This window comes from Bombyx mandarina, chromosome 21 (assembly GCF_030267445.1).
Source record: "Bombyx mandarina strain Sakado chromosome 21, ASM3026744v2".
NCBI classification, from domain to species: Eukaryota; Metazoa; Arthropoda; class Insecta; order Lepidoptera; family Bombycidae; genus Bombyx; species Bombyx mandarina.
Window position 1 is genome coordinate 7,329,233 of NC_143227.1, and position 576,716 is coordinate 7,905,948.

At 36.4% G+C, this 576,716-nt stretch overlaps 3 protein-coding genes across 16 annotated transcripts; all 3 read left to right on the forward strand.

Moving 5' to 3' along the window:
• Positions 1-2,973: 2,973 nt before the first annotated feature.
• Positions 2,974-251,116, forward strand: SK (small conductance calcium-activated potassium channel). 14 transcript variants are annotated; one of them, XM_089736387.1, is made up of 18 exons: positions 2,974-3,510; positions 106,385-107,141; positions 107,797-107,898; positions 142,608-142,637; positions 228,817-229,022; positions 234,509-234,638; positions 234,824-234,919; positions 235,540-235,713; positions 236,584-236,607; positions 237,044-237,186; positions 237,557-237,661; positions 238,956-239,091; positions 240,912-241,022; positions 241,772-241,899; positions 242,452-242,521; positions 243,111-243,230; positions 244,663-244,805; positions 245,434-251,116. In XM_089736387.1, exons 2-18 carry the CDS (start codon positions 106,395-106,397, stop codon positions 245,597-245,599), a joined length of 2,631 nt encoding a protein of 876 aa, XP_089592513.1. In that variant the 5' UTR covers positions 2,974-3,510; positions 106,385-106,394; the 3' UTR covers positions 245,600-251,116. The 14 variants fall into 14 exon arrangements, with proteins under 14 accessions (XP_089592513.1, XP_089592511.1, XP_089592516.1 ...); XM_089736385.1 differs by lacking the exon at positions 238,956-239,091 and adding an exon at positions 239,519-239,654; XM_089736384.1 differs by lacking the exons at positions 238,956-239,091; positions 240,912-241,022 and adding exons at positions 239,519-239,654; positions 241,078-241,188 and having other exon boundaries at positions 2,975-3,510.
• A 46,615-nt stretch (positions 251,117-297,731) lies between these two features.
• Positions 297,732-411,958, forward strand: NGR-A21 (neuropeptide receptor A21). The gene is made up of 6 exons (XM_028170776.2): positions 297,732-297,995; positions 374,941-375,651; positions 383,005-383,188; positions 394,734-394,933; positions 400,236-400,360; positions 411,072-411,958. Exons 2-6 carry the CDS (start codon positions 374,980-374,982, stop codon positions 411,202-411,204), a joined length of 1,314 nt encoding a protein of 437 aa, XP_028026577.2. The 5' UTR covers positions 297,732-297,995; positions 374,941-374,979; the 3' UTR covers positions 411,205-411,958.
• A 100,590-nt stretch (positions 411,959-512,548) lies between these two features.
• Positions 512,549-548,800, forward strand: LOC114240387 (uncharacterized). The gene is made up of 8 exons (XM_028170905.2): positions 512,549-512,849; positions 535,192-535,293; positions 540,907-541,077; positions 544,778-544,947; positions 545,296-545,509; positions 545,989-546,421; positions 546,759-546,862; positions 547,165-548,800. The coding sequence occupies exons 2-8, from the start codon at positions 535,233-535,235 to the stop codon at positions 547,275-547,277; spliced, it is 1,266 nt and encodes a 421-aa protein (XP_028026706.2). The 5' UTR covers positions 512,549-512,849; positions 535,192-535,232; the 3' UTR covers positions 547,278-548,800.
• The last annotated feature ends 27,916 nt before the right edge of the window (positions 548,801-576,716 follow it).

A 576,716-nucleotide genomic window follows, 5' to 3' on the forward strand; every position in this document is an offset into this window, starting at 1 on the left:
GTAGGTATCACGACCACTCTGCCTATTTCTGCCGTGAATCAGTAATGCGTTTCGGTTTGAAGCGTGGAGTAGCAATAAATAAAGCATTTTTATTACTTAACCGGGTATTTAAATTCACGGTTCCCTTGTTGTTTAGCGATTTACAAAGCTCATAGACAGCACAACGTAAAAGCTGCTACTCACCTTGAGATATGGAGTTCTTTAGGCAAGATTTCTAGTTTTTTTTTTATTGCTTAGATGGTTGGACGAGCTCACAGCCCACCTGGTGTTAAGTGGTTACTGAAACCCATAGACATTTACAACGTAAATGCGCCACCCACCTTGAGATATAAGTTCTAAGGTCTCAAGTATAGTTACAACGACTGCCCTACCCTTCAAACCGAAACGCATTACTGCTTCACGGCAGAAATAGGCAGGATGGTGGTACCCACCCGCGCGGACTCACAAAAGGTCGTGTTCAGACAGCAGTTATCAAGCTGTATTAAAAATACAAATAGGAATTCTAACTCAAGAAATGACAATAGTGCTTTTCATATTTATACCATCGACAGTCACACAGAAGTATTAATGGGCTTTTCTAGTATGTTCTACAGTTCTACAGATCATAAATAGGTTTGTAATAATACCAGTTAAAATATCACCTCGAAAACTCATTAGTGTGGAAATCGAATTTTCTAGTCTATTTCCGAGATAATTTTAATAATCAAACGATTTAACATCTGAGATTGCATTAACTTTCCAAGTTGCGGAATAAATTTTCCTAATTTCCTCATTACTTGTGATAGCAGTCAAAAGCTATGAGAAACGTTCAAATTTAAATATATGCGTTAAATGTAAATGTTCATATCATTTTATAGATTTAGGAACAAGGATCTCATTAAAAATTTTCTTTAGAATGTCTTTTTTTTGTTTATATTTATTTTTAAGAATTTTGTTAACTCTGTGGTCAATCTGGCGTACGTTGAAACGCACTCATCCGAATTGCACGTGGGCGTGTAAAATTTACTATATATTCACATTATGTAGTGTTAACACAATTAGCGTGGTAGCAGCTAGACATAATATCATTAAGAGGGTTCATTTACGAGTGCCCCGACCTCACTGCGAAGTAGTTTCTTTCAATGTAATTACTATGATCGGATTAAGAAAAATAAGTTACACGAAATTCGAACATACTCCTGAATGCTAATCTAAATATTGGTTCCTCATAATAGGTTTATTGACTGTGCTTTTTAGATTCAAAAGCAATCTAATACATAGATCAGTTAGACGAACACAAAATTATTGTGATATGATTTTGTTATCTCAATACACAAACTACATTTAATTACAATCATCAATAAGCCTATTGTTTAGAACAAAAAAAAACAGAATTTCATCCATGGATCGCATATCAACACGTATAACAAAATCTCAATATTATTAATACAACATCGAAAAATTGTAACAAAAACTACAAAGGGGCTTAATAAAAAAAATATTAAAAACTAAACCATTTTTTTCATTTAATTTTCACAACTACGTCTTATATAAGGAGTTGTTTAGACAATGTAATATAACTTTCAGAACTTCGATATTTAAGCTTAACACGAATAGTGGAATTTTCTTGGGCTCCAGTATCCACTTAACATCAGATGGGCCGTAAGCTCATTCATCAAATCTATCGATAACAAAAGGTTTTTCAGTATTTCTCTGTGTTTGTTTTTGAAAAGAATAATGTGAAGATCCATAAAATTCATAGAACAAAGAAAATTAAACAACACTCACAGCCCTACGAGGAATTAACTAAAATACATTTTCTTCGCCTAAAAGACTTTATTCCAATAAACTTGTAAGTGAGTTTTAAAAAGTTGCCGAGTTCCATTAGGGCCCGATAAAGTGCATTTCTCGCCTGCTTTTGCGTGAAAGAACAGACTAATGAACTTCGTGAGAAATTCACTGCGAACTTGGCCGCGTGCCAGCGATTATGTGTCGATTGAGCAAAATAAGTAAGGTAGTTAAACATTTGAACCTAGAATTAGGTCGATACAGACGCCTAGGACTGTTACTGAATTTGCAAAATATTATAAAAACAGACAGCTGAAATGGGTTCTGTCTTTAATTTTATTGCTATACAAGACAGGCGACGGGCATTACCCGCTTGTAAGTGAATACTACTGGTTATGGCAATACTAGGGACAACGTCCGGTCTCTGTGTAAGAAGGAATGCCACGTTTACCACACTGGGCTCCAGGATTTGGTGGTTTTTATTTTTTATTGCTTAGATGGGTGGACGAGCTCGCAGCCTGGTGCCTGGTGTAAGTGGTTAATGGAGCCCATAGATATCCACAACGTAAATACGCCACCCACCTTGAGTAAGTTCTAAGGTCTCAAGTATAGTTACAACGGCTGCCCCACCCTTCAAACCGAAACGCATTACTACTTCACGGCAGAAATAGGCAGGGTGGTGGTATCTACCCGCGCGGACTCACAAGAGGTGGCGCGTTTTGTTTTCGGTCCCAGAAAGTCAATGAACTGGACTCCACACAATTTTGGAAAAAAGGGGTACAAAGTAGCGTAGAAATATGATGGAATTTCAAATTAGCTCAATGATTATTATAATTTAAAATCGCAAGCAAAGCTTCAAACCAGTAAAATTTAAAAAACTTTATACAATGAGTTATAAATTTCCGCTTAAAGGAATCATTTTGTGCAATATTCCGATATTAGACATCTAATACATTTAAACTTCACGAAGCGTCCGTAGCAATATCGAATACGAACGAATTCATCCGTATGTTACGCGATTTACAAATGCACAATATAAACCGTTCTGTATGCGGCGTGTTTATTTTGATACGTACACTTTGGATCTCCTTTCGGCTCATGCCGGTCAAGCTTAATTCTAAACGCACGCTCCAAACTGCATTCTGTCCCTCTCACTCGTATGCGGTCATCGAAAACACGATGAGGTTTTTCAATCGCTAGTGTCGGGAAAGCTTACAGTTTTCAGTACGCGTTCCCGCGGCCTGGCGAGTGGACGTCAGTACTCGCTCTAGCGTATGCCGCCACGATCTTGACGCGCGTAAATTTTATTTTGCTTAAAATGGATGTACGAATGCCGTACGTGGCAGTAATTAACCGCTAATGTACATCGAACTTTTGGCTTTGAACACGCGTATCGTTTATGATGGACTTATGCAGTTTATTTTCGTTTCATGATTGGCGTTTGTGTATGAGTGTTATTGGTTTATAAGAAAATTTATATCCGCTTCCTGTTAATTAACCCTATCGGTCCAATACTGTGACTTAGTAGTAACTACTGATATCAATATCATATCTTTAAAATTAAATATTTTGTATAGATTTTTTTCCTTGGTGCAAGGATAAAAAGTTTCGGGATATAAGACATTTGGTAGTTTAGTGTGGAATGCGTGTAAATTAGTACTAAACATATCTAAGCTAAACTGACATAGTGTAGTGTTGTTTATAACTACGGAGCTTAATTAGTATCGATTCTAAAAAGTTAAGGTAAGAAATAATTCGTTTTAAATTAGTTTTGTTGGGTAAGAATTAACCGAGAAAATTTACGGGTAATTAAGATGACATCGACGAGAAATATAAAAGAACTTAAGAACAGGTTGAAATATTTACTAAATCAGGTTGATGAAAAATCAACAAAAAGTTTTAAGGGGTAAGTTTGAATTGCGCATTTATTTGCAGTACTATTCGGCAAAAACCGAATTTTAGCAATAAATTAATTTGCAGAAGTCATATTGCCGGAATGATAAATCTTCTTTTTCTCCACCTTATCCCATTAGGTGGGGTCGGCACAGCTGATTTTTCTCTTCCATTCTCTTCTATCAGCCGTCATCTCAACACTCACTCCTCTCTGTCTCTCATATCGTCATTACACACTCCATCCGTGCCTTCTTCGGTCGACCTCATCCCCCTCTACCTTACACTATCATTTCCATACATCTCCTAGTCACATGCATCTTCTCTCTACGCATCCCCGTGTTCATACCACGCTAACCGTTGGAACCAGAATGATAAATGACAAACTATAATTAACTTCGATTTCTTCAAATGTCAGTATATCGTTAGGGGTAGTACATAATTGCCGTTTAGCGGTTTTTGGGATCCAAACCCCTAGACACCACGTTGAATCATTATTTCGAGTCTCAGTTGCTTCGGGTAACAACTATCGCGTTCTTCAAACCGGATATTTGGTCTACAACAGGGCTAGGCAGAGCAGTACCACCGAATACGTATATAATAAACAAAAACAAGAGAAATCAAATTTAATCGGTACATAATGAAAGTCTTCATCTTTGTTTTTATTAAAATATGACGATGACGTAAATAATACAGGAAATTTCTTTGAAGGAACTTGAATATAATGAAGCTTTCGATAACTTTCCCCGTTCTTCTTTAGGAGTTACGTTTTCTACCTGAAGTTGTTTTCATTGTTCCCGAAGAACACAATGAACTGGGTTCTATTATCGTGAAAATTATCGATGATAATTGTTGTGATAAGTGTTAAATGGAAAACCGTTCGATTTTTAAATTTCACGAAAACTAGTGAAATCCCGCCATGATATGTTGAAACCTTCTTGCCTAATACACCTTTTTTGGTGAAAATACTCATTTGTCACCTTACCTAAGTTGACGATACTACGTACAGATTCTTCCGTAGAGCTTCAGCAACACTATGGAAACATCACGGAAGTGAAAAACGGTTGTAACGCAGAAAAATCTCTGATATGTATATAGTGCTTAATATAATGCGGGGTTTAAAATAAAATGTAGAAATCGCATCGAAACAAAAATATATTCAGAGAAGTATTTGAAAATCTGGAATAAGAATAAATAAATAAAACAAAGATATAAATACTCGTAAATAATATATTGTTGTTTATATAATAATTTTTACTTTATTTTTCTTTCCGTTGCTGTCTTTATAGCGAGTAAAGTCTATGTAAAAAGAAATATACATCAGGAAATTATTACAATAATAAATACAGTGCACTTTCAAACAGATAAAACCAATAAAATGAATCTGACGATTAATCTTCATTAGAGATATCCACAAAATCTCTGCCTTTTTTTTATTCCACGAGAAAGATTTTCTTTTCTCTTTACTTGGTTATCACTCTGCCAACTTTATGCGGGCTTTCTCAAAGCTCAGAAGAATACAATACTTACTTACTTACTTATATTCCATTTGTAAATACAACCAGAACGTTTCGGGCTATAGAAAACGTCAATGGAAAAGTTGTTAGGAATGGAGTGATTTAAAAAAAAAATTAAGATTTTTGTTACACTGATGGCTTTCGAGGTAATGATTATGGTTTTGACATTCGTTAGGCTTCCAATACTTTAATGTCGTTGCAAACACCGCTACTAAGATTTGATTAAAGACTAGGATTGCAGTTGTTTATTGGGTGCCACCACTGGAATTTGATAATTCGCTTCAACGGTAGACATCATTTTCAATGACGCTATAATTATTTCGGTTCAGCACAATTAAATTAGAGAATGGTTTCACATTCGTTCGTTTTAAAAACGTACGTATAATTCGTAATGTGTATTGCGAAATTCTTCATGAATCTGGCAAATGCGATGACCTTACAACAAGGTTTTTAACATTCCGTGCGGAATATTAGCATTTCTCTTTTGATGTTAATTTTGGGGAGTTAAAATTCTTTAGTGTCCTAAATAAGTGCTAATGTATGCTGAAAGCCCTAAAATAATGTTGTTAGCAGTTATAAATTATTCAATACGTTTTTTGTGCTAGCCCTGGGATCACGTAACATTGAATTTAAAAAAGCACTAAATAGCCGATTGTTTGAGCTCAAAGGATGTTATATGGTCACAGTAAGATTCAGTGCATATATTGTATATAGTATGCGATCTCGAATTACTCCTAATATTTCTTCATAGCTTATTCGGATAGTAGTACCTCTGAAGTCGTCTTTTGAATTTCATAATAATATACTCTTCTAATTCCTATCATGAGCAGTGAAGGTATTACAAGCCCTCAAAAAGCGGGAAAAAATAATAGAATAAGAGCAACTAAAAATATGTAGTACATTTTGAGAAGAATCTGTATTGTCGGATATTCATTAAGACCTAAATCTAAATATTTTAAATCTAAACTATAATTTTATGGAACAATTGTTAAACAAATATCATTCAGGAATAGAATACTTGCGATGAAAAGCAGGTTACGGTATTTTTTTAAAAGTCTGCTAATTAAACAGTCCTTTCGAAATTTAGAGTAATACAGCTTACATAAACTTAAGTTCTTGCCCAAATATATGACACATTTGGAATAAACAAATTGAATGTTTTTGAAATTCATGTTCTTACTACTGTAATGAATTTGTCTAGGTAGGTACTGGCGTCTTGCAAATTTCTGCCACAATGCGGTTATGCGTTCCGGTTTGAATGGTGGTACAGTCACTCTATAATACAATCAAGACTTAAATCTCACGTTGATAATAAATAACAGCAGCCTACATTTGAATTTTCCTCTTAAAAAATGTGATTTGATTACTATAATTTATCCAGATGTTGTCATCGTTAAACTTTAAACATCATATTTAAAGCCAATTCATTTTTGGCTAGAATAATTTTGTGTGACGATCGAATCGAAAATTAAAACAATAAAATTCAAATAGATATAGATAAACAAACACTGTACATTAAATATTAAACTAACAGACAAACCGTTGTAAGTTAAATATGCTTTCTCCTTCTTTTCCATTTTTGTAATTGAATAAGCGTAATAAAAAGAAAAGATTCCGTCCACGACTGAAGTTTTCATTCTATAAACATAAAAAAAAACAACTACAAAGGCATTATTTTAAATGCAATATTATTCCACGAGGAACGACCTAACGAAGCTGAAATATTCAAATTTACTTGAATTTCAACTGATATTTTATTGTTCCTTCATTTCCTTTGTTTACAGTTGAAACTGGACCATTCATTACTATGAAGTACTTTTTTTTAGCTTATTTGCCAAGTCGAATCCTCACAGGTGCTGTTTTTAGTTTTAAATTTTCAATCACATCTACACATGTATGTATATCAACAATGATATTTAGAACTAAAGTTAAACAGTTACACAGCTAATTTCAAAATAAAATCTCTTTTTTTATATCCTTTACGTTAGATTTTGCATCCATATTACATTCTTTGACGACCAGTAGACAGAAAAGAGATATAAATAATGTAAATTAATCTACAGTACATTTTTTTTCTCGCTCGTAAAATATGCTCACAAATAAATACAAGGAGCAAGGGTTTATGAAAGAAATATGTACATTGTGTAATATTATTATATTTCTCTAAAATTTATTTCAAATAAAAATAACGATAAGTCTAATTTAATAGTATTTTTTCATGTTCGTTAGAATTCAAAATATGTATAAGGTCACCTAAATGGGCGAGCTTAGTTTATCGACGTCTAGACATATGTGACCTATGCACACAAATAGACCATGACGAAGATTTAATGCATGATGTTTATTGTAAAATCAACGGCATACAAATATATAGAACTTGGTGTTTTTTTAATTTTGCGGATTTTTTTGATTGTGTATTTTCAGTTTTCTAGGAAAAAAAATAACAGTATAACAAAGAACGTGGTGTAATGAAACGTTTTCCACGTCAATATACTTGGACATACAAATACACATCTTGTTCTCGATTTGAACTATACACAGCTGTGAAGTTACAATATATTTTATTTAGTAATCCAATAAGAGCAATATAAAAAGCCAATAAAACATACTGCTATTAATAATAGCTAGTGGTCCTGCAGTAGTCGAAATTCGACTATAGTTAATTGAAATTGTAAGTGTGTACACTATTATGATTCTATTTTCAAAGACTATTTATACTTCTATAATCGCAAATTTCGCCAAGACTACACTATAGAAAAATATTAATGAAGACAAACAATATTTAACCTATTCTCAATTTGACCACAGACATCAAGAACAAAAGTTTGACAATAACTGAATAGTATGCATGCGTGTGTGCGTCAAATACATGGTAGTGTGTGTAATGTTTTTTTAATTGATTTAATGTATTTTTTAGGCATAATTTAAAAAAAAAAACATTCTGCGCTCCTTCTCTATACTCTTATACTTTTAAACAAGCAATTCTTGTATCTATACTAATATTATAAAGAGGAAAGATTTGTTTGTTTGTTTGTTTCGAATAGGCTCCGAAACTACTGGACCGATTTGAAAAATTCTTTTTCCATTAGAAGCCGACATTGTCCCTGATGAACATAGGCTACTTTTTTTTTTATTTTTTTTTAATTTTTTTTTTGGTTTCATGTGTGTTTTAATGTTTCCGAAGCGAAGCGAGGGCGGGTCGCTTGTATTATATAATCTGAATCCCGGAAACGGCTCCAACGATTTTCATAAAATTTAGTATACAGGGGATTTCGGGGGCGATAAATCGATCTAGCTACGATTTATTTTCAGAAAATGTTGTTTTATTCGTGTTTTCAATAATCAACTCTTCCCGACATCTATTGGCGAATAATAATCCTATTTTTCTTAATTAAGGGCAACTAACCGCTTTAAAGACACAACAAGATGGCGTTATCAAAAAAAAAAACCGAACAAAGCTCGGTCATCGTCTAGTTCTATATAAGTGTGGGAAATTTCATACTCCTGCGTCCGCGCAATTTTCGTAAAAAGGGATACAAAGTTTTTTCTTCACGTATTAATATTTAGATTATTAACAATCAATACACGTATTAATTTAAATATAGTTTAACGTTGATTTGTACGCACGTGAGATGCTGTATACAAAAGATTGGGAAAGCAAATGATGCCATATGCAAAACGTCAATGCTCCGTGTGTTCAAAATTAGGATGCATATGTAATCAGCATAGTGATGAGATTCGCGGACGAGTATTCTGATGGTTTTGCAACTATTTGATACGTGCACATTATGTGTGTGTGTATGTGATGTGTGAGATGCTGTGTTTTTTGACGTAGTAATGTTATGGTATTATATTTTCCAGTTAATTTGGCGGCACACATATTATATTTAGACAAACCAACCGATCTCCAACCGGGCTAGAGTAATATAGATGGGATTTACCAGGTTTATGCAAAGATAACGATCAATTTTGGATTTCATGTTATACGCATCCTGTAATCTCGGCTAGATTAATAATAGATTTCTAAGAAAGCACATGTGTTTCCGCATAATTTATTTTTAAACAAAAACTTTTACACTTTGACATAATATGCCAAAGGTTTTCAACTTTAGTTCCATTTTGGGCTGCACAACAAACAAAATTGTGAGCATTTTTTTTTTTTGCGAGAATGATGATTTTATTCTTTGCGGATTCTATTATCAAGGATTATTAAAAGCATTTTTATTATTTAAAGTATGTGTTTAATGACATCCTACCCCGTGTTTTAAATTACTTATATAGTTTAGATTTTCATTTTATTCAAGACTAGCGGCCCGCTCCGGCTCCGCTCGGGTCTTTAACAAAAATATCAATGATATTTGATGTTGTTTTTTTTTTTTAATAAAAGAATACTAATTGCGGCATAGCTATAATAGTTAGACATATGCTGTTGCTGTTGCTATTTTTTTTCAAAAAATATTATAGCCTATGTCACTCGGGAATATTGTAGCTTCCAAACAGTGAAAGAATTTTTCAAATCGGTTCAGTAGTTTCGGAGCCTATTCAATACAAACAAACAAACAATTTTTTCCTCTTTATAATATTAGTATAGATAATATTACCTTTGTCTAGGTTGTAGGTGCATTTAATTAAAGTTGTCTGTAAAGATATGGATATCGGGACAATGTCCCGACCGAAAGCCACATAATACAAAAAAAAAAGGGTTTAAGCTAAAATAACTGCCAAGTTAGCAAGAACCCGAATTACTCAAGACTATTGTACGTTATGACATAGGTGTGTGATGGGTGTAGATTTGCCCGTGTAATACGAATATATTTTTTTCAAATGTTCCGTGTAACCTTATTAATTTTCAGATGCGAAAAATACGTTAGGTAATACACACAAACATCTATACTTAACATTATAAAGCTGAAGAGTTTGTTTGTTTGAAAGCGCTAATCTCAGGAACTACTGGTCCGATTTGAAAAATTATTTCAGTGTTAGATAGCCCATTTATCGAGGAAGGTTATAAATTATAAAGGTCTATAATATCACGCTAATACAAATACAAGCGGAGCACCAATTAATAATGTATCAAAATCGGATTTTTTTTCCTTTCGAGAGCTTCCGATGCGTCCGTTGCGAAAACGGTTAAATTTTCATTAAAATTATGTATGACAGAATTGTTCCCCAGTAAAATTCCTAAAAAAAGTGCGCGGCAGCATATGTTTGCATTTTAAGGTCTAACTTAACATTCTATTATTAAAAAATATTTTCACTTTCTACGTAAATGAAGTCGCGCGTCAAATTTAGCGTTATGCCAAAGTAACTATTCCACGCGGACGATGTCACGGGCAAAAACTAGTCTTATATACATAACTAGTCTGGCCCCCACTAGGGAGCCCCCCCGTTAGGAAGCAAAATATATTATCGCGAAAAATGAAGATTCTCACTAGGACTCTGTCGCGTATTATAAAACAGGACCTGAAGCTCGGTGCTTATCGTCGATATACATACAGGACATGCCCTAAATCAATCTTTACAATTAAAGAGAGTGGATCGATCAAAACGCCTTCTGTCGCGATTCAAAGGTGAAAGGCTAAAGGAAGGTGAAAAACACTACAATAAACAAAATGATAAAGTGTACGCTCACAGTTCTAAGCAAGCTGCTCAAGTTGTCGGAAAGGTACAACGTGGTCATCATCCTGCGCCAGTGCCGGTTTAGTAGGGCGTGTTTTATCAAGGAGTCACAAAACCACATTTTTGTGAAAAGGAGTGAAAACTTCAGCCTAAGTGTATCAAGATACAGTTTTGGATCATGTTGTGAAACCTCTATGCAATACTATTTTTAAAAATATACCGTGGACCTTACAGTAGGCCGCTGCATCTGGTCACAAGTCACGAACTACCCAAGCCTGGCTTCAAATCAACGTTCCGGACTTTATAAGAGTTGAAGATTGGCCCTCATTTAACCGAGACCTCAACCCTTTATACTTCAAATAATAATTAGTTTTAGAAGACATGGCCTGCAATAAAGGTCACGGTGACATTGAGTCTCTTGAAAAATCTTTGGAGCAAGCAGTGGCGAAATTTCCCTTGGAAACAGTGCGTAAATTCATAGATTCGTGGCCAAACAGATTAAAGGCTCATATAAAAGCCAACGGTGATCATTTCGAATAGAATATTTTTATTTTCTGCTGAGACTTTATTATATATGTAGGTATAAATTTTAATATTATTACATTACGTCATTTAAAAAAAAAGCATTTTCATTTGTAACAGAACTTATGGCTGGACGCAGTATATGATGTATTATTTCGTAAATTTGAAAAAGTGACGTTTATTTTATTCTGACAATTTTTTTATTGCGTGTCTGAGCAAACTAACTGACGTCCTAATACTATTAGAAATATTAGATCTTACTCTCTTAGTTCTTGCATAAAGTCAGTTAGCTACATAATGATACGGCTCCAAGGAGCAGTCTCACCTACATATGTATTTAAACTCCGTAAATCTTAACACTATTACATTCTGGACTTGAGGTGCTTTCTCGTCCTCCTATACAAGTACTGCAGAAATTATTTCCGTGACCATGTTGCTAGTTCATTTGTGGCATGTTCCACCCTTTAAATGGGGCGTTTTAATTACGCTAATTGTTTTACGGGTTTCATTGTTACTTGACGCTATGCCTTTATAATAAGCATCGTTTGTAAAACGCAGATTTGATATTATGAAACTTTTACGTGCCTGCAGAGATTGAACCCTGGTCATCTCCCTCGATACGAGTACACAGGGCAGTTTATTCATAATGCCACACACGTGACAACTTGATAAAAAAGATGTGTGGTGTCGTGGGACACCGGATAGGAACGAAGTTCCTTATTATAAAAATATTAATTTTAAGTTCTATTCGAGGTATAAAGCAAATACAACTGGAGGTTTCGTAACAACCCACGGTCATTCTGTAACGTGCGAACTTATTGTGGTAAACTTCATTCACGGTTGTTTGCATGAGAGTTAGTGTATTGCACAAACGAACGCTCTGAGATCGTGGTCAATGAATGATAAAAAAATATATTATTTTTTGTACCTTATTACAAAGTTAAGTCGTACACTGTGTGCATTACTAATAAAAATCTTACGTAACGGATGTTTTTCCCGGTTAGGGTTCCCCTTCGCATCGTCCCATAAGGAACTTCGTTCCAAAACTTCTAACGAAGCACATGATTTAGAATTTTATTAAAACACGTCCCTGAAAATAGTGGCTACTTCTTAAATATATAAAGTCAAAATATATTACAGTAGAACGTAACTTGTCAGGTCGGTGACCGCATGGCTTTATGAAGATAAATTGTGAATGTAAATAAATTGTGTGCAAGCTTAACGTTTGTGTTAGACTTAGATTTATGAGGCTTACATTTACGGTCTTCATTACTCGTTAGAAAATAAAGAAGCGTTTTAGGTGACTTTAGCTAAGAAAGAGAAGAAATTAATTCTACATCAATTCCAAATTTGTAGGCAGCCCACATGTATATTACTTAATCAGCAAATTTATAAAAGTCTGGCTTCGATTACGTTATAATGTTAGCTATATTATATTTGCTTTGTAATTCTTCGAACTTTAGTACACGATCACTTGCAGCAGAAATAAACAGGATGATCATACCGAGACGTCCAGGTTCACAGTACGGTCAATACAATTTCCGTCTCAGTCGGGTACTGGTGACAAATGCAGTTGCGATCAATTATAGAGTGCAGTTGCATTTCCTACTACAGAATCCTGGTATCAGGTATATGTGTTACGGTAAATGTACACTTTTACCGTTAGATGTGCACATTTGCCAAAAAGCTAGGTATATGTGAATTGAATATAATGTATATGTACATTTCCCGGCAAATGTGTACTCTTGCCTTCACGTTTTGGTAAATGTATAATACTCTTACCTTCATGTTTTAAAAAAAGTTGGAATACAAATAAATTAATAATGTTGTTGCAGTAATTTTTTATTTATTTAAATAAACATAATACAAAAGGCTTTAATAACGAAAATTATGTAATTAAAAAATGTAAATGACAAACAAAACATACTTTTCTTTGCATATTAAATAATATTATGTCGCAGGCTAGGTTAGGTTTTTTGTTTTCCGAGCGCTATGACATGTCCTTCTTCAAACGAGGCTTGTGGAGAGTACTTTATGGTAGGCAGCGGCTTGGCTCTGCCCCTGGCATTGCTGACGTCCATGAGCGACGGTGACCACTTACCATCAGGTGGGCCGTATGCTCGTCTGCCTACAAAGGCAATAAAAAAAAAAGGTTAGCACATTACTAGCACTTGCGATTTCGTATTTTGTACGCCATGCTCACATTTACCAAAACGACATGGTCATTGTGAATTCAATGTACATTTCCCTTTTTTGAAATTGTCAATGTTAGTTGAATGCACATTACCCACACGAGGAGGCAAATGTGCACATTTACGGGAAAATTTGTACATTTGCCGCAATATCTACTTTTACCGTAACATATGCACTGCTGCCTCTCTGACGTACGTCTTTAGGGCAGCATGGGTCAGTATTGTGATTAGGATACGTATAATTAGGGACGGATTCAGTAGGAACTGACTCAATGAAATAGTTAGCTCCACTGATTATTGAGCGGAGAGTTGTGAGTTCGTATGGAATATTTACGTATATTTTTGGAACGAAGTTCCTTATGGGGCGATGCGGAGGGGTTCCCTAACCGGGGAAAAATGCCTTATTTCATGTCATGCAAAATTATACAAGCAATTGTTGCTTTATTGTTTACTATAAAAAAAAAATCGGTTGTCTGTAAAGTCGGTTTACTGACGATAGTTGAACGTGACAACGTCATAAGAAAATACTGATGGAATGGTTTCATTTTTCAATTATCGCAATTATCGTTGCTATAAACAATTGACACCACATTCACTTTTCACTGAACTTCATACTTGACGAAAACATGTAAATGTATTATTGTATAGCAGCTGTCCACACGGATGCATCGCTCACTCAAGTAGGAGAGAGACAGATGTCGAACGCTGCCGAACGCGGAGGCCGATTGTACCTCTTTGTCGCTTGTTGCGCGCTCTCGCTTGCACTTCAAGCCTTAAATAGAACGCCTCAGAGCGAGGTTACGCCGCATGAGTCATATTTTTCGTGCGTGCAGCCGGCTCTATCGAATTATAAGACGTCACGTCAAAATGCTTACAACATTTTAATTAATTACGTTAAGTGCATGAAAGTAAACCACATACCCAATAATTCGATCATTTTAAATCGTGACAGGTAATTCTTACTAGGAGTTTAATTTATTGAGAATCTTGTATACCGATCTTTGTATGTATTTATTGTATACAATGTAGTCTACTTTATGAGAAAACTTACATATTGTGAGTTATGAAAATATGAGCGTCTCAAGGGAAGTTCTGACGCGCACGTCAATATTTTCAAACTTCAGACTACTTTTAAAGTTTGCCGTTAAATGAAATATTGAGGCATTTATGGCCTATAATTTTATTTATATTCTCTTACGGTACTGTGTATTTTAAATTTGAATGAATCTATTTTGAAATACAGTTTAAACTATTGGATATTTTGTAGATGTTTGAAGGCTTATTTGCTTTCAATGTCACAAATATTTGTACAATATATTTTGAATGTGTTTTTTTTCTGAAAAATGACATTTAAAAAAAGCTGAAGGTTTTTGAAATACAGGGGTAGCTTAGAAATTAAGTGACAATACTATCACTATGGATGGATATAGGAAAATAGTGACAACAGCTCAAATGATTTAAAGTGAGTTTCTTCTCATGAATTACCGAACAAATTATAAAAACTAGTGGTCCCGCAGTAGTCGAAATTCGACTATAATTAATTGAAATTATAAGTTTGAAATTTAAACGTAATATTAAAGATAAACAATATTAACCTATTCTCAATTTGACAACAGACTTTAAGCAATAACAAAAGTTTGACAATAAACAAAGAGTATATTATGTGTGTATGTCAAATACATGATAGTGTGTGTAATATTTTCTTTATTGATTTAATGTATCTTTTATGCATTATTTAAAAAAAATATTAGCGTTGTGCACTTCTTCTCTATATTCTCTATAAGTGTGGAAAATTTCATACTCCGCGCAATTTTCGTAAAAAGGGATACAAAGTTTTTGCTTCACGTATTAATATATAGATACATAACATTTTTTTTAATTTTTAAACCGTGCCACAGGAAGTATATTAAGTCATCGAGACCCTGTCTAAACATTAAAAGTACGTCATAACGGTGAGAAAAATCTATAAGAAATAAATCACGCCTGACTCGGGACGTTTATTTAGGTAATTTGGCGAACTGCACGCATGAAAAGTACTGAGTTGTTTACCATAAATCTTCTTCTATCTTCGACTTAACAAATAATTGTCTTGTTTTTATAGAAACGCTGTTAAACCGAACCATAGCTGTGTTTATAGTTGAAATTTGCTTGGCTATTTCGAGTATCTTAACATTATGTGTTGAAACGAAAATTTAAATTCGACGAACTAGAAACTGTAGTGACAGATGTGGTGAACTATCCTATAAATAACAACTAAATTGTGTAACTAAAATGTAACCGGTATTTGTTACAAGTAAATTCAGACGTGCTTTGAATTTTCTTGTGAAAGTCGCATTAGAAGATATCGAAATTTGTAACATTCAAAGGTTGTGTGTAGTTTAGATTTCGTTAAATGGAAAGTGAAGTGATTTTTTAAAGATAAAATTAACACTTTATCTTGTTAGGGATTAAATTAGAAGACACTAAAATATATTGCGTTCAATATTAGTAATTCTTGTGAAATTAACGAATGACATAACGGGTAAGATCCTCTACCCAGTCGTGCCAAGTGTTACTACTAAGCCGGTATTCAAATCCCGCAGGAGTCACCATTATCTCTTAGGAAATGCTCGATAAGTGCTCACGCACGATTCCCACTACAATTTTTTATTATTATTTAATTCCTTAGATGGGTGGACGAGCTCACAGCCCACCTGGTGTTAAGTGGTTACTGGAGCCCATAGACATCTACGACGTAAATCCGCCACCCACCTTGAGATATAAGTTCTAAGGTCTCAAGTATAGTTACAACGGCTGCCCCACCCTTCAAACCGAAACGCATTACTGCTTTACGGCAGAAATAAGTAGGGCGGTGGTACCTACCCGTGCGGACTCACAAGAGGTCCTACCGCGAGTAAAAAACTAGAGAGCTTAGTCTCAAAGTACCACCTCTAACCATTAGGTCAAAGTCTCAATTTCACTGATATCTCTACTATACTAGCCTTCAAGGCGGAACATAAATTTGCTTCGAGGTAAAATACAAAAGATAGTGGTACCAATAAGTGCGGACGCACAGCGCAACTGTTTGTGTAATTGTAATGGCCCATAAAAACCGATCGGCCAGTTATTCTAAGACGATCGTCACTAAATAAAGCTTTTCCTGAATTTAGACTTTTACTAAATATCAGTAGCAGTAGTAAAATAAAGAAGAAACTATAACCCTTAAGTTTATTCGAAACATCAGTAACAAAAAAAGGCTAAATTAAACCGTAATAGTAATTTTAACTTCCACGCGTGAAAATCTTAAAAATACCCTAATGTTCTAAATACAATTTTATTCCAGACAAATCTATAACAACAGAACAAAAGACGAACGCAAGATTATCTTGCAAATGGGTTCTTGTTATGAACATGAGTAGTTGATTATCTCTTAATAAGATATTATTAGCAATGTACTTTAGTATTAAGCGGCGGAAGATCTCAAAATAAATGGAAAGGTCTTAGAGAATGTATTTGCGTTGCTTTACTCCATAAGTTATTAGAAAGACGAATAAATATCTAGTCAATGACGTTGTTTGAAGTCAAGACTGTTTTAGTTTACGGGATTTCCTTGGTAAGATTTGAATATTATTGAACGGTACTAGATACATTTTTTTATAATTGATAAATAAATAAACATTTTGATGTAATGTTTGAAGTAAATTTAACAGATGGGTATTGAAATAATGCCCGTCTATTAAAATAATATATCTTAAAAATAATTTCAAAATTTCGCTAAAAAATATAGCATATTCGTCAAAATAATGAAGCATATTAAAATTTACACCAATAAATCGTAAAAGATGTATCAATATACTTTGAGAGGCCTTTCTTCGTGCAGTTCTTACAATACGTAATAATACATTCTAAAAACGAAAAAAGGAACGTGAAATGGTTTTCCAAGCTTAGGTAATTCGGCTCACTTAGAAAATTTGTAAGGCAAACAAATGGAATAAATCTCAAATACTCTATACTTTGTTTATGACGTTCTCTTTATAAGACTAAGTCACATAATATATCTTTACTGGTGATGGGACCTCTTCTGAGTCCGCGCGGGTAGGTATCACCGCCCTGCCTATCTGCCGTGAAGCGTTTCGGTCTGAAGGGTAGGGCAGCCGTTGTAACTATACTGAGATCTTAGAATTTGTATCCCAAATTGAGTGGCGCATTTAAGTTGTAGATGTCTATGGGCTCCAGTAACCACTTAACACCAGGTGGGCTGTGAGCTCATCCACCCATTTAAGCAATAAAAAGAAGTCTTAGGTTTTATTACAATTTATCGCATGTGAGAACTAAATTAAGATTATTGAAAATTTATACTTCTAACAATTTAAAATTTGCCATTATCGTGTCCTTTAACTTGACGGATTATTTATAGGATGTATTGGACTTGGAGCCACACAACCCACTAGTCCAGTTCTGGTCCTAGGTTGGCATTATGCGGGTACCGAACATGCGATTTGAGGTCGAATCCTTAACTAGATTAAGAACCATTTAGAAAAATTAAGCCTTTGATAGATACATAAACGAATACATCATATTAATACTACATTTATTCACAAACAGTGGGCTTGTAGGTCAAGAGCATTGGAGCTATTGTTTCGTATAATTATCCACTTGAAAAATAAATAATACCCTTTGCTGGCTTTTTATATTGAATACACCATTTGTATTCAATATACGTTAAATATGTGAATGAGGCATAAATATTATTGTTAAGAATGGCTGATGGGAACGTGTTAAAAAGACTCGAGGAGCCCAATTGGATCCTACTCTTTTCTTCTGTTCAACAGCTGGACAGACCATTTGCCAGATCCTCCAGACGCATTAAATTGGATTGGACAGATGCAAGTACCTAATACATTTTCATGAATTAATTTCATAATAAAGGAATAACAGTCTTGTGAGCCCTTCAAGGCTAGGTACTACTTGCAAGATTATTTTGCAAATGGGTTCTTGTTATGAACATGAATAGTTGATTATCTCTTAATAAGATATTATTAGCAATGTATTTTAGTATTAAGCAGCGGAAGATCTCAAAATAAATGGAAAGGTCTTAGAGATTAATTAGAAAAGTTCAGAGAAGAATTAATTTCATAATAAAGGAATAGCCGTCTTGTGAGCCCTTCAAGGCTTGGTACTACTCTTGCTTATTTCTGCTGCGAAGCGGGAATACGTTTGGGTTTGAAGAGTGGGCCAACCGCTATACTACACAGTAACTACGCAGACACTTAGACCTCATGTCTTAAGATGAGCTAGCACCAAGTGAGCCGTGAGTTTGTCCACATGTTTATGCAGAAAAGCCAAAAATAGGCTAATTTACTGATATCTAAGATTTACAACGATGACGAAGTGATGTTTCGTTCTTTTTTAGATTAGTCAAGAATTGATTTTGTCGCAGCAGGCCTTATGAAGCATATGGTCTATTCATTATTAAGCAACACAGAAATAATGAGTTTTTCATTAAGTTCATGCGTTTATTTAATGTTAATGTCATCGACATTTAAGTACAGTTCTTAAAAGTTTGAGGACCGATGAAGTATTTTATCGTTGAAACCCTCAAAACGATGTTAAATTTGCTTCATATATTCAAAATATTTCCAATAACACACACAATATACGCAGGAAGATAACAAGGTACTAAACTTTTGCAGAGAATATGTGTGCATTGTGCAGCGTTATAAATTCATATCATATCATAATATATTGAATATTATGTTCGTTTAATATGGAGAATTTCTGGATTGCTGAAACATTTTGCTTTAGACTATACCAGATGCTGATGCAATTTCCTGATTCTAGAAACTATCTGGCTTGAGACTTTAACACCTCTGCCACCCGAGAGGATTAATACGATGAATCCAATACTAGACCACTTCACTTAAGTAATAAGCTTAAAGTTCGAAGACATTATATTTCCCTTGAAATAAAAAATGGAACATATTTAATTAGAGCCGGCATTTTTGACATTATTCAAGCGTATATTTTGTGAATGATTCAAAATTGTAACCCCACTCCATTACAGGCTAAAAAAACAATTTAAAAAATTATGTAGTTTTAGAATATCAATTAAAAAAAAGCAAGGGAATGCATTAGTTATTTTATAGCATTCGAACCTACAAATCTAAATTAATAAAGCCAAATAGTTGTTTTTGTTTACTTCATATTTGTGAACATATAATTGTAACCCAAATATGTAGTTCTATGTAACTTTTTTATTTTATTGCTTATATGGGTGGACGAGCTCACAACCCACCTGGTGTTAAGTTGTTACTGGAGCCCATAGACATCTACAACATAAATGCGACACCCACCTCGAGATATAAGTTCTAAGGTCTCAGTATAGTTACAACGGCTGTCCCACCCTTCGAACCGAAACGCATTACTGCTTCACCGCGGAAATAGGCGGGGTGGTGGTACCTACCCGTGCGGACTACCAAGAGGTCCTACCACCAGTGATTACGCAAATTATAATTTTGCGGGTTTGATTTTTATTACACGATGTTATTCCTTCACCGTAGAAGTCAATCGTGAACATTAAAATTTGTTGAGTACGTATTTCATTAGAAAAATTGGTACTCGCCTGCGGGATTCGAACACCGGTGCATCGCTACATACGAATGCACCGGACGTCTTATCCTTTAGGCCACGACGTAACTAAGCAAATGTTCTATAATAGTAATTAATTACTACCTACATAACGTGAACGCTATCATTCTTGAGACGAAATTAACTCGTAGACTCAACTGTATTGTTATTATGGCTGTTCTGCCATCCAAACTGGAACGCATGACTGGTTCACTGCAGAAATGATGAATGCGGTACACTAGTCACATAACGACTTACCATTAATACAAGACAGACTTTATATGTATATAATTTATGAACGTAACAGACTTGAGACATAGAGATAAAACAACTAATTATAATATTAATAATTAACGTGGTTTGTAAACTGAAAAAACACGCTTAGTAGTATACTGAACACTGAACCAAAAATTAATTTCGTATTTTTTTTATTAGAGCGAATATATTATGTACAAAATGCATCGAATAGTCCTAGATTCGTGTACACATTTTCAAGTTAATGGGATGTCTTGGAATCCATAAAAATACCTTTAAAAATTAGCTAATAAATAAGAAGAGCATGCCCAGCTAATAAAATAATGTTAAAAATATTTTGTACCTTTGGAACTGAGTTAGTAACAAAAATCGCTCTAAAAATAAAAATATGCGGTCAATAAATATAAATTAAGTTTGCGACCTATTACTTAGAGATTCCAATCTGATTTGAATCGTTTGCTATACGATAGTTAACGGAACAACTAAACATTATCATTCAGTGATTGGCAGCTGTAATATAGAAAATGAAATTTAATCAGATTGCTAATGTAGATGAACTAGTTCGGCTCACCTATAGATAAAGTCCCTAAAGAAATAATTTTTTTGCATAATTTACATATTTAACAAATATATCTTATATAAGGCTTAAGCTCGTAAGCAATGGCTATCACACAAAAAAAAGTAAAACAAAAATCGATCGAAAAACTTAATCGGAAACAGTACCGTTTTGTCTTTTCATACATAAATATCTTACGACTAGTAATTCTACAGTTATTCGATTTATGTTTTATAAACAAAAATCCATTTAATTTTTGATAAGAGGCTTAGTTTAACATCTATAATTTCCATAGAGACTTCACATCACAAAAACGAATCACACTGAGATGGTTAGTATGAATTTTTCACTAGTACAATCTGCCATCAGTATAAGATTGTTGTTCCTTGAAACTAAGTGTTCCCTGGGGATAAAGCTGTCCTTCTTTTGGGCGTGAATCCGGGTCGATGTACCACAATACGTCTTCTTCTGGAATAAACTATATCTCTACGGTTTTATTTTCGATAAATTTCTTTATGAGAGATCAGATGTTTTCGCCAAATTTTGCTTTCAACAAAAGTATATTCTGTTGTAGTTATTAGATTTACTTACATTTCCCATTCATATCCATCTCAGTGAGATCTGTACAATTTATTAGTAATTACCATTTCACTCTCTGATTACTGCTATCTTTGTTCCACTGTTATGCATGCTATGTTTCCCGTGCATTATTAAAATTATATTTAAAATATAATTTAAAATTTTAATAACCTCCGTTAGTACTAAATCCATCTAATATCTAAAGCTAGCATTGCTATACATATATTGCATTTATGTCTTTCATACGTCCCTTCCCCTCGACCTAGATACAATAAATTGGATTATGGCTGGCCAATGTAAGCAACTAACAATAAGCTTATGTTCTATCCTTTTGTTTCAACGTCATCGATAATTTAATAAGGTTCTGAGCAACATTATTTTATTTACTGCCTACGATTTACGGTTCTGATTGCAAAGAAAAGATTGCGTCCTTATTTTCACTGATACAAGAAATGGATTTTGACTAAAGCAGCTTCCCTTTTAGTCTCCGATACTTAAGTATAACTTTAATGGAATCTTTATAAAGTTTAACTTTAAAGTTTCACCGTGCTTGAAGTTTTGAAGTTTTGTCTCGAGAGAAACGAACTTATGCACAACTTTGCGTAGTTTGCACCAACTAGTTAATTTTTACTGTTCTTTCTAAAACAATATTTTTATTTTATTTTATTTAAGAAAGCAAAGAACGAAATCTTGGAGATTCGGTAAACATTATTAAAGTCACTTGATTTTTTGTAACTTTTGCCCATACTGAATTTTGGTCGAGTGTTTTTCTACGAAGTGAGAAAATTCGGACATTTTTTATCATTGGCAAAATTGATTAACTTCTTGTCGGTCGACATTGGATTTCAATTTCGAAGGCTCTTTTCTTCCATCAATCTTTGAAAGGTAGATTTTTTGGACATCGACTGTTGATTGCCTTTTTGAATCAACTTGTTTGTCTCCGATTTCTTAATTGAATATCGAGTTCTAGTGATTGATTAATCCATTTACTGTGTTGGGCTATATTACACTGCACGTGTATTTTATTGGGTCGATAGGTACACTAGGTAGCGTCTGTCGATGCTATGCCGAGGGTTTGATTCCTACATCAGGTTCATTCCAATATTCGTGTGCCGGGTCAGTCTGTTTGCTCTTTGCCTGAGCATGTAATAACGAATTAAAACTATTGTTATGGCTAATCCTCCCGTTTAATACTTTCATTTTGTTATTAGTTCCAAAGTCTCCAATACTCACAGTGCTCGTGGCTACAAACGACTAAGGTGCTAGTCATTGAAATTTCAATTTTATCTTAACTACAATTTTAAAGAGTATTTCTTAACACTTTTCTTTTGAGATACCACCTCCTCCACCTAAGCGGTAGGCAGCGGCTTGGCTCTTTTCCTGGTATTTCTGACGTTCATGAGTGACAGTAACCACTCACTATCAGGTGGGCCGTATGCTCGTCTGCCTGCACTGGCATTAAAAAAATAGCTTCTATCCCATCTTTCAAACCGCAACGCATGATTGCTTCGCGGCAGAAAAGCCAGAATGATGCTGTCTAAGAAAACGAAAACTCAACGAAAGTTAATCATAGAAGGAGCGTCTACAAGTTTTCTTTTATTTTACTCTCTTCTTCAACCCGTGTCTACCCAATGCTGAATGTAGATCCCTTTATATGCACTTCATTCTGTTCGTTTTCTTGCCTTTCGCATACAGTCCCTGCCAGCTATTTTGACCAGGTCTTCGGTCCACCTCATTGGACCGAAGACCACGTCTGCTCACGTTACGACGTTTTACAACACGCTACTACAGAAATGAATCTATACTAATATTATAAAGCTGAAGAGTTTGTTTGGTTGAAAGCGCTAATCTCAGGAATTATTGGTCTGATTTGAAAAATTATTTCAGTGTTAGATAACCCATTTATTAAGGAAGAGTATAAGCTACATAAGGGTATGTACATACCTAGATAAAAAATGGTGGTCAAATTGATAACCTTCCTCTTTTGAAGTCGGTTAAAAAGCGTAATTTGGTACCTTAAATAGCTCCTTAACATTCTATTATTCAAACATATTTTTATCTTCTACGTAAATGAAGTTGCAGGTAAAATTTAATGTTATCCCAAAGTAATTATACTACGCGGATCAAGTCGTGGGCAAAATCTAGTAAATAAATACAATAACTATAGTTAGATTTTTCAGAAGAACAAAGTAATACAACAAACCTAACTTTTATTAGCAGTACATACCATAAGATCAACCATTCGCAGAATTCTATTTAATTAAGCTCTTATTCAGACATTTAAAAATAAATAAACATTTCAAGAAACGGAAGGCATTTGTTACAGTATTGAGGTAATCGAGGTAAATACTGAAAGTGTGGGAGTCGCCATAGACTGTACACGCTTCAAAAGTAATCGATAAAATCGTTTTATCGATACATCGCATGCAACGTAGACCAGTGACGTGACGTGTTTGATTTATTTATAAAAACTAGAGGTCCGCAGTAGTCGAAATTCGACTATAATTAATTGGAATTGTAAGTTTGTACACTATTATGATTGTATTTTATACTTCTATAATCACAAATTTCGCCAAGGCTACACTATAAAAAAATGTTAATAAAGACAAACAATATTTAATCTATTCTCAATTTGACCACAGACGTCAAGAACAAAAGTTTGACAATAAATAGTATGCATGCGTGTGTGCGTCAAATACATGGTATGTAGTGTGTGTAATGTTTTCTTTATTAATTTAATGTATCTTTTATGCATTATTTAAAAAATATATTAGCATTGTGCACTTTTTCTTTATATTCTCTATAAGTGTGGAAAATTTCATACTCCTCCGTCCGCGCAATTATCGTAAAAAGGGATACAAAGTTTTTGCTTCACGTATTATTTATAAAAATTCTGTATCGCAACACGAAAGTTTCTGATGCATTTCAATTGGATTGTATATTGAACAATTACTAACACGCTTATATTTGGTTGATCTGTATGTATCTATCATCATGAAATTAAGCGCATTTCATTAAACTGAAAACATCTTGATACGTGTGCAAGTATCAAGAGCGGAAGACTATGCAATTTTGAAGTAATCACAGCTGAAATGATAAGGTGCTTGGTGTAGTCGTATCGTGGGATACGCATATGCTGGTATTTATTGATCATGTACTTTTGAAAGCCAATTTTAGGAGGAACATGTCAGCCAATACTTTTTTAATACGCTTTTATTAGCTTCAGACGTATGTATGTTAGTATGTATGTTTGTAACGGAATCTTTGAACATGATTTTGACCCCCTCCAAAACGTCGGATTAACTCGAAATTCGGTATGATATCCCACGAGCAGGTACTAATTTTTTTTATACGCAAACTAACTCATATTCACAAATGTGTTCAATTATGAAGGAATAACAACATGATGTAAATAAAATCAAAGCCGCGAAAATTATTATTTACGTTCATTGTTTAGGTGGCGGTATTTATTATATTATTTGATGCCTATGGGCTGCGATAGCCGCTCAACAACAAGAACATCATGAGCTGGTTACAAAACTATACAATAAATAAATAAATAAACTTTTACGACCATTCTGACCAGAATCGTCGCGAAATAAAAAAATAAAATAGGTCTTTACTCATGAAGTTCCCTTTTTATAATAGTGGCCATTAGAAACGTAATTTATGTATGGCTGGCAATAAATACTAAATTCAAATGAATTTTATTTAAAAAATATAGAATTGTAATTCTATTTTCAATTTCATCCATGTGTTTATTGATTAGTGTTTTGTCCTCTCTTTACTACATTAGCATATTTTCCATGCACATGATATAAATACGAGTAATTATGGAATACGAATTTCGTCACGGTAGCATTAGCGTACAAGCGACTCACAACATTAATAACGTGTACAGAGTGAGCACTACAAACGAAAAATATTTTTTATTATTTGGCTGCTGCTGTTAAAGCATGATATTTAGTTTTAATAAAAAAAAAACTTTGTGCGACTCCTAAAGTATTTTTCATATATAGGGCTCACGTTAGAGAACTAGGGTTTATTAATTTTATATCGAAGAGTCTAGAAGAGCGAAAAATATGCCTTTGTTTGGCTGTAAGTGAGAAGACGATATTGTAACCCATCAGGGAATAAGTGGTTAGTGGACTTTTTAGACATCACAATGAGAATGTAGCAACTGCCCTTGGGACATGAGGTCGAAGACTCAATTCTATTGTGTAGCGATTGTCACGTCTTTCAAACCGATCAGAGTTATTGCTTCTCAGTTGATGGGCGAGCCAGCACAAAGGAAGAACAAATGCGTTTTATTTTGGCAAATTCTAATCTATATATTAATACGTGAAGCAAAAACTTTGTATCCCTTTTTACGAAAATTGCGCGGACGGAGGAGTATGAAATTTTCCACACTTATAGAGAATTTAGAGAAGAAGTACACAATGCTAATATTTTTTTAAAAGAATGCATAAAAGATACATTAAATCAATAAAAAAAACATTACACACACTACATACCATGTATTTGAAGCACACACGCATGCATACTATTTATTGTCAAACTTTTGTTCTTGACGTCTGTTGTCAAATTGAGAATAGATTAAATATTGTTTGTCTTTATTAATATTTTTTATAGTGTAGTCTTGGCAAAATTTGTGATTATAGAAGTATAAAATACAATCATAATAGTGTACAAACTTACAATTCCAATTAATTATAGTCGAATTTCGACTACTGCGGGACCTCTAGTCATATGTAAAGTCGTGTACGTGATATCTTGACAATAGCACGTTTTAGGGAAAAATATATATTATAAGCAAATATTTATAAGGTAAGAAAACGTTTATGAACCAAATTTCCCGTCGGTGAACTAGTGTAATGATATGCTGATAAAAAATAATATTAAGCTGAATATATTCCATTAAAATATATGGAAAACGTATTTTATTACGATGTTCACGTTTAACGGCCGACGGAAATTGTATTTATGGAACACAAAATCCATTAAAAATATTTACAGTTTATTTAATGTAGTGATACCCTGCCACAATGTGACGATCGCTTAATATGTAAAATACAAATTTTCATTCATAACAACTCTATAAAATTTCATCTCAGAGGGATAGGTGTTAGGGCGTGTTGAAGTTATCCGTGGTTATCGCAACATCTATTTCGATGCGGCGTGTGTACTGGCTGGGACGCCGCCTTGGGTCCTGGAGGCGGAGGCGCTCGCTGCTGACTATCAGTGGCGGGCTGACCTTCGTGTCCGGGGCGTGGCACGTCCCAGCCCCAGTGTGGTCAGAGCGCGGAGGGCCCAATCTCGGCGGTCCGTGCTGGAGTCATGGTCCAGACGGCTGGCCGATCCTTCGGCTGGTCGTAGGACCGTCGAGGCGATTCGCCCGGTTCTTGTGAATTGGGTGAATCGTGACAGAGGACGCCTCACTTTCCGGTTCACGCAGGTGCTCACTGGGCATGGTTGCTTCGGTGAGTTCCTGCACCGGATCGGAGCCGAGCCGACGGCAGAGTGCGACCATTGTGGTTGCGACTTGGATACGGCGGAGCACACGCTCGTCGCCTGCCCCGCATGGGAGGGGTGGCGCCGTGTCCTCGTCGCAAAAATAGGAAACGACTTGTCGTTGCCGAGTGTTGTGGCATCGATGCTCGGCGACGACGAGTCGTGGAAGGCGATGCTCGACTTCTGCGAGTGCACCATCTCGCAGAAGGAGGCGGCGGGGCGCGTGAGAGACGCGCAAGCCCGCCGCCGTCGAGCGGGGGCCAGGGAAGCGGATCTCGCCCAAGCCCTGGCCCTCTAAGTGTTTCGGGTCCCCTTCATATGTCGGTCTGGAGACCGGCGAAGGGGGCCTAAGAAGACGACGTGCAAGCTGCTCTGCACGCGTTTTACGCAAGAGCATCCGGGTGATGGAAGGCCGGCTATCCTCGACCCAAGCTGGTTCTGACCCAGCGGGGTATTCCGTAGGATAACCCATTCTAACCGGCGCCATCTAGGCGGGCTCCGGATAGCCTGCCGACTGAGAGGGCTGGTGGTCGTGGCGCCGACGACCGCTGGTCCGGCGTCCCGAGAGGGAGGGTGATGGGAGAGATGTGCTCCGCACTAAACGCTTCACTTTCCCCCCTTTGCCTTTTCATGGGTTCTGTCTCATGCGAGGTTCGGACGCAGGTTGTTGAGCGACAGGAGGTTTTAGTCAGTTCGACTCCGACATGCCCCGCCTTCCATCACCAGGGGAGGAAAAAAAAGGGCGTGTTGAAGTTACGGCTCGAAAAATGCTTTTGGAAATATTTGCGGAGTCATCTTGTACCTTTAGCTGAATGTTAGAGAACGCCTTAGGCGTTGAGTCCGCTAATGTATAAAAATACATGAAGTGTAATAGTGCCTATTCGTTTTTTTTAATAACCTCATATAAGAATTACATAAATGTGTATTACAACATTTGTACTTTGTTATTATGTTGGAAGCTCAATAAAATGAAAGCTGCGTATGTGAAAGCGAAAGCTATGTACTAGCAAGGGGCTTAAGTTAACTGCTCAGCCTAAAATGGTGTTTTACGAGTGCAATTGTTTTGGGATTACGTTTTGTACAAATGAAGCCAATACATATTATGTTCGCTTGTGAAAAGCAAGCTTAAACTAATTCAAATCAATTAGATCAAATTTAATTTCATTTTTCCATAAAATCATTTAAAGAAATGATGACTGTTTTTCTAATAAAAAAATAAAACATAGAAACAAAACATAACAGTGCACATTGTCTGTACTATATTTTGTAACTCACTTCAACTAGTGTTGTTCCCAGTCGCAGATTGGCAAACATTAAGGCTATTTTCACTGGGGAGACTATAGTTTGGAATGAAGTACGAATTCTCCTGTAGTGTTCCGGTTGGCACGTTACCTCTTGCTTCTCTAACATTACTCACCTCAATTACATTATAACAGATTCATGGAATACTTCAAGTAATACAAGAAACGATGACTCAATTTCTTTCTACGTACAGTTTCTTTATTCATAACTAATAGTTTCGAAGTCGTCGTGGCCTAACGGATAAGACGTCCGGTGCATTCGTGTTGAGCGATGCACCGGTCTTCGAATCCCAGGTGGGTACCAATTTTTCTAATGAATTACGTACTCGAGAAATGGTCACGATTGACTTCCAAAATTATAATTTGCGTAATTACTGGTGGTAGGACCTTTTGTGAGTCCGCGCGGGTAGGTACCTTCGCCCTGCCTATTTCTGCCGTGAAGCAGTAATGCGTTTCGGTTTGAAGGGTACGGCAGCCGTTGTAACTATACCAAGATCTTAGAACTTATATCTCAAGGTGGGTGGCGCATTTACGTTGTAGATGTCTATGGGCTCCAGTAACCACTTAACATCAGGTGGGCTGTGAGCTCGTCCACCCATCAAAGCAATAAAAAAATTAAAAAAAGAATATAAAATATTACATAATCTACGTTGTAACTGAAACACAATTTCTGCTATCCAAAATCTATTTTCCATCATTACAGCTATACTAAACTTGTACTATGCTATACTTGGTTTCGACCTGAATGCAATTGTTCAGCTTGTTAAGCTTCTAAATAATTTACAACGGATCGCTACGTGTTCAATAGCCTTAATTCAATGCTATTGTTACTATTTTTATAATACGTTGACCTGAAAATTACATGAAACCTTGTTGCCTTTCAAGCTTGGTTGATAAGATTTAGTCCCAGATAATCCTGTTTATTAAGAAGCCATGAGTACTGCGTAATTCTATTGTTTAAATTGTTTTATTGCATTTATTTCAAAATTATTTTGGGTTCTTTTATTCATCATATTTGACCGACATCATTGTTAATTTTGCTAAATTACTTCTTCGTATCTATTATTTTAGTGTATTTTATATTTGAAAATAAGTTTAAAAGAAAAGTAAAATTTTCAAAATGTCGAAAATGATGAAAAATTATAATTATTTATATGCAAAAAAAATTGTTATTTGTTAAAACTTGTATTAGTTTAGATTTTTGGTATATTTCAGAAAATAACTTTAAGCTAGTTACTAGTTGCTTAAATAAATCACCAAAAAGTTATATATTTTTATAACAACTAAAAAAATCTCGCAGATGAATGGATGAAATATTTTACACGATTTTAAGAAATTTATTTTGGAGTCAAATATAAAATACTCCACCAATTATGTCAATGGAATTTAAGGGTCGTTGTTACCGTTTTTTTGTAATAAAGTACGCACTTAGACCAACTCGTCAAAGAACTGAAAAATTTACAAAATTGCCCGTTGTCGGTCTGTTTAATGTGTATAAATCATTCGTAAAGTGGTGTTTAAGATTTTTGTAATATAAGTACGAAATTGCTGTAATTACCTCAAAACAAAAAAACTTTGAGTGGATGATTCAAAAGGTATGGCTCAGGCGTTTAGTTCTTTGAATATAAGGAATTAATAGGCTTTTTCTCGACGAATTTCTTTTTTTTTATTACTTAAATGGGTGGACGAGCTCACAGCCCACCTGGTGTTAAGTGGTTACCGGAGCCCATATCCATCTACAACGTAAATGCGCCACCCAGCTTGAGATATAAGTTCTAAGGTCTCAGTATAGTTACAACGGCTGCCTCGCCCTTCAAACCGAAACGCATTACTGCTTCACGGCAGAAATAGGCAGGGCGGTGGTACCTACCCATGTGGACTCACAAGAGGTCCTACCACCAGTAAACGAATATCAAATTATAATTTTATATCGGATAAACTATCGAATTTTTAAGATCTAATTTATTTAAACGTGGGCGTATTTAAAGTTTGGTATTAGAAAATTACTTTGCCTTAAAGCAGCACAGATGTACCGTCTCAGAAATAGACTATTCTGTGATTCATATTATCGAGAAACATCTGAAGGCGTATTGTGTTACGCGGATGAAGTGGAAGGAGAAAAGATCAATCATTATGATATCGCCTGTGTGTCAATATGTGTGTGGCTTCCTAAAATAACGATGAGTGCTATATAAGATAGAAACGTAATGGTTTTATTTTTATTTTTTTAGTCAACATTATTTTACTGGCTGTCTTAAGGTTATAGATAATATCATAACTGGGTTCTGCTTCTCAATTCAAGTGGATACTATTGGAAAGATTGTTGTCTTACCTTTTAAGGCGGATTTCCGATAGCCGGCTGATCAAAAGATCCGGTAGTTATGCCGACGACCGTAGATCCGGCGTCTGTCCGGCGGCGACAGAGACGCTCTGTTGTATTAAATGCGTTAGTTTAAAATCCACCTGCCTCATTTGAATTCGCGGTTTTTGATAGGCATTTTGATAGATCGTAATTCTTCATTTTTGCCTTTAAAAAACCTCTCTTAGAACAAATTGATAGAACAACAATAATCTTTGCCATTCTCATACATATTGTGTGGTAGGACCTCTTGTGAGTCCGCACGGGTAGATACCACCGCCCCGCCTATTTCTGCCGTGAAGCAGTAATGCGTTTCGGTTTGAAGGGTGGGGCAGCCGTTGCAACTATACTGAGACCTTAGAACTTATATCTCAAGGTGTGCGGCGCATTTACGTTGTAGATGTCTATGGGTTCCAGTAACCACTTAACACCAGGTGGGCTGTGAGCTCGTCCACACATCTAGGCAATAAAAATAAAAAAAAGAGATTGTTTCGCAGTACAACGGACAAAATTGTAAATTAGCTGCTTGCGATTTCTGTTTTGTTTTGCGTCTAAAACAAACAGAGTAACAAGAGAACAATTAACGAACGCCTTGTGTTGAGATTGTAAATGAAGTATTTCTGTGTAATTTGTCTATTAAATTCATACATTTGCTTGCTTAAGAAGCGATATTTGATTTTGTCACTATGTCGTAGCATAGTCCTTCCCACCGCAAATTTACCAAGTGTCTTTGATCTTTCATAAACACTCTAACACGTTTTTCCTCAATTGAGCCTCCTAATAATTCCTGAAAAATAAGCTGCAACTTTCCTGTAATTGACTGAAAATTCTGATATTCGAAGTGTAAGCACTTAGCATCTCGTGAACTATAAGCTCGTGACCTCGGATAACAAAAACTTGTTTCTGGTCACACAATGAAGTCCTCCAATAAGAAACAACAATTGAAATTGAACAGCTGCGAAACGATGATCAATTTTCTAAATCTGTTTGATCCTTTATAATAGCTTTTAACAATCTAAAGAGCCAAGGCACGAGTGCTTCTAAAGACTCTTGAACAAAATAACGAGTGATCAGAATTTATAACTGAACGAGATCCTTACGTTTTGTACCGTTTTTGATAGACCGCGTTCGAGGGCCGCGTTCATTTTTAAGAATTATTTAAGGAATCTTTTGAAGACGAACCTTCGGACGTGACACTTCACGAGTGAGTTTTTGTACAAATAGACAGCAACAATTTTAAATCCGGGGATTACGAATTTCAAAACAATATTTCTTTAGGTCGTCGTGGCCTAAGGGATAAGACGTCCGGTGCATTCGTATCTAGCGATGCAACAGTGTTCGAATCCCGAAGGCGGGTAACAATTTTTCTGATGAAATGCGTACTTAACAAATGTTCACGATTGACATCCACGGTGAAGGAATAACATCGTGTAACAAAAAACAAACTCGCAATAATTATAAGTTGCGTAATTACTGGTGGTAGGACCTCTTGTGAGTCCGCACGGATAGATACCACCGCCCTGCCTATTTCTGCCGTGAATGTGTTTCGGTTTGAAGGGTGGGGCAGCCGTTGTAACTATACTTGAGACCTTAGAACTTATATCTCAAGGTGGGTGGCGCATTTGCGTTGTAGATGTCTATGAGCTCCAGTAACCACTTAACATCAGGTGGGCAGTCTACCCATCTAAGCAATAAAAAAATCTTCATTCATCATTATCATATTTTCAGCCTATAGCTGTTCACTGCTGAACATAGGATACTCCAATCGATCTTTCCTGTGGCCGGTCTGTTGCCACCTGCATCCATTAATTGCATTGATTCTTCATTAATTCTCTTTAAACATGTAATACTTATTTTTCTAACACCAATTTTTTTGTATACAATACAAACGAGACTCCAACCACATGTCTCAAGATGTGCGACGGAATTCATCTTGTGCTCTCTGTGGATTCCTGTTATTAATAAACACCAGGTGGGACGTGAGTTCGTCCATCAACAAATAAATAGAAAATTTAAAAAAACATGGAGGTTCCAAATGTCTATCTCCCACATTCTATAAACAACCATAACAATAAAAACTATGTCAGCGGCATTCATCATGTACTTTCCGTGGGCTCCTGTTATTAATAAACACCAGGTGGGATGTGAGTTCGTCCACCTATAAATAAAATAAAAAAATGAAAAACCATGAAAGTTAAAGAAAATGGTTATCTAGCACGATCTATAAACAACCATAACAAAAAAAAAAACGATGTTTTGCGGCATTAATCATGTACTTTCCGTGGGCTCCTGATATTAATAAACCCCAGGTGGGACGTGAGTTCGTCTACCAATAAGTAAAAAAAAAACAAAAAAAAACATGGAAGTCGAAGAAAATAGTTATCTAGCACAATCTATAAACAACTATAACAATAAAACAATTTCTCTTGAGTCTCGCACCTCACATTAAAAGAACTGAGGCATGATGCGTTGTAATGAACAGCTGAAGTGGCTCTTCGAATATTTCCGGGAAAACCTATTCATTTCTCCGCCGTAATGGGATATTGCAGTGCAAACTTTAACCGAGCGTGTTGTAGTTTATATTTTTGTTCTCATATATTTTTCATTCGAAATAAATAGTAAGACCCATTTCGATATATAAAGATTTGTTATTATCGTACATAAACATATCATCAAGCTATTGTTCTAAAAAATATTGATTGCTTAATCTATATATTAATACGTGAAGCAAAAACTTTGTATCCCTTTTTACGATAATTGCGCGGACGGAGGAGTATGAAATTTTCCACACTTATAGAGAATATAAAGAAGAAGTGCACAATGCTAATATTTTTTTTAAATAATGCATAAAAGATACATTAAATCAATAAAGAAAACATCACACACACTACATACCATGTATTTGACGCACACACGCATGCATACTATTTATTGTCAAACTTTTGTTCTTGACGTCTGTGGTCAAATTGAGAATAGATTAAATATTGTTTGTCTTTATTAACATTTTTTTATAGTGTAGCCTTGGCGAAATTTGTGATTATAGAAGTATAAAATACAATCATAATAGTGTACAAACTTACAATTCCAATTAATTATTGTCGAATTTCGACTACTGCGGGACCTCTAGTACACTTTATTCATTAACACTAACACGGTCCTTATACTTAATTTGGGCTTGATTAACGGAAAACCCTTTCGCTTCCAATCAAGAGAGATCGAATACAGGAAACAAAGTGTATAGGGGTCTTAGATCAACTACGTGCTTCGCGTACTACAACGTTGAAACTTTACACAAGTGTTAGAGATTGTCAAAGTAATAAGGCTCTGAAAAGCAAGGCAACAATTCAACAACAGGAATGTGATCTGTATTATTTTCGCAATAAAAAAGCCTGAGGCGCTCATAGTTTTATACTGTAATAAATAGGAAAATATTTAAACACAGTTTGAGTCCATACTATGTTGACTTGACTGTCCTTTTGGATTTGAATTTTTTTACTTATAAAAAGGTAAGCATTTTAAAGTAGTCGTCGTATGACGTTAGCGTCATTTATGGTTGGTATTCATAAATTTTACCTTTGGTTAAGCTTTACCGACTTTCATCATGATTCTCCTGCCCTTCTCTCAGTTACCTGGGGTCGGTGCAACATGTTTTCTCCTTCCATACTCCTCTATTATATACCTTTTTCTTCGCTCACTCCCCTCTTACACATATCGTCTTTCGCGCAATCCATTTCTTCTTAGATCTACCTCTTCCTCTATATCCTTCCACATTCATAGTTAACACTCTCTTACTAACCTCATTTTAATTTCGTCTCATTACATGTCCATACCATGTCAAACGCGCACTTTTCAGCTTCTCTGTCACAGGTGCCACTTTCAGACTTCCTCTAACATATTCATTCCGTATTCTATCCATTCTCGTTATTCCACACATTCATCGCAACATTCGCATCTCTGCTGCATGCAATCGCCTTTCATCCCCGTCATCATCACAATTTAGTCGGTAAGTTTTACCGACTTTCAAGCTTAAAAAATATTCTCGCGACCGTTCCATCGTTTTTAATTTTTTTTAATTGCTCTGCTCATATTTTTGTAGCAGCAAATTCTATACTATCATTAAAGTTTTAATAAATCACTCAGATACGACATTACAAGTGATCAACGTTCAAATCCAAACTAACACAGAAAGAAGAAAGACATGCAGGGGTACGGGCACGTAAAGAAAATTCTCAGTCAAGCCGAATTTAATTCGGCGACCGGAACGCCAAAACCTTGAAAGATCTTAATCATTTTATTATTGGTGTAAAAGCGGTTACGAAAACATGGCGCGATTCCTATCAACATTCGACTACATGTCGATTTATTTTCCAACGTATACGTAAAATTTACGAGTACATTTTTTCTATTTTGGCTCTATCCGTCATCCTTGTGAAGTTTAAATTTTATGTAACACTAGTGACCCGCCCTCGTTTCGCTTCAGAAACATTAAATAATATTCATATGCATGTAGTAAAAAGCGGTTATTTCAATATTACAAACAAACACTCCAATTTTATTTATATGTATAGATTAGCATTTTGGATTTAATGTGGATTGCCGTATTTTGTTTAGTAGCATTATCCTAAATGCTAATGTAAATCCAATTGAAAAAGTGCAACGTTTATAACAAACGAATGAAGATCGTATAATTATAACAACGATTTATATTGTTTCTTCATATTTCCGCGTCCCGATGGGTAATGTTGAAGATACACTAAAATAAACTCTTATTATTTTTATTGATATCGTTCAGTGGAGTTTCGTTCTTTCTTATCAAGATCTAAAGACATCAATGTCGCGAATTCATCTAAAGACTGATTCGTGATCAAATAACATCAAACAAATTTGATTAGCACCATATTTACCGATTAAATTACTGTAAAGATTTATATGTAACGCAAATTTTGAATATTAAATGTTTATTTCGCGAGGTAGTAGTACTCATTCATATAGTATTCAGTAGTTACATGGTCAAATTGAATTGAATAATGACTAATTCACCTCTCAAACCAGACCCATGTTCGTTTTGCGGAAATTTATTTAATAAACCATTTATTAATTTACTTCCGATACAAAATCACAATATGCCTAACAACCAGTAAATATCAGTTGAAATTTGCAACAAGCCAGAATAATATAATATAGGAAATGTCGTTTTATCTCCAATTAAAGTAACTCTTTTATTCGCCTATTATGGTTCCCACGAGAAGATATAAAAGTTCTATCTTAGACCACAGATCACTCCAATATAAGTTGATGAATTCTTAGAAAATTAAAGCAAGTTCTTCTTCATTGTATACGACGTTTTTGACAGAGCAGTTGCAGTTATTACGTAGTACTTTTGTTGGTAGAAATACCTTGTGTCTTCAAGATTTTCTATGAATAATAGTGGCTGTGTTGCTTTAGTGAGTTAAAGTCGATTTTAATTGATTCACAATATTAACCTTCCAAAGCTTCAAGCCGCTCTCCCTCTTGCCTGCACCACAAGTCACATAATGGAACCGTTTTGTCGTGAATTGTGTTCGAAAAAGGTCAAGTTGTGACCTTTACTTGGTATCGCAAGAGCTTCTTGACACCGCATTTTTAATTTATGAACGTAAAGTTCGAAATCAACTCTATCAACTATTCAATATTTTTTCATAAACTTGAGATTGTCGTATACATTCTTCACCAGTAATATATTTCTCTTTGCCTGGTAAAAAGAGAATCTATACGTGAAACAAAAACTTTGTATCCCTTTTTACGAAAATTGCGCGGACGGAGGAGTATGAAATTTTCCACACTTATAGAGAATATAGAGAAGAAATGCACAATGCTAATATTTTATTAAAATAATGCATAAAAGATACATTAAATCAATAAATACAACATTACACACACTACATACCATGTATTTGACGCACACACGCATGCATACTATTTATTGTCAAACGTTTGTTCTTGACGTTTGTTGTCAAATTGAGAATAGATTAAATATTGTTTGTCTTTATTATTATTTTTATAGAATAGTATAAAATACAATCGTAATAGTGCACAAACTTACAATTCCAATTAATTATAGTCGAATTTCGACTACTGCGGGACCTCTAGTATTTCTAAAATGTTATTAATGTCAAAAACTACTATGGTATTGAACAAATCGGTTTTACCGTTCATTCTAAACTGTTGCTTGCGTTACTTCAATACTTGTTTATATCTATAAAGTATTCTCATTTTATTGGAACACGTATATTTTTAACAACGCCGAGGCAACGTCTGTTTATTTTCTTACATTTCTAATGAATGGGGAACGAAAGCAAACATTCTTTAGTCTCGTTAAATTTAGAATTGTAATTTTTTTTACGTTTGTATAAATAGCAAAGTATTTTGTTAGCAAAAAAAAATCAATACAACTATAACAGCTCATAACAACTTTTCTGCTCATTTTAAAATGAATGTTGAATTTGACTGGTTCCCAGATGTTTTAAATGCTGATAGTTTTTTAAAAGAAAAAACACGGCCTATTTCTATTAAGCTTCAAAACCCCGGCCACGCAGAGTTAACATTAACTAGTAGATAAATAAAACTCTTTTTTGTAGCCTCAAATAGGCAGACGACCTCCAAATTAAATTGCTACCAGGGCCCACAGTCAGCACAACAGTGAATGTCTTGTTCCAGCTATGAACGTAATTTCAAACTCCTGTCTCTCAATGTCAGAAAAAGGTAGAATACTGAAAGACAGAATTCCCTAAAAGGAACAAATAATGTCGCACATTTTATTTTTAGAAATCCATTAGAGATATCGCCTTAATAATATATTGCAGACATTTCGACTAAAACGCTTAGAAAGATAAGAAAATGTCACATAAAAATATACTCAAATACGCCCAGAAAAAGAGCGGTATCGAATGAAAATCAACAATATCTAGATCGAATACATAAAAAGGTAATACACTTGAAAACGCGAATGCTTTAACTTGAGTAATGCTTAAGAAATTGATATTTATTTAAAAAGGAACTCTTAGCACGGAATACGCTCATTTCGAAAAACCATTTTCATCGATGTTATCGTACAAGCACCGGTTTAAACCTTTGTGTAACGTTTGGCGTTTATTTAGGGGAATTCTGTGGATTAAGTCTTCTTAAGCCCGAAGCGCGCTACCTACATACAATATGTTGTAGTCCTCAAGATTTATTTTCTTTAAGAGGCTTAGCTTATATTATTATATAAGTTCCTTCTGTTGAATGTTTCAGTGCAAATTCAAAATTTTTATTTTTTAAAATACAATTGAAGGATGTGGAATTTGGGATTTACGTATGCGTTATAATCACCACTTTGTCTAATTATGCGGAAAACAATTCATGCATTTCATTTAAAAGTGTGATTGAAAACTATCATGAAATTAATTTATTACTACGATCTTATTTTACAATCAATATGCTTATGAATGTCCATCGAATCTTGAAAACCGCAATAAGTGTACAGAGAACTTGAATCAAATTTCATGAAATTATGAAACCACGTTACTTTGAAAAGATGAATTTATGTTTTATGCTGACCCGGCAGACTTCGTAGTGCCTCATCGATAAATAAATGAGCTAAACTTTTGTCTATATCTATACTTAATATTGTAAAGAGGAAAGATTTGTTTGTTTGTTTGTTTCGAATAGGCTCCGAAACTACTGGACCGATTTGAAAAATTCTTTTTCCATTAGAAGCCGACATTGTCCCTGATGAACATAGGCTACTTTTTTTATTTATTTTTTATTTCATGTGTGTTTTAATGTTTCCGAAGCGAAGCGAGGGCGGGTCGCTAGTATAAAATAAACATCAAAGGAAAAACAAAATTGTTATTTTTATTTAATTCCGAGTATTCTCATATTTTTTCACCTTTTAAACCTTCTCTGGACTTCCACGAATAATTCAAGAGCAAAATTAGCCAAATCGGTCCAGCCGTTCTCGAGTTTTAGCGAGACTAACGAACAGCAATTCATTTTTATATATAGAGAAGATTATGTTGACGGTAGTCTGAACTTTTTACTGTAATTAAACAATGAAGCTAAATCAGCGTTCAAACAGAGACGACAAAATAACAAATTAAGATTCACTTGTCAACCCTTTTCTTGTCGACGCGAATTAACGCTGCGCACACTGATTTAGGTCCGTGTCCTCATTTAGAAGCGCGGAATTTTGAGCCGCTTGTATTCTTATTAGATTTCGAACGACAATTAAATAAGCACTCTTAATATGTACATGAAATAGTTGAAATTGAAGCAGTAAGCCTTTTCAGACATAAATCGTAAGAATTCCGCTCATCTCCGTTTATTGTGCGAAATAAAACTGAATGAATGAATGAAACGAAATAAATCAGAGTTAGATCGTAAAGTAGAAACAACCGTTTTACAGTGATGACTTTATTTTAAAGTCTGTGATTTTTACTAACTCTTTTGTTTATTATCGAAAAGAACAGTGACTAGGGTTGCAGCTTTGATCAGCGACTTTGTCTGAATTCGAATTTCCTCTCTGGTATTGATCTACGGGACTATAATTTCTTCGTTCATCTCACAATCTTCTTCTTCGCTGTCCTCCACATAGTTCTGACTTTTTACACTCTTCATTCACAATTCAGTCTATTCTTCTATGGAATGCTCTCCCACTCAAAATAAGGTCGGCCACTACACGTGAAGCGTTTAAGACGAAGGTTCGAGAACTGTTTCTCAGAGAATTAGCAGAGTCATCTAATTGATAATATTTGTTTATATATATTTTTTTATATGTATATATTTATGTATATCTATATATTTATGTATATGCATTTATTTAAGTACTATGTATGTACTATGTATTATGTAAGTTATATATACACATATGTTTAAGTAATATCACCTTCACACTACACCTGCACTCCCCTAAGGTAGACTGTTAGAGAATGCCTATGGCATTAAGTCCGCCTTTATACTTTCTAGTATAAGAAGCTATAAATAAATAAATAAATAAAATTTAATACTATTATTCATTCTATAAATCAATAATTTAAGGACTATAATTTCGATTTCAGTTATTGTTACTACCATAATATTATTATTTTTGAACAATGGCAAAACTGGAAACATGGATGTGTTTACGACTTTCATTTAAATAAAATTCTGTCTTTTTTTAATTTATTTTTTTATTGCTTAGGTGGGTTGTCGAGATCACGACCCACCTGGTGTTAAGCGGTTACCGGAGCCCATAGACATTTACAACTTAAACGCCGCCACCTACCTCGAGATATAAGTCCTAAGGTCTCAGAATAGTTACAACGGCTGCCCCACCCTTCAAACCGAAACGCATTACTGCTTCATGGCAGAAATAGGCAGGGCGGTGGTACATATATATAAATTGTTATTTGTAAGCAGCCGATACATTAAAATATTACATATAGATACATAGTACAGCTTTTCAATTTAGAAAGGAAATTTTAAAGTGTTGTGACTGTTTCGCACTGAAAATATATAGAGCGGTGGTACCTACACACAAGGGCTTATAATACGCCTTAAATTTATTAAAATGTGTTAAAATATGCGGTAGCGTATGCGTTATAATCTATAGGAGCATCGTTAGTCATTTAACATCAGATTTACTGTGATTATATAAATCCAAATCCAGCCGCAAAAAAAAATATTTTCTGAAATAACTCCATAATCTTTGTTTTAATCTATTCCTGTATTAATCAAATAGTATTTCCTTTCCTATCTAAGGTTTTAGAAGCTTGTGCGCACAAACAACTGTCTAACTTTATTCATTCACACAATTTATTGAGTACATTACAGTCCGGTTTCAGACCTTGCCACAGCACTACTACCGCACTCCTTAAAGTGATTGGCGATATTAGAGCAGGTATGGAGGACACAAAGGTTACGGTATTGGTTCTGATAGACTTCTCTAACGCTTTTAATAACGTCAATCACGACATCCTCTTATCCATTCTCTCCCATCTTGGGATGTCATCTGGAGCATTGGATTGGTTCTCGTCCTATCTTCGAGGTCGTCAGCAGTCGATACACATCAACGAGTCTTCGTCTAGTTGGTGTGATCTGCACTCTGGCGTTCCTCAAGGCGGCATTCTTTCTCCTCTACTATTTTCAATTTTTATTAATCTCATTACCGAAAATCTTCAATGTGCGTACCATCTATATGCCGATGATTTGCAGCTTTATGCTCAGGCTGGAGTCGATAGTGTGTCTTCGGCAGTTGGAAAAATAAATAACGACCTGTCCTACATTAAATCCTGGTCTGACAGTTTCGGCATAAGCGTGAATCCCGCCAAATGTCAGGCTATTATTGTTGGAAGTCAACGCTTGTTATATCGGTTGGATATGGCATATGTCCCATCGGTTATATATGATGGCTCAACCATCAACTGGTGTTCAGTTGTAAAGGACCTAGGCCTACTTATTGACTCCAGTCTGAGTTGGCGAGCCCAGGTCATCTCCGTGTGTCAGCGAGTTACACTTACACTCCGTATGCTTTACCGCCTGAAGAATTTCCTTCCGCGCGAGACCAAGACAATGCTCGTTCAAACTTTGGTCTTCCCCATGATCGACTATGGTGATGTGTGCTATTTTGACCTGAATGCAGATCTACTCAATAAACTTAACCGGCTTCTCAATAACTGCATTCGATTTATTTATAATCTTCGGAAATACGATCACGTATCTTCTTATCGCTCCCAACTCAAATGGCTCCCCATTCGTCAACGCCGTAGCTTGCGTGCTCTCAGTGCTCTTTACTCTTTGTTGCACTCCCCAAATCCACCTGCTTATTTAACTACTTCCTTTCAATACTTAGGGTCTGACCACAGCCGAAATCTTCGTTCATCTCACAATCTTCTTCTTCGCTGTCCTCCACATAGTTCTGACTTTTTACACTCTTCATTCACTATTCAGTCTATTCTTCTATGGAATGCGCTCCCACTCAAAATAAGGTCGGCCACTACACGTGAAGCGTTTAAGACGAAGGTTCGAGAACTGTTTCTCAGAGAGTTAGCAGAGTCATCTAATTGATCATATTTGTTTATATATGTTTTTATATGTATATATTTATGATACGTATATGTATATATATATGTATATCTATATATTTATGTATATGTATTTATTTAAGTACGAGTATTTGTATCTATAAATATTATGTATGTTATATATACACATATTATTATGTTTCAGTAATATCACCTTCACACTACACCTACCAAGCTTCATCTCTGCACTCCCCTAAGGTAGACTGTTAGAGAATGCCTATGGCATTAAGTCCGCCTTTATACTTTATAGTATAAGAAGTTATAAATAAATAAAATAAATAAAATAGATGTATACATTTTTTTTGGATCATCGCCCAAATCAATCCAGCCCCTTTTTTTGAAAACTTGGAAATAGTCGATTTTTTTTATAAACAAGTTATTTATTAGACGCGTCAATTCTTTTATTTAATAAGTAACTTCACTTCGTTTAGCACTTAGTCTTGTTTGTAAATATTTTAGAAGTTTAACATGATGTGTTATGTTCCAACAGCGCTACGAAGAATTGTTGGAAATGAAGCCATCATCACCTCGTTTTTACCATTTCGCTATCCGTCACTGGATTAGAGTTCACCCATGCTATTACTATCTGGAACCACCGTATTCATTTACAATGATTTTTCAATGATCTTTTTATCACGTACCCTCTGGATTTGAGATGAATTCCTCGGAGTTTCCTGAGCGCTATGACGTATCCTTCGACAAACGAGGTTTCCGGAGAGAATTAGCGTTATAATATCTTCTCTGAACATCAACTTCCACAATTCCCTTCATGAAGCCAAGGATCGCAGCAGATGGAGAGAAATCGTACGGGAGAAACTGATACAGCGCTGGTGTTGTAGGTATACGATAAAGGGAAGATCTTCCACCGAGCGCGTGATATTTGCTCGGTAGATCAACGGTCTGAATGTTGTTGTTCGGAACTTGTATATAGGCAAGCTTATCTTGAAAATGTCGTAAGCGAGATTCAGGCATCTGTCAAATATCTTATGTTGTATGATGGATACCCGCTACAGAGTCACGACTCTCAGTAATGAGGAAAACAACGCGAGGAGGACTTAGCGTTAGGCAGAGGTTTGGCTTCGCCCTTGACATAGCTGAAGTTCAAGAGCGATGGTAACCACTTACCGTTAGATGGGTCATAGTTTAATTTTGTGGTTTCCAATAATTTCATTTGCTTAACTGATACATTTTAATCTGAGAATTCTTTTCTATTCTACACGAGTGATATGTTTATAAAAACAAAACAATAATATAATATTTCCGGTTTTTTGTCGTGCTTTTCAATTTTTGATTAAAAATTAAGTGATTAAGCCAACATTACCATCCTCTTGTTTCTTATGTGCACATTGTGTAGACTTAGGCTACTTCATATATAGGTACTATTAAAAGATAACTTTTTATCTGAGCACGGGTATGGGAAATAATCAATTTGAGTTTTAAAATGTATAATTATTCTAATGGATAAATTTCAACGTGTTCATTCCTAGTTATTGAAAAGACGGAAATTTTTGTAGCCTTTTCCGATCCTCCAATTACATATTTGCGTTAACTTGTGATAAAGTGGAAGTCACTGTTAAAGAAAAATTCAGTAGAGAGACAGACATAAAATTTTATAAAATCTGCCTATCGGTATTATCAACTCTAACAACTATCCCGCCTACCACTTCCAATACGTAGGCGGAAATCTAGAAATTTCCTCCAGAATAGAAAGTCAGTATTCAAATTATACTAGACGTGTCCCGTGGTTTACATACTAAAATATTAGTTTGTATTCGTTCCTTTTGCCAAAATCCACATTTTGTAGTAAATCGTTACTAATGGTCGATTTCTTTTATTTTAGAAACTTACACATACTGTTCTATTTCAGTTATTTCTAATTTATTCTATTTCATTGTTATAATGATTTTTTTATTTTATAGAATTATTTTCTCTACATAAAACTATAATTTTGTTATATCTTATTGTAAATTTCATCTATATGAAGATTTCAAGGTTTTTCAGAAGTTCAGTTGACTTCTAAAATTATTCGAAGTGAGCGAATCTTACAGTCACTTGGTAATTCAGTAGCTCAGTTAATTACCCTCACCAACTAGTTTGAGGTAACGGGTCGCTTGCTAATTAGGCTGTAGCTCCAAAGTCTTTCGTAAACTAGATTAGAGTATCAATCACTCACCAATAGACTAAGCCCCAATAATTTAACACCAGGTACAAATTCACGAAAAATATTATCAAATAATAAATAAATATTTACTAACAATCACGCCACGTTAACTGGTCCCGTGATAAGTTCGTAAAGAACTTGTGTTACAGGTACCAGATAACGGATATAAATGTAAGATTTTTATTATACACATACATATATTTAATATACATCCATAACCCTGGAAAATACATTTATATTTATAATGTATTTATTTATTTATATCAAAATAGAGTTTAGCTTTGTAAAACTATAGCAATTGAGTTGCTCTTATAAAGAGAAACAACATTTAAAGCTATTGCTTCACCATTATTTTTAAATCTTTTTATATTTTAATATTGCAAAAATGCTCTTTATATGTCTAATGTTCTAATGTTTCAATAATCGAAATTCTATTTATGTCATCTAAAGAAGAATGTTATAAATAACATATTAACCTCTTTAAGGATTAATCGTATAGAGGTTACATATTTATTATACATACATTTACATTTATCATACAAATATCTTCCCTTGGCGGGACTCGAACCCGCGACCCCCTTGTGTAGTGACCATGTCACTTGCCACTACACCAGACGGCCGTTAATAATAAATAATTCAAAATATTCCATATGTCATTTATTAACGTCTTAACAGGGCCAGTGCCTATAACTATGTTTATCTTTTGGACTATGAGTATGTCTTTCAAGAATTATTTCAAAAGACCCCACCGTACTATTTTTAAAATCGCATTACAGAAAAAGTACTGATCGCTACTATTTGAAAATGTAAGTATATTTATAATTAATTTTGGCTAGTCGAACATCGCCGCTACTCAAAGAGGTCAGCAGTGGAAGCAACCATAATAATGTGAGCCTTAGGCTAGCCTTACAACCAATGGCTTTAACATAAAATTTTTGTTTTGTTTCATTAAAATCGGTACTGAATAAAATGGTTAATGTACAGATTTTTTATTCTGAAAAATGTACTGTGGGACGTCTAATATTTCGTAAGACAAACAGTACAGACGAGCTGTAATTATCCAAGCGCTATTGTTTACAAAATGCCGATTTTGATTGATGCTTCCCAAATGTACCGCTATTTACGTCTTGAATATTTTGGTTAATTGATGTCAAACAACAGCTGTAGTAACCTTGGAAGACATTGGCGTCACACTAACTACCTTGATTTAGTATACATATTTGGTTAGTACAAATAAGATTCATATTTAAGTTTTCATGAAAATATCTAACGCGATTTATAAGAAATTCATGCCACATGGTCTTTTATTACTTGCAGCAGATGCGCAGAAGAGTTCACGTTCTACGTGATGTTAAATAATCACAAGAGACTGCTCCCGTGCAACTTTATACAGTTTCATAACATTTGTATCACGGATTTGAAATCTAAATAGTTTTGTGATAATTGTTAATAAACTCTTTATACGGGACATGGAATTGATTAGATAGCGACTTGGCTGTGCCCTGGTATTGCCACTGTCCATGAGTGACGGTGTCATAAGAGTAATGTGGGCAAAAAGCCCGTCTGCCCACAAGACAATAGAAAGGCATGAATACAAAATGTATAAGTAGATTTAATGTTAAAATTATAAATACATATATAGGAAAACCTATAGCTAATTAAAATGTATGTCTTTCTATTTAAGATGTTATTCCTTCAAAAAGGGAACTGATTCCTAAACTATTGCTAAATAATAATATTCCCATGATAAAGTTTCTCGGGTTGTATTATCAGAAATAGTCATCTCTTATCATTACGAGTCTTTAGCTTTAAAGATCTGCACACTACATACTAATATTTCCCTGTCTGCACGAACCTTAACCTATTTTCCAACAGGACTCCTAATTCTATCTTGAGAGGCATGAGTACCAGTGCGATCCTCCAAACTGGAATGATCGTTTTGCTTGCAACTATCTCTCTTCAAATTTGGATAGTTTTAAAAATCTTAATGGCTTCTCGTACTCTTCGTGGATTGCTAATGATTTAGAACTTGGCTTTTAACCTTCTATCGTCATTCACATTTTTTTAAAGTAGATGTCTACAAAGTCACGGATCGTTTGGAAACTCTGGATCTGCGGAGGGACTTCGGTTCCCTCTGTATTTTGTACCGTTAGTTCCATGGGGAGTGCTCTGAGGAATTGTTCGAGATGATACCGGCATCTCGTTTTTACCATCGCACCGCCCGCCACCGGAGTAGAATTCATCCATACTACCTGGAGTCACTGCGGTCATCCACAGTGCGTTTCCAGAGGTCTTTTTTGCCACGTACCATCCGGCTACGGAATGAGCTCCCCTCCACGGTGTTTCCGGAGCGCTATGACATGTCCTTCTTCAAACGAGTCTTGTGGAGATTATTAAGCGATAGGCAGCGGCTTGGTTCTGCTCCTGGCATTTCTGAAGTCCATGGGTGATGGTAACCACTCACCATCAGGTAGGCCAAAGGCAATAAAAAAAAGGCGTTAAACTCGACAAACATCCATCCCTGTACTCTTTGATTTGTGTGCAATGTGCTCGTATCAAAGTGGTTTAAGATGACATACTAAGTGATTAATTTTCTCTCATGAATAAAATATATTATATAAATTTACACTTTACTGGCAAATATCAAATTAATTTCTGTGAACACAACAGCCGGAAATCGTGAATAATTTTCGTATGTTTCACGAGCAATTAATCAATTTCGATGCATACCGAATCCATCATTGTTCTGTTTGATTATTTAATTTATAGTAAATATCGTCCGTATCGAAATATAAGACATGGGGGTACTAAATTTATTTTGTTGATATGTAGGTACGTGCTATTATTGTGTTGAATTTAAAATTGGAAAAACGATAAGAAAGTACTTGTAGGTAGTTTTTAGTGTAAATGCTGGTAAAATAGTGTGAAGTAACCTATTACGTATTGTAAGTAGTACCGTAAAAACAATTGAAGTTGTTGTGGCCTAAAAGTTAACACGCTTTTACACCGTATTGGGTGATATACAATTAGTATTAGTGGTTAGTAGCCATTGAGTAGAGCTTATAACGAGCCTCAGTATATAATTGAAAAACAATGATTTTTTTTTGTGAAATATGTAATAGGAATATCGGAGAAATACCGCAGGATCCAATGAATTACATTCTAAATGGCAATCGTTGCTGTACATGTTGTTTTATTTTAATCAATCAGTGCGCACGTCCGCCGCAGACGGTGTTCCCCAAGCATGTGACCTTTGTCAAACGCTCATACGCACTACTGACAGATACCTTGATATTGACAACTGACATTCTGTAAGACGTCAGTTATGTAGTGCCGTATTGCCATTTTAATAAAATAAGCGACTGCACATCCGCTTAAATTGATTATCTCTGACACATGTATAATTTAAAATGAATCTAAATCTTGTAGTATGGTCGAATCTATATATTAATACGTGAAGCAAAAACTTTGTATCCCTTTTTACGAAAATTGCGCGGACGGAGGAGTATGAAATTTTCCACACTTATAGAGAATATAGAGAAGAAGTGCACAACGCTAATATTTTTTTTAAATAATGCATAAAAGATACTTTAAATCAATAAAGAAAACATTACACACACTACACACCATGTATTTGACGCACACACGCATGCATACTATTTATTGTCAAACTTTTGTTCTTGACGTCTGTTGTCAAATTGAGATTAAATATTGTTTGTCTTTGTTAATATTTTTTATAGTGTAGTCTTGGCAAAATTTGTGATTATAGAAGTATAAAATACAATTATAATAGTGTACAAACTTACAATTCCAAATAATTATAGTCGAGTTTCGACTACCGCGGGACCTCTAGTTTAGATAATTGTGCAATTAAGTATTTAATATGAGCAAACGTATTTAAAGATTTTGTTCGAGATCAACAAATGTCAGATGTAGTACTTTAATTAGCCACAATCTTGTGGCTCCGGTTTTGTGGGTTGTACAAGACTGTTTGAATAATCACAGGCATCACGTCATGTATTAGTGAAACCGAGCAAGAACGCCTTTAATTATCTCCGTGTAACGTTCTCAAAGAATGTCCGAGAATGATAGGAATTTTTAATTAACTTGACAAAGTAAATGGCTTCGCCCTCGTTGGTGTAGTGACAGTTTTCAAAAGTTGTTTTTTTCTAAAGACGTTTGTAATCTATGAAAATCTAAAGGAGATTTCGATACGCTCATGCAACTATTTTATCATCGTAACTTTAAGTAAACTTTATTTTTTTCATGGACAAAAATATCTTAGTACTTCACGTAAACAGACAAACTCACAGGCTCTCTGTTATTAGGCTGTTCATAATAATTAGAATATCGCCAACAACTTTAGATATGTAATCTTATTTTAATGTTTTCGTATGTGTTCAAAGGCTGTCAATACCCAACTACCACAAGTAATTATGAAACTTCTTAAGTTTTGCGATTTATAATTTTGCGAATCTATTTTATTTGTTCTTATATTATTATATTAAGTAACAATTATATCATTTTTTAGATAAATAGTTAATTGAATCGTAGTTTTATGAGTTCTCTATGAATCCAACTCCGAGAAATAGTGCCATGATCATAATATCAAATAAAGACGTCTCTAATCTTCTCTTTGTTTACAAATCAGATAATTTTTTTTTACGAATTAATTTGCACTTATTTATCGCCGTTATTGAGACGAGCATATAGCCCATCTGATGGTGAATGGTTATCGTTGCTAATGAATGTCACCAATGCTAGGGCACAGCCAAGTTACTGCTTACCGCTGAGTATTAAATTGTAATAAATTTACTTTGTGACTTAACCTTTGACAAGTATCTATTAATGCTAGTTGTTTCAAATAATCCTGGATTATGACCAGGTTGCGGGTTGGACTCGATTAGCTTGGAAAGCCGGTCACGAATTGGATACCGTTTGAATTATAACAGGTATGTTATCTGTTTTACTATCATCTTCCTGTGAGATCTCGTAATAAAAAAAAACTACTTTTACTGCTAAATGTAACATTTATCATAGAGAAGGCAGCTATGGTCCTTGTATCACGAAGATAATATACTAAGTCAAATAAACGGCCATACGCTAAAATAGGGTAAGCTCTTTCTCTGAGAAAAAGAAACATAGGTGTGTACATAAATATTTTGTAATCATAAAATATTACACTGTAGTCAGAATAAGTTCTAGTTCTAGTTTCCACGTTTTTAGTTAGTGACCCCGAAAACTCTTTATTCGTAACGTAAAGTAGAAATGACAAAAGAAAATTTAAACCGTAAATTTTTTAAAATTTATATTTACGACTCGCGAAAATCGTAGTAAAAACTTTGAGAGTTCTCTCGTTAGATTACATTTGTGGTATTTGAACTCTCATAAACTGAGAAGGATTCAACCTATTCAATGTTTTGGGATTTGAATTGGGATAATAATTCTTCAAACTTACAGAAGTTATAAATTAGTTTGCTTTATGGTTTTGTTTGTTATACTAGCGAATGGATATCGATGATTTTACTTTTTTTTCATTTATATATAACAGCATCAAATGATCATTTTCCACAAAAGCGAATCACGCCCAATTGTTCCATTTTAAAAATAGGCGATAAGAGACCAGAATAAGAAGAAGAAGAATAAGAATTCTTTCTCTTTCTAACGTACCATCTGCTACCAGATATTCGCTGTCGTTAGAGCTTTTTAAAACTGTTGCTCGGAAAAAAACTGAAGAAACTGTTGTTCCTGTCTACGTCTCAGTACTTGAGAAATACATATACGCATATTGAAGGTATTGCATTGCCGGAAAAGCTCCGTACTCTCGGGAGATTAACATGACTAATTTATTTTCCAAAACTCAACAATTATGCTTCTATATTCCTAAGCTCATTTTACTTAAATTACCCGCCAGCTAACATAGCTATGTTAGCGCCGAAAGATATTTCAACTGTGCGCATGGGTCTGCCAAGTATCTCCACTATCTTTTTATTGTGGTCTGTTACAAACCAACTAAAAATGTGAACACTCATGAATAAAAATTTATCGTTTTATGAAATTAAAACAATTGATTACAATGTGTCGTCAAAACTCTCTGAAACTGAAATTATTGTACCGTTCTAGCTTATACATTTTAGTATCACTTACGTGAGGTTATAAACCGGAATAGCTGTTTCGTGAATCTTGTACAATGTAAGCGATTTTATTGTACTTTAAACATGCAATTAAATCATTACCGTCGTAAACTTTGTCTAAAATCTCTTTCGTTTGCAATTTGTTTGTTTAATTCTGATTTTAATGGGTATTCTAATTTTATGGATGTATTTTTCTTATATAATCATTATTCATTAATTATTATACTTTTATGAGAAAACCTTTATGAGAAGACCTAGTAATTTCCCCTACCTTGCTCGAGTTCTGTCTCGGGTGTGGATCGGGTATCGGGCAAGAGTTCAGGGAAGTTGTTTCGTGGCTGCTCCTTTAACATGTTCGGTCCTGGTCCTTACCATCGAGTCTCAGATATCCTGCCCGCCTCCTAAGTGCGGTAACCCTGTAGGAGGTTTGGTTTTTGGCCCAAAAAAGAGGCCTCACGTACAGTGTACCACCGGCGCCGATGAGATCGCAATCACGGCAATTTATTGAGTCTGCAGGCAGCGTAGAGACTGTTATTGCGATAAATTTCAAGGGAATCTAAAGTCTCAATTCATTAGTAGAAGTCGTTCAGTTGATAATAATGAAGAAAATTGAGGCGAATTAAACAGCGTAGGAATCTTAATAATCTTATTAATTTTACATACCCAATCTATTGGTAAGTAGTTGGTGTCGCTCATTGATGCTGATATATTTCAGGGGCATAATCAAACCTCTGTCTACCAAGAAGCACGATTTAAAGTAAGAAAGAATACGAAAAACCGAGGAGGGGAGCTTATTTTGCCGATGGTAGGTGACATAAATTGTCTTTTCAAATGCACTGTGAATTATCAGAGACTATAGTTTTCGTATCACATTGGGTAGAACCAAACGATCTGAGAACAACAATTACGGCGACTTAATAAATAGATCTGTGATAAATTAATTCACTTCGCCGGAAGTTCCATTAACAAAGCGTTTTACTATAAACCCTTTTAGGACGCTAATTGCGAAATACGAAGACATTTATTGAACCTAAAACTGTTTTGCTGAGGGATGGTAACGAATTCCTTCATTGAGGCGGTTTCGTAATTGGAAAGACACACTGAAAGAACGGTTGACTTCTTAAATGAAAAATCCTTTTCAAGGCTAAGGCTTATTAAAAAATCAACTTATTGTTTTCAATTGCACAATATGAAGCCTTTCTGTGTAACTCTCGAAGGCATGAAGTTAATAATTTAAGTAAATCTATATACAGGAAAGAAAAAAATAATTTGAAATTTAATGACCCATTAACGTGAAAGTATTCATAAATCTATAATTTCCGCAAATTTTGACATACTTTAGACATATTTTATGTATCTTTGACTTTACGTTAGGTTAATCAATATCGCATCTGTATATATCATTTCGTTCTTTGAAATAATGTTAAGGTCTCATTGTACAACATAAAACAGGTTAGCTTTACCACCATTGCTATTCTTAAGCTTTCTAATGACGGATAATTGGGATCTCTAATGACGAGATTAATAGCGGATAAGACTTAGAAAGAAAAATACAAAAATGTGTCACACACTCGTATCGTACATTAATAGCTGGATTATAATAGCTGGATAGCTTGCTGTTCTTAAGGATTGGCAACTTGGCTTTTACCACCAGTATATTTATAACAAAAACCCAATCATTTCTAATCTAAAGGAAAAAAAAGAACCATGAAAACTTTTTTTTCTCGTTCTAAAAGGGAGTAAGTGAATTAAAGGATTGAAGCATCCGCGTCCGGTCCACCGGAACGGAAAATTGGAATAGACATGGAACTTATCTGTGTCACAGGATGTGTGAGAAGCCTGTGTCCGCTTCAAATTTCCTACACCGAAACGACAAACTAATTTGGACCTTATCAAGAAAGTTATAAAATTCAATATGACATGTTTATTTTGCATGTTATTTTATTGGATACGTCGGTTGATTGTTATGTGAAAGTTTTTATTGTTGTAATTTTTGATCGCCTCAGTTGTGTGGTCTACGGGCGTACTCAAAACCGCGTTCAATTTTCGGTCAAAGCACTTTTGTTAAATAAATTTGGCTGTGGGTGGGTGTATTTCTTTGCCGCGGTGCGAGTAGACTGAGAGGAAAAAAAGAAAACAAAGTTGGGGAAATAGGTGGAGGTAAATTCTAAGTAGTAAACGAAGATTGATAAAGAAGAAAGGAGGAGGGGGAGGAAAAATACATTATGATGAAGTAAAAAAGGAAAATGAAAGAACCCAACCGAAAAAAAAATCTACTATTAAAAAAAACGACATGCCCGCTGAGTTTCTTGCCAGTTCTTCTCAAGACGGAGGCTAGTTTTTATGAATTGGGGGTAGTTCTTTTTGACGTTCAACAAGTATATTATATACTTTCATTTATATTGAATTTTTTTTTTATTTCATTTGCTTGTGTTTGAAGAAAGAACCCAAGAAGCGGATCGCTCCGCGTTTCGGCGCTGACACCCCGCAGCTCAGTTTCAACGCCAGCCCAAGCTATTCAAGGCAGGTCAAATCGAATTCCTACCCAACGCAGGAAACCGGCAACCGGCAATAACAATATCCCTCTTGTCGTGGCGTGCAACCTCTTTGACAGGACATAACACATGCAACGACTAGACACAGACTAAGAAGACAGACACTTGACAAGAATTCAAAAATAAAGAGAGAAATGGAACGAGGGCTGACGTAACTAGCGGCATGCAGCACTTTTTTGACTTCCTAAAAGGCAGACACGAACCAGACGTCAAGGAACGAATTGACTGTTCTCATATTATGTACATAAAGTAGACGACAAAAGAACTAACCGACCATTCAAGCGGTCCTTCGACCGTTAACATGGCTTGCCATGCAGGAAGATCATGTTCGGGTAGAGTGAACTACCCTGAGGCCTGTTCCGTGCTGCTGTAAGGGAACATGACGGTCCGACGCTTTCTGGATGTATTTCACTCCCACTTTCACTCTGGATTATCTCATACGAACAGGCGGAACATTTCGCATATGTTCAAGGCAGCTTGATGTGGATGTCACTCATTGAAGACAATTGTTTGCTCACTGTTTTCATAGGGTACTCGCACCTTTGTATCATACATAAATATGTAGTCGTCGTGGCCTAAAGGCTAAGACGTCCGGTGTATTCGTATGTAGCGATGCACCGGTGTTCGAATCCGCAAGCGGGTACCAATTTTTCTAATGAAATACGTACTCAACAAATGTTCACGATTGACTTCCACGGTGAAGGAATAACATCGTGTAATAAAAATCAAACCCGCAAAATTATAATTTGCGTAATCACTAGTGGTAGGACCTCTTGGGAGTCCGCACGGGTAGGTGCCACCACCCCGCCTATTTCCGCCGTGAAGCAGTAATGCGTTTCGGTTCGAAGGGTGGGGTAGCCGTTGTAACTATACTGAGACCGTAGAACTTATATCTCGAGGTGGGTGGCGCATTTAAGTTGTAGATGTCTATGGGCTCCAGTAACCACTTAACACCAGGTGGGCTGTGCGCTCGTCCACACATCTAAGCAATAAAAAAAAGTATCTAAAAAATGCTGTAGATTTGACGACAACGAACGTCGATACTGTATTGAACTGAATGGTCCAATTTCGACAAAAGACTGTTCTAGATTTGCCGAAAAGGAAATAAGGAATATTCAAAAAAATACAACAATAATCCGGGATCCAGCGAAATAATTCAAACGAACGATTTTCCCATCCTTTTGTTGCCTGCAGGTTGACTTATAGAGCTATTTTGTATTTTTCCTCCCAAAGCAATAGTGATTTCTAGAAAACATTCCAATGGAGGCAATTTGTTACATGTCATTTGAAAATAATTTCTTTACGACGCGATTTTTTTACTACCTAATATACATATCACCTTTATTCAAAAGTTATTGATTGTTATAATATACAGCATGTCTTAACTTGGTCAATAGATCAAAATAACAAATTCTTGTTTCATTTCATGCTTAAATTATGAAGTTATGAATATATTTATACTTGTAGTAATTTTACAACGATATATTATTATATATGAAAATATTTCTTTTTATCTTACAATTCAATTGTCGAATAAAATAAAGTTAGAGGTGTATTTATCACCGAGGGACAGCTACAGTGGGGTAAACTAAATATGATTCATAAAAAAATCATCTCAATTTTACTAAAATTACAATGAAGTTCATTATTGGAGGTAGTTCATGAGATTCACTTATAAATTTTATAAAACGTGAAAACTATAAATTATAATTTAAAAACGTCTTCGTCGACCGTCATCATGAAAACTGTAAAGTATTCTAAGGGCCAGTCCCGATGAAGCCGTAAAAGTGATTTAATCATTTCAAATTACAAACCGACACACACGTCCATCGCAAATGTTACGTATGCTAAGAAATGGGATATACGTTAAATGAAACTAGAGGTCCCGCAGTAGTCGAAATTCGACTATAATTAATTGGAATTGTAAGTTTGTACACTATCATGATTGTATTTTATACTTCTATAATCACAAATTTCGCCAAGGCTACACTATAAAAAAATATTAATAAAGACAAACAATATTTAATCTATTCTCAATTTGACCACAGACGTCAAGAACAAAAGTTTGACAATAAATAGTATGCATGCGTGTGTGCGTCAAATACATGGTATGTAGTGTGTGTAATGTTTTATTTATTGATTTAATGTATCTTTTATTCATTATTTAAATTAAAAAAAAATTAAAAAAATATTAGCATTGTGCCCTTCTCCTCTATATTCTCTATAAGTGTGGAAAATTTCATACTCCTCCATCCGCGCAATTCTCGTAAAAAGGGATACAAAGTTTTTGCTTCACGTATTAATATATAGATTACTGGTGAATTATCATTACATACAATGATCAATAATCATTACATTGAACTGAAATAATATTTACATATCAAATAGTTTTCGATTCATAAAATTAGGATTTTCACCGATCATTATGCATAAAGAAATCTCGAGGTTCCTTCGTCTGTCATTGAATATCATCGGAGCTTCAAATCCGAAAGCCATTAGCATATATTCTCAGTGACAATAGAAACTTGTGAATGGTAAGTTAAAGCTTGAAGTATTGAACAGTATGGAAATGCTTCATTTCCATACTATTCAGTCAACCGTACATTGGAACGGTCAAGCTATGTAGAAAATGTATTTTGAATAATAATGATTTCGAATTTGTTCTGGAACGAAAACCATCTACAATTTTATGTTTATACTCAGTGCTTCTCAAAGTAATTCATGGCTAAGTTTCGAACTGTGGCGGTTCTATAGAAGGGAGACAGTTAGTATTTGAGAAATGTAAATAAATATCCTCCCACGAGGTGGACCGATGATTTGATAAAAGCGCAGAAATCCGCTGTACACAGGTTGCACAAGACCGGTTATTGTAGCGAACCTTGAGAAAAGCCTATGTCTAGCAGTGGACTTACATGGGCTGAAATAAAATGTCCATAAGCAAGGATAAAATTTATCTTCATTGGTCAAATCCTGCATGTAGGAGTTACCCGTAATAACAAATTATCAAACGACTTCTACGATGGAAGAATTATATCCCGTAACAAAGTTAGAAGTCGTCATGGCTTAAAGGATAAGACGTCGGGTGCATTCGTATCCAGCGATGCACCGGTGTTCGAATCCCGCTGGGAAGTACTAATTTTTGTAATGAAATACGTACTTAACAAATGTTCACGATTGACTTCCACGGTGAAAGAATCACATCGTGTAGTAAAAATAAAAACCCGCAAAATTATAATTTGCTTAATTACTGGTGGTAGGACCTATTGTGAGTCCATACGGGTAGGTACCACCACCACCCCGCCTATATAGGCGGATATCTGCCGTGAAGCAATAATTCATTTCGGTTTGAAGGGTGAGGCAGCCCTTGTAACTACGTATACTGAGACCTTAGAATTTATATCTCAAGGTGGGTGGTGGCATTTACGTTGTAGATGGCTGTGGGCTGCGGTAACCGAATAACACCAGGAGGGCCGCGAGCGCGTCCACCCACGTAAGAAATAAACAAAAAAAAATGGTATACACCAATTTGATTGTGAGCTCGCGCAGGTAGATACAACTATCCAGCCTATTTCTGGCAGATAGTCGCCGCATCGATCGCAAAGTAGTCATGCGATTTTGTTTGAAAAGTACGGCATTGCAAGTACATTTCCATTGAGACTTCGACCTCATGTCTCAATGTTGGTAGTGGCATTCAGTTTGTAATGCGTATTACCTTCGGTAGCTACTTAATATTAGGTGTTGCATATGTTCATCGGCTCATCTAGTCCAATAGAATATTTATTTGCAAAAGTACAAGCAGAACAATTTTTAAAAGATACGTAATTAATTTTTACTTGTTATATTCGTTTTGTTAGACGTGTGCCGTGCTGCTCGGCGAAGCGAATATTTTTAATTGCATTGATACCTGAAAAGCTGAAGCTGTTAACGAATATGAACAGAGGTATCGTGCTCTCACTAAAGATTAAAAAAGGTTTCTTCATTTATTACTGTGTTTTATTAATGGTAAAATACGATGTATTTTTTTTATTGCTTACGTGGTGTTAAGTGGTTACTGGAGCCCATAGACATCTACAACGTGAGTGCCGCCACCCACCTTGAGATATGAGTTCGACGCTCTTAGTATAGTTACAACGACTACCCCACCCTTCAAACCGAAACGCATTACAGCTTCACGACAGAAATAGGCGGGGTGGTGGTACCCACCTGCGCGGACTCACAAGAGGTCCTACCACCAGTAAACGACCAGTGAACAACTGAGGGCTTAGGGAACAAATAACGAAGAATCCTGGTAATTAACATGTTAAAAGAACTCTAAACTTTAATGAATGAATGAATGATTTATTTTATTTCAGACAACAACAAGTCCATATGTGTACACAGTATCATTGAAACATACTTAAAATTAACAAAACCAATCAAATAAAAAAAGATACATAATTTATTAAAAATAATTATCAGTTGAATACATTTCAAATAATATCAGTCGAATATTATCAGTTGAATACATTTCAAATATTCCATTCAACTGATACTTACTTCGAACCAACCATTATTATTATTAGTTTAGTCCGCAAGTGAACCATGGTACAATGGTTCAAGTAGTGACAGTCATAACGGTCTGTTAATGCCTTCAAGATGCTGTTAAGGCTATTAATAAACTATTCGTTCTTTCTGTATTAAATTATTCTTTCTCTATGGAAATGACTCCATAGAGCGCCTTGTCGTTCAGGGCAAAGTAGAAGGCACCAGACCGCGTGGAAGGTTGCCCATGCGATGGACCGACCAGATCAAGTCGGCAGTTGGCGGCTGTTCGCATAAGTGTACCAGACAAGAGTGATACGACATACGAGTATGCGTAGAAAAATAAAGAAAGATAATACATAAAGACATTGATGGTAGTTAATAATAAAGCAACAACTTAGTCGTTCATGACTACGAAAATTCTTAAAGTTATTCGAGACGTGGGAAAAATAAAATTTACATAATAAACGCGATATTAAACGAAATAATAGTTTAAATAGTTATGTTTGGGATTCGTGAAAAATGAAGGAAATACTGCACTATTCCTGTTTGTTTCACGGCTAGTTAATAAGGAGAGAGATCCGAAATTGTTCTATTGATATGCCCATAATTGACACAAGTCGCATAATTTTATTACAGCCCCAGCTTTGTTGTTGTCTCCCACAACTATCTTAATCATGTTAAATTAGGTTATTTGCAAGAACAAAGGATCGCAATAATTTTATCAGATTCAATTATTATGGCATCAAAGCATTTTTAATTCTTTAAATTTTTTATTTTAACATTCTCTTTGTTCATGTTCTTACCAAAAATCGAGAAGATAAAAGGAGATACTTCACTTTTCAATGAGCTTCGGACGAATAATGAGCTATTGAATTGCTTTGGCTTGTTTTTATTAATCGACTAATTGGTATAGCTTTTTTGCGTTTTCAGTCTTGATGTTGAAATGATCGCATATATATATATATGGTCTTATTTTCTTCTTTGTACATGTTCAATTGATAATTTTATATTCAGAAAAATTGCATCTATAGTGGCCAAAAAAGATGGCCAAAAGATGGCCGAGCGACTTGCTTATTAGGACACAGAAGTTAAAATCGCATGCTTTATAATCTAAGCTTTGTCATTACTGAATTTGACGCCTAGACGTGTAATCGACTGATGTAAATATCTAATTAAATTGTCTTAAATAATTTTGAACTACGTTAAATACCAGGATACTATACGCTCCACATGGTGGTAAGCATTTGGCGATGTTTCTAGACAACTGTTATGTTAAAGGCATAGCAATGCCATTTGAAGAAGAGCGTGTAATAGCGCTCTAAGAATACCGGGTCTGGGAATTTATTTTATAGCCGGATAAACGAGTCAATTAATCTAGGGAAACGTACTGTGAATTAAAGCTATGGTTCAGGATAGAAGATTTAATAAAGACAGATGTATTTAATAAAGATGATAAGCAGGACGATCACAAAACAATCCCTCGGAGCTCCTAGTCAAACATATGCTACAAAACTCAAAGAGAACCAAAGCGCGTCCGTAGACAGAGACCAGAAGTCTTTAATAATCTGTGAGATTAGAATTGTTCACAATCCTCAGCTCTCTTTTATATGTCAAATGGACTTATAGAATAAGAAGAATATGTATAGAAGAATCACTTCAAGATTGGCTTTGAAAATTGTAAATTTTTCTCGATTTCTCCAGGATCTAATCATCAGATCCTGATCCTGATGATTACAGGACCATTCTAGAAGTCTACCCTTTCAATATTCTATTCAATAGCTCCTTAATATTCTATTATTCAAAAATATTTTCACCTACTACGTAAATAGAGTCGCGGGTAAAATTTAGCCTTTTCTCAAAGTTACTATTCCATGCGGACGGAGTCGCGGGCAAAAATTACTTTATAATATATAAGACGCTAAAAAAGCTATGAATTTTCCAGTAACAAACTGGTTTATCAGCTAGCAAATTTAATTACGAGCTGCCATAGTAACTTTGCGGTAACTAAGAAATTGAATCAAACAAAATACGCCTCTCTCAATCCCAATAGAAGCTTACTGGAAAAGCAGACTTCATTATGTGTGATTGGAATATATTTCTAAGTTTCTGAAATTACATTAGTACATTTTTTTAACTTATAAAATCGTACTTAATGTTGATTAATTAACAAATCTGTTTAAATGTTTCATTTAAACGCGTTTCACGTGGAGCATATATATGTACATACATATGTCTCCCCACAACTTTTATTTTTTATTTTTGAAGGATTACTGGTGTCTCTGAGGCCTTTCCAGTTTCACCAGGACAGGTGGGCGAGCAAAGGCTCAGCCAGAAGGGGTGGGATTTGCTAACAGCTGCCCGAGCGCCTCCCAAGGAGACCTAACAGCTCAAGAGCAGCTGCTTCGCGAATGAATCTACTACCGGATCGGAATCGCGACCCGCTGAGAAGATCCGGCTAGAAACTCAGCGAGCTGATTCATGGGTTAGGTTGCACGGCGAACTCTTTGTCGAGTTCGACGAGTACGGTTACCGGGGTCCCTAAGCCTGCTCCTAGTATTAGAGCTGAAGGCGTCTAATGCAAAGGTTATTGGATCTGATGGATCCGTAAGGACGTGTCTAGGGCGTCGACGGTGACTGGCTCCTGCGTGATCAGGATTCGGGGAGTAGTCAGCGGCGACCACGATAAGGCGATTATCATGACGGTCCCTACAACTCTAGACCCGCACTAGACGCGGAACCTGCGCTCCCACAAACAATCGTTCTTTCTAGTCGGCAGGTAGGCGGAAGGAATACCAAGGCGACGGTATAATAATTAAATAAATAAATAAGTGAAGCCAGACTTATATATACTTCGCTCTGATCCGAAATTTTCTGAAGATCTAGAAGATCCAAGCAACGCTTTATTTATTTAGAAAATCGCACAAAGTGGGAATGAGTTGCTCGCTCCGGGCATTTCAATATTGTAATAATTGTTGTTTTATTATACTCATGTAAAAATGAATATTTAAAAAAATTTAATGTTAAAAAAATAATCTAATATTTAAAAAAAAAAAAACATGCCCGCTGAGTTTCTTGCCAATTCTTCTCAGGACGGAGGCTAGTTCTTGTGAATTGGCGGTAGTTCTTTTGACGTTCAACAAGTATGTACTTTCATTTATGTTGAATAATTTTTTTTTAATTTGATTTGATTTGATTATAGTTACTCGCGCGAAACCTAATGAAGGTATAGTTATTGTGTGTAATTAGTCTTTGCTTTGCTCTTTATGGTTCTTGTTGTTACTACCAAAATTATAAAAGTTTCAACTAAAGCAAATAACATTCAAATAAAAAATATGGACAGAAAAGCAAAAGCAAGCGAGCAAAAAACAATTTACAGCGCATGTTACGAGTACGAACTTATTATATACGAAATAATATCAAAGATCATTTGGTCAAGACTGTTCCGTGTGCTTAGTGCGAATTTTTTGACGTTCTCGATAGCGTAAAAGTTAAGTCAAATTTGTATGTAGTCGGAGCAGCGTCCCTAGCGGCAAACGTAGACAAACGTTCCAACTCCATACAGATTTAAGTTAACTCTTACGCTATCGAGAACGTTAAAAAACTCGCACTAAGCACACTGTTCCTGTTTGGGCGTCATGTATCTGTGATTAACTTATCGCAGAACAGTGCCCCTAGCGCCAAATGTACACAAACGTTCCAACTCCATACAGATTTAAGTTAACTCTTACGCTATCGAGAACGTTAAAAAACTCGCACTAAGCTCACTGTTCCTGTTAGAGCGTCATATTGTATCTGTGATTACGTTATCGTGGAACAGTGTTCCTAGCGGCAAACGTAGACAAACGTTCCAACTCCATACAGATTTAAGTTAACTCTTACGCTATCGAGAACGTTAAAAAACTCGCACTAAGCTCACTGTTCCTGTTAGAGCGTCATATTGTATCTGTGATTACGTTATCGTGGAACAGTGTTCCTAGCGGCAAACGTAGACAAACGTTCCAACTCCATACAAATTTAAGTTAACTCTTACGCTATCGAGAACGTTAAAAAACTCGCACTAAGCACACTGTTCCTGTTTGGGCGTCATGTATCTGTGATTAACTTATCGCAGAACAGTGCCCCTAGCGCCAAATGTACACAAACGTTCCAACTCCATACAGATTTAAGTTAACTCTTACGCTATCGAGAACGTTAAAAAACTTGCACTAAGCACTGTTCCTGTTTGAGCGTCATATTGTATCTGTGATTACGTTATCGTGGAACAGTGTTCCTAGCGGCAAACGTAGACAAACGTTCCAACTCCATACAGATTTAAGTTAACTCTTACGCTATCGAGAACGTTAAAAAACTCGCACTAAGCTCACTGTTCCTGTTAGAGCGTCATATTGTATCTGTGATTACGTTATCGTGGAACAGTGTTCCTAGCGGCAAACGTAGACAAACGTTCCAACTCCATACAAATTTAAGTTAACTCTTACGCTATCGAGAACGTTAAAAAACTCGCACTAAGCACACTGTTCCTGTTTGGGCGTCATGTATCTGTGATTAACTTATCGCAGAACAGTGCCCCTAGCGCCAAATGTACACAAACGTTCCAACTCCATACAGATTTAAGTTAACTCTTACGCTATCGAGAACGTTAAAAAACTTGCACTAAGCACTGTTCCTGTTTGAGCGTCATATTGTATCTGTGATTACGTTATCGTGGAACAGTGTTCCTAGCGGCAAACGTAGACAAACGTTCCAACTCCATACAAATTTAAGTTAACTCTTACGCTATCGAGAACGTTAAAAAACTCGCACTAAGCACACTGTTCCTGTTTGGGCGTCATGTATCTGTGATTAACTTATCGCAGAACAGTGCCCCTAGCGCCAAATGTACACAAACGTTCCAACTCCATACAGATTTAAGTTAACTCTTACGCTATCGAGAACGTTAAAAAACTTGCACTAAGCACACTGTTCCTGTTTGAGCGTCATATTGTATCTGTGATTACGTTATCGTGGAACAGTGTTCCTAGCGGCAAACGTAGACAAACGTTCCAACTCCATACAAATTTAAGTTAACTCTTACGCTATCGAGAACGTTAAAAAACTCGCACTAAGCACACTGTTCCTGTTTGGGCGTCATGTATCTGTGATTAACTTATCGCAGAACAGTGCCCCTAGCGCCAAATGTACACAAACGTTCCAACTCCATACAGATTTAAGTTAACTCTTACGCTATCGAGAACGTTAAAAAACTTGCACTAAGCACACTGTTCCTGTTTGAGCGTCATATTGTATCTGTGATTACGTTATCGTGGAACAGTGTTCCTAGCGGCAAACGTAGACAAACGTTCCAACTCCATACAAATTTAAGTTAACTCTTACGCTATCGAGAACGTTAAAAAGTCGCATTATCACACAGTTCCTGTTTGGGCGTCATGTATCTGTGATCACGTTATCGTGTCGTGAGCGTACGTGGGTATTATCCATCTCGTGTTAAAGTTCACAGTCTGAATAATTAACTTACATTTTCGTCACGTCTTTGTTATTATTGTTAGAAACTGATTCCAACTGAGAAAGTGTTTATAATATAATTCGGTACTTCTATTAATTAAAATGGTTTAACAGAAAAAAAAAAGTGAAGTCAAATAAGTGAATCAAATGGAACTTTGTGTATAAAAATTATGATATAAGCATTATTAAATATTAGACGATGATCGAGCTGTGCTCGGTTTTTTTTTGATAACGCTATCTTGTTGTGTCTTTAAAGCAATTAGTTGCCCTAAATTAAGAAAAATAGTTTTATTATTCGCCAATAGATGTCGGGAAGAGTTGATTATTGAAAACACGAATAAAACAACATTTTCTGAAAATAAATCGTATCTAGATCGATTTATCGCCCCCGAAATCCCCTGTATACTAAATTTTATGAAAATCGTTGGAGCCGTTTCCGAGATTCAGATTATATATAACTAGTCAGGTCATAAGTATTGTCACACAGTAAAAACTTTTCTTTTAGAATGCTGGCCACAAAAAAGTTAATTGAATTCGAATTTCGAATTGTTCATGAAAATAAAAATGTATACTTTTAGAATTTTACTCATTTTTAAATATGATAGACGACTGGATTGACGGCCTGTATTCAAAATCACGGAGGTAATTTTGAATAAACTTTAGTGTCATAAGAATCTATGTTTTGTTAAGTTAATTTTGGTATATGAATGGTTACATAATGAATAAACTTGTTTCAATTATTTTACATTAAACATGTGACAGAATTTATGACCTGACTAGGTATATTAATATGCAAGAATTGCTCGTTTAAAGGTATAAGATGAAACATGAAAACAGAAAAAAAAAGAAATGGTTTATAGCTATTAAACTGATGGTTTCACTAAACTATTAAAAATATTAGTTCCAAAGACAGACGAATTTACGCTAGCCGTTTTCAAAGTAAGCTTAATGCTAGAATCGCGTGAATCGCCTGATATTTTCCTTGTTACACTACGAATAGAAACAGACAAAAACAAAAACAACATTATGCATAAATGTCGAGGCAGCATGCAGCGTTGCTTGGCACGGAGCCTTGTTTTTGAAATGAAAAATACAAAAGTGAAACAAAAACTACGAACATCTTACGGTATTAAATGTGAATTTTAAAGTACGTAAAAAATTCTAATCAAATCGAAAAGTTCCTTTAGTCTTTAAAAGGTTTTTTTTTTGTAAAATGAATTGAAGATGCTCAAGGAAATCTCAAAGTTGGTATAATTATTACTAAATTGTGTGCGTGTCTGTGTGCGTTAGCGAGTGCGAGTGCGTGTGCGGGCGCGTGTGCGAAAGCGTGTGCGTGTTTGCGTGTGTATGCCTGTGTGTGTGTGTGTTTATTTGTAATGACTTGAAACAGCTTGACATAGTAGTGATTGCATGATCGCAAATTTAAAAGTTACATGCATATTTCGAAGCATTTTTATAAAGACTTATTCATTGTATTTCTGCTGCCTCAAAATGTACGCTATTTACACACATTACGTTCTAGCTATTTCTGCTGTAAAGCAATCATGCAATGTGGTTTAAAGGGTAAGAAAGCAATTACAGAAGTCAATTACCTCCGACCGCACGTTTCAAGGTGGTTGTTCAGATAGTGGTGCATGTTGTGTTGTCTATAAGCTGCAACAACCTCTCAATATCGGATGGGCTGTGAATTTGCTTGACAATTTATAATAATGTAATTTTATTAAGATTCGAAACTAAAGCCCTTTATTACTCTGCACGTTTTTTGATAATGTACAGCAAAAATTCTAGTTCAGGGCCCTGAAACTGCGATACTTTAAGAAAAATATTTTTTTTATATGGAAACTAGCGACATCTTGTAGCGGATGCCCCTAAACTTATGTGTTGTTAAAGTTAAGGCATTTAATAATCGTATAACTAAACACAGAAAAAATAAAATTAATAAGTCATACAAGTCTTCATTTGATAAAGACAAATTGATTAAGTTTTATCAATTAGTGGTTTCTGAAAATTTACAAAATCCTTCATTTAAAAATAAAATATAGGATAGTTAATGTTACTGCCATCTACAGGAGCAATGAGAAACTAATCGAAGCGAAGCCATCTAGTGGTCGACGCCCGTAAACATTTTTGTTGAGTGCTTGAGATGCTTATCTATAACTAATTTATGTGTATTATCTATGTTCTAGTTAAGGCAGTTGAAAATTCACACTTCAGTATTTTTTTAAATAAGAATCGGATTGCATTACCACCTACCCACATTTTTAATACATTCCTTAACCTTTTCAGCAGCAAATGAAATGTGCCAGAATCGCTCAGCGATATCAATCCCGAGACACACGATCGTCTCGAGATAAAAAAAATCGATTTAAAACAAAGGTAACCGTGATTACCTGCCCGTCAGCTGTTCAATGGACCGCGTTTCAAGTAGATAGGCTTGCTAATTTCCGCAGATCCTTAAAATAATCAATGAATTTTCCGCATTATTTGAATTATGAGACGAGTTTTAAACTCAGAGACGAAGTGATATAATAATATGGTAAAATCTATGAAAAATGACTTTGTTGGTTTTTAATTTAAATTAAACACATTTAAACCAGCTCACAGGTCATTTGATCTTAAAAGAATACAAAGCGACGTAGACGATTATGCATATTGATTACTGTCTTGAGATATGAAGTGAATCGTATCGTTTTTCGGCTATTTTAAGCTACAAACCAGAACTGGTTTTTTTATGATTGAGAGATTACTGGTGGCCCGAAGGCCTTTCCAGTTTCACCAGGACAGGTGGGCGAGCAAAGGTTCAGCCAGGAGGGGACCAGGACTGGTATCGAGCGACGCGATTAAGCTAGTGTTCAAAACGCGCCAAAAACGACCATTTTCATAATGACATAATAATATTCTTAACACACACTCAAGAATGGCTTTCAAGACAAAGGAATAATAACATCGTGCAACAAAAATTTTTACGCAATCATTTAAGGCAAGGGTGTTTTGAAAGGTACAACCGCCCTGGCTATTTCGCCCGCAATGTATTGTCGTCAAGACTTAGACTTCGTGTTTCAAGATGGGTTATGATGTTCACATTGTGATCTATGGTTAACCGGTGAGCATCCATTAACCGCCGCGCCGCCACCGCGGTTCAACCGCCAGAGCAATAAAAAAAAGTACCTTTGTCGGCTCACAGTAACTACGAGCGGGATCCAAACTCTGGCATAGTCGCATCCCTAGACGTGAAAACTTTTATAATTATCATGAAACTCGTCGCCAAGAAACGGGTTTTAAACTTTAATTGATGGAATAGATTTCGGCTATTAGTTAATCGAATAACGAGATGTGACGTTTACGATATATGTATTAACAAATCAGACTTTCTCTTAAGTTTAAATGATCTTTTATTACCTTTGTCGTCAGACGAAACTATAGCCCACCTGGTGGTGAGTGGTTATCGTCAAAAACGTCATAAACTCTCGTAGCACCTTCCTCGGAACTGCAAACACACATAAGAGACACTAAGGCAATTTAACTTATTTGCTTGTATTATTTAATTACTTTTTTAAGTCATGAATCATCAGGAATTCAACGCGGAATTTGCAGTGTAGTGCTCAGGATCATTAATCACTCGACTCATGTCACATGTTTCACTTTAATTTCGTTATTTCACGTCACTACGTGGATATTATCAGTATGCAATGCAAAACACTCATTACTCTTTTTCATGAATTTAGAAATAGATCTAACTAATGAAAACGTGATACTGCCAAAATTAATAGACGTATATTACCCGCTTTCATATATACACGGAATTCACTGGTGGAAGGACCTCTTGGGAGTCCGCACGGGTAGGTACCACCACCCCGCCTATTTCCGCCGTGAAGCAGTAATGCGTTTCGGTTCGAAGGGTGGGGTAGCCGTTGTAACTATACTGAGACCTTAGAACTTATATCTCAAGGTGGGTGGCTCATTTACGTTGTAGATGTCTATGGGCTCCAGTAACCACTTAACACCAGGTGGGCTGCGAGCTCGTCCACCCATTTAGATAATAAAAAAAAAATCGATAATCATCTGGAATGGGCACTTAATTTAACTGCTCATTACTCGAATACGTCATAGCGAAAGATTGTATTATGTACGTGCAGCAAACCTCATCTCCGTTAGCAATAAGAATGACAAACAAATCGAACCCAATTACGAGATTAGCTTGTAGGCGTGTATTAAGCAAATCGAATCAAAGTGAATTAATTGGACATCGTCGTGGCTAATGAAATTATATGCATTCTCTTATTTTATTACTGAGATGGGTGGACGAGCTCACAGCCCACCTAGTGCTTAGTGATTACTGGTGCCCATAGACATCTACAACGTAAATTCGCCACCCACCTTGAGATATAAGTTCTAAGGTCTCAGTATAGTTACAAGGGCTGCTAATAAGCAGGGTGGTGGTACCTACCCGTGCGGACTCACAAGAGGTCCTACCACCAGCAAAAAAAGTCCCCAGTCACCAGTTTTCTCTTCTTATCGTTCCCTCACTGCTGAGGATGTGACCACATGCGACCTTTCTCCATAGTGTTCGGTTATGGGTGGAAAGACCGCATGACATAAAGTACCATCAACCGCTTTTTTAACCATATCTGACCATTTGACTGGTGTTCTGCGCGCTTGCCTTCTATGCGACCCAAAATTATGAGCTTCTCTAATTCATGGGAGACCGCATGATGCGTCCGAAGAAGCTCATAACACGTTCTTGGTAGATGTAATTACATAAATGCTTACAAAACATCATTTACATTTAGATGATACTTTTTAATGAATTAATCACTATCGCAAGATTGAAATAACTTACTTTTTAATTTTACTAAACGATTTATGTAAATGCTTTTCTGTAAATCAATAAAAAATCGATGTCAAATTTAGACCGTTAAATTTCACTTCACACAAAAAAATATTCGATTTATTTGACTTTTATTTAAATTAAATTGGCTTTTATAATATGAATATGTAGTATTTTGGAAATTGTAAAATGAATTAAATGAATTTTGAATTGCAGTAAGCTATAATGAAAAATAAACACAGGTATTATTTCTATTGTGAAGCAAGTAAAAGTACTAACAACCTCTTTTAGATCCTCCGAGTTTAGAGCCGACATCCATCAAACAGGGGTGCAGTTAGATCTAAAATAAAAAAAATAAAAATTGTTTTGATATTTGAACAATAAGTCACAAATATAGTTTAAAAAGTGTTTATTATATGTAACTTGTGGCTTTTCTTATGAGGCTCAGTGTTTAATTTATGTACCTAACTATTGGCTATGTGGCTGTCGTCTTTATAAGACAAGATAAGAAAAATAACTAACCAAATTATGGTGCTATACAAATATATACGTAAATCTGTTTATGCTAACTAATGATTGGTTTACCTTAATCAGTAAAATTAAAATTAAGCATACAATTAGTTACATTAGTAAATGTGCTGTGCTCTTGGTAAGCATGCATGAGCTACGGTGACAAATGGGCCATAAAATCGTCTTTTTTTTATTGATTAACTCACCGGACCTCATAGACATCTACAACGTAAATGCCACCACTTACATTGAGATATAAGTTCTAAGGTCTCAGTATACTTACAACGGCTGCCCCACTCTTCAAACCGAAACGCATTACTGCTTCACCGCAGAAATGGGCAGGGTAGTGATGGTACCTACCCATGCGGACTCACAAGAGGTCCTACCACCAGTAATGACGCAAATTATAATTTTACGTGTTTGATTTTTACTACACGATGTTATTCCTTTACCGTGGAAGTCACTCGTGAACATTTGTTAAGTACGTATTTTTCATTAGAAAAATTGGTACTTGCCAGTGGGATTCGAACGCCGGTGCATCGCTAGATACGAATACACCGGACATCTTATCCTTTAGGCCACGACGACTATTTTTTTGACTACAAATAAAAAAAGCCTGATACCGATTGAATAATGCGTAACGCTAATTACATTCTCTCGGGCACAGTATGATTTGTAAATTGGAGGAACGGTCAGATATCCCTTCCGTCGAGTACAACCCTGCACAAAAGTATTACAGTGCGCTGTAAACCTGAAACTTCGAAGATCGGATGACTGAACGCAAAACCTCGCTTAAGGACCTCGTAACTTGGAATGAATAAGTTGAAGATTGAATCTTCAGGTGCCTTTACTAGGTGACACCGCTCTGTGGTTTCTAATTTCGCTGTAAACTAAACTATGTTTGGTATTTATACCAACATTAAATTATAGAAATTAAATATAGTTATTTGAAGGTAAAGTTGTCGGTAGAAGTTCGTTCCAACTTAGGGACCGAATTGCAATCACTGTTTCACGCCCCTACGATGACAGGGGAAGCACTGGTAGGACCTTTTGTGAGTCCGCGCGGGTAGATACCACCACCCTGCCTATTTTCGGCTGTGTAGCAGTAGTGCGTTTCGGTTTGAAGGGTGGGGCAGCCGTTGTAACTATATTTGAGACTTTAGAACTTATATCTCAAGGTGGGTGACGCATTTACGATGTAGATGTCTATGGGCTCCAGTAACCACTTAACACCAGGTGGACTGTGAGCTCGTCCACCCATCTAAGCAATAAAAAAAAAAAACATGTGTGCAATTCACACGTGGTAGAAGTGAAACCTTCCAAAATTAAAATACAATTATCCTAAACGTCTTAAGTATATGTAAAATTTTGTCATTAGTAAATAATTGTAAGGTAGCGCCCTCTGTGAATTGATATTTTAATTTCACGTATAATCCTAAATTAAAATTCACTACAAGAGCTTTCATACACACGTTAGTATTAAAAAATCTCACAGATGGCGCTGTATTAAATAGTGTGTATATTTCTGTCTCATTCTTTGCTGGCTTCATCCTACACACTTTTGTATTTGTGTCTCTTACCTATCGTTTTTTCCGTTGCATCCGGTTTGAAATCACAACGATTCTAAAGAAGTTTTCACTTCAAAAACTCACAATGATTATTTCATTATATTTACCTAAAATAGGCTATTTTCTGTTTTCCTCGTGCTTGAAGTTAACAGTCACTGGAAAGAAAAAACAAAAGCAGTAGTAGCATTTCGTGGTCTGATATAACGTTTTTAATAACTGCCAATACAGTGCAATATCGCGTTCATAACATAATTTTAATTTTAAAATTTCCGATCTTTCGATACATACATGGTTCGCATGGTAGTTGACGATTATGCTTTTAATTAGTGAAATTTCAGTCTAAATCTTATAAAAATGTTTTAAATCACACACATGCTCTGAGTTTGTAACACTCTCAGAAATTAATTTAGGTAATAGTGCGTTGAATTGAGAACTGGACCGATAAGTAATCTCCCAAACACTACACCTCTTTAGGTACGAATCGATATTCATGATGCTGTATATAATATCTAAAAAAAAAATGTTAAGGTGACAATATTGTAAGTTAATCTTATAACCAAAACGGTCTGTTGTATCTAAATTATTTCAGACACGATGATAAAACTATAACAATAAAAAATGTAAATAAAATTCAAAATTCATATTTTACTACCCGCATTCAGCATGAAGCGCTCGTAAAAACACAAAGTAACAACATTGATACAGACAGACAATATTTGATGTTCGCTTTTTATGAGTAACATAGAGACTAAAACTTTATACGAACCCAAACCCTTTTCTCTTATCCACTAGCAAAAAGTGTTGAGGATTTTGCGAAGCTTCAACAAAGTCGTCCCGAAGTCGGAAAGTAACTAGTTATAAAAAAAGAAATTTGGAAATGTGTTTTATAATATTTTAACGAAGAACAAAAATTAAATATAAAAATAAGTATGTGGATATAATAAGTAATTTAAAATAGATAGAGTAGATAGTTATAATAGATAATAGATAGAATAGATATAAATAGAAGTCATAGAAACTTCTGGACTTTAATAAAAAAGGAATATAAAAAAAAACAATCTTCTTCCTGTCTGTCATAATATTAGCCGCGATCGAGATGATATTACACATTTATAGCATAATTTATATATTTGCGTGTAAATTGGTGGTTGGGAATATTCTGAATTAGATAAACATCACCAACGCGCTTATTTAATGATGAAGCGGTTTTTTTTGAGTTTTTTCTTTGGTTTGGAACTTTGTTGGAAAATCCATTGCAAATTGATACAGTTGGGCTTCGGCCTCAAAGTGGATGGCAGCATATAATAAATAATATGCTGTGACGTTTACTATTGATTCTGCTATTAAGTACTGTATAGAGTTGTGTGACTAGGTAAAAAATCCGTCTAATTTAGTGAGGTTAACCTCAACCTTGAAAATTCAGTTTGATATTTTTTTTTACTGTTTAAATGGGTGAACGAGCTCACAGCCCGCCTCGTCTAAGTGACATCATCATTATACACGAACAACGTAAATGCCTCCACCCACTGTGAATCAGGAAATATAAGTCTCAGTTTTACAGGACAACGGCTGCTCCACTCTTCAAACCGAAACGCAGTATTGCGGGCTCGGTAGGGTGGTGGTGGTGGTGGTACTTACCCGTGTGGGCTCACGAGACATCTTAGCATCAAAAACTATTAAGAAAGGTATATAAAGGTATAATCTGGAATTGTTGCGGTCCGATCCGGTAATAGATTCATTAATGAAGAAGATGCTGTTGAGCTGCTAGATCTCCTTCGGAGGCGCTTGGGTAACTGTTAAGTAATCCCATCTATCCTAGTTGAGCATTTGCTCGCCCGCCTGTCTTGGTGAAACTGGAAAGACATCCGGGCCGCAAGTAAACCTTAAATCATAAAAAAAAAATTGTAACCTGGACATGCGAAAATAGTCCAAAATTGCAGTCAGCGCAGCGCGTCTAAAATTGTGTTTCCTCACTTCTAAGCCATTGCTTTTACCGTAAACGACTCAACACTATTTTACTGTCATGAGTCAGCTTTAAACACTTTTACGCTGAGTGCATCGTACTTGATTTCGAAATAGACCAGCATTCAGATTGAATGTCGTCTAGAAATAAACTGTAGATTGACACCCTTAGTCTAGGTACGTTGCAGTCAGTACACATTGGATTTCTTCCAAATAACAAAATGTTTAGCACACAGTTTAGAATTTTGGACTTATCTCATAATATGTAACTTAAATGAGTCATGAACTGAATAAGTCGAGATGTGTCTCCAGTACTTTACTCGAAATGAGATTTAAAGAAAACAAGCTAAGTTTGGATTTCAAATTATTTTTTAAGTTTTTAACTTACATACATACTCGTATATGTATATACATTTTTTACAATATACGTACAAGTTTTTGAAAAATTGTATTTGTATATAATATAATATCAAAAATTATAAAACAGACATTCATCTCTAAAGATGAATTTATGAAACAAATTCATAAAAATCACGTATAAGAACTAAATCTATTGATGCTTTTGTTGATATTTAAGTCATTTAACTGTAAAGCGTGCATTTGCATTGCGTTGTTTTGTAGTCTTATTTATTCTGTAGTATTTTCATTCTAGAAACCATTTTATGTTATTATTTTAAGAGCTAACTTCTAGAATGAGCTTATTTTATTATTAGATTTATCTACAACTAGCGACCCGCCCTCGCTTCGCTTCGGAAACATTAAAACACACATGAATCCAAAAAAAAAAAAAAATTTTTTTTAAAAAAGTAGCCTATGTTCATCAGGGACAATGTCGGCTTCTAATGGAAAAATATTTTTTCAAATCGGTCCAGTAGTTTCGGAGCCTATTCGAAACAAACAAACAAACAAATCTTTCCTCTTTATAATATTAAGTAAATTATAGTAATAAGTAATAGTATAGATATAGATAACGTCAAAGGTAAAGGGTTTTTGAATATCTGTAACTTGTCTCAACTAAGGAATGCCATTGATGTAAATTTCTCTAACTATGTTTTAACAAAATGTAGGTATTTAAACTACGCAGCTATTAAATAAATATGCTCGAAAACGAATATGACTAACGAATTCTCTCAAAAGTCTTCATCTTCACTCAAAATTAAATAAGATTTTACAATCAAGACAAAGTAATTAAGGACTATTTTAAAATTAAACTTCACAAATTACACAGCGTTCTGAAAAACCAGGGCCATCGCTACTTCTAGATCTTGATTAAGGAAAAAAACGCCAATCTTCGGCCTACATGTTGGAGGCAGAAAGCGGGTCGTATCAGAGTTAAATCGACTAAAGCCCCCTGTCGTTCAAAAACCCTCGTCCGAGCTGCGTATGACAGAACCCACCGAAGGCAGGGGGCTAGGTACAATGATTCGCCTTATGCCTATGTACACTATGCCTAGTGCACACTACGCCCGCTACACTGCGCCTACGAGACGCCGAACCTAGGGTCGTGGGGTCGCTACGACCACCTCGTCTCTCGGTCGGCGGGCCATCTTAGGCCCGCCTATATGGCACCGCTAACTCGTACCCAAGCGACAAACGTCTGGATCGCAACCAGCGGGATCTGGAAACATCACTTGATATCTTAATCTAAATAAGACGCTGAATAAAATTCGATCATAATAAATTTAAATTGGAGTTAATTAGTTTTATTAAACCCGAGAATTTCGATGATTATATTCAAAACTTATCCTGATCAAATTTCTTAAGCTTCTCCGCCAAATTAATATTGGTTTAATTAATAACGTCTAATGAATACGTCAAAGCATTTCACAAATATAACGGGAAGATAAAACGATGACTAATGATCGTCAGTTATCGTAATCAATCGCCTAGTTACTAATTAAATTGTATTTCAATTTTATCTTAAAGTTTCATTATGATTTTATTGCTAATAAATGACAACCTGATGTTTGATGGTTAATGAAGTGCAAATAATATATATTACATCGTAAATGAGGCGAGGAAGCTTAATACTACACACATCCATGAGGCTTATGTCTAAAATGTATGTAACACCATTCAAATCCTAAATCTCAACTACTTCGTGGTAGAAATAGAGAGCATTGTTGTAGTAAAAGAACCCTTTTGGGGGTATATCTAGTGATTGATTATATTTGTTTGAAAACTGTAGGCTATGTTCGCGCGGAGGGCTCAATCTCGGCGGTCCGTGCTGGAGTCATGCTCCAGATGGCTGGCTGATCCTTCGGCTGGTCGTAGGACCGTCGAGGCGATTCGCCCGGTCCTTGTGGATTGGGTGAATCGTGACAGAGGACGCCTCACTTTCCGGCTCACGCAGGTGCTCACTGGGCATGGTTCCTTCGGTGAGTTCCTGCACTGGATCCGAGCCGAGCCGACGGCAGAGTGCCACCATTGTGGTTGCGACTTGGACACGGCGGAGCACACGCTTGCCCATGCCTGCCCCGCATGGGAGGGGTGGCGCCGTGTCCTCGTCGCAAAAATAGGAAACGACTTGTCGTTGCCGAGTGTTGTGGCATCGATGCTCGGCAACGATGAGTCGTGGAAGGCGATGCTCGACTTCTGCGATTGCACCAACTCGCAGAAGGAGGCGGCGGGGCGTGTGAGAAACGCACAATCCCGCCGCCGTCGAGCGGGACCAAGGGAGGTGGATCTCGCCCAAGCCCTGGCCTTATAAGTGTTTCGGGTCCCCCTCACATGTCGGTCTGGGGACCGGCGAGGGGGGCCTAAGAAGACGACGTGCAAGCTGCTCTGCACGCGTTTTACGCAAGAGCATCCGGGTGATGGAAGGCCGGCCATCCTCGACCCACGCTGGTTCTGGTCCAGCGGGGTATTCCGTAGGATAGCTCACTCTAACCGGCGCCATCTAGGCGGGCTTCGGATAGCCTGCCGACCGAGAGGGCTGGTGGTCGTCATCCCCAGTGGAGGGCGGAAGTCCGGCGATTTCCTCCTGACCAAAAAAAAATAATGTTCGCACGGCACATGGAATGTTTAAAATTATTGAGATATAATTCAGAACAAAATGTTTCTTACATCTTCATAAATCTATTTAAGTATAATTTGAACGTATCTCGAGGATAAATTGCCGTCTTTTATTAGTATTTTAATGTTTATTCTTTGATAGATGACCTCGCTGTTAATGAGATATAAAGGGTTTCTACAAAAAATCTGTTTAAAGTGGTTATTATAAAGTTTTTTGGTTTTAACGAAATTTGCAATAAATTTAGTGAAAGAATATAATGGAATTAATATTTAAAAGATCGCGTTTGCGGCGAATAAGAAGAAAATTATTCTCTAACTATTGAATAGGATGTGGCCTAATAAATTTTAGAGTATTGGAATCTCGGCACACATTGGAATTAAGATATTTGCAAATATTCTACATGACCAAATAAAAGATTTCAAATCTTAGATAAATTGCATTTCATGTGTTACATAGTTTGTAGGTTAACGATAGTTAGCCGATATACCACCATTTACTATTTTCTGACGTAATGCAGCTATGTCTTTTGGTGTGAAGGGTGATGGCTGTTGTATAATCCAATTGAAGGTGGTGGCATTAATTTTGTGATGTCCATGAGCTCCGGTAACCACTCCACATAGAGTAAGCTGGCGATAATTTCTATTTGAAATGAATAAAAAAAATCTCGTGTGCCAAGTCCAATAGATTATGAATGTCTGTGATGGGCCCCGATGACCAATTCACATCGGTCATGATCTGTATAATTTTCATCAACTTTTTAACGCATTACCTGATAAGGCTTACTACGTATACATACATAAATAGTTTTCGTTTTCGTTAAATCAGTCCGTATACCCGTATATTTAGTTAACAAATATGATTTAATTGTATATACAGAGCCACTGTTCCGTCTAGTACAGACAATTTGCAGCTTTAGTTTGCCGTTGGAATGTAGTTAGAAGTCAAAATTGAGTTTGCTTTGTTCTGTGTAATATTGTCGTGAAGTGAAACAAACATTCCACACTAAAATGTCTTCCTAGTAATTAACTGCTTTAACAGTTTACGCGCTGATTCTCGTTTGTTATAATTGTTATTTGTGGCTTTTATTTTAGTGGTTTCAGCCAGTACTGACCAATATTGATTACGTTTGGGTTTAAAATAAGAGGTGGGGAATGCACAGCGGGCACAGCCTCAAATTGTAAAATATTATCGTGAAAAAGTAATTTTCAATAATAAATACCCATTGTATGTAGGTATTAAATAAATGGTCCTAAAGAAAGAAACGAAAGTATATTATTATATATACAACTACTTTTAAAATTTTCTATTAAAAACAATAGGATGCGAGACAGAGTGAAAAACATTTGCCAAAAGGATTCCGCTTAATTTTAAAATAAAAGATGCATATTTAATATGTGGCATCTTCCATTTGGGAAGACGAATCCCATGTCCAACTACCACATCTCAAGATTCTGTTAGTTTTTTCTGTGTGAAAATAATCATGTCAATATATGTATTTGATTTAATTTATATATTATATTGGACGATGTTGGCACAGATACCGTTTCTTGCCACAAAATCTCATACGCAATATCGATTACTTCTTGGTTTTGTTAGGGTCCAACATTGTCACGCCCGTGTCTTGCCAATTACGGGGTAAAGCTGGTTTTCACGAAGCATAACCGATATTGCCATGTTATTATTTGGGACTTCAATCTCAGTATTAACAAGGCTATTTGCAGTAAATGTAAAAGGCCTTTTATTTTGTTGCTGAGATGAATGAATGAGCTCACCGTTCACCTGGTGTTACGTGGTTACCAAAGCCCATAGAAATCATAACGTGAATACCGTGACCCACCTTGAGGCTTGAGGTTTATATATCAATTGTAAGGTAATTACGAAATTTGAATTTGGGTTTGATTTTATTACACGATTATTCTTTCATCGTTGGAAGTTATTCGTGAATGTGAGTTAAGTACGAATGTCGTTAGGAAAATGCTTTCCTTCCTCCGAAATTCGAAGACTTTTATACATAGTAGCATCGTCCGATGAAACTAGCATTTCGTCAGTCTTATCCTTTAAGCCACGACGACGTTGTTGGCAGTATTTAGTATATAGCTTGTCCACTCATCTACTCACTTACGACTGAACTGAATACGATTACGTCAAGACTGTAAAATACGTAACCTTAATGATAAACATAGTATTAATTTAGATTATTAATGATTCATTGATTTATTTTTTAACTATATTATGAACCTTAATTTTACAACAAAGTTTTTCTGTTCTATTTAATTTAGCTGAAAATATTTTCCCGGAACATGAAAGATGATTATTGTATAGAAATACCTTCATGTTACAAGATCGCACATAATTTTACGATTTTCCCGTTCAAATGTTGACGGAGGAAATAATTTTACGTTCACGTTTTCAGGTAAATGTCACGTAATTTCCGGTAACAATAAACTTGCACTTCTCCTACGGATTGTCATGTACAAAATAATAAGTCTTAAGCTTGTGTATGAGAAAAATATTTTATTTATTTATTTATTGAAAATCACATGTATATTATTGTTACGCCGGTAAGAGTAGTGCCATCTATCGCCGAATAGTCGAACGAATGCCGAAGGATCTAGAAGCATCTAATACGCTCGAAAAGTACAACGCCATCTATTGATAGATAGCGGAAACTACTACTAGAGATGTGTAGAATATTCGCGGTAATTCTAGGGATGAGGTAAGTCCTCGAAGCGAAACAGCGAACGGATCACCTGAAGCGAAGCGGAACAAGCAAATTGAGATTTTTAAAGTGTTTCTCGAGTGTTTGTGAAGTGTTCAAAGTGTTGAATACAGTTTTTAGTGTACTTTGGTGATTTTTTTATTTATCTCGAGCCCAGCGCGTAACATTATTTGTATAATATAATAGGCTTTGAATATGGAGCGACCGTGTCCACGAATGTCTTTTTTGGTAATGGAATAATACACAACTATTATACGACTATAGACATCTGTCGAGCCAGCGACGCCAGGTGGTGGAGGAAAGTCTTTAAATGGAGGCACGGATGGGTACTAGGATCGTGGGGCGTCCTCCAACCAGGTGGACCGACGACTTAGTACGCACGGCGGGAAGGCGTTGGATGACCGCATTCCGTAGGAGGCATTGGGTAATTTGGCTGATGATGATGATGATGATGATGATGATACGATTATCTCACCGTTATAAACTAGAACCCATATCTGCTGGCCCATTGAAATGTGTGATAGTGGTATAGGTGTGACATATAAAAATATAATTTAATAGAACCCTGATCTAATTATTTAAATTTAAGTTCTTACATAACGAGATGCTCGCTATTTAAGTGATAAAATAAATATTCCCAGTAGCGAACTGTTAAGATTGGTCAGGCTACTACAGCGAAGTTATAAAGTTATTGTATTGTCAATGGTCCTTGATGCGTGCGAAAATTTTTAAATCTTGAAACTGACGTTCAATGATTCAGTTACATACAACCAACCATACATACATAATATGTGTATCGATACTGAGCTAATATAGAAGTGTGTTAAAAATAGTACCTGCCCGTTGAATTTGAAAACCAGCATTATAAAATTTCTTACTTTTTTTTACCTTGACCTCAACAGTTGGGTGACGTCATGTACGTTGTAATTTCTATCATCTGCTTTAGTATTTTTTTTGTATTTCCCTTATAGGTAGACGAGCATACGGCCTACCTGATGGTGAGTGGTTACCATCGCCCATGGACGTCAGCAAGGCCAGGGGCAGAGCCAACCTGCTGCCTACAAATTTTAAGGCCAGATAAACAGCAAGCGACTACCAATCTAGAGTAGGATAAGGAACGGGCTCGGAAACAAATGCAATCCGATTTCGTGAAAGTTTTCCGCAATTACATTTCCACAGCAACAAATTACCAAAAAAAAAAAAAAATTCAATTACGATAAGTAACCAAACCGTACGCTTGGCAACTTGAGTGCCATTAAGGTAATCACCAATTAAAATAAATACTTTGTCTTATGTACCTCGAGCCCTGTAATCATTCAGACATAGACTGGAATGGGTGTGTGTAAATACATTAGTCTACGCCACTCAATGACCTTGCACGCCTAGAATTGTGGTAGTGCTGATGATATTTCAAAAAAATGTCATAATATGCCTTAAATGAAGACGCATTAAGACTATTTATATTCACGCAGGATACATTATGTTTGGTATTTTTGTCCATGTCACGCAAAAACAATAATCGCCCATTTGCTTTGATTGATAGTGAGTGTACGATATTAATACAAGAGAGTCACATTTTTGAAGTTACACATCCTTTGGTTTAGGAAAACAGGTCAAAGCATTCATACATTAAAGTTTGTGATGAAGTTGTGCACGCTCCTGTAACACGCAATTTAAGTTTTGACGTGTTTGGTAAAACGGATCACAGTGTAATGTAAGTGAATAATGAAGTTGCACGTGCCGATATACGCATAATGTTTTAAATAATTTTAATACTGTCTTACTGTCTAAATTTTAAATCAAGATTTCAAGCTATATTTTTTATTTTTCATGCGTAAAGAATTTACAAATTTTTCTTTTGGAAATGTTGATCGGGTGTTGTTTTGTTGAATTTATAATAATAATAAGCTATGATACAGAAGTTTAACTTCTTGCATAATAGCGTGTTTTATTTATTGTGCTAGATGGCTAGACGAGCTCACAGCCCATTTGCATGTCTACAGAGATACTGTTAAAGAAGAAAGCCACACTATCAATTCATTTAGCATAGAAGAATTACAGCTTATAATATATTATACGGATATTTAAGAAAAAAACAGAAAAAAGCTGCAGTTTAATGAGATTTTATTGGAAATTAGCTGTCGCACATCCAAAGTGAAGAATTTGTGAACGCGCATAGCTGTGTTTTATAATAGACAAGTAAATCTATTGTTATTAAATAATCCTTCTTTAAAAAAATAAACAAAAGTTGTCCATGGTCGCTCATAATATTATAGACTAGCCTATTATTGTTAATTGTCATTATTATAAGGGAGTCCAACACTCATATCAATATTAGCCTATCCATTAAGTACATGTATTTTATATATGGATACCAAGTTTCAAGTAATTCGGATGCACGGTTCAGTAGTTATAACGGAACGTCCGTAGATTTATATATTAGTATAGATTAACTAACACCAGAGTTATAGGCTACTGTCCGAGCTGAAGAAATTTAACCTTCCTGTACAAGAGAGATCCTGTACAAGATAGACTAAAACTTCAACATAGCAATCGTTAATTTATATTTGGTTAATTGGAAACTAGTCAAAGGTCAGACACACAACTGCTTTCCATATAAAAGCGTCAAGGCCGCCGCTCACGCGTGCCTGAGTTCAATCGCCACTCGCAATTACCGAACGATCAATTTTTTTTCGTGTGTTTACAAAGGAACGCTTTGTTTACGATTTTCTGTAAGTCATAAACATTTTCACGTCGCGATATTTCATGACAATGAAAACTAATAAAATAGAATTAAGGCAGTTACTATATTTTTTAAAGGTGCAGTGATTAATTTCGTTACTTTTTTTTATAGCTTATATGGTTGGACGAACTCGCAGCCCACCTGGTGTTAAGCTGGAGCCCACTGGAGCCCATAGACATCTGCAACGTAAATGCGACCCACCTTGAGATATAAGTCGTAAGGTCCCAGTATAGTTACAACGGCTGCCCCACCCTTCAAACCGAAACGCATTACTGCTTCACGGCAGAAATAGGCGGGGTAGTGGTACCTACCTGTGCGGGCTCACAAGAAGTCCTACCACCAGTAATTACGCAAATTATAATTTTGCGGGTTTGATTTTTATTGCACGATGTTATTCCTTCACCGTGGAAGTCAATCGTGAACATTTGTTGAGTACATAGGCGGCACTGAAAATTTCGGGAATTAACGAAGTGACACAACATTACTATTTAAAAATGTATTTATTGCTTTTCGAAGTATTCTCCGCGAAATTTGACACATTTTTCCATACGATGGAACCAATCATTGAAGCAACCATTCCATTCGGAAGTTGGGGTCTCCAAAATGGCCGTTTTGTAGGCGTCCACAGCTTCTTCAGGTGATGAAAATCTCTGTCCACGCAATTTATTCTTTATTTTAGGGAAAGTATAGAAATCATTAGGGCTTAGGTCGGGGCTGTACGGCGGATGGTCTAATAATTATATGTTTTCTTGCTCTAAAAACTCTTCTAAATTCTAGTACCTAAGCTTCAAGTAATAAAAAACATTCCACCCATTTATATTCCCAGTTTTAATTAAGCCAATTAGAGTCAATTAAGTGAAACCTTACCGAATATTACTCGTGATAATTAAAGTGTTACAAATGTCTTGTGCTTTTCATTACATTTAGTACTGTTTATGAACTTATTTCACTCGTTTATATTAATGCCATTTATGTTGTTGATGTCTATGGGCTCCGATGGGCAAAAAAGGTGACACCACACCTCTAGTATTCTAGTAAAAATATTACTTTTTTTTTATTGCATAGACGGGTGGGCGAGCTCACAGCCCACCTGGTGTTATGTGGTTACCGGAGCCCATAGACATCCACAACTTAAATGCTGCCACCCACCTTGAGATACCCACTCTAACCGGCGCCATCTAGGCGGGCTTCGGACAGTCTGCCGACCGAGAGGGCTGGTGGTCGTGGCGCCGACGACCGCCAGTCCGACGTACCGAGGGGGAGGGTGATGGGAGAGATGTGCTCCGCACTAAACGCTTCACCTTCCCCCCTTTGCCTTGTCATGAGTTCTGTCTCATGCGAGGTTTGGACGTTGGTTGTTGAGCGACAGGAGGTTTTAGTCAGTTCGACTCTGACATACCCCGCCCAGTATCCCCAGAAAAGGGCGGAAATCCGGCGATTTCCTCCTGACCAAAAAAAAAAAAAAAACCCACCTTGAGATATGAGTTATAAGGTCTCAGTATAGTTACAACGGCTTCCCCGCCCTTCAAAACCGAAACGCATTACTGCTTCACGGCAGAAATAGGCAGGGCGGTGCTACCTACTCCGTGCTGACCCACAAGAAGTCCTACCGCCAGTAATTACGCAAATTATAATTTTGCGGGTTTGATTTTTATTACACGATGTTATTCCTTTACAGTATACTACATACTATTATACTACTAATACATACTTATACTACATACATTTTTGAGCAATTTCACAAACTACCGAAACATCATTTTAACATCATTCACACACTACTTTCTAAATGAGACAAGCAGCCCACGGTCTATTTAAACCCATTCGAACAATTTTGATTTTTTCCTCACACCAAACAGGCCTATCATTCCTGCATCAAATAATAATTATAAAACTTTTCAACCATTTCAGCCTGCCATAGCTGCGTAACTCGATTCAAATCCACCGGGCGTCTATCGAAATTACCTCACAATTCTTAAGCGCCTAAATAACGTGCGGAATCCAATTTAAAGTTGAACATCACTCGGATTGTACGTCTTCCGAACGTATTAGTTCTAACATACATTTGCTTAAATAAACTCAAGTAAGCCATGTTACGGGTCTTTAATATACAGAGCCAATTTATTAAGAAAATTTGAATTTCGAATGTGTGAAATGAATTACACAATGTTTGTATCTTAATTGTCAGTTTTATCGTAAGTATTTATCAGAAATACGGTCAAGGCAGCGCCGTTAAGTATTTTTTTCGCAAGAAAAACGTAAGAGCTCACAGCACCGTGTTATGCACTTATGGGAGCGCAGAAACATTACATTGTTTTTTTCCCCACCTAATTGTCGGAAGCCCAAGGGGCTATTCCAGTTACTCTTAGACTGGTACGTGAGCTTGCGTGCTCAACTTCAGAGGATTTTGTTAACACTAGCCCTGTAAAGAGCAGTGCTACCACCGGATCGAAATCGCGACGCACTGAAAAGATCCGACGAGAAACTCAGTATGATCACAATATGAATACCGCTACCCACACCTAGTTTAAGCCGTATTTCCAAACTGGATTGTATGGAAGCTTCGTGCCGATGATAGATTGTCTGGTGGTAACTATCCGTTCTCACAATCCACCCTGTATAGTAAATTTATCAAAACAACTATCTTTTTTTTTATTGCTTAGATGGGTGGACAAGCTCACAGTTCAACTTGGTGTTAATTGGTTACTGGAGCCCGTAGACATCTACGACGTAAATGCGCCACCTACTTTGAGATATAAGTTCTAAGGACTCAGGTATAGTTACAACGGCTGCCCCACCCTTCAAACCGAAACGCATTACTGCTTCACGGCAGAAATAGGTAGGGTGGTGGTACCTACCCGCGCGGACTCACAAGTGGTCCTACCACCAGTAAAGACTTTTAAGTTCAGCCTTCGTCATATTTATTCTTATTTTATACAAAGCGTACCAAGCTAGGCTTTACTAAAGTCGTTGAAATTTACAGCTTAATTCAAGCGGTATACATAAACAATTAGCATGCAAATCTACATTAAGAATAACCTGACTTATTTGTTTAGCTGTAACGAGTCGCGATGAAAACAACATCATACCATGTCCGAATTATTTATGACTTTATAAAATATTCAAAGGTTAAAAGGCTGGTTTTCCTGTACGTATTTTGAATATTTTTCGCAGACTAATGAGACGCCTTGTGTATCAAATGTCGGATAAAATATCATGGAAATGTGCGTATTTCACTTTTGGAACATATTAAAATAAACAATAGTTTAAAAAAGATACTGTTTCAGTTACTTTTACTGGGGCTTTGGGGATCGGCAAAAGAGCCGTATATGAAACAAGGCATTCTTGCTCTGCACCATGCTGTCCGACCTCCTTTGATAGTTGAATATGCTTGGAATATCTGTAGCACGATAACATCACCAAATATAGCTGATTTTTCTGGTGGAAAAAATTGCGTGGGCCATCACTACAACACTTTAGAGATTTGAGTCCATAGGGAAGGGGGTTTAAAGCTCATCAACATCTTTTCTCAAAACCTAAAAAAAATGTTGTAAATACAGATCTATGAGCAAGCATGGAGAAATCTATTTCCATAAAAAACCGCAAGCAGATACCAATTTTCCTTAGAAAAACATACTAACAAGTGCTTAGGAACGACTTCCGTGATGAGGGAATACCAACGTGTTCCTTGCGTCGATAATCCTCAATGCTGAGGGTCGTGGCCTCATGAGGCTTTCTTGGGAAAATACACGTGGCGAGGTCCCGCGTCCTTCCACGGTAGTGCTTTTGGAAGAGATTTAGTTCTTCGAGGCCGATGAAGCCTTATTTGGGTTCGGCTAATTGATCGCCGCCAGATATTCGGCTTTGACTGTTTTACGGTGGAAACGATCGAACTCCAATCCAACCCTCCTCTTTTCTCATCCGGGATTGGGACTGGCATTGGCAGAGTTAACCACTGTTAAGACTGCAATTTAGAACTTATGTCTCGAGGTAGGTGGCGGCATTTACGTCGTAGGTGCCTACGGGCTCCGATAACTTAACACCAGATGGGCCGTGAGCTCGTCGACCCACTTAAGCAATAAAAAATGAAATAAAACGAATCTAAAAATAAATCATTTCACAACAAAATTATTTTCAACCCGACCGTATTTCAGTTGCCAATTCGCAAACTTCTGAAAATGACAACCACTAAACATGTCATTTCCACGTGAAAGGTTAAACTATATCTGACAACGTTTTCTTAGGAACGACATTTGAGTCGAATTCTGTTCTAAAAATAAATAATAGTTTAAAAAAACGAACAAAATACACTTTTATAGAAAATCCAACTAAAGAATAGAAAATAAATTTTAATAAATTTGAATTAAATGTAGTGTAAGAAAAAAATATTTTATTGTAAATAAAAGCGTGGGGTATTTTTCAAGATATTATCCAAATAAGCTTTCTACTCATAGTTTTTCATCAAATATTTATAACTACTGATACCTGTTTTTTTTTTTAAATACTGAATTGTCATCCGTCCGTCCAGTATACCAAATTTCGAGTTAATCCGACGTTTTGGAGGGGGTCACAATCATGTTCAAAGATTCCGTTACATACTAACATACATCCGTCTGCAGCTAATAAAATCGTATTAAAAAAAAAAAGCCACCTTTTGTATATTAGAAAGTGAGGATTAATAAATAATTAGCTTTTCTAATAAAACGCAATGATAGATAGCAATTAAGATTAGCTTAGTTGATTAAGAACGTCCTAAATACTGTTTATAGATGTTGGATACTATCGAGTTATTAATCAGCATTCCTGAAACAGCAACAGTCCTTATCATATAGATCTCTAGTTGTAGAACTTTGAAATATCCCTGAAATCTAACAGGAAATGTTCTCCCTTTGAATTTAATAATGTTAATCACGAAATCCGAGAACAAAAATTAATTAGCCATGAAAAACAGTCATGAGCGAAATTCTCGTTTATCTTTCAATTTAATGAAATAAACTCGGTTCAGAAGTTTTTGCCATTTGTACGAATGAATGAGGATCAGTTTCATAATACATTTTACATTAGCTTTTAGATTTCTACAAGGTGTGCTTTTTATTTATTTCTAAAATGTGTGGTAGTGAAAGGAGACATTTAATTTAATTATAGAAAAGCCAATCTCACGCTTACTATGTATGCGATCAGTTGAAAATTATAAGGACTATTTTGTTAATTATCCGGTTCTGGAATGAGCTCGCCTCTACGGTGTTTCCTTAGCGCTATGGCATGTCCTTCTTCAAAAGAGGCTTGTGGCCAGTACTTAACGGTAGGCAGCAGCTTGGTTCTGCCCCTGACATTGCTGATGTCCATGAGCGACGGTAACCACTCACCCTCAGGTGGGCCGTAAGCTCGTCTGCCTACAAAGGCAATAAAACAAATTAGCCCACGTCATTCTTGAAGTTCCACTCAAAAGTAACATCAGAGATAAAAATTTGTTCGTCATATCTCGGTGAACTAGCGCACGGCCCACCTGGTAATAAATGGTTACCATTGTTCATAGACATCACATTATGAATGCAGCCTCCATCTTGAGACATTTGGTCGAATGGTTGTTACACAAACATACAAGACACCGGTACCTACCCGTGTGAGCTTGCAATACCCACTAGTGAATATTGTAAGTTTATTTTCATTGACTTTTTTACAACACGAAGTTATCCCTCCATCGTGAAATTTCTTGAAAATAAACCGTATCGTAAAGAAAAACTTGGCGCATACGAATTTTGTACTTGAGGGTGAATTTAGCGTGAGAAATAGCAATTTAACTTTCGGGTAAGGTATAAAACGCACACCGTATGCTTTGGAACTGAAACAATTTAAGTTAAAATCGCTATAGTTGTATCAGACAAATGATAAGGACTGCTACACATTTATCTATTAAGAGAACACTCAACTGTTTCGTGATAGCTGTTTCAAAAACAGTGGGAGAGACTGAAACAGAATGTACCTCAAATAACAATGATCTTAACTGACTCGCTAAAAAAGAAATACACTGAAATGACTTTTAATATGTATTCTTTTCGAAGCGTAAAGCTATAGACTATTGAAGAATCGGGATAATAAATTAGAACAGAGCACTCCTTTTCACATGTTTAATAATTTTTAATCTTAAATACATTCTTATTTTTATAATTTGTATTTAAGTGTATTTATCGAATATTTATTCTCAAGATACAAATCAACATTGAGTTGTCAACAACTCTCTTTTTCTGACATGGTTGTAACAACTTATTTCTTTTTGCGGTGCTGTAATCATCGAAATTATATGCTAATCATCTGATACTACTATATTATGATATTGTTAACTATAAATGTGGAAGATTGTATGTTTTTTGTACCAGATAAAGTAAAAAAGGAATTGAATGAAAACAAGCAATTTTAATTAACTTAACACATGGTATACTTTTTACTAGCGTGAACGACATGTCCCGGGCGGTGATGGGTACATCAATAAACTTGATAATAATATGTACAAATATGTAATGTGTATAAAAATCCATTGGTAATTTATTGACTAGGAGTGTGATATAATACTTGGACCGGTTAAGATCAAATGCTATCAATAGATCGTTTCTGAATTACAAATTTATTACCTGTGAAACCATCCGTCATGTCTAGTTAACGGTAAAGCTTTAAGGAAAAAAAATATAACAACAGAGCATTATGGTTGGACTGAAATTAATTAGATTTTTCCGTCTACAACTAAATAAGACGAGAACTGAAATAAAAATCTCCTGCAGCCCATAATCCTTAGAGACAATACTTCAAGTTTAGTGGCTCAATACATTATACTTACAGACCCATTCGAAAGAGCGCAATAATGTACTTGCCAACGGTGTATTCCCAAAACGCGGATGAAAAATATCTTCACAGGTTTTTTTATAATGTTCGTATTGTTGATAAATTTAAAGCTTAAAAAATCATTTTTAATAAACCCGAATGTGCTGTTTTGAGACACTGGGTTCATATACATACCCATGTACTTGGTGCCTCAAAGAAACGCAGATTTATGAATTAAATGTTTAAATGTTTTTTAATAATTTTGCTAATTTTAATTTTAATTTTACTAACATAGTTCTAAGTATAACTCTACTTTACATATGGACTTAAAATGGTCGGAGTTAAATTATTATTTTTTAAATTTTATCTTTCACTTCAAACACATTTGTAGTTAGATTTATAATAGTAATAATAACTAATAATAGCTGGGAGCAAATCATGCACGGTCCACGACCCCAATTTAGGATTATCTGTGTTATGGGTACCGGAGACTGATAAATATACCTATAAATGCTTAAATATATAAATATGTCGGAGAAACCACAATTATTAATACCATCGTCAGACATCGTAGGGGCGAATAGGGTGATCGAGCTAAGAGAAATATTGAGTACACCAATCACGTTTGTTGTCCTACAACAATTTAGAAATCTTCTCTTGACGTTAGCAAGCGAAAACGAATGACAGTTCTTAGGACGGAGGCACCGCTCTTCAAGAAGGCTGCTTCGTAAGTGTGATGGCGTCTACGCGCCTCCATCGGCTAGGCTCTGTTGTAGCACGAAGTTAGCCGAGTTCCGACGATACCGCAATCGTGCTACCATCTCTCGGGAATCGTGCTGCGTTTCGTTTAGCTACCAAACTAATGACCGTCTCCGATAAATATATAGATAACAAGCAGCTCGCTCCGGCTCCGCTCGGGTCTTTAACAAAAAAACTAACGATATTTGAGGTTGTTTTATTTTTTTAAATAAAATAACACTTATTAAGTCATAACTATAATAGTTAGACATATACTGTCGTGACTCTTTTTGTAAATAATAATGTGTTCTACAAAGTCGTAGTACATTATTTTATTCTATCATCAATAGTTTTCGCAGGGCACGCGATGTAAAGAATATTTTAGGTAATTTTTTTACACCTTGGGTTACATTATTGGAGGTTTAGTAAGGATCCCAAATTTTTTTTCAAAAAAGGTTATATATAGCCTATGTTACTTGGGAATAATGTAGTTTCCAAACAGTGAAAGAATTTTTCAAATCGGTTCAATAGTTTCGGAGCCTATTCAATACAAACAAACAAGCAAATCTTTCCTTTTTATAATATTAGTATAGAAGTATAGATAAACACCCAGACAAAGAGCAAATAACCCTGCTTGCCCGATGTGGGAATCGAACCCACGACGCTCAGCGCAACAGCCAAGGCCGCGAACTACTTACTGCACCACTGGGTCAGTCAGATTTACTTTGTTTTAAATCACTTTATTATCCAAGGATTGTGGTTATCGCATCTTAAATATGGTACGAAAAATAACCTTCGGTATTTTTTACGATGACGTTTTTATAAAGACAAGCATAAATCTTTAAATTTTATGGAAGACTGAAATTGTGTCAGGAAATGTACACTGTGGCTCATTGCTGTCAACATCACTAATAGGGATAAACTACTTCGGTAGCAAGAGTTATGAAGTTGAATTAAAAGGAGATTCGTGGACTACACTTGGAATGGTTTGGGCGAAATTCCGTAGTCAGTAGGACAAAATGTAGCTATTTATTTGCCAAGCTCCAAACAATTTCTATAACGAATTTTGTCAAAGTTGGTTCAGTAGCTTGGATGTGAAAATGTAATACAGAGAAATAATTACTTTCATTTTTATGATGATATTAATATGGATTTTGCGCAAAAGATCATTGGACCTTTCAAATTCCTATGTCTCTGAGCGCAACTACAAAAAAAGACAGCATATTCATAAAACAAGAGTATAGAGACTTTGTTGTTTGTATTTCCATAAATTTCTTGATACTTACTATACTTATTTATATTTATTACTTTTTATTTTATTTTAATTTTTTTATTGCTTAGATATACGTATTTATTTGTTACTACTCAGTACTACGTACATTTAACATTAATATTAACATTGTCATTTGAGAGCGATTTTTTTAATAATCCACCTCCTCGCGTCGTTTTCCTCATTACTGAGGATCGTGACTCCTCGGCTACATCAGTTTCTCCCGTACGATTTCCCTCCATCTGCTGCGATCCTTAGCTTCATGAAGATTAGATGAATATTAGAAGCTTAGAATTTTTAATAATCAGCATTGTATATTTGCATAAATGGAAATTTTTTTACACAGCTCGTAACCAAAAAGAAAAAAAAAAAAAACCAGTAAAGAGCGGGTCTGTGATTAATAGGCGCAATGCATGGAAAGGCTTTTGGACAGCTCCGTGTACTATAGTATCGGATCAGGGCCTTATTTCGCAAGTTCAGACATTATACTTCTTCGCTCTGTTGCTTTTCGTGAATTGTACTACGATCATACATTATGACACAAGAGCTTTATTTCAAAATGCAGTTTTGGCGAAATGTAAAATTTTTTTTCATTAACAAATAAAACTGGCTTATACAGATATGTTTGTTGGGTGATTTATAGAATGTAATTGAGGAAATGTTATCGCATATGAATTAAAAAATGCCAAGAGGGCTGTCTGAGGGAAAGTTTTTTTATTCCGCGGAAAATACAAAAATCAAGTAGCATTTTAATTAAGGCATGATTGAGGATGAGCTTTCCATCGAAATACAGTTTACTAATCACTCTTCTGATTCCGGCATCATGATCACATTACGCAAATTTTAAACGATTGAGACTACTTCCAAGAATGGAGCTTATTGATAAGTGACATCCAGTTTAGGTTTCATCATGAATTGCTTCTAATGGGAATTATTTTATTTATTTATTTATCTATATTTATACTTTATTTCAGTTTTTTTTTAAACCTTAACATTTTGTTAGTAAGAATCACTTATAATCTATGTTAGTAACTTAAACAATCTAACACATAACTATCATTACATACATTTAATATCATCAATTATGAGCTGTTCTCTACAAGGTGCTTCACCGCTCGTATTCGAGATATTGGAAGCAGAAAAGAAGGCTGTACCTATAGTTAGTTTTCATGTTCTTCGAACCAGAATACGGCTTTCCAAATTACACGGTCTCGTTACTGACAGCTTAGAAATATAAATGTATGGTATATATCTATCACTATAGCAATTAAAGTTAGTGGAATAACAAAAAGAAAACCTACACATACAAACAAATTCTCCCAATTCGTCACGACTTGCTATAGCCGAAATTCTGAAATTCTGTCGTAAAGTAAGATAAAAATATTACAAACTACCCAAAACGACAGTAAATTATGGCAAAGACGAAACGATTACAGCTTTGGTGTTTCCTTCAAAAATATGTTTTAATTACTTACTTTTTAATTTGGCACGGTCCGTCAGTTTCGGATGATAATTTGTTTCCGAGACGTTAAAAGTACAAAATAAATGTACGTAACGTAATTCCTCCTCTTTTCCGCTGAAACGTTAACGCTAATGGCGAATAATGAGGATGGACGTTTAGTTTGGCGGGATAATAATGAGAGATGATAAAACATTGACCGGCTCATCACGTTAATCTTTATTGTTCGTTTTAAAGAATTGTAAGGGAAGAAACGTTAATGGCTATAAGTTTTATTTTTAATATTATGATTATTTTAAAAGATTTGGAACATGAGAGTATAGGAAAAGTTCAATATAATGAGAAGATAAAAGAGATATTGCACATTAACAAGAAATGTGAAGTATGCAACGCTACAAAAGCAGAAATTTCAGCTACATCATGAAAAATCCGATTTATGAGTTGTTATAATTTACGGCGACATTTTACGATAAGCTACCAAGAACTTTTGAGAAGAAATAACCGACTTCACTGTCTGGTAAACTTCGCCGATGATTTAGCAAAGGCACTTTGATGCGAGATGTTTGTCTATAAGATTTGAGCGGACTTCGACCGTCAATAAGCGTTAAAATTTTCAGATTCGTTTTATTTGTATTACAAGGTTTACATTTTCCATCAATTTACTTCTAAAAAAATGGCATAAATCAAGTATTATTACTTAGTAGATAATGACCGAGCTTTGCTCGTTTTTTTTTTTAACACGCCATCTTATTGTGTCTTTAAAGAAATGATAATAGTATTATTATTCGCCAATAGATTTCGGGAAGAGTCATAAAGTTGATTATCGATAAAGTTAATTATTGAAAACACGAATAAACAACACTTTCTGAAAATAAATCGTAGCTAGATCGATTTATCGCCCCCGAAATCCCCTGTATACTAAATTTTATGAAAATTGTTGGAGCCGTTTCCGAGAGTCAGATTATATATAATAACTAGTCAGGTCATAAGTATTGTCACACAGTAAAAACTTTTCTTTTAGAATGCTGGCCACAAAAAAGTTTATTGAATTCGAATTTCGAATTGTTCATGAAAATAAAAATGTATACTTTTAGAATTTTACTCATTACACAAATATGGAGTGGACGCTTAAAGAAGACCGTGTTGCAGTTATTGCGTTGCATCGTTGCGGTTACGCGCCAATTCAAATTTTTAACATACTGAAAAATTTGAATATAACCAAAAGATTCGTTTATCGTACCATCAAACGATACAATGAAGACTCTAGTGTAGATGACACGGTCAAGAAGTGGTCGCCCTCGGTCTGTTAGGACTCCAGCAGTGAAGGCGCGAATTCAAAGAAATCCCAAACGTAATCAGAAACTGTTGGCCCTGCAGATGGGGTTAAGCAGAACCACGGTGAAAAGGGTGTTAAATGAAGACTTAGGGCTTCGGGCATATCGGAGAAAAACAGGACATCGTTTGAATGCTCGTCTAATGGACCTAAGACTGAAGAGATGCCGCGCTTTGTTGAAGCGGTACGCGGGAAAAAAATATCGGGAAATTCTTTTTTCGGATGAAAAAATTTTTACCGTAGAAGAAAGCTACAACAAACAAAATGATAAGGTGTACGCACACAGTAGTGAAGAAGCGAGCAACCGTATTCCGCGTGTCCAACGAGGTCATTTTCCATCCTCGCTCATGGTACGGTTGGAAGTTTCTTATTGGGGCTTAACAGAGGTACATTTTTGTGAGAAAGGTGTAAAAACGAATGCAGTTGTGTATCAAAATACAGTCCTGACGAACCTTGTGGAACCTGTTTCTCATACCATTTTCAATAGCAGGCACTGGGTATTCCAACAAGATTCGGCGCCAGCTCATAGAGCGAAGAGCACACAAGACTGGCTGGCGGCGCGTGAAATCGACTTCATCCGGCACGAAGACTGGCCCTCCTCCAGTCCAGATTTGAATCCGTTAGATTACAAGATATGGCAACACTTGGAGGAAAAGGCGTGCTCAAAGCCTCATCCCAATTTGGAGTCACTCAAGACATCCTTGATTAAGGCAGCCGCCGATATTGACATGGACCTCGTTCGTGCTGCGATAGACGACTGGCCGCGCAGATTGTAGGCCTGTATTCAAAATCACGGAGGTCATTTTGAATAAACTTTAGTGTCATAAGAATCTATGTTTTGTTAAGTTCATTTTGGTATATGAATGGTTACATAATGAATAAACTTGTTTCAATTATTTTACATTAAACATGTGACAGAATTTATGACCTGACTAGGTATATATACAAGAATTGCTTGCTTAAAGGTATAAGATACTATACTCGTACCAAAGCTTCGAAATATACTTTTTAAGCCTCTTTAATTTAATTAATTAAAAATAAATTACAAAATCTTCGTAACTGTCTAAAACGTAATTGAAAGCGTACATTTTTTCTTACAGATACAGAAAGCTTTATATGAATTGTGTATTGGTGATTACCAAATGTAATTACCGTTCGTTGACGTTTCAGTGTTTTGTTATTTAAGAGAGCTTTTTTATTCAAACGCTACGATGTCAATACGAAAACAACATTGCCTCAAAACTCATATTTTTTTTTTTATTGCTTAGATGAGTGGACGAGCTCACAGCCCACCTGATATTAAGTGGCCACTGGAGCCCATAGACATCCACAACGCAAATGCGCCACCCACCCTGAGAAACGCATTACTGCTTCACGGCAGAAATAGGCGGGGCGGTGGTACCTACACGTGCGGACTCACAAGAGGTCCTACCACCAGTAATTACGCAAATTATAATTTTGCGGGTTTGATTTTTATTACACGATGTTATTCCTTCACCGTGGAAGTCAATAGTGAACAATTGTTAAGTACGTATTTCATTAGAAAAATTGGTACCCGCCTGCGGGATTCGAACATCGGTGCATCGACACGACACTGTATTTAAATTCTAAATTGGTGTAATGTGGTAAGCAACTTGTTTTTTAAATATAATTATACTGTTAGTAGCTTACTTCTTTAAATAATAAGACTACTTCATTTTATAATGCGGAAAATAAAATAATAAAAAAACTTTATAATCTATAAATTTTATGAAGGCACAATAATTATATTACGTCATGGTATATCGTTTATTTAAATCACAAAACAACCGTATCATGTATTTATTTAGAAATATAATCAGAATGTGTGTTCTATTCAAGTAATAATTATTCAAATCATAACAAAATAAAATAAATTTCCGACCAATTCATCTAATATATTAAACATCGTTATTAAACACGCCGTCAATGACATATTTTACCCCGTGATCTCACCAGCAGCGTGCTTGTATGTACTACATGTCGAAACATTCCCAACAATAACCATTACCGCTTCAACGAAGCCATAATAAGTATGCTGTAATATAAATATGGCATAAATATGTACAGCCTCTGTTAATTATTCATAAACATTTTCTCGTAGCTGAATTTTTAGGAAGTTATTTTTGACGTTAAATATTTTGACTTACACATTTTTAAGTTTTAAGAACTAAAAAGGTAATTTTCTATGGATATGGATATAGTACTATTTTTGCTCGTAATTCCTTTCAATTCTTAATAATAAAGCACGTTCTTAGCCGCTTAAATATAGACTTTATTTGATGATTTAAAATATATAAAAAACGAAGTGGCTCTTAATTTTGTACATCTATTTAAATATCTACAGTGGTTTTTGCGGATGTTCCGTTATAACAACTGAATCATGCATCCGATTGACTTGAAATTCGGTATCCATGTAGATAATAATACTATATAACTATTATATGTATGTATGTGTGTATGTATGTATGGATGTATGTATGTATGTATGTATTATTATGTATGTATGTATATACTTTTTGTAACTTAATATAAATTTCATTGCACCTACCACTATCCACTCTGCACTACCTTTGGTTGACTGGTAGAAAATGCCTTAGGCATTAAGTCCACCAATGTAAATTTTACATGAAGTGTAATAAAAAAATAAAATAAAAATAATAATACATGTACTTAATGGATAGGCCAATATTTATATGAGTGTTGTACTCCCTAATAATAATGACAATAATTAATACTGTTAATTTTAAATGCCCAGCGAAGCGGACGAGTACGGCTAGTTTTTCAATAAAATTGTCAAATAATTTAATTACATTTACAATTTCCTGTTGCTTTTAGTTAAGTAAAGTGAAGTACTCCATCGCAGCTTTTTTAAGGTGTTATTATTTTTGTATGCCAGTTCTAGGTCAGTATTGAACTAATATCTGAACATAGCTAGTTTTGAGCCTATTATCTTCATATGCCATTAATTTTGTAAGATCAGACATCAACAATATCTGTCTCACCCAGACGTACGCTGATGATCCACAAGATCCCAACAATGGCAGTCCTAATGGAACTGTTGCATTGTTATCCATTCGGGCAATATGTGTTTATCTAAGGCTCTATTATCTATATACATATATGTATATAGGTTAGACGATTCAAAGTAAGCTTGTGTTTGTAGTATTTTCTCTTTATCTAATACTAGATGACCCGGCGAACTTTGTTCCGCCTTACTTAGTCTGGCCATAAATACTGTTACAATTAAAAATAAACAAAATATTACATTTGAATTTGGAATCTGTCATTTTTATATGATTGCTCATTGAGTTTTCTCATTTTGGCGCCAATACATTGTACAATGTTTTGCGATATTAAAATGGAGTGGGGTGATAAAGAGAACCGAATCGCTGTAATTGCATTACCAAGCCAAGTGGAGCCAAGTGCAATTTTTAAAACTCTCCATACGCTTGGTATTAGTAAAATGTTTGTGTACCGGGCTATTAATAGGTCCAATGAGACCTCCTCTGTTTGTGACAGAAAAAGATCTGGCCGTCCACGTAGTGTTCGTACGAAAAAGGTGGTCAAAGGAGTAAGGGAAAGAATTCGAAGAAATCCTGTCCGAAAGCAAAATATTTTATCTCGGGAGATGAAGATAGCACCTAGAACCATGTCGCGTATTTTAAAAGATGACTTAGGACTTGCAGCCTATAAGAGACGTACTGGTCATCTCTTAATTGATAATTTAAAAGAAAATAGGGTGGTAAAATCGAAACAACTACTGAAGCGGTACGCAAAGGGAGGTCATAGAAAATTTTTGTTTACGGATGAGAAAATTTTTACAATTGAGCAACATTTTAACAAACAAAATGACCGTATTTATACTCAAAGCTCTAAGGAAGCTTCCCAGTTAGACGACAGAGTGCAACGTGGGCACTATCCGACTTCAGTGATGGTTTGGTGGGGTATTAGCTATGAAGAAGTGACTGAGCCATACTTTTGTGAAAAAGGTATCAAAACATCGGCACAAGTGTATCAAGATACCATTGCTGAGAAGGTAGTGAAGCCCCTTAACAACACCATGTTCAATAATCAAGAATGGTCCTTCCAGCAAGACTCAGCGCCAGGTCATAAAGCTCGGTCTACGCAGTCTTGGTTGGAAACGAACGTTTCGGACTTCATCAGAGCTGAAGACTGGCCGTCGTCTAGTCCCGATCTTAATCTTAATTATTATTGTATTTTCTTGTTCTTTTTCACTCGCAATGTTTCGAATCCTAGTTGCATTACGGCTTCGTCGGGAAAGATTTGATCGTGCCGGTCGCGACATGACTTTCTTAATGATTACCTATCTCGGCACAATAAATAGAAATTCGAAATAAACACATCAACTGGTCAACTTCAAAATTCTACTATAATTAACCATAGACTTAGCTGTCAGCTGCATTTTGTTATTCCATATCAGTTGCGTTTTGTTATACCACGTTTTATGTCACGTCCCACGGGAACGTGATAAAAAGTATCCTATGTCCTTCTCCTGGTTCTAAGCTACCTCCCCACCAATTTTCAGCCAAATCAGTTCAGCCATTCTTGAGTTATAAATAGTGTAACTAACACGACTTTCTTTTATATATATAGATTTCTTACAAATATCAAATTGTCATCCATACATCATTACATAGCTGTCATTATACGTCAATTTTGTTATTCCAAGTCTGATTCTTTTTTGTTATACCACGTTTTATAGTGACTGACGTTAAATGTCAAGTCACACGGGAATGATGTCGAACGGGATAAAAAGTATCCTATGTCCTTCTCCTGGCTCTAAACTACCTCCCTGCCAATTTTCAGCTAAATCGGTTCAGCCGTTCTTGAGTTATAAGTGAAGTAACTAACACGACTTTCTTTTATATATATAGATGTAGTTTCCACTTTATGTCTGCACTCTGTAGTTTAAGGATATAATAAAAGTTGCCTGTGAAATATTCACGACTCACAACAAAGAAGGAACACAGACAGTGATGAAACTACAACTTTGGACATCTGGTAGACAGTTTAATAATATGTATTAAATGTGAAATTAATTTCTTAGCGAATGAATAAGTATAAAATTTTCATATGTATTTTTTTTTTTTTTTATTGCTTGGATAGATGGACGAGCGCACAGCCCACCTGGTGTTAAGTGGTTACTGGAGCCCATAGACATCTACAACGTAAATGCGCCACCCACCTTGAGATATAAGTTCTAAGATCTCAGTTATAGCAGAAGTGTTTAATAGCATTTTAGCAATGCATCTTCATTTTTTTTTTTTTTTTATTGCTTAGATGTGTAGACAAGCTCACAGCCCACCTGGTGTTAAGTGGTTACTGGAGCCCATAGACATGTACAACGTAATGCGCCACCCACCTTGAGACATAAGTTCTAAGATCTCAGTATAGTTACAACGGCTGCCCCACCCTTCAAACCGAAACGCATTTCTGCTTCACGGCAGAAATAGGCAGGGTGGTGGTACCTGCCCGTGTGGACTCACAAGAGGTCCTACCACCAGTAATTACACAAATTATAATTTTGCGGGTTTGATTTTTATTACACGATGTTGTTCCTTCACCGTGGATGTCAATCGTAAACATTTGTTGAGTACGTGTTTCATTAGAAAAATTGGTACCCGCCTGAGATTCGAACACCGGTGCATCGCTCAACACGTATGCATCGGACATCTTATCCTTTAGGCCACGACGACTATATGAATAAAATGGTAACCATTAATCATAAAGCATTTAAAGTGCTGGTTTGCTTATGATGATAATAAAAATGCAACCATGCATAAATATTAAAATTAAGACACTTCTAAAACTAACACTCATCCAAATTAATAACACTACGCATTTTTGTAATTAGCTATTTCCAATTTCATTACTAAGAATTCTGATGAATCAAAGGGTTGGGAAATTAGATTTCTTTCATTTAACGTGAAAAGAGCTTTTAAAAGATGAAAGCAGCGTCTCCATCATACTATAAGCTCGATGAATACGAATGATCTCAGAATAAACTTCACCTTAATTCAGAGATATTTTATACTTAAGATTGGATTCTTTCAATATGAACTTAATAGAATGGATAAATCGACGATACTAAGTGACTATACGTGTCATCGACAAGATCGATGACATCTAGAGGGCTGATTAAATCAATTACTGTAGGGATAAAAATGGGACGCCTAAAACTCATTTTACCGCCTCAAATCTCACTATTATATTTGGATGAATCGGATGCGCTAGGATTAACACAGTTTTTATAATTCAAATAAAAAAAAAAAGTCAGCTTTCAAATGTCCAAAAAGAAGCCTATGTTACATCCCGAGCTGTTAGCTATTTTATCTAAATGCCTTCGAAATAAAACTATATTATTAATACGTGAAATAATCACATTCTATCTTTCTGATTAATTCGTACGTAGCCATACGTATTCAAATATAGTTCTCATTTCATATATCTGATTAATATTATATATCTGTGTTAATAGTCTCAATATAAATTTGTTTAAAAACTATTTAAATGTTTTCGGAAATATTTTTTATTATAGCTTCGATGGGTACGAGCTCACGGCTCACCTAGTGTTAAGTGGTTACCGGAGCCCATAGACATCTACAACGTAAATGGCGCCACCTTTAGACATGAGTTTGAAGTCTCAATTTTTACAGCATAACGGTTGCCCCGCCCTTCAGACTGAAACACATTACTGCTTCACGGCAGAAATAGGTGGTGGTACCTGCCCGTCCGGACGCACAAGACGTCCTACGACCAGTAAAAAAATGTGTCATGGGACACCGGATAGGAACGAAGTTCTTTATTATAAAAATATTAATTTTAAGTTCTATTCGAGGTATAAAGAAAATAAAACTGGAGGTTTCGCAACAACCCACGGTCATTCGGTAACTTGCAAACTTATTGTGGTACACTTCATTCACGGTTGTTTGCATAAGAATTAGGGTATTGCGCAAATGAACGCTCTGAGATCGTGGTCAATGAATGATAAAAAAAATATGTTATTTTTTGTACATTATTACAAAGTTAAGTCATACACTGTGCGCATTACTAATAAAAATCTTACGTTACGGACGTTTTTTCCCGGTTTGGGTACCCCTCCGCATTGTCCCATAAGGAACTTCGTTCCAAAAAAAGAAATCGTTATTAGCGAAAATACCACTTATTGTAATACTCGTCAACACAGAGTTAATTCTGATAAATAGATATATGTATTTAAAAAAAATCATTGAAAATACATACATATAAAAGCTCTAAGTGAAGTAGTTTCTGACTACAGTCCCGTTTGAATCTCATAGCAATCTCGAGAGTGCATTAGTGTCATGAGCTCAAGAAAAGGAATGTTCTAGCAGTTATCTAAAGACTACTGTGCGACTGTATGAACTACCTCTCTGAATTCTAACTTTTAACACCTCTTTCAAACGGTTTCAAAGCAAATAGAATCGTATGTAGAAATCGTAAAGCACGTTTTCGTTTAGTAATAACAATAGGACACTTCATTCAAGTTCTCGAAATTGTTGAGCATTGTAATGAAAAAAGTGAACACGTGTCTAGGCTGTCTTTTCTCTTTTCAATTAAGTTGAATAATTCCAAGCTATTACTACACACAAAGGACTCCACAAATTTGCTCCCGATTAAGTCATTTGTTTAAAAATATTGCAGAATAAAGTAAAAGTTCTTTATTTATTTTTTGTTAGAATACCCAGATATAGAAAAAAGAAACGGAAAACCATAAACTTAGCTGATCAAAATAGTTTAAAATATAAAGTTGACGTTTTTGGACAGTTATGAGATCGCACATGGATCTGCGCTATATGAGGGGTCCATCACGTGTGCACTTTTTTTTTTATTGTTTAGATGGGTGGACGAGCTTACAGCTCACCTCCTGTTAAGTAGTCACTAGAGCCCATAGACATCTACAACGTAAATGCGCCACCCACCTTGAGATATAAGTTCTAAGCTCTCAAGTATAGTTACAACGGCTGCCCTACCCTTCAAACCGAAACTCATCACGGCAGAAATAGGCAGGGTGGTGGTAACTACCCACGCGGACTCACAAGAGGTCCTACAACCAGTAATTACGCAAATTATAATTCTGCGGGTTTGACTTTTATTACCCGATGTTATTCCTTCACCGTGGAAGTCAATCGTGAACATTTATTGAGTACGTATTTCATTAGAAAAATTGGTAACCGCCTGAGAATCGAACACCGGTGCATCGCTCAACACGAATGCACCGGACATCTTATCCTTTAGGCCACGACTACTTCTAACGACGACTTCTGCCTTCGAAGAAAATAGAAAGTTGAATTTATTTTTTAAGGTTAATTTATTACAAATTATGATTGTTAAAGACATTAGACAAAAGCCTACTGGATTTCAAATTGGTTAGCTATTGCATTTTTAACAATATTAAATCTATACCGCCCGTATAATATCTATACATTAATACGTGAAGCAAAAACTTTGTATCTCTTTTTACGAAAATAGCCCGGACGGAGGAGTATGAAATTTTCTACACTGATAGAGAATACAGAGAAGAAGTGCACAATGCTAATATTTTTTTAAAATAATGCATAAAAGATACATTAAATCAATCAAGAAAACATTACACACACTACATACCCTGTGTTTGACGCACACAAGCATGCATACTATTTATTGTCAAACTTTTGTTATTGTTGAAAGTCTGTGGTCAAAGTGAGAATAGATTAATATTGTTTGTCTTTAATATTATTTGTCTATAGTTTAGTCTTGGCGAAATCTGTGATTATAGAAGTATAATAGTCTTTGACAATAGAACCGTAATAATATCCAAACGTATAATTTCAATTAATTAAAGTCGAATTTTGACTACAGAGGGACCACTCGTATTAATTATATCGTGTAACACACGTCAAAGCACTGCCCATAAACTGGACTTTATTTTCATAGTTCTCTTTTATGAATCATAATAATTCTTTTTATGGTGGCGTAGTAAAACGGTTATTGGTACTTATGATAGATTTTATAGCGCCTAACACATTTGTAGACTCGGTTTTCCGATCTCATTTTAAATAAATAAGATCTAATATGTGACAAATTAAAACAATTGCGCAATTTTTTTGATCGCTTAGCCCCTGCTAAAATTCAATACGTAACGTAAAGAAACGTCTCGACGGCATAATAATCAAGTGATCAAATATATTTTTATTAGATTTATCGTCTTCTAAAAGCTTAATTTTATCTTTTTTTTCCTCTACCTATGCTGATAGCCTTGAGGCTATTTCAGCGTAACCTTAACTAGTAGGTGAGCTCACGAGGCTCAAACCTGACGACGCTGCTAACACGAACCTTAGCAAGAGCTATGCTTTGCAGAATCTACCACCGGGTCGGAAACGCGACGTACTGAGAAGATACGACGAGAAACTCAGTGGGCAATCTTAGTGCTCTATAAAACGAATACCAGAAACACGTCAGCTTAGGTCAGTAAAAGTCGGTAAAAGGCCTGTAATTATATTAACAATGAAAAAGAAAATTATGACATGAAACGCCCGAAAAAATTGTTGTTCGTAATATTATTCTTAATGTATTCGCTTCGAACAAAGAACCACCTCCTTCGTTATGATTTGAAGACAGTAAAAGGCTTATATTTATGTCAAGAATTAAAAAAAATATTTAATAGCGAGTGAGCAAAAATTCTTATTTTGAATGTTAATTTTATTGTTTAACAGATTATACCAAACCCGTAGATTACGTTAATAAGTTGATAATTTAAATAAATAATTACCTTAATTAATAACGCTACGACTACATTAATATTTTATTATAATTACAATATTCAGTTTACTAAATAATAACTATATAGTATATAGTTTACTAAGCCTTAAATTATTTATATAGTCCAGGAAGATATGTTATCATGGAAACACATAACTTATACTTTTTATTTATTTCTCTTATGTAATTTATTGCACGCCTGACTTTTTTGGAACATATTTATTTTATTTGATATTGGAATACCATATATGTCGTTTGATGTGTCTTATTGAAGCCGTTGTGGCTTGAAGGATCATACACTTAATATAGGGTAAGTGTACTCGTGTCGAACAGCTATGCCGAAGTTTCAATCCGACAGACCGAGGTCCAATATATTTCTAAGGAAATTCATACCTAGCACACGCTCAAGAACGATATTTACGAACAAGAAGAAATAAAATTTCGCATGGCTTGGTACAAGCCACCCGTTCTTATTTTACCTGTAAAGGGATTCACGCACTCTGTTTTGAAGGGCGGGACAGCAGCTGTCATAAGTACTATAATATTTAAAATGTGAATGTGAGTTTGTTTGATTATTATGCCTTCACGACTTAATTTCTGAACCGATTATGCATATTGTCAGGGGTACGGGAAAGGACATAAAAACTAATATTGATTGGGAAATCATTCTCGAGGATAATATGGAAAAATCCAATGAAAACGAGACTAATTCAAAGTGACCATTCTAACCGGCGCCATTTAGGCGGGCTTCGGACAGCCTGCCGACCGAGAGGGCTGGTGGTCGTGGCGCCGACGACTGCCAGTCCGGCGTCCCGAGGGCGAGGGTGATGGGAGAGATGTGCTCCGCACTAAGCGCTTCACTTTCCCCCTTTACCTTTTCATGAGCTCTGTCTCATGCGAGGCTTGGATGCTGGTTGTTGAGCGACAGGAGGTTTTAGCCAGTTCGACTCCGACATGCCCCGCCCTCCATCCCCAGTGAAGGGCGGAAGTTCGGCGATTTACTCCCGACAAAAAAAAAAAATTCAAAGTGAGTGATGTCTATATGCTCCGGTAACCGCTTAATAATAGGTAGGCATTGAATTAGTATACTGATTTATCGCAAAAAAAATCCTACCATCCATTTAACTTTCAATTAAACCAACCCAGTAGAAAAACCTCGCAAATATTTAATTGAAATCGTGTTTAATGAGATGTGCGCTTGTTTTATGCCTCTTTGAACTCAATTACTTCAAATAACACAATCACGACGAACTTCAGGCTCAGGTCGTCGAAATGAATTAAACAATTAATTACGGATGAGTAAATGAGTCTTCGAAGAGTACCTAGAACAACGAGATTTTGTTTACTGTACACGTTTGGTGGCTTTTATTGCACGATGTTGTACTTGAGTCGTCTATTATCAAAGGCGGCAATCTGACTTTTGGACAATGATTGGTAAATCAGAAAAACGAATTATTGACTTTGTATTCCATTGGCAGTCACAAAACTCTTCGGAACGACATCTTAGATAAATAACAGGTTAACTATTAACCTTTATTTAATGCAGGTTTTGAACCGTATTCTTTGAAGGAGACGATTATATTCAAATAAATCTGTATTGACATATCAATAAAAAATTTTTGTCCAAATGTACAGATTGCCGCCTTTGATAATAGACGACTCACTTGTTGTACTTATAAATCGCGTTCGTGAACACATTTTAGGTACATAAATTACTTGAATAAAATCGTAGGGCTGGCAGTGGCTTTTTGACCTTGAATATTCCGGTTTAAGGTTATCGATATTAAGGATCGCAAGTGTAAAGATTGAATCTTTACACTTGCGCTCAAGAACATCAGACAGATAGTAGTAACCACGTAACAGTAGATGGATTATAGGTTCACCAAAACATGAGTAGTCGTCCCAATATTCAAGGCTCCAAGATTTGCTTGGATGTCTCTATTTAGCCACCAGGTTGACCATATGTTCCTTTCTCTTCAGACGTGTACTTGCCATAGCATGGCATATGTAATTTTTCCTTGAAAAGTAATCAAAAATTTTATTGTTTTTACAAGTTAGTGACATCGATAGTCCACATATTTTAATGAGTTTGTACTTGTCACAGCTCTTGCCATCCGGTATGATGTATCCTTGTCCTTGTTCAATTTAGAAAGCAAATAATAATCTTTCAATTTTCTCATCTAGGCCAAACCGGCTGTTTGTTCGATCATCTGTCATAAGTTGTTTGAACGTAAGTCCAATCGAAATCAGAAGAATCAAGAAACACAGCTCTAAGGCAGCTTTGGCTTTTGACGTATTTCTGATGATTCTCTTTGGACATTTATTGAAACAGTTCTTAAGTTTATACAGCTCAGATGCTATATTCAGATATTTATCTTTATAGAAAAGACAACTTAGATATAAAACTATATTTTCTTGGTACACAACTAAAGTTTATATGGCACCGTGGTTTATGGTGATGCATTCTCCAAGGCGCACGTGAAGGCTTTAATCTCGTGAGCATTATTCTCACTGAAAGGAAAAATGAAAAATTCAACATTTTTCTCGCAACACACTCCTGACTGCGATTGAAGATTATCTCAAGAAGATTACTTTTTGAACGAGAAAAATATTGTATGTTTGTCATCTAAGCATGTTTAATATTTCTGAGATCTATATAAACATACTTAAAGACATTTTTTTATCTTTCGAAGATACTTGAATATGTTCTTAAAATGCATATATTTAATTGTTTAATTTTTTGATGGTCTTTTTCATTATTAATAAATTTATCAAGTAATATCGAGATTTATATAACAAAAAATTTATAAATAGGTCCTTATTTAATGTTAATCAAAACGAAACATTTTGCGGTCCTATATGATTGGATAGATTAAGTATGGAAGAAGTCGCCGGATTTCCACCTACATGTTGGGGGCGGTGGGTGAGTATGATGGAGTTGAACCGACTAAAGGCCTTGTTACTCAACAGCCTATGTCCGACCCTCAGATGATTCAGAGCTGATTCGAGGCAGACTGAGAAACATCTGATAGATAGCAGAAAATCCTCAAGACCAAATCATCTCTGAACAATCTGTTTACACAGCACTAGTGATAGAAAACAGCTCAGCTATACCCCTAATATTATTGATATTCACGGGCATCGGTAGTCACTCGCCATCTGATAAAACATTACCATGTGTGTATCTTCCAAACCAAAAGAAATTTTAGTCCTTCTCATCTCAGTGACATGCATAAATGTATAATTATGAAAAATTTACCTACTTGTATGTGTACATCAAAAGGGGCCCAAAATTACACAATTAAGGGGCAAGGTCTTCAGTTGAGGCCATCAAATTGAGGTATAAGTCCGGTTTTAAATCAAACATTGTGTAAGCATTATGCTCTTCTCAATTCTACGAAACAGCTAATATAGTGTTTTTTAAACCTAGTTGATTTTGTTATATGATATTATTCCTTCATTGTGTAACTGATTTATGAAAACATTTATTTATAAGCATTAAGTTAGATTAGACACGATTACATAGTATGTTTTCTTTATTAAGCTTTAGATTTTTTTAAGTTAATGACCACAGCAATTCTTCATGTGGAAATTATTATTACTGATGGTATTTTTTTTTATTACACAATGCTCACGTGTGCTTTCAATGTGGAAATCATTCGTGAACACGTGTTAAGTACGTATCTCCCATAAAAGCGGCCCACTGACTGGCTTATGCCTTGATGCTAGCAATTTATGGATTAAAAAGGAAAAGTGAATTGTTGTATTACTTAACTTCATTTTTACCTCCGAAATTTCTCCCTTGATATCGGTTAACTAAATAAACGGTTTTCTATTCTAATCCTTACACACCTTTACCGATACCAACATAACGGTAAGAATAATAAATTTACTTAACCCTCGAGCCATAATGTATTGTAAATCCTTCAGACTACGAGGAAGACACGCTAAGATTCTATCTTATTATAGTTCCTGCAGATACGACAGAAATGTTTTGTATCATATGAATTTTAGAAAAGGTATTTGACCTTTCACATAATTCTGTTATGTTGTTCAATAATCTTCATGATTGCTACGTTCACTAAAAGTTACATTATTTGGTATATAAGAGGGATTGGGACAATTTTGTAATATTGATGAAAAACCTTGACTACTTACTCGGGTCTCTAATGACTATCAAATAAAAAAAATGGGATAAAAATCCCACCCCATCTCATTTTAATTCTATATGTTGAGCATTTGGGTATATAAATACGTATGATATCAGCATTAATGATGAATTACAGCAACGTAAAATACAAAACAAAATCATAAATAACAATAGAAAAACCCTTAAAATGATACATTGTTAAAATGGTTACATGCTAAATGCTACATGCTATGTAATATTTTGTAAAACTATGTACGTTTGATAATTTATGAACTTTGGACGAAATACAACAAACAAATCTTCACTTAAGTGAGCTAAATAATTGTTCGATAGACCGACGGTCTTAATGTAATTGTTCGGAACTTGTAATAATATAGAAACATAATTAATATTTTAACTTGACAGTGTCGTTAGCGATATTCAGGAATCTATCAAATATCTTGTGTTCCATGATAGCTACCGAATGAAATATTAACATGGCGAATATTTAAATTAGAGTCCGTCCTTCTCACCCTTCAAATCGGTACTCATCATATATCTGACTGTGTTGCCCTATCTATCTACCTAGTAGCACTCAATCTCTTTCCGTAAACGTCGGTCACCACTTAAGACCAGGTAGATCGTGAGTTTGTTTACTAATCTATGCAGCAATAAAAATACATTTTCATGCAATACGGATTTTAGCATTTAGTGCATATTGCACTGATCTTAAAACCTAAATCCTAAGTAAAGCAATATTTCTGTGAGGAAATAAACTGATATAGAGTTTCTAAAATGATTATTTAGTCTGTAAATACTGACCCTGACTACTTTAAATAAATGTAAACTATTTTGTTTCAGATTTAACATCATGTCGGCCCCAACGATAGATAGCACCGAAGCGATCACGAATTCTGGATATGGGAGCAGCGATGAAACGGCCAGTCTTCTGGTCGCCGGACCCGCCGTTACCGTCATAGTTCCGTCAGAAAACAGAACAGTTAAACCAGTTCTTCAAAGACAAGACTGCACGACGCATTTAAGACCTCAACTGTCAGGAGGGCCGGGCAGCGAAGAGAGTGGTACGTCCATACGAATGGAAGAAGGTACAGCGAGAAGCGTCCCAGACATAGAATTGCAATGCCGCGATACTGTTCCGCACGCAGACAGACCCCAGACTTTAGTATCGCCAATGGCCGGCTGCTCCCACAGAGGTTCAGTGACCGCCTGCACATTAGTTCCACACTCGCATTCTAGATGTCGCGTCTGTGAACGAAGACAATCAACGGCGCCGGTTTCAGCGTTACAACTAGCGCGATCTGTGTCCCGAGAGAGTGTACGATCCGCACTACACTACCCCTGTGGCTGTAGTTCGCTCCACGCGGTCAGTACTTGCCCTGTTATACAGCCCCCGGCGCTGTTGCTACCAACAACTAGTGCGAGAATCATCCGACAGAGTTCGCAGCCGGAGTCTAGCGCATGCGCGGCACACTGTCCTCACCACAGCCACCACCACCCTAGCGCCTCGTTGCGACAACTAAGGGAACCAGGCGACGGAATTGCCGGCATCGCCGCTGACTCTCTACGGATCAACGGAGGAATGCGACCATTCAAACAGGTACGTTTTTTATTCAACAGATGGCGCTATACGCAAATAAAGTCCGTTTGCCCATCAAAAAAAAAGTACTCCGTACGTGATAATTTTCAACGAAAGAGAAATAAACGAAAAACTTTTTTGCTTCATTTAATTTTAACGAAACGACAACAATGATGAATTTATGTTGAAGTAGACACGTGTTTTAGCTATGTGTGTAAATAGCTTTTAAGCACGCACAATATTACAGTAGATGTGTTTGACGATTTTGTTAAAGCTTTAAAAAGCTTTAAAATATTGATCGTATTCTTGTTTATATGTGTGTATAATGTAAATTAATGTTTATTTGTCAATTGTGCATAGAAAAGTGTTATTTAGAAAAGCTGATGATTTAGTTTTCGTTTAGATAATTTTGTATGGTCGATGTTATTACAAATGCAGCATTGTAAATTTTATCTAACACACAAATATATCTATTCATGATAACATATAACAATATAAACACAGACATTCACCCGAACCATATACCGGACTATCGAATGATGATTTGTCAAATTTTCCTCAATACGCAAAATTGGATTTGGTGTGTAAGTGCTGTGTAGGGGTCTTGAGACAGGTCTTCCCTTTCAATCAAATCAAATGATAGAAATTTGATTTGATTTCTGTTTTTAACCTACAGGGGCTGCTCCTCTGTCCGCAAACCCTGTCGCAGACTCGTCGAGCCCGACTGAGACGGGCGTTCACTGAAGCCACGGGAGATACTGTTACCTACGTTAAAACGGTGGGCTTCTGTTCGATTATGCACCGGCAATCCCACATCGGCGACTGTACAATCTCCACAATACACCTTCTCTTTACCCTGATCACACACAAAGGCCTATACGATATCACGAAACAATACTAATTTAGGAGTTTCGAATCTAGACACAACAGCGTAAGCTTCGGAATAGATTGGCAGCGATGCATGATGAGTTTGTAAACCTGCGAGAACTGAATAGAATATAGTTGTTGGCTTCATCCTTAGATTAGGTTGTACAGTCGTTCGGTTACCTGTGAATTGTTTATCAGAGTCATTTTAGTTGGCGAATGTGTCGTCCCCATAGCTTCGTCTAATGAACACTGTTAGCCTCTCCACCCACGACCCCGACATTTTCCTGGGCACGAAAAAAGCTTTTCACAATGCGAATAGTTTCCTGTAAATCACTCTGCTCAAAGAAACAGTTCCGGAGCTCCACAACATCGATAATGCTGGCATTGTTGATGCAATTATAGTTCGAAGGTCTGTTTGTTTACCTTTACATCATAAGTCATCAAAGAAATTTCGAACACCAATAAAATTATTCATTGCTTCGGGAGCCTATTACTCAAGTAAAATACACAGCACCTACACTATCATTTAGATATCCGTTCACTCGCATTTGATGGAAACAAGGCAATGCTATGCACTTTAGAGAAATGAATAATTAGATTGCACCGATATCGCTTTTATAGACTAGAACAGGTTGATTCGTGTGTGAATAAATAAAGTGTATTTTTTCTAGAGAAAGCGCTTAGTTCCTAAGTGATGTTTGATGTTGAAAATTTCGAGGTAGTACATTTTGATTAGCTATAATGACGTTCAATATGGATATATTCATGAACTCACCAAGCCCGTCGATATTATAATACCTCCTCAGCCGAGGTGTATGAGAACTTTGGCTATTTCACTTTTCATGAATTTTATGATAACAAAATTTCTTCTTGAATTTTCATGAGACCATCAGCGGGGTCACGGTCAACGTTTGGTGCCTTTAAATATGTTACTTGTAGTGGATAATTTGCTTAATATTATAGTGCGCTGTTTGGCACCAGACCAGACAACGGGATTGTATAATTGTTTAAGTGAAGCGAATTGGACGGAAACATGCTCAAACAGATTTCAGAACGCTGACTAACCCTATTTGAATATGGGCGGACGTTAATCCTTTTTGATTCATGTTCATTAGAAACCTGATGTTTAGTGTTTAGGAATTCAAAAATTAATTATGCACTAAAATTAATTTTTAATATTTCAAATCGTAATTGTTTTGAATGTTTTATAGATATATATATATATATATCTATAAAACATTGCCGCATTATATATATATATATATTTATCTTAACATTTATTTATCAATACGATCATTTTTAGGATATTATGTTATTAAAAAAATAATTAAAAAAGTAATAATTAATCTAAAAATTATCATAGTGGTAATGCACGGAAAAGGCAAAATAACGTGTATGTATGAAAGCAATTTCGGCACAGTAGATAGTGTAGACCGATTATACATATTTCTAATTAAGAGAATTTCATCTGAAAATAACTTTATTAGGTAAGACGGAATCCATTCACTTATCTTGCTCATAGAATTCGCAATTGAAAACTTTTGAATTTCAAGTCACGAAAGAAAGACCGTAAAAGAAAAATCTCACTAAGCCTTGTGTACTAGTGTAGCATCGCACATGTTTCTGCCGTGAAACTTTCGTATTTTCCAATTAGAAATTCAGTCTTTGTAAATCTATTGGTTACTTTACTTCTTACTTCAGGAAACTTCAGTTTTACGTCTAGTTTGATTATGTGTCCGTGTTGAAAAATAAACTTCTAAGTCGAAATTTTGAATGAAAAACATTCAAAATAATAAGTACATAATTTATTATCGTAAAAATCGCAAAACTTGCCAGCAACTAATTTTACTTGTCTTAGCGAAGACAGAATTACACTTGGTGTTCACGTACTGAATGTTACTTAAAAAATACTAAAAGCACACTTTTATATAATAATAAGCAGAAAAACTAACTTTTTTTAGATATAGAGAATTGATTCTAAAGCGAAGTAAGACTAACTCATTTTTTATAATAAAAATAAAGTAATTAGAAAAAGAAAAAAATCAAGGTTCTATTTTCGAGTGCTTCTGTTATGTTTTTTTCTGTTCAACGTTAGTTTAAGGATATAACGAACGCCGCTGTGCATTTTAATTGAAAGTTATGCATTATACAGTACAACGTTTCACACTAGGCGTGTCCGACTTCTCCGTACTGATGTAATTAGAATAAAGAATTTCAATTAGATTTCATAAAAATAATTGTTGCATTTGGTTGGTAATGAATTTGTTTTTCATTCGTATTCCTAACACACCAGCCATTAGACACTATATTAGCTTTCTATATACGAGTATATACCTATCATATTCAATCAAGCTATACAATTTACATAATTTAAAATTATTTTGTGTATATTTATATATTTGCTTGTCATTGTTCCTAAGCTATTCGTTCGATTGTGATAATACTTGACAAACTTCTTGTCGGTACTTTTTTCTTTAACCTATCTAAGCTGATGGTCTAGCGTAACCTTAACTAGTAGGTGAGCTCACGGGGCTTAAGCCTGACGATGTTGCTAACACGAACCCTAGCAAGGGCCGTGCTTCGCAGAATCTACCACCGGATCGGAATCGCGACCCACTGAGAAGATCCGCCGAGAACCTCAGTGGGCTGTGTCTGTGGGTTAATTTACTCGCCGAGCCCTCCGTTGCAAGCGACGGGTTCGACGAGAACGGTGACCGGTTGGTAATCTAGGGACAGCTTCCCTCATAGTACCATGAAAGCCCATTGATACTCGAATAGTTTCAAGAAATTGATGTTTTTCATACAATTAGCGACAGTATAATGGAGGGTGATCCTGTTCCCTACTATAAATCTAAACAGAGCCGTTTTAGATTACAATTGACAGTTTCATGTCTTCATAGCGGTAATACCATTCAAAAGGTGTTTATGGATTTTAATAAACACTTAATGCTAGGTGGGCCGTGAGCTCGTTCACTCGTCAATGCAATAAAAGGCTATCTCTTTAGGCTATAAAGAAATTACTCTTAGCATATAACTATTCTATGAACCTAAGCACCGCATATAAATTCCGGATATCAAAATTAAAGATATGACTATTTTTCAATTTACATCTCACTGTTACTTAATTTTGTAAAAAATATTCAATTTAAGGATTCATCTATTTTATTTTTATTTGTTCGTATGAACTTGAAACTGCAACGTTTATGACTCTACTCATTTGTTATCCTGTTCAAAAAGCATTAAAATACATTGCGAAACTTTTGGAGGAGATTTTCGTAATGCTTGGTGAATAATTCAGTTAAAATGAAAACCACTGTACATGGCTACACATAAATCCAATCTCGGTAAATTTCCAATCCAATTGTTACAAATAATACGAAAACTGAACGTTTCGCATTATGATCTCAAATAGTTGTAGCTTTCGTAATCGGTTTGTTTTGAAGCAGAAAATCACGGACAACATTTCAAGTCAATTTTTTATTTATTTATTTATTTATGTACACACAAAAAAGAAGACATAGTACAGAGTAACAGGAAAATTATGTACAAAGGCACTGCTTATTTCTTTAAGAAATCTCTTCCAGCAGACCTGCAAGAGGAATATGGGAATAATAATTAAAAGTGATGAGTGTGTGTAGAACAGTAAAATAACAAATACAACATGAGAATTATAGTAATGCACATACACATAGCAAATATTGTTAAACTTGTATACAAAATATTATAAGTAACACAGTATATACGAAGAATGATCATTCGGTTAATGAGAGATAGAATTGTCTAAGTTAATTGGGAACGTACTTTTTAGTGTGTAAACCACAATTATAGTTGACGTAAAAAAAAATGATTCAGAAGAATATTTAATATAAATTCTTAAGTTATGGAAATTAATAGATCCTTTAAATATTAACCAAAAGCTTGAGAACGAACTTCAAGGTTGGTTGATAAAAACATAATCTGCACATAGCACTGAACAATCACAGTAAATGTTTGATAATTTGTACTTAATAGAAGGTTATATATTTATAAAATTGCATAAATAAGTATTATAATTCCAATTGTTTTTTTTTGTAGCCATTATGTTTTTTAATCAGGCTTACGACGTGATGTCTATGAGCTCCTAGCCGGTATGATAATAATATGTCTAGACTTTTGCAGGGTGGGCAGTGGCTTGCTCCTGGCATTTTTGACGATACCATCTGGTGGGTTGTATGCTCATCTGTCTACGGAGTTAATATAAAACACACAACATAGCCCATAAGCTCGATCACCTGAAGTCTTTAAAAATTACTTCTACGACGAAAGGACGTGTTACATTAATGGAATTCTGATTATTTATGCTGCAAACTTATATTTACATTGTCACTTCTATGATGTGCAATTTATTTTTATTAAAAATTTTGACTAAAATTTAGATTTTCAAATGCCAATATGATCAAAATATCACTTTTTTTCTACTTTCATAATAATCTATTATGCATGTTTAAAAACAAAACAATAGGTATGATGGTGAAAATAAATAACAAAATCTAGATTCATTAGGTACTTTTCCTATGCTAAAGATCGGAACTAATGTAGATTATTCCAACTTTTTTTTTAATCCATTTAATGACGATACTGAACTGATTGTTATCACATATGGCCTGATTAATAAACATACATATATATCTTTGGAGTATTATCACTACACGCTATATTTTTTGCATTGACAGTCGGCTTCAAGTCCATTGAAATTGATAATAGAGTTTGAGTTACAATTAGTTGCACACCGTTTACTTGCTAACTAACTTAATCATGTGACGAATATAAATGATTTAAATACATATATGCAGTTTTTATTTGTGTTCCCTCTATAAAGGGAGAGGTAGTATCCTCAACTTAGCTTTTGTGGTCAATGACAGTTAAGGTCCGATCGCTTTGCAATCGAACCCTGCTAGAATTTTCGTAGAAATTGCAACAAGTGATAAAAAGACATTGAACGCTCAGAATTTTTCTAAGTCTAAGCAATAAAAACGGCCTTAAAGGCTATAAAACATATATTTTATGTGAGTAGGTACATCTTTTAGAGTGTAACGAAAGTCTATAGAGGAGAAATTTTTGGATAGTAAAATACAAATGTTTCAGAGATATATGCAACAAATATGAAATTTTATATTAAGTATATTAAGCTTATGTACATTTTAGACAACTATCTACAATAGAGTACGAAAATGTATCGTAAAATAAACACATAAATATGTTATACAATCTAAATAGTCTTTATCTTATTATGAAAGCAGTCAGTCTCTAAGAGACTGGTCTCAGACTGCTTTGTTCAGATTAACGTTCTAAAACGTCAGATGGAGCTCTAGATATGGTTCCCTAGAGCACACTATAAGAGCCAGCCATTTAAGATTTGTAGTCTTATTGGTATACAGAAAAACTTAAGTTTAAATTTTTTGTTTCCGTCCGTGTATCTTAGGATATCCTTTAGGATCATAAAATTTCCAATTTCATGATTTTACACGCTTCGACGAGGTCAATGATCGGTTTTAAAAAAAATAACCATATTTTATTTACATTGTGAATAATTGAATTAAAATTTTATTTCTTTTCATAGTACTTTATATTTATTGATGTAAAATTTAATTAAAAAACCTAATTTTATTTTTTGAGAATATCAACGCTTATTTTTGGGAGTGAGGAACAACTTTTCACCCCATGGCTTTCCAGTTGCGCCAGGAAAGGTGTGCAAGCACGAGCTCATGCAGGAGGGGTGAAATTTGTTAACAGCTGCCCGAGCGTATCCTAAGAAGATCTAACAGTTCAATGGTGCTTTGTGTATTCATCTATTACTAGATCGGAATCGTGAACGACTGAGAAGGTTTGGCAAGAAAGTCAAAACTTATCGGGCCAATATATGGCTTAGGTTTCAGGACGAACTCTTCGACGAACACGGCTACTCCTAATCTCAGAGAAAATATTTTCAATTCCTTTAATATAAAATATCCAATGCTACAGTGTGCCCACATGCCGTAACCACTGACGGCCATACTGATAGCCAATGGCATAGTTCCAATTCGTTACAATAGGCCTCCTGTGAGCCTTGTCATATAAATTATGCCCCGGACGCGGTCTCACAATACATTCCATTACATTGAACTAATGCAATCTGATCCTCATTTGATGTAATGATCGATTTAATGTATTCGGTTGGAGCGCTTGTGGTTAAGCTAATTAGTTTTATAGATTAAAATATTTTAGGAGATTTTGTGTAGGTAATTTTAATTACATTGCGGTCTTTTTGTCACTGGTCAGACCTTAGGACTTATACTATAGGCTTTGTTTTGTTCAGTTGTAGGTACTATAAATGATCCTGTCTAGATTCATCATAGGTGCAGGACTTTTGGTGATATCTTTGAATCTTTGCGTTCATACACTGTTTATTATTATCAGTCAACGTTTTTCCTTAGGGGATCTTTAGCACTACGACATGTATTTATTGAATCGATATTGCCCCAATTTTCTTCTAACTTTCTATCACTGTTTATATACACGTCTACTTTTGGAATATATAATTATTTGCTTGTATAGTACAATACTACGCTGATTGAGATGCTTTGAAAGCATCGGTTTCAGCAATAAAAGCAGACTGAGTACTCGTTTATCTGATTAACTAAAAAATATTGGCTCATTCTATAGCACTACGAATTCAATGGAGGAATAAGATTATTTTCTCTTTTGTAACAGAAAAATATTGTTAATGAATCTATTTTCAGTTGTAAATGAATCTGTTTTTTGTTTAATTCATAAATGACCAGTGTCCTAATAATGATAATAATAATAACGACTGCATAGTTCTCACAAGTTAAACCGATTTAAATCAGATGACTAAATCCGAAGTGGTTTATTTTCCCTATTTGATCTCCATTAATATTGGAGACGCACTGGTTTTGACAGGCTAATGGAATTTATGAGATTCAATAACTATAATGGCCTCTGGAGTACGGGGAAATAGAATATGTTAGTACAATTTCATTTAACGTCAAACTTGATACTTACGTGAAAGAAAAAATGAATTTCTTTGTACGCTGTAAAACTTATATCTATTCGAATGGCGAATTGATATTGAAATGTTGACATGCATATTAATTGGCAAAGTGACGATATAAGTTTGAATGAAGAACTATGTGTAATGACTACGAGTATTAGTGACGGTTTCATTTTTCGAACCCAGACGCATGCAACTGGGTACCATAAACCAATTTTTTGATCATATATACGTTTGTTAGTTGTGTTACGTAAAGTGTTATTTTTACTCATTTTGTACAACCTTATAAAATATAGCCAACTTAAATGCTCCAATTTCGTAAGCCGGATCCATAAACAATTTAAAAATGACCGATGGTCTTTTAGAAGTAACTACCACATAAATTGATGATGAAGTGTGACACGCGATATCCTTATTTGTCTTCTTGGTTATTGATTTACTGTTACACAACTTGTAACGGACGGATTGTTACATCATAAATGAGATTGACACGGGCGTCTTGTGGGTCATATTAAGTTCATATCGCAGTAGGACGTTCTGGAAAATATCACTATCTTATCAATATTTGCGAAAAATGAACAACAGCTTGAAGGATAGGACAGCTTTTACAATAAAATTGAGACGGTTTTCATGTTGTATACCTATGAATTTTGGAAGCCAGTCTATATGAGAAGTTGTCTCGTCTACCCTAGTTTCATAAAAAAATAGGTAAACAATGTGCGAATATAAATTCTAATTTGATTAAACCATGATTTTTATGTCCATCTTCCAAAATATATTCCTTGGGAATAGTAGGACTGTTTGTACTGGTACCGTTGGATAAGAATTACAAAACTGACGCCTTAGTGAGTAAGGCTGTATAATTTTAGAGAGTAGTCACCCGAATTATTGGAGTAGGGAGCTCAAGCTCGCGTATAGACCTTAGCCCCGAGGCCCATGCCGTGCCCCCGGAAGGGGGTACGACGACCCCTTGACTTGACTAGAATTATGGAGAATTATTAATCATTGGTTAGTAGTTCGGAGAATTTTCTTCAGTCGAATATACCTGCCACAAGCGGAGCTGATAGCCCGATAATGGAGGAAATCCATTGAGCATAAGCCATATAGAACCAGCCGTAGTGGCGTACTCTGATTACCGGTATCTTACAGGGAAATTTGAAGATCAAGAAGTAAAATGTAACAGTTAATAGGTTTTTTACAAATTGTGCCATATGGAAGGGCTTGAGGCAATGGTTTTAACACAAATAAACGACCGTCGCATCTTTCAAGCCGACTTACATGACTGGTGTTTTTTTTTTCTTTACTTTTGGTTCATACAACTAGATACAATTTACATTGAAATTCAATAAACAACAACATAGTTCAAGAAATAAAATAAAACTTATTTTAATTTAAGAAGCAACAGGAAATTAAGAAATAGCCATAAAAATATATTTACTTACATTAAATAATAAAATTATTGATTTTGAAAATTAGAGATCCTGAAATGATTTTTGGATGTTTGTTGCAGGGTTGTTACGAATATTCGCATCCGCATCCGCAAATGCGGACTATTCGCATTATTTCAGACATCTGCATCCGCATTCACATCCGCATCAATCAATGCGGAGTTTTACGGATGCAGATTCATTTCAACAACTACATGTAAAGAAAGTGGACGGAGCCAGAGTGGCACGTGCTTCACGTTTGTTTGGTAATTGATAACTTCATTCGGTAACTGACGAATAGGAAGGCGCACATTGGTAACAAGACCCTACAGGTTATGTTTGTTGTGTTTTTTCTCATTGTCAATAAATTATATTTATAGTCAGTGTTTACTTACTGTGTATTTCATAGTTTTTTGCGTGTTGAATGAATATTTGATATAAATATTAAGTGAAATGTCGCTACCAATAAAAAGAAGTATCTGGACTATAAGTCTTATATAATAATATACAATAGACAAAAATTATCCGGAGAAGTCGGAGTGTAAGATATGCAATAAAAGTTAATCGTGGAAGGGACGCACTACTACTTCTTTGAAAAATCACCGGAAATAAATACACCCGGATGAGTTTTATTTATTCCAAAGTGCGAATAAGGAAAAGGAATTGAAGAAAAAAAATGATGAAGCGGGCAGGAAAAAAAATTCTCTCCAAATTAGCATGCAGATATTTACCACCTCCACCAGTCAGTGTTCCCAGCGAACAACTATTTAGTGGAGCTGGGTTAATATATAATCCACTAAGAAACAGGTTGGAAGCTGAGAAGGCTGCAATATTGCTATTTATTAGATATAATTCACCAATCTTTAAGGTTAATTATTAAACAAAGATTTTTTATTATGAAACTCGAAGCTTGAAATTCTGTTTGTCATAAGTAAAACCAAAAACTTGTATAATTTTGTTCAAAAAATATGATTAAATAAATAAAAAGTTAAAATTAAATTGATTTTTAGTTATTTATTCATGTTAATTTTTAAAAATAATTATCCTTTTAAAATCGCAAAATCCGCATCCGTATCTGCATTACATCTGCATCCGCATCCAATCCGCATCCGCGGATGTGAACTTCTAATAATCCGCATCCGCATCTACATCCGCGGATGTCTAAATTATTGCATCCGTAACAACCCTGGTTTGTTGTTATTCTTCTTATTCTGTGCCGCCGCGCACCAGCCGGCCGGCACCTTGTACATAAATATTACGCGCCTGATCATTATTTTGCTGCGATGTTATTTTAAAACTGCGATATCTTCTAATCTAAAAACACCTTCACAAATAATGGTTTATTTTAGAACAAATTTGGTTACCATAAAAAAGGTTATAGTGAGCCAACCTTAAAATACAGAGATATGCTGCCGCGGACTTTTTTTAAAGGGAACAATTCTGTTATACATTATTTTAGCGAAACTTTGGCAGTTTCCACAGCGCACGCAGTGCAAACTCTCAAAAGAGAAAATGCCCCGATTTTGAAACACTCTTTATTGGTGCTCCGCTTGTATTGGTCTTAACATGATGTTATATAGCTTATAGCCTTCCTCCATAAATGAGCTATCTGACACTGAAATCAATCAACCAAATCAATTCAAATCGGACCAGTAGTTCCTGAGATTAGCGAGTTCAAAGAAAGTCTTCAGCTTTATAATATTAGTATATTTATTAGTCCGAATATGTTAATATTAATAATGCTCTATACAAATTTATTGGATTTTTACGTGACGATAACTTGAAGGGGTGAGATATTTTTCTGTTCTCGACTCTTGTTTCTTTTTAAAGCTATGTTAAATCTGTGGAAGAGAACGAACAAACACTAGCTTCTAAATGTATATTTGTTGGCATTAGAAATCTGGATAAACTGGATAAAGCTTGATGTGACAAACCTAAAAGGTCGTGTACCTTATTCACAGCACGGGCGACAATCGTGATAGTGTTGAGATCGTTTTTATTAGTCTGTCTAGACGAAATAAGTTTACAAAATAAGTGAACTATTGAAAATACACGTAACTAATAGGTAGCTATAATAGGTAATATGATTAAATTTTAACAATAGACAACACTGTTCGTATTTTTTTTTTGTTGTTTTTTTATTTATTTTTTTCGTCGCTGCGTGTATGTTTGTTTTAATCGATATACGATTTCTTTTCATAAGCATCACCATTTCTGATTAAATGAAGTCGAGCTTACTTATACACTTTGTTAAATAAGTAGACTTTTAATAGTGCCTGTCGTTCAAACGGCGGGCTCTACAAATACTGAATTTTTTACTGCTCCCCAACCCACGATGGTATAAATAATAAAAGCCACTTGCGAGTATATACTCTATTTTTACACTGCTTAAGTGTATTTCTGTTAAACATAATTATCTGTTTTACTATTCGGAAATTTATAGCTTGTTCTTAGTACTAGAGGTCTCGCAGTAGTCGAAATTCGACTATAATTAATTGGAATTGTAAGTTTGTACACTATTATGATTGTATTTTATACTTCTATAATCACAAATTTCGCCAGGGCTACTCTATAAAAAAATATTAATAAAGACAAACAATATTTAATCTATTCTCAATTTGACAACAGACGTCAAGAACAAAAGTTTGACAATAAATAGTATGCAAGCGTGTGTGCGTCAAATACATGGTATGTAGTGTGTGTAATGTTTTCTTTATTGATTTAATGTATATTTTATGCATTATTTAAAATAAATATTAGCATTGTGCACTTCTTCTCTATATTCTCTATAAGTGTGGAAAATTTCATACTCCTCCGTCCGCGCAACTTTCGTAAAAAGAGATACAAAGTTTTTGCTTCACGTATTAATATAGACCTAGTCAGGTCATAAATTCTGTCACATGTTTAATGTAAAATAATTGAAACAAGTTTATTCATTATGTAACCATTCATATACCAAAATGAACTTAACAAAACATAGATTCTTATGACACTAAAGTTTATTCAAAATGACCTCCGTGATTTTGAATACAGGCCTTCAATCTGCGCGGCCAGTCGTCTATCGCAGCACGAACGAGGTCCATGTCAATATCGGCGGCTGCCTTAATCAAGGATGTCTTGAGTGACTCCAAATTGGGATGAGGCTTTGAGCACGCCTTTTCCTCCAAGTGTTGCCATATCTTGTAATCTAACGGATCCAAATCTGGACTGGAGGAGGGCCAGTCTTCGTGCCGGATGAAGTCGATTTCACGCGCCGCCAGCCAGTCTTGTGTGCTCTTCGCTCTATGAGCTGGCGCCGAATCTTGTTGGAATACCCAGTGCCTGTTATTGAACATGGTATGAGAAACAGGTTCCACAAGGTTCGTCAGGACTGTATTTTGATACACAACTGCATTCGTTTTTACACCTTTCTCACAAAAATGTACCTCTGTTAAGCCCCAATAAGAAACTCCCAACCAGGGTTGTTACGGATGCAATAATTTAGACATCCGCGGATGTAGATGCGGATGCGGATTATTAGAAGTTCACATCCGCGGATGCGGATTGGATGCGGATGCAGATGTAATGCAGATACGGATGCGGATTTTGCGATTTTAAAAGGATAATTATTTTTAAAAATTAACATGAATAAATAACTAAAAATCAATTTAATTTTAACTTTTTATTTATTTAATCATATTTTTTGAACAAAATTATACAAGTTTTTGGTTTTACTTATGACAAACAGAATTTCAAGCTTCGAGTTTCATAATAAAAAATCTTTGTTTAATAATTAACCTTAAAGATTGGTGAATTATATCTAATAAATAGCAATATTGCAGCCTTCTCAGCTTCCAACCTGTTTCTTAGTGGATTATATATTAACCCAGCTCCACTAAATAGTTGTTCGCTGGGAACACTGACTGGTGGAGGTGGTAAATATCTGCATGCTAATTTGGAGAGAATTTTTTTTCCTGCCCGCTTCATCATTTTTTTTCTTCAATTCCTTTTCCTTATTCGCACTTTGGAATAAATAAAACTCATCCGGGTGTATTTATTTCCGGTGATTTTTCAAAGAAGTAGTAGTGCGTCCCTTCCACGATTAACTTTTATTGCATATCTTACACTCCGACTTCTCCGGATAATTTTTGTCTATTGTATATTATTATATAAGACTTATAGTCCAGATACTTCTTTTTATTGGTAGCGACATTTCACTTAATATTTATATCAAATATTCATTCAACACGCAAAAAACTATGAAATACACAGTAAGTAAACACTGACTATAAATATAATTTATTGACAATGAGAAAAAACACAACAAACATAACCTGTAGGGTCTTGTTACCAATGTGCGCCTTCCTATTCGTCAGTTACCGAATGAAGTTATCAATTACCAAACAAACGTGAAGCACGTGCCACTCTGGCTCCGTCCACTTTCTTTACATGTAGTTGTTGAAATGAATCTGCATCCGTAAAACTCCGCATTGATTGATGCGGATGTGAATGCGGATGCAGATGTCTGAAATAATGCGAATAGTCCGCATTTGCGGATGCAGATGCGAATATTCGTAACAACCCTGCTCCCAACCATACCATGAGCGAGGATGGAAAATGACCTCGTTGGACACGCGGAATACGGTTGCTCACTTCTTCACTACTGTGTGCGTACACCTTATCATTTTGTTTGTTGTAGCTCTCTTCTACGGTAAAAATTTTTTCATCCGAAAAAAGAATTTCCCGATATTTTTTCCCACGTACCGCTTCAACAAAGCGCGGCATCTCTTCAGTCTCAGGTCCATTAGACGAGCATTCAAACGATGTCCTGCTTTTCTTCGATATGTCCGAAGCCCTAAGTCTTCATTTAACACCATTTTCACCGTGGTTCTGCTTAACCCCGTCTGAAGGACCAACAGTTTCTGCTTACGTTTGGGATTTCTTTGAATTCGCGCCTTCACAGCTTTTATCACTGCTGGAGTCCTAACAGACCGAGGGCGACCACTTCTTGACCTGTCATCTACACTAGAGTTTTCATTGTATCGTTTGATGGTACGATAAACGAATCTTTTGGTTATATTCAAATTTTTCAGTATGTTAAAAATTTGAATTGGCGCGTAACCGCAACGATGCAACGCAATAACTGCAACACGGTCTTCTTTAAGCGTCCACTCCATAGTAAAATTCTAAAAGTATACATTTTTATTTTCATGAACAATTCGAAATTCGAATTCAATAAACAGCATTCTAAAAGAAAAGTTTTTACTGTGTGACAATACTTATGATCTGACTAGTTATATACTTCACTCTATACATCAGTGCTCATTCTTCATTTTGTCAATCGTTTTTCTCATAGTGTGTGGATCATCCCAGTTTTAATTTTCCTTATTTAATCGCTTGCAGTCTAATGGACTATTTTAGCTACGCTCTTATTATTATCATTATTTTGATACACCTATCTAAATGCTTAATATAATATTTATATATAATCAATAAGTTTTCTTTGTCACCCATCCAAAAGTGTTATGGAAAGTTACGTAAAAGCGTTTCCTGTTCCTTTTTCGACTCACGGAAACCGCTTCCTCTGTATTTAATATATCTCGAAACTAGGACTCCATTAACAACTGCATCTCGTATTTCAACTTTGCCAATTATTCTTGTTACTTTATCTCTACGCTCCCAAGTTACATGGATGTGATATGGATGCGACATAAGAAAGAGAACCAGCAGTCCAAAACAAAAATTTTCATATTTTTTTCGCTTTTTGTTATTATTTTTCATTTCGTTGTCATATGCACGGATGAGCTTTTAAAAATTCATATCTCATTACAAATAGGAGCGATTTGTAGGCACCTTCTTTACTAAAAAATTAAATAATGTCTGCCATATTTTGAAGAGCCACCTTTCGTAGGTAAGGGAAAGCTGATTTTTTTAAGATGAAATTTGAAGTTGTTAATTTATTTCTTGTTTAGGGTCTTTCCGGCTCCCGACCCGGCAGGCTGGTTCTGGTCCAGCGGGGTATTCCGGGACACCAGCGGCACTGTCTGGGCGGCCTGACGGGCTGCCGTACCGAGACGGCCGACGTTTCAGAGCCTTCGATTCGCCTCGAAGGCTCCGTCGGCTGGGCGTCCTTGGGGTGAGCCGCGCCGTCTGGTTGTAGTGTTGACCGCGGTAACCCCCCTACCTCATCCGGGTTCTGACCTCGGAGAGGATCGGACGTCCCGTGTAAGAGTGCAGGGGAGTCGTTTAGTGGGTGGGTCCTAAAATCCTTGGGCCCGCGATCTGCTCTCAACACCTGCAGATCGTTGAGTCTCACATACCCCGCGCGCCCCTTTTGCGCGGGGAGGTTCGGCCCTGTACCCGAAAAAAAAAAAAAAAAGGTCTTTCCGGCTAAGTGAAGGGTCTACCTGGTAGTAGGCGGTAATCAATATTATGGTATTGTATATCGTCTGATACAATTAGCAGTGCTTAAAATAGTCTCAAATTTATGCATGAAACTTCTTAAACTAATACAAAAATTGAACACATCTTGCCCGTTAGCTACCTTAAAACTGTTCTCTTAAATTCAAATCCACGCGATGCGATCTTTTATTTAATATTAGGCACGTTTCTAAAACATAACGTAACTAATTAGAATATTTTTGCATCTAAAATCCATTATAAACAAAAAAAGTGGTATTTTAAGTTTTTCGAATGATCGCTCTGTACATTAAGGTAAATTGCCATGTTCTTTGGTCAAGATAAATTTAATAACGTTCAATCATCAGGAAGTGTAAACACGAATGTTTCGTCCATATCTCGATTATTGTTACACGAAAGCTCTCACCTTGACGCCGTCATTACTTAAATGTAACCTCCAAATTAACCCGTCCGCCCGGATTAAGTCAGGGGTATAAGACGCAGGAACTTAAACCTTAAGTCCGTTTGTTAGTACATATGTTGCGAATTTCCTAACACCTTGTTAAGCAACGATAAAATTCTTTGTAAAAAATATGTAGAATGATACTAATGTGTTCACCCTCACTGATGTTTTATACACCAAAAACATTTCCGAGTCCCATGTTTGTCAGTCCAATTTTTTTTTTTTTTTTAGTGACTCAAGTGTTCTGTTGTTCTTGAAGCCTTTTTGGCCATGTACTAATTCGCTTTGAAATGAACTCCTCTCCATGGTGTGTCCTTCTAAAATGTCGTTCTTTAAAGAAAAAGCTTGAAGAGAGAGTTTTCTATAGTAGGCACCGATTTGGCTTGGCTCTCTATTATTTAAATATTATTTAATTTTTTTCAGATTTTACATCCATATTACATTCATTAAAAATAACATTTCATATAGTATATAAATATATATATATATAATTAACTAGTTACAAGGGGGCTATTAAATGACTATAAATTTAACTATTGATAAATGACTATGCTTTGAAACACATTGGTTGTTTTTGTTTAGCAAAGTAGTAAGTAAATTATTCTTTAACCAATTAATAATATTTCAAAGAAAAGCCCACTTCTGCCGTACTAAGCCAACACCTTTCCCATTAGGATTACCTTAATTGCAAAAACGAGTATAAATTTTCTCGTTGTTTTTCTGTTATGTTCAAAACAGATGCAAAAGTGTTTGCACATTAGGTATTCATGGCGGTTAAATGTAATATACACGGGTATTTGCAAGAGAAATTTTACAGAAAACTCGTTTGCTTCTAGACATGAAGTAACAATAAAAAATAATTATTTTGCAGATCCACGTATTAGAAGGTAAGCCCAGTTTTCGTTTGCAATATTCAGTGTAAGTTAACGCTCGTGTTTTGTTTTAACAGAACATTCGAAGGATCTACTGTTCGAAAATTATTTTATCATGATAATTAAAATCATCATTACAATTGCTTGAATGACGTCAGTCATCGTAGCGCAAAAAAAAGCTCTTAGCGTTAAACGTCATTGTTACGTAAACTAAAACATCAGCACGGTACGTCCTACGTGCACTTTTGATTATTGTGAGCTTTGAAAGGCCATAAAAACATAAGCATAGTCCATTCACGAAAATAATCCTCACTTAGACTGTAATAATAATTTATACCAAATGATTTTATTTTTTAACCTTGAAGGTATTTAGGTAGGTAAGAATCATAGGGTCCAACCGATGGTGTGTCATTGTTACCTATTTCAGTGATACAGTTACACTGTTACCTACCGCTAAATTTTACTTACAAACTTACGGAAGTTTATAAGTTATAGTTATATTAAGTTAAGCTATAGTTTACGTCTACAGGATGGTTCTGGATATCACACGGGAGCAATCTCCAATCCCTATGTTTATCGCCTCCCAGAAGGATCTGGGGGATTTTCACGGGCATGTAATTAAATCTTGTTTGCGGGTCTCCGTTAACTAATTCAAACATAAGAACTCAATAATTGCAGGGAGATTTTGTTTGAGACAATCGGAATTCCGACAAGACGAACTCAAGGTCGGGTCGGAAGTTTATGTGTAATATAGTCCAAGGCTGAACCATTTTGTCAATGAGATACTATCGCGACTCGTGGAATGGACCGTATATTGTTCGTTGCACACTTTTTCGCGTTTCAGAATAGAAAAAAAGGGTGAGATTTGTTTTGTTTTTCCTGAACTTTATGTGCTATGTTTACGGTTTTTTTTTTTGTCCGTTTCTATTTTCTAGTAGACTACATTTCTTTTTGTGTACATATTTTTTTGCTTTATATCACTGTATCCGAATCTTGATATATGAAATGAATTATATTATTATTATCATCGTTTATATATAATAATTTGCATAATTACTGGCGGTGGGACCTCTTGTGAGTCTTCACGGGTAGGTACCACCACCCACGCCTATTTCTGCCGTGAAGCAGTAATGCGTTTAGGTTTGAAGGGCGGGGCAGCCGTTGTAACTAAGTATACTTGAGACCTTAGAACTTATATCTCAATGTGGGTGGCGCATTTCCGTTGTAGATGTCTATGTGCTCCAGTAACCACTTAACACCAGGTGGGCTGTGAGCTCATCCACCTATCTAAGCAATAAATAAAAACATGGGAGGCCACATCTTCGAGATGTATCGAAATTGAATTTACTGAGATATTAACGATGAAGTAAATCTTGCCTCGTATCTATTTTGGGTATCCTTAACATGGAGAATATCTTAGCTGGGATTAATGAATGTGCTGTTAAATAATTCATAAATTAGGTTAAGTAGTGGTATACACACCTTCAGCACTATCGTTTATTTTAAAATTTATGTTCTTAACTTACTTACTTAGCCATTAATAATCTTTTAAATTAAGAAAACATTTAAACAATCGATTGATTTTTTTTATATCTTATACCTTTAAACGAGCAATTCTTGTATATTAATATATATATATAATCTGAATCTCGGAACCGGCTCCAACGATTTTCCTAAAATTTAGTATACAGGGGATTTCGGGGGCGATAAAACGATCTAGGTACGATTTATTTTCAGAAAATGTTGTTTTATTCGTGTTTTCAATAATCAACTCTTCCCGACATCTATTGGCGAATAATGATATTACTATTTTTCTTAATTGAGGGCAACTAACCGCTTTAAAAAAAAAACAAGATGGCGTTATCAAAAAAAAAAAAAACGAGCAAAGCTCGGGGTCATCGTCTAGTTAGTGATTAAATGCGATGATTTCAATTAAAAAGACAATAGGGTTTTGTTGGGTGTAATGTAGTTACTGTATATTCTGCAACAAAAGAAAAATACCGTGTTATAAACGAAAGTTACAATTCCAATGACTTTTAACAACGTCGTCCAATAGCCACGGGAATTCGAAATCAGTTCAATTTAAGCGAGAACGAGTCTATGAAAAATTCACGATGGAAAATTAGAAAAGGGGCCATTGCCTACGCTTTCAGTTCTGAGTTAACACGTACTTTGGTAAGTGGGAGCCAATTTGTTCTATTTGGGGCACGAACATTACTTACTCACTTTAAAATTTTGAAGTAATTATTTATGTACAGATGAAATATTTTATTTCTCAAGTGAATAAATTATAGCTAAAATTATCTACATATTTTATGTGAGTTGCACTTTTGTAACTCATGTTACATGTTACAAACAAAATCAATTACGTTATGTTTCACTATGAATCGAAGTGTATATGTAAGTAAACCTATAACAAACAATCAATAGTAAAAAAGAAAATTTCTTAAATTTTTAAGTAATTAAAAATTTAGATAATTTATTTCAATTTAGATGCTTTGCGTATTGAATGCTATAAACACTATTACTGCAAATCCGAATGAGAGTGCGGACAAAAGGACCGGTGAAACAAACTCATTCACCTTACATTGTTCACTAAATAATAGTTGTGACAAAGCAAATTTACATAATAACACTAAAACAAAGCACTCAAATAGTTTAAAGACATTTTTTTAAATGCCTCTAATAGGTTCACGCGGGTGTATGTTATAAATAGCATGAAAGAAGGCTTTCTTTCATAGAAGTAACTGGTGGTTGGACCTCCTGTGATTCCGCACGGGTAGTTACCACCACCCCGCGTATTTCTGCCGTGAAGCAGTAATGCATTTCGGCTTGAAGGGTGGGGCAGCCGTTGTAACTATACTGAGACCTTAGAACTTAAATCTCAAGGTGGGTGGCGCATTTACGTTGTAGATGTCTATGGGCTCCAGTAACCACTTAACACCAGGTGGGCTGTGAGCTCGTCCACCTATCTAAGCAATAAAAAAGTAAACGTGTTGTTAGTATAATAAGTATTCGTTAGTTTCATTACTTATTGTAGATACATATCATAAATCTACAACAGCACAATTTTAGTCTAAAATAACTTTTGAAGCCTAAAATAAATGACATGGCGGCGGTGTCAAATGTCAAGCAACAGAGAAACTGCCTCCCATTTGTTTGGATTTCCACCTTTCACGCGAAACTGACGGGCTTTAAACTCTTAAGCTTAGACATTTTTTCTAGAGCAGGCTCGTATGTGTGCGGACTAAAATACTGTGTAAAGTTACAATAGAAAACCCTTGTACATTATCGTTACCGTCTGTTTATAATTTTAACTAGGAGATGACCGAGCTTTGCTCGGTACATTTTTGTTGTTGGTAAATTGTGTTTTTTAGAAATAATATTTAAATACGAATTACATATTGATAAAATGATGAAATATTCCAAGATCGTTTAGGCATTTTTAAGTGAACACGTGAGTTAAAAAGGCACAAATAATTTAAATAAACAATTCATTTTCTTGGTCTAACCTTAAACCAAACACTCATTGGCTTCGGGTGGCTTAACAACGCCATCTGCTGAAATAGCCTTAGTGTTATTGTGTCTTTAAAGCAGTTAGTTGGTCTCAATTATGAAAAATAGTATTATTATTCGCCAATAGATGTCGGAAAGAGTCATAAAGTTGATTATTGAAAACACGAATAAAACATTTTTTGAAAATAAATCGTAGCTAGATCGATTTATCGAAATCCCCTGTATACTAAATTTTATAAAAATCGTTGGTGCCGTTTCCGAAATTCAGATTATATATAATTATATATACAAGAATTGCTCGTTTAAAGGTATAAGATAAGTTGCTACAGTTTTTGGTAAAGAAGTCGTCAACACCTGCTATGTAACATTTTAAAAAGAAGGGAGTTTTCCCTGAGTTTGGGTCCCACAGTCTCATAACTCGATTACACTTGATTCTTGAAAACTGATACATCTAAACAAATAAACAAACCATGATTTAAATTGTATCAGGTAATAAAAACCAATCTTTCAAAATCTGGTATACAAAATAAAATTAAAGTCAGTTTGCCACATATGCGTTCCTTAGTCATCCAGTCGAATGTGTCCAAACGTTGCGAAGTAATTTTTTTTTTTTTTTATGATTGAAGGATTACAGGTGGCCCGGAGGCCTTTCCAGTTTCACCAGGACAGGTGGGCGAGCAAAGGCTCAGCCAGGAGGGTCGAAGTTATTGTTGGCGTTCCTTGGTAGTGGTAACATCAATACGATCAGCTGCGTACATCCTTGGGTCGTCATGCACTCTTACAGAGACAAGGAACGGAATAAAATAAAGCAGAGGTGAAGGATTACTGGACGAATTTTTGTTGGAGATGATTTGATATGGAATGATTGCAAACATACTTATCCTTAATAGATTTAGGGGTGTTAAAGCGTCATCCTAGCTAGCCAAGGAAGGCTGCACATAAGTAGTTCCAGGAAATATACATACATACATACATATCTTTTTTGTACAATTAGCGACAGTTATAGTAGAAAGGAAGTAGTTTTGATTACAGAATAATTTACATTGAGAGGCGTAGATCACCCATATTCAAATGTATAACGCGTGGATTTGTACAGACTAGAGGTCCCGCAGTAGTCGAAATTCGACTATAATTAATTGGAATTCTAAGTTTGTATGTACACTATTATGATTGTATTTTATACTTCTATAATCACAAATTTCGCCAAGACTACATTATAAAAAATATTAACAAAGACAAACAATATTTAATCTATTCTCAATTTGACCACAGACGTCAAGAACAAAAGTTTGACAATAAATAGTATGCATGCGTGTGTGCGTCAAATACATGGTATGTAGTGTGTGTAATATTTTCTTTATTGATTTAATGTATCTTTTATGCATTATTTAAAAAAAAATATTAGCATTGTGCACTTCTTCTCTATATTCTCTATAAGTGTGGAAAATTTCATACTCCTCCGTCCACGCAATTTTCGTAAAAAGGGATACAAAGTGTTTGTTTCACGTATTAATATATAGATTATGAAGTTGAATCCTGTTTTATTTTTAACATTTTGAACTATGTGAGGGCACATTGAGGAAAAATTTGTATTTAAAATTATTACTGTTCACTTATATGAATCGTTACATTTAATGTACACATCTGTCCAATGGAATTATTATAGAATGTAATAACGATATTAATTCCCGGTTGGATGTAAATTAGGAATGGAAATGCGACACGTGACAGTAGCGGAGACCGCCTGTATGCGATTCCGTATGCTCCAATGAATATTTAGGCTGATTTCAATGACGATTAATTGGTTTGATTGATGATAACGTAGTTTGAAATAGATTCTGTAATACCGTCAAAACATATTTAAAATTTTGAAACCAATTTTAATTATTTAGTTGACGTATTATTCTTTAAATGATTTAAAGTTGTTGCCCACACTGAAATAATGTTATACTATTTTATATATGGAGAGTTTTTAGCAAACTTTTATGTTTTCAAGGTTAATAAATAAATTATTATTATTATTATAATATTGCATAAATTGAGTTCGTATTCAGTGAAGGGTTAAATTAAAAATTTTCTTCATTAACAAAAGTTAAGACTTACCAATTTATCTAATTATGATACTGCAACATTTTCTAATATTAAAATCAACATTAACAATATGACTATGAAACGCCATTTCAAATATTAATACGATAAATAAGTTTTTTTTATTGCCCTTGTAGGCTGACGAGCATACGGCCCTGATGGTGAGTGGTAACCGTCGCCCATGGAATTCAGCAATGCCAGGGGCAGATCCAAGTCGCTGCCTACTAAAAAAGAATCGAGTAAAATAACTATAATTTGATGAGATGTTATAAATCGATAAAATTAAATATGATTTCCAACTCGAAATCATTAGCAATGCTAATACCACTCCAATGGCTACAAATGTTGCTCCGACGCGATGCCGCATGCTTCATTGGAAATAGTTAGTCAGATAATGTCAGTTAGATCTGATAGCTTATAATTGAGTTGTTTATATAGTTTCACCATTGTTTATCAAACGTTCCATTTTCTATGGTTCAAAAATAACTTATGTTTGCTTTAATTTAATTATCGAGTACCTATCGAGCTCACGGATCATCTGGTGTAGAATGATTACCTTAGCGCCTAGACATATAACGCGAAAGTCGTCTTGGCCTAAAGGATAAGACGTCCGGTGCATTCGTGTTGAGCGATGCACCGGTGTTCGAATCCCGCCGGCGGGTACTAATTTTTCTAATGAAATACGTACTCAACAAATGTTGACGATTGATTTTCACGGTGAAGGAATAACATCGTGTAATAAATGTCAATCCCTGAAAATTATAATTTGCGTAATTACTGGTGGTAGGACCTGTTGTGAGTCCGTGCGAGTAGGTATTGCCTATTTCTGCCGTGGGGCAGCTGTTGCTACTATAATCGAGACCTTAGAACTTATATCTCAAGGTGGGTGGCGCATTTACGTTGTAGATGTCTATGGGCTCCAGTATCTACTTAACACCAGGTGGGCTGTGAGCTCGTCCACCCATCTAAGCAACAAAAAAAAAAAGAATGCCATCACTCTGATACATGAGGTCGGAGAAAAGTATATAAGAAAGGAGTAAATTAGACCCAAATATCAACTACCAAACATTCTTAAACGAAAATTCACACTACAAAAGCAAGAAAAGTCCCGTGGTACCCTAAAAGGGACGCTGTTATTTTGCTCAAGCTTGAAAGACGTTTCCTAGTTTTCCCTTCACTAGTAGTTTGCGAGTCCCCACGGCTCGGTACCATCGTTGCGTTTGATTATTACGCAATGCAATCATGCTGTTTGTCTTGACAGATTGGATAATATATTCGAATGTAAGCAAGATTGACAATATATCTTGAGAAGACGACGGCACTTAATCACTCAATGCTGTGAGATTATAGTGTGGCCACTTTTTTTTATTTTTTTTATTGCTTAGATGGGTGGATGAGCTCACAGCCCACCTGGTGTCAAGTGGTCACTGGAGCCTTTAGACATCCACGACGTAAATGCGCCACCCACCTTGAGATATAAGTTCTAAGGTCTCAAGTATAGATACAACGGCTGCCCCACCCTTCAAACCGAAACGCATTACTGCTTCACGGCAGAAATAGGCAGGGTGGTGGTACCCACCCGCGCGGACTCACAAGAGGTCCTACCACCAGTAATTACGCAAATTATAATTTTGCGGGTTTCATTTTTATTACACGATGTTATTCCTTCACCGTGGAAATCAATCGTGAACATTTGTTAAGTACGTATTTCATTAGAAAAATTGGTACCCGCCTGCGGGATTCGAACACCGGTGCATCGCTCAACACGAATGCATCGGACGTCTTATCCGTTAGGCCACGACGACTTCAAAACTTTATGCCAAGGTGATTTAAGTTCCCTCCTTATCTTCAGTAGCTTTTAGTATGTATTTAAGGAGACACAGCTTAATCGCTCCTTATCGCTGCCAATATTTGCAAAACCTTGTTTGAAGACAGCACTGCAGGATCACTGGAGTGGGAGTTTAGCATCGATAATGTTACAATGCGCAACGCTGTAACTGCTCTCGTTACAAAGGATATATTATATACTTCACGCTGGTAAAGGATGAGTAGGCAGTCCCTAAGGATCTTAACGTTCTAAAACACAAAGCGAACGACAGCAGGCTCAAAAGATTTTAGCAGAATTCACTAGAATCTAATTAAACCAATATAATACGCTTATCGAAATCATGACTATGATTCTATTAATTTTCTCAGATATTTGAAAATATAACTAAGATGACGATATAAATACTGTAAGAAATATAAGATACTTATCTAAGCTATTCTTGTTCCTGAAATCTCACAGAACGTAAGAAGATAGCCAAGGAAAACTGTTTTGTGGACTGTACAAAATTCTGATAAACAACAATGTGTAACTTTGAATGGCTTTCTGAAGTCTTTTAACTGCTACTATTAGTGACTACACGCTAACAGCTTGTGACGGATTATAGCAAAGTGGAAGCTAATGTTCCTCTACCATTATTATTGTAATGTGCTAAACGTCGTTAAAGTTTTGTAAGGCTAAGGAAATGGGTTTTATGTAGGTAAACGATGATCGTATTAAGTGGTAGTATTACATTTAAGAAATTTCCTTTAGACTATTTTTTTTGTTCCATTGAAATTTAATACTTGCATTATCTGATTTAATACAGATATCTATATATTAATACGTGAAGCAAAAACTTTGTATCCCTTTTTACGAAAATTGCGCGGACGGAGGAGTATGAAATTTTCCACACTTATAGAGAATATAGAGAAGAAGTGCACAAAGCTAATATTTTTGTAAAATAATGCATAAAAGATACATTAAATCAATAAAGAAAACATTACACACAGTACATACTATGTACTTGACGCGCACACGCATGCATACTATTTATTGTCAAACTTTTGTTCTTGACGTCTGTGGTCAAATTGAGAATAGATTAAATATTGTTTGTTAATATTTTTTATAGTGTAGTCTTGGCGAAATTTGTGATTATAGAAGTATAAAATACAATCATAATAGTGTAGAAACTTACAATTCCAATTAATTATAGTCGAATTTCGACTACTGCGGGACCTCTAGTAATACTTAATACGTATCCAATAGTCTACATTATACTCAAAGAAAGTTAACGTGTGCCTTTGAACTTGTTATAAAATAAGTTGTAAGCAATTTAGAAATAGCAGTTGCAAGCTGCATATATTAGAATATTTATAAGACAGGTCACGTAAAACTACGTGCCCGGCATTTTCAATTGGAAATAAAACAGTTTAATTGTGAAAATTTGTTGATATTATTATAATGAAAATTGTGTGTATAGATGTAATATTTTCATCGAAATTTACAAAAAATCATGCATAATATATGTATTTACTATTGTGGTGCAATAGTTAGCGATCCTAACTGTTGAGCCGAGGGTCGTAAGTTCGATTCCGGCATCAAGCAAATATTCGTGTGATGAACTAGTTTATTTGCTCTCTGTTTGGGTGGTTAATATCCATTTGTATATATATTTAACATAATATATAAGTATGTAATCAGTATCGGGATCTCATAGTCGGTATAGGGAATTCTAATTTGGGGCTTTATGAGCGCGTGTGACTTATCCTCCGATTTATATAATTGTAGGAATATACGACAAAGAGAAGATCTTCCACCGAGCCGGATGTTATTTGCTCGGTAGACCGACGGTCCTAATGTTGTTGTTCGGATCTTGTATATATGCGCTTTATCTTGAAAATGTCGTAAGCGAGATTCAGGCATCTGTCAATTATCTTGCGTTGTATGATGGCTACCCGCCACATCACTCCCCTCCGAGACTGGAGGTCGTGTCATTTTTTAGTTAGCGTTGTCCGTGCTGAGATTAGCTTGCAAGGGCCAGTGCTGCTCGAAGCCTGCGGTGAGTCGAGGCTGAGCTTGAATGCTGCGTGCGTGTCGCCAGTGCTGCTCGAAGTTTGCAGTGAGTCGAAACTGAGCTGAATGCTGCGTGATTGTCGCCAGTGCTGCTCGAAGTCTGCGGTGAGTCGAGACTGAGCTTGAATGTTGCGTGCGTGTCGTGCGTAGTCCATGTGATGCAGAGCTGCCACGCCGGAGATGTGTGACCTCAAGCGTTGATGATCCGGTCGTGGGCTGCGATGAACTGTAGCGGCGTGATGAGGCAGTGAAGTTGCGTGCCGTAGGACCAGGAAGCGCGGTGAGTCGGCTGCGATGGTCCTGTTGAGGCTGCGATGCTGGCTTGCTGTGGGACGACTGTCAATGACGTGTTTTTATCTGCGAGAATGCGGGGATTGTGGTAGCCGAAGTTCTTGATGCGCTGATGATGAATCAGAAGGTTGCGTGTTCATGTCACGTCGGGGTCACCAGTTGTAGGAATATACGACAAAGAGAAGATCTTCCACCGAGCCGGATGTTATTTGCTCGGTAGACCGACGGTCCTAATGTTGTTGTTCGGAACTTGTATATATGCGCTTTATCTTGAAAATGTCGTAAGCGAGATTCAGGCATCTGTCAATTATCTTGCGTTGTATGATGGCTACCCGCCACATAATTATTATATGGCTAATGCTGAATACTGATAGGAAAATATTAGCCACTGTTAAGCATCAGATATCTTCAAATGAATACCTAGAAAGTTTATGATCAATAAGATCCTTTGACCTAAATTCACGTTAACGAATGCGGATCAGACCACAGGAATGAACGATAAACTTTAACTTCAATTAGTTTCTTATTAAATACTTGGTAGAAACACGAGAATGTTGACGATTGGGGAATAGTTTTAACATCTGCCCGTATGAGGACGGTGGGCTCAACACGGAAATATTTTTGGTTCAACCTATTTTATAGTTTGAGATCGATTTAAATAGTTTTAAACATGATCCCAATTATGTAGCTATTAAGCGTATACGATTTAAATTGGTTTTCTAGAATAATATGTTCAAAACTCCCTAGCCAAATGCCATTATAGTTTTCGGTCGTATATATACTGTTACTACTGCCATATAAATAAAATTATAATGGAAATGAAAAAAAAAATTAAAAACCATCTTCGGTATAGTTTACTCAAAGCTGCCTAGGGATGTTTATATGCCAAAAAATATCTTAATTAACGGATTCTTTTTTATTGCCCTTGTAGGCAAATGAGCATATGACTCCCCTGATGGTGAGCGATTACTGTCGCCCATGGACCTCAACAATGCCAGGGGTAGAGCCAAGCCTCTGCCCGCATACTTAATTGCTGAAGATCGTGTCCCTGAAAGGCCTTCGTGGCTTTTTGTACCATCAGCTTTCATTTCGTTCAGTTTTCGGCTTCTTTCAGGGCGGTCGTAACAGATGCATATTATGTATGCATATTTTACTTATTACATAATATGTTCTACATATTGAAGGAAAACATCGGGTTATGAATTTTATATTAGCGTTATTAATTGTGACAGGGCCTATTGTGAGCCAGCATTGGTAATTACCATCCTTCCGGCTATTTCTACCGCAAAATAACAATGCAATTTTGTCTGAAAGGTGACACAGTCGTTAGAAAATTGAATTGAGAATTCGATGTTTCAATATTTTTTTTATTGCCCTTGTAGGCAGACGAGCATACGGCCCACCAAATGTCATGGGCAGAGCCAGGCCGCTGCCTAAAAAGTTCAAGTAACGCGGCTTTCACATCCTGATGTTTATCATCTCCGGGAACGCCTTAAGACGAGATGAGTTGAGAGTTCGTTCACTCATCTAAGTAATAAACATCTGAATATTTAAAGAGTATCGATTGGAATATTTGGGATTAGCGGTAGGCATCGGCTTGGTTCTGCTCCTGGCATTGCTGAAGTCCATAGACGACGGTAACCACTCACCATCAGGTGGGCCGTATGCTCGTCTGCCTATAACGGCAAAAAAATATGTATTTGGAAATAAAAACGTACAAATAAAAAAATTAAATTTAACGAGTCGTTTTCAGTAGTGTTTGAGCAGTTTATTGGGATATTTAGGGTCAAGCGTTAATGCATGGTTAACGTTTAACCGGCCTACGGAGGGAAATATTATCCAAAATAAACTTACCGGTTTGTTTTATGGGCATAGATGAGGGAAAATAGGAAGCAGTCCGAATATAACATTAAATATTATGGCATGAGTGCCTAGCCTTATTGCAACCTTCATGTTTGGAAGTGAATATATAAAAACAACAAATTTATAGAAGTTATTAACTAAATATTAATTTTTAATAAAACGTATTCATGATTCCATACTCCTTATAAATAAACCACATAACGTAGTTTAGAACTACCAGGAGAAGTCATTTGTAAAACAAACAAACACAATTAATCATCGTTCAGTATAAATTCAAAAACAAAACAATTCATAAACAAAGTATTCTATTCCTCGACAAAAGTCTTTGGCTGCAAGCTTTGAGCTTTAAAAGACTTCCTTAATCGTTCGCACAAACCCAATATTTAAGCAACGATAATTAACTACTGAAATTCCATATTTATGAACCTTGAAAATGTTGAGAAATAACTATGTACTAAAAATAAACCACAATAATTATTCTGACGTCATTTCAAAGAATATATGCATGCAAATGTGACAAATGAAAACAAAGTTACTATTAATAAATTAATGCAGGTCTATTATTATTATTATTAAGAAAATTATTTTAATTTCATTTTATGATATAAAGTTGATTATCTAGTGGATTTTTATTGCTCTAAATAGGTGGATAAGCTCACAGCTCGGCATAGATATCAGAATGTGAATGGCATCATGAAATAATATAGAGAGGTTATTTATTATATAAGGTACCCTTCAAACTGAAATGCATTTCTACTCGCCAGAAACAGGCAGGCTAAAATTACGAGGTACAAACATGTGCGAGTGCGTGTGATTGTGTAAACTTAAACTTATTGTAGGCTTCATTATTACGTGATGGCATATTTTCTTCATTGTGGAAGTCGTTCACTTATTAGCTACGTTTGTTGAGCTTTAGTATCGTTTCTTAACTTGGTAGGTGGTGGACATTTTTGTGTTGTGCCCCTTGCATTGTTGACTGACATGACTGAATGACATGACAAACTCACAGGACTGCCTGACGTGGTTGACTGACATGACGGATTGACAAGATTGGCTTACAGGACTGAGTGACATGATCAACTGATATAACTGACTAACGTAGCTGACTGACTGACAAGACTGACATACTTCCATAAGCGACGGGAACCACTCACCATCAGGGGAGTCGTATGCTCGTTTGCATACAAAGGCAATAAAAGAAAGCCTATTAGAAGTATACCAGACATGTTTTGTAATGTGAGTTGAAGTCGTTGTGCCTACAACGACTTCAAGGTCTACCCTGATCTACCTTCGATGGATCTACCCGTTTATTCTGCTAAACATGATAGTAAAAGAGAAAGAAAAATAATTCAATACAAGTACAATAACACTTACTACGAACGAGTGTCAGCTAAAACAGTATTTATCAAGCAGCAACACAACAGCTTCAATTTTCAAACGAACCATTTCAACGTAAAACAATACTGTACTAACGAACAGAAACAGTCTCTCGGTAAACATTTGTATCTACAGAACCACACCCCGAAGCGCTTCGTCTCTTGACAAACGATACTCCACTATATTAAATTCACCAACGCAACGAAGTACCGTTGATATTAATATTGTATAAAGCGACGAATCTAGAACTCGCTAACTAGAAGTACCCAAATAATAAAGAAGTTGCTATGAAATCCGAGAGTGCTCCGGAACGCTTTTCCATTTACGACTTTTCGCCTCCCGCTGCGCCCAGTCAAACGATTGTGATTCATTTTTTCACGAAATATGCAATAAACTAGGCCATAATTTGCCTGGCACCCGTCGTCATATTGCAATAGCACTAAGAGATGGATCCGCTGAAATTATTGATACCTTTTTACCTCGGAATGTGGCCTTTATTTTTCTTGGAAGTTTATTTATTTATGTACACACAAAAAAGAAGACAGAATACAGAGTAATAGGAAAATTATCTACAAAGGCACTGCTTATTTCTTTAAGAAATCTCTTCCAGCAGACCTGCGAGAGGATTATGAGAATAATAATTAAAAGTGATGAGTGTGTGTAGAACAGCTAAAAGAACAGATACATCATGAGAATTATAGTAATGCACATACACATAGCAAATATTGTTAAACTTGAATACAAAATATTATAAGTAAAACAGTATATACGAAGTTTATAGTTTACACTGAATAAAGTGGCCAATTAAATATTATTAAAGTCACAGACAAAAGACAGTCAATTCGGAGAGAATGAAAGATATTGCAATAAGGGGAAATAAGAAGTGGTTATATCAATCTTTGGTCAATAAACTACCAGACGATATTTTCTTTAGATTGATATCTTAACATTTAATATTGAAATGAAAAGTCAAGTGAAATCACCCAAATGCATACAGTAAAACCAATTTAAACTGTTTTTCTAGTAATATTGCATCTAGTAAACTTTATGAAAGCAGTTGCAGTGAAAGCAGTGATTGATTTTAAGGGTTAGCGGCTAAATGATTGTTAGTATACAGTATCAACTTTCATATAATTCCAACTGGAAATTGATGATTATTTTATTAAGTCACTGTCCGACTCTGTTGCGGTCGTCACTTCCGCGTTGTGGCTTCAATTAACGTTTTTAACTTTTCTGCGGCTGGCTTGGTAAAACTCACCGTAAAATTGGATATTTAAATTTAGAAACCCAATTTAACTTCAGCCTACTGTGCCATGTGAATTTAATTCAATTCATTTCGCGCTCTCTTAAGTTAGTTCGAAGCGGTTTTTTTTTTTAAATTTAAAGCCCTCTTTCCTAATTTATACCATGTTCATCGGATCGAAAACACGATCATTAAAAGGCCCTTATGATGATACGTCATCTTGTCTTAAGTCCGTTTGTGAACACGTATTAATGAGAATAAAATTTAACTGTATTCTAGGTTTAGGCCATAGGATCTTTCTATCACTCCAGACGCCTTTTTTGTTGAACTCAGGAATGCTGATGCTCGCATTAGCTAAATTTAAATAAATTTACCTTCAAATTCAGACTTGATATCGATTGGAATTTATGTAATATCTCCTTCAATACATTCGTAGTTCATTTGAAACGATACCACTTTTTCGAGTAATTCTTTCAAGATTTATTAGAACATAAAATTTATATACGTGCTATAAATACTCAGAAGCTGTGTCTGAGACAAAGGGTCATAAATAGATTTATTACGAGAAACCGTAGAAGCATTTCTCTGGGAATACATACCTTATGAGTGTATTAATAATGTACAATGTGATTAATATATTGTTTATGTTACGGTGTAAAACTACGCTGGCATAAACGGGATTTACTTATTGTTGATATATAGTAAACACGTATTGTAGCTCACACTACTATTATAATATGTTACAGTTTTCAAAACTGCTATTTATAGACACATAAAACGGGTATTTATTGATAGTTGAGCTTGAGCTTGAGCAGTTTACAGGGTGCATATTAGAATGAACTAGAGGTCCCGCAGTAGTCGAAATTCGACTATAATTAATTGGAATTGTAAGTTTGTACACTATTATACTACTATAATCACAAATTTCACCAAGACTACACTATAAAAAATATTAACAAAGACAAACAATATTTAATCTATTCTCAATTTGACAACAGACGTCAAGACAAAAGTTTGACAATAAATAGTACGCATGCGTGTGTGCGTCAAATACATGGTATGTAGTGTGTGTAATATTTTCTTTATTGATTTAATGTGTCTTTTATGCATTATTATATAATAAATATTATAAATATTAGCATATAAATAAATGTTAGCATTGTGCACTTCTTCTCTATATTCTCTATAGGTGTGGAAAATTTCATACTCCTCCGTCCGCGCAATTTTCGTAAAAAGGGATACAAAGTTTTTGCTTCACGTATTAATATATAGATAATGAAGAAAAATAAGATTGAAAAAAAAAAGTAATTTAAGTAAAAAAAGTTTTAAATTTGTTCTTTGGAACACGAGATCTTCCTAGTGAATTGTTAGACTTTAAATGTAAAACAGCAGACACGAGTGTAAAAATACGTACACAATAAATCGCAAGAAATGTTCAACCAAGTTAGGTCGCTACAGAAATCCGTGCGGGCATTGTGTGCTTGGCGTATTGCCAATAGGTTGCATTGCCGCAGAAACACTTACCCTCGAATACAGAATAAGGTAGATGAATAAATGGGTATCTTGCTATTGGCAACTTTTATACTCAGTCTTCATTTTGTCGCAAGACTACTGTTGTCATCATGGATAGAAAGTTCACGGCTTACTTGACCCTAAGCATTTATTAAGGCCCATAAACACGAAAAACTAAATAATGCATTGTCCCGTCGTCTGTTCTTATTTTGGTGCGCTTAATTTTGCAATCTACAGTATTATCTCTAAGCCCATCATTAAAATTGGGTTCAGGTTATAGTCATTTATAATAATTACCTCATTGGTCTAAGCCTTTAAGTTCTTATGGGGGACAACTGCTCGATTCTTATAATGGAATAATAAATGGGTATAATTGTTCAAGATATTTAGTGGTCAATGTCTGAGTGAACTTTGTTCTTGCATTGAATGTGTGTGCCGATACGTATTAAAAAATTTAAAATCGTAGTTATGGACAGTTCCATGTTTTTATTTAAACATAATCTAAGCAAATACCTCGTGCTGACTTACGTTGACAATTAGACAATAAGTCAAAATAATAATAAGTTAAAATAAAACGTAGTAAGCCCGTTAGATAGAAGCTATACATAGACACAATGTGTTTAAGTAAAATTTAACATTATCTGAAACAGTATTATTGATTCTGTTATTATTTCCTCAGAATAAAATAAAACGGAACTACACGTTGAAACTACAGAGCTCTTTATGTAATTCATTTTCACAGTAAAGTTAAGAAATCAGTTAGACAGTAAGAACTTGCACTTAAATGAAAACTAGTTGAAATGAAGTTGACTGCGCGAAGTTGTAATCCTGATTAAGAGACTTTCGCATTGTCAGAGGAAAAAGTTCGAGATTTTCATCTAGATAAGCCTAAGTTGTAGAATAGTGAAAATGGCGAAAGCTGCATTTGATCATAATTAACATGTAAACGGTCTAATTGGTATTAAATGATCGAAATGTCTACCTTTTTTTTTTATTGCCCTTGTAGGCAGACGAGCATACGGCCCACCTGATGGTGAGTGGTTACCGTCGCCCATGGACTTCAGCAATGCCAGGGGCAGAGCCAAGCCGCTGCCTACCGCTTAATACTCTCCACAAGCCTCGTTTGAAGAAGGACATGTCATAGCGCTCGGGAAGCACCGTGGAGGGAAGTTCATTCCATAGCCGGATGGTACGTGGCAAAAAAGACCTCTGGAAACGCACTGTGGCTGACCGCAGTCGCTCCAGGTAGTATGGATGAACTCTACTCCGGTGGCGGGCGGTGCGATGGTAAAAACGAGATGCCGGTATCATCTCGAACAATTCCTCAGAGCACTCCCCGTGGAACATACGGTACAAAATACATAGGGAATAGGAATAGCTTGTGTGCGTCCTCATACTTTTAAGCATTTAGTCGAAGTGTTGGTTGAATTGGAATAATGATCATTAGCGTACCTATTTCTAAAACCCACTGAAGGTATGGCGTCTTGTGAGGTCATACAGGTAGGTACCATAGGCCTGGTTGCCTCGTTTGGTTCATAATCAAAATTTTCCCTATTACAATTTATTTTTAAATAAAGTTCAAATTTAATATTTCCAAAATCAAATATAATGTTATTTCACTCGTTCTGAGGCCGAACTCGCTTCGTTGAACAAGATAAACAGCGCAAATTGTGGCTTTTGCACAGTACAATTTTCATATATAGTTTTATATGAAATAAATAAAAACATGACAGACACTATTGGAACACGTGCGTTCAAAATTGTTAATACGGACTAATCTATAAAAAACATATAATTAACAAGAGGCCATGAACCGCAGGTGAATTTTGTATTTGTGTTTTCCCACAATATCTAAACAAAGTTCCCTTGTAAACTTTTGATTAAATTCCACAGATTTTTAGGGTTCTCGTGTACTTTTTTGACATCACTTAATAACTCATGGTGATTCAATGATTTGTCCATGATCACGATAACGGTATTACTATTTAGAACGTCGAGAATGAAAATTGAAAATTATAAGCGCGAGATTTTGAATTATCGACATAATGATAATTTATATAGGGTATTAGAGTGCTGCATGTTTAGTATTACCATTTTAATTTTTGTATTTTGCATTTAAGTAATTAATCTTACTTATAGTTAGTTAGAAAAAGTATTAATTTTAATTTCGTAAAAAAAAAACCAATTTCGTCACAAAAAAGTGGAATGTACGTAACGTTAGTTGCCCCTTCAACTTCATTCAATATTTTTTTTTATTTTTTATTGCATAGATGGATGGACGAGCTCACAGCTCACCTGGTGTTAAGTAGTTACTGGAGCCCGTAGACATATACAACGTTAATGCGCCACCCACCTTGAGATATAAGTTCTAAGGTCTCAAGTATAGTTACAACGGCTACCCCACTCTTCAAACCGAAACGCATTACTGCTTCACGGCAGAAATAGGCGGGTGGTGGTGCCTAACCGCGCGGACTCACAAGAGGTCCTACCACCAGTTTATTATCACTTACACAAAAACTATACAAAGCCCATTTATTTTATACAGAACACTTCGTACATTCTAAGACGGCGTATATACTACTTTTGTTTTCGATACCTGCCTTCCGCGGCACAGGGCGCAAAACAAAATTGAGTATCGATCGTAATAATATTATGAAAGTATATTTAAATTCTGTTTTAGGCCTGCACGGGACGTCTAGAAGTGGGACAGGTAAACTTTGTATGTACCTAAATAACACGTATGTATTCTGATAGAGGCTTTGTGAATAATTAATGACCACTAATTGCTTTTGAAATACATTTTAAATTGAACTAGCGAAATGTTTTAGACGTGTCTCGAGGGCAATTCGTGTTTCGAATCCACTGAATTTTGACGTAATGAAAATTTGAATTGACTTGTTCATGTTATTTTAATGCTATTTCGAAGCAAAACCGCATTTGAATTCCATTTTTATTTGATTATACATATTTAATGTTGTTTTTAATTAGGATGTAAAACTAGATTTATATTTTTATTTTATTTGGCATGCATAGGTAAATCGTATGATGTAGACTGTAAGCCATTGACATCGTTTTAGTGAATCTTCTAAAATGTTTTATGGCCATCTTTAGTACCTAAAGTTTAGACAATAAAATAAAATAATTATATTTAGTAACCAAATTAGTTGTTTGAAATTTGAATAGGTTTACGAACCGGATCTATTTTTTTTATCGCCCGTGCATGCAGACGAGTATACGGCCCACCTGATGGGAGTGGTTACCGTCGCCCATGGACCTCAGGAATGTCAGGGGCAGAGCCAAACCGCTGCCTACCGTATATGTATAATATAGGAGGGCGCAACTGACGCCATGCTGTTTTTAAAAATAATGACGTCATTCTCTTCAACATTACCATTGCCTTCCATAGTGATAGTAACTAAAAAATACTTTTCCAAATAATTCCTTTTGTAGAATTTCAAGTGTACAAAAATAACAAGCTCAACCCATTTGGCTGCAGACAGACTAATGGCAACCCGTATTTATATTAGAAAATTGGGGGTAGTTTGTTCACGAATTCTCTTGAATACCGTCTGAAATAATTGATTACATACGCTGTATTTATAACAGTTAACCAATAATTTTAGTATTAAGGAAACAGTTAATTTTAACCAAGTAGTGTTGTGCCGATATATATGTACATGTATTTTAGCTTAAAAATATTATTTTAGAATATTTTATTAATAATTATATGGTGTTTTGTCTCTGAGGTAGATATAGAGTAGCACCACTTTATCTCTTCCCATAAATTCCGTCGGAAAGAGCGATTACAGGATTCACCGGAGAATTGGCAGCCGCGTTTTCTGAGTATTATACCAGCGTCGCTAACCGATATATACTGGTAATAGGGCGTATTATAATCCCGCATGGGTAAGTAAGATCATCTTGGCTATTTCGGCCGCGGGGCAGTAATGCATTCCAGCGTGGACGGTGGGAAACGTGGCATACGAAGCAATTAAGACTGACCTCAAAGTGGGTGGAATTCGTGTTGTGATGTCACAAACTCAAACATGAACGATATTGAGGATTTATATGTCTACCCATCTGATGCACAAGAAACTGGAATTATAATTTCCGTAAATAAACAGTTTTTCTATCTTTTGTCTCAAACCAGTTATGATAGAAAATGATAAAGTTCACAAACTAGTTTCTAGTGCCAAATTTTATTATTTTACTTCGTCGATATAAAATGAAGCATATAGCATTGATTTGTTTTAAGTACATGATTATTTATTACTCATGTTTTTGCTCTATGTACTATGACAACAAGTATATTATTACTTACGTGCTTTTTTGACAGCAGACCAACAAACATACGACGGTAATCAATTAAACGCAACAAATTTTTTTTCGATGATTAGGTAGATTCCAATAACGATTTGTTTTCTAACAACTTAAATATAAAGCTATAAGTTCAAGTAGGAATTTAAAACTCTATACTTTGAATTATTAATCTCTTTAAAATTCGAATGTGTTCTTTCCCAATAAATTATTTGTTTACTATATAAGCCACTATCGAATAGTCTATTGCAATGCCCATAGTTGGGGAGAGGACTGTGACGTCACATTCACCCATGTTGATATAGGCCGACGAGCGGTAAATAAATGCAGGTCGGCAATAGAATAGAATATTTAGTTTGTAACTGTAGGTTAGACTCCAATTTAATTGTGTATTCGATAAACTAAATTACTATAGATTAAACCATTAAGGGAATGCGAATTGTGAGAAAATGTCAGTGTTTATTTTCTATATCAATGTAACAGGCAGAGAATGAAAACAATTTAACAATCAATTTATTTTTCCTTTCTTCTTCCTGGAGCTTCCTGATGATTAATGATACCAGTGTTATCAAATTATTGAGCTAACGTCCTAATTAAGTTAGATCACTCGGCAAATATAAAAGTAAAGTTAAGGAACGTAGAAGTATAATTGAGTTATTCTTTAGGAACTAAAATTACAAGATATGAGTAGAAGTATACAAATTTAATATAACTAGAGGTCCCGCAGTAGTCGAATTTCGACTATAATTAATTGGAATTGTAAGTTTGTACACTATTATGATTGTATTTTATACTTTTATAATCACAAATTTCGCCAAGGCTACACTATAAAACAATATTAATAAAGACAAACAATATTTAATCAATTCTCAATTTGACCACAGACGTCAAGAACAAAAGTTTGACAATAAATAGTATGCATGCTTGTGTGCGTCAAATACATGGTATGTAGTGTGTGTAATGTTTTCTTTATTAATTTAATGTATCTTTTATGCATTATTTAAAAAAAATAGTAGCATTGTGCACTTCTTCTCTATATTCTCTATAAATGTAGAAAATTTCATACTCCTCCGTCAGCGCAATTTTCGTAAAAAGGGATACAAAGTTTTTGCTTCACGTATTGATATATAGATACATAATTTGTTACTTCACCATGATGTGTCAAAGTCGGTACCGACATTCACATTACGATATATTCGTATTTAGGCTGCAGTAAACAATTAACGTCAAATATTCCATACGTTCATCTAGTCAAATAGTGTAATATTAAGTATCAAACTAAAACTGAAACAAAATCATTTTGAGGTTACGGTTTTTAATTAAACACGATCTAGGCAACAACCTTAATGAACGATATGTGTATTTTACCCGCTTATTAAAAGTGTGTCTTAAAAAACGACTAAGGCGTATTATTCTGACTACGATTTAGGTCAAGTATAATATTCTCATGGAGGGTTTTGGGTGAACGGCCACCAGGCAGGGGGCAGGTAGTAAAACTCATGCCAAAATACCATTCATTACCAAATTCAGCTTGATTTGGGAATGAATGGAAAAATAGAACATGTTGCGCCGACGCGCCACATGCTTTGGCATGGGAAAAGCAAGAAACAAAAAAGATATTTAATGTATACAAAATATGATTTATGTATGTGTGTATAAGCGTATTTGGAAATACATGTGTCAATTTATCACGAGCCTGAATGAGAATAGTTCCCCGAAGCGAATGCCTTTAATTAAAAAACAATATCATATAACCTATAGAATCTTAGAATAACGTTACTGATGGAATGGAATTCAAAGTTTCCGTCTTAATCGAATACCCCTAAAGGCACAGTCGGCAATATTAAGTTTGCCTCGAGGAAGTCGCCTCAATCAGAGATCGATATGAAATGCAGCGGCAGTTTGTAATCAGAGCGAAGGAAGACGAAGTGCTAGCTAACTCGCGACATTCTTGAAATCTCAAGGCGATTGTGAAAGTCGTATTCCAGTAATTAAATCTAAGCGTTTTTGTTGTCATAGATATTATAATGTTAATAACACAAAAACAAATTACTTAATATAAACTTTAGTAAAAAAAAACGTGTGGCACTCGGGAACTGCCGCGGTAAAGCTATTGCATAGCACTTTTTATCAACTTATGCAATTATAATTAAACAATGATAATTTAATATTAAAACAATAATAAAACAAGACCACGCTATATTAAACATTAATAAAAGAAAAACATTAACTGTCCCCTTCACACTCATAAGCTAGACCACGCGAGAGAGATATGGGCAGACTTTTCACGATGCGCATGCAGTGTGACGTCACGCCACGCGCTTATTCACAAACACTACACAAGCGCAACGTGTGAATGTGTTGAGCGCGAGTTACATGGTCGGCGGAGTGAGGGGTGTAAGGTTTTTTTCGTTACGGAATTTCATGATTCGGTCGCCGCGCTCAAGGCCCGCGATAAAAGCTATGCAATAGCTTAAAAATTCTACTATATTCGTAACATCTGTTTTGAACTCTGTGGTTTTTCCTTCAATATTAGCTGTTAATTGGCATCCATTTTTTTCGTTAATTGGATTTTAATATTCGCTAGGTGGGTCCCATGTTTACCGGTGATTGTTTGTCGAGGGGGATCCAGGAATCATTACAAGTCTCTCAAAATTAATTTATCAGTGGCTTACTGTGATGCATTTAAACTCAATCGCTTAGATTTGATAAAGTTAAATGTTATAAAAAGCTTCCATATAACTGCATATTCACTTTGGTGCTTAATCTAATTATAATCTAAATGAGTTCAAACATGTTATATCTCTTTCTGGAATAAATTATATTTAATTATCAAGTACGACATTGTCTTACTTATTTTTTATCTATTGAATTTATCAATTAATGAGAAACATTTAATGAAATTAGTTTATGTTTTCCAGTACTAACTGATTATTAAACTTTATGAGAAAAAGTTTTTTTTAGTTCTGATCTATTGTCATTGTTACAAAATAAACTGTATAATGTTTTTACACAATAAACTGAGTACATAAACTGGGATTTGAAATCCTATGCGATTGAAACAAAGGGATGCAGACAGCTGAGCTTTTAAAATTTCAGCCAGGGTTATTATCCCCTTTGAAGAGTGCCGCTGCGATGAAAAGGGGATACAGGCAAACCTTGAAAATTTTATTAAATAAATCAAAACTGTTGTGCATTTTTTGTTTTTAAATAAAGCTATGAGATTTTACGAATACTGATCGATAATACCTCACACGAGATATTGCGGATGCTTAACTAGATGTAATATATTTTTTTTAAAAGTGGTAGTGTTTATGATTTTTTAATACGATATGTCATTCAAAACTTGTAATTTATTTATAAATATTGTACTGTAGGCAATGGAAGACCACTAAAATTGTGTTACGCATGGGGTCAACGAGCTCAAAGGACCTTGAGTGCCAACCTTTGCACTTGCATTCTGTACATTTACTATATGAACCCTTCTTTTAGTAAATGAATAGCATTCTTTGTGTTCCTTTTGGGTTACTTTTGTTGACCTCGCTGGAAAAACAAACTCACAACCCACCTGATATTGCAAATGGAGCCCATATACATCAAAATGTGAACGCTACCATACACCGAGACTTATAATTTCTAAGTCTAAATTTTTTTTAAGTACACAATACACATTACAAGCTAAAAAATTACACGAAAAAAAAATTGAGGATAAGAAAAATAAAAAAATCAGAAGGCTTATGGCTTCACGGGAGAAATAAGCAAGAGAGTGAAAAAAAAAATTGGGACTTAGAAAAATAAAAAAATCGGAACGCTGATGGCTTCACGGGAGAAATAGACAGGAGAGTGAAAGCATCTATTTGAATTCTAAATATGCCCTACTATCAGCAAGTTATATCCAGTTTGGCTTCGTGAACCTAACGCCTTGAAAATACTTTTTTTTTATTGCTTAGATGGATGGACTACCTCACTGCCCACCTCGTGTTAAGTATTTACCGGAGCCCATAGGCAAATACAACGTAAATTCCACCTTGAGACATGAATTATAAGGTCTCACTTTTAACAGTACAATGGCTGCCCCGCCCTTCAAAACGAAACGCATTAATGCTTCACGGTAGAAACAGGCAGGGTGGTGGTACCTATTCGTGCGTACTCACAAAACGTCCTATCACCATTAATAATAATAGATAGAATGTAATAAGCATTTGATAATTTTGTTCGTATTGAGCCAGTCCACTTTGTTTCCTCCGTATAATGATATTCTCAAAGATTTTTAACTTCTTGAATACTAAGTAACCGTCATACCTACACAATGTAAAAGTTAGATGAATCTATAATCAATAAGGGAAATTAAGCATTCATAATAGGTCAGTCTGATTGAATTCGATATTTGTTGATTTTGCCAAACGCAAACTATTCCATATTTATAATATTATATAATTTAAATCACTTATATATTTAATGTTTCTGAACACAACATTTTGACGATAATGAAAATGCTTTCAGTAAATATACTATGAAAACCTAACAATTAATGCATACTATTTTATTCACATTTTAATTTCCATCTAACTTTTACACTAAAAGGTCGCAACTGTTCGTTTTCCTCCAAACAATTGTCAGTGTTGTTTATAGCAGTTTTAAGAATGAAATTGGCTAGCAAGCTAATTATGATTCATTTTGCTGTAACTCGGTGTATGATTGTTGGGTGCGGCCCAGTGTTATAAAACGAACGCTTTCCTGTTTCTGGAAGTCGATAACTATGCGGCCTCAGAAATTTTCGTGGCCTTGCGAGGAATTTGACGAGGCCTCTTTCGTGAGTAAACATTTTTATTATGTCGGTGCTTGAAATTACAGTGGCTGCTAAATAATGTATGACGGCCGACATATCTAAATTATCAATCTTGATTACATCCTAAAATACAGCTGTATCTGTTTCTTTAATACTCTATGTTTTAAAATCATAAATAAATACGAAGCGGTTATTATAGGACTTAACAATGAAATGTGAATTAACAACAAAGTTGCAAAATTATTGAAATTTACGTTACTACTGTTACAGTTAGTGCCCGCGCAGTTTTGTTGCACTTAATGATATTTTTATACCTTAATGATATTTTTACTGGTGGTAGGACCTCTTGTGAGTCCGCGCGGGTAGGTACCACCGCCCTGCCTATTTCTGCCGTGAAGCAGTAATGCGTTTCGGTTTGAAGGGTGGGGCAGCCGTTGTAACTATACTGAGATCTTAGAACTTATATCTCAAGGTGGGTGGCGTATTTACGTTGTAGATGTCCATGGATTCCAGTAACCACTTTACGCCAGGTGGACTGTGAGCTCGTCCACCCATCTAGGCAATAAAAAAAAAAACCTCTGGTTTTCGGTAGCTGCCTTTTTCTCGGTAGACTGTAGTTGCCAATATTGTTACTCGGAACTTATATTTGCAGAATTTTCCTGTAATTATCATTAGGTTTTTGTTAGATTTCGTTTATTTGCCGATATCTTTATGAAACTGTTCTAGACCAAACATGTTTTGTTAAAAAAATTGTTAACAAGGTCCCGAATCACGGCAGAATAGTAACACACTTGTTAAATAGAGTAGGGACGTTGATTTGATCGATTTAACTTTACTTTATAGATTTTATGTGCATTCAAATATATTTTTTCACACATTATCGGAAAATAATGCTTGAGATCGTCAAAGATCTAAATAAAAATGAAAACAGGGCCTTGAAACTGCGATACTTTAAGACAAATATTTTTGTATGGAAACTAGCGACATCTTGTAGCGAATGTCCCTAAACTTATATGTTGTTAAAGTTAAAGCATTTAATTATGGTATGACTACGCACAAAAAAAAACATTCAAGTCTTTATTTGTTACAGACAATTTGATTAAACTTTATCAATTTGTGGTTTCTGAAAATTTACAAAATCCATCATTAAAAATAAAATGTAGGATAGGTAATTTATGTTACTGCCATCTACAGGAGCATTAAGACACTAATCAAAGTGAAGCCATATACTGGCCGACGCCCTTAAGCATTTTTGTTGAATGCTTGAGTTGCTTATACGTGAGACCAGTAACATATGTACGGATGCCTCCGAAAAAACATTTTTCATTCACAAGCCATGTCTACAATTTAAATACTTTTAAATACAGTGTTTGAATAGTTAAGAGGTCATCAAACTGTTATTACCATATTAAAAGAGGAATATAAAAATTTTGTTATATAAGTTGAACTGATGATAAAACTTTCATAGCTTGTTGAACTTCCCTAATAATATCCACGACTTAGTTCTTTTATAAAATTATTTTTTAATTAAAATTTTTGATTTTAGTATTCACTTTTTCCTTTGCTGCTTATTAGCATATTATAGTACTATGTTGTAATGCATACTGTCATTTAAAAAATGAAATAATTTTATGAATTTCTTAAAATTTAAGTTTTAGTAAATTATGGGCGATGTTCAATGGATCATTTTCAATCTTAAAATAGCTAATTAAGTAAATCTACCCATACCAACATATAGTATATAATATGTGGGAAGTTCGGTATTTTTAGTTAGGTTCATAGACCCATATAAATCTAGAACGTAAATACGCCACCCACTTTGAGATATAAGTTCTAAGGTCTCAAGTATAGTTACAACGGCTGCCCCACCCGTCAAACCGAAACGCATTACTGCTTCACGGCAGAAATAGGCAGGGTGGTGGCACCTATCCGCGCGGACTCACAAGAAGTCCTACCACCACTAAATATATGCTTTATTAGTGGTAGGTCCAGTCATAGTACACTATAACATACCTGTAATTTTTTTCTCTAGGCTTCTCTATTTGGAAACAGTTGTCTTGAAGTTATCATTTTTAGCGATAATACCACTCGTTCTACATAGTTTTTTTTTATTGCCCTTGTATGCAGACGAGCATACGGCCCACCTGATGGTGAGTGGTTACCGTCACCTATTGACTTCAGCAATGATAAGGGCAGAGACAAGCTGCTGCCTACAACGTATAAGTAATACTCTATAGCTTACTATACAACGTAGTAGTGGAACAAAGTGCACTAGTTTTTTGATTGTAGAACCATAAAAAATTTATCGTATACTTCTTCTTCTTCTTCTCTGTCGTTTCCTCATTACTGAGGGTCGTGACCACCTTGGTCCAGTTTTTGCACCAGCTTCCTCCAATGTTGCCTGCATTCGGCCTGCTTAATGGCGCCCGGGACGCTGGTGTTTGTGGCCTCCTTGATAATGTCCGTCCACCTGGTTGGCAACCTTCCTCGACTTCTCTTTCCTTCCACGTGACCTACAACTATTAATTTTTCCAAGTTCTCAGGATTTTGTCGGGCCACGTGTCCGAAGTACTGACGCTGCATACATATATCGTATACACAAGAGTATAATTGTAAAAACCGGAAAAAAAATTTAAGAAAAAAACCAATTTACCTACTCTAAACGTATTCGTAGTTTATCAAAACGTTAATTGCTCTAGTATATAGATACAAATGAGATAGACCCAAAGATATCTTGATTTAAAATGAATCAGTTATTTCGGATACAGAGTCAGGCTTTGAAATATACATACACATGCTGCACTTAAAATACTTTACCTTTTAATTAAATATCTTTTTTTTTTTATTGCATACATGGATGGACGAGCTCACAGCCCACCTGGCGTTAAGTGGTTACTGGACCCCATAGACATCTACAACGTAAATGCGCCACCCACCTCGAGATATAAGTTCTAAGATCTCAGTATAGTTACAAAGGCTACCACCCCACCCTTCGAACCGAAACGAATTACTGCTTCACGGCGGAAATAGGCGGGGTCGTGGTACCTACCCGTGCGGACTCCCAAGAGGTCCTACCACCAGTGAAATTCACTATTTTTAAATGTAATACTAATTTTAATTATCTTTAGGACTGACGAAATAAAAATAATCTCGCCCGTTATTCTAGGTCATCGGTGACAGCTCTAAAAATAAACCGAACAAAAGTTCACGAGAATATCCGATTATTCAATTTCACCTGTCTCACTCTGGATCAGATAGGCGAAATTGTTTTACTGATGCGATTTTATAAAAGTCCCGGATATATTTATACTTGTTTTGCTTGAAAAATTCTGGAATCTTCCAGTTTATCCTCGGATTGCATAGCAAGGAAAATTCAGATACATTTCATAAAATGAAAATCTGACAGAGATTATGGTGAAAAAACATTACGCACAGAACAAACAGAGAAATCGGTGATATATTCCCGTCGAATGACAAAGAGCAACAGTTATTCGCTTCGAATAGTACGACGTTGCAAAAAAATTGAGATTGGATTTTGTTATTGACTTTGTCGTTTGAACGAGATGAATAGGACGGTCGGAATGTGGTTTCAAAGGGTTGAGAGTGTCAAAATTTCAACGCAGCGGCTGTTAATCCAACTGAATTATTTATAAATGAAGGTTTACAGAATAGTTAAAGTCCTTTGTTTTGATTGTTTTGCGTAATCATGCGTACCAACCCTGAGAGGGAGAGAGCTGTTAATCGATTGCAACTAATGAATTATTTGATCTAAAGAGCAATTGAATTACAAAACTTAAAAAAAATGGACAATTAACTTAATTGCAGTTATATTCATTACAATAATTTTGAATAAGGATTAGGTTCGTATTTATTTATTTATATACCGGAATAGTTGTATAGCTTTAAGTAAGTCGCCTTATCGATAGATTATGAACCCTGAATATAGTGAGATAAAGTTATCAAACTACAGACAAACTTAAATTAATACATTACAAAAAACATTTACAAATAATTGATGTTTAATTTTGAGGAATTTTACAAAAAAATACTAAATATGTCCATCCATTACTCAAATTGAAATGAGCTTTACTGCGAAATTCGGGTACAGGAAATCCAGTGGCTCTTAAATCCTACTCGACGAGACCGCAAGCTGAACTGCGAAATCAGGATGGTATATACACCGGCTTTTCGAGTTTTTGTGGTCAACCAAATGGCAAACCAGAGAGAGAGACCAACTCGTACCTCGTTTAAAATTTTAACATTATTCAAATACACTTTGGTAAATAAATGAGCTTTTTTATTTTGATTGCCGTGAAGCTTTTCCATACAGTGGCTTTTATTGTTCCGAATGATATTAAAACTGCGAAAGCCCAACCAAACGGAACGGTAAACAGGCACGTAATAATGGTTTGACACTTAAAAGGATTTGCTCATAAAATACTATTGACTCGTGAAACAGCAAATGGAAAATTTATGGAAATTAAATCGAAATGTCAATTCATGTTTATGTATGCTTCGACTTTTGATTGCTAATTACGTTTTTGTAATGGAGCACAAATACACGGCTCATCTAGTGTGAAGCGGTAACCGTGGATTATAGACTTTTTTAATGTCGAAATGGGAATATACTATTAACTTAACGTTAACAGAGCAATACTAGACTTACTATATATATAATATAAGAAACTACTAAATAGAATCAATTTTCTTTCTTTCAGTTTTAATTTTCGTGCACCCAAAAGGGAGGTAGGTATAGGAGAAGTTGAAGATACCGTTGATTCCATGTGTTCAATTTATTTCAATATATTTAAATTATTTTTCTTTCGGATATTTCTTTTTGTTTTAGGTTAATAGTAAAGTATTTGAAGGGTTTGTAAATAACACGATTTTAATTTAAATCGCGATGATAAACCACAAGAGTATTTTTAATTATGTTTTCTTTTATTAATCGTGGAGCCGCCAATCACTTGAAATTATTATTTCGATGTTGAAATCGTAATGTATAACGGCTTTTCCTTATTCAAAGATAGAAAGTAGCCGAGATGATAATACCTGATACCTACCTGTGGAGATCTTATAGTAATTGTACGATTTTTCACTAATACCTGTGCTAATACCAACAAAGCGTAAGAGCACGCTTAAGTAAGGAACGGATGCATTGACATATTTGAATACTGTTATGAAATTATTCTGTTTAAAATTTATCAACAACATTACATTATATTAAATATTTCGAAAACTGCATAGTTTGCGTGGTCACGGACGACTAAGGCGTTTACAAGATCAAAACGTAAAAATAGTTCTAATTATGTTTACAATTCGCGAAAACCTAATGAAATACTTGATCGACATTTTTTTTTTTATAGCTTCGATGGGTGGACGAGCACACAGCCCACCTGGTGTTAAGTGCTTACTGGAGCTCATAGACATCCACAACGTAAATGCGCCACCCACCTTGAGATATAAGTTCTAAGGTCTCAGTATAGTTACAACGGCTGCCCCACCCTTCAAACCGAAACGCATTACTGCTTCACGGCAGAAATAGGCAGGGCGGTGGTACCCAGCCACGCGGACTCACAAGAGGTCCTACCACCAGTAATTACGCAAATTATAATTTTGCGGGTTTCATTTTTATTACACGATGTTATTCCTTCACCGTGGAAGTCAATCGTGAACATTTGTTAAGTACGTATTTCATTAGAAAAATTGGTACCCGCCTGAGATTCGAACATAGGTGCATCGCTCAACACGAATGCATCGAACATCTTATCCGTTAGGCCACGACGACTTCAAACACTCTCATGGGCATAGCACAAAGATATTTAGATCTGTAAATCCAAAACTACAGAGCCCACGAAACGAAAAACCACTGTAGGTAGATAACAAAGGCGGGGAGTATAATGCGTGCGCTATCTCGCAATCGACGGCTGAGTAACGAGATCACTTCGGTACTGTTACACGTACACTGCGCTCGTCTTTTGTTTTACATTTTTACTACGGAAGCGGATTTACCTCATTCGAACCTGGCTATTTACACTATGAGAACTTCAGCAGAGCACCGAGCCTCTATGTAAATATTTTTTTACGTGATCCGTATGCGTCTATTTTTCCACGAGGAAAATCATAAATTTCCAAATATTCCGATATGAACTAAAGAACTGACAAAAATCATCTCATTAAAATATGTTTCCTTTCAGAGAGACCGTCAAGCTATTTTCTACAATAATATTAGAATATTATACTAAAATAACTCATTTTGATATAAACATGATACAATTTCCTGTTCAGACGTGGTTTCTTATGACTTCCGCTTCAGATTTACTCTTGGTAATTTTTTTAGTAATGGATTTTTTAATGACACTGCCTTCTTGAGGGATGTTATTATAAATTATTATGAGTTGTTTTCAACAGCTACTTCACTGGCAGTTACATTCTAGCTAATAAGAGTTATATAACAAATTATTGTTTAGTTTTTATGATAAATGGTATAATTTCATGCTTCACTATTAGCATTTAAAACCAAAAATATATTTCGTTTAATACCGAAATTGTAAAGAGTAAATTATATCTACGTTCCATACGGTTCTATTTGTTTAATGTTGACTTTAATAAACATTTAGTTAAATTTATTGAGATATATCCGAAGATACTGTCCTCATTTAATCTTCAGTTACAGCATAATTCTTTTTCGCTTATTGCTTCTGAGATAAAAACAGACGGAAGAAAAATAATGGGTAAGGTAAAACTTCGACTGCGACTCTCATTGTTTAATTAAATATTTGAAATGGTTTTGATAAGTCGGGTTAACTGACGTGTTTTGTTTCTGCTTTTAGATCTTCTTGAAATTTGATGTTTTCTGTTGAACTGAAATTTGTGTTTATTATGTGACCATTTCTAAATCTTTTGAGGGTTTCATTTTAACCAGATGGATGAACGTGTTCACATGATCCCACTGGTATGTAATTAAAAATACCCTCACTAGATACTGTCGGTTTATAGGCAAACCATGACAGCCTCCTATATAGCCAGAAGGATTGAAGTGGCAGTGGCTAGAGCAAGTTGCTCAGACGGCTGCAGGAGGCAGAAAGCGCAGAGTGTGCAGGCCTGGCATTCAAAGCTTATACACTCTGCGTTTTCTGGCTCAAGGCCAGTATAAGGGGGGCCTAAGACTGTTGCGGGAATCCACAGCATGTGGACTGCGTAGGACTGGTCGTCGTGATGAACGTTGGGGGAGGGCTATGTACAGCAGTCGATGTCTATAGGCTTTACCAGTACACGGCTCTGTTGCTTGTTCTTTTTGGCAATCCACACCACCAAGCGTATAGAACAACCGCTAATTAGATTAGCACTGATCCATATCTTCTAATGGTTGTCGTAAAAGGAGACCGAAGGACTCATTGGAGAATAAGCAGCAGCTTTTCTTAGCATTATACTAAATTAGCATTACTAAATAAAATAGCATTACTCTAAGCCCGCACGGGTATGTATCTGACTCAGACTAGTATATCATTTCAGCTTAAAAGGTGGACAAAAGCTAGACTATTGAGACTTCGGCCTCATGTCTCAAGACGGATAGTGGCATTCTCGTTATGATATCTATGAGCTCTGGTAACAAGACTAGCTAGGCCGCGATTTCGTTTAACCATCTACACAAAAAATAAATAAAACGCTGCATTTTTTTTCAGTTTATTGTCAGAGATAGAGTATCATTTATTCCCTTCCATTTATTTGTAAATTCAACTTTCTCAATCTCTAGGAGTGAACTGACGAATTATTATCTATCTTCTAGTCATTCATGAATTTTTTAAAGTAAATTTAATAAGTGATTTGTCCGTAAATGTTATTCTATTCATAATGATAAATACTTCGTTCAGCCAGATATAAAAATGTGATCTTAAATACATAACAAAAACATTGAAAATCCAGTTGTAAATGATTCATATTTTAGGACATAAATACTTCATTGTATATTATTATTATTATTATTATTATATGATATTTTAATATGTACAGCATTGTATGTTTATTGTGTGTGTCTTTGTACATGTTTATAACAATTTATTATTTTTCTTTTTTTCTTAAAAATGAATGCATTTACCACAAGCTCTATATACCACCCTTAGTTGACTGGTAGAGAATGATCCGAATAATATTCGATTTCGTAGACTAAGCGTTTTATTGAAGTACTTAAGCTAAATCGGGAAAGAAATATTCTTAGGGTAGGTATGGCTAGACGCATGTTATTGAGATTACTTTGGGGGAGTACAAATAAAAGAACTTACCAGTTCTCGTTTAGAGAAGGATATACTCATTACCTTGAAAGCTTCTGTTGTTTAAATATACGTCACGAAAAGGAATCAATTATTGATTATTTTGTTGGGCAGCATATTTATAATGATTAATCCAAATGAAACTGATTTGGATACTGTCCTGTTTCTATTGTTTAATTTTTTAAATCACTTTCCAGTCACACGGTAAAGTAAATTATAAATACCAATATGTATTCTGCATAATTTTTTTATTGCCCTTGTAGGCAGACGAGCATACGGCCCACCTGATGGTGAGTGGTTTCCGTCACCCATGGACTTCAGCAATGTCAGGGGCAGAGCCAAGCCGCTGCCTACCGCCGTATATACCGCTGCATATTTGGGTGATGAAAAAATCGGGTATTCTAGTTTGAAGGTGAGAAAGTCGTTATACAATGGAGTTGAGACTACGACCTCGTGTCTCGAGGAAGTGGCGGCATTCGTCTTGTGATGTCTACGTAGCCGCTTTACATCAGGTGAACTGTGAGCTCGTTCATCAGTCACTAAAAATATACAGTTTGATTTATTACACTTCTTTCTTTTCTTTATGTTTGCTTGGTGAAATTTCATGTGAATAATTAAATTGATCTATATGTCACTGAAATTTGCTTAAGATTAAATACGATGTTCATGGAAACAATTTAAAGTATCGAGTACACTATACCAATTTTATGATCTCACTCTAATCCTAGTTTAGGGTTGGTAATGCATTAATATTTATCAAGCAGGATAACGATCGGTCTCGCGATATTTATAAAAAAAAAACTCTCGAAGCGACCTTCCATACTTTTTCATTTCATTTTCTCTTGTTTATTTTGGCTATGAAAGCGGCCTTTAATTTCAAATTTTAAGTGTTTATACAGTATTTCTTTATTCAAAGGGATGAAGCCTAAGGAATGTTTAAAAACATTTTCTTCTAATGAAACTGGTATTTGCATAATGTAATGTTTTGAGGGGCATAAGAAAAATAATTTTGGTTTAGTATAAAGATTGATGGTGTTTTCCCTTTTTAAGTTGTCTCACCAGTTTTAACAGATTTACATTGTTTTATCTTGTGATGAAAATAGTTGAATACATTAAATTAAATTCGGCAACTGTTGTTAATTGTTGGTAAATCTCTAAAAATATATATTTAAATTTCTGTAAAAGCGCTGGCAGCAGAAAGAGAGATTTAACCATCAATCCCACCATTAAAACGTAATTAAAAAAAAATCATTCAACTTTTCAAAACAATTACTATAGGTACCCTAAATTCTCATTCTGCACTGAATTCATTCCTTTCATTTCATTATCGTATCTATATCTATATGCAATAAGACATTAATTATATTTGAAAATCAGTTAGGACCTTGTTGCTGTACAGTTAAGGATTCAACATCACTGTTTAATATGTTGGTCTCATGAATGTTGTCATGGAGAACTATACTTAGTTAGAAGTAGTATACAAATTCTTTGCAGCTATATTGGTGTTTATATTGTATTTATATTAGTGTAGTTAGTTTGGTAATCTTGGTGTTAAGTCCCTCAGTTTATCTAGGCCAAAACTTAATAAAACAAACCTACAGATGAAACGTATAGTTCATTTTAATTAGTGCATAGTTTTGGGGGACGTCTAAATGTTATAATACTTGTTCCTTGGTTGTTTGTCTGTTACTTTTTTTTCTTTATTTGTTTCTTTGTCCTGTAGCTAAAGGTGTAAAATTAAATAAAGTTTTAGAAAAAGAAGCTCGTTGGGTCCTATAAAATACTTAGAGAACTGTCATATAATATAACTCAACAATGGAGATATTCCGATGTCCAAAAATTCAAATAGATAACGCTAGTCCTTGAACTCGAGAAAATCCAAATGTACTGGGAAACTATACCATTTTATATACAATGTCGTGGACATGCGTATTGGCCACTCATACGACGCGAAGCACGAATCTTCTTTACCACAACTCAAGAGGCAAACGAAAATGAATTTTAACCAGTCTCGTTAAGGCTCAAAACGTTTTCGCATTATATGGAGCAAGCGCTTTATGTTGGGCGGAGGCATCGAATTGAGGGTGATTCAGTTGGAATCGCGCCGCGTGTGGGGTAGTGTCGCTTTTGCGCCCCTTCCGATACATTATCACAAATCAAAACCTTTCGAGATGACACTTCTACGTTCACACAGTATCTTTGTTTAGAATGTCAGTGTCACACGAAAATAGTTACGCTCCATATAGAATTAAATCTATATTTAAAATAGTCGTGACAGCCATCGAGATCAATTAAAATAGTATCGTGTACACGTTCGTAATGTTATTTGTAAAATAAGAGACATTCAAAACGTTTCCCGGATTTCTCAGTGTTCAGTTTCTGAAAATTTAAGATTAATTAAATTCTTTTAAGTGAAATCTTCTAAAGAATTAAATTGTTTAGGTACCTAATGCTGAAGTGCATCTGCTATGGTTGCGATATAAATCGTCGTCGCTGGGTATCAGATCTAATTATACATTACGTTTTTACGAAGATCCGCTTTGACGCTTCCGTAGACGCAATTGGTAAAATAAGTGGCACTCAGCTTCACGCCTCGATTCAAATGCAATCGTCATAATTACTAAATAACAGGTTTTATTTTAAAGTTTAATATGAAATATTTTTAAGAATTCTTACAAGCACATCAGCACCACGCGGCTTTTCCGCTATGGCATTTCATCCTACAAATTAGAATTAAAGACAGTTCTTTTCAGTAGGCAACGACCTTGTGTAATAATGGTCATTTACAATCATTTACTTAAATATTTTCATTTTTAGTTTTGAATAATTTAGTCTACATTATGAAAAGCTACTCTATTTTCACTGTTCCAACATGTATGGGGCGACCGCCCCAATTAGCGGTCTCCCTGTTTTATGACCGTAAAATACTTTCACATCGATACAACTGTGGCCCAGTTTTCTAGGTGACGTTGTTACAAAAGTTCTTAGTTAAAAAAAAATTACAAGATTAAACGAATCGACCTTAATAAAGTTACACAAATATTTCCGTTTTGAAACTAACGTTGGTCATTAATGTTTTAGTTGATTATGAAACATCTAATTTTCTTATCGAAGTTTTGTTTTATTGATAGAGAACGATTAGAGAAAATAATTTCCGTAACACAATTTCCGTGACACAATTATATTTTTGAATAAATACGTAGATGGGTGAACGAACTAATTTCCCCATCTGTTATTCGGAGCTAATAGGCGTATCAACCTGAATGCCATCACCTACCTTGAGACGAGAATTCGAAGTTTCAATTTGTATTGTATAACAACTGCCCCACTTTACAAACCGGTACGTATTTGCGCTTTGCTGCTGAAATAGGCAAGAGGGTGGTACCTATTCTTGTAATACCAGTCGATGCCCTAGAAATTACACAAATTTGAAAATTTTGCAGATTCAATTTTATAACATGATAATTTACCTATCCCTTCACCTATGACATCATTCGTATACATATGTTAAGTACGTACTTCCTTAAAAAACGGTAACGGCAAAGTCGCATCGCTTTGTGCGAATCTTATCCTTTAGGTCATGATAAAATCTTCATTGCATTACAACCGCTATCCAATACGGAACACCTAAATGTTTGGCGACAGAAATATGTAGAATGAAGCTACCTGTTATTTTTAGATTAGTCAACAGGATAGATCTGAAAACCTATTATGGATCTTATTCCAATAACACATGCGTTATTAGTAACATAAATGTTAGTAACGAAATTGAATTCTCAATATCGATCAGTATTAGAGTATTCGGTCTTTTTTTATTTCCCAAAGAAATTTGAATTTCGAACTAACACATTTTGACCTACATTTTATCAATCGTTCATGAATATGAAAGGGATTGAATCAATCATTGCTATCAGTTTGATAAATTGTCTCTCTGCAGACTCCATAATGATGCCTTCGAGTACCGCAACTCCTATAATGGCAAGATTGTAGCAGTATTATTATTTTATCACTTCTATTCAACGCATTAAAACTGTTTATTCTATAAAATATGAAATATTCATTTTTATCGCATTCAGCACGATACAATCAATCGCTTATATAAACATTTGTACTAAGAGTTGGAAGCTGTTGTTTTGTTCACGATCGAAATGAGAACGGTCCTAAATTTGTTTTGTAACAACTTCGAGAAGTAGGAATAGGTTACTTAGCTTCTATCAGCTATGTATTTTATAACCAAACTGACTTAATAATAAAGCAGTGGTCATGTTATATACACGTGATATGAAATTTAATGGTCATTCAAGATGGATTTTCAAAAGCGAAATTGAATTTGAACCTAATTCTTCGCTTACCCACATTCGTCTGGTTATCTGTAGAGCTGATAGTTGAAAATTTGTACATCAAAATAACATGTCACTATATTAAATGTATCTCGATATTCCCGATTGTAGTGTGATGTTTTTTTTTTTTCAAAGAGAATTCGGGCAAAAGTCGCCTTTTTAACTGCTTTCAAAGTGTATGTTATATTGTTTTATTTTTATTGAATAAATGGGTGGACGAGCTCACAGCCCAAATGGTGTTAAGTGGTTACTGGAGCCCATAGACATCTACAACATAAATGCGCCATCCACCCCGAGACATAAGTTCCAAGGTCTCAAGTATAGTTACAACGGCTGGCCCCACCCTTCAAACCGAAACGCATTACTGCTCCATGGCAGAAATAGGCAAGGTGGTGGTACCTACCCGCGCGGACTCACAAGAGGTCCTACCACTAGTATTGTTGTAAGTATTCAAATTTATTTTAAGAACTGTTTAAAACTATTGATCAATAATTCATTAATAATATATGTATATAAATCAGGTATTGTGAGGTCACACTATTATTACAACTTCACGAACTAGCAAATAGGATCGGTGGCGACAAACTTCGTAGCATTTTATTGTGACGTGCATCGACCGCGCCGTGACGCCGGCCAGTCTCCTGCTTTCTCCAATTGCCACAAACACAGATTATATTTATGTAGACGTGGAACGTTTCAATATTTTCCGTGAGAGTATACTCATACGGTTAAATAGATATTTTAAAGGCCCATCTCACTGGCGAGGTCGTAGGCTTAAATGTGTTCCTAACGCTGCCACTTAATTTTTTTTAAGGGTCATATTCTGGATCATACCCCCTCCCCTCCACGGTGTTTCCCGAGCGCTATGACTTGTCCTTCTTCAAACGACGCTTGTGGAGAGTACTCAACGGTAGGCAGCAGCTTGGATCTGCCCCTGGCATTGCTGAAGTCCATGGGCGACGGTAACACACTCACTATCAGGTGGGCCGTATGCTCGTCTGCCTACAAGGGCAATAAAAAAATCCTTTTTGCGTTTTAAGAGCTAATGATCATTAGCATTGTGGCTGGTAGCTAATTAGAAAGGTATTTTAAGCAACATAAAACCAAGTGTAAGGTGTACTTATGCGAAGAAGGTTCCGTACGATTCCGTTTTCTCAAAGCTTACGTATTTAGTTTAGGTTTTCTTGTAAATATGTGTGATTTTTTCAAACTTAAAGCGTGTTAATTTGACTTTTTAATTTCAACGTATTCTGTATTGCTAAATATTTAACATTATAAATATTCAATTCAAGCATTTCTAATTTCATCAAAAGTAAACCAAGGTTACGAATTGCTTGAACTTTGTGAACTGAAACTTTCACTGTTATCTAAATAGTAAAATATGATTTTTTGTTTTAATGAACCCTATTGCAAGTGCTATGTATACAGTTAGACTACCCGCCAGCTAAAAACCCGTTAAATAATGATATAATAATAAACGAAGCTTTATGAAGAACATAATAAAATTATCGCACTAAACAAATATTATTATTTACGTCTTATGAATAAATCCTGTATATGAATCTCTTCACCAAATTGAAATTCGATTAGAGCTCTTTACTCATTCAAATATCGCACATTCAGATTCCAATGTGAATATTTATTCAGTATTATATAAATTTATTGGTTTGAACACTTTATGGTTCAATACTATGAATGCGAATTAACCATCTACGTCCACTTATTCTATGTCAGTAATAAAGGCTAGGCGCCAAAGTACGAGTAAGTAAATTGAACGAGGCCATAGATAAATTTGTTTGCGAATCTCTACGTGTCAGTACTTTTTACTATGACATTAAAACGAGGTATTACAGAGAAAATACATTTTTCCTTTTGTACTCTGTCATACATTTTTTTTCTTGAAACGGAGTTTTAAAAATTGTGCAAAATTAAGAGAGTTAAGATTTACTTCTAACATAGTCGACGGGCATCAGTACAAATATATTGACTGTTGGACATAGGCCTACACCAAAATCGCGGCGGTGACCGATCCTATACTGCTTACACCTACCAATATCCCACAACTTTCAGTAGGTCATAGCGGCATCTTGTCAAAGATTTTCGCCCGATCACGATGTTCGACCAGCCCATACCGTGGGCCCCGAAGGTCAAATATTTAGGCGTCACCCTCGACAGTAGGATGACATTCCGCCCCCACATCAAGACGGTACGCGATCGTGCCGCCTTCATTCTAGGACGTCTCTACCCGATGATATGTAGGCGAAGTAAAATGTCCCTTAGAAATAAGGTGACACTCTACAAAACTTGCATACGCCCCGTCATGACCTATGCGTAGTGTTCGCTCACGTGGCCCGCATACACTTGAAATCATTCCAAGTCATTCAATCCCGTTTTTGCAGGATAGCCGTCGGAGCCCCGTGGTTCGTCAGGAATGTCGACCTCCATGACGACCTGGACTTAGAGTCCATCAGTAAGTATCTGCAGTCGGCGTCCATGCGCCACTTCGATAAAGCGGCACGACACGAGAACCCTCTCATCGTGGCCGCCGGTAACTACATTCCCGATCCTGCGGACAGAATGGAAAGCAGTTGACGTCACCCAAAACACGTCATCTCGGATCCTCCCGATCCACTAACGGTGCTTTTAGGTAATTCAAGCACCGGTCACCGTTCTCGTCGAACCCGTCGCTTGCGACGAAGGGCTCGACGAGTAAACTAACTCTCAGACACAGCCCACTGAGTTTCTCGCCGGATCTTCTCAGTGGGTCGCGTTTCCGATCCGGTGGTAGATTCTGCGAAGCACGGCTCTTGCTAGGGTTCGTGTTAGCAACATCGTCAGGTTGAGCCCCGTGAGCTCACCTACTAAAGTTAGGGTTACGCTGACATAGCCTCTCAAGGCTATCAGCTTAGGTAGGAAAAACAAAAAAAAAAGTCAAAGATGCGTTTTCTTGTGGGCGGTAGCTACTCGGAAACTCTTCGGTCCCAGCGGGCATTTGTTAATGTGACAATTAGTGTGCCCTGCTCACTGCCACTTCAACCATCACAAATCACTATCCTTCGGGCTATGTCGATTATCATGATTCTCCTACGAGTATCTTCATTCCTGATTTGAATTCGCAAGGAAACTTCGAGCATATCCTTTCATTGCTCTTTGTCTTCTTCTTAATCTTCTGATGTCTTCTATTTGAGCGACCACTTCACCCTGTCATATCATAGTCGCATCATCACATCACATATCGTCACAAAACACTACGGTGTGGCACTCGAGATGGAAAGATTTTGCGTAGCTTCCCGAAAGCTGCTGATGCGAACTGAATTCGATAGTTGATCGGTTTCTTGAAGTTGGAACTATCTAGTTGGACAGTTTTCTTCAGATTTATGTACTCGTCAATAACTTCAAGCGTAGAATTTCCAATCTTTACTGGAATAGGTGGTTTTATCCATGATTGTGCTATGGACCACTCTGATGGAAGTTCTACTGAGGTCATTCAGCACTGATCTTCCAATATCCCAGCCATAACCACAGTATCGTCAGCAAACTGAAGGTGAGATATGTAATTGCCGCTGTTGTTGAGGCTTAGTACACAATATAGTAACAATATAGATCCCTGAAAACTTAATCTAAGGCAGTGATAAACAGTTTCGGAAAAATAACATTTTCCTGCCTTACGTAACGCTGCAGAGAAATGGATCACAAAAATCGGTCCTGTTATTGGATTGGCAGAGTGACGTTTTTTTATAAACACTTCATCACTTTAATGTGCCGGTAACTAGCCCTGGGAGAGACGATAATATAGCCCAGATTTCAATGAGTCAAAAGCTTTCTCGTAGTCCACAAACACTAAACAAAGCAGCCGGTTAAATTCCTCGGACTTGTATTGTATCGCCTGCCATGGCGTATGAATGCTATCTACGATACGGTAATCTCTTCGGAAACCGGCTTGTTAGGGTAGCCGGAATTCATCAAGCCAACGCGTGGTACTCTATAATAACTCGTGAGTAGCTTATAAGTGTGATGGGTCTATAGTTTTTCAAAGGGGTATTATCACCTTTTCGAAAGAAGAGTACCACCACACTTAACACCACCACCTATGACAAAATTTAAGCCGATTTAAGATACCGAAAAACCCTAATGGCCGGTTTTCCACCCGTGTTCAGTAGTAACAGAAAAAGCAGAAGTTCAGCAATGATTCCATCATAATTCGGTGCTCTATTGTCCTTAAGAGATCTCGGAGTCTTTTTCTCGGAGACAAGCCTACGGCCCTGCTGATGGTGAGTGGTTACCGTCGCCCATGGTGTTCAGAAAAGCCAGGGGCAGTGCCAAGCCGGTGCATACCGTTAAGTACTCTCCATAAGCCTCGCTTGAAGAAGGACATGTAAAAGCGCTCGGGAAACACCGAGGAGGGGAGCTTATTCCAAAGCCGGATAGTACATGGGAATAAAGATCTCTGGAAACGCACTGTAGATTGACGCAGTGGATCCAGGTAATATGAATGAACTCTACTATGGAGGCGAGCGGTGCGGTTGTAAAAACGAGATGATGGGATCCTCTCAAACAATTCCTCAGCTTCCCTCTACTCCCCATCGCACATACGGTACAAAACACAGAGGAAACCGAAGTGTCTCCGCAGACCCAGAGGCTCTAAGCGATCCGTGAGAATGGGATTATCGGCAATCCGAACTGCCCTCTTCTGTATGAAGTCAAAGGAAGTAGCTGGTATTTGAGAGCCCCGGCCCAGAGGTGGGAGCAATATTCCACACGAGCCCGGACTTATGTTTTATAAAGCAAAAGCCTTTCTCCAGGCGTGAAGTACTGATTCGCTCTCTTGAGGACTCCCAGCATTTTCGACTTGCACGACAGCAACTTGGCTTTGCCCTCCAAATGACTCCGAACTTGGACATCGCCTAAAACGTCGACCCCAAGCATTCCAACACTCGTAGAAGGTTGCAGGGATACTTTTTGGAATTGTGCCACTATGACAAAGGGGTCCTTCTTCACAGTGAACGCGCAAACTTGTGTCTTCAATGGATAGACATCAAGAGCCTAATCTCTTATAAGCTGATGTCTGGGAAATGTTTGTATAGTGCTAAGCCAATCTAGCTTAACCGTTAATAATGCACCTACCCACCTTGAAACATGAGGTCCGAAGTCTCAATTCTGAAGGCATCGTGGTCTTAAGGAAAACACTCGCGGTACATCCGTATCGAGCAATATGCTGATACCAATTTTTCTAATGAATTACGCACTTAACAAATGTCCGCGAATTACTTCTACCATAAAGGAGTAACATCGTGAATTAAAAATTAAACCTCCAAAAGTTATATTTTTTTAAATTAATGGTGGTGGGGCTGGACGTGTAAGTACCATCATCCTGTCTGCCGTGAAGCAGTAATGCGTTTCAGTTTGAGGCGTACGTCATCCGGATACATTAATGTGGTTGATGTCTATGGGCTCGGATGACCACTTAACACCTGGTGAACCCTGAGCTCGTCCATTCATCTTAGCAAATAAATAAAAAATTGAACTCAACAAAACAGCATTGATATTGGTACGCACGTTTACTTCTCAACAAAAATGAACACGAAGGGAGTAGAGATAACACAAATTAAATTTCGAATAAAACTCTTTTTTTTATTTTCAAAGTAAATAGAAAAGGTTTTTTAATTTTCTTTTTACTCACATATCTTTTTTATGAAAAGGCCTCTAATTGAAACATTATTCCTGAGAACTTGGACTTTCAGTTTCATAATGAGCTAAAAGTTTTCACTACCAGTAATATCAAGAGCGATGAATAAAAAACATATTGTAAAAGTTTCATTGAGCTTTACCTTCCTACGAAATTTGTTAGCGTTTAAGCTCTCGTATGTCGTGTAGACGTTTTTATTGATTTTTATTTCTGTTTTTACAAAGAGCGTTGAACTTCGGATTAAGTTTCTTTTAACATGAAATATCTGCATATTTCGATTCACATATGAGAGATATATATTTTAAATTGTGTTGAACTTTTAATGATTAATGAATCAAACCATAACATGGATAACTCATTTCTGAGCATCCGCTACAGATCTCATCTCTATTGTAACATCAATAATAATTATGGTGGGATTTTATCAAAAATTATTAGGAATGATATTGGGTGTTTGTGGCCTAAAAGGCAAGATACCTAGTGTACATTTAGGTTCAATCTATATCTTAACAAACGATTCAGGATTGATATTACGTCACAAAATGAAACCAATAATTTTTGTTATGTTACGTAGCTACATAATTATTTGTAAAGCCCGGTTGACACCTCTCTTACCCATTTCCAGTAGCAGTCAAAAAGCGTTTCAGTTCGAAGTATAATCGAAATTTAACTGAAATTTGAAAAGTTCTACTAAAGTACGATACGATATGGTATCTATATCACATCGTGAATACTATAGTATAATAGTAGTATAGTATCACTACATAGTATAAATCAAAGTCGCTTTCTCTTTCCCTGTTTATGCTTAAATCGTTACAACTACGCAACGGATTTTGAATCGGTTTTTTTTTTTCATAGTTAGAGTGATTGAAGAGGAAGGTTTATATGTCTAATAACATCCATTAAATAGTGGAGAAATCAATAATAAATTACAGTTTCCGAAGCGAAGCGAGGGCGGGTCGCTAGTTATATACTAAATTCAAACGATCAAATCGAAGTCTCAATTAAAATATAAATTCTGCACGTGACATTTTCTTTTATCTAACGGTATCCATACTATTTCTATTATTAACCTCATTAGTAATTTAGTGTTCAATTTAAGCACGGGCACCATAATCAAAATACCCAGCTGAAGAACAAAAGAAATTCACGTCAATATAATAAACGACGGTGCATGTATTAAGAGCCATTGTTGGATATTCCAAAATTCATTTTAATATACATTCAATGGAATTTCGAACTTTGTTATTGAAGCCATAGTAGTTGCTTCAATAAATTATTTTACGACATTCAAACTGTTAGCAGCAGCTTAACAACTCATTGTTCATGAAATACGTGCCTCAGTAAATGTTGATACTTTGAATGTAACTATAATTTGAGTTTGCTAGATTAGTAACTGTTTCATTAAGTCTATTGAATCACTATATTGAGTTTTTTTTTGGAAAAATTTTAAATTTACCGAAAAAATTATATATGTACGCTTTAAATTACTTATTTATGTAACTATATATTCAATTATCGTTTTTACCAAAACCAAAGTACACAATGATTTCTTATATTAGCGAAATAAAAACTACTAAGGCTTAATTTAGAATGAGTAAACCTGAAAAAAAAATCTAAAAACAAGATAAAAGTATATTTCACTTCAATAACTTTTAGACATAAATCTTAGGTTGAGCTAATCGAGAGACAGACTGGGAGCCCGTTATAAATAACATTCCCTAACTCTAGCAGACTGTAAGACGACCAAATAAATTATCACCTCGTAACTAAAACGTCACCACTGGAGACAGATTACTGAAAATGTGAACGTGTGAAATTTCAGTGACAATATCAAACTGGGGCCACTAAGTAATTTATGGTCCGACCCGTTACATACACTAGTCAGGTTTCCAAGTTGATCGATGCGCTTTGTAGACCAGCTGTTGTCGCTGGCTCAACTCATGTTACCAATATACTACAAGCTTAACTTCCGACGACTATACCAATATTAATCAACGGCTTAAACATAACTGACTTTCCCGAAAAACGATATAAGCGTACGTCAATAATGCGTAGAATTTAATTTTAGAATGCCGAGTGAAACTAAATGAAATGTGAAGTGCAATTGGCCTAATTGATTTCGCGGATAGTGAAGTGACTGAAAATGTACATTTGCATGAATTTTTATCTCCAATGATGTTGGGATTGAACTGAAGCCCGATGCGCCGCTTTCTTCGACGCAACAAGATAATGTACAGTCGACGACAACGCCGACTAATTTATACATCTAGCTGATGCTGCAATATAAAATTGTCCATGATAGTCTGCTTTCTGGCTGAGCTCACGTCGTTTCAGGTATGTCATTGTTTTAACTGTCATACATTATTTGTACAGAATTTAGCTTTGAATATTAAATAGACAGTGCAACAATTACTTCGATTATATTTTACAGGAAGAGTAGAGATTTTAAAGTATAGCATTTAAGAAACATTTTTGATTATCAATCATTATATAATCACAATTACAGTCCATCCCATCGATTTATAGTAATTATCTATATCTATATAATAATATATATATATTTAAATATATAAATGAATTGCTGTTCGTTAGTTTCGCTAAAACTCGAGAACGGCTAGACCGATTCGGCTAGTTTTGGTCTTGACTTATTTGTGGAAGTCCAGAGAAGGCTTAAAAGGTAGATACATATGAAAATGCTCAGAATTAAATAAAAATAACAAATTTGTTTACCCTTTGATGTGTCCCCCATCGGACGGATTCCTTTTGTTTATTTTAAGTTTATTTTATATAAAAATTTAGATCTTTTGTTTATCGATTAAAGCACTACGAAGTCTGCCCGGTCAGCTAGTTTTTAATAAAATAAAATCAAGACAATTCATAAAATCAGGCAGCCTTACTGTTTGATTTTATTAATTGTTATGTCATGCCTCAAATTAATCAAATCAAAAGTTACAGAAACACTCCCAATTAAGGATAAGGGATCAAAACGACAATCGATTACTCAACAACTTCCTACTTGGGTAGTGCGAATATTATCCGCATTCTCTTTTATTCATTTTAATGGTGACTTAAACCTCGCACCAAATCTTATCGTTGCAAGAATGGCCGTTGAGGTGACGTCGTAAAAAATCCCATAAAGAACCGAATCATATTCAAAGCTTTGTCGCATCATCAAAATAATGGGACCCGCCGCTTGGTTTTTGTTCAAAAGATAACAGCCAGGCGTTTACCACGCGAGAATGCTGACTTACTTCACTTATCGTGGTTTAGACTTAATTTTACTTAAAATTTTTAGAAAAGCCAGCGAATAAGAACGAAAATTTTGTTATGTTTTTTTTTAAAGATTAAAAGCTTTTTAAAATTTAGATGTAAAGTTTTAACTGTATATAGCTTCAAAATGTTTCTTCGTTTCGCTATATTCAAGATAAAATCGAATGCTAATATGCATCTAATATTTTTACTAGTGGTAGGGCCTCTTGTGAGACCGCACGAGTTTTTTTTTTTTTTTATGGCTTAAATAGTTGGACGATCTCACAGCCCACCTGGCGTTAAGTGGTTACTGGAGCCCATAGACATTCACAACGTAAATGCGCCACCCACCTTGAGATATAAGTTCTAAGATCTCAAGTATAGTTACAACGGCTGCCCCACCCTTCAAACCGAAACGCATTACTGCTTCACGGCAGAAATAGGCAGAGTGGTTTTACCAACCCGCGCGGACTCACAAGAGGTCCTACCACCAGTACCAGGTGGGCTGTGAGCTCACCCACTAATTTAAGCAATAAAAAAAAATTAAATAATATTACGAATACATTTCTGCATATCCTGCTTATGCGGATTAGATAAAAAAAAATTCACGCATTACATAGTATTTCAGAATATCGAGCTCTGACAGAAAAAATGAATATCATCGACGAATTTTTAATTAAATCTGGCTCGCTGCTGCGATTCGGTACCTGCAATAAAACTTGAATCGTCAAAAGTTTTTAACGTTTTATTACGTCACTTCCGGAAATGTGACGATGTTGTTTTTCATTAGCAAAGGGAAGCCTACAAGCCGGGTATTTTCGACGTGATTTATAAGCCTTTTCTTACGGGACTTGGGAACGACCAAAGTTTCTTGCCCTTTGAATAAATTATTAATATAAAAAATAAAATAATCGTTTTTGTAACGTTATAGTGAAATTTGAAAGATTTAAATTACATTTAACTTTTTATTTGTCGAATTTGATATTATTTTTCGTATGTCTAAGGAATTATTTTTTTTAATTAATTTTATTTCGTTTCATAAGCAGTACAGACAAAAAAAGAACTTATTGTTGAATGATGCTGAAATTTTTAACAGCTTACATTTATAAGTAGACTCAAGAGTTATGGAAATGTATCACAGAGCTGTTGAGTGTAGTCATTGAATTGTGACCTAATAGAATTGATAACTGATCATATAAAAATAAAAGTTGAGACCCTCTTTTTGAGAAGAATATATTCTTACAAATAAGTCCTTGGGGTGACAACACACACAGACCTTATCAAACCGACACCATAATTCTCAGGAGACTAGCAAACAAAAGAGAAAAGAAAAAACGAGAATGCGTCAAAGAAAAACAGTGACAAAAGGTTAATCATCCAGAATGGATTTCTTACACCAATAAACTCGATTCTTCAGGTCATTTCTCAAGATGAAGAATAAAGACAGTACTCTCCCGACAAAGAGATGGATGGTGTTTGTTCAAGGTGAACAATTTATTAATCAGATGATCGTACTGAAAACACAATTTTCGCATTGAAAAATAACTTCAAGCAGCTCGAGAAATTTCTATATGAAGTTGATTAGTGGTACAATCTTCTTCTTTTATTTTATTATACATACATGTTTGTAGGTTTGTTTGTTTGCATTATACGTGTTGGTGTGTCCTTTAATTTCGATTAAGTTTAGGACGCTTAAGGATATGCCTCTGGAAGATACTTTTCTGTAGTATGAACACAAATACTGGTGGTAAGACATCTTGTGAGTCCGCATGGGTAGGTACCATTTACTCGTGGTAGGACATCTTATGAGACCGCGCCAGGTACCATCATCCCGCCTATTTCTGCCGTGAAGCAGTAATGCGTTTCGGTTTGAAGGGTGGGGCAGCCGTTGTAACTATACTTGAGACCTTGGTGGGGTGGCGCATTTACGTTGTAGATATCTATGGGCTCCAGTAACCACTTACATCAGGTGGGCTGTGATCTCGTCCACCCATCTAGGCCATAAAAAAAAGATCTACATCATAATATTAACTAATTAAAATACAAAACTATCCATATTCGAATAAATGCAATACCACGTTCAAATTGTGAATAAAATCGTAATTCGAAATACAATTTAATAACATGAGAATATTTATAAAAACAAAGCCGAAATCATAAAATATTTAACGAAACGTCAAACGTTACAACGATCTCGGTTTTGTTGATTGATTTTTATCTTCTTTTTTTATTTTATTGCCTATATGTGTGGACGAGCTCACAGCCCACCTGCTGTTAAGTGGTTACTGGAACCCATAGACATCTACAACGTAAATGCGCCACACACCTTGAGATATAAGTTCTAAGGTCTCTGTATAGTTACAACGGCTGCCCCACCCTTCAAACCGAAACGCATTACAGCTTCACGGCAGAAATAGGCGGGGTGGTGATACCTACCCGCGCGGACTCACAAGAAGTCCTACCACCAGCTATCTGTTGTTTAATATGTCGCAATTTAAGTGCATTAGAAATGTTCATACGTTTTGAGCTATACATTGAATGTGAAGTAATCAATAGCTATCTTTTAATTAGAGCCAGAAATCGCATGGCATCGACGAAAACATTTTTTTTAACAACACATATTATTAATTTACAGTGAATTTTGGCTTGAATTAATATTCATTCATCATTGCGTGTTTCGTATGGGACCAGTGTCCAAATTACCAACGGTCATGCGTGCCCGAAGCGATCTTATCTTGAATATTTTAAGACAATGTGTTTGGAAGCGGGTCGTGACAGTTTTTACGTGTTGAAACATTGAAATATTATTAAGCCCTTGGAGTTTTACAGTTCATTGCTTATAAAACGCCTCCCAAGAAAATGGCTATGAAATTCAAGGAGGGATTCAAGTCTCAAGAACACCTCTAAATCTTGGGTCGGTATATCTTAAAAGAAGCTTCTTAATAAAGTTAAAGTAAATTAGTTATTTTGAAATAACGGACCTGTATAGAAGTAGGCCTAACGTAATTATATTTTTGAGGCTTACATAATTGTATAAGGAAAACTAATTCTGGAAATGAATGTTGATTGCTTGATTAGAGTAATGAGTGGACGTTTATTGCATTGCAGTAATGTTCGTTATATTTTCTGTTATAAATTAAATAGTTTTAAAATATGTATTATTCCGTTTGTTTAGCTGTCTTTTTAACGTTATTTATGCGCACATGTTCCATATAGCTATTTCGAGAGTAAACATCTTTTTTTTATTGATTAGCCTAGCTGGTGTAAAGTGATTACTGAAGCCCATAGACATCTACAGCGTAAATGAGCCACCCACCTTGAGATATAAGTTCTAAGGTCTCAAGTATAGTTACAACGGCTGCCCCACCCTTCAAACCGAAACGCATTACTGCTTCACGACAGAAATAGGCGGGGTGGTGGTACCTACCTGCGTGGATTCACAAGACGTCCTACCACCAAAAAATTATAGTCATTCGGTATATAATTGATCCACATTAAAAATAATCATTATGTAACGGCATTTTCAATTACTTCGTTATGTTTGCAAGATAAATCTGTTATGTCCTACAGGGTTTTACCAAAGACGTGCACGTGCCTCCCTTTTCTAACTGAGAAAACAAAGCCCTGTAAAGTTAGACTAATTCCGTTCATAAGACCTCGCAACGCACAAAATGTCTGTCCATCTTGGAAAACATTCATTTAATTAAGCAGGAAGTTGCGAGAGCATCCGTTGCTTGGTTTGTTTTCGACGGTGAAATCCCTTGTGTGTTTTGTCGTGTACAGCCGAAATGACAAACAGCTGAATTGCGTGCGTAAATGTGACCAATTTAAAAAATTCAAGAAGGCCGTCTATCAGCCTTGCCTCTGTATAGTACGTTATTTACACTGAGCGAATTCGTGAAATGTCACGACCAGTGAAATGTAATAACGTGCATATTAATTCGGTTATTAATTAGATTATATCGACATGCAACTTGAATCTTCTTAAGCTACTACGCCTATTTCTCTATGATTCTCCTTTAGTAATTGCACCCAAACTCTTTCAGTTATTTCGGAATACACAATAGATTTATTTTCCCACTATATATTAGTAGAAATTCCCATACAATGTCCAAACATTGGCGTTGAAATTCATCTAATGGCATTTACGCTACAAAAAATAGGGAGAAGTCCTATTCCTCCGTGTTCTAAAACTCTATCACCTATATCGATATCGTCTACATACTTTCTATCTTACTTCAATATATTACAGTTACTTCATGAGAGTAGGTTCAATAAAACTACTCATTGACAAAAAATTTGTAGATTTGTTGGAATAAACTTAACGATTTGTTGCTTTATGAATATTTTATATTTATTTTAATTGGTTTCCATAATATCAACGGGTTTTGTCAACCGTGATTACAGTTGAAATGTAAAAATTGAAAATCCAATTTATTTACCCTAAAAATATCCGAAAATAAATTATCATGATATGCTATTTTCTACTCCACTAAGAATATCTGCATCGTCTGAGATACTTCGCGATGAGCTGTCACGAGCAACATGTCACTCATTCTGTTGTAAAATGACAAATCACTCAACGTCGTCTGAACGAACGTTAAAATAATGATGTAAATTTCAGCATTAACATCATTTTTCGGGTCCATTTCACAGACTAATCTAAATATATAAAAATGAATTGCTGTTCGTTAGTCTCGCTAAAACTCGAGAACGGCTGGACCGATTTGGTTAATTTTGGTCTTAAATTATTTGTGGAAGTCCAGAGAAGGTTTAAAAGGTAGATAAATATGAAAATGCTCGGAATTAAAAATAAAAATAACAATTTTGTTTTTCTTTTGATGTGTCCCCCGTCGGACGGATTCCTTTTGTTTGTTTTAAGTTTATTTTATACAAAAGTTTAGGTCTTTTATTTTCGGTTGAGGCACTACGAAGTTTGCCTGATCAGCTAGCTTAAAATAAATGGACAGGATTGGACTGCCTCGTTGTTTTTTTTAGTGATTGATATAGTGATCCTTTGATATAACGGCCCATAAAAAACATTTTCAAGCAACTTATGCTGAATAACATAATGGCCGTTCTTTTTTTAAATGTTTCTATTTTGATCTCTGTTGCCCTCACCGTGTTTACAGTTGACTTCTGGAGCCTCATTACCTGCTTCATTAAAGCGAGTGTACTACTTACTATAGCTTTAAGAGTCTTTCTCAGCGAAGCCTTCATTCGGAACGGCAACGGATTTAAACGCTTGCTGTTTGCTTTGTTTTAATGAAGCATGACTTTTCACTAGGGCCGGTCTGGAAACAATTCCTATTTGTTTCTGCTTTTAGTCTTTTCTAGATAGCAAAATTCGCACACTTACCAACTCTTGCAGTACTTACGAATAACTTGACATTGAATGCTGTACTAAAATTTTGTATACGTCAATGAAAATGATTGTATCGCTAAAAGTGAAGGAGACATTATAAAACATCGATTCACGCCGACATTGGGTCAAAGTCATTAAGTATTTTACACTGCCCAAAACGTTTTGTTAGGGAAACGGCGGTACTTTATCGAGACGTAAATTGTTCGGGCCTAGTTCTGTGCCTTTTAACCATTAATTTGGCGAGATACACTCAATCACTTTGCATCAAAAGGCTACATACACGTTTCGCAAAATTCTAGAATTCTAACGCTGAGATCTTGATAAGATACCAAAAAACGAAATCTACTTACTTATTGGCTTTTTCTGTCGAACCCGAGATCTCATGGCAGAATATTCAGTAACCAAACCACTACGATAATAGCATCGAGGTTGATTATTAATAGTGCTAACTAAAGATTCCGGTATGTTTTTTAAACTTAACTGTTGAAGTCGTCGTGGCCTAAGAGATAAGACGTCGGGTGCATTCGTGTTGAGCGATGCACCGGTGTTCGAATCCTGGGCGGGTAACCAATTTTTCTAATGAAATATGTACTCGACAAATGTTAACAATTGACTTCCACGGTGAAGGAATAACATCGTGAAATAAAAATCAAACCCGCAAAATTATAATTTGCGTAATTACTGGTGGTAGGACCTCTTGTGAGTCCGCACGGGTAGCAGGGTAGCTGGGTAGCAGTACTGCGTTTCGATTTGAATTTATGTCTCAAGGTGGGTGGCGCATTTACGTCGTAGATGTCTATGGGCTCCAGTAACCACTTAACACCAGCAGGGCTGTGAGCCCGTCCTTACATCTAAGCAATAAAAAAAGGAAAAGAACTTAAAGCTAAAGCTAGGCAAATTTGGTATAGGAACAAAAGAAAGGACTTTTGACAAGCTATACTTTGACTGACTCAGTGATGCAGCAGTGAGTGCCCCTAGCTGTGGTGTCAGGGGTCGTGGTTTTGATTCCCATATCGGGCAAACATTGTGTGATGAACAGGTTTCTTTGTTACTTGTCTGGGTGCTTATTATCTATATATTTAAACGTATGTTTGTCAGTCTCTGGTACCCATAGCACAGGGAAACCTAAATTCTGTGGCGAGGATGGCTCGACGCGTTGGCGGCTACGGCCCGTGAAGTGGACCGCGTTGCCGTCGTCGCTGTCTTCGCCAAGCATACTGTGGAAGAGGAATCTGGTCGGTGGTGTATCGCGTTCCGACTTTGCAGGCTGATTCTGACCCAGCGAGGAATCCTAGAACACTAACGGCATCGCCTGTGCAGCCAGACAGACGGCCGTACCACGGAGACCGGTGTCGTTAGTCGTCGACGATCGACGACCCGTCGGTTGGGCGTCTGCCACGAGGCTGGTTGTAGTGCTGACCGCGGGAGCCCCCCTACTCTGACCGGGCTCTAACCCCGGGCGGAGATCGGACTTCGAGCTGGGAGAGTGGAAGGTCCAGTCGTTTAGTGCGGTAGGACCCTATAAATATCCTTGTGTTCGCGGTCTACTCCCAATATCTGCAGACCGTCAATTTCCATATACCCCCTAGGTGCGGATTTGGCCCCCCGCCCAAAAAAAAGGAGTCCTAAATTGGGGTCGGATGACCGTGCGTGATTTGTTACTTTAAATTGTTATTATTTCTTTGAAGAAATGCATATGTCTATTTGAAGATTTGTGTAGGTTCAAATGAAAATTTTCATATTTGGTGGATGTATTAATGAATACTCTGAAATTCAACACGCAAGGTTAAGCTCACTAAAATAGTTGTTGCCATACGGGAGTGAAGTTTTTTGAGGCCGAAAGTTCACATAAATAATAATTTACGCAGTTGTGGTAAACATTTTACTAATTGCAAAGCACCGGTAGTTATAAGCTAATTGGTTATATTGTACATTTATTTTGATGAAAAATAACTTCTGTGTTTTTAATGTGAACTATTCAGTGGTTTAAATTATTGGTTTTTTTTTTTTTAGAGTTAGGAACGGGGACCGGTATTGGTCCGAAATCCATGTAAAATATTGAAATATTTTCAAATCTTTCATTTTATAAAATTTCGATGCATTTTCTAACCCTTTTTTTAACGCTGGGGAATCCGTTTACGGATACCCGGTCGAGGGGGGTAATAGACCGCGTTATCTTGGACTCCGGCACCTTCAGAGAAGAAGAGTGAGAAGAGAAAGAACGAGGTCCTCCTCCTCCTCCAACTACTCTTAAAAAACTACGCCTTGAAAAAGGTGAGCGAGACACCCGCCCCTCAGAGCCGACCGACTAAGCCCCATCGAGCTCCAAAACAGCATCTAGATGAAACCTACGATATACCGTGGGCGGCGTACAGGAGTCCATTTCCTAACTCTACCATAATGTAGAAGAAACAAACCTTATTTTTTTCTAGCTAGCATCCTGTTTTTTCGGAATGTTCTGAAACGATAAACTCCCCATTATATACCTTGATGAACTGCAGAGTCCTTATAAGTATTTAGTGTTGTGTCCACGCAGAGTTATTATATTAAGTGTTGTGTTAGTGTCTACGCAACATATTTTATTTAATATAAACCAATATATGGACTGAGTATATATCATTATGTATCTATATATAGAACCCACAACAATACAAATTTTTGTCAAAATTTTCTAGAAGCAACTGAATACTATTTTTCAAGGCTTTAACTAATACCAAGGTTTCATGTGTGTTTCTGAATAAATTTTTTTACACACACACTTTAATATATTTTCAATTTGGTCTATCCTCTTTTATCATCATCATTATTGAGCTATAGCAGCCCACTCCTGGACATAGGCCTCTCCAATTGCATGCCACTGAGCTCAATCCTAGGTTTCTCTCATCCAGCTCTTACCAGCCACCCTGCATAAATTGTCACTCCATCTTCTTTGTGATTGTGCTATTCATACCAGAAGATTATTCGGAAGAATTGTAGCAATAGGCGCAGCAAAATTGTATCTTAGATTTCCAACGAATATACATACATATGACCCACAATATTAAACAATGTTGCCGGGGCCATATTGTGGAAGGGAGCTCATTGCAAAGCACCACATGCAGCGGATTACACTTGAAATTGGTGGTATCACATTGTATAAATGAAGTCTGGCACGGAGAGGTCTATTGAGAGTATGATATTTTTTTCTAATTTAAGTAGAAGTTTCTCAATATAACACGATATGAGCTTTATGTTTGTTTATATAAAAAATAAATATCACATATTTTAATTCAATAAAAAAAACAGTTCTTTGCTAAGTGTAGATTGTTGTTAATATACATAAAAAAACACAAATTTTAATTTTGGGACAATGTAAAAACATTTTAAGAACATTTACATTCTAAGCCAGTAAATTTGAGTTCCATGTCCAAAGGTAGTATAAAGAAATCTACTCCTATATTTCCCTTAGCATATTTTCGTGACGATTCCACGGCTGATATTTTATATAAACAAGAGGCGTATTTTCCCGAACATGTCATTCGAGTAAAATATGGTTTTGTTTTTGTCTTATCCTCTCGATCATTTAACCAATATCCATTTTCAGAAATGACATATTCGATTTTACCAATTACATCATTTCGGGGCTTAGAAACGAACGAACGATCCGAAGTTAATTATGAAGTTTGGCAAGATTTTAAAATACTTAATAATGTTACTTAGTTACTATGAATCTTATAGAGATAAAACTTAATTACGTACTTAATTACGATCATCATCACATTATTATGACATTTACAAATTAAATCTATATCAAGTCTTTCGTTAACTTCATTTTAGCTACATCAAATACGTGCTCATTGAAATATGATTAAGCGGGTACATCAGAGTATGTATTTCAAGAAATGTGGTTGTTTGATGATTATGTCAGGGTTGAAATGACAATTTCATGAAATTAACGAAATGGTCGCCGTAAATATAATTTCTTTACGCCCTCTAAAATTCACTGTATCAACAGACTAGTATTGGGCTCTTTTCTATGGCAAGGCCTCATATTATCGGTAGGTTTGTAATGTCACATTTATAAAATTTGTAGATGGTTTGATATCATGTTGTTTCTGTTTTCGTCGTTCCAAATCAATTGCAGTTTTCAAAGATATGTTCGCGAGGGTCTTACCACGACAAAAGGAAAAACTTAAAAAAAAAAAATTTGGGGTGTCGTGGGACACCGGATAGGAACGAAGTTCCTTATTAGTTATAAAAATATTAATTTTAAATTCTATTCGAGGTATAAAGAGAATAATTATTCGGGTATACACTTTTTATTAAGATGTTATTATTGATAAAAAAAAAACTACTTTACAAGATTATCAACTTTATTTTTTTCACAATGATTTATAAAAAATATATAATAAAAATATGTTATTTTTTGTACGTTATTACAAAGTTAAGTCATACATTGTGTGCATTATTAATAAAAATCTTACGTTACGGACGTTTTTTTCCCGGTTAGGGTACCCCTCCGCATCGTCCCATAAGGAACTTCGTTCCAAAAATATTATACTAAAGTTACTAATATATTTTCAGTAGCAAGATGTATTAACAGTTGGCGAATGTTGCGAAGTCCATGGACAGCACCAACTTATTTATTCTGAAGGAGCTCGGTATTGCCACAAGGCTGTCCGCTATCTTCTCCCAACGCATTCTTAAGTACTACGGTCACATCGCTCGAAGAGAGCCTGATGGTAGTTGGTCAGGTCATTGACGGGGGAAGATCACGCAGACGCTCGCCTAACCGCTGGTCTGATCTGGTACCGGCTTGCCAATAACCGAGGCTATAAAGACCGCCGAGGATAGGAAAACGTGGAGAAGCGTTGTGCATCGAATGGTCAGCATTTCAAATTAGATATGACCTTGAGCAATAAAGAAATCGACTCAGAAGAAGATTGATGGATACCACCTGCATTCTGTATCTTCTGTCGCGAAGCAGTCATTCTTTTTGTGTTTGAAGTGTAAGTCAGACGCTATCTGAAGATAACTGAGACTTCGATCTCCTGTCCCAATGTTTGCGGCAGCATTAATGTCTTGATGTTTATGGGCTACAGTAATTACATCTATAAATTAATACGCGAGGCAAATATTTTGTAGGTAACCCTTTTTACGAAAATTGCGCAGACGGAGGAGTATGAAATTTCCCACACTTATAGAGAATAATAACATGGAGAAGGAGTGCAGAATGTTGATATATATATTTTTTAAATTATGCATAAAAATACATTAAATCAATTTAAAAAAACATTACACACACTACCATGTATAATTATTTGACACACACACGCATTCACACTATTTGTTGATTGTCAAACTTTTCTTATTACTTATAGTCAGTGGCAAATTAAGAATAGATTAAATATTGTTTGTTTTTATTAATATTTGTCTATAGTGTAGTCTTGGCGAAATCTGTGATTATAGAAGTAAAAATAGCCTTGCACAATAGAATCGTAATAGTGTACAAACTTATAATTTCAATTAATTATAGTCGAATTTCGACTACCACGGGGGCAGTAGTATATATTATTATAATATCATTATGAGCGTTGTGCTTATGTGCCGTTTTGCGCATAATAAAAAAATGGGTTTAGCACGCACGATGATAAAAAATTTAGTAACTTACCAAAGAGAAAAGCTTTAAACCATAAATTTCACTCCGAAAACTTTTACGAATGCGTTTTACAATCATCTACGACACTTTTTCAGGAGAGTTCTAAAGTTTAATTGCACGTAAATAGAACTTTTCCAGTTACATTTATCTTTATAAGGAATACTTAATTATTACACAGAACTTGTTTAAGCTTGTTAGCTCAGTGACCCGTGAAGTACGAAATGGTTTTTCCTGGAGCTCGGTAGAAATTACAGTAACAATATATCTCTAATATTTATTGGTGATTTATTGTTTTTATTTCGTTTTTTATTTATTTATTTTATATTGCATATATGGGTGGACGAGCTCATAGCTCACCTGATGTTAAGTGGTTACCGTAGCTTATAGACATCTACACCGTAAATGCCGCCACCCACCTTGAGATATAAGTTCTTAGGTCTTAGTATAGTTACAACAGCTGCCCCACCCTTCAAACCGAAACGCATTGCTGCTTCACGGCAGAAATAGGCAGGGTGGTGGTACCTACCCGTGCGGAGTCACAAGAGGTCCTACCACCAGTAATTACGCAAATTATAATTTTGCGGACTTGATTTTTATTACCTGATGTTATTCCTTCACCGTGGAAGTCAATCGTGAACAAAAAGTGCGTATTTCATTAGAAAAATGAGTACCCGCCTGGGATTCGAACACCGGTGTATCGCTCAACACGAATGCACCCACCGCACGTCTTATCCTTTAGGCCACGATGACTCACGTTCTTAGGTGAACGCGTTTACGGCCCGCCCGATGTCAAGGGGTTACCAGAGGACACGTATATTATGCAATTCAATGTGGATGCTACGATCCTGCCGATGATTGTTTAAAGGTAGAAATAGGCAGGACGGTTGTACCTATTAATGCGGGTTAATAATACGCCTTAATACTAAAAGTAAATAAAATTATTTAGTATATATATATATATATATATTTTAAGCCGTCTATCACTAAAAGCACTCAACATTTCAATAGTATGACTGTCGTAACTAAAATCTTCATGAAATCCCAGCAATAGCGAAATCCGTTTCATAGAATTTTCTGGAATTTATTGGCAACGATGTGAACGATTTTAACTCTGTCTGGAATTTTTATTATACTTTAGAATTAATTCTCAGAAAACTCAGAACATATTCCGGTGGTAAACGAGAAATTTGAAAAGCAGAAAAACCTGCCTTGACATATTCCATTCATATATTAATACAAAATTTTTCGCGCATTGCACCAAAAAGTACCATTTCGATTTTGGTTATTATTCATTTTCATCAGGCTGTTATAACATTGAAATTACTTTTACGGTGTTGTTATCTTGCTTTTTTTTTGTTTGTTAATATATTATTTCATTATAAATAGTAGGACGTCTTGTGAGCCCGGGCAGATAAATTACCATAACCCCTCCTATTTCTGCCGTGAAAATGCTGCCGTGACTGTGTTTCAGTTTGAAAGGTTGTAAAGCCGTTGTACGAGATCTGAGGATGTACTTAGAGTGATGACGTTCCATGATTTCCCTGGAATTCTGCACCTGGTCAATACAGTCTCATAAACATTTTATAAATACGTCTGTTACAATTAGAATTATTTATCTATACTAATATTATAAAGAGGAAAGATTTGTTTGTTTGTTTGTTTCGAATAGGCTCCGAAACTACTGGACCGATTTGAAAAATTCTTTTTCCATTAGAAGCCGACATTGTCCCTGATGAACATAGGCTACTTTTTTTAATATTTTTTTTTTTTTGGTTTCATGTGTGTTTTAATGTTTCCGAAGCGAAGCGAGGGCGGGTCGCTAGTTGTACTATAAAACTGAGACTTTGAACTCATATGTCAAAATAGATGGCATTAGCAGTGACTGGGTAGCCACTTTCTAAGTAATGAAAAAAAAAAAAAAAAAACGTTTCGAAAACTTCACAGTTTTCAAATCTATACCAACGACCGATTTGAAATTAAATAATAGAATGATAATAAATAAAGGCGAGATAAAGCCTTAAAAATAGTTTTAACTATGGCCACAACTCGCAAGTACAACTGCAATATTCTGACTTTACCATGACTGATGAGCCAGCTTACGGGGCTCGGTCTGAAGAGGAAAATATAATACATATTTACATAATGAAAATGTAAAGTGAATGGTTTCCGATCCCCGTAAAGGCATGAATTCAGATGATTGTAAACAACGAATGTATTTTTGTTTAGTAAATAAATATCCTTTGATTCTTAGAAAAATATTTTTGACGACTAACGAACGAGACAAGGCCAGTTTTCGCTGTCGTTTAATAAGAATAGGGAAGATTGTTAATTTAAATTGAAGACCACAGATTAGGGTCGTAGGTAAATTAATTATCAGTGTCGATATTCTCACTCTTCGATCTCGGTTATAACCACAGACCGTCATTAACGCTTCGCTTTACCTCCGTTGCATCGACCTTTCTGTCTGACCTTCGACCTTTGCTGTCTGTTAAATTTGGAAAATAGCAAACACAGAGTTTCTAGAAGGTTCTTCTCGTTGCTGAAACTGCATTTCGAATCGTTAATTAAATCATGGCGGATTAAAAACCTCTATGAAGGTCTACTTGAATAAAAACTTTGTTGATTATTATTTAAATTTTGGCTGTTTTGTCTCTGGCAAAGTCCCGATGCGGGTTGTTCAGTACCGAGAGGCTTTAGTTCGTTCAACTCTAACACATCCGCCTCATCGTAACCAGTGCATGAACAGAAGTCGGGAAAATACCTTGGAAACAATATTTTATTTGCTTATTTTGATTTTATTAGATAGATGTATTTATAGCATTACTATTATACATTAGACGTGGTAGTCTTATTGCTTTAAAGTTTATGAAGTTCTGTTTGATCCTCTGTATAAGTAGGACCCTGACGGGAATATTGCCGTCCACTTTCTGAATAAGGTTAAGGTTTTAATTGAAGCCAAACAAATCGCCACGTCACACGCTTTGCGGCTGCCAGTGCTTGGTTTTAAGGTGACATGATTTACCGCTGATAATAGTCCATCTATTGCTATTCTTTGTTATTCTATTCTTAATTGCTATTCTGCTATTGCTATTCTTAATACGGATGCGTGACCCCTTTACTCTTAGCTACTGTTACTACGTCTGTATGAGCAGCCCCCTTGAAGTTATAATTTCTGCTTCCCGAATTCTTCTTGCCTTTCACTAATAATTACTCCCGTTTCTACTACGGTATATGTGGTTATAACGTACTCGAAGCGAATATTAGGTATTATGCGGTGGCTAAAACCATCCTCGCTTCTGCTGCGGACGTATTCTAAGCGTTCCATTGTAAATAGAAAAATGTTTTTATAATTTTAAAATTAATGGGACTTTCTAACATCTCAAGGTAGGTAGCGGTACCTCAAAAACTAGGCTTACAGCACGTCTGTTCCTCTCAATATATATATATATATATATATATATACATATAATATACATATTATATAAATATTTTTAGGTTGAAATCATAATGATTTTGACGGTTTTTTTTTTTGATAACGGCATCTTGTTGTGTCTTTAAAGCGGTTAGTTGCCCTCAATAATTAAGAAAAATAGTATTATTATTCGACAATAGATGTCGGGGAAGAGTTGATTATTGAAAACACTAATAAAACAACATTTTCTGAAAATAAATCGTAAATCGAAATCCCCTGTATACAAAATATTATGAAAATCGTTGGAGCCGTTTCCAAGATTCAGATTATATACATATACCTAGTCAGGTCATAAATTCTGTCACATGTTTAATGTAAATTAATTGAAACAAGTTTATTCATTATGTAACCATTTATATACCAAAATGAACTTAACAAAACATAGATTCTTATGACACTAAAGTTTATTCAAAATGACCTCCGTGATTTTGAATACAGGCCTTCAATCTGCGCGGCCAGTCGTCTATCGCAGCACGAACGAGGTCCATGTCATTATCGGCGGCTGCCTTAATCAAGGATGTCTTGAGTGACTCCAAATTTGGATGAGGCTTTGAGCACGCCTTTTCTTCCAAGTGTTGCCATATCTTGTAATCTAACGGATTCAAATCTGGACTGGAGGAGGGCCAGTCTTCGTGCCAGATGAAGTCGATTTCACGCGCCGCCAGCCAGTCTTGTGTGCTCTTCGCTCTATGAGCTGGCGCCGAATCTTGTTGGAATACCCAGTGCCTGTTATTGAACATGGTATGAGAAACAGGTTCCACAAGGCTCGTCAGGACTGTATTTTGAAACACAACTGCATTCGTTTTTACACCTTTCTCACAAAAATGTACCTCTGTTAAGCCCCAATAAGAAACTCCCAACCATACCATGAGCAAGGATGGAAAATGACCTCGTTGGACACGCGGAATACGGTTACTCGCTTCTTCACTACTGTGTGCGTACACCTTATCATTTTGTTTGTTGCAGCTCTCTTCTACGGTAAAAATTTTTTCATCCGAAAAAAGAATTTCCCGATTTTTTTTTCCCGCGTACCGCTTCAACAAAGCGCGGCATCTCTTCAGCCTCAGGTCCATTAGACGAGCATTCAAACGATGTCCAGTTTTTCTTCGATATGCCCGAAGCCCTAAGTCTTCATTTAACACCCTTTGCACCGTGGTTCTGCTTAACCCCATCTGAAGGGCCAACAGTTTCTGCTTACGTTTGGGATTTCTTTGAATTCGCGCCTTCACAGCTTTTATCACTGCTGGAGTCCTAACAGACCGAGGGCGACCACTTCTTGACCTGTCATCTACACTAGAGTCTTCATTGTATCGTTTGCACCGAGCACTCGCCGGAGACTTAATGATATTGGTTAAAAAGCGTTTGAGAAAGGTTAGAAAGGAATTGACCTTGTCTTTTTTTCTTTTATCACCGCTAAGCGACCCGATAAAATGGCAACTGACACCTTGACTCGGCCATTTATTAGGATTTATAGATCAATGTATGGAATCTTCAGCAAAAAACCGTGTTTCAGTAGTTTTGTAGAAACTATAAAGGTAATTCGTTGTCTGCCACTGCAACCGATTTTGATAGTTTTCTCTAATAAAAAAATATATTTTATTAAAAAAAAAAGCGTGGGTGCTTTTTAAGATATTATTGAAATAATAATTCTTCTACTCATATCTGTCAGAAAAATATTTATAACTAATAACACCATGCACCCCACGCTTTTTTTACAATAAAATATATTTTTTTACACTATTTTCAATTTAAACTTATTAAATTTTATTTTCTATTTTTTAGTTGAATTTTATATAAAGCGTGTTTTTTAGTTTTTTTTAAACTATTATTTATTTATCATTTTATAGTTGAATTTCAATTTTCTTTTCAGTTTTTTTTTAAACATTGATTTGTCATAGGTCCTTGATAAATCTACAAAGTTTGAATGAAAACTGGCCGTTTAAAGTGGGTCAAAATCGCGTCTAAAGGAGACAGTTACAAACATACAAACATACATAGAAGTGAAGCTAATATAAAGCGTGTAAAAAGGGCCATAAAAGAATCGTATTTACAATTTCTAAATATAAGGTGTTTACCTAAGAAAGTTAGTATCTAAGTGTCTGACAAACAGTGCAAGGCATATCTTAAATTCGTCGCGGTGGCTATCTTTCTCCTCGTGTGGCACCCTATTAACAAGTTTTTTACTCAGCGGTATGTTGAGTATCGTTAGCTTCCACTTCCATTATATCCTCGTTGTTGACTTTAGTTACGGGCTAAAACTGGAAAAACTTAAGAGAAAGTGTTAATCATAAACGCTAATCATTCAGGTAATAAATAATTTGAGTGTAGTTAGACTTCCAAACTAAAGTCTGAGGTTCAAAAACTGCCACTAATTCGTTTACTTTAAATATCAACTACTTTGTACCGCTTAGTCCGATGTTTATTCTTGGCAGAAATGTGATATTCGGCATCTGGATGTTGTTTTGTCTTGAGAAATACTTAGCTTCGAAAATTTCGAATGTGAAAATGTTCACTTTATGTGAAATCTGTGAAGAATAGCAAAAAAAGTCAGTCAGATAGCTCATTTTGAGTTCAGCGGATATGACATATCATACCGTTCTGACATCAAAGCTGAGATCTTATGTAAATACATACAAGTCGTCTGTTAACTTAAATCTTTATTCATCAAAACTTTACACCTTAGAGGTGCCGGTATAAACATGAGATAACCTTTCAAGCCCGTAACATTTATCAAACTAATGCGGTAATCCCATGCGTCGTATTACGAGAATTGTCTAAATGGAATTTGGAATGTACGTCGATAAAGCCAATAAAGGAATCAAGCAAAGGTCTTCACATAATTTGATAGATAAGGTATTTTATTTTAATTCTGTGGATAGTTCAGTAGTAGAAGTATTAAGGTATTTTGCGAGCCTTCATGATCGGGTACCACTATCTTATCTATTTATGAAATAAAACAATTTTTCCTTTTGTTTTGACCAAGTAATCATTCTCCTGCCCTTCTCTTAGTCACCTGGCGTCAGCGCAATATGTTTTCTCTTTCCTTACTCCTCTATCATATACCATTTCTTCGCTGACTCCCCTCTTACACATATCGTCTTTCACCCAATCCATTCATTTCTTCTTAGGTCTACCTCTTTTTCTAAAGCCTTCCACATTCATAGTTAAAACTTTCTTAACAGCCTCATTGTCATTTCGTCTCATCACATAGCCATACCATCCCAAACGCGCACTTCTCAACTTCTCTGTCACAGGTGCCACTTTCAGACTTCCTCTAACATATTCATTCCGTATTCTATCTCACTCTCGTTACTCTAAACATCCACCACAACATTTTCATCTCTGCTGCATACAATCGCCTTTCACCCACCACTTTAGTGGTCCAACAAGTTTACCCATACAAGACGGCAGGCTTTATTAAGGCCTCATATATCTTTCCTTTTAGGGGAAGAGAAATGTGTAAGTAACACGTGGTGCCCGTGACCTGCCGCCATTTCATCCACCTTGCGTCAATTCTGGGCCTCGCAGTACGATCCAGTTCGCCATTGCTTTGAATAATAGACGTAATAAATGGGTGTAAAATTGGCGAGACCGCCAAAATCACTGAACAGCAGATATTCAGTTTTGATTTTGCTGTTTTTTAGGCCAACACTCTCCAACCTGCATCGCCATTTCTCTAGTATGTTTTGGACCTCGAGCCTGCTTTCTCCGACGAGCACTATGTCATCGGCAAACAGCAAACACCAAGGGGCCTCTTCCTGTATTTCTGACGTTAAGGCATCCAACACAAGCAGGAAGATATAGGGACTTAGCGCAGATCCTCAATGTAAGCCCACTGCCACATTGAACTCGTCGAAAATCCCTGCGGCGGTTCGTACATACGTCCTGGATCGACTTTACACGGCACAGATTAACCTCGCATACACTTGTTCACTTTTGTTTTAACCAAGTAAATTAAGTAATTGTATAAATTTCATTATCCAAAAAAAAGTCAATTTACCCTATATACATTTTTCTTCACAACTATCTTGCGCTTCAAATAAAATACAATGTTAAGGTACGCGAAACGGCTCCTTTGCATTGTTTAGCTAAAGACGGTGTAATAAAATGCGACCAACCTAAAATAAAAAAGGGAAAATCAAGATGTTCTCTCAAAATGCTCGCTACGTCTCGTACATTTTTACCGGAATATGTGAGCAAAGTACTATGCAAATGCACTACATGATTCAAATTCAGCTTCACATGAATTTACAGTGCTCTGAAATATTTCAGCAGTACAGGAATATTCTTAAGTTCGTGTACTGCACAAAGATTATCATGACAACTCAAAAGGTCGACTACAATTCCGGAGATATATTTTTTTCCTGAAACAAAAACGACGCTAATTGGTAATTATGTAGATTGTGCACTCTTAACACGGACGTGCTGACCTTCCTTACTTCCAAGCAGGAAATCTTGTATTCTTACCAATTTCTGTCATACCATTAAAATATGACTGCATTGCGGCACACTTTCGCAAAAAGGTCAATATAACGCTAGTAGATTACATAAAAAACATCTCAATACTTAATTCTCGATATCAAAAGTATACGGTTTTTGTTAAAACTTTTTTAACATGAATTTTTACATAGTAGTTTGTATCTACTACGGTTTCAAACTGTAAGACTACAATTAGCAGATCAATTATAAAATGTAATATTTTCATTCGTGGATGTACATTCTTATGTCTCTAAATAATAAACTAGATACACGAGGATGTATATATTGTCGAGATTACTATAACAAGAGGTCTCCATAAACCAATGACCTACTTACTGACTGGATCATTGTCATTTTATTGTGGCTATTAGGTTTTAAGCTTGTTCATAGTTTACTATCTCGTTAGCACATTCTCGTTTATAAAGCTATATAAACGCAAAACTAAGTGCTCTGTTATATTAAGAGAGATTAAACTAAAACCTTTTTTTTCTGAGCATGCTACTACAAATTCTACTGTTTTATGCTAACTGAATCCTACTACTTTTAAGATTCTTTCATTATTATGATCCATTCGGCTACTTATCTGAAGATGGGTATTAACTCTTCGAGCTTTTGCCACTATCACTTTTACGTTATAAGTCTATAAACATACCCTTTATTTAGCCTGAAAGTTTCTACTCTGTACCTGGATTCGTGCATTTCGGCTTGCAAAGTGATTATTTCAAATGCAATTACTATTTTTATTGGAGTAGATGAACGAATAAACTCACAGCGTACCAAGTTATTACCTAAATCTATAAACGTCACAAGCAGTACGGATATCCTATCCTTAAAATCGTTCTGCATGTTTTCTTCGCCGTAGAAATATTCAGGATTGTAGCACCTACTTTTTTGGACTCTATATACGCCCTAACACTAGTAAAATACTCTCTCTTGAGGCTCTATTTGACGCCTCCAAAAGGGTTCGTACTATTTACCTTGCATTAGTCTCAACCGACTGATAAATAAACAGAAGCCTGCTCTTGGGCTTATCTTCTCAGTAATGTTAGTAACAAATAATACAAAGGCAGTAAAAAAGAAATAGCAGCATAACGCAAACACCATAAGAGAGATAAAAGATAAACACTTTACTCAAATTTGGCAGAAAAACTGTTGTCGAGTTTTCCGCATAGCTGAGGGAATGCCCCAAAGAACTTTTCTAAGCTATGCGTATACACACACACAGACACTGTATTTTTATCATTCATTCTCGAAGGTGCTAATTCAATACTATTTCGAATAGCCGTCGATAACATCAAATCATTTTACAGCTTTTAGAGACAGACCCCCGACACGGAACGGACCCTTTCAAAGATTTTATTTTCCCGCTGTAGATTTTTACGTCACTTCAAAGAATTTTGGGCGAAAGCATTTCGTCTTGCCTTTAATAATCGTGAAGCCGGCGGAGGTGAGACCTTTCGGGTTGGAAATGTTAAATTATAGTAACTTTTCACGCTTTTGAGACACTTTGAGTGTCGAAATTTTACATTTAATTATAATAGACCTGTTTTCGGGGTGCCAATTTTAACAATTCATAGTTACTGCTCTAAATTAAATGTTAGGGGAAGAACGTCGCTTTTGAAGGGCTCTGTCTATGTGTTGGAATACAATAGAGCGTTTTAGTTTTATTTTGGGTTCCCCTGTGGGATTCCTTCGCTTCACCCTTCACCCTTATTACGTAACAATGCTGACGTCGTTTCGGTCCCTTAACCTTTGAATACCAAGTCTACTGAATATATGATTGTATGGACGAAATAAAATAAATTTTAAAATCGAACTAAACTAAAAGCAATACTGAGATATATGCATAACATACTCAAAAATAATACCCAGAATAAAACAGAGCATTACTGAATTTTATGCTCCGTGTAACGAATGACAGATGTCTCAACACTCTTCACAGGATAATAAAATAAAGGAGTTATTATTAGAGCATGTTATGAACAGTCGTTCATAACAGACACGTTACTTTATATCAGTAACGACTGAACACCGCACACTCGCAGTTTATTATACACGACCTCATTTCGATTATTAAAGTAAAAATGTACAGTTAATAAAAGTTTGACTGGTCTTGTGAGTCCGTACGGGTAGGAACCACAGCTTGGAAGAATGGGACAGCCGTTGTGCTGTAATACTGAGACTTATTACAGACTTAATACATGTCCTTCTTCAAACGAGGCTTGTGGAGAGTATTATGCGGTAGGCAGCGACTTGGCTCTGCCCCTGGCATTGCTGAAGTCCATGGGCGACGGTAACCACTCACCATCAGGTGTATGCTCGTGTGCATACAAGGGCAATAAAAAAAAAATTTTGAACTCGTGTCGCAAGGTGGCGGCATTTACGTTGTTGATGCTAATGGGCGCCGGTAATCAAACACCCAGCTAAGCAATAATAAAAATGTGAAAACTAAATATCACTAAGTCTTTGTAAAATCTATGTGATACCTTACTTCGTAATTGCCTCAGTGGTCTCGTGGTTTGCTATCCCGACAACTGTGCCACAGAGTCTTTGTTCAGTTTCCGTTCCGTAATCAGCAAATTTATTAAATATATTTGCTGCTCTGTACCACGCGTACAGACATTGATTTTCGAAATTGAGGCAAAATTCAAAATATGTAATATACTCTCTATTTTTAAGAAGAATGTAATGTATTTTGAATGTATGTATATTTGTCTTATTTTAGTTTGTCTATATTCGGATATAATTTCGGAACAATCAAGACGTCGGTTCTAATTCCTCCTGTAATATGGTATTCCAAATGGAGACCGATAGAACGCCTTTTCCACCTGACGGCTAACACGACACATTCATAATTGTTAGCTACAATGAAAACCGATACGGAAACTCGGTCACCCGGGAAACTAAATTAGATTCATTTGACGGGATCACTTGATCCGCAGTTGAAATATACCTATTGATGTATTTGTAAATTACGTCATTACAATTAGGAAATCATTTTAAAAAAAATTTTTATTACGAAGATATTGTTTTTTGACGCTTTTAATTCCGCTGGTTAATTGTGGTTATTGATACGGAGTCAATATTAATTCGTTTTAATTTTTATGTCTTCTTGTACAGATCAACTTCTTAAATAGTTTATCTTTATTTTATAAACTCATGTTACTCGAAAAAAAAAACGATAAATCCAAATATACTTTTTAATAAATTGAGTTTTTATAATAGTTTTTTTGCAAATGCACAATTTACAATTAAAAAACTAATATTCCATGTTACGAAGTATGAAAGGCGTTCGACTCATCGTCTCTTGCGCCTAACTGATAAAACTACCAGTGTAACTGTTACACACGCAACATTTTATTTTATATACAGTTATCCCTAGTGAAAGTTACGTTAGAAAAACTGTCTCGTAATAAAATAAAATCCGCAGAACATATTCTGCGCATTGTGCACACTGTCAGTCACACTGGTCGAGGTACCGCCGATATGCGTGTTCCTAACGAAAGCGGTCACGCATTAAGTCCAATAAAAGTAAAACATTTTCGCTCCATATTAATCAACCGACTTAAAAAAATACACAACGTGACAGTGTTGTTTTTCTCATAAAACCACAACCATTTCCAGACTCAAAGGTTTTCCATTCAATCAGCAGAACAAAGGCTTCTGCCGTGACCGTTCGTATTTTTTCTGTTCCATATTCACTTTCATCTATTAACCTGTGTTAGACTAAGTAAACCAAAGGCTGTTTCTTTTTCAATCTCATTTTGAAATGTCGATAACTCATTACAATAAGTCTGAAAAAGTTTCGTGTAATTTTTCATTGTTCCATTGTTCCTCGAAATAATGTTCCAAATAAAACAATGGTTAGTTGGACTTCAAGAATAGCTATTATTATATATGTATTAGGAATACTTTCAGGTAATAATATAAGGTATACACAATCCTAAGTCAGAAACAGAGAACTAAATACAGATCTTCAATTAATACTTAATTGTTTGAACATATTGATACATTACCTAACGTTTAATTACTGGGGGTGGGCCGTCTTGTGTGGCCACAAACTACCACGCTAGTCTACACCAGTCACGCTAGTAGTTGTAGTTGTGGTACTCGTTATACTATCCAATTGAAACTTAGACCTTTTGTCTCAGGATGTGTGGTGGCATTCCTGTATTGATTAATATCCATGGGCTCCAGCAAATAATTCCAATCAGATGGCCGTAAGCCTAAACGAAGCAATAGAAAAGACCAGAAGAAAGGTTCAAAGAACTACTAAAATATTTTATACACTGTATAACTAAAAATTCCTCTAATTCGATTTTACAACTATTAACCTTTCAATAGTACTCGTATAAAAAAACCTATTGTTTTTTTGATTGATGATTTAGTCAGCGCACTTAATTTTTATCATCATTATTCTCCTGCCCTTCTCCCAGCCACCTGGGGTCGGCGCAGCATGTTTTCTTCTTCCATGCTCCTCTATCATATACCATTTCTTCGTTCACTTCCCTTTTACACAAATCGTCTTTTATGCAATCCATCCATTTTTTCTTAGGTCTACCTCTTCCTCTAAATTAACTTAATTTTATCATGCATCATCATCATCAAAGATTATTACTACATTACGAGCATTAATATAAATCTATAATTTTGAACGGCCAATTGAAGTATCATTTTGTGTTACGAAATAAATCACACAATCCAATTTAGCGAACAATTATTTAGAAAGAAAAATCGAAAATAACAGCGTTCAATACATTAGAAGCAGTTGCTCTAAAACCGTTGTCATTTGATAAAATTTATTACTTGCTCCAAGATACCGTATGTTCCGGAAGGCCGGTGATATATTCAGTGCCACTCCCACATTTTCCACTCTGGTTTTCGGCAGCGTGATAACAATCAAATTTGATGTGGTGTCATCTATACCGTTGAAATGCTTCGCTCGGTTTGAGTGCGTGCCGTGATTTTTTAGTGAAATTACATGTAGTGTAATAAATATTTCGACACAAAGCGATATGGTGCTCAATCAAATAATTCACATGAAGAAATTGACATTATTTTCAAAACAATCTTTCATAAATTCATATTTGATTTTTACCTTAATTTTTTAGAGATCTATCAGATACGATCTTGATTCAACAACATTTATCGAAATCATCAATTTTAAAATTGATTTATAAATCTGTTTTACTTATATGAATTAATTAGGTATTTCCTGAAACGAATTAAAATGCTTAACTATTAATACTAGTTTTACGATTAAATTTGCGCGATTTTTATTCTTAGTATCCGTTGTTTTGATTACTTTAAATCTTTCATGATCACTGCAAATGAAGGTGTTATTCATTGACATTTGAATATTCTGCTAACTACACTGAATACATACCTTAATTAAGCAAATTGTTATAAGTTTTAAAATATTATGTATTTATGCATGTATACTTGTATTGACGAATTAACTGATTCAGTGAAATATATTGAATTCGGATTTGAAATTTGATATAGGAAGTTAGTTACTTTGGTTGTAGTATGAAATTCAATATACCAATCTTCCTATATAAAGTGTAGAGAAAAAATTGTAAGCAGTACATTTATCAGTTTAATTTCCATAATTCACCATTGCAATGCAGGGGCAGGCTCACTAGTCACATCAAGGGGAGTCGTTCGGTGGGTAGGGCCCTAAAACATCCTTGGACCCGCGGGTCTGCTCTCAACATCTGCAAACCGTCATGTCCCACATACCCCGTGCGCCTCCTAGACGCGGAAGCCTTGCAGGAGGTCCGACCCTGTGCCAGAAAAAAAAGGGTCACTAGTCACCTATACAATTTCATCTATTTTCATACGTCCCTAATTACCAATCTTCTAATTCCTATCTTACGTATTGCAAGCCGCACTAATGGGTTTTATTAACATATTTCTTATTACTGCAACAAAATAATTGGTATTCCAGTTTAAAAAGTGAAATAGTCTATATTCCAGTACGGTTGATTTCGATCTAATATTTGAAAACAGGTCGCGGTATCCATCTTGAGGTTTCTATGAGGTCTGATAGTCATAACATACGCTAAAAATAACAAATTGCTGGTTTGATAACAGTATCATATATGGCCAGGCACGTTTCATTGTGATTCAAGATGATTTGAAAATCTTTACGTCACATACACTCACAAAAACTCACGAACGGTCACTATTCTGTAAATTGGGATCCAGATATAATATAGGTAACGAGATCACATTTAAAAAAAAAACTCCCCAGCTTTACATTGTATTATAATTTTGGTCTCAATTTATGAACATAACTAATTCTAAGTTTGATTTTAAATACCAATTTATTACCTAGACTGCTTGTTCTTAAAACTAAGATATCAGACGTTGACGTCATAAAATTACCAATCACGACTAAATGTAACCGGCTCACAGGTATACTGTATGCTGAAGTAAATTGGATCATTACACTGTTTTAATGAGTTTATTTAACAAGTTGACTCGTAGTGTTATCGTATCGTTGTCTATACAGTTAACGTATACTTAGAGACGAAATATTTCAACAAGCTTTCTTAATTTGCTTTTAATAAGCAAAAGAGTCTGTTTGGCTTTGAATAGTTCCCAGTCAACGAAAATAACGAAAATTTCGGGACGTAACAATGAAATCCCTCAAAACTTCTACTTTTAGCTCCTTATTTCACAAAATATAATAATTTAACTTGTATAACCAATTACCTATTTATATTCGTTCACTCAAGTACACGAGGAATCTAACAAGATGGAAACGCTTTTTATTACTCCAAACCTCGAAACACAATCTCGTACTAGCGTGTGGTTGTAAAATAAAAGTGCAGTATGACTATATCAGTTCTAACGATCTAGCTTATATATTATTATACAAGTAATGCTTCTAGCTTTCTTGTGTTTATTCGAGCTTTAACTTTTAATGGCCCGCTAAGCTTTTGAAAGTTTTTAAAGAGATTCGTTGGATCGCACTTAGCTCATAAGAAACGAGAATAGTCATCAATAATAAAGTTATTTTTTTTGGCACCGAGGATGCAGTTTAGGTTCCAAAAAATCATCATTACAATCACCTCAATCGTTTCTATAAATTAAATTCAGTGCTGATAACGCGCGTCGGTGATGTGTATGACGTAGAAACTCAAGGATTCAACAAAATAGAAAGGAATGTAACAGTCGAAATAGGAGCGTTGTCCCTTGTTTTATTTGCTAAACATTCCGTTTTAATCATACGTCATGCATAGCCAGAGGATATAACAGATGAACCACACATTGTTATTCTCAAAAAGTAAGCACAAGTTTTTGTTGATATGTTATTTTGATTACCTCACATATATACTATCATGGTTGTGTATTAGACAGAGAATGTTCATTAGAATGCTTAATGGGACATTTGTTAGTTGTTTTTGGGATACACCGCCGGGTCATGAAATATGATCCTAACAAAATTCTAATCATCACTGAATACATTCATATTAAATCATAGCCATTATATGATCACGTCATAAATTTTAGAGGACAAGCAAGAAGTTGCCCGAAACTTCGACCTATGATCGATCTTTTGCGTCATTTTCCTGTCCTTGGATCCTCATATTCAAACAAAGTTTATATACATCCCGCAATAGATAAGAGCTTATAGATATCGGGGAACCGTTGGCCAAATGTTCATTCCAATTCAAGCCAGGCCATCACACCCATAAAATATGAGATAGGTAGTTTTCCCTCTCTTATACATAGTTTCGGTAGAAAACATCCATTAATTAGTACACCAATGCTGAAGTGGAACATTATGAAAATCTTTAAGCAGTCTTACAGTGCATTATGAACCGTCATAATTTTATGATTAGTTTAATTAAATAGTAGTGTTGTTCAAGGATAACATCAATTTGTTTCATTTAATTATTAAATTCACAGATACTATCTCTAATGCTGATATAAGTTTTCGCTTTGCTGCGAGATATACCGGTCAAGGTACCAAACTGTGGGCGTGGCATATCCTTTAACAATCAGTACTCGAAGATAGAGCCTAAGTTTGAAAAGAAAATAAAGAAGTGACTTGATTGATACATCGGTTGTTCGGGTGTGATATTCGTAATCTGTGTATATCACCTTTAATAATAAACTTGGAGAACACGAGATCGCACCTTAAGATTCTTAGTTGGAAACACTTTTATGTAACATTCTCCGAAATAAAGTAAATTGAAGTAAAATACCAATTTCTTCATATCGACGCTTGAAAGGTAAACGTGACTAAGCGACAATGCGTGAACCTTAACAGTAGACTAATTTAAAGTTGAAATACCTGAAAACAAAATTTGGGGGGTAGGGTTGAAATGATTTTAATTCACCTAGAAATATATTTTTTTTGCGCATCGAATATGGTTATTGCCTATCATTTATGTACAAAGCAGTTATTTTCGCTTAGTTATGTTTGCCTATCAAGCGTCGATATGCATTTATATAGGACTGTAAACATAGTTTCTATTTATCCTTTGCTATGTAACTTCAAGTGGGGTCAACAAATAAATCACATGTAAATTTTGCTTAAATTTTAAAGGGGAACTCTTTTTGCTTTAGTGAACCGAACGCTTCGACTCCATTCCGTTTCAAGAAATTCTAATGAAACTTGGCCGTCTTGACTATTTACTCAGCAGATTAACACCGAAGTATTTTTAAATACAAATTTTAAACTTTAATCGCATCATTAGTAAAGTCCGATTTGTTCTGCATAGATTAAAAATTACTTATCTTTATAAGAATTGAGTTGAAAGTCATCCGACGTTAATTGAATTTTGATATAAAATCGACGAGAATTGTGTAATCTGAATTCAAGGGTAAAAGTTACAAATACTCAAGAACTACAGAACATTTATTTATTTAGTACAATGTTGGCAGCGATGTCGTACAGCTATTTTTTTTGCATTATGTGACCCATCTGCTGTTAAATGGCGTGAACTATCCTTAGAACATGGAGGTCCTAGTCCCAATTGCATAGTATAACGATTGTCTCATCGTTATGGAGAGAACAAACGACTGCTTTGCGGACCAGGTCAGCAGTGGAAAGGCTGGAAAAGATTTGGAAGGAAGATTACCAAGAAGACTAAGGTCAGATTAATGAAATGTCTTGTGTTTCCAATCTTTCTCTATGGAGCCGAAACCTGGTCTCTAAGATTGCAAGATCGCTGTAAAATCGATGGACTGGAGATGTGATGCTGGAGACCACACCGCATCTCCAGTAGACCTCCTAAAGATCCCATAGAGGGCATTTTGCACCAATACATCCATCCTCAAGGAACTCGGTATCAAAGACTGACTATCGTCAACTGAGGGCTTTAAAGTTATTTGGTCACATCTCCAGAAAAGAGCACTCGATGGAGAGACTGGTAGTCCAAAGCCAGGTGGAAGGCAGGAGATCACACGGTCGCATACCAACCCGTTGGACTGACCTAATAAAGAAGGCAAATGAGTCCACTATGCTCGAATGTACTCGAAACACTTCCAACCGCCAGACCTGGAAGCAAATTGCCTGGAGGGCGGTCTTTGGGAGCATGGGCGACCAAACAGGTGCCTCTGCACATACAGCATCAGCACAACCACGACCGCTCAGACAAGAGTGTCCGACAGAGAAGACTGAGAAGTAATGATTCTATTAAATGGTCAGAGAATAGTAATTTCATAGCTGAATGCATTGAAAATAATAACATCATTTCCAGTTCATTACAAGAAAATTTCAAGAGAAATTGCAACAAACACGTTCGTGTTGCCTGACCTTCATCAGTCCTCGTAATAATGAGATCAGTGCTGTTTGCATCCCTCGTAGTAACTCGAGGCTCTATCATAGTTCACGAAACTTTGCTAGAGTGAGATCTCGGGCTTAATAAAGTCTTTAGACGCTTTGTATATACAGGGTGGATCTTGTAAGCGGCGTGGCTCTGAAAATTCTGCAACCACAAAGTTCTTAAATAAAACTAAAAGCTTCAAGAGTCAATTACGAAAATAAATACTTCTTATTTCACTAACATAAAGAGTCAATAATAAGCATTAAACCGATAAAGCTGTACGTCAAAATATTCATTTCTTCTTAAGCTGACTTTCAAAAAATATAATAATAAGTAGTGGGTGAAAATATAGATTAAAAAGCTAGCACAGTTAAAAATTAGCACTGATTAGATCTCTGCTTTGTACTATAATTACAAATCATAGTTTTTTTTTTCATAACTACGTTTCAGTTACGGGGTGCAGAAATTATTGTCTTATCTCCTTTACATTTCTTGTGGTCTATATTTGGGTATTCCGTTTGAAATATTCACCTCGGTGTATTATTATGTATTGGGGTGAAAACGATCTGTATATGACATTGCATAAGTTCCCAGACCGATCGAACAATTCCAAGAGTCGCTAGAACAATTTTTGATTAACCACGCTGGGGTGCTCGGGTTGGATTAAGGAAAATTGCTTGGCTCTCACCTGTAGTTCACAAAGTGCACGGATGGACTATTTTTCTTCAAACACTTCAGCGTCAGGTTCCTAGGAAAAAAGACGATCATAGTTCCAATATTCAAAGCAGAATTCTAAAGTGATAAGAACACTGTTATGATCTTGACGGGACGTAACAATCCAGTTAAATTAAAGATTCTTAGTTACATTAATCTATGGGTAAATAAGAAGCGTTTTTTTTTATTGCTTCGTTGGCAGATGAGCACACGACCCACCTGATGATGAATGGTTACCGTCGCCCATGGACTTCAGCAATGCCAGGGACAGAGCCTAGGCTACCGAAAATTTAGTTTGTCCCGTTATCGATTCACCCGCAACAGCCTTCGTTACATCATGACCATCATCTCTTCTCTTCTCCAATTAAATAAAAAAGAACCTAACTCTGGTCAAAGTAAAACAAAAATCTTTGACTTGCAAAACTGTATGAATGCTTGAAAGCCTATTTTGTATTATTGATGTAAATTTGTCCCTATCTATGAAACAGTGGGAAGTTCATGAGTTCGTCTTTAGATTTAAAATTTTATAAATCTATGTATTTATAAAATTTATTTATTATAATTTTTAGATTATTAATAATTAAACCGATATTTAATATTTTGATTAAAATTAGTTCATTTAAACTGTGTACCAGCTTTACGTTATAAGATGACACATGGGCCATTGCATGGGAATCATTGTTTGTTCTTGACTTATGTACTTTATGAGGTATTTTTTGAGAGGTTGTGTTATAAACATTACTATAGTACGGGCTCTTATCAAGGTTTTTATGCGAAGCGTTATCAAAATGTTTTAAATAAATTTTCAATACTATGAAAGTCGATTGTCGGGGTAAGTCATGGAATTCCAGTGTTAATACCAAAAAAAATAGTAGAAATATGGTAGACTCTTGGAGGCAGACGAGCGTAATGCCCAATGCCAACAGCAATGCCAGGGACACCGCTAAAACGGGAAAAGGTTTGGCAGTAGTTGGACACCTCTCACCTCCTAGATGGACACCTCTGTTATAAATGACTAATTATTTTTAACGATTTTCCTTACATTATATTACTATTTACGATACACTAAAATTATCGTAATATTTTATTTGAATAATCAAAAACGCAGCCTGAACCGCAATTCCCATATTATAGACATTTTTTTATGAAACTTCGTTGTCATTATTGCCTTTAAGAATAAAGAGAAAAAGAACAAAAATACAAGAAACATATCGATTATTGGTAGCATTTTATTTAAGATCGGTCAAATAGCCAGTGAAAAGATCAAGTGAAAATTTTCTACTTAACATTCTCGCTGAGTGGCTCTACAGCAACCTACTTTGTCTAGTCAAAACTTTTCTGTGGGAGCAGCCAAGCGGCTTTATTAAACCGTACGTTGCTATCAAGTTGATCTTAAGCGAAAAAGTGGGATCCGTTTGTAGTTCTCAAGCCTTCTATCGAAACTTTATTAGCTGCTTTAAGTATCGTACTATTTCGTTTATCTAACATTGGTTCTAAGTCAAAGGATTTTTTACTGTAATTAACGAGGTAATTAATTATTTATTTGGGATTCGAGATTAACAAAATGAATTTGATGTTTTTCAAACATTAGAAAATCTAGAATGTCAAAAGTAAATACACGATAAATGTAATGTTTTTTAATTGAGTTTTATTGTACGCTATCACCAATTTCAGCTTGTACTATTTCGATTGCTTCACTAGATGAGGAATCCACCCCAAAATTTATGTACGCCTTCATATAAGTTGCTTCATCGACAATAATTATCTTCATATTCACCCGAAGGAGGTCCATTTGGACTGGATGGATACTGGACATTTATGTCTTCTGGTAAAGATAACCGCAACCTGGTCTTCACTCCAATTTGTTGTATAATTCTAACAGGTCATGTTAATATTCTAGTAATAATAACACTAACATTTAAAGTTAGATCAAGCCACTGTTATGCGTGATACAAAAAATCTAGTGGCAAACTTTACGTTTCAGAAATTATCGTCATTTGAAAAAAAAGTTGCGTGTACTTATGTACGCGCGTAAGAAGTTATACTTTATTTTTATAATATTTTTTTTTTTAATATTAAATAATTAATAATAAATATTTAACGTTAATAATTTAATTTTATTTAGTATGAATTATATTAAATAATAATTTTGTCATTTATATTACTAAAAAATGAATGCTAATAACACTTTTTTTTACGTGTGTACATGCGCGAAAGTTCACCTACGGCTATATTCAGACTCGCCAAGTTACGTCGGACGTATTGTAATGAGCGATTTAGTGAGCAACTTCATTCTGTTAATTTTGTGTCACGGTGGGCGCGCATCGTAAAATTTCACTCTCATCAATTTTTTATAACGCGCCTAAAGAAGTATAACTTCAAAAATTCAACAACATTTTCATTTAATCTGAAAATTTAAACAAAAGCACCAATCCTTCTAATAAAATTTCAAGTACCGATAATTTTCGTTTACTTCGAAGAAAGCCATTTTATGAGCATTATACTCAGTAGGTGCTCCACAAGCAATGAAATTCTAACGGGAGTAGTCAATATGCATATTAAATTGTTTAACGACAGCTGTATAAAGGAGATAATGCTGGGCGTTTAGCTGTCACTCACGAAACCAATAAGCTTGTTACAGTAATTAACGTCAGGTCGAGGGAGAATTGGCGCGGCTTAATATATCATACTGAAGATGGTAAGACAAGTGCTATTTTAGTAAAGTATTATTTTATGGGTAAAGTTAATCAAATTTGATATTTTTGTTTTTCATACAAATTTCATACATTTATATAATACATTTCAAACAGTGAATGCGTTCAGTTTTTTAGGGCATGTGGGCTTATGATCTTACGACTCATTGCAAGTGCCACAACACAGAATTCAAAGTTTGGAGGGAGATGTAATAACGGTGGTGGCGTATTGCCCTAGTCCTAAACTTAGCATAGCAATAAAGTAATCATGGTGACTTTAAAAAAAATCTATAAATAGTCACTTTTAAAAATAATGTAATGGCACAACAACTTAGTATTTCATTTACAATTTCCGCATCTTCGTTTAAGAGCTTTTTTTAAAATGTTGTCAAAATTAAATATGCGAGGTTCGTCTATTAGAAATAAGTCATTAATTGCACGATTGACCTTCCAGTGTTTTCTTATTCCAACGTGAATGCCGGTGACATAAATACAGACTCATTTACCAAATCCCAAGTTACGACCAAACGTAAAACCTGACAAATTTCGCTACCTCATGTTTTTAGTTCATTCGGTATAACTATATGAAAAGAAAACACAATAGGAAAAACTTCCGCAGAGAACAAAGCTAATAGTAGCAAGGCTTTTATTGAAAAGGCTAACGAGATATAACAACTTGAATTGAACGTAAAGTGTTATCCACTTCACTGCGTTCTACCGTTGATTGGAAATAAATTAGATTTCGATTATTATGTTTGGACATCTCGCTTATGAGGTCTACCTTGAGACACGACAGTCACCTATTTATGGACAGTCTTCAGAAACCATCAAATGTTTTTTAAAAAAAAACAAATTGAATTTTTTACGATTTTCTTTCATGTTCATCGACTATTGTATAGTTCGATGTGGAGGGAGGAGCCAGTTTTATAAGTAATTATTTCTAAATATATTCACAGTATAATATACATTTTATAATTTTTATGTATGTTCTAATTATTTATGTGCCGTCTTTATATCTCGTAAGATAATGTGAACCAGAAATCATAGTTTTACAAAGTATATATCATTACTTTGAACACTAAAGTATGATACAATTTTCTTTAAGCAAAAGAATATTTAAAGCAGTGTATTGTTAATGTGAAATGAAAATAGTTTATGCGCGTAGTGCTGAAGATCATTGAGAAATTGCATTTTACATCATAAGTTCGTTAGAAATAAAAAAATGTATTTCATATACTATTGAAGGATGGTAGCTGTGCTTTTGGTAGTTTAATATCAGAAAATCAAGAGTTCACCTGAACGTCTATCTACATATTTAACAAAAAAGCAGATATAGTCTTAATACTGAACCAATGCTCAATTTATTAAAGATAATTTTTGTCTGTCTAAAATATTATATTATATTTTTCTAGAATAAAATGGATTGCCATTATTTATACATGGATGACAACATTTGAAATGATATCATGATATGAATGATGATATTTGATAAAACAAGCTTAAAGTAACTAATAATTCATCAAAAAGAAATGAAAATAACCCGTTCCTCCAAAATTGTATGGATTAAGTATAACTAATTAGGGTATTTGAAATAGTTCTCGAAAATATTCGTACCAGAAAGAAAACCACTTTTGGAGTCATTAGTTTTTGCGGTGCTTAGTCTGACAGTAATTAGTTTAGGACTGCCCGAGGGACGGAGCAATGACCTATTTCAAACTCCACGAAAAATAGGAACAGAAAGCTAGCGAGGTTTTACAAATTTAAGTCTTTCTTTGAGTGAAGTACGTAAGATGTTCGTATTTTGTAGATATTCGTAGCTATGAAAAGCTTAAAACATATTATAACATTTCATGTAATTTTAACATTCCCTGCCTATTTCTGCCGTGAAGCAGTAATGCGTTTCGGTTTGAAGGGTGGGGCAGCCGCTGTAACTATACTGAGATCTTAGAACTTATATCTCAAGGTGGGTGGCGCATTTACGTTGTAGATGTCCATGGGCTCCAGTAACCACTTAACACCAGGTGGGCTGTGAGCTCGTCCACTCATGTAAGCCATAAAAAAAAATATTCTAATCTTTATTCAGTATTTGTTTCCTATAAAATTAAAAACTTCTTAAAAGATAGTTTATGTATTATGTAAAAATCAAATGCTATTATAGAATTTGAAACAGATGAGTGTCTAAAAATTCGTTAGAATTGCGTGTAAAAATAGTCAATTCTTTTAATAGTTCAGTTCGATAAATTTTGCGTCTAAATTTAAATACCGAGGCGCACAAATAAACAGAAATATGCTTTCTCCAACTCACTCGATTTAAGTATCATTCAAACCATATGAATCATTAGTTATATTTATTGAAAATTTTAGAACGACGCACAGTTCGGCGCAGAGTGACACTCATAACACATATTATTGGAAATATTTTAAACCATACGGTGTGAAGAAACTGAAGTATTCGTTTCACTACATTCAGAACATCATTCTCAGGTATATACTTTTTTGCATTACGATCGTCCATTTTAATCTTTGTACTTTAACTCGATAGCACTGGCCGAAACATAAAACACATCGTTAACGTCTTTACACATTGATTCACGAAAGTATTTAGTTTAGCTCAAACATGGAATTGTACACGAGCACACGAAATTTGAACACGTCTGTCAAGCAAAATGCTATTAGCCTTATTTGTGACTATTTAAATTAAAATCTTTATTGTGTACGATACTCGCTGGAGCTTCCCCGCGCCCATGACGAGAAATGACATGGGCGTTCTCGAGTCACGCACACGTAAATACGTCAAAATAAAATGAGACCGTGACGTATAGAAAATAAAAGCTATTTTTGTGAAGATACAAACGTTAGGCAGTGACCTCGCTGCAGTAATTACTAAGATAACAGGATAAAATAAATTGTGATTTAACGTTAAGCGTAATTTCATTAATAGATAAGTTGCCTTCTGTACAAAGATGTGAAAAATTGCCTTAACCTTTTTCGTATTATAACAAATTGTATAATGTAGAAATAAGGACCAGTTACTTTGTACAGCGTATTTTACTTTAAAACGTTACATTCAAAAATTTCATTAAAAAGACATCGAGAAGAAATAAATTTAAATATGAAGTATAGTGGTCTAAGCATATTGTCATTCATTATATAATATCCAAATTATTCTGCAGGAAAAAACTAAAACATTTTTAAATATTTATTCATTACATTTTGAACCTGAATGGTTTACAAATTTAATACCTATTCATTAATATAAATTTTATGCTGTACATGTAAACTTATATGTCAAATATCAAAAGAATGCCATATCTATCTTTCATGCTCTATTTGTTTGGATAGAAAATTTACACATGGAAAAATAATTCCGAGACAGTGCTCTTCTGAAACTTTCATATTTTTACTGCTAAGAAATCGCAGATTGAAATATATCAAAAGAAAGCTGAAGTTCTTGAAAATTTTTAATCTCCGAATCATGCACGGACAAAAAATTGGTAAAAAAATTAGTGGAACTTTGGTCTCTCTCATTTTAGTAGCTGTCAAAGAACATAAAAATCGACTGTCTAAACAACGAATAAATAGAACTCTCGTATTAAAATACCAGTTCATATTGCTAGGACTGTATGAATCGTAATGTATACGATTGGTGAATAATTTATGCTGTAATGAGATTTTTATCGTCCATATATTGAATTTTGGGTCACGGTGATGATCAATCATCCACATAGAACACACAATTTTTTTATTTTTTATTTCTTAGATAGGTGGACGAGCTCACAGCCCACCTGGTGTTAAGTGGTTACTGGAGCTCATAGACATCCACAACGTAAATGCGCCACCCATCTTGAGATATAAGTTCTAAGGTCTCAAGTATAGTTACAACGGCTGCCCCACCCTTCAAACCGAAACGCATTACTGCTTCACGGCAGAAATAGGCAGGGTGGTGGTACCCACCCGCGCGGACTCACAAGAGGTCCTACTACCAGTAATTACGCAAATTATAATTTTGCAGGTTTCATTTTTATTACACGATGTTATTCCTTCAAGGTGGAAATAAATTGTGAACATTTGTTGAGTACGTATTTCATTAGAAAAATTGGTACCCGCCTGAGATTCGAACACCGGTGCATCGCTCAACATGAATGCACCGGACGTCTTATCCGTTAGGCCACGACGACTTGCACGATTTACATTTGTGCTTAAACTGTAAATGTTAACGTGGATATTATTTGAATCGAGTCAATGAATTCATAACGTGCCTATGAGTACGTCAGTTGTATGTCTATTCCTAACGGCACATATCTTCATCTTACATACTTTTACAGTTAGGTGTTCCGATTTTACAGTAGTTATATAATGGAGACCTAAACCTCATACTTCACGATGGATAGTGAAATTTACATTCTGAAATCTATAAGTTCCACTAAGCAGTTATTAGCAGATGTGCCATGAGTATTCCAAGTGAGCCCAGAATTCGAATACTATTTAAATAAAACACATTTGAATTTAGAATGTATTTGTCCCTCCCTCAGCTGGTTACCTAGAGGCTTACGCTAGCGTAACCAGATTAGTAGGTGAGCTCACGGGGCTCTAACCTAAAGACGTTGCTAACACTAGCCTAGCAAGAGCAATACTTCGCAGAATCTACCACCAGATCGAAAGCGCGACCTAGTGAGAAGATGTGACAGTAAACTCAGTGGGCTGGGTCTGTAGAAATTAATTGTAAAGCCAATGCCAATATTGTAAAATGGCAACTTCATAGGTTAATATACACATACCCCGCGTTCCCCTTATGCGGGGATACCTCGTAGGATAACATAGTGTGTGACAAGACGACTTAGCGCCAAATTATAAGAAAAAAATTGCTATAACTGATCTCAAAAGTTTTCCTTGTAAAAATAACTCAAAAGGCGACGCCCTGCATAAAAATAACCCAGGGGTTGCAGTACGGTTCGTTAACCGCAGACAACAGTATTGTCCAAAAAAAATTGGCCAACGTATGCTTGCTGCAACTCAGTTGGCTTTGGCACAAGCAGATAAAAAGTTTCTTTTCTAAGACTCTGCACTTCGAAACATAGCTGCTATTACTTTAAAACCATTAAAGACAAAATATATAGGTACACGGTTCGATTATCATTTTCGATAATATTTTCGTTATGAACATTTCGCTTAAGGAGAGGTGAAAGAACTATTGACAACAATCATTAAAATTAAAGTATACTTGAAACGGAGTATTTGGTTGAGTTAAATGAATTACGGTACGAAGTACGGTTATAAATAGAGACGTACCTACAGCATTAATAATGCAGGAGCTCTAAGGATAGTGTATATTGGAAATAGATCCATAACAAAACCATACCATTTCCATGCAAGGAGCTTATTCGTAAAATATTTTTTATGGGGACCATAAATTGGAAGGTTTTGTTCTCCATCTATCTTGGATAATGACCACTCGTAAAACTGCCGCGAGTCTTTCCTGCTCTGTCAAGGGATATATTATTCTTTCTTGTGAGACACAAATCATTGTATTCGCTGAATTTCAGTTAGGTTCTTATGTATAGTACTGCAGCGCATTTTCCCATTATTTATTCCTACTGTTTGAGATTTGCTAGTCTTCATAACGGGTTGCATTTACAACTTAAATTTCTTCCGCAAGTCAATTATTTTATATATCGATAGAATTTTATTAACTACTCTATTCCTAAGCCTAACACATGTTTGACTCAAAGTCAGATATGAATAGGATGGTGCTTATCGTTTTTCTTATTAAGATAGGAACTAAGACGGGTAAGGAAAATAGATGGGGATACTACTTTTATGAATTAAAAAACAAAGGAAAGAAATACGAACTACTTGAGGCCGGATTCGCCCACTCGGTTTTTCTGATAAATAGCTCAACCGACATGTCACGTAGACGCTCTGATTTGAGAATCAAATAACTTTTCTGTTCGACACTTGATATTTATTACTGTTGCTTATTGTTTATGTTTGGCGAATTTTATTTAGTTACTGAATTATGCTTGTCTGTCATTAAGATAAACATTGGTTTATCTATTTATTCTACAATGCGAATAATAGTAAAAATTTTCAAACAAAAGTTCAACGCAACTTAAAATAATAACGTGCTTTTTCTGTCTCGTGTCGTTTCTGACTCATCGAAAACTACAGTATTAATGTGTAATTAACTAGCAAAAGGTGGTACTGTTTAGGTGTAAAATGGAACAGGCTATCATATGAAAATTCAATACGATATATTATTATGTGGGTATGAACAATGATAATGAAGTGGATGAGGTTAATGGCCGCTCTAAAAAAGTATTCAATGCTCGCGCGTGGCACTTTACGGCTTAGACTCGAACACCTAAGAGTTTTACATTTTAACATTCGGGACGATGTGCGTAGCAACAGTTTTTATTCATCGTTTATCATTACCTTAAAAACTTAAATTAAATGTTAAGTCAATATTGGCATAAATTTTTAATCTTTGATCTCGTGTTACAAGTTAAGCGACAGTACTTAAGTTGTGATGTATGCTCTCAAAACGTATTCACAACGTTGGGGGACTACGACATCGTATGAAAATCTGTAATATAGTGTGTCCCTAGTGTTTCCATGTGATTTTTATTCTGCTAAAGCGACGTATTCACATGTTTGTTTAGGAGCGTTTATGGTTGACAGCTTATTTTTGACAACGTAAGTCTAAAATGGAAAAAAAACGGAGATTCATTTAAAAATATACTGTAAAGGCTACAATCGGCAATTTAGGAAAAAGTAAATTTACAAACATGTTTATGAATATAAATGATTCTTTATGAATGAAAGATCAAAGAAAGAGGTAGACGTAAGAAGAAAGATGAATTGCGAGAAAGACGATATGTGTAAGAGGGAAGTGAGCGAAGAAATGGTGTATGATAAAGGAGTATGGAAGGAGAAAACATGTTGCGCCGACCCCCGGTGACTGGGAGAAGGGCAGGAAAATGATGATGATGATGATTTTTTATGAACGAAAAACATATGTTAGACTTTTCGAGTATTGCGACTTTTGGATTGAACAAATTTTATATTATTTGTCAACACTAAAATTTTTACCGTTGATTTTCACGGTCATGGATTTCAATTGTTGAGTTTAAAAAAATACTAAATAATATTTTCAAGTATAGTCTATCCGATCTATGAATCATCGGTACGGATATGCGACTCTTTTTGATCGACTATTATTACATTCACACCATCCATCCTAGTACTATCAGCGTGTAGCGTAACGTGTGTTGTGGTATCATATCTTACTTATTTACCCCTCTTATCTCCTCTAAAGAGCTGAGCAGCTGCTATTTCATACAATTAGATTCTGACCTCATGTTTTAAGTTTGGCAGCAGATGTCATTTCCTTTAATTTTTAAATAAGTTGCAATAACCGCTCCAAGCCAGGTGATGCTTAGGTTCGTTTATCCATCAGAAAAAAACTCGTCAATTGTATCAGAAGTTTTATTAACTTTTACCTAGCTTTAACACATTTATTAAATAATAGTCACTCGGTTTCTTTGTACACATAATATGAATAGGCAAGTAGCAAACAAATTCCATTTATTTATGCTTTAACTCGATATACACTTTGGGGAAAAAGGATAGTCCTCTAGATTATAAAGTCCGCTGTCAAAAGTTTTTGTCCTCAATATGAAGCAGGTCCACTGGAACTTCGTGTCCAAAAAAGTCATATTCCTTTTCTTTTGTGAGATATTAAAGTTATTCATGAAATTTTATGATTCATTACACCAAGTTTGATATAAAGATAAAGTTTGTTTTATAACAGTTATTGTAAATCATTAGACAAAAACTATTGTTAAGCTTTCCTCAGTTTTGTGTGTAGTATGCGATTAAAATTAGTTTGAATTATGTTGTGTCTTCTTATTTAACTAGCATAAAATGCTTAGGTGGTACCTACCCTTAGCTGACAGTTGAGCGTATTCTAAGCTCGCGAGGGTGACGGTCGCGTGCAGAACTGGATGGAGACCTTAAGCTCTAATCTAGTAAATGCTTACATCCAAGTTGATAAAAAAAAAAAGAATTATCTTTGGTGTTTTTTTCACGTGCAGAGTAGTTAATGATCTAGCATAAGTTGTTTACTTAAGCACAGTTCATTCTACTCTTCGTTTTGATTTAAATAAAGTAATTTAATTTATTTTAATATAATTAATTTTAATAAGATTACATTTACACATAATTACAATAAAACACTAGACTACAGATTAGTTATTTCTTGCCTATTAAGATCGCCATCAACTTCGTTGCCTGTTAAAAATTAATTATACCCTATTAATATAATACGGTGCTCTTTAGAGGCTCATAAGTTTTTTTTTTGTTGTAATGCGCCTCGCAACTTATCGTACTAAAATGTATGCATGTAAATTTTTTTTTTCCTTCCTACCTATGCTGATAGCCTTGAGAGGCTATTTCAGCTTCACCCTAACGTTTGTAGGTGAGCTCGCGGGGCTCAACCGGAGAGTTGCTAACACTGACCCTAGCAAGAGCAGTGCTTCGCAGAATCTATCACCGGATCGGAAACGCGACCCACTGAGAAGATCCGGCGAGAAACTCAGTGGGCTGTGTCTATGGGTTAGTTCGCTCGTCGAGCCCTTCGAGGCCCACGGTATGGGCTGGCCAAAGAGAGTGATGGGGCTAACGGCGGAGGTGTTTGCGCGCCTACTACGGAGTGGGATGCTCGAAGTGATGTTCGGAGGGCGACCCCTTTTGAAGAGCATCGCTGTGCTTTTCGTGGGGTTGATGTCAATTCGCCACTTCCGGAACCACTGTCCCATGGTGGCTACTACGATCTGGAGTCGCCGATGAAGCAGCGACATCTTCCTACACGAGTAGTAGATAGCCGTGTCATCGGCGAAGAGCGCTAGATGGGTCTCCGGAGACCGGGGTATATCATTGATATACAAACTAAATAATAACGGGGAGAGCGCGGAGCCTTGCGGGACTCCGGCAGTCAGTTGACGGGGACGAGAACGAGTTCCCTCTACTCGATATCGAAACGAACGGTTCGACAAGAAGTCTCGTATGATGAGCACGGGTCTGTCTGGCACTCCCATGTTGTACAGTTTGTAAATTAAACCGTTGTGCCAGACTTTGTCGAACGCCTTCGCGATGTCGAAGAAGAGGGCGTCGGTCGGGATTGCATGTAAAGAAGTAAGCAAACGTGTATGTAAGCAACATGAAAATTGTTATGGTCGTTCGTTCTGACAGAAAAAAAGGCCATAGGCAGCCGAGCGACAGTGATATAAAATGTTAAAATGATGAACTAACTCTTTGTTCACCTCGTGTTTTAGTTGCGATTTTAAACATCATAAAAGTCATTGCCCATCTAAGTTGAGATTGAGGTTTAATTTTAATGGAATAGTAATACTATCCTATTTCGGTAGGCAGCGGCTTGGCTCTGCCTCTGGGATTGCTGAAGTCCATGGGCGACGGTAACCACTCACCATCAGGTGGGCCGTATGCTCGTCTGCCTACAAGGGCAATAAAAAAAATCCAAATTCTCTTATTTTTCTTCACCTTATCCCATTAGGTGGAGTCGGCACGGTCAATTTTTCTCTTCCATTCTCTTCTATCAGACGTCAACCCAACACTCACTCCTCTCTCTCTCTCTCTCAAATTGTCATGAGATCTTTCTGTTCATAATTTACAGAGTCTGCGTGTCCAAAATCCGCGTCCAAGCTTTTAACTTTGGTGCATAGATTCATGTCTGTTGCATAATATTAGGTCATTACCTATGAAGTTCCCATTTTGCAATTTTGACCAATTGTAACGTAATTTGTCTATGGCTGGCAATAAATTCTAAAATGAATGAATTTTCTAAAATCGTTGTCTGGCATGCTTAAACCTAAAACATTATCATACAATTTACCACAAAAAAACAAAAAAAACAATTTTTTTTTGTTATTTAGTGGCATGGTTACCAAAATGTCATCTATTTTTGGAAGTCGGAAGTCTTTATTAGAAGTTCCAATCCAAATTATTACCAATGTATTTATACCGACGTTACAAATTTGTCTAAAGTCACTATTTCTATTCATTAGCTTGAACTCTATTATGGGGTTGACAGTGCAAGATAAATAGTATCCCCGAGAAAACGTAAAGACAGCATCGAATATTGATTGTACTCTAACGAAAAGTACTCAAACCATTAATTATACCAAAATCGAAATATGATTATTTTGAACTTTTAGCTGTTAATATTTTTCTCGTGTTCACGTAAAGCGTTACTATTTCAATAGTAGGACATTGTACACTATAGTTATTATAATAAAACAAATAAAATTTCAACCTAAATGTAGATAGATGTTGATACCATTCACAAAATGGTGTCCGAGTCCTCCAATAAATACATCATAAATAATGCTTAATCATTAGAGTAAAAGCGCTAATTAAGTAATTTATCTCCGTGTTAAACGTATATTTTTCTTTATTTTATTTTTATTAGTTAGCTTCTCTTTGACATATGTAAGTTGCTTTAAATAACCAGATTTTTAATCGTCAGCCCATTACCTAGTAGTTATTTCGGCGAATGATGTAACAAGATGTTTGTCAACTTTCACAGAATTTTGATTTAACAACGATGTAGATATATGTATATACATAAATTACTATTTCGCAAGTTAAAAGAATGTTAGGTGGGGGTTTTAAATGTGTAAGTAAAGAGTAATCTCATTCCTTGTCCAATAATTAGGTAGGTAATAATTATATTCCATAGACCTGAGCCTTCCGCTGGGACTTGGGGTTTCCCTAAAGTAATATGTTATAATCTTAATTTTATTTTAGAGTATGGAACGTCTATTCCTATATCTTTCGATTTTTTTTATATTACCGAAGGATATAGGACATGATACTGATGGTAGGACCTCTTCTGAGTCCGCACGGGTAGGTACCACCACCCTACCTATTTTTACCGTGAAGCAGTAATGAGTTTCGGTTTGAAGGGTAGGGCAGCCGTCAAAGCCACCTATCTCAAGGTGGGTGGCGCATTTACGTTGTAGATGTCTATGGGCTCCAGTAACCACTTAACACCAGGTGGGCTGTGAGCTCGTCCACCCATCAAAGCAATAAATAAAAAAAATTACGAACAAATTTCGAACTATCTATTCAATGTAAATTGCTAGTGATCATTTCATATAAATTTTGAAGGTACTTAGCACAATATCAATATTTTAACGAATAACAATTTATTACTCTATGTTTACGGAAATTGTGGAACATAGGAAGCGTTGGGAATTATTGAGTGAGAATAATAATAAAACGCCAGTTTAAATCATGACAGTACTTTAAATTAGGTCAAATCAATACTTTTCAGATGGGTTCTTTTATCTTTTTTATTTGTTTTTGATTTATAGACCCGAGCTCTCTGATTGCTTAGACGGGTGGACGAGCTCACAGCCCACCTGGTGTTAAGTGGTTACTGGAGCCCATAGACATCCACAACATAAATGCGCCACCCACCTTGAGATATAAATTCTAAGGTCTCACGTATAGTTACATATAATAATTACCAGGGGACATCACAACGTGACTGTTACTGCTCACATGTGGTAAAAGTTTCAATCATTTTGTGTTCATACCCTTAAAACCATGGAACATAACTACATTGCAACAGATATAGAAGGGTGGGAGTGTGGGCCCATACAGACCGATAATTTTCTTTATTACTAGTTATGATATTCTTAGAAACTCTTAAAATAAACTAGGATACTCTATTTATGACAAGCAATTTTGTTGCTCGTAACCTTCCAAGAAATAACCCATCCATCATCCACTTGAACTTGGTAGGGTATTGTGATCAATGTTTTCTTTCATTGGACAAAGATGGATGACTTACACTATAATTAACTTGTATATAAGCATCGAACTTCGTCAACTCTTTGTTGGTAACTTTAATTGACACACAAAAACAAACAGTTTGAATTATATAACAAACGTTGCTTCATTTCTGAATTTTAAAACGAATACGGTTGTTTTAATTTTAGTATTTTTATTTATTTGTTGCTTAGATAAATGTACGAGCTCACAGCCCACTTGGTGTTAAGTGGTTACTGGATCGCATAGACATCTACAACGCAAATGCGCCACCCACCTTGAGATATAAGTTCTAAAGATCTCAAGTATAGTTACAATGACTGCCTCAATCCGAAACGCATTACTGCTTCACGGCAGATATAGACAGGGCGGTGCGGTGGTACCTACCCGCACGGACTCACAAGAGGTCCTACCACTAGTAGATGTTAACAACAAAATAAAAAAAATCAGTACCTCAACATAAATATCCAAATTAGGCCAGGGGCTCTTATTTGTAATTAGTCTGTCCTATTTATAAACAATATAATAGTACAGGTACAAGACTCCGACTTTTTTTTTTCGAGCCGTAACTTCTATGAGGTCCGTCAGGCCGTTCAGATGGTGCCACTGGTGTCTTGGAATACCTTGTTGGACCAGAACTAGCCTACGGGATCAGGGCGTGATACAAGCCAACCGATTGTTCTTTTATCAAAATGATGATAATATTACTCCACGGCAGCACGCTAGCTGGTAGTGGGCCGGGCAGCCTCAACCCCTAGGTTGCCCTCAGGTTGTTGAGTTTTTTTTTTTTACGTAGAAGCTATATTCTTATACTAGTGTCGTGGTGACTGTCTTTGTCTTAGATACCGATACTACTCTTAAATCAATTCTTGAATATTAGTGGTGTGGTGGCATGTTAGAAGCGGGCAAGAATCTATGTATGGCAAAAACAATCATGTTTCCCATTTCAATGCATTTGAGACCTCGATCTTAGGATGGCGATATTCATCAATGAGCCATTGGAACTACATGGATAGATGTGCAATTAAACAGTAAAATGGAAACCATTGAAAATACAAAAGGACGAAGGTAAAACAAATTTGAGCAAGATCATCATACAGTTCTCTTCAGTTTAGTTATTGAACAACAATAATGGACTAATTTAATCAAGTTTGTTTTGGATACGGCAATATATACGGCAGTATTTAGTTATTATATCAAATTATAATTAGAACAACATGTTCAGTTAATTTAATATGAGCATAAGGTTTCCGAAACGGGGTTTTATGGGCTCCGGAAACCACTTAACACCGGGTTTAAGCTATACAAAAAAGGTCATAGCTTTTAAGCTTATAAGTTGCTTTTGCCCTCATTGGACTAAATAATATCAGTTATTGTAGCAAGCTTAAAACCACATAAACCGCCCTTCCATTAACTTTACCAACCTTTTAAATTCCAATCATAAATCATGCAAACTTTATTATTTATTATGTATTTCATAAAATGGACACAATTGATAGATTGTGTTTGGAGTAATGGGGCACGTTTTATGATACATTTTACCTTCATACTTCAGTTTTCTTTTTTGAGATCGTCATCGTGATTTCCACCCTGTAATGTAATGTAATATTTTAGTGTTCGCTGATGTAGTTGGTTATTGGATTCCTCACATTAACATCAATATTTTTATCTTTGAATGGCTTATCTTCGTGAAATTGTAAAAATCGGTGTATTTATGAATAACTAGCGGCCCGCTCCGGCTTCGCTCGGGTCTTTAACAAAAACTTCAACGATATTTGACGTTGTTTTGCGGAATAACTATAATAGTTAGACATATGCTGTCTAGACATTTTTTGTAAATAATAATGTGTTCTACAAAGTCGTAGTACATTATTTTATTCTATCATCAATAGTTTTCGCAAGGCACGCGATGTAAAGAATATTTTAGGTAATTTTTTTACACCTTGGGTTACATTATTGGAGTTTTAGTAAGGATTTTTAATTTTTTTTTCAAAGAACATATAGCCTATGTCACTCGGGAATAGTGTAGCTTCCAAACAGTGAAATAATTTTTCAAATCGGTTCAGTAGTTTTAGAGCATATTCAATACAGACAAACAAACAAATCTTTCCTCTTGACAATATTAGTATAGACAACATTACAGAGCCTATGTATTGTATTTTATTTTAAGAGATTAGTCCAAAGTCTTGTTTAAGAACATTTTCACCTTTTATTTGGAAGCGCTTGTCTGGCGACTTGCTTGCGATATTCTCTGCGGCAGAACTGAACAGATACCTTGTATCTACCCGTACTAGCTGACAACACGTCTTACCAGTACTCAATTTGAATTTTAACAATGAACTTATATTTCTCGTTATCTAACACATAGTTCCCAGTTTTTTTATTTAGCACTAGCTAACCCGGCAGACTTTGTAGTACCTCAAACGAGAAATAAAAGTCCTAAACTTTTGTATAAAATAAACTTGAACAAACAAAAGGAATCCGTCCGACGGGGGACACATCAAAGGAAAAACAAAAATGTTATTTTTATTTAATTACAAGAACTTTCGTATTTACCTACCCTTTAAACCTTCTCTTAACTTACTTACGACTTAACTAATCCTAATTCAGCTACATTATTATTTCATAAATACCTTGACATAAAATATTGCATGTGAGAATGCAGTTTTTTTAGTAACCTTCAACACGAATACACTAACTGCAATGTGGTTCTTCAGTGACCTTCCGGAAGAACCTGTTTTATTTAAAATATTTTTAATTTATAACAATTAATGTGGGAATATTTAATGCAGTATTCAAAGCCATTAACAGGGATAGGTTAGTCTCGTAATAGTTGGGCGGTTATGGTTGTTGCCTATTTGACTAATACATTCTATCGATCAACCACTTATGTCATAAGAACGATAAGATATGTATGATCTTTCTTGGAAATAAAATAGACTAGGTTAGTTATTGTTGGGTGATTACTGTATATAAATTGTTTCTACTTCACTTTCTTTTCTAATAGTTTTTATTTCTTAAATTTAAAATGTATACCAATGGAGTTTGAGAAAGTACGTTAATATACCAAATAACATCCCAAGCAGGCTTCAAAGAAAACTACTTGTATCAAATGTTCCAGGCATAGCGTGAAAATGTAGAACTAGACAAGTCTGAGAGATTTTATTGGTTTATTTAAAATAATCAAAATATTTTATTATTAAAAACAAATAATTAATATAACACATAAAAGATCGTGGTTTTGCTGTTATGTCGATTATGCCGTCACAGTTCATTTAAGTTTTAGTGGCTATCGGAACTCTTAAATATCATTCTGAAATACCTTGGAAACATATACTATTCTATCAGCCGACAGATGTCCACTATTGGACATAAAAATCCTCGCCACTAAGATCGGTCCTGGGCTACCTGCATCCATCGGATCCCCGCGAACTTCAATAGATGGAAGGCCTAGCCACGCTACGTCTGTCGGTCGCCACTCAAGAAGAATTATCATGTATCAATATTACAGCTATAGAAAAAAAGAGTTTAAAAAAACTAACAAAATACGCTTTTATAGAAAATCCCACTAAAAATAGAATATAAATTTTAATAAATTTGAATTAAAAATAGTATAAGGAAAATGATTTTATTGTAAAAAATCGTGGGATGCTTTTCAGGACATTATCAAAATAACCCTTCTACTCATATCTGTTCATAAAATATTTATAGTTACTGACTGATACAATGCATTGAATATCTATCATGCACTTGAATTTAATGAATACCATGTACTTGAATTTCAATTTATTTCAATATTTTTTTAAATATTAAATTGTCATCGGTTCTTAATGAGTAACTATACCAAATTTCGAATTAATCCGACGTTTTGAAGGGGGTCAAAATCATGTACAAAGATTCCGTTACATACATACGTGTAAAGCTAATAAAAGCGTATTCAAAAATGTTTAAATGGTCAAATGCTCGTATATTTTGATGGATTACGATCGACAGAACAGGCAGTCTATTATTTATGTCTATTATGATATTCCAGTCTGCTAATAGAAGTAAAAACAATTTCTGCACTCGAAGAGCATCCTTCGTAAAACAGATATCGAACGAACGAGAGAATGTTGAATTTGTTCTAATCCGTTCATTACGTTACGGGGCACGTACGTTCATAAATCTAGAAAATGTCAGAATCGCGTTGGGTTCAAGTTTATCTTCAAATTGAGGCGGTTTTAATTGCTCACTATTTCTTTTCGTTTTAACTGCTTTTGCATTTAGCCTCGATTGCTTGAAAAATGTAAATCGCATATTTGTTGATAAAGTAACAACGGAATTTTTGTATATCGACGCTTGAAAGGCAAACGTGACTAAGCGACAATGCGTGAACTTTACAGTAGACTAATTTAAACTTGAAATACCTGAAAAGAAATCTATTTTAACGAATCTAGCTGTAGGATTGAAATGATTTTAAATAGACGTAGAAATATATATTTTTTGCGCATCGAATATGGTTATTGCCTATCATTTATGTATAAAGCAGTTATTGTCGCTTAGTCACGTTTGCCTTTTAAGCGTCGATATGTACTATTAAATACATTCAGTCAAAATAGTATTGGGAATGAATGATCGGTGCGGAGATCGGGTTTTTTTTTAATAACGGGTAACAAATTTCGCATCATCTGGTCATCCGTTCCCAATTTAGGATTCCCTGTATTATGGGTCCCAGGGACTCACAAACATACTTATATACCTTTAAATATATAAAGATAAAGATAAAGAAGCATTTATTAACAACCTTAATTCATATTTAGGTACATACAATTAATGCAATTTTTCTAAACATTTGACATCGGCAAAGAATGTTTTTCTTTGCCCCAAATCCTGCCAGAAGTCCCGATCGTTGCAAATAAATATATATATTATAAACACCCTGATGACAGCAAATAAACCTGTTTATCACACAATGTTTGCCCGATGTGGATCGAGCCCACGACCCTCGGCACCACAGTCAGGGGCGATAAATACTGCACCACAGTCGAGTTGAATCTGTTATTTAGATTAAATATAGGGCTGTTTTTAGTTATATCACGTCTAATTTGTAGTGTGAATTTCATATTGGACAAACATTTTGAACAAAGAGTTTGTCTGAAATTTTGCATCGCCAATGGAATGTCGTGTTCGGGGTCACTGAATATTATGTTACAGAAGGCTTACGGTGAATTTTATCATAAAGACGTGCTTGTGGGTGGTATAAGCCGTTCAAACGCGATGGAAGATTTGCTAGGCCATCAACATCTGAAACTTAGTTAACAACGCGAAAGTAAAGGAAATTGTGACTGAAATTTCATATTCAAGTTTGAGAGATATAGCTGCCAAACTTTCTATCTCTCGCGAGTCGATCCGTAATATTTTAAATTATCGCTTCGGTATTAAACATGTTGCCGCTGGCCTAGTCCCAAAAGACCTGAATTTTCTCCAAAAACTTAATCGTATAAGAATCCCCTAGGACATGCTAGTAGAACGAGTCAATCCCGACCCAACATTCATTAAACGTATTGTTACTGGCTTATTTTTCTTTTTACGAGACGTATGTTTTATGGGTTTTATACGCAAACTAGTCACAGGCCTCGGAGTAACGCCTTCCAACTGGATTGAAAATGAGAAAACCACGCCAAAGTCAATCCAAAGTTTTTTTTTTATTGCTTAGATGGGTGGACGACCTCACATCCCACCTGGTGTTAAGTGGTTACTGGAGCCCATAGACATCTACGACGTAAATGCACCACCCACCTTGAGATATAAGTTCTAAGGTCTCAAGTGTAGTTACAACGGCTGCCCCAACCTTAAAACCGAAACGCATTACTGCTTCACGGCAGAAATAGGCAAGGCGGTGGTACCTACCCGCGGGGACTCACAAAGAATCCTACCACCAGTAATAACATAAGTGAAAGTCGTGTTGACTGTTTCCTTGTAATATCGTGGTTTTGTGCCCTCGGATATCTTGCCGGAAGGTCAAATGGCAAATAAATAATTCTATTTTTGCGTTATGCGGCGTTTAGGAGAGAAAATTCGATGAAAAAGGCCAGATTTGTGTATAGAAAACTCTTGGATTTTGCACCACGATAATGCGCCTTTACACTGTGAGCGAATTTTTGACAAAAAAGAAGAAATAAAGAAGAATTGGCGGCAAATTGAACTGAATTTCGGAGAAAGCACTTAAAAAATGTTTTGATGATTGAATTATTCATTGGCGTAAGTGTATATATATAGCATTTGGGTGAATACCTAAAATGTTGTGTATTATTGTTATTTTCCTGGTATTTTCTTGACAGACTAGTATGTGTTGGAATATTTGTTAAGAATAGTTTGTAACACTATTCTATGGAACATGTATCTGTATAATCTACACTGCTCTATGGTGACTCAATAAAATAAAAAAGTACTTCGTGATGGCTAATTAAAACAATTCTATTTATTTTCTCTGATCGTTCGCTATAACGCTGCATGAAACTCAGCAGTAACTACATTATGCAACATAGTTCACGAAACGCAAAGGCAGTTTGCGTAATCCAGCATCGAGTTGGATTTATCAGTTTTACCTGACAGCTGAAAATCTTGATCAGGACTTGATAAACAATTCTTATTCCGTGTACTTTGAAATTCTGGAATCAAGTCTCCACCCTATATATAGAGGGCTATTACCAGAATTCTTTCAAACAAGTCTAAAGCATGAAGTATACTTCATGACAACTTCATCCGTATCTAAAGTTGTCGATGTCCATGGGTGAACGTTTTCAATAATACGCAGTACAATATATTATTTTATGCAGCATTTATTTTACGGTTTCAATAAATTTAATCTATGTATTTTATTATTCTGACTTTTACCAAGAGGTGATGTCATACCAAGTTTTTTGTGGTGGTCATAGCACCTCATCAATAATACTTATTTTTTTGCTTGGTTTGGTTTTCGTATGATCTTGATCATTCATCGTATTAATTTAAGCTTACCTATTTAACGATATCCAATTTTGACGCCATCCCTATTGTGCTGTGAAACTGGAACGAGCAAACTCTTTGACATTAATAAACCACAAAGCTCTGCTCGAAACTTTTGCTGTGTTGACTATCAGATTTGTTATCTCAGTTGAAATAACATGTTCATCCACCGTGGTATATAAATCATGTATTATAAGTTTTTTTTTAAATCATACTAGCAAGATTATTGTCAATGTGGTAACCAATAATACAAAAATATTTTATAATCGTTCGCAAAGAGTAAAGAAATACGTATCAGCGTCCGACAAGCTATTACAAACTTTTTTTTTTTTAATAAATAATATAAATAAATATTAATATTTACTAACAATCAGCCACGTTAACAGGTCCCGTGGTAAGTTCGTAAAGAACTTGTGTTACAGGTACCAGATAACGGAAATAAATGTAATATTTTTATTATACACATACATATATTTAATATACATCCATAACCCTGGAAAATACATTTATATTTATCATACAAATATCTTCCGTTGGCGGGATTCGAACCCGCGACCCCCTTGTGTAGTGACCATGTCACTTACCACTACACCAGACGGCCGTTAAACTAGTAAGTTATCCAAATTGCTCCTGCAATTATTTGTCTTTCGCAAACTCGACACAATTCAATTATAACATGTAAATTTAAAGTTTGAATGGGTGCACCGCAATTAAATCCTTTTGTTTGGAAATTTCATACATGTTAAATTTATTGGGAAATTTCGTTGTATTCTGGATACGTTTATTGTATAGAACCATCCTGTATCATTAATATTGGGCTGTGGGAATTAGGCCTTTTTGGCAGCAGAAAATCGACGAAATTTCGCTCGCTCGTTTTTCCTGCATCCAAGCTATGTTGGAGTTGGAAACTAGTAAAAGCTCCTGTTTCTCAACAATTCACGTCCGCGCTTTGTCAGAGACAAAACTTGGTCGGTAAAAATAGGTAATTTGGAGCTAAATCTAGTAAATCATACTCCGGTGCTCAAAATCTCTTTTTTATTTTTATTATTGCCCTTGTACGTAGATGAGCATACGGCCCACCTAATGGTGAGCGGTAACCGTCGCCCATGGTCGTCAGCAATGCCAGGGGCAGAGCCAAGCCGCTATCTAGCGCTAAGTACTCTCCACAAGACTCGTTTAAAGAAGGACATGTCAAACCAAAAATTACAAAAGCTATGAATTATTAAATTATAATAACGAATCATGTCGTTTTCACTCGTAAGCTAAGTTGTACAGATAAATCCACGGTCCGTGGTATCACTACATAGTATAAAGCAAAGTCGCTTTCTCTGTCCCTATATCTGTCTGTCCCTATGTATGTTTAAATCTCTAAAACTACGCAACAGATTTTGATGCGGTTTTTTTTAATAGATACAGTGATTGAAGAGGAAGGTTTATATGTATAATAACATCCATTAAATAGTGGATAAATTAATAATAACTTACAGTTTCCGAAGCGAAGCGACGGCGGGTCGCTAGTATTATATATTGTGTGGGTGGTCGACAATACTAGTAATATTACCGGCAACACTATCACATCCAAACCTCTCAAACATGAAGCTTAATATCATAGCTTAGAATAGAATAGAAGCTTAGTATCATAAATAAATGCCATCATTTTGTCTATTCTTTTGGCGAAGCTCCGACGTGTTCCAATTTGAAAGGAAAAGTGGCTCTGATTAAACAATTCAGACTCACGACTCAAACCTCATGTCTCAAGTTGGGTGACTACGCTCACATGTATACATTCGTATGTCATATCTAGAAGCTCTAGTAACTCTCTAGTAACAACAAAGTGAGCTATGTGTGTACTTATTTTCCCATATAAAGCTGTAAATAGAACTATAGATAGTTCCAATGGAATAAAATAATCGAGTCCAAACACAAGTTCATTTTCTTCACAACGTTGTTTGTTATTCAGGTACCGTCGAAGCCAGTCAGTGCTTTAAGCTTAACTTTGTTTCTAGTAGCCTCTCTGCTGACCTTTCATTCGTGCTAAAAATACATTAAGCGAAAATTCTGACCTACTTAAAGATTTTATATTGAGTTCTATTTATTAAAAAAAGACAGAAAAAGCATTTGACTCAAGTACTACAAGACCACAAGTAGATTCAACAAATCGAAAAGTACTAGTAATATTGATTACGTTATAATGTTCCTGAGCTTTTAAAAAATGTTTTGTTCTACATTTAATCACATTAAATAAACAAAAATAAAAAAAAACACAATGCTTTAACAAAAAATAAAATAGTCTTCAATTCAACAAAATAAACTGAGAGTATCATCAAAGTCAAATTGTCAAATCCCTTAAATATGCTTTAATAAGGACAACCAAAGTCCCGATCAGATCTTGATAAGATTTAAAAATTTGAAATAAAAAACAATTTTGTCATATACACACATAAAAAAAACAGTCGAATTGAGAATTACATCTTTTTTGAAGTCGGCTAACAAGCAAAACTGTGTTTTTTTAATTATTTCAAAGTCGTAAAAATAAAGTGCTATATTACATAACTATAGGGATTTTTGTTTTGTATTTATGATGATTAATCAACCTAATGTCACGTGCGATAGATATAATGGTAGAATGTCGATAGCTATCATCGATAAATTCTTGTGCCTGTCAAGATTAGAATCTGATCTGTCAGGTTAATAAAACAGCGATTTATTAAAACAGATATGCTACGTTGATATTGACTGGAGAAACGTAGCCAAGAGTACAATAATAATAGTCCTATATTAAAATTAATATGTGACTGTAAGTCTTTCACTGGTGGTACTTTTACTGGTGGTACTTTTACTTACTGATGGTAGGACCTCTTGTGAGTCCGCGCGGGTGGGTACCACCACCCTGTCTATTTCTGCCGTGAAGCAGTAATGCGTTTCAGTTTGAAGGGTGTGGCAGTCGCTGTAACTACCTATATACTTGAGACCTTAGAACTTATATCTCAAGGTGGGTGGCGCATTTACGTTGTGGATGTCTATGGGCTCCAGTAACCACTTAACACCAGGTGGGCTGTGAGCTCGTCCAGCCATCTAAGCAATAAAAAATAAATAAAAAAAATTAAGCGGTGAATTTTGCTCCTACTTCTTTGTGAACCCATGATTCCAAATCACTTATATTTTTTTTTTATTGTAATTGTAGGCAGTCGAGCATACGGCCCACCTGATGGTGAGTGGTTACCATGGCCCATGGACTTCAGCAATGCCAGGGGAAGAGCCAAGCCGCTGCCTACTGTAGCTGTTTTTTATTAATGGTCACTAATGGATGTGGATTTTTAGTGTTGGCATGTTTAGACAGATGTCATGGTTTATGCCGGTATAGTAGTATACTATAAGCTCATAGTCATTATAAATTGGATGTTGGTGTGCACCTCAAAGGTGAAGTTGGTATATGGTACAATCGCTGTATTAAATAGAAACCAGGACACAAAACTGCTTCACAGTGGGTGTGCAGTATACTGTCCGTTAATAATTATAACGTCCGTTAATAATATACAATTTTCTTGTTAATAATTTAAAAGTGTGCAGCAAAGAAAACAACCGAATTTGAGAAGACATTGATTCCGTTTAGCAATTTTTGACCCTCATCTCAAGAAAGTAATAAAACACTAGTAAAATTTCAGTTTCATCCAACTGAAATAGTTTTCTTGGCTTACTTGCTTTTAGAGACAACGAATCTAATTGAAAACCCAACGAATTTGAGGTTTTACGTCCAGAGGCTACCCAAAGGGTTCTATACAAGCCTGCAAAGTCTGAGACGATACTTTATACGAATTGTGCCATTACAGAGGAACGCCCAACTTCGGTCCAAGTGCCGACGTGATACCGCAGTTCTATTCGGTAATATTGGTGGCATTGGGCTAAAGGACGGCTTTTCGGTTGAATTTTAATGTTGGTATAACTTATGAATGTGTCACATGTTTCTCCTCCGTTTTTCCATAAAATGTATTTACATCTTCCAAAGTATCTTTTACTTTGAAATTGCATTGTAATACCTACATATCTATCATTTGCTACTTTTCCTATACCATTTAGTCCTAAGCCTTTACTTAATTATATAAAAATGTTTTGCGAAACTTGTATCATCAATTCTCAAGACTTAAGTTTTCATTTAAATTTACAGACAAAAGACGTCTTACCGTACTTATCATAGTGTTTCAGTGTTGGACTTAATGTAGAATTTAGTTTGTCCTAAAATATCCATAGCTTTAAATCATTTTATTCAATAAAATTTTCAAATTAATATACGAGGATCATAGAGACGTATAGTGAGCGTACATTTTGAACCAAGGAACGCATTCCGGAATCACCAATGGGAAAACATGAGCATTTCTGGGCCCTTGGGACTCGTTAACGGATCTAAGGAGGTTGTAATCCACAATTACTCAATATCTACCTAGAAATAACCAAAGAAACCAGGATCTCATATTAAGACCCACATTCTGAACGCGATAAATATAAATTACTAGCTGACCCAGCAGACTTCGTAGTACCTCAATCGATAGATAAAAGACCTAAACTGTTGCATAAAATAAACTTAAAACAAACAAAAGGAATCCGTCCGACGGGGAACTCATCAAAGGAAAAACAAAATTGTTATTATATTTTTATTTAATTCCGATCATTTTCATATTTATTTACCTCTTAAATCTTCTCTGGACTTCCACAAATAATTCAAGACCAAAATTAGCCAAATTATAGACTAACGAACAGAAATTCATTTTTATATATAGAGATAAAAAGCTTACTTCCATTTGTGCACTTTATAAGTAAACTTTTAACATTAAACATAATTCTCGTTTTTATTAAAAATCTACGTTCCGGATACTCCTTAGTATAATCTTAACTTTTAAAAGCTCGACGCATGCTTTTAACTAATTTTAATTTTGCCGCACATTCGAGATAAGTTGCTTCCAGTTTAAGAGAAGCTTAAGAAGCTTTTAATGTCTGACCTGATCTCCGTAATAGTCTAATTACATTTTATGGGCTATATCTTAGTGGCATGCATTTCTTTTTTGTTTTAAGCTTTTTATCTTTGTAATAAATTTATTTTGATATATATATTTATGATTTAGAGGGCATAAATATTTTTAAACAATGATTATTAAACTATATGATTTAGCATTTTATACGCATATCTGTTAATTCTGGGACAGCAAAATTCATTTAAGGATTATTTTTATTACTTAGATATTGATATTGGGTAAACGAGCTCACGGTTGAGCCGAGGTGGTGTTAAGTGGAAAATGGAACCTAAAGACATTAATGTAAATGCCACCATCCACTCAGTGCTACAGTATACTACAACGGCTGCCTCAACTTTCAAAGCTGAACATATTCTAGACCAACAGTTCAAACCAGAATACATTACAAGTTGTATGATTACGACAAGTAATAGTACATTGTGCACCAAGGGAGAAAAGCGAGCCGAAGGCGAGGGTGGCAAACACGCGGGATGAGATGTCCTACTTTTTTCCTGCGGTGCACATACTGTTTTTTCTCCTACCAGGCCGAAAGTTCGACATTGGAAAACTTAGCACCCGTGGAGTACCAAGCCGGGGTCCAGGGGCAGGGGGGGGGGGCACTCAGAAGAAAACAATATAACTGTTTTTTATTTTTAAATAAACTACTAATTAAACAAGAACCGGATAATGGCGGAGAAATTTAGGTGCGTGAGAGCAGACGTAGACACTAACGCGCATGCGCACTTGTCAGTACCCAGGAAGGAAAACTTAGACTTTCTTCCCTGTACAGCGGGAGGAAAACCGAACTTTCGGCGTAGGTAGGAGAAAAAAATTAATAAAATTAACAAATTTTGTTTTCAAAATCAACTTTCATATATTAGTTATGTATTTATTCTTGAAATAAGGGTTACATTTACTCTTTTTAAAACAATTTATAAACACATAGGTAACATTATTATGTATCATATTACTAACGTAACGTGATCGATAGATAAGTGAATCAGCAGATACGACTATAAGCTATAACTTGAACTTAATCGTTTTTCTTCGCTCCGGTACGTGATGTGTTATATAATACAACTTAGAGATTCGCTACACGTAGGACAGCAGAATTTAACGATATTGGTTAAGGATCGGTCCTCACTTACTTACGCTTTCTTTGTGTTTGACCGGGAGGCGGAAAATCGAAGAGAAATACAAAAATAATGTATTGTCGATTTATGGAACTTAAGATTTCTGTAGCTGTTTTCTTGATAAGCTAAATTAAGCTTTATTGCTATATGTATACTTGCTACTATACAATTTTGAAAATAACACATTTTTAACGATAAGACAAGAATAGTTTAACTTTTTTCTGTGTATGTAAGTAACTACAGATAAGTTACTTGCTAGTATTATTTGAATCCGTCATTGAAATATCAAGCGAAATTAAAGCACAATAGACAAAAATACTTTCTTCTATCTCAAAGTTCATCTGATAATTAAGTGGTTACCGGAATTCATAATTATTGCAACGTGATTATCACCAGCCCACTAGAGGCAAGAGATCAAAGTCTCAATTAAAAATCAAAATTATATCGTAATATGTGTGTGTGTGTGTGTGTAAAACCGTGTTGAATATTTTTCAAAAACACTATTAAATGCGATTTAATAAGCATTATCTTAATCTACCGCTCAATTTTTACTTAATTGAAGCAATATAACTATCCTTTAATGTTGTTGAAATTGTACCTGAAGTTTGTAAATAGATCATTAATTTTACGAACAAGATCATTTGTGAAATATCGATCGTAAATCCTCATGTTAATAATCGAAAAGCCAGCATACGTTCTTGAAGGTAGTTTTTTTAAAAAAATTTTTCATTGCTTAGATGGGTGGACGAGCTTACAGCCCACCTGGTGATAAGTGGTTACTAGATCTATAGATAAGGCCATGACCACGACCCTCAGTAATGGGGAAACCGACGCAAGGAGGAGGAGGAGAGATCCCATAGACATCTACGACGAAAATGCGCCACCCACCTTAAGAATTGCAAACGAATTGCAAAAAGAAAGAAATATAATTTTTTTATTTTTTTCATTGCCCTTGTAGGTAGACGAGCATACGGCCCACCTGATGGTGAGTGGTTACCGTCGCCTATGGACTTCAGCAAGCCGCTGCCTACCGCTGCAATTACAGCCTGCCGAATTGCAAACGGATTAAGCTTAGGATCCGCACTGACAGAATACTTCGGTGTATTTCAGCTGCGAAAGCCGGTGTCGACACTCTCGATCCCGGGTGCGATGAAGGCTTACTCCGGCGGGGGGCGGGACGCGAGCGGGGAGGAGGCAGGCGTAGCTCTAGTTGGCGTTCACAGCGAGTATCCACGCTTCGGAGAAGAACGGGCTCTGGGCGGCGGCACGTACAAAGGCGGAGGGACAGCCAAGCACAAACCCAACATAGGATATAGGTTAGTTTACATTGATGCATTAAAACATAACTAGTGGTCGCCCGGTAGTCGAAATTCGACTATAATTAATTGAAATTATAAGTTTGTACACTATTATGATTTTATTTTCAAAGACTATTATACTTCTATAATCACAAATTTCGCCAAGACTACACTATATAAAAATATTAATAAAGACAAACAATATTAAATCTATTCTCAATTTAAGACTTCAAGAACAAAAGTTTGACAATAAATAAATAGTATGTGCGTCATATAGTACAACATACATATAGTCAATAGTACATGTGTGTGTGCGTCAAAGACATGACATACATCTGACATGGTAGTGTGTGTAATGTTTTTTTTATTGATTTAATGTATTTTTTAGGCATAATTTAAAAAAAATATTAGCATTCGGCACTCCTCTATATTCTCTATCTGTGTGGGAAATTTCATACTCCTCCGTCTGCGCAATTTTCGTAAAAAGGGATACAAAGTTTTTCCTTCACTTATTAATATATAGATACTGCATATCGTCGTTTTAAGAACTATCTCAAATGAAAGCTATAGGTAAATATTAAAGCTGTAGACACATAACAGTTTTATTTTTATAAGGTAGATAGAACTGTGAACTATACGAAAAGGTTAAGAAGTAAAAATCTCAAAAAGTGCACATAGCAGATTTTGGTTTGACAGCGACGATATGCATATGCCACTGTAATAGCAGGCCACTGTATCTACATTGGTGGTTTTTACTGGTGGTAGGACCTCTTGTGAGTCGGCACGGTTAAGTACCACCATCCTGCCTATTTCTGCCGTGAAGCAGTAATGCGTTTCGTTGTAGATGTCTATGGGCTCCAGTAACCACTTAACACCAGTTGGGCTGTGAGCTCGTCCACACATCTGAGCAAAAAAAAAAACATTTTAATTAATATTGTAAATATGAGTTTCGTATTTTCTTCGGCTTTCGCGAGTCTTAGAGATAATTAAAACTACTTTCACGGAACCGTGCGATACTTTTAAAAGAAAACTATACTGTATTCGAAATGTCAGAAATTAAATACGAGATGTGAGATTTCAATCTCTATTACATTGGTCAATGATGAGTACTTAGAGCAGAAATAGTCGTGAACGTATAGACATTTTAATATAAATATTATAACCGCGCGAGTTGCGAGTCTAGTTGACTCCTTGAATTTTCGCGCAGCGGACCTACCAAAGAAATGCATAAAATGACACTACTTAGTATAACAGAAATAAAACCTAGTTTACTATCTGAATTATGTACGGTTGCCTCTAGTCCAACCAATACAGTAAATTAATTATGTAAAAGCTATTATAACCAGTTTTTCGATACCTGGAAAAGCAGTTAGAGTAAAGAATTAAAAAAAAAAAACAAATGACAAATGGGACACCACGCAAACACATGCAAAAATACATCAATGCAAAATAATATAAATATTATAAAAATGATGTAAAATGTTTTATTTATTTAGCTTCATACGTTAAAAACTATGCTTTATAATAAACTTTATCATATATCTTGCAAAAATGAAACACTTCACTTGACCTTATATTGTTCATATCAAGGCACATTTTTGATCAAGTCTCTTGGGCTATCAAGAACCTATAGCAACATAATAAACCGAGGGTCAATCTTCAGCCCAAATCCGGTATATTCTCTAGAGATGAGAATGTATGAAAGGATTACTATTATTTTCATGAATAGATATTGTTTGGACTCCGGAGAACTGGTATTTCGGTGTAAGTGTATTTTTTATTTCGAAGAAGAGTGATTAGGTCTACGACCTACTTGTTATGTAGAATTTGGCCATCGACACCGAGACATGAGACTGAGGTCTTTACTGAAGACAGGTCTCCCTATGAGGTCTAATATAAAATGGTTGTCCATACTTTAAATCAGAACACAAGACGGCTCCACAGCAGAACTTCAAATCATTCTATCAAAAATTAGCACAAAGGAATTACTGCTAAGCTTATGTTTTGGTTAGTCGGCAATAGTACTAGATCTATTTACTCGTGCAGTATCAGGTGTGCCTCTTCATAAAGATAGCTCGCCACGCGTAATCATTTAATAAATAGTTCGAGAGACTATTAACATTATAATAGGAAGTCATCGTGGCCTAAAGCATAAGACGTTCGGTGTACTCACATCAAACGATGCAACTGTATCAATGTTTGAATCATAAAAATGTACATATATCCCCCTAATCTTGAATAATTTTGCCGGAAATGATATCTCGCTGGATGAAATCAACATGTCATCTACTTGGTCGCAAAATAATAACCTATTCGAATTTAATCATAAAATTAACTATTATTTCATACTAATCGTTATTACTAAAACTATTATTTAATATAACTATAATCATAAATATAACTATTATTTCAGTATAATTGGCACTTCAACCTCATTCGACCGTATTTTCCTAATGACGTCTATCGGTTTCAGTAATCGCTAGTAAAGTAGCTATAAGTCCTTTAGCTATTTCTTTCATACAGTGTTGTGTAGGAGTTGTGGTTGTATCGGCTGAAATTAAATCATGATCAGTAACCTAAAATTACTGTGTCGGATGCTATAGAGTATTGACCACCAAATCTTCTTAAATTACTTCCTTTTATTTTTCATTTCTACGTTTTACTCATGACGTACGTTTGACTCCCGTTTTCGTCATGGAACAAACCTATTTAAATAGAATTTGTTTTGCCATTTTTTCTTTCATAAAGTTTAGTGATTACTTTCTTGTGAGTTCTTTCAGAAATGTTTCAAATGCAAAGTACAATATCAGAAAATCAATAAAATAAAAAATCGTGGCATTCGTCAAATAAAAGTATTGGTAATTATTTTTTACGATCCATCTCTTAGACCTCCATTAATGGTTAAATTACACTATTTATTGTCTGAGAAATATCAATTATAAGGCTAATTGTGCATTGTCTTCAGAATTTTAGTTTCGATATAACAAAATATTTTACTCTTGTCTATTCTAAGACTTAACTTGATCCCACTTAACGATCTATACGTTGGCAAAAATGTTATTCAAAACATCGTTTGTAACAATGACTTAACAAAAACCTTCCCATGGATCATTTACAAAATCTAAGAACCCGAGACCTGTTCGTATCAGTATTATCGAACTTAACGTATTGTGTATGAGACCTTTTTGAGACTTTATTACATGCCTTTGCATGTAATATTCCCTAGCATATAATATCACTTTCTCGGACATCAGCAATCTTTTTTGTTTGAAGTTTGGTATTTAATGTTCATCAGGCTACATTTTAATTTGATTTATATCAAGAATTTACTCATCATTATAATTGTTTCTCAATAACTATATATACATATTAATAATTAAAAAGAAGTTATATTTTTTGAATATTACTTCGATTATATCATTTTAATAATGGTTTGACAGCAACGTTAGAGGAGGGTGTTTTAAATAAAAATGTCTCCACAGATACTTTGCTTGTTGTCTGTATTAAGAGAAAAACACAACGTTTGTGTATTTTGTTACATAAAAAGCATTCACACTACAATTTACCATTCACCAAATTACTATAACTATACTAATTCAAATGGCTTAGTTTTTTAAGTCTTCTATTTATGTCAATAATGCTAAGGAATTGAATCGCTTCTATGTTCACATGATAAGATGTTTCGCTACCGATGTTTATTAATCTATATATTAATACGTGAAGCAAAAACTTTGTATCCCTTTTTACGAAAATTGCGCGGACGGAGGAATATGAAATTTTCCACACTTATAGAGAATATCGAGAATAAGTGCACAATGCTAATATTTTTTTAAAATAATGCATAAAAGATACTTTAAATCAATAAAGAAAACATTACACACACTACATACCATGTATTTGACGCACACACGCATGCATAGTGCATACTATTTAATGTCAAACTTTTGTTCTTGACGTCTGTGGTCAAATTGGGAATTGATTAAATATTGTTTGTCTTTATTTATATTTTTTTATAGAGTAGCCTTGGCGAAATTTGTGATCATAGAAGTACAAAATACAATCATAATAGTGTACAAACTTACAATTCCAATGAATTATAGTCGAATTTCAACTACTGCGGGACCTCTAGTTCATATTATTATGAAGAGATTGAAAGAGGTATTCGTCGCGTGCATATCGAAAGCTAATAATCATTTTTAAGTAAACTTATTAGAGATCATAATTGTTTCCATACATATAACAGATTCCATACATCGTATACAATCGCTTTAAAATCATCATACGTCCTCGAACGAACGGAAATAGCTTGCATCAGGGTCGTATCGATTTTCTAAGTCTTCAGATCGCTTATTTCAGATTCCACACATTACATGCAATAATTAATTTTATTTGATCTACTCAGTGCTTCTCTGAAGGGGATAATCTGATTAGTAGCGCCAAATTAACTTTTTTTATTATATTTAAGCGACATTCCACTTCATACGCGACATTTATCTTTGTAATTAAGGCTGCGTTTTATTTGGAATTAGCATATACAGTTCGATATTTTTAACTGAACTTCAATTTAGTTGACTCCATTCAAATAGCTGAAAAAGTAAACTTTGCTTCTGTAAAGTTCACAAAAATGTCTCTTAAACCTTTCAACCCTTTTACCCCTCGATATGATGATAATAAATTTGGATCAGTTATTGATCAGATAGTAATATATATATATACGATTCTCATTCAACGGCCCCAATTCAAGATTATCTCCGGTGTTATGGATGCCACATGAAATAATAACATTGAAATCCAGACTTTGAACCAAACACCTAAAAGACACAGGCTCTGATCGGGAATCTCACTCGAGCCGGGCGATTATTCATCGTTTTCGTAGACGCTTCTAAAAAAAGCTGATTTAAGTTTAACTTTCTTTTTTCTCCACCTTATCCCACTGGGTGGGGTCGGCACAGCGAATTTTCCTATTCCATTCTCTTCTATCAGCCGTCATCTCAACACTCACTCCTCTCTCTCTCTCATATCGTCATTCACACACTCCATCCATTTTTGTTCGGTCAACCTCTTCCCCTCTATCTTGCACTACTATTTCCATACATCTTCTAGTCAGAGCATCTTCTCTCTACGCATGTTTTTAAATTTAACTACCATTTAAAAATGTATTAAGCAAACTTTATTGTTTTCGATTGTTCGGATTTAAAATTCGATTTCGCACCAAAAAGTCGTCGTTTACATCTATTAACGTTACTTTAGAACAATCCCGGCGAAGACCAATTAAATCCTAAATCAATCTAACGGGAACGATCGAGGACGGCATTAAAAACGTGTCCGCCCTATATTTATCAGCTCTAATCTTGTGACCCAAATACTAAAACAATGCAAAATCATTAAAAGTGAGCTTAATACTGTTTATTGTGATGAACGAAATATTCTAACTACATTTTGTAGTCTTAAAAATAAAAATTTAAATAAATAGTAGAATTCTAAACTAATATTTTAAATTTCAGGTTAGGTAGGAGAAAGGCGTTATTTGAAAAAAGAAAACGGATAAGTGACTACGCTTTAGTAATGGGGATGTTTGGAATTATAATTATGGTAATAGAAAATGAACTCTCAAGTGCCGGTGTTTATACTAAGGTAATTTGATGTGATTTTTTATGGATATTCTCCGTAATTTTTTTCTACAGCTTCAAGAACAGTTCAATTTTAATAAACAAAACTTATTATTATACCTTTGGAGAAGAACTATATCGAGCAGCGGGCATTTTTCAGCTGAGAAAGTTAAAGAAATATGCTAATTGAGTTGCGGTCTTTAATTTCAGGCATCAATATATTCACAGGCGTTAAAGACGCTAATATCAATGTCGACTGTGATTTTACTTGGCCTAATCGTCGCGTATCACGCTTTAGAAGTACAAGTAAGTTGAATTATATTTTGTAATGAAATGTGCATCCAACGATTAATTATAATTAATTCCATAAATCCTTTTATTTATATTATACAAAGAAACAAAATATATGATGAATAAAAAAACTTGAATATGATAAATAAGATCACTTGAAAAAAAAAACAATGCATTTAAAAAACTTTGCAATGTCATAAACGTATGTAGCTTTCCTTGAGTGTCATTTATGGATGAGCCGTAAAATTACCTTACAATTAAATCACAATAAAATAAAAAAGACTTTTCATAAAACACTGATATTATGTTTAAACTCCGTCTAGGTATTTACATAATTATTATTGAAAAAAGTTTGGTCATAGACTGATTGGATGTAATAATCAAATAGTTTAAGATACTAGTAAATAAGCTCTGTACAAGTATTAAAATATTAATAATATTAAAATCTGTAAGTAGTATTTTTTCATATTAAAAATTGAAATGATATTAATATGTTACGTAACCACCACCACACACAAACCACAAAAATATGATTGTTTTTTCGTCGACAAGCTTTTATTTCGCTTTTATTCTCTTTTTTTAAGTCAATCACAATGCTCCAGCTTTCTTAGTCTTGGAATTGTCTTTTATTTCAGTTATTTATGATAGACAACTGCGCCGACGACTGGCGGATAGCAATGACGTGGCAAAGGATAGCGCAAATCGGCCTCGAACTGGCGATATGTGCCGTTCACCCCATCCCTGGACAATATACATTTACGTGGACGACAAAGTTGGCCAACAAGGGTGGAGTGATAGGCGTTGAAGTGGTAAGGGACATTACCATACTGATTCATCACGTTATGTTACTACTTGTTTTTAGTTTGTTACTGACCCATATCAGTTCGACAGAGAATTTTTGTAACAGTTCATGAAAAAATTAAGATAAGTAAAGCATAAGTATATTGGTGGGAACCTTTGATTGGCTTTTTCTTTCTATTATTCGTTATATTATTATACTATTTTAGTTAGCTGTTGGTTCTCCTTGTAGTAAATAAATAAATAAATATTATTCAAAAACACTTTAATAACAAGCCAAACTAGAAATTAACTTAGCCATTTTATCGTATTGTTATCGATCTTTGATACGTTCGAAAGCCAAAATTATGTGGGGATCTTGAAGTTGGAAGTTGAAAGTTGGAAGTTGAAAGATACCAATATAATATAGACGTATAGATAGACATATACAGGTTATAAGCTAAGCTAAAAATTGTGCTACAGCACGTAATCATGTTTATTACTGAATGAATTTCACGAAACTCTCAGTGGAATGATTTGATGCTGAATTAGGTGAAGCCTGAACTCTCTTTCCGGTCTCATTTCACTCATGAATTTCGATTTCAAAAAACTCTGAAGAATATTTCTACAACTCTATATCAAGCTTCAGTGTACTTTTAAATCGACTTACTCAGATTACGAGCATTTTTGAATAAGTAACAATGTATTACTTATAAATTCATAATCACTTTTAAATATTGAAAAGTGCAATGGCTTCAGAAAGTTAATATGCTTTTTGCCGCTTGTAAAATACATAGTTTTTGCCTGGTTGTGTATAAGTGATACTACAATATAAATTAATAAGAGATCCAATTATGGCATGATTGGTGTTTTATTTTAACTAATGTAAGTTTTCTTCTTAGGGCACGATGTATAAGCAAATTCAGGTCTGTATTCAAAGTTTTAAGTGATGTTAGAGTCCTTGTCTAAAGCATGTTCCCACTTGTGTTTGACAGTGTGTGTTCATTAAAATGTTTTATATATGTTAATTATGATGTTTGACTTAATAGTGAGAAGGTTTTTAATGCGTGCTTAACAAATAATGTATGTTCAAAAATTAAAAGAATCATTCAAAATCTGCATGATCCAAAACGAATACTCTGAATTAGACTGTTATAGTATCGATTATAAATATAGTCCTGTTGAGGCAAAAAGTTATATTAAGTTAAATCTCACCAGCACAGTGTTTGTTTTTGAAACCTGTACTGTAAATTGTAGTTAAAGCTGACATCACTTGAAATTATGTCTTATTTTATACATACTTTTTTTGGTGGCGGTACTTACTTGTTTTAAGGATAAAATTGAAATTTTGATTTTTTGCAGGTTCCTTATGACGTCACGTTGTCACTGCCGATGTTCTTTAGGCTGTATCTTATATGCAGGGTCATGTTACTTCACAGTAAATTGTTCACGGACGCTTCATCCAGAAGTATAGGAGCTTTAAACAGAATTAATTTTAATACTAGGTGAGATTTTAATGTTTTGTTATCATGTTTTATTGGCATTTTGAGTAACGACTAAATTATGCAAGAATTAAAAGCGTCGCTGTCACAGCTATCAAAGTTCATAAGAAACAACAAACTTACTATAATTTAAGATGGGTGTTTGCATATTCGTGATAGACTTCAGCTCAAAAGGTTTGATAGTCATTATTCTAAACTGAGGTATTTTGCTGATTAATGCAAGAAAAATATTAGTACTAATAAAATCGTTTTTATTTCTGAAGAAAAGTTTTTTCAAAATACTGAAGTTTATTTATTAACATTCATTTAGGTGTATGATTTACTTGTTGAATATCACAAAATTCATGATTTTTTTTGTTCATAATTTCCGCAGATTCGTCTTGAAGACATTAATGACAATTTGCCCCGGTACTGTATTATTAGTATTTATGGTGTCACTTTGGATAATCGCAAGCTGGACATTACGACAATGCGAAAGGTTAGTTGTATTCTTGTTATTTTGATGTAGGTAATAAATATTTGCATAGTTCTTAATATTGGACGGGAAGGTCCATCCATGTAACAAATTTGTTCATTGTATTGATTCGTATTTGTACCTTGTCGACTCATTCGATTCCTATGTTGTATATGGTGAAAATTATTTGGCTTCCATGTCTTTAGTTTGGTATCCACTGTTTTAAAGATTTCACCGTGTATTGCCTCAATGGGCATGCTATTGCTTTTGTACTGTGGCGTTGTACATATTGTTTATTTTGGCTTTTTCAACCCACTGTGTTTTATTTTAATGTCAACGTTATTTGTATCCGGAATTAATGTAGCGACGCTAGGTTCATTTTCATCACAATAAAAATGTACAAGAGTTTGACTTTGACTACTTTCGCAAGTTATGTAGATTCTGGCAGAGATATACACGTTCTATAATATCAAATACTGTTAGTAATCACGTTAGATTTAGTAAATAAATTACGATTCAATGTAAGAGGACGCTTGTTGTGATATTAAAACAGTTATTATTATTACTTGCACATTATATGGTACATTGCTTTATATGGTGCCGGCACATAACAATTATTTTTTATGGCACAAACAAAATAGTTTGTAAAGTTATTCAAAACACTTCTATTAGTAAGGACAATTAGTGGATCAATAACGGTTGTCTTTATTAAATTATTAAACACGCATTAAAATGGCTCTAAGAACCAACATTTAGAAAAGCTTAAAAACTTGAGATCATTGTTGCACAAAGTCATCTCACTCCATTTAACCATGCATCAAAACAAATTAAATCTTCCACTTATTTTAAGCAATTATTATTAAAAAGCTTATGAAATTTTCTCACTCTTGTGTGTCACTTTCTTCTCTTCTCTCCAATATTTCTTCCAAGTGTTTCTCTTTGTTGTCATGATTATCTGTACCTTTGTTAAACTGAGAATCAATTCACGCATGGCTATTTGGTAAACAGTGAATATTGATGTTTAGACTGCACGTTGTATTACAATATGTTTATTATACGGTATTAGTACGTATTATCTGTGTAGTAAGTTTGATTTCCAAGTTATAGGCATGGCAGATTAGTTCGAACTTAATGTCTGTTGTGCTTAGGAATTTTGTTTAACTTTATCATGGCAAACAAATTAGCTCTGATACTTTGAAATGGAATTACATTACTTTGAAGCTATTTATTATTATTCTTGATTGTGCCAAGTTTAATGAAGTATACGTTTTTAAACAAATGGTTATTTCTGGTTCTTGTTGGGCATTTTGGCTCACAGGTTCCATGATGAAGACCATGCCAATTTGCTAAACTCAATGTGGCTGACAGCTATTACGTTCCTCTGTGTCGGCTACGGTGATATAGTTCCCAACACGTACTGCGGCCGTGGCATTACCCTCACCTGCGGTATGGTGGTATGTATCAATAAATAAAGTAGGATTTTCGGTTCGCTTGATATCAATAACATTCTTCATGCGATCTCTAATACCATACGTTTTATCTAGGCATCGCAAGGGTTATTGTTAATTATGGTGTTTACTAAACTTGCCTTGTCTAGGGAATTTCATTGTGCTGGTAAAGGTGAGCCATTTTATGTGTCCAGAATGAATTCACTGATATTTGAAGCAATTTCACAGTAAAACTAAATCAAAGTCAAACTCTTCAACATGGGTGTTTCTTTATTTCCTCTCTTTTGGTTTTATTTCTTTATAATTTATCAAACGCTTGCGTGTAAAGGGTATATAGGTTATATTACACTCGATACCGACTATCAACTCAATCGTTGTCGACGACAAGATTAGGCCAATGAGTGTAAACAGTTGAAATTTATTAACAATTCAGGTTTCACGACGAGGAACACGCTAATCTACTGAATGCGATGTGGCTAATAGCTATAACGTTTCTCTCCGTTGGTTTTGGTGACATAGTGCCAAACACATATTGTGGCAGAGGTATCGCTGTTAGCACCGGTATTATGGTAAGTTCCTTACAAACAAAATATACGACTGATCGTGTTGACTGACTATTTAAAGTTTCGCTCAAATTGTTTTTAAATTAAGGAATATAATATAATCGTTTGTATTGTTACTTAATCATCGCATATTGATGTTTTATTTGTCGGAATTGAGTATTTTCATAGCGGTCAGTCAACACTTCGTCATATACAAACTATATACACACATAAACACTGAGTTGCTTCACATTTATATCGTCAAGTCTCACTATGTCTCGGTGTTATATGTAAATGTTCACAGAATATGTAAACACAGTGTATTTTTTTAAGTGGTGAATCCGTTATTGTACTTATATAAACACTCTATTTGTGAAAATCACTTTCAATGTTATCTACACCGTAAATAGGTTTAATATTCGTGTCGTCTATAAAATTTCGTAGTAGTTCTTACAGGCCAACACAATGTTCGGAATACCTATTTCACTGATACAAGTACGGTTTTATTTTAATTAAATTAACGTCCATTTCCCTGTTAAAGCCAGCTATTAATTAGACTTTATATATCGTAGAATGGAATGCTTCATCTCTCCTTACTATCTCTAGATTCTCTCTTCACTTTAATATTTCACTGAATTGCACAATACGTTTGTTTAAAATGGCTCACTTTTCCTAATACTGTGTAAAAATTATGAAACATAACTGTATGCACATAAATTAAAGACTGAAATTCAAAATATATATATTTTTTAAATATAAAAATAAAATTGAATAAATACTTAAGTGTAATAATTTCTTGTGCACTCACTAGATGGAAATGCACTGATTGAACAAAACACTGTTGTGTTGGTTGATTAATATGCCTAAATTTTAATAATGGTGGTGAAAGTAGGAACGCATCACAATATTTGTTTTTTAAATTAGAATGCTAAAATTTACCTGCTTTCATTACCTGAAGCTCATACATTTTATTTAGCACAAGAGTAATAAATACAATTATTAAATAAAAAAATATTTTAATATTCTCCGCTGTTCTAAAATCTATAAGAAAAAACTTTAAATAAAATTCAAGATTGACTGACACATTATTACTAACGTGTCCGATTATTTGCTAGAACATTCCTATATGTCAGTTACTCTTGATCATGAATACTAAAACGATAGCACATAGCTAAAGGAATCTAGTTTTTCATTTTAGCCTTCGAAATCGCCTAATTGGAATGACGTTTCTTGACTGCTTAAACACGTTCGCTTGCATTTTACATTAAGAAATTCACTTAACAGGGAGCTGGATGCACAGCGTTATTAGTCGCGGTTGTTTCAAGAAAATTAGAATTAACTAGAGCCGAGAAGCACGTTCATAACTTCATGATGGACACACAACTTACTAAAAGAGTAAGTATTGTTGTGATATAAGTTCATCACATGTTATTGTTAATCTAATTAACAGGGGGCGGGATGTACTGCATTATTAGTGACGGTTGCTTCAAGGAAATTAGAGTTAACTAGAGCGGAGAAGCACGTTCATAACTTCATGATGGAGACACAGCTCACTAAAAAGGTAAGGTGACTGTCGGCTTCGGACAGTCAGTGGATATTGTTAAGGTAAGATGTTAGCAACCAGACCGAATGCGCTAATGAATTCAATGTTTTGAGTATACAGCTCCTTTAGGAACTCACCTTAATAAAATTTCGTACGTATTTTAAACATTCTTAACAGTTTTGCTATTGAATGATATTCCCTTGTGCTGTTCCGAGAAGAATTGAGTCATTCATCTTGTAAATAAAATATTTTCTTGTTATACTTACAAGTGGAAGTTTATTGTCATTCATATCCTGTAATCTATTATTATATTTATCAATAGAAGTTTTTCTTGTTTAATTGTCTTTTCAATACCTACATTTATTTTATCTAAGCTAAAATGTTACACCGACGTATTCTCTAACATAATTTAGTGTTCATGTCATTCCAAATTCTGTTAACTATCAGTAATATTCACATACATTAGTAAACGCAATGAATAAAATCTTAAATAAACTTCAAGAAGCAATTAGTTACGCTAATTATCATACTATTAATGCTACAAATGAATATATAGGAACCCGCGTAGCCTTTATAGAAGGGAATCAATTTTTGTTTCAAGCTGAAAAACGCAGCGGCTAACGTGCTTCGAGAAACGTGGTTAATATACAAACACACGCGACTAGTAAAAAGAGTTCATCCAGGAAGAGTGAGGACGCATCAGAGGAAGTTTTTGCTAGCTATTTATGCGTAAGTGACGTTAAAAATATTAAAAGCCTTGTTAATTTTTGGTTACGACTAACAGTGATTACATAAGATTGATGTACCATTTTTTTTGGAATATTCTTAAACTGCTTGGCGTTTGAACAAAAATTAACAATAAGCATGTCCTACACCACTATTTAAAAAAAAAGGTAATTGTATTCTATCTATGAATCTTATATCTATCTCTAGATATATGGTTGTTTATATAGTTATAACGCCAATAAAAGTGAGCGCATACGTTGTCTTGTTTTCTGACTGTCTTTACAATTTAGTTTCTTCTGTTTTATTTGTTTTTTTTTTACATTTAAAAGCGACTAAGCTTTGTTGCTCAAATGATAATTACTCTTACCGGATCTTATTAGAAACCGGCCATTAATTTAAAAAAAAACTTAAACTAGATTTATTTCATATTTCAAATAAGGAATTTGAGCTAAGTCCTCACTAAATAGTATCTACTCCAAATTAAAACATCATTGGTACGAATATAAGTATTCATATTTCAAAATACAATGCTACAAATAAACTACTGGTTTTCAGATTACGAAAAGTGAAGATGGATCAACGAAAACTAATGGACAATGCCAACACAATAACTGACATGGCAAAGGTATGTTGATTTCTTTAAATTATTGAATTTTATGCTAATGCTACTCATTATACACATCCATTTAAAGGTAGAGAGCACGTGGAGCCTTTTAAAAATTCAAATAAACCAATTCCAGCAAAAACCTGGGTTGAAATTTAATTTTTCTATATTCATTAGAGTTATTTAATGAAAATTGAGATCGATGCTAGCATGCGCTAAAAAAATTTTCCAAACCACCGCATATGCTTAAAGCATGAGTTTCGCAACGTAATTAAAGGTTTTTTACATTAAAATATAAATTTTAATTAAAATTATGTTTTTAATCTACTTTCATGTCGTTCATTTAAATATCGAGGTTGTAGTGGCGCCAAATTGGACGACTAATTCTTTAGATCCTGCATGGATTAGATGTAGTTTAAAAATAGAGGACTAGCCAAATTTTGAATTAGTAGACATTAATACAAACACACAGATACACACACATACATACACATACCAAAATAAAAAAGAACTATTATAAAGTAATTTTAAACACAAACAAACACAGACTGAACAAAACTGATGATTTGACACTACGATGGAGTTTGAACTACAAAACCATTGAAATTAGGACCCCTTTTTGTTACAGACACAGAACACGGTCTATGAGATTGTCTCAGATATGAGCACGAGACAGGACACTATAGAAGAGAGGCTGACTAGTTTAGAAGAAAAACTAACAACGTTACAGGTTTATACTGTGTTTTTTTTAATTGTAATACAGCATTTTTGTTAGTGTAACAGGTTTTCCAGTAAAATGTTAATTTATTATAATATAATATAGTATAGACGCTCCATACAATCGTATTGAGCAAGGCAACAAATCATAATACATTTGTTCACGAACATGTTCAACAAGTAAAGAACAATTTCGTGTTATAAATCGACAAATTTTAAATATTTAACATTTTCACAATACTATGATCAATTGATCACCCACGGGCAGATAACACTTATCTAACTCTTCGGTGATAAGGATGACTACCACAACCTCCGTACGTCGTATTCCTCAGTTCTGAGGGTCGTGACCTTTACTGAGCACTTTTGTCAGGACTATGTTCCTAAATTCACTTCTGTCCTCCGTGCAGTGGATAGCGACATTGATGCTGGATCCCAAAATCGTCTTAATCTGATCGGATCAGCGCATGGGACTACGCCCCCTAGGCCTCTTTCCGGTGATGAGAAGTCTTTCGAGATTGTCACCCTTTTTCCTCGCAACGTGACGGAAAAACTCTAAAATCCTACGTAGGCAAATGGTGGAGAGTCTCAAGGAGACGCCTAGTTCTTCCAGGATTGATGCGTTTGTCCGATGCGCCGTCCAGGGAATCCGCAGCATTTTCTTCCAGCACCACATCTCAAACGCGTCGATCCGACTTCGATCAGCCTTCTTCAGAGTCCATGTCTCCGCCCCATTTAAGAAAATAGAAAACACAAGACTTGTTACAAGTTTACGCTTGGTTTTTATGGAGATGTTTCTACCGGACCAGATGCTATCAAGCTGAGACATGGCAGTTTTTGCTAACCCGATACGTCTTCGAATCTCAGGCTCGCACGATCCAGTATTCGTAATCATGGAGCCCAGGTATATGAATCTTTCTGTTCTTTCAAGATGCAGTGACCCCGTGTGCTCCAGTTTGTTCATGCGGTCTATTACCATCACTTTTTTTTTGGAACGGGTTATGGCAAGACCAAGTTCGAGGCTAATTTTTTCAAGCTTGCTCATGAGAGCAGCCATCTCGCTTTCATTAGCCGCGAGAAGAGTGGTTAATGTTAAGTCTTCGGCTGCCTACTTGCCTGCCCCGTTGAGACCTGTGATTCCAGATAACTATTATCGCTAATTGGCCTGGAGTTTAATACCCTTCCTTCTTTTTCTCATTCGTTCTCTCATTGTTGAGGATCGTGATTCCTCCATAGTCTTCCCTCTGTTTCCCACCATCTATCCCTAGCTATTGCTTGGTGAAGAGTTTCGTTCACTGGCATTTCTAGTTGTTGCGGTACTTGGTCAGACCACCGCTTCGGGATTCGACTTCTAAGCCTTTTCCCTAATATTTTACGGGTAACCACCACTTATCCAATAAAAAAATAATTTCAGCCATCTTTCAGTCTCAAATTTTATTTATCAGGAACAAGTAAATAGTTTACCAGATGTTATGGCAAGGTGTTTACAACAATGCTGGGAGAGAGCTGAACAAAGAAGGAATTTTCTTCATCCAGACACCGCCGCTGTGCCTACGCCGCCATCGTCTACTATTACGCCTTATGCAAGGTTAGCTTTTGTTAATATTCTTACGACTCTGATTCATAGCTCTGTGAACATTAAATTAGTGGCTAGTTTGGTTCTCCGTTATTACCGCTGTATCAATTACCTCAATAAGAGTTGCATAACTCATTTATATTTCGTTCGAAGACAAACACGGTTGAGAAAAATCCTATTCAAAGCTGAAAGCAACATCGGGAAAGTGATATTGGCCAAGTGAAATAGGGGTAATAGCAAAAAAAAACGTGATCTTCACAAATAATGCCTGTATACACTCACTTTAGCGTTGACATAAATTACGAGTACAATCTATATTCTACATATATAAAAAATTATTGCTGTTCGTTAGTCTCGCTAAAACTCGAGAACGGCTGGACCGATTTGGCTAATTTGTCTTGAATTATTTGTGGAAGTCCAGAGAAGGTTTAAGGTAGATAATTAATATGAAAATGCTCAGAATTAAATAAAAATAACAATTTTGTTTTTCCTTTTGATGTGTCCCCCGTCGAACGGATTCCTTTTGTTTGTTTTAAGTTTATTTTATACAAAAGTTTAGGCCTTTTATTTATCTATTGAGGTACTACGAAGTCTGCCTGGTTAGTTAGTTGTCTATTATAATCTGAAATCGACATTACAGAGCAATGCCGTCAGCGTCACATCCGTGGCCCCCGAGTCCGGTGCTGCAACCGTCAGCACGAACCCACTCGGCTCCAGAGAGCACGACAGCTCACTCTCCAACACCAGTCCAGCTGCAGCCTTCAAGCCCTGCTCCTCAAGTGACGCGGCCGCCCTTGCCCAGCTGAGTACCGCCTTCCAACTCCGAACTACTGTGCTGAACTCGACGAAACTCGGCGCCCGTCCTCTGACCCCCCCTTTATCATGACTACGCCCCAATAAGGTTATCGGGAGAATCATTTTACTTTCTTTATCAGGAATTAAGTAAGATTAGTACCGATGTTGCGGACAACAAATATTGATTTTATGAAAACGATAATGGGATCAATATATTTAAAAAAATAAAAGTGTTGAGTTTTATAAAGTGTGAACTTTCAATTATGATATATTTGCAAGTATGCAAAGCCCAAAAAAAACAACAGGGTTTGTTAACTGCAAAGAGAACATCTAGTCTATAAGTACTTTACGAAGTCTTTAAACTCAACCTGTTGATAACAATTCATTTACGGGCAAATGCTTTTATACTTAAGGTACTATGATTTTTCCGGTAATCTAACGGACCACGTCGCGGTGCGAGACAAGGCCAGCCGTAGTTTTCTTCGCCGTTCCCCAAAGTTTCGGAAGTGCCAGACTGTTCTTTAGTGATATTATTTAGATAATGGAATAAAAGTGGAATGGACCCGCTGTTGTGATTATACAAGATGCTTTATTAATAAACGCTTTAGCTAATACGTTAGAGAGTATTTTGAGTACATTATCAAAATTAGTTTAGGTACATAGCTGTTATATAATACGTTCATTACGTTTACTACTGTTCGGGGAACCATATAACACGGTTTTGTAGTCTGGTGTGTTTATACAAGTTTCGTGAAATGAAAGAACGATTTATTGCACTGCAAAGCCTTATGCGTAAATTCTACATATTAAAAAAAATCTATTCGCGGGAAAAATTTTCGAGGTTTTGAGATAAGAAATAAAAATAGTACTCACATAGTTTCGCATTTATATAGCTGTATAGTAATAAATATTCAGACTGCATTATACATAGATATACACTTTTAAATAATAGTGTTCACTAATATATTATATATTGGTTCCTTGTCTAAGTACGTACATGTGTTTACATTTAAGTGGAATATGTGTATGTGTATCAGTTCCCAGTTTTAGTAATGAAAATAAACTGTAATCCATCGAAATAAGATAGTATGTACTTTGATCTAAGACATTGAATTGTTATTAAAATGATTCAAAGTGATTTTAGGTTCCACATTTTTACAGGCTATATTATGAACCATGTATACAAAGTTTATTTAGAATTTAGATTAAATTGAATTGTTACTACCTGCCTATTGACACGTAGATTGTAAAAGATTTTTTTCTAAGTATAGTATTAAGTAAAGCTTCGTATAAGACATTAAGATTGATGGCTGTCTAAATAGTGCCTAAAACACTACGAAATTTCGGAAATTCAGTTTTACTACCTTAAAAATAACTTATGAATATGTAAATAGATATATTATAGTAAAAAATTTGAAAATGTTATATTAAATGAATATTATCTAAATTAGCTGTACGATTGTAATTGTAATGGGAACAATTTGTTTCTAAATGTTTTTTTTTTTTTTTGTGTTTGGCTTCGTCAAAATAAGTCGCTTTATATCAAAAGTCACGAGAATTATTAATAATAAATACGGTGACATGAAAATTAGTTAATATAAATTTATACTTGCATTTATTAATTGATCGTTTCAAGCTGTCAGGACTATCTACATAACCAGTATTATTTTATTAATTTAGGAAAACTAACAGTCACCTAATAACATTAGAAATAGATATAGAAAGACAATGCGAATACCAGTAAAGTTTCCATAGCCATAAAAACAATAATCTTGTAAAATAAATGAAAGAAAAAATAGGAGCTCAGTATCTATTTAGATGGTTTCGATAAGTAGTGAATTACACTCTTTATTCTGAAACTTATCTAATACCCACTGTCATAATAATAATATCGACGTATCACAATACTCTTTCTGATATAATTACCTGACCGTGCAAAAATATCACATGTAGTAAATAAAGGGTTTTTCATTAAGAGCGCTGAAACTTAAAAATAGATAGAGAAAAGTGATGTTGCTAACATTTTTATTTTATTTTATAGGGTATTCGATTACATTATGTATAGCATATGTAAGTAATTTCAGCCAAATGGCCGCCGCGACTCCGCTGTAGGTGGTGTATCCTGGTGGACCAATTTTGAATGACATCTTCGCTTAAATGGGGCTCAATTTCACGAATAGCGCGGGCTATGGTTGAGATTTCACGTAGCCTCACAGAAAGTAGTCGAGCAGTGTTAAGTCACATCTCGGTGGCCAGTTGATGTCACTACCACGCCAGATGACGAAGCCCTCGAATTTCTCTTCCAATAAATTTAATGTTTCCCGTGCTGTATAGCAAGTGGCGCCGTCCTGTTGTAGCTACATGTTTGTGAGATACATACCATCGATCCTAGGACACAAAAAGTTTGTTATTATCGTCCGATACCGGTCGCCATTGACAGTGAGCGCGGCTGCTGGCGTTGAGTTGAGTTGAGCGTTCCTATTGAAAAACCCTATATAACAATTATACATGGGGCCGGATATGATGAATAATATATTTCGTATTATACTCTTTATTATCGACCGAGCAATGGCGGTATAACCATACACACCCGTCAGGACAACCTTATTTTTTTTATTTTTATTGCTTAGATGGGTGGACGAGCTCACAGCCCACCTGATGTTAAGTGGTTACTGGAGCCCATAGACATCTACAACGTAAATGCGCCACCCACCTTGAGATATAAGTTGTAAGGTCTCAGTATAGTTACAACGGCTGCCCCACCCTTCAAACCGAAACGCATTACTGCTTCACGGCAGAAATAGGCAACCTGTACGGAAGAGGCGTCAGAAACCTTGGGGATCAAATACCCCCTAAAATGCTGGTGCAGAAGACAACGGGAAACCACTGCACTAATTTCCCACGAGAGTCATGAGCGGGTCGTATCCGACTGATGCATGACCACGACCACTCTGTCAAGAGTGTATGAATAGGAAGAAGAATTATACTCTTATCTAATTACGAACAGGACATTTCATCCTTATTACATTCGACATATACCGTGAATGTATAAAGCCGTCGAATACTTATTACAAGAATTCAGTTCGATATCCGTGTTAAGTCATTTGTATTTCAAAATTAAATATTATAAATTTTTTCTTTGAATTTTTCGACTTGATCAGTATTATACTGTTTCAAAATATTAATGCACATGTAAGAACATGTCTTACCATTTATGTAAAACGAGCATTGTACTCTTATATGAATTTGAAAGCTCTCTAAAAGCTCTCAAAATAAACCTAGCTTTTGACCTCTTATATAGAACTAACATCATTTAGGCCACATTTTTAACGCAAATTCCCTCGTAACTGACTGAGTATGGAATGCAGATTTGAAGCGATAATAAGGTTAGATTTAAATATATCCAGCGATAAAAGTACATCAAATCTATCAAATTATATTGTAACCAACAATAATAATTATTAATTTATTTACATTCGTATATAATTAAGCCAAAGATTCCTTCTTTTCATACTTTATTTAAAAGCACTACCCATCATCGGCAAACGGGCGAAATCTGAGAAATTATTCCGTTTTTTTTTAAATTCAGTGAATTAATTTAAATTCGCAATTTTTTATTCAGCTTTAGTTTAGTTAAGCTTAGTGAAGATTTAAAAATAGATAGCTGTAAGCTGTAACTAATAATTAGTAACATTATACAAAACACCAATTAGCTTATGTTAGTGGTACTACCGTATAAGTAATAATATTTCTTGCATATTCTCTTACTCTAAAAATATAAGTCTCTTAGATCCGTTTTTCCGTAATATTAGTGTTTAAAACTGTGTGTTTGAAAGCGCTCATTTTAAGAGTTTAAATTGAAAATTTGTTTTCACTGTTAAAGTTCAGTGCATGTTACATTAGGCACGAGGATGAAGTTTAACGGTAGGCAGCGGCTTGGCTCTGCCCCTGGCATTGCTGAAGTCCATGGGCGATGTTAAGCACTCACCATCAGGTAGGCCGTATGCTCGTCTGCCTACAAGGGCAATAAAAAAAATCATTGGTCATAGCGACGGTCCTAGTCATCAAACCGTATCATGACCACTTCGCGGCGGAAATAGTTGTGATGAAACCTTAAAACAATCTCCTGTAACAGTATATTCAAAACAATATAATTACGTTTCTTTAAAAATATATCACTAACTAAAAATAATTAAGTGTCTATTTAGAATTTTAGCACCTTTAGGATCGAAGGTTTTGCATTTAAAAATATCACTTCTACTATCGGAATTATTAGAAGTTCGTCTAGGGTTAAAAAGTGCTTTTTTACAAAACATTATTTTACAGCAGACTATAATAATTATTTTTGTCCATTTTAGCATCATGATGTCATAGTTTTAAATCATTAACATAATCAAATTGGTTGAGAATTTATAAACATTGTTAAGTACTTTATCAGAAAATAATATACCTAGAAGGCGCTAGACTTTTCATTTTCTATTTGAACACCACAGTATTCATTTGAAACCCATTTTGAAATGTATCTAGTCATTAATGTTACCAGTTTTAATAATTATTAATAATTTCGTTATTAATTAGAATGAGGTATACTCGCAAAATATGATGAGTTTAGCTTAATACTTATTATATAATCTACGGAGCTGCGCTAAAAGTAACAGTGAAATTAATGAGAAAAATTTAAAAGTTCGGCGTTTGAAACAGAAAACCTTATTATGTTATTTATAAAAAAAATCAAAACATTTTTTCCTTATTAACAAAAGTGTTCATTGGGCTATAAATAAAACTGTTTTGTTATATTATGATTTTATAGAACATAATTATTAACACCATTCGAAATTCTGTTAAGTTATCCGGTATTGTGTTAGAAAAATATCTGAAAATGTCTTGTTTATTTTTAATTATTTGTTTAGTCACTAGGCAAGTAACTAAACGTTGCTGTTATCTGAGGACCACGCACTCTTATGAAATGAAAGTCGAATGTCTGTTATTAATAAAAAAGAAAACTAAAGGAAAATATAAAAGTTTATTATGCTAGCTTTTATTGTTTATCAAGCGGTGCTCACTCAAAGTGTCTAAAATTAGTATTAATTGTAGCGTAATAATTTTTTATGGTCATCATTTTGCGAGTAGCTTCCGATAAATAGCTTCATGAATTATAAAATATTCATTAAAAACTAAGAATTGACCAAAGAACTTTGAATAAGATTGATAATCTAGTTTAAAATTTGTAAATATTAAACGGAAATCATTAAGACATTACGTGTAAATTAATAATGTATATAACAGTTGTATTTGCGAATTTTAATGTAAATAAGTAAAAAGTAAATAAATAAAAAAAATTATACTGTTCCACTATAAAAATTATTTTTAAAATATTTCGGTCGTATTTGATTTCAGATTTTATTTAGTTTGTATGCGAATGGTGTATGTACTATGCGGTGCGTAAAAATGAGAAAAAGGCAACTTTTGTGATCATTGTTGGTGAAATGAAAGTTTAACTTCGATTATATGAACTGTAGTATTTTTTATTGTTGATTTTCATTTCATTTTGATTTGTCCCTAAGCATTCCTTAAATGTTTGCAAACACGCTTTTTTTGCCATGGAAGACATTTTGGTTTTCGACCGGCCTGCTCTTAAACCAGTAATTCCAGGGAGTCAGATGTAATACGTAAATTAGGACCTAGTACCTAGTTTTATTACTGGTGGTAGGACCTCTTGTGAGCCCACGCGGGTAGGTACCACCACCCTGCCTATTTCTGCCGTGAAGCAGTAATGCGTTTCGGTCTGAAGGGCAGGGTAGCCGTTGTAACTATACTGAGATCTTAGAACTTATATTTCAAGGTGGGTGGCGCATTTACGTTGTAGATGTCTATGAGCCCCAGTAACCATTTAACACCAGGTGGGCTGTGAGCTCGTCCACCAATCTAAGCAATAAAAAAAAAGTAAATAAACGTGATATACATACATATAAAAAGCAAGCTCTACCAGGTAAGTGCCAACCAAAACATATAATATTATGTTCATAATTTTTATTTTTTTATTTTTTTTATTTACTAACAATCACACCACGTTAACCGGCCCCGTGATAAGTTCGCAAAGAACTTGTGTTACAGGTACCAGATAACGGAAATAAATGTAAGATTTTTATTATACGCATACATACATTTAATATACATCCATAACCCTGGAAAAGACATTTATATTTATCATACAAATATCTTCCCTTGGCGGGATTCGAACCCGCGACCCCCTTGTGTAGTGACCATGTCACTTACCACTACACCAGACGGCCGTTCAATTGGAATAGAAAACCAGAACAGAACCAGAAAATATAACCAAGTCGAGCAAACCATAGATCATACATTACGATACAGTACAATTAGGGACATCCTCTCGGGTTGTTGTTGATTTTATGATTTGGCTTAACTTTTATTTATTTCCTTTGTAGGCTGATAAGGATACTGCCGATTTCATAATAAGTGCTCATCGTTGCTCATAGGTATCAGCAATAGCAAGAGCACAACCAAAGCCACCGCCCATCTCATAAACAAATTAAATAATTATTAAATTTCATTTTGTGATTAACATTTAAATAATAAAAAAAATCACAAAAAGGGTGACCGTTTTAATTACAGTAATAACCATTTTAATTACTTTTAAATTTAATTGTTATTGATATTCGGTTCTATTGTATTACATACATATTATATCAGATATCATATACACTACAAGTGCAATTTTCTAATTTATTTTATTGCTTAGATGAGTGACCAGCTCATAGCTCACCTAGTGTTAAGTGGTTACCGGCACCCATAGATATCTACAACGTAAATACCTGCTTTGAAATATGAGTTCTAAGGTCTCAGGTTTTACATTACAGCGTCTGCCCCACCCTTCAAACCGGAACGCATTACTGCTTCACAGCAAAAATAAGCAGGGTAGTGGTACCACCTACCTGTGCAAGCGATACAAGACATTCTATCACCAGTAATTACGCAAATTATAATTTTGCGGGTTTGATTTTTATTACACGTTGTTATTCCTTTACCGTAGAGATGAATCTTGAACATTTGTTTAGTGCGTATTTCATTGGAAAATTGGTACTTGCCTGCGGGATCCAAACATCGGCACAGTCGCATCGCTCCATATGAATGAACCGGACGTCTTATCCTTTAGGCCACGACGACTTCGTAACAACGGTCCCCCCTCCCCACGCTTTTCATCCTGTATGTCAATGACATGCTACCTATTGATGGCATGCATTGCTATGCGGATGACAGCACAGGTAATGCGCGATATATCGGCCATCAGAGTGTCTCTCGTTTTTCGAGTTTATAAAGCACAAGTCGGTCGGGGCTCCCAAATACCTGCTACTTCCATTTTACTCTATACAAAAGAAGTCTGTTCGATTTCTCAATAATCCCACTCTCACGGATCATTTGGAAACTCTGAGCTAACGGAGGGACTTTGGTTTTCTTTGTGTTATAGACGGTATATTCTATGGGAAATGCTCTGAGCAATTTTTTGAGATGATCCCATCATCTCGTTTTTGCCACCGCACCGCCCGCCACCGGAGTAGAGTATATCCATACTAGCTGTAGCCACTGCGTTCATCTACAATGCGTTTCCAGATATCTTTTTTGCCACGTACTCTCAGACTTTAGAATGAGCTCCCCTCCACGTTGTTCCCTGAGCGCTGTCCTTCTTCAAACGAGGCTTATGGAGAATACTTAACGGTAGGCAGCGGCTTGGCTCTACCCCTGGCATTGTTGAACTCCATGGGCAACGGTAACCACTCACCATCAGGTGGGCCGTATCCTTGTATGCCTACAGAATAAAATAAAAAAAGGAGAATAAGACTATATAATGTAATCTTTTTCAAGATTTGTTTAGATTCAAACATGCGCAACCATATAATTAAAATAATATATAGATGTGGAACAAATATTATGTGTATTGAGTGTGTTATTGGAGATAAAGGATGACTAATCTGTGATGAAAAGTTTATGCTACTATGTAATACAGTAAACACGTAAATACTTTTGAAATACAATATTACAAAAGAAACTAAAAACATAACTCAATTATAATTTAATCATTTTTCTTGTAATGCGAACTTATGTACGCTAATGTAAATTTTGGCAGCTACTTCAACACATATGAGGTAAAAGATGTATTGGAATGGGGCTTATAACCCGCATGCGTAGGTACTATCAATGTTATGCATTCCGATGAATAAATAACATTGTTTGAGCAGTTGTTCCACATTATAATCGGGCCTTCGATATAATTTTTTGATTTCGCATTGGCATTAATTTTTTTTTCGTTTAATATATTATTTATTTAATCAAAATATCTACCATTATTATCTATACATTGTTGCCATCGAAGGTCAATAAAGGTTTTTGCGATAGAACTCTGTGATCTAGATTCTGCAAACTGTGTGAAAGAATTTTGTACTGCCTCCTGTGAAGATAACTTTTTATCACGTAGAAAATTGACCAAATCACGAAAATAATAGTAGTCCGTTGGAGCAAGGTCTAGCGAATAGGGAGGGTGACGAATGGATTCTAATTGCGGTTCCTGTAGAGTTAAAACGGTTTCTCGTGATGTACGAGGTCTCGCGTTATCATAGAGCAATAATGGTAAAATCAATTCATGAGTCGGGGCTATTTCACTGCAAGTTTTACTATCATTGTTCGGTGTTTCGCACAGTAGACATCTGCCGTTGTTGCTTGACCAGATTGGAGAAAGCTATAGTGAATAACACCATGCTGAGACCACCAAACAGTTATTATTACCTTTTTATTGTTATGCTTTGCTTTAGGACACTGTTGCGGCGTTTGATCTGAGGTCAATTATTGCGTTTTTCTCTTACAGTTATCGAAATAAATACACTTTTCATCATATGTCACAATTCGATCCAATATTTCTTCATTTCTGCATCGATTCAAAAAGGCAACACGCTTTTCTTTCTGCAGATCAGTCAAATCATGAGGCACCCATTTTTCATATTTTTGTGTGTTGGTGGGGTAACGCTAAGCCATGCCGCTAATTACTAGGTAGTTTGGCTCGGATCGGCTTCCACCATTTCTTTCAATTCATTGTTATTCACATATGTGAGCGGTCTTCCACGTGGTTCGTTCTTCAAATCAAAATTTACATCACGAAAGCGTTTAAATCAAAATCGCACGGTGCGTTCATTAGAAATCCCCACTCCAAGCGCAACATTAATATTGTGAGCTGTTTCTGCAGCGTTAGTTCCGCGTCGGAACTCGTATTCATAAATCGCTCGAATTTTCGGAGTATCCATCTTTCTTGTCTAAGCTGAATAAAAAAAAAACAACTAAAAGCCGATAATCGAATGGTGCACATTTTTTAAAAGAAGAACCTCATAGGTACCATTTGGAAAAAGTTTCACTCAAAAATCTCAAGCCATGAAGGTTCTATGTCAATTAGAAGCACCTATTACAATAAAACGGCAATTTCATACTTTAACCCGTATTATTACCGCACATTTTTTTCGAGCCGTAGGCCAACTTTCGTACTAGGTTCCAGTTAAGTTCGTTCTCCTATCTACTTTATAAAAAAAGATAGAATTTCATAAATTTTAGATTTTTTTTTTTTTTTTATTGCCTTTGTAGGCAGACGGGCATACGGCCCACCTGATGGTGAGTGGTTACCGTCGCCCATGGACTTCAGCAATGCCAGGGGCAGAGCCAAGCCGCTGCCTACCGCTTAATACTCTCCACAAGCCTCGTTTGAAGAAGGACATGTCATAGCGCTCGGGAAACACCGTGGAGGGGAGCTCATTCCATAGCCGGATGGTACGTGGCAAAAAAGATCTCTGGAAACGCACTGTGGATGACCGCAGTGGCTCCAGGTAGTATGGATGAACTCTACTCCGGTGGCGGGCGGTGCGATGGTAAAAACGAGATGCTGGTATCATCTCGAACAATTCGAACAAATATAAAACAAACACACTTTGGGAAAATAAAAATTGGTTAAATAGACATCGTATTTTTGTGGCATCCCGAAGGATAATAATTTGAAAACATAAAAATGAATTCTTTCAAAAGTAAAAATTCAGAATAATTTAAAGTCGGAAGACCAGTCCGGAAAGAAACCAAACAAAGGTAACGATGTTCTACTTAGAAAAAAATTGTAATCAAGAAAACATCGGACATAAAATACCGTCTCAGACCTATAGAATACATCTTTTTGGTTTTTGATATCATAATAAAATTGTTACACCGATATGATGATACTCGATAACCGAAACGCATTACTGCTTCCCGGCAGAAATATGCAGGGTGGCGGTACCTACCCGCATAGGCTCACAAAATACCATAGCACCAGTAAAACAATAACATTATTGTCTAATTCCAATAAAATTTAATGATATTTATTAATTCTACCGCTTTCTATTCGTCACCATCGAATAATTCTCAAGTAATATATCAATCATTTTCGGTACAAATTGCAATTTGTTGGTAAAGCTTGACCCGCCTTAAGTTCATTACTAAAAAAAAGATTGAAAAGAATCTCTTGTTTCGCTGATGATTCTGATCTGTTGATTCGCTTACAAGAGTTTTTTTTTTGCTTGATAGTTCTAATTAAAGTTTGCTTTCATTATCGGTACAATATATCGATTTGGTTTTATTCTTTATTTATGAAAGGTTCTCATCCTTATTGGTGGAGGTGTCTGATATAAATTTTAATGCCCTTGTATGCAGAAGAGCATACGGCTCACCTGATGGCGAGTGGTTTCCATGAATTTCAGCAATGCCAGAGGCACAGCCAAGCTGTTGCCTACTATTAAGTAGTTACTCTCCACAAACCTCGTTTGAAGAAAGACATGTCATAGCACTCGGGAAACACCGTGGAGGGGAGTTCATTCCAAAGTAGGATTGTACGTGGCAGAAAAGATCTCTGGAAACGCAATGCTGGTAAACGCAATGTTTTTTGGTAGTAAGGATGACCTCCGCTTCGGTAATGAGTGGTGCGATTTACCCTATAGTAAGGCACAATTAACTCAAATTTGCCTTCGATATCCAATTTCTAACCCCAATCAAACCAGATCATTTGTTTAATGAAAATATACGCTCATTTACAAAAAGGATCTAATTACAATCAATTTAGATTAGGAATCAACATTTTAAAAGTCCCCAAAATCTATTTGTTAAGTCTTAAAATTCTTTGACCCGTAAATCGTTTGAAACTTGGATTCGAACCTTTGTTAAACGAAGATTAATGATCTCGGAATATGTATTTATAAATTGTAATTTCTTTTATTCTCCCGAAATCGGTACGGTTTATTTAATGATACCAGAGAGGTATTAATGGAAAACCGGCTCTAAATTCACTTCATTCCATTTATCTTTGTGTACATTACAGCTAAGGAATGAGTGGGCAACTATTAAAAATATATTCTTTTGTGTGATTGTAAAGAAGACTGGATTTGTATGGTTAATATTTTTCTCTTAAAACAATGAGATTTGTGATAGATATTTACCGCATTGACGGAACAGGTACATAATTTATATAATTGATGTATGTATTATTATTTGAATTGAAAATTCACATTAATTTAAAATTAAATTGGAGGTGTGTACTGTTAATTTTTTTATTAAATGAATACCATTCATGATTTTTTTATTGCTTAGATTTGTGAACAAGCTCACGGCCCATATGATTTTAAGTGATTAGTGGGGTCCATAGTCATCAACGTCATAAATGCCGCTACCCACCTTGAGACACGAATTCGAAGGTCACAATGTTTACAGTACAATAACTGTCCCACCCTTCTAACCAAAACGAATGAATGCTTCACGGCAGAAATAGGCAGGGTACCGGAACCTACCCGAGCGGGCTCGCAAGAGGTCCTACTAGTAAATACGCAAATTATAATTTTTGCGAGTTTGATTTTTATTACACGATCTTATTCCTTCATCGTAGAAGTCAATGATAAGCATATGATAAATACGGATTTTATTAGACAAATTGGTACCTCCCTACGGGATTCGAACACCGGCACAGCTGCATCACAAGTCTGAGGGTTGTGACCACACTAGACTAGACCTAGCAAGAGCAGTGCTTCGCTGAATATACCGCCGTATCGAAATCGCGACCCACTGAGAAGATTCGGCTAGAAACTCAGTGGGTTGGGTTTGCGGGTCAGGTTACACGTCGAACTCTTGAACAAAAACGGTGACCAGGATTGGAGTGGACTATTGTGCTCACGTTGTTTAATTGTTATTAAACCGACACCACTGAGATATAAAGAAATCTGAAGGTGGGTTGTAGTGCTGTTGTTAGTAAGATCGTTTAGCCAATTAAAATTAGGCGAAGAAACTCTCCATAAATACTCTGGCCATCTCTAAAAGAAATCTATAAGAGAACTCGTATTCGATCGTTTGCTTTTCAAATTAGTTAGACATGTGTTTGATTATAAAATTCCGCGCTTTTTTTAAAATGATTGATTTTAAAGTGATTTATCACTCCTTTAAACTTTTTACTGTCTTTCAAGGCAGATGAGCGTACGGCCTGTCTGATAGTGAGTGGTTTCCGTCGCTCATGAGCGTCAGCAATTTCAGGGTCACAGGCCGCTTGTAGAGAATACTTAACGTTAGACAGCAGCTTAGCTCTGCCCCTGGCATTGCTGAAGTCCATGGGCGACGTAACCACTCACCATCAGGTGGGCCATATGCTCATCTGCCTACAAGGGCAATAAAAAAAAACTTAATATATAGTATAATATCTGTACCTCAGAGGTAAACAATAGTAACTCCACATTTTGTCGAAATTAAGTTTTTTATACCATTAAAATCGCAAGAACCAGTTCTACAGAATGGTATAAAGCATTAAATCCTACGTTGCCTATGAAAAGAGATATACAATGGTATATAACATTAATTGCACAAATATTAACAGGGTATAGGATCTCAAATGATGTTGATATTTTTTGCCTCTAACCACAGCGCGACGTTAATGCTGTTCATTGGATATAATGTTCTATACCTCTTAAAAAACGCGGGGGCGCTCGCGATACACGTGAAACTGTCGTTGCTTTGAGCGTATAAAATAACGCAATTAATTGTATAAAAGTGTAAAAATAATATGTTTTCACGTGGAAAATTACTATGTAATCTTGCAAATACCGGAGAACAGTGTAATGCAACTCCTGAATATAGTAAGTGCTCTTATTATTACTTCCATTATCATGAACATACTGGGTAAATAATAGAAATGTAAAAAAGTGGTAATTGCATGCTTGTCGTATAAGTGGCGAGTGGCTGAGTGGCGAGCTTTCTCTCATATTGCCCGTTATTATTTTCTTCGAACAAATTTTAATCCAACCCTTGATAGTGCTCAGTAGTTGTTAATGCCTCTCGCCGTCAACCTTCTGAGACTGACCGGGCTGAACGTTGTTTATTTTCAGTGGTCGATCCGAACGAATGCTTCAGTGATGACTACTTATACAATTTTGTATTGTTGTTTACTAGAGCCCCGGAGAAAGCAGCAACATGTACCTGAATGCCACGATTCACCCAAAATGTTATCGCCAAGGCCTTACAAAGACCTTGATGTGCATTTGGATCCATCTTAAGAACTACATACAGATAATTTTGATACAAAATCATCCCCCTTCGCTTTATTTACTGATATCTCAAACAAACATGAAACAGATATAGAACAGAGAACAGAGAACCTCACGGAGAAAATCTGCATATCCTGGAATGGAATTCCGCCGAAAGTTGATTTGCAAGACTTTGCCTAGAGCTTAACGTACTTTTAGCTCCATCTCAAGAAAAGTGTACGATCGGTGTTGCTACTGATAATGGATTCCAACTGTCAACCACTGTTTTGCTTACTGATATTTCAAAAAATTTCGTACCATCTACAAACTTTCAACACAAAGGTACAGTTAAGTTTATGAGCTGAAGTTTATGAGTTTATGAGCTGAAGATTTTTCACCATTAGATGAAGAATATATACCAGACACCGATGTATACGCTACAAAGTGCGAGTATGTTGGAAATAGGCAGGTAACTATACCAGAGACAAGTAACTCATCCATCGAAGATGTAGAAAATATGATAGAAAACAGAGAAACCCAATTACTCAATCAATCAGTTAATTTCTTTAAATCCTTTCCTTCCGTTAATTCCTTTAAATCCTTTAAATCCTTTTAGCGTCTGCACTATACGCTAAAAGGATTTGACAAAGTTGAAGCGAAAGAAAGCCATGGTGCCAAAAAAATTCTAACTGTAGATCTCCAAAGATGTTTACCAACACTCTATTTGACTATAGCCAAAGTTTCTATTACAAAAAGCTGTGGGCGTTTAACTTTACGATTATGGACTCAGTTCCAAAAGATAACTGGTGTTTTATGTGGGACGAAACCGTGGCGGGTTGAGGTGGAAATGAAATGGCATCAGGAATAGTTAATGTTTTTAACGATAGAGCGTTGAAAGAAGTAATCTTATGGAGCGACAATTGTGCGGGGCAGAATAAGAATGTATACTTGATGGTGGCTTAGGTACTTCTGGATATTGACTCAAAAAGAAAAAGATCCAAGAGTTTCCCATTGTTACTCCCTGGCACTGGCAGTAGTTTATTAAGAGCTGTTCAAGAAATAATAAAAGTAAAATGATTAATATGGAAACCGATCACTTTAAGGATTTTTCTGCTTTTTGTGAAGGATCATTAACTCCTTTTGTTCACAGAAAAAATCGAATGCAGGAGAAACTGTGGCTTATTCAGCTATAGTGTGGATGCAGTTCCGAAAAAAATAGATGGGTTCATTTGACCAGGAAACATTCTAACAAGTCAGTTTTATTAGAAAACGAAGAGCATGTTCGATGTCCGCGACGAAACTATTGGAGAAACTCTAAAACCCATTTCAGGACTGAAATACAACGACTTACAAAAATCGTTTGCAGTGGATTCCATCTATGTTTCATGAATATTAAAATAATCTTCCATGAGCGGAAGTTCCTGGCTTGCCTGAAGCCTGCGAGTGAGCTATTAGTCTCCTATAAATAATCAGATAAATAAATATTTCAATTTCTTAGCACAGACTTATTATTTTTATTATATAAAATAAATGCTCCTGTCTCCCTCGACCGCTTCAAAATTACTTCCATATACATTTGGATTACCTCATAATATTGTATACCTCTAAGAAATACATTTTTTTTAAAGGTCTATAGCCTCAAGTCCATAAAAAAAGATAATAGATAGATTTATCGTAATTATGAAGTATTTCATGATACTTCCCTCTATTTATTATAAAAAATACAGCTAAGTTAATTACTCTGCCCCTATTATAACTCTCTCAAAATTACATTCAAAATTTTTCTACGCGCATTTTTGCCTCTCCTGTAAAATTTGACTTTAGGCTCCTTAATGTTGTATGCCTCTGAGGTACAGATATTATGTTAACTTAATTTTTTTTTTATTGCCTCGATTTGTGGACGAGCTTACAGCCCACCTGGTGTTAAGTGGTTACTGGAACCCATAGACATCTACAACGTAAATGCGCCACACACTTTGAGATAGAAGTTCTAAGGTCTCAGTATAGTTACAATGGCTGCCCCACCCTTCAAACCGAAACGCATTACTGCTTCACGGCAGAAATAGGCGGATAACAATGAGTACACGCAAAATAGCCTATTATTTATTGCTCAAAGATAGCCAGCTTATTTATCTGGAATTACATTCCAATGAGGTATCTCAAAAACCATACCGGTACTTCAAAGTTCAAACAGAATTCATAATATAGTTTGAAAACAATCGAACTTCAATCGATTGTTTGAAGTTGTTCTTAGGAAACCAATTGAAGAGTTACCAAACCAATTAAGCAATTAGATAAATAACGATTGTTGCTGAGACGTTACCAAAGAATTGATTAATGACTATTAACTGTTGTGCGGCTGTGGAAATGAAGAGCGAGATACTAGGAAGTCATCGACTGACTATAATTCTTGTTCAATATAGATTTAATTATAAAATACTTATATAACTCATGTACTTTTAGGTTAGGAATATTGTTATTTTTTTTTATAATAAATTACCAATGATTTTTGTCTGTCTTATATAAGACTATCTTATATAATCCTACTCTTCATGAATACACTATCGCAAACAAAATTGTACTACAGCTTACTTATCAAACTATATCTAATTTATTCTAAGAGCCCGTTGATCTTATAGATAAAATTTAAAATTATAATTTTCGCGGGAGATTTTTTTTATGGCTTAGGTGGGTGGACGAGCTCACAGCCCATTTGATGTTAAGTGGTTACCGGAGCCCATAGACATCTACAACGTAAATACTGCCACCTAATTTGAGATAATAGTTCTAAGGTCCCGGTTTTTACAGTACAATGGCTGTCCCACCTTTCAAACCGAAACGCTCACTGCTTCATCACAGAAATAGGCGGGGTGGTGGTACCTACCCGTGCGGACTCACAAGACGTCCTACCACCAGTAAAACGTTTTACCACCGGTAAGACGTCCTACCGACTAGTAAGATGTCGTACTACCAGTAAACTTGATAATTTGATTTATACTCTGCTAGGTATAGTTTAATATATTTGTTTAGATGGTTCGAATTTTTAGTATATAGCATATTTACACAGTATAAGTAGAAAAATACATGTTTTTTTGTTTTGTTTCGACGGGTAAACAGGCTCACGCCCCCCTGATACTAAGCGGTTACCCGTGCCCATAAACATGACAACGTGAAAGGCGCTACTTGTCTTAAAGTATAGAGTTTATTCTCGTTTATTTTGTACAGCAGCCCTCCAAGTCCTCAAATCGGAGCATTACTGTTTCACGACAGAAATAGGCGAAACTGTAGTAACCAGTACGGGCTCACGATATGTTCTAGCACCAGTAGTTATGCAAATAATATTTTTTTGCAAATTTATTTGTTGTTACATTTTTTTCCTACCTATGCTGATAGCCTTGAGAGAGTATTTCAGCGTTGCCCTAGCATGTAGGTGAGCTCTCGCGGCTCAAAACGGAGTTGTTGCTAACGCTGGCCCTAGCAAGAGCAGTGTTTCGCAGAATCTACCACCGGATCGGAAATGCGACCCGCTGAGAAGATCCGGTGGGAAACTCAGTGGGCGTTACACAATGTTGTTCCTTCGTCTCGGAAGTCATTTGTGAACGTGCATTAAATAAATACATATTTCATTAGAGAAATTGGTACCTGCCTGCGGGATTCGAATGTAGGCATAGTCTTATTACTCTCCATACAAAAACATCGGATGTTTTTTTCTTTTGGGCCACGATGACTTCAAAAATACGTTACTTACTGAAGCGTTATATTTTTTTTATAAAAAAATGGAAGACGAAAAAAACGACGGGTTGAGATTCAATTAAAAAGAAAGCGATCCCTAAGGCTGTATATTAATTGGATTATCTTCCGTATAAAAACTCTTAAATTTACAAAACTTAACTCTTCCTAAATTTAAAGGTTTATCGAGTTTAACTTTGAATAAGGACATGGCATTGAAGGTTTTTATACTAAACTAGCGACCCGCCCTCGCTTCGCTTCGGAAACTGTAATTTATTATTGATTTCTCCACTATTTAAGGGATGTTATTATACATATAAACCTTCCTCTTCAATCACACTATCTATTAAAAAAAAACGCATCAAAATCCGTTGCGTAATTTTAAAGATTTACGCATACATAGGGACAGACAGATATAGGGACAGAGAAAGCGACTTTGTTTTATACTATGTGGTGAAGTAGCATAAAGAGGCCATTGGCTTGTCTTTTCCCATCATTACTCGTAAACACTGAATAAATAACTTAATAGTTCTTGATGTAAGCTAAGACTATTATCCGCATCTTTAAAAAAAAAAAAAACATTTTTAGTATTTACAATCTATATTTCTTTTTATCTAAAGGCAAGCAAATATCTGTGCTACTTGCTCGAAAAATGCTAAAACAAAAATGTCATAAATAAGGTATCTCAAACAACTATGGCAACACGGAATGTTGTAATTAGATCCATTATGAGTACGTTCCGCTTTTCATCATTAAATTTTCAAAGAACATTGAAAGTATTTTGGATTATGAACTGTATTTACCTTTTTTTTTTTTTTAACGCTGGGGAATCCATTTACGGATACCCGGTCGAGAGGGGTAATAGACCGGGTTATGTCGGACTCCGGCGCCTCCAGAGAAGAAGAGGGAGAGGAGGAAGACCAAAGTCCTCCTCTTCTTCCAATTCCTACCGGGAGACTACGCCTTGAGAAAGGCGCGCGAGAACTGTATTTACCTACTCTATGTATAAATGAACTGTTGTGTAAAGCATTATTAAATACATGGCAATCTGATGTGTTAAATGATAATATGGTTCCATATATTACTAGCTGGTATTTCTGTCAAGTATTAGATCATAAGCCAAAGTAATACTACAAATTTTGAAATATTTTATAGGTCTCAGTCAGCAATTACGAAATTTACTTCGAATATCGTAATATTTACTTTTAATGCGAATGCTTTGCAAGAAATATACGACTGTAAATAATCCGTTCTTAGTTCGAGAACAAATTTCAGATAACATTAATCACTTCACCGCGTGATGAATCGTATTTATCCAAGCTTTTAGGATTTCCTTTCCGGATATCTTCTTCAAAAGTAGGTACCTGATTGATAAACGTAATTTGAGTATAGATTAATTTCTGAACGGTTACAAACTGATCCTACAGGATTTAAATTTCGATTTGAACTATAAAATTTTTGTAGCAGTAGTAAGTGCATAATGATATACATCCTTCGATTTATGTTCATCCAGCAGCTTTTTAGAGTAATTACTTAGTTATAAAATACTAATTACACTGTTGTGATTTTTTGGTAATGCTCTATTTGTGTACATAGTGAAGCAAAATACTTAGTTGTAGGTTACTTAATTGTGCCTAGCATACCTACAAATATCTATTTTATTTCTATAGTTTTCCATATTTGGGTAACTGCGATATGCGATCTTTAATATGGATAATGTTTAACTTTACTCCTGACGCTATTGATTTGTAAAATTGACCGGTGATTTGTTGCATATCACCATCCAAACAACTGAGTTTCTATGAAAAAAAGAATATTAATATTGGTGTGTCGCAATCCTGTCTGAGTTTATGTGGAATAAATAAAAATAATCCTTTTAGAAAAGAGACGAATATACTGTGGCGGGTAGCCATCATACAACGCAAGATAATTGACAGATGCCTGAATCTCGCTTACGACATTTTCAAGATAAAGCGCATATATACAAGTTCCGAACAACAACATTCGGACCGTCGGTCTACCGAGCAAATAACATCCGCTCGGTGGAAGATCTTCCTTTCGTCGTAAACTCCCCAAACTGGTGACCTGCGACGTGATCTGAACACGCAACCTTCTGATTCATCATCAGCGCATCAAGAACTTCGGCTACCACAATCCCCGCATTCTCGCAGATAAAAGCACGTCATTGACAGTCGTCCCACAGCAAGCCAGCATCGCAGCCTCAACAGGACCATCGCAGCCGACTCATCGCGCTTCCTGGTCCTACGGCACGCAACTTCACTGCCTCATCACGCCGCTACAGTTCATCGCAGCCCACGACCGGATCATCAACGCTTGGGGTCACACATCTCCGGCGTGGCAGCTCTGCATCACATGGACTACGCACGACACGCACGCAACATTTTTTTTTTTTTTTTTTATTGCCTTTGTAGGCAGACGGGCATACGGCCCACCTGATGGTGAGTGGTTACCGTCGCCCATGGACTTCAGCAATGCCAGGGGCAGAGCCAAGCCGCTGCCTACCGAGCCAAGCCGCTGCCTACCGAGCCAAGCCGCTGCCTACCGGCTGCTATTCAAGCTCAGTCTCGACTCACCGCAGACTTCGAGCAGCACTGGCGACAATCACGCAGCATTCAGCTCAGTTTCGACTCACTGCAAACTTCGAGCAGCACTGGTGACACGCACGCAGCATTCAAGCTCAGCCTCGACTCACCGCAGGCTTCGAGCAGCACTGGCCCTTGCAAGCTAATCTCAGCACGGACAACGCTAACTAAAAAATGACACGACCTCCAGTCTCGGAGGGGAGTGATGTGGCGGGTAGCCATCATACAACGCAAGATAATTGACAGATGCCTGAATCTCGCTTACAACATTTTCAAGATAAAGCGCATATATACAAGTTCCGAACAACAACATTCGGACCGTCGGTCTACCGAGCAATGTCACCGCTCGGTGGAAGATCTTCCCTTTGTCGTATATATCTCCCCAAAATACCAATAATTGGTTAAAACTGTTTTGAAAACTTTCAAAGCCACAGATGTAATGGTATAAAGGAACGAAGAGAAATTTTGTGTGGGTTCCAAATGTACGCTAGGCATATGAATATCTAAAGATCCAAAATATAGTTTCTGAAACTTAGTTACTACATATACCTAGTCAGGTCATAAATTCTGTCACATGTTTAATGTAAAATAATTGAAACAAGTTTATTCATTATGTAACCATTCATATACCAAAATGAACTTAACAAAACATAGATTCTTATGACACTAAAGTTTATTCAAAATGACCTCCGTGATTTTGAATACAGGCCTTCAATCTGCGCGGCCAGTCGTCTATCGCAGCACGAACGAGGTCCATGTCAATATCGGCGGCTGTCTTAATCAAGGATGTCTTGAGTGACTCCAAATTGGGATGAGACTTTGAGCACGCCTTTTCCTCCAAGTGTTGCCATATCTTGTAATCTAACGGATTTAAATCTGGGCTGGAGGATGGCCAGTCTTCGTGCCGGATGAAGTCGATTTCACGCGCCGCCAGCCAGTCTTGTGTGCTCTTCGCTCTATGAGCTGGCGTCGAATCTTGTTGGAATACCCAGTACCTGTTATTGAACATGGTATGAGAAACAGGTTACACAAGGTTCGTCAGGACTGTATTTTGATACACAACTGCATTCGTTTTTACACCTTTTTCACAAAAATGTACCTCTGTTAAGCCCCAATAAGAAACTCCCAACCATACCATGAGCGAGGATGGAAAATGACCTCGTTGGACACGCGGAATACGGTTGCTCGCTTCTTCACTACTGTGTGCGTACACCTTATCATTTTGTTTGTTGTAGCTCTCTTCTACGGTAAAAGATTTTTCATCCGAAAAAAGAATTTCCCGATATTTTTTTCCCGCGTACCGCTTCAACAAAGCGCGGCATCTCTTCAGTCTCAGGTCCATTAGACGAGCATTCAAACGATGTCCTGTTTTTCTTCGATATGCCCGAAGCCCTAAGTCTTCATTTAACACCCTTTTCACCGTGGTTCTGCTTAACCGCATCTGAAGGGCCAACAGTTTCTGCTTACGTTTGGGATTTCTTTGAATTCGCGCCTTCACAGCTTTTATCACTGCCCTAACAGACCAAGGGCGACCACTTCTTGACCTGTCATCTACACTAGAGTCTTCATTGTATCGTTTGAGGGTACGATAAACGAATCTTTTGGTTATATTCAAATTATTCAGTATGTTAAAAATTTGAATTGGCGCGTAACCGCAACGATGCAACGCAATAACTGCAACACGGTCTTCTTTAAGCGTCCACTCCATATTAAAAAAATGAGTAAAATTCTAAAAGTATACATTTTTATTATTATTATATATATACATATGGATAGTAAACACCCAGAAAAATAGCAAACAAACCCGTTCATCACACAATATTTGTGCAATGTGGGAATCGAATCCACGACCCTCGACACAACAGTCAGGGCCGCTAACTACTTGTAGTTTTTTTTATATTGAACGAACTTTTTTTGGGTAAGTATATGAAAGAGCACACGACCCAGATGAAAAGAAGGCAGATAGATAATCAAGACAGGATCAGTTTTGTTTTTACGCATTATTGATCAATAAATCCTTAATAAATTATCCTTTCATTTGGAAACGAGGTTAATGTGTAAATATTACATGCTGATTTATTGAAATGATCCAATGATAGAGCCTATCATAACTAACTCACCGCTATATAGTCCTCCTTAAATTCATTGAAGAGTTAGAGTATTGTTATGCTTGTAAGAAATTTAAAAAAATTCTGTTTTAAAATTACTACCTTCAGTTATACGTTCTTAATTTACTTTTGCATCACAAGAAACTTTAAATCGATTAATTTTTAAGTTGTTAGTCTCATTAGAGGCCACAATATAATTGTTTAGTTTTTGATTACTTTCATAAACTCGTCGCTCAAGTTTAAGGAAATTATTGCATAATGTGAGTTATTTTATAGAGCCGCTCCATACTGCAAAACTTCATTTCTTAAATCACAAAAAATGATTTTATTTAATTAAATGAAGTGTCCGATAGATTTTTAAAAGTGTTAAATATATATCATAAATATTGGCAGACAAACAGACGAGAAAGAAACTGACCTTTTTTCCTACTGTTGCTGCGTTGGTGGCTTAAGAGGTTATTCCTACTACTCCACCTGCTCACCGGCTCAACCTGAGAGAATTGCAAACACTATCCCAAACGAGAGCAGTGCTTTGCTGAATCTACCACCGGATCGGAATCGTAACCCACTGAGAAGATCCGGTGAGAAACTCAGTGGGTCTATGGGCTAGTTCGCACGTCAAACTCTTCGTCGTATACGATGAGTTCGAAAATGTTTAGACGTTTTGGGCGACGGCGGCTTTGCGTTGCTCCGTCGCTTGGGTCAGATACGTAATTAGCGGCGGCTACGATAAGAAGGTTTATTTATTTATTTATTTAGACACACCAACAGCAATACACACAAACATTCAAGCTTAAAATTAACATGTATATAATTAAGTACTGGTATGTAAGCCAGTTACAGGCATGCACAGCAATCTCTTATAACAAACTATGACATGTTACAGCAATTTTTTAAATAATATTTTTTAGGGTTAGCATGTCACGCTGCTGTATCAAAATAAAAAGTGATTATTTAAAAGTCCCGTAACCCTAAAAAGACAGAACAAGTAAAAAAAACAGTTAATGTATTATAGATAAGCAATTTAGTATTAGGAAAATATGTAAGAAAATATTAATTGATATATTATTATGATTAAAATGGGTGTTCATTTACATACACAGTGCCAGGTTTGTTGAGCTCATTTCATCAAAATTTTGATTTGTTATATTGTTTATAAAAAAAAAGTTTTTTTTTCCTAATTGATTTACAACGAAACACCCGCATTCTTGATTAGAAAGTCCGTTTTGGTACCCTCCAAAGTTCGAGGTTGAAATTTCAAACAAATTTCACCCTTTATCACCGAGCTGACACAAATTCACATTAAACTTTTAATAGTATGCAGAGTGCGTTTGTTTGTATCTAGTCGCCTCTTATTACGTGCTGTTAAATTAAATTTCGGCCACGTAATAACCAAAGTAAGCTGTGACCTTTCATTTCGTTCGTTCTGGTGGGTAATTAGTTTGTTTCCAAGAAATGATTAGCTTAATGACTTGAAAAAGCTTATATTAATTGGCGGAATTTTAAAACCCGAAGACTTACTGACCTTCTTGTGTTAGAGAGGTTCGCGTGACTAATTATCCATTTAGTAATAAAACATTTTACGTAATTTTGTAATTAAGAAAACTAACCGAAAGAAGGCCAATTCAATTCGAAATACGCAAAACATTAACCGAAACTCGCTCCTTTGCTTTCGGCTTAAATTAAATAGGTACTTTTATTTTTTATTGCCCTTGTAGGCAAACGAGCATACGGCCCACCTGATGGTAAGTGGCCACCGTCGCTCATGGCCGTTAGCAATGTCAGGGGCAGAGTCAAGCCGCTGCCTACCATTAACAAGCCTCGTTTGAAGAAGGACATGTCATAGCGCTCGGAAAACACCGTGGAGGGAAGTTCATTCCAAAGCCGGATGGTACGTGGCAAAAAAGATCTTTGGAAACGTACTGTCGATGAACGCAGCGGTTCCCGATAATATGGATGAACTCTGCTCCGATGGCGGGAGGTGCGATGATAATTCTTTTTTTAGAATTTATGAGTTGAATAAAATTAAATGTTTATTATTTTTATTATTATTCTGACGAGTTTTAGTGTATGATGTATACGGACTTACACTAATAACAGATTTTTTTTTTAAATAACAGTACCTTTTTGATCTGTAAGTTATCAATCGTGAATGGTTTAGAGCTGTTATACTTATAACAGATAATACCTAGTCATGTCATAAATTCTGTCACATGTTTAATGTAAAATAATTGAAACAAGTTTATTCATTATGTAACCATTCATATACCAAAATGAACTTAACAAAACATAGATTCTTATGACACTAAAGTTTATTCAAAATGACCTCCGTGATTTTGAATACAGGCCTTCAATCTGCGCGGCCAGTCGTCTATCGCAGCACGAACGAGGTCCATGTCAATATCGGCGGCTGCCTTAATCAAGGATGTCTTGAGTGACTCCAAATTGGGATGAGGCTTTGAGCACGCCTTTTCCTCCAAGTGTTGCCATATCTTGTAATCTAACGGATTTAAATCTGGGCTGGAGGATGGCCAGTCTTCGTGCCGGATGAAGTCGATTTCACGCGCCGCCAGCCAGTCTTGTGTGCTCTTCGCTCTATGAGCTGGCGCCGAATCTTGTTGGAATACCCAGTGCCTGTTATTGAACATGGTATGAGAAACAGGTTCCACAAGGTTCGTCAGGACTGTATTTTGATACACAACTGCATTCGTTTTTACACCTTTCTCACAAAAATGTACCTCTGTTAAGCCCCAATAAGAAACACCCAACCATACCATGAGCGAGGATGGAAAATGACCTCGTTGGACACGCGGAATACGGTTGCTCGCTTCTTCACTACTGTGTGCGTACACCTTATCATTTTGTTTGTTGTAGCTCTCTTCTACGGTAAAAAATTTTTCATCCGAAAAAAGAATTTCCCGATATTTTTTTCCCGCGTACCGCTTCAACAAAGCGCGGCATCTCTTCAGTCTCAGGTCCATTAGACGAGCATTCAAACGATGTCCTGTTTTTCTTCGATATGCCCGAAGCTCTAAGTCTTCATTTAACACCCTTTTCACCGTGGTTCTGCTTAACCCCATCTGAAGGGCCAACAGTTTCTGCTTACGTTTGGGATTTCTTTGAATTCGCGCCTTCACAGCTTTTATCACTGCTGGAGTCTTAACAGACCGAGGGCGACCACTTCTTGACCTATCATCTACACTAGAGTCTTCATTGTATCGTTTGATGGTACGATAAACGAATCTTTTGGTTATATTCAAAATTTTCAGTATGTTAAAAATTTGAATTGGCGCGTAACCGCAACGATGCAACGCAATAACTACAACACGGTCTTCTTTAAGCGTCCACTCCATATTTAAAAATGAGTAAAATTCTAAAAGTATACATTTTTATTTTCATGAACAATTCGAAATTCGAATTCAATAAACTTTTTTGTGGCCAGCATTCTAAAAGAAAAGTTTTTACTGTGTGACAATACTTATGACCTGACTAGTTATTTATCTAAAACTGGTCGTACGGGTGTGTTTCAAGATTACATCGCAAGAATTCATTTTAATGAGACACGCTTACCACATCGCAACTGTCGTTCAGCGTATAATTTCGAAAACAAACCAAGTGCGGTCTGATAGAATACAATTTTATTATTTCGATTGACTTGACTGTGTATAATATCCGATTACAGCGTTTCGATATGTATCAATTATTTCAATTCATGCGGTTTTAGCGAGAACGTATCCGTTCGTGTCCCATTGTCTTCGATCATTACAAAAATGCTCGTATCGAAATTGATTTTCATTTAATATCTACACGGGTCTCTATTTTTAGTCTTTTTAGTTTTAGTACACTATAAAACAAATTGAAATAAGCTGTTACGGCATAATCTTGTGTTTGTAAATTTCATTTTAATGATATTATTTCCGATATTCGAATATTTTGCAGTTATAAACACCATATTAGTGGGGATAGCGGTATTCTAACACACTCGCTGCTTTTTTAAGAGAAGATGAAGTCAGACACATACAAAACAAACACACACACACACGCAAAACAAACCGCCAGACATCATGATACTCTCATTTATGATAAATGTCAATAACGTAAAAAAATAGAATAAGACAGTAGCTACTTTAATATTCATACGACAAATATCACCTCAGTCGTGTGTGACCATAAAACTGTAATGTTTTTTATTTATTTTTTATTGCTTAGTTGGGTGGACGAGCTCACAGCCCACCTGGTGTTAAGTGGTTACTGGAGCTCATAGACATCTACAACGTAAATGCGCCGCCCATCTTGAGATATAAGCTCTAAGGTCTCAGTATAGCTACAACGGCTGCCCCACCCTTCAAACCGAAGCGCATTACTGCTTCACGGCAGAAATAGGCAGGGTGGTGGTATCTACCCGCGTGGACTCACAAGAGGTCCTACCAAAAGTAATTACGCAAATTATAATTTTGTGGGTTTGATTTTAATTACACGATGTTATTCCTTCGCTTTTTTTTTTTTTCTATCTAAGCTGGTAGCCTAGAGAGGCTATTCCAGCGTAACCGTAACTAGTAGGTGAGCTCACGGGGCTCAAACCTGACGACGATGCTAACACGAACCCTAGCAAGAGCCGTGCTTCGCAGAATCTACCACCGGATCGGAAACGCGACCCACTGAGAAGATCCGGCGAGAAACTCAGTGGGCTGTGTCTGAGAGTTAATTTACTCGTCGAGCCCTTCGCCGCAAGCGACGGGTTCGACGAGAACGGTGACCGGTGCTTGAAGTACCTAGAAGCACCGTTAGTGGATCGGGAGGATCCGAGATGACGTGTTTTGGGCGACGTCGACTGCGTTCCATTCTGTCCACAGGATCGGATATGTAGTTACCGGCGGCCACGATGAGAGGGTTCTCGTGTCGTGCCGCTTTATCCAAGTGGCGCATCGACGCCGACTGCAAATACTTACTGACGGACTCTAAGTCCAGGTCGTCATGGAGGTCGACGTTCCTGACGAACCACGGGGCGTACGTTTTTATTCTATTGTGGATATTTCTAGCTTGTTGAAAATGGGACTTTAAACTGTAATGAGGATTTATTAAAACGGCTTTTTAAAAAAAGGAAAGTATCGGCAACCTAACTATTCTGCATTACGCTATGCGCGTTGCAATTTTAGGTACATTAAAAATATATAACAGAATCAAAGGGACTAAAAGCTCTTCGCATCTGTAAAAAAAAAACAATTTGAATTCTGTAAATAATTTAAACATAATATTCTCAAATATATCATGGAATTCTGGTGCCAAAACTGTAAGTAAATTAATATCTATTAAAGAAAATGAGAAATTGCTCTACGATTTCAAAAACTTATGATTTCTAAAAAAAAAAAAAAATGTATGCAAACTTTTTATCGCTTTCGGAGAAAACATCTGTTACCATAGCATAGAAATGTGACTATACTGAATTTGATTTCAAGTCTTTTATTTGAGTGGCTGTCTCGCCTTTTATATATTTTTTTAAGAAATTTATGTAAACTCATTTATTCGAACCGTACTTTTAAATCCATTAGTTGTATAATAAGCTGGAATTGGGATTTGCGCTATTAATTAAATTTAATTTTCCACATTGCTTTGTAATAGCAAAAGCCTTGAGTTCACCTTGCTCTTGCAATCATTGAACCGATCTTTATTGTTTGCAATCGTATCAAGGAAATAACCTCAATGTTGGTTGCAAAAATGTTACTGGTGAGATTTTTTTTTATCATAGAACGTTATTCGAGTTTAAAAAAAAAACAAAGTTTAAACTAGCTTCCCTTGTTGATGTGTGAAGGCAGTGAACTCGCTATCCACTTTTTATTGTGGTATCGTGTAGAAAGATAGATGCGACAAGGAAATGTACACTACCTGAGTAAACTGTATAGATTACAATTTTTCTTCGAATTTTATTCTATTTCTCTCAGAAGTAGAGTAAATAATGGTTATACAATAATTAATAGAAAAAGATAACCGTTTGATTGGTTTTATTTTTAGCTTAGTTCGCAGAGTTAGATGCACGGAATCGTCACGTTTCAAGGAGTGTGCCGGCTTTCGCGTGATAACTTCCGGACACGGTAAATGATTAACTTCAAGAGCGGTGAGGCTAGAAACGCGGTAGAAAAAATTAAAAAATAGAACGTAACAAGCCTGCGACAAGTCGTCGTGGCCTGAAGGATGAAACGCTCGATGCATTCGTATCGAGCGATGCAACTGCATCGGTGTTTAAAGCTGCAGGCAGGTACCATTTTTTTATATGAAATATGTACTTCACGTCACGAATTACTTCCGCGATGTAGGAATGATATCGTGTAATAAACCACGTGTGGCGCTCGGGTACTGCCGCGGTAAAGCTATTGCATACCATTTTTTATCAACTTATGCAATTATAATTAGATAATAATAATTTAATATTAAAACAATAATAAAATAAGACCGCGCTATATTTATAAACATTAACAAAAGCAAAACATTAACTGTCCCCTTCACACTCATAAGCTTGACCGCGCATGAAAGAGATAGGCTGACTTTTCATGATACTCATGCAGTTCGACGTCACGCCGAGCGCTTATTCACCAACCCTACACAAGCGCAACGTGTGAATGTGTTGAACGCGAGCTACATGGTATACGGAGTAGGGGGAGTTAGGTTTTATTTTCGTTACGGAATTTCTTAATTCGGTCGCCGCGCTCAAAGCCCGTGATAAAAGCTATGCAATAGCTTAAAAATAAACCTGCAAAAGCCATGATTACTGATGATGATGATATGATTACCGATGCTAGGACGTCTTGTGTACCCGCATAGCTATTTACCTCCACCAACCTTGCCGCAAAGCAGTAATACGTTCCGGTTTGAAGAGTGGGGCAACCGATGTACTATATAACTTCTGACTTACTTGAACTGTTGATTTCTTTTATTTCTTTTAACTCCGGTAACCACTTAATACCATATGGGCTATGAGCTCGTTCAACCGGCTAAGCAAAAAAACAACAAAAAAAGTAAAATTAAAATACCCTTCGTTACAAACGCGAGATAGAATGAATAATAAATGTATTCATTGTAATTTCATTAGCATTGAATAGAACATTGTGATTGTGTAAGAAATACATGGTATTCAATAATTAAACGCTTTTTATGTTTTGTGGCCACAGATATCACGTTGTAATCATCTGCTTTCTAATGAACTGTATACTTCCCGTGCTAATGGATATTGCAGTTATTAAATTAGTATATTCATTGTAATTTCATTAGCATTGAATAGAACATTGTGATTGTGTAAGAAATACATACTATTCAATAATTAAACGCTTTTTATGTTTTGTGGCCACAGATATCACGTTGTAATCATCTGCTTTCTAATGAACTGTATACTTCCCGTGCTAATGGATATTGCAGTTATTAAATTAGTAATAAGAGAATGAATGCTTTATTACTTGTATTTGCAAAGCACGCAGGCTAGCTACGCAGTGTTGAATATCATGACCGCGAAACCTAATGTATCAAGTGAACAAAAAACAAATAGTGAAAATGCGGTGGAATGCCTGTTCATAAAACCTAGAAAGTACTTCACAAGGTATAACATCTGTATGGGTTCCTATAGAGTCCATAACAATACCGTCTGAGAAAATTTAATTACTGTAAATATTCCGAAGGTAAAAATGTAACAAAAGAATTTGATAAAGTCTTGTTAGGCGTGATTTTTAGAGGACCGTTGTAGTATTAAGGATTCATGAAATATTTTATTTGTAGTTAACTTGAATTTCCATCCTTATATTTAGGTCACACAAATTTGTCGCATATATAATATTGTAGAACTTATATAATTTGAAAAACTTGAAGTGAATGAATATCTGAATTATTGCGCTTAAGGTCGGGAAATGTTGAAATAATTTCCACGATACGGGTGAACATGAGACACTGAAGAACTTTGTAAGTTTTAAAGAAAATAAAATCCTATACAATACTGATAGGCATAAAGTGATAGCCTCTTGTTGATAATGAATCTTGTATAACGTATCCGACATACTGCACTGCTGGCTGCACTAAAAGTATCGGGAATGGAATATTTCCACTGTTCCTGTCATATTAAAATCTTTTTAATTGAAAACTCCTTGGTTTTAAAAATCGAATACCATTTATTTATTTAAAAAAAGATTCTCGGTCTTGTCCCGAGGTTTTGTCAAACTTGTTTAGTCGTTGAGAAAATGGAATTGACTCGAGTAAATTCAAGAGCGATGATTTATTTTGACTTTCGAAGTGGTTTAACACAAAAACCGTGTGTTGACCGGATGATTTCTGCATTTGGTGATGAAGCCCCATCCAAAACCACAATTTATCGCTGGTTTTCTGAGTTTCAACGTGGACGTGTCAAGCTCAGTGATGATCCCCGTCAAGGTCGTCCAAAAACTGCAGTCACCCAAGAAAACTTTGATGCTGTGCGTAAGCTGATTGAGGAAGATCGACATGTGACATATCGCGAAATTCAGGCAACTTTAGACATTGGCATGAGTCAAATACAAATAATCTTGCATGAACAATTAGGTGTAAAAAAGTTGTTTTCCCGATGGATACCGCATTCGCTCTGTTAAGAGCAAAAAGCGGCTCGCGTTACTTGGTGCGTCAGAACTCTCGAAAGATTGCACGCAGGATCCTCATATGCTGTATACAACATTGTATCAGGTGACGAATCCTGGATATACGCATACGAACCCGAAACAAAAAACCAGTCACGAGTTTGGGTGTTCGAAAATGAGTTAAAGCCAACAAAAATTGTTCGTTCACGGAGTGTTGCAAAAAAAATGGTGGCCACGTTTGTCTCCAAAACCGGCCATGTTACGATTATTCCTCTTGAGGGACAAAGAACGGTTAATGCAGAATGATATGCTAGCATTTGTTTGCCACAGGTCGTTTCTGAACTCCGTAAAGAGAACTGCAACCGCCGCATCATCCTCCATCACGACAATGCGAGTTCTCACACCGCGCACAGAACAAAAGAGTTTTTAGAGCAAGAAAACATAGAATTATTAGACCATCCGCCGTACAGCCCCGACCTAAGCCCTAATGATTTCTATACTTTCCCTAAAATAAAGAATAAATTGCGTGGACAGAGATTTTCATCACCTGAAGAAGCTGTGGACGCCTACAAAACGGCCATTTTGGAGACCCCAAATTCCGAATGGAATGGTTGCTTCAATGATTGGTTCCATCGTATGGAAAAATGTGTCAAATTTCGCGGAGAATACTTCGAAAAGCAATAAATACATTTTTAAATAGTAATGTTGTGTCACTTCGTTAATTCCCGAAATTTTCAGTGCCGCCCTCGTAGCAGACAAAAAATTATACTTTTTGTTTTTCAAAACTAGCATCGTGGTTAAATTTTTGTCTCCGAAATAAATCAACCTATGGATTTTATCGTAATTAGTACTTAAATGATTTTCCAATTTTGTATATACATACATAGAAGCTGACCACATTGTATAAAAATAATGCAATAGACATTATGACGCGTTTTTTACTTAAGATTTTAATATTTAACCGCGCAAAAATATATAAAAACTCATTACTGGTGGTAAGACCTCTTGTGAGTCCGCGCGGGTGGGTACCACCACCCTGCTTATTTCTGCCGTGAAGCAGTAATGCGTTTCGGTTTGAAGGGTGGGGGAGCCGTTGTAACTTGAGACCTTAGAACTTATATCTCAAGGTGGGTGGCAAATTTACGTTGTGGATGTCTATGGGCTCCAGTAACGCCTTAACACCAGGTAGGCTGTGAGCTCGTCCACCCAATTACACATTAAAAAAAAAAACTCATCAAACAATTTCAAACAAACTAAGAATAATAAAATATTTTCGTTTAAATTTACAATGATATTAGGTACCTGAAAATTCTTAGAATCGTTCTGCCAATTAATGAGATGGCTTGTTTCTAAATGAATTCTCGGCATTCTCTATTTAAAAGTCATCGAATTATTCATCCTCGAATCGGTAACTGCGAATCCAATAAAAATTACACCAATGCCACTCAAGTTTCCTTCAATAAATCCACCTTCATTAGCATTCAATTTGATCGAAAGCACTTCAGTTTGGAAAATGTTTTTTAAGAATACTGACAAAAATGTGTGATAATCTTTTGTAAGCAATGAATAAAATGGATCTATAAATTTTCGGAAAATGCACTTTTCTTCTATTTCTACTTGGTTGTAAGAAAATATCTTTAACATTAGCATCTGTGTCAATTAGCTTTCTTTTTTTTTTGAGACATAGTTTTTCCAACAACGTTTATTATGAACTAATAGGTAAAGAATTACGTGGCTATGCCGTAGTCTGAATGCCGTAGAATGAATTTCCTATTCATTCTCTAATGTCTTGGGGATTTTGTTAAAAGCTTAACACTAGCTTAATTCCGATCTGCTAAGTTGTACAAATAAATATATGCACAAATAATTATCATAATAAAAATCATTATTTGGGCGACAGATGCATCTCAAGACCGTGTAAATACATTTTTCTTCGAACAATATCCGTGGAACACACTTGTTCACTGTGATTAATAATTTAGATTGTATTGTGTAGATGTCTATAACATACGTGTAACTAAGCCCCTATCTACGCGTACCCTTTTAACATACACATATAAATCATCGCTGATTCATTACTAAAATTAACTACCGAGTCTTAGGAATGACATAACTTTATAATCGACTTACAAGTGCTTGTTTGTACGAAATAATAATCAATTCTGTGAATTATTACAACTTTGTTAATTTCACTTGTTCTTATCGAATAATTTAATGCGTGCAAGCACAGGTAGCGATTAAATGAAAACAATTAAATTATTAACCGATTAAATGTATTTTGAAACAGCTTTGTTTTAAAATACATTTTAATTAAACCGTAATATTAAAAATCTAATCAAATCAGAAAACTATCATAACATGCAGTATCTAATCAGTATCTAAGAACGCGTTTCTTAGATAAGAATTTCCTGACCAACTTATTCCGAAACACGACTTGAATGCATTATTCGTAGTTTAAGTGCACTATAAAAAGCTTATAATAAGCTGCGGAAAGTATTGTGAAAAGTACTCAAAAAATACACGAGAAAGTACTCGGAATTAAAAGCTCAAGGAATCGTTATAGAAATGCTTGGATACATTATACTGTTTTTGCTCATTATATTATCGGTTCCTATTCATGCTGCAGTCTGTTGTAAGACTGTTTTAAATTATTTTTGTTTATGTAAGCTATTTTAACTTGATGCACTCTGTTTTTTTATTGGGTCAAGAACTTTCTACAAGGTCTCCATGCCTAGGGGGAGCGCGGGGTATGTGGGACTGGACGGTTCCCATATATGGTATTTGGGTCCAACCCATTAAACAACTGCCTCGCACTTTCGCACTGTAGCACTGTGCACCATACACCACGCTAGAGAGCTGGTCGCGCGCCGTACGGCCTCAACCCCCCAAGTCGCCCCGTGACCTTCACGAGGGGGAGGCGGCCTACAATGACCGGGACGCACTGTTTCCTTCGACACCCAGTTCGAAGGCGAAGAGAGAAGACGTCAGCAATGCCAGGGGCAAACCCAAGCTAGGTACCTACCAGGTGAGGTGGAAAGATATTTATTGGTAAGCATATCTTATCTTTCGATCTTGAATATACAAATGCTTAGTGGCACAAATGGGGCTACTGGCTTTCGCATGGAAAGGCCACAGTGCTATCTCGGGAGATACTTCTGTTATCGCGTATCCGTATCCCTGCTAAATAACAGAGCAGGCTATTGTCAGTGTAGGGTTCTCTGACCTCAATTATGATTTCGTTCATTCCATTTGTCCGTATGTCACACCCAATTTACTTGAGAAGGTTTGGATAAATGAAATCTGGATGATGTATTCAAGAAACCCTTACATTAAAAATGAAGAATAAACAAATAATGAGTGTACGTAATGTGTCAGATCTTCTTAAATCTGTCTTAAGATATGGCGGTTACTAAATTACTTTTCTTATTTCACTCAACAGTTGGTGAGATATGAGCTTCTGAAGTCGTAATGAGTGTGTCTACCGAGTGGAAATATTTCAATAAGAAAAGTGATTTTAGAATTTTAATAAATAAAAAATGGAAATCGGTTGGAATGAGATTCTGTGAGGGATGTTTGAGTCGTGAAATATAAATGTTCAGTGATATCAGAAGTTTTAAGCTCTTGCATAAGTATGCATAGTCTGGCATATAACTGAAGACAAAGATTTAATGAAAAGAATCTATGAATCCCATTAGAATTTTCCACCACAACTTGCCTACCGCTACATGCACAACATTGAGCTAAGAAATTATGGTCAACAATTCTTCTGCTCTTCAAGATGGAATCTTCACTGTAAAAGCTTAATGGTGGCAGATATTTTAATATGGTACAAACGGAGTTAGGAGTATAGAAAAGTAGAAAGATTTACTACCATTGTGGATGGATAATTCATTGTTATAGAATAATATTTTTATTTTTATTTATTTCATTTACTTCAGATTTTGCATCCATAATAGACTTCATTACACTGCATTTACATTTCATTTATACTAGAATTAAATAAAAATAAAAACAAAAATCAAATAATAATAATAATATAATAATAAAAAACTCAAAATCAACATGAAAACTACCTTAACCTAAAGGCTGGAGCCTATAACAACTTCTAAATATATTTCTCGCGAAGAAATGATACAAGAAAACTCATATAACAATTCACGATAGCTTGTAAGAGATTGCGTTGCTTTTGATGGCTTCATTTGGTCTAGCGGCTAGTGACCCTGCGTCGGACTGGTGTCGGTCTTGGTCCAAATATTGTTGGTATTCAACAATTAGTTAGATATTATACAAAACTGTATTTTAATAACAGAAGCAAATATCGCATCATGAATAGCGAATTTAATTTTTGTTACATTATATCTTTTTGTGAGGAGGCGTACCTACAGTGTACATAATATATTATAAATTACGATTTATATAAATATGATGACTATAATTTCTATCGAGAGCTCAGAATCGTAGACATGATCAATCTGTTAGTTTTGTAGCAGACGAATCACCTGCTGTTAGATTATTAAATTGATTACCTGCAATTTGTTTATAGAGAAAGAAATACATGGTACTAAACAAAGTTCGTATCCACCTATCGTCGAGAACACTTCTATAAACATCTCATATGTTGGAAATAATAATGACAAATATTTAAAAATATTAAAATTTGCTAGGGAAGTACTATAAATACATATATTTATAGTACTTCCCTTTATTATCACGAGTCATAATCAGAGCCAGTGCTCTCAAGTTTAATTTATTCAGTTCTAAATAATATATAGTTCGACTATGAGCAAAACCACTGAAATGAAAATAGTTTTCGATATTATTAAATAAATATGGACAAGATTAAATCTGAAATTGGATTGAAATTATTCTAATTTATAATAGCATATAAATAGAAAAATGATTGCATGTTCATTTGGAACATTACTTTGATACGTTGGCTTATTATTGGAAGAGAAATAAATCAAATGACGAACTGCTGTTAATGAACTTGCCCTTGTAACATATAATATTATTACCAAAATCAATTATCTTTTAGACCATTCAAACTGTCTATATTGTTATTGATGTTATTCAGATGTCATTTAACGACATCCCGTTGCTTTTTAATTTGATTAATAACAAAATCGTCTGGTACAGAGATGTTGGCGAAAATGAAACTATTTGTAGAGTTTCTGTTGATTTCCAGACTTTGTATTAGTTGTATTCTTAAGGGGAATGTGTTTAATATAATATGTTTGAAAAACAAAGTTGCTAAAGTCTTAGGTTATCGTTATCATTTAGCTAGAAAAATCAAAAGATATTTGAAAAACAAAATTGTATTAGGAATTCATTAAATATTTTCCTGGCGGTGCAGGTTCATAGAAATTCAAATAATTCAAAGCAAGCATTTTGAAATTTGTTTTATAGATTTTAGGTTTATTAAAACACATTAGAAACTTAAGCTTGTTTAGCAGAACTTATTAGTAATATTTTAATAGTGTGGTGTTAATATTGTTGTTGACGTGAAATGTTGTCTTCGAACGAAGCATCAAAAGATCAAATGAAGGTCCCTAAATCAACAAAGTAACAATTAATGCTTATTCAGGTATTCTTTTACCTTGAAATCTTTTACTTAAAGATACACTTTGTGACCCTTTCATGAATTTAATCTTGTTCGATAAATATTTGCCTGTACTTCTACAACAAAAGGCGCACACTTTATTTGACGTAAATTGTTCTGAACCCTTCTGTTGTATTAGGCATCCTTTTATTACGTTTTCCTTATCATAAACTTTTGGTTTATTTGGAAGGAGTTCACGTGATGAACATCTGTGTTGGATATTCACACAGGTTATGAAATCGTCAAAAGAAAGACCTTTTGATCTCTGTTATACATAAAATCATGCTTTATATTAATGAAGTATCTGTATATTAATCTCGAAATACTCGTAACTTTATAAGTAATTGTTTTTCGAATAAGGTTTCTCGTCAACGACTGCAACTAAAGTTAACTATGATAGTTGCAAAGTCATTGCTACTTTATTACTTAACTAATTATCCGAAGAATTACCTATTTTGATTAATATGTAGGCATTAGCAAATAAATAATCATTCGTGAACTCGAGATGATGAACAAACGCTAAAAGTATCTCATTTACCGAGTTATTAGTGACACCGATCAGTGTCCTATTTCACCCCACCGGTATTCGATTCCCAACGGGACTATTTTTTAGCATAGCTAATTAATTTCAGAGTCTGGGTATACACGTTGCCTTATCTGAATTTGCGAAACCCATACTATGGGGTAAATCCTCGTTGTTTTGGGGCCATTGAACGTGTAATGTTGATTTATTTACATCTAATATTGCTCGGACCGGGATAAATAAAATTCCACCAAAGAACAACTAAAAACTATATTCAACACTTCGAAAGCTTAAAACACTTAATAAACACTTTAAAACTCTCAATTCGCTTCTTCCGCTTCGCTCTAGGTGATCCGTTCGCTGTTTCGCTTCGAGCAGTTCGGATTACTAACTGACTGCGTGCCATCTCTGCAACGCTTTTATAGTCGAGACGAAATCCCTAGAATCGTCGAGAATATTCCACACATTTCGAGCATTTATTTTGTTTCAGCTATTTGACAATAGGGGGCGCTGTACTTCTCGAGCGTTCTAGATGCTACTAGATCCTTCGATATTCGTTCGACTATTCGGCGATAGATGGCGTTACTCTTACCGGCGTAACAATATGATACTTGGCACACCCTTGCTTTAGCACCTCCTCCTCCTCCCTGCATCATATTCGTCATTGCTGAGGGTCGTGACCACCCTTTTGTATCACCTTCGCACGCACGATCTTTCTCCATCCATTCTTGTCTCTGGCGGTGTGGAAAGCGTTGTGAAACGTGGAAGATCTAGTCGGACCAACGTATTGGGCTGAGCCCCCGAGGTCTTTTCCCATTACTTTACCAGTCACGATAAGCCTCTCGAGATTACTACCATCCTTCCGTGCAATGTGACCGAAGTATTCAAGGACTTATTAACACTCTAACACCTATTTTATATTAATAGTTGCTTAGCCTATACGGTATAATGTCTATCCTATTCGATAACTACCTAATATCTGAGTTCTTCTGCTTCTAGAATATAATAAAGTGTTTTTGGTATCGTTTACAATATTAACGCAACGGAAATATTTTAAAATGCAATCTCGATTGATAATCAATAATTCACAAGTTCAATAATTCAAAGGTTCACCCTAATTCGCCCGTTAATAGCATAGCGAGTATTTTGCGATTTTTTGTATGGTAATTTAACAATAATAAATTTAACAACTTTCAATAGTCTGATGACACAATCATTAAAGTTTATGGGTACCAGTGAAATCGTTATAATTGATGTACTCGTAATAAGGATACTTAAACAATAGTATATTCTATTGGTAAAGGATTTTTACATCTATGTCCTCCTCCCTGGGTCACATTCCTCATGCCTGACGGTCGTGACCATCTCCACCCATTATCCTTCTCTGGATGATGTTTCGCCATCTTCCTCTGTTCTCGGCGGTGTGTATGGGTATCGAAGACTGTGGTATCCAGAGTGGTGTGGATTTGGTCGGTCCAGTACATTGGATTGCGACCACGAGATTATCTGCAATCTTGTCAGTTATCATACATTTTTCAAGATTGTCACCGCTCTATCTGGCGACATGATCGAAGAACTAAAATATCCTCCTTAGGCAGATGGTACAGAGTCTGGTTTGGATATTGAGTCTTAATATGGATGTTTTAGTCCGATATGCTGTCCACGATTTGTGGAATCTTCCTCCAGTACTACATCTCGAAGGCGTCATTGCGGTCACGATCAGCTGATTTCAGAGTCCACGTCTCAGCATTATAGAGAATAATTGAGAGCACCAGAGTTCAGACAATTCTTATTTTGGTTTTAAGAGATATTTTCCTATCTCTCCATGTTCTATGGAGCTGAGACATGGCACTCTTTGTTGTGCCTATACGCCGTCTGACGTTACCCTCACAAGACATGTTGCTGCAGATATTAGCGCCCAGATAGATAAAGTGAATCAATGTACTAAATTGGAACAATACTTGAAGCACCTTTATTGTTTTTATGGAAGGCAACAGTTTACTCTGTCGAGTATTTTTCTATAGTAAAATGTGCGTTATATTTTATTTGTGTCAACAAGTGGATCAGTAAAATAAAATACAAAAAGATTCTTTGATTTATGTTTCTATTCTCAGTAAATCTTTCTGATGAGGGTTTTTTCCTCACCTCGCTTGAGAGCTATGGAATAAGCAGCTGAAACATTTGTACAGTAAATTCACCGAATGAATGAAGATAATTTACAAAGGTTTAATTAGGGTTGTACAAAATTTACTTAACACAGTTTTCCAAGTAATCTTTTTTTTAGAAGATCAAGGTTAAAATGGTGTTGCCGTAATAAAAGTCGGAGACTGAAACGATTAAATAAAAATCAAAAAATTACATGTACATATGTTTAGCTAATACGGCTTTAGCTACTTTAAAATCGGAGTCATTGGGATGTAAAAAGTAAATTGATTTTTTAAATTTTGGCAGTTTCATCCCAACGAGGAGCTACGCTCACACCTTGTCGACCAATAATTCTACAAGCACATACTCTGGGCCTCGTTTGAAAAATTGCTCCTCTTTCTGGACACACATAAGTAACAAAACAACTATGATTTGAATATTACTGTTTTCTTTTAATCTACGCCCTTTAAAGTCATAAAAGCAACCCCGTTGTGAGGTTAGACGTTATTCAGGTTAGGGTATTATTTTTTACTGGTGGTAGGACCTCTTGTGAGTCCACATGGGTAGGTACCACCACCCCGCCTATTTCTGCCGTGAAGCAGTTATGCGTTTCGGTTTGAAGGGTGGGGCAGCCGTTGTAACTATACAGAGACCTTAGAACTTATATCTCAAGGTAGGTGGCGCATTTACGTTTTAGATATCTATAGGCTCCAGTAACCACTTAACACCGGGTGGGCTGTGAGCTGTCCACCCATTTAAGAAAAAAAAATAAAAAAAATTCAGATTGAAAATAAAAAAATAGATTAAGTCGAAATAAACTTCACAATTGTTTTGAACAGTTTTTCAATAGCGAATACTTACATTGGTTACACTCTGGTAAGAGTTGAGCGGCAAAAATCCGTGTCAGTCCTAAATAAAATCTAGGTCAAGCTAACCATGAGTCAAAAGTTCAACACGAGTGTGGTATATATTTCAACTTTGTTCAATAAGAAAGCCCTCGTCCATCTGTCGTGAGCAGATATTTCATAAATGTTATCGTATTACCGAAAGTCTTGTTTCCGACTTATCCCATCGATTTGTCTCGACGATCGCAACGCAACCCTTTACACTACCCGACACAATTTCATGGACTAAATCAACAAACCCCATGGGATCACAGATACAGAAGGTTGATAGTACCAAAGATATTTACACTTTAAGGCGCTGACCAAATTTTTGTCCCTGGAAAAAATTAAGTGAATTTGATTTTGATACCGCTTGTTGGTTTGGAACTGTTAAATTGTATGTTACTCTTGTCGAAATATTGCCGTTCAAGGTCGTTTCGTTTTGGTGTTTATTTTTTATTGCTTAGATGGGTGGACGAGCTCACAGCCCACCTGGTGTTAAGTGGTTACTGTAGCCATAGACATCTACAACGTAAATGCGCCACCCACTCTCTCAAGAGGTTCTACCACCAGTAATTATGCAAATTATAATTTTTGCGGGTTTGATTTTTATTACACGATGTTATTTTCCTTCACCGTGGAAGTCAATCGTGAACATTTGTTGAGTACGTATTTCATTAGAAAAATTAGTACCCGCCTGAGATTCGAACACCGGTGCATCGCTCAACACGAATGCACCGGACGTCTTATCCTTTACGCCACGACGACTTCTAAAAGTCCAAGTACCTATGCTCTTTCTCTTTCTCTCCCTATTAGAATTCCTACTATAAGTTCCGCAGTAAGAACACTCGTGGCTTGGTTAATGATGTTCTAAAAGATCCGAAGAACTCCCAGTTAGACGCTGGCGCAGTTGAAAATTATGTTAGGTGGAACACAAAAAGCCAAGTTGCGAACACCACTTTACTGATTTAGTAATATTGTGATATGTTATTATGTGCCCAATTCTATGAGCCGCAGTTAGTAGAATTAGTTGTTGATGGAACAAAGTTACGAAAATTAATGTTTTATTCAAATTCAGTTGCCAATCTGGCGAGTTTTACTAAAATTATGCGATCATTAATTATGGTCAACATAGTTTAATTTTTAAAATGATATTGTCGAAAATATTCTAATACCGTAAAATGAAATGTGTCTTTTTGTTGATAAGACGCTTAATCGTTTCTAGGTTTCAAATATTCAAAGGTACACATTTTGTTACATATCCGACCCAAGTGAAGGGCAACATAAATCCGCCGGATTCAATCTGGGTGCTTTTAGGCCCCACAAGCACCGGTCACCGTGCTCGTCGATCTCATCGATTACGACGAAGAGTTCGATCAGCAAACTAACCCATAGACATTTTCTCAATAGGTTGCGATTTCGATCTGGTGGTAGATTCGGCTATGCACTGCTCTTGCTCTGCTAGTGCTAGGAAATTATCTCAGGCTTAGCCCGTGAGCTCACCTCTTAATACCAGGTGAGCTGTAAACGCGTCTACTCCTTACCTTACCTTAAATATTATATGAAGGAGTGCTATTTAAAAAAAATGTTGAGAGCCGCTGTCTTTTTTAGATAGTTCAAATGTCATATTCGTAGCGTTCTTAAATAGGTTTCATTATTCCATATTATTCCACATTTTCCAATTTTATGATTATCTTGTTTCACTCATCAGTACCTGTCTTTACTTTAATTATCTTATCGGCGACGAACCTGTCTACCCGCTCTTTGAAATTAGTTCAGAAAATAAGCTTATTAAAACCGAAAATCGCATATCAGATTTAAAGTTGCGCCTTACGTGTATTGTTAATCTCGAGGATTTTACTGAATTAATGAAGAATCACAAATCAATTTAAAAACAGATTTTATAAAATTTCAAATAAAAGGTGATCATTTCATTCGTAATAAGACATTAGCATTCAAAATAAACAGTAGTCTGACGCATTATTTTGATATGCATGTTTTTCTTTTTAATACATCTTAAAGGCTTAATGAATAAGTAGGCTAGTTGGCTTAAGTGACATTATTGCAACTTTACAGGAGAGCCATTTCAAAATTTAAAAAATATCATAACAAAAAAACTTCTTCAGCGATTTGAATGTAGTAAACTTAAAAGAAGTTCAATTAAAAAAATCGAACTGCTGATGCTAATACCAAATATCATCTATCTATATATAAGTATATAAAAATGAATTGCTGTTCGTTAGTCTCGCTAAAACTCGAGAACGGCTGGACCGATTTGGCTAATTTTGGTCTTGACTTATTTGTGGAAGTCCAGAGAAGGTTTAAAAGGTAGACAGACGGATATGAAAATGCTCAGAATTAAACAAATATAACATTTTGTTTTTTCTTTGATGTGACCCCCGTCGGATGTATTCCTTTTGTTTGTTTTAAGTTTATTTTACACAAAAGTTTAGGTCTTTTATTGATCGATTGAGGCACTACGAAGTTTGCCGGGTCAGCTAGTACCAAATAAAACGGACCTTTAATTACAAAGTTGAATGCCGCGTATTATGCGAAATGTCGCTGACACCAAATAGCCTTTCAGCCCTCGATACATAACATATGAGAATATACTTCAAATCGGTTAATGTTTTATATTGTTAATCTTTTTCTATTCGAAAATCACGATTTTTAGGGCGATTTACATAATGAAACCAAAATATTTTAAGTTTTCAAAAAATACAGTAGAAGAAAAACAAAGCGAGAAATACTCGTATAATAATACGAAAGTCAAGAGAAGACAAATCACAGTGCTCAATAATTACAAAAGTAAGCACAGAGCCGAAGCTAAGCATAAAATATCGCTTCGAATAAAATTTCATGGAATCCCCGGCATTGTAACAAAACGATAAAACCTCGTTCCTTTCTCAATTGGGGTGTACGAAATTTATACAAGGCCAAGGCCAATATACAATTGTAATGCGATTTTTTCGGACAATTCTTACAACACATCACATAAAAGCAAGTCACAAAATAACAATCAGGTTCAGAAAATTATTCTACACAACTTTTCTTCATCATAATTAATTAACAAAACAATACATAGTAAGATGATACAAACTGTTCTATATTACTAAGCTCATAGCAACATATCAGTGAATTGAAACGGCGAGGATTTAGCTTTCTCACTGTTGAATTTGGTTGACATTAAATATTTATAAAAACCTTTCGATTTAATAAGTTAAATATATAATATGTACCTCGATATTGTTTAAATATACACGGACCTGGTATTAAGCGGTTAACGGAGCTCACAGAGATCTCGATGTGATCGTTATCAGCGCCATCAGGGGTGACCACCTCGGATTATCAATCGCGCAGTAAAAGAGCTACCTAGCTTTAAGTCGGAATGTATGATAGCTTCATGGCAGAAGTAAGATACATAACGGGTCCAATAATCACTCAACGCCAGATGGGTTGTAAATATAATGATTGCAATTCGACTAACACCACTGACACATTTATTTTTATATTCATCATATTATCGGAAGCTTTTTTTTTTGCTTTGAAAAAAAAGACTTTTCCATACAATTTCAAATGAAAAAGCTTAATTATTCCTTACTTAGGACTAAATAAAAAGAAAGGAAATTTGGCTTACTTGCTTCAGATTACATTTTGTTTGTCTGATTTTCTACTTAGGAAACTTAAACTAGAAAATTGAGAAATCTGGTTAGACATTGAATAATTTTCAACAAGTTTTCTTCTCAAGGTTACGATACACTTAACAAACTTTCCCAGAATTGGGCCATTGAATTTATTCACCATCGCGTACCAATAATGAGGCTCTCAATAATCTGGGAACTTTTCTCGAACCTGGGTGTAAAGTTCCGATGTTTCACGTAACTTGTTTGTCAAATATTATGATAATGGAAGTGTTGAGTTTCTTATGACTTAGTAAAGGTTTTAAGATATGTTTCAGGTTAGCGCAGATAATGATGTTAATGTTTTGTTTACATTCTCAGTGCAGATTTCGAGAAGACATTAGTGTTTTTGGATATATCTGAAGAAAATGAATTAATGGGTGGTTAAAGCTATGTTAGCTTCATTAACTATTTAATGGTCTTTGTTTCTAAGCTAAGAGATAATTGGTGCTAAATTCTAGAATTTTCGTAGGTGACCGCTAATCTTTTACGATTACATTATTTCAGTAGCGCACATGCATTAGTAAGTAACGTTGGGAAAATTTCGATTTTGTTGCTCTTTACTATTAGCCCCAGACTAATTTAAATTTGCTTTCTACGAAGTAAATATTTATTTTAATTCGCCGAAGCCATTAAGGTAAACTTATTTTATGTATTAGGCATTTCGTCTTGAAATGCTGATTTCGTATTGTTCGTTGTTATATTTCAAAGTTATGTACTATTGTCGCCTTGATTACAAAGGTGATAATTTATCTGAGAATTGTTTTCCGTCATCCTGCTAATCTACAAAAGCCAAAGTCCACGAAGTGAAGTTCCGAATCTCATATAACAATTGATAGTTTAAAGATATTATGTCGTAGAAATTTACTAAAAATTTAAATTCCAAAGCCAACCTGGCCAGCTATCATTAGCCTTTACTAATTTTCTCAACTCTTACTATTATAATTATCTTTCAAAAACGAAAACTCGATATAATGGTCACTTTATTCAAATGTACAATAAGGAACATTGTTCCCGGGTGGTGGAGGTATTAAGCCCGGACAGCATTGTAAGTATCATTACCCTGACCATCTCTACGGCAAAGCATTAGCGCGTTCCAGTTTGTATACAGTTGAGATATGTGGATAGTGTCATTCAATCAGCAGTACATAATACGTTTAGTTCAAATTAAAATAGAAATGCTTAAGCCTTCTGGGAACCGAATGTAATCAAATAACAATAATAATGCACAATAAAACCACTAACGACTCAGCCTCTCAGATAGATGTTACATAATTCTCCTTGGTTTTACGACTTTGAAGATCATCGTACACAAACGGACAGATAAAAAACAATAAAAATATTAACGTTTTAGTAGTATGACTAATAAGTGTGTAAATGAGTAAGTAGCTCTGGTTTAGAGATTGAACGAAATACGAACAAAAAATATCGAAAAAACAAAAGAAAACAAAGATTTATCATCTTACAACGCAATGACAAATTACACATTAACATAATAATAAAAGTCAAATTCGAACGCTTACATTGTCATTTAAAACCAAAAAGAGGTTTTATGTTTTCAGAGTTGATTTGTTGCTTTAAACAGAACAACATAATAATTAAATTACACTTGTTTGTAATCGAGTGTATCGTATTTCAGTCAGTCGTCCGTGATTACGAAAGCTGTAGAGTCGAGACGTCGAAAATAATATGTCAATGTAACGCCCTTAAGGAACGCGCGAATAAAACTTGTTTTAATTTTGTTTACGGCTCGCGAATACAATAGAAAATACTATAAAAGCTTGGACGAGCTCACAGCCCACGTGGTGTTAAGTGGTTACTGGAACTCATAGACATCCGCAACGTGAATGCGCCACCCACCTTGAGATACAAGTTCTAAGGTCTCACGTATAGTTATAGCGGCTGCCTCACCCTTCCAACTTACACATTACTGCTTCACGGCAGAAATAGGCAGGCTGGTGGTACCTACCCGCGCGGACTCACAAGAGGTCCTACCACCAGTAATTACGCAAATTATAATTTTGCGGATTTCATTTTTATTACACGATGTTATTCCTTCACCGTGGAAGTAAATCGTGACCATAGTTATATGTTAACTCAGCGGCAGATAAGGGCTTGATTATGCCCTTGGAATTTCCAATGTTGGTACATCAATCAATCAGATCACCTGATTATCATAAATCAGGTGGGACTAATGCAGGTCTGTCAATAAAGGCAATAAAAGAAAATGTCGACTTATACACATAGTCTTAACACTGTAGACAAACTGTGCTGTCCATTAATTGATTTTTGCAATAAACAATTGAGGGGCATAGAGGGAAAATGAAAGGTATATCTTTTTATTTTAGTCTATAGATCTTTATTTTCAGACTCATGAATGCGCTTCATGCAAATCTTATCATCCCATTTAACTTCTGATATCTGAATAGTGCAAAGTCGTAATCAGAATAATATTTAATGTTTATTGTATCCAAAACGGTCCACTGTGTTAAAAAAATATTCGCTCAATGCGTGGCTCGCCTAACAAGTGGTGCGCTGCAACTTGCCTCTTAATACGTTGGAAGAAGGGCTTAGCTCTTACTTACTTATTAGTATTTATCCAGCACGCGAAGTTCTAGGCACAGCTAGTAGCACACATGAAAATAATATACTATCTAAAATTTAGTCGTCGTGGCCGAAAGTATAAGCCGTCCGGTGCATTCGTGTGTAGCGATGCACCGGTGTTCGAATCCCGCAGGGGGTACCAATTTTTCTAATGAAATACGTACTCAACAAATGTTCACGATTGACTTCCACGGTGAAGGAATAACATCGTGTAATAAAAATCAAACCCGCAAAATTATAATTTGCGTAATCACTGTTGGTAGGACCTCTTGGGAGTCCGCACGGGTAGGTACCACCACCCCGCCTATTTCCGCCGTGAAGCAGTAATGCGTTTCGGTTCGAAGGGTGGGGTAGCCCTTGTAACTGAGACCTTAGAACTTATATCTCGAGGTGGGTGGCGCGTTTACGTTGTAGATGTCTATGGGATCCAGTAACCACTTAACACCAGGTGGGCTGTGAGCTCGTCCAACCATCTAAGCAATAAAAAAAAATCAAAATGACGTCGCTTTTATTTAAAAAAAGTGAGAGAGTTGAGGTTCTTAGAGGTTACAAGTCAGGGAGACCCATGAAGACGATGCATAATGTGCATGTACATGCGTCTCGCAAAAGAGTAACAGGGTGACGAATTACGCATTCTCTGACCCACGCTGATTGCGGCGCACTGGGGATTCGGGTGGTGTGGGTTGGTGACGCCGTCTAGACGGACTTCGAATAGCTCACTGACTGCGAAGCCATAGGGTCGTGACACTGACAACCGCCAGTTCAGTGTCCCGTGGGGTTAAAGTAGTGGAAGGATTACACTTCGTGCGAAGTTCTCTGCCTGCCCCGGTTTAGTTCTGCTTCATCTCAAGCTCAGACGCGAATTGTTGAGTAACAGAGGCTTAAAACAGTTCAACTCCGCATTCTTTACCTGCCGCCGCGTAAGCGGAAGTCGTACAATTTCCTCCTGTCGCAAAAGAAAAAAAAAAAAACAGCAATATTAACAGAGACCAATTACTTTTTTGTTATTTCTTCGACTTGAATTAAATTATTCACACGATTTATTGTTTAATGGTTTTATAATTCGACATATTAGGAGTTTTGTAATTATTGTTTACTCGTTGTTTCTTTTTTCTAGTGATTCGTAGTTCACAGTATTTCGTAATTCATTTCATCCGAAATTTGAATCATTACTAATTTCTTTACAGCGATATATTAAATTCGCGATAACATAGAAAATTATAACCAAGGGCTTTTAATTGACTGCAATGAATTAAGATAGTCATTATATCAATCAGGCTTTACGTAGGCTCTTTGCGTCATACCCTTTGACATTGCGCGTATTTATCAAATTATCAATAAGGCATTTCGTCAAAGCATCAGATTATATCTGAATCGTATAAACAGCATTGATAAATATTGCAATTAAAATTGATTGATATTGATTGATAAAATTTATTGTCCCTGTAGGAAGACGAGTATACGGCCCACCTGATGGTGAGTGTTTACCGTCGCCCATGGACTTCAGCAATGCCAGGGGCAGAGACAAGCCGCTGCTTACCGTTGTCCCAGAACAATTACGCCCAGACCCAGAATTCCAGATGCCTTGAAGAAATCTGACCGGGCAACGAAATAAAAGAATCAGTGTATTTTTTTACGCCCTAACGGTTCTAAAAAAGTAATAGTTGAAATGATCACAGCTTTAAGCTTAAGATACTTTAGTTTAAAAAAACCCAAAATCAATGACCGAGTTAGACTGGTCAAATAGATCACATTATATGATTGTAATTACCACGAAAATCGTGAGAACTGTTACGAAATAATTGGTGGTAAAAATAAATTGATACAAATTATCCACGATTAGCATAAGAATAAGTTGTACAATATAACTGTGGATATGAACAGCTCAATAAAATGTAATGGTCAACACAAGGTCAACAGGTATGAGCAATTTACCGTCACAGTTTTGCTTACATTTGTCGAAAACAAAAAAAACGGTATTTTATCAAATTAAACATAAATTACAGACTCTATTGTTTTTTTTCTTTGAATAAATAACTCTTCGTTTTTTTCGTTCCTAATCAATAAACCAATGCTTTACAAACCATGTACTCTGCACTAATCAAAGTGAGACAATCTTTATACTATACTAATGACATTTCGACCACATGTCTGAAGGTTCGTAATGGTTTTCTCGTAGTAATATCTACAGTCTCTTGTTATCGGTAACAAATGTGCCGTGACCTTTTTCGCAAATCAACGCAATAAAAATAAAAAAAAAAACAAAATATGCAGTGTCTTGTAAATTATTAAAGTTTATATTTTTACATTATTTTTCTACGTAAATGTACTTACTTTAGAATAGCTTTAAAATTCGAATTCGTTTTTGATTGAGTCCATTATTTATATATAGCTTTTGAAATTATTGTATTTGCGGCAGGCAGCGGCTTGGCTCTGCCCCTGACATTGCTGAAGTCCATGGGCGACGGTAACCACTCACTATCAGGTGGGCCGTATGCTCGTCTGTCCGCAAGGGCAATAAAAAAAAATTGTGTTTTAACTGACACAGGTATGTAGGTATTTTTAAATCCAACATAAGTCTCTGCTGTTGTGAATTGCAAGTGATTCGGTTACCTCGTGACTCAATTGAAAAATGATGTTCACGAAAATAAAAATAAAAAAGACCGACACGAAGTTCAGAAAATGATCACGTTGTCATAAAATATTGAGACGTAAATATTGTTTAAGCAAGCTACGTATCAAGAAAATATATACCTAGTCAGGTCATAAATTCTGTCACATGTTTAATGTAAAATAATTGAAACAAGTTTATTCATTATGTAACCATTCATATACCAAAATGAACTTAACAAAACATAGATTCTTATGACACTAAAGTTTATTCAAAATGACCTCCGTGATTTTGAATACAGGCCTTCAATCTGCGCGGCCAGTCGTCTATCGCAGCACGAACGAGGTCCATGTCAATATCGGCGGCTGTCTTAATCAAGGATGTCTTGAGTGACTCCAAATTGGGATGAGGCTTTGAGCACGCGTTTTCCTCCAAGTGTTGCCATATCTTGTAATCTAACGGATTCAAATTTGGACTGGAGGAGGGCCAGTCTTCGTGCCGGATGAAGTCGATTTCACGCGCCGCCAGCCAGTCTTGTGTGCTCTTCGCTCTATGAGCTGGCGCCGAATCTTGTAGGAATACCCAGTGCCTGTTATTGAACATGGTATGAGAAACAGGTTCCACAAGGTTCGTCAGGACTGTATTTTGATACACAACTGCATTCGTTTTTACACCTTTCTCACAAAAATGTACCTCTGTTAAGCCCCAATAAGAAACTCCCAACCATACCATGAGCGAGGATGGAAAATGACCTCGTTGGAACACGCGGAATACGGTTGCTCGCTTCTCCACTACTGTGTGCGTACACCTTATCATTTTGTTTGTTGTAGCTCTCTTCTACGGTAAAAATTTTTTCATCCGAAAAAAGAATTTCCCGATATTTTTTTCCCGTGTACCGCTTCAACAAAGCGCGGCATCTTTTCAGCCTCAGGTCCATCAGACGAGCATTCAAACGATGTCCTGTTTTTCTTCGATATGCCCGAAGCCCTAAGTCTTCATTTAACACCCTTTTCACCGTGGTTCTGCTTAACCCCATCTGAAGGGCCAACAGTTTCTGCTTACGTTTGGGATTTCTTTAAATTCGCGCCTTCACAGCTTTTGTCACTGCTGGAGTCCTAACTGACCGAGGGCGACCACTTCTTGACCTGTCATCTACACTAGAGTCTTCACTGTATCGTTTGATGGTACGATAAACGAATCTTTTGGTTATATTCAAAATTTTCAGTATGTTAAAAATTTTAATTGGCGCGTGACCACAACGATGCAACACAATAATTGCAACACGGTCTTCTTTAAGCGTCCACTCCATATTTAAAAATGAGTAAAATTCTAAAAGTATACATTTTTATTTTCATGAACAATTCGAAATTCGAATTCAATAAACTTTTTTGTGGCCAGCATTCTAAAAGAAAAGTTTTTACTGTGTGACAATACTTATGACCTGATTAGTTATATATAATTTTGTAATAGTATATAATTTTGATTACACGATTAATTTGATTCGGCTTTTATTGTAGTTGCTATTTGAAAGAACAATATTCAAGGAAAAATCATCCGCATAAGTTATTATTTAGTTTATATGTATATAAATTGCATAATACATTTTGTTATTTTATATAATAATATATTCTCTAACATGTCCCTGTACTCCCTTCCATACTAAAGTGCATGACTGCTTTACAGCTAAAATATGCACCGACTAACAAGACTTGAAGTTGAACTTACAAATTCACCATCAAACCAAATTTAAATTATTACTGCTCGCGATTATTGTTATACGTTGTTCGTTCATCCTGTAAGTCGTTACTTAATATAATGGCGTTCTATATATGCAGCGCCTTAGAATACAAAGAGAGTATCGGATCTTGGATTCAGTCAAGTCCCTTTATTTGATTTGACAAAATTTTTAATCTGCGTTTATTCAATAGCGACAGTATGTTCTATCTCTAATTCAACATATTTTACAAACAGATGAATACGCGTTCGTTTTATACTAGGATATGCTGGCATCACTCTCAATACCCCAATTCAATCTAACATAGATCTATCAGTATTACCCGCACCGATTTGATTGATAGTTGCAAGGTTTCGGTTCACGACCTTTAAATTTCATCAAGGTCCTTTTTTTTTGTAAAATTCGACTCACATATTCGTTTCCGAATTCTGTCTCGACGAGGTCGGATGCTTGGGTAGATAAGCGAGTGCGTGTTATTGCTGGATTCAATTATTTTCCGGGTGCTACAACCCTAAAACGCGGTGTAGTGATGGGAGCTTCAATGGGCAAACCACAAAAACATCCCTATTCTAGTAAAATCCAATGTAAACGATACCTAAAAACATGATTTAAAAAAAAATGAAAATAAAATATCAGATCTAAAAATTAATAACGTCGTGTTTTAATATTTTATAAAGTTAAGAAGTCGTCGTGGCCTAAAGGATAAAACGCCCGGTGCTTTCGTATTGAGCGATGCACCGGTGTTCGAATCCCCGGGGGTACCAATTTTTCTAATGAAATACGTTCTCAACAAATGTTCACGATTGACGTCCGCGGTGAAGGAATAACATCGTGTAGGTAATAAAAATCAAACCCGCAAAATTATAATTTGCGTAGTTACTGGTGGTAGGAACTCTTGTGAGTCCACACGGGTAGGTACCACCTCCCTGCTTATTTCTGCCGTGAAACAGTAATGCGTTTCGGTTTGAAGGGTGGGGCAGCCGTTGTAACTATACTTGGGACCTTAGAACTTATATCTCAAGGTGGGTGGCCCATTTACGTGGTAGATGTCTATAGGCTTCAGTAACCACTTAACACCAGGTGGGCTGTGAGCTCGTCCACCCATATAAGCAATAATAAAAAAAACTGCAACTGTACTCAGCCCTCTAATATTGTTTGTATCGCGAGTTATTCCGAGAGAAACGGTATAAGTTTCTGTGATTTTGAAATAACTACAAAAATCTCAAAAATTAAGTTAGTTGCCTTCTAATCAAATCATAAATTGGATTCCTGCTAACAATTATTTGACGCCAGACTCAGGGGACCGTTGGGTTTGTTTTGATCGATTGTTACTCACGCTATCTGAAATGTATCAATTGATCTGTTTTTTTTCCTACCTAAGCAGAGAGCCTTGAGAGGCTATTTTTCAGCGTAACTTTAACTAGTAGGTGAGCTGACGGGGTTCAAACGTGACGACATTGCTAGCACGAACCCTAGCAAGAGCCGTGCTTCGCAGAATCTACCACCGGATCGGAAACGCGACCCACTGAGAAGATTCAGCGAGAAACTCAGTGGGCTGTGTCTGAAGGTTTGATCGGTGGTGACTTGAGGTTTGACTACACAAAATCATGTCGACTAGAAAATTTCAACAATATCGTATTCTCGGTACTAATGTTTTGTGAATGATTTCATGACTCGTCTACGACAAATCACAGTGAAACATCTGTGAAAACAGTAGTAGCATTGAAACGCTGAGAAAACTCAGGGTTTGAACGTTTTCCGTCACTTGGCCAGTCTTTGACAGAACGTTGACGCGCGATGTCGCATGCACCGTAAATCGCCTACGGTATCTGTTAACTTATTTAAAAAAAAATATATACAACAAAATGTGATATTTGAATTTTGGAACGGAACAAATGTGACTTATAGGTACAAATGTGATTCGTGGTAGCTCTGTGATTATTTTCTGTTTTAATGTTTGGAAAAAGTTGTACTGTAAATTTTTTAATTAGAACGTTCAAAAGTTTTGGGCTATTTGTCACGTAAGTTGGAAATTTCTTGAATATGGTTTATTTTATCGATTTCTCTTACAAATAAAGTTTACTAATCATTTAAAACATTCTGATGGTTATTAGAAAAATAGTGTCATTTTCAGCTATTGGTTAAAAAACAGTACAGTTGAACAAACAATGTAACTTATTAAGTGTGTTTTATTTATCTATTTCATTATGATTTATTTTTAATACTCTCAACACGAAGGAACATTTAAATATTATTGTTTTTAGTTGATTTTTAGTAGAGCATATTACAAGTGAGTCAAAGTGAATAATAGGTGTCTATACATGAAAATAAATCAAACTTTTGCAATAAATAACTTTGGAGCCATGGAGGCTTTGCCCTTAAGACGTCATTCAAACCAAAAATTGTTTCAGGCCCCGTGTCTGAATGGCCGTGAATACCAACTTTTTCATTTACCAATCTTGACGATATGTCTATCCCAAACGTTATGGAATTTGTAATTAATAAACTGTCAAATTAGTTAATGTATTAGTTAAAAAAAATTGATGTCTATGTTTTTTTTGAAGGGATTTTATGACCTGGTAACTAAGACCTTTAAGTCATATCTTATTTTAATTTATATTCTTATTTTTATGAAAAATTATAATATGGAGTGAAATGAAATGAAATGAAATGAAATGAAATGAAGATGATTAATTTGAGATGAAATTAAATGAAATGAGATGAGATTATATGGGATGAAATATAATCTCAGTAAAATGGTGGTCATTTATTGAGATTTTTTCAGTGGACTTTTTGGAAGAACCCGAGAAGTACCGTTATTACACATTTAAATCTGAAGAAACACTAAATAAACAAAATAAAACAAATCACACAACTTCACTCCCCGCGTTCCCGCCAAAAAGTTCCATTTCTATGTATTATAATCATCAAACGCCTTAAAAAAAAAATTAATTAATATTTAATTTTCTTTGTATTACTAGTATTCTATTACGATTGGAAAACTAATTTATCGAAGACATGTAAAATCCTCGCCAAGTAATCACCAAAGAGAATAAAAAACATATTTTGCAATTAATATTATAAAAAAATATATCGCTATTATAAACACATCATCTATACTGTTTTGATAAAGTTCGATAACGAGATAAAAACGGTTTATTTAAAAAAAAACCTTACGTCACACAAGTTCACATAATATATAATGCAAGCAAGCTACTCTATGTACCGGAGCACAAAACTTGCCTTTTTAATGCCATACTAGAGGTCCCGCAGTAGTCGAAATTCGACTATAATTAATTGGAATTGTAAGTTTGTACACTATTATGATTGTATTTTATACTTCTATAATCACAAATTTCGCCAAGACTACACTATAAATAGTATCAACAAAGACAAACAATATTTAATCTATTCTCAATTTAACCACAGACGACAAGAACAAAAGTTTGAAAATAAATAAATAGTATGCATGCGTGTGTGCGTCAAATACATGGTAGTGTGTGTAATGTTTTTTTATTGATTTAATGTATATTTTAGGCATAATTTAAAAAAATATTAACATTGTGCACTTCTTCTCTATATTCTCTATCAGTGTGGAAAATTTCATACTCCTCCGTCCGCGCAATTTTCGTAAAAAGGGATACAAAGTTTTTCCTTCACATATTAATATATAGATACAGTTCTGGGTTAGAGACAACTGTAGGGGGTCAAACATAACATATATTGCATATTTATTTGCACAGAATTCGTATTATTACAACTGAGAATTGATATTAACAAAAATTTAAATCTCACGGTAAATTTAACCGCCAAGTAAGAAAATGAAGATTCACATAATTGCTTGACGTGATCGCGTAAGACGAAAGTGCACGGGGGAGATAGCAAGACTCCCCATTCGATTAAAATATTTATTTCATACGTGAGCTTCTTTTACTTACAAAAATGGTAGTATACATAAAATAATCCGAAATATTTCTGGCATGCACTTCTCTCTACGGTATTATCTAAGTGGTACGACGGGTCTTTCTTCAAACGACATTGGCGGAGATTCCTCTCGAGTCCCCGATAAGTTTTTTTTTATTTTTTTATTGCCATTGTATGCAGATGAGCATACGGCCCACCTGATGGTGAGTGGTTACCGTCGCCCATGGACTTCAGCAATGCCAGGGGCAGAGGCAAGCCGCTGCCTACCGCTAGTGATGGTGACCACTCCCCTTAGGTAAACTGTATACTCGTTTGCCTTTGAAGGAACTAAAAAAACAAGAACTATTACATATGAAACAATGCTTCATGTATTAGAATACTTACCCCTCCTGGCTGAGCCTTTGCTCATCCACCTGTTCTGTTAAAACTGAGAAGGCCCAGTAATTCTACAATGATAAAAAAGTATTAGAACAGAACTCTAATATGAAATAACTTACTCACATTTAAAATATACTCAAGCCTTTTGACGCTTATAGTGAAATCCAAGGTTCGTGATCGGTAAGTACTAAGTAAAAAATAAAAAGATAATAACTATCTGAAATAATCTTAAATTTTAACATGCAAAGAGTCTCATTTATTTTTAATGTAATAACTGTTTCGAAAAGAGGGCTGCTGATTACAGCATCTGAAAAAAGAACGGAATAATTGCATATTAATGCAATTGTTCCATTCTGCTTTATATTAATTTAAGCTTCGATAAAAGAATGGTATTAAGAAAAAGGTCCATTTTGTGATTCATCCTACTTGATTATGACGAAGGTCATTAAACTTTGATGAACCCTATATTTTATAAAACTTGTTTCGTTTTAATACAGTCTGTTTTGTTTTTTTGTAAAAAATATACGGAATTCGAACATTAAATTAAGATAAACTAAGGTTGCTTTTGTTGGCAATTTACTTAATTGTTAAGTCATGAGTTTTTTTTTTTGCAATAAACAAAACATTCCTGATTAATGGTTATAATATTTTTTTTGGTTTATTTAGATATTTATTTTAGTCTTTAAAAAATAAGATTATATTTAATTTATTGATCAAAAGTGACGTTATTTTAAATGTTACAGATGGTTGTTTCTTAATAAAGAAATAAAGCTCACAGGTTAGAAATTGTTGAACATGTCATCAGTAGCGTTGTACATATTTATGCACAAATTAACATGAGAAAAATATTGAAGCTACTATTACGCTTTAATCTAGCGATTTTTATCGTCTGTGTATTATTTCCATCGCTTCGAAATCTTTAGTTTTTGTGATCATAGACGACTAAGATGGAAACAAATTATATGTGTTTTTTTATTGCTTAGATGGGTGGACGAGCTCACAGCCCACCTGGTGTTAAGTGGTTACTGGAGCCAATGGACATCTACAACGTAAATGCACCACCCACCTTGAGATATAAGTTCTAAGATCTCAGTATAGTTACAACGGCTGCCCCCCCTTCAAACCGAAACGCATTACTGCTTCACGGCAGAAATAGGCAGGGCGGTGGTATCTACCCAAGCGGACTCACAAGAGGTCCTACCACCAGTAAACTTTGTATATTGTGTGAGTGTAACTTTGAGAGTAATTTTAATTATATCTACTACCTACTCGCGAAATTTTAAGAAAATACTACGTATAAGGTAGTGAACGAACAAAGTTGCCGATTTGAGTCCCGCAGTCAGATACTGACTTTAAAGTTGTACATATTATTATTGTAATTACAAATCTACAAGTCTGGAAAAACATCTTTTTGCTTTAAGAAGCTTATAAAATCATCATTCTCATGCCCCTCTCCCAATTACCTGGGATCAGTGCAACATGTTTTCTCTTTCCATACTCATCTATCATATACGATTTCTTGGCTCACTCCCCTCTTACACTTATCGTATTTCACACAATCCATCCATTAACTTAAAAAAATAAGACACTTATAAAACGTGTTGAAAAATTATCGTTCTAAATGGATAAACTTATTGCCGCATTAATGATTAAAGTATGTTCATCTCTCAGTGCGAAAATTGTTGCTATTCCAAAATATGTTTTTATGACTTAAGGACGTTTATGTCTCACGATACTTATACCCGAGTTACTTTTAATCAATGGCAGCTTATTTGGCAGTGAAAAAACATTTTTAGGACATTCATCTCCTCAATTTAAAGTTGCCATCTAAAGCAAAAGTCGAGATTAGGTATAGGGTTCTTAGAACGAAAAACTTATTTTTTACGTTCAAATAATTAGATTATCATGTTTTACCTTTTAATGTCATCAGTTGTATCAGATGACTAAACAACAAATATAGCCAGAACTGTAATAAAATGAAAAAATATATTATTAACTTTAACACGGATTTATAATTTTTGCGTGATTTGCAGCAGGGCAGATAACTTATAGTAAAAACAGTGCAACTTTACAAGTCACCAATTATAAAATAATCAGAAGTATTAATCTAAGCGACGTTATTGACAATTGTATTCCATTTATTCGCTACACGGGTAATATTGAGCTTCGAATACTTGGGAGCGTTCATTCATTTTCTTGGAATTCGTCAAAGGATGTGGATTACTGTATAAATGTCGGCGAGAATCAACAAGACGCAATTTCTAGCGTTTCTTCATACGTGTTTCCTTCTCTCTTGAACTCTTTTAGATACATTCAACATCACAGTCTTGTTGTAGTTGACTTTACTATTGTAGAGCGTAAGACTAAGTTTTCAACTCGGTATTTAATCATATTTTACTAATGATGACAGATACGCGGTAAGCACAGATGTTAAGAATTTATGGGTTTCTGTTATGCCAGATCCAAAGATGGGCCAGTGCCTGTTGTAAAATGCCTTCTCTTGGTCTCTCTCTCTCTCTCTTTCAGACCGCAGATATCCACTGCTGGACTTAGGTTTCTCGCAAGCTTTGACACAAGGAACGGCCTTGCGCTGCCTGCATCCGCGTCTAGTTTAAACACAAACAATTTAATAATTAAATTACATGCTATTCATGTATACGCTACTTTCATTTTATTTAATCCTGTAGTTAATTAAAGGAAGATTTGAGTTGCTAGAGCCATTAATGGATCTTATTTGGGCAGGGCACCGAATATTCGCACGAGATCCCCGCGACGAGTGGAGTCTGGCGGAGAGAAAAATTGTGAGTGCTTACGGCAGTCCCACATACCCCGTGCTCCCCCCTCCCTCTAGGAGTGGGTACGGCGGACGGTCAAAAAAATGGGGGAATATACCGCGGCTTGCACTGCTAATGATACTTTGGCCCTTTAGGTAATTTAGCATTATTTTTTACTACGTAGAATTACGCACCTTGAATTAAGCTATTATTGGAGCTCATAAAAATAAAAACGTGAATATTGTAACCCATCTTGATATATGAGCTCATAGTCTTCATTGTCTATAACATTATAAAAGTAAAGTATCCCTCATTTACCACAAAATCTCCAAAAATATTCGTCTGATTGATTGAGACATTAAGATTGGCACAGATTTTATTTTTACTACGTAAAAACGGATTTCATGTCCATCCTATATACCTACAGCACCTTATGCATATGTACATTCTGTACACAAATCAAAAATTGCCGGTGTAATGTATTGAACTGTTTGTTTAAAGATCCGAATACCGAAATCCGAAATTCTTAATACTGAAAATAAATTGCTATTCATAAATATTTAATAACGGTACGTCTGGTACTGTACAGGGGTGAATCGAAAAGCGTGACTATTTTGTTGTGTAAAAGAAAAGACGATTGTTGGTCACCAGTAATAATGCAAATTTATAAATGTCGTCAACTTGGTTTTTTTAATTGAACGAATCCTCCTCCTCCTTGCGTCGTATTCCTCATTGCTGAGGGTCGTGACCACCCTTTTGTATCACCTTCGCACGCACGATTTTTCTCCATCCATTCTTGTCTCTGGCGGTGTGGAACGAATCCTAGTGGAAGTCATTTGAGTTGAGAGAACATGAGTCAAGTGCGTATGCTATTAGAAAAATGAGTACCATCATGCGGGATTTGAACCATTTGCGGAAGCCTAGTCGCTTCAGTGGAGTAGAGCTTATGGCTTATTTTCATTGTAGTTCTCTTTCGACTGTAATCGTTTGGCAGTGGGAAGACTGTCTGTTTTTTTTTACAAACTATGACTTAAATCTCTCACACTGATATTGATCTGAGTAACATAGTTGCACACTGTGAATTAGATACAGCCACCGTCGGGTCACCGTGGGCCGATGGTGGCATTCCTTGGGGAGGCACGGATCGGGCCTCAGAGTTGTTATCTCTATCCGAACTTGAGCTGTACCTAACTGGCAGGGCTGATTTGTGTGCTGGGTAGATGATATGCTATTTACCTACATATTAATACATGAATGGAGATATATATTATGATAATGACGAAAATGGGAATGATGATAATTAGGTGATGGCGTCACTTCCTGTATAATTCTCTGAGTGAGGGAGTGCTCTGAGGAATTGTTTGAGATGATACCGACATCTCGTTTTTACTATCGCACTGCCCGCCACCGGAGTAGAATTCATCCATACTACCTGGAGCCACTGCGGTCATCCACAGTGCGTTTCCAGAAGTATTTTTTGCCACGTACCATCCGGCTGTGGAATGGGCTCCCCTCTATGCTATGACATTTCCTTCTTCAAACGAGGCTTGTGGAGAGTATTAAGCGGTAGACAGCGGCTTGGCTCTGCCCCTGGCATTACTGAAGTCCATGGACGACGGTAACCACTCACCATCAGGTGGGCCGTATGCTCGTGTGCCTGCAAGGGCAATAAAAAAAAAGTTCACGGGGATCGGGCTTTCACTCGCAGGCTCCCACTTACGCCTTCTTCTTGCTTATCCTCTTTTATCCATCTACATTCATGCTTTTTTATTTCGATACTGCTTTTGCACTTGCTTCCTCTTTAACTGTTTACATCTCTACCCTGATATGACTCTAATGAAATTTGTCGATGAAAACATCTTACTAACCGATTGATGTACTGTATTATTAAAAAACTTTGCATTTCTGTGTTTGATCTGATGACAATACAATGATGCAACGTTATCGATCTGTTGTCATTATCAACTTGAAAGATTGATGAAAGAATTAATGCCAGTAATTCTATCGAGTGCTTCCACAAAATAGTTCATTCTGTTTTTGCAAAAACACAATGAACTTATAAGCTTATATTTACTATACTGCAAAAATAATTGTAGTTTTTTACTTTTACTGGTGGTAACACCTTTTATGAGTCCGCACGGGTAGGTACCACCGCCCCGCCTGTTTCTGCCGTGAAGCGGTAATGCGTTTCGGCTTGAAGGGTGGGGCAGCCGTTGTAACTATATTGAGACCTTAGAACTTATATCTCAAGGTGGGTGGCGCATTTACGTTGTAGTGTCTATGGGCTCCAGTAACCGCTTAAAACCAGGAGGGCTGTGAGCTCGTCCACCCATTCAAGCAATAAAAAAAAAAGTTTACAATTATTATTGCATTGTACAACAAACTCACTTGTCAATGTAAAGTAATTTTATCATTACTAGAGGTCCCGCAGTAGTTGAAATTCGACTATAAAAAATATTAACAAAGACAATATTTAATCTATTCTCAATTTGACAACAGACGTCAAGAACAAAAGTTTGACAATAAATAGTATGCATGCGTGTGTGCGTCAAATACATGGTATGTAGTGTGTGTAATGCTTTCTTTATTGATTTAATGTATCTTTAATGCATTGTTTAAAAAAAAATTAGCATTGTGCACTTCTTCTCTATATTCTCTATAAGTGTGAAAAATTTCATACTCCTCCGTCCGCGCAATTTTCGTAAAAAGGGATACAAAGTTTTTGCTTCACGTATTAATATATAGATAATACAAACAACAAAAGCGAGAGGTCCATTTCAAAAAGATTAGTTTCATAAAATGTTGTACTCCATAAACGTTGCTTTGTTTATTTCAACTCAATTAAAGGTATTTATTCCCTTTCGTTAAACCGATTTCCTCAATTATTTCAGATTATATTATTCACTAATTTATAATCATTGGAGAACGTTCTTTGTTAATTCATCTCTCTTTTAACGAAGTCTAAAAATGTTTTGTAATCAATGTACTTTTAGAATAATGATTTACACATTAGCGAAATTTGTTAGACTTTCAAGTAATTATGTGTATTAACAATGTGAAAGTAACTTGTAACTATACTGAGACCTTAGAACTTATATCTCAAGGTGGGTAGCGCATTTACGTTGTAGATGTCTATGAGCTCCAGTAACCACTTAATATCAGGTGGGCTGGGAGCTCGTCCACGCATCTAAGCAATAAAAAAAAAATGTAAACTGATAAGCTATTTGAATTTGTTTTGAATTTCAAATAAACTAAGAATACCTACTATTTACAGAGTCCGATTTCTGAAAGAAAAAAAAAAACTAATGATTTCTGAAACAAACAGAAAATTGTAACCGAATATTTAATTGCTTCAAATATTGATTAGCCTTTCTTTAGTAACTTTGAAACTTTTTAGTAAATTTAAACTTTTTAATTAAAGCTTCAATAATTTGTTTTCGATGTGTACCTACATTAAACATTTTTATTTAAAAAATTTAAAACAGAAACAATTAATTGCGTGTAAGCCCACATCTATACGTCTATACATATCTACTAATATACGTATATACATATCTATAATACGTTGGTAATTACTGTGTTGAATATGCGGCACGTGTCTCTCCTCAAAGAGGGTAATCAACGTAATTACTCTTCATAATAACGCGGAAAATCCAAATAAAATAGGTTTTGTTAATGAATCGCGTATAAATAAATAAATAACAATGACATTTATTCACACCGTTTCTTTGTTGGATATTATAATGTAACTGAGAGAAAAAAAGGGTTTTAATTGCTTGTCATGTCACTAGTGTTATAGTACTACTTACTAAGTATTCTGTAGTATCATTAATGTAAACAAAGAATTAGAATTTACTTATATTTAAAATGCATACTTGTTTTTTGGTTACAAATAACATTAATATCTGGGTTGGGAGCATTCGTCATTTTTTTTATTTGTATAGACAAGTAGACAAGTTTATCCCCAACTCGATGGATTCCACGTGCTTACCGGAGCCCCTTAATATCATAAATTCACATGCCCTACCCGTTAAAACGAAAACTGTTTCACAGCAAAAATGGTGACACTTTATCAATTTATTTCCAATAGTGTTAATGCGAGGCGTCCTTCAAAAAAATAATTCAATGTAATGACATAGCTATACATCTTATAGCTGCAATGAAGACAAAACGTAGCTAAAGCCTAATTTGAAGAGGAAATTATCTCGCGTTAATTTATTTGAGACTTCAAATTAAACAGGAAATTGATTCTCACCTGAACAGACAATAGCGTCTGGAGTGAGCGCATCATATATCTTAATTCTAAATAGATTTACGAGTTACTTAAAACTAAATAGATTTACGAGTAAAAGTACTTTATTCTAAGTTTCTCTCCTACTTCTTGATGGCTCTTCCTGCTATACTTAGAAGGAAACTCACGACTATATGGTATAATGTGTTTTGGCCTGCAGTCAGCTGCTTATCTGTCATCAACCAACGTGTTATATGAAATGGGAGGTATTTACTAATGGGAATAATCAGGGAAAGTATTTCTTAGCTCTTAATCGTTAGTTAAACTCACTGCCGCCTTCCAGACTAACATGAGGCTAAGGTTTATCTCATTTAGGATGTATGACTACTGTCAAATTTCTTTTTAGTCGTTTGCAATTTTGGCAGAGTGATTGTAGTTATTAGTTCTGGTGGTGGTACGCTTCACAGGATGTCGTCATTCCTCGCGTACCACAGTCTTTCTGGTGCACTCATTGACGAGGTCGTTTAGAGCTGCCTTTGTTTAGTCGATCCATCATAAAGTCAAATGCGAAAGCGTAAATGCTTCGCGGCAGGAAATTCATTTATTTGTCATTATTTATAGTCCAATTTAAATTGTTCATTTATTATTAGAATTTCTAAAAAAAAATTGTACATTCCGGCAGGATTTGATCTCAACACAAAAAATGATGTTAGAATCTTTTGGGCCAACTTCGGCAAGAAACAGTTTTAAAGTTCAATTTGGTGACAATTTATCCATTTGTTTTTAACATCAAAATATACATATTATTTAGATTTATTTTTAAACTTTAAAAATAATTCGATTATTTATCGAGATTTACTTTGAGGCTTGGATGTTCATTTGACATAGGTTTGACTTTGACAATAAAATATTCTAGGTACTAGATGAATAATAAAGTTTTAATAGTAACATAAATGGCGTAAGTGGACCGATCTCGAGTGCCGTAACAGCAATGAACGACTAAAGTTTGTTTTTGGTCTAAAATGTCAGCTTAAGCCGAAAACAATGATATATAATTTTTGAAGGAAAATTCAGGAGATTATCGTTTTTTTTTAATGTTTAAATATGGTGACGATCGCACAGACTGAAAACTGGTGCCCATAGACATCAGCAATACCAATGACACTGTTGAAACGCTAAAAATATATTTCGTGAAATTGTAACTTAAACCGCTAGTAGTTAGGACTCGTGTGTTCCCTTGAGCCTGTTGATCTTGTGCGTCACATGTGACGTAATATGTACTCTACAACGGCTTAGTCATACTACATAGCTAATAGCTACAAAGCTAATAGCTAAAAAGTTTGACTTCATACGGTATTTATAATGCCAATTTTATATCATTGACCAGTTCTGTGTTTGTCAAAAAATTGTCGTGCTCTAAGCCCGCATGGTTTCCTCGACAGGGTTACTGTTTGAATTTCGATTCCAGGTAAGACAACGAATATAATAATATGTACTATAGTTATATAATTGAGATGTCAACCTCATATCTAAAAGGGGGTGACGGCATTCACAATGTGATACCTATTCGATCCGGCAATCACTCAACCAAATGAACTGTGATCTCTTTCACTCATTAATGCAGTCAATAAAAAAATAACCCTTCCAGTATTTCGTGGCCACGAAAACAGAAATAAGGTTGCGTACTACGTCTCACTGAGTACGGTTTCAAAAATATCATATTTTATCTCTGAGGCATTTCAAAAAACTTATGTTACTTACAGATCGGAACGCTTCATTTTTCCCAGTGAAGCCTTGGTCTTCTGTCGATTGACATTTTCCCGTATTGCTCAATATTTATTTGTTATAAATCGACATGGGCTAGTGATCGACGCAAGCCGATCCCTGTGTTATTGTTTGGTTTTGTTCGCTTTCATTTTAGATGAACGATTGCGCTGATTGGAAATGGAGCTATGCTCTCGGAAACCGAATCGGATGTGGGCGAATTAATATCGTTAGTAATGTTGTTCGAATTTCCTAAATTATGTAGGATTGGTAAGAACAGAACGTATGAAAAGGGTGTGGAACGGAGTGTTAAGATGTGAGTGAGAGAAAATGGAACTGACAACTGAACGGACAGAGAATTGGATGGCGAGGACGGTTTAAAAATGAGCAAGACGTAATAAAAGTGTTAATTATTAATTATTATTATAATTGAAGATTTTGGAAGAGTGGAAGTTTTATTTTATGCGCTGCGATCCCTATTCTACATTTATGTATTTCTTATTAATGGTACCGCTTATAGGATTCGGGTTTCCGTAATAATATGGTTGAACTTCAAACTATCAGTATTTAAAAATGTTCGCGTACTCTAACTTCATTAATCCATATCTCAGACGGTAGCCAATATCAATCATAAAAATAAATTCAAAAGTCGTCACGTTGAAAAATCCATTTAAAACTGATTCATCGTTGTCTTTCACAAAGCAATTTACTAGCCAAGAAACTCATCTTATTCCGTAATTGTGAGTATCTCAATAAGGGCGTCGGTCGGTACATTGGCACTGGTCGGCCTCAGTCATCGGGGCAAAGAACTTTAACCTGTTTCATATAACGACCCTAATTTTTGAAATAAAAGAGATAAAGCCAAATTATTGTCAAATCAAGAAAAAATTTAAATCTATCGAAAGGCAAAATTTTCTGTAAGCACGTACTTATTGGACATTGGAATTTTATGTGCTATTTCAATCTTTGAACTCATTTTTTTAGTTTCGGTGTTTTTGAAGCAACCAATTTCGCTTTGATGCTCCCAGTGAAAAGCATAGCACAGTTGTACTTTTTTTCAGAGTTAGCTTCGATACGCCACTTCTGGAAACACTGTCTAAAGGTTACGGCTGAGGTCGGAAATTTCTTCGGGATAACGTTATTGCTTGTTCCTTGTCCCTACTCTAGTAGTAAACTCGTTCCTACTTTAGTAGTAAATTTATTCTTACTTTAGTTGTAATCTTGTTTCGACTCTAGTTGTAATTTTGTTAAAATAAACAGCCACCACACAATTAATATTAAAAGGCTACGTTGATTTGTAGGAGGAATATTTAACATACATATTGTTTAATTGAACTTCATTTTAGTATTTAATTACAATTTAATTAATGTTAGCTTATTTATTATAAGTGTAATAAAATTTAGTTTATTATAGTATTACTTATTATTAACTAGTTTATGTAGTGATTAAGCCAAACTTTGAAAACAATTATTGAATTGAAAGATTTTTTTATGTTTGGTTGTCAATCATTTTATAAGTGTGAGCTGATAGGATATGTTACTAAGTATTGATTGGAGTTCTTAGTCATGACAACATAAATGGCGCAACCCTTTAGACTAGTTTGGCTCTGTTGTTTTATAATGACGGATATCTGTCGTATTAGATGGCAACCGATGCCTTACATCGCTAGGACAAAATGCCATTCAGTAGGCTGTAATTGGCATAATGCCATAATACCAATTTCAAAATATACCTAAACACTATAGTTATTAGGTAGCAAAATAGGTGGGAACTGTGACAGCTGGTAACAACAACAAAAAAACAAAATTAACTTTAATTTAAATAGCATCGTACATAGGTACAAATAAATAGCCTGAGAGGTACAACGTTCCAAGAAAACAGATGAAAAAAAAAAAAAAAAATATCCCGGTCAAGCAATGCAAAACTGAAGCCAAATTGTTGCAAGGAAATGAAACTTTAGTAATTTAAATGAGATTCTCGTCATGTACTGGTCCAACCTTCTAAAAAGTTTATTTTATATAGACAGATTACTTAGATTTTTCTTCGCGCAAAAAAGGGTTGGTCTATTTAGTTGTCGCAGGAAAATAAAATCAATTTGAATAAATGAAAATAGAATCCAGATGTAACTAATATAGTGAGATTTCTTCATTCGCTCTATGTAATTTAGTTTATGTTGAAATAGCAACAAATAGTATATTGCTGTAACTTGGTCAGACACGCATTGAGAAATAAGGCGATCCTACGATTGTGTGTTCAATAAAGCCCGCGGTTCCATTGCTGCTTGGGATATGTACGAAGAAGTTACACGCGTTTTAAGCTTCACGGCGTAAGTTCCTTTAGAAGGAAGCATCCGAACGCTAATTTGATAAAGCGGCGCGCCACGATAACCCTCTTGTCGTGACTGCCGCTCATTATCTATCCCATAGATAATACACATCCGACCCAGGCGACGGGTTAGCGCAAAGCTGCCGTCGCCCAAATCATGAGCCGCCGAGCTGTGTACTCTGCCGCAAGCAGGGACACACGGCCAACTACCGTGGATGCCCCAAGGCTCCACGGAAGCGCCCGGTAAACGCGCCCCCTAAAACCGCTGGCCCAAAGACTTCGGCGCCCCGCGCGCCGAAACCGGCTTTCGTACCGGCTCCGGTGCCCACCGTCTCCGCGTGGGCGAAACCGTTGCCGTTCACGAAGGCAGGAACGACACCGGCACCCCAACCACGGTACGCGCCGCAACCTCTACTCGCGCCGCGCCCCGCCCCCGCGCCCGCGCCCGGTCCCGCGCCTCGCCCCGGCCCCGCGCACTCAAACGACTTTACAATTATTCGCGACTACATCGCCGCGATAAACATTGACCGCATGCGTGCATTCGCCGACGCCATGCGCAGAGCGGTCACGGCCGAAGACCGCCTAAACGCGACGTTCGAATACATCGACGTCATCGAGTCCGTCCAGCGCACGCTGGTTTGATTACCGGTAATCAATGGCGTGCAACGCGAGATTAAAACCCCATTCTTTGAAGTTAGCATTCTACAATGCTAACGGACTCGCGCGTCAGCGCGACCAGGTTTATGAGTTTCTACGTGACAATCTCATCGACATCCTTCTGGTGCAGGAGACCTTCCTAAAGCCCTCGCGTCGCGACCCCAAAGTCGCGAATTACGTCATGGTTAGGAATGACAGACTCTCCACCCGCAAGGGCGGGACTGTCATTTACTATAGGAGGGCCCTGCACTGCGTCCCTCTCGATACTCCCTCGCTCTTACATATCGAGGCGTCAGTGTGCCGCATCGCGCTGACGGGACACCAGCCGATCGTCATCGCATCCGTATACCTCCCTCCTGACAAACCCCTCCTGAGCAGTGACCTCGAGACACTGCTCGGTATGGGGGACGCGGTCATTCTGGCAGGCGATTTAAATTGCCACCACACTAGGTGGAACTGCCATCGCACGAATGTGAACGGTAGGCGTCTCGACGCGTTCATAGACGACCTCACATTCGAAATATTCAACCCCCCGACCCCCACGTGCTATCCGTACAACGCCGCGCGTCGTCCGAGCACAATAGATCTGGCACTGCTGAGGAACGTAACTCTGCGCTTGCGCTCCATCGAGGCAATGTCAGAACTCGACTCAGACCACCGACCTGTCGTCATGCAGCTCGGTCGCCCCCTCAACCGCGAACCAGATACGAGGACCATGGTGGATTGGAAGAAGCTAGGCACGTGCTTAGCTGACACCGCTCTACCAATCCTCCCTTGCGGCCCGGATTCAACTCCATCCCCCGAGGACACCGTCGAATCCATAAACATCTTCACTGATCACGTCTCGACGGCGATCACAAGATCTTCAAAGCAAGTCGATGTGGAGGATAGCTTCCACCGCATCAGACTTTCCCCCGATCTTAGGGACCTCGTAAGAGTTAGGAACGCGGCAATCCGGGCCTACGATCGATATCCCACGGATTCAAACCGGACTCGGATGCGTCGCTTACAGCGGGAGGTCAAATCCCGCTTGAGCGACGCCCGAAACGAAAACTGGGATAGTTATTTAAAAGATCTCGCGCCCACTCACCAAGCATACTGGCGACTAGCTAGGACCCTCAAGTCCGAAACTATCGTCACTATGCCGCCTCTCGTACGCCCCTCAGGCCAACCACCGGCTTACGATGACGATGACAAGGCAGAGTTGCTGGCCGATGCACTGCAAGAGCAGTGCACCACCAGCACTCAACACGCGGACCCCGAACACACCGAGTTCGTCGACAGGGAGGTCGAGCGCAGAGCTTCCCTGCCGCCCTCGGACGCGTTACCCCCCATTACCACTTCCGAGGTTAAGGAGGCGATCGATAGCCTACAACCACGGAAAGCTCCCGGCTCCGACGGCATCCACAACCGCGCGCTTAAATTGTTACCAGCCCAACTGATAACGATGTTGGCCACCATACTAAATGCTGCTATGACGAACTGCATCTTTCCCGCGGCGTGGAAAGAAGCGGACGTTATCGGCATACACAAGCCGGGCAAACCGAATAACGAAACCGCGAGTTACCGCCCCATCAGTCTCCTCCCGGCGATAGGCAAATTATACGAACGGCTCCTTCGTAAACGCCTCTGGGATTTCGTATCCGCGAATAAAATTCTTATAGACGAGCAGTTTGGATTCCGCGCCAGACACTCGTGCGTCCATCAAGTGCACCGCCTCACGGAGCACATCTTACTAGGGCTGAACAGGCGGAAACCCATTCCGACAGGAGCCCTCTTCTTCGATATAGCGAAGGCGTTCGACAAAGTCTGGCACAACGGTTTGATATTCAAACTGTATAACATGGGAGTGCCAGACAGACTCGTGCTCATCATACGAGACTACTTGTCGAACCGTTCGTTCCGATATCGAGTCGAGGGAACGCGTTCCCGGCCCCGTCACGTCACAGCCGGAGTCCCGCAAGGCTCCGCCCTCTCCCCGTTACTATTCAGTTTGTATATCAACGATATACCCCGGTCTCCGGAGACCCATCTGGCGCTCTTCGCCGATGACACCGCCATCTACTACTCGTGTAGGAAGAAGGCGTTGCTTCATCGACGACTTCAGACCGCAGCTACCACCATGGGACAGTGGTTCCGGAAGTGGCGCATCGACATTAACCCCACGAAAAGCACAGCGGTGCTCTTCAAAAGGGGTCGCCCACCGAACACCACGCTGAGCATCCCCCTCCCGACTAGGCGCGTCAATACCCCCGCCCCCGCCGTTCGCCCAATCACGATGTTCGACCAGCCCATACCGTGGGCCCCGAAGGTCAAATATTTAGGCGTCACCCTCGACAGTAGGATGACATTCCGCCCCCACATCAAGACGGTACGCGATCGTGCCGCCTTCATTCTAGGACGTCTCTCCATTCCGATAGAGGCACCCGTCACGTGCGGACGTGCTCATCGTCCACTCGATCGCCCGGTCTTTGTTCGCCCGGCTTTTGTTAGCCCGGCCATTGTTCGCGCGGCCTGTGTTTGTGGTACATCTGCCGACTAAGTGCTCTTTCTGGAAGTTTTTATTTGTTTTGTTTCCTTTTGTTGTTTCTGTGTTCGTGGTACATCTGCCGACAAAGTGGTTTCCTGCAAGTATTTATTTGTTTTGTTTCTTTTCGTAATTTCTGTTTTGTTGTGCTTTTTCTTTGTCCTGTAGTAATCGCGCCGCATTGCCACCTGTGTTCAATAGAACCGCTCAGGTCCGAGAAGTTGGGGCCTCGCCGCAAGGCGAGTGTTTTCAAGACCCGGGGCCGCCCCACCTGGGTACTCAGCGATCATGGACGCTGTATTCGCGGAATTCCTCCGACTTCGCCACCCACAGCTCGCCTCGGAGTTTTTGGCCTTCAAGGCCAATCACACTGCGAGCCCTCTCGAGGACTCCGCCGCGCTCGCTGCTCCTGCGTCGCCTGTACCTGCGTGCAGAGCTTCTGCATTGAGCACCGCAGCCTCTGTCGTGCCTGCCGCTCCCGTGTCGCCTATACTGGCGAGAAAAGCTGCTGCGTCGTCCGCCGTGACCATCGTTTCAGCTGAGCGATCATCCGCGGCCTCCGTCGCGCCCTCTAAAACACCTACACTTGCTCGTAGGTCGCCTGCACCCGCCTCCTCGTGCTCCGACTCTGACTCGGACATGGAGGTCGACCTCGCCCCCGCCTCATCGACGGATGGATTCACCCTGGTACAGAAGGGTAAGAAGCGTGCCGCGGAGTCTCGAGCTCCCGCGGCCGCTAAAATTAGCAAAGCCGTGAACGCGTCGCGCCCCCGCCCTCAGACTCCCGTTGCGCCCCCAGCCCGTGCCACTCCGTCGCCGCGTCCGGTGGCACAAAATAAAACCCAGACCCCTCCCCCGGTTATCCTTCAGGAGAAGGCAGCTTGGGATCGAGTTTGCCTGGCCCTTAAGGCCAAAAATATAAATTTCACGAATGCCCGTAACCTCGCGAACGGCATTCAAATTAAGGTTCAAACACCCGACGACCATAGGGCCCTCTCTTCTTACCTCCGTAAGGAGCGTATAAGTTTCCATACGTATACGCTCCAGGAGGAGCGCGAACTCCGCGTTGTAATACGCGGAATCCCTAAAGAGTTAGATGTAGAGCTCGTAAAAGCCGACCTGTTAGAACAAGGCCTACCAGTGAATTCTGTGCACCGTATGCACACCGGTCGCGGTAGGGAGCCATATAATATGGTTCTAGTCGCTCTCCAGCCTACCCCCGAGGGTAAGAAAATCTTTAACACACAGACCGTCTGTAGGCTCTCTGGTATCGCTGTCGAAGCCCCCCATAAAAAAGGCACTCCTAGCCAGTGCCATAACTGTCAATTGTACGGGCACTCTTCCCGTAACTGTCACGCGCGGCCCCGATGTGTTAAGTGTTTGGGCGATCACGCCACGGCCCTCTGCGCTCGCGACCAAAAAACCGCGACGGAACCGCCTAGCTGCGTCCTGTGTCGAACACAGGGTCACCCCGCGAATTACCGTGGTTGCCCCCGAGCCCCTAAAATAAATCGCCGCGTCGCCCGCCAAAACCGCCTCCGAGCTTCCGGCCCAGACATCAAAGCCTCGGCACCCTCTGCGTCGCAGGCTAAGCCAGCGTTCGTTCCGGCGCCGGTGCCCAGTGTCTCGGCCTGGGCAAAACCGCTGCCGTACACGAACACGGCTACAACTCCCTCCTCCGCGATTCGTCCCGCCCCCGCGACTCGTCCCTCTCCCGCGACTTGCCCTCCGACCGCGTCCGACAATCTCGCTTTAGCGATCGACTTCTTTCAGTCGATCAACTTTGAGCGCGTTAACGCTTTGGGCGACGCCATTCGCGCTGCCTCCACTGCACAACACTTTATCGCCGTTGTGCAGGAATACGCCGACGTATACGCGTCATTAAATACGTACGTCCTCCCCTCACTCCGCCGGTAATCAATGGCGTATATAAGTAGAATAAAGCCCCTATCCGTAACGATAGGATTTTTTAACGCTTACGGTCTCGCAAATCAACGTGATCAGGTTTCTGACTTTTTGCGTGACCACCAAATTGATATCTTTTTAGTGCAGGAGACCCTACTTAAGCCCGCGCGCCGTGACCCTAAAATCGCGAACTATAACATGGTCAGGAACGACAGGCTCTCTGCCCGTGGTGGTGGTACCGTCATTTACTATAGAAGAGCCCTGCATTGCGTCCCGCTCGATCCTCCCGCGCTCGCTAATATCGAAGCATCAGTGTGCCGAATCTCACTGACGGGACACGCGCCGATCGTTATCGCGTCCGTTTATCTTCCACCGGATAAGATCGTTCTAAGCAGTGATATCGAGGCGCTGCTCGGTATGGGGAGCTCTGTCATTCTGGCGGGCGACCTAAATTGTAAACACATCAGGTGGAACTCACACACCACAACCCCGAATGGCAGGCGGCTTGACGCGTTAGTCGATGATCTCGCCTTCGATATCGTCGCTCCGCTAACCCCGACTCACTACCCGCTAAATATCGCGCATCGCCCGGATATACTCGACATAGCGTTATTAAAAAACGTAACTCTGCGCTTACACTCGATCGAAGTAGTTTCAGAGTTAGATTCAGACCACCGTCCCGTCGTTATGAAGCTCGGTCGCGCTCCCGATTCCGTTCCCGTCACGAGGACTGTGGTGGATTGGCACACGCTGGGCATCAGCCTGGCTGAATCTGATCCACCATCGCTCCCGTTTAACCCGGACTCTATCCCGTCTCCTCAGGATACCGCTGAAGCCATAGACATCTTAACGTCACACATCACCTCGACATTAGATAGGTCATCGAAACAAGTTGTAGCGGAGGACTTCCTCCACCGCTTCAAATTGTCCGACGATATTAGGGAACTCCTTAGAGCTAAGAACGCCTCGATACGCGCCTACGACAGGTATCCTACCGCGGAAAATCGTATTCGAATGCGTGCCCTACAACGCGACGTAAAGTCTCGCATCGCCGAAGTCCGAGATGCCAGATGGTCTGATTTCTTAGAAGGACTCGCGCCCTCCCAAAGGTCTTACTACCGCTTAGCTCGTACTCTCAAATCGGATACGGTAGTAACTATGCCCCCCTCGTAGGCCCCTCAGGCCGACTCGCGGCGTTCGATGATGACGAAAAAGCAGAGCTGCTGGCCGATACATTGCAAACCCAGTGCACGCCCAGCACTCAATCCGTGGACCCTGTTCATGTAGAATTAGTAGACAGTGAGGTAGAACGCAGAGCCTCCTTGCCACCCTCTGATGCGTTACCACCCGTCACCCCGATGGAAGTTAAAGACTTGATCAAAGACCTACGTCCTCGCAAGGCTCCCGGTTCCGACGGTATATCCAACCGCGTTATTAAACTTCTACCCGTCCAACTCATCGTGATGTTGGCATCTATTTTCAATGCCGCTATGGCGAACTGTATCTTTCCCGCGGTGTGGAAAGAAGCGGACGTTATCGGCATACATAAACCCGGTAAACCAAAAAATCATCCGACGAGCTACCGCCCGATTAGCCTCCTCATGTCTCTAGGCAAACTGTATGAGCGTCTGCTCTACAAACGCCTCAGAGACTTCGTCTCATCCAAGGGCATTCTTATCGATGAACAATTCGGATTCCGTACAAATCACTCATGCGTTCAACAGGTGCACCGCCTCACGGAGCACATTCTTGTGGGGCTTAATCGACCAAAACCGTTATACACGGGAGCTCTCTTCTTCGACGTCGCAAAAGCGTTCGACAAAGTCTGGCACAATGGTTTGATTTTCAAACTATTCAACATGGGCGTGCCGGATAGTCTCGTGCTCATCATACGGGACTTCTTGTCGAACCGCTCTTTTCGATATCGAGTCGAGGGAACCCGCTCCTCCCCACGACCTCTCACAGCTGGAGTCCCGCAAGGCTCTGTCCTCTCACCCCTCCTATTTAGCTTATTCGTCAACGATATTCCCCGGTCGCCGCCGACCCATTTAGCTTTATTCGCCGACGACACGACTGTTTACTATTCTAGTAGAAATAAGTCCCTAATCGCGAAGAAGCTTCAGAGCGCAGCCCTAGCCCTAGGACAGTGGTTCCGAAAATGGCGCATAGACATCAACCCAGCGAAAAGTACTGCGGTGCTATTTCAGAGGGGAAGCTCCACACGGATTTCCTCCCGGATTAGGAGGAGGAATCTCACACCCCCGATTACTCTCTTTAGACAACCCATACCCTGGGCCAGGAAGGTCAAGTACCTGGGCGTTACCCTGGATGCATCGATGACATTCCGCCCGCATATAAAATCAGTCCGTGACCGTGCCGCGTTTATTCTCGGTAGACTCTACCCCATGATCTGTAAGCGGAGTAAAATGTCCCTTCGGAACAAGGTGACACTTTACAAAACTTGCATAAGGCCCGTCATGACTTACGCGAGTGTGGTGTTCGCTCACGCGGCCCGCACACACATAGACACCCTCCAATCCCTACAATCCCGCTTTTGCAGGTTAGCTGTCGGGGCTCCGTGGTTCGTGAGGAACGTTGACCTACACGACGACCTGGGCCTCGAATCAATTCGGAAATACATGAAGTCAGCGTCGGAACGATACTTCGATAAGGCTATGCGTCATGATAATCGCCTTATCGTTGCCGCCGCTGACTACTCCCCGAATCCTGATCATGCAGGAGCCAGTCACCGTCGACGCCCTAGACACGTCCTTACGGATCCATCAGATCCAATAACCTTTGCATTAGATGCCTTCAGCTCTAATACTAGGGGCAGGCTTAGGGACCCCGGTAACCGTACTCGTCGAACTCGACAAAGAGGTCGACGTGCAACCTAACCCATGCATCAGCCCGCTGAGTTTCTCGCCGGATCTTCTCAGCGGGTCGCGATTCCGATCCGGTAGTAGATTCATTCGCGAAACAATTGCTCTTGAGTTGTTAGGTCTCCTTCGGAGGCGCTCGGGCAGTTGTTAGCAAATCCCACCCCTCTTGGCTGAGCCTTTGCTCGCCCACCTGTCCTGGTGAAACTGGAAAGGCCTTCGGGCCACCAGTAAACATTCAATCATAAAAAAAAAAAAAAAAAAAGGACGTCTCTACCCGATGATATGTAGGTGAAGTAAAATGTCCCTTAGAAATAAGGTGACACTCTACAAAACTTGCATACGCCCCGTCATGACCTATGCAAGTGTAGTGTTCGCTCACGCGGCCCGCACTCACTTAAAGTCATTCCAAATTATTCAATCCCGTTTTTGCAGGATAGCCGTCGGAGCCCCGTGGTTCGTCAGGAACGTCGACCTCCATGACGACCTGGACTTAGAGTCCACCAGTAAGTATATGCAGTCGGCGTCAATGCGCCACTTCGATAAAGCGGCACGACACGAGAACCCTCTCATCGTGGCCGCCGGTAACTACATTCCCGATCCTGCGGACAGAATGGAAAGCAGTCGACGTCGCCCAAAACACGTCATCTCGGATCCTCCCGATCCACTAACGGTGCTTCTAGGTACTTCAAGCACCGGTCACCGTTCTCGTCGAACCCGTCGCTTGCGACGAAGGGCTCGACGAGTAAATTAACTCCCAGACACAGCCCACTGAGTTTCTCGCCGGATCTTCTCAGTGGGTCGCGTTTCCGATCCGGTGGTAGATTCTGCGAAGCACGGCTCTTGCTAGGGTTCGTGTTAGCAACGTCATCAGGTTTGAGCCCCGTGAGCTCACCTACAAAAGTTAGGGTTACGCTGACATAGCCTCTCAAGGCTCTCAGCTTAGGTAGGAAAAAAAAAAAAAAAAAAAAAACCAAATCATGTCTAGCCGGATCCTTCGGATCCACTCTCAGTGCCTTTGGGCTCTTCAAGCACCATTCTCATTGAATTCGTTAATTATGACGAGAGGTCGACACGCGTACTAGCCCATAGACACAACGCACTGAGTTTCTCACCGGATCTTGTCAGTGGGTCGCGATTTCAATACGGCGGTAGATTCAGCGAAGCACTGCTCTTACTAGGACCAGTCTTAGGAACTCATCTCAGGTTGAGCTCTGTGAGCTTATCTTGCGATCCATGAGCTGATGGATTTGCTTTCTAAACTACCAGCTCTTCGGCAGGAAAATGTAGACGCGTTAGCGGCGTCAAAATTTTTTTTACCTGAATTCTGGGCTGTCATACGCCGCATGTATTGGGTATGCCACGATTAACAACGCAGGTGGCCCTTCAAGTACGCCCTATCACCAGTAATTACACAGATTATAATTTTTGTGATTTGATTTTTTTATACGACGTTAATCCTTCACCATGGAATCATTCGATTTGTTAACTACTTATTTTATTAGAAAAATTGGTACATGCCTGTGGGATTCGAACAGCAACACAGTCACATCGCTATATACGAATGCACCGGGCGCATTATCCTGTAAGCAACGACGACTTTATAAAAGTTATCAATGAATAGCGCCTTAAATAATCTGTGACTTGCTAACTTACCCACGTTTTTCGCTTCATTTGAGTGTTCTGTTGACAATTGTTTACTTTTTTTTATTGCTCGTGTAGGCAGACGAGCACACGCAAACCTGACGGTGAGTGGTTACCGTCGCTAATGGACTTCAGCAATGCCAAGGGCAGAGCTAAGCCGCTGCCTACCATTAAATACTCTCCACAAACCTCATTCCAAACGCGGTCTTTTGTTTTTCGCTTGGGAAATTGAATTACTAAATACAGCATTATAATAGACATTTTGGTGACCTATTAAACCTTTATCAGGTGTATTCACAGCTGACTGATCACTTATAGCGACTTTTTAAATAATTAAACTAAAATAACAATTATATTCAAACGAAAATGAGAAAAAAAAACTTCAGAGGTGTCAAGGGACACCCGGATGGAACGAAGTTCCTTTCGATTAATTAGTGAAGGAATTGTAAAATTTTTTTTAAGTTATAGTAATAAATTACGGCATTATGAAGAAAAAAAAAACAATACTATGAACTAAATTACTATTGTTGAAACGCTATCTCGAGAAACTGTACTCGTTACGCGGACCAATCGGATACGAGCAATGTCACGCGATTAGCGCCTACACGTTGATTGGTCAGAATGACGGATCTAAAAAGTGTCGTGACAACTTTTCGTAAGAATTGTTTCCGTCTAGCCCCCTTTCACAACGCGCGATAAGGAACTTCGTTCCAAAATCGTTTTTGATTTCTGTTTCAATAGCTTTCAATAATAAAAGACCGTTTTAATATTAATTAGTTAATTTAGATAGAAAAAAAAAAATGTTACATTTGTTTTTTATTTATTTCGATTCGTAGTAGGTGACATTTATCAGGTTTTTTTTTTTTAGTAGTCATATTCCTTGACCCTCTTTCGATTACATCCAAAACTTCTTAATCGAAAACTTATTTAGAAGTGTCAAAATCAATCTTCGATGAAAATTTTCAACGAATACTTGCTGTAGTCCTCAGTGTGATAAAAGTTTAGATTAAACTTGTTCGCTGAAGTATTTCGATCCCTTGAGGCCAAGCCTTTTGAACCTAAACAATGCTGACTCATTTTGCTTGTATGATGAAAAGTATGCGATCAAAAACAAAAATTAATATCGTTTTTAATTTTTAACGGTAAATATCGTAGGCGTACATGAATATTAATAATTGAATTAGTTGTTTACTCTTATTTTATGATTCCCTAGTTGATAAATATTCTAATATACTCGTACTAGCTGACCCGGCAAACGTTGTTTTACTATATATAAGATTTCTAGTGTAGAAAAAAAAACTAACTTATTGTAAGTATGTAAGAATGTGGTAAAAGAGTGAAAGAGGCATGTAGCGCTGTCAACGATGAGGGAATATAAAAATAACAAAACCTCATTTAACAATATAACAAAAAAAAATTGTCCAAAAACTAAAAAATAAATGCTAGGTTTGTCCACCCTTATTACCTAGGGGTATGAAAAAGAGATAGTAGCCGATTCTCAGACCTGTAAAACATGCATATAAAGTTTCATAAAAATCGGTCAAACCGTTTCAGAGGAGTATGGTAACTAACATTGTGACACGAGAATTTTATAAATAAGATATAAATATGTCTAATTGTTTTTTATCTATTTGCTATTAGCTATTGTTTGTTAAGATTAGATTTAACTTTGAACTCGGGCCTCGAGGTAGGTGGGCTTAGTATTTATCTACCTTGCGATACCTAGAGGCTCCTATAATACTTTAGAATCAAGACCGTGTGCTACTCAGTTCAGCTATGCCAAAAACAGTTTCTCATCATCGAAGTAACTCACTCGAGCTAAAAAATTCTAGAGTTTTTTTTAATTTCATCGTTGCTATGTGCATTTTCCCGGCATTTTAACTATTATATTTACAGCTCAAGCTTAATACTTGATTAATTTGTCAAAATTTTACACGCGTTATATAGCTTCGAACAACGACGATTTATGAAGTTTTCTTGATACATTCCAACAATGAGGGATTTTCTGAACTGATTGGACTTGTAATAAAAAAATACCATATTTCAGAATATTAAAAAAAAATACGTACAAAATTTATAGAGGTATAATAATGACAATTAATTCCGTGAGTAAATTTTTTTATGGCAAAACATCAAATTGACTTAATTCCTTTTAAGCTTCGATTGTAATGGCAGTCATTATGATTACGACGTAAAACCTCCAACTATACATTCCGGGGAACAATTCAATTTACAACAATATAAAACTTGTTTTGCTTATAATCGAAAATGAATTCCGCCTTAGAAGTTAAGGTCAAAATTATTTACAACAACATTTGGAAATCCCAGATTACATTTGAGTAAAGCGTATATGTCGGCCTTACGCCAGGGTTTTCACTCAAAAGTTCTATTACAATGAAAATATAATACAATTCCATGAAACGTTAACATTAATTATTTATTACAAAAAGCCACGTCTTAGTTTTTACAGAATTAGCCATTTTATAATGATTATAGCAACTACAACTTCTTTTATACATACAAATGTAATTACTGCGAAACAATTCACAAAATATGGCTTAATATTATAATAATAATACATGTTTGAGTGATTTTTACATGACTCTGACATTATTTTTTTAACAAATTATAACATAATTTATATAGTAGTCGTCGTGGCCTAAAGGATAAGACGTCCGGTGTATTCGTATGTAGCGATGCACCGGTGTTCGAATCCCGCAGGCGGGTACCAATTTTTCTAATGAAATACGTACTCAACAAATGTTCACGATTGACTTCCACGGTAAAGGAATAACATCGTGTAATAAAAATCAAACCCGCAAAATTATAATTTGCGTAATCACTGGTGGTAGGAGCTCTTGGGAGTCCGCACGGGTAGGTACCACCACCCCGCCTATTTTCGCCGTGAAGCAGTAATGCGTTTCGGTTCGAAGGGTGGGGTAGCCGTTGTAACTATACTGAGACCTTAGAACTTATATCTCGAGGTGGGTGGCGCATTTACATTGTAGATGTCTATGGGCTCCAGTAACCACTTAACACCAGGTGGGCTGTGAGCTCGTCCATCCATCTAAGCAATAAAAAAAAAAAATATTAATAATATTTATACTTTATTAATATTTGATTATTTTAACCATCAATTTTGTGTTTCAAACTAATAATAAATAAATACATAATAAATAAATAATAATACATAGAATAAGCTAAACTATAAATAATGTTAATTATTGTCAATAGTAGCGTTTGCGCCAACACATACATTAATAAATAATAATAATAATATCCTCGCGTAAGAGTCGTTACGTTTTCAAGTTTTATAAAATCTAGTGCGGATTAGTATGCGATTTTAATGTAGATTGTTTTACTTATTTGACGAGGACAGGGTGTCCCCATGCTCTCCTGTAAGTTATATCGTGTGTTCCCGCCGTAATCAAGTTCTATCCGCTATGACTTATATTCAACCCGGTACAGATATGTCCCGAAGCAAGCATGCTCAGATTAGCATCCAGTCCCCGAGAATTGGGCAAATCGCTTCCAAGATTCGCCCTAAGTTTGGCCAAATGTTTGACAAGCTACCCTTGCTATCCTCCCAGCGCGAGCTCTCAAAATATGGCCTTGCGCGCTCGATTTTACTCGTAGTTAACAGATGTGTAATTTTTCTTACAAAAAATTCTATTTAATAGCTCCAGAAGTTAGTCTCTAGTTCTTGTACTTATTATTTACAATAGCTCATAAAAATCGCAACCTAAATGCTTCTGGACAGATTGAATTGACAGATTGACAGATTGAATCGAATCGTGGTCTACAATACACTCTAACGCTAGTTGCTATTCTTTTTGATACGAAACTTGCATTCAATTAAGTTAATACTGTTTATGCAAATGCGGTTAGAGATTAAACTTTTGTTGACAAAAAACATAATTTTCAGTGTCAGCCCAAACAATACTGTCGATTTGAATCCTTTAATATTGTATGTTTAATATATATACACGTGCTATGTTCTGTACAGTTTTAATTTAATTATGAAATGCTCTATTGTTTTATTATTCATTGTATTAGAATAATGAAAATCTCATTTAAATAACAGTTTTTTTTTTGTTGCCTTTGTAGGCAGTCCAGCACCACCTTATGGTGAATGTTTACCGTCTCTAATTGACGTCAGTGCCGGGGAAACAGTCAAGTCACGTTTCAAGAAAAACATGTCACAGCACTTGGTAAGCACCGTAGAGGGGAGTTCATTGTATATCGGGATGGAATATGGCAAAAAATTCTCTAGAAACGCACTGCCAATGAACTTTGTATGGATATGTGTGATAGTAAAAAAAATTTGGCGGGATCGTCTCGAACAACTCCTCAGAAGATGAAGGCATGTAATGTAAATCCTCCTCCTTGCGTCGTATTCCTCATTGCTGAGGGTCGTGACCACCCTTTTGTATCACTTTCGCACGCTCGATCTTTCTCCACGTATTCTTGTCTCTGGCGGTGTGGAGTACATTGTGAAAAGTGGAATCAAGAGCGGTGCGGATCTGGTCAGACCAGCGTATTGGGCTGCGCACCCGAGGTCTTTTCCCATCTATCTTACCAGTTACGATGAGCCTCTCGAGATTGCCACCATCCTTCCTGTAATGAAAATCACATACATAGAATTAAAAAAGTGAAACTACTTAAACTAAAACTTGTGTTGTTGGAAGATCTTTAGAGTTTATCCGCATCTGAATCTGACAAACCATATGTTTAAGATTAGAGGCATGCTTAAAGCGCACGAGTATGTAGATACTCGTGCGCTAGTAATATCATCCTATGTCTGCCCTGAAGCAATTACGTTCACCGATTCCAAGGGTAGAACAGCCACATAAAATTCCCTAAAGCAATTGACCGACACCGAGTGGATTGAAAGTGAACTTCCTCTCAAATCAGTTGTCAAGAGTACTCGACGCGTTACCTCTGAAGAAACAGCCATTATTTTTTTATTAGGCAAGCAATCAAATTTTTCCTTGTTGTATTTAATCCAATATTTATTTCGGCGGTTTCAGTAATTTTTAACGTTTACTTATTACATCTTTGTATATTTATAAACCTTTTAAACTTTTTCGGTATAAGCCAAATAATAATTCTTAGAATTTCGTTAATTGTAAAGTCAAATAATCGTGTATTAGGAAGATTTTCATTGAAAATTTTCCCTTCCTTTTTGCTCAGAGTTCAAAAAATAAATAAATAAACGCCAAATAATAAAAACTAATAATTAATAATGATAATCACCAGAACCGACTCATAAGTGTCGAAGATTAACAGATTACGATATATTCTTCTAATTTAACAAGTTTTAACCGTGATTTTCACATTTCTGGAGTTCACGATATTTTGGCGCCGTTGCAAGCGCCAGTATCACTAATAGTAGTATACCTATAACCATAGCGCTTGCAATAGTTATAAACCGATAAATAATAGTGCTTATAATATACTTAATATACTGTAATATACTTATAATAGCCGTGACAGTTTAAAGCAATCCAATAGTTTTATAGATATCACACCAAGGTAGGTAAGAAAGTGGTTCAAGATTGTCATAACATTGTTATTGAGTGTACTTTACTTTAGTTGTTATGATACACGTGATTTTTTCAATGACTCAATAGAGGACATCTGTTTCTTTAACGACACCACAGTTCCGTATGTTTAAGTAAACATTAATACTTACGTCAGGCATCAGCGTGAAAATCTGCTGGCCACAAATTGCCACGAAAATAGATTTGTTTTGATCGATAAATTAATAGTATTAGTTTTACCAAACTTTTATGATGTATTAATTAATTAACGTGTCAATTTTGTAATGAAATGTGGAAAGGAGTGAGAAAGTAAAATTTTATACAGAAGTTCATGCAAAAGTTTGTTGAATCTTTAAATAGATATCACATTCAATGGAAACGCTAATGTTCAACTGTCTTTAAAAAGAAAAAAATATTTTATTGAAAATACGATAATCTACATAAATTTTCCATCGGTACGTATAATACGTCCATATCATGGAAATAAGAATGACGATGATTCGAATTATTTATATTTCGACGTTGTGGAAACTGTGAAAAAAATTGTATTTGAAAAATATAGAAAGAGAGAGCGAGAGAGAGAGTATTCTTTATTGTACACCAAAAAAACAAATAAACAGTGCGATACATTAAATACAAAAAAGTACAATTGTCGGTCTTATCGCTAAGAGCGATCTCTTTCAGACAACCATCAGGTGGACAAGAATCATTTGGAAACGAACTACAAAATATACCCAACGAAATATACGAAATACACCCATATGTTTTAGTGTGGCTAACGTTCGATGTTGTGTATTTGAAAACCAATTTTTTTTTTGCATTAAATTACCCATTCTTCGCCGTCTAATTATTCTTAGAAATTTTTGTAAATATATTATCACAAAATACTCATAATAGCAGGATATCGTAATAATGGTTGAAGGAAATTTTAAACCTTCAAACCCTTAAGAACTCAAAAATAATTGTTTATTATTACAAGATTTTTCCATTTCTCTTTAACTTCTACTTTTCTACCTCCGTCATTTATTTACGATCGGGGTACTTTGCTTCATCCCCACTATCTGGAGCCAACAGAATGATCCACCGTGTATTTTATACAGACTATTTTTTTGTTGGCAAAACCCGTGTAGTTCTGATAAGAAAATCTGTCAACGTTGTTTCTTGAGTCTTATAAAGTATTTTTCTTCAAATGAGGATTAAATGAAATCCTTCAGCAGCAGGCTCTACCTATATCCTTGATATTGCTGGCTTTAACATATTATACTCGTTTGCAATCAATCGAGAGCATTAAATCTGTTAATAGCTATGTCAATATTACCGTAAAGTGGTTTTAGTAGTATTACTACCAAAATGGGAGCACTGGCATGATGCCACGGTGCTGAGAAATCTTAATCACGCACAAATAATGGCTTGTAGCCAAATAATTTGAAGATTAGATAGATTTGAGTAGGCGCATAAAATCTGTGGATTGGCCTAAATATTTGGCATTTATGTTGAAAATTTGGCTTTCTGATCGATTACGTGAAGGCCCTATTAGGATTTAAAATTTCAAATCATTATATTCACATGCTTCTTTCACTAACTGTAAATTCATCCACTAATGAAGGTTCATTAACGAATTATCTAGAAACAAAATAAGTACGCACAGGATTCATAACCTTTTCTTGATTAAAATTAATTATTAACATGCACATATATTATTTCGTTCACATTTTCATGTTAGGTCCCGTTTATTAAATAAATGATACAACTGTTTTGCATTTAATAATTATGTAACTTTTTACTTACTCCCCGTTTCAGTGTGACCGTAATTACAGATAAGTTCTGCAACCATGTTTGACTAATGGCTAGTCTCTGAAAGGCGACTACCGCAGAGACCACAGTTGAAAGTTGTATATTACGTTCGTTCAGAAAACAAAAGCGGCAGTATTTATCTCGTTGAAAAACTTTACTCTTCAATGATCAAATAATGTTTTATTTTAAATCTAAAATTAGATTGAATCTGTATGCATAGATTTTATTTAAAAAGAGAATGCTTAGAAAATGTATCTTCTACTATCCGCAATCATCTATTCCACTATGAATAAATATTAGACTGTTGCATCTAAACTTAACGTTAGATTAGTTGGTGATAGCCCAGTGCCCACTTTGTGATTCTACATGGGTTCAGCTTTGAATCGTGTAACACTCGTTGTACGATATAACTGAGACTAGGGCCTCATGTCTTCAGGTACCTTAACGGAGGTAGTTACATTTTGATCTCTATGAGCCCTAGTAATCCTACTAATATTATAAACTTTTATAATAACTTTTCATAAGCAATAAACTTTTCTAGTATAATAACATCTAGTTGAGTTACTTGAGTTAAGTGAAACGTAATCTATTCAACAAAGCAAATATATATCCGATGCTTAATTAATCCTGACCCATCGCAAGTTGAATATTAACTAACTAACTTTGATTAGTTAAGAACGTGATCTACGGGGAACGAAAAAAAAGTTGACAAAGGAAAGAAAGTTTGAAGCTGTGAGTTAAGGAGATTCAGTTTTTTAAACGCATTAAGAAAGATACCTCAATAAATAATAGGATTTCTATAGAATCTTATCACAAAATATACACATAGACGTTCGATGAAAATAAAATTAAAATCCGAAATCAATTTACCTTTGAATTTATACTACTACTAATCTGGAGTCAATCGAAATTGCCTATGTAATATTACAATCCTATTTTTTAGTTATAGCAGAAAAATAAACTTAAAAGTGTATTTATTAACAATTTATTTTTTCTCTACCTAATCGTTGGTAGTCTAACGGGCGATTCCAACTACGCGGGGACTGGTAGGTGACGTCATAGGGTTCAACTTGGGAGTATTTGCTAACACTAGCCTTAGCAATAGTAACGGTAGCTGAATCCACTACCGGATGGAAATCGTGATCCACTGAGAAGATCCGGCCAATAACTCAGTGTGTTGTATCTATGTACATTGGCTTGGTTGCACGCCAAACTCTACGTCGCATTCGACGAATTTGTCGAGAACAGTGACTGGTGCTTGGAGAGCTTAAAAGCACTGAGAGTGAATCAGGAAGATCCGATAAGAGGGCATTAGGGCGACAGCGGGTATGCGTTGGCTACATCATTTGGTCTATGACTATGTATAGCTATGCATTTTGTTTTTTTATTTAGGGTAAACGGGCTCACAGTTCAACTCATGTTAAAAGGTTACCGGACCACAAAGAGATTGGTCTCTTGTTTCGAAGTGAAAGTCGCGAATTCTGTCACCCACTTCGAGAGCTGATGTCGAAGTCTTTATGATTATATAGGGCTGTCAAACTTTACAAAATTCGTTTCTTTTTCTCTACAACCTTGTTCTTTCACCGTAAAAATCAATCGTGAACACATATCAGGTAAGTATTTTATTTGATTTATCCAATGCCTGCCAGCGGTATTCGAATCCCGATACAGGCGTATCGCTTGATGCGAGTACATCATGAAGTCTTATCTTTTATACAACAACGACTTCGAAAAGGAATAAGTAAGCTTGCACGGTGAACGATATACGTACAATAATGTAACATGTATACGGTAATTTTACACGCAGAGACATCCATATTACAAATATCCTTATTGATAAAGTCGGGTATTTTAACATTAGAGCTTACTTAAAGTATTAAATATCCAATATGCGCTCATGGAAATATTGGAATTCTGACTTTCATTTTTAAATTACTATTATATAAAACAACTGAATACTGATAAAATCCTTTTGTGTCGTCACATGTTCTTATCTGTATGCCTTGAATTATCTGTTTATGTTTTCAAAACAATCAAACAAACATTCTTGCTGTCAATATCTAGAATTAATGGTGTTGATGACTACATGTTTTCTTTAATTGTATTTAATAAAATCAATAAGATTCTTTAAACGAATATTTTTTATTGTTTACTATAATATATGGTTCTAAAAGATATTAAAAAATTTAAAAAAATATAAGTTAATTTGAGGACAAGCTCACGACCCACCGGTGTTAGGTAGTTACCGGAACCCATAGACATCAGCAACCTAAATGCCGTCTTGAGATATGAGCTCTAACTTTCAGTTTTATAGTACAGTGGCAAACCAAAAAGCATTACTTTTTCATGGAAAAAGTAGGAAGGATGTTGGTACGCGATTACAAGAAGCCCTTTTTTACAACAGTTATTATTATGAAAACTGGTATATACGAGAAAAAGCAAGGTGTAATTATTACAAGCAACGCCACTGGGAAATAAATATCAATAAGAATATTATTAGAAATACAAAATTCCGCAGTCAGATGTAAGTAAATATTTTTAATGAATTATTTTAACTAGTGGTCGCCCGGTAGTCGATATTCGACTATAATTAATTGAAATTATAAGTTTGTACACTATTAAGATTCTATTTTCAAAAGACTTATTACACGTCTATAATCACAAATTTTGCCAAGATTAATCTATTCTCAATTTAACCACAGACGTCAAGAACAAAAGTTTGACAATAAATAAATAGTATGCATGCGTGTGTGCGTCAAATACATGGTAGTGTGTGTAATGTTTTCTTTATTGATTTATTGTATCTATTATGCATTATTTTAAAAAAAATATTAGCATTATGCACTTCTTCTCTATATTCTCTATAAGTGTGGAAAGTTTCATACTCCTCCGTCCACGCAATTTTCGTAAAAAAGGATACAAAGTTTTTGCTTCACGTATTAATATAGAGATTAACACATGTTCACGAACGTAGTTTTGAAGAAACAACATCGTTTAATTAAAAAAACAAAACTGCAAAGCTTATAACTTTACCTAATTCGTGGGAGGGTTGAGTTTGTATGGATGAGTCATGAGCTCCATGTTGAAGAGTGGCAAAGCTGTGAAATAATACGATTTCAGCCAGGAAGAATTTTAAATCAGCTACAATATCTGTTAGGTATTTATCTAAAACGTTTCTGTTATATAGGATTGTTTGTATGGAATATGTAATACGCGAATCAAAAGGAAAGTTATAATTAAACTAGCGGCCCGCCCCGGCTTGGCTTGGGTAGTAGCGCACCCGATGTAAAGAATTTTAGGTATGTTTTTACACAATGGGTTTACATTATTGGAGTTTCAATAAGGATCCCAAATTTTTTTGAGAATATAATAAATATAGCCTATGTCACCCGGGGATAGCGTAGCTTTCCAACAGTGAAATAATTTTTTTACTCGATTCAGTAGTTTCGGAGCCAATTCAATACAAACAAACAAACAAATCTTTCCTCTTTTTAATATTATAGTATAGATGTTCACACACTTCAAGTTTATGTTTTCTCATCGAATGTGGAGAAAGTATTTACTATGACAATACAATGGTTCTCTGAAACGTGAATTTTCTTCTCATATAAGTTCGTTTTAAAAAATCGAAATATAAGTTGATTTTATCATGTCATTCTTCCTGTGAAAATTGGTCACCCGCAGAAGTATATCCGCTATAGCGACGTGGCACGTTTTGATAGATTACCGTTAATAAATAAAGTTAATGGCTCCATTGAAGGTAGCCCGCCTATTTATAATTTCATATTAAAATATAATTAGATTCTGAAAATGTCTTTTACGGCTTTCAGAATAATTTGATAAAAGAAATACATAATTTACACATTAAAATATTGTAATACGCATTGCTCCAGGTAAATTGCCATCTTAAGTAACTAAGTGCCACAAATCTCCATGTTTCTAACGCGAAATATGGGAAAGTGATATGAAAGAAGTGAAATTTTGGCATTTTGTCTTCAGTTACGTAGCGAGATTCTCGTTGTGATTTCTATGGAATCTCAACTCCTCTACCCAGTTCATACAAGTCGATACCGCGATTCTATCCATTGATGTTAATCCAGTTCGAAGGGTGGGACATCCGTTGTGCCCACGCGATAGGAGATTCGATCGGTTTTGGGGAGCTTAGGTAACGCTTCAGCCCATTTTAGCTAAAAAATAAAAGCTACTTATGTCACGAAGGGGAATGAATACATGTGAAAACAAAAGTTAAAATCGTATCATTCAGCGATGAGTTGTTAAATTTAACTGAGTCAAGTTAACAGCCACTACCTTTTATTTCGTCTTACATCAATTTACAAAATATGTCAGTAGTTATTGCTCAAATTCAGTGAATATTTTTTGCAACGCTTTTATATAGCTGTTTAAAAATGGACTCCCAATATTATAAAGAAACCATTTATGATTCATCGTCTCATATGATATTCAAATGATGTAAAATACAGAGAATAACCCTATTGATATGTAAATTTAATACATGCTACGCGTTATATAGTTTAGTATGTATTTAAAAAAATACATCGACTTCAACTTATGAATATATATTAAATCTACGTGATGTTTGTATATGGAATGCATTTAGATACGAATTTACATAAAAATATTATATTGAGATACACTAATGAGGAATGAAGCTCATCGTTTATTAGGATCACGTACGTGCGGCTCTATGACTTAACTTAGTGTAATAGGATAAGGAGAGACTTGTTTATTTGAGGATACGATAACTAAATTATCTCATGAAATATCTTGAACGTTGATCTAAGTTATATCTCAGATTGCGACTGTTAATGATATTAAACCAATATCCACATTAAAAAAATAGTTTAAAAAAACTAACAATATACGCTTTTATAAAAAATGCAACTAAAAAATAAAAAATAATTTTAATAAATTTGAATTAAAAATAGTGTAAGAAAATGATTTTATTCTAAAAAAGCGTGGGGTGCTTTTCAGGGTATTATCCAAATAACCCTTCTACTCATATCTGTTCATAAAATATTTATAACTACTGATACCATGCACCCCACGTTTTTTTTACAATAAAATCATTTTTTCTTAAACTATTTTTAATTAAAATTTATTAAATTATTTTTTATTTTTTAGTTGCATTTTTTATAAAAGCGTATATTGTTAGTTTTTTAAACTATCATTTATTTTTCATTTTTTAGTTGAAATGCATTTTTTTTCCTTAATAAGTGTACCAAATTTCGAGTTAATCCGACGTTTTGAACGGGGTCAAAATCATGTTCAAAGATTCCGTTACAAACATACATACGTCTGAAGCTAATAAAAGCGTATTACAAATAGAAAAGAAACCATTAGAGAACAGAACGAAATCTTAAGAGTTTACTTCTTATGTGTTCGGCTATCACTTTATTTAGGTTAAAAAGTACATGTTATATTAATAAATTAAAATATATGAAACTAACTTCGTCTTACAATACAACTGAATTATCAGGAGGATACTAACCTCTCATTTTTAATTGGGCTTAATCCAAATAATCCTTTGATAACAACAGAGACTAAATGTTTCGAGATACACACGTCCCTCACTAGGGCACTTTCTATTTTCGTAAGGATTCACAATCAAACAATTACGCTTCCACAACACACACTGGTGGTAAGAGGTCTTGTGAGTACGCACGGGTAGGTACCACCATCCTGCTTATTTCTGCCATGAAGCAGTAATGCGTATCGGTTTGAAGTATGGGGCAGCCGTTGTATTGTATGAACAGAGACCTTAGAAATCATATCTCAAGGCAGGTGGCGTCTTTGGGGTTCAGTAACCACTAAACATCAGGTGAGCCAAGAGCCCGTCCGCACAGCAAAAAAAAAAAATTATTTACTGTAGAAAGTTATACTGATTTATTGGAATAAGATTGCCCAAATTTATTGGTTTTGAAATGCATTAACCATAAGAGCGTACCGGGCAACTGAAACATGTCTATCAAAAACCAAGCTCTAAAGCATAGGTTTAATTCCTAATATACCGCATCTGATGTGTAAAAGGATGGCCAAGAATTTCCTCGTGGTCCAAAACAAAGCCAGTGTCATTTAAGGGCAAAATAAATGATGAGCGATAAGCGAAACGATATATCATACAATATTGATTAGTCACATAATGACATCAGGCTTAATGATTCGTGTCGAGATTGATGTGAAGAATTTTACGTTATTTAATTTTTATTTAGCGTATTAAAAGTAAAAAAATATTTTACAAAAATGTTGATGAAATAGACATTTCAATTAGTTTCCGTATTGCGGGTTTGCTAGAGCAAGAACCCGTCACCAAAACACACGATCATGTCCAATGGTGGCAAAAGCAGTCCGTTGACGTAATACATGATCTTATTATATCTGATAGTCTCGAATCGTTAGGCGCTCGGAGAGATGAGCTTTGACGTCTGACGGAACGTGGCAAAACTGTAATTCAGGAAAATACGATATGATCCGGATTACTGGACGTAGGGGAGATTTTTGATTTTCTCAGACATGCGAGATATGAATTGCAGGTTGTTTACTTTTAGCCAGTCAGTACCAAGTGGAATCGCCAGACCTCCGCCTACGCAGTGAAACGGTACGTGACCCATGTCGGAGTTGAATAGACTAAGCCCCCTGCCAATATAAAACTTCCGCCTTAACGTCGGAATAGACAGCACTCACGGAGGGTTACCGAGGGCAAGCTGACGAATGTCGCACTCATCGCCAATCTCTTTTTTTTTATTGCTTAGATGGGTGGGCGAGCCACAGCCCACCTGGTATTAAGTGGTTACTGGAGCCCATAGACATCCACAACGTAAATGCGCCACCCACCTTGAGATATAAGTTCTAAGGTCTCAAGTATAGTTACAACGGCTGCCCCACCCTTCAAACCGAAACGCATTACTGCTTCACGGCAGAAATGGGCAGGGTGGTGGTACCCACCCGCGCGGATTCACAAGAGGTCCTAGCACCAGTAATCTCTCCGCCGCCCTGCCCCTGCTCTTCACCAAGGTTCCTTGATTAGCGCTATCCATGGTCCGTTTAACTACTAAGTCTGGGGTGTATTGGGCACTAGATCGAGGTCCAATATTATAATTCGTTCGACGTTGAATACTAGTCAAACAGTAGAACGACCGGCATACTCGCGAAAATTATCCGTACATACATGCGTTCCAATAACTGCCTTTTATCTGTGTTACGCAATTCCATTAATATTGTTTAACATCCACTCTCGTGTTGTATCGTAAACAGAACCGATATTGAGATAAGGCAAGCCCCAAAACTATTTGTCGAATATTGCGTATTTACTGAGCATCGTTTTTTCAGGACCCCGTGCTACCACGCGGGAGTTTTATGAGAAGGGTATGTGTGAAATTTCCAAATTAAACGTCGAATCGTAAAGGTCAAGGTCCTATATCAGTTTAATGTGATTTAATATATCGTAGCATATTTTAAAAATAGGTAGGACAGTTGAACACTCACTCATAGTAGCTCACCGCACTCACTCACGCTCATCAACTAGAATGTAAATATTGAATTGAACAATTAAAATTAACATCATTATTAACACTTGTTTTACTTGTCAAAAGATTTAAATTTATTATTTTTGGTACCGGAGGCAATAAGTATATATTGGTTTCCGCCACCTACGTTAAGAATTTAGGTCTATGTTTCAATTGTAAATGATAATGAGTATTCTACTCTTCAAATCAGAACCCATAAATACTTTTCCGCATAATAGCTAAATAAGTTCACATATTGGGAGTTTTAACAACAGTAAAAACTAAAATTGGTGGTAAGTTTTTATTATATGATGTTTTATCGTCATCGTGGACCGTGTGTTAAATGTTATATTTTTTTATCAAAAAACTTGTTACCTGCGGGATGTAAACAACGGCATAGTTCTATCGCTTAATATGAAAATACCAGGCGTCTCTTCAGGCCACGAAGATTTCAAAACAACTTCAGATAATGCCGTCTACAGCGTAGTGAATATGGAGATTAATATAGCGCTCGTACGCACAGTCAAAATTCTGAACATAATAAAATAAAATTTAATAAAAAATATACAATTATAATGCAAAAGTTCTCGAGTAGCAACCGCGTACCGAAAATGTAGTGAGGAAAGGCCTCCCACAAGGTGGAACGACAATTTGTCGGAACCCGCGGGAATATGCTGAATGCAGGCAACGCAGGATTGGTTGTTGTGACGAGGCTTTGACCTTTATCCAGCAGTAGATATCTGTAGGCTGAGAGATAGATAGAATACAAATTATAAAAAAAACCCGACTACAACAAAATAAAATGAGAATGCAAGCAACGTAGTCCAAGTTAACTAAACATTTATTATTAAGGATAATTCAGAAATTACTGATCAGATTAGGTCAATGGCGATCACGTTAGAAGGATCAGCTTTTCAAAGCAAAATTGGTTCTTCAATAAAGTCAAATCGAAAACCTCCCTTTTTTTAGTGAACTTACAAAATTGATTTTCGTTCCACAATTACAAATATTATGCGAATCAGGTTAGTAAATTTAATAAAAAGCGCAGTACTTTAAGAATTATAAACTTTATTAACATGTAGGGAAAATATTAATAGTATAAGTTGAACTCAAACAAAAGTAACTACAATAAAATGTGACGTAAGAGATGAGATATATTGTAAAAGTATTGTTAACAGATATCACGATTAGGTCGATAGAATGACATTTACACTACAATCATAACGTTCTCCAAAAATTACAGGGCTTGGCCACTACATTGATCGTTGGAAATATTGATAGCTTTTAGCAGATTGGATATAAGGTATACCTGAATCAGTCAATTCATAGCGGCGTAGCTTGCTCTTGAAATAAATATAATTTTATAAATGATCATTATTTTTAAATAAAAGCTTCAAGTCCTTTGGAAAGTGCTTAGGAAAACAAAATGTAGAAACAATTTTGAGATCTGAAAACTGTAACTTTAAACATAAACATGTTGAAAACTGTTATATAGTATAATTTACAAAATTATAGTGTATTAGTCTATTCTTCGATAGGATATAGGAGAGTCTTCATTCCTAGACTTTTCTTGCTGTAAATAGATAGACCATCTCTCGGCCTACTACCGCAATTTTGAGATGAGGTTGAAGCATGAATTTCAATATTAATGCTATAATTAATATCATCATGCTGAAGCCTAACGAAGTATTTTGAGAGTTATTAAGAACCTTTTCGTACTAAATCTGCACGAATTGAAATAAAAACATAATTCGAAATCGAACTTTCAAAGTAAACTGAAATCATGAATATTGAATGTAGGTATTCGTAGCCGCAGACTAAAGCTATGAAATTTTACGTTGAATCTTTTTTCCAAGACATGAATTATTACTGAAATTCATTAGAATTAAGTTAATGAGCGCAAACATGTAAGGATTGAACATTAATGCTAATTTTAGAATAAAAGTGTACGGATATTTAAATATTACGATCTCCATAGAATTAAAAATAATGTACAATTCCGTTCCATTGTGATGTTTAACCTTTTTTATTATGCTCCAAATGCGGGTCTCATTTACAGTAAACCACTGGATACAAATTAGATTTGGAATAATACACCATTTTCATTTAAAGCTTCAACAAAAAACGTTTTTATATTTTTATTTGTGGTAAGCTTTATTTATTCGAAAAATATGAATATGGCTAATTGTTCGTTATCAACACTCAAAAAACAAATTTTAGTAGCTTCTTACCAAATGGCACCAGCATTAATGCGTTACTGTAGATGCGTTCTATGAGAAACTGGACACAATGATTGAGAAACAAACAATCTTTGAGCTGTAAGAGCTAGGGTTTGAAGTTTTGCGCCCTCCGTCGTACTCACCAGACCTTGCGCTGACAGAATCCTACTTTTCCAAAGCTTAGACAACTCCAGGGCAACGATGCTCGAGACACGGAAAAAGTACCTTTGGAAGGTTCGTTGATTCCCGTACGCCTTCTTCAAGACGAGCATTGAAAAATTATGACTGTGATCGAAACTCGCGCTTTTACCGCTACAATATCACGATTGGATATTTTAATTGATAGAAATAAAAGATGTTCGTATACTTTTCAAGATACTAAACAGCAATTTCGTTGGTAAAGACCTAATATACATAATATTAAATTAACCAAAAAAAATTATGTTGTAAGAACAATTTAATATTCTAATTTGAACATAGTATAATAAGAATAATAAACAAAATTTAACACCAAAAACAAAAACAAGCAAAGTTGAATAAAAACAAAGGTACACAACACAACACAACACCCACACGCATATATTATATTATCCTATACTCGTTAATATTAAATTGAGTATTTAGGGATTACATATTATGTATCTTTTCGATTGTAGTTGATTTTCATCGGAATGATTCGATTAAATCATGTGCGTATATCTGACAAATACTGAACATCTCCTTGACTTTGATCTATAGACGTAAATTGCTTCAAAAGCAACGTATTGTTGAGAATTTGCTAAGATACGTATTTCGAACTAATGATAGTATAAATTAACGCAATTACTTGTCATATTGCAAATTAATTGCTATTAATCAATTCTAATGTTAGCTAACTCAATCTAGTCATCAGAGATTAGTTTCAAATTATTGAAAACTTTCGTTCTTCCAATTAATGAATTATTGATTGAACACCGGTTGAAAGGGGAATGCCCACTCTCCATAGTGTGCTAGGCCCAAGGTGGACATCAAATATTACTATAAAAATGGACTGATTCAAATTCTTAAATGTATTAGATATCTAAAAAATATATTGAAATTGACGCCACTATTATAAAAAATATAATAAAAATAAAAAACTCGTTTTGAGGTTAATTTTCTATATAAATACCTCAAGAACTTTTCTTTTTTTAATGTTTAAGATGTTCCTAAGGTATTTTTATCCAATTGTAGTTATTAGGGTATAAAAAACACACATACTTCTTTAAATATCTATATTATTCTATATTTTCTTCATCTTCATACACAATTAGTAAATCATCTAAAAATAACACAGGAGAGCATATACACGGTTTTAAGTCTCGGTCAGGTTAAAACCACAATTCACACAATGGTTTTCAGCCGTAGTATGAAACGTTATTGATAAAAGCAAAATAAATCGAAGAAAAATCAAAACACATCCATTTTGAACGCAAGCACAAGCAGCAAGCGAAGTGTCAGTTAGTCAGATTAAAATCAGTGTTGTCAGTATAAAGAAAAATAATTACATGAAATTCATATATCGATCATTTTTTTAAATAACCGATATTGGATTTATTTCTTAATCTTTTTTTTACGAGTACACATTATATTTTATTTTTTATGTTTTTGTTTTAGTTTTACATATTTAAATAACAATACAAGTTAAGTTTTTTTTTTATTGCTTAGATGGGTGGACGATCTCACAGCCACCCTGGTGTTAAGTGGTTACTGGAGCCCACAAACATCTACAACGTAAATGCGCCACCCACCTTGAGATATAAGTTCTAAGGTCTCAAGTATAGTAACAAGTTAAAGTCCAATGGGTATGTCTTTGATGTTATTTTATGTGCTTAAAATCGATTAAAATCGATTGATTAATGATAATATTTAAAATGATTTATTTATATGTTTTTTTATATACTTAAAATGTTTACTTAATACGTAAAAAGTTTTGATGTTGGCAATATTTTTCCCGCAAAAATAAAATTCTTGTTTTTTTCAATACAGTTACTTTTTTTAAACTACTTATTGTAAACTGTAGTGGCGCTTATTTGGAAGAAAGTAAATGCATATTTATTTATGACAAAATTAATGCACTAAGTATTTTTTCTCTAATCTATTGTCCGCTTTGGGCCTGAAATGGGCCGTCCCCTTTGATTGCTTGGGATTTTATTTTCATAAAACTAAAATCTACTTAAGGTCGTATTGAATCCAGAATTTTCGTGCAGTGCGTCAATAAGTGTGGTGATATTACCTAGAAGCGTGCTAAAACACATTTAGGCAAACGTTTAGTACATATTTGGCGTCAACTAATTCATATTAGGCTGAAATTTATTATGACTAGAGGTCCCGCAGTAGTCGAAATTCGACTATAATTAATTGGAATTGTAAGTTTGTGCACTATTATGATTGTATTTTATAATCACAAATTTCGCCAAGACTACACTATAAAAAATATTAACAAAGACAAACAATATTTATTCTCAATTTGACAACAGACGTCAAGAATAAAAGTTTGACAATAAATAGTATGCATGCATGTGTATGTCAAATACATGGTATGTAGTGAGTGGTAAGCGCAATTTTCGTAAAAAGGGATACAAAGTTTGTGCTTCACGTATTAATATATAGATAAGGTAGTAAGCAGCGGCCGTGTCACTGCACAATTATCTTGTAGAATTTACAGCAGGAATATTCAAGATAGCGATGTTGGTGTTAACGTGTCCAACGAAATTACACAAAGACTCTTGCAGAGGTAATTATTATTGAGTTTCGGCGGCTTTTGATGGACGTTTGGTTATTACTTTAAATTATGTTTAAAAAAAGTATTACATAGTATATTTCAAATTAGCACCTTTGTTACCTTTGACTAGTGTTTTTAGGTGCTTAGTAGAATTTATCGGTGCCTAGCGAAAATGTGACCACCCACCTAGAGACATAAAGTCGAAATTCCAATTGTAGAGCAGGATGGTCGTCCCAACCTTTGACCGAAACACATTATTGCTTTGCGGCAGAAATGCGCAAGATAGTGACGGCAATCTGAGCTGGCTACGGTCAATTAAACACTATTATCTCATCTGTCTCACCGCAGGTGTCAGCATGCATCTTGCGGCGTCTATAGGTTCCAGTAATTATTCTATACCTAAAAAAACTGACAAAAACTTGCAAGAATTTGCTTCTTTTGTAAATAAAAAGGGTGCGTGTACTTATGTACGCGCGTAAGAAGTTGTACTTTAATTTTATTAAATTAATTTCTTTTTTTTTTTAATAATAAATAATTAATAATTAATATTTAACGTTAATAATTTAATAATATTTAGTATCAATTATATGAAATAATAATTTTGTCATTTATATTACTAAAAATTAATGCTAATAACACTTTTTTTACGACTGTACATGCGTGAAAGTTCACCTGCGGCTATATTCAGACTCGCCAAGTTACGTCGGTCGTATTGTAACGATCGATTTAATGGGCAACTTCATTTCTGTTAATTTTGTGTCACGGTACGCGCGCATCGTAAAATTTCACTCTCATCAATTTTTCATAACGCGCCTAAAGAAGTATAACTTTAATAAAAATGTTCTTTCTGACATCAGAATGACAATTAAGGCTAGTTCAAAATAGTTCATTTTTAAGTTGTCTTCAGTAACACCACCCAAAATAAGAACAATGAAAGCAAACAAACCGAAAATTTGACTTTTAACCCTTGTAAAAACGAAAGAGCTACGTAAATTATCTGCAGCTCCGGAGACAAAAGAATCGACGTAGCGTTTTAATGGAACCGTAATGGAAAACCGGAGGAATATTTATATAAGCATTGCTTAGAGAATGTGCGGCATGTTTCTTTGTTTATCGCCATCTTACAGGTACACAATACGTGAAAAAAGATTGATAGCATTGCTTTAGATCTTGAGAATCGTGTCTGGTATGTTATTAAGAACGATTATCATCGTCTATGCGCTTTGTTGATGGATAAAACAATAGGGTTAAATTATTTTTGAAATTTGCATGCCATTAAATTTAATTGAAGCTTCACTTCAATAATACACTTACATTTTCTGAGATCACACTTCAGACAAGCAGAAGCTTACGAATGATCATTATTCTTTTAGAATAGTTTTTGTGACCATTATCTACAGCCGTATAATGTTCGGTAACAAAACTTCATTTTGTATGACGAAATCAGTCTCGAAACGAGATCAAAGGTTTGTTTTAAATTAGTTCGTTTACCCTTTGTTCTTATGTGTAATATTTCTGTCCTTAAATTAGGACACAATTTAAATATTTCTTTTACGAATAAGATTGCATTGTGGTCAATCAGTTGTATTTTCTAAAAGGTGCCTAATAGATATTCGATATAATACATTTTATAATATATCTATATTAAAAACTGGAGAAAATATTGGGAGTGAGTCACACGATTTGTTTTTATTAATACAATCTATAGTCCGAAGTAAAGGTAACAAATTAACTTGTACTTTATTGAGAGTATGCCAAATGTCAAATGTCATTAATCTATTATTAGAGGCGACTCCCTCTTAAGTCAAAGTCGATGGGCGGAGCCATTGACGACGAGCACTCACGTGGACTCGTGACGTCATCTGGAGGGGCAACTCGTCATCTGGAGGGGCAACCGACCGACCAGCGGGGACATCACGCCACCTCGGATCACTTTTGCTGGAAGCGCGCGCAGCGTTCACTTGTCTTAGATTTAATATTCTGTGTCGATCGTTCCTGCCCACTTTTGTATTTTTTTTTATTTATTTAAATTATTAAGCCGTTGCTAAAATCAGAAGTGGGATAGGGCTTGTGCCCTATCCGCTTTTGGGTTATCCTGGCGTACAGTTTATTTTTAAAATTTGCATTAAATTAACAACGTAATGACCGATATACGTGTAACTGGAAGCAGGGTAGGAGGACGCTCGCATTCGCCGAATGTTCGAGACCAATATTGGAGAATAATATTGGCGCGTTTAATTGCTTAAAACTCAAATGTGAACGTTGCGCGTGAGTCGAGCCCGCTAGGGTCGCAGATAGAAGACGCACGTCCCTCGACCCCGGACGGTGGTGGCGCCGGACCCGTGGTGGCGTTGGGAATCACATCACCGCCGCCGTCAGAGTCCCGCGCGTACGACGCTACAGACAGGATCATCGGAGCATTAAGTGCACTGTCCAAAGTAAGGTCGAACCATTTTTATATTTCTAATTTTGACCCCAGCGTTAATGATATCGATTCTTGGTGCGAAGTAGATTTTTTTTGTCGGATACCCTCTTATGAAATGTAATAAATCACCAAGTAACTAGCTCAACGACTTTATCACAACCGACCTTACGGTCTATTTTTATTGACGCGATAGAACATGCTCGAGACTGAATGCTCAGTTTCGATGGGTGGAAATAACATTCGAAGGGTTCAAAATGTTACTAGTCGGCACACTCCATCAATACGTCAATTAGACAACAGTCCGACTGTCCAGGTCGGTGATCATGCAAACGGGACGCCGTGTTGCTCCATCGCCGTGTCGATTGTACCTACCCGCGTTTGAGAATAGATGTAAAATAGTTCCACCACGCGTTGTGACAATAAAAAGGCAACTACCACATCAGCACGGAAGTTAACCGAATCCATTAGATTCGTAAATTCAGATCTAGCTCATGGTTACTTTATTTCTAAGTTTTACCCTGCCGTGCAATACATAGACACATTGTGTAAGGAAGTAGAATGGACTAGATCCTTAACAGGGAAGGCACTGAGTATTTGTCACGAGTTTTGGGCTGTCTTAAGAGTGATGAGCGTACTTGGTTACACGTGTGATTGTCTAGTGACCGGACGTGGGGTAACTTCGTAAAAGACTTTAAGCCGTTGTGTCCGCGAAAGTTAGAGTATGCCAATATTCTTTATAATGCTATGCAATTAGCATCAGATTGCTTTGCCTCATACGTCGAGTGCGCCAGGAGATCGTTGCTCTGTATTAAGATGGTCAGAGGTCTGACTGACAAACTCGGAACTTTAATAATGATACGGGGCATAATGGGCCCTCTGGTTGACTCGCGAACGCTAGTCTACAGATTCACGAGTTGATTTAATTTTTGGTGGAGGTCAGGTTAGGCCGAGTCCTCGTAGGGTTCAGGCACTAGTTGAGTCACCAGTGACGCGTAATGTCAAACATTCTTGGGGTTGACTGCATGCTTCCAGAGATTTACGTGGTAACATAGTTCACGTAGATGTTGTACCGTGGTAACATAGTTCACGCAGAGATTTACGTGGTAACATAGTTCACGTAGATGTTGTAACGTGGTAACATAGTTCACGCAGAGATTTACGTGGTAACATAGTTCACGTAGATGTTGTAACGTGGTAACATAGTTCACGCAGAGATTTACGTGGTAACATAGTTCACGCAGAGATTTACGTGGTAACATAGTTCACGTAGATGTTGTAACGTGGTAACATAGTTCACGCAGAGATTTACGTGGTAACATAGTTCACGTAGATGTTGTAACGTGGTAACATAGTTCACGCAGAGATTTACGTGGTAACATAGTTCACGTAGATGTTGTAACGTGGTAACATAGTTCACGCAGAGATTTACGTGGTAACATAGTTCACGTAGATGTTGTACCGTGGTAACATAGTTCACGTATATGTTATGACGTGGTAACAAAGTTCACGTAAAGGTGTGACGTGGTAACGCAGTTCACGTTACGAGTGTATTAGCTTGACATGTTAACTTGGCCATGTCAACCAGACTTTACTCTCACAGTATATTATACACCCGATATGGTAACAGTGCCGTGTCGTCAGTACATCTAACGTAACTCAACAAGAGCCTACTATACATGAACGCACTGAAATGTGATGTAAAATGCTCACAAAAACTACTAACTTTTACTAATGGTTCATGGTACCAAAATCATGATTGTAATGCAAACAATCTATTTCTATGACGATATCATAGAACACCCCGATAGCAACGCTGTGCACACAGTGAGTCCTGCATCGTCAGAGATTGAAGACGGTCATGACATCGAGGTGAACGTGGACGTCCACCAGTCAGGAGAGGCCGTATTAGAGGCGACTCCCTCTTAAGTCAAAGTCGATGGGCGGAGCCATTGACGACGAGCACTCACGTGGACTCGTGACGTCATCTGGAGGGGCAACTCGTCATCTGGAGGGGCAACCGACCGACCAGCGGGGACATCACGCCACCTCGGATCACTTTTGCTGGAAGCGCGCGCAGCGTTCACTTGTCTTAGATTTAATATTCTGTGTCGATCGTTCCTGCCCACTTTTGTATTTTTTTTTATTTATTTAAATTATTAAGCCGTTGCTAAAACTATACTAATATTATAAAGAGGAAAGATTTGTTTGTTTGTTTGTTTCGAATAGGCTCCGAAACTACTGGACCGATTTGAAAAATTCTTTTTCCATTAGAAGCCGACACTGTCCCTGATGAACAAGGGCTACTTTTTTTTTTTTTTTGTTTCATGTGTGTTTTAATGTTTCCGAAGCGAAGCGAGGGCGGGTCGCTAGTGTAAAATAAAGTAATAAATATTTTTGTCAATTTTTTGTTTAAATTTTATTTTAAAAAACTTCAAATTTATTTAAAGTAGGCATACCAAGAACCACAAAGAATAAGTAAAAATTCTTAATTACTTTGTAATAATGACTAGATCATTCTTCAGAATCATATGAATACTTCAGAAATAAACAATCCACAAGGTACTCATTAATATAATACTGAAATCTTTTATATTTTTAAAGATGGAAGATTATGAGTAATATTTAAAACCCTTTACGAAAACAAGCGTTTGCCGACATTGAAGGCCAACGAAGTTAATTCTCAAGCTAAAAAGGTACTAAAGAGCAATTTCTTTGTACATTTATAACATGAAAAAATTGCTGCCTGTTATCTAATGCTTAGTTATTTAGAGAATGTACGAAAAAGTGCTTGGTGGATTGGAAGTGTTGAGATCCTGCTTGAGGTGTTGATTTACTCGGTACGAAAACCGATGACCCATAAGTCTCATAGAAATCTCAAGACTACTACGTCATGACTTATGATGAACTATATTAATATCAAACGATAATAAACTCTGAATTCGTTTTAGCATCTACACAATTAGTATAATAAAGTACATAATTCAAAATATAAGATGTTCGTTTTGTGTTAATTTACAGGGAAATCTAAGTTAACGAAACTTTCTTGAATTTAACAGGCGAGTTATCATGACAGATTATGCAACTTTCTATTAAACTTCGAGATACAAATATGAAACAATAATTTCGGTTGCGAAGAGAATTTGCTTTGATGTTTTAGTTGTTGTTGGATTCGAAACTCGTTACAATTGTACCAAAGAATTTGTTGATGTAAGTAAAATTAACTTCTCTGTGTAATGTCGTTCTGGTGGTAGAACGTACGGTGGGGGGGATTTAGAGGTACAACCATCCCGTCTATCTCTCCCGAGGAGCTGACATACGTTCTAGAATGATGATGATGATGATGATAATGATCATGACTCAATATGTTGGAATTTACGCTGTGATGTCTATGGTGGTATACATAATGGTAACCGCTTGATGCCACTTGAACCTGAACTATTTGTCCTAAATATTACCTACCAAAATATGATTTATAATTAATATTTAAGGCTCAAAAATAATGTAGAAAAACACGAAAGCTTTTAAGATAAGTGGTATAATACTGAATAAAAAAAGAATAGGTATCGCAAAAAAAATGTTGACGATGAAAACATTCAGTGTTTGTCTAAATGTTTATTTAACAAAACTGTTTTTTTTTTACTACTGCGTGGCATCCAATAAACTTTTCAATTTTACGCTGGAAAGGAGTAGTCGTGACCTAAAAGATAAGATACCCGGAGTACTAATGTAAAGTGATGCGACTTTCCGGTGCTCAAATCGCACAAGGAGTGACATTTGTAAGGAAATAAGGAAATGCGTACACAACACGACTGACCTCTTAACTGACCTCTGCCGTCATGGAATCTTATCATCCTTCGTACCCTTATCCCATAGTATGCGGAGTCGGCGCAGTATATCCTCTTATCATAGTGCATGGGGATTTGACGTGAGTTTTACGACCGGTCACCTACCTTACATCAACCCTACTCGGGATCTACTTCTAAATGTTATTTTATTTTTTATTGCTTTGATGGGTGGACGAGCTCACAGCCCACCTGGTGTCAAGTGGTTACTGGAGCCCATAGACATCTAAAACGTAAATGCGCTACTCACCTTGAGATATAAGTACTAAGGTCTCAGTATAGTTACAATGACTGCCCCACCCTTCAAACCGAAACGCATTACTGCTCCACAGCAAAAATAGGCGGGGTGGTGGTACCTACCCGTGAAGACTCACAAGAGGTCCTACCACCAATGCAGAGATCCAATGCAAGGTACCATTGGGAGGGATTTTTTCCGTTTCTTCTTTTGGTGTTTCTTATACTTGATCCAGTTTAAGTTATATTTTATGAATCATTTACAATTTTCACGACTTTGGAATAACGTGGTGTAATTAAATTTAAACACGAATTTTTATTTATAATTCTCTTCTTCTTCTCAGTCGTGTCACTCTTGACAGAGTGGTCGTGATCGTCATGTAGTGTTGGAAGGGGCAGACTTGATGCGTCTCACGATGTCGATATAATACTAAATACTAAATTTTCATTGCATTATAATACGTATGCCTTGAAAGCAGATCGCAAGACTGGTTTTGTGGTAAGACGATAGTAACAAATATTATTATGTTTCTTAATACAAAACTACCAATATTTTTTCAAAATGCCGAACAAAGTCACCAGTAATAAATAGTTATTAATGTTCAAAATAGAATGTATTAAAGAACAAATACTGTTTTTGGGGACCATTTTCATTCACACTTACCTTTGGGGGATACTAATAATGTGAATAAATTTTAATAATCCATAATTAATCTAATAGAATTTTTTTTAAGAAAGTGTAGTATAATTGATATTTTGTAAAGTCCGCATCTATAGCAAGCCTTGAAGACATAATAATTTAAGCATTAAGTTATAACGAATTAAGCAATTCGCAAATATTCATTTGGAAATTACAGTTGTAAAACAAGACTGGATTGTCTCACCAGAAATTTAGATTTTCTTAGAAATAATTCGGATTCTCAGAAATAAGCCATTAACATCTTCTATAATACTAAACTACAAGTACAATTTTTTGCCAAGGCTTCGCATTTAATAGTTAATGTATAATTACTAAATTTTGTTGTTAGGTTTATTGAAATATTTGTTTGCCACTTTCTTCTTTACACGCCATCTTGCACTGCTGTAATTATACAGATGTTAGCCACCGTGGACCATACCAAAAGACTTAACGATTAGGTGCAGGCTACCTTTTTTTTTTCCTACCTAAGCTTATAGCCTGGAGAGGCTACTTCAGTATAACCTTAACTAGTAGGTGAGCTCACAGGGCTCAAACCTGACGACGTTGCTAAGACGAACCCTAGCAAGAGCCATGCTTCGCAAAATCTACCACCGGATCGGAAATGCGACCCATTGAGAAGATCCGGCAAGAAGCTCAGTGGACTGTGTTTGTGGGTTAATTTACTCGTCGAGCCCTTCGTCGCTAGCGACGGGTTTGACGAGAACGATGACCGGTGCTTGAGGTACCTAAAAGCACCGTTAGTGGATCGGGAGGGTCCGAAATGACGTGTTTTGGGCGACGTCGACTGCTTTCCATTCTGTCCGCAGCATCGGGAATGTAGTTACCAGCGGCCACAATGAGAGGGTTCTCGTTTCGTGCCGCTTTATCGAAGTGGTAGGCTATCCGAGAGAGCTAGCATGCTATGGAACAAACTTACCTACCCGCAAACAGCAGACAGCAATAGCTGCAATTTCGCTTAGCCATAACTTAAGAAGAGAATGAAGCTGAAAGAAAATAGAGGGGAACTACCATGCGCCATGAACCACTTATAAATAGAAAATAATTGATAGAATATGAAGATCAAGTCTTCTTTATGAAGCGTCAATAATAGCTTAACCCCTGTATTCACAATAGTGTCCACCAGATTTCAAAACACGGTTAATAAATGACACCGGATTCGACGCGTTAATAATTTAACATAACAAAGTTTTCTTTGTTTCAGAGGCATTCCCAAAGGAAGTAATGGGTTTTCTGTACGTATTCATACCAAATGTTCGAATTATCAGTACAAACAGGTTTAATCAAATCATTCTTCTCAATGGTTGCCTTTTTTTTATTCCTTAGATGGGTGGACGAGCTCACAGCCCACTTGGTGTTAAGTGGTTACTGGAGCCCATAGACATCTACAACGTAAATACGCCACCCACCTTGAGATATAAGTTCTAAAATCTCAGTATAGTTACACCCACCCTTTACTGCTTCACGGCAGAAATAGGCAGGATGGTGGTACTTACCCGCGCGGACTCACAAGAGGTCCTACCAACAGTAATGCCTCCGTTTCTACTACCATTTCGAGGTAGTACTATTACTTCCAGTACTCTTCTACGCCATCTTCCTTAACAGATTAATAACATAACATCTTAAAGTTTAGTTCTTTAAATGTATCTAAATTTTATGATGTCAGTAATTTTGATTGAATTTCAATCATTGATTTAGTTACAGACTTACATTACTACTTAGTATTATTAATAGTCAAACTTATTAATACTTTTAGTATTAGCAAAACTAACATAAGACAGTAATAAATAGGTTTGTTCTGTGTAAATATTTGAAGCCTACATCGCCCAGTAATAGCTTGTACCCTCATTCTTGTACCCTTGCCTAAATTTTTGCGGGCTCTGAACCCATTCACAAATTTCCAAGAAGTTAAATTCTGAGCACAAGAAAAAAATTATTACTATAATACGTTTTGAAAGTAATTTGAAAAATTTGAAGTTTTATGATATTGCATATCTATACTAATATTATAAAGAGGAAAGATTTGTTTGTTTGTTTGTTTGTTTCGAATAGGCTCCGAAACTACTTATTATATGAATTTATTTTATTATTAAGACCCAAATATTGCTCTATTTAGCTATCATTTGAAATATATTTTGTCATCTACATTTTTTTAATAACTTAAAGATATTCTGTATCGATAGCAGTAGGGATTAGTTGTACAGAACTTAAGACAAATGTTTCTAATTTTATAACTTTCTTTTTCAATTGATAACTTTCTTAGCAATTTTCTTTTTCTGTTGCCTAGTTGTAATAGTATTCAACCCTTACCTCCTTCAAGTTACGGTACCGGCATTGTTGAGTATCGAAACAAATGTAGAGCAATAAAGAATTGCCCGAGTTCAGTTGGGATCCAGGACTACTGACAATTATTTGCTCCGATTCAAAAGCACCCATTAAGCATTTTGATTGAGATTTGAACTTTGTGTTTTAAAATTAAATAGGTCAGTGAAATTGGGTGGATCAGTAAAGACTACCAGATGTACCTTATAATCTTAAGCTCATCTAAGGCAATAAATATTAACAAATACTGGAATAAATAACTTTTCGGTGATGATACCAGTATCGATTGTGTAAGCTATTCAAGCGTTCCACACTCCTACGATACAAAATCAAATAGAATTTCAAAAAGTAAAAAAACTGCTTTCATGAAGATTTTGTGTTTGATAGTTGGATTTAGTATCGTCTTTATGGTGATCATATTTATCTAAAATCAATTAATTCGCAGTCCTTTGTAATACATACTATTATTTTATAAAAACATAAAAAATGCTAAGCACGTATTTGTAAACTCGTATTTTGGCTAATGCACAGTACACATAAAATTATTATTGTCAAGGTTTTTCATATGCCAGTAAATAAACATACGTAGACTTGCTAATTCAAAACATCGTACGTTCTTTCATGTAATATAATCACGGAATATCAGTCTCCATTAACGTTTATTCGTTTGAAACCGTTGAGACATGCTTCTGACAAGTCCAAATAAAAATCCTTTGAATTCAAAACACACATAAAATATTAATGAAGACTTCGTATTTGAAAACATTTCAAGTTGAAGACTTTACGACACATCAGTGATTCAATTCGATGAATGAATCGCAAGGACATCGAGGAATATAGCAATGACGAAGTTAATTCGTAATTTTACGATAATATATATTTTTTTTGCTTTTCGAATTTTCTTTGCGTAATCTTCGCCGGTGCGATGGATAAATGAAATCTTTGATATTACAGAGGTATATGCGTTTTTAGGAGTGGGTTTTTTTTATTGCTTAGACGGGTAGACGAGCTCACAGCCCATGCATGACCAAATTAATATAGCACGGTTTCTGTTTAAAAGTAAAGTTAAATCGTGTGAAAATAATAAATCACAGATCAAAATGGATGAAAATGGGTTCAAGCTAAGTCATTCAATTAGTTTTGAAAAGAGATCTAAATTAATCCGATTCCATTGCATTCAATTTCATTTCATTAATTTGTTCTAAGTAGAGAAGTACACTGAAAAAACTGTTCAATAATGAATTCATTCTAGTATTATTAAAATTTACTCCATTGACAATTATTTAAAAATACGTTGTTTCACTTAAATTAAATTGAAACATTGTGTAATTAAAATATATAACTAAAGGCATTCCTACTTATTCGAATACTGAACTTATTGAAATATGTTTTTTTTTTCAAAAATCCAAATCGTGCATGTGTAATTTAATAGGAGTCCTAGTGACAAATTTTATAATTAATTTAAACTCGTTACATATTATTAATTGTTTTGCATTTTGCAATATGATTTAACTTTATTTTAACTTCCCTCGTTAAGATTAAGAGGACTATCGTTCGATGAAAATTACAAATTATAGAAATGATATACCTATAAATTATTAATTCTTACCACTATTAAGTTATAGCAGAAATTACATAAAACAGGAAAGAAATTAAATAAGTTTTAGGAAAATGAAAATTCAATAAGATGAAGAATCCCGGGAACAGATGAGGTGGTGCTATTTTTTTTTTTTTTGGTCAGGAGGAAATCGCCGGACTCCCGCCCTCCCCTGGGGATGGAAGGCGGGGCATGTCGGAGTCGAACTGACTAAAACCTCCTGTCGCTCAACAACCCGCGTCCGAACCTCGCATGTGACAGAACCCATGAAAAGGCAAAGGGGGGAAAGTGAAGCGTTTAGTGCGGAGCACATCTCTCCCATCACCCTCCCCCTCGGGACGCCGGACCAGCGGTCGTCGGCGCCACAACCACCAGCCCTCTCGGTCGGCAGGCTATCCGGAGCCCGCCTAGATGGCGCCGGTTAGAATGGGTTATCCTACGGAATACCCCGCTGGGTCAGAACCAGCGTGGGTCGAGGATAGCCGGCCTTCCATCACCCGGATGCTCTTGCGTAAAACGCGTGCAGAGCAGCTTGCACGTCGTCTTCTTAGACCCCCTTTGCCGGTCCCCAGACCGACATATGAAGGGGACCCGAAACAGTTAGAGGGCCAGGGGTTGGGCGATATCCGCCTCCCTGGCCCCCGCTCGACGGCGGCGGGCTTGCGCGTCTCTCACGCGCCCCGCCGCCTCCTTCTGCGAGATGGTGCACTCGCAGAAGTCGAGCATCGCCTTCCACGACTCGTCGTCGCCGACCATCGATGCCACAACACTCGGCAACGACAAGTCGTTTCCTATTTTTGCGACGAGGACACGGTGCCACCCCTCCCATGCGGGGCAGGCGACGAGCGTGTGCTCCGCCGTGTCCAAGTTGCAACCACAATGGTGGCACTCTGCCGTCGGCTCGGCTCCGATCCGGTGCAGGAACTCAGCGAAGCAACCATGCCCAGTGAGCACCTGCGTGATCCGGAAAGTGAGGCGTCCTCTGTCACGATTCACCCAGTTCACAAGAACCAGGCGAATCGCCTCGACGGTCCTACGACCAGCCGAAGGATCGGCCAGCCGTCTGGACCATGACTCCAGCCTATTTGAGGCCTACCCAACAACATTTTTATTTAAGTATCAAGCCGTTGTGGAAACGAAGGGATCTGTGGACAAATCGATTTTCACAAATAAAGAACTAGTTTTATTCTTAGGTCTAGGCCTCAAAAGCTTATGAAATGATGTACTTAATGTTTTTTAAAGAAAAGGGTTATGTTTTTCAACAAAATGACATTACATGTACAAATTTCAAACATCATCTGCTTACATGCCTACCTACTTGCAAACATGTCTATTTACTAGAACTTATAATTACATTTTATCCATGTTTATTTTTCTTTTGCTTTTAATTTTATCTTCCTTTATAGTCATAATTATTAGTTTTGGAGCATAATACTCTGTAGCTTGTTGGCGTCATGAGCGCTGATCGTATTTGAGGTCTTGCACAGTTTGACTTCGACCTAACCCATGCATCAGCCCGCTGAGCTTCTCGCCGGATCTTCTCAGCGGGTTGCGATTCCGATACGGTAGTAGATTCATTGTCGAAGCAGCTGCTCTTGAGTTGTTGGGCTTCTTAGGAGGCGCTCGGGCAGTTGTTAGCAAATCCCACCCCTCCTGGCTGAGCCTCTGTTCGCCCACCTGGTAAAACTGGAAAGGCCTCCGGGCTACCAATAATACTTAAATCATAAAAAAATAGTAAATAAAAAAAAGTTCGACTTCGTGCTATTCTATACAAACGATGAGATAAGAATTTGGTTTATGATTTTTTTTTGAAATCACGAAACACCCGAGACTTTTGTTTTAGAAAATTAATTTTGAGGCGATTAAAACGTTGTACTAAAACGTATTCATAACAAATAATTGAAGCATGAAAGGAATTCTCAGACAGTCGATACGGTACCTAATTGATCGTTACCAAGAAAAAGATCAAGCTAAGTTAGTAGCAGCAATTTTGAATACTAGTTTATATTATCAGGCGAGTGTTATTAGTTTTTTCTAATAAAGTTTTATTAGAAGCTAAGAAATAAAAAAATAACAATCTCCATCATGATGAACTAGGACATAAACATAGCTCTAGAGCACTACGTTCGTCCATGCTATGTTTGTCCATATGTGAAACATCTACGGGTTTTGGCAGTAAAATCGAACCGTATGCCGTAATGCAAAGGGCATGATGCTCTCTCATGCCATTATGCCCCGCCACACTGTCGCTCTCCCTTTGCGTGTGTGCGTGCGCATACAAAACACTGGTCATCGTTCTCGTCGAACCCGTCGCTTGCAACGAAGGGCTCGACGAGTAAATTAACCCACAGATACAGCCCATTGAGTTTCTCGCCGGATCTTCTCAGTGGGTCGCGTTTCCGATCCGGTGGTAGATTCTGCGAAGCACGGGTCTTGCTAGGGTTCGTGTTAGCAACGTCGTCAGGTTTGAGCCCCGTGAGCTGACCTACTAGTTAAGGTTACGCTGATATGGTCTCTCTAGACCGTCAGCTTAGGTAGGAAAAAAAAAAACATACAAAACATTCCGTTTCTGCAAGCTGTGTATTGGTTATGTTTTATTATTATTTCACTTGACGCACTCACTGTTGTTTATTCATTTTGAATTTATTATTTTATTTTCATTATTTTTTCTGTTTACTCATTATAATTTGATACTTTTCAACAATTACAAATTCTATATTACCATCAACTTTGATAAATTACATCTGTTAGGCATTCCATGATGGCCAACTTGTTTTTACCCATCGATCTATTTAATATGTTTCGAATATACTGCTAAACATTTCTTATGGCATGGTATACTGTATTTGAATTGAAATTTCGATGAACTGTTAGCAGTAATCCCACTATGTTAATGCAATTATTGATTTTAGTTACAATTATTTTAATTAGGTACAAGTAATAATAATGAATCCAATATTTGCATTGTAGACAAGTAAACGGCTGACTTCCCTGACGGTATAGTTGTTGCAAAGTACGACTGCGTGCCGCCCTTAGTTGTGTGAGTGACCAATTTGTATAAGCGTCGATGTAGGCGTGAGAGCACGTACGGTTAGCAAACAAAAAATCATTAATTCAAGTTATGAATTTCACCCATTTTTATATTTTAAGTATTTTTTAATTTACTTAATAGTAGTGGTCAAAATAAAAAATAAACAACAGCGTTTTAGTAACTAATGTACATTAGTAATCTATATATTAATACGTGAAGCAAAAACTTTGTATCCCTTTTTACGAAAATTGCGCGGACGGAGGAGTATGAAATTTTCCACACTTATAGAGAATACAGAGAAGAAGTGCACAACGCTAATATTTTTTTAAAATAATGCATAAGATACATTAAATCAATAAAGAAAAAATTACACACGCTACATAACATGTATTTGACGCACACACGCATGCATACTATTTATTGTCAAACTTTTGTTCTTGACGTCTGTGGTCAAATTGAGAACAGATTAAATATTGTTTGTCTTTATTAATATTTTTTTATAGTGTAGCCTTGGTGAAATTTGTGATTATAGAAGTATAAAATACAATCATAATAGTGTACAAACTTATTATACAATTCCAATTAATTATAGTCGAACTTCGACTACTGCGGGACCTTTAGTAATAATTAATTACAGGTAAAAAATTAAAATAAACACATCTTTCCTCTTTATAATATTAGTATAGCAGATATGAACAGCATCGTTCTTGAATAATCAATCGAAAACTCCTGAATCCATTTTGAATCCATTTTACCGACAACAATGGCAATGTACAATGCTAACCCGGACAAGATATATATATGGGGTCTTATCTACAAAGCCTACTGTGGGATTCATGCCGGCGTTATTTGAAGATAAGGCGCAGGAATCAGGATAACGAGATATTCCAAAGGTCGAAGTGGCAAATCTACTCATAAAATCAAAGATAATAAATGCTGTATCAACAACAAAAATACATGCGCGTTGAACACGTCTCTCTTATATAAAATAACATAGTGCGAAATCATGTTATTGTGTCGTTCGTTTCAGATTTAAGTGCTCATAAAATGTATTTGTTTCGTATTGAACACAAATGTTTTGTCAAAAACAATGACTCAGGGCTCACTGTAAAACCAATTTCAGTTGCAATGTGTTTTAAAATTATCATGTTCATTTTAAATAGTTAATTCTTATGGTTTTATTTCGAAATAGAATCTCAGTTTTTATTAAAACTAATCATGAATTTAATCATCATCATCATCAACAGCCCACAGTCGTCCACTGCTGGACATAGGCCTCTCCCAACCCACACCACTGAGCCCGGTCTACGGCTCTCTTCATCCACTTCTTGCCGGCCACCGTTCGGAGGTCATCGCACCACCTAGCCATAATCATAAATTAATTAAAAGCTTATTATGGGCTGACACACAAACAGACACATTGGATCACTTGTTTCGAGCTCGAAGAAGAAGTGTTTTCTTCAATACGCTTGTGACTTTAATCTCATGACGTCAAGTCAGTCATGACCGAAGAATGGTGACATTCACTATGTGATATCTATGGATTCCAACATTAATTTAACGCCCGAAACACAGAGGAGTCATGGGTCCATCCCATGAACAAACCCCAGTGAACTCCCAGTGAACAAACAAAAATTTACCTCAAACTGATACCCAAAATACGCCTCAAAATATGTTTTATCGTCTATGAACTCCGATAACCACGTCCAAAAATCTTTTGTCCAAACAACAAAATATTAGAGCATATAGATACTCAATTACTTACATGAATTGTAATTTTACTAATTCGATTGATTATATTATTACACTATAATATGATATTATCTATACTAATATATAAATCTAAAGTGGTTTTTACGGAGGTCCCTTATAACTACTGAACCATGCATCCGATTGACTTGAAACTTGGTATCCATGTAGAAAATATATGTACTTAATGAATAGGCTAATATTTATATGAGTGTTGGGCTCCCTAATAATAATGACAATAAATAATAATGTTAATTTTAAATGCGCAGCGAAACGGGCGAGTACGGCTAGTAAATTTATAAATACTAGAGGTCCCGCAGTAGTCGAAATTCGACTATAATTAATTGGAATTGTAAGTTTGCACACTATTATGATTTTATTTTATACTTCTATAATCACAAATTTCGCCAAGACTACACTATAAAAAATATTAACAAAGACAAACAATATTTAATCTATTCTTAATTTGACAACAGACGTCAAGAACAAAAGTTTGATAATAAATAGTATGCATGCATGTGTGCGTCAAATACCTGGTATGTAGTGTGTGTAAGGTTTTCTTTATTGATTCAATGTATCTTATATGCAATATTTTAAAAAAATATTAGCATTGTGCACTTCTTCTCTATATTCTCTATAAGAGTGGAAAACTTCATACTCCTCCGTCCGCGCAATTTTCGTAAAAAGGGATACTAAGTTTTTGCTTCACGTATTAATATATAGATACATATTACGCATCGTTTAAGCTTAAATAACGCTGTCACACATGAATATTCAACTGATAACGTTCTAACACGTGCTATTCCCATAACTTTCATAATGAAACAGTTATAGCGCCCGCATTTCACTTACACAATTAACATAAACGCCCACAGGTAATGAAATCCGATTTGTTTGTCTTTTGAATTAATTATCATGGAAATGCTCGTTAACGCTTTTCGTTCAACGTTTTACAAACAAATAAAAACAACATTATTTTCGTGGCCGATGCGGTAATTGAAATAAAAAATTGAAATGTGATTTTATTCAAGTACGTCTTCATAGTTCTTTTTTTCAACTTTAACCATTGTATCGCAATGCGGTGTCAATGGTGAGAAGAATCGGCAAAAAAACTCAAGATTTGCTGGGTTGTTTTTTAAACAGTTTACCCTAGTTAACAAAATTCAAATTATGAAATCTGTACATATAATAATGACTTGAATGAGAATAATTGGGTCTGCATTATCAAGCATTGGCCAAAGGTCTATTCGTACTGTTGCAGTGTGGAGCACAAATTCAAGCCATGTGCGTGGCGTCCATCAATATCATCATAGTTGTGAATATTAATTTGAAATAAATAAATAATACGATTTAACTGAAAATTCAATAATATAAATAACAATGTATTTTTTGATTATAGAATACACAAAAAAGCAGTCAAACATCTTTTTTTATTTATTAATATCATTTTATTTACTAATGCAAAAGTAGCAACTTAAAAGATATAGTTCATGGCTTCAGTAAAGCCCGATATGTAGTGTTCGCCCAATGATTAAATACCAACCTTATTCAACTCATGATTTAGATTAATGTTATGTACTATAGATTCACTTTTTTTGTTATACACCTTTAAAACATAACTGTCTATTCATAAATATGTATAATATATTTTTATAGCATTGGAGCTTGTTATTAGGTACTCGTACTAAAGAAAAAAAGAGATTGACAAACGGAAAAAATAAAACGGCACTTATATGTTTTGGTCTTTGCCTAATAAAATATACATACACTTAAGTATTATAACTTTATCTGTTACTTTAAAAAAAACTGATTTCAAAACAATATATTAGAAATAAATAAAAAATGCTTTTTGGATATATTTTATAAAGTCAAAATCAGTATTTAAACGTGTGATCTTCATCCGCATCAGCAAACTTAAGAGATCCTGTATAAATAGTTCGTAGCTCGCCAGAACTAAATTATCTCTTTGTAGTTTCGTAAGAATGGGCATGGATAGCAAACAGCAAAATAGAATCTAAAACAAAAAGGGACTGAGGAATTTTACTGAGCTGAATTTTACATTTGACCAAGGTTTTAAAATATATAATATGTAGCGGTTATGGTACGACTAGAAAATGAGCTAAGAACATAATCAAGGTATATTTAATTCTGCCCTAAATAGCAAATAAGCCACTACAAAACCTTGGACGGATATTTGTTTTTAGATTATAAATTTGTGTGCGACGTGATTATTTATGTGAACATTTTTATAACTACTGGTAATTGTAGAAAATATGTTATTGTGGAAAAGATCTAACAAGCAACGAAGCTCTCATTAACATTGAAATTAGAATAATTGGTATACCTACCTATAAAGACTATGTGAATATATGATTATTACACTCATTTTACGTAAGTGTGCATTTTCCAATTGCCGTGCATAGTATGGAGACCTACTTACGTCCGCATCCATAGTTTTTATTATTTTTATTGCATAGATAGGTGAACGAGCTCACAGCCGACCTGGTGTTAAATGGCTACCGGAGCCCATAGACATTTACAACGTAAATGCTGCCACCCACCTTGAAATATAAGGTCTAAGGTCTCAGTATAGTTGCTTCAATCTTCAAACCGAAACCCAATACTGCGTCACGGCAGAAATAGGCAGGGTAGTGGTATCTACCCGTGCGAACTCACAAGAGATTCTACCACCAGTAGTAGTAGTTATTAGTCACTGGAACTTTCAGATACTTCAACATGTACCCTCACCAGGTGTGGTATATGAGATTACAATTTCATTGTATTTTAAAACGGATATCGTCTCACTCTTAAAACTAGAATGCGTGACTGCTTTACGGTAGAAATAAAAATAGAAATAAGATCATAATACGCGTTGTCACCCTTAATTAATAAATTTGGTGTTTTTATTTTATATCCACGACGCAGTCAAATTCCGCACAAATCGATTCAGAGAAAAGGTAGGAACTTTTGTATTCTGTGCGTGTAGCTACGAAAGCCCGAAGACATGAATGTGACGGCTGTCCCTCCTTTCAGGCCAAATTCATGATTGCTGGTAAACGGTACATTTAGTAGCTAGCGTGTTTTTTAGTGCTCACCCATGTGGGCTCACAATATATGTAACCACTGATATATATGAAAAATTTAGAGTAGTTAAAGTAGGCTGAAATCCCACCGGCGATAACATGAAAGTAGTATGTGGATGTGACGTATGGGTGTAGATCCGGAAGGGTGCTTGATTTAACTTTAATGAACGAGGTACATCAGGTCTCCAATTAATTTGGAGAAGAGATTAGTATAAAAATAAACATGGCGCGTAACGCAAGAAATTAAGATGGCGCGTAACCGAAAAACGTTACATATGTTTTTTCATCCCCACGTCGATTAAGAAGTTTCATTTCAAGAAAAAAACCACTGATACATAGAGATTGGTAATCATAGTATGCTTGTATAATACTCAAATAGTAATCATTCTGTGGCCTAATATTCAAATAGTAGTGCTATGATAGACCGACTTAGACTTAGGATACGACATGATATCTACCCACTGGTCTTGTTACGCCAGATGTGAAAAGTTTTTTAAACATATACATGTACTATTTTATAGTTTAACTATGTAACTACAGTAAAATGCCCCCTTTTTGAAGGTTCCGTAACAAAGCCCTTTGTTAAGTTACGTTCCGTGATCCACTAATTCAGTAGAAAGTTCAACTAAACTTCTTGTAGGTATTCTAAGTTCGTAGAACTTTATTCGAATTACTCTGTACTTTTCTCGTTTTGCTATTAGGTACAAAGTACATTTGCCGGATTAATATTGTTTAAAATTTTCGCGCTTAAATATATTGGATCAATTTCTTGAAACTAGAACACCACGCCTATTACACACTAGAACAATTGGTGTCCTAATGCTGTAATAAATTACTGGTGGTAGGACGTCTTGTGAGTCCGCACGGGTAGGTACCATCACTCTGCCTATTTCTGCCTTGAAGTAGCACTGCGTTTCGGTTTGAAGGGCGGGCCGTTGTACTGTTAAAAAGTGAGACCTTAGAACTCATGTCTCAAGGTGGGTGGCGGCATTTACGCTGTAGATGTCTATGAGCTTCGGTAATCACTTAAAATCAGGTGGGTCGCTCATCCACCTAAGCAATAAAAAAAATTAAAATGTATATATTATATTATAATAATATATATTATATTTCTTCCGTTTTCGTAAGTTGTAAACGTAATTAAAACTAATTTTACGTTTTAATCTCTCGTTTTTATTGTAATTATTATGTCATTTCCGACGTTTCGCATTCGCTTTCGCATTTGGTACGCATCGCATTTTTTCGTGGTCACGAAGTACTATGATTAAATCGTAAAAGTAGTCGTAGAAAAAATCATATAGCACCTTTAATCCGGTCTAGTTCATAAAGGTCACAACATATAAGTCTAACTAAGAAAATTCTTACGTGTCATTTAGAACTTCTGGACGTAAGTTTTTCCGGCTTTATTTTGTATTTGTTTTGTAGCGTACATTCTTGTTGGAATTGTTTAAGTTTATCCCGTAATCTCTATTTTACCATTGCTTTTTTATTTTAAGGCAGACAGGGGACAGAGCCAATCCGCTGCCTACCGAGCCAAGTATCACCTACCACTAGAGCAGACCTAATTCGTACCTAGAAACCCAAATGATTATCCATAATTTGCTGTCAGTAGTTTTTTTTGCCTCGTCGTATCTGATTCAGGGATGAAAACACTAGTTTTTTCCGAGCGCTATAAGCTATTTCTTCAAATGAGGTTTGAAGATAGTTTTAAATTGCATTAAAAAATAGTGTGTAATCTTCTGGGTACCCAACTGATAAGACTCAAAATACTTCTTGTATTGGGAGCCCTTCTGTTTCTGGTTGGATAAAACTATCCAGCCCTGACTTGACAACAACCTTTATATAATACTATTGGAACTTCAATCTAACGACTCAGTTGGTTGGCGGTATTCGGCCGCGGTTATATCTATATATATCTATATAATAATATGTTGTCACTTCTAATTGCTCTTATAGACCATTTTGCTCTGAGGTCGTTCTTCCAAGCAACAAAATAACAAAAAAACTGAAATTAATTTTTGAAAAACCACTCAGCACTTACTACGTTCATACATAGTTTGTGTCACTCTTAAAATAATTTAGTTGTAAGGTAAAATGTTTTCGCAAAATCAAAATAGCACTTCGCTAAGATTTACACCAAGTATTTGCCAAGCTCTCTACGCCTATTAGATTACAAGCGCAACTATTTACCTTTTGAACCAAATGTATTTAATTTCGGTAAAATATCGTACTGTTGTCAACTAAAAAAAACTTCAAACGTACTTCAGCAAGCGAATATATCGCGAGAACTAATGAAGACTATGAAAATGAAAATTGTCCATGAAAATTGTTTCATATCGCGGGTACTTGTTTTTGCGCGACAGCTTTATTTTCATCCCACGGACATCGACTGGTGGAAATAGGCCTCCTCAAAGGTCCAGATTCCCGCGGCTTCCCGCGACTTTTAGAATGTCGTCGGTCCACCTCGTGGGAGGTCTACCCTCGCTGCGCTTTCGGGTACACGGTCGCCACTCGAGAACTTTTGGCCCCAGCAGCCATTTGTTCTGCGAGTAATGTGCCCTGCTCACTGCCACTTCGGTCTTGGAACCCTTCGGGCTATGACAGATACCTTGGTTCTTCTGCAAACCTCCTGATTCGATTTCGCAGGGATATTTTTAGCATAGCCCTCTTCATTGTTCTTTGAGTGACTTTGAGCCTTCTAATAAGGCTCATTATCAGCGACCACGTCTCAATGCCGTTGTTATCATTACCAACATACACTGGCCATAGACTTTCGTCTTGAGAGAGTGCGGTATTTGAAATGAGAAGATTTTACGCAGCTTAGGAAAGAAGAGGCCCTTAATAATTCAAATACTTAATCATAATACCCCTGAAAATATTCTTATTCTTATATTCAATTATCTTAAAATGTTAACTATTTTGATCGACTTAAAAAATGTCTCCTTAGAAGGAAAAATTCGGAACCGAAATAACATGTTTTGAAGAAAGAGCTCTCTCCTCAGTAAATTATTTTTGGAGAAAATGAAAAAGTTATTATTGTCATTAGAAAACAGTGGTAAGATTAAAAATAATATAGAAAACACAGAATACTAGTTAAATACTATTTTATGTTAATAAAATAAAATTACGTTTGAAAAAGATTTGATAATACCATACATTCTTCGGTTTTCAGGACTCGTACACGTAATAAAATGCACTTTTACGATTTAATCTCGCGTTTTTTATTGTTATTATGTTATTTCAGATGTTTCAAATACTTTACGACTGTATGGTATTAGAGAATATAAATTACGCGGAATTATACAATAGACCAATTGTAGGGACAAAGCGGTATGCTTCCAAAGAAAATTCTGTGAAATTTAGGAACCTTTTTAAGTGGCTTCAATCGGTTGAAAAGGCACGTATAAATATTGTTCGTTGAATATCAATTCGTACTTTATGATTTTATTAGTTAAATTTCGAGAAATTTAAAACGACAGCTAAAACAATTTATGAATTTTATTACTTTATATAATCATCGGAAGTATTTATTTTAATAACTTTTACTTAACTACGATGACTTATCCGTTTTATTGCACTCGGTTTTATGAATAAAAAATAAATTTCAATCTCAGTTGTTCCACCAAAACTTTTACTATTATACTAAGCTAGGTTTATGTTCGAGTCCCTAATTTGATGAAGTTTTGCTTTTAATATGTAAGTAAGAGTTATATGCATATGACTCTGTAGTGAATTACACACCGCTAATATTATTAGCCATAAACTTATGAGGGCAATGGTATATTTATATATTAATTACAATTAATTTTCCCAGAGCAAATAAAATATTCGTGTATTATTAATTACATAAAATGAAGACAATTGAAAAAATCCTTTACTAATTATACAATTCCCCAATAAATTTATAAATTAACCCGGATGCTTAAATATACGTTGATGAGAGCTATTATAACATTTCTAATAATTTAAACATCTCGGGGAGTCGGGAATTCGGAAGGTCTTATATGGTTATTGATTCTTCGTCTTCAGAACTTCAAGAAAAGTTAAATATGTAGAGTATAGTATTGACTATTCACTATCTTATTTATACATACGTTTAAATCAATTAATCAGGGACACAATCACTTAAGCATATAAGGGATATATATGTATATATAACATAATAATAACAAGTGATTTTGAGCCAATTGGTTTGTGAATGACCACCACCTCTGTCAACAAATGCCTTAATAGTACTCAATCAATCTAACTAAGGGTAAAGTCAAATTAACTTTTCTAATCGGATAGAGAACTTCTATGACCAAACTACCTTAATCAATTAACAGTTCCCGTTCAGTCGATACAGAAAGCTGAAACCTTTCATTCATTTTCTACACACAGACTTCGTTGTAAATATCTACACTTAATATTATAAAGAGGAAAGATTTGTTTGTTTATTTGTATTGAATAGGCTACGAAAGTAATGAACAGATTTGAAAAATTCTTTCACTGTTTGGAAGCTACACTATTCCCGAGTGACATAGGCTATAATCTTCTTTGAAAAAAATTAGGGATCCTTACTATAGCTTCAATAATATAACCCGAAGTGTAAAAAAAATACCTAAAATATTCTTTACATCGCGTGCCCTTCGAAAACTATTGAGGATAGAATAAAATTATGTACTACGACTTTGTTGAACACGTTATTATTTACAAAAAAAGGCGCGACAGCATATGCCTAACTATTATACTTGTGTCGCAATAAGTGTTCTTTTATTTAAAAAAATAAAACAACGTCAAATATCGTTGAAGTTCTTGTTGAAGACCCGAGCGGAGCCGAAGCGGGCCGCTAGTATTATAATATATATACGTAAAATATTATTTCATAGATTAATACATCTACTTAGTTGAAATTCAAATGATATGTGTATGTTGTGTAATTATTCACTATTTTCAAACTTCTCGACTAGAACTAAAACTAATATATCTTTTGAATATAAAATATATCAGTTTACTTCTAGCCTTTTTCGAAATATTCACACTATTTCGAATAAAAATTTCACACTTAATTTAAAAAGCAGATAGATAAATTTCGTTAGGTGCTTTGGGATTTTAGTTCCCTATAAACCAGAACTAGGTTATAATATAGCTAGACAGTTTATTTAGCCGTCATCTTAACTATGTACTAGGCTTAAGCGTAGTTTACCGTACTTCATACGATCGTACCAACTTTGGCTTTCCTTACGACCTATCTTCGTGAACACACGTATATCACATTTTATCATAAACTAGCTGACCCGGCAGACTTTGTACTGCCTCAATCGATCAATAACAGACCTAAAGTTTTGTATAAAATAAACTTAAAACAAACAAAATGAATCCGTCCGACGGGGGACGCTTCAAAGCGAAAAACAAAATTGTTATTTTTATTTAATTCCGAGCATTTTCATATTTATATACCTTTTAAACCTTCTCTGGACTTCCACAAATTCCAAAAATTAGCCAAATCGGTCCAGCCGTTCTCGAGTTTCAGCGAGACTAACGAACAGCAATTAATTTTTATATAATATATAGATTACCACAATTTCTACCAGATTGGTAGATATTATACGATAATACTTTTGACCGATTTCATAAAAGCGGGGGCTATTTCTTTAAGGGTGTTTCTATAGAACTTTTTTCATTGTGAATCGATCCGTCGTTTCCCATGTAGAGAAATAAAACTAGATGACAGTATTTTTACTATTATCGTTTGGATTCTTTGAAATACGAGCTATGTAACGAGCAATTTTCATTTATGTTTTCCATCTATTCATCAACACGTAACAAAGCGAAAACGTTTTTACGGCGCCTTCTATAGCGGAAATTGAGTTTGTTGAAAAAAAACGAGTCGCTTATAGACCTTTATGTAACATTTTATTGACTAAGCACTTAGCAGTTTTTCGATTTTATTGGAAAAGCAACAAAATAGTCTGCTTCCGAAATGTTTCGAACCTAATATTTTCGCAGATCTCAATGGCTCCTTCATAATAAATCATGCTTGGGCTAGGATTGTAATTTACTGTAAATTAAGCAGTCGTTTTATTTTTCAAGTATCATTTCTTAACAAAAAACGTTGGTCCTTAAATCGGCTTTGACAACTGGTCTGAACAAAGATCGCGTTCTTTTTAAAAACCATTGGCTAAGGTTTTTATGACACGATACTCCCCTACTCTATTACAATTCTCACCTTATACACATGACATTTAGCTCACAATCCACTACTTCAATGAACGAATAAATCGTGTGATAAAATTTTACTCGCTAAATTTAAAAAATATAGTAAATAAGTCTTGCATCGAAAGTCAAACCCGTAAAGTTACAGCATTTGCGAATATATTAGTGATTTATTTATATATAGTAGTGCAAGGTAGAGGAGGTACAAGTCGATCGAAGAAAACATGCATGGAGTGTGTGAATGACTATATGGGAATGGGAGAGAGAGCAGTGAGTGTGACCAGTTTACTGGTGGTAGGACCTCTTGTGAGTTCGCACGGGTAGATACCACCACCCTGCCTATTTCTTCCGTGAAGCAGTAATGCGTTTCGGTTTGAAGGGTCGGGTAGCCATTGTAATTATACTTGAGACCTTAGAACTTATATCTCAAGGTGGGTGGCGCATTTACGTTGTAGATGTCTATGGGCTCCAGTAACCACTTAATACCAGGTTGGCTGTGAGCTCGTCCACCCATATAAGCAATAAAAAAATGTGTTGAGTTGACGGCTGATAGAAGAGAATAGTATAGAAAAAATCGCTGTACCTTGTGGGATAAGGTGGAAAAAAAAGAAGAGAATAAGATTTTATATATATTAGAGTCAAGAGCTTCACGCTTGAAGGTGGTGTTGATTCATATTGTAATATTTATTGCTCCAGTATCCAAAAACAGATTTCAATTAATACGAACCGCGCAATAAAAATTTGAAATCATACCACATATTTTCGACAATATAATACAAACATGTCACATTCATATTTTTCATTTATTCAGTTGTTTTATCGAATAAAGGTATTAATTAAGATTGTTGAATTTACATACGCAAAATGTTTACAAAATGCTTACTTAAAATTGTAAATAAAATAATTAACAAACTGCTTAAATAAAATAATAACATATATTATATTTTTTTGGTCATTTATTCACTTAGAGTAAGTACATTGCCGCTTTCTGAACTATAGAAAAATTTGTAAGGGTAAATTTGTATGGAACTTTGAGAGCTTTTACAATAATATCAGTAAGTTAAAAATGCTACTTTCAATAATGACAGTAAGTGAACACACAAAGCCGTAGTATTTTTCATTTCAAAGTTTTGCAGGATAATCCAAAGTTTATAAACGATTTCATTTTCTATAAATTATTCAGAAGAAATCTATTTCCTCCATCCATTTTTAAACTAATTTTCCAACCACATTCAATTGGAATATTGATAAAATATATGATTAAAGTTTTATTATAAATTTTATGTGACTTCCTAATGTTTAATTAACATCATCATCATCATCATCATTTCAGCCTATCGCCGTCCACTGCTGAACATAGGCCTCTCCAATAGATTTCCAGTGCGACCGGTCCATTGCCACCTGCATCCAACGAGACCCAGCGCTTTTTACTAGGTCGTCGGTCCATCTAGTAGGTGGCCGTCCCACACTGCGCTTGCCAGTACGTGGTCGCCACTCCAGGATCTTTCTGCCCCATCGACCGTCCTCTCTTCGTGCTATGTGGCCGGCCCATTGCCACTTCAGTTCACTAATTCTACGGGCTATGTCAGCAACCTTCGTTCTTCTACGGATCTCCTCATTTCGGATTCGATCACGTAGAGAAATGCCGAGCATAGCCCTCTCCATAGCTCTATGGATGTCTGATGTCTATGGGTTTAATTAACACAAAACATAAAATACAACAACTAATATAATACTAAAAATAACAATAAAATCGTTTGTTCTTCATTTAAACTTAATGTGTAAAGAAAATAGTAGAGACGAAAACCGCTTTAATTTAGAGGAACAAGCTTAATGGGTACTTTGTCTTAATCCGCAAAGCTTGCGGTTGCAAACTTAAAATATTATTCTCTGTTTAGTGTGAGTTAACGAATGAACATCATGAAAACGTTCCAAAACTAATATAATATCTAATTGCAAAATCTTACTGGGAATCTGAATAAGTTAGTCAGTCAGTATTGGTGGAATCGTATGTCCATAACTTTTGTTCAACTACATGATATTCTAATTTAGCTCAATTCACATTCCCAAACAATATACTCTCGAGAGTAAAAAGGAATATTTTCAGTAAGGAATTTCATTTTAGGATTATTTGAAAATATTAATTAAGTTTCTGATTTTATACTAAAGCAGGCCGAACAATGTGATTTTAAGCTCTGATATTTTCGGTCACAGGTCTCGTGTTGTTACCTCTGACGTATGAATTTAAATCAAATATTTGATACAGAACAGATGATTCCACTGCTCTATGTTTTTATAGTAAACTAGCGACCCGCCCTCGCTTCGCTTCGGAAACATTAAAACACACATGAAACAAAAAATAAAAATAAAAAAAAATAAAAAAAGTAGCCTATGTTCATCAGGGACAATGACGGCTTCTAATGGAAAAAGAATTTTTCAAATCGGTCCAGTAGTTTCGGAGCCAATTCGAAACAAACAAACAAACAAATCTTTCCTCTTTATAATATTAGTATAGATATCAGCAAGTGAAATGAATATTATGACTTAAAATCATAGCTGGACATTGACAGCATTTTCAGCTTCTCATAGGCCACAAACTCCAAAAATAAAAGCATATTATACCGATAAAATGTGTGTCAAATGATTCAATAAAATCTATATTGTATTTGGATACTTCAAAAATAGCCTTTGAAAATCACACCAGACTAAAACTACTTTTGGGTTTTTAATTAAATAGGTAAATTCTTTCGTTGATAGAAAGAGATTCCTTGTTTAAATTTGCTTGGTTCCAGTTCGTTTAGGCTCACAGTACCAACGTCCTCCAGTACTGAAGCAGGTTTATGACCGTGTTTAATTTTATTACCCGGTATTATGTGAATACATATTACGGGAGTCGCTCGTGAATACACATTAGGTACATAATTACTTAGAAAAATGTATGCTCATCCCAGGATAGGTTAATGATGGAAAGCCAAATTATAAGTCCATATGGACTTTTTCTACCATCCTGCTTATTGCCAGCATACGACAACCCTACAATTACTACAATAAAATCTCATATCTAAAGGTGAGTGGTGGGATTAAATTGTATCTATAGGCTTCGAATATCTACACAAATATTTCATGAACTCAAAGCGATAGTTAATCAAACAGATATAATGAAATAAGCCAGGAGTTTTTTTATTTTAACAAATACATAATTTGAATTTTTGGAAGGACACAAAAACGTGCCTAGCGTACTGCTCGCCTGTGGCTCCATTTCCCTGCTACAAGAGATTAGGCATTTGTTTTAGTCGCCCGGTTTTTACAAGAATGATGTGTTTCTTATGATAATTTGGAATCAGGCCTTGAATTGAAAGCCCTTTAAGATTGCAAATCCATTGTTGATCTATATAAGGCTGCAAGAAAGGATTCACCGCCGCGAACCTTCGATCGTTTCTTTAAATTATAGGACGACATTAAACTAAACCAAATTGGTCACGTACCTGTTTTATTGGTTCAGTAATGCTTTTTCCCATTCTTATTTGAACTTTGTTTCATTACAATGAACATTGTAAATTGCACTCAGGTGTTTTGGAATATAAAATAAAATTGACTGGTTAATGTTTTACTTTGAACAGTTGAGTATGTTTACCCGTGGCAGCCCCTAAGCCGATACCAACATAATATAAAACTGAGAATTTATTTGTTTGTGTCTTTATAATCTATGTGCTGTTTATTGGTTTGAATTAATAATATGTAAACATTTGTTGTTGATACTTTAGAAATGGTTTCTTATGTGTTATTGAATGCCTTTTATAAGACAAAAAGCAGAAAATTTGAGTTCATTTTAATACGATATTTTTTTATTGCTTAGATGGTTGTCGAGCTCACAGCCCACCTGTAGTTAAGTGGTTAATGGAGTCCATAGACAATGCGCCACCCACCTTGAGATATAAGTTCTAAGGTCTCAGTATAGTTATAACGACTGTCCCACCCTTCAAATGGAAACGCATTACTGCTTCATGGCAGACATGGGCAGGGTGGTGGTACCTACCCAGATGGACTCAAAACTTAAAGCTAGTACGATGACCTTAGAAATTACGTTTGGTGTTGAAAACGTCGAGCGCAAGCCATGATGTAGATTGATGATTGAGTTTATAGAACTCCTGAATGGTGGTTCGAAAATTATAATTACTTTCCATAATTTTACTGAGCCTGTTCGAAAGTGAGAATTCAGCACATTGATTTTGTACTAAGCCAAAAACTTAGCTGAATTAACAATTTAATTATTCTAAATGTCAATTAACTAACAAAAGCTACCGAGAGGGTGGTGGTCGTGGCGCCGACGATCGCTGGCCCGGCGTACCGAGGGGGAGGGTGATGGGAGAGATGTGCTCCGCACTAAACGCTTCACTCTCCTCCCCTTGCCTTTTGATGAGTTCTGTCTCATGCGAGGCTCGGACGGGGGTTGTTGAGCGACAGGAGGTTTTAGTCGGTTCGACTCCGACATTCCCCGCCCTCCATCCCCAGTGGAGGGTCACGTGGGAGTCCGGCGATTTCCTCCTGACCAAAAAAAAAAAAAACTAATAAAAGCTGTACAACGATTCGTTTATTTTACATACATAATTGTCAATAGAAATGCTTTAACAAAATCCGACTTCAAATAGAAAAAAAAAGATATTCTAAAACAAATTAATATATAATAATATGTTAACGGAAATGTATGTAATTCCTAAAATCGCACGGAAATGTGTGAAATAAATTATATTATACTTACACATTACACATTTCCTAAATAGCAATCGGAAATGTAAAACATTTAAGATATTGGTGGGTACGCGGGGACAGCGGGACGAGTCTTGCACTACGGTCAGTTGCCAACTTGCAATCCACTGGACCGGCCAGAGATTTAAGAAGTGCCTTTGCAAGAAAAACTGTGCTACATCAAGATGTCTGTGTTTTAAAAATAAAGTATTATGTACTTCCAAATGCCATTCGAGCTTACCCTGCAAAAATAAATAACTATATGGACTGACAAAGTATTATAATATAAATATTTACTTTTATACTTTGACATTTATAATTACTTAATTATCAGACTGATTACTTGCCAAATGAAAATTTGATTTTATAAGAATAAATATAAGTTGATTTTGTGATACGTTAAAAGTTAATAGATAGTTGATTTTAGAAGTTTTAATTAGTAAGATAATATCAATATATGTAATAATATTATTTTACGGTATGACTGTTACCCGATTGTCTCAATCTATATATATAAAAATGAAACCCGTTTTCCGTTGTCACGACATAACATGAAAACGGCTTGACCGATTTGGCTTATTATTATTTTTGTAGTTTTCTAATACTCTGTACAAGGTTCTTACGGAAACAAATATTAAGAAAATCTCTCAGAAATATTGAAAGATATACATTTAATTTTGCATATTTATTTGTGAACTATTCCACGCGGACGAAGTCGTGGGCAAAAGCTAGTAAGTGTTATAATAAAAAAATATTATCAACAACGTGTTTTATTACAGAAAGCATTTACTTTATACATTTCCTAATACGATATTGGAATTATATTCAATTCCGAGGAAATTTATACATTTCCTAGGATATCTATGCATTAAATAGTTTTTCAAACAATATTTTATACATTTCCTAAATAGTATCGGAATTGTACACATTTCCTAGGATTTGTATACAATTCCTTGATTTCATACATTTCCGGTAACATATACACTAAAAACAGAAATCACCGAAATCGGTTGGCGTGATATTGAGTTATTGAGTTATTCATCTATTTGTCGTGCACGTACTTAATGCTTATTTAAGACTTATATGGTTTCCTCGTGGATACCATTATCAGAACTGGACTAAATTGAAATCGGACCACAAGGAAAGTGTCAGCTTTCTAATAAAAAAATAATCATCAATATCGATTCACCCAATCAAAAGTTATGAGGTAACAAACATAAAAAAACACAGTCGAATTGAGAACCTCCTCGTTTTCTGAAGTCGGTTAATAAAACTACATTTTTTTTTCCTATTGGAGATTGATATTGGATTGAGTTTGGTATTGAATATTTAAAATACCAAACTCAATTTCTAAAGTTCACATCTCACTTAAAGTTATTCTATTTGTTAAAAATAGACAATGGTGTGTATATTATTTATCCGGTACATATAATACAGCAGACATAATTCAGGCAAAAACGTTAAACTTTGAATCAACATCAAGTTAGAATGGAAACTTGTTTACAAATAATGTTACATCGGCAACCGGAATGAATAATGATGTAGTATTTTGTTTGGTTTTCGTATGTCTTGTTGAGAATATAAAATTTGAGGTTTATGCTAGAATTCCCTTTGTGCACTCTAATTGTTTTGTCTTCCTAGTACTTCCTACGCTACGAAGTGTGTTCTGGAACAAGAAAACTGCAGAGTAGAGAATTGTGTAAAAATGTAAAAATTAAAGTGTGGGAATTTTTAGCATTTAAATTATGTTCGTAGGAACATGCCGGAAATATGTTTTTGCTTTTTATTTGTTGCATCTTATGAAACATACAGCCAATTATTATTTTATATCCGTGGATCGGTATAGTACCAAACTTATAGAATCGTTTTATTCAAATGCTACAGACTACCTAATGCTAATACTGAAAAAAACACATAAAACTTAAAACAGAATCAAATCAGCATCAAATATCATGTGTATCAAAAAGTTGGAGATAAAAATTAATTAAGGTTAAATAAATTGACCACATACAGTTTTTAAATAAATTATAAAAGAAACTATTATTAAAAACTATTTCATTTCATAATATTCATATTTTTTAATGATAAAATAATATTAAATATCTCAATTGATTTTGTAAAAACATTTTTTTTAATATACTTTTAATATGTTTTTAAATATAAGCTCCACGTATTTTATGTGCAATTTTTCCTTGAAACACATCTGACTCTTCTGCCTTTTTAGCCTCAGATTCTGAGAAATCGCGATACAAAACTCGAAAAAGGTAAATTTCAGACGGACGTTGCATACTCACACAATACGTTTCCAGAGTAATTGTTTTATTAAAATTGTTAAACGGAATTCTTATTGTCTACAAATGTTATAATTTAAGATTTTGAACGAAGTTTTTATAGATTTCGCAGATATATATTCAAAGCTAATTAAGCGCAACCACCTAAATCAATGTCCTATCCTTATTTCGACGCCGCAGCAGTTTGAAGAGTAGCTTAGTATGTGCCCCTGACTGATGGGCCGAAAATCGTGAGTTCGACTACAAATTCAGGCATACACTCATGTGACGAACAGCTTCACCTGCTCTGTGTTTCGGTCATTAACATTTGTGCAAATTTATACATTTAATGTTAGTACTTATAGAAGTCTCTATTTCAAGGAATGATAGTTTAGGTTTGAATGACTTTATGTGAGTCCTCAATTATTTAATTTCAAAATATACCCGCTTACAATACAAACCCGTATATATTTAAGAGCACTTGAAGCGCATATGAAGAATGTGAGACACGCAATAATGCCTGTTTATATAGAGAAGACAATTTAAAATTCACTCCCGAAGCAGCTGGTCTCGAGTTATTAGGTCTCCTTCGGAGGCGCTCGGGCAGCTGTTAGCTATTCCCACCCCTCCTGGCTGAGCCTTTGCTCGACAACCTGTCCTGGTGAAACTGGAAAGGTCTCCAGGCCACCAATAATACTTCAATGATAAAAAAAAACCACATGTGGCATTTTTTATCAACTTATGCAATTATAATTAGACAATAATAAAATAAGACGACGCTATATTTAAAAACATTAACAAAAGCAAAACATTAACTGTCCCCTTCACACTAATAAGCTAGACCGCGCCAGAGAGAGATGGGCAGACTTTTCATGATGCGCATGCAGTGCGACGTCACGCCGCACGCTTATTCACACACACTACACAAGCGCAACGTGTGAATGTATTGAACGTGAGCTACATGGGAGGCGGAGTGGGGGGTGTTAGGTTTTATTTTCGTTACGGAATTTCTTGATTCGGTCGCCGCGCTCAAAGCCCGCGATAAAAGCTATGCAATAGCTTAAAAAAAGTTCACATAGCAAACGTTAAAATACAACTTCTTCATGAATCTAAGAATTATCAAAGTATATACAGACACCATTTAATTTTCTTATGTTGACTACCAGCCACAATATTATTCCATACTTCGGTTCGTCACCCTTTCACATCCCACAACTTCGAGATAAACGATGTTTATTTTGGACAAACAAATATTCAGAGGTTACATACATAGTTTATCGCTTAAAGTTTCGACTTGTACCGAGAAACTCATGAATATGCTTATGATAAAGATGCTCTGCTGTTCAAAAATTCTATATGCTTGTCTTCATAAATTACATTTTCACTCATCGCTAAATTATATTGACTGTGTATGTTCAAATTATCACACATTAATCTTGTTTTCACTGGTGGTAGGACCTCTTGTGAGCTCGCACGGGTAGGTACCACGACGCTGCTTATTTCTGCCGAGAAGCAATAGTGCGTTTCGGTTTGAAGGCCGGGGCAGCCGTTGTGACTATACCTTAGACTAGACCTTAGAACTTATATCTCAAGGTGGGTGGCGTATTTACGTTGTAGATGTCTATAGGCTCCAGTAACCACTTAACACCAGGTGGGCTGCGAGATCGTCCACCAATCTAAACAAAACAAAAAAATTTAAACAGGTATCAGCTAGTTACACGTATACGTAATCTTCATTAAATGGTGAAAATTGATATTTAGACACAATTACATTTTTTTTAAAACGTCTACAGCTTAAAAATAAAACAAAAATAAGTTATCGTTTACCTAGTTTTCACAACATGACATATCGTCACGATCAATTTAAATATTTATTCACTTTGTCTACATTGTCTTCAGTCTGCAAACGCTCCAAAGAAAATACTCCTTTGTCTTTTGTTACAGTTCGTTCATCTTTCATCGGTAGATCACGCATGACGAAACATGGACAACGAAGGCAACAGTACCATATTATATGATGGTAATATAATGTACCCAAGTGAATTAACTCTTCGCACAGAATTCAATACGGATAGTAATAATATGAACGTCTGTGCAATATGGCCAATAGAAAAATGTATAGAGATCCTCATACTAAATGACACAAAGACTGATGATATCCTCGGCCGATCGTTCATTTACAACGATACTCAACTTACATGTTTAGAACATGCTCCAGTACTCACCAAAACCACTGTAATCAGAGCGAGCGTTCTTTCTGCTATGGCTTTTTTATCCTTCATTGGCAATGTGGCAACAATTATAAGCATTCGGAGGAGTAAAAGATGCAGAGGAAGAGCACGACCTTCTTGGACCGCCATTTACAGCTTAATATTCCAGCTCAGTATAGCTGACTTGTTAGTAACGATCTTCTGTATAGCGGGAGAAGCCGCTTGGTCGTTTGCTGTCCAGTGGTACGCTGGTAATATTGGATGCAAATTATTCAAATTCCTACAGATGCTAGCTCTTTATTTGAGCACTTTTGTCTTAGTACTAATAGGAGTGGATCGGTGGCTTGCCGTTAAATATCCAATGAAAAGTATGGCTACAGCGACAAGGAGCGGAAGGCTGGTTATAATTGCGTGGGTCCTGAGCGTCATACTCAGCATTCCTCAGGTAAATATTAATTATGAGTCTATTTGTCTTAACCGAAGAGTCCAATTTAACTTTCGTGAATTTTAATAGACAGCATTAACAACCCCAAAGGAATATTAATAACTTTAGTCGTTACTGGTAACGTGTATTGAGATTCCACAGAGGTATGTAAATACCACATTCCTGTAGACTCCCGTCGCGAAAGAGGTTTCAAAAATGGAATTGGTGTTTTTCAATACAATTGATAATTCCTTGACAACATATACACTTTCTGTTCATCAAAGCATTCGGTACAATAAAAAGACTAGCCAGCGAGAAAACAATTAAAATTCATAAAATAGCAGAAAAATCCGCGATTAGAGGTTTTCAACCTTGAATCTCGATTTTAATAATAATATACAGATGTTAAATGTTGAACATGCTTCGCATTTCAGACGAATTGCTCATTGAAAAGAAGGGTAGTCATTTGACAAACTGTACACACAGGTGTGCCTGCCAAATTGCGCCGTGTTTAACATTGTCTTTATGAACAAAAAAAAATTCCGTACCTACAACATTCACGACTTTTGAAACATTCCAAAGCGAACGGCTAACACGAATTAGATACGCCTTTTAAAATGGATTCGACGTAATAGGATTATTTAATTTATATTCTTCGCCTCTACACTCATCGATGCTCTAATGAGTATTTTATGAAATGAAATTACTATGAAATAATTTGTATATTCATGTCATTCATTTGACCGGATTTTCATAACCAAATTTATATTTATTTAGAAATTTCTTAATAATAATTCAGTCTGTTTTGAATCGTTGTAGATTTCAATCAGAATAAATGCGCCCTCTGGAAAACGTGATAGAAAAATTCTAGTTTCCTTCATTGCTACTGTACTTCACGCATGATTTTTAATTAAATGCATCATAAAAAAAATCATGATCCTTAGATGGGCAACAATAACTCAAAGTCCACCTTTTTAGTGTTACGTTACCGAATCCTATAAATACTATATTAATACTTTTCGAAGCAACAAGAGTGGCTATTAATTCATTAATAACATTATTGTTTATAATGTATGTATTACAAATATAACTTGAGTTCCCGTACGGTCTCTTCAGCACAACAAAAATATTCCACCGAACATTTTTTTCACGAGCTACATGAATAATAATTTGTTTCAAAACTATGTTCCGTTATTAATATTCATATAGGCACATAATAAGTACGTTCGGAGCAGAGAGGCGGGGGGCCCCCGTGCTCTCATGTAAAGCGACCCGCTGGACACGACCGGAATTCTAATCTCAAGGTCGAATTTTTTTCATGCAAATCAAATATCAGTTTCAATTATTTTGTTTTCATATTCGTATATACGTATACTGGTGGTAGGACATCTTGTAAGTCCGCACGGGTAGGTACCACCACCCCTGCCTATTTGTGCCGTGAAGCAGTAATGCGTTTCGGTTTGAAGGGCGGGTTAGCCGTTGTAACTATACTGAGACCTTAGAACGTATATCTTAAGGTAGGTGGCGCATTCACGTTGTAGATATCCATAGGCTCCAGTGACCACTTAACACCAGGTGCATCGCTAGATATTAATGCACCGGACGTCTTATCCCGACGACTTCTAGATGCCGTCACTCACCTGGAGATATGAATTCTAAGTCTCAGCTGTATAGTAAAACAGCTGTCGCACCCTTCAATCCTCAACACATTACTGCTTCAGATTCACCTGTAATTGAGCAAATTAATTTGTGCGGGTTTAATTTTGATTACACTATGTTATTCTTTCGTAGTGAAAGTTATTCGTGGACATGAGTTAATTGGATTAGATTTAATCTTCAATTAGAGTTGATTAGATAGCTTGGTATTTGCATGCGGGATTCGAACACTGGTACAGTCGCATTGCTTGTTACGAATACACCGAGCGTCTTATACTTAAGCTTTAAATTAATACTACATACTGGTAATTAGTATTATATTATAAATTATGAGTCATTCCGATAGAGGCACCCGTCACGTGCGGACGTGCTCATCGACCACTCGATCGCCCGGTCTTTGTTCGCCCGGCTTTTGTTAGCCCGGCCATTGTTCGCGCGGCCTGTGTTCGTGGTACATCTGCCGACTAAGTGCTCTTTCTGGAAGTTTTTATTTGTTTTGTTTCCTTTTGTTGTTTCTGTGTTCGTGGTACATCTGCCGACAAACTGTTTTCCTGGAAGTGTTTAATTGTTCTGTTTCTTTTTGTTATTTCCGTTTTGTTGTGTTTTTTCTTTGTCCTGTAGTAATCGTGCCGCATCGCCACCTGTGTTCAATAGAACCGCTCAGGTCCGAGAAGTTGGGGCCTCGCCGCAAGGCGAGTGTTTTCAAGACCCGGGGCCGCCCCACCTGGGCACTCAGCGATCATGGACGCTGTATTCGCGGAATTCCTCCGACTTCGCCACCCACAGCTCGCCTCAGAGTTTCTGGCCTTCAAGGCCGATCACACCGCGAGCCCTCTCGTGGACTCCGCCGAGCTCGCTGCTCCTGCGTCGCCTGTACCTGCGTGCAAAGCTTCTGCATCGAGTACCGCAGCCTCCGTCGTGCCTGCCGTTCCCGCGTCGCCTATACTGGCGAGTAAAACTGCTGCGTCGTCCGCCGTGGCCACCGTTCCCGCAGCGCGATCATCCGCAGCCTCCGTCGTGCCCTCCAAAACACCTGCTCGTAGGTCACCTGCGCCCGCCTCCTCGTCCTCCGACTCTGACTCGGAGATGGAGGTTGACCTCGCTCCCGCCTCATCGACGGATGGATTCACCCTGGTACAAAAGGGTAAGAAGCGTGCCGCGGAGTCTCGAGCTCCCGCGGCCGCTAAAATTAGCAAAGCCGCGAACGCGTCGCGCCCCCGCCCTCAGACTCCCGTTGCGCCTCCAGCCCGTGCCACTCCGTCGCCGCGTCCGGTGGCACAAAATAAAACCCAGACCCCTCCCCCGGTAATCCTCCAAGAGAAGGCAGCTTGGGATCGAGTTTCCCTGGCCCTTAAGGCCAAAAATATCAACTTCACGAATGCCCGTAACCTCGCGAACGGCATTCAAATTAAGGTTCGAACACCCGACGACCATAGGACCCTCTCTTCTTACCTCCGTAAGGAGCGTATAAGTTTCCACACGTATACGCTCCAGGAGGAGCGCGAACTCCGTGCCGTCATACGTGGCATCCCTAAAGAGTTGGATGCCGAACTAGTCAAGGCCGACCTTCTCGAACAAGGCCTACCGGTTAACTCCGTACACCGCATGCACACAGGTCGCGGAAGGGAGCCATATAACATGGTTCTCGTCGCCCTCCAGCCTACCCCCGAGGGTAAGCAAATATTCAACATCCGAACGGTCTGTAGCCTTTCCGGAATCGCCGTCGAAACCCCACACAAGAAAGGCACACCTAGCCAGTGCCATAACTGCCAATTATATGGCATTCTTCCCGTAACTGTCACGCGCGCCCCCGATGCGTCAAGTGTTTAGGAGATCACGCCACGGCCCTCTGCACTCGCGATCAAAAAACCGCGACGGAACCGCCTAGCTGCGTCCTGTGTCGTACACAGGGTCACCCCGCAAATTACCGCGGATGCCCCCGAGCCCCGAAAATAAACGCCGCGTCGCCCGCCAAAACCGCCTCCGAGCTTCCGGCCCAGACATCAAAGCCTCGGCACCCTCTGTGTCGCAGGCTAAGCCAGCGTTCGTTCCGGCGCCGGTGCCCAGTGTCTCGGCTTGGGCGAAACCGCTGCCGTACACGAACACGGTTACAACTCCCTCCTCCGCGATTCGTCCCGCCCCCGCAACTCGTCCCTCTCCCGCGACTTGCTCTCCGACCGCGTCCGACAATCTCGCTTTAGCGATCGACTTCTTTCAGTCGATCAACTTTGAGCGCGTTAACGCTTTGGGCGACGCCATTCGCGCTGCCTCCACTGCACAACACTTTATCGCCGTTGTGCAAGAATACGCCGACGTATACGCGTCATTAAATACGTACGTCCTCCCCTCACTCAGCCGGTAATCAATGGCGTATATAAGTAGAATAAAGCCCCTATCCGTAACGATAGGATTTTTTAACGCTTACGGTCTTGCAAATCAACGTGATCAGGTTTCTGACTTTTTGCGTGACCATCAAATTGATATCTTTTTAGTGCAGGAGACCCTACTTAAGCCCACGCGCCGTGACCCTAAAATCGCGAACTATAACATGGTCAGGAACGACAGGCTCTCTGCTCGTGGTGGTGGTACCGTCATTTACTATAGAAGAGCCCTGCATTGCGTCCCGCTCGATCCTCCCGCGCTCGCTAATTTCGAAGCATCAGTGTGCCGAATCTCACTGACGGGACACGCGCCGATCGTTATCGCGTCCGTTTATCTTCCACCGGATAAGATCGTTCTAAGCAGTGATATCGAGGCGCTGCTCGGCATGGGGAGCTCTGTCATTCTGGCGGGCGACCTAAATTGTAAACACCTCAGGTGGAACTCACACACCACAACCCCGAATGGCAGGCGGCTTGACGCGTTAGTCGATGATCTCGCCTTCGATATCGTCGCTCCGCTAACACCGACTCACTACCCGCTAAATATCGCGCATCGCCCGGATATACTCGACATAGCGTTATTAAAAAACGTAACTCTGAGCTTACACTCGATCGAAGTAGTTTCAGAGTTAGATTCAGACCACCGTCCCGTCGTTATGAAGCTCGGTCGCGCTCCCGACTCCGTTCCCGTCACGAGGACTGTGGTGGATTGGCACACGCTGGGCATCAGCCTGGCTGAATCTGATCCACCATCCCTCCCGTTTAACCCGGACTCTACCCCGTCTCCTCAGGATACCGCTGAAGCCATAGACATCTTAACGTCAAACATCACCTCAACATTAGATAGATCATCGAAACAAGTTGTAGCGGAGGACTTCTTTCACCGCTTCAAATTGTCCGATGATATTAGGGAACTCCTTAGAGCTAAGAACGCCTCGATACGCGCCTACGACAGGTATCCTACCGCGGAAAATCGTATTCGAATGCGTGCCCTACAACGCGACGTAAAGTCTCGCATCGCCGAAGTCCGAGATGCCAGATGGTCTGATTTCTTAGAAGGACTCGCGCCCTCCCAAAGGTCTTACTACCGCTTAGCTCGTACTCTCAAATCGGATACGGTAGTAACTATGCCCCCCCTCGTAGGCCCCTCAGGCCGACTCACGGCGTTTGATGATGACGAAAAAGCAGAGTTGCTGGCCGATACATTGCAAACCCAGTGCGCGCCCAGCACTCAATCCGTGGACCCTGTTCATGTAGAATTAGTAGACAGTGAGATAGAACGCAGAGTCTCCTTGCCACCCTCGGATGCGTTACCACCCATCACCCCGATGGAAGTTAAAGACTTGATCAAAGACCTACGTCCTCGCAAGGCTCCCGGCTCCGACGGTATATCCAACCGCGTTATTAAACTTCTACCCGTCCAACTCATCGTGATGTTGGCATCTATTTTCAATGCCGCTATGGCGATCTGTATCTTTCCCGCGGTGTGGAAAGAAGCGGACGTTATCGGCATACATAAACCCGGTAAACCAAAAAATCATCCGACGAGCTACCGCCCGATTAGCCTCCTCATGTCTCTAGGCAAACTGTATGAGCGTCTGCTCTACAAACGCCTCAGAGACTTCGTCTCATCCAAGGGCATTCTCATCGATGAACAATTCGGATTCCGTACAAATCACTCATGCGTTCAACAGGTGCACCGCCTCACGGAGCACATTCTTGTGGGGCTTAATCGACCAAAACCGTTATACACGGGAGCTCTCTTCTTCGACGTCGCAAAAGCGTTCGACAAAGTCTGGCACAACGGTTTGATTTTCAAACTATTCAACATGGGTGTGCCGGATAGTCTCGTGCTCATCATACGGGACTTCTTGTCGAACCGCTCTTTTCGATATCGAGTCGAGGGAACCCGCTCCTCCCCACGACCTCTCACAGCTGGAGTCCCGCAAGGCTCTATTCTTTCACCCCTCCTATTTAGCTTATTCGTTAACGATATTCCCCGGTCACCGCCGACCCATTTAGCTTTATTCGCCGACGACACGAGCCTGTTTACTATTCCAGTAGAAACAAGTCCCTAATCGCGAAGAAGCTTCAGAGCGCAGCCCTAGCCCTAGGACAGTGGTTCCGAAAATGGCGCATAGACATCAACCCAGCGAAAAGTACTGCGGTGCTATTTCAGAGGGGAAGCTCCACACGGATTTCCTCCCGTATTAGGAGGAGGAATCTCACACCCCCGATTACTCTCTTTAGTCAATCCATACCCTGGGCCAGGAAGGTCAAGTACTTGGGCGTTACCCTGGATGCATCGATGACATTCCGCCCGCATATAAAATCAGTCCGTGACCGTGCCGCGTTTATTCTCGGTAGACTCTACCCCATGATCTGTAAGCGGAGTAAAATGTCCCTTCGGAACAAGGTGATACTTTACAAAACTTGCATAAGGCCCGTCATGACTTACGCGAGTGTGGTGTTCGCTCACGCGGCCCGCACACACATAGACACCCTCCAACCCCTACAATCCCGCTTTTGCAGGTTAGCTGTCGGGGCTCCGTGGTTCGTGAGGAACGTTGACCTACACGACGACCTGGGCCTCGAATCAATTCGGAAATACATGAAGTCAGCGTCGGAACGATACTTCGATAAGGCTATGCGTCATGATAATCGCCTTATCGTTGCCACCGCTGACTACTCCCCGAATCCTGATCATGCAGGAGCCAGTCACCGTCGACGCCCTAGACACGTCCTTACGGATCCATCAGATCCAATAACCTTTGCACTAGACGCCTTCAGCTCTAGGAGCAGGCTTAGGGACCTCGGTAACCGTACTCGTCGAACTCGACAAAGAGTTCGCCGTGCAACCTAACCCATGAATCAGCTCGCTGAGTTTCTCGCCGGATCTTCTCAGCGGGTCGCGATTCCGATCCGGTAGTAGATTCATTCGCGAAGCAGCTACTCTTGAGTTGTTAGGTCTCCTTCGGAGGCGCTCGGGCAGCTGTTAGCAAATCCCACCCCTCTTGGCTTAGTCTTTGCTCGCCCACCTGTCCTGGTGAAACTGGAAAGGCCTCCGGGCCACCAGTAATCCTTCAATCATAAAAAAAAAAAAAATGAGTCTAAGACTATTACGTATATTAGGAGTCTATGAATCTACGCCATAACTAGGCTCATATTTATTGCTGTCACAATGCATTTATCTGTTCCTGTTTAAAAGATAAGATAGCTGTCATACAATCTATATTTGAACCTCGTATCTAAAATAGGTTGGCGCCATTTACTTTGATTTCCATGGACATCCATGGTAGTTTCGTTGGCCCATAGTATAAAAAAGTTTTTGTTTCAGGCCGTAGTATTCCGAGTAGCAAAAGGCCCGTTCTTTGAAGAGTTCCATCAGTGTGTTACACATGGATTCTACACCGAGCGATGGCAGGAACAAGCATACACTACTCTGTCGCTAGTCTTTATGTTCATACTGCCATTGATTATATTGGTTTCTACCTATGTGTCGACGGTTAGGACAATTGCACGTAAGTTTCATTTTACTAATATTACATCGTCTCAAACTTTTTCATCTGTGTGTTGCATGTCGCGTGACGGTCGGCCGCGGAGTAGGGATAAAGTGAAATGCGCTCGTCAGAGCAGCCAAGGCCAATATGGCGGCGCCTATTGAGCAGCTGACCGTGTAGTGTATAGACTATTACTTAATTTATGCCAGTGCTCCACGCTGTTTTGTTTTTGTTTTTGTCGGTGTTTAATCTAAATGTTGTTTATCAGAGTTAAATGTCTATAATGTGAAAAAAAGCTTCACTTTTACCGTGATTTCATAATACCACACAATCCTTTTGTTTTTTAATCGCCTAATTATTGTTAGTAACCTTGAGGGGTTATGTTCACCGGACGCGTAGGGCTCACGGAGTTCACAAGAGCAGTGCTTTGCTGAATCTACCATGATCGGAATCACAACCCTTTGAAAAGATCCGGCGAGAAATTTAATGGGCTGTTTTACTACAAATGGGCAGCTAAATTCATCGGATCATTGTGGAGATCAATGGAAACGACCAGACCAGAGGCTTTATCTCTAGTAACCGGATCATTAGTTCTATCCTATTCGTAGTAACTGTCCTTGTGTATTTTATTTAGCATTGGTATGTGAATGCTTTAGGCACTTTTAACATAGAAATATATATTATCTAGCCTTTGAATATCAAATGCTTGAATCCAACTCTATGAGAATTAATATATTAAACATTTTAAAATAAAAACGGCTGCCTCGCTAAAATCCGCTATTTATTTATTTATTCAATTAAATACAAAGTCAGGCTTACAGTTTTCATCAAAACGCCTAACTCGTTAACACAAAAAACATTATAGTAACCGGCAAACTTCTTGAGCAAATGACCTTGACTGCGCAGAACCGAATTTTAGATCACTTTGGTGGTGAGGGTGAGGCGCGACGGCAGGGGAAATCGTATCGAGCGCGTTATTGGTAGATCAGTCGAACCTTGCGCCCCGCACCGCGCCCTCTTTCCGCTTGCTCCCAAAAGTACGCTTGCACACACATACAGTAAAAAATCTGTCGTTATTAATTGTTACGTTATTTGTTATAATTGCTTATTGACTTTGTTGCCATTGCTATATGTTGAGTGTTTGTTGATTTTTTATAAAAAATACACTATGCCGCGACAAACTGGTGTACTATTCAAAAGAAAGGGTAGAAAATTTGTGTACGACGTATATTGCTTCATTATAAAACAGGGGAAAAATGATATGGAAAAAGTTAAACAGACTTCGGAAGCAAGAAAAACATCAGTGAGTACTGTTAGGTGCATTATTAACGAAGCTAAAGGCTCTGGCTTGCTCGCCGTGTTTCGGACTCCGGGTAAGAAAAGATCAGGGAAGAAGAAAGTTACCGGAATGGATAGTTTCGTTCAATCTGTAATAAAAAGATGTAATCATAATAACTACATAACAAGCAGCGAAACTCCGTATCGTAGAAAGGCTTCGAAAAATTTAAAGAAGATATAAATTTTAATGGCTCGGAATGAAGCTTACGACGAATTATGAAAGAGCTAGGCTTCAGATGGAAAAAAAAACAGAAAGTAATCGGAAGCTGGTAATTGAAAAAAGTAACATTCGATTACTACGAATCGAATATCTTCAAAAAATAATTAATTATAGACAAAATGAAGACCGAACCGACCGAGTTGTAAACTACACCGATGAGCCCTATGTCGACTCATCACGATGATAGCGACTCGGGTGATGAAAACAGTGATGATGATGATGGTGAAGATTATGATAACGAAAAAAATAATACAAATACCAGCTTCGCTTCAACTGAACGAAGACCTGGCAACAGCTCTAGTTTTGACTTAATAGAAGGAATATCTATTTTACCCCAAGATTAAATTATTACAATTATTAACGTATATTTTTTGTTGATGTTCTAATAAATATATAAATAAATACATAATATGTTGATTTTAATAATTTAATAGCATTATGACACAGAGTAAATAATGTTTTTGCACGTGAGTGTACCATGCGCGAACTTACCCCCACTACGTCGACAAATGCTCAAGAAGTTTGCCGGCTATTATACTAAAATTATTAAGTATTTATTATTATGCAAAAAATAAGATTATTTTAGACAAAAGTATTCCCGGTATTGGTATGCCAATGATTTTATTGAGAGTATTTTAAAAACCCCTGATAATAGAATTCTGAAATAGCACAACTCATATATTTTCAATGAAAACACAAGTTGATCTTTTATCATAAATAAATTAGTGACTGTATTTGTAAAGTTTGAAATTGTAAACGAGATTTTGTTTTAGATTTTGTTTTATATACTTAATGCTTATTCACTTAGAACTAGTATTAAAGTATTTAATAAAGGTAGATACTAGAGAACTAGATTAAAGATATTATTAAAGTCCTGCATTACGCCAGTAAAAACCACAGGAGAAATGAACTAATAAATATAACCGGATCAAGTTATCAAATAGTATAATTAAAAAGACCCATGCATGTGCTCACATATACAAGTATGTTAGAAGTCATAGTTGTTGAGCATAAATGAATTATTTACTAACTGAAAATCATGTTATTGTACTCATAAATAATAAGTACATGTATGTAGCTCCAAATCTTGCTTGCTACACAATGTTTCCAATGGAACTACAATGAATTAAATTATGTGTTATGATCGATTCGATTCGTGATGTGTTTTCTCAAACGCGGCAAAAGAGGTACAGCTAGTTTCAAGAATATAAAGATGATAACAATATAGTATTTGTTAGGACGTGCATAATTAGAAACAATTTGGTAGTTCAATAGTATTTTATAATTTTCAAATTAACATTATATTCTGACATATATCAGTTCGCACAGACTAATCATAGATAAGTTTGCTCATCGAACTTTACCTTATTAACACCTCCCCTCAAAGTCGTGAGCTCTTAACTACAGACATCACAGACAATTATGATTATTCCATCATTCCTAAATTGTTCATGCATTCATAATGCTTCGTCCCACACAAGCCCTTGGTCAAAATATCAGCAGGCATTTTGTCTGTACTCAAGTATTTCAAATCAATCACACTCTGTTCACACATATCTCGAACAAAATGGTGTCTAACATCAATATGCTTAGTGCGAGAATGATAGCTTCTACTCTGTGCAAGCTTCATAGCACCCTGGTTGTCATTAAATAATGTCACACAACCACATTTTACACCAATATTATTTACCATATTTCTGAGATACATAGCTTCCTTAGTTGCTTCAGAAAGCGCCAAGTACTCGGCTTCTGTGCTCGATAATGCAACGGTACGCTGTTTTCGTGCTTCCCAGGTAATTGGGGCACCTGCTAAAATAAATGCAAAACCGGAATATGACCTTCGATCGATCGTATTTGCACCCCAGTCTGCATCAACTACACCAAACAATGGTACACCTGTCCTTTCATACATTAAGCCGAAAGTTGATGTACCTTTCAAATACCTCAACACTCGCTTAGCTGCCTTCCAATGCTGTACATCATAATTAGTGTTAAATTGGCTTAAATAATTTACAGTATAAGCTATATCCGGTCTGGTAGATACAGCCAAATACATAAGGGCACCTATAAGGTTCTGGTAAGGGTACTGACTCATAACATCATTGTTTACACTGTTGGGTTTTTCTAGTTTAACGTTCACATCCATAGGTGTTGATATAGGTTTACAATCACTCATACCATAACGCTCTAATACTTTATCTATATACGCACCTTGCTTTAAATACACTCTATGCTCCTTATCACGTGAAAATTCGATACCCAAACAAGTACTGATTTTGCCCATATCCTTCATTTCAAAGGAATTAGATAACTGACGCTTAACATCATGCAACCACACCTCATCATTAGTAGCTAGGATAATGTCATCTACATAAATAGCAATTAACATTATTTTTTCATCCCTTTGCGCAACAAACACACAAGGTTCTTGTGGTAATGCTTCAAAACCAATATTCTTCAACCTTCCTACTAACTTTTTATGCCACTGTAATCCTGATTGACGCAAACCATACAAAGACTTCTTTAACAAACACACATTATTCTCACACTCATTCAATGCTTCGTTCCAGCGTTTAGCTGTATGAAGTATATTCTTATCTCTTATAATATTCCTTTTTGATCCAATATTTTGGTTTGCTAGTACACTTTCTAAGACATCTGATAGTTTATCTGGTATTTCCATGAATACATCTTCTTCGAGAGTATCATTCAAGTAAGCTGTTACTACATCCATTTGATGCATCTCTAATCCTAACTCAGCTGACACTGCAGCTATGAGTCTCACAGATGAAGACCTTACAACAGGAGAAAAGGTTTCGTAAAAATCCTCCCCTGGCCTTTGAGAACATCCCTTTGCAACAAGCCGTACTTTCTTCCCTGTATTCTTTGTTTGAAATACAAATCTGCTACCAATCACTTTTCTATTTTTCGGTCGTGGGACTATTTCCCATGTAACATTCTTTAATTGTGCCAAAAACTCGTCATCTAAAGCCCTTCGCCATTCAGGTTCGTCATCAGTCTTTTCTATTTCTTTCCATGTTTTAGGTTCCATAATCGCAATTCCAGCTGTCGTTTCTTCATTATCTACTTCATACTCCGATTCAGTTTCACTCTCTGTACTGTTAGTAGCTGGTTTATACTCTTTGCGCGGTCTTCCCACTAAGCTAGTACGAACTATCCTTGGTCTTCCTCTCCCTCTCATGGGGTTTGTTTTTCGATCTTCCTTCTTCTGATCATGTCCTTTCAATTCAACGACTATCTTCGAATCATCAAAACTCTCTTCTTCATCATTTCGTATTTCTTTATACTCATGACAGAATGCTGTCTCGTTTATAAACTTCACATCGCGAGAAATGACGATCCTTCTAGTCTTAGGATCATGTATTCTGTAAGCTTTAGTCTCAGTATCATAGCCCATAAATATTCCAAGCTCTGAACTTGATTCGAATTTTCCCTTCTGCGTTCCTTTGTTTTTATAATACGCTTTCGATCCAAACAAGCGCATGTAGATTACGGTAGGTTTCTTTCTTTTCCACAGGGTAAATGGTATTTGACCACCAAGAGCTGCAGTTGGGCACCGGTTCCTTATGTAATTAGCAGTATTAATTGCTTCAGCCCAAAAAACAGGAGGGCTTCCCGCCTGACGCATCATACAACGGGCCATCTCTAGCAGTGTCCTGTTGTTTCTCTCCGAAATCCCGTTCTGCTGAGGCGTATAAGGTGCCGTCAACCTCCGTCTTATTCCTTCTTTCTTCAAGAAATCATCAAAGTCTTTGTTAATGTATTCTCGACCGTTATCGGATTGTAGATTTTTGATCTTCTTTCCTGTCAATTTTTCCACGTAAGCCTTGTAATCTTTGAAAACTTGAAGTACGTCGCTTTTATTAGCAATAAAGTATACTTCACACCATCTTGATTTGTCGTCGATGAACGTGGCAAAATACTTTTTACCGCCCATAGACTGTTGTCTCATTGGTCCGCACACATCAGTATGCACGATCTCCAATAGTTCACTTGTACGATCTTCGCTTCCTTTAGAAAAAGGCGTGCATGTCTGTTTTTCACTTATACATATTTCACACTCTGACAATTTTTCGTTGTCCTTCAATGATAGGCCATGGACAAGGCCATTTTTTGCCATTGCCTTTAAATCACGCTCGTTAAGGTGGCCGAGGCGCTCGTGCCACATATCTATAGGTTTTTTCACCATTTCAACATTATTGAAATCATCTTGGCTCATTCGAACGTGGTATAAGTTACCAACTCGATCCGCTCGCATATGAACCTTATTATTGTCATCTATGACAATTGCATAATTTTTATTGAAGCGAACTTCAAACCCGTGATCTGTCATCTTCGTAGATCCGACACGTAGAATACTTTTTTAATATCAACATGGCGCTTTTCGCTGCCTGTGTCTACCATAATACTGACTTTTCCTGAGCCGCTAATTTTTGTAGTTTTACCATTAGCCAAATTCAAGTCTGTATCAACTCGAGTAAAATCTGTAATCAATTGTTTGTTGTTACACATATGTCCCGTACATCCACTGTCAATACACCATACAGGAGCTCGCTGCTCGGCTATCATCACCTCTTTGGTGGTACTTACTAACATAGTTGTCTTTTGCTCATAATCACTATTACATTCTGCTTTATGTGAGCTTTGTTTAAATTTACTCACGTTTTTAGTTTTGCACTCTCTCGCCATATGCCCATGACGACCGCAACGATAGCACTCAATGTTTTTATTTGTGTGCTGTTCAAAGTTCTTCTTCGGATTGGCATTTGATTTAATATTGGTACGCTTGACGAACATAGCCCTCTGGTCTATTATCTTACTCTTCCGACCTTCATAATCCTCGATAATCTTCACTTTCAGTACATCAGTTGATGGTAAATCATCACGCGATTCCATTGCTGTTCGAAACATTGAGAACGAATCCGGTAAACTATAAAGTAATAAAATAGCAAGCAACTCATCTATCACTATCAATCCGATTTCTTTAAGCTTCTTAACACAGTCGAAAAAATCAGAAATATGTTTTCGTAGGTCTCCATCTTCTGGCATATGATTTAATACAAGTCTCTTTAGTAATGACGCTTTTCGCGCTGGCCCGCTTGACTCATACATAGATTTCAACTTGTCCCATATTGCTTTAGAGGAGTCTAAACCATCCAGTGCAATTAACTCGCTCGGGCTGACAGCTAACAATATGTCCGATTCGGCTTTTCCGTCCATTTTATTCCATTCAGAATATTTAGAATCTGAATGTATTGGTTTAGGTATTTTTCCTGATACGTATTCCCACAAATCATTCTTCTTCAGAATAGCTCGCATGTGAATCTTCCAGGTGTCATAGTTATCACCCGTAAGTCTATCAATATTAATATTAGAAGTCATTTCGTAGTTTCTTCAACTTTAAAAAAAAATCAGGAAATAATTGACACAACGGATTACGCCTATTAAAACAATAAATCGTTAAATCATTTCTATTTCACTTTCTGCAACGTCCTGGGCCCATAACCTGTTAGGACGTGCATAATTAGAAACAATTTGGTAGTTCAATAGTATTTTATAATTTTCAAATTAACATTATATTCTGACATATATCAGTTCGCACAGACTAATCATAGATAACTTTGCTTATCGAACTTTACCTTATTAACAGTATTAATATATTATAAATTTCAGACTTCTCTTTGTAGCACTGAATTGTTCTATCGACACTTTTGATAACACTTACACGATAATTAAAGCTACATTCACGGTTTAATCTCCTTTTTTTATTCTCATTATATTATATTAAGTTGTTATATTATATTACATTAAGTTTCAAATACTTTACAGTTTTCGTGGTCACGAAAGTCAGTCGTCGGTCAGACGTTATGCCGCAATAGTACATAGTTTTCATTAAATGACCAAAGAAAATACTACCCTTACACGAATAATGATTTTCTAAAAAATTTAATACTTATTTTTTTTATTGCCCTTGTAGGCAGACGATCGTACGGCCCACCTGATGGTGAGTGGCTACCGTCGCCCATGGACTTCAGCAATGCCAGGGGCAGAGCCAAGCCGCTGCCTACCTTAATAGTATATCCTCAGTCTTGAGAGAAACTATGACCAGAATTAACCATTAGAAATATCACTAATAATTCTAGTTTACAGAGATAATATAAAACATAAACGTCTAAAGTTATAGTGTACAGAAAGAAAAATTAATTAACATACAACAACAATACTTAAGAGAATTAATTAAAAGTATAATATACGTATTATAAAATAAATAAAATAAAATAAAATAAAATAAAAATAAAAAGCCTTTATTGCTGTTCTTATTTTTACAAACTATATCAAATTATTTAAACATGCCAAAACTTAAATACTAAGTTCCTTATGGAATTAAATTAAATATCGGCAAACGGTGGTTGTGGTATCGCAGCTTGTCCTTCGACAAAGGCCTCCTCTAAAGATTTCCACTGTGTCCTGTCCTTTGCTGTACGCGTCCATGTAGTACCAGCTATTTTTATAATGTCGTCCTCCCATCTTTTAGTCTGTCTACCTCTATTCCTTTTACCATCTCGTGGATACCATTCAGTTATTAAACTGGTCCATTTCTCCTTTTTCTCTCTGATCATATGTCCAGACCATTGCCATTTTAGCTGTTTGTAAGTTGTATATGCGTTCTTAAAGTTTGTCTTGCTCTTTATGTCTTTTAGTTTTATTCGGTCTTTTCTTTTTACGCCTATTGTACTTCTCTCTATTCCGTTTTGACAAAATTTTAATTTGTTTGATAGTTCTTCTGTCAACGCCCAAGTTTGACACCCGTACAGTAGGCATGGAAGAATACACATATTAAATACTTTTCTCTTTTGTTTTATAGGCATGTCTTTATTTTTCATTACTTCGCTTAGCGACCAGAACCGTTTCCAGGTATTAGCAATTCTTCTTTCTATTTCCTTTTGCATGCACGTATTATCCGATATTATATAAGAAAACCCACCTTAAATTATTCAGTGCTTTTAATAGATCTGACGGTTCGGATTTAATGGTTATGAGACAGCCGCTGTCCCAACTAGTGGCTACAGAGGTCAATTGACCTTGTCCCTGAGGTCAAAATCTGCCTGCACAAGATAGTTCATAAACAATTATAAAGTAAGCCGCGGTAATTGCGCTAATTTATCAATATAACTAGCTTGCCTTAAACCCAATGATAATACGTATTAATTCAACTTCAAAAGTGCCAGTATTTACGTCATTTCTATATCAATATGTCTTTCTTAAATTAGAAATGTAATTCGTATCTTATTTCCTCACTTTGATTAAATTCGCGATACATCTATTTAATTACCTTAAAATTAAAAACCAATCTCCGAGATACGTTTTGATGAAAGTCATCCTTGAGTATATTCGCCTTTCAAGCAAATATACGATGCGGTGTCAGTTATTGTGTGGCAAACTGGAATGTCATTTGAGTAATTAAAGTGAGACGCGGTGCTTTTGAGCCGAATATAATTTAACGATATTGTGTTTTACAGTTCATAGTTCTGAGATTAAATTAATTGATAATGACAGAGTACCACAGAGAATCTCAAAATACATACTTGTGACCTAATGCGTTTGACGGTGTACTCAAACCAAGTGATGAGACATCTCCAGGGTTCAAATCTTGAGGCAGGTAGACCGTCGAGGCGATCCGCCCCGTTCTCTCGGACTGGGTGAATCGCTACCGAGGACGTCTCATCTTCCCAGCGATCCAGGTGCTCACGGAACACGGCTGTTTAAGCTACCTGCACCTCGTCGCCTGGAGGGAGCCGACGCCGCAGTCCCACCACTGCAGTAGCTTTGACGGGTTCCCGACTTATCATAGCACTGGGACTGTACGAAGACACCGAAAGGGGCATCTACCGTGTGGTCGGCCACGACAAACCCTCACACATCCCTACTAGTCTGTGCTATCAGCCCAATGTACTCGATGTGTGTGTTCATAACGGACCACACTGTCCCATGATAATTGAAGCGCTTTACGACCTGAGTACTCAGCACCTTCTCATCCTTATAACTTTGGGACTGAATGTAACTCGATGCCTCCGTAGGGAGTTCATAACTTATCACTCCCAGGGACGCCGGCGAGAACGCTATCTCAAGTCTTTTTACATTTCCCCGCAACAGTATATGACTTCTCAGTCGGACACTCTTGTCAGAGTGGTCGTGGTTGCGCTGACGCTGTATGTGCAGAAGCACCCGTTAGGTCGCCCATGCTCCCGAGGACCGCTCTCCAGGCAATGTGCTTCCAGGTCTGGTGGTTCGAACTTATATGACACGGCTGTTTAACTCCATTCTCTCCACATGTACTTCCCGGGAACTTGAAAATTGTGCAAGGTGATAGCTCTGACCAAGTCCGGGGAGAATAGGCTCCAGCTATCATCGGATTATTATTATTTTTATTTTTATTGCCATTGTATGCAGACGAGCATACGGCCCACTTGATGGTAAGTGGTCACCGTCGCACATGGACTTCAGCAATGCGAGGAGCAGAGCAAAACCACTGCCTACCATTAAGTACTCTCCGCAAGCCTCGTTTGAAGAAGGACATTTCATAGTGCTTGGAAAACACCGTGGAGGGGAGTTCACTCCAAAGCCGGATGCTACGTGGCAAAATAGATCTTTGGAAACGCACTGTCGAGGAACGCAGCGGTTCCAGATAATATGGATGAACTCTGCTCCGTTGGCCGGAGGTGCGATGATAAAAAGGAGATGAGGGGATCATCTCGAATAAATTCCTCAGAGCATTCCCCATGGACCATACGGTATAAAACACACAGAGAACCGAAGTCCCTCCGTAGACCCAGAGGTTCCAAGCGATCCATGAGAGCGGGACTATCGACTAACCGAACAGCCCGTTTCTGTATGGAGTCAAATGGAAGTAGCTGGTATTACTCTATTGTCGTATGTAGGCAGCAAACCATCCCTGTCCCATAGACTGGAGAAATGATGCTTGGGTAGACGAGTTTTCCCGAGATCCGTCCCGTGCCGTAAGCATGCATGACAAGCCGTTCTTCTCCTACGAGACGAAGTCAAAGAATTATTCAATTATAGTGTATACCAACCCAAAACTGTCAATTTATATAGAAAAAACTTCTTCGTAAATAATTTTTCTATTAGAAATTAAACTTTTTCAAGGTATTATATTTAATGTTGGGGCTCAATTCATGAAGGTCAACACGAACTCACCTTATTTCAATAATCTTTTAAGCTATTATTTTGCTTTAATAATGAAAACAACTATATTTAGAATGCTTAAAAGGTTTCAAAGCGTTGGAAAATTTTGTAGACGATTTTCGGTCAATATAATTTTATGATATTTTGTACTTCGCATATCTAATTTTTTGCATTGTCGCAAATGTCGAAATATTTTCTTATTATTAAGATATATTACTAAAATATCAACTGTAGATAAATTTACTGTGAATTTGGAAGCGGATTAATTATTTTGCGTTATAATCGCGAAAGCTCGACTAATAGTTAATTTATTCTATTCTATAACTAGCATGCCCATTTATAGCGTTTGTACACATTATTAACTTAATACTTACGATACGCATTTAAAATATTTGTGGATCAACTAAAAAATGAAAAAAAAATTTACTGAATAATGAAATGCTTTTTTCATTATCGTTTTTATGTTCCTTTTCAAACTGAAAACTGATTTATAAATGGGAGCATCTCTGATTCAAATATGTACATATGATTTATTAGCGTACTTAACGAATGGAAGGAGTACAATGTTACCCGAGCTTACTCTGTTTAAGTGTACTTTACTCTTACTTGCCTCTGAACTTTTAATCATGGTGACTCACTAATTAAAGTGCCTTTGAAAATATTTCGGGCCCTAAGCGATGTCAATTGTAAAGCTTCTTTCATGTTCTACGGATGATTTAACAAGCTTTTGGTTTCAATGAAAATGCTTAGTTATCAAAATTTTAACCGATTAATTATTTTCAGAGAGTGAAAAAGTATTCAAACCTGAAGTCAGAAGGCAAGAAAAATATTTCACTCCCGACATGAATAGACGGAGATTAATAGATCGGGCTAAGATGAAATCTTTGAGGATGTCTGTTGTTATTGTTGCTGCGTTTCTGATATGGTGGACTCCGTACTACGTCATGATGATAATATTTACGTTTCTGAATCCAGACAAAAACGTAAGTACAAAGATTTGTATTTTACAAAATCAAATGTAAGTGACTTGATCATTGATTTTAATATCACCCACAGTAAGATTATAAGAATTATATAAAACTAGCGACCAGCCCTCGCTTCGCTTCGGAAACATAAAATTTTATTATTGATAGGCCAGTCCCGCCATGTTGCGCGCGGTACGACAATAACTGCGGGTGACGCCGCGGGGCGAAGCTAGTCCAAAAAAAAGTACGTCTAAGTTACTCCTTATATCATCAGCTACCTATTAGTGAAAGTCTCATTAAAATCGGTCCAGCCGTTCCAGAGATTAGCCGGAACAAACAGACAGACAGACAGACAAAAATTGTAAAAAATGTTATTTTGGTGTATGTACCGTATATACCTATATATTCATACACATGTAGTAAAAAGCGGTTATTTCAATATTACAAACAGACACTCTAGTTTTATTTATATGTATAGATATAGATGGTTTTAAATCGATATAACTTTATTACGACATGCAAAATGTAGCTTCAGGAAAAAATATGGCATTTTCACAATATTTCACCATGTAAAAGTGACTGTCACACAAATTGTACCTAACTTTTCACAAGCTAATTGTACCTTCTAGGATTAGGTTGAATGCAACAAACAAAATATAAAATGGAGATTGACATTTTAAAAATTGTAAAAGTATATTGTGGACTAAATTTATGGGTATATTTGACTGTCTCTCCTTACAAAGAGCTTAATTGCAAGAGTAGCCAGGATGATGATATCTACTCTGGTTTACTCATAATAGACTTAGACATCATAAACATTAATTTGTATTAAAATTAATCCCAACAAGAATAAAGATAATTTTATTTCACCTTGGGTGTATGCATCCCAAGGAATAAATAGCTTTCGCTTGCCCATCGATTTTAATAAAATAAAAGCTAGCCTGATATCGCCTCAGTAAAATTTTGGAAATTACATAAATTCACACTTTGCGGAGACTGGTGTGTCCAAAAACCCAAACGAATGGACATGTGAAAATCTAAATTTCACTTGGACGTGTATAATATCAAAGCAGTGATGAGATAATTGGGAATATTGGTGATAGGGCATGTTGTGATTTGTTAAACGTCACGCATACGTACCACCATCTTGTCTATTTCTGCCGCGAAACATTCATGTGTTTCCTTTTCTAATGTCTCAAGACGGATTGCAGCATGTTGTGTAACATCAGGTGGGCTGTGTGTATATTCTCCAACTATGAAATTGTACTGTGTTATGTCAGCCTCACAGCAAGGTATCACTATCCGCTCGAACCCTGGAACAAGTCTCAAATTCTCAAATGGTTCATATGTGTCATATTTTATTATACTATTTTAAACTGAGGCTATTAGTAACCACATAATAATATGGTTTACCCTGTCCGTACGCATGTGAAACTAACACTAACAATACATATTATATACAATATACTCCACTATACATTAAAAGATTATTGCTTGTTATTGTAGTATCGAGAGACGAATTAACTCGACTCCCGTCGAGATGAATGAGGGAGGTGCAAAATCCAACGGTATTGTTCGATTTGCTCCAAGTATTTTCTTTTTATAAATTTTCTTTAGTCAATCTAAAGAATAATAGAAATATCACGAACATACGAATGTACACTTAATTTAATTACGAGATTACGATTATTATTGATAAATAGCCAACAAACAACCTACTTAGAAATGCTAACTAAACGATCAAAATATCTTAACATAGATCCCACTATCCCCTTGAAAAACAGAGCTTGATGCCAGAACATAGAAGATTATTGTTAAATGGTTGCTGAAAATCGTCTCTTGTCACGAAAGGATCAGGCTATTCATTTTATGGGACTTCAGAGATTATTTCAAGAACCGAGTAAAATAAAAGTAACGACAGAACGTCCCTATGGGAGGCTTTATTTGTAGCTACACTATTACATTGATTTCACGCTGAATTTCATTTATTTCACATGTTTATTTTCTTTTGATGTTTATGTTGAGATCCATTATTGTAGTAGAAGAAGCTATTTCGTTCGCTATTCAATCGACGTAAACAACAAAAAAATGAAACAATAAGATGTAGCATATATTGCAATATTCTTATATAGTATTACATAATTTACCTTAAATACTAATAATTAGGATATATGTAGTTTTGAAAGAGTGTAGATCTTACTTAGCCCTGAGAATACTTATTATTACCATGGCTTTATCCTTATTGAACTTACGTTCGAAAGAAACGACTGGTAAGCAGCGGTTCGATTTTGATGAACAAGACTAGACTTTTGTTTCTAAATTATTTAGCTACTTTATTTTCTTCTTTTATAGTATTAGCCGCCATTAACTAGACAGTCTGTAAACTTAATAAAACCTCTCGCCGCCGTTGAATATTAAATTCCGAAGATCTATACTAGACGAGAGCTACTAGAATTGCATTAGAAATATTCAGCAGTCCCCGGAGATAAAATAATTGTAGCCTCCTAGTGTCTATCACACTCCTAGACGTTATTGCCTGCTAGAATACATCGCCGTGTCGTTTGATATGAGATACTAATAGAATATTACTCGTAAATAACGTACCGTAGTACTAAACTGTACTATCTCCCTCAGCCCACTGAGTTTCTCGCCAGATCTTCTCAGTGGGCCGCGTTTCCGACCTGATGGTAGATTCTGGAAAACATTGCTCATGCTAGCGCCACTATTAGCAACAGTCCCGGTTTGAGCCCCGTGAGCTCACGTACACGTCAAGGAGAAGCTGAAATAGCCTCTCGAGGCTATCAGCATAGGTAGGACAAAAAAAATACTACCTCCCATGTCAGGAAGTCCTGCCTAGGACTACAATAATATGACATTCATAACGACTACATGACAATTTAAAGTAATCTCGTCCTATTCACATTTCGATGCATCAACATGATTTTTGATTTAGAAACATTACATAACACGGTCTTGGTCTGTACTTGGATTGGTATCAAAATTAGGCTAAGTATCATATAAACCTTAAGCTGATTGTTCACGGTTGAAATTTCTGTGAGTATTTTTGTGTTTTTTTTTATATTTTTGAAACAACTTAGTACTGATGGAACCAATTAAAACTTCTCGACTCTCGTTAATGACTATCATTATCTTCTTCACAGCACCCTCTAAATTAAAATATTCTTAAACTAAAATACTTTGAAAAACGTTTTGATCTGCGAAAGCTGTCTGGAATATAATTGTTATTTGCGCTATTAATTTTAAATAACAAAACATTGAGACACGGTCTCATGACACAGCTGGCATAAATAGCTGGAGCTTATAGATGTCACAAAGTGGATACCACCACCTTGGGACATATAGTCAAAGTCTCAGCGGTATTGGGTAACGGTTGCCCCTGACAACTGGAAAGTATGATGGCTTCGCGACAGGATTGGTGGTAGGACGTCTTCTGAGTCCGCACGGGTAGGTACGTTGTAGATGTCTATGGGCTCCAGTAACCACTTAACACCAGGTGGGCTGTGAGCTCGTCCACCCACCTAAGCAATAAATAAATAAAAAGAAACAGACTGGTGCTTCCTACTTCTGCAGGCTCAGTATATTCTCTCCGATCAGTGGGATATGATACTCAGAAAACACTGCTACTCATTTTGAGCTCAAGCTTGTCTCGTTAGGCACTCGTCTACTACGATTGACAAATTCGCGTCCGCCGCCTCCGGGCCTCTACCGTAAGCCCACCCTTAATTGTCTTTTACAATGCTTTCGAGATGAGATTTTCGAATTGGTTCATTTAGGTCGACACAACACAGACAACGCTGATCGCATACTTGTTTATAAACAAGAACCAAAACTGAGCTCTTTCATTTATCGACCTCATTTAAATACGTGTCTTTACCAACGTAACGATACGTGTTTTTCGTTTATTATTTCTAATGAAGGCTACTTTGAAAGATTTATTTCGACAACATAGTCAAATTCAGTTTCGGTTTTGGTAATGTATTTATGAGACTGTATGCTAACCAAACGATAACTTGAGTACGGCTTTTCTGGATTTCCTTTCTATAATAAATATTCAAATGATGATTATAACTATTGTGCTTCGATGATCACGCTTATCGATAACTTTGATTCTCTATCGGATCACATTGTAAACGTGTTCTCGAGTGGAGGCCGCGAATTGGCAAACGTAATACAGGGCGCTCTTAGGCTCGGGGGAGTGACTATATATGCAGGGTAGCTGGCAAAAGCTAGATAAGAGAGTTTTTTTACTGGTGGTAGGACCCCTTGGACCTGCACGGGTAGGTATTACCACCCCGCTTATTTCTGCCGTGAAGCAGTAATGCGTTTCGGTTTGATGGGTGGGGTAGCCGTTGTAACTATACTGAGACCTTGGAACTTATATCTCAAAGTGGATGGCGCATTTATGTTATAGATATCTATGGGCTCCAGTAACCACTTAACATCAGGTGGGCTGTGAGCTCGTCCACCCATCTAAGCAATAAAAAATAAAAAAGTTGGAAAGGCCTATGTCTAGCAGTGAACTGCTATAGGCTGATGATGATGATGATCATTATGATAATGATGATCACTCTTAACACAACATTCCCAAAGTTCCATGGTACGGATGAAATGCCTGATTTGGTGACGCTTTTCGCGTAAACAAATACTATTAATTACCGCTATAATATTTTTAATTTGATCTCTTTCTCTTTCCGTTGATAATCCTCAATGCTAATAGTCGGGACCTCAATGAAAAACTTTCTCATGTACGATCTTGCATCAGTTCAATCTATCCTCGGCTGCACGGAATGAGGTTTTGAAGTATTGAGGAAGTTTATCTTGTACTTATTATGGCAATATCTTCATTTTAAGAGCCGAATTCTAAGGAAAGTGAGAACACGCTGCATTCATTTTTAGACGTCGCTTTAACCTATTAAAATAAGATTGTATAGTCAGGTTGTATAACACGGCTAATAATTTAAATAGAAAACATGCATGCCTTTCTTTAAAATCATCGCACATTGACAAATGGTTATATAAGAAATCCAAATCCGATTAGAAGACTCAAGAAAACCGACCTACTAAGGGAGACGGAGAATTGGCTCTACCTCATCTTAAACCCTGATCTCCCGCAAGACACCTGATTATAGTCTTGGCGACGGATAGCAGACCAAGACCTATAAAAAAAAGGAACTCAACTACGTGAATGAATACCATAAATGACCTGAAAAACATATAATGCATTACATGTCCATTGTAATAAATAGGCAAATTTAAATTTCAAGAACTATATATAACAATGCTTAATTTTTTGTTACAGCAAAGTGAAGAGCTACTGAACGGTATATTTTTCTTCGGAATGTCAAACAGTCTAGTCAACCCCATCATATACGGAGCATTCCATTTGTGGCCGAGAAAGAAACGTTCATACCAGCATAGTGACCGGTATGTTAAATAAATTCATAAGTATATACATATAAATGACATTTTTGCAGCTTTACAGGAGAGCCACAAAAAGCTTAAATTTTGGAAAAAATATCATGAAAAAAACATCTTCAGCTATTTGAGTGTGGTAAACATAATTGTTGTTCAATAAAAAAATAACGAGAGTTGATTGATAGATAATACTACCAAATAAAACGGACCTTTAGTTACAAAGATATAACTCGCGTATTAAGCCTTTAAACTAAATCGCCTTTCTGCCTTCGATATATAACTAGTCAGGTCATAAGTATTGTCACACAGTAAAAACTTTTCTTTTAGAATGCTGGCCACAAAAAAGTTTATTGAATTCGAATTTCGAATTGTTCATGAAAATAAAAATGTATACTTTTAGAATTTTACTCATTTTTAAATATGGAGTGGACGCGTAAAGAAGACCGTGTTGCAGTTATTGCGTTGCATCGTTGCGGTTACGCGCCAATTCAAATTTTTAACATACTGAAAATTTTTAATATAACCAAAAGATTCGTTTATCGTTACCATCAAACGATACAATGAAGACTCTAGTGTAGATGACAGGTCAAGAAGTGGTCGCCCTCGGTCTGTTAGGACTCCAGCAGTGTTAAAAGCTGTGAAGGCGCGAATTCAAAGAAATCCCAAACGTAAGCAGAAACTGTTGGCCCTTCAGATGGGGTTAAGCAGAACCACGGTGAAAAGGGTGTTAAATGAAGACTTAGGGCTTCGGGCATATCGAAGAAAAACAGGACATTGTTTGAATGCTCGTCTAATGGACCTGAGACTGAAGAGATGCCGCGCTTTGTTGAAGCGGTACGCGGGAAAAAAATATCGGGAAATTCTTTTTTCGGATGAAAAATTTTTTACCGTAGAAGAGAGCTACAACAAACAAAATGATAAGGTGTACGCACACAGTAGTGAAGAAGCGAGTAACCGTATTCAACGTGTCCAACGAGGTCATTTTCCATCCTCGCTCATGGTATGGTTGGGAGTTTCTTATTGGGGCTTAACAGAGGTACTTTTTTGTGAGAAAGTTGTAAAAACGAATGCGGTTGTGTATCAAAATACAGTCCAGACGAACCTTGTGGAACCTGTTTCTCATACCATGTTCAATAACAGGCACTGGATATTCCAACAAGATTCGGCGCCAGCTCATAGAGCGAAGAGCACACAAGACTGGCTGGCGGCGCGTGAAATCGACCTCATCCGGCACGAAGACTGGCCCTCCTACAGTCCAGATTTGAATCCGTTAGATTACAAGATATGGCAACACTTGGAGGAAAAGGCGTGCTCAAAGCCTCATCCCAATTTGGAGTCACTCAAGACATCCTTGATTAAGGCAGCCGCCGATATTGACATGGACCTCGTTCGTGCTGCGATAGACGACTGGCCGCGCAGATTGAAGGCCTGTATTCAAAATCACGGAGGTCATTTTGAATAAACTTTAGTGTCATAAGAATCTATGTTTTGTTAAGTTCATTTTGGTATATGAATGGTTACATAATGAATAAACTTGTTTCAATTATTTTACATTAAACATGTGACAGAATTTATGACCTGACTAGGTATGTATGTCGGCGGCGCGCCAGGGATGGCTAAGCGGTAATTTCCGTCATCACTTGTATTCGATTGAACTCAGTTTAGTCAATATAACATTTTGAATAATAATTATTGAAACTCAACACACAGAACTTTCACAATGACAGGGTAAACCGACAGTTTCGTTCCACATACCGACAGACCGACTGACTGACTGCCAGAGACTAACTGACTGAGACGGACGGACCGTCCGATACGGACTGAATGACTGTCTGACACGGAATGCTACGACTCTGTCCACGTACCGCCATTTTATACAGTGGCGTTACGAAGTCTACCCTACATTTTGTGATATTTATCAAAACAACATTTCATCATTTAAAATAATAGTCAAAACAACGTCTTAATATTACTAAAAGTCGTTAACCACGACATGTATATATATAACTTTAATGATCTCGTCATGTAACTGATAAACTTCAGTACTTTATCATTTCTCATGTTTTGAAACAGCTTAGACGCCCAACAACATTCTGCGTATCGTTCTTAAGCAGTTACAGTACATTTTTGGCTAGCGGTACAAGCCTACAATGTTACCAATAAATTCAATGCAAAATTTAGTAAGAAAGTACTAAAATCTGTTATTCACAATATATATTTAAATGACAAACTATTTTTCTCAAATATTATTTGTCACGACACTAAACAAGTTCTTTGTTATTTTTTTTTTTTTTTTTTTTTTTTATTGCTTACCTGTGTGGACGAGCTCACAGCCCAACCTGATGTTAAGTGGTTACTGGAGCCCATAGTCATCTACAACGTAAATGCGCCACACACCTTGAGATATAAGTTCTAAGGTCTCAGTATAGTCACAACGGCTGCCCCACCCTTCAAACCGAAACGCATTACTGCTTCACGGCAGAAATAGGCGGGGCGGTGGTACCTACCCGTGCGGACTCACAAGAGGTCCTACCACCAGTAATTACGCAAATTATAATTTTGCGGGTTTCATTTTTATTACACGATGTTATTCCTTCACCGTGGAAGTCAATCGTGAACATTTGTTGAGTACGTATTTCATTAGAAAAATTGGTACCCGCCTGCGGGATTCGAACACCGGTGCATCGCTTCAATACGAATGCACCGGACGTCTTATCCGTTAGGCCACGACGACCATTCACGATGTTATGTTATGTTCACATGTTACGAAGCTAACGTGACACTACTGTACAGAAAACCCATTCTTCATTCTGAAAAGTTTCTGTATTTAATTTTCAAAGTACGCGCTACCAGCATGCAATACTGTCTCAAATTACAAATGGTGTTTAAGAATCAGAAACGACTAACATCTTTCAGTAACAATATTTGGTTACAAGCTCACACATGTTCCGTGTCCAATATTAGTGACATTCGCGGACAAATATTGTAAACTAATTTTGTTTGACCTATTGAAAAAATTAATGAATCTATTATATTGTTGAAATAATTTTGAATAAAGTTTTCATTCATTATTTTCAAGAGATAGACATTTTATTGCTTATATTATTTAGGAATTCACCAGAGCATAGTTGAACCATACCATTTAGGATCACTATGTTTATCCACAGTCCGTTTCCAGAGATCTTTTTAGCCTTATAACGTCGGGATTGGAATGAACTTCTCTCCTGGTGTTTCGTGAACGCTATAAAATTCTTCAAACGAGATTTGGGGAGAGCATTCAGCCTTAGACAGTGGATTAACTGTGTCCTTGGCATTATCCACGTTCATGACTGCATACTCGCCTGCCTACGAATTAAAAAAAACTTACATATCTGTGGTATCATCTTATTGTCTTTCATTAAGTGAATCACATAGAACCATTTTTTTACAAAGCGTCAAATAATTACTTCAAAACACATTAGCTTTCTTTACAACTCATCCTTTTGGCTATTCGATGAATGACTTTATATTAACTGTCCAATATGTTTTGGCATTATTTCAAATAGTAAATAATGTCATAGCCAAGTGCCCGTTCCAGATATTTATTACAGCATTAACATAATATTGTGATATAAGATCATATTTATTTTTACCATCACTTCAGACCCTTGCAAAAGTTTAGTATCAACTTTTAATGCTTACGGGAGAAATTCTCAGGACCTCGGGTCCGCCATTAATGTGCCTCTCGCTTTTTTCACGGCACATTAAGTCCTTAAGTATTATTAGATAATACTTTGGAGGGTTACCATGGAGCAAGAGTTTCGTATACCTTTTAATGGTTTGAGTACGCCTCTTTCCTGAATGTAATGTGGTGGGGTAATGTCTTAGATAATTTGTTATGAGTTTTGTAGCAGCAACAATATTTGGAATATTGTGATTCATTGGAATACGTACTCAACAAATGATTACGATTGACTTCCACGGTGAAGGAATAACATCGTGTAATAAAAATCAAACCCGCAAAATTATAATTTGTGTAATCACTGGTGGTAGGACCTCTTGGGATTCCGCACGGGCAGGTACCACCACCCCGCCTATTTCTGCCGTGAAGCAGTAATGCGTTTCGGTTCGAAGGGCGGGGCAGCCGTTGTAACTATACTGAGACCGTAGAACTTATATCTCGAGGTGGGTGGCGCATTTACGTTGTAGATGTCTATGGCTATGTTGTGGGCTCCAGTAACCACTTAACATCAGGTGGGCTGTGAGCTCGTCCATCCATCTAAGCAATAAATAAAAAAAAAGAATTATATTAGCCTTAACTTATTATCCTACCAGATATCAGTTGCAATCTGGATCTCTCATTTCAATCGTATTGGTCGATTTTTTATAGCTTTGGTGGGTTATTAAACATTTATTAACAATGAAAGTGCATAAATTTAGAAAAATTAAAATTAATATTTGGATGTGTTTTATCCGGTTCTTCCAAAAATGGTGGGAAGATACTGATGCTGTTTCGAATCATCAGTATCTTCCCACCATTTCGCAAAAACACTATCTCATATTATTTAATTCAATATCATTCATTTTTATCCCATAATCAATTTAATTTTGTTCCATTCCGATGAAATTTAATATGGCAAATAATGTAATATACGTTTAATTAATGAAGATTTAGCTAAACATTTCAAATCTTGTAAAATATATAAAAATATTTCTAATACAAAAACAAAGCTCACCTTATAAGCTCAAAAGTTAATTTGGATGTGTATATTATTATATTCACAAAGACATCTCGTTTAATAAGATTACACAAAAGTATTTAGATCTTGATTGGATGACTTAATCTAATAAATAGAATATTATGCAAGGAGAAACATTTTTAGTGTAAATGATTGTATATGATTCGGATATCTTACGTGAATCTACGTAGCATAGGATTTGTGAATGGCAGATCTGTTTCTTTAAGTGAAATTATTAAATTTGTAGAGATACGACAAAGGGAAGATCTTCCACCGAGCGGGTGATATTGCTCGGTAGACCGTTGTTGTTCGGACCTTGTATATATGCTGCTAGCTTGAAAATGTCCTAAGCGAGATTCAGGCATCTGTCAAATATTTTGCGTTCTGTGATGGCTACCGTCACAAATTATTATCTTAAAATATTAAATTGAAAAAATTAAGGTATTATAATATCAAAATACCTTAAAAATCAATTAAAAATTATTAAAAGTGGTTACGTGATATACCTAGCTTAAAATAGAAACAAATACGGACGTATTTGCACCGCTTACGGGCATATACTCGTGATAGGGAGAGGATAGGGGCGTATCGTAAGCCCATACGGGTAGCTAACACCACTTCTCCTATTTCCGCTGCCAACATATTGTGTCTGAAAGGTGGACAAATCCTAATTCAATAAAATAGACACTTTGATGTAGCTCAATTCACGATGCGATATATATGGGCTCCGCTAACCACTTTTCATTATGTGGCCCGTAGGCCTATTCATGTATCCACGAAATTTTAGTAATAACAAAAAAGTCGTCGACGATCTAAAATGTATGAAATGCCATTAATAAAAGTCAAGATAGCCGTCAAGTTAAATTAGAATTTACGATACATTGAGTGCGAATGTGTCGGGAGCTAAGGTGATATAAAGTGAAGCTAATTTATTTTGGAGTGATTTAATTTTTTTTGATTCTGATTCGAAATTAAGAATAAGCTTTGATTATGTGACCAATTTTTTGACGTACCTAAACCAATACTAACCAAAAGTGCGACACATTTAGTTAACGAACGCTTCAAATGCGTTTGTAAAGTATGAAATGTGAAATATAATATATCGTGGCCTAATGGATTTGGTGCGAGGTATTGTAAGAACGCATTAGTATGTCCTATTTATTTTGGTAATGAAGCAGTCAGGCGTCCCAGTTTGAAAGAGGGAACACCTGTTATTGAAAATTTGACCAATCAATGTCTCTCGTCTCAAGATCATGGCGGCATTCACTCTCTTATGTTTATGGATCGAGTGACCAATTTCTCAAATACGAATACTATTAGTACAAAGTGTTATGTCATTTCACGACGATGGTAAAAACAGTATAAATGTATTCCATGACCTGCGTTTGATACTATATCCACATTTTACTACATATTAAATGTATTATATTACTAGCTGACCCGGCAACTTCGTAGTGCCTCAATCGATAAATAAAAGACACATCAAGGGGACACATCAAAGGAAAAACAAACATGTTTGTTTTTTAAATAATTCCGAGCTTTTTTTTTATTTTCTCACCTTTTCAACCTTCTCTGGACTTCCACGAATAATTCAAGGCCAAAATTAGCCAAATTGGTCCAGCTGTTCTCGAGTTTTAGCGAGACTTACGAACAGCAATTCATTTTTATATATACTTATATAGATTAAATCTTAAAACTAAACATACCATAACGGGTCAAATAACCACAACGGGTTAAATAACAATAATAATTTTGAACTTTTGCATTGATACACGTTTCATCTTATTGCCTTTGCACATTTGACTTCATGACTTGTTCTTACCAATTAATGTACAGTTATTATACTCTTTTTTTTTAGGGGCCATTGATGATAAAGTGTGTTTATATTTTTAAAGCCACCTGGAATCTAATTTCTCCAAAAACGATTAAATACGTTTGATAACCTTCCTCTTCAAAACCAGTGATCTGGATACGAGCTGATGAATTTACGGCACAAAGTTAGTATTCAGTGTCTGTATTAGAAGTTATGGATAGGTTATTCATGAATAATGAAAAATACAATCAGTTTACATTTAATCGAGAATTTTTATTTGAATCAAGCACATAGGATATGCATTCTTTATTGAAAAGGATTACGTTTTGAGAAACGTCCTTGTGTCCGAAAGAGTCGTCAATAATTTATAGCCTTAAGGAAACAATATTTATTTTATAATGAGGCCTGTGCTTCTTTTCCCACGCATGGAATTTGTTTTTGTAGGCATGACCGTGGTGCTCGAGAAATTCTAATAAAAAACGCTGAATTATGACTGCAATCCACTTCAAAGTCATTAGAGCCTAATGTTGAAGTTACAAAATTATAAAAGCTAATCTTACAAACTACGGCTCAATTTTGTACAAAGAATTCAACAGTCTGAAAAAAAAGGGGTGCGTGCACTTATGTACGCGCGTAAGAAGAAATCCTTTTTTTTTTTTTTTTTTTAATTTTAATCAATTTGAAAAAAAATCGATTAAACAACATCCTCAAACAAGTTTAATGGACATCCCTTTTCTTGACATCGTATAAATTCGGTAATTCTCGGTACGGTTCGGAAAGTTCACCTGCGGCTATATTCAGACTCGCCAAGTTACGTCGGTCGTATTGTAATGAGCGATTTAGTGGGCAACTTCATTCTGTTAATTTTGTGTCACGGTGCGCGCGCATCGTAAAATTTCACTCTCATCAATTTTTCATAACGCGCCTAAAGAAGTATAACTTCAATAAAAACTGAAATGCGAATTATCGATTTTTTTCCGATGCTCTTCAAATAAACACGATATTAAAAATCGACTATTATCTCCTTATTCACACGACTAGCACGAAAGGTCATAGGGTATATTGGTAGCGAAGATAAAACCATAAAACCACAGATAAAATTACAAGGATATTGTCATCAAATAGGAACTTGATATTTTCATGATACATTTTATTCTGTTCATAAAAATTCGAACCTTTTTTTTCGTTCGCAAGAAAACGATATTGTGGCCAATCTGATACTGAGTGGTCACCGTTGCTCGTGGACATCAACAATGACAGATCTGAAGGGTATACTTCGAATTTAATTTCTACATACATACAGTATTTTTAATATTACATTACATTGAAGTAGAAAAGAGTTATTAAATATCCATTACAGAAAAAAAAAAACAGGTACTTGGAAAATTTCATATAACTATTCTCATGATTAATTGCGGTGCTGTTGTAATATAAATTACAGCATTTTGCCAAGGAGGTAATCTAAATAAATTATGGAAAAGAAGAACTTTTATATTTTAAGGGGTTGAATGTTTTATTTTTGTATCGTTTAAATTTTAGTCATGCGATAGTTTGTAGTGTTTACTGCTGGCAATATATCCAATATTGTAAGCTTACTACGAATGGTATCGTTTCGCCTGAATTTGGCGCGAAGCAGTTATGCGCTCTGGCTAGATAGGTAGGAATTGTTTCTGTTGAGTAATATTGTTACGCCGGTAGGAGTAACGCCATCTATTGCCGAATAGCCGAACGAATATGGAAGGATCTAGTAACATCTAGACCGCTCGAGGAGTGCAACGCCATCTATTGTCAGATAGCGGAAACACATAATACTCGACTTTTGTGGAATATTCTCGACGATTCTAGGAATTTCATTTCGACTATAAAAGCGTTGCAGAGATGTTACGCAGTCTGTCCCACCCACAGAATCAACCCTGCTACTCTCAAACCTGCACCTCGTCACCCCTGCCTCAATAGGCAAGGAGATCCAGTCCGGGCAGAAGGGTTTCCTCGAGGCCCACTCCGCGCTCCCGCAAAGGGACGCCACGCCCCGCACGACACGCAGTTAGTTAGTAATCGGAACAGCGAACGGATCAACTGAAGCGAAGCGAACGAAGCGAATTTAGACTTTTCAAATGTTTGTGAAATGTTTTAAGTGTTCTAAGTGATAAATACAGTTTTAAGTTGCACTTTGGTGGAACATTTATTTATCCTAAGCCCCAGCGCGTAACAATATGTACAAATGAGATTTCGTCTAAAAGTACGACGGACTCCGTTAAGCACTTAACATTAGACGGGGCATGAACGTCTATCAAACCAAAGAAATATATGCTATTTTGTTTAGTAAATATTCACGATTAACTACAGTTTTATCCATTTTTCCCATCTTTACAAGAAAATAGCATTAACAATACAGAAAAGAAAATGTAAAAATTGCAATGAATATAAAGCCTTAGGTGTCAGTGGTTACTGTCAAATTTCAGTTGCTGAACGAAAACTAAATAGTTCTAATAAATAGTCGTCGACGGTAGCGTACGCCACCGTGGTCCGTTCGCAGGTAACAGACGACCAGCTTCAGCGACAAAGTAATAACAGAATAACTTTTTTTTTTAATTTTTTTATTGCTTAGATGGGTGACGAGCTCACAGCTCAACTGGTGTTAAGTGGTTACTGGAGCCCATAGACATCAACGACATTAATGCGCCACCCACCTTGAGATATAAGTTCTAAGGTCCCAGTATAGTTACAACGGCTGTCCCACCCTTCAAACCGAAACGCATTACTGCTTCACGGCAGAAATAGGTAGGGTAGTGGTACCTACCCATGCGGACTCACAAGAGGTCCTACCACCAGATAATTATACTTCTTATTAAAAAAAAATCGTTATAGGTGATAGCGAGTTTGGGATTCGAATAATGCCACAAATGTCTGATGGAGAAGGCGATGGGAAACCGTTGTAATACTTTCCGAAGACAGTCCACAAATACCCGAAGTAGTTGCTAGTCACGTATACAGGTTTTATTTAGCTAATAAATTGTAATGATTCACATGAGTGAACACGAATTCTCAATTTCGTCTTTTTCCTGTTGATACAGAATGTCGTTTCTATTTTGAAATATATATTTTTCCCTAAATATTATTTGCTGTAGTTTAAGATTTTATACCAGAATGAACAAATTCTTATGCTAAAATTATATGAAAACGCACGCGTAATTCATTCATGAGCACAATATGAAATCGAATGTGTTCTGGTTTTTACTGGTGGTAGGACCTCTTGTGAGTCCGCGCGGGTGGGTACCACCACCCTGCCTATTTCTACCGTGAAGCAGTAATGCGTTTCGGTTTGAAGGGTGGGGCAGCCGTTGTAACTATACGTGAGACCTTAGAACTTATATCTCAAGGTGGGTGGCGCATTTACGTTGTGTATGTCTATGGGCTCCAGTAACCACTTAACACCAGGTGGGCTGTGAGCTCGTCCAACCATCTAAGCAATAAAAAAATAAAAAAAAGTATTGATGTGTAGGTATGTGAAAAAATGTTTTTTCTATACTTGCACTGTGAGACTTTAGCGCCCCTGCAACATAGCAAAAGTTCAAAAACCATGTCATTATTAAGTAGTTGTTTCGTTTTAATTGCTTCTACAGTAGAGTTTTGATTTCATAGTAGTTATGCACTTAAATAAATATAAATTCATCGTGAAACGAATAATACCAAGAAAACAATCCTACAACCCACGTGATAGTGTAATTGTGGTGATTACAAAAGCCGGTACAGCTATGGTTGCCATATTGGAAAAGGAAATCTTTTATTCTATTCTATTTTTGCTTTAAACACCCAGAGATATTCAGTCAAAATACTAATTGCATTGGGTGAAAATGTAGCTCTTACTCGCACAATGTTGGTTAAATCTTTAAGAAGCTTTGTCCGAAAATAGACACCGCTACTAATTATACATAATCATCATAATACTTTCATAATAGGAACTTATTAGGAGAAAAAAGAAGTACTTTGTTTGCATTTTATTGAGTCTTAGTATCATTTTTGAAACTAGATAGTTATAATAAGTATTCTGGCAAATCTCTGCGCCCATCATAGCCCACGTGAGAAAAACGTTTTGATGCCAACAAAATGAGTTTCTTGTGCAATATACCACCTTATTTGTATTACATTTATGTATGTTGAATTGGCTAATATATTGTTATCTTTACAGAGAATCGGGAGGTCATCATGCATCGATCCTTCGTCGTGGTGATAACAACACATCATCCGTTAGATTGACGACAATCAGATCTCTCCGGTCTTCGGCAAAATACTCGAATGGACAGAACATTAGTTTGTTATAACAAGGGCGCAAGCCAGCAACGGCTGGTGTGATCCTCGAGGAAACCCTCACGAACAATGACATTCCTTTAAGCCAAATCAGCTGTGTGTATTGTTTAGAAAAAAACAAAATGAGGAACCGGCTTAAATACAACGATTTTTCTGTCTAAATTACTTTTTTGAATTGTGTGAATTTCAGTTTTTTTGTTCAGTATTTTCTAGAATATAACTACTCTGTTTCTGAAACTATTTGATAGACATTAAAGTGAGTAAGGTACCTAATGTTAAATATTAATTTTTGTATAAAATTTATTGTTATAAATAGATGTCTAAAGTAATCAAATAAAAATAAATGTAATTAGAACTTAAATAATTGACAAAATGGCCTATCTAAATACCTGCTTGATCTGCATACCATATACATTTTTGTTTCAAAGAATGTATATTTCACTGTAGCTGTTAAAGAAGAAGGCGTTTTTTTAAGAAAAAAAAAAACAAGCAGGAACTTCATAACTTTAGTTACTATTAAAGTTCTAGATTGTTATCTAGGTTGTGTTTACATTCGGAATGCGGGCTTAGTTCACAAGTTTGTGCGTGTCTAGCTCCTTTTATTATCTTTCTTTATAAGAGGAGCGAGTGAGATATAGTACGACAACTAATATACCTGAGAGGCATTTTCCTGGAACCGAATCGGTGTAATGATAAAAATGACATTGAGAAATGGAATTCCGTAAATAGAACGCCTAATTCCAGAACTAACTTAAAAGAAAAAGAAAATGAAAATATTATATATTATGTACATATATTTGATTTAAATATTGTATTGCGTCTTGTTTTTTTCGTAATAAAAAAAACTAACTTATTGAGAACTACTGAATTGATTTTTTTAGTATCGATAAACAAGTACAAATATACAATCGATAACAACTCGCACATCGTAAGTCATTGATGAAACTATGCCTGAACTTCCTGAACTTCAATAAACTATGCAAGTTTTAACACACACAGATAAGTGACACATAAAAACATAGATTACAAACTAAAAAAATTATCTAAAAACAATATTTTTTTGAAATAAAAAAACATAACAAATAATACCACCGATTCACATATTATGGTTATTTAGTAATGTATGTATTTTAAAAAAAAACCATAGTCGAGTAATTTAAAACGGTAATATTGTGGTGCATGAAATAAATTTACGAAATCTACCTCTTTACTTGTAAACGTTATAGCTTGTTTAAGCTTGAATGATAATATTTGAAAATAAGCTCAACTAGGTGGCTGGTGGAATTATGTATGTGAAACAAACAAATTATAAAAAGATAGCCGGCAAGATGAATACTAATTCAACGACAAAAAATTGGAATCTCTTTATTTCGTGAAAATTTTATTGAATATATTATAAAAAAAAATATCGGTTCATTGGGTGTTAGTTAAATGATTAGCTGAGCCTGTTGATGACACAATTCCGCTAATAAATAAAATTATTGATTTTTTTTCATTGCGGCAAGGTGAAAATTGCGTGCGGCGAAGGTGCTAACTGCGGTGACCCCATAGCCAAAGCTCGGACTTTGACCTCGGGGAGGATTGGACGCTTGGGCGAGAGTGCAGCGGAGTCTTTTAGTGGGTAGGGCCTGTGTCCTATCCCAACATCTGCGAACCGTCCAGTCTCACATAAACCGCGCGCCTCCTAAGTGCAGAGATCGCGTAGGAGGTTGAGCCACTGACCCATCTGAGCCCTAATAAACAATCTAGTGGAAATGGCGAGGAAATAACAGTCATAAAATTCAACGCTCACTTGTCTAGAAAACATTTTAGGTTTGTACTCCTTCATAGCGTTGGAGACATGTCTCGCGACATTACTGCTGAGTCGAGATACTTTTGAAAAGATAAAATATAAAGTATACATGTGAAGGTTTCCAACGTTTACTGTCAGTTCCAATGTAACTTATCGTGAAGGTTGTTTGGTGTCTCAAACTGCTTGAGGCACTGCCTAATTATAAAATTAGCTATTCGTATTTAGCTTGCATCGCATTACGTGCCGTCATTACTTACATTAATAGAGAAGAAAGCGAAATAGGATTAAGCTTAGTAGGATTTTGGAGTGGAATATGTAGAGAACTGTTAATGCAAAGAGATTAAAAAGATTACTCTATAATGTCAGACTAGACAAAGTTTCCTTTTTGAGATACAAACCTTAAAGATCTTTTCTTAAATTGATCCGTAGATTGATCCTATATATTCGTACCTCGTCAAGGACGACATGAAATGCTATACGTGATTGTCAAGTTGTGTTAATAAAGTAAATGAGTTTAACCTCAATTGAAATTTCAATTAGACAGATCTTCGGATAGATTTAAATTATTATGTTCCTGGTTAATACTTTAAAACGAAATGGTAGGAAATTATATACTAGTAAACCAATCAATTGAAGGACCGAAAAGGATTCGTTTTAGTTACGGATTTGCTCAGGAGACATTTAAGAGTACCCCTAAGTCGCAGAAACATTAAGGAAAATCGTTTGACCATGACAAATGTCCTCAACTTTGGAATATGCAAACACCTTTTAGAGCATTCGTCTTGGTTCGATTTTTCGGTAAATAATCGATCTTCTCTTAAATCGGGCACCGGCTTATCTAAGTAAGTTCTTTACCTAACATGACTTTACATAACTAAAGCTCTGTGTTGAGTCTAATTTCGTATCAGAAATGTATTGTTGTATCGTTTATATAAAAAGCAATAATCAGTGCATATTACAGTATTGAGTTGTGTAAAAAAAGTTGAAATCGTAGACTTCTATTTAGATAAAAGAAAGTGAATTAAATTAAATTTAATGGCAATGTAGTAAAGCGAAATGAATCTGCCTGTGCGTATTGTTTAAGTGTTTTAAATTTTATCATAATAGAATCTAGTCGTTACAATGTTTCTATCGCCAGCTTAGATTAATTATTTAAAATTATATAATATAAAAAACTCAGCATAGATGTTTTCGCATATAGTGATCTTAAATTTTGTAACTTTATAAAATAGAATATTGTAAATACGTTGTAACATGTGTAGGAATCATTAGAGAACATTAAACTTGGTTTGAAACTTTTGTGTATTCATTGTTTCCTATTCTTAACAAAAAAAAAGATACTTAAATGGTATTAGCCAAAAGCTATAACAAACAAGCTAAGTTTTAATAATACCAACGAATTCGAGGCGATAAAAAATAATATACACTACACAACGAAGGACATTGTAAGATTGCCATTCGAAGGTGCTGGTAGTGTAGGGTATTGCAAACCCTCATAGCACCACCACCTATACCACCACTAAGCGCCACCATCCTACCAACTTCTGCAGTGAAGTAGTCAAAAGGTCAAAAGGCGACAAAAGCCGAGACCAAAGCTGCTTTTTTTTTTTTTTTTTTTTTTTTTTCATTCTCGCTCACGACTCGGTCGTGCGCGGACGTGCTTTCCGATCCGTGGCCCGCTTGCGAGCTGCGTCTCTGAACTCACAGCTGTGCTCGACAGTGTAGTGACCGTGAATACATCGTGCTTACAATTCGGTAGTGCGGACGTTCCGATCCGTTGGTTGCTTGCGATCTGCGTCTCGGAGTCCATTTTTGTGCGCTAAAGTGTTGTAACCGCGAACCCACCCCTTACCAACTGTCTTTTTCAAGACAAAACCAATCGCTACGATCAGGCTTCCTATGGCACTATCACAGGCTAGCGATTTCCTAACCCTTCCCAAAACAACAGTCTTTTTCAAGACTAGACCCCCGCTCGCGATTCTGCCTGCTGTAGCACTATACAGCCCGAGCGGGTTCCTTTCCTTTTCCCCGCCGATTGCCGTTTTCAAGGCATAGGCATTCCCCCCCCCTGCTCCTTGCTGTCCTGCAGCACAGGGGGGTTACAAATCCTATCCGGGGCCTCGCCTTTCGGCGAGTTCAACAACAGTCCCGGGGCCGCCCCCCCCGGGCAAGAAGACCGAAGAATGGATCAAGAAGACGTTAGTGATATTGTCGGGTTCCTCCGGGATAGGTACCCGTCAATTAGGGCCGAGTACCTAGAGTTTAGGGCCGCCCGTGGCAATCCCTCCCCCCCGCGTCCGTCGCCGCGTACTTTAAACGTGCCTCGGAGGCACGCGCCGCGCCCCCCGCCGCCGCGTCAAGTTCGAGCGCACGTTCCGACGTAGCGACTCACGAAGCGCCTAGCGCTACCCCCACCCCCGCACCCGCGTCGATCGCGTCATCGCTCGTCTCTTCCGTCGCGACCTCGATCGTTTCAAATAGTTCAGGCTCCGATACCGAATCGGAGATGGACTTTGAATCCGCGTCCAGCCCTCAGCCCGGAACCTCGGATGGTTTCCAAACGGTTACCCGCGGTAAGAAACGTACCCGCGTCGCGGAGTCCCGGAGCTCCTCGACAAAACAGACGAAATCCGCGTCCGCCTCTCGACCGAAGGTAGTAATCACACCGGAGTCGGACTCCGCGCGCCGCGTAACCCCACCGCCGCGTCCCAAGCCCGCGCCCGCTCCTAAAGTAGCTGCCCCGCCCCCGCTGATACTTCAAGAGAAGACAGCGTGGAATCGCGTATCCCAGGCCCTTCAGGCAAATAAAATTAACTACACCCATGCGCGTAACGTCGCGCATGGGATTCAGATTAAGGTCGCAACGCCGGGCGACCATAGGGCCCTCTCAGCATACCTCCGAAAGGAGAACATAGGTTTCCACACCTATGCTCTTCAGGAGGACCGCGAGCTCCGCGTAGTAATACGCGGAGTACCGAAAGAACTAGACAGACTATGTTAAGGAGGATCTGATCGCTCAGTCACTCCCTATAGTTAGTGTGCATCGGATCCACAGTGGGCGGGGCAAGCAGCCCTATAATATGATTCTCGTCGCGTTGAAGCCAACCCCGGAGGCAAAAAAGAAAATCTCATGCCTCTCGACAGTTTGCGGCCTATCCGGGGTCTCCATCGAAGCCCCCCATAAACGTGGCACTCCCGGGCAGTGCTACAGGTGCCAACTCTATGGCCACTCGGCGCGTAATTGCCACGCGCGTCCCCGCTGCGTGAAGTGCCTCGGCGATCACGCTACGTTAGATTGCTCGCGAGTTAGGGAAACCGCGACCGAACCCCCCAGTTGTGTCCTATGCCTTAAGCAAGGGCACCCCGCGAACTACCGTGGATGTCCTAGGGCTCCGCGAAAACGTCCAACCCACCCAGCTCCGCGAACCGTCGGCCCAAAGACTTCGGCACCTCCAGTGCCGAAACCCGCCTTCGTGCCGGCTGCAGTTCCCACGGTCTCGGCGTGGAAAAAGCCGCTGCCGTATACGAAGGCGGGAACGGAAACCGCACCCCCGCCCCCGCTCGTGACACGCCCCGCGCCCCAGCCCCTGCTCGCACCTCGCCCCGCGCCCGCGTTCCGTCCCCCGCAACCCTCTGCCGTCAACGACTTCGCGCTCGTGCGCGACTTCGTCACCGCGGTCAACTTCGACCGTCTGCGATCGTTCGCAGACGCGATACGTAGGTCGGTAACCCCCGAACAGCGGCTCGCGGCCGCTTTCGATCACATGGACGTCTACGAGTCCGTGTCCCGCACGTTATAAAAATTATTTACCGGTAACCAATGGCGCAAAAAGGTAGAGAAAAACCGTATTCCCTTACGTTAGCATTCTATAATGCTAACGAACTCGCGCGGCAACGCGATCAAATTTTCGAATTCCTCCGCGATAATCTTATAGATATTCTATTAGTGCAGGAAACCTGTCTGAAGCCCTCGCGTCGCGACCCGAAAGTCGCGAATTACGTCATGGTTAGGAATGACAGACTCACCGCCTCCAAAGGCGGGACTGCCATTTACTATAGGCGGGCCCTGCACGTTGTCCCTCTCGATACTCCCTCGCTCTCACATATCGAGGCGTCAGTGTGCCGTATCTCGCTGACGGGACACCAGCCGATCGTCATCGCATCCGTTTATCTCCCCCCGGACAAGCCCCTTCTGAGCAGTGACATCGAGTCACTGTTCGGCATGGGAGACTCCGTCATCCTGGCAGGCGATTTAAATTGCCACCACACTAGGTGGAACTGCCATCGTACAAACGTTAACGGTAGGCGTCTCGACGCGTTTATAGACGACCTCACCTTTGAAGTAATCGGTCCCCCAACTCCAACATGTTATCCGTATAACATCGCGCTCCGTCCGAGCACTATAGACCTGGCATTGCTTAGGAACGTAACTTTGCGCTTGCGTTGCATCGAAGCACTGTCAGTGCTCGACTCAGACCACCGACCTGTCGTTATGCAGCTCGGTCGCCCTCACAGCCCAGTCACTGTCACGAGGACCATGGTGGATTGGAATAAGCTGGGCACGTGCCTAGCCGAAGCCGCTCCGCCAATCCTCCCTTACGGCCCGGATTCGAATCTATCCCCCGAGGACACCGTCGAATCCATAAACATCATTACCGATCACATCTCTTCCGCGATCATTAGATCTTCAAAAGAAGTCGATGTGGAGGACACCGCATCAGACTGTCCCCCGATCTTAGGAATCTCTTAAGAGTTAGGAACGCGGCAATCCGGGCCTACGATCGTCTTCCCACGCATTCAAACCGGATTCGGATGCGTCGTCTACAACGCGAAGTCCACTCCCGCTTAAGCGACGCGCGTAACGATAATTGGCATAGTTATTTAGAACAACTCGCGCCCTCCCACCAAGCATACTGGCGACTAGCTAGGACTCTCAAATCCGAAACTACCGCTACTATGCCTCCCCTCGTACGCCCTTCAGGCCAACCACCGGCATTCGATGACGATGACAAGGCTGAGCTGCTGGCCGATGCACTGCAAAAGCAGTGCACCACCAGCACTCAACACGCGGACCCCGAACACACCGAGTTAGTCGACAGGGAGGTCGAGCGCAGAGCTTCCCTGCCGCCCTCGGACGCGTTACCCCCCATTACCACTGACGAAGTTAGAGACGCGATCCACAACCTACAACCTAGGAAGGCACCCGGCTCCGACGGCATCCGCAACCGCGCGCTAAAACTTTTGCCAGTCCAACTGATAGCAATGTTGGCTACAATTTTAAATGCCGCTATGACGCATTGCATCTTTCCCGCGGTGTGGAAAGAAGCGGACGTTATCGGTATACATAAGCCGGGCAAACCGAGAAACGAAACTTCTAGTTACCGTCCGATTAGTCTCCTCCCGACGATAGGAAAAATTTACGAACGGCTCCTTAGGAAACGCCTCTGGAATTTTGTTACCGCGAACAAAATTCTCATAGACGAACAGTTCGGATTCCGCTCTAAACACTCGTGCGTACAACAAGTGCATCGCCTCACGGAGCACATCCTGATAGGACTAAATAGGCGTAAACAAATCCCGACCGGCGCCCTCTTCTTCGACATCGCAAAGGCGTTCGACAAAGTCTGGCACAACGGTTTAATTTATAAACTGTACAACATGGGAGTGCCAGACAGACTCGTGCTCATCATACGAGACTTCTTGTCGAACCGTTCGTTTCGATATCGAGTAGAGGGAACTCGTTCTCGTCCCCGTCAACTGACCGCCGGAGTCCCGCAAGGCTCCACGCTCTCCCCGTTATTATTTAGTTTGTATATCAATGATATACCCCGGTCTCCGGAGACCCATCTAGCGCTTTTCGCCGATGACACGGCTATCTACTACTCGTGTAGGAAGATGTCGCTGCTTCATCGGCGACTCCAGATCGCAGTAGCCACCATGGGACAGGGGTTCCGGAAGTGGCGAATTGACATCAACCCCACGAAAAGCGCAGCGGTGCTCTTCAAAAGGGGTCGCCCTCCGAACATCACTTCGAGCATCCCACTCCGTAGTAGGCGCGCAAACACCTCCGCCGTTAGTCCCATCACTCTCTTTGGCCAGCCCATACCGTGGGTCTCGAAGGTCAAATATCTAGGCGTCACCCTCGACAGAGGGATGACATTCCGTCCCCATATAAAAACGGTACGCGACCGCGCCGCTTTTATTCTAGGACGACTCTATCCAATGCTTTGTAGTCGAAGCAAACTGTCCCTCCGTAATAAGGTAACTCTCTACAAAACTTGTATACGCCCCGTCATGACGTATGCAAGCATAGTGTTCGCTCACGCAGCCCGCACCCACTTGAAATCCCTTCAGGTTATTCAATCACGATTCTGCAGGATAGCCGTCGGAGCGCCTTGGTTCCTTAGGAATGTGGATCTCCACGACGACCTGGAGCTCGACTCTTTTAGTAAGTATCTACAGTCGGCATCGCTGCGCCATTTTGAGAAGGCGGCACGACATGAGAACCCTCTCATCGTAGCCGCTGGAAATTACATACCCGACCCAGTAGACCGAATGGTAAACCGTCGACGTCGCCCAAAGCAGCTTTTATAGTTAAATAATTTATAAGTCGTATTTATTTATGCCTACATATATGTACTTAACATATTCATTTATGCACACGATGTACAGAATCTTAATGTCCAACGAGTGACAAAAAATACTATTAAACTATTTTAAAATCTCAAACTCTTTAGGGAGCAATAGCTCTTTAATAAAAGAGCACAAAATAAATCTCATATGAGACGCAGTTAAAATTTAGTTTCCTATTTAATCAATTTCTACTCAATCAACCTCATAGAAAATAATTTACATTAATTATTAACAAGTTTCTTTGAATGATACACATAGTTGTATAGACAACTGCGAACAGCTAACCCAGCTGCGCAATTTGTGGTAAACGCTTCGCTAACTTCGGCTCTGTGTCAGTGGAAATCAAATCTTACCGCTCGGTTGAGAGTCCTGTGAGCTAAATTGAGGCGTTAAAAATGTGACTTTGATGCATACAATAATGCGAACACAGAACGAACGTTTTGACCAAATAATTAAAATTAATATGATAATAAAAATACCTGGTGTTAAGTAATTACTTGAGCCCATAGACATTTACAACGTAAATGCGCCACCCACCTTAAGATATAAGTTCTAAGATCTCAGTATAGTTACAACGGATGCCCTACCCTCAAACCGAAACGCATTACTGCTTCACGGCAGAAATAGGCAGGGTGGTGGTACCTACCCACGCGGACTCACAAGAGGTTAAAACACCAGTTTAAAATAAATAATAGAGTAATTATACAAGATGAAACAATTTTGACAGCGCAATGTAAAGAGTTTTGATGAATGTCGTCGGTCACTCAGCAATTTACCGGCATCGAAGTTCAAAAAGCGGTGGGAGCTTATGGAATTTTTCTTCGTAAATTCATATTCAATGCGTTCACGAGACATGGACGATGAAGAAATTGACCTGCTTTGCCCGTTGGTAGATGCTGTGTGTTGTGACGTGAGTCGATAATGTGTCCAGCTATTAGTTATTTCAAGATTCAGCCTTTACACTGTTTGGCGGCATACATATGATGCTTATGAAACCACCGGGCTTCAGAGAGATCCATGGTTTACCGAACGCATTTAATACCACAGATCCAACAAGATCTAAAACAGTCACGATAAACCGAACCGAAAAACTTTCCAAACTAGCTTTACGGCCAAGTATAGAAGAGAAAAACCATATTTTTATTGTATTTATGAGTGAATTAGCTCACGGGTCACCTGGTAAGCGGTTACCCGAGCCTTTAGATGTTATAATGTGAGCCATCAACCTCGAAACCTGAAGTATTATAATTTCTGCTTCGCTGTAGGAATAGGTGAGATATTTATCCGAGCGGGCTAACAATACGCCCAATAAGTTCCAGTTTACGATGGCAATGAGCTAGTATAATACTGAGAGTACGTATAATTACACCATACAGCCAAAACTAAAATACGTTGTACATATTAAGCAAACGTTTAGAGGTGGAGACAAGGACACAAGAAACAATGGAGGCGTTTAAGTGAAAATGCTTGAATTCCACGTTTAATTAATTTGATAGTTTTTTTTTTTATTGCCCTTGTAGGCAGACGAGCATACGGCCCACCTAATGGTGATGGTTGCCGTCGCCCATGGACTTCAGCAATGCCAGGGCAGAGTCAAGCAGCTGCTTACCGTTAAGTACTCTCCACAAGCCTCGTTTGGAAGAAGGACATGTCATAGCGCTCGGGAAACACCGTGGAGGGTGTATGACTTATTTTAAATATTATTAAGTATGTTTTGATGTGCAATAAGTATACTCTACTCCTTCCTCTAACTCTCTATTGTCCTTGAACGTGCTAAAGATTTGGCATACATACGCTCGAAAAACACTACCCTCCTTGGGCTAACGCGTAATTATTTCTAGAAATAGTCTATATTCAATAGCTATCGCCAAAATACTCATATAATCTCATATATAGTTGGCGTTGCTAAGTAACGAATGCCAATGAAGGATTAGAAAGGTTATCGAACTCTATCACGGTCGTATTATCGGGTCAGCCAAAGATAAAGTTATAACGAACATAACCCATTGAATAATTGTCTCTGTATTGAATTGTGCATAGTTTAATTTTTTTTGTTTCTATTTTTTGGCGTGAAGTAGTCATATGTGACGGTTTAAGGTGGGACAGTTGAAACTGTATTTTGACTGTTCTATCTACTGACTGACTTGGTAGTATAGTGGGTAGTGTCCTTGATTCCTGGCCAAGGGTCATAGGTTCGATTCCCACAACGGCAAGCATTCATGATGACCAATATATTATTTAATATTTAAACGTATTTCAGTCTCTGGTTGCCATAGTTTAGGGAATCCTAGCTTGGCGAAAGTAGACCGTGTCTGACTTGTTCGCTTATATTGTACGAGTATTGTCATTACCTAATTAGTAGTGGCAGTCACTCGTTATATCAAAGAGATAAATATGGCCTAATCACAGATGGGCCATGATGATGTATCTATAGGTGTAAAAAACTTTTACCTTTTATTAAAAAGTCGTAAGCTCAGATCAAAACTTCATCTAGAATCTTCAGAAAAAGTCTTCACTTAGCCATAGCTCTTATATTACCATCAATCATGATTACATCTGACGGCTTCAACGGAAGTAAAGATCGTGTAAGGTTTTCTCATTTTATATTCCGAATAAAATCTGCCTAGTACCTACTAATAGTAAAATTATAACATCGTACTTGCCATATCGACAAAGCTATCACGGATTCGTGCGGCGGTAATTCGTTAATCTCATATTGATGGAAGCGAAATTGCTTTTAGATTAATGCTAACAACACGAATATTAGTTTTCCAATAAGAACAAAACATTTCGTAAATTGCTCGGCCATCTGCAAGTTTGTCTCGGTCGTTTACAACCGCTGTCACACAAATTACCCTTCGTGAACCGCGAAGTTGTGTGACTTACTTAAACAGACTTCGAAACGTCCAACGTATGATGAATCCGTGCGTTAAAAGCCCGAGTTAATAGACTGGTTTATTTATATTACAAAGTTTACAGTGAGCTCAAAATCTATTCGATGTTAGGCAGTTACCGGATCTTATCACACTGGTGTTTGTAGTTGTATATATGCAGGTCTACTGTATCTCCAGCCAACAGTAGTATTAAGGGCATCAGTGATTCAGCACGTGTAGCATTCATAGTCTAAGTGTCCTCAGTCCCCCAATCGTCCTCTTCGGCAAATCAATACCCAGGACCAGGAAGTTCAAGTTCCTGGAGTCACCCTGGATGCATCGATGACATGCCGCCCGCACATAAAATCTGTGCGCGACCGCACCGCCTTTATCTTTACAGACTTACCCTATGATTTGTAAGCGAAGTAAAATGTCCCTTCGAAATAAGGTGACACTGCAAAACTTGCTTACGACCCGTCATGGCGTACGCGAGTGTGGTATTCGCTCACGCGGCCCGCACGATCATAGACTCCTCCCAACTTCAATCGTCTTTTTGCAGGTTAGCCGTCGGAGCGCCGAGGTTCGTGAGGAACGTCGACCTACACGACGACCCCGGCATCGAATCGATCCGGAAACACTTGAAATCAGCGTCGGAACGGAACTTCGATAAGGCTGTGTCATGAAAATCACCTTATCGACTGTCGACGCCCTAGACTTGTCCTTACAGATCCATCAGATCTAACAGCTTTAGAGGCCTTCAGCTCTAACATTAGGAGCAGACTTAGGACTCTGGTATCGTACTCGTTGAACTCGGCAAAGAGTGTGACGTGCAATCTAATCCATTAGCCTGCTGAGTTTCTTACCGGAATCTTCTCAACGGGTCGCAAAGCCCATAAGATAGTAGATGCATTCGCGAAGCAGCTGCCCTTGAGCCCTTAGACCTCTTTCGAAGGCTCTCGGGCAGCTGTTAGCAAATTTCACTCCTCCTGGCCTTTGCTCACCCTCTTGTCCTGGTGAAACTGAAAAGGCATCTGGGCCGCCAGTACTCCTTCTTCCATAAAAAAAATTAACTTTTTATATAAAACTATTATGCCATGATCTATTGCTCCAGATTGTAGTATATTTTTGAAGACGTTTCATTCAATAACGGTTCCCAGAAAGAACATTGTCTGTTTTTCGCTGATAAGCCTATAAAGATCAATGATCAACCAAACGATAAAAATTTAAAAACAAGTGTCCCTGTTATAATTTTGTTTAGATTAATTGAATTGAATTATAATTTTTATTTTTTATTGAATCATTTTAACGCACTGTATACGATGTGTTCATTCAAAAATATGTTAAACTGCACAACGTCTTCTCGTCCAAAATACCCCAGTGCCTTAAGACAAAGGCGTACAACCAATGTGTGTTACCAGTGATGACTTACGGCTCGGAGACGTGGTGCTTTACTAGGGATCTTTTTAGAAGGCTCAAAGTCGCGCAGCGAGCTATGGAGAGGGCTATGCTCGGCATTTCTCTACGTGATCGAATCCAAAATGAGGAGATCCGTAGAAGAACGAAGGTTGCTGACATAGCCCGTAGAATTAGTGAACTGAAGTGGCAATGGGCCGGCCACATAGCACGAAGAGAGGACGGTCGATGGGGCAGAAAGATCCTGGAGTGGCGACCACGTACTGGCAAGCGCAGTGTGGGACGCCACCTACTAGATGGACCGACGACCTAGTAAAAAGCGCTGGGTCTCGTTGGATGCAGGTGGCAATGGACCGGTCGCACTGGAAATCTATTGGAGAGGCCTATGTTCAGCAGTGGACGGCGATAGGCTGAAATGATGATGATGATACGATGTGTTCTATTTAGAATAGTTCCAGCACGGAACGGAATATACTGGGAATTAACGGATCGTTCATCTTCTCATAACGATCATATTAGACAGATATACCTTATAATATATAATAACCTTTTAGAAAAATGCTAATGCCGAGCAAATTTCCATTCTAATTTAATTTAAACAATTATTCTAGCGTCTGTTCTCAAACGTCCCGCAATCTATTCAAAATTATGTTAAAATACAAAAACAAATAATTTGTAGTAAAATAGTTCTGAGCGGAATTTCGTAAAAGAAAATCTTGTAACATTTTCATAAAACACACATTACCTCTCAGTTACTTGTGTACCGTAAACAGTTTTTCGCGACCCTACCAAACAGATCCAATTAGTGATACAAGAGGTTCTAATGGCCCGTACTATTTTCTTGGATAGATTTTTTTTCCGCAACACAATACTTTTTAATGGGGTCTATTTCAAAGATCACCATGTACACGTATTGTCATTCAATGAACCTGAGCCTGGAATTTTTGCATTGTCGTTTATACATAATATAATCAAGATTAGAAACGTGTGATGTGCTTTTGTGATTTCAAATGTCCTGCAAAAATTTCCTTGCTGTACCTTCGATTTTTTTGGACACACCCATGTCTTCATCTACAATATATTATGTTTATGTTATGTTTTCATAAATAAAGCAAACTTTGAGCTTACGTATTGTATACGAAAACCCATATCACCCTTAAAACCTAAGAATCTATTATGAGTAAGCATAGAATTCTTACTTTTTTTTTATCCTACCTATGCTGATAGACTTTGAGAGCCTATTTCAGCTTCACCCTAACGTTTTAAGTGAGCTCGTGGGGCTCAAACCGGAGAGTTGCTAACACTGATCCTAGCAAGAGCAGTGCTTCGCAGAATCTACCACCGGATCGGAAACGCTACCCACTGAGAAGATCCGCGAGAAACTCAGTGGGCTAACTTCCTACACGCCCAATAATTACGATATCTACTTATAAACTACAGAATATTTTGATTTTCAGTGCATAACTTTATCCCCTCAACTTAAAAGGTATATACGACGGAAACCACCCAATTGCATCAATCGATTCGAATCACGAGCTTACTGGAAGATTAAAGTATCTCGAGATAGAAATAGCATCTAATAAATAATACTGAATAAATCAAGGAACGTGCTCAATCTCAATATAAAGAATTGTTATACTTAGATATTTGCTATTAACTATACCCGCGTATTTCTTTTTTTTTTTGCTATGGCACGACTGCGATTGAGATCATGATCCATCTAGGTTAAGTCATACTATGTAAGAGACTATAGACATTAGAACTTGAGTACCGCCACCCACTTCGGGACGTGAGAACTAATATATTATAATGATATAGCTCTTCCGACCTTCACAGCACTGCTTTGCAGTTAAAATAGGCCGGGCGGTTGTGGTAGCACAGCTTATAAAACGCCCTACCAACAATAGAGAGGCAAGTTATAATTGATCCGGGCTTATTATACGATGTTATTACAAGTAAAAATTTTGGTCGATTGTTTTTTCCTCATATGCTTGAACGAGCTCTCGATCCACCCCCTGTTATGAGCTGAGCATCCACCTTGAGACATGAGTGCTAAATCTCACTTTTGTACATTACGACATACCCATCCTTCAAACCGAAACGCATTAAAAAAACTTATGTGTGCCTACGGGATGTCAATACTGGTATGACACATCGCTCTCTACCAGGGCCATTATCTTTTAGTTCACGACGAGTTTGAATTTTATGAATTTGCTATGACGGATAGAGGCTGGTTCAATGAAGTTTTTAAAATGATGACGTCAGCTTCGCTGACGCCAATCTCTTCATCATTATCATGCCTTCCATAGTGACAGTAATTAAGACTCACTTTTCCAATGAATTCCATTTATTACATTTCAATAAGTGTACAACGATAGCAACAGAGAGCTTCGCTGCGTTCGACTGCTCGACTCGGAATGTGCTTTCTTTTCTACTTATGTTGAAGATTATATCAGCATTACCCTAGCGCATGGGTGAGCTGTCGGGGTTCAAACCAGGAGGCGTTGCTAACACTAACCGTAACAAGAGCACCGCTTCGCAGAATCTACCACCGGATCGGAAATGCGACCCACTGAAAGATCCGGCGGGAAACTCAGTCGGCTGTGTCTATGGGGTTTTGTGCGACAATAGTCACTCGTACTATAGTAGAAAGTGTGGGTAGCTTAGTCATGAATTCTCTTGAATACCGTCTAAAATAGTTGTTGACATGCTAGTTGTTGACATGCGTAGTTGTTGACATGCGTAGTTGTTGACATGCGTAGTTGTTGACATGCGTAGTTGTTGACATGCGTAGTTGTTGACATGCGTAGTTGACATTACTGGTGGTAGGACCTCTTGTGAGTCCGCACGGGTAGGTACCACCACCCTGCTATTACTGCCGTGAAGCAGTAATGCGTTTCGGTTGAAGGTGGGCAGCCGTTGTAACTATAATTGAGACCTTAGAACTTATATCTCGAGTTGAGTGGCGCATTTACGTTGTAGATGTCTATGGGCTCCAGTAACCACTTAACACCAGGTGGCTATGAGCTCGTTCACTCATCTAAGCAATAAATAAAAAAAATAGCATTAAGGAAACAGTTGACTTTAGCTGTTTTAGTTAACTAAATAGTGATGTTGTGCCGACAGCTATAATACAATCTCAACCATAATATACACATTTCAAAGAATATCTAATTATTTTGAGTGACAGGAATCAGTAATGGTCATAAGTTTTGGTATAACACATTCCTTAATAATAAAATATTTAGGTCACAAGTTTACAAAAGCGCCAAAAATAAAAAATGACGCTTGGTATGTCGAAGAATTGGCCATCTAAGTGGCAATGCGCTCGGTCTGCTTACTGAAGAGCCGACAAAACTGCGAGTCGATTGACCACTCGCATAACTATACCACGATCTCCTTTACGACATAAACAAACATATCGTAACCATGTAGCGAGAATTAACTAACTGCGATACGAACGGTGGTATCCGTGAGGACTTCTAAAGCGCCATCTATCATAATTTTCCAGTACAATTTAGTTTTGTTCTTTAGTGACATCTGGAGTCACATGTTGATATTACTTCAAATTGTGTTCCTTTTAACTTCGTAATGAGTGTTGATTTTCAGAGTTTCAGGGTTGTCCAATGTTCAGAGTTTTTCTACTTAATACAATTAAAATACAAGAGATGGCGCTGTTATAAATGTATTTTAAATGTATTCTCAAAATTGTTGTTAGAATTTAACGCCTTGTTTAGATGCAACCTAAGACATGTTTTTATTATCTATTTGAATTTGCAAACGTCTAAAATGCTACTCGCAATTATGGCGCCTGCAAAAGCCCTTAAGAACCCGTCAAGTGTTTTATTTATAACTAGCGACCCGCCCTCGCTTCGCTTCGGAAACATTAAAACACACATGAAACCAAAAAAAAATATAAAAAAAAAAATAAAAAAAAGTAGCCTATGTTCATCAGGGACAATGTCGGCTTCTAATGGAAAAGAATTTGTCAAATCGGTCCAGTAGTTTCGGAGCCTATTCGAAACAAACAAGATTCCGATAGAGGCACCCGTCACGTGCGGACGTGCTCATCGACCACTCGATCGCCCGGTCTTTGTTCGCCCGGCTTTTGTTAGCCCGGCCATTGTTCGCGCGGCCTGTGTTCGTGGTACATCTGCCGACTAAGTGCTCTTTCTGGAAGTTTTTATTTGTTTGTTTCCTTTTGTTGTTTCTGTGTTCGTGGTACATCTGCCGACAAACTGTTTCCCTGGAAGTGTTTAATTGTTCTGTTTCTTTTTGTTATTTCTGTTTTGCTGTGTTTTTTCTTGTCCTGTAGTAATCGTGCCGCATCGTCACCTGTGTTCAATAGAACCGCTCAGGTCCGAGAATTGGGGCCTCGCCGCAAGGCGAGTGTTTCAAGACCCGGGGCCGCCCCACCTGGGCACTCAGCGATCATCATGGACGCTGTATTCGCGAATTCCTCCGACTTCGCCACCCACAGCTCGCCTCAGAGTTCTGGCCTTCAAGGCCGATCACACCGCGAGCCCTCTCGTGGACTCCGGCGAGCTCGCTGCTCCTGCGTCGCCTGTACCTGCGTGCAAAGCTTCTGCATCGAGCACCGCAGCCTCCGTCGTGCCTGCCGTTCCGCGTCGCCTATACTGGCGAGTAAAACTGCTGCGTCGTCCGCCGTGGCCACCGTTCCAGCAGCGCGATTATCCGCAGCCTCCGTCGTGCCCTCCAAAACACCTGCTCGTAGGTCACCTGCGCCCGCCTCCTCGTCCTCCGACTCTGACTCGGAGATGGAGTCGACCTCGCTCCCGCCTCATCGACGGATGGATCACCCTGGTACATAAGGGTAAGAAGCGCGCCGCGGAGTCTCGAGCTCCCGCGGCCGCTAAATTAGCAAAGCCGCGAACGCGTCGCGCCCCCGCCCTCAGACTCCCGTTGCGCCTCCAGCCCGTGCCACTCCGTCACCGCGTCCGGTGGCACAAAATAAAACCCAGACCCCTCCCCCGGTTATCCTTCAAGAGAAGGCAGCTTGGGATCGAGTTTCTCTAGCCCTTAAGGCCAAAAATATCAACTTCACGAATGCCCGTAACCTCGCGAACGGCATTCAAATTAAGGTTCGAACACCCGACGACCATAGGGCCCTCTCTTCTTACCTCCGTAAGGAACGTATAAGTTACCACACGTATACGCTCCAGGAGGAGCGCGAACTCCGTGCCGTCATACGTGGCATCCCTAAAGAGTTGGATGCCGAGCTTCAAGGCCGACCTTCTCGAACAAGGCCTACCGGTTAACTCCGTACACCGCATGCACACAGGTCGCGGAAGGGAGCCATATAATATGGTTCTCGTCGCCCTCCAGCCTACCCCCGAGGGTAAGCAAATATTCAACATCCGAACGGTCTGTAGCCTTTCCGGAATCCGTCGAAACCCCACACAAGAAAGGCACACCTAGCCAGTGCCATAACTGCCAATTATACGGGCATTCTTCCCGTAACTGTCACGCGCGCCCCCGATGCGTCAAGTGTTTAGGCGATCACGCCACGGCCCTCTGCACTCGCGATCAAAAAACCGCGACGGAACCGCCTAGCTGCGTCCTGTGTCGAACACAGGGTCACCCCGCAAATTACCGCGGATGCCCCCGAGCCCCGAAAATAAATCGCCGCGTCGCCCGCCAAAACCGCCTCCGAGCTTCCGGCCCAGACATCAAAGCCTCGGCACCCTCTGTGTCGCAGGCTAAGCCAGCGTTCGTTCCGGCGCCGGTGCCCAGTGTCTCGGCCTGGGCGAAACCGCTGCCGTACACGAACACGGCTACAACTCCCTCCTCCGCGATTCGTCCCGCCCCGCGACTCGTCCCTCTCCCGCGACTTGCCCTCCGACCGCGTCCGACAATCTCGCTTTAGCGATCGACTTCTTTCAGTCGATCAACTTTGAGCGCGTTAACGCTTTGGGCGACGCCATTCGCGCTGCCTCCACTGCACAACACTTTATCGCCGTTGTGCAAGAATACGCCGACGTATACGCGTCATTAAATACGTACGTCCTCCCCTCACTCCGCCGGTAATCAATGGCGTATATAAGTAGAATAAAGCCCCTATCCGTAACGATAGGATTTTTTAACGCTTACGGTCTCGCAAATCAACGTGATCAGGTTTCTGACTTTTTGCGTGACCATCAAATTGATATTTTTTAGTGCAGGAGACCCTACTTAAGCCCGCGCGCCGTGACCCTAAAATCGCGAACTATAACATGGTCAGGAACGACAGGCTCTCTGCGTGGTGGTGGTACCGTCATTTACTATAGAAGAGCCCTGCATTGCGTCCCGCTCGATCCTCCCGCGCTCGCTAATATCGAAGCATCAGTGTGCCGAATCTCACTGACGGGACACGCGCCGATCGTTATCGCGTCCGTTTATCTTCCACCGGATAAGATCGTTCTAAGCAGTGATATCGAGGCGCTGCTCGGCATGGGGAGCTCTGTCATTCTGGCGGGCGACCTAAATTGTAAACACATCAGGTGGAACTCACACACCACAACCCCGAATGGCAGGCGGCTTGACGCGTTAGTCGATGATCTCGCCTTCGATATCGTCGCTCCGCTAACCCGACTCACTACCCGCTAAATATCGCGCATCGCCCGGATATACTCGACATAGCGTTATTAAAAAACGTAACTCTGCGCTTACACTCGATCGAAGTAGTTTCAGAGTTAGATTCAGACCACCGTCCCGTCGTTATGAAGCTCGGTCGCGCTCCCGATTCCGTTCCCGTCACGAGGACTGTGGTGGATTGGCACACGCTGGGCATCAGCCTGGCTGAATCTGATCCACCATCGCTCCCGTTTAACCCGGACTCTACCCCGTCTCCTCAGGATACCGCTGAAGCCATAGACATCTTAACGTCACACATCACCTCGACATTAGATAGGTCATCGAAACAAGTTGTAGCGGAGGACTTCCTTCACCGCTTCAAATTGTCCGACGATATTAGGGAACTCCTTAGAGCTAAGAACGCCTCGATACGCGCCTACGACAGGTATCCTACCGCGGAAAATCGTATTCGAATGCGTGCCCTACAACGCGACGTAAAGTCTCGCATCGCCGAAGTCCGAGATGCCAGATGGTCTGATTTCTTAGAAGGACTCGCGCCCTCCCAAAGGTCTTACTACCGCTTAGCTCGTACTCTCAAATCGGATACGGTAGTAACTATGCCCCCCTCGTAGGCCCCTCAGGCCGACTCGCGGCGTTGATGATGACGAAAAAGCAGAGCTGCTGGCCGATACATTGCAAACCCAGTGCACGCCCAGCACTCAATCCGTGGACCCTGTTCATGTAGAATTAGTAGACAGTGAGGTAGAACGCAGAGCCTCCTTGCCACCCTCGGATGCGTTACCACCCGTCACCCCGATGGAAGTTAAAGACTTGATCAAAGACCTACGTCCTCGCAAGGCTCCCGGTTCCGACGGTATATCCAACCGCGTTATTAAACTTCTACCCGTCCAACTCATCGTGATGTTGGCATCTATTTTCAATGCCGCTATGGCGAACTGTATCTTTCCCGCGGTGTGGAAAGAAGCGGACGTTATCGGCATACATAAACCCGGTAAACCAAAAAATCATCCGACGAGCTACCGCCCGATTAGCCTCCTCATGTCTCTAGGCAAACTGTATGAGCGTCTGCTCTACAAACGCCTCAGAGACTTCGTCTCATCCAAGGGCATTCTCATCGATGAACAATTCGGATTCCGTACAAATCACTCATGCGTTCAACAGGTGCACCGCCTCACGGAGCACATTCTTGTGGGGCTTAATCGACCAAAACCGTTATACACGGGAGCTCTCTTCTTCGACGACGTCGCAAAAGCGTTCGACAAAGTCTGGCACAACGGTTTGATTTTCAAACTATTCAACATGGGCGTGCCGGATAGTCTCGTGCTCATCATACGGGACTTCTTGTCGAACCGCTCTTTTCGATATCGAGTCGAGGGAACCCGCTCCTCCCCACGACCTCTCACAGCTGGAGTCCCGCAAGGCTCTGTCCTCTCACCCCTCCTATTTAGCTTATTCGTTAACGATATTCCCCGGTCGCCGCCGACCCATTTAGCTTTATTCGCCGACGACACGACTGTTTACTATTCAGTAGAAACAAGTCCCTAATCGCGAAGAAGCTTCAGAGCGCAGCCCTAGCCCTAGGACAGTGGTTCCGAAAATGGCGCATAGACATCAACCCAGCGAAAAGTACTGCGGTGCTATTTCAGAGGGGAAGCTCCACACGGATTTCCTCCCGTATTAGGAGGAGGAATCTCACACCCCCGATTACTCTCTTTAGTCAATCCATACCCTGGGCCAGGAAGGTCAAGTACCTGGGCGTTACCCTGGATGCATCGATGACATTCCGCCCGCATATAAAATCAGTCCGTGACCGTGCCGCGTTTATTCTCGGTAGACTCTACCCCATGATCTGTAAGCGGAGTAAAATGTCCCTTCGGAACAAGGTGACACTTTACAAAACTTGCATAAGGCCCGTCATGACTTACGCGAGTGTGGTGTTCGCTCACGCGGCCCGCACACACATAGACACCCTTCAATCTCTACAATCCCGCTTTTGCAGGTTAGCCGTCGGAGCTCCGTGGTTCGTGAGGAACGTTGACCTACACGACGACCTGGGCCTCGAATCTATCAGAAATACATGAAGTCAGCGTCGGAACGTACTTCGATAAGGCTATGCGTCATGATAATCGCCTTATCGTAGCCGCCGCTGACTACTCCCCGAATCCTGATCATGCAGGAGCCAGTCACCGTCGACGCCCTAGACACGTCCCTACGGATCCATCAGATCCAATAACCTTTACACTAGACGCCTTCAGCCTCTAGGAGCAGGCTTAGGGGACCTCGGTAACCGTACTCGTCGAACTCGACAAAGAGTTCGCCGTGCAACCTAACCCATGAATCAGCTGCTGAGTTTCTCGCCGGATCTTCTCAGCGGGTCGCGATTCCGATCCGGTAGTAGATTCATTCGCGAAGCAGCTACCTCTTGAGTGTAGGTCTCCTTCGGAGCGCTCCGGGCAGCTGTTTAGCAAATCCCACCCCTCCTGGCTGAGCCTTTGCTCGCCCACCTGTCCTGGTGAAACTGGAAAGGCCTCCGGGCCACCAGTATCCTTCAATCATAAAAAAAAAAAAAAAAAAAAAAAAGAAACAAACAAACAAACAAATCTTTCCTCTTTATAATATAAGTATAATATAGATTTAAATAACTATAAAATTTTCGAAAAATTAAAAAGGTTTAATGTTTATAAAAACGGATCAAAAATCTATAATCTTGTATCGAAACTGGGTGATTCCACAACTAAAATGACATTGTCTGATAGAACAATGGATGCACAAAAGAATTACGAGGGCGGCACTGAACATTTCGGGAATTAACGAAGTGACACAACATTACTATTTAAAAATGTATTTATTGCTTTTCGGAAGTATTCTCCGCGAAATTTGACACATTTTTCCATACGATGGAACCAATCATTAAAGCAACCATTCCATTCGGAAATTGGGGTCTCCAAAATGGCCGTTTTGTAGGCGTCCACAGCTTCTTCAGGTGATGAAAATCTCTGTCCACGCAATTTATTCTTTTATTTAGGGAAAGTATAGAAATCATAGGACTTAGGTCGGGGCTGTACGGCGGATGGTTTAATAATTCTATGTTTTCTTGCTCTAAAAAACTCTTTTTGTTCTGTGCGCGGTGTGAGAACTCGCAATGTCGTGATGGAGGATGATGCGGCGGTTTGCAGTTCTCTTTACGGAGTTCAGAAACGACCTGTGGCAAACAAATGCAGCATACCATTCTGCATTAACCGTTCTTTGTCCCTCAAGAGGAATAGTCGTAACATGGCCGGTTTTGGAGACAAACGTGGCCACCATTTTTTTTTGCAACACTCCGTGAACGAACAAATTTGTTGGCTTTAACTCATTTTCAAACACCCAAACTCCGTGACTGGTTTTTGTTTCGGGTTCGTACGCGTATATCCAGGATTCGTCACCTGATACAATGTTGTATACAGCATTTGAGGATCCTGCGTGGAATCTTTCGAGAGTTCTGACGCACCAAGTAACGCGAGCCGCTTTTTGCTCTTCACAGAGCGAATGCGGTATCCATCGGGAAAACAACTTTTTTACACCTAATTGTTCAATTGTTGCCAATGTCTAAAGTTGCCTGAATTTCGCGGTATGTCACATGTCGATCTTCCTCAATCAGCTTACGCACAGCATCAACGTTTTCTTGGGTGACTGCAGTTTTGGACGACCTTGACGGGGATCATCACTGAGCTTGACACGTCCACGTTGAAACTCAGCAAACCAGCGATAAATTGTGGTTTTGGATGGGGCTTCATCACCAAATGCAGAAATCATCCGGTCAACACACTGTTTTTGTGTTAAACCACTTCGAAAGTCATAATAAATCATCGCTCTTGAATTTTCTCGAGTCAATTCCATTTTCTCAACGACTAAACAAGTTTGACAAAACCTCGTGACAAGACCGAGAATCTTTTTTTAAATAAATAAATGGTATTCGATTTTTAAAATCAAGGAGTTTTCAATTAAAAAGATTTTAATATGACAGGACCAGTGGAAATATTCCATTCCCGATACTTTTAGTGCAGCCTAGTAAACAAATGAACAAAATGTGTGGATCCGAAGGAGGATTTATTTATTTAATTACTTACTACTTTTACGCCGGTAAGAGTAACGCCATCTATCGCCGAATAGTCGAATGAACATCGAAATATCTAGTGGTAACTAGGACGCTCGTGAAGTACAATGCCATCTATTGTCAGATAGCGGAAACATAATACTCGAAATGTGTGGAATGATCTCGATAATTTTAGGGATGTCGTATCGGCTATAAAAGCGTTGTAGAGATGGCACGCAGTCAGTGAGTAATCGGAACTACTCGAAGCGAAACAGCGAATCACCTGAAGCGAAGCGGAAGAAGCGAATTGAGAATTTTAAGGTGTTTGTGAAGTGTTTTAAGTACTCTAAGTGATAAATACAGTGTTAACTTGTAATTCGGTAGAATTTTTACTTAGCACGAACCCCAATGCGTAACACTACGATAATTGAAGAGCTAAAACCTACATGCAATATACATATAAAACCTACATCACCTCTGTAGTCGCATTTAGCACGTTTTGCAGTCTCAATGGTACCGCTCTTCTACTCATCCTACCTTATATACCTAGTCAGGTCATAAATTCTGTCACATGTTTAATGTAAAATAATTGAAACAAGTTTATTCATTATGTAACCATTCATATACCAAAATGAACTTAACAAAACATAGATTCTTATGACACTAAAGTTTATTCAAAATGACCTCCGTGTTTTGAATACAGGCCTTCAATCTGCGCGGCCAGTCGTCTATCGCAGCACGAACGAGGTCCATGTCAATATCGGCGGCTGCCTTAATCAAGGATGTCTTGAGTGACTCCAAATTGGGATGAAGCTTTGAGCACGCCTTTTCCTCCAAGTGTTGCCATATCTTGTAATCTAACGGATTCAAATCTGGACTGGAGGAGGGCCAGTCTTCGTGCCGGATGAAGTCGATTTCACGCGCCGCCAGCCAGTCTTGTGTGCTCTTCGCTCTATGAGCTGGCACCGAATCTTTTTGGAATACCCAGTGCCTGTTATTGAACATGGTATGAGGAACAAGTTCCACAAGGTTCGTCAGGACTGTATTTTGATACACAACTGCATTCGTTTTTACACCTTTCTCACAAAAATGTACCTCTGTTAAGCCCCAATAAGAAACTCCCAACCATACCATGAGCGAGGATGAAAAATGACCTCGTTGGACACGCGGAATACGGTTGCTCGCTTCTTCACTACTGTGTGCGTAAACCTTATCATTTTGTTTGTTGTAGCTCTCTTCAACGGTAAAAATTTTTTCATCCGAAAAAAGAATTTCCCGATATTTTTTTCCCGCGTACCGCTTCAACAAAGCGCGGCATCTCTTCAGTCTCAGGTCCATTAGACGAGCATTTAAACGATGTCCTGTTTTTCTTCGATATGCCCGAAGCCCTAAGTCTTCATTTAACACCCTTTTCACCGTGGTTCTGCTTAACCCCATCTGAAGAGCCAACAGTTTCTGCTTACGTTTGGGATTTCTTTGAATTCGCGCCTTCACAGCTTTTATCACTGCTGGAATCCTAACAGACCGAGGGCGACCACTTCTTGACCTGTCATCTACACTAGAGTCTTCATTGTATCGTTTGATGGTACCATAAACGAATCTTTTGGTTATATTCAAATTTTTCAGTATGTTAAAAATTTTAATTGGCGCGTAACCGCAACGATGCAACGCAATAACTACAACACGGTCTTCTTTAAGCGTCTACTCCATATTTAAAAATGAGTAAAATTCTAAAAGTATACAGTTTTATTTTCATGAACAATTCGAAATTCGAATTCAATAAACTTTTTTGTGGCCAGCATTCTAAAAGAAAAGCTTTTACTGTGTGACAATACTTATGACCTGACTAGGTATTACCGGAATACACTAATAATTCAAAAAGAGTAACGATTAAGCCACCCGTGCGCGGTTACAATACGCCAAACTTCCATAAAATTAAGAGGAAATTAGGCATGAAACATTTTATACGCTAGACTGCTACTACGAATGAGCTAAGGGAATTTCGTAATATCAGCTAGATGTAGACGAAGTACCGTACGCGTACCCCTTGATGGATAGCTGGGTCGGCTATTATTATTAGGTGTGTGAAAAACCTAAATGAGAATTTTAATAATTTTTAAACTAGAATAACATGTGAAAAGAAATGATAGTCGAGATTTGAAAAAAGACATTGCTATGATCCGTTAGAAATCTGATGGGTGTGCTTTCAAGGGAAGAAACCTTTACAGGCAGCAGTGGGCTTGGTTTCAACACTTTTGAGGAACGGTAATCCTGAGATTTGCGATCAACTTAAAATAAAATTTTATCTTACCTTATTCTAATTCGTTATTTCATATTTCTATACGGTGTTATAAGTCATAACAAATATAATTCCCAAAGACTAGTTCGGATGATTTATAAATATTGCAGTCGGCTTATTGAGAAACCGATCACGTTAGGGAACTAATGCTAGTACGTGATGATCAGAAAGTCCGATAACTTAACATGTTTCTTGATATCTGTAACGTAATTAAGTTTTGCTTCAACATTATAGATTAGGTCAGTGATTAAATTGAAATCCACAATATGATATAATACATTTTTTTTTATTATTATTATAAGATGATTGGATCAGCTAACGGCCCACTTGGTGGAGCCCCTGGACATCAGTAACATAATTGCCGCCACCTACCTTTTAAAGTCTCCGTTTTTACAGTACATTTTTCCCTACCTAATCTTCTTTTTCCCTAATCTTTCGCAGCCTAAGGGTCTGCTACCACACCAAAGGCAAAAAAAATCCACTTGAGAGAAAACTGATGTCTGAAGGTAGCGGTGGTACTCAGATTTTTTTATTATTCTATGGGTTTTAATACCAAGTGAACCGCCTCTCTACATTTCTGCCCTATACGAGTTTTGAGCTACTCCAGAAGGTCATAACCTGTTATGTAAGTTAATTTGGAGAATCAGTCCATAAAACTTTTATATATATTTTTTATGTTTAGATGGTTGGACGAGTTCACAGCTCACCTGATGTTAAGTGGTTACTGGAGCCCATAGACATCTACAACGTAAATGCGCCACCCACCTTGAGATATAAGTTCTAAGGTCTCAGTATTAAGCGGTTGGCAGGGGCTTAGCTCTGCCCCTGGCATTGCTGAAGTCCATGGGCGACGGTAACCGCTCACCATCAGGTGGGCCGTATGCTCGTCTGCCTACAAGGGCAATAAAAAAAAAGTATAGTTATATCGGTTGCCCCACCCTTCAAACCGAAACGCATTACTGCTTCACGGCAGAAATTGGCAGGGTGGTGGCACCTACCCGTGTGGACTCACAAGAGGTCCCACCACCAGAAAACGTCACGTAATAAGGACGTATTTCAATTAAGTAAATCAACTAAGTGCGCTAACTAAAAACATACGTAGGATCAATTCTTCAACTACAAATGCAATATTTCAAATGTATATCTAATCCCGTTTCTACATCAACGTTTTATGTACAATCATATTTTCTTGTCTGGCCTCTGCTTTTACTGTGCTGTTATTTACGCGTAAAAGTAAAGCGTTGTTTGCCCGCAAAAAGTTATTTGAGATCACAAAGTAGAATCTCCAAGGGCGGTTAAACAAACACTTCCATTATTTTCAACGGACCAATTCTGTTTTGCTTCTTTTTTTTTTCTAAAATGTTCCGGGTCCTTCATCTCTTTAATAATAGGGTTCAATATTCCCTTTGGCTTTCTCCTCTTGATTAAACTCAGGAATTAATGATGCAAATATATTTTAAGTCTTTCCGTTTCGTTGCGCGGCGATCGTATCTCCGATACGACAGCAGGCTTCATAAAATATTCTTAAGCGATTGAATAATAAAAATCCATTGTAATAATAACACTTGAGGATTTTCGAGGAAAAGTATTCGATGTAGCAATTTAAAATCAAATTCGATACAAACGTGCCGTATAAAACCGAAGTGCACTATCCATTTCAGGTCCAGCTCTCTCTATCAATATATACTAAGATTATAAAGAGGAAAGATTAGTTTGTTTGTTTGTTTGTTTGTTTGTATTGAATAGGCTCCGAAACTACTGAACCGATTTGAAAAATTAAGCTATACTATTCCCGAGTAACATAGGCTATAATCTGTTTTGAAAAAAATATGAAACCTTACCAAAACTCCAATAATGTAACCCAAGGTGTAAAAAAAAATCCTAAAATATTATTTACATCGCGTGCGCTGCGATATTCTATTGATGATAGAATAAAATAATGTACTACGACTTTGTAGAACACATTATTATTTACAAAAAGTGTCCGACAGCATAATATGTCTAACTATTGTAGTTATGCCGCAATAAGTGTTCTTTTATTTTTTAAAAAAACAAAGTCAAATATCGTTGAAATTTTTGTTAAAGACCCGAGCGGAGCCGGAGCGGGCCGCTAGTATAATATGTTTCCGAGTTTATTCTCGACGAAGTGTGAAGTGCTGAAATTAATGAAACAATTTTGGGAAAAAGGAAACTATCTCCTTCACTTCTAACTTTACTATACTCATTTCTTTTGAACGAACGAGAGTGGAGAGAAATGTTTCTCTAAATTCAATTTCGTACCGGTAAACTAGTAAGCTAAGTGTGTTTTGTTTTGTTGAAGTTTCGTTAAAAATATAACTATAATCGTGTTACATTTCACGAAATACTAAAAGTTGTATTAAAAGAAATACATTCGTTGCAATAGAAAATATTTCAATTTAGTCCTTTGATTTTATAATTAGGGTAGCCGTCTACTTAGCACACCTGATTGAAACATAGAAATACCTATAAGTATAGGAAAGTGGCAATCATCACGTTTGTTCTACCATAGCTAATTTACTAATGTTTTTACCACAGGTGAAAACCACCGGATCCTCTCCCGCGCGGAGGGTGGGGTATGTGGAAGTTAAACCTCACTAAACACTCCTACCGCTTACAGCCGGAGTCCAGTCCCGGACCGGGCTGGAACTAAATTGAGGTATTGACAGAGTCGACGCAGTGCATATTACATCCATCCCGCCGTCCCCCAGACGCCGGACCGGCGGTTGCCGGCGACACAACCACCGGCTTCCTCGGTCGAGGGGCCGGGAGCTCGCCTTGATGGCGCCACGCTGCACCTTCTCCCAGAGCGGTCGGTGGAACGCTGTAAAGCGGGTGGAGCCCGGAGCTCTTAGGGGGCCGGGCATGGATGGGACCCCGGTTCCGATCCAATGCTTGGTTGCGGCGGATTTCTGCGTAGTGAAGAGAGCTTTGCCTCAATCGCCCCGCCTCCTCCTTCAGCGAGATGGTGCACTCGCAGTAGTCGAGCATAGCCTTCCAGGATTCGTCGCCGCCAAGCATCGACGCCACGACGCCAGGCAGCGACAAGTCCGGTCCTATCTTTGCGACCAGGACACGACGCTGCACCTCCCAAGCGGGACAGACAGCGAGCGTATGCTCGTAATTTAAGAATTCCATAGATAGAAAATACATAAGCTTAGAGTAAAATCTTCGGAAAGATATCCTTAATAACATTTACTCAGTTGTTGCCACTTGCAACGTGATAATAATAAACTGAAGTTACGTATTAAACGACTACCAGTAGTGATAGAAAGAAATTTCCAAAAACCTTCAAAAGTCAACTCTGTATTATAAAGGAAATCCATTGTATCTTAGTTAAATAAATAAGTGTGCATGTGTTTGGCTTCCCTGAAACCTTTTACTGTAAAGATTTCCTCGTTCGTCCTAAATAAATGTTTGAAAGGAATTTTGATGGCGATAAATTGCTTGCTTTAGAGATAAGCGGTAAATGCTCTTTAGTTTAGTGTATTATTTAGCTGTTTGGAAAGGAAACAAGGATTTTAATAAAAAATGTGCAAATAAAAGTCAAGGTTTCTTGCAGCCCGTGGCCGGTCGAATTTATGAGGCGTCGCCTTTACCTACTGCCACGATTCGGCACAACATGTTTTTCCTCAAAATATAAAATCGACTTCGAAAAAAATCACCAGAAACTGTACTGGGTGCATTTGAGAAAGCATTGAAAGTATTGTCTATACTAATATTATAAAGAGGAAAGATTTGTTTGTTTGTTTGTTTCGAATAGGCTCCGAAACTACTGGACCGATTTGAAAAAATATTTTTCCATTAGAAGCCGACATTGTCCCTGATGAACATAGGCTACTTTTTTTAAATTTTTTTTATTTTATTTTTTTGGTTTCATGTGTGTTTTAATGTTTCCGAAGCGAAGCGAGGGCGGGTCGCTAGTGTATTAATAAAGCTGATTTGTAGTATTCAAATTCTGCGGACCCAATTTAAGTCGATAAAAATTGATAATTTTTTTATTCGACTAACTTAAATAATGTCGTTAAAAACTTCAGTGCCTTCACGTAATTTTCAGTAAACAGATTTTATTTTCGGTTAATAACCCTTGCGGAAAAATTATTAAACAAGAAACATTGCAGTTTGCAGCAACGTTGCAGTAAGCAGGAGTTTTGTTAACAACAAATTACCACATTACAAAAAGATACAAAAAAGAGCTTTATAGTGAATAAAATGCAGACAGAACCAGTTTTGTGGAAGCCTAGACATTAATGAAAAGCAATTGCCCAAACTAATGATTTAGTCAATAAAACATTCTTATATGAAAATATTATTTTAACACAAAAGCTTCGACGAAACTTCCAAGGAAATATTTATTTTGAATGTGGACCACGTTTGGTTTTCTGATTTAGATCCGAATGTATATGTTCTTGAATCCGTATTTAATTCCTATGAGAGTCCACGTGATTTACCACGAAGCAGCGTTGAGACGTGAGATTTATAAGATTTACTGGTTCTGCACTTTTAAAATTTTAAATCAGAAAATCCCGACTACGGAACATTATGCAGAATATTATATAGAGCTGTGAAGTATTTTGATATATGCTTCGAGCAACATGAATAAGTTTGTGCAAAAAGTATTATATAAAAATGCCAATACAAGCTTTGTCATTTCATAGTTTTAGTGTCTATTAGTAAAATCGTGGTTGTCTTATCTCAGTCTAAAATGAACACTCGGTCCAAAATTAACCCACACTTAAAACTTTTACGGTCTTGTTACGCGTTTACTATTTTCATGGTCACGGACTGAAAGTTCTGAAAGGAATTTTATTATTATTCAAATAACGTAACTGTAAATAATTATGTATCACAATTATCAAAAGTAATGTAGTACGAGGGCGGCACTGAAAATTTCGGGAATTAACGAAGTGACACAACATTACTATTTAAAAATGTATTTATTGCTTTTCGAAGTATTCTCCACGAAATTTGACACATTTTTCCATACGATGGAACCAATCATTGAAGCAACCATTCCATTCGGAAGTTGGGGTCTCCAAAATGGCCGTTTTGTAGGCGTCCACAGCTTCTTCAGGTGATGAAAATCTCTGTCCACGCAATTTATTCTTTATTTTAGGGAAAGTATAGAAATCATTAGGGCTTAGGTCGGGGCTGTACGGCGGATGGTCTAATATTTCTATGTTTTCTTGCTCTAAAAACTCTTTTGTTCTGTGCGCGGTGTGAGAAATCGCATTGTCGTGATGGAGGATGATGCGGCGGTTGCAGTTCTCTTTACGGAGTTCAAAAACGACCTGTGGCAAACAAATGCTAGCATACCATTCTGCATTAACCGTTCTTTGTCCCTCAAGAGGAATAGTCGTAACATGGCCGGTTTTGGAGACAAACGTGGCCACCATTTTTTTTGCAACACTCCGTGAACGAACAATTTTTGTTGGCTTTAACTCATTTTCGAACACCCAAACTCGTGACTGGTTTTTTGTTTCGGGTTCGTACGCATATATCCAGGATTCGTCACCTGATACAATGTTGTATACAGCATTTGAGGATCCTGCGTGGAATCTTTCGAGAGTTCTGATGCACCAAGTAACGCGAGCCGCTTTTTGCTCTTCACAGAGCGAATGCGGTATCCATCGGGAAAACAACTTTTTTACACCTAATTGTTCATGCAAGATTATTTGTATTTGACTCATGCCAATGTCTAAAGTTGCCTGAATTTCGCGGTATGTCACATGTCGATCTTCCTCAATCAGCTTACGCACAGCATCAACGTTTTCTTGGGTGACTGCAGTTTTTGGACGACCTTGACGGGGATCATCACTGAACTTGACACGTCCACGTTGAAACTCAGCAAACCAGCGATAAATTGTGGTTTTGGATGGGGCTTCATCGCCAAATGCAGAAATCATCCGGTCAGCACACTGTTTTTGTGTTAAACCACTTCGAAAGTCATAATAAATTATCGCTCTTGAATTTTCTCGAGTCAATTCCATTTTCTCAACGACTAAACAAGTTTGACAAAACCTCGTGACAAGACCGAGAATCTTTTTCTAAATAAATAAATGGTATTCGATTTTTAAAACCAAGGAGTTTTCAATTAAAAAGATTTTAACATGACAGGAACAGTGGAAATATTCCATTCCCGATACTTTTAGTGCAGCCTAGTATTAACTACTCAACTCAAATAAGTACTTTACATTTCCTACGCCGCACACATTTTGAAACTTCAAAAATGTTTCGACCTTATTTAAATGTAGCGAAGATTCTTCTAGATTTTTCTCTTTTTTCAGCAGTTACTGTTGAAGTTGATCTTAAAGATCCTCTAGGAACAGTAGGCACTAGACGCCAAACTGGACGTAAACGTGTGATGCTTATATAGAACAATGTTGAAGCGTGGCTTAACGGATAAGACGTCCTATGCATTCGTGTTGAGCGATGCACCGGTGTTCGAATCTCAGGCGGGTACCAATTTTTGTAATGAAATACGTACTCAACCAATGTTCACGATTGACTTCCACGGTGAATGAATAACATCGTGTAATAACATTGAAACCCGCAAAATTATAATTTGCGTATTTACTGGTGGTAGGACCTCTTGTGAATCCGGGCGGGAGGGTACCACCACCCTGCCTATTTCTGCCGTGAAGCAGTAATGCGTTTCGGCTTGAAGGGCGGGGCAGCCGTTATAACTATATTGAGTTGACCTTAGAACTTATATCTCAAGGTGGGTAGCGCATTTACGTCGTAGATGTCTATGGGCTCCTGTAACCACTTAACACCAGGTGGGCTGTGAGCCCGTCCACCCATCTAAGCAATAAAAAAATATATGTAAAAATGGTTAATAGAGGCATACTTAAAGAAGGTTGGTACCATAGCAAAGTACTATTTTTTTATCCACTGTATTGCAAAGCTTTAAATAATCATTGATTTAAAATAAAGCAGCTTAAGAGAGAGATTAAGGTGTTTGTAAAAGCTCCGAAGCCACTGTCAGAATTTTAGAGCCTAAAAATAAAACATTTTCACTTAATTCATTATTAGCTCCACTAATGGGTTGAAAGGTACTTAAGGCTTTTAATTTTGAATAATTGTTAGGTAAGCTAAGTAGAATGAGTTTTTAATGGGAAAACTTTATTCAAATAAACGTGATGAATAAACTATTTGACATAAGGTTTTAAATAAAATGTACGAGCTCTTCAATGTTTGAGCCATAAAAACTGAGTTATTTATCTTTGAATGTTTCACACAAATTATTCTAAGTTTACGCATCATGCGTTATAACTATTTAATAAATGAGTATTTAAACACGATATTTAGATTAATATTCTAAATATTACAACGCTATTGCCAGCACAATTGGCTAAGTGTCAAGATTGAATACTGCAAGTAGAATGTGTAATGAGGTGTTTTAGGTTATTTTAAAAAGGTATTGTTTTTTTTTTATCCGATTACCATATTCAACACTTATACTTATACTACAACTTAAAGCTATGTATTTTTAAAGTCATAATTTCGGGACAGGCACTTTTGAAATCGTTGAAAATTTAGAACCAAGCAAAGTCGAAATAATCTTGGATAAAGCCTCTTCAAAAAACGCAACCCAATTTAATACAATCTCAGAAACTTATTGCGCTGTATTTACACTACTTACTTTTAATTCTTTTCCCATTACTGCTTTGAAATTCATGAAAGTTATTGTTCTTGTTTACGTTTTCTTTCTGGTGTTTCGAGTTCGTGCAATGGTCATACATTTCCTACGATAGCTGATCCAATCAATCCACTTCAGAATTGACCACATACTACCTATTTTTCATTTCCGTCGAGCAATATCCTGCGAGGAATGTTTGGGTTAGGTTTTCCAATTTCCTTCGTATTGAGTTTTAAATTCGTTTGCGGGTTTTCTTAACTTCGACTAGCACCTGTATTCAACTACAAAATGTATTTTAAATTTGACCTACTATAGTTTTTAATCACTACAGTTCAGACAAAGAGTCCGCGATAAACTTATTATGAATTTTAGATGTTAATTTCAGGTGCCTATTTCTGTGACGAGTAGTGGGCTTCAATAAAATTACATCTTTCACCTTATGTTTTAAGGTGGATCATGGGGATCCATGCAATGAAAATTTTGGCCAAAAGATAGGCGGAGAACTTCTACCACGACAAATTTTCTGATTTAAAAAATTACAAATTTTCGATTTTCAAATATGATGACTCGATTCGATTCTTTTATGTCCAATGTAGGTGACCATTGGACGGAAATGATAGATCAACTCAAATTAGCTGTTCTTGGAAATGAAAAAAAAAAACGAATAAAATTTTCCACCACCGGTTCCTACTATTTTAAAACGAATATACTATTTCTTAAAATAACATAAGATTATAAACACAAAGAAAAACAAAATCTTAAAGCAAAAGGAACAGGAATTCAATATATTTTACACAGTTTTTAACTTTTTACGTGAAATTTATTTGGATTATTTACTTGAAAAAACTTGCCGGTCCCTAGAAAGCTTTTAAAGCAGGCACAGCTTATTATCCATATTTGCAGTTGTTTTGGGATCTATACAATATATATCGGTCAGTTAAATTAAGCCTCATTAATTGGCAAGTCCTCGAGTAGCCCAATAAATATGTGAGTTTAAGTTTAAGTTTTGTAACCGCATTAATGAAATAACACAATGGTAGTCAAACCAATTAAACAGGAAGTTAAGTTAGATATCAAAACTATATTCTGAAAAGTATTCCGGCGGGGAAAATGAACAAATTGCAATAAAAACGCCTTGCGAAGCCTCAGGAAAAAAACGTTTGCTTGCCCATTTTATGATCGTAAATTGTGGTCCAATATATGCTATACAATGTTCTACCTATGTTGTTTTCAAATTATTTGAAGTGGAAACAACGCAAAATTTTAATTCGTTCAGATAAATGGACATCGGAGTTTATCAATCTCATAAATAATAAATTTCAACAATTTTAAAAATAAATTAAATCATTAGGATGTAGATGTACAATTTAAGAACGGCAAACGGTATACTTAGCTTGTTTCTATTTATTTTATAATATATCCAGATACAACTCCAGCTCTCTGTATTTGACGTGCAATTAACATCGCATCAACGTATAACAGTGGCCGTGTCATAAACAAAAGACGATTGAACGATTAAATAGCTTTCAATCGATTCGTAAAACATTTAAATGTCAACAATTTCTGCCGGAAAAATGAAAATAAAATACGGGTTTAAAACATGGACAAATAATATCACGTAATGCGTAATTACTGGTGGTAGGATGCCTTGTGAGTCAGCACGGGTAGGTACTACCACCCTGCCTATTTCTGCCGCAAAGCAGTAATGCGTTTCGGTTTTAATGGTTGGATAGCCGTTGTAACTATACTGAGACCTTAGAACTCGTATCTCAAGGTAGGTGGTGCCATTTACGTTGTAGATGTCTATGAGCTCCAGTAACCACTTAACACCAGGTGGGCTGTGAGCTCATCCGCCCATCCAAGCAATAAACAAAAATTAACGGAAATGAAATTACTTTTTCTCTACCTTTTCGTATACTCTACAAGAATTTGAAAGAAGCAGCGCGCTAAGGTAATGGGCGAATTAAACCATAATTTACAGAAACAGTCATCGTCGCTATATACCGTACTCACTCAGTAGGTATATTTGTGTAAACTAAAGCCTTGGGGAGCATTTGTTCCATTTGGGTCTCCTTTATTAGTTTTTTCGAGGGGAAACCAAAAGAACCCGACGTCACACACAATAACTTGCACAATGTTTCCTGAAAGCAATATTTTTGATGGATGATAGTTAATATGTCTACATGTGTTGCCTTGTAAGCGGGTAACTAGTCTTTGTCTTTACATATACGTTAACAGTGGGACAAAATGGTTAAGTAAAGTTTTTTTTTGTTCCAACTGTTTTGTTTAATAGCCATTGACGAGCTTTATTGTAGTAAAAAAGTGGAAGAAATCAGTTTTTTCTTCTTCTTCCAAACATCAAAAACAAAACAGGCAGTGTAATATCTATATATATAAAAATGAATTGCTGTTCATTAGTCTCGCTAAAACTCAAGAACAGCAGGACCGATTTAGCTAATTTTGGTCTTGAATTATTTGTGGAAGTCCAAAGAAGGCTTAAAAGGTAGATAAATATGAAAATGGTCGGAATAAAATAAAAATAGCAATTTTGTTTTTCCTTTAATGTGTCCTTCGTCGCTCGAACGGATTATTTTTGTTTGTTTTAAGTTTATTTTATACAAAAGTGTAGGTCTTTTATTTATCGATTGAGGCACTACGAAGTCTGCCGGGTCAGCTAGTTAAAATCTAAAAAATCTTGTGGCGTCAATGATTCTGATCGAAAATTGACTTTCGACGAACACTAGTTAAATTTCAATCGATTTGCTTTTCTTTTTAATTTTTATTAGTAGATACTGATACAGTTTTGTACAAATAATTGCGTGCGGTATATTTCCGTACTGACGGACTGCAGCTTATTATTATATTTAAAATTGAACGAGTTATTTGTAAAACTACAACTTTCAAATGAATAATTCTATTTTAATCTAATTGGTTGGGGAAAAAGTCTTTTCGCGTTATAGTATATATGAACTTGTAATAAAATCTCTTTGGCTATACTATTTTTAGCTGGCTGGTTTTGGTATAATTAAAAGTTTAAATTTTAAAGAAAATAATTTAAAATTTGAAAAATGTGTGATTTTTATGTGTGTAATTTTGTGGACTGATTCTGAAATCTACCTACAAGATGGCAAAAAGCTATCGAAAAAAATAATACCTACATACTATAATTAAATAAACTATAATATATTAAAAAATGTTGTGAATTTTCTTAAAAAATGCGAAGAAACTTTTCCCCCAACCTACTATATAATTGCAATTACAATTTTATCTGTCAAAAGAATCAAACGATTACCAACGTTATGATTTCCTTGTAAATCAAATGCTATATTTAATTAAATCCTAGAATTACTACGCGTTTATATCTTTGGAAATATCTATAAGTATATTGTTGCTTAATATAATGTTAACAAAGTTGACAACACTTTGATCAATATCTTTAAGATCGTTTCTCATGTGATCGGTGACTATTAAGTCAATTGAGTAATGACTGTTAAGTATTTTGTTTCTAATATAACAGTCTGTAAGTTCATTTTTATAATTAATAAAAACAGATTTAACTAAATGCATTTATAACAATGCAGACCTATATCTTCGCGAGAGATTTCCGCGAGGGATTTCCAAATTCAACCGATGGAATAGGCTATCTTGACTTAGTTTTGCCTCAATATTATAGTAGAGGTGGTTCTGATATCTTCTGAATTCAATTTCACAAATCTGGAACATTGGTCCCATTTATGTGTCACGTGAAATTCTATTCACAGTCTATCGAGGCTGCTTAGATTATTTGATATTGATCTTCTAAGAGCCGTTCTTGACAAAGTTATCTAGGATCTAGGTCATAAAGGACCGCGCTCCTGTATACCTCCGAGACGTATGCCTTTGACAACCAATTAGCATTTTGACATCGTCCTATTGTGCTCTTTGGGAAGCCAACTAAACTAATAGAAGTTGTAACACGACAAGGATTTTTCGGTTTGACTCTGAATATAATATGTTTTTTATTTTCACGGCAAGTAATGTTATTAACACTTTTTGTTGCATTAGTGATCTAGTACAAATTTACGCTCTCAGATGGCAATTTGAATTTAAAAAATATCGAAAAATCTTAAGCGCGCAATTAATTAACAATCACTTTTAATGGCGGTGCACATTGTGAGCCCAGACTAGATTTTGGGTTATGAGACCGAGAGTTCTTCTGTAGCAATAAAAGTCTTAAATTAAGGAACTTTAATGAAAACATTTAATATTAATATCGGAACATAAGAAAAAATGTGTTTCAATACTTAAATAAGAAACTTTAGGGATAACGCAATTAGATATAACGTCAGATTTGTAGCCAAGTAACTTTGAATAAAACTTTACAGAGGCGAATAAGATTATAATACCCAAATACCCATTATCCTAAAGCAACTTTGTTTTCAGCACCTTTCCTTATTACGGATGCGAAAGTCCTAACACTGCCATCTTAGGTATTAGCTTTTTTCATCTCACAAAAATTGGAAGTATTTTTGTACCGACATTGTATTTTTTGCCTTTTGACTTACTAATTAAAATAAAACAGTATTAAGCAACGAACCAATATTAGCTTTATCCGTTTGTCCTGAAAAACGCTCATGTTTTTTGTGTAATACGTAAGAATGTGCTGTGTAACCAACCATTATTTGGATGGTTTTTACAAATTCAATTCTTGAATCGAAGAACATAGCTATGAAATACTTTTTTTAATTTGTTTATGGCTTAGATGGGTGGACGAGCTTACAGCCCGCCTGGTGTTAAGTGGTTACTGGAGCCCATAGACATCTACAACGTAAATTCCGCCACCCACCTTGAGATATGAGTTCTAAGGTCTCAGTATAGTAACACTACTAAAAACCAAAAATACTAACGATATACATTTAAATAATTATCTAAATATTTTATATAGGCAAAAGAACTTTTGAGACGTTTTAAAAATGTGGGTTTGGATCGGATTTTTCTTCAGATATGTCTTTTACTGTTTTATTTTTTTTAAATAAAATGAAATCCGGGACATGTTTCGCGTTACGTTCGGAAACAAAATAAGGACATTCGCAAGCGTAGATATATCTACAAAATTCGACGCTTCGTTCCTCTGTGAAACAAAATGTAGATAGCTCGAGTTGTGGAAAATTTAAATAAACTTCTGCGTTGTAGTTTTCATATTTGAATAATTCGACATGTTAGAATGTTGGAAAAAGTTTTTACTGTATTAAATTTTACTAAATAAATACTAGAATAAGGTCTCTATATTCTCAATATGCGCATGCTAATTTTAAGTGGAATACCTATTTTATTGTGGTGAAATTCTAGCCATACTATCTCATTAACACCCCTGCGGGGCTGCGTTTAGCAAATACTCCAAAGTTCTGTATAAGTCTAATTTTATACATATAAGAAAGTGGTCACTTAAAAAATAAATGCATAAGTATCTTTGAATATATTTGAAACAAATGGTACAAGGAAACGTCATGTTAATAATAATAATCACAATAAAACAAATGTATTATAATACCTACATGTAAGTTTTGTATGAAGTTAGTTTTAATTCGAAAGACAGTCCTCGAGTGGAATAGTTTTGCGGCAATTCAATTAAGTACAAGCTGGCCCTTGGAGGGGATCAGGAAACTTTCGTGTTGTGTTGGCTGTGTACAGAAAAAATAAAAATAGATGTTTGTTTGGAAATGTGATCTTGAGGCATCAGTAATCATTAGTAATCATGCTTATTGCGTACTAGCACCCTAGCCATATCATATGCATTATTTACGGATTTGAACGCAGAAGCGTTTGATACCAGGCGTGCCAAGATTAGTCTTGTTCGGTCGGTGGACCAGTCGTAGGGTGTGCCCTACAACTGGTACACGCTATCCCGCGCCCCTTTCACGCACTGAAAGTAGTCTCTTCGGAGTCCTACATAGCCTGATTTCCCATCGGCCGGGTATCCGTAAATAGATTCTCCACCTCAAAAAAGGCGTACCATAAGTGTCTAAGCAAATCCGATAAGCAAATTCGGAATACTATAATCTACCAATCTGTTTGAGCTATCAACACTCTCTGTATTGTTACATAACCGACTTCAAATCAAAGTTTAACTGTTTATATTTTTATTTCTACATCGTTGTTTGAAAGTTATTATTTGTGCCAAACGGTATATACATATATACATAGTATGTATTTAAAATATATTAATATAGAATTATATTAACTAGAGGTCCAGCAGTAGTCGAAATTCGACTATAATTAATCGGAATTGTAAGTTTGTACACTATTATGATTGTATTTTATACTTCTATAATCACAAATTTCGCCAAGGCTAAACTATAAAAAAATATTAGTAAAGACAAACAATATTTAATCTATTCTCAATTGACAACAGACGTCAAGAACAAAAGTTTGACAATAAATAATATGCATGCGTGTGTGCGTCAAATACATGGTATGTAGTGTGTGTAATGTTTTCTTTATTGATTTTATGTATCTTTTATGCATTATTTTAAAAAAATATTAGCATTGTGAACTTCTTCACTATATTCTCTATAAGTTTGGAAAATTTCATACTCCTCCGTCCGCGCAATTTTCGTAAAAAGGGATACAAAGTTTTTGCTTCACGTATTAATTTATAGATGATTCTTAATTCACGTGTCTAACTTCTATATTCTGATTGTAAAATGTTTTTCTCCTTAAATATACATAAGATGATTCTCATTCAAATATATTAATTAGTTGCTACGATTTAGAAATCATTCCAAGCTCAGAATATCTTCAAAATAGTTTCAGAATGAAGTTTCATTAAATGTTTAGTGCATTTCAAAAGGCAGCGTTGCGTCGATTCATCTCGTGCACTTCAATCCGTACAAATATTTCACAGTTAGTTATTAGCGAAATGAGTAGTTAATGAAAATCTACGTTTGCATTTAAAATACCGCTCTCGTCTAATTGAAGTCTACGCCATATTGGGGGTGGGTATTCATGAATTTTCCAAGTACGTATAATGAGGCGTCAATTGTACTTTATGGTGTTTTAATGACTTTGAAACTGGTTAAATATTTAAAAAAAAATGTCATGTATTTTTGAAGATAAAACAAAAGCAATGAAGACTTTAACCCGATAAATGAAATACAGGTGAGGAGGAGATTCACGTGGTAATGTCAGTAAGATTCAATAATTTTTTTATTGCTTACCTTTTTTTTTATTGCTTAGATGTATGGACGAGCTCACAGCCCACCTGGTGTTAAGTGGTTACTGGAGCCCATAGACATCTACAACGTAAATGCGCCACCCACCGCGAGATACAAGTTCTAAGATCTCAAGTATAGTTACAACGGCTACCTGGTGGATGAGCTCATGGCCCACCTGCTGTTAAGTTGGCACGGCTATGCGATTAAGTTGGTAGGTTTCAGTTTTTACAGTAAAGCCGCTTTTCCATCTTTCAAACCGAAATGCATTACTGCCTCACAGCAGAAACGGGTAATGCGGTGGTTAGCTATCCGTGCGGACTCACAACACGTCTTACTACCAGTAACTAGAGCTTGTGAGCTTAATATTTTAAATGGCTTAACTTTACGAGTGTTTAAATTGTTGACAGATTTCACTGCAAGAATATAACTAATTCGTAACGGTAACAAAAGAAACCTGAGTGTTTTTCTTCGCTGTCTATATTGTCGTGTGCAACTCAATATTCCTGCGATTCAAAGGCTTTTGTATCCTATTCGAATTGCTATCAGTGGCATTGATTCCACGTGGAAGTCTAAACAGGCAGATCTGTGTTTGCTCGCAAACACGACGCTGGCCAAACAATAGCCGTCAGTACTACAAATAATGCAGTGTACCGAGATGTACATTATATTAATACACTATTAAATACAGATGGAATGTACGATATATAATTAAATCATGAAGGATAAACAGTTACACAATTACAGAATCACCAATTCTGTATTGTATAACTTAAAATATTTTACATGACGGAATGCTATATTTGGATAATGAATTATGAAGTGAAGATGTGAACGCGTTTTTTTTTTATCGCTTAGATGGGTGGACGAGCCCGCAGCCCACCTGGTGTTAAGTGGTTACTGGAGCCCATAGACATCTACAACGTAGACGCGCCACCCACCTTGAGATACAAGTTCTAAGGTCTCAGTGTAGTTTCAACGGCTGCCCCACCCTTCAAACCGAAATGCATTAGTGCTTCACGGCAGAAATAAGCAGGGCAGTGGTACCTATCCGCGCGGATTCACAAGTGGTCCTACCACCAGTAATTACGCAAATTATAATTTTGCGGGTTTGATTTTTATTACACGATGTTATTACTTCACCGTGGAAGTCAATCGTAAACATTCGTTAAGTACGTATTTCATTAGAAAAAATGGTACCCGCCTGCGGGATTCGAACACCCTTGCATCGCTTCAACACGAATGCACCGGACGTCTTATCCTTTAGGCCACGACGACGACAAACAACGTGTATTACAAGTAATAATTGTAGGTGTGTCTCATCACAAAGCTGTCTGACTGACTTAGAAAGCCTGGAAAATTAGATTACTTTTTCTATACATTAAGTTCTTCGTTTTCTTTATAATATTTCTTATATAATATTTTGCGTCGCTGTTAATATTGGTCATATCAAATAAAACCTTTTTCAATGTAGCTTCGGACCTTGATATTCTGGGTATATCCACACAATAGATACCTCGCGGTCTCTATGCGATTTGGTAATCTGAACGCAGCGATCCGTTGAGGTTGAAATGTGTTACGTAATGGCTTTCCCATATATACGGTACTGTTGGTGAGACCTTGAGGGCATCAGCTATCTCTTCATCCCAAACAAAACATGCAGCCGGGACACCGAACCGAAAGCCAATTTGATTGATTCTACGAGTTTGACATTATCACTTCATTGTGGCAATCATTATTGAGCTTGTGTCCCTTACGTTCGCTCTTAAAAATATAAGTATAGCATAGTCGCATCACTTCGGGTGGCGCATTTACATTGTAGATGTCTATGGGATCCAGTAACCACTTATCACCAGGTGGACTGTGAGCTCGTCCACCCACCTAAGCAAAAAAATAATAATCAAAATGAACATATGCGTCTTATTCTTTTGGCCACGACAACTTGGACGGTTGCGCCGTAGTTAATATGGAACCGCTGCCATATTTCGTTCCTTGATACCTTTTTTGCCAAGTAATTTCCGGCTATTGAATCAACTTCCTACAGCGATAATTTCTAAATACTTTGTTTTTCTTTAAAGGAAGCTGTTTTCAAACAACAAAATGCACCTGACTATACTCTCGGAATTCTTGATGTGACTGCTCAAAATTGTACATGCTCGTCTGACTTTTCAATCACCAATTTTTAACAAAGTTCCATTTCCATTTTTAGCACTTTTTGCCGAATCTAAATTTGTATGTAACCAACGGATAATGATGACCAATATAAGAAAACCGCTTCAGGAAATAGCATTCCCAGCTTGGCTCCGTCCTGCGGATCCATTGTCTCTTTGATTGGATATTCATGATTAAAAGCTGAGGTCGACTCGAGATCTATTGTGAAATCTGACGTTAATGGATGAAAGGGTCTTTGTAACGTTTTTGTTTGTTGATTCGCGATTGTTTCGATCTCAGAGCACGTCAGGCTATAAAATGAAACTTGTACATCGGTTGAATAAATAGCCATCAATAATCAAGAAAAAATAACAGAAATATACGAAATTGACGAAGCGTCCACAGCTCACTAAAACTAAAAATAGTGGTAAACACTCGTTAAATAATAAATATGTAGTCTTTAGATTTTTTTTAAATACGACGAAGCACATCTATGTCATTTCTTATAAGGTTCTTACCGTCTCCGTGCCGTTTCTTCATTATATAAAAGGAAATAAAACTTATTCATGATCATGAAGCTGGTGAAGATTACAATGCTGTATTGTATCAATTTCAAATAGGTGTAATTATACTCAAACTTTTTAATGTTATGTGGCGTAAATGTCATATAATACGATAAGTTAAAAATTATATTAGTTTATTCTGTTTTGAAAAAAATAGGATGCACGAATTATATTTTTATGTTACACACGTGAAGACTACGCAATAAATGTTCTATCTGTGTCCCTCTCAAAGTTTGTGGAAGCGCACAGCCCCAATACATCTGTGCACGCGGACTACTGCATAACTGTTGTGTTATAAAAAAAAGTACTTATTACTCTTTACAATAATAATTCTTAGCCGTGATATTGAATAATCAAAGGTAAAAAAAATATGGGCAAGTATGGATCGATGCATCGACTGAACATGGCCAACATGTAATAGATATAAGACAGATAGACAGATATTTTCGTCTCAGAAGAAAAGAGACGATTTTTTTGGGTTAGATAGAGTGGTTGCTTGGGCCTGCTGTGGTTGCTACATTTAATGTTAGTTGCTGTTAGCCTTTATAGCTGGCAAAAGACACGTCTAGAGCGTCGATTTTAGCTAGCTGCGTCGTGGCTAATAGCTGTACTATGAAATCGTCATGCTTTAAGGGATAAGATGGTCGGTACATTTGTAGCAAGCGATGCGACTATGGTAATGTTCGAATCCCGCAAGCAGGTACCAATTTTTCCGTTCGTGGATAAAAATCAAACCCGCAAACATTATGATTTGAATTATTAGAAGTAAAGCATCCTGTGGGCCTGCATGGGTAGGGATCACCGACTTGCCTACTACTACCGTAAAGCAGTAATGCATTTTGGTTTGAAGGTTGGGTACTGTAAAAACTTGAACTCATGTCTTAAGGTGAGTGGCAGCATTTACGCTGTTGATATCTATGGGTTTCGTTGACTGTTTAACACCCGGTGGCCCGTGAGTCAGTCCATCCATAGACACAATAAAAAAAATAAAAAGTTAGTAATAGTAGTAAAAAACATAAACTTAATCGCCATTTTATGTTACCATGTCTTAAGCTGGAACGCATGACGTGTTCACAGCAGGATATTGATACTTGCTTCATAAATATGCGAACATATAATAATATGTAATTACCAAATTTATAGCTGAGCTTCGTTGAAAACTATGATTTGGTAACACATCTGGGAGATTGAACACATTTTTTTAATCCAGAATTACAAAAGTAATAAATTGCTGACTTTGTTCCCTAAATTCTTGGACGGTAAAAAGGTTATTTATTAAGCGTGAGGCCTCTCTCACCCCTTGGGGTAATATATTACGTTTATTGTTCTAGTCATTATTACGTAACGTAAGCATAATAGGACCACCCGTGAGAGCGAATACAAGAAATTATGAAACTGTAAATCTAGATGTGAATTTTCAGCCCAATTGAGTTTCATTTAAAATCTTATAGCTTTAAACGAGCAATTCTTGTATATAATAATATATATAATCTGAATCTCGGAAACGGCTCCAACGATTTTCATAAAATTTAGTATACAGGGGATTTCGGGGGCGATAAATCGATCTAGCTACGATTTATTTTCAGAAATTGTTGTTTTATTCGTGTTTTCAATAATCAACTCTTCCCGACATCTATTGGCGAGTAATAATACTATTTTTCTTAATTGAGTGCAACTAACTGCTTTAAAGACACTACAAGATGGCGTTATCAAAAAAAAAAAACGAGCAAAGCTCGGTCATCGTCTAGTTAATATAAATGGTTGACAATCTTAAATTTATAACTATCGTATAGGAAGCTTATTGATTTTTTACAAATACATTATGTTCTACATATTTTAAACGTATATTTAAAAGATTGTCCGGTATATTATAAAATTAATTATGTTTAGGGTTACCAGTATTAATTGCTTTTCCTTGCTATGGTTGATAACCAAACTCTTCATCAACGACTACTATCTATATTTCGGAACACCCTTCATAAAGAGTCCAGATTTGATGCAATACTACGAGTAATAAGAACATTTATTGTCAAGAACACTTTTTTTCTAGCAGAGGCTAAAATTCTCTTTAAAAGGTCCCTTCAAATCAAATAGCATTATTTGAAATCTTTCAAATCGAACTTTATCACATTATCAACATATGAAAATACACATCATGTCAAATATTGTAGAGTATAAGAGGAATTTGTGTGTAGTATTCAAATTGAAAAGTTTATTTTTTGTGTCAACTTGTTAGGATCCTTTGCTTTCCCTAATTCGATGCGCCCTTTTTTGGCTTAGTCTAAAACACTATTTATTGGATAAAATGGAATTTTTTTCAAATTCGATTGTTTTTATTACCCTAATATTCAGACAAAGTCCGCGTGATAAAAAGTCGTGCCTGCATAATTACTATCTAATTCAATGGCAATAAGAAGGATCAAGTTAAACAAAACAAAAGTAGGAGTATTTTAATAATAAAAAAAAACAAAAATGGATTTATATACATTTACAACAAAATTAAAACTACCATTTACGAAATCCTCTTGTACAAAATCCCCAATATTTCATATCAACAAAAGTACTAAAAATTTATTCTCGAAGTCTTGCCTCGCAAAATGACTTATAAGCTCTATAAAAAGCTCGTATTGAGTTAATATTGTAAATAGAAACAAACTTCTTTACTACGCAAAGTTTCTGTGATAAAGCCTTTGAATACGCTATAAAGCATTACTCTCCGTTTATGAAAATTTTATGATAAAATATGTACCAAGTTTTCTGTTCATTATTCAAAGATTTGTTATCATGTATTAAAACATTTGTTCTGTATCCTCATAATTTTTTTTTTATTTCAGAAAGCCCCGTGTATGAAAGTATCAAATTTTTAAGTATAGGTAGATATGCTTAAGTATCAAATTCTTATACACCGAAGGGTTTTTCAGATTTATTGATTATAAATGATGCTCAGACTATATTTTACTATTTTTCAACTACTAACATTAACCTTATTAATTGAACAGGTAATTATTTTCATGAAATTGGAATAGTGCTCTACACAGTATGTGCGCTCAACAAATTTAATGAGCGCCTCCGAAGGAGACCTAACAACTCAAGAGCAGCTGCTTCGCGAATGAATCGACTACCGGATCGGAATCGCGACCCACTGAGAAGATCCGGCGAGAAACTCGGCGAGCTGATTCATGGGTTAGGTTGCACGTACGGTTACCGGAGTCCCTACGCCTGCTCTTACTGCTAGGCGTCTAATGCAAAGGTTATTGGTTCTGGTGGATCCGTAAGGACGTGTCTAGGGCGTCGACGGTGACTGGTTCCTGTGTGATCAGGATTCGGGGAGTAGTCAGCGGCGGCAAGGATAAGGTGATTATCATGACGCATAGCTTTATCGAAGTAACGTTCCGACGCTGACTTCATGTGTTTGCGGATCGATTCGAGGCCTAGGTCGTCGTGTAGGTCAACGTTCCTCACGAACCACGAAGGCCCAACGGCCTTCTAGGAGGCTGTCTATGTACGTACGGGCCGCGTGAGCGAACACCACGCTTGCGTAAGTCATGACGGGTCTTATGCAAGTTTTGTAAAGTGTTACCTTGTTCCGAAGGGACAGTTTACTCCACTTACATATCATGGGGTAAAGTCTGCCGAGAATAAGGACGGCACGGTCGAGAACTGATGTCATGGATGCATCCAGGGTGACTCCCAGGTACTTGACCTTCCTGGCCCAGGGAATAGGTTGGATCTTTTAGTTGTACTAAAATTGTGTGTACTTATTCAAAGTATTTTTGTAAACATTTTATGTGTTAGAAAGTATTGGAAAGAGCGCGAGCCGCGAGTCTCTTGGCTATATTTTTCAGCATTCTAGCTTGAAAGTTAGGACAACTATCTCAACACATGAACTTGTATCTCAAAATACAAGTCGGGCTATCACTTTACGATATCCATGGACGTGAGCTTCCAGGCTCGTCTAGGTCCTGGAGAAATGTTAAGATTCTAAGCTGTATAGTATGATCAATCCCATATGATATCCAGTTGTTAGCCTCTGTAAAAATGTAGAGATTGTGGAATTAGATTTTGTCATGCAATTAAAAAAAAACGTATCGTTCAGACGTCTTTTAAAGTATGTGATATTGAAACAATTTTCGTTTTTTAAGTAACCTGAAACGTCTATATCTATTTAAAAATATCCTCTTGTAAAAAAATATTTTCAGACAAAACAAACGTAATACATTAATTAACTGAAAACCTTAATTAAGGTTATCTTTCATAATTTCGTTTGAAACAATTTGAAAAGATATACGAAAACTGTGTTCTTTGCTAATTCAAAGACATCATTCAGCTTATTCTGCGTGCATTTCATATAAATGAATTTTTATTTAATTACGGTCAAAATTACTTTATACATTTAAAAAAAAAAATACGACTCAGTTGGTTTCATTAGAAGATGTCTTTGATTGAAATCAGTCTGCGACCAAACACGGTATAGGAAGCTGTAATTAAAAGGCGAGTTACCTCTTAATTAAGGGTACGTACTTGGAGCACGAGTGAGCCGTAATTTAAAGGGTCCAATGGGACGAATCGGGTACTTTTTCTGCCAATTTAACTCTAAGTCCGTCCATTCAGTGGTTCCCGAGATACAACGAACGTGTCCCGAAACCTTATTGTTGTTTAGTGATTTCAATTTATTCGTTACCTTTTACGGGTGATTGAATATACAAACAGTATCCAAGGTTGGAGATCGCTCTTTGGTGTAGGATATTATTTACGGGTATTTGGATATTTTTATAAAATTTGATTTGGCAGGCGCCATTCGACTCGGAAACTTGTGAATTCATGGTGCTAAGCTTCTTTGGTATTCTTTGGAAGTAAAATAAATTCTTATTATACCTACGTGCCGAAAAAAATATATTGGTAAAATGGATGGCAATAGAGTGGAGATGTATAAAGAAATCGAACTGTTTGCGGATTGATTCAGTAAGCTTAAGTAATTCTATCAACGTCAACTGAGATAACAAACGAGTTTGGGTCACTGAATCAGTGTAGTAGTAGTTTATATTTATTGAGAAAAAACGTAATGAATAAATCAGAAATATGAATTTAAATTTCTTTAAGTGAATCCCTCAAATCTAATGTCAAGAAATGACTTTTTAATGAACTGTCATGGCGTTATTACTAATCTCAGCCTACTGTTTTGTCTTCTTCGACCGTGCGTAAAGCCTACCGATGATGATACAAAATATCCGTTCTGACACTTCTTATTCTTAGTCGAGTTAGTCTTACTATTTCTGCACTGATGCCATCATGCATTCCGGTTTGACCCAGAGACACAGCCCACTGAGTTTCTTGCCGGATCTTCTCAGTGGGTCGTGTTTCCGATCCGGGGCTAGATTCTGCGAAGCACTGCTCTTGTTAGAGCCAATGTTAGCAACACTTCCGGTTTGCGCCCCGTGAGCTCACCAACACGTCAAGAGAAGCTGAAATAGCCTCTCAAGGCTATCAGCATAGGTAGGGAAAAAAAAACTTAGTCAAGCCCTCTAGTGCAATTTCTTGCCTTTCACCTGGCCTTGAATCAGTCTATCCATCGAATCTTCCTTTCTAGATGTGTGATCAGAGAGCTTTAAAAGCCGTAATTGCGCAGTTTACGAAACTCAGTGCTTAATACCGAGTTCTTTGAGAATTGATGCATTAATCTTATCCAGAAATAATTATCGAACTGTACAGTGTTATTAATGACGGTCATAGTTATCTGTAACACGTTTTGCAAACATACCTACCTTTGCAAACCAATGCCAATAAGTAACTACATATTAAATTCCTGAACCTTAAGAGTCATGACTTAAAAAGTAATAATACTTTTTAAGGTGAATTGCAGTAATAAATTAGGGTGGATAATGCGTGAGATAAATTATGAATGCTTCCTGCCCTTTTATCGGCTTGGATATATCTTATGCAAGTCTATGTGGGATCTTGAGGATGTAGCTTTGAATATTGCCAAAGAGATTCAACATTATGGCAAAAACGAAAAGTTTTTATTAGTTTTGTAATAGGCACTAATTAGTATTAAGACGTATTTTATGTAATTCTAGTACTACACAAGAGTGAGTACTACCATTCTGCCTATTTCTGCTGAGAATCAGTCATGGTTTTCAGTTTAAATGATTGGTCTATTTATTGATAGTTCTAACTATTCTAGTTGAGATGCGAGTTCGAATTACGATCGCTGTCAGTGGCTTTGAAAGATATTTGATACTAGAAGTGTCCCGCGATTTCACTGGTTTTGAACTGCAAATTAAAAATTATAAACGTGTTGCATTTTCTTGGCATTAAGGCCATGCTTTATTATACACAAATATATTATTAAAAACAAGACATACAATATTGATTATGTCACATTTTATGTTTATAAATTACCAGTAGATTGATTGGTACATCAAACCACGAATCAGTCAGTGCACACACTTTTATATTTATTCTCAGATGCCCGGCATCGGCTGTCACTTAATTAACCATGATTAAAATACCATACGTGTGAATCTAGATTATAAGCATACACATATAAAAGATTAGTATAGATTCGAGGTTTGGATTTGCTCATTTTTGTCGCGTTTGCATTTTCTGTATGATTATGATTCTATTATTCTATTATTCTGTATGATATTATGTTCTGATATGTGGAATATCAGATGATAGTCCTAGCTTAGAGCAACTTAGCCTAAGACGTTTGATTGTTCTTTATAATATTAATTAAGGAATATATTGGATCCTTAGCGCAATCTAATTTTAGTTTTGTACCAAATAATACCAATATAAATCCCAAAATATATATTAGCAGTTCATAGTTCTTAAGTTATTTATAATACAAATACACTATGAGACTATGATGTCTTGAAATAAAAGTATTTTTTTTAAGTTTTTTAAGGAGTATATACATCAACAGAAATGGAGTATTGTTCATGTACATGAACAACGGTAATCACATAGGATTCGGTGGTAAAAAGTTTGAATAGACATTTTTGATCCCAAAATAAAGTTTGATCTAATCGTTCACTACTCATGTAAGACTTTGCTTATTCTATCCGTCGGACCGTCTGTTCCTTTGTTATAAGCCCCAGTCATTAATCACTGAGTGTCGCATCGTTTTCAGTGGGTTTTTTACTTTTGCGAACAAGATAAACCTTTTCGCACCAAAAGAATCGTATAGAAAACGGGAAAAATATATCCGACTTAACGTAGACCATGCAAATTTTTAGGTCATATCAGTGGTTTTATGGATGGTATTGTTTTTTTTATTTATTGCTTAGATGGGTGGACGAGCTCACAGCCTACTTGGTGTTAAGTAGTTACTGGAGCCCATAGACATCTACAGCGTAAATGCGCCACTCACCTTGAGATATAAGTTCTAAGGTCTCGATATTGTTAGTTACAACGGCTGCCCCACCCTTCAAACCGAAACGCATTACTGCTTCACGGCAGAAATCAGAATTATTTAGTTTAAATCATGATTTGTGAGTTTCATGCTACGGTATCAAATCACGCAGAGATTGAACTGTTAGCGTGCTACTTCGATATCAAAAAGGCTGTAAAAGAAAACAAAAGGTAAACACTACACATTTAAATTTCAGCAATAGCATTGCATTATTTAAAAAAAAAAAACTTAAAATCTCAGTTACATATTAAGTGCTATCTAAAAGTATTTACAGATCGTTTTCCATGTATCGACTGACCGTTCTGTATTTCTAGACAAATATGTATGTATGAAAATATCAAAACATGCTCAAAAAATCATCCAGAATATGTTGAATAGCTATAGCTACAAAGTGGCTAAGTCTGTTTATGCCAGATTTTTATATCATATATTATAATGTTTGTTGAAAATAGAAAAAAATATTCAAACATCAGATTCGGTCAAGATGATTCATAATATAGAATCATTGTTGGTAACTGCCGTAAATCTTATGGGCGACAATTCAAATGCGAAATCAACAATGGAAATCTGTTCATAAACTATAATTTGGAGCTAGTCCAAACATTGCCCGGTCAGCTGAATACTGTTATAGCACAAAAAATCTTTTGTACTGGTATTTGGAAAAAATTTAAGAGTCTAAATATTTGTTAGATTCAATATATAGGTAATTATGAATAAAACAATAAACAAATGTTCAGTGATATAAGAAACGCGTTTATTGACCCCATTTGTATTTTAAATCCTCAATGACAATCGCATTCAAGGCGCGTGTTTGATCTGACATGCACTTTTTTTTGTAATACTTACTGTAAAGGTCTATGGTAATAATCCCAAACTCCCAATTGTTATTTAAAAAAAAACAAAAAACCATAAAGATAATTAATACTACTATAAAGGTTTAGTCCAGCGTTTTCATTATCATTATATAACTAGATGATGACCGAGCTTCGCTCGGCTTTTTTTTTTATAACGGCATCTTGTTGTGTCTTTAAAGCAGTAAAAATAGTATTATTATTCGCCAATAGATGTCGGGAAGAGTAATAAAGTTGATTATCGATAAATTTGATTATATAAAACACGAATAAAAGAACATTTTCTGAAAATCAATCGTGGCTAGATCGATTTATTGCCCCCGAAATCCCCTGTATACTAAATTTTATGCCGTTTCCGAGATTCAGATTAAATATAATATAACTATATATACAAGAATTGCTCGTTTCAAGGTATAAGATATTATTTACGACTTTTCGAATAATTTACTTTTTACGAAACGTGAACATGAAAACTGCATTGAAATTAAACCGTAAAAGTATTTTTAATTATGCCTACAACTCGTGAAAATCGAAAAAAATATTGTAAGCTGTAAAGAAACAAATTTGACATAATATGTAGGTATGTGATATGTTAATGATACATACGAAGGAATTAAAACTAACGACCTACCTAACTTACTTTATATTGACGTTAAAAACTTCAGATATGTCACGTAAAATATAAAATAAAAAATAAATCTATCTTACACTAATTTCATTTAAGAATCTAGTTGGATTATTCATTTTAACGGTATGACCAGTAGACAGGGATAGGGATGATTCTTTATAAAAAATAATCGGTGCGCGTGCAGCTTGGTGTACGTGAATGAAGTGAAACTTCTTTTTCGATGTGTAGTATTGTGGTTTTCTTCATTTTTCATCCTTAAATCAGATTGCTCTTGTAACAGGGAATGCTGTGTATAAGAGATCCGACATCTTCAACATTTATATTACATATTTTTTATATCATACATAGAAAAAGAAATACATATATATTTTTTAAATACTTCATTAAAATATTGGACGCTACTCGTTGCTAACGCTCGCGCTGGCTTGTAACAGGTATATACTACGCGCATGCGTTCGAGTGCCAGGCATTCACTCTCGCTCTATCTCTTTCTAGTATCGTAGCATTAAACGTTTAACGCAACATTTTCAATCCCGATTCTGCAGGATAGCCGTCGGAGCACCATGGTTCCTGAGGAAGTGGATCTCCACGATGACCTGGAGCTCGACTCTGTCAGTAAGCATCTAAAATCGGCATCGTTGCGCCACTTCAAGAAGGTGGCACGACATGAGAACCCTCTTGTCGTGGCCGTTTACATACCCGATTCTGTAGACCGAATGGTAAGCAGTCGACGTCACCCAAAGCACGTTATTACGGATCCTCCCGATCCATTAATGGTGCTTTTAGGCACCACAAGCACCGGTCACCGTCCTCGTCGAACCCGTCGCTTGCGACGAAAGGCTCGACGAGCGAATTAACCCCTAGACACAGCCCACTGAGTTTCTCGCCGGATCTTCTCAGTGGGTCGCGTTTCCGACCCGGTGGTAGATTCTGCGAAGCACTGCTCTTGCTAGGGTCAGTGTTAGCAACACTCCGGCTTGAGCCCCTACATACGTTAGGGTGAAGCTGAAATAGCCTCTCAAGGCTATCAGCATAGGTTGGAAAAAAGCCGCAACATTTCGGAAGTCGCATTAGAAGTTTCACTTCAAAAAAACGAGTGAACTTCTTACTTTTAGTTACATCTACGAAATAACATATGTTTAGCTATATCTCTTACATAAATGTATACTTTCAAATAGGGTTACCCGTTTGCCTTGATATGCGATTGCCAGTCTGTTTCGTGTTACCAATTTTACAAAACAACACAAAATAATTCGCAGCAGTTGTATACCGGGACACGCATAATAAGCAATTATAACTATGAGTAATCGTATTAATACGCATATTAATCACAGAGCTCGAGCAAAGTGGCAACATTAGCATACACTAGGTAGTCGTAATAACGCAAAGAGCTTTTACGTATAATTATTAAATCCAGTTGAACATGCGAGCTGTGAACGTAGATCACGGAGGACTTCATTAGCCGTCTACCTAATTGTTTTGTGCATAGCTAGCTGATGTTAATTTAAATGCAATAAAATTTGATATTTTATTCTGTAGCATTTTCTTAAGAGTCCTGGTGGTAGAACCTCTTGTGAGTCCGCACGGGTAGGTACCGGCCCCCGCCTATTTCCGCCGTGAAGCAGTAATGCGTTTCAGTTTGAACGGTGAGGTAGCCGTTGTACCTACCTAATTATAGGTATACTGAGATCTTAGTACTTATATCTCAAGGTGGGTGGCGCATTTACGTTGTAGATGTCTATGGGCTCCAGTAAAACACCAGGTGGGCCGTGAGCTCGTCCACACATCTACTATATATGTTTTACTGTGGTGTCTAGATAAATCGACTGCTTTATATTGCGTACGTATGTATATATGCATATATACTATTGACATACGTAACTGCAGACGCATTTGGTTACAGTCCGCAACGGCAAAGCTGTACGCAATTTGTGTTAAACGCAATGAACCTTGAATAGATCAAGGTTAGCTTTGCACATGGTGGTAGAACGTCTTGTGAGTTCGCACATCTCTAACTATTCCTGTAGTTTAGAAGAATGCTATTCAGCTTGCAGAGTGGGGCAGCCGTTGTACTCTAAAACTAAGACTTGGAACTCGTGTCTCAAGGTAGGTAGCGGTACTTAAGCTGCTAATATCCATGGGCTTCGGTAACCACTCAACACTAGATGGACTCGTCCACTCATCTAGACAATAAGAAACATTTAAATTTGTAATTGATTTTGGTACATTCCTATACAATTTAGTACATTCGATTAAATAAGTAGGTGTTACAATGAAAAATCTCACAATAAGATTTCTGATAAATATTTATTCGAGCAAAGATAACAATCACAAAAATCTATCTAACGATCTATTTATATTTGTTTTCAGGATTTTCTTGGAACGAAATTCGATTACAAGCCAAATTCCGAATCACAAAGTTACCAAAAAGGTTGCTTTATTTAATTCTTTAGGCCTAGATGATAACATCCTCAGTTTATATACTCAGAGTGGACAAAAGACATTGACGATAAACGAACAGCACTGTGATAATAAAATGAAACCTTAAAATCATTGTCATGCATTCCAATTTTAAGGGTATATATACAATTGAAATTTCACCACTACATTATAAAAAAATGAGTGGCGATTTCTAAGTTGAGACGTCCATGGACTTTGATACCTGGCTGATTCACTTACGTAACAGTAACAAATTATTCGAAATTCCATTTGTAGTCACACACATGAAAGTAGAAATAAAAAACTCCCATGGCCATAAAATTTATTGAACCAAAAACTGTTCTCGATTTTAAGCTAACACTTTATATCTCGATAATCGTTATACGCTTAGCGGTCTGAAAGCTAGAATAGTCATTTCAATCCAATTGACATTGCTACCTCCCGCCTCATTGCGTTGGCTTGGCATTACGTTGTTAATGTGTACGGCTTTCATAATACGAGACCGTACGAACATCCGCACATCTAAGCAAATAAAAAAAAAAAACACCTGTGGCACTCGGGGACTGCCGCGGTAAAGCTATTGCATAGCATTTTTTATCAACTTATGCAATTGTAATTAGACAATAATAATTTAATACTAAAACAGATCCACACAGATATAGATAACACCCTATACTTATAAGCATTACCAAAAGCAAAACATTAACTTTCCCCTTCACACTCATAAGCTAGACCGCACGAGAGAGAGATGGGCAGACTTTTCATGATGCGCATACAGTGCGACGTCATGCCGCGCGCTTATTCACAAACACTACACAAGCGCAACGTGTGAATGTGTCGAACGCGAGCTACATGGTAGGCGGAGTGGGTGGTGTTAAGTTTTATTTTCGTTACGGAATTTCTTGATTCGGTCGCCGCGCTCAAAGCCCGCGATAAAAGCTATGCAACAGCTTAAAAATAACAATCACGTTCAATGTTATGATTCATACTTTAAATGACTTTGTTACAAGCAATGACTGTACAAGTTAAATTAGTAGGGAAACGTGTACCGTTTTTACAATCTTGCGAGCGAGATTCGTGCACCGTTTCGCCTGCGGTAAAATGTTAATGCTGTTATTTTTACTAAATTATATTACCTCAGAGTGCGTTTTAATGCAAGCTTTTGTTCCGTTGTAATTGCACTGTTTTCTATGTCCTTTTCATTCATTTCTTGAATACAAAGTAACGACTTTCTATATTACTTATTTATTGACTTTACTGACTTAAGTAATTTGGAAAAAGTGTGGTACGTAATAATACTCTGTGGCAAGAATGATTAAAATTCAAAGTTACTAGATTTGTTTGAAAATATTTTACATTAATATACATATTATTTACATCTATCTGATTTTGTCTGAACGGAATAAATAGGAGACCCTGATCTTTAGAGACAATTTTTATTTGCCGACAAACCCTTTCCTGTGGTCCTATGTTAATTAAACACAATTAAATTTATGGTCGAACAATTTGATTTTGGTTATTCAGAACAAAAAGCAAAACTTAAAGGATCCACATAAATACAGGATCACAGCCCTACAGTAAGTGAGTAATAATAAGAAGAAATTTGAAGTTTAATGAAGTTTTAACTGAGTTCAAATTTCGAGAACAAGATATTTAAAGCCAAATCCGTGTCGGACGTATCCCGTGCCGCATCATCATCGGACGGACAAGGTCTAAATGCCTTGACTTTCAAAACGATAATCAAAAAATAAATTAAATTAAATATTTTTTGACATACCAGAGACTTATTGAAATTCCAAAACATTAAAGAGAAAAGTCAATACTAGAGTCTTGTGTCTTGTAGTTTTAACGAATTCTGAAACGATCTTATATCTCAAGGTGTAACCGAAAACAGCCGTAAATTATCAAGCAAAATACTAAGAATAATTTAAAAGTAAACCAGAATATTTCAAACAATAATACCAAAGATACAACATCAAAACAAATTATATTATATCAATAGGAAACTCTAGATCGCTTTACTTTGTATTCTCATAAAAAATAGTCTATATTCGAGAAGATATTATTCTGAAAGCTATACAATTTCAAAGTAATGTAAATTGTTTTGTTCGATAGAGTTCAAATTCGTGCCTCATAAATATGTTACTAGTGAGCCTAAAGGTCAATCCGTTTTCGCGGAATTGAGCGGTAAATAGAAATTTGACGGTCGAGCAATTTCAGTAGCTAATGAATTTTCTAAAAATATAACTACCGTCTGATTAATGTTCACTAACTTATCGTCAAGAATATTTTTGGTCAAGGAGCTCCCTGCCTCATGGGGCATGGGTGAGCTGATGCAGGGAGGAATGAGTAAGGTTCGCATGCACTCGAAATCGACAAAAAAAAAAAAAATATATATATATATAATATAATATATACATAATACGATGAGCTTGAATGAGCGATATTTTTTTTTATTTTTTTTTTCCTTTACTCTGAAACTAATTCTAACTAAACTAACTACAACTACTACAGCTACTATTTACAACAAACCAGGACAACAGTCAGCAAACGAGGGGCCCGCCACCGGCCGCACTAGTTTGGCGCTCACCGGCTCCGGGCTCCCCAGGAGGGGAAGACCATCGCGGGGAGGGGCCGACATAGAAACACTCCCCTTACGGGGAGTGGTACACCCACGGGGGTGGTTGAAATGGGTCCCCATAGGGGGGCACCCCAGCAATGTGGGGGGAAATGATGAGTGTGGACAGCTCAGTCCCATGGGGCACTCATTATGAGCACTCCCATATCACTCCGGTTAAGCCGACTATCTTGCCATAGCAGGGGGTTCTAGCAGCTCATTTGGTAGCGCCCGACCATCAGGTGGTCTGGCGTGCAAGGGAGCTATATTGTGGAGATGCTCGTGGGGTCCACCGTCAGCCCGCTCGTAAATATTACGAGCTAGCCTCCGGATGAACTCCTCGAGCGACTCCACATCTAGATCCCTGGCTATTACGTCATTTCTGATGTAACGGCCTGCTCCTACTATCAGAGAACGATAATAGCCGTCCTCCGTAGCAATTCTTACTGGTGCTAGGACCTCTTGTGAGTCCGCGCGGGTAGGTACCGCCTATTTCTGCTGTGGCAGTAATGCGTTTCGGTTTGAAGGGCGGGGCAGCCGTTGTAACTATAGATATGAGATCTTAGAACTGATATCTCAAGGTGAACGACGCATTTACGTCGTAGATGTCTATGGGTTCCAGTAACCACTTAGCACTAGGTGGGCTGTGAGCTTATCCACTCATTTAAGCGATAAAAAAAAGCTCGCAGTGACAGGTATAGAGGCGAGGACTACCACAAGAAGAATCGAATTTGATTTACCTTAACTTTTCCAAATACAAATCCGGGTAAATTCCCAAAAAAAAACTAAGTTGCTTACTAGCTACTAGACACTACTACATATAATACTAAAGTTATGATTAAATTAATTAATATTTTACATAAATGATATTATTACATAATATAGTTATAAAGGTTACCATAAACTTTCTAGGTTAATGCTGAGTTACACCTTACTTAAAATATCTGCCAATTCCTCACCAAATAATGTTACCAGATATTCGATAGAACAGAAAATGCTGACCTAAGAAATTTTGTAAAACGTCAGGTGAATTATATTTGAATTTTGAAATATTCTGCTTGGTCGTGATAAAGAAAAGTAGCATTTTAAGTAATGTAACATAACGACATTTCTATTGTTTGCGTATTAATCTAGGAAGTTTTGAAAATGCGACTCTCTACTTCATTTTTTTCATAGAGTAAATAAATCAGAGGCTTCAATATCGATTTGGGCATCAATACTTCCGAACGAATGGAATTATAGCCTTCATCGATGTGTGTCGTTCAATGACTTGGAAACGTGAAACATGAAAAGTCTTGTAACGAAGTCTAGTCTAAGTCATTATTCCGAATACTAAATCTTCGTAACAGTGATTGCAAGTTCTGTCTGTACGTTTTACGATGTAACACAAAGCCATCTTGTATTGGTAAAGCGAAAAAACCCTAACCGAGTAACATCGAAAGCTTGATCTCTCAAAGGATTCCACTTCGCCATATTCATCCTGATTGTAGTGAGAAGATCAGCAGTTATTTTACCTAGGATTTTAAGTTACTCTTTGAAATCAATGAAATGTTAAATTTAAAAAGATAAAATCGTGGTTGGCCTTTTTTTTATTGCTTAGATGGGTGGACGAGCTCACAGCCCACCTGGTGTTAAGTGGTTACTGGAGCCCATAGACATCCACAACGTAAATGCGCCACCCATCTTGAGATATAAGTTCTAAGGTCTCAAGTATAGTTACAACGGCTGCCCGGTTGCGCTGCTGCGACGGTTGAAGGGTGTCAAACCGAAACGCATTACTGCTTCACGGCAGAAATAGGCAGGCCTATTGTGCGCCCAACCAAATTGATATCACCGTCCTGGACTTTTCGGGCGTTTCGATCTTAAAGACGGAATATTATCTATTTACATCTAATTACTTCGACATAATGTCTCAAGATTTCCAGTAGCCCTGTGATTGTGGCAGTTGGCAGATGAGAAAAAATAAAAATTCCCTCAAAGAAAACTGTAAATTGGGAACTTCAAACATTTCCCTCGGCGACACCTGCGCTATCCAGAAGCTGCAAAATACCGCAGCGTGTTTTAATTTTCTGAAATTGTACACTGTAATACTGTAATGATGTAAACTTCGTCACTTCCTGTTTCGTTGCAAACAGGTTAAACTGAGGTGTAACCATTCAGTAACATGGAAGGTAATTCAGTAACCTACTTTAGACAATGGGGTTGCGGTAAAGCCCGGGTTCCACCCGTATTCTGCGTCAGTACTTAGCCATTGAATGACGCTAATTGAGCCAGCAGTAACGTCTCCAAACTAATTAGCGCAGTTCGTGTTCGAGAAAAGCCGATACGATCGTGAATACACTGGACCGAGATTACGTCAGAAGCTAACAATCTGTATTTATATTAAAATTATCGTATATACAAAATAAATGACACTAGACAATTCATTCTATTTATTTTATTCGTCATATAATATATTCGTAATAATGTTCCAAATCCTTAAAAGCTGAAGTAGTTAATGAAATTTATGTATTATAAGATAGATTAGGACAATTCGGATTCACCATGACTTGTATTGTCTTTCAGCTTATTTTGTGCAGCTACACATGTTCTACCATTCAAATATTTTTAACTATTATCGCGTATCGATTGAATAAAAATATATAAAATAAATCAATCTATAAACTCTTTGGAATGTATAAAAGCGTCGTCCCATCAATGTTAAAAAAATATAACGAATCTTCAACCGTACCTCAACATAGTAGTTCATCTTCTACTGTATTTATTTAGAATCAATACCGAATTATTTTCCAGTGTACCCCTGTATGTCTCTTACTACGTTTTGCCGTTGATGAAACCTAAATAAAAATATTTATTCTCGTCTGACAGATCCCTACGAATATGTTAATAGTTTGATATGTATCAAGTTAATAAATAACGTTTATCATCTGTCTCCAATAAGTCTTAGAACAGAAGAATCTTCTTATTACTAAAAATTGAAAATTCGTAAGTAATCAATCGTAGATGCTGTTTGAAAACTGCAATAAATTCTATCAAAATTAGTTCCATACGACAGAAGATTTGTCTACGGGATTAATCGATTTCCAATCACAAGTACCTAGTTTCTGAACTTAGTATTATGAGTTATGGTTGTTGGAAAGTAAAGTGAAAATGAGCCTAGAATCACTAGTGAGCGTGACGATGTTTTGATGTGTGAATGATTGCCCAGAATATACCCGGGGGATCATGGATTCGATTTCCACATCAGGCAAATATTCATAAACATGTGTTACAAGACCTTATTTTTAATATCCTTCATGAGTTATAGTAAACGTTAAGCTGAAAACCTCCTCGATGGGAAAACGTAGATATATGTATGAATAAAAAAACGTGCTTTTTCACAAGGATTTAATACATTAGCTAGCACAAACCTTTCAAATTTTACTTCATAAAACGAATATATCGTATGATATATGAAAACACAGATTGTGTATAAAAAATAGCCTATAATGTAGCCATATATCAGTAAAATATGTTTTAGTATCGGTCGAGAACCACAATTATTAAGTTAAGAATAAAAAAGCAGTAAATAAATTTGATTCATTTCCAGTATTTCTATGGAGCTAATGAAACGAATAAGCAATATTATACATATGATGTACATATATGTAACCTCTATACGATTAATCCTAAAAGAGGTTAATATGTTATTTATAACATTCTTATTTAGTATTATTAATATTGTCGTCCATAATTATTATAAAATATTTTTTGTGTATCTCAGGAATGTGGACAAGATAGGACTATTATAACAAATTACATTATTATTTTAGCAACGTTTCGGTCTTTTATTAGACCTTCATCAGGCATCTGAAAATTACACATAATTGATAACCTACAATACAAAAAACAACAATTGTCGAAACTACCATATTTACCATAATATGAATTTAAATAATCCCTATCTTACACTGCACAATTGTCTCAGACATCAGAGACTAATACAAATCTACAAAGCCGCTAAATTATTTAATTACTATTTTTGATTCCGGAAACAAAGCCAACACGACACATAAAATTGCTAATTGCGTGACAAAGGTTAGCCCACTATTGAAACTTCAGTACATAGACTATACTTTACAATATTTTATACTAGCGCCAACCTCGCTAAGTATCAAATTCAAATATATATGAAATAAAGGTTTTTTTTTTCTATTAGATTTATACTCTTTTAATATATCATTATATAAAATATCATTATATATTATTTAGATGACATAAATATAATTTCGATTATTGAAACATTAGAACATTAGATGGAACATTAGAAACATAAAAGCATTTTTAAAATATAAAAATATAAAAAGATATAAAAATAGAGGTGAAGCAATAGCTTTAAATGTTGTTTCTCTGTATAAGAGCAACTCGATTTGTGCTATAGTTTCACGAAGCTAAATTGTATTTTGATACAAATAAAATAATACATTATAATAATATATATACGTCACTCTTACCACCTTTTTCACAATTTAATCAATTCGGATAGATTTATCTATCCGTTATTGTATTCATTAAATAAATGTTACTAAATTCCATTCAAGATTCAATTTATATATACACGTGAATCAGTTATTCTTAATAAATAAACACAAAAAACAATCCCAGCGCTGTTCATTAGAGTAAATTTATTATGACCAAATCAGTAAGCAACGTTCTCGAGGCTGTGAAAGTAATGGCCGTATTATATAATTAATTTGTACTATTTGATATATATACATACATTAGTTTTTTATTAGCGTAGACAGATAAGTACTTTTTTTCCTACCTCGTCGGATCGTTTGGAACCTCTGGGTCTGCGGAGGGACTTCGGTTCCCTCTGTATTTTGTACCGTATGTTCCATGGGGAGTGCTCTGAGGAATTGTTCGAGATGATACCGGCATCTCGTTTTTACCATCGCACCTCCCGCCACCGGAGTAGAGTTCATCCATACTACCTGGAGCCACTGCGGTCATCCACAGTGCGTTTCCAGAGGTCTTTTTTGCCACGTACCCTCAGGCTATGGAATGAGCTCCCCTCTACGGTGTTTCCCGAGCGCTATGACATGTCCTTCTTCAAACGAGGCTTGTGGAGAGTATTAAGCGGTAGGCAGCGGCTTGGCTCTGCCCCTGGCATTGCTGAAGTCCATGGGCGACGGTAACCACTCACCATCAGGTGGGCCGTATGCTCGTCTGCCTACAAGGGCAATAAAAATAATAATAATAATAATACCTAAGCTGGTATCTTGGAGGGTTATGCCAGCGTAACCTGATGAGTAGATGAGCTTACAGGGCTCTAACCTGTGGACGTTGTTACTAACACTAGCTCTAGCAAGAGCAGTGCTTCGCAGAATTTACCAGCGGTTCGGTAACGCGACCCACTGATAAGATCTCGCGAGAAACTCAGTGGGCTGTGTCTATAGGTTAGTTTACTCACCGAGCCATTCGTGTGTGTTCGTACCTAAAAGCACCGATAATGGTTCGGGAGGATCCGAAATGTCGTGTTAAGTACACTGCGCATCAACTTATCGTTAAGAACACTGTTCGAACTTTGTTTGAAAGAAGGCATATTATCATCATGAGTTCTAAAAACAATACGGACTGCAGTTCAACATTAATTTATTTGTTCTGATTGGGTGATAAGTGCTAACAATTACGTTATAAAGAGCCACGAAGGCCTTTCAAGGATACGACCTTCAGCAATGAAGTATGCGATTAAGAAGAAGATAAGAATTAATCTTGAAATGCGATGTCGATAAAAGTACCTGTATCACGTAACAGAGATGAACTCTGTTTCTATAGCGAAAGGTGAGATGATTAAAGGTTTTTTTTATTGCTTACATAGATAAATTAGCTCATATCCCACATTTTCAAAAGTGATTACCAAAATCCATATACATCACAACGTGACCTCTACCATCGAACTTGAGACATAAAGTTGAATTCTTAATTGCAAAGTAAACAGTTCTCCCATCAAAATGCATGTCTGCTTCACGGAGCAAAATAGACAAGACGCTGGTACCTAACTTCTAATTAAGAAAAAGTAATCTCGTCGTCTCAAGCAATTTTACAGAAAACTCATCAATCAATCTTCAGTCGTAAGTCATATTGTCTGCTGCAAAGCATCATGCGTCCCGATTTAATAGTGCGATAGCCTTTTACAATGCAATTGAGACTTTGATCTCATGTCTATAAGATGACATTCGCATATTAGGGGCTTTGTCTAACCACTTTAAAAATGTGCGGCGGAAGTTTGTTGACCCATCTAAAATAAAAATTAAATTTCATCATTATTTGTTCTCGATTGATCAATTACTGTAAAACCTGTAAATGTTTATACAGCAAATTCCCGAAAACGAACAGAACAGCAGTTCCTAGATTTGTATCGAAATTAACGAGATCCTAAAATATAGTGCTGACTTTTATTACCCTAATAACGGGAGACAATCGCGAATTCAAGAAAACGAGAAAGGAGTACTTTTGTGTAAAGAAATTCGTTCGGTAACGCAGGAGCGCTTCAGCAACCGCCATAAAGACTGGTTCAGTATTGTCTCCGAGGGCACTGATGATAATTCCTGTTTATATCCAATACCAGAAAGGGAACAGCGATATCGAGCTTGATATACGCTATTCGCGCGTTTAAACGACATCCCATGAATTACTAGGAGTCTTCGTCTATAAAAAATTAAAATAAAATATCAAAGGGTGAAATGTTATTTGGTTTAAATTATATTTTAGCAACTTTACACGAGAACTATTCAAAGTTAAAAAATTTGAAAAGATATCATAACAAAAAAACTACATCAGCTATGTATGTGAATGGAATAAACTTAATTGAAGCTCAATTAAAAACATCGAACTGTTGATGCTAATACCAAATAAAACGCACCTTTTAATTACAAAAATAAATCTCGCGTATTAATAGAAACGTTGTATAAACCAAATTGCCTTTCACCCCTAGATATTTAGTCGATTCGTCTCTAGTAATTCCAATAATACTTTTTACTATACACTAACAATAATACGCCTTGAAGTAACCTTGTACTTATTTGAAGCTTTCTTAGATATCGATAATTTTGTCCACTTGTCTGACTTCCATCGTAAAAACTTTAATCGACAAAAAAAGATTGGGCAACTAATATTATATTACATTTTTACTATACAATAACAATAATACACCTTGAAATAACTTTGTATTTACTTGAAGTTTTCTTAGATATCGATAATTTTGTCCACTTGTCTGACTTCAATCATAACAACTTTAAATATCATCAGGAAAAATATTTAGTAAATAATATTATATTATATTATCATCTCACAATAAAACAACGAATTAAATACAAAAAATATCAGAGAAAAAGTAAAATTCACGAGCTTCCCTTAGTAGTGGATTATGTATTGAAGACTGGAATACGATGTGCTTTCTAACGACCTCCATTATGACCGTCGATTGACACTAGCCTTTTTACCACTCGAAATACGTGTTCGAAATACGTATTTCGCATACCCAAAGTTATTGTAGCATTATGCCAATGAACATTCGTGTTCTGCTGACTGGTTTCGTACATAATTGAACAACATTAGCTTTATTGGAATGTTTTGTACTAATGTGGTTTCATTTCGGATAATTGGTTTTGTAAATTTAAATAAAAATGACTGGCAGCATATCTTTTCCTGTTTTATATTTAAGTTTTTTATTAACCTTATCTGAAAGACGAGAATGCATACATATGTATATTAAGTAATTGTTCGATCGGTGATAGGACTTATTGTGAGTCCGCACGGGTAGGTACCACCACCCTGCCTATTTCTGCCGTGAAGCAGTAATGCGTTTCGGTTTGAAGGGTGGGACAGCTGTTGTAACTATACTGAGACCTTAGAACTTATATCTCAAGGCGGGTGGCGTATTTACGTTGTAGATAAAGTAACCACTTAACGCCAGGTGGGCTGTGACCTCGTCCACCTATGAAAGCAATAAAAAACAAGTGATAAAAAGTGAAAAATGGACTGCGAACTTATTTATCTTTTCAATGTGTGATAAATTACAGAAAATTAAACCACTTTCAGTAGTTATCTCATATTCTCCAATTGTTAAAAGGTCTCGATTGTGTTTGACTCACCTAAACACCTGACATCACAACCAGCAATACCAGAAGTGTAGCCAAGCAACTGTCTAACATTGGTAATATTTTTAACATTATTTGAAAAAGAACATATGCATGCGCTCAAGAAACTCCGTGAAAGCGAATTAATTTAAGAACCCGGTGTTGTGTGGCAAAAATAATCTTACATAGTAGGTAAGTAATACACTTGCAAAGGCCTGAAATACTCGTGAATTCTCCGAGCCAATTTTGATAAAGTGCCTACAATATGTTACCTCTCGGCCTGTGAAGCTCTCATGAAAGACAGTGACAAAGTTGTCTTGTTACACGTGAAAAAAATAAAGCCTAAACGCGGTCACGGAGGATGTCTGAACATCGAACGCTTGATACAGGTAATTTATTTTCGTAAGAAACTCGGCATTAATGTCAGGAGCGAGCAATTTATCTTGAGGTAATTCGCGTAAAACGCTTATTGGCTGTCGCGGCCCACACGGAGATAACATGATTTATATCCGGGAACTAATTATTTAACGGTTCGAACAGTTTTTCGCGCCGTGCATACTCAGCAAAGAATTTGATTAAGTTTGATAGACGGCTAGAAAACGATAAGCTTTATTTTATGAAAATCCAAGAAGTGAAGCTACCAGGCGCGCCGATCACCTATTTCTCGGATAAGTTACCGACTAATTCAGTTGAAATTTTTGAAAAATTTCAAAGCAATATTTAGAAAATTTCAATTCAACTAAAAAATGAAAAATAAATAATAGTTTAAAAAAACTAAAAAAAATACGGTTTTATAGAAAATTCAACTAAAAAACAGAAAATAAATTTTAATAAACTTGAATATAAAATTGGGGTGCACGGTATCAATAGTTATAAATATTTTGATAATAACCTGAAAAGCATCCTACGCTTTTTTTACCGTAAAATAATTTTTTGTTACACTATTTTTAATTCAAATTTATTAAAATTTCATCATCATTATCCTGCCCTTCTCCCAGTCACCTGGGGTCGGCGCAACATGTTTTCTCCTTCCATACTCTTCTATCATATACCATTTCTTCGCTCACTCCCCTCTTATCCATATCGTCTTTCATTAAAATTTTAATTTATTAAAATTTATATTATATTTTTTAGTTGGATTTTCTATATGGAATGTTTGTAACGTGTGAACGTTTAGTTCACCTACCGACACGTAGGTATATAAACGAAACGTAACTTAACCACTATATTTAGATTCCACGCCGACAAATGTAGATTCATGCGCTAAAAGCATTAATTCAATAACAACAACAACAGTGTACCTACGTGAAATGACGCGTACGTTAATAGCAGAGAGCTGGGAACGGCCCCGTCCCGCAAATATGCACTCGCAACCCGCAATGCAGTTTATGTCACTTTACACTGCTTAGTGCGGTGAACTGATGCGGAGTGTATCACTGATGTAGAGAGGACGTTGCACTGCGATTTGTTTCGTAACGCAACGTAACGTTCGTAAACGTAAAATGAGAATGAAGATATTGAGGAAACTATTTCGAGATACTATTATTGCTGTCATTAGTACTGGTAATTGGTTACTATTGGTTACTGGCATGCCAAGGGGCTGTCTACAAAAGGGACGCTTAAATCAAATTTCGTACTAATTTTAAAAAGCAGTACTTAGAAGATACTGCGTACTAAAAAAGTTAAATTCCAATGCTGTCATTGACACTGGTAATTGGTTACTATTGGTTACTGGCATGCCAAGGGGCTGTCTACAAAAGAGACGCTTAAATCAAATTTCGTACTAACTTTAAAAAGCAATACTTAGAAGCTACTGCGTACTAAAAAAATTACATTCCGCGTCAGTACCTACGTTAAAGAAAAAAAATGGTCTGTGAACTAATGCAACGGTTCCAAACAACTATTACGAATCGTGAAGTCGGGAACAATGATGCGAATGAAAAACAGGTCAGAGTATATAGGTCATTAATATATTTATGTTTAGGGTTTAATTTTGCTTCATATTTTATTTCAAACGTGATCCATCATCCTGAAAACTGTAAAGTACTCGTAAAAAACGTCGAAAATAATAATAATGACCAAAAAAAAGGCGAGATCAAAACTTAAGAGAAGTTTTGTTAAGTCTACAATTCACGAAGACCGAAATAAATATGTAGTATAGGATTATTTCTATTTAAATATATTATAATAGAACTGTCTTCATTTAGTTTAAATGTCACGAAAGTTAATAATTCCACAAATGTGAGACAGCTTTTGTCAACTTTCGCTCCGACGTCTGCTTTGTTCAAAACAAGTCCATTACCACGCAATTCCAACGAGTCACTTCTAAGGCCACATACACACTAGAGTATAATTGAAACTCAAAGAGATAATTGAGTACTAAAGGCGTAAGTAGACGTTTGCCAAAATAATTAATTTAAAAAAACACAGGCTAAATTTTGTATGTAATTTTTTCACCAATAACGGAGTATTTAATAATGGGATTAATTCTATGTATTTTATTTTATGTTGTAAATATAACTTTGCTGTAAACGACAAGGTGATTTTATATAGAATATAATATACTATTGATGATAGACGGTATCAAGGTAGGCAACGGCCTGGCTGTGACTCTAACATTGCTGAGGTCCATGAGCGCCACCACTCACCATCAGGCAGAACTTCCACAAAACGCAATAATAAAATATAAAGAACCGTGCTTAGATTTAATAATTGCATCAGTTAAAACAAAGTCAAGAAATTTATTTTATTAAAAATGTCACAGATACTCCTAACAAGTTTACCTCTTTGAGACGAATGCTGGATCTATTCTTTTTTTTTTCTTATCTAATTTGATAGCCTTCAGAGGCCTGTTCAGCGTAACCCTAACAAATAGGTGAGGTTGCGGGGCTCTAACCCGACGACGTTACTAACACTAACCGTAGCAAGAGCAAGCAAGCAAGCAAGAGGGGTCGTCGTACCCCCTTACGGGGGCACGGAACAGGCCTCGGGGCGAACCCCACTGCCCGGGGGAATGGGAAGAGGGTTCGTATGCGCGTTCGGCGCACTCCACATCGACAAAAATATATACATATACATAATACGATGAGCTTGATCTTAAGCGACGGATTGATGCCCGCGGAGGTGGCACCCCGGCGCCGGCTGCTGTCCTTGGCTCGGTTTTTTTTTTTTCTCCTTACAATCTAACTAATTCTAACTAAACTAACTACAACTAGCTACACTACTATATACAGGAAACCAGGGCAACAGACAGCAGACGAGGGGCCCGCCACCGGCCCCATGCCGCGGCCCCGCCTCTACAACTCAGAGGGGGGGCCGCGGCACTAGTTTGGCGCTCACCCGCTAAGGGCTCCCCAATAGGGGAAGACCGTCGCGGGGAGGGATCGACGTATAATCACTCCCATTAAGGGGGAGAGATCCACCCTAACGGGGTGGTTGAAATTTGAAATGGGCCTCATAGGAGGGCACCCCAACAGTGTGGGGGGAATGAAGAGTGTGGACAGCTCAGTCCCATGGAGGCACTCATTATGAGCACTCCCATATCACTCCGGTTAAGCCGACTATCTTACCATAGAAGCGGGTTCCAGTAGCTCCCTTGGTAGCGCCCGACCATCAGGTGGTCTGGCGTGTAAGGGAGCTAAATTGTGGAGATGCTCGTGGGGTCCACCGTCAGCCCGCTCGTAAAGATTACGAGCTAGCCTCCGGATGAACTCCTCGAGCGACTCCGATTACGGCATTTCTGACGTAACGCCCTAGAGCAGTGGTTCGCAGAACCTACTACCGGATCGGAAACGCGACCCGCTGAGAAGAAGCTCGCCGGCGAGAAACTCAGTGGGCTGTGTCTGTGGGCTGGATCTATCAATTTCACTGCACAAGCATGCAATTTTAGCATAATTTTAGTATAATTCGTAATTTACAGAAAATAAATATCCCTAAAAATATGGATTACATCAAGCCACATTTATTTATGAAAATGATGTGCCTTTTCTAATTTTTACGTCTTCCCCTTTGGATCTACGCCAAATACGTCAGTCGGATTTGCGTACGAAATAGGCCTCTTTGGTTCAGTTTCTCATTTTCTTTCATAATAAACCAATTTTTCCGAGTTGAAAGCTTCTTGATTCCTTTGGAAATTGAAACGTGACGAAAAACTTTTACTTGTACTTCTTTTGATGCTTTTTAGTTGTAGAATTTAGAGCTTCACTGCTTTTATTTGGAAAATAATCTTCTCGTTTAGAATTTTTGAACTAACTACAGAAAAAAAATCTGTAGGCTAAATACATAATGCTTGTAGTAAAATTATTTAAATCACATTCGTATGTAATATTGCAATTTTTATTTTTTGCAATAATACCGCAAAACCTTAAAGACAAAATTCATAAAACTATTTTCGTATAAAATAAATTTTGTTTCACGCGTTGTAGTTATTGTTGAGAATATACAAATCGTATAGTTAAAATTTGAAAGTTTGATATTCTTTAGGTTAAGTGTTTATAAATGTGAACGGAATAAAATTAGACGAATGATAATGGGTCATCCAATTTAGCATATTCGTACAGATTTTATAAGTGAACAAAAAACTACGACGTGTTCTGACTTTTCTGATAAATGACTTTTCTGATGAACTACGAACATCTATACTAATATATAAATCTACAGTGGTTTTTACGGATGTTCCGTTATAACTACTGAACTATGCATCCGATTGATTTGAAATTTGGTATCCATGAAAACAATACATGTTCTTAATGGATAGGCTAATATTTATATGAGTGTCGGACTTCTTAATAATATTGACAACAAATAATAATGTTAATTTTAAATGTCCAGCGAAGCGGGCGAGTACGGCTAGTCGTATAATAAAATCGAGTACCCGCAAATATTTACAGAGCAATTACTAGTCGTGTTGTGAGTTATGACCATCGGGTCTATTTCTGTGCCGGAGAAGTCATATGTTCTCAATAGAAGGATGGAACTTTTACACAATAGATGCGAGACATAGACCTCAAATTTCAACGCATTCTTTTTGCAATTTTTTAGGTTCTAGGAAAAAATCTGCAACAATAAAAATCGTGAGCTTAAGCCGTAAAAGTATTAAGAAATAAATATTTATGAAGTGAAATAACAGAATTTAGACTGCAATTATTACTCTTGATTTTTTTCGTCGACAATAACGCCTGCCTATATTCAGTATACGGGTGGAATGGAGTGTACGCAAATTGGAAAATAAGAGACAGATCGGATAACGGAAAGTAGAAGAAACAGCGTTTTGTTACAAGAATTCGGCTAAAACATTCATGGCGGCATCATCCGGGATAAGTTTCGAAATAGAGCCCAGATATTTCTTGCATATTTTAATACAAATAAGCGGATACTTATTTGCTACGTTTCTGTGTTACTCTGTAAAATAGGGCAACGCGATATTCCCCACAAATATGTATGAATGTATTCTTAAAGTACTAATCGTCAAACAAGCTCACGGCCCACGGGGCGTTGATCGGTTCTTAGAGCCTTTAAATAACCTTGCCTATTTCTGCCGTGAGGCAGTAATGCGGTTTTTTTTAAGGGCGGGGCAGCCGTTGTACTGTTAACAGTGAGATCTTACAACTTACGTCTCAAGGTGGGCGGCGGCATTTACGTTGTAGATGTCTCTGGACTCCGGTAGCCACTTAACACCAGGTGGGCCGTGAGCTCGTCCATCCATCTAAGCCATAAAAAAGCCGCTTTAAGCGAGTGTCCCCACCCATCTCATAGTACATGACATGAGGTAGTACTTTTAATTGTATTCAAATGGATTAAAACAATTTTTACGGCTTAATTAATACTTCTTTTACATTAATTAATTAATAAGTCATAAATAACCGGGTATAGAAATCTGCAGTTTCTAAGCATGTTCAAATCATTTTATAAGATTTGACGAAAGCTTAAGAAAACAAATTCTTTTCACCTTATGGTACGCGAGGCCATTAAGGGCCTGCCAGACTTCGAGTTACTATTAAGTCGTTCTGTGAGAAAAGTAAAAAATCTAGAAATATTTTAAAGTATAAAATAGACGGTAATTGGTAAAATATTATTTGAACTTCTACCATACGAACAACATCTCAGTCGTCCATGACCACGGAAACAGTCAAGTATTTGATATTTCGGAAATATTATAATACATAATTATCTTATCTTATACCTTTAAACGAGAAATTCTTGTACATTAATATATATGTATATAATCTGAATCTCGGAAACGGCTCCAACGATTTTCATAAAATTAGTATACAGATTTCGGGGGCGATAAATCGATCTAGCTACGATTTATTTTCAGAAAATGTTCGTTTTATTCGTGTTTTCAATAATCAACTCTTCCCGACGTCTTTTGGCGAATAATAATACTATTTTTGCAACTAACCGCTTTAAAGACACAACAAGATGGCGTTATCAAAAAAAGACCGGTCATTGTCTAGTTATTATAATGCCATTAACAAAAACAGCGAGATATGATACTGTAAAAGTCATTTTAATTATATCCACGATTCTCATAAACGGAAGAGAATAATGTATTGGAATGACTGGTCCAATAATAAAACAGACAGGATATACATAGATATAAAACTACAACAGCGGGGTCACAATACGCTCTGTCATACGTAAAACAAAATAGTACCGCCACTGCCTGCCACTAGAGGAAAGTTCCAAGGGTCACTTCCGCCACGCATCATGCCGCGCTGTAATGAACTCAACTCCACAGTGTTTTCCGACCGCTCTACATTGTCCTAATTATGACGATTGAAAAGAATATTCAATCATTAGCAACAACTGGTATTGTTCATTGAGCTTTTTATGTTTGTAGGTATACTGGTGGCCCTTTCCAGTTTCACCGGGACAGGCGGATGAGCAAAGGCTCAGCCAGGAGGGATGGGATTAGCTAACAGCTGCCCGAGCGCCTCCGAAGGAGACCTAACAACTCGAGAGCAGCACAGCTGTTTCGCGGATGAATCTACTACCGGATCGGAATCGCGACCCGCTGAGAAGATCCGACGAGAAACTCAGCTGGCTGATGCATGGGTTAGGAAGTGTCCATTGAGCTCTGAGGGTCATTCATCGTCAAGTAGACATTATGTGATCTGCCTTCACAATAAAAACTGATCATACAATATGTAATGGTTGGTTTGGTTATTTATATATAGACAGAGATAGAATAAGAAGATATACTACCCCAGTCCGTTTTAAGGTACCGGAACATATTTTTGATTATACGTCTAAGATCTCTTTCTACCTACATTCCGGTAAAACCCATGAAGCCTTATCTAGGATGCGCCATATTTAAAAAAAAACACTTTAAGGTAAATCAATAAGTTATATTTTTATTAATGTCCAAAATATTTAATTATTTATTTAAAGTGAAATTAACGAGGTATAAAATATTTTAAGTACTAGTTAGTGGTCCCCCGGTAGTCGAAATTCGACTATAATTAATTGAAATTATAGGCTTGTACACTATTATGATTATATTGTCAAAGACTTCTACAATCACAGATTTCACCAAGACTACACTTTAGACAAAATATATTAATAAAGACAAACAGTATATAAATCTATTCTCAATTTGACCACAGACTATATTATATAAGCAATAAGAAAAGTTTGACAGACAGACAATAAACAAATAGTATGCATGCGTGGGTGTGTCAAATACATGGTAGTGTGTGATGTGTTTATTTATTGATTTATTTATAATGCATAATTTAAAAAAATATTAACATTCTGCACTCCTCCTCTATATTCTCTATAAGTGTGGTAAAATTTCATACTCCTCCGTCTGCGTAATTTTCGTAAAAAGGGGTGCACAGTTTTTCCTTCACGTATTAATATATAGATAAAATAATGTGAGCAAAGGTCACCTTTAAAGATTTGGATGGACTGTGTGATAGAAGATTTACGAGAGAAGGGTGTGAGTGCAATAATGACGTATGATAGGCCTGAATGGAAATAGAGGAAATGCTGCGCCAACCGAACACAGCTGGATAAAGAAGAAGGAGGAAAGAAGAAGAAATAATTCTATAAGCATGCTTATTTTGTAATCCTGTATCATTTGTATCACACCACAGTTCATATGACCGAAATAGACATATGTGTGTAATGTGTGGAAGAAAGAAGAAAAGATACTATAAACATGCTTTTTTTGTAATTCTCTATTATTTGTATCACACCACAGTTCCTGTGACCGAAATAGATAGTGTGGAGGAAAGAAGAAGAAACGATTTTATAGTCATGCTTATTTTGTAATCCTGTATCATTTGTATCACACCACAGTTGATATCACCTAAATAGATACATGTGTATAATATATGGAACTATGAATGCTAAGTAAAGTCATAAATGATTGCTTTACGAGTTCTCCGCTTCATTATTCTTGTTATCAAAGCCAATGATGCGCCATAAATGCAGCTTATGAATGCGTAAGCAGTGTATATGGTGCCGAGATTAAGACATTAGATTACATTAAAGCTTATAGAAACATTCCTGGTCTAATAGGATGAACGGTGTACTCGTGTCAAGTTATACGCTTTTGTAATTTTTTAATCTTATCTCTATTCTAGTATCCTCAAAGGGTTATACTAGATTAACCGAGCGATTACGATTAATACTTGCTTTTATTTTTTATAGCTCAGATGAGTATTTCTCATGTGAGCTCAGAGAGTTTTTCTTTATTTATTATAACGACGATGTACGGTACCTTTACATAAAAAATAAATAAAAAAATATTTAAATAACAAATATATTTTATCTCCACCATTAAATTAAAAGACAGACGGAAACTTCCTTCTTCGCAAATAGATTTTGTTTATTTATTTAATTTGATCGACTGTAATTGTAGTTAATATTAAAATAAAAAATCCGATATTACTTCTATAACATAAGATTTATAAGTTTTATTATATTTATAAGATTTATAGTAAATATAGTTTAAAAAACAAGATTAAGCAGAAAGCCGAACCTTTTTTGTTTTTAAATCCCAGAGCTCCTGTTCAAAATATTGGCCTTAAATAATAAAATTAATGTATTATCGTGAGTTCTTGATACGTACGTAAATTTTTAAGTTAATCGGACTTCTTGAAGTTGGTCAAATTTACGTTGATATATTTAAATAAATAGGGCAAGCTAATCGGAACGCATGATAAGGTATCAACTGTCAGTAATATCTATGTGAAACTAGAAAAAAATCTAGGAATAGCCGGGCTTGTGCTGGCAATCTTTAAAAAAGCTTGCCAATATACCAGTATCTACAATACACCATCTTGGTGAAAGTTCTGCACACACCATGACACAAACACAACAAAAACTTTTCTTATTAGTGAATATGCGGAAATGAAATTTGGGCTGCCAAGCAGTTTTTTGACTCCAAGTCATAATAACCGAGATAATGGAATAAGTCAGTACAGGAACGCGAAAGCAATTTTCTTAGGAGTTTCAAGAATGCTTTTCACATGTGAAAGACTCGTTCCTTCACCTTATTCTTTACACTGAGACCAACGTTTGTGACAATGTATGAAATTCCAACAAAGTTTGTGAAAAGTAATTTAGAAGCTCTGAAGGTGAAACGTCTTAAACTGTTTATTAAAATAATTTAATAAATAATTTATTTAATAAATTACAGATTGACGTATTTTCGCGCGTCCAATACTCCGTGGGCATTTCGATATTTTGTAGTAAGCGTACGGTCAATGATCAAAAGTCGAACATAATCAATGACTACTCAAGATTTACATTTGTTTAAATTACGAATTTTCCCATTTTGCACTCTAAAAAAATATTGAAAGATAGAAAGAATACTAAACCAAAAACGGATGAAGTACAAGAGAGACTAAAATAAGAAACCTTACAGTAATGTAGTGTGTAACGATGAGTCTTCTTAGTCGTGCGCTCAAGTGTCACTGGGCACAATTGAAATTTTTGGATACCCAGGAGCCTCTGGGGTAGCAGTCGACAACCACTCGCGTGCCTATATATCGTTTGGTTCTTAACAATCCCTTCAAAATAATATTTAAAATCTACTAGTGCCCTAACTCCTATTTCGTAGTTCTGTTATTGTTGTATGCTACATACTGACACTTTCTTTCCGTATGTGTACGTTTGTATGTCTATTTAAAATGTTGTAATAAATAAAAACCACAGTCCCTACCTGTGGCACGTTGTAATGGATTTACTTATGCTTTTTGCTCGTGGTAGGACCTCTTGTGAGTACTATGAAAAAAAAAGAAAACCAAAGATGATTGAAGTCAGGTGCGGCCTTCGGGTACCGGGTGCGGGGATGCTGGTGTTCGGCTATCTGTCCGGTGGTGAGGCGGCACAAGGTGACTCCCGAACGCCGCTCACGGTATGTCTCAAGAGACGACGACCTGCGGGATCTTCCTGGAGATAAAACCTCGACCTATTAGCAGGACGGGTATCGGCGAAGGCGGACTTGCGGCACGCACTATGCGGTGCTGTAGGTTTCGAGGAGTCGGGGTGGTGGAGCGCGATGGGATTTAGTCGGTAGTCTGTTTTGCGGGACGGTCTTGCGTGGTTCACACCGTGCAACGCCCCACACATCATCAGATAGGTCACATGCTCGTCTGCCGAGAAGAGCAATAAAAAAATACAGAGTTGTACAATAAAAACAAATTCAGTACAATTTATTCATTAATGTCATTAAGTCGTAGCTGGTGATAAAACATGCTGTGAGTCATTATGAATAAAAACGGCAAGTTAATCATATGATCATGTTGAAAAACCAGTACAAATAAAGTAAAATTTGAAATGAATTCGAGAACCAGTCAACCCTAAGTTAGTCGTTCATCATCAGCCTGTATCTCTCCACTGCTGGATGTAGGCCTCTCCCATAGTCCGCCACAATGAACGATCCTCCGCCTTCCGCATCCAATATCTCCCAGCATATCGCCGCAAGTCATCGGTCCAACGGGCAGGGGGACGCCCAACGCTGCGTTTACCGGTACGCGGTCTCCAGTCCAGAACACGTCTGCTCCATCGGCCATCGGTTCTGCGCCACGTATGTCCGGCCCATTGCCACTTCAGCTTGCTAACTTTTAGGACTATGTCGGTTACTTTAGTTCTTTGACGAATTTCATCATTTCTGACTCGATCCATCAAAGAAACTCCGAGCATACATCTTTCCATAGCACGCTGAGCGACTTTGAGCTTATGGACCAAACCTACGGTTAATGTCCACGTTTCAGCGCCATATGTCATGACCGGCAGCACACAAGCGTTAAAAACTTTTGTCTTTAAGCATTGCGGGATTGCTGAGTTCAAGATGTGACGGAGTTTTCCATACGCAGCCCAGCCCAACTGTATGCGCCTATCAGCTTCCTTCTCAAAGTTGGCCCTGCCCAGCTGAATAATTTGGCCTAGATAGGTGTATTCAGACACAACTTCGAGTACCGCAGATTCGACTATTACCGGTCCAGGAATGATATGGTCGTTGAACATGACCTTAGTTTTGTCCAGATTCATTCCCAGGCCAGTTAGTCGTTAGCTAATTGAAATTGAAAAATATTGAGTTCTAAGTGCCGATGTAATGTACCCTGACGGATCTTCTGTTCGCATAAATGTTTCACTGTCGCAATATTGTAAGGCAATAGTATCGTTTATATTATTAGAAAATACAAGGAAACAAAATATCTCTATATATAAAAATGAATTGCTGTTCGTTAGTCTCGCTAAAACTCGAGAACGGCTGAACCGATTTGGCAAATTTTGGTCTTGAATTATTTGTGGAAGTCCAGAGAAGGTTTAAATGGTAGACAAATATGAAAATGCTCGGAATTGAATAAAAATAACAATTTTCTTTTGTTTCATTTTTATTTATTTTAAGTTTATTTTATACAACAGTTTAGGTCTTTTATTTATCGATTGAAGCACTACGAAGTCTGCCGGGTCAGCTAGTAAATTATAAATATTATTTTGTAACATGTTGTTGCTTTACGGTGGGCCTTGCGTACTATGCCATTCAGGCCAGCCTAAATTAGTGAATCAATAATTTTTATCAACTTGAGATTTTCATTCTAAAATTTATAAAACACGATAATTTGCATCTTAGTTAAAATCAGTTAAGTAATAACGTTTATGATGTAGATAGCGGCGAAATTTTAAAACAATTCCTAAAATATGTAAATTAAACAAATGTAACTTTAGAATACTCGTACTTATCCAAGGTTTTGAATTGAGATCGAAAAAAAAATCCGTCTCAATTCATTGAAATTTGCGAAAGCTCACGTACTCGTTTAGTTCGAAAGCAGTCGCGTAGCTTCGCGTATCGAAAGCAGAAAATTTTCGATATCATAGCGTCATCGACATTTCAATACGGCAAATACCCGCCGTGCCTACTTTAGTATTACAGGGCTGTCACTTATCTCTAAAAGGTATTTTGAATTGAGTGTCTATCTTGTGTCTGCAGATGTTTTGTCACCGTTGAAAGCTATTTCCAGTCTAATCTCAAACAAGGCTTACTTTGCAAACACCGCGGCGATGTAAATAAAGTAAACAGCTTAGACATATTACTTTAGCGGCCCGATGGCTCCTGTTTTTTTTTATTGCTCAGATGGATGGACGATCTTACAGCCCACCTGGTGTTAAGTGGTTACTGGAGCCCATAGACATCTACAACGTAAATGTGCCACCCACCTTGAGATAAGTTCTAAGGTCTCAATTATAGTCACAACGGCTGCCCCACCCTTCAAACCGAAATGCATTACTGCTTCACGGCCGAAATAGGCAGGGCGGTGGTACCTACCCGTGGCGGACTCCCACGAGGTCCTACCGCCGGTAATGTTAAAGTCCATGAGTGACGGTAACCACTAACTATCAGTTCGTCTGCCCATTCAATAAATAAATAAACATTTACTCATGTATGTAAATTGTTTTTAATATAGCATAGCAATTTCGATTAATAAAATTTTATTTTATCTCTGAAATTTTAAATAAAGCTTATTCGGCTATCTAAAACTTTGCACCTTTATTTTTCGTAACATTTTAGTAATGTTAACGCTTCATTTATGTGCCCCTGAAATTCTAACTACATATTTAATAAAGAGCGCGTCGTTATACGTAATAACATCTGCAGCCCTAACAAGCCACAGACGGGTATTGCGGCCGTAGCAATTAACTTTTCAGTCGGATCTTTCCGTGAGGCTTGGAATAGAGCAGCACTATGCTTGCTGTTTTGTCATTCAGCCGTGACTTGTGTTTACTTAATGAGGCTGACATTCGAAAAGTACATTTACAAAGTTTTTATCAGAGAAAATAAATTTAAAATACATCAAATTTATTATATTTCTAACAGCGAGATAGCTTTCACTAAATTGTACTAAGAGCCAGTTAAATTTTGCCGAAATTCTTATCTGTTCCCAAACTTAGAGCTATAGAGCTCAGTCATACAAGACTTCAAACATTAGAATTTAGGACGGGTTTTTTCGGCTTTACAGTTAATAATTTGCTAAAAGTTTCAAATATAAATTTCCTTCAAATTTATAATTCAACCGCATCCAGATATTAGGGCACTAAAACCATACCGATCATTTTAAGGTAAAGCACATCTAGAAATCAATTTGTGGCTACAGCCTGCAGAGCTGTGTAGAGTATCCAGACTGGATTGTACACAGGAATTCTCAAAATTAATTTCGGTGTTGATTTATGGAACTTAGTCTAAATGTTTTGAGAGCGTGGTTTGCCAAAATCGATAACAGCTTAGCTTAGCTATATAGTATTTAGTTGTTGTTTTGACCGAAATTATTTTGGGTAAGACCGAAAATTCGTTACGTCCTTAAAGCCATGTCTTGGGAAAAATGGAGGTATCGTGGGCTCACGACCCGCTCTGTGGCTCAGTGAAAATATACAAAAAGAAAATTCAATCGCCGCCATATGCGAAAGGCATAATATTAGTTTGATTTACTTTGATCGATGGTGATTGAACAATCCGTAGAGGAAACTAGATGGAGCAATGCTCAAGTTAGTCAAACAAACCAAATTGATCAAGTAACGCTCTCGTGTCCGAACTCCGAACAACTAATGAACATTGAACTGTTGAGTGTTACTGCAATTCAGTGTGAAGGTAGTGTCGTACTTAGTACGAAAATTCAGAGTTCATTCTAAGCGATAGGTGGCAATGTATATATTTATATTGATTTTATGAAGTATCACAGTATACTTACCGCATGTGAAGCTTTTACCAGAATCCATAAACACCATAAAACCATGAAGTCAACATTTTGATCACTTTTCATTGAAATCGCAGATGAGCCTGTATGGTATTATTGGAATGGAAACCCATAGAAATCACATGCTGTCATCCAATATGTGATCCATCCATCCAACATAACTTCGAAGCCTTATCTTGGTTAATGGCTGCTCAACGTAGCAGGAACATCTGACTGCTCTATGTCAGAGATGGGTAATGTACACCACCTGTGATATCAGTTACTACAAAAATTTCATAGATTTGATTTTAATCGCACGATTTTATTCATGAATGATTGGTAGCTACCAGAAGATCTACACCACAGCTATTATTCGAGCTCCCCCCACCGTGCACATTTCAAAACAATTTAATAAACAGTTTAAAAAGTTAAAATATTTTTATTTTGCCCGTATAATTTGTGCAAGGAATAGCTTATTAACAAACATATTTTATAGCACGTTGTCCAACCGTTCCTCTTGTCACAAACAAGTTGATAGTTGTCAATAGAAGGAAACTGCCGACAAGAAACGTTCCAGTTAACAACAGTTGACAACCGTTGGCACTATTCGTGATCGAAACTGACCAGTCAGTCTACTATTATTCGATAATATGTTTTATTAGCAGTCGCTGAAAGTTTATTTCTCATTAGAAATAATATACCTGCTGTTCGCGGTATTAGAAGGCATTAAAAAAGCCTGTGAATATTTGAACGATCTCTACATTCTATTCTGTATAGAATATAATTTACATTATTCTAGAATAGACTAAATATAGTTTGTCAAAAAAAAAAAAAAATTGAAATTATAAGTTTGTACATTATTATGGTTCTATTGTCAAATACTTACTTCTATAATCACAAATTTCGCCAAGACTACACTTTAGACAAATATTAATAAAGACAAACAATATTAACCTATCCTCGATTTGACCATAGACTTTAAGCAATAATAAAAGTTTGACAATAAGCAAATAGTATGCATTTCTGTATAGGTTATTGTTTTAAAGAATTTTATTCTTTGAAAATTTCAAATCTTCGCTCTTTAACTAGTATTTTTACAAATGAGAGGACAGTGTTAGATAAAATTTAAATCCCAAAGAGAATAATTTATTCGAAGTAAGCTAGGACGAATTAAAAATAAGATGTTATTTCATTTTACATTATGCTCATAGAAAAAGGTTATGTACCTTTCCGAGCTCAAGTCGTTTATCAAGCTTGGATTTAATTTCACTAGAACAAAATACCTTTCCCACGGGTGCAGATAGGCAAAGGATGAAATATAATATAAGTCGGTTTAATGATCCAGAAACTGTACGTGTAACAACTAAAAAACTCACTTGAAACATTACCTGTTTTTTTTTTCTCACATTCAAACTCGTTCATTCGGACTGTTACAAACAAAATGTGGTACTTGTTAATTGCGGTTTATCGTTATTATTGGATATTGACAGTTATCCTGACAGATATTGCACATATCACATTGTTCAGTATGCGATTACAAACGACGTTTTTACAAATTAATTGATAGGAGGGCATACACATACATGTAATGTAATTAATTAATCGGGTAGAAACGTGAACAATATTTTTTTGATAGGAATCTATACTAATATTATTAAGAGGAAAGATTTGTTTGTTTGTTTGTTTCGAATAGGCTCTCTAAGGAAAACGAAACTACTGGACCGATTTGAAAAATTATTTTTCCATTAGAAGCCGACATTGTCCCTGATGAACATAGGCTACTTCTTTGAAATTTTTTTTATTTATTTTTTTTGGTTTCATGTGTGTTTTAATTTTTCCGAAGCGAAGCGAGGGCGGGTCGCTAGTACCTAATACGGAAAGATCAGGTAAATTAATTGCAAGCATGTATTGTTTTACTATGCTTAGTATGTATTAGTGGTCCTCCGGTAGTCGAAATTCGACTTTAATTAATTGAAATTATGATTGTGAACTATTATGATGGTCAAAAACTATTTATTATATTTACTTCTATAATCACAGATTTCGCCAAAACTACACTTTAAAGAAATATAAAGACAAACAATATTTAATCTATTCTCAATTTGACCACAGAAGTCTCTGATAAGCGACAAGAAAAGGTAGGCAGCGGCTTTCAGCAATTTCAGTCAGCAATTTCAGGGTCAGAGACAAGCCGCTTGTGGAGATTACTTAACGTTAGACAGCAGCTTAGTTCTGCCCCTGGCATTGCTAAAGTTCATGAGCGACGGTAACCAATTACCATCAGGTGGGCCATGCGCTCGTCTGCCTACAAGGGCAATAAAAAAAAAGTTTGACAGTAAACAAATAGTAAGCATGCGTTTGTGTGTAATGTTTTTTTTATTGATTTAATATATTTTTTATGCATTATTAAAAAAAAAAACATTCTGCACTCCTCTATATTCTCTATAAGTGTGGGAAATTTCATACTCCTCCATCCACGCGGATTCTGTAAAAAGGCGTACAAAGTTTATGCTTCACGTATTAATATATAGATTTTTTTGTTCCTTAGATATGAAAATGAGATCACAGTAATTGTGACGGAGACCGTAGTCATCACAACGTGAAGCCACCCCCCCCATAACACATAGTGTCCGAGTATCAATCGATATGTATCGACTATATCACTTTTCCAACCGGAACGCATGACTGCTTAGCGGTAAAAAACGTCAAGATCGTTATGAGGTCATAGTCATGAGGATGAGGGTCAAGACAAGCATTGACTACACAAATTTACAAATTCCGCGTTTAATATTACTCGATGAATTTACTTCCCTCATCGTCGAAGTGAAATTTCGACTCGACTGTTCATATGAAAGAACACGAGACAACATTTTATTTTGACGAGTCACCGTGTTCGTGACATTAGCGTAATGGGCTCGAGAGTGTTCCACTGCATGAGATAGGGAAAAAGCGTTTCTTTTGCAACGTGGTATCAAAGTATCGCCAAGGTGTGAAACAGTTTTTCCCTTGAACGAGTTTCATCAATAAAGCTGATACGTTCGGAGCATGACTTGTGAATAAATGATGTCTAAGCGCTGCCGTCTTACTTTCCAGGGGTCTTTGTTTGCAAGTTTTAATGTTATTATTACATAGACAGACTTTTTCAAAACGCGTCTGGTATAAATGCTTTCCATAGTCAAGTTTTACAATCAGAAACATCCTTTATACTACTTTATAAAGGGTGTTTCTACCCGTAAAATGGACTACTTCGCATAAATATGCAGAACGATGGTATTTATTATGATTACTCGATTCCTTGATCGTGAAAGTCATTCTTGAACATTCTAGAACTTCGATCTGATATCTCACGTAGTGTGGCGGCTTTGTCATTATAATGTCTATGTACCCCGGTGACCGCTCAATACCAAATTGACCATGATCTAATTCACCTATGTAGTGCAATAAAAAAATACAGCAAAAAGCAAAAACCATACCCAGATGACCTCAACGGTTATAGGTATTGGGTATTGATTAGGAATTGACTCTTGGTGATAGCTACTAAATACGATTCTAAAATAAAGATAATGAGAACTGATTCTTCGAAGCACTCTAAGCGAGCCGTATAGTATTGTTACGCGATGGGGTTCGGGATAAATAAAATTCCACCAAAATACAACTAAAAACTGTATTTCAACACCTAGAACACTTAAAACACTCAACGAATACTTTAAGCTCTCAATTCTGGAAGGCGATGCTCGACTTCTGCGAATGCACCATCTCGCAGAAGGAGGCGGCGGGGCGCGTGAGAGACGCACAATCCCGCCGCCGTCGAGCGGGGGCCAGGGAGGCGGATCTCGCCCAAGCCCTGGCCCTCTAAGTGTTTCGGGTCCCCCTTACATATCGGTCTGGGGACCGGCGAGAGGGGCCTAAGAAGACGACGTGCAAGCTGCTCTGCACGCGTTTTGCGCAAGAGCATCCGGGTGATGGAAGGTCGGCTATCTTCGACCCACGCTGGTTCTGGCCCAGCGGGGTATTCCGTAGGGTAACCCACTCTAACCGGCGCCATCTAGGCGGGCTTCGGACAGTCTGCCGACCGAGAGGGCTGGTGGTCGTGGCGCCGACGACCGCCAGTCCGGCGTCCCGAGGGGGAGGGTGATGGGAGAGATGTGCTCCGCACTAAACGCTTCACTTTCCCCCCTTTGCCTTGTCATGAGTTCTGTCTCATGCAAGGTTTGGACGTTGGTTGTTGAGCGACAGGAGGTTTTAGTCAGTTCCACTCTGATATACCCCGCCCAGTATCCCCAGAAAAGGGCGGAAGTCCGGCGATTTCCTCCTGACCAAAAAAAAAAGCTCTCAATTCGCTTCTTCCGCTTCGCTTCAGGTGATCCGTTCGCTGTTTCGCTTCGAGTAGTTCCGATTACTAGCTGACTGCGTGCCATATCTGCAACGCTTTTATAGTCGAGACAAAATCCCTAGAATCATCGAGAATATTCCACAAAGTCTAGTATTGTGTGTTTTCGCTATCTGGCAATAGATGGCAATGCACTTCTTAGGCGTTCTAGATGCCACTAAATCTTTCGATATTCATTCGACTATTCGGCGATAGATGGCGTTACTCTTACCGGCGTAACAGCATAAACATACACAGCCGTAGTCTCTCTATGTGCCAAAAGGTTTCAAATAAACGATATAGCGCAATTTTAATGTATTCATAAGCAGAAATTCTAAGCAATTGCTATCAATGCGAGCGCACGTTCTACGCCTTTGTATTCGTGATCGAAGCAAAACATCAGCTAAAAACAAAACCCGTCTACTATTTTTAATACAGAAACCGTGGCATCGTCGTTAACGCTCCCAGTATCGAATGAAAAATAATCGGAGAACGGAATTGCATGCATTGTGGGAGTCGCCGTACAATATTATTTTCACTGTACGTTCCTATTCGAGTTTTGAATTCGTTCTAATTTTTTTATTTTCAACGTAGGAATATATCGAAGGCTTAGGCGAAATTTCGCTTAATACGCGACTTTTTTCTTTGTAATTAAAGGTCCGTTTTATTTGGTATTAGTATCAACAATTCGATGTTTTTAATTGAACCTTAATTAAGTTTAGCAAATTCAAATAGAAGAAGTATTTTTTTCTGATATTTTTTAAATTTTTTTAACTTAGACTACTCTTCTTTATAGTTGTAAAAATGTCACTTAAACCAATTAATAGCATTTCACTCTTGGATGTGATCTATTTATAATGATTCGTTAATACTGTCGTTTATGGATATCAGGGATATTAAGGACCTACCTAGCATACCGGTGAGGAAACTCTTTTGAATACGTCATAGCATTCAATAAGCTTCATAGGGGAAAGTTAGAGTAGAAATGTTCCCTCGAAACTGGTGGTAAAAATAGCAGTTGCTGTAGTAAAAAATATGTTATATTTTTTATTCAACTAACTAAATTCGAATAAACACAAAGTTTTTTTCCACGACTATCTCCAAATGATAGAATTTTTATTTAACTATTAAAAACTCACAAGCGGACGAAAATCTGTTGATGACTTTATGGCAATGATTTATGTAGATGGACGACAATAACAGAAACGCTATGAACAAAATTTCGGTTAACTTTAAAATATGATTTTCATTAAGACGAAACGGTGGCACTGATATAAATGGGCGAGATCAAGGAACGAGTCGGAACGAACGAACATCAAAGAACTTTAGAAAAGCGATGAAAACAATTTCAAACTTTAAATTTAATACAGCGACTTAGAATCTGGGTCATTTATATTTGTGCAATGAAAAGTAAATTATAATTGAGTTGAAGATCAGTAATTTCACATGTTTTAGTAGAAATATTAATATTTAAATGTAAATAGATCCACAGTGGTAGCGCGATGTATATTTTAAAATAAGGATGCTGAGTGTTGATGATATGAAATATGTTCAAATTTTGGCAGTAAAATATTGAAACACAGCTAAAGATAACGTATAGCATGAGACTCAACTGCAGTCTACCAAATCTCAATTCCCAACGAAAGTTCTTGAGGGCGCTTTTCCTATGGAACTTGACAATGAAATGTAGGTTCTTGTATGTAAGCGATAAAAATGACAACGATTTATGCCTTCGTGGTGGTTTTAATGAAGCCCACAAAAAAGCGTCACAAGAGTGCATACTCTTAAAAGCGAAAGATTTTTTCTAATTTTTATTTATTCCATACAGTAAGCTACCCTGAGACATACAATAGAAGTTTTGAAAAAAATAATTTGGTAGGCGGTGCGTGCACATTTTTATTTATTGCTTACATGGATGGACGAGCTCGCAGCCCACATGGTGTTAAGCTATTACTGGAGCCAGTGACATGTCCATATCAACTAATCTATAGTAGATTTAGTAGATCTTGAGGCAATCTTCTGAGTCTTCTTGTAGTCATTTGTTTGGCCATTACATATTTAGCAAGGTTATTAGGGTGGGTTTCTAATCTCTCAGATTAGGATTTACCTCTATGGACTATTATTCATCTTTGACTTTTATTATTGTAATATCGCAATGGATTCTATCATTTGTAACATACCATTCGTTCGCGCATTCACTGTCATCTCTTGAGCATTTTTGATTGAAACCTTTGACGGATTTCAATATTAGAGTTTGAAGCGGAATCCCACAATTGGATATCTCAAGTCCAAATGAGTTCCATAATAGATTTTTATAGCAACAGTTTATTTTCTACTGATAGCTGAGACTTTTTATTAAGAAGCTAATACAATTTACGTATTTACGCTAAGCCATTGCAAAACGCTTGGTGAATATATGTTTTCTCTAAGTCAGTCTCTTCTCCTACATCCCCAAGTACTTTTCATTTCCAGGTTGTGGGATCTTTATATTATTCTAGGTGACTGCAGGACAAATGTGTCTTCGAATGGTGAATGTAACTTGTACAGACTTGGATTGATTCGCTTTGGAGCGCCTTTGTTTTAGCCAAGTATTGATGTTAATAAGGCTGTTCTGAAGTTTATAAGAAGCTTCTTTTGTAAAATGGAAGATGAACGCATTCACAGACACTTGCTTTATTCCGTTTCAAAATATAAAGAAAAACAATTATTTTAACGCGAAGTTTCAATTTCAAATTGCACATAGCATTTGATTGCACATATTGCAAATGCTTCCACCGTCATCTTAATAGCCGGATCTGTGTTCTTAAATGTTGAATGAGTTTCGAAATTCAAACTGCTACATTGAGTGACGTAACTATCTATTTCCAGTAAAACGATTACATATTACTGAATCAGACTAGATGGCACCGTTTAGCGCTAACGCTTATCGTCGCTCACAAATAATCCCTGCTACCTTAACTTTATGTTATACAGACTAGTTTTAAGCGGATGGTCCAAAAAAACACTCTACTCTGACGACGTAATCTTGTCATATTTTTAAATTCAGTATTTCGAATTTTATGACAGTTTTCGTAGATAACGACGCAATCACGTTTACTATTTAAGTAAAACATCCTATATATGATAATTGATATGAAAAAATATCTATTCACATTCGCATTACTTTTATAGTGAAGTAAGATATTTGATGAATTGAGCGATTAAAATTCTAAAATTTCACGATTGTTTCTTATTTACCGGATATCATAAATACCGCCCATAGATATCATAAATACCACCACCCACCTTGAGATATTAGTTCTTAGGTCTCAGTATAGTTAATCAGTTAGTCTCAGTATAGTCATATATAGTTCAACGGCTGCCCCCCCCCTTCAATCCGAAACGCATTACTGCTTTACGACTGAAACAGGGAGGGTAGTGTTATCTACCCGTGCGGACTCAGAATAGGTCCAACCACCATTCGTATAATTTTACAAAACTAATACATAGAAGCAGGAGATTAAACCACAGAGGTAATCAGGTCAGATCTGCTCATATACATACTTGCAAACATTCGGGGAAAATATTAACATTATTACTTATACAACATGTTAATCCTGCGGGTCATACAAATTAAATTCATGACTTTCGTCATTATAATAAGTACCAGAGACATTAGGATGAATGTCATTCAGAAAAAGGGGAACCACAATGAAATTACTCCCGCGCGCTGTTTTCAAAAGGTATGTTGTATGCTATTTCGCTACTTCTCAAACAATGCTTCTGAAATAGATAAAGAATACGGAATAAATGCTTTTTCATTTAGCGTCTCTTTTGTTTGTGGGTTAAAAGCGAGCGATATATGAGAACATTAAAGGAAACAATGCCCCTTTGTGACTAAGGTTGTACATCAAAAACTTTGTATACAACAGATTGACTGCTAATTTTGTGCGTGGACATTTTTCGTTTAAACTTATTAGGGTTTGGGATTGGATTGGGCTCGTAACCATGCTATTCATTTAATTTTTAAATAAAAGCAAGTAATTAGAGCGGTTTATGTGGTTTAGAAACAATGTTAAACAACTTACATGGTCATGTTATTAGAAATACAATAGAAACACAGAAATACAATCTTCCAGGTTCTAGGATCTTCTAGGTTTGTTTTTACTGTAGTAGGTAGACCAGCATGGTATGGCAAAATCCGTAGAACCCCGCAAAGATCCAGAGTTTTCAAACGATCCAAGAGAACGGGATCGTCGGCAATGGAAACCAATGGAAGTAGCTTGTATTTGCTAGTCCAGGCCAAGAGATGAGTAGCGCTCCACCCAAGACCAACCAGTCTTGTGCTCTGTAAAATACGAGTCTTTGTCGAGGCGTGAGGTAATGCTTCGTTCTGTTAAAGACACCCAACATTTTAGATGGCTACTTGGCTTTACCTTCCAAATAACTCCGATACTAAACACCTCCCAATGTCAACTCCAAGAATCTCAATACTCTCAGAAGGTTTCGGGGATCCTTGGAATTGCTGCACCGTAACAAGAGGTTGTTCGAAGTAAGCGCGCATACCTGCGTCTCCTATGAGTTTTGTACTTAAACCATTTATACATACTATAATTAATGAAATAAATTTACCGATAATCTTAACAGGAGTACTTTAAAATGCCTGTTTTTAAATGGACTTCTAGCGTCTATTTGAGTCCTTAGATTAAGGGTTAGATTTATAAGAAATTAGCTGACCCAGCAGACTTCGTAGTGCCTCAATCGATAAATAAAAGAACTAAGTTATATATAAGCTGTATAAAATAAACTTAAAACAAACAAAAATAATCCGTCCGACGGGAGACACATCAAAGGTGTACGATGTACATAAAATTGTTATTTTTATTTAATTCCGAGCATTTTCATATTTATCTACCTTTAAAACCTTCCCTGGACTTCCACAAATAATTCAAGACCAAAATTAGCCAAATCGGTCCAGCCGTTCTCGAGTTTTTTTAGCGAGACTAACGAACAGCAATTCATTTTTATATATATAGATTATTTCTATCACATGTCAAGGATTACTGTCTAATAATTATCATTTGAGATAAATGTTACTATTTTCTCAATTAAGATTCACAGAAATGCATATTAATTTATAATCTACAATATTATTATACTCGTATATGAAGCTCCAACCAAACTTTGAAACACTACACCTCCTAAGAGTTTCGTACCATAAACATCTGCAAACAAAATAAAACGGGTCCCAGCATTGTTACCAGAACATGAAATATGAACGTAGACGGAGAATAAAACTTCGTAAATGTACTGACGACAACAGAACTCCTTGTAATACGTCAATTTTGACGGGCAGCTAATAAATAGAAGCTGCGTAAAGTTTGTTGGTGTTGTCTCAAAGTGTTTGTGGACAGTGATAATTTATACGGAACTAAGTTTTTTTTTTTGTAATACTTTGACAATTTTATAACTTATTTTCAGTTAAGTGTCGCATAGCGAGAGAACTGAATATATTTTACTGGCTTTATATTAAAACTACCTGTATCCGTCCGTTTCGCTGGGCATTTAAAATTAACATTATTATTTCTCACCCCCACAAAGATTCTCATCATTAACGCCCCCGCAACTGATGTAGGGAGTTCAACACTCATATAAATATTAGCCTGTCCATAAGTACATGTATTTTCTACATGGATACCAAGTTTCAAGACAATCGGATGCATAATTCAGTAGATAGAACGGAACATCCGTAAAAACCACTGTGTATTTATATATTAGTATAGATTAAACATCCCTGAACGATATATTAATACGCATAAAGCGAGCAATGTATTAAGATATTTATTTTGCACCACCCTTTTTCGAATAAATTGTCAATGTGTCAATCTTAAATGTCCATAACTAAATACGGCCGAAAAGTAAAATACCCGTAAATTCGTGCTGTCTGCCCTATGTTCTGATATGATATGATCTATTTTTATATGGCTGCTATTTTATTTTAATAGAATAATCTGAGAAATGGTCAACTAGAAAAACTGCGATAGGTGAATACGGCCTCTGAGTTTCAAAAATTAACATTTCGGTTTACCTTTTGCACAGATGTAACTAATGGATGCGAAAAACCGCTGTATAAGGATGTGGGAGGTTACGTAGATTTTTGAAATGTCATAGAAGGTTTCTATATAAATTTTCATGTTATAGATTGATGAGAAATACTCTTCTAAAATCCCAAAAATTATATGTATTAAACTATAATGAGTTACTCTCTTATCCATGAATTTATTTTTGAGCAAGAAAAGCCGTAGATAGTGTTGGAATTTTCGGTTGGTTGTTGTCTGTTGTGTTGGGATTCAAAACAATATTTTTACATCATTCACTTTGAATTTTAGCCATGAATACAGAATCTTGTATACAGAACCCATAACTGGGATTTCCGGCACGTCTTGCAATATTTTTCAATATTCGCTTAAACGCTGTCCAGAGTTAGAAGGAAAAATTTTAGGCATGAGAATGCTGAACATTCTTTCTGAATACATAATAGTTTTTCTATTTTTAGTTCTACGTTGCTTAGAGTTAAGTGACAAAATATGTTCTGAAGGATTTCGTTAACTTCGAAACTCAGAAATGATTACTGAATATTCATACTGAATTTAGAAGCCGTCACCGGGAACTCTCGGACATAATATTGTAAATTTTGAATCGAAAACTTGATTAGCACCTTTGTAGTTTGCAAGAATATAAAATGAAAAATTGAAACTAAAAACTGTCTAATAAATACCACTATAAGATTTATCCTAAGACAGAATAGGATAGTATACTTCTGCTTTCACTTCCACCGGTTTTTTTTTTGGGTCAGAAGGAAATCGCCGGACTTCCGCCCTCCACTGAGGATTGCGGGCGGAGCATGTCGGAGTCGAACCGACTAAAAATCTCCTGGAGTCAAACCGACTGAAAACCTCCTGCCCCTCAACAACCCACGTCCGAGAAAAGGCAAAGGGGGGGAAGTGAAGCGTTTAGTGTGGAGCACATCTCTCCCATCACCCTCCCCCTCGGGACGCTGGACCGGCGGTCGTCGGCGCCACGACCACCAGCCCTCTCGGTCGGCAGACTAATCACTTCTACCGTAGGTGAACTTCACACATGCTTTATATGTTAAAAACATTGTTAAGTGTTATTCGGTCGCAGGTTCATCGAGATCACAAGGTCAATACTAATGACTTAAGATATGCGGGTTTATTTTACTAACAAATCTTTTATAGCATAAAAATAATTGGTAATAGCAAAAAACTGCTGTGATTCATAATAATATTATATAGGTTTAATTAATGCATTCGCATTAACGTAGAGTCGCGAGTAATAAAAGCTTAAGGTTTCAATAGTGAGTAAGAACGTGTAGCTGGATGCAGTGTAGTCGAATGCAGCTCAATGATCCATATCAAATGTCGTTACTGACAGAAAATTTCAAATTTATTTGAAGTGATTTCAACGAGCACATAACCACGATAAATATTTTGAAATCGACTTGACCTAAAGAATATGAGAACCAGTGCATTTGTACGGCGCGTTACAACTGTGCCGGTGTTCGAATCCCCAGATAGCCACGATTGTTTCTTATTAAATACGTACTTACCACATGTTCACGAATGACTTTCACTTTGGAAGAGCAACATCGTATAATGAAAATTAAACCTGCAAAATCTTTGATTTGCGTAATTAGTGGTACTAGAACCTGACTATTTCTAGAGCAGTATTACATTTCAATTTAAAGGGTTAAGCAACCTTTGTACTATAAGACAGAGAATTAGAACTCATACCAAGGTGGGTGGTGCCATTTACGTTGTTGATGTCTATGGTTTCCGGTAATCACTTAATGCCTGATGGGCCGTGACCTCGACCTAGTTAATACCTTACTTATTCCATGGGATATTATATCCATAGCAGTTAATAAGCAATTAACTTGTTAGCTCCTAATCCCGCATTAGATTGTATATATCCCTCAGTATTTAAGTCACACACCTTTCTCATTTTGTTATTCAGCCCTCATAACATCATTAATGCATAAGGTTGTCAGACGAACTGGTTGCTCAACGCTTACCCTATTTCGGAGACTCCGCTATACGAATGTCATTGCCGACTTTTATATGGCATTACTTCTTTACGGCAGAAATAGGCAGGATGGTGGCACCCACCCGTACGGGCTCACAAGACGTTCGACCATAGGTACAAAACGTGCTTAGAATATTCCTATGACGAACAGATCAAAAAAAGTATCTATATATTAATACGTGAAGCAAAAACTTCTTATCCCTTTTAACGAAAATTGCGCTGACGGAGGAGTATGCAAATTTTCACACTTGTAGAAAATATAAAGAAGAAGTGCACAATGCTAATATTTTTTTAAAAGAATGCATAAAAGATACATTAAATCAATAAAGAAAAAAATACACACACTACATACGATGTATTTGACGCACACATGCATGCATACTATTTATTGTCAAACTTTTGTTCTTGACGTCTGTTGTCAAATTGAGATTAAATATTGTTTGTTTTTGTTAGGTAATATTTTTTATAGTGTAGTCTTGGCAAAATTTTTAATTATAGAAGTATAAAATACAATCATAATAGTGTACAAACTTACAATTCCAATTAATTATAGTCGAATTTCGACTACTGCTAGTATTTAGAATTACGTATTTTTGTTTAGCTCCCTTGCCTTTTGTTTTCTTACAGTCTAATTAATATTAGAAATATGTACGTCGCGCTGTAATTCCCAAAATGAACCGAATGCTACCAGTGCGTTCGACTGTACAAAGAATGTGCCAGGCTTGTCATACGGGGTTGCAGAAAACTTTAGTATTACTCATTTCTTTCGAGTTTTAAGAGACAACGTAGATAACACAAGATAGCTTACATTCGCGCTGTGATGTAAGGGCGTGACACGTGAAAACGAATTGCCTTAAAATTAAACAGTAAATCTCTACGAAGCAATAGGGTTCGGTGCCTTGTGTCGTGACCATGTTTATTTTAAAGGGGCTTAAGGCCAGATGACAGCCTAACGTATTATCAAAAAATTAACATTAAAACAATATATTGTTTGAGAACTTGAGCAAAAATGTTGGTCCTCTGTATATCATTGAATTTGGCTCATGTGGTACTTAGCGTGAAATTGTCGCAATATCACTAACCAATGTAATATTTTTAATGCTTATGTAATAATGTAAAGGTTGTTTGTTACTCCTTAAAAAATATAGTTAAATAGTGTGAAAAAGAACTAGGTACTTGTTTTTAAGAGAACAAACTTTGAGTATTTGCCTATTCTTCTTATCAGTTCTAAAGGCAGCATTCGGATTCGGTCTCAAAATCATGACAATGTGACAGCACAAGTTTTTTTATTATTAATACCTTTGTACGCTGACGAGTAAGTGGTTACTGTCTCTCATGGACGTCAGCAATGCCAGGGGCAGAGCCAAGCCGCTGCCTACCTAGTAAGGGCGAATTTAAATAAAAACATTTACTTTTTACTCAATTTCTAAATTGAAAATTTATTAAACACTGTGTGTGTATGTTTTTTTTATTGCTTAGATGGGTGGACGAGCTCACAGCCTACCTGGTGTTAAGTAGTTACTGGAGCCCGTAGACATCTACAACGTGAATGTGCCACCCCCCTTGAGATATAAGTTCTAAGATCTCAGTATAGTTACAACGGCTGCCCTACCCTTCATACCGAAACGCATTACTGCTTCACGGCAGACATAAGCAAGGCGGTGGTACCTACCCGCGCGGACTCACAAGGGGTCCTACCACTAGTAAAAAATATGAGATACTGTGAGAAGTAGTAGTAGTTAGTAGTTGGTTTATTGCCACCACATAAGGGTAATGGTTTCTCAAGCGGCTGTATTATTTGAAAAAATACATCTGCACCTATCAGTATATTTATCTCTGAAGGCTTATTGAAGGTGGTATCGGCTAATGTGATTCCTGTTGGTATGGATATGTCTTGCAAGTTAACTTCTTTTTGTGGCAGGTTGTAAAAGTGGGTATTATTTTATTTGTTCGGTTTAATTTGGATTCCTAAATAAATAATCACTGGAGCGTGTGCTAATATATTTGAGACTTAAGGTCGCATTGATTACTCAGTCTTCAAGAGAGAACAACGCAATACATTATTGTTTCCAATAAAAAGATCTCTAACTAAACACGTTTTCAAAATAAATTACCAATTTAAATTCAGGTGACCACACGTAGGGCTTATTCCCCTATTATTATGTAAATAAATTTCAATATGGCGTTTTTCATACTTTACGATCTTTTTTCCCCAAGTTTACGAGGCCATCATCTCTTATAGGTTTACTTATCAATACGTCGATCAACTTTCGAAATGGGTCAGACTGGGTCAGGCAATTTAATAAATGTCAGTTAGCAATTGAAGCGCCATCGTGGGGAGTCTATTAAGTTCATATGCAAATTTGGTAACGCGATTGAAAAATTACCAGACTATTCTACGCTATCAACTTTGGTAAATAGATAGCCAAAATTATGATATTGTCATATTGATTATTATATCACACGCAATGCTGATTATTTTCATAAATAACGCAGAACAACCCGATATCAGTGTGCTTAGTGCGAGTTTTGTAACGTTCCCGATGGCGTAAAAGTTAATTCAGATTTGTATGGAGTTCAAATGTACGTTTGCCTACGTTTGCCGCTAGGGGCGCTGTTTTAACTGCATACAAGTTTGACTTAACTTTTACGTTATCGAGAACGTTAAGAAACTCGCACTAAGCACACAGACGCAGACATAGTTTCACTAACGGCTATTTCGGCCCGGCGTCCTTTTTCAAAATCTCCTTAGAGCGTTAACCACGGTGCCCCTTGGTCCTCTCCCGGTTCTGTCCCGAACAGTTCACGGATACTCAAGCGAAGAGTGAAGGGAAGTCACTTGGCACTCTGAAACTAAAGCCTTCCATCTGTCGTAACCTCTCCTTAGAGGGTTGGGTTGCTATATTGCACGTGCGAACCCTCGTTACGTGTTGCTGATAAGATACAGATACCTTATCCCACCATTATTTTTATTTCTAGTAAATAATAGTTTAAAAAAAGTAACAAAATACGCTTCTATAGAAAATCCAACTACAGAATAGACAATAAATTTTAATAAATTTTAATTACAAATAGTCTAAGAAAAAAATATTTTATTGTTAAGAAAAAGCGCGGGGTTCATCAGTTTTCAATATTATTATTTTTTTAATTTTTTTAAATATTGAATTCGGTCCTTAATAAGTATACCCAATTTCGAGTTAATCCGACGTTTTGAAGGGGGTCAAAATCATGTTCAAAGATTCCGTTACATACTAACATACATACGTTTAAAGCTAATAAAAGCGTATTAAAAAGGAGTAGTTGCGCCTTCCGATTTCAAGGGCGGAACAAATATTATAAATTAGGTTGTTTACTTCAAGTGTTAACGTGGGCGGAGGACCGTCACAGATTTCGAAGAACAAAAAACCTAGTTGTTGAAAACTCTTGTTGTGCGAGCACAGAGCGAGGGTGCAGTAGTTATTTATTAATGACTAGCTGACCCGCAGACTTCGTAGTGCCTCAATCGACAAATAAAATACCTAAACTTTTGTATAAAACAAACTTAAAACAAACAAAAGGAAACAAAAGAAATTTGTTATTTTATTTCATTCCGAGAATTTTCATTTTCATCCACCTTTCAAACCTTCTCTAGACTTCCACTAATAATTCAAGACTAAAATTAGCCAAATCGGTCCGGCCGTTCTCGAGTTTTAGCGAGACTAACGAACAGCAATTCATTTTTATATATAGAGATAAGTCTGGATTTTACTAACTCACTTTAATACACACAATCACGTACAAAATATGTTCTATTTTATAAATGTCGTATTACACCGAACACTTGTATTTGTTTAAACAGTTCGCGTCAACAGATTCACAACTATCAACTCTAACGAAAGTATGATAAGTACGATAATAGCTTTCCTTGACGATCTTTCCGGATGTGCCAACAACTTTGTTAAATTTCATATGAATGGAAACACGAATAAAAAAAGTCACAAATATTGATTTTTATTCATAGGTCCATTTGAGGCTCATAGAATGTAATAATTATCCAGATTAGTTTCAGAACACGTTTTTATAAACTACAAAATCAATATTATAATAATTTTTTTTTGTTGCCCTTGTACGCAGACGAGCATACGGCCCACCTGATGATGCGCCGTTACCGTCGCCCATGGACTTCAGCAATGCCAGGTGTAAAGCCAAGCCTCTGCCTACTGCTTAATACTCTCCACAAGCCTCGTTTGAAGAAGGACATGTCATAGCGCTCGGGAAACACCGTGGAGGGGAGTTCATTCCATAACCGGCAGTTCAGTTTCAACTTAGTATACTTACCGGTATAATTATTATGTAGCACTGTATTATTACATTTAAGGTCCATAAGGGTTGATGATTGCTGTTTCAAAAGCAATTTAAAGTGCTTAAACACCCCCCGCACGAGTATACACTTACTATAATAGTAACTGCGATATGCTCAGTTCCATGTTACTATATTTATCTATATTTGAAACTTTATATATTCGTTGTCCACTGGCCGGGTATTTTCAGTATGTATTCAGTTTACGGATAGTACGTATTTTGTCATGGGTTGTTTGACGGACTATGCACGTACATAGTTAGCAGTAAGTCGGTTGCATTTAATGGTTGTATATTGCCTGCCCATTACCATATAGCTTAAAAGAAGAAAAGCCTTTGCAGGGTATGTTAGTACTGAGCTTCCTCCTAATAGTATAAATAATACATAAATAGGTTTTTTTTCTCCCTACTTAGGCTGATAGTCTAGAGAGACCATATCAGCGTCACCGCGCTAGTAAGTGAGCTCACGGGGCTCAAACCTGATGATGTTGCTAACACGAACCCTAGCAAGAGTCGTACTCCGCAGAATCTACCACCGAATTGGAAACGCGACCCACTGAGAAGTTCCGGCGAGAAACTCAGTGGGCTGTTGGAGTCTGTTTTTTTTTTTTTTTTTTTTTATTGCTTAGATGGGTGGACGAGCTCACAGCCCACCTGGTGTTAAGTGGTTACTGGAGCCCATAGACATCCACAACGTAAATGCGCCACCCACCTTGAGATACAAGTTCTAAGGTCTCAAGTATAGTTACAACGGCTGCCCCACCCTTCAAACCGAAACGCATTACTGCTTCACGGCAGAAATAGGCAGGGCGGTGGTACCCACCCGCGCGGACTCACAAGAGGTCCTACCACCAGTAATTACGCAAATTATAATTTTGCGGGTTTCATTTTTATTACACGATGTTATTCCTTCACCGTGGAAGTCAATCGTCAACATTTGTTGAGTACGTATTTCATTAGAAAAATTGGTACCCGCCTGCGGGATTCGAACACCGGTGCATCGCTTCAACACGAATACACCGGACGTCTCATCCGTTAGGCCACGACGACTACAGAAGGGCCTGTGGGAATAAATAAGTAATAAACAAATCACGCACGGACACCAAATTACGATTCCCTGTGTCATGTGTACCAAAAACTGACATATATAACATTTTATATATGTTTATTTAAATATACACATATATAAATAATAAACATCCAGACAACGAATAAACAAACTTATTCATCACACGAATGTTTGCCCGATGTGGGAATTGAACCTTCGACCCTCAGCGCAAAAGTTAGAGGCGTTAACAACTGCACGACCGAGCTAGTCTAAAACTGCATATACGCTTTAATCTCCAATTACTTACTTTAAATATATTATTTCCGCCTTTTTGAATCACCGGTGTTCATGAACTATGCCGATCACTTAAGTCAGATGAGCCGTTAGATTATTAAAGTGTATTATTATATTATCTATATATTAATACGTGAAGCAAAAACTTTGTACCCCTTTTTACGAAAATTGCGCGGACGGAGGAGTATGAAAATTTCCACACTTATAGAGAATATAGAGAAGAAGTGCACAATGCTAATTTTTTTTTAAATAATGCATAAAAGATACATTAAATCAATAAAGAAAACATTACACACACTACATACCATGTATTTGACGCACACACGCATGCATACTATTTATTGTCAAACTTTTGTTCTTGACGTCTGTTGAAAAAATTGAGAATAGATTAAGTATTGTTTGTCATTGTTAATATTTTTATAGTGTAGTCTTGGCGAAATTTGTGATTATATAAGTATAAAATACAATCATAATAGTGTACAAACTTACAATTCCAATTAATTATAGTCGAATTTCGACTACTGCGGAACCTTTAGTATGTATTAACGTGTCACTCTGCAATCGTAAAAACCGCAGCAAATACGGTGTATAACATTTTGAATTCATTTAATTTCTGTAAAATACAAATTGCTTTTCTATAAATAGCATTTCTTAATAAATTCCACTTCAAACTGAATTTGTGTACATAAAATAAACGCAGAGAAACAAAAAGGTTACCGAAGGAGAAAAGCTTTCTAGAGTGAAGATTAAACTCGAAATTAGGTCACTTAAAAACGGTAGATACTCCTTAGTGTAAATATATTTTGAAGTAAAATGAAAACTGAAAATTAATTGAAATTATAAATACTAAATACAAAAAAAAAAGCGGTAGTCAGATTTAAACCGACGCCCACGACTACTTTGCCGCACATACAGGTTTCACAGCTTACAAGGACTCATTATAGAAATTGAAGGAAGAGTTCAGTAAAAAAAATAGTAGCTATATTTTGAGGAGGCATGAACTTAAAGCCCTTATGATTCCTGTTAATTTCCAGATTATCATTTGACAAGAATGAGTAATTAGGTCTAACTCTTAATTGTATTGAGTAGCTGCTGTTTCGCTACAATAGACGCAGGGCGATATTCCCGACCTGTACGGGCTTATGACACTTCTAACGTTATTCTTTTGTTTATAGGTTATAGGAAGTTATCCAGTCCAGGGACTATTCCAAGACCCAAAGGCGCCGTGAGGTAAAACTAAATACATTTATTTGCATGATCAAATCCTGTTACCACTATAACCTTCTTCTGTTCCATAATGGCTATCCGTAAGGTATTTGTAGTCTATTTTAATGTAAAACTAAATATGTGTAATATACATATTTATATTATTCTATTTTAAAGAGAAAAGTAATTTCTCACTAAATTTGGTTCCTTAGTCCGCCTCTTCAAGCCTATGCTACTTCTATAAGTAGCACGTATATCTTGATTAAATAAATAAATATAGATTTAACAACGTGAATACGTAAACAATAATAAGGAAGAACCAACTCAATTATCACACAGCCCACACTGATGTGTTTTAAGAATTATTGAAACGTCAAACCAGAAAATGTATAATAATATTTACTGAAGATTTTTGTCGGTTACTTACGAAATCAGCTAACATAAAACAAACAATAATGTAGGATGATTTTCGGCCTGATATAAAATTGATGTGGGAGCTGAATTATTTCGAGCGCCTGGCACATACGAGGAAAGCCTTCTAAGAAATATTTGAACGTTTAATCAGTACTTTAATGGAAATGGAAATTGAAAAGTCATAAATAATTATAACAAATATGTAGGATGAATTATTAGTTTTGATGTTCAATGATCGAAATTAGAACATAACTACTGACGCTTCAAGATTTAAATTCGTTTTCACTGACCGAATGGATCATCAACGCTGAGCCTAATTAGTTGGAACTATTACCTTGGCAGTCGATGCTTTTATGCTAAAAGAGCATTGTTGTCTGGATCTAAACAATTTTCGAAGAAGGAAACACGAATCTTCACATACTTGGTTCTGGATATAAATAAACACACACAGATATCTGCCTGTTCGAAGTTCAACCTCTAAGATGATAAATTGAAGGGTGAAAGTTTATAAGGAAAATAATGTGTGGACAAGCTCACAGCCCACCTGGTTTTAAGTGGTTACTGGAGCCCATAGACATCTACAACGTAAATGCACCACACACCTTGAGATATAAGTTTTAAGGTCTCAGTATAGTTACAACGGCTGCCCCACCCTTCAAACCGAAACGCATTACTGCTTCACGGTAGAAACAGGAGGGGCGGTGGTACCTACCCGTGTGGACTCACAAGAGGTCCTACCACCAGTAAAAATTTGCTATTTTCCGATATGAAGTACAAGTAAATATTAAATATAATTCCTTGGACTGCATTTTTAACCTTTTTCGAGGTTCCGGCATGGCTATATAACCTTTTTATAAGTAATCTGAAAATAAGAAAATATGATCAAAACTATAGCGAATATTTGAATTACGTATTACCCACTCTATATATATGCGACTTACGCCTACGGCTCTAAGATGGGACATACCTGGTTCTGGATATAAATAAACACACACGGATATCTGCATGTTCGAAATTCAACCTCCAAGGAGATAAATTAGAGGTTGAATGCTTGTAAGGAAAATTCGTTATTTTTGAAGCAAGAACATTGAAATTCATTTTGGATTAACTCATTCATGAACGAACCTAGTTATCAAGTTGGTGATTCAAGAAAATATTATAAATAACACGTAGAAAACACAAGATACTAGTTCAACTATGAAAAGACTGGGCTGCTAGTCTTAAATAAAAAGAAAAGAAAAATCGCTCATTGAGTCCAACAGATACAAAAGAAGTTTAAATATGAAACGAAACATCATAATATAATTTCTTATGGAATTACTTCGTCTAAAATGTTTCCGTTTCCTTTGCGTATTCAAAAGACGTCCACAATAGCTAAAGCTGTGTTTAGATTACGATTAATTTATATATAAAGCTATTAATTCACCAAATTTTATATCTACTGTCTTTCGTGTTTTCCAGTTATTGGTTCTTTTTAAATTACATCATAATAAGTGATCTTTGATTGCTCCTCCTTTTCACCGATAGCCACACCAGGTTATCTTTTTAACCTAAAACCTGGTAACACCATTTCTGAATTTATAATTACTACCGCGTAAATTTGATAATTCAAAACAAAATATTATGTGAGTAAGGAATATTAACAGTTGCAGTTAATATATAATCCAAATGGCAATTGGAAATGAAGAGTATCCTCCTCCTCCTTCAGTTGATCGCTCATTGCTGAGCATCGTGGTGCATCCGCCTGCGACCTTTTTTTGTAATTTGTAGCCACTTTTGTCGGTCAGTGACGCAGTGAAGTGCGTGGCTCAGTCTCATGTCCAGATACTCGGACACTTGGTCACTCCATCTTTTTTATTCTATCACTATCATGACTATCACTCAACGTGAATTTCTAAACAGCCAAATATCAACATATAATAATAAAACAAAAAAACATATTTTTTTATATTTAAAGCTTTATCCCCATGTTATATACAAAAAAATCTTAAATGTTAAAAGTTCTAGTTAATATATTATATTATTATAATAGTGTACACTGTCCTTAGCCTAACGCGACATGCCTATTTGCCTGTCACTCAGCTCCCGTTCGCTCCCGTTTTCACTCAGTACCACGCAGCCTCTTGTAGCGTTCGCATCGCACCCCGATGGCGAATACGACCTATACAACATATTACCTCGTTACTTTAGATCCTCAATGAATAATCGGAGTGCAGTGTTGTTAAGTGATCAAAATCGCTAATATTTTAGTATTCTAAATATAAACGAAATTTACGAACTAACTTTAGTGCATTTTATAATGCGCTCGCGAAATTTCGATCTGTGGAACTATTTAAAAAATGAATGTTCTTAAAAACAAACAGTCTTAATGTGGATAGTTAAATATCATTACCGGTTATAAGTTTACGTAAGTATTCTTTCGTTGTTTGTTATTTCAGTAAGATATATTATGTAGTTCCTTAAATACACCGATCTCTGGTTGAATTTTACGCGATATTTTATCTTCAAAGCTCTACGAATCTATATTATAACAAATATTTATTCAATCATTACTTGGAATGTAATGTGCATATGTTGTATAAGTTAAGTGTTTATTTTAAGGTTTCCGGCAAAAACCTGGTCAAAATGAAAAAATTAAATAAAAAACACCAAAAAAATACTATGCCCAGTCCTCTCTCCATTATTACGAACGATCGTCGATATTTGCATAAAAAAACTCAAATCTTAAGAAATTTGCCTGTGAAAATCAATCTTTTCTCGTCACGTCCTTTGGGAATTTAAGAAACCGTTCAAAACTCAAGGGATACCAGTCCACGTACGAATTTCGCAGTTTTCATCTAAACAGCATCTTCGTTTTCAGAATTTCCTCAAATATTTTTCTGTGTTTTATAAACATAATAATAATATGTTCATTTTTTTTAAAACTAGCTCATTTTGAGCAACATTTAGGGATGCCGATTTTTTTAAATATAACCATAGTCAGATACATTGGTTAATTGTTTTTTTTTTAAATGACTTAAGTTTAGAATTAGTTTGCCATTTACGAGATGTACCTAGTGGTGAAAATTTTACACGTAATTTCCAGACTAGTCAGTCAATAGGCCTGTCATAATAATCATAATCAGCTATAATTTATTTTACAGATACCATTTAATTTAATGTCTCAAAATACAGGTAAGGACCAGCTAAATCTAAATGGGTTCTTATACTTACAAATCCATTACAGTTTTCATTGACTTGATAAAAAGAATACAAACAATCCAACAAAGCGACCCATTTCTTACAGTTTCTTATTCTATCCATTCTGGCTTACTTCGAGCGCTTTCGATTATAATCTATCGGGTCATAAATCGGAATATCTTGACTTCAATTACTATAATGGCCAATTATTAAGATAAAGTGCTCGATTTAGCATATCTTGTAAATTATCCTTTAAGATGAAAACTGATAACGTTATTGAGTAAGTTGGAGCTTGACTATTAATTAACTAAGGTCCAGGAACCTACAGGAATTTCCAGGATCCAGGAACTAAGGTTTAATCTGTCATTTATTTATACTTTTAAAAATCTGCAGCATAATACGCACGCATCTCAAAGAAAATGAGGTCCGACTTCACAATTTTTTGTTCATGCGAAGATTAAGCTAAGAAATTATTTTGATAATATCTCTTAAAAATGCTGCTTTTTTTTCGTGCAGTTGACAGCCGGAAATTGATCTGGAAGTTCATTTATATTATTAACTTAAATGACACGAGAAGACTGCCGTATTCTAATATTGAATGTTTGGCGGTAGGTGTTGACTGAAATAGTAGACTCGTAATATGAATCGGAATGTTCATAACTATATTTTTTTAATAAAACACATAATAATATAAACCAAGCAATAATAAAATTTCAAAAAAACCATTTAAAAACAATATGAATGTTTTTAAATTTCCAAGCACAGATTGATATTTGGGTTTTTCTGTTCAAATTTTGTATTTTTTCACATTTGTATCAAAATTTTTATTTCGAAAATAATATTGCCATACAGGATTGCCTAAACCTCTCGACGACCATACAGCGTTTCCATTTAGGATAATTAGGATAATCAATTATACAATTTTAAGCCACTATTTGAAAACGACTTAATAAAAATTATATGTCTACTAAAGTAGGTGTAGTCCTTACGAACTTGTATGAAATGCATGATTACATCAATGTTTCAGATTTTTAAAAGATGCATTACATCACCGCTCCGTGGCTCCTTATAACAATAAACTTAGCAAATTTTCCTACCTGTCTAGTCATTTCTTAATTATTGGTCTCGAGACCTTTTGTGAGTTTATATTTGTTAATACAACAGCTCTATCAATATCTGAAACCCGATCTATTTTTTGTGACTGTAGACATTAATACTCTCATAATACCAAGTAGGGTACCTTATGTGCCATTTGAAAATATCGAATATACTAATACCAAGTAGAGTATCGATCTTATGTGCCATTTGAAAATATCGAATATACTCGAATATGACAATAAGACAAGATCTCACCTCTTAATTTATCATTATTATTATGTTCGAATAAATTTGTCTCCTTATAGATTTGGCTACTGTCCAAGATATTTCCATAAAATTGCTATCGCAATCATTCTAATCACCCCTTCAGGGATCTATGGTACTCAGCACGTTTGACTAGAAATTTCGAGGTTTCGCGATTAATTATTTTTATTGGTTCTCTATGTATCACACAAGAATTTATATTGTTCCCAAAAACAGAATTTAAAAAAGATAATACAGGAAAAAGTCTCGTTCCTTGCTTAAATTTTATAAATACTTTCACCCGAGAATTCTTTTCGTATTTTTGTCTTGGAGCACGGCTGGTATGTCGTTCGAAGTTCCAGCAGTACCTAAATAATAAGTCGTAAAAACGAGGCAAGGATATCTTCTTAAATGTCGCCACGCTTAGCGTTAGTACTTGGAATATACCCAACATGACATGCGCCATCCATGTAAAATGATATTTTTCCTTAATATTTGTTCTTTTCAACATCAAATTCTCATCTTTGTTTAACAAAAATATGATGTAAGATACTAGTTTGTTCACAAACTTTAGTGTTAATATGGTAAATTATACTGTTTTTATATATGCCATATGCTTTAATTTCTAGAAGACAAGCTAAATGTAATCCTCCTGAGGTGAATTACTATTCACATTGTATAACATTGTAATTTAGTTAACTTTATCTGTTTATGTCAGTTCATTTCATTTATTATAACTTATTATTTTTTCACTAAGATATTATTTATAAGCAATGAAAAAAAAAAACGTTCAACTTTTGTTAGATTTTCTTTATATATCTCCATTGACTTTTGTCATAGTGCTTTCAACGTTGACAGAAGATACAATCTAAGTCTAAGTCTAACAGTAATGTTCCTAAGGGAATGCTTCGTTTTATAGCTTGGTAGCATGTCCTGCTTAGTAACCTTTATGATATTTGCTACCTTTAAAATCGCCATCGGTCGATGTCGGGATCGATAAATTAGCATTAACCGTAGATCTAATTTTATGTATTTGACTTTAATATAACAATACCATTCTAAATATCTTTACCAATAAAACATATACTATGTTATTCTATATTTCTTTATACAGAAAGAAAAAAGGCCATACTAGGAATAATGTTTTGTAAGAAGTTTTCCATCAGACCTTTGGCTTGGCACATAATTTACTCGTCCCATTATCGCACAGAGGACGTTTCTCATCGTCCGCTTCCCCTGCCTCAGTAATACCAAAGTACAGAAATTGCTTTTTTTTTTCAAGTATTCTATATTGAATGGCCATTAGCCCACAATAACGTTGAATTATTATTTTTCTTGACAAAAATGGTCAAAATCTCAACGTAATCCCAGAACGATTTGAAAAGTTTATTACTTATTAAGCTTGAGTATTTACACTTAGAAAGTGTTTATTTAAAGGCCTGCTAATTATCCGACGACCTCAAAAAATGGTAATGCTTTTTAAGTATATTACGTTCATTTGACACGCTCTACAGTACAAACAGATTACTTTTGATCTTCTTATTGTGATTTTCAATAAGTTTTATACTCTACAACCTTAACATAAAGTTTAAAATTGTGACTTCGATGATGAATTCGATTTAAGTCTGCAGTTTTATACATTTTGAAACAAAACAGAACCGGTGAATCAATTTGGAAAAGCTCTTTATTTAGATCTTAAGTCAACAAAAAAAATTGAAAAATGCTCGGCTATTGCAATAATATAAATTAATTCAAAACTGTTAAAAAGCCAAATTCAAAAGGTATTACTATAATAGAGCTTCTATTGCCAACATTCAGACAGAAAATTAAAAATTATCTTAGAATTATTGGTTTATATGGATTTATTAATATTTTCTCTGTTTTCTTCTAGTAAAGCTGACAGCATTTCTTTTTTGTTTACGTATATTAAGTAGGTTTAGGTGTAAATTGAAATTACTGTTTTTTTTTCCTTTGCGGAATATTAGCTTTTATGTCAGTGTCTTAGATATTTTTTTCGGACGCGTGCCGAACCTTGTGCTTTGGGTTTTCGCGCCCAGGGGGAACGCGTGGTATGAGGGTTTTGATGGTCCGTAGATGTTGAAAGCAGACCGCGGACCCAGGAATGTTTTTAGGGTCCTACCCACCAAACGATTCCTCTTGCACTTTCCCACCCGAAGTCCAATATCCCGAGTCTGAGTAGGGGAGCTCCCGCGTTCAACACTACAACCAGACTCGCGACGCCATCCTGAAGACGACCGACTGACGAGTCTTCAAGGTGATCGTCAACGACCTACGACGCCAGTAGCCACGATACGTCAGCCCGTGAGGTTGCCTGGGGGTGTCGCTAATGTTCCAGGATACCCCGCTGGATGAGAACCTGCCTGCTGGGTCAGAACGCGATACACCGCCAACCGGGAGTCCCTTAAATGCCAACATTTTTTTTCCTTTTTTTTTTGGATTTTTTGTCAGATGGGTATAGGCTCCACCTGTTGATGGGTGCCAAAGGCACAACCAAGACACTGCTTTAAGCGGTAAATAGCTGCTCAGATATGGTCCCGGCATTGCCGTTGCCTATGAACAACGGCAGCCAGTCCTCATCAGGGAGGCCCGAAATTCTGATCGACATTTTAAGGCTTGAAAAATTTTTCGAGAATATTTGCCATCACCGATTGATTAAAGAAGAAAGAAGTTTTAATTATGTCTATAGCTCGCCAAAACGGATCTCCGATATATTCTGTCATAGCGCCACAATTCCAAGGAGGGTCAACCAACACTTTGCACTATCTTACCAACCTTAAGCACCTGTGAATTTCGACTTAGGTACATATGAATTCAAAAAGCGCCGAAGTAAAAAAGGTCTAGCCTCTTATGTCAAAGGGGAAGCGAAAATAATAGTGCGATCTGATTTCTAACGTGTGAATGAAAGATTCGCATATTTAATTAAATTTCAATGTTTCATTAAGGTATCACAAGATAAATTATTTGTTAACCTTAAGCAAAAAATTTAATACTACACAAATATTAACTGTATTAACCCAGACTTGAATAAAGTGAGATTTAAACTAAAACGGGATAACTTTAACTTGCTGAAATCGTTCCAAAATTCAGTTCACAAACTTTAATCCGAGCACCCGGTTTATGAAAATAACTCGTCAAATATTAGAAGTTTCATTAATTCCATTAATAAAACTGTTAGAAATAAAACTGATTTGCTGTTACAATCGAACTTTATATCAAATTAAAATCTAGGACGTTTGAATAACGTAGTGATGTCTTTGTAAATAAGGACGCGGTCAAATTTATGTGGGATTAAACCTCATCGTTGGGTTTGAATATTTGTTTTCTTTATAATTTATGGACGTTTAATATCGTTCGCTGTTTTCGTGAATTTGATTCTAAAAAGCATTTCAGGGGTATTCCTTCTTCATTTCGGATCATCTAACTGAAAACTTCTATTTTAAATTTGGGTTAACTATAATGTAGTTTCTTTTATTTAAATCGATTAAGTTGTTTTTGAAAACGCAATTTTATTTTTTATTGCTTAGATGGGTGGACAAGCTCACAGCTCACCTGGTGTTAAGTGGTTACTGGAGCCCATAGACATCTACAACTTAAATGCGCCACCCACCTTGAGATATAAGTTCTAAGGTCTCAGTATAGTTACAACGGCTGCCCCACCCTTCAAACCGAAACGCATTACTGCTTCACGGCAGGAATAGCTCTTTAGGATGCCAGAGAATAGGTAAGGAAAAAAAAAACGTCTTAGTACTGAAACTGGTGGTACCTACCCGCCCACCAGTAATTAAGCAAATTATAATTTTGCGAGTTTGATCTTCATTACACGATGTTATTCCTTCACCGTGGAAGTCAATTGTGAACATTTGTGGAGTACGTATTGCATTAGAAAAGTTGGTACCCGCCTGCGGGATTCGAACACCGGTGCATCGCTAAACACGAATGCACCGGACGTCTTATCCTTCAGGCCACGACGACCACAGATTTACTTTTGCAGGGCAATTACTTTGTTGAAATCTTTATTTTCAGTTCATGTTTAAGGATCAAATTATTTAGTTACCAATTAAACCAAAAAAAAAATCCAATTAAAACTGTCAACAGTTTTATGGTTTTAGTTGGAAGCGAATTGATGAAAAGTGTAGTTCAAAAAATTACGTTATTTTAAAAATATGACTATTCAATCTCTTTTTTTCTACCTAGGCTGGTAGCCTAGCGAGTAGGTAAGTTCACGGGGTTCTAACGAGTTTGCTAACCCTACCCCTAAGGAGAGCAGTGCTTCGCAGAATCTATCGCCGGATCGGAAACGCGACCCACTGAGAAGATCCGGCGAGAAACTCAGTGGGCTGTGTCTGAGGGTTAATTTAATCCCTGAAACCTTCGTCGCAATCGATGGGTTCGACGAGAAGGGTGACCGGTACTTGTGGTACCTAAAAGCACCTTCAATCTCTAATATTGCCTACTTTTTCTGGTAGTTCAATTTTAAATCTTACCCGCAAAATTATAATTTGCGTAATTACTGGTGGTAGGACGTCTTTTGAGTCCGCACGGGTAGGTACCACCGCCCCGCCTATTTCTGCCGTGAAGCAGTAATGCGTTTCGGTTTGAAGGGTGGGGCAGCCGTTGTAACTATACTGAGACCTTAGAACTTATATCTCAAGGTGTGCGGCGCATTTACGTTGTAGATGTCTATGGGCTCCAGTAACCACTTAACACCAGATGGGCTGTGAGCTCGTCCACACATCTAAGCAATAAAAAAAAAACACTCCAGTATTAGAATTTCATATTTATCTTGTGTTGTTAAGCTTATTTAGAATTTTGAATAAAGAGATACTGCTATTTTCTTCGGTTTTCGCCAGTGGCATACTTAATTAAAACTCTTTTTACGATTTAATATCGCGTTTTTTATTATCATTATATCATTTCTGATGTTTTCAATAGTATACAAATTACGTGGTACGGATGACTGTGGTAGTATACATATGTAGGTATGTACGTATATATGTATGTATGTATAGTTTTCATAAATAGATTCATAGTACTTTAATATGCTATTCATTATGGACGTGTGTATAAACTAGAAGCACATATCTATAAAAATTTTACAGCACACACACTTTTACAACACACGAAAATATTCAAGAGATCAATAAAATTATGATTCTCGATTTTGCTTAGGAATCTGACATCGTAATTCAAACTTGAAATGGTCTTTTTACGCGACCATAAATCCACTACTATATTTCTATTTTTAGAAAAGAAGAATATATATATATATATACAAATACAAATACATTGAATTATGTTGCTATAATCCTAAAATCAGAAGGGAAATCAAGTTTAACATTTAATAGAATTCGTTGCGTTCATAAATCTGTGCTATTAGTTAAAAACAATAGATTTCGGTGAAACAAGGTACTACTATTACATACTTTAATATGTGATATATAAAAGCGTGAAACATAATAATGCTAAAATCACTCCAAATTATTTACATAAAGGAAAAGTGTTTAGGAGACAGACTACGGTGATATCAAATATCTCATTAAAAGATTACTGAAACAAACTTCATTAACGCAGCTTAATTCTACGCAGACAATATGCCACAACTAGTCCTGTTTATCCTTTGTTCTATACATTTCGTTCTGGTTCTGTTTACCGTGTATTTAAGAGATGCCTTATTTGCCAAAACAATACGGGAGCAAAGGTATCAAGTCACGTATAAGTGACGTAAGCTTTCCCTAGAGCGTTACGTGCGCTTGTGTAGTCGACTTAATTAGTAACATTTTAGACACGTTTTTTTTTTTTTTTGTAATGTTTATTATGATAGTTATAAGCTGGGTCAGGTACTTTGAATTCATTCATTTCTCAAGGATATTGATGGTATTCACCTTATGACGTCATAATCTAATTCGGCTCCGATAAATAATTCAGGTGATGTATAAACTCGTCTTGCTGTCTGAATAGGAAAACTGTATGAATTTTATTAAATAATAGCTCTCTTACATTCAAGTCGTAATATTCATGGTATAATAGGTAAGATATTAATGCTTATCTATACGTGAGCCACATTACGGAGGTAAATAAGTTTTTCGGGCATAATTTTTATGACATGGTGTATTTCTTTCATTCCGTAGGTCATTAGCGAAGATTTGATGGGTAAAAATTAAAATGATATTTTTTTCGGTTTTCGCAAGCCATCCATGTACTATATACATAGTCAAGACCAATTTTACACCAACTAAGGGCACTGTCGTCGTCTTTCGTGACTACGGAAGATGTAAAGTATTTGAAACATTGGAATTAATATAATGACATTAAAAGACGCGAAATTAAACCCTAAAAATATTTCTAATTAAGATTCTAATAAAATACTGACGTAAACCATAGCTTGCTCAGAAATTAGCTGCCCATTTCTATTACCAATCATTGGTAATTATCATCGCTGCGTTCAAGTCAAAAAAGCAGTCAGTAACCACTAACACCAGGCAGCCCTAATCTTACATACAGACCTACATCATAAACTTTTATATATATGCTATTAATCAAATTGGATGTAGAAATTCACAATTTATATTACCACCGCGAACAAACTTTGACAAACAATCTCATGCAAAAAACTGTTTTCAATTTTTCCGTCAAATATGTATGTAGAGTAAATAGCACAAAACTTCGGCAGTTTTTGTTGGTAAGCACTACGGTTATTATGCGGTACATTTTTTATTAACGAGCACTACTTTGTATATTTTTAATAAGTTAACGAATTCCACATGCTAAAAGTCGTCTCTCCGGCTCTTGTGATCAGACTTTAAAGAACTGATTTTGAAATTAAAAAAATATGATCTTTTAATATATTATTACACTATTAAACCCCAGCCGCGTTTTGTCGTGACTATTATTAAATTTATAAAATAAATCTATTTTATGAAACGTTACGCAATGGAATCTTAAAGCGCCACAAAGAAATGGACTTAGTTTTAATATAATCGCATTACTGGTGTGAGTACATATTGAGAGACAAATAGGCAAAAAACACCTTAATTTTTTATTGAAATAGATCAGTGGCCTTTATTTTATTTTATTGAAAAATTATTTCTAGGAATACTTTCTAGCAATTTCAATGAGAAACGATATTTAATTACCATTTGTTTTCATCAAACATATTTGACCTTGATTATCCTCAAATGACGTTAGCATTAGCTTTCTTTTTGATCTTATAGTATAACTTGATTACCTCAAAGGACTCTTTTGCGTAAACGCGATAAATGAAGTTATATGAATTTTTTATTTAGTTAACTTAGGTTTTTTATCAGGCTTAAACGTGTAATAGCGGTGGCTTATTAACTGCTTAGCATCTGTGGGAAAATTAAACAAAGTCTCTTGACGTGGCTTCTCGAATTCTTCGAAAAAGTCCACTAAGGTCTCAGTAAATAACCACCATTTCACTGAGACGTTATTTCATCTCACCACATCTCGTTTCATTTAATTTCACTCCAAATCATTACAGTCTCACATAAATAAACTTCACTTTATTTCATCCGTATAATTTTTAAATAACAGAATACACAAAATATTTGGCGGTATTGTGTGATACCTCGCCGCTCTTGTTACAAAAATAGAATAACCACACTTGTTAACCTCAAAATACAATTCTAATAACTTTTTTCTAATAATAATCTATATATTATATAAAAATGAATTACTGTTCGTTAGTCTCGCTAAATCTCGAGAACTCGGCTGGACCGATTTGGCTAATTTTGATCTTGAATTATTTGTGGAAGTCCAGAGAAGATTTAAAAGGTAGATAAATATAAATATAAAATATTCCTTTTGTTTGTTTTAAGTTTATTTTATACAAAAGTTTAGGTCTTTTATTTATCGATTGAGGCACTACAAAGTCTACCGGGTCAGCTATTTTCTAATAATTTCTAATTTCTTATTTCTATTTTCTAATAATTTTCTAATATTTTTTTCTAATCAACTCAAAGCATGAGGGTAGTCATGACTTGAACAATTTAAATCTTATTTATCAAGGCGATATGTAAAAATCCGAAAGTGCTTTAGGAAACATTGTACTTAGGTCGTAGAAAAATTAGAAATTATTTATTAAATGGACAGGTGACATTTATAGAAGATTGAAAGGAAAGGATTTTTAAAGCTATGATTCCGATTTGAAATATTTGTTAAATACATAGCGAATACTTCAAAAATATTTAAGTTAGTTCCTTAAATGGGTGTATATTTTCAAAACCGATATATTTTTGGTATTACCATGTATTTCTTAGCAATATCGTCACATACATAATAATATTATCTATAAACAAAAAAGATGAAATTACTTTATTCTAACGAAGTAAGGATAATCATTTGTAAATACAAAGAGTAAAGACAAATGATAAAATTGAACAACCGTATAATTCGTTTTAGTTCTCTCGTAGTCCTAAAATAACATTGGCAAGAAACAATTTAATTGGTTCTTACTACGTTGAGTATTAGAGTTCATTATCAGATGTGGTTATCAGTTAATTGAATTTTTTTTTTTTTTTTTTATGATTGAAGGATTAGTGGTGGCCCGGAGGCCTTTCCAGTTTCACCAGGACAGGTGGGCGAGCAAAGGCTCAGCCAGGAGGGGTGGGATTTGCTAACAGCTACCCGAGCGCCTCCGAAGGAGACCTAACAACTCAAGAGTAGCTGCTTCGCGAATGAATCTACTACCGGATCGGAATCGCGACCCGCTGAGAAGATCCGGCGAGAAACTCAGCGAGCTGATTCATGGGTTAGGTTGCACGGCGAACTCTTTGTCGAGTTCGACGAGTACGGTTACCGAGGTCCCTAAGCCTGCTCCTAGAGCTGAAGGCGTCTAGTGCAAAGGTTATTGGATCTGAGCGATCCGTAAGGACGTGTCTAGGGCGTCGACGGTGACTGGCTCCTGCATGATCAGGATTCGGGGAGTAGTCAGCGGCGACTACGATAAGGCGATTATCATGACGCATAGCCTTATCGAAGTACCGTTCCGACGCTGACTTCATGTATTTCTGTATAGATTCGAGGCCCAGGTCGTCGTGTAGGTCAACGTTCCTCACGAACCACGGAGCTCCGACGGCTAACCTGCAAAAGCGGGATTGTAGAGATTGAAGGGTGTCTATGTGTGTGCGGGCCGCGTGAGCGAACACCACACTCGCGTAAGTCATGACGGGCCTTATGCAAGTTTTGTAAAGTGTCACCTTGTTCCGAAGGGACATTTTACTCCGCTTACAGATCATGGGGTAGAGTCTACCGAGAATAAACGCGGCACGGTCACGGACTGATTTTATATGCGGGCGGAATGTCATCGATGCATCCAGGGTAACGCCCAGGTACTTGACCTTCCTGGCCCAGGGTATGGATTGACTAAAGAGAGTAATCGGGGGTATGAGATTCCTCCTCCTAATACGGGAGGAAATCCGTGTGGAGCTTCCCCTCTGAAATAGCACCGCAGTACTTTTCGCTGGGTTGATGTCTATGCGCCATTTTCGGAACCACTGTCCTAGGGCTAGGGCTGCGCTCTGAAGCTTCTTCGCGATTAGGGACTTGTTTCTACTGGAATAGTAAACAGTCGTGTCGTCGGCGAATAAAGCTAAATGGGTCGGCGGCGACCGGGGAATATCGTTAACGAATAAGCTAAATAGGAGGGGTGAGAGGACAGAGCCTTGCGGGACTCCAGCTGTGAGAGGTCGTGGGGAGGAGCGGGTTCCCTCGACTCGATATCGAAAAGAGCGGTTCGACAAGAAGTTCCGTATGATGAGCACGAGACTATCCGGCACACCCATGTTGAATAGTTTGAAAATCAAACCGTTGTGCCAGACTTTGTCGAACGCTTTTGCGACGTCGAAAAAGAGAGCTCCCGTGTATAACGGTTTTGATCGATTAAGCCCCACAAGAATGTGCTCCGTGAGGCGGTGCACCTGTTGAACGCATGAGTGATTTGTACGGAACCCGAATTGTTCATCGATGAGAATGCCCTTGGATGGACGAAGTCTCTGAGGCGTTTGTAGAGCAGACGCTCATACAGTTTACCTAGAGACATGAGGAGGCTGATCGGGCGGTAGCTCGTCGGATGATTTTTTGGTTTACCGGGTTTATGTATGCCGATAACGTCCGCTTCTTTCCACACCGCGGGAAAGATACAGTTCGCCATAGCGGCATTGAAAATAGATGCCAACATCACGATGAGTTGGACGGGTAGAAGTTTAATAACGCGGTTGGATATACCGTCGGAACCGGGAGCCTTGCGAGGACGTAGCTCTTTGATCAAGTCTTTAACTTCCATCGGGGAGACGGGTGGTAACGCATCCGAGGGTGGCAAGGAGGCTCTGCGTTCTACCTCACTGTCTACTAATTCTACATGAACAGGGTCCACGGATTGAGTGCTGGGCGTGCACTGGGTTTGCAATGTATCGGCCAGCAGCTCTGCTTTTTCGTCATCATCGAACGCCGCGAGTCGGCCTGAGGGGCCTACGAGGGGGGGCATAGTTACTACCGTATCCGATTTGAGAGTACGAGCTAAGCGGTAGTAAGACCTTTGGGAGGGCGCGAGTCCTTCTAAGAAATCAGACCATCTGGTATCTCGGACTTCGGCGATGCGAGACTTTACGTCGCGTTGTAGGGCACGCATTCGAATACGATTTTCCGCGGTAGGATACCTGTCGTAGGCGCGTATTGAGGCGTTCTTAGCTCTTAGGAGCTCTCTAATATCGTAGGACAATTTGAAGCGGTGAAGGAAGTCCTCCGCTACAACTTGTTTCGATGACCTATCTAATGTCGAGGTGATGTGTGACGTTAAGATGTCTATGGCTTCAGCGGTATCCTGAGGAGACGGGGTAGAGTCCGGGCTAAACGGGAGCGATGGTGGATCAGATTCAGCCAGGCTGACGCCCAGCGTGTGCCAATCCACCACAGTCCTCGTGACGGGAACGGAATCGGGAGCGCGACCGAGCTTCATAACGACGGGACGGTGGTCTGAATCTAACTCTGAAACTACTTCGATCGAGTGTAAGCGCAGAGTTACGTTTTTTAATAACGCTATGTCGAGCATATCCGGGCGATGCGCGATATTTAGCGGGTAGTGAGTCGGGGTTAGCGGAGCGACGATATCGAAGTGTCGTGTACGTTCGGGCGAAATTATAGCCATAGAAATGTACTAAGCCTTAAAATAACAATAATCGGAAAACTTAATTGAAACGTGTGAGATGCCTACATCAAAGACAACATTAAAAAACGTTGTATAGGCCCAGATTTCATAAGCTTATAAATCCTTTTTTGTATTAGTTTAACTATCATCTTCGGTAGATTATTCAAGTCCTCGGAATATTACGTACTATATATATAACGTAACGTGCGTGAGTAGGTTGGAACTGAATTATTACATTAAGTTCCACCATTTTTTTTTTATGTCCATCAACCTTTCTCTAACGCATTTATCTTTTTGCCATTCACTAAAGTGTTGCGAAAAAGTATTCAGGCCCGTTGGATTTTATCGCCTATTCCCTCTAAAATCTAATGTAATGCATTGCTAATAATCAATTAATTTAATATATGCATATTATAATATTATATAAAATGATATTCATATTTGAATATTATATATTATAATGTAATATAGATAGTTAGATAGACGTTGCGTCGATATATATATATATATCCCCAATAGCTCTACTATGAGGTGTTTCAGGATTATTCATTCTTTCTGGGACACCCTGTACATACTATTTAGTTAACTAAGATTAGTTAAAGTTAACTGTCTCCTTAATATTGACATAGTTGGTTGACTATCGGAAGTCCAACCCATGTAAACAATTGCTTAAGACGGTATTCATAAGAATTCACGACTAAGAAACCGCCACTTTGACTATAAATACGAGTGACTATTGCTGCACAACACTTACATATACATCATCTATCTATCATTTACCATCCACCATTATCAGACCACAATGTCATCGCCTCATTCATTTCATCGCCTTCCAGCAAAAACATCACCCCTGCCTCATTAGGCAAGGAGTCCAAGCCCGGGCAGAGGAGATTTCCCCGAGGCCCGATCCATGGCCCCGTAAGGGGACATGAAGACCCAACGACGTACAGCACATTCTGTCTCGAGCAGCCGAACGAGGCGGAGCTCCCTAATGTTATTATTGTACGCTTGAAATTCAATAAATGGAATTCATTGGAAAAGTGAGTTTTACTTACTCTCGCTATGGAAGGCGATGGCAACAACTAACAGATGACGTCAGTGTCGCTGACGTCATCGTTTGTAATAACAATATGGCACCGGTCGCTGACGCCATTAGTCTTTGACGTCACCGCTCACTCATTCATATATAATATTATCTTTTATTAGTTCACCAAACAATTAGTCTTGACACCAAAAAGGTCCAAAGATCTGCCCTATCAAACCGCACCCATACTACGAAGGACTCTCAACGACACTTTCGATACCATTTTTTGCAACATCTCTTACTTTGTGATCGAAAAACCGATATATTTTGGTGTTCAATTTCTTTTCGTATGTCTTAAGCCGTGTTCATAAAGATTTGTTTTTATTCTATGCATTGATCCAAAACTATGAACCATAGTAGGTTTATATTTCAACTGTATTCATGTAAAAAAACAATAAAAGCCGCATCTGTACTTACCCTATCGTCCTTAACAGACACGCTTCACTTTGCTTTTAGAGGGTATAAAGCACTACCGCATTTATCTAATAGACTTTATTGCTCTCCAGAATAAGTATATGTGTATTCCAGGTCTGCGTTTTCTTCTTTTTAGTAAGATGACTGAAATAAACCGGACATCATTTCTTCCTTCCATTCCTTCCATTTATTACAAGAGGAAACCGGTGTTCTAAATTAGTCGACTAACTTACGACTTAGCTCTTGTTATGTGGCTACCGGAACCTACCGATATCAGAACTTGAATGTGGTCACAAACCATGAGGCATGAAATCTCCCCTTTTTTTAAACCTCCCCCTTTTTGTGCCAAAATGCTTGATCGAACGCCATTTTCATCTACGTTCGTCCAGCTATCCTGATTATGTCATGGGTCTACCGTGTCATATGTAGTTCTTCCGGCACATCTACTTAGTCTTGGCCACCGTTTCGTCATTGTCTTGCTCCATCTGTTATCAAGGCCACACTCCATTTCAGATTCCGTACTCTCTTACCAAAATCTGTAACTTTTGTTTTGGCGTCTAATCTGGGTACTACGGACCCTATCTATCAAATCCATGCTCAGCCTAGGCCGTTAGATCATACTAATTGTCCGTGTACAATAGTTAAGTATTAAAATAGTAAAAGGCCTAGGCAGACTTATTTTGTTAGATTTTTTTTTCTTAGTTTATTCTTTCGACTCTTTCTTCGATAGTAAAATGCGGACTTAAATTCGTTCACAGAACTCACCAGCTCGTGAGCTATTTATTTCTGTAATTAAGATTATGTCGCTATCACTTTTAATGGTTTAGGCCAACTGCCAGCAATAGTAAGTAAAAAAATATTAAATCAACTATTTTTTAATTCCACACCACTAAAGTTGTCTTATTTTTTTAACGCTACAATTTTTCTAGCCGGCGTATTGCCAAGCCATTGTGTTTGTTTTTAATTTGTAATAGACGGCCATGCTGCTGTTTTGAAAGTAGGTAAATGAATTTAACACACTCGTGCAGAACGTAGAGAGCAGGTCGTGCAGAGGCCATGTGCACTATGATGTGTCGATACGCATATTATGCCAATGTACTTAATCAAATTATTGAAACATTTTCATATAATTTTTAGCATTCATCAAAGACAGAAAGTCGCAGAAATATGATTAATATCCTAACGATCCCTAATTTCATAATTAAGTGGAGATAAACAAAATTGTCTTGTGCAAATCTGTAGTAAGTATTTTCCGTTTTCAAAACTTTTTAGATATTTTTTTCATTCGGGACACACTAAAAATTACTGTTATATGAACGAATGAAAACAGTGTTCAGTTTAAGTACTGATTTATTATATTGTATAATGTGGTGAACTACTATCATGATCCCTTGTTTGATGTGCTGGCGCATTCCTGATTATTTTCTAGAAAAAGAAAATACTAATTTTGAATTCAATTGAGACTACTCTCTTCCAGCTCTACCGAGAGTAATATTCACATGCTTGATTAACACTGCGTGAATCCACAGTTTGTGAATATGTAAAAAGAGTCTATTATTTTTATTTCTTCTACTATTATATGAAGTCGTCGTGGCCTAAAGGATAAGACGTCCGGTGCATTCGTATGTAGCGATGCACCGGTGTTCGAATCTCGCTGGCAGGTACCAATTTTTCTAATGAAATACGTACTCAACAAATGTTCACGATTGACTTCCACGGTGAAGGAATAACATCGTGTAATAAAAGTGAAACCCGCAAAATTATAATTTGCGTAATTACTGGTGGTAGGACCTGTTGTGAGTCCGCGCGGGTAGGTACCACCGCCCTGCCTATTTCTGCCGTGAAGCAGTAATGCGTTTCGGTTTGAAGGGTGGGGCAGCCGTTGTAACTATACTGAGACCTTAGAACTTATATCTCGAGATGGGTGGCGCATTTACGTTGTAGATGTCTATGGGCTCCAGTAACCACTTAACACCAGGTGGGCTGTGAGCTCGTCCATCCATCTAAGCAATAAAAAAAAAAAAAAAAAATTAATAAAAAACAAGAGCTGTAAAGTTTTTAATAAAATAAAAACACGTTTTACCTGAATTCGAAAATAGAAAAAACAAGTCCTACACCAATGGCCCTTCAACGCTATCTTCTTTTAAGAGAAATAAACATAAAACAAAAAACCCAAACAAATTCACATAATACACTTTTCGTGTTTCAACTGACGGAAAGAGAATCCGAAATAAGTTGTAAAAATTGTCTCGGAAACACTTGGGTAACTCGATGACTCTGTGTAGGCTCACGTCCAATGGTTATCCAAGTTCAGGGCCTCCAATTTGTTTCGTTTCGATAGGTTGATTACTTTTCGGGTCCGTATCAAAATGGTAAATAAAACCTTCGTGAATTTTCATGTTAACATCGAGGGAAATTTTATGATCCCTTTTTTGTAACTGTGTAAATAGAAAACATACACTGTTTGCCCTGATTTGTGACAAATCAACTTTTTCGGTCTTTTTACTTGAAACAAATAAGGCTTCGCAACAAAAATAATTAGAACGGCAGTACCTGTATGTGGGATTTCAGCAAACACTGTATCACCGGTTATAGCGCAACATTCAAATCACTAAAATCATCGCTATCGAGTAACACTTCCGGCCACAGATTACACGTGAGCCATTATTTACGAACTAGTTCAGGTACATCCTAATGATTAGGCAATATGTTATTATTGTTTTATAATTTAATTACTAATTTTATAATCAAGTAAATACTCGTAGTTGATTCATATTTCTTTATACTTATAACGTTTTATTGGCGCCTTCCGTTTGACAACTTCCGGCGTAATAAACCTTCAATGTTATTTATGTTATATAATTCGATATTATTAAATAATTATTATACGTAAATAATAATCAACAGAATAATTATGTTAAACAATGTTTAATAATACCTATTAAGTTTGTATTAAAATAGGTCAAGATGATTGTATAAATATCGGCGGTTAGCATATTTCTGTTCATTCGTATTCTACCCGTCCTAACGCGTATTAAAGAGAATATATTATTTCGTGTAAAGTGTCTCAGTTGTCGTCGCCACCCTGATAATCCTTCTACATAATACATATTACTGGTGGTAGGACTTCTTGTGCGTCCGTGCGGGTAGGTACCACCACCCGGCCTATTTCTACCGTGAAGCAGTAATGCGTTTCGGTTTGAAGGGTAGGAGCCGTTGTAACTATACTTGAGACCTAAGAACTGATATCTCAAGGTGGGTGGCGCATTTACGTTGTAGATGTCTATGGGCTCCAGTAACCACTTAGCACCAGGTGGGCTGTGAGCTCGTCCACCCATCTAAGCAATAAAAAAGACCAATAAAAAAAAAAGTAGTGGACATATATTTGGTAATTGCTTATACCGTAGTTACGATGGGAAAAATGAAAAATACAAAAAAACAGTTGCTTCGAGAACCTTCTTTTTTGAAGTCGATTAAAAAACAATAATCCTCAAGTCAATATACCAATTTTTGACATACACGATATTCGACCCAACAACGAAATAAAAAATTGCGCGACATTGACCTATTTTTCTCACTGCTTCATATAATATATCTAACTTAGAACGAATCTTTTTCGATCATGCCCTATCCAATTACGCACTCTTACGGGCTGGTTAATGTAACTTTGGTAACTCCATTGATAACAATCTTTTGAGTGATAAATTTATCAGGCGCGTGAAAACAAGGTGATAATATACTGCGATACAACTGAGTTGGTTCAACGTAATTGATTAATTATGTTTGGATTAAGTTACTGACGGAGCGTGTTACATAATCTTACTTGATTATGTTGTTCTTCTTCAAAGTTGTTGATCGAGTTAAATTGTGTAGACGCATCGTTTGATCAGGTTTAGTTTCAATAGAAAAATAATATTTTCTAGAAAATTACCTTCGGTTTTGTGATGACAATGTGGTAGATAGTATAGCTAGCCTGCACAAATCGGTGGCTTCGACAAGTAAAATCCACCATCCCGACTATTTCTGCAGTGAAGCAGTCATTTATAGAACGGTATTGCCGCTATTCAATACGGTCGGGACTTTTTCGTAGGTAGCCGCATTCACTTTTTTATGTCTATAGCCTCTTAACAGCTTAAAGCCAAGTGGATCGTGAGCTCGCTTGCCTATCTAGAGAGCAATTAAATACAAAGTAAAATAACTACTATACTACTAGGGTTTTTTTTTATTGCTTAGATGGGTGGATGAGCTCTCAGCCCACTTGGTGTTACGTGGTTATTGGAGCCTATAGACATCTATGACGTAAATGCCCCACCCACCTTGAAATATCAGTTCTAAGGTCTCAAGTGTAGTTACAACGGCTGCCCTACTCTTCAAACCGAAACCCATTACTGCTTCACGGCAGAAATAGGCAGGGTGGTGGTACCTAACCGCGCGGACTCGCAAGAGGTCCTACCACCAGTGATGTAGGACCAGGGTATAGGAATTTGTTACTAACTCACTAGAAATAAAATACTTGTACTTGCGTGAGCAAATATTTTACATTTATGTAATGTATGTAATATGAAATATTAACATTGGAACAGTTGCTTGGCGACAAAAGTAAACCGAGCGACTGTTCCAACTAGGGCAGACTCACAAAGCGACCTACCACTTCTGACATAAAAAAAATTAAGAAGAAAGAAAGAAAAACTTAAAAAAGAATTTAATAAAACTTCCCGTTTATATGTTAAACTTATGAGATGGCCTGCCCATTTTTTTTTACACAACTGTTTTGAAATGCGGAAAGAAACGTCGTCTGCATTTGTGACACAAAATTAAAATGGGTCGTCATGATTTACGAACGCTGAATATTTTATATGAATACCTAAAAATGCTGACGGCCAAAACTGAGGGTAATAAGTTGAATTAATGAGCCGATTCCGAATGAGATTTTAAGATGAAAGTGTGTTTTACTTTATACACTGAATAAGATGAAGGTTTTTTTATTGCTTAGATGGGTGGACTAGCTCACAGCCCAACTGGTGTTAAGTGGTCACTGGATCCCATAGACATCTACAACATAAATGCACCACCTACCTTAAGATATCAGTTCTAAGGTCTCAGTATAGTTACAAGGGCTACCCCACCCTTCAAACCGAAACGCATTACTACTGGTACCTACCCGTGCGGACTCACAAGAGGTCCCACCACCAGTAATTACGCAAATTATAATTTTACGGGTTTGATTTTTATTCTTTCATCGTTTAAGTCAATCGTGAACTTTTGTTATATACATATTTCATTAGAAAAATGGGTACCAATTGCCTGCGGGATTCGAACACCGTTGCATCGCTAGATACGAATGCACAGGACGTCTTATCCTTTAGGCCACGACGACTTCAAACTTATTCAAACTAATTCTTTAAACTAATAACAATAAAATATCTCTCGGGGCCGCAAAATTTTTAGATTTTTTTTATATAGAGATCGGCAGATAAGCTCACGAATTATCTAGTACTACCTTTACCAATAGTCATTATAATATGAGTACTGTCTCTTGCTTTGAGACATCAGCTCAATATCTCTGCTGTTTTGCGACAGAAAAAGGGAAAATAGTGTTATTATTCACAATATGCCCAACTGCAACCAATAATAGTGGACTTCGTGAAACACGTATATGGATATTTATTCAGAATTAAGATGTACATAATCGATATGTCAGAATCTTATCGCCGGGACAATGAAAAAAATTACCTCTAGGGGTCTACCCCAACAGCCAAATATTTTGAACCAAAATACATACTCTAACATGGCAAGTCTGCTAGTTAAATAGTTACGTTCCTAACCACTGTATGATCGATAGCAATGTAATAATCGTTCATATTTTTTTTATCGTTGTCGAGAAGGGGAGACGCGTTGTTTGTGCTTAGTGCGAGTTTTTTAACGTTCTCGATAGCGTAAAAGTTAGCTCATATTTGTATGGAATGGAATCGTTTGCCTACGTTCATTCCCGATCCTGCGGACATAATGGAAAGCAGTCGACGTCGCCCAAAACACGTCATCTCGGATCCTCCCGATCCACTAACGGTGCTTTTAGGTACTTCAAGCACCGGTCACCGTTCTCGTCGAACCCGTCGCTTGCGACGAAGGGCTCGACGAGTAAATTAACCCTCAGACACAGCTCACTGAGTTTCTCGCCGGATCTTCTCGGTGGGTCGCGTTTCCGATCCGGTGGTAGATTCTGCGAAGCACGGCTCTTGCTAGGGTTCGTGTTAGCAACGTCGTCAGGTTTTAGCCCCGTGACCTCACCTACTAAAGTTAAGGTTACGCTGACATAGCCCCTAGGGCTATCAGCTTAGGTAGGAAAAAAAAAAAAAAAAAAAGTTGCCTACGTTTGTCGCTAGGGGCGCTGTTCCAAGTTCATACAAAAATGGGTTAACTTTTACGCTATCGAGAACGTTAAAACACTCGCACTAAGCACACTGATCCTGTTTGGTTCAAAGTTATTACTACCCGTAGATTCTAAAGCGTCAATACCACTCAGTTCAAGACAAAAGGTCACAGTTTCTCAAATTCTATCGCACATTCACTATTGTAAGTCGTTAAATACGATACCGCTGTCAACGAATTTATATAGTTAAATTGGGAATGATTCTAAGCATACCCTTGTTGCTTGATAGAATTTCATTAATATGTATTTACTGTGAATCATGTGCTTATTCCTGTTGAAACTTAACAGACTATAGATACAACTTTTTTGGAAATTCCAACACAAAAATAGTCATTCTCCTGTAATATGCTTAGAGTTGCTTTTTAATAGCCAGATAAATCTTGGAAAAAGAAAAACCATTATAGCAATTTATATTCTAGCCAAGAAGAACAAAAACGTGTTAATTCTTAATGCTGCAAATTAACATACGTACAATAGCGTGTTTGACTCGTTATGAGGTCTACAAAATGTACTAAAATTTCAAACCCGCATTTAATAATTTCAAAAGACTTAAATCATTAAGGATTCTAAAAAAGATATTTTTGGAATTAGCTCAAAAACTGTTGATGCCAGTGGAATTTAAAAAAAAAAATCTGATAGAGGAGGAATATTCGAAAAATGATATCGACTCCCGGATGCTTTTTTTTTATTGCATAGATTTGTGGACGAGCTCACAGCTCACCTGGTGTTAAGTGGTTACCGGAGCCCATAGACATCTACAATGTAAATTCCACCACCCACTTTGAGATATGAGTTCTAAGGTCTCAGTATTATTACAACGGCTGCCCCACCCTTCAAACCGAAACGCGTTACCACTTCACGGCAGAAATATGCAGGATGGTGATACCTACCCGTGCGGGCTCACAAGAGGTCCTACCACCAGTATAATGTATGTATCCATGTAACCGCAGGATAACATAATATTACTTATAATATATATATATATATACATATAATAAGCTTTCATAATTAATCGTGTTATAATTTATTCGACGGATAATGTTTACCTTAACAATCAGCCCAGAACTTTGATATAATTAAGTTCTGTTTATCGGTCTCATTTCTCTCCTTTGTTCCAGGTGAGACGCGAGGGTGATGCATCGCCTGTGATGTCTCTAATATGCAGTGGGACGGACTCTACTTCGTGATTCTAGCATTATGTTGTCTGCACACTGCATCTGGTAATTAATTTATCGATTAACAGAACATAAAATGTGGGGTATCGTTTCAATACCAAGACGTTTTTATCCTTCCAAAATTAGCCAAATCGGTCCAGCGGTTTTCGAGTTTTAGCGAGACTAATGAAAAGCAATTCATTTTTATATATATATATTTCTAACATCCTTTAAAGCACGCAATTCAAGCTAATTAAAATAAGTAGCCGCATCGCAGGGGGTCGTTCACGAGGTACTTCCATATTCATTATGTTACACTCGACGAACGAATAGTCCTCGGCGCGGCTGATGTTATATGATTGCCAGAGCTTTTTTTTTTATTGCTTAGATGGTTGGATGAGCTCACAGCCCACCTGGTGTTAAGTGATTACTGGAGCCCATAGACATCTACAACGGCTGCCCCACCTTTCAAACCGAAACGCATTACTGCTTCGCGGCAGAAATAGGCAGGGTGGCGATACCCACCCGCGCAGCCTCACAAGAGGTCCTACCACCAGTAATTACGCAAATTATAATTTTGCGGGTTTCATTTTTATTACACGATGTTATTCCTTCACCGTGGAAATCAATCGTAAACATTTGTTGAGTACGTCTTTCATTAGAAAAATTGGTACCCGCCTGAGATTCGAACACCGGTGCATCGCTCAACACGAATGCACCGGACGTCTTATCCGTTAGGCCGCGACGACTTCAAAATATGGCGGGAAATGCCTATCACGGCATCCGAATCCGACAGATGTGTACCAATTTTTCTAATAAAATACCTTACCTAATAAAATAATTTACCTCATTTAATGCACACCAAACCAGTAAAAAACACAATATCTACATTTACTATACGCCTGATACAAATAGCTCAAAATCTCGAAACGGGTGGTGGAATTTACATCTATGGGCTAAGGTAACCATTTAATACAAGATCGGCTGTGAGCTCCTTTACTCGCCTGTACATTAAAAATAAAAGCTTCTAATATGATGTAATGTCATAGGTTTAATGTCAAAACATACTCGGTCGGTGCATAGATATTAACCGAGCTAGAATGACTATAAAACTCATTCGATTTGAGCACATGTGATTTGTCTTAACGAGTGCTATTAATACTATAACTAATAGCTACATAAAGTGTTTTTCTTTTCTTTTCATTTATTTTGGTAGTTAATTATGGCCTTTTTTTCTATATATTCTAGTAGCCTCGAGGGGCTATTCTAGATTCAACGAACTAGTAGGTGAGCTCACGGGTCTCAAACCTGACGACGTTGCTAACACGAACCCTAGCAAGAGCCGTGCTTCGCAGAATCTACCACCGGATCGGAAACGCGACCCACTGAGAAAATCCGGCGAGAAACTCAGTGGGCTGTGTCTGTGGGTTAATTTACTTGCCGAGCCCTTCGAGCGACGGGTTCGACGAGAACGATGACCGGTGCTTGAGGTCCCTAAAAGCATCGTTAGTGGATCGGGAGGATCCGAAATGACGTGCTTATGGCTTAAGCCCAACCAGTGCCTTTTGTACTTACACGTGGCTTAGGACTCAATGGTGCAGTGGTCAATGCCCCTCAATGCTGGGCCCGGAACCATGAGTTCGATTTTCACAACAGTCAAACATTTGTGTAATGTAAAAGTCTGTGTACTCTGTACTCTTTATCTGGCCGTATAATATAATTATGTGTCATATTCTCTAGTTCCCATAATAGCGGCAGTACTAGTTTCAGGTCAAATGACCGTGTCTGACTTTTCCCAGTAATTATCTTTATATTATTTATCGATCATTATTATATGTATTGTATGTACGGATTAAATACATTTCGTGTTTTTTTTTTTCTGTGTTGCGATAAACATTTGTATTTGTATAAGAACTAGCAAGTTTCTTGGCGATTCTTTTCAGTACTGAAACTACATTCGGGTTCGGTGGTAAGGTCATGATGGTTTTAAGCGTTGTACCGTAACAGGACTATTTAAAGAAAAAGAAAAAACGTTCGTATTTTTATTTCGTAAACAAATATCGCGTTTCACACGTATGACTACACGAAGGAAAAAGGTATTTGACCAGTATCACAGCTGCTTTAGAAAGCGGGATATACATAATATTTTTAAAGTAATATATTACATAACAATTATCTGATATTCATTAAAGTTAAAACAAAAATACTATAGGTATAACGCTATTCTTCCATTTGAAATTTATATTCGAATAATTCATTAAATTTAATTGAATTTATACGTTCAAATTTATTGTACATTAAAAGTATATTCATGGAATCGTGGATGCATATTTTTTTTGGATAAAATGAACAGGCCCAAATATTGTGTCGAACAAAAGTTGCTACACACGATTTCTGTGTAGAGATACATAAAAATTTGCTAATATATCGACGCTTGAAAGGCAAACATGACTAAGCGACAATAACTGTTTTGTACATAAATGATAGGCAATAACCATATTCGATGCGCAAAAAAAAAATGTTTCTAGGTCTATTAAAATCATTTCAATCCTACAGCTACTAGCTAGATTCTACTGCAGCTAGATTCGTTAAAATAAATGTTGTTTTCAGGTATTTCAACTTTAAATTAGCCTACTGTAAAGTTCACGCATTGTCGCTTACTCACGTTTGTCTTTCAAGCGTCGATATGTTACGATTTTTCAGATATATTTATTAGGATTACTTTTTCGACAAGTTATAGCCTAAAATAAACTGATTTCTAACACTAAAATTGACTCATTTTATTGTTTTGTAAATTAAAGAGAAGAAATTGTTTGATTACATTGTTATTTGTCATCAGGCTTATCATGTTGACACGTCTTTGAACAATTCACTAACATTGTTACGGACAATGACAGCTACAATATTGACGACTCAGTTACAAAACCCACACGTATGGAAATGCAGGCTGCTAAACATTTGCATTTACCCGAATTGCAATTTAACACAAAACCTTTTATCAGCTTGTATGATGTCTATCGGAAGCAACTAGGGAAGTTCATAGACAATGACGCTCGTAGTGCAATGATATTTGAACTGGGACACTGAAACGTTTGATTGCATCACTACACGGGTTATTATATACGGGCCCACAACACTACTAGTAAAATCTATAGTTCTAGATGTATCTGCTAGGTCTATAGAAATTCCAGGTAAAAATGTAACTAAAAACATAAACAAATTTAAGTGAAATTGTTATATCTTTCTATTAGTAACTATTTGTGCAGTTACTAGCATTTATTTATTTTGTTTCAAAACAGAACTATTTCATGTACAATTAAACACTATTTGATATATTGATACTTTTACTTCTTCTACGATATATTTATGTTTATCTAAAAATTGATCAAACGACATGATCATCTCAGGATTTGTTAAGAATCGCGTCATCAATCTTGCAGTAGCGAGGATTCGCTAAGTTCCAAAGGTCGAACATTAATAATGATCTAATCGAAAATTAAGATCAAAACCTAAAACACCCTATCAATTAATGACTGAAGTTTGTTGGCAAGATTTGAAAGATTTAAGTAATCGATTTCGAAATCAATGATATTCTGAACATACGATTTATTATAAAACTTATTTTATTTTAGAACTAGCTGACCGGGCAGACTTCGTAGTGCCTCAATCGATTAATAAAAGACCTAAACTTTTGTATAAAATGAACTTAGAACAAACAAAAGGAATCCGTCCGACGGGGGACACATCAAAGGAAAAACAAAATTATTAGTTTTATTTAATTCCGAGCATTTTTATATTTATCTACCTTTTAAACCTTCTCTGGACTTCCACAAATAATTCAAGACCAAAATTAGCCAAATAGGTCCAGCGGTTCTCGAGTTTTAGCGAGACTAACGAACAGCAATTCAATATAGATAAATATTAGTCAATTTTTAACTGATGCCAACAAAGGAGGAATTTCTGTGCTCGACTGTAAATATTTTTATATTTGAAAGGGCGTACTGTCGAATTAGTTCAATTGTTGAGTTTAATCAAAGTATCAGTGTCAGTCAGTTTTATTCAGTCTTAAAATCTGAAATACATTTACGGTCTCCGAAATACATTTTTCATTTTATATTTGATATTCTACATAATTTGATAATTATCTCAAAGACGAGGCTGTCATAGTAAAATCAAATTTTATTTTTTAGGTGAGTAAATTCCGATAAACGCTATTTACGGAAAAGATAATTTTATTAAAGATCAATTTGAAATAATCTTCGTATGCTGGTTATTCTATAATTCTAGGCCAAAATAATAAAATCATTTTATTGCGGTCGGCTCTCGATACGTGCACATTTTCTAATTAATGTTCATGTAGTTGGTGAAAATTATATTGAAAAACTCTATCCCATACATAAATAGAGCTTAATAATAAAAGCGTGCTAAAACCGTGATAAATTTTATTTTTTTATTAATATTATTAGTTATACATACCACTTACCATGAGCACAATTACTTAACTAGTGCATTAAAAAAACCAACACCGAGCTTTAGTAGTCGTCGTGGCCTAAAGGGTAAGACGTCCGGTGCATTCGTATATATCTATCTTCGTATCTAGATTCGAGCTTGTAGATGTCTATGGGCTCCAGTAACCACTTAACACCAGGTGGGCTGTGAGCTCCATCCATCTAAGCAATAAAAAAAAACTTACATTTTGTGAGTTACATTTTTATTACACAATTTTATTCATTCATTGTCGAACTCACTAAACTTGTGAAAGCATTTACATAGAAAAATTATATTTGCCTATTTGATTTGAACCATAATTGTTGTGTGGCAATCCGACAACATTTCGGGTGAAATGAATTACTAAATACTTCTCTATGTACGTGTTTGTGCTCGATATCAAATATAATCAACTGCATTAATCTGAACACACACTTCATATTTTTTTCCAAAAAAAACCACATCTACTCATTTGCCTAATGTGGTCTATTGATTTTATATTTTTAAAAAATTGCCACGTATATATGTGTTAATATGTGTAGTGTCAAAATTAATAAAACAACGTTAGTTCAAACATAGGTAATTGGAAACCACATTCACAACCATCACATACAAAAAAGCACAGCTGAAATATGAGTATAGCTTTGCTATATATTTATGTGTATGCTGTAAAATACATAAATTAGTTAAACAACCGAACTAATAAACTATATTTCGTCACTTTTGACCTACATATATTAATAAGTGAAGCAAAAACTTTGTACCCCTTTTTACGAAAATTGTGCGGACGGAGGAGTATGAAATTTTCCACACTTATAGAAAATATACGAGTATATAAGGAGTGCATAACGCTAATATTTTTTAAAAATTATGCATTAATATATTAAATCAATAAAAAAACATTACACACACTACCAAGTATTTGACACACATACACACACATACCTATATACTCTTTGCTTATTGTCAAACTTGTTATTATTGCTTAATGTGGTCATATTGCGAATAGGTTAATATTGTTTATTTATCTATATTTGTCTACAGTGTAGTCTTGGTGAAATCTGTGACTATAGAAGTATAAGAGTCTATGACAATAGAACCTTAATAATCATCAAACTTATAATTCCAATTAATTATAGTCGAATTTCGACTACTGCGGGATCATTGTGATAAATATGCTTACTCTTGTAGAGCCATTGCGGTTCCCAGAAGACTACAGAACGAATGGTGTCCGTAGACGTAGAAGTGAGGAAAAGGACAGCCTCGCACTTTCAAGAGAAATATTTAAAAACATCACGAAACAGCTTCGGGAGAACATCAAGCGAGAAGGGGCGACTGACAAGACCGATAATTTGTTACAGAGTAAGTATCGATTTGTTTGTGTGACTGTAATACAGTTCGACTGCGATGCTATGGATAGCATTATTCATTAGAATATAACGATCTGAAGACATTATACATGACAGAATTTATTCAGAAATAGCCGTACTCGCCCGCTTCGCTGGGCATTTAAAATTAACATTATTATTTATTGTCATTATTATTAGGGAGTCCAACACTCATATAAATATTAGCCTATCCATTAAGTACATGTATGTTCTACATGGATACCAAGTTTCAAGTCAATCGAATGCATGGTTCAGTAGTTATAACGGAACATCCGTAAAAATCACTGCAGATTTATATATTAGTATAGATTATTCTTAAATGTTCACCCTGTACTTTGGTCGTTTATTCAGTGAATTGGCAACTCAATTTTATTGAATAAAGTTACTATTCGGCTCTAAGTTTATGATACTAATGACTATGGTTGAAGTATTCATTGGATATCACAGTATTTAAGGAATTTTGTTAACATATTTTAAGGACGATGACTTTTCAAAATACCTAAGTTATATGTAGTCGACGTGGCCTGACGGATAAGACGTCCGGTGATTTCGTTTTCTTGCGATGCACCGGTGTTCGACCATGTCCCACCACCCTGCCTATTTCTGCCGTGAAGCAGTAATGCGTTTCAGTTTGAAGGGTGGGGCAGCCGTAGTAACTATACTTGAGACCTTAGAACTTATATCTCAAGGGGGGTGACGCATTGACGTCGTAGATGTCTATGGGCTCCAGTAACTACTAAACACCAGGTGGGCTGTGAGCTCGTCCAACAACCTAAGCAATAAAAAAAATATTTACAGTTATAGAATGATAAATGGTAAATAATAAAATAATATTCTTAATTTCTTTGCACAAAACCTGGATAATGGCCTGACTATTTGATGTATGAAATATCTTCAAAGTTAATTATTATAAAGTAGCTGGTGATATGCAAACATCTTAAAATGAACGATTCTGTACTCTCATACTTTAACAAATGAAAGATGAATGCCACGCACATTTATCTAAATCGAAAGAACAGTAATATAACACAAAAGCCATGCTTTTCCCTCTTTTATAGATATTCAATGACACGAGAATTGGTATGACTCACATTGATTACACATTTTCGTATTCTGACAGCTAATTTCTGTGAGTGCTCAATAAATGTTTAATACCTAATAGTGTATCGCACTAACAGGCTCCGATCCACTACAGTTTAGCACAAGCGTTCTTTTATAGGTCTCAATTATTGTTCTCGACAAACACAAATTACCGTCCATTATGGTCACGCAAAACCGTTAAGTTCTCACAAAAGATGAATCAATATAATTACAAACTTGTCGTTAGTGTTTTACTGATTTTCACTAAAGAAAACTAGTTACACGATTACTTAATCACAAAATCCGTAGAACATAATTTTGTATTATGTCCATTTACTAATAATACTTAGTGTTCGATCATAAGCATCGAGACCGGAGGATATGGAATAATTTTATGTGATACACATATTATTTTATTTATCATTAACGTTTTTTCTTGCTAATTAGAAAAAATACTGTTTTCAAAATATTTTGTTGATAGCAGTGAGGTTTGTTAATAGCTATAAAATCCAAAAAATTAAAACTTAATAGAAAAAGTTACTAAGCTGTTTTGTCTTTCCCTAGAAAAGCAATATACATGTATGTACATATAACTATATAATTTATACGTATAATAATTAAGAAATGCACTTTATCGTTTTTTTTTGTGACTCATGCGGGTCTATTTGAACCTTTCTTGAAAATTAATATGGAATTAGAACTGAGAATCCTGATCATGGTTTATAATCTCGCTCTCAAATTTAAATTATTTCTATATTATCATCGCATACATTGTAAATATTGCAGTTTTATTTCAAGAAATCTGACAGGAATTGATAGATTAAATCTATTAAGCTATATCCTTTAAGCTTTAGATAATACATATTTGGTGAATTATTTCTTTTTTTATCGGAATCTTCAGAAAACAGTCGTTTAGGCTTGCAAAGAGTTCTGAAATCGAGTAATAGACTTTTAGCTATTGTTTTAACAGTTTCTATAAACATCTACTTCTTGATTACCTTTCTTTAAGATAATAAGAGTATGCTGTGATTAATTAGAATATTACCTTTTAGATAGGTTTTCAGACAATCTTAAGATAGGTCAAACATTTTAAAGGAAAACTTTATTAGGAGCACCGTACTTAAACTGAAAATTTCCTTTGCCGAATTTATAGTACTATCAACAGTAAAATAATTTGCTACGAAATTTAAGGAGATAACATTTTACTAGCGTACAGTAAATTTGCTCGTAAGATAACTTTAACTATTCTTATCATAAATATATTCCTCTGAGTTAATCAAATACAAAAGACTGTGCTGTTTTAACATATACAGATAAGACTCGTTAAACATCAAATTGAACGAACAGAATATACTTGCTAAAAATATCTGGATGTCACCAAAAGTTTGAATCTATTTTAGCACAAATGTATTCAGCTAACGACCGGTATTAATAGCAACAACTCTAACTTATTCACTTATTATAAGAGGGTACTTTCTGTTTTTGAGTGAAGTTTTGCTGTGGTCATTACTACTTCAATTAACAATTTACAAAACTTTATTTAGCTTTAACATGGTCACAGTTTTGGGCTTCATAAACATTTTATTGTAACATAATATTTAATAATTGAACAACACCTAAAACTGAAATTGTTCTAGATAATCCCTTCATGGATTTTTTACCATTTCACCGTACGTATCCAGAGCAAGGGTTCATTGTAAATTCATACTATCAGTAACTACAACTTTTATCTATAATGTATGTATATTCAGACTTTATTACCACGTACCATCCGGCTTTGCAATGAATTCTCTTTCATAATGTTTGCGGAGCGCTATATGCCCTTCTTCAAGCAAAGTTTGAGGAGAATCTGCAGCGGTAGACAGTGACTTGGCTGTGCCCCTGGCATTGCTGATGTTCACGATTGATGATGAGTAGTTACTCTCAAGTGGCCTGGTCGCTCGTCTGCCTATAACATTGAGTGACATTTGAAGTTGTCGTGGTCTAAAGGATAAGACGTCCGGTGCATTCGTGTTGAGTAATGCACCGGTGTTCGAATCTCAGGCGAGTACCAATTTTTCTAATGAAATACGCACTTAACGATTGACTTCCACGGTGAAGGAATAATCGTGTAATAAAAATTAAGCCCGCAAAATTATAATTTGCGTAATTACTGGTGGTAGGACCTCTTGTGAGTCCGCGCGGGTAGGTACCACCACCCTGCCTATTTCTGCCGTGAAGCAGTAATGCGTTTCGGTTTGAAGAGTGGGGCAGCCATTCTAACTATACTTGAGACCTTAGAACTTACATCTCAAGGTGGGTGGGCGCATTTACGTTGTAGATGTCTATGGGCTCCAGTAACCACTTAACATCAGGTGGGCTATGAGGTCGTCCACCCATCTAAGCAAAAAAAAAACATAAATTTAAAAAAACAGTCGTAGACTTGGGATTTTCATCTCATGTCTCAATGTCAGAATTCGCATAATGATGTCTATGGGCCTCATTATGCGAATCCATGATATGATAACAAAAACACGGCTACATTTTAGAGAATATCTCAAATAACTTATTCATATAGTAATTTTCTTTATAAGAATGAATAAAATATTTTACAGCTAAGGTAGAAGACACGAGAAATTATGCTCCATATCAAAGTTACCACGATCATCACCACGAACACCACTGGGGGCCATATTTCGAGGAGGAGAAGTACACTCAAGTCACGGCTCACGTGGGAGCTGAGGCGTTGTTAAATTGCCGGGTTGTAATGCTCAAAGATAAAACAGTGAGTACTTGAATTCAATACGTGGAGTGTTTACTTACGTAAAAAATGTATGCGCTACAAGTAATTTTTATTAAATAAGATAAAATATACCTAATAAAACAGTATGAGTTACAACCATATTGTGCAAAAAAATGTTTTCAATAGATCAGTGATTACAATACATAAACTCTATTACATCCAAAGGCTCAGTTAATTCAATGTTATATTTTAATCTAAGTCCACGGTAGCAATATTTTGTATTTAAACCTTATTTTAAAAGAGTGTAAATACAAAAGACTTTAATCCTGTGCGGAAGCTCTTGATACATTTATGATCATCAAATATTTATGGTTAAAGAAACTTTTTTAGGTGATGTGGCTGCGTAACACGACCGATTCTGCGCAACTACTTACCGTTGGTCCCGCTCCATATACGGGCGATAGTCGGATCGCAGTAAAATTCCAATATCCAAACAATTGGAGGCTTAGCATGAATCCTGTGAAAAGATCTGACGCAGGGCACTATATGTGCCAAATATCCACTCATCCTCCTAGAACCATATTTACGAACCTAACCGTATTACGTAAGTGCGACAAGTTTACTTTCCCGGTTCTCAGCATTAATTGAAACGAACCAACGAGCTTTAGATACGAGGATTCCTACATTTGAAAAGGAAAAAAATCTTTCTCATTTCGCTTTCGCGCCGTTTCTTTTCTTTCTAAATTAAATATGTTTTGGAGAGACTTAAAAAAAAGAATATTCTGTACACATGTACCCGAAAATCTTTTAACCAAAAATTTATATTCCATGGTTTAGATTAATTTAATATAAATACATAAAACTACAATCAAAAATCTCTTAGATCTCCAAAATTAGGCAAACTTTAATAATGAATAGATTACAGAATTTATGTTGCTAATGAAATAAATATTTCTCGTGTCTTCATTAGATTCGTTGATCCATAAAATAGGTTCATTAAAGTCGGTTATCTTAATTTGAGACTTTTTGGTCTTATCAAATTAATATAGAATGAAAAATAAACTTTAAATTATACTTTTACAGCTCCAGTAATAACAATAAACGGAGACGATTCGCACGATATGAAAGATAGATTTTACAAAGCGGGTAGTGCAATAAAGCTATCTTGTATATTATCTGAAGAATATGCTTCAACACTATCCACAAGCAATCCGGTTACGACGCGAATTCCCACAACAACAACTACTTTAAGAACAACAACAACAGAACTGACAACTAAATCAAGTACTGTATTTAATAGAATAGATATTATGATGAACAAAAGTTGGAGTGTTGAGACATCTACAATTACTTCGACGGTTAGTATAGGTACATCGACCAGAAAACCCGAAACGACTACGAAAGAGTTGACAACAGTTGCTCCAACCACACCGCCTACGGTGAATAATGTGTACGGGATTATGTGGAGGAAACAGGGGAAGGATTTTTTCCAAAATGTCACTTGGAGGAATTTAAGGTAAATATAAACAACTAGCTTTGTTAAAAAATAAATATGGCTAATGCTTCTAGAGTATTCTGTGAGCCATGGAGCTTCGTTGCTATGTATTTTCTATTACTGACGAACAACACTAAGGGTTTTGGTTTGAGTAACGGACCATTTTTTTATTTTTATTTTATTTTAGACCTTGTGTCTAAAAAGGGCTTTTGGTTCATTTCTCTATCTACGCTGAGAAAACAGTTAAAAATCTCAAAGCTTTATCTTATAAAACCTTAGAATGTTCCATAAATATCTTTAAATCCAAAATAGAGATTATGAAATATTTATTCCTATATAAACGTATTGTAATTTTTAGTGCCACAATAAGTGTAACGTCGGCATCACAAAATGACAGTGGAACCTACACATGCCTTCTACTCAATCATTCTCAAGTCACCATTAACGTTCACGTATTGATTGGTAAGCCGTTATTTTATATAAATAGATACTTTTAATTCTACTAAATATATGACCTTGGCAATTATTATTTTTCGATTCATCGAATTCTTATATCTTTATTACAAATATAAGCAACTGTATATCATTTAAGTGAAGATGTACCTTATGTATATTTATAAATTTAATTAACAATTTACTACGATAAATCAACAACTTTAGGCATCACGTAGATAGTTGGGTCCTCTATTAGTACGAGTACAATAGGATTTTCTAAATACATTGGAAAGTTTGTGTAAAATTAACAATACACGTATCTTTGTCAGGCGAGAACCAAGCTGCTGTACATCATGACACGTGGAACAAAGGAACTTTGTTTTGGCATTCGCAAGAGTTTTACCTATTTGTTCTATCAAATTTACTTGTGCTATATCTTTAAATTTTTAAAATTATGGTTAAAGTTACAGTTAATTCTCGATCTTCTTTATGCTTTATTGTTCAGAATAAATTATAATCTATTTTGTTGCTTTTGTTTAAGTATGAACTTCTAAATTCAACTAAATCAAAAATTTACAAAATTTAAGTAACAATATTTTTTGTAGACTAGTGATTACATGAATGACCATGAAAGTTAGGATAAAATTATAACGAATTAATCAATAATCTGTACTGTTGAATAGCTTAATATTTTCTATCGCAAGTACGAGTATAATAAACCTAAATACATATTATACATATTAGTTGAACATTTTTTCCATTAAATTTTGGTTTAATGGATTAGGCCTTATTTTAGTTAAGTTTAATTTTAATATAGAATCTTACGCGTCATCAACGTAAATTAAAAATAAAAAAAAATCGTTAAAAAATTACGTAAATCACAATAAAAGCAATCTTTATAACGAAATTAAGCATAAAGATTTTGATCAAGACAAATATTTTAATTTGATCAATTATTATTTTTGTATTCCGTGTATATAATTTATCTTTTGTATAATAATTTAAGCAGCTCTCTATGCCAAAACCGCATACGTACACGAAGTGTATTTTAGCTTTAAGTGTAAAGTTTACCAAATTTAATTGAAATATATTATTTAATTTTAATAAGGTAGAATGTACATATTGCATGATATGACAAAAAAATATTAAATGTTTCAATATCTTTGTGTCACTACTCAACTATTGCGTATTTAACCAAAACATTGATATGAATATTAAATTGTACAGTTTAGTAAATAGTTTCTGTGGAAGCTACACCACGAATGTTTGTTACAATGTTAAGGCATAGCCGGCCCCCAATATAATTTATTTTACTCTTTATCAATTAAAAATAATTGGAATACCAAAACTCAACTGATTAATAATTTAAAGTTTTGGTTTAAATTTTATTTTAGTTTCTATTAATGTAAGCTCACTTGTGGTTGCTTCGATTAATTGCATTAAAACTTCAGCTCTACACTGTTCTAGATAATTAATTGCATTTTTTTCGTATTTTATATTTAATCCTGGACTTTTTAATGCATAGGCAATAATCAAAAGATACAAAATTACTGCTAAAACATGAAAGATTGGTATTGATTCTCATAAAAATATATCGATGTGGAGCTATGAATTAAAGTAATTGGGAAATTGAAAGTTGAGTTGCGTTTCGTCCGACATTTTGAAACTTTCGAGTTGGATGATTATTATTTTCGATATTATTGATTTTATTATTATTATTACGGGGTAATAAAAACCATACTAGATAATATTAATATTTATCTGACTGATTAAAAAGATTATTTTTATCTACCTTACGCTATTTTCCCCTTACTTTATATGTTATTAATCCAAACCATATTGATTGATAAAGAGTAAATTAAATTTTATGAAACATTTTTATTTCGTTACCATTTTATCTGTAAACAGAGAAAGACTAAGTTATAATCATTATAAGACTATTAATAAAGTTTAGTGTAATAAAGATTTTTTGTTTTATTTATTCATAAAAAATACTTCATAACAAACAAGTAATAAAATATCATTAAATTGTGCATATTTCACAGGTACATAAAAATTAACAAAGTAATAAATTGATCGACGATAATTTTTGAATATTCAATTAAAATTTATTCATGCATGTATAGTAAGTCAATTTATGAATTTATTAGTTGATTGTGCATATACATGAATAATAAGATTAATGTTATATTATTCCCAAAAACCATAACCATTAACGTACACTTTCTCAACAGTCTCTGCACTAGGCAAAGCTTGTGCCTTAGAAAAAGGTGTGTCTTAGAAATAGGTTTTCCGCCTTATCTCTATAAAAATTCTGATAAATATGTTATCTCACTACAGTGATATACCATCTTGTCTTAAAACTTGAGATTTCGTTTTTCGTTTACTTTGTTAGCACAAAGTTGGGGTCTAGTTTTCTTTAAGCCGGAACGCAAGATTATTTCGTCTCATAAATAGGCCTTCATAATTAAACTTTAGCATCATTATGATAGTAAAAATTACGGGAGGAATATCGCACTTATAGCCCGGCACCAGGGTCGCAAGTCCACTGGCATTCCCCAAATTCCTCTCTCAGGAGCAAAACGATGGACGTGGCATTGTGAATACATGGATTGCTAAGATATTCGTCTCATTTTGTACGTCGCTTTGCTCGTGACTTTTGATCAGTAGTCTGACTCTGACACACAATTTTCATATAAAATCTTCTGCTATAAAACCAAGTCGTTGAATACCTTGGTTATTTTTTTCTTCATTTAAAAAAAAAAACTATAAAAATGACAAAAACAAACACGACAATGAAACTCTTTTTTCAAACAAAACTGTACGGCGTACGATATTCTACGAATTACGTAATTGGATTCCAAAACCAAATTAACTCTTTGAAAATACTTGTCCCATGTAACATGATTACCGCGTACGGCAGACCTCAGAACATCACCTTGAAGAAGAAATGGGAAAGGGTGCCAGCGATGCAGAAAATCAATTATACAGCTGACATCTAAGGAAAATAAAGGATCCTATTTGATGTTTTAAACGGATTGTACAATTTTTAGTATTTTTGTACGATGAACGATTTTTAAGGATTCTTTTTATTGCATCACATATTTTGTCAACGAGCTTACGGTTCAGCTGCTGTTCATAATGCTGAAAATCGTAATCTCACTTGCATTACATCACGGCTATCTCACTCCTTAAACAGAATCCCTCAACTGATTCTCTGTAGAAATAGTCAAAATAGTATTCGGTACCTGTTCATGTTGGCTAGCAGTTGTCTCAAAACAAATTGTTGCGAAAAAAATTCTATTTATTTTTTATTGCTTAAATGGATGGACGAGCTCACGGCCCACCTGGTGTTAAGTGGTTACCGGAACCCATAGACATATATAACGTAGTTACCACCACCCACCTTAAGACATGACTTTTAACAGTACAAACGCTGCCCCACCCTTCAAACCGAATCGCATTACTGCTTCACGGCCAAAATAGGCAAGGTGGAGGTACCTTACCTTGCGGACACACAAGACGTCCTACCACCAGTAATTACGCAGATTATAATTTTGCGGGTTTAATTTTTATTACACGAAGTTATTCCTTCACCATGTAAGTCAATCGTGAACATTTATTGAGTACGTAATTCATTAGAAAAATTAGTACCCGACTGGGATATGAACACCGGTGCATTGCTCAACACGAAGGCACCGGACGTCTTATAACTTAGGCCACGACGACTTCAAACAACCTATTATCATACCTACTCTGGCTACTCTAGCTCCTACTAATTTTCAATGTAAATTATGTTATGATGTACAATATTCTCCATAGTCTACTAATAACACTAATTTTCTTAAAATATAAAACAACATAACATAGGTATTGTTCAATCCAACATTATTTTTTATGTTCAGGATACTGTAGTATGCAATAATATATAATAATATGTATATGTGAGTGTATCCGGAATATAAAAGGTGCTAAGGAACAGCAGGGATTATTTTCAAAGCAGATCACACTATCTTCAAAGGCCGACATCTTAAGAAGTAGCAATGTTTCTTCATAAAGTTTGTATCCTTAGGGTAAATCTCTCGCCGATCACACGCCCGCGCCCAGGTACGTTTGTAGAGGACTTAACACTAACGGCCTCACATAAAAAAGGTCGCCTTACTCACATCCGTGCGATATCGAAAGGACCTTTCGGCTTTCGCTTTTATTCGTATCAATAAAATACGACTTATGATGGAGTTGATGACCTTTATAAGTTTTGTATTTATTTGCAAACGGAAATATTATTTCCTTTTAAAGTTTAAATAAGTTTTCTTTTTTTCTTTTACTTATTGCCTAAGCAAACGAGCATCCGGTCCACCTGATGATGAGCGGCTACCGTTATTCATGGACGTCAGCAATGCCAGGGACACAGCCAAATGGGATAATCAAGACTTAAAGTTACTTTATTAAGCAGATTACATTAACATTGACAAGTGTTTTGTTTTGGATTTTATATCAGTTGACAAGATCATAAACGCCCGATTGTCAGAGCTCGTGAATATCTCTTATCTTGAGACCCTTAATATCGCTATAAACTTTACGGGAAATCAAACAATTTAACTTTCAAAATCCTGTTGATGATTTGGCTATTAAGCCTTCCAAAAATCTATCATCACATTACTAACAAAAACATAGGGACTCATAATTTTGTAACATTTCTTTACGGTAATCTGTACGAGAAAATTATAGGTATATATATATACCCTATGCTGGTATATTCCCTATGCTGGTATCATTACCTAGTAAGAGCAGTGCTTCGCAGAATCTAACTTCGTATAGGAAACGCGATCCACAGAGAAGATCCGGCAAGAAACTCAGTGAGCTAGATACATATAATACTGTTTGGCTATATAACAAATTCGGCGACGTATCTATGTACTACAACTAGCGTAGACATGTCCGCCTACGCATGCTCTACGAATCTTGCGTAGCACGATTGCTACGCCTACACGCTTCTTAGAGAAGTTACTTGCTCAGTTCGATATTAATTAACCACAGCTCTCAAATTAAACCACTGATTAAGACTTATCAATGATCAATCGTTTGATTCGTAAATTTGTGAAGAATATAAAATGACAATGAACAAGTTTTTTTGTATGGAATAAGACAAGAATGAAATACCGCTGAAACATTAAGTACATTTTTTTGCTTGAATATAGGTTTTTTTTTATTGCTTAGATGAGTCGACGAGCTCACAGCCCATCTGGTATTAAGTGGTTACTGGACCCCATAGACATCTACAACGTAAATGCGCCACCCACCTTGAGATATAAATTCTAAGATCTCAGTATAGTGACAACGACCCTTCAAACCGAAACGCATTACTGATTCACGGCAGAAATAGGTAGGGCAGTGGTACCTACCCGCGCGGACTGATAAGCACGCAATGCAAACCTGCATTCCGATTTGAAGCTTGAGACAGCCGTTACACTATACACTTGAAAATTAGACTCTGTGTCTATAGATGAGTATCGCAATTTCCGTAATAATATATTCTCTATAGGCTCCGGTATCCACTCAATACTAGGTGGCTCGTTCATGTAATATAAAAGGTCAACTGGATTAAGATCCAGACGGCTTGTATGAATTTAAATCGATTTATTAAATAGATAAACTCACAATTTACTACAACAAAATTGAGGTCACGCCCCTAAGATCACGCCTTGTTATATATCAGTCGAAGTAAAAATACTGACGAATTTTAAATATTCAAATATCTAACTACAGCATATTATATAAATGACCCCAATTTAAATGAAAAGATCCGTAACTAGAGAGGCCGCAATGTCCTTTAACTTTTTTATATACTTCCCGGATCGCCGACTAATCAGCCTGGGAGCGAACTCTTTTTAAGTCATCCTTTGATGTGCGAAAGTCGATAATGTAATATCACTTCCCTTAGATAAGTCCTTAGAGTTTTCAAAGAACTCCAGTATTTTACCAACTTGTTAGAAGTTGATAGAGAAAGTAAGGTTACTTATAAATGCAAGTGTAAATCAAGATTTTTATGCCAGATCAAAGACTTTCGTTTCACGGGCTCTTCAGTAAAAATTAACACTAATTTCTTCTGTAATATCTGGGTACTAAATTCATGTTTGTTTCTGCAAAACTGCAATCTCTGAATAAACACAAGATGTCATGATATTTTCATTCCTTTAAGCTTTGAATGTCCATTTAGTGGGATCATAATATTTTCATTTCATGAGAGCATTAAGAGTACTAACTGGAGCATAAGAAAATACAACTACATTTTTCCTCGTGGAAGCACGAATATTTGCGTGGGAAAATTGAATAGACAGAATATTATTCTCGAACCTGTCAACAAACACATTTGAAACATTTTAAGCGTTCACAATTTTAGAAATCGGTACACACGTTGAGTATTAGTGTAAACAAAACAAGTCATAATTTATTATTAACGCGAAAAGACCGAGCATTTGCGCATTACATTACAGATTAACGAAACGGCTCAGTTTATTTTGTAATACCCGTAATAAATAGGACTCCAACCCTGCCTTTGGCAATAAAAATGGACTGTAAGCAAAAATCGCTTACAAGCCATAAATTTTCTTTATTGCACACAGGTAGTTATTGTCCGTAGCGAATACTAAAATGAAAAGATGCTTCGCGTAATCGTTCACGTTCTAAAACACTGACTTGCAACAGCCCAACTATAACAATCTATATATTAATACGTGAAGCAAAAACTTTGTACCCCTTTTTACGAAAATTGCGCGGACGGAGGAGTATGAAATTTCTCACACTTATAGAGAATATAGAGAAGGAGTGCAGAATATTTTTTATATTTTTTTTAATTATGCCTAAAAATACATTACATCAATAAATAAAACATTACACACACTGCTATGTATTTGACGCACACACGCATTCATACTATTTGTTTATTGTCAAGCTTTTCTTTGCAGTCTGTCAGTTATAGTCTGTCAAATTGAGAATAGATTAAATAGGCTTCATACTTCAATGATTAAATATTGTTTTCTCTTTATTAATATTTCTCTAAAGTGTAGTTTTGACGAAGTCTGTGATTAAAGGAGTATTCAATAGTATTTGATAATAGAATCATAATAGTGTACAAACTTATAATTTCCATTAGTTAATGTTGAATTTTGAATACCAGGGGACCACTAGTAACAATGGACGCGACCTCAAAAATATCGGCGTCAAGAACTGGAAGGAGAAAGCCCTGAACAGAGCAGTCTGAAGAGACATACTGGACCAGGCTAAGGCCCACCTTGGGCTGTAAGGCCTAAGATGATGATGATGATGACTAGTAACAATAAATAAAAATACGTTCTAAAAACAAAACAGAAATTGTCAATTTGCGTTTGTGTTGAACTCCACACCGTCAATTTATTCTACAAAAAATTTGTTAATAAATCGTATTGAGACAAACTTAGGATAATATCATAGAAGGTTGTATCTTAAATAAAGAGGAAAACGCAGGTCGTTATCGTGAAGCCTTCCACATGCGTACGTGATAAGAAAAATAAAAGAGATAGTTTCCTGTTCAATTTTGTCGGTACGGTTTTTTATAGGTCGGTGTGTTTTTAGATCTCCTCCATAAGATCTTATAAAAGTAAATATAAATATACAGTAAAATTACTTAGTGACCGTGCTCAATCATAATCCACGTATAAGAAACAATATTCGTTTTATATTTTGCATCGCTCGTAAAATGAGAAACATGATTGAATCCCATTTATTCCTGATTGAAATCCGAGATATACTGCGTAAAATAATAATAATGTTGAGCTTAACCAATGCATGCGATTGATTTTCTTATGATACATAAAACAAAATATTAGTTTTTATAACGATTATTCTTAAACATGCAATATCGACGTAAGCTCATTGGTATATCATACATGCCTTATTTTTATTTTTTTATATTATCTAAAATGAGTTTAAAATTCAAAATGATTTTTTAAACTAAAATGTCATGGAAGCATGAATGCATACAAAATAATAAATGAAATAACTCTACCACCGATTGTAAGAGTTGTAGATTTTTACCAAATCGTTCAAACCTTTTCAACTGTAGTGATTGTGGTGATTGCGATATCTACGAACCCAGAGTATAATTAAATTTATCGTCAAGCAATAAAAAAAATTAAACATTCTTTACCGAACGACAAAAATTTTAACTGTCTAATCAGGATACACTCAAATGAAATACGCACTCGCTCTTTCGTTGCTGTTTTAGCATGTAACAATCATTTTACAATAACGCTCCTAGTATTTCGATTTTGAATGAAAATAGGTAAAAAAAAGAATACAAAAACATGAAATGCTTAATCACTGTTATTATTATCGAAACAGTAGTATTCGGTAATTCAGTGCTCATTTACAGGACTGTTAATCACTGGGTGACGCATTACTGCCAGGATTTAGTCGATCGCTGAATATTTATCAACCTCTGTTACTTATCTCATGAATAATCAACAGTTTCAGTAATGTAGGTAAGCCTTTTGTTATATTCTAGAACAATGACATATAGGTAGATTTTTAATTAAGTCAGCAAATAAAAATTGAATTTCGAATTGTTTTTGTTTATTTATTTTCTTATATTCGTTATCTCAAGACCATCCCTTGTCGACGTCGCCCTAAGCACGTCATTATGGATCCTCCCTATCCATTAACGGTGCTTTTAAGTACCACAAGCACCGGTCACCGTCCTCGTTGAACTCGTCGCTTGCGACGAAGGGCTCGACGAGTGAATTAACCCCCATAGACACAGCCCACTGAGTTTCTCGCCGGATCTTCTCAGTGGGTCGCATTTCCGATCCGGTGGTAGATTCTGCGAAGCACTGCTCTTGCTAGGGCCAGTGTTAGCAGCACTCTCGGTTTGAGCCCCATGAGCTCACCTAAACGTCAAGGAGAAGCTGAACTAGCCTCTCAAGGCTAATACAATATATCAACATAGGTAATAAAAAAAGAAAAAAAATATCCCTAAAAATAGCTGTTTTACCCTAACTATGCTTAACGAAGTAAAACGTTATCTAAGCACCCGTAACATTACCCTCATATCGTAGTAGTTACGGACTGACCTACTTACACCCGTATTAACAGCGCAGGATCACACGAACTAAAACCTAGATACAATGTCCTGTCTAAAATATGATCTATTCGAAACATTTTAGGGTTGATACTTTGTTATTACAATATAAATTGCCTCCACGGGTAAATGTCACTCTGCATCTTTCTGCTTCGCTTGAGATGGAGGAAAAACTCTTGGCCCGAAAGTTGAGCTTCTACTATTTCTGCCGTGATGTCCATAGGATAGCCGTTATATGATACAACTAAGTCTTCAACGTCATAATTCTGTGAACTCATGAATAACTACGTCAATACTATTAAAGTAATATTAAATTTAAAAAAAACTTAAAGATCTGCAGTCGATTTGAGTTTTTTTCAGGAAAAAATTCGGCAGCTCTTCATTTCCTATTTCGATTCATAATTTAGTGCAAAGAGGATCCCGATCTCGATAAAGGTGAGGTAATGATACAATTTAACTGGCAAATAAAGATGTTACCCGTTCGGCGAGCTATTTCCCTTTCAGAAGCACTCTACAGAGATAATCGAAATTGAAAGGGCCGACAAAATAATTAAATTTAATCGATTCCTCTCCATCTGATTGGAGGTTCGCGAACGTGACACGAATACAGAGATCAATTTTCAACGATATCACATTACAAAAGAACCATCTTTTGTTCAACTTGATAATAATATCATGCAAGAATGAACTTGAATCCACAAAGTCAGATCCCGGCGTCGACAATCGTATTATGTTTGCAATGTCTTGATCGTCTTCAAGTAGGTAAGTAGAAACTGCTTACTTATTTAAATTTAGAAGATAAGATCTTCTGAAGGAACGAACAACTGCTGAAAATGTTTTATTCCTGAGTAACCATCTCACCGTTGTAATTCCATTATAGTTGATTAGCACATCGTAATGGTCTTTTAAATATTTCTAACTGTACCGTATTCAATAATTTAGGTTAATTGATTTATAATGAACAGAGTTAAGATTTAAGATCACAAATTCAAATGCAAATGCACAAATAATTATCATGCCTTTCTTCTTGAATAAATATATTATTTGTGTTCGTGGTTTGTGATTGGTCTTCTTGAAAAGCACGTGACGATCTGCGATCGATTTTGTGATAACGTTGTGTGCGATTTATTTTCACTTTTTTTGCCATGCCAATAACACTCTCTTGAGCATAATGAAGTTTTTCATTACCATGATTTTTCCTAGTTCAATAGCTGAACTAAGAAATTACCGTAACAGAATTCAAATGTACAGTCATGTGTACACTATCAGTTTCATTTGAATATGCTAGAATATAAATTTAAACAAATGTTTGTCACAAGTTGGAATGTCCAATAAACAGAAAGAATAGAAAAAGAAATACAATCACTGGCAGAAACTTACATCTAAGGAAAGCCTATATTACGAATTAAGTATTTTATTAATAATAAATTAACAGCATAGAATATTATTTAAAAAAAATGAAGATTATTTCATTATGATTTATAGCATTATGGTATGATGCTATAAGTCAATGACTGAAATGTCATAGATCAAAATTAAATAAAAACAAACAAACGTGTGGCACTCGGGAACTGCCGCGGTAAAACTATTGCATAGCATTTTGTATCAACTTATGCAATTATAATTAGACAATGATAATTTAATATTAAAACAATAATAAAACAAGATCACGCTATATTAAACATTAATAAAAGCAAAACCTTAACTGTACTCTTCACACTCATAAGCTAGACCGCGCGAGACAGAGATGGGCAGACTTTTCATGATGTGCATGCAGTGTGACGTCACGCCACGCGCTTATTCACTAACACTAAACAAGCGCAACGTGTGAATGTGTTGAACGCGAGCTACATGGTAGGCGGAGTGAGGGGTGTAAGGTTTTTTCGTTACGGAATTTCATGATTCGGTCGCCGCGCTCAAGGCCCGCGATAAAAGCTATGCAATAGCTTAACAAAGGCTGTAAATGAATGGGTTAATACTATATTACTTTTTTTTAAATTATGTAATATCAACATGAAATAAAAATATGAATTTTAAAGCAAATTTTAGTAGCAGTATTGATAATCACTATTGTTTCGTTAGTTAAAAATGTACTGCAATTTCATTCATTCATCCTGTTGACGAACCTCGCAAAACTGTCATAAGATAAAATTAAAATTAGTTATTTAATGAATTCGAATACATAAAATATTCAGAAGTCAGATAAACACAAAACTTTCTTAACGTATTCAGTAGGAAATTCTACACTTTATCAAGTCTCAAAAGAAAGTGCCCTTATTTCTTCGTCGAAGTTTACTTCATTCGACATTCATGGAGCATAGGGATCTAAATAGTTTTACTTGAAACATTTTCGTGGACACCGAAGGTTTTTGTTGATTGAATATAGTTCGGGTGTTTTTGCAAAATTTGTTTCCACAATTTGGCGAAGTTTGCCGTCATTTTGAGATTCGAAGTTTAGGTCACATCGTTTAGTTTAACGGCTATGCGTTAAATTGAAACGCATACTACTTATGCATACTTCACGGCAAAAATAGGAAGGATGATGCTATCTACCCATAATATACCCTACTACCAACTATTAACCAACATGACTGTCATCCTTAGGTGACAAGGTTGTAATAATTAGCCAGTACCATAAACTGGCCAAATAAACAAATAAGCTACTAATTATTTTTTGTTTTTTTTTTTTTTTAATTTAGATGTATTAACTTTATTTATTATAAAAAAAGAACATAATATTCCTAACGTAAAAGTACATACCCGCCGCCGCCGAGCAGGGGGTCGGGACCGGGATCGTATCCGTGACCTGGCCCCCGAAGAGCCAGGGGTCCCACCCGTTTTGTGCGGGGAGAGACCCAGACGTGGGGTGGCGTGCTTTGCACGCTCACCCGCAGTAGGAAGCCAGGTGATGGTAGACCGCGTTCCCCCGACCGCTCTGGGGGAAGGTGTAACGCGGCGCCATCAAGGCGGGCTCTCGGCCCGCTGAACGAGGGAACCGGTGGTCGTGTCGCTGGCGGCCGCCGGTCCGGCGTCCGTGGGATGGTGGGATGGATGTAATGTGCTCTGCGTCAACCCTGTCCCGCCGTCTCAATAGCCCCGACTGGGCTCCGGCCCGGTCCGAGGTAGGGCGCCGGTTGTGAGCGGCAGGAGTTTTTAGTGAGGTTCAACTCCCACGTACCCCACCTGCCGCGCGGGTGGGAATCCGGTGAATTTCTCCTGTGGAAAAAAAAAAAAAAAGAACCTAAAAGTACATTTTATTATCCGCAACATGCTTTTTCTTACAGAACAGTTACTTATTATATGTGTACTTCTAATGATAATGATACAGTCGAGCTTGTCTGATAATTTATCCAATTAGTAACATAACTGTTAATGAAAATTAATAAAATCCGAAGGAGTTTATTCTAAATGATAACTTTAGTTTTATCTATAATTTGAAAGTTTTGGCAGATAGATATTTATACACATTTAAATAGACAGAAATTAAGATACAGTTTCTTGGAAATAGTGACGCAAACAATCTTGCTAATTTGATATTATATGTTAATATTACGCAGAATATATTATTATGACAAGGTCTTTGTAATAGCATCTTTTATATTTTCGTACTTTTCTCTTATTTCAGAAAGCTTTTCGAAAATAATTTTTTTTATGTAAATCAACGTTGACATCAGTATTAAGGTTATTGTCAGTAAACAACCTTACTTTATTTCATAACCTAAAAACTATAACATGTAATTTTTACCACAGCCCCAGGCTCCTTGTATGTCATTAATAATTCTACCATTGCATCCCGAGCCAACTTTTACTTAGACTAACCCTTCAAATTTGAACTACGCATAGCTCCCCACGCGCAAAATGCAAATTGAGGTATTCATAAATACCTGATCGCATAGATAAGCTACAGTTAGATTTACTGTTATTGTATCATAAACTATGCGTAACTATGCGTGTTCTATTAGATGATTTTCATTCGCTTTGGAAATAATTAATGAACTTGTTGAAGGTAGGTTTTTACCGACAAAAATGTTACCAGCCTCGGAATTCCAGTAACGACATTCGCAAAATTCACTCGAACACCAGATGCCACAGATTCGCAGCTACTATTTTTTAACGGTAATTAAATTGAGCCAAAGAATTGTGATCTACAATGACATTCCTTTTTTGCGATGGAAGCGCGAATACGTCCAATTTACATAGTAGAAATTAAATTTAGGTTCTCAATGACAAAGTATAATTTTGTCTAAATGAAGTACGGTCTCTTTGACCTGAGCTAGTTAATTAACGAGAACACCGCTGTCGGGTTTGTTCTTTGGGGAATAACAAATTCGCAATATTCTTGTATCCAACGATACGTTAAGTCGCATTAAAAAAAAACTAATTCAATTATGATACAATGGTACTGTGTTAGAAAGCCACATGACATTTTTCATGTTTTCACTACAAAACTAAAGGCGTTAATTATTCAACCTTGTTTCAATGTTTTATTATTATTGTTGAAAGAGAATCCGATTCATCAATCGTCATATTTTTATTGCTGTTGATTTATTCAGATCAGTATTGGTGTATGCTCTTCAGAAAATACCGGCTTTTGTATATGCAATTATTTCATTTATTAGATAACTCTTAAAGCCTGCTCCTATCTGAATGAGGATCGAAGTTCCAATATATTTTTATTGAACTACATAAAATATATTGTGGCCGTCCACATTCTAGGGTTCAGCCGATCGCTCTGTTAACATTATTTGTATTATTTATATAGTTATATAGCTCATGACGCACCTAGTGCTATGTAGTTAACGGAGCTTATCACTAATCTAATCACTACAGGAATTCCACTGTCCGCTCTTCCACTTGACACCAGGTGTTAAGCTGTGAGCTCTTTCACCCATCTATGAAATAAAAAAATAAAAAAAGTAATCAAATTCGCAAACAATATAATTTACCTAATAGGGCATCTTGAGAGTATATTGAGTCGAGTGGTGGCCACCACTCGACTATTTCTGTCGTGAAGCAGTAATGCGTTTCGGTTTGATGAGTGGGGTAGTCGTTGACTTATCAAAACTGTTACTTGTTAGCTTGTGTTGGTAGAAGCATTTACGTTAATGCTATCTATCTATCTATGGGCTCAGGTAACCACTTAACACCAGAGCGACCGTTAGCTCGTCCACCCATCTAACCAAAAAAAACTAAATTTAATAATAATAAATAAATATGGATCCAAACCAGCCTTTAGGTTAAGGTAGTTTTCATGTTAATTTAGAGTTTTTGTTTTATTATTATTATTTGATTTTTTTTTAATTTTTTTATTATTATTATTATTATTATTGTTTTTGTTTTAGTCCGAGATTAGTTATTATTTTTATTTAATTTTAGTATAAATGAAATGTTAATGCAATGTAATTAAGACGTGTAATATGGATGTAAAATCTGAAGTAAATTAAATAAATAAAATAAATAAAATAAGTGTATTTTACAAAAAATATATATTAAAAGAGCTTGAAATTTGTTGAACAAATAATAAAATTTGTTTAACAAGTTATCCAAGTTTTCATAAGTTAAGTCTGTAGAGCAGTAAAGTACCACCTACTATGAAGAGCCAATTTTAGCTAAAGGATAATAAATTCTTTAATGTCGGGGAAAACTGCAATTAGCCCGCAGATAAGAGCGCTGAAATAATGAAAATATTTGCAGGGCTAATTATTTTTTAAATTAAGTTTTCAATCATAGTGTCTCGTCTTGTGTGAATTGGATTACAGCTACAATAAACCCTTTGCCAAAATGAAACGTGCAGGTGGTTCCTGAGGAACGTGGATCTTTACGACGACCTGGAGCTCGACTCTGTCAGTAAGTATCTACAGTCGGCATCATTGCACCATTTCGAGTAGGCTGCACGACATGAGAACCCTCTTGTCGTGGCCGCTGGAAACTATATACCCGATCCTGTAGAACGAACGGTAAACAGTCGACGTCGCCCAAAGAACGTCATTACGGATCCTCCCGATCCATTAACGGTGCTTTTAGGCGCCAGAAGCACCGGTCACCGTCCTTGCCGAACCTGTCGCTTGCGACGAAGGGCTTGACGAGCGAATTAACCCGTAGACACAGCCCATTGAGTTTCTCGCTGGATCTTCTCAGTGGGTCGCGTTTCCGATCCGGTGGTAGATTCTGCGAAGCACTGCTCTTGCTAGGGTCAGTGTTAGCACCGCTTCGGTTTGAGCCCCGTGAGCTCACCTACACACGTTAGGGTGAAGCTGAAATAGTCTCTCAAGGCTATCCTTCCTATCAGCATAGGTAGGAACATAAAAAAAAACATGCAGGGAGATTCAAACTCTCGGCCCAAAATAACCTATTATTTAAATGTACAGGTTTTCCGAATTCGACAGTATTTACATCATACGAATAATGTGTGTATCCCCTGAACACCAGTTGAACGCTGAACTCAATTACCTATCAATATTGATACACCTCTGATTTATCTATTCGTCCGCCGAAAAAATAATGATGCACCAGAAATTAATACATCTATTTAAACTGTCTCAATGTTTTAGTGAGTCTGAATGTAGAACGTTCTTAGCAGGGTTTATAAATTAAAAATTGAACTTTGACTTAGATTTTCCCACTCAAAATTGGATCAGGTTGTTGTTTTTATTTCCTATAATAAAACGTCAAGAACGAATGGTTCTGACGTGCGATCAGCTGCGCGAATTAATTAGCAACCTCGCTTCACTTTATTAAATGTTGTATCCTTAAAATAAACGTTTCAAATTTAAGCTTTATTTATGTGGGGTTTCAACATTAAACATGACGCACCTTATTATAGGCAGAGGTGAATTTAATTAATTGTTTCGATCATGAAACATTTTGAGACTTGATACTTTTCACGACATTCCTTGTTTTGTTGGTAACATAAATTATTACTAATCTTAATTTATTTTTGCTAATAAAATTTTATTTGCTAATCAAATTTTTATGACCGAAAGAAATATCACTACATAGTATAAAACAAAGTCGCTTTCTCTGTCCCTATATCGCTATGTATGCTTAAATCTTTAAAACTACGCAACGGATTTTGATGCGGTTTTTTTACTAGATAGTGTGATTGAAGGGGAAGGTTTATATGTGTAATAACATCCATCAAATAGTGGAGAGATCAATAATAAATTACAGTTTCCGAAGCGAAGCGAGGGCGGGTCGCTAGTTTTTTATAAAATTTTATGAACTTTTAGCAGTAGTAGGTGGTAATTTCTTTAGAATTTTACGACATCTGTTTACTTTTATTAATTAAAATCATTATTTCACGTAAATACAATAAGCAGTTATGATGGTGATGGTTTAAGACTTCGCGATACTATTACTGAGTCTTATAAATGGCATACACACATCTATCTACATATAAAGATGAAGTCGATATTACAAACATCTCTCTACTCCCAAAGCTATTGCTAAACGTTTGGAAACCTTTGAACTCCTACACAAAAAAATTCAACCTATAAATATTTTATGACGTCATCCCTCACTCGCAAAATATGTATATTTTGCTACTGTAACAGTTGAAATAAAGTGATCGAAATTTTTGGTTTAATAATTTTAGGACGCCTCTGGCTTTGTTCGATCTAACTGATTTTTATTGAAGCCGCCAAGTTAACGACCCACTTGGTTAAAATAGTTACTGGAGCCCATACACATCAATACACTGCCGCTCATATTGAGACATACAGTTGAAGTCTCAATAGGCTATATAACGACTATCCTTCCCTTCGGAGTGGGGTGCATGACTGATTTGCGACAAAAGCAAAATGGTGTTTCTGATCATACACACTCATATGACGTATCCTTAACGTGCATTTCATTCCAACACAACAATTAGGTGACGGATGACCGTACAACCCGACTCACGCTGACTTCGCATCTCGGAGGTAGGAGCTGGTAGTGAAATCTAGATGGATTTCTCATAGGCCTTTAATTGAAAGACCCGTTAGACGTGGTATTGACGATAGCCGTTTCGGCATCCTATGGTGGTAAGGTAGGAGGAATGTTTTTTTTTATTGCTTAAATCGGTGGACGAGCTCATAACCCACCTGGTGTTAAGTGGTTACTGGAGCCCATAGACGTCTACAACGTAAATGCGTCACCCACCTTAAGGTTCTAAGGTCTCAGTATAGTTACAACGACTACCCCACCCTTCAAACCCAAACGCATTACTGCTACACGGCAAAAATAGGCAGGGTGGTACCTACCCGTGCGGACTTACAAGAGGTCCTACCAGCAGTAATTACCCAAATTATGGTTTTGCGGGTTTGATTTTTATTACACGATGCTATTCCTTCACCGTGAAAGTCAATCGTGAACATTTGTTAAGTACGTATTTCATTAGAAAAATTGGTACCCGCCTACGGGATTCGAACACCGGTGCATCGCTAGATACGAATGCACCCGACGTCTTAACATTTTGATTATGGGTCGGCGCGTGTCGGTAAACAACAGACGGCTAGAGCAGGTTCAACTCCGACATGCCCCATGTATCAACCCTAATGAGAAGGAAGTCCAAAAGCCGACAAAAAACTAATCCTAGTCACACTATTATTGCGCGACTCATCTTCTTACTCGATGTCATTTCGTATCGTGGAAGTCGTTCAAAAACAATTCTCAGGTTCGCCTACCATTATCTATATTCTCTATATCTTCTATATATCTATACTAATATTATAAAGAGGAAAGATTTGTTTGTTTGTTTGTTTCGAATAGGCTCCGAAACTACTGGACCGATTTGAAAAATTATTTTTCCATTAGAAGCCGACATTGTCCCTGATGAACATAGGCTACTTTTTAAAAAAAAAAAAAAAAATTATTTTTTTGGTTTCATGTGTGTTTTAATGTGTCCGAAGCGAAGCGAGGGCGGGTCGCTAGTTATTATATAAAAATGAATTGCTGTTCGTTAGTCTTGCTAAAACTCGAGAACGGCTGGACCGATTTGGCTAATTTTGGTCTTGAATTATTTGTGGAAGTCCAGAGAAGGTTTAAAAGGTAGATAAATATGAAAATGCTCGGAATTAAATAAAAATAACAATTTTGTTTTCACTTTGATGTGTCCCCCGTCGGACGGATTCCTTTTGTTTGTTTTAAGTTTATTTTATACAAAAGTTTAGGTCTTTTATTTATCGATTGAGGCACTACGAAGTCTGCCGGGTCAGCTAGTTATACTATATTTATTATAGTGTATTCAGAATCAAATACTTTACCTATAACCTACAAACTTATAGCCTTTGACCTAATTGAGAAAGATTATGCCATTTATAAATTGATAGTGATGATTACACTCAATTCAACATGTATATTGATTAGAGCTAGTAATAAACTGTATCGTTGTTCATGCACCGGTTGTGTTGCCATCAAAACACAATTAACAGTTGACGCGTATATTATAGTCAAAGCAGAGGGTATGCCAGTGACGTGGACAGCTATGCAAATTAATTGCAATGGCACATACATTGACCCCGTATGTATGCGATTTGTAAACTGTAGAGAAACATTTATATAACAGAGATATAGTTCACACACACACCTTGAGATATAGTTCTAAGGTCTCAGTATTGTCACAACGGCTACCCCACCCTTCAAACCGAAACGCATTACTGCTTCACGGCAGAAATAGGCGGGGCGGTGGTACCTACCCGCGCGGACTCACAAGAGGTCCTACCACCACTAATCACGCAAATTCTAATTTTGCGGGTTTGATTTTTATTACACGATGCTATTCCTTCACCGTGGAAGTCAACCAATGTAAATCGCGTAACAGTATTTCTACAGATCATTTCCTGATATAGGTTCCCTGCAGAAATGTATCGAAAATAAGTAATTTAACACTTAAAATTTGAATAACAATTCATTGTTATTCAAATTTCATTCATTCTAAAAGCAGAAACTCTGAGCGTTTCATCTTTTCATTTATTTAATTTCAAGTTTAGAACTTTAATTAATTAATTAATTAATTAATTGATATATTTGAACATAATTTTTATAAATATTGTAAATTAGTTAAACATACTCTCAAATAATTAATATTGTCCAGCTAATGATACATTAGATTTAATTTCATTAGATAATTAGTAAATTATTACTTATATATATGTGTGTGAGTGTGTGCATGTGAGTGAGTGTGTATTTAGGCATCCGTTCAGTTGTAAATTTTTTTCTGTATTGTTTGCACCTGTTTTGAGTTGCAATCCAGATTTATTATGTTAAATATTTAAACTTATAATTTCTATGGTTGTAATTTGTTTTGTGCATCAATATAAATAAAAGAAATTAAAAAAAATGTTATTCCAGGGATAGTTTACATTTCTTTTCTGGGATTACGACGTATGCCATACTAATATGACAATATACCTACATTTAGCGGCGCTCGCGGGAATCGTCAGTATCAAGGTCAGAACGAAGTTACTAATAAGCGCTAAGGCCTTTTTTAAACATCATAGCGCTTTCAGAAAACCAATGCTAAAACTACAATTACAAGAATTGATAAGCACAAAAATTCAACAACACTTTTAGTAAGTACATTAAACATAGTTCCAGCAAATAAACGTAAGAAAAAGTGCAATAAAAATGTGTTTTTTTGCGTGTGTCAACAATACTGTGTAATTATCTCTGCAGTTAACAAAACAACTTCATTAAAAATCTTAATAATGTACTATAGTAAGCTTCGTATGATATTGAATGGCTTAACTCCAGTTAGTATTCTCCTATTGATTTTAAATCTTCAATTAAATCTTGATATGCTATGAGCTTGGCTTTTCACTATAAGGTGGGTGGCGCATTTACGTTGTACATTGCCATGGGCTCCAGTAACCACTTAACACCAGGTGGGCTGTGAGATCGTCCTCCCATATTAGCAAATAAATAATAATAATAATAATAATAATACAACACATAACTGTAATAGCTATTGTAGAAGTCACTCAAACCTCTAAGACTGGTTCGTGTACAGAATTTTAATTCCGTTGCCACAATACTTTTGATATTTGTACAAAAACACTGTTTTCATATTATAAAATTTAAAACTCTGTTCACTGTTTTGTTTAAAATTACATTATCCGAAATTCAAACGATAATAATGTAGTCTTATTTTTATTTTCCTGGGGGATTAATAAAACAAACACAGTAATGTTTAGATTTTATTAAGCTTTGAAGTAAATAAACAATAGAACGGCAAAAAAAAAATTGTTCGCTCTTTGGCATATATTTTCACATGTAAACAAAAAATAAACATAAAACAAAAAGAACCGCTGTTGTAAAACACAATTTAGACTTTTACCTATCGTCCATAGTTGGATCATAGCAGTCATCTTGTATAGTCTTATTAACAAGCTGATTCAACTATCGACTGAATTAAAAACACCTAACATCAAATAAATTTAAACACGCCAAAAATAACCAATCAGTTGTTAGTATCAAGTGTACATCCACTCCTGTAATATTCCAGAATTTTCCACGGGCGTATTTATATATTCTACGTATACTACAAAAGGTAACTAGAATTTGGGAGACTGCGAAAAATGGAAAGGAAATATATTGTTTTAGAATTTAAGATGAAGGTTCGTGTTATCATGTTTTGCTTATTTTTTTCAATTTACTTTGGTTGGTGGAGTGGAGATCAGATGATCTTTTAACATAAAAGTATTGTTATATGAATACTTTTTTTTTTTTTGGTCAGGAGGAAATCGCCGCACTTCCGCCCTCCACTGGGGATAGAGGACGAAGCATGTCAGAGTCGAACTGACTAAAACCTCCTGTCGCTCAACAACCAACGTCCAAACCTCGCATGAGACAGAACTCATGAAGAGGCAAAGGGGGAAAAGTGAAGCGTTTAGTGCGGAGCACATCTCTCCCATCACCCTCCCCCTCGGGAGTTATATGAATACTTAGGTATATATTTGTTTACCGAGGAAAAATAATCTTTATTTCTTTTAAGCATATAATGTAAAGCGTACAGCATTATATAAAATGGTAATTACTTGACATCGCGCATCTATGACATTCCAGTCGAACTAGCTGCCCATCGGGTATTAAGTTATTGGGGCTATAGAAACCATAAAGTGAATGCTACCCACCATTTGATGTGAGCAATTTTTTTTACTGGTGGTAGGATCTCTTGTGAGTCCGCGCGAGTCGGTACCACCACCCTGCCTATTTCTGCCGTGAGGCAGTAATGCGTTTCGGTCTGAAGGGTGGGGCAGCCGTTGTAACTATACTTGAGACCTTAGAACTTATATCTCAAGGTGGGTGGCGTATTTACGTTGTAGATGTCTATGGGCTCCAGTAACCACTTAACACCAGGTGGGCTGCGAGCACGTCCATCCATCTAAGCAATAAAAAAAAATTTAGAATTTATCAATTAAAAAACTATTGTTTTGGGAGTTTAATAGACTAGATGTTGGTCTCTCTCAGTACATGTTAGTAATTATGTAAATAAAATTTTGGTAGTCTTTTTCATTTAATTACTGCTAATTATATGTCTTACCTGCACGTTAGACACACAAATAGATAGGTAATTATGTTCGACACGAATAAACAGGGTTTTTGACTTACTAGGTCACAGGCTATCTTTACGTTTAAAAGAAAAAAATAATAATAATAGGATGACTTAACTCGATGATTAAGTCCCGGAAAACTGTTAGTTGCACCTTAATAGCAATTACTAAAATAACACATGGACACACATAGTCACAGTACGCCGGTACAAGATAAAGCCTCTGCCCATTTTTGGGCGAATGCCTTTAGTCGCCTTTCACGACACTAAAATGAAAGAAATGGCACAATTCTAGGCCGGTAGACAACATATAGCAATAACAAACAAACTTAATTTAAATAACCAATCGGGAAATCGATTTTATTGATCGTAATAATAAAAACCGTAGTATGTTAGTCGAAGTGTGACGTTGACTTCGGCTATAAAATTTTTAATAAACGTGGAAAACTGGTCGAGATCAAAGTTTCTTTCACAAAGTACGGATTATCGAATTTCCAGAACGATTCCCGTCTAACGTTGCCAAGAAATAAGAATTTTAAACTGATCCAACATTAATTCAAAACTCTTCGCACAGCTGCTGGCTTCAGCTATTGATTTAGAAAGGAGATAAAAAAATCATATTGACCATTTTCTTTTTAAACATGTTTAGGAGTTGCGTAGGTAATTACAGTTTGTACAACCACACTATTTTCATATTATTTAAATCGAAACATTAAAGACATGTCGCATGGATAAATGTACCTACATGATTCAGACGGCGGTAAGGAGTGAGTTGACTTGGCTGTCCCATTGGCTTTGCTGATGTCCCTGAGCGACGGTAACCAATCACTATCAGGTGGGCCATATGCTCGTCTGTATACAAAGGCAATAACAAATATATATTTTTTTCAATCTATACTAATCTATACTAATATTATAAAGAGGAAAGATTTGTTTGTTTGTTTGTTTCGAATAGGCTCCGAAACTACTGGACCGATTTGAAAAATTATTTTTCCATTAGAAGCCGACATTGTCCCTGATGAACATAAGCTACTTTTTTTATTTTTTTTTTATTTTTTTTTTTGGTTTCATTTGTTTTAATGTTTCCGAAGCGAAGCGAGGGCGGGTCGCTAGTAATATTATAAAGAGGACAGATCTGTTTGTTTGTTTGTATTGAATAGGCTCCAAAACTACTGAATCGATTTGAAAAATTCTTTCACTGTTTGGAAGCTACACTATTCCCGCGAAACATAGGCTATAAAGCTTTTTTGAAAAAAAATAGGGATTCTTACTAAAACTCCAATAATGTAACCCAAGGTGTAAAAAAATTACCTAAAATATTCTTTACATCGCGTGCCCTACGAAAACAATTTATGATAGGATAAAATAATGTACAACGACTTTGTAGAACACATTATTATTTACAGAAAGTGTCGCGACAGCATATTTCTAACTATTATAGTTATTAGCCGCGATAAGTGTTCTTTTATTTAAAAAAATAAAACAACGTCAAATATCGTTGAAATTTTTGTTCGAGACCCGAGCGGAGCCGGAGCGTGCCGCTAGTTATCAATAAGCCCGTAAGCAAGTCACATGTCTACAAAAGTCACACACAAGTGAGCGGTTTCACCAATATAAAGTATTTAGAAAGGTCCATAAACTGTTTTAGCTCCACACCTACAGCTTTATAAGTATACGCTTTGTACATACATGACATTAAAGTGAATTGGTTCTCTTTATCACCCCATTCTATTTCAATATTACAAAACACCATGAATATTCACACGAAATACTACAAACTCTAATATTAGTGTTGTTCTTTTGTTTTAATTGAATAGTAGTCATAGCCAGACTGTGTTCATATGTCTGCCCTGAAAAAACAATGCTTTAATTAATAACTGCACTCTTCGTAATAAACATGAAATTCAATATTAATAGTTTCTGTTGTTATACGGATAAATAAAACGAAAAATAACTGTAGATACTAATAAAGCTGCTGGTGGTTGGACGTCTTGTGAGCTTGCACGGGTAGATACCACCTCCCTGGCTATTTCTGGCGTGAAGTAGTAATGCGTTTCGGTTTGAAGGGTGTGGCAGCTGTCATAACAATATTTGAGACCTTAGAATTTATATCTCAAGCCGTTGTACAATAAAACTTAAACCTCATCTAAAACTTAAGCCTTAAACCTCTTTTTTCAAGGTGGTGGACGATATTAACATTGTTGTTGTCTATGAGCTCCGGTACTCACTTAAGCCCAGATGGGCCGTGAGCCTCGTCCGCTAATCTCAGCAAGAAAATATATAGCATTGTATCACAGAAACCGAGCGACTGGCTTTTATTGGGATTTTCAGTCTGAATATAAAAGTGCTATTCAGGAAAATAACGATAAATTGGATTTAATTCAAAAATAGATATATTTTTACATTCGTTACAATAATGTACAATACAAAAGAAATAAGGTGTGACAAATCTACCGCCCTGGGGAAATCTGCAATGTTGGCGACGTCCGCGGCTTCTAAGTACTTACTGACACTGCAGGTAAAGAAAAAATTAGCCGGGAGAATAAGTATTGCCATCTTCTATATTTTCAATTTCTTTGTCGTATCACTTTTATCAGAGCAGTAGAGCATAGAGAGTGGTTTATCGTGGTCGGCAGTCAGTATCATTGCTGTTGGCAGATATTGTGCAGACAAACGTATGGCCCACCTGATGGTAAACTGTCATCGTTGCTCACACACATCAGCAATGAGTACAGCCAACTTGTTGCCTACTGTTGCCTAGTTAGGTTATTATTTTACTTGATAACTCTGATAAATAAAATTTATATGGATGATAATAATAAAATATTCTCTTTTATCACATTATATCTAATCTTCCTTTTTAATGACTACTACATATTTACACACCTTGGATTTGTTAAACAAATGTTTTGTCCACTTTTAGCTTGTTGGTATGTTCGTAAATTCTTCAAATATCAAGTGTATTTAAGATCTACTTTACTATAAGACGAAGTCTATTATATCACATGTCCATTTTATCATTATAATGTTCTTTGAAATATCATAAACTGAAATTACAAATATTTAACACTTTTATAAATGCAATCATTATTGGTATCACGCACCTCCGAGCAGAACAATTTATCTCTATATATAAAAATGAATTGCTGTTCGTTAGTCTCGCCAAAACTCAAGAACGGCTGGATCGATTTGGCTAATTTTGGTCTTGAATTATTCGTGGAAGTCTAGGAAAGGTTTAAAAGGTGAGAAAATATAAAAAAGCTCGGAATTATATAAAAACAAGCAATTTTGTTTTTCCTTTGATGTGTCCCCTTGGTGTGTCTTTTATTTATCGATTGAGGCACTACGAAGTCTGCCGGGTCAGCTAGTTTGAAATATAAATTCAAATTACATATCACTGAAATGACAATGGCAAACACTCGGCGTAAAAATAGAATATTCCAGATTGTGTTCTTTCATTTCATTGTTAAACTTCCGTTTTAAACCTAGAACGCGTTTCTCCGACGTGTCATTTTGTGTAATAAATTGAAATGAAAATTAACATATTCAATATAATTTTTATTTTTATTATTTTATTTTTTATTAGTAAAAGAATACGAAACAGTGCCACAATAAAGTGAATCTTAAAATATTCCTTATTTATAGTTGTCTTACTGTTTAATACATTTAAATATAATTAATCAAAATTAATTACAAGCATAACCTAATATCATCATCTTGTGCGTCTTCCCATTCATGTTATCGTATTACAAATTAAGTATTCAATTAACTACAACAATGGCTTGATTGAAAGAAAACATGCTTGTCGACGATTCCAAGAACAGTTTGAAAGACATAATTGAATGGCTTAAAACAGTTCTCAATTTACGACTTCTTTTGTTTCGACTGATATTTTAAGTATTTACGTCGAAGATAACGAGGCCTCTTTCGAGGCGCCTCATTTCCCAGTAGATTTGTTGTTTTTAATTTTAAGCGAGCGGGCGTTTTATTTCGATTGTGGAGAGAAGTTACCTAACGCGTACAGGATTAAGAGTTATATTTTAGCATCTCGTTGAGCAGGAAAAACATTTTTAGAAAATTTCCATGTTTTGCTCATCGAATGTTATTCAATTCTATCTTGGATTAAACATTTGTTTCGAGGTTGTGTGTTATATTGTGATTCGATTACTACTAAAAAATAAAAATAAGAATGCGCATTATTTGTGGGATTAAAAAGAATCACCTACTCATCAAAGTTTTTGATACAAACGGACCTTAATTATTAATTCTAGAAACAAATTCAATTAGTGACCGCACTCGCTTGTTTAGACTTTACTTACTTAGTAACTTTCGTATGGTGTATGTCTAAAATGTAATAACATTTTTAAAATTAAAGTATGTACCTAAAAAGTATATATAGTATAGTAAAAAGTATATATAAGTATTTTCTTCTTCAAGAAATATTTATTCTGTGATCGGGACGGGTAAGAAACCTTGATGTTGAAACTGTGAGGTTGTGCGTCTAAGGTGAATACAAAAAATATTCATTCAGTCGATCGCTCTCTTAAGTAACTCATTCAAGCTGAGGAAGGGAGAATTTCGTAAGAGCAAGGGCCTCCCTATGGGGCCCGATGTCTTGTAAAAATAACAACACTTTTCCATGGTACAACGAATCGGCTTTTTCAGCCAAAAGGCAGTCTGGTGCTAATTGATGCTACATATAGGGCTGTAACATCACAATAGCTCAATAAGTATTGAGTCGGGAAACGCAGCCTTTCGTGACCAGAATGTTATTTATCATATGACAATGCGGAGAACGAAAGAACTTTGTCAAGATAAGTTTCTTGGCCGGTCTCAAAACTAACACTAAGGGTACTCAAAAAACGGGGCAATAGTGGACAAAAATCAATCCCCTTGTCCCAGACTCAGCAGGGCTTGAACACAACAAAATAAGAGCCCTCACTAAAACGTCTCTATGAGTAGTGCATAGGGGCAATCCATTATCTGATCTATTCCAGCGCCGCGATGCAGGTACTTGCCGATGCGTTCGTATCCCGTAACAACCACACGGTAGGCGCAGTTACATCAAGGACGAAGACAAAGCATTTCGACGGTCCACCGTGGGGTACGTGGATTAACCACCCACCAGGCACACTTAACTAAACCAACTTTATCATTACGGTTCTTGAAATCAAGTAGCTAGCTTGTGTTAGGAATATTATTATTATATTAATTTACTCAAATAGTTAATGAATAACTGAATCTGAAGTATATAAAAAGCTATATCACACTGATTAAATCAAAACATAAATGAATAATTATTTTTTTAAAGTCTATACTCATCAAAATGTATAAGATTCAAATGAATTTTTGACGGGAACGCGAGGAGTGTAGTTGTGTGTGATTTGTTTTATTTTATCTACTAGCGACCCGCCCTCGCTTCGCTTCGGAAACATTAAAACACAAATGAAACCAAAAAAATAAAATAATAAAAAAAAGTAGCCTATGTTCATCAGGGACAATGTCGGCTTCTAATGGAAAAATAATTTTTCAAATCGGTCCAGTAGTTTCGGAGCCTATTCGAAACAAACAAACAAACAAATCTTTCCTCTTTATAATATTAGTATAGATTTAGTGTTTCTTCAGGTTTAGATGTGTAAAAACGGTGGTTTATTAGCTGTTTAATATCTGTGAAAGTGCACAAATGTGGGAAAATGAAACAAAGCCGCTGGATTTAACTTCTCGGGATCCTCTAAAAAGTCCACTAACAAAATCTCAATAAATGACCACCATTTTACTGAGATTATATTTCATCCCATATTATCTCATCTCATTTAATTTAATGTCATCGCAGTTTGTCTCAAATTAGTCATCTTCATTTCATTTCATTTCACTCCATATTATCATTTTTAATAAAAATAAGAATATAAATTAAAATAAGACTTGACCTAAAGGTCTTAGTTACCATGTCAAAAAATCCCTTAAAAAAAAGATTCTAATCTGTTTTGCTTTCTATACAATTTACCATTGGGAAGTAACAAAAGTCGAAAGAAGATTATTCCGGCTGCCATATCAATGAAACGGCTTCAGTTTCTTTGGGTTTATTGAGAGCCTACTTTTCAGCAGTCTCGGATTTACATTCAACGCAAGCATGCGTGAGATTAAGTGTACGTGAGTCATATTTTTTCAAAGTACCCACCCTTAACATTATAGATCGCGTCCTTTCTAGTAAATTCAACTTTATTCTTAAAGGAATAATGAATGTATTTTCGTAATGTTTGTTGAAACTACAATTTAAACGTTCAGTTAGCATTTACATTTCTATTCATTTGCCAGTTTTCATACCTTAAGATGCTGTCATATGGTCATTCAAAAAAAATGTAATATTCTTGACCGGAATTAAAAATCCTTTGTATTGATAGTACGATTCAAATCATAAATATAGAAAGCAACAAAGCACAGAACGTTTTCGATTCAAATCTTTTGAATAAATGGCGCATACAATAAGATAAGACTTGATTTACGACGATCACACTACGTTATTAGTGTCAGAAGCGGATATTAATTTATAAACAATAGCACTGCTTGATACGCAATAGTTGATGACCCGAAAGCGAATCTGGGTCGTGTCTCCAACTCAGGAATTCCGGCACAATACGGTCGGAATGTTAATAGGGAGACATATACGGACCAAAACTATCTGAAAGAAACTATGGGATTGTCGGTTTCATGAACGTTTCTAGATATCCAGGCAATACTATGAATTACTAATTAAATCAAGTAATAAAATAATACAATTTTGAAGTACGACTTAATAATAATTAGGTGGTTGCTTTACTACCAATATTTAACAAGTTAAGGTAAACTTTGTATAGGATATATTACTATTACGGTCGGAGACGTTGACCACATAACCGTTTGATTAATAGCCGGACAGATTTTTGTCTTTCTTTTTATTGCTTTTGTAGGTAGAAGATGCAGCTCATCTGATGGTAAGCACTTAGTGTTGCTCTTAGACATCCAGCATGCTAGTAGCACAAGCAAGCTGCTACCTAATGGTAAAGACACTTATTAAGCCTCGTTTGAAGAAGAATGTCATAGTGTACAGAAAAAAAACACAGAAGAATGTATAGTGATTTCCAAAATTTAACGAAACTATATATTAATTGATTGATTTGAAAAAAATAATTCTCCTCAAAGTTTAAGCAGTAATTTAAAAAAAATATCAATGTATTGATCATGAATACTGCCGTGAAATGAACCTTTAATATGAAATGGTCTTTTTGCAATTAAACCCGTAACGTAGTGATTACGGAACGCGATCCGGATCTGTGAGGATTTTATCATGCGGATGAACCGCAGTATTGTTAAGCGCGGTTTGTGGCCTCGATATTGGTACATACGAATTCAAATTTCTGCAGCCCCTACGCAGATTGGACTCGCGGATTTTAGATGGATTTTCCCGTGGCTCTATTTGATAAAATAAACCAACGGTCGGATTTTGTAAAAATGGCGGAAACTTCTGCACTAATGCGTCACACATATGGCTTGGTGGAACGGAGATTCGTGGATGTCGTTTTAGATCAAATTTACCAATCAATAACATATTTTTTACACGAAAATCAATGTCAACCATTTTCTCGTCGAACCCGTCGCTTGCGATGAAGGGCTCGGCGAGCAAAGTAACCCACAGACACAGCCCACTGAGTTTCTCGCCAGTCTCCACTCTTCCACTGCGAAGCACTGGTCTTGCTAGGGTTAGTGCTAGCAACAACATCAGGTTTGAGCCTAATGAGCTCACCTACCTGTTAGGTTACGCTGACATAGGTGATGGAAAAAAAAACAAAAAAGTCAACCAAACAATTAATTGTGTAGGTCTTAAAGTGGCCGGCTACCGTAGTCCAACCATAAAACATACTGAAATAAAAAATCAATTAAGCTAGCCCTTCACAACAAATTTTAATAATTAATTTGGATAACAGTATCAATTACCTCCAAACCCAATCTAAATTTTTTAAGGTACCGAAAATAAAACTAAAACCGCAAACAGCCTGTATTGAAAAGCTCGCAAATTCCTCACCCGATCGTAAATACGAACATAAACCAAGAGAAGTGCAAGAAAAAGTATAATTTACATAAAAGCGTTTAGAGGGTTAGAGGCGGCACGAAATAATTAGAATAAATCGTCCTCATTACCAAGTTCGCGGAAGAACAGTCGAAACACTGCCGAGTATGTGCAAAACCATACATCAAAT

Coding starts and splice junctions, on each gene's coding strand:
- NGR-A21 (XM_028170776.2), top strand. CDS start 374,980: ATGGACAACGAAGGCAACAGTACCATATTATATGATGGTAATATAATG. Junction 383,189..394,733: donor GACGGTTAGGACAATTGCAC/GTAAGTTTCATT, acceptor AATTATTTTCAG/AGAGTGAAAAAGTATTCAAA. Junction 400,361..411,071: donor TCATACCAGCATAGTGACCG/GTATGTTAAATA, acceptor TTATCTTTACAG/AGAATCGGGAGGTCATCATG.
- LOC114240387 (XM_028170905.2), top strand. CDS start 535,233: ATGCAGTGGGACGGACTCTACTTCGTGATTCTAGCATTATGTTGTCTG. Junction 544,948..545,295: donor TAATGCTCAAAGATAAAACA/GTGAGTACTTGA, acceptor AAACTTTTTTAG/GTGATGTGGCTGCGTAACAC. Junction 546,422..546,758: donor GTCACTTGGAGGAATTTAAG/GTAAATATAAAC, acceptor TGTAATTTTTAG/TGCCACAATAAGTGTAACGT.
- SK (XM_089736387.1), top strand. CDS start 106,395: ATGTCGGCCCCAACGATAGATAGCACCGAAGCGATCACGAATTCTGGA. Junction 107,899..142,607: donor CTGTTACCTACGTTAAAACG/GTGGGCTTCTGT, acceptor ATTCTGTTTTAG/GCCTGCACGGGACGTCTAGA. Junction 243,231..244,662: donor AAAAACTAACAACGTTACAG/GTTTATACTGTG, acceptor TTTATTTATCAG/GAACAAGTAAATAGTTTACC.